This window comes from Moschus berezovskii, chromosome 21 (assembly GCF_049115385.1).
Source record: "Moschus berezovskii isolate FMDL1 chromosome 21, NW_MosBer_1.0, whole genome shotgun sequence".
NCBI classification, from domain to species: domain Eukaryota; kingdom Metazoa; phylum Chordata; class Mammalia; order Artiodactyla; family Moschidae; genus Moschus; species Moschus berezovskii.
This window is the reverse complement of record NC_142480.1, coordinates 37327259-37885616: the sequence shown is the minus strand read 5'-3', so window position 1 is coordinate 37885616 and position 558358 is coordinate 37327259. Positions and strand designations below refer to the sequence as shown.

Genomic DNA, 558358 nt, shown 5'->3' with positions numbered 1-558358 from the left:
ACTGCAAAGATCTTTTTTAAAAACCACTGGCCTAGATATTTATCATCAGCTCTGACAGGTGCTGCAGTGTCTAAAGTGCTGGAGGGTGATGGGTAACGAGTGTCGGATAACAGGGCCCGCCCTCCAGTCATTTTGGCAGCCACGGAATAGAACGGAGAGCAAATCCTGGGTCACAATTTATAGCAGGAAGAAAGAAACTCACAAATGAATTGAGGTCAGATTCATTGCCTCTGCCGCATTCTCCATTCTCTGTGCACCAGGTCACAACCTCAGCTGGACAGACATCCTTCCCAGCAGAGGAGATGGTGACTTATAAAGAGGGAGCTGGCGTGTGGGTAATGGAGTGTATAAATAACTGCGCCCCTCTTCTTGACAGAGGGCGACTCACAGGAAAACTGGAGCAGAACAGATAGGAAAAGCATGGCCTCTGAAGTCAGAGCATCAGGGGCTGAAACCGAGGCTCATGCTTCCTTGTGTGGTCTTAGGCAAGGTACAATTTCTCTGCATCTCAGTACCATTATCAGCAAGATGTGTGCAATGAGCTCCTGTATAAATTGCTATCCTTGGAAATTTCAAAATTAGACATTAAAAGTACTAATGAAAAGCATGAGATGATCATTTTTAATAAAAAGGACCACCACCTCCAAACCTTGGCTGTAATCAACAGTAACTTTGGGCTTGGCATAGCAGCCTCAACTTAATATGCCCTCGGAAGAGCTGTAGTTTTGTCAGTAATTCCTTCCTGAAAGTGACAAGGAGTAAAGGAGTAGGAGTTCCGGAGAAGCAATGGGTTACTTGGCCAAACTGGACACAAGTGCCACTAGGGGGACACTTAATTCCAGCTGCCCTCCCACAGCTATTCCCAGGCTGGGCAACCTCAGCACAGGGGCATCTGTCAGGCTCCGTCTGGCTGAGCCAAGATCTCTGCCTATTTTCCCTTCTGGCATGTGAAGCATCAGCCCAAGCCCTGCACAAGGTCACCACCAGCAAGTGGGAACCCCAGCCTCAGCACCAGGCCCACAGGAATGTGGCTTTCAAACTGTGCTCAACAAAGCCCTATCAGGGGCCAAAGGGAGGGGAAGGCGAGCCCCATACAATTTCAAACTCTACTTGTAGAGTCTACCTGTTGGACCAGTGGTGGTTCTCATCCTTGGCTGCTCAACAGAATCACCTAACAAGTTTTTTTTTGAATGTTGATGCTCTGGTCCCATCTCAGTCAAACTGAATTCAATTCTCTGCCAGGTCAGCTTGAGCATAAATATTTCAAACATTCTCCTGGTGATTCTAATATGCAGCCAGGGTTGAGAACTTTTCTAATGGGTACTTCAGCTACAAAAAGAAAGTCTGAAAACAACTTCTTATGGCATCCTAGTGACTGATTTTAGATACTGAGTGTCCACTCTGACTGCTATGGTGCTGAGGACACAAAGATAAACAGGTCTCTTTTCTATGCTATTATAACTTTCATATCCACTTTGCTTTCAATGGATAAAGTCAAGAGACACGGCCAGTATATGAGTCAACATAGTCAACATGACTAGCCATACACTCAACACTGTCCAAAAAGGTATTCAGGAGGTAAACAGGATATTTCTGCAAGGGCCTGCACAATACCCTCAGGAAATCTCAGGGACACTGCGATAAAGAGCCACACAGAACACACAAATTATTTTCAAGAAATGCAAGCATATAAGATCAAGTACTCAAAGAGCAGGGACTCCTACCTACCAACAATAACCAATTAGGAAATTTATCAGACACATTATCCCGTTACCACAACAGCAATACACACTGAGTTTCACAGAAAAGTTTCCCAAGTAAAACTTAACTGTTTATTAAGATCCATAGGAAAAACAAAAACCCCAAAGCAACCAATCCAACTGGGCAGATGATACAAACTGGAAATCCAGGAGACACAAATGGCTGGAACAGCTTTGAAAATATCCTGGGCCTAGCTAAGAGTCATAGATATACATCTTTTCATCTACTGGATGGGAAGAAAAGATAGAGGCCACCCAGAGGGTCAAAAACAGATCAATGTGGCTGAGTAGGAGAGTGGGGAACTCATCTCTCCCAACAAGCACATCAAAACTACATCACATGTGGAACAATGCTCACTGAAAACCAGCTGGAGACAGGGAAAAGACTCCTGCACAACCACAGCTATAAGAAAGTCACAGAGAATCAGGTAGGAAGAGAGGAGCAGTGATCAAGCTGGGACTCGTGCCCTGGGAGGGGACTCACAAGAGCCCAGAGAGAGATCCTCCCTGTGGAGTGAGTGGTTCCAGCCACATACTGGGTGCCCCAGGAAGACACCAGGAAGATGAGATCCCCTGGCTGGTTGGAGGGCCGACGGTACAAACAGAAGGGCTGTGGGAAGCCTGGACTCCACTTATGGGGAACAAGCACAGGCTTGCTTATCCCTGAAGCCGGGCAGAGAAGGCAGACTGAAACTACAAAGGTCTCTGACTAGTTTCCTACCACTGCCCTGGTATGCACCCTAGCCTGAGCTGAACAGCTCTGACCTCACTTGTTCCACAAAGCAGTTCCACACCCAGGCGAGGGCTGTCCTGGCCAAGAGGAAAGATTCGGCCAAGAGGCACAGAGGTAGCCCAGATCCAGAGCAGTGTCTAAGCAGGGAGGGGAGAGCCATGACGCGCTGACCCACGTGGTCCCTCAGAACCTGTCTGCTGACTGTGACCAGACCTCCACAGGCCAGGCCCAACCCATACCGAGCCTGCACACAGGTCCTGCTTGCTCTGTGTTGATGCTACACACCAGGGTGAGCATGGCAGCAGCTGAGTGGAGAGACAAAGGAGGCTCAGACCTGGAGCAGTGTGTGCGCAGGGGAGGGGCAGCCATGACTACTGCTCACACAAGCAGCACATCAGAACCTCTCCAGATCTCTGATTGGCCTGCTCCAAGCACCACCACCAATCTCCCTTGCCCCAGCACGGCTCCTCTCTGGGGTGATGGTGCCAGTGATGGGGGCAGAGAGCACACACTTAAAGGGAACAGAGCTAGCATGGACCTAATCCCGCAGGACTTCTGCCCCAGCAACCTGAGACCCAGTCCTGGCCCCAGTAGCAGTGACAGCCACTGAAAATAAGGGAAGTCACCGCTCACACCTGGACTTCACTCATGGGGAACAAGCACAGACTTGCTTACCTCTGAAACGTGCAGACAGGGCAGACTGAAACTACAAAGGTCTCTGGCCAGTTTCCTACCACCACTCTGGTGACTGTGGTCCTAGCTCCCCTCTCTGCAGCCCCACCTTCCAACCAGGTGATGGCGGCCAGCACACCCTGGAGAAAGACGTGACGTACGTTCACGTCAGATCTGGCTCCCCCACCAAGGTCACTGAGCGCATGCAGACTGTGTAGGGTGCTCCTGCACAAGGTCACCCCTTTTCAAGACTGCGACAGGTAACTGATTCACCTCATTTCATAGAGAGAGAAAGGCAAGCAAAAGGAGGGGTCTGTCTGAACTGGAAGAGCAAGGGAAAACCTCTGAGAAAACAACCAATGAAACAGAAATAAACAATTTGCCAGATAAAGAGTTCAAAGCACTACTACTAAGAATGTTAACTGAATTAGGAAAAAGAATAGATAAACAGTAAGAATTTTAAAAGGAACTAGAAAATATTTTAAAAATCAATCAGAACTGAAGAATGCCATAACAGAAATGAATAACACAGAGAAGGAATAAACAGAAGACTAGGTGATAAAGAAGAATGCAAAAATGATCTGGAAGACAGAATAACGGAAATCACCCAATCAGAACAGCAAGAAGAAAAATAAAAATTGAGAACAGTTTAAGGCATCTCTGAGACAATATCAAGTGTACCAACATTCACATAATAGGGGTCCCAGAAGGAGAAGACAGAGAGAGAAGGGTCAAAGAGGTATTTGATTAAATTATGAATGAAAACTTTCCAAACCTGAAGAAGGAAACAGATATCCAGATACAGGAAGCACAGAGGGTCCTGAACAAGATGAACCCAAACAGGTCATATCATACATAATTAAAGTGGCAAAAGTTAAAGAGAACTAAAGGCAACAAGAGAAAAAGAGAGAGTCATATACAAGGAAACCCCAGTAAGTGCTGAAAAGGGGGAAACCTGCAACCAAGGATATACTCACTACCCAGCAAGATAATAATTTAGCGTTGAAGGAGAGATAAAGAACTTGCTAGACAAGCAAAACTGAAGAGTTCATGAATAAAAAACCAACCCTAAAAGAAATGTTAAATGGTCTTAAGTGGAAAGGAAAAGGCTAAAATAAGAAGTATCTATAGGAAAGGAGAAATCCAACTAATAAAAGCAAATATATAGTAAAGGCTGAAGATCAACCACTTAAATAAGCTAGTACACAGATTAAAAAACAAACAAAAAAATCTGTAAAAACAACTATAACTACAACAATCAGTAAAGGGATAAATGACAAAGACGCAAAATAAGACATCAAAAACATAAAATGTGGAGAAGGGGAGTAAAAAAGGTATACCTGCTGGAATGTGTCTGAACTTAAATGACTACCTGTTTGAAACAGGCAGATACAGTTATAGGTTATAAACCCCATGGTAATCACAAATCAAAAACCTACAACAGACACAAAAAAACTAGAGAGAAAGAGATATAAAAGTAAGTCAGCAAATCACAAGGGACAAGACTAAAAGAACATTGAAAAGCTACAAAAATAAGTAACAAAATGGCAATAAGTACATACCTACCAATAGTCACATTCAACGTTGGACGAAATACTCCAATCAAAATACATAGGGTGGTTGACTGGATGAAAATACAAAACCCATCTATATGCTGCTTACAAGAGACTCATTTCAGAGCTAAAGATGAAAGAGAGGAAATAGAAAAAGATATTTCATGCAAATGGAAATGACAAGAAAGCAGAGGTAGTAATACTCACATTAGATAAAACAGACTTTAAAACAAAGTTTGTAACAAAAAACAAAGAAGGATGTTATATAATAATAATGGGATCAATACAAGAAGAGAATATAACACTCATTAACATATATATAGCTATTATAGGAGCACCTAGATACATAAAGCAAATATTAACAGAAGGGAGAAATTAACAATAATAACAGAAGGGACTTTAAGATCCGACTTACATCAGTGGAGGTCAACAGACAGAAAATCAGTAAGGAGAGTGGTCTTAGATAACATAATAGAACAGACGGACTTAATAGATAGCTTCAAGACACTACATTCCAAAAAAATAGAATACATTCAAGTGCACATGGAACGTTCTCCAGGACAGATCACAAAACAGATCTCAACAAATTTAAGAGGACAGAAATTACAACAAGTGTTTTTCCCAACCATAACAGTCTGAAACTAGAAATCAATTTGGGGAAGAAAATAGGAAAAGCACAAACACATGGAGACTAAGCAACATGCTAATGGGTCAAAGTGGAAATCAAAGAGAAAATCAGAAAATACTTTGAGACAAATGAAAATGAAAATACAACTTTCCAAAATCTATGGGACACAGCAAAAACAGTTCTAAGAGGGAAGTTAATCGTGATACAGGCCTTCCTTAAGAAACAAGCAAAATCTTGTTTCCAACCTAACCAACCATTCAAATAAATTAGGAGAAAAAGAACAGAGAAAACCCAAAGTCAGCAGCAGGAAGGACATGCAATAAGGATCAGAGAGGAAGTAAATTAAGAGACTAAAACCTAACAAACAGCAAAACATCGGAAAAGATCAATGAAACCAAGTGATGGTGTTTCAAAAAAGAAACAAAACTGAAAAACCTTTAGTCAGACTCATCAAGAAAAACAAAAGAGAACTCAAATAAGAAATTAAAAAGAAATAACCAATATCAGAGAGACACAAAAAATCATAAGAGAGTACTATTAAGTTATACGCCAATGAATTGGAAAACCTAGAAGAAATGGACAACTTTCTTGAAACACACAATCTTCTAATACTCAAAGCATCTACAAGGCTGTAGGGAAATGCAGAATTTCATATACTGCTCAGTTCAGTTCAGTCGCTCAGTCATGTCCAACTCTTTGCAACCCCATGGACTACAGCACGCCAGGCCTCCCTGTCCATCACCAACTCCCGGAGCTTACTCAAACTCATGCCCACTGAGTCAGTGATACCATCCAATCCTCTCATTCTCAGTCGTCCCCTTTTCCTCCCACCTTCAATCTTTCCCAGCATCAAGGTCTTTTCCAATGAGTCAATTCTTTGCATCAAGCGGCCAAAGTATTGGAGTTTCAGCTTCAACATCAGTCCTTCCAATGAATATTCAGGACTGATTTCCTTTAGGATGGACTGATTTGATCTCCTTGCAGTCCAAGGGACTCTCAAGAGTCTTCTCCAAAACCACAGTTCAAAAGCATCAATTCTTCAGCACTCAGTTTTCTTTGTAGTCCAACTCTCACATCCACACATGACTACTGGAAAAATCATAGTTTTGACTAGACGGACCTTTGTTGGCAAAGTAATGTCTCTGCTTTCTAATATGCAGTCTACGTTGGTCATAACTTTTCTTCCAAGGAGCAAGCATCTTTTAATTTCATGGCTGCAGTCACCATCTGCAGTGATTTTGGAGTCCAAAAAAATAAAGACCGGCACTGTTTCCACTGTCTCCCCATCTAGTGGGAATATAAATTGGTATAACTTTTCTGGAGGGTAACTGGATACATCTATTAGATTGGTGCAAAAGTAACTGCAGTTTTGCACTGTTGAACTTTACTGTTTGATACTGGAATACATTCTTAAATAAATGTGGTTATGCATCATTTTCATGCACATGTCTCACTTTTTTTGCTAATGACTTATTATTTGCTGTTTATTTTAGCCTAGAGAAATGATGTTAGAAAAAAAGCAAATTCGAGCATTCTGAGTTCAAAATGAGTCGTAAAGCAGCAGAGGCAACTCACAACATCAACAACGCATTTGACTCAGGAACTAACAAATGTACAGTGCAGTAGTGATTCAAGAAGTTCTGCAAGAGATGAGAGGCTTGAAAATGAAGAGTGCAGTGGCTGGCCCTCGGAAGTTAATGACCAACTGAGAGCAATCACTGAAGTGGATCCCCTTACAACGACACGAGAAGTTACTGAAGAACTCAACATTGATCATTATAAGGCCATTTGGCATTTGCAGCAAATTGGAAAGGTGAAAATGCTTGATACGCGGGTGCTTCATGAGCTGACTGCAAATCTAAACGATCATTGTTTTGAAGCGTCTTCTACTCTTATTCTACACAACAACGAACCACTTCTCAATTGGACTGTAACATGCGATGAAAAGTGGATTTTATACAACTGGCGACAACCAGCTCAGTGAATGGACTGAGAAGCAGCTCCCAAGCTCTTCCCCAGGCCAAACTTATACCAAAAAAGGTCATGGTCACTGTGATGGTCTGCTGCCTGTCTGATCCACTACAGCTTTCTGAATCCCAGTGAAACCACTATATCTGAGAAGTAAGCTCAGCACATCGATGAGAAACACCAAAAAACAGGCCTACAGCCAACATTGGTCAACAAAATGGGCCCAATTCTCCATGAAAATACTAGACTGCACATCTTACAACCAATGCTTCAAAAGTTGAACGAATTGGGCTATGAAGCTTTGCCTCATCTGCTATATTCACTTGGCCTCTCGCCAACTGACGACCACTTCTTCAAGCATCTCAACAAATTTTTGAAGGGAAAATACTTCCGCAACTAGTAAGAGGCAGAAAATGCTGAGTTCATCAAATCTGAAGCATGGATTTTTACACTATAGGAATAAACAAACTTATTTCTCATTGGCAAAAATGTACTGATTGTAATGGTTTCTATTTTGACTAATAAAAATGTGTTTGAGCCTAGTTATAATGATTTAAAATTCATGGTCTGAAATTGCAATTACTTTTTCATCAATCTATTAAAAGTTCAAAGTGAACCACTACTAAGAATCTATCCTCGAGTCCATGTAAAAATGTAGAACATGGGGTAATGAAAGTGCTTTGGAACTAGACAGAGGGGGTGGCTGCACAATACTGTGAACATACTAAATGTCACTGAACTATTTGCTTTAAAATGTTTATTTTATGCTGTGTGAATTTTACCTCAATAAAGTTTTTTTTTAATTAAAAAATTCTAAATGCCTGACAGTATGTATAGGAAGGTATTCACTGCAGTGAGGCTGGAATCAAGTGTCTGTCCACTGTACACTGGTTAACCATAGTATTACTATACCCATGCAGCTAACAAAAAGCAAAGGACAAGTTCTATAGTCTGATACAGGTAAGAGTACACATTTTGTTGTGAAGAAGAAAAACAGGACCTATAGAATAGAATTCAAGAGGACCTACAGAATAGAATTCACGTAACAGCACAAAGTAAACCTACAAACCACAATCAAGTCTGTTTTTGTATATGTAAAGTCTAGAAGGATACACACCACTGCTAAACTTGCTTACCTGAAGGCACTTTTTCCTGACAGATGTCCGTATGGTTTACATTTTTTAAAGCACTATTACTTTTGTTTAAAAAAACTAGAAACAAGTTTTAAAAGGTAGTAGGATAGCTCTGGGAGAAGGCAATGGCAAGCCACTCCAGTACTCTTGCCTGGAAAATCCCGTGGATGGAGGAGCCTGGTGGGCTGCAGTCCCTGGGGTGGCTAAGGGTCGGACACGACTGAGCGACCTCACTTTCACTTTTCACTTTCACACATTGGAGAAGGAAATGGCAACCCACTCCAGTGTTCTTGCCTGGAGAATCCCAAGGAAGGGGGAGCCTGATGGGCTTCCGTCTATGGGGTCACACAGAGTCGGACACGACTGAAGTTTCTTAGCAGCAGCAGCAGGATAGCTCTGATAGAATGAGAAGCAAAGTCACCCCAACAGCGATGAGCACAGTTAGCACCAGGGACCAAGGTTCCTTGGAGAAACAATGATTCCAGGGCTGGGGCAAAGTGGGTACAAGATGAATCCGGAACATCTTACATCAGAAATTACAGAAGTGTTAAAAAAAAAAAATTTCAGGATGTATGAGACAATTTGAAGGGGCTTCCACTGGTCACATCTGGAACTATTTGAGAACCAAAACCAAAAACCAAAGAACAATAATGAATTATAGACCACTGGAAAAAAGGAGAATCCATCAGTTCACAAGGAATATAAATATGTAAAAATAAACAACTGGGAGAGAAGGGAGTACAGACTGGTAAATGAGGAAGGAATCCTGAATTGGAAAATCAGTATTTCACAACCATTATAGGAAAGACTGAATCAGGTCAGAGTCAGCCCTATTTGCTAAACTGAGGGAGAAGTTTGGTGAAAAGCAGGACTGTTACATGTCTTAAGAATGTATCCCCAGAGACAGCTTGAATCAAAAGGGGATAAAACAGTAACTATACCATGAAGAAAGTGAAACATCCTGACCAGGTGCACTAGGTATTGATTTTGTTGCCTCTTAGTACTCTTGCTGGAAAATCCCAGGGGCGGAGGAGCCTGGTAGGCTGCAGTCCTTGGGGTCACGAAGAGTCCGACACAACTGAGCAACTTCACTTTCACTTTTCACTTTCATGCGTTGGAGAAGGAAATGGCAACCCACTCCAGTGTTCTTGCCTGGAAAATCCCAGGGACGGGGGAGCCTGGTGGGCTGCTGTCTATGGGGTCACACAGAGTCGGACACGACTGAAGTGACTTAGCAGCAGCAGCTCCAAACTTGCCTTCCTTCCCCAGCACACTGAAGTTGGGACTCTGCAAACTACATTTCTCTTTGCCAGCTGGCCAACAGGGGCCTCTGAAGAGGATGACAAAGCTGGAAGAGACCATTTGTGTTTCAGTCTGGCCTGGCTCCCAGCATCCTCCTCCACGGTGATTGTTCTCTGCTCTCATGTGTAGCGGGCACCTCCAGGGAGTCGATTCTGCAGCACAGGGCTGGCAGCATGTTCCTGTCGGAGGTCTGCCTCCCAGGCTTACAGGGCTCTCCTCTGACTTTAGTTCTAAGTTCCTTCCTCGTCTTCTCTTCCCGTGATCCTTGGGGTAGCAGCTGTTTTCTAGGCAGACGCTTTGGAGCCCTTTTCTCCCTTACAGTAGTTAATGACTTCTTACTCAGTTAACAATTATTTATATTAAAAATTTCTTATTAACTTTTTACCTTTCACTAGACTACATGATACACCAGGTGATCAAAATTAAGATTACCAATGAGGGACAGATGACACTGTATTTCCTGAGAGGATATATGACACAGGGTTCTAGGCATCTAGAATGCAAAACAATCTCATCGAATCAACAGGGAACATCAGAAAAACCCAAAATGAGGAGCATCATTTTAAAGGACAAACTACTCTTCCAAAATGTAAATGTCTTAAGTGACAAAACCATGGAAATGAGCCAGGTTAAAGGAGACCAAAGAGACATGACTACTCCCTGTAATACACAATCTGAGACTAGATCCAGAACTAGGTGGGGGTAGGGCTCTACAAAGGACATTATGAGATCAGAATGCAAACTGTATTTTATACTACTCTATCAGTGTTAACTGTACTGAGTTTATCACTGCACTGGGATTGTTGCAGAGTATCTTTATTCCTAGGAAATACCCATGGTTAAGTATTAGAACATAAGGACCATGATGCAGAGGGAGAGCACATGCAAGAATACAAATGACAAATCAATGGCATAAACGTTCCTCAGTGGATCTAAGCAAAGGGTATTTGGGCCTCATATGTACAATTTTTATTCCTGCAACTCTTCGTAAGTCTGAAATCACTGGGTTGGCCAAAAGGTTTTCTGCAACATCTTAGGAAAAACTTGAACAAACTTTGTGGCCAACACAATAATTCCAAATAAAATTCATTTATTTTAAAAAAGAAAATGACTACAGCAGTAATTCTCAGCCTTTACTGCACTCTGGACACTGCAAGCCACCTCAGTAGCTCTAGGATTCCAGGCATCTGTATTCTTAAAGTTCTCCCAGTGATTCCGACATGCAGACAAGGGTGGGAAACGCTGGTCCAGTGGGAGAGCTCACTTATTAAATTCAGGAATAAAAAGTGGCTCTTTTGCACTCTAGAGAATAAGCCCTGGGGACTAGATCTCAGGGTAATGCAACCTCCTAGTCTCAGCTCCATGTGGTATGGCAGAGACCCTGGAGCTATTAAGTAGGTAGGTGGTGGTGGTTTATTCGCTAAGTTGTGACCGACTCTTGTGACCCCATGCCAGGCTCCTCTGTCCATGGGATTCTCCAAGGCAAGAATACTGGAGAAGGTTGCCATTTCCTTCTCCAGGATATCTTCCCAATCCAGGACTCGAACCTGGGTCTCCTGCATTGCAGGCAGATTCTTTACCAACTCAGCTCCAGGGAAGCCCAAGTAGGTAGGTAGTAAGTGAAATTCATATGGATTCGGTCAACATGGAGAGATTTCCGATCCAGAGCTTCCCAAAGGAATAAGGCATTTCCATGACTATGCCAGGATTTAAGCATAACTTAGAGCTGACAGGAACTAGAAGGGTTTAACTGGACCCAGAGCTACCATCTCCCCTTGTCTTTTTGGCTCCACTGCTAGCATGATGGGTTTGGGTCTGGCTGACAGAGCACAGGATAGGATGTTGCTCTCTCACCAGGCAAGCTGGGAAATGAATGAAGGGGGTGGTGAGGAATTAGTTTCCTGGGCAAGTTCAAGGAGTGGGTTACTAATCGGCCTATTTTCCCAAAGCATTTTCCTACTCTGGAGGCTCATCTAGGTAGGTCTTGCAACCAACATTCCAGTCCAGCTACTTCTCACCTCAGCTCCAACCTGTGACAGAGCAGCCACAGAATGGTACCTATGGAAAACTGGAAGCAAGGATGGGGAGACACAGCTGGGGGATGGGGAAGGTGCTAGTCAAAGGCCCAGAGACAAGCAAAACATTCCTGTCCAACGTGCAAGACTGGAATAGGAGATAGGTTCTGTCAACAGAACATAAGCTAATCTACTCAGTTCAGTCGCTCAGTCATTGACTCTTTGCAACCCCATGGACTGCAGCACACCAGGCCTCCTTGTCCTTCACCAACTCCTGGAGCTTGCTCAAACTCATGTCCATTGAGTCAGTGATGCCATCCAACCATCTCATTCTCAGTCGTCCCCTTCTCCTTCTGCCTTCAATCTTTCCCAGCATCAGGGTCTTTTCCAATGAGTCAGTTCTTCGCATCAGGTGGTCAAAGTATTGGAGTTTCAGCTTTAGCATCAGTCCTTCCAGTGAATATTCAGGACTGATTTTCTTTAGGATGAACTGGTTGGATCTCCTTGCAGTCCACGGGGCTCTCAAGAGTCTTCTCCAACACCACAGTTCAAAAGCATCAATTCCTTTGCTGTGCAGAAGCTTTTGATTTTAATTAGGTCCCATTTGTTTATTTTTGCTTTTATTTCCAATATTCTGGGAGGTGGGTCTTGGAGGATCCTGCTGTGATTTATGTCGGAGAGTGTTTTGCCTACGTTCTCCTCTAGGAGTTTTATAGTTTCTGGTCTTACATTTAGATCTTTAATCCATTTTGAGTTTATTTTGGTGTATGGTGTTAGGAAGTGTTCTAGTTTCATTCTTTTACAAGTGGCTGACCAGTTTTCCCAGCACCACTCTAAGCAAGGTGAGAAGACAGCCTTCAGAATGGGAGAAAATAATAGCAAATGAAGCAACTGATAAAGGATTAATCTCCAAATTATACAAGCAGCTCCTGCAGCTTAATTCCAGAAAACTAACTGACCCAATCAAAAAATGGGCCAAAGAACTAAACAGACATTTCTCCAAAGAAGACATAAAGATGGCTAATAAACACATGAAAAAATGCTCAACATCCCTCATCATCAGAGAAATGCAAATCAAAACCACAATGAGATACCATTTCACATCAGTCAGAATGGCTGCTATCCAAAAGTCTACATGCAATAAGTGCTGGAGAGGGTGTGGAGAGAAGGGAACCCTCTTACACTGTTGGTGGGAATGCAAACTAGTACAGCCACTATGGAGAACAGTGTGGAGATTCCTCAGAAAACTGGAAATAGAACTGCCATATGATCCAGCGATTGCACTCCTGGGCATACACACCGAGGAAACCAGAATTGAAAGAGACACATGTACTCCAATGTTCATTGCAGCACTGTTTATAATAGCCAGGACATGGAAGCAACCTAGATGTCCATCTGCAGATGAATGGATAAGAAAGCTTTGGTACATATACACAATGGAGTATTTCTCAGCCATCAAAAAGAATGCATTTGAATCAGTTTTAATGAGGTGGATGAAATTGGAGCCAATTATACAGAGTGAAGTAAGCCAGAAAGAAGAACATCAATACCATATATTAACGCATATATATGGAATTTAGAAAAATGGTAATCTGAACCCTGTATAAGAGACTGCAAAAGAGACATAGGCATTTAGAACAGTCTTTGGGACTCTGTGGGAGAGGGTGAAGGTGGAATGATTGGAGAGAATGGAATTGTAGCATGTATATTATCATAAGTGACCAGTCCAGGTTCGACGCATAAATTTTCCTCTGTTCATTTCTTTGCATTTGTGCTTTTTTAATAAAATTCTTTTTTAGAAATAAAAAAAAAAAAAAAAAAGCATCAATTCTTCTGCACTCAGCTTTCTTTATAGTCTCTCACATCCACACATGACTACTGGAAAAAACCGTAGCTCTACTAGACAGACCTTTGTTGTCAAAATAATGTCTCTGCTTTTTAATATGCTGTCTAGGTTTGACATAGCTTTTCTTCCAGGAGCAAGCATCTTTTAATTTCATGGCAGAAGTCACCATCTGCAGTGATTTTGGAGCCCAAGAAAATAAAGTCTGTCACTGTTTCCATTGTTTCTCCATTTATTTGCCATGGAGTGATGGAACTGGATGCCATAATCTTAGTTTTCTGAATGTTGAGTTTTAAGACACCTTTTCACTCTCCTCTTTCACTTTCATCAAGAGGCTCTTTAGTTCCTCTTCATTTTCTGCCAGAAGGGTGGTGTCACAATCTCCTTCAGTTCTCTAAAATCAGCCATGCTTTGGTTAACTTGCACTTTGTGAACAGGAATTAGTCTCTACTCCTCTCCTTTCTCACATCATCTCCACTTTCAGGCAGGACAGACTTGCATAGTACTTAGGCTTCTCAAAATTGATGGATCCAAAACTGAACAGGAACTCATTTCCCTAGATATGATCCTTACTGGCTCCCGATCTCTGCAACTAATTCTGTTTCCCCAGTTGACTGAGCCAGAAACCTGGGACTCATCCTTGAATCCTTCCATCCTCCTTTCTCTCTGCCCAGTGATCAAATTCCACAATTCTCCCCGACTCCAAACTCCTCCTGAGATCAGCTCCACAGCAGAGCCCCACTGCAGAGAGTTCTTGAGTCCTCTCCTACACTACCATAGCCACTCCTCACTGAAGCCGGCATGGCCCCTCTGGCCCACTCCCATGGCCACAGCGAGGCTATGACAGGTCTATCTGCGCCACTACCATGTGCACACATGGCTGCTCTACCTTCAAGTAAAATCTGGCCGCCAGAGGGTGTCAAGGAAGACCCTAGAAGACCTAGGCTCTACCACACTTCTTTCCCAGCATTGTATTTCCAGCCCCAGGCACAAAGAGTTCCTTGTGGCTGCCTACATACCCCATCCCATTTCACACTCCTGCGTACCCTCTTCTATGAAGTCTATCTAGCCTCTAGGCTTGGGCCACTCCTCCAGAAGTTGCCTCTGACCTCTCCAGGCATCTCCTTCTGGCTCCCATTTTTATTATCACTACAATCACTGCACCGTATGAGAATTATCTGTTTCTGTAAATTCTCTGATACTAGCACTCCACATTCCTTGAAGAAGAGGACAGCGCCATCACTGTATCCCCAGTGCCATGCACAGAGCAGGTGCTCCATATCTGAAGGATGTACTGGACTGAAAAGAACCTGTAGCTTTGTGAATACCAAGGTCTTTCAAATTTTGCAACATATATAACTAAAACACACGCAAATCATAATGAACTACAGATACCACCAACATTTAAAACATCATACTGCTGCTCTGGAATTGAAGTGTCTCCAAATAATTAAAAACTACATGATGAGGGGGTGATACAGAGTTTATTGAATTAGATTTTTCTATTTACAACTGAGATCACATCTACATACTATTTTGCTAGTCTACATGGATACATTATTTCCAACGAGTTTAGACTTAGGATGAATGGGCTCAATCATACAAAAATACACGCACACACTCACACTAATTGTTTTAAAACAGTAGTGCATACATTATACTCCTCCTATAAAGCCAGCTTTGATTAAAAACCGCTAGTTTCAAAGATCAGTCTGATTTTGAAGATGAACCAAGATACACGAGGTATGATTCTAAAATCTATCTTAGCCATTTTGTACAGCTGCTATCTTACTGGACTATAGTATATATTTTTAAAAAGGACACTGATGAGGGGCACTATCTGGTATTAACTTTAACCAGACAGCTGACTGCCTCCTCCTCCCCCCAAAAACCTTTGGCCAAGAGTTCTCCACTGTGAAGACTGAAAGGACCTGGTGATACTACAGCAGCAGTCCCATTATGCTTGGAGGTGACAAAAGCGAGGGCCACGTCAACCTTTAATTCTACCACACTACGCAACTCACAAACGGTTCTGAGATTAGAACATTTACCGCCGTACTCAAAACACTTACGGATATGGAGAGTCAGCTAGAACAGAGGAAAAAAAAAGTCATAGGTGGGTAGGCAGGAAGGTAGACAAATGAAGAGTCAAGCTGCTCTGTCCAACACCTGTGTACGTGTGCTTTAACTAAATGAACTCAGGAGGCCAATAGCAGTGGACCTGCTCAATTCACCTTCCAAATCAGAACAAGACTAAAAAGCTCAGGCTTGCGTTTTCTACTATGCATAGGTTCCACCGGTGATAAGGAGCTCATAAGCAGGATCTCTACTCCTTCTGCACAACACGATGCAGGCACACAGCATGCCCAGCAGCTGTAGGAAGAAAACAATGGGGGAAAAAGGCTGAAAATCCTCTTATAACAAGTGTGTATTTCTTTGTTGGCAATGGAACTGTTTCACAGTTCAAAGATCTCAAATCATCAAAAAAATCACGAACAGTAAGCAATTTCTAATGAACACATTATCCTTTTAGGAATAAAAGTTTTGGCATCCCTGCTACACATCTAAGAATAATCCGTGAAGCGAGCAGAGTATCCAGGCTCTCCTAGTGCCATCCCCATCTTGATCCAGACCAGGGCTGTACAAAAGTGTACTTTCTGCAGTGATGGAAACAGTCCGTAACTGAGCTGTCACATATGGTAGCCACTAGCCACACGAGGTTCCTGATCACTTGAAATGGAGCTAGTGCCATTAAGGAGTTGCATTTTTTATGTTATTAATTTAAATTCAGATGTATGTGGCTAGTGGTTACCACACTAGACAGCAAAGGTCTAGGGAGTGGAATGATCAAGACTACATATGAGGAAATCTAATGTTGGTCTTTTCACACATTTGGATTTTGGGGAGATAGGCTTTATGACAATCCACAGAATGAAAAGTCCAATATATGAGTAGCCCAAAAGCCCTATGCAGGGGGAACCAATCCTGATGCCAAAAAGTGTCGTTTGAAGGTTTCTGCTTTGCAATTATTATTTGTGAAATCCAGAATAGCTCTGTGAGATTATGTACCTATTACTTTTTAAAGGTCACTTTCTTCATCATTTTAATAGGCCTAATCCTTCTGTGATAGCAAACTGGAATAGTAATAAAGTCATGTCATGTTATTTTGGATAAGTGAGAGGATTAAGCTGGATTAAAGAGAAACAAGTATAGAATTTCTGACCTGCCTTCTTACAACATATAAACAGTTATTAAAGAACTAAATAAATTAATGTGCTGTTTTATCTTTTCACTGGAAGTGAAAGGTCTGTTATTTGATTTTAAAAGGCAGGGCCCTTTGTACATATAGGGATCAATCTAATTTCAATAGAACGTACCCGATCTATAACTAGACTCTCAAAGTCTGAAGTGGAAGATTACTAATGAGACACACATACAGAGACAAACGATGTCCTCAGTCTGAATTTTCCACGATGAAGTCAGACACTCCAACTTCTCCCTTTATTTAGCCTCTATTCTACCCATTTGGGATATATACTTCCTGCTTGAATTCATCAGTTTCATTATATCAGCATTTACTGAGTGTTTACTAGTGTAAAGTATCTTAAAGACATTTTAAAAGTAGATATTGTTGAAGTTCACAATATATCTTAAGCCAATTCTAGACATGTTTAGTATCTAATTCCTAAAAAAACACATTTCCATTCACTGTACATCAAAACATTTTTAGAACAGCTATAAGATCAAACACAATTATGTTCCCAGGCAATGTTAAATTGAGCAATAAAAATGCTAAGCTCTGAAATTATTGATTTGGTTGGGAAAAAGATCTCTTCCCATCCTCACCTCCTCACATTCCTTTCAGCTGGTTAACTTCTACTGGAGTCAGCACTCTCAAAATGGGGTCTGAAATAAGTATCCTTTTTTTCTTGACTTTAAATTAAATCAACTTGTACTGATTTAAAAACAATTCAATAAGCTTGATAAAATCCTACTCATGCCTGAAAACGAGTCTGTTTAATAAGATTAAATATGTCAATAAAAATTAAAAAAAAAATTAAGTGCTACACAATAACTTCTTATAGTGCAAACCTCATCACTAAGTATTACAGGTTCATTTCCAAAGCTTTGCTACATTAAAATCTCATTGATTATTGAAATTGTCAAACAACAAATTTAAAAATATCACAAATGTTTTAGCTGCAGTGTGATTTCTTAGAATGAAACTTATCCCTATAATATTCAAGTCATGAGAAGTGATCTGCACCTAGTCCAGATACAATACCCAGCCAACAGCAAAAATGATTACTAAATATATAAGCAAGTGATTAAAAAAACTGACTCCAAGGATTAAAATGCTCTATGATACACAATTATAGATGGCATTATGGGGAAGTAGGTATTTTATACAAGGTAATTAGAACTGGACATTGGAAACACTCTTTTCTGAGAAAAATTTAGAAACACCAATCAAAAAGTCATCCCTATTCTCTGACCCCTCAACTTAAAGGTTACAAATTTTTTGCTATAGATTTTGCACATACATACAGAGGGTATTCATTACTTGCATTTCAGTAATAGCTGCTGCTGCTGCTGCTAAGTCACTTCAGTCATGTCCGACTCTGTGTGACCCCATAGACGGAAGCCCACCAGGCTCCGCCGTCCCTGGGATTCTCTAGGCAAGAACACTGGAGCGGGTTGCCATTTCCTTCTCCAATGTGTGAAAGTGAAGTCGCTCAGTCGTGTCCGACCCTTAGCGACCCCATGGACTGCAGCCCACCAGGCTCCGCCATCCATGGGATTTTCTAGGCAAGAGTACTGGAGTGGCTTGCCATTGCCTTCTCTGTCAGTAATAGCAACACTTCCAAAAGTGCCCATTAATGCAAATAAATTATGAAGTAGGTAAAAAAATAGAATACTTATAGGTAGCCATGGTAGCATATTAATTTGTCTTTGCTGCTGCTGCTAAGTCACTTCAGTCGTATCCGACTCTGTGTGACCCCATAGACGGAAGCCCACCAGGCTCCCCCGTCCCTGGGATTCTCCAGGCAAGAACACTGGAGTGGGTTGCCATTTCTTTCTCCAATGTGTGAAAGTGAAAAGTGAAAGTGAAGTCGCTCAGTCATGTCCAACCCTTAGCGACCCCATGGACTGCAGCCTACCAGGCTCCTCCATCCATGGGATTTTCTAGGCAATAGTACTGGAGTGGCTTGCCATTGCCTTCTCTGAATTTGTCTTTAAGAAGGTACAAAAGGTTACATATATTATTCCACTTATATTTTTAGAATGATGAAGTTTTAGGAATGGAGGACGGATTAGTGGTCGCCAGGGTATGGGGGAGGAGGCCTGGGAAGGAGGTGGGTGTAATTATAAGAGCACCAGGTGGGATTCTTACAGTGTTGTAACTGTTCAGTATCTTGACTGTGGTGGTGGTGGATACAAGAACCAAACAGGTCATAAAATTGTACAGAACTGAATACACATATACAAATGAGAAATCTAAATAAAACTAGTGGTTTGTATCAATGCCAATGTCCTGGTTGTGACATATGACAGTTTTGCAAAATGTTAACCACTGAAGGAAACTGTGCAAGGCACACAAAAATTCTGTCTTCATTATTTCTCAAAACTGCAGGCTTCATACAATTATCTTAAGAAAAAAAGTAGAAAATTGCATCCTATAAGCTTCTATTTCCAGTGGTCATGTATGGATGTGAGAGTTGGACTGTGAAGAAAGCTGAGCGCCGAAGAATTGATGCTTTTGAACTGTGGTGTTGGAGAAGACTCTTGAGAGTCCCTTGGACTGCAAGGAGATCCAACCAGTCCATTCTAAAGGAGATCAATTCTGGGTGTTCATTGGAAGGACTGATGCTAAAGCTGAAACTCCAACACTTTGGCCACCTCATGCGATGAGTTGACTCACTGGAAAAGACTCTGATGCTGGGAAGGATTGGGGGCGGGAGGAGAAGGGGATGACAGAAAATGAGATGGCTGGATGGCATCACCGACTCGATGGACATGAGTTTGAGTGAACTCCGGGAGTTGATGATGGACAGGGAGGCCTGGCGTGCTGTGATTCACGGGGTCACAAAGAGTCGGACACGACTGAGCAACTGAAATGAAATGAAGCTTCTATTTGTATAAAAAATATTTATGTGCTTGTCTAACCAGAAACTACTTTTGGAAGGATATATAGGAAACTGGGAACAGTGGTTGCCTCTATAAGGAGGGACTCGAGAACTGGGGTCAAGACTTGAGCAGGAGTTTTACCTCTTATTAAATATGTATCATTTGAAGAAAAATTTATCAAGTGGGCTTTTCAATTACGGAATTTTCAAAAAGTTAACAATTAAGATTAATTTCCCCCAAATTTAAAAAAAACAACCCACAACTTAGCTACTTAGGAATTAGCTTCCCAAATTTTGGTTTTAAGTTTTTAAGGAAGAATTACTTGAAATATTTTTTTCAAAAGATGGTCAGAATTAAGCCACTCAATTTTAACCATCTAAAGGCCCAATCCAAAGTGCTATTTACATATGTATTTTAACTCATTTTAATGAATTAAAATAGAAGTTAGAAGAAGCAGGAAGGAAATAGCAGTTTCAGCCTCCTTCACACTTGGCATACAGACCAGAAAAAAGCAGCATGGCCTCAGGAAGCAGTTCTCTATAAAATTTTGCTCTTGATCATTCCATCTTAAGGATGTGACAGCATTGTGAGACTCCAAGGACTGACAATTTCCATTTTTTCCCATACTGCCTTTGTAGAGAGCTTTACCTGCACCTGATACTTAAAAGAGCTTGCCAAATCAAAAATCTAGATTTTATTATTATGACCAGACTGTTGAAATATAAAATTTACAGCTGATCATTTGTACATTTAAGAGGCTGGTTACTATCAAAGAAGTGAAATATCTTGCTGATTAATAAGCTAATAGTATAAGGAGTGTAGCAAAATCTTTAAAATCTCATTCTCTTATATAAAAAAATCCTGTTGTAACAATTAACTAGCACTTTTCAGGTTTTTCTTTCATGATCATTTTGGTCCTACCCAAACCTAGGCCACTTAACAAGACTAGAACAAGGGTGGGCCAATGTTTCATAAAGGGCAGTTATAGCAAATATTTTAGGCTCTGTGAACCAAGAGACAAAATTGGTCTCTGTGGCAACTGCTCAACTGTGTCACCATAACACAAAAACAGCCATGGACAATACATAAATAATGAGTGGGGTTCACACCAAAAGAGGTGGTGGGCAGACTGGCCCACGATACTCAAAAACAAGAGGCTTTTATTGGTAAATTAAGCTTATGAGAAAATTTTATCTTAAATTCACCTTTATGTCTTAGAACATTGATGAATGGCAACCCACTCCAGTGTTCTTGCCTGGAGAATCCCAGGGACGGGGGAGCCTGGTGGGCTTCCGTCTATGGGGTCGCACAGAGTGGGACACGACTGAAGTGACTTAGCAGCAGCAGCTTAACAGTACCACAAATCATACTCAAAATCAAAGGAAACAGCACTTACATAGTTTTGATACTCACAACACTACCAAAAATCATCGTTCTTTACCATTAAGTAAAACTGAATTTCCTGCAATAGCTCTTAGAGCTTCCCCACTTTAGAACCTGAAGAAAAACACTAACAATTTTTCAATGCTATTACATTGTGTATTCCATCCAGCTAAGTGTCAATTTGCTGTCAGATTTCCTAATAGAATTTAGGAAATTAATCTTTTGAGAATCTTAATTCTTCAATTTGTAATCAGAGGCAGAGCACACATGGAGACAAGGTTCAAGATTTAGTGATGGTCATACGTCATACTATTCTTGCTCTTTCTCAATTTCAAGGTCTTCAAAACTAAGGGAACAGGGACAGGAGAATCTCCAAGCATCCTTCAAGCTCTTTCTCTATCAGGGTACGTATAAAAGCTCATTGCTCTTTGAGCTGTTTCTGCCTTCATCTAGGTTTTCCATATCCTGGTCACTAATCTACATCAGATTCTGAATATCAAAAGTTTAAACATTTATAGATATTCACACATATTAGAAAATCCTTTTACTGCAAATGGATGTTTTTTCTCTTAAAACTAAAACTTAAAAAATTTTCAAAACCGCTATGTTTCAAGTCTGCAAAGGTTCTCAATCTCTGACTTAGTTTTGCTGAACTTGAAACATCAAAGCTTTATCAGATATTATTTAAGCCACAGTGACTTAACTATAAAATGGTATGAGAAGGCATATTTAAGAGACTGGTTAGAATGTTTATTAGTCCCCACTGAAAAATATTTAATGAAGAAATATTAATAAGCTGGTTAATAAGCTCAAGTAGATGAAGGACATATCTGAGTGTTGATTTTCATTAGCCTTTTATATACATGTTGCATACTTCATGATCATAAGCATCATACACTTCTTAAGCTTTTCTGCTGCATGCTAATATATGCAGCTTTATTACCACACATAAAATCATTAAAAATGCACAGATCAGGATTTCACTTGGGTAGATACCACCTTCATGTTTTGTTATTTTTAGCTAAATGACAGTGTTTACACAGAGAAAATATGAAATACACCCCTGCAGATCTACAGATTACTGCTCCACTGAGCCACGGAGTAAATGCTTAGAAGGGCAGAGACCATAGCAAATAGAGCTAGGCTTTTTAATCAATCATTTCAGAGCTGTTTGAATACCAGCAAAGTAAACAATCACCTTTTTGCCATTTTAAAAGGCACTTCCTACTAAATACACTAATTTCTGTTCAAATATACAGAGAGCAGACAAGCCAAGCAACTTACATATAAATTAGCAATTACATTGGTTTATCTAGCAGTTTAGTGATAAAAAAACTTTAACACATTATTGCCTGGGGGATTTTTGCAGAAATTAATGCCTGTGGTGTTAATATGTCTCTGGTCAATAATGAGCTAGAATAGATTCTCTGGACCTGAAGCATGTTTCAGGAATATACTAAAAGAACACTAAAGAACACTCTGAGAACTAGATCGGATGAAAAGGATTTTCAATCATTTAAAATAGTTGTAATGTTCCTCTAACAGAATCCCTAAGATAAAATATATATACCTGAGAAACCAGGAATGTAGGTAGTTTAACTGGGCAGAAAAATAGTCATCTTCCTTATTTGTTTTTTAGGTGGGTATGAGATTGAAGATTAAAGGCAGGAGAAGGGGATGACAGAGGATGAGATGGTTGGATGGCATCACTGACTCGATGGACATGCATTTGAGCAAGCTCCAAGAGTTGGTGATGAAAGGGAAGCCTGGCATGCTGCAGTCCATGGGGTCACAAAGAGTCAGACATGACTGAGCAACTGAACTGAACTGAATTGATGAGGTATAAAGGATATGTGTGGGTTTGTTTGTTTTTGATAAAGTGAGAGGTAATTAAAACAATTACCAGCTACTTTGTACAAGCTATTAATAAGGGGGGGAAAAAAGACTGTTTTCACTGGCAGGAGCTGGGACAAGTACCCTCAGCTACCAAAAAGACACGAGACATTTCCAGATATGCCAAGTGCTGTGACAGACTTCTTTATGCCAGTCTGTCTAAAAAAACTAAATCCACAAATACTAGGGCGGTTAAACCTCAGTTTTTACTTAACAGTCTTTTCTGTAAAGTGATAAAGTTGCTCCTATTAGTGTAAGAGACTAGTGTAGTGCCAGTTCTTGATGTATGTATATTAACATATAAATCCCTTGGAGACAGGAAAGCAAGAAATGGAAAAAGAAACAAAAAAATTAAAGCTTTCCATCTCCAAGCTAAAATAAAGCAGTTTGATTTTTTTTTAACAATTGTGTGAAGTTCTAAAGCATCTCCCAAGAATACATTATGACACCAGTCTGTATTTTGAACACGTCACTCACTAATCAAGTCAAGAAAATAAAATAAGAAGTCCCCCATCCAGATCTCTGGTTTCTGGGACCATTCTGGGTCTACGTCTGGAGACAGGAAATAGAAGATGTTGGAAACTGATGTCTGTACCTCAATCACTTCCAAGTTATCCATATACACAAAGCTTAACTGCATTTGGTGGTTAAAAACCATTCGGTGTTGACATTGGAGAATCTGATAACTCCTTGACTAGCTGTGCTTACCTGAATAGCTGCAAATGCCAACGCTGCCCAGATAACATGCATCATGATTTCTTGTAGCTTCTTCACAACTAGAGCCTCACACCCCTGAAACACCCAAAGTCATCTTCATTAGTCTTTTTAAAAAGGGAAAAGCTGCAAGGTCACACATTACTACTCACTGGCAGAAATGGAAATGACAAACTACAAGAAGGAAAAAGATAATGCATTTGAAAATGACTTATATTAAAATTAAATGACATTAAAGGCAAGTAAAAGAAGGTAGAAAAGTTCTAGGTAGAGATAATTCACCAAGAAAACAGGTTACCAGGCTAGATTCAAGTGCTAGTCAAGAAACTGAACTTACCTCAGCATAGAGATCAGAGGGGTGGGCCAGACTCCCGTTACAGCTGCTGGCTGTCTCTTTGCAACAACTAAGAGGGACGCTCTGGTTTTTGGTTTCTTTGAACCAGTCTGTATTTTCCCAGTCTGAATAGTTGTGAATTCCACAACAGTGCAGCTAATAGAGAAGAGAACAGAGACATCAGTCCTCATATAACACATGGCCCTGTGTTGAACTTCAGAGTTCTGTGTACTGCAGAGCTTTAAGCGACTTTAGACCAGTGATGCCCAGTAGAACTTTCTGCAATGACAGAAATGTTGTAGGTCTGTAAGTTCAGTATGGTAGCAACTAGCCACCCAGAACTACTGAGTACTCACAATGTGGCTAGTGTTGACTGAGGAAGTGAATTTTTAACTTTAATTTAAATCGCTACATATATTTAGTGGTTCTAGACCCTCTGTTTGAAAAATCATGTTGCCAACAAGGGATAGTTTATAGCTAAGAAAAAAATCTTTAATTTTGCCTGTTAAACATCTGATTCTGAATTAAATATTATATCCAAAGTATTTAAAATCTTTTGTCTGAAATGTCTGGGATTTAAGTTATAACTAGCAAAAGACATGTGGGAGTAATAGATCAAATAAGATAGGCAAATAGTGGATAAATTTTGAGGTTAGTTTATGGACACAAAGATCTACTAGATGATTCTACATTTAGATATGTTTCAAACTGTCTACAATAATTTTTACGGTTTTGTCTGTTATCTTTGCCGGTCTTTTCTTCTAAAGGTATGTGAAAGACTCCTCTAAAGTTCATTTGGGCTCTTAACTTTCCTGTGACATAAACCTCTTGCCCATTATCACCCCTTTAGCTAATTTTTTTTTGCGGGGAGGGACAGATGTTTCTTATGGCTATGCTAGGTAATGGTGGAAAAAACTTTTCAAGGATGAAGGTGAAAAATACCAGACTCATTATGCAGCTAACCATGGCTATAAAGGTATACTGCTAATTTACACAGTAACAGAGATAAGTTTAACGTTGACTCAATAGCGACTGGTTCTCAAAAACAAACCAGCTTCAAGAACTCACCTGTCTCTGAACATAGTCAATGGCCCGGCTAGCAGCATCAGGGTTGGTTCCATTGTAGGTCTTATATACCTTCTGAATGCTGCGATCAACTTCATTTTCCACCTGAATCAAAACAAAGAATCCAATCCCTCAAAAGTATTGGTGATAATTAACATTAGTCAAGGCTCCAGCTAATGCCTAAATGGCAGGTATGTAAAGTTTTGAGATAGCGCTATGAATTTCTTGTAATAAAAAAGTTCTCTCCCTTCCTGCCTTCAGGTAGACTCAGGTAAAATGTCAGACATATTACAATAGATTAAAAGCAATCAAAGAGACGATTGTGTGCAAGATGGCAGGCTATCTATTTACGAAAGAAGGAGAAAGCAGTTGAGCCTTGAGATAGGTGTCCTAATATCACCTCCTTTTTCAAATGGGGTTCTTAGAAGACCTATTCATTTTCCTTTCCTGCTGCTACTGCTGCTAAGTCACTTCAGTCGTGTCCGATTCTGTGTGACCCCATAGACGGCAGCCCACCAGGCTCCCCCATCCCTGATTAAACAACTTAAAAAGTACCCACAGGATACTTTTGGGACAGATACCAATATTACATTTTACTTAATATTTATTTAGACTTGGACAAATATGCAAAAGTAACCAACAGATTAAAAAAAAAAAGATCAGGAAATCAACTCTTCAAAATATATCACTGCCAACAGAGTGGCAACTAAAGTGTCATTTAATTAAGTTTGCTTGTACCAGATTCTCCTTACCATTTTAAGATGATGAGACCTATTTGGTAATTTTATCAGTCATGTGGTTAAGATCATAAAATTGATAACCAGACTGTAGGCAGGGGCATGATCCACCACATTCTTTTTCTTAGCCTAGTTGTCTGGTACCTTATACAGCAATGGTTAAATAGTAAATCAGCCTATCATCTCTGACTCTAAACCATAAGTTACAATGAGAATAACCCCGGGTGTGCTCAGAGAATAACCTTAGGATGCCTTTTATCGGTTCTATGTTGTTGTTTAGTCACCAAGTTGTGTCCAACTCTTGATAATGCATGGGCTGCAGCCCACCAGGCTCCTCTGTCAATGGGATTTTCCAAGCAAGAACACTGGAGGGGGTTGCCATTTCCTTCTCCAGGGGATCTTCCCCACGCAGAGATCGAACCTATGCCTCCTGCACTGGCAGGCGGGTTCTTTACCCCTGAGACCCATGGAAGCCTGTAACAGCTCTACAGTTATACCCAAATTAATTAATTTAAAGCAGCTGATTGCAGCCATGAAATTAAAAGACGCTTACTCCTTGGAAGGAAAGTTATGACCAACCTTGATAGTATATTAAAAAGCAGAGACATTACTTTGCCAACAAAGGTCCGTCTAGTCAAGGCTATCGTTTTTCCCGTGGCCATGTATGGATGTGAGAGTTGGACTGTGAAGAAAGCTGACTGCCGAAGAATTGATGCTTTTGAACTGTGGTGCTGGAGAAGACTCTTGAGAGTCCCTTGGACTGCAAGGAGATCCAACCAGTCCATTCTAAAGGAGATCAATCCTGGGTGTTCACTGGAAGGACTGATGCTAAAGCTGAAACTGCAATACTTTGGCCACCTCATGCGATGAGTTGACTCACTGGAAAAGATTCTGATGCTGGGAAAGGTTGAGGGCGGGAGAAGGGGATGACAGAGAATGAGATGGCTGGATGGCATCACCGACTCTGTGGACATGAGTTTGAATGAACTCCGGGAGTTGGTGACGGACAGGGAGGCCTGGCGTGCTGTGATTCATGGGGTCGCGGAGAGTCGGACACGGCTGAGCGACTGAATTGAACTGAACTTAGCCTTAAATGCTGCTGTAGGTAGAAGGCAAAAGTGGGCAAAAGAGAAAGGAAAGGGGAAAGAAAAGAAGAAATGACCAGAAAAGAGAAAAGAAGGACAAGCAGGGAGTGGCTGGCAATAGTTGTCTTGGTGTTTGAGTTGGTAGGGCCCCTCGTTCCTCAGGAACAAGTTGTAGGGTTGCAACTCCCAGTATGATGCATTTGAACTGTGGTGCTGGGAGAAGATGTTAGAGTCCCTTGGACAGCAAGGAGATCAAACCAGTCAATCATAAAGGCAATCAACCCTGAATATTCATTGGAAGGACTGATGCTGAAGCTGAAGCTCCAATACTTTGGCTACCTGACTGGAAGAGCTGACTCACTGGAAAAGACCCTGATACTGGGAAACACTGGAGGCAAGAGGAGAAGGAGACGACAGAGGATGAGATGGTTAGATGGCATCACCAATTCAATGGAAATGAGTTTGAGCAAATTCTGGGAGATAATGAAGGACAGGGAACCTGGCATGCTGCAGTCCATGGGCTCGCAAAGAGATGAACACAACTGAGCAACTGAAAACCAACTCCCAGTAACCTTTTTCTATGTCTAGGACCAAGACATTTTTTCCTAAAGAGGCAATGGAAAATGAAATCCTTAATTTAATTCTTCTCAAAGAGAAATCTGGGAATCTATGGACTAAGAAAATATGAACAAATTTCTCAGCTGACCAACCATTCATTTGTAGATCATTCTACAGTCAAGGAGATGCTTATTCCTTGGAAGGAAAGCTATGACAAACCTATGACAAAGATTGAGGTGGCACGAGTGATAAAGAATTCCACCTGCCAATGCAGGAGACATAAGAGACGTGGGCTTGATCCCTGGGTCGGGAAGATCCCCTGGAGGAGGGCACAGCAACCCGCTCCAGTACTCTTGCCTGGAGAATCCCATGGATAGAGGAGCCTGGTGGACTACAGTCCATGGGGTCACAAAGAGTCAGACACGACTGAGTGATTACCACTTTCACATGACAAACCTAGACAGTATACTATAAAGCATCACTTTGCTGACAAAGGTCTGTACAGTCAAAAGCTATAGTTTTTTCAGTAGTCATGTATGGATATGAAAGTAGGACCATAAAGAAGGCTGAGTGCCAAAGAACTGATGCTTTCAATTCGAATTGTGCTGGAGAAGACTCTTGAAAGTCCCTTGAATTCCAAGGAGATCAACCCATTAAATCTTAAAGAAAATCAACCCTGAATATTAGTTGGAAGGACTGATGCTGAAGCTCTAATACTTTGGCCACCTGATATGAAGAGTCAACTCAATGGAAAAGAACCTGGGAAAGAATGAAGTTAAAAGGAGAAGGGGGCAGCAGAGGATGAGATGGTTAGATAGCACCACTGACTCAATGGATATGAATTTGAGCAAACTCTGGGACATAGTGAAGGACAGGGGAGCCACGTGTGCTGCAATCCATGGGGTTGCAAAGAGCTGGAGTGACTAGCAACTGAACGACAACTAGAGTTATTTAAAGAAAAACTCTCTACAAACTAGGGGTTTCTCTGGTAGCTCAGTCGGAAAGAATCTGCCTGCAATGCAGGAGACCAGAGTTCAATTCCTGGGTCGGGAAGATCCCTTGGAGAAGGAAATGGCAACCCACTCCAGTATTCTTGCCTGGAGAATTCCATAGGCAGAAGAGCCTGGCAGGCTACAGTCCATGGGGTCGCAAGTTGGACACGACTGAGCAACTAAACCTGCACCCCTAAAACTAGGACAGCAACAGAGTAACATTTTGTTACAGTAAATGAGACAAGAAATCGTGACACATAATTTCTAATTATCTTTATATTTTTCAACTGATGGCTAAACTGAAGGCAAAAGAAAATGTTTACTCTGAAAATGAGTTTGTTCTATTTCACTCAAAACACTTAAACCACCTTTTAAAACATATAAATTACAGTAGACAACATACCTTTGCTCTGTAAACATATCCCAAAACCACAACAACAACTTCTGTGACAAAAACCAAGAGTAGGATGATGACAAACTGTAAGGAAAATGTAAGGAAACATTGTCAAAAATTAAATACAAATGAAAAAATAGCTCTAAATATTGATAAAAAGCAATTATCTGAGATAACTGCTACAAGTTTAAGACACGTGCTAATTCTATTCCAATTATAAAGAGAGCCAAAGAGAATATGGAGTTTCATGCTCAAGTCAAGCAAGTAACACAAATGAATATTCCCACATATTACGATGACGCATATGGTCAGGGAAGAACTAACTTACCGTGGCAAGTCCACAGCGGCTTTCCCGGATTGTGGCACAGCAGCCAATTAGCCCAATAATGAAGAGCAGGGCCCCGACAGCTATGATCACCACAGCAGGGATGAGAGTGTACACATCTTCAAAGAAGTGGTCATAGTCGTCGTAAGTGATGAAGACATAGGCTCCGACATAGCATAAAATGCCAGCGGCTCCCTGTAGAAAACAAGGTCAGAGCGCTGGTAAAATTCTCCAACCCCTGCTGGGAAACATTCCCACTATTTCTTGGCACGTTAGAACTCAACGAGATTTTCCACCACTTTTAAACCTATTTGTAGACTTCTCAGTGAAGCTGAAAATTACTCATTAGTAAGAACATTTCTTTACTAAAGTTGAAAAGTCTTCCAAATTCCATCTACTCTTTGGTAATTGCTGGCTCATCTAGGACTGAGAAACCATTCAGTTCAGTTCAGTCGCTCAGTTGTGTCCAACTCTTTGCAACCCCATGAATCACAGCGCGCCAGGTCTCCTTGTCCATCACCAACTCCCAGAGTTCACTCAAACTCATGTCCATCGAGTCGGTGATGCCATCCAGCCATCTCATTCTCTGTCGTCCCCTTCTCCTCCTGCACCCAATCCCTCCCAGCATCAGAGTCTTTTCCAGTGAGTCAACTCGTCGCATGAGGTGGCCAAAGTATTGGAGTTCCAGCTTTAGCATAATCCCATACATAATATGGATGACAAGAATGAAAACACACACCCCCCCCAAAGGCTTTCTGTAGTCAATTACGATCAGCACAGAGGTGCGGGCTGCCCCCCTCAAATGGGGAAATCAGGACAAGTGGTAGAGTCAGGACCTGAACCCAGGTAATCTGACTCCAGAATCTGCATTTATACTCTCATCTCTTGCCTTGGGGAAAGAAAATACAATAGTAACTAATAACCATGATACATGATACCCACTTCTAAAAAATTTGCTGTCCTAGTTGAGACAGTGAAATGGCAAAGCTAGAGGGCTGAATGACTAAAGAACTTTGCAAACCCTTTGTGTGTGCTAGTCACTCAGTGATTTCTGACTCTGCAACCCCATGGACTGTAGCCTTCCAGGCTCCACTGTCCATGGGATTCTCCAGCAAGAATATTGGAATGGGTTGCCATTCCCTTCTCCAGGGGATCTTCCTGACCCAGCGACTGAACCCGGGGTCTCCTGCATTGAAGGCGGATTCTTCACTACCTGAGCCACCAGGGAAGCCCCTTGCAAACCCTTTAAGTCTATTTATGCTTCAGAATTGTGTTTCTCGAACTATGTGAATGGGAATCACCTGAAGATCTTATTAAACTCCAGACTGATCAGTAGGTCTGGGGGTAGAACCTGAGATTCTGCATTTCCAACAAGCTCCCAGCTAACGCTGCTGATTTTTGAGCTACACTTTGAGGTACAAAGTTTTAAAGCATGAGGTACAAAGTTTTAAAGCACCTACAGGGAAAGTGAATGCAGAAAGTCATGGAACTGCTGCAGACACTGTGCTCCACCTACAGAGTTTTACATACATACACTCTCCTCTCATCATTGTCAATTTTGCTATTGTGTCAATTTTGCCAGCACAATGCTGACAGCCGTGTTGCCTGCTTTATGTGAATGAGCAAATACAGTGTGAGGCTAAGTGTTAAAACATCGGTTTAATGCATTATCATTTATAGAGCACTTTGAAGCTTTCATATAAAAAGAATTATTTCACCATTCTTTAAAATTTAACACATACATCATGAATTTTCAAACTACAAAAGAGCCTCCACAATGATATCATTAAATCTTCTCAACCGGGAAGCAGTTTAAGTCTGTGGGATTCTGTAAGCTTGGGCATCATCAGTATATTTTCATACACTAGGCCAGTAGAATCACTCAGATTTGGAAGGAAAAGACTCCATTTATAGAAAGCTGAGAAAGTAACTTGACTTAAAATATAAATAAATAACACGGACTTTTTAAGAGACATCAACTAGAATAATGGAGCCAATTCAAAAAACCATATTCTTTTCAAACTCTCCTCTGGCTTTCAGGAGGCCCAACTGCTGGCTTTCCTCCTATTTCTTGCACTGCTTGCTCTCTCATTCTCTTTAGGGACTCTCCTTTACCAGACAAATGTTAGTGATCTCCAGGGTTCTACCTTTGGCCCTATTTAGTTCTCATTTTGTAGGCTCTCCATGGGCTAGCCTAGCTATGGCTTCACCAGTCACTGTAGCTCTCCACCTAAGCCGTCAACTCAGAACTACACATCCCCATCTGGAAGTCCCACGGTCGCCCTGACCTCAACCTACCTCAAACCCTCGCTGCCTTCCTGCTCACTCCATTAAATCTGCCCTCATATTTCGTATTTCAGAGCAAACAGTACCAGTTACTTTTCCTAGTCAAATGCCTGAGAGTTACTCTATACTCTTTCTGTGACCTACCTCTATACCCCATCAATCTCCAAACTCCTTCAGGTTTACTCTTTTATTTTTTAATAATTTTATTTATGGCTGTGCTGGGTCTTCACTGCTGTACAGGTTGAGGCTACTCTGTTGTGGAGCACGGAATCCCAGGCTCAGCAGTCGTGGTACATGGGGTTAGTTACTCTGCAGCATGTAGGCTCGTCCCCTATAAGGGATTGAATGTGTATCTCCCACGTTGGCAGGCTGACTCTTTACCACTGAGCCTCCCGGGAAGCCCCAGATTTCCTTTCAAAACACCACCTGAATACTGTTAACTTCTCTTCAACCCTCTGAAGTGCTTGTCTTAATTCGGGCCTTACCACTGTTCACCCTAAACCTTACTTGCTGACCCTCCTTCTTTCCTTTAATAATATGTTCTTTATATGATCAGTTATTTCTGTTAAAAATATAAACCAGAACAAGGCATTAGCATGTTTAAAATCAGGATGAGGCAAGTAAGGCCTCTGATAAACTAAGTTGTTCCCACTTTCTGGGCTCGGACTCCACGACCTCTCATCCATCCTGAACAACTGAAAGCTGTTATTCCAAATGCAGTACACATTCTCTTACTTCTTTACCTCTGCTGCTCTCTTTGGAATGCTTTCTTCATCTGCTCAGGAACTCCTTGTCACCCATTAAGATGCAGTTTAAATATCACCTCTTCTTTAGGAAGCCATTCTTGACCATTTCAGACAGGATTAGGTGCCCTTGGTCACAAACCACCCCCTACATAGTTCTAACGGCATTTATCACAGGTGTTGAAATTATAACTATATAAATCTCTGCATGCCTTTAGGGCACAAACTTTGCCCGTCATTCTTTCAGCCCTGAACAGCTAGAGAAGCTCTTAGCACGTGGTAGATATTCGTCAAAATTCATTGAGAACAGTTCATCTCATCCCTTCCCTTGAAACTGCCCTTTAAGCTCAATCATAAATCTTTCGTTTGAATTTACTTTGTTTCCTCTTCAGTTCAATCTTACAGATTTTAGTTCACTATTCAAACAAGATTTAGCAACTTAATCGAACTTACTTAATTCTTAATGGCCATCACATCTGGAATACATTAGTTTATAAATGCTTTACTTACAGCAATTGAACCTGTTCAAAGACCCTCAGTTCACAACATACTTACTTTGGGGACATTATTACGGGATGATGGAAAACATAAGAGAGAGAAAAGAGGAGAAACAGTTTAATAATTTGGGTGCATTAACCACAGAAGTATATGGAATACTTAACACTCATATCAAAAACTTTTTCTTGATTACACATGTGTGATATGCAAACATACATATGTACACACAAACATTTTGTTACAGTGAATACTTTTAGTCCCCAAACTGAATTAGAAGAAATCCTATATATGAAGCAATCAAATTTTATCCAGTTTGTCTTCACTAGTCATCTCTCTACTCTTTGGATTCTTAGCTTTTCTTACTCTAATGGGCAACCTTCATTTTTTACAAGGCTTGAATTAAAATAAATTCCATCTTTGAGCTGCTAGTAAACATAATTAAAGGCTACATAACTTTGACTGAAAATAAAACTGGAAGATGTATGTACTCAACAGTTTGAAATACAGGACATTGAAGAACTATTTCCATTTTAGATATGAAACGAGTTTGAGATCCCTGCAAGGCTCGCCCTTGGTGCTGCCTGGGAGGGGGCCAAGCGAAACACTTCCAGTGCGGCCATCCTCCACCCAGTCCACCCAGACAGCTAATGAATGCAACGGAAGGAGGAGATGCCATCTGTAAAGCTGCCTTTTCCTTTTCTAATAGATCTGAGAGAAGTTTGTTTTCCCAAACTGCAAACTAGTCAACATCTAAATCACACAGTGCAGTTGAGAACATAATGCTTCTATTTTGACAACATACAGGGGGAAGCAGCATAGCAGCTGCATATACCAAGCAAAAATTGCAATGATTGCTGATATGAAACTACATAAATCAAATAACTCATAAATAGAGGGTGTCCCCTAAATTTTCTTCTCTTAATGACGTGTGTGTGTGTGTGTGTAGTCACTTCAGTCATATCTGACTCTTTGCAACCCTGTGGACTGCAGCCTGCCAGGCTCCTCTGTCCATGGGATTCTCCAGGCAAGAATACTGGAGTGGGTTGCCATGCTCTCCTCTAGGGGATCTTTCCAACCCAGGGATCGAACCTGTATCTCTCATGTCTCCTGCACTGCTAGGCAGCAGGTTCGAAGCCCAATGACATGTAGATATAGTGCTTAATAGAAGTTGTATAATAAACAACTTACGAAATGATACCAGTTACTCTGAAAATACAGAGAAGGTGTCCTAACAAGAGCTGAAGACCTAAAAACAGCAATAAACAACTGTTTTAATGACATCCAACCATCCAAATGACAAACATAGGTTGGGCATATACGGTAAATGTAAGGAAGGTTGTAAGTAATTCCTAACTAGGGACTTGCAGTCATGAAGATTTTTAACATAGGAGCTGTGGCTATCAGAAAGGCTAAAAGGTGAGCAGGGTTAAATCCTTCTTCTGAAGGGTCATGCTGGGATTGAGATCTATCAAAGGCTCTGGGCTTTGCCAACAAAGCAGCTGCAGAGGGGATGAAATGCAGAACTTGGAAGCAGCTGAACTGCTTTAGTCACCACTGAGAAAATCTGAGCCTATAAGGAGGATTTGTGGAGGACAGTATACTAAAAACATTCATCCTTTTTACAAAGAAGTGAAGGGAAATTTAAGGGAAAGGCTGAAAGCTGAAACAATAGGAGAAAAAAGAAAAAGAATTTTCTGAAAACTGTTCTTCCTTACCCCTTTCAAAAATCTGCACCAGGCCTTTAGTTGCGGTACACAAACTCTTCAGTTGTGGCATGTGGGATCTAGTTCCCTGAGCAGGATCGAACCAGGTTCCCCCAGTTGCACTGGGAGCATGGAGTCTTAGCCACTGGACCACCAGGGTAGTCCCTCTTCCTTACCCTTTAATAAACTCATGTTCTAAACTGTCACAAAATTTTAAAACCTTAGGAAAGCCAGTGCTTTGCACAACACCAAGCTATTCCTCCAAAAATAAAGCTGTTAGAAAATTTTAGAAGTATGAGTTCCAGAAGCATGACACTTCACTGTATCCTTTCACCCTTTCACTCTCTACATACAAAGGTAAAGCCCTTTTAAAGTCAGAAATTTCATTGTTATGTAAGATTGATTTTTCTATAGTTTAGAAACCAGTGTTTTGGTTTTAGAAACTAGTTGTTTTGTTTCTGTACTTTTCAAATCTTCTGAGAGAGATGATAAATACTAAAATCCACAAAACTCCTAAATTCTTTACTTTTCTATGAAAGGAGAAACAGGAAATGAAAGGGAGCACATCAAGCACGGTGAGCTTGCCACTGGAATGCGGCAACATTAAAATTAACAGACTATTCCACAACAGGAGATGAAACAGCTCTGCTGTCAAAGTGTATCTGTATGGAAATTTAGAAATGTGAAGGTAGAAGCACCCCACAGAGCATCTGGGTGAAGATAAGGCAAAGAACAGAAGTGATTTTCCTGCAGGACAGGGTGAAGATGAGGGGCCATCTGAAGTCACTCAGCTAAAAGCAGAGTCTGACAAATTCTTCTCATCTGCAAGAACTACTTCTGTGTGATTTTTGCCTCCAACAATTGGTAAAGCAGAAGCGATTGGAATGTTGGGAGAAAAAAAAGAAATACTTGGCAAAAACCACTGTGTACTCCAGACTTTGTAAGAATGCAGATTTCAAAAAGCAGAGAGGGAAAAAACAGCAGCAGAAACTGATCTTATGTATCTATTTTTAAACATTTAATTCAGAGCTTTCTGTATGGTCACAATAGTCTCTCATGTACCTATCTCCCTTCTCTCCTACAAGGAATCTATTGGTAATTCTATACAGCGCATTTAACGCATATATATGGAATACAGAAAAAATGGTACTGATGAACCTATTTGCAGGTCAGGAGTAGAGACGCAGACAAAGAGAACAGACTTGTGGACACATTAGGGGAAGAGGGTGGGGTGAAGTGAGAGAGGAGCACTGACATATACACACTTATGTGTAAAACAGATCGCTAGTGGGAAGTTGCTGTATAACACAGGGCGCTCAGCCCAGTGCTCCATGACAACCTAGAGGGGTGGGATTGGGGATTGGGAGAGAAGCTTCAGAGGGATGGGATATACCTATATTTAGAGTTGAATCACGTTGCTGTACAGCAGAAACCAACACAATATTGTAAAGCAATTATCTTCCAAGTTAAAAAAGTTATCTATTTGGCTGTGCCAAGTCTTAGTCGCAGCACGTGGAACCTTTGATCTTCGTTTCAGCACGCTGGATCTTTAGTGGTGGCATGAGAAATCTTTAGCTGTGGCATGTGGAATCTAGTTCCCTGACTAGGGATTGAACAGGGCCCCCAGCATTGGGAGTGCATTGTCTTAACCACTGGACCACCAGGTAGGTCCCTATACAGTGCATTTCTGAAAGCTTCCCCAGACTCCACCCTCAAGCCATAGGTTTCTTAAAATCACCTTAAATCTTTCAGCATTCTACCACTTACAAAACATTCTCTAATCAAACATATCTGTTTCAGTTCTGACTTACTCTGATAAAATACTTCGTTATCATTAAACAGAATTACTCTTTTACCAAGTCCAATGCTGCATATTTCTCTTATCACTCAAGAAAAAAAAAAGACTATACTATACCAAAGATTTCAAATCCTCCTAACAGAAATTAAAGCTATTTTATTCAAGAATTTAGGAAGCTATTAAATATATAATTTTCTCCATAACAAACTGGTCAACAATAAAGACAAGCGGTATTCAAAGATACATAAGGATACAGAGAGAAGAGCCCTCAGCAGTGTAAGAAGAATCTTTCTGGAACTCAATCTGGCAACACATCATTAGCCTCAGCATTTATGCTTTTGCACCTATTAACTGTACTTCTAGGAGTCTATTCTTAAGAAAGGAGGTCAGATGGAAACAAAAGATTTGTACAAGGTGCATTCATCAAAATGTTAAAATAACAAAATTATAATGGCAAAAATAAAATATCATGTTGAAGTTTGACAGAAAACAGCAAAAGTCTGTAAAACAATTATTCCTCAATAAAAAAATAAAAAAATAAGACTACTATACACACACACACACACACAAAGAAAAAACCCAAGAATCCAGAGATATATTTGCATTATAGCCCTTAAATATGTTGAAGCATAATTTAGTAACATGCTTGTGGTATGTTAGGGGAAAAATACACTTATGCATGGATATTCATAAACACCAAAATGTTAATACTGGTTGTCTCTTGGTGGTGAAATTATGGTAATATTAAAATATTTTTTAGTGTCTTCTTTAAAAAGGAAATACATATTTGCAGAATCATGAAAGTCAATATTTAAATTTGTATCTGAAATTGAGATTTGTTGTTCTTTAACAAATGAATTCTTAAGTCTGTCCTTAACCAAAACATAAAATAGGAATCTCTTCAATCCCAAATGTTTTAGGCACCTCGGCCAATCTTCCCTGCTTATGACTTTTCTTGGGTCTTCCTGGCTTTGAGTCATCTTTAGATGATTTCTGACTACTTAACACAATTCTGATCATTTCAGTACACATCTTTTTTCCCCCATAAATACCACCTATCAAGGAGACAAGTAAAACAAAACCCTACTTTGAGCTGTAACATTCTGAGAATAAGCCACTTCTTCCTTTATTATCAATATCTCTATCATTATTGCCATTATTTTTAAAGAAAGAATATTTTAATCCTTTAAACCAATATTACTCTGAAGATATTCCAAAGGTCATCTTCCTCAATCTGTCCTATTTTCACTTTTTCTGTATTTGACTTTTTAAAATCATTGTTTATCTAGCTTAACAAAATTTTTCTACTTAATCCAATTTATATCTCCCAGTTGAAAAACCCAAAACATTCAGGCTTCAGTGAAACTGGAGATCTGCAACTGCCACAGTCAAACTATTGTAACAGCATGGAAATTAGATACTTTCAGATTGCAAGGCTCCAGGGGTCATCTGAAAGAGTATTTTCAGAGTATTTAAATATGCATTTTTCTCTGAGACTCTCTATCCCCATACCCTACTCCAACTGTAAAGAGTCAGTTATTACTACTGATTGGAGCCTGAGGTGTTTCAGCTTCATAACAGGAGTTTGCCTTTGCTTGGGTTATGTGTTTAATCAATAGCAACAACAATGTAAAATACAGTATGTCAGCATTTACTATAGATTTCCTTTTAGTAAGTCAAAAACAAATACATCAATGCAAATAATTTCTCTCAGCTACTGGCTCTACCAAACTATTATAGAGGGGGAGGGAGGAAAGAGATGACATTTTTAAAGGAAGACTTGAGACTGTCCATGTGGAAGGGGGAGGGAAAGGAGCAGCTAGAAATTAAATTCAATAGGATATTAAATGATTTTGCCTGTCTGTCTGACCCCTCTTCCTATAAGCTGTTAGAAAGCAGGAACTATACCTTTTGCATTTCTCAAACAGGTAAAGCACAGATATTCAGCAAGTATTTACTGAGTGAATGAGTCTTAGGGTATACTTGTTTGACGCAAGTATAAATTTTATGGAATAAATTTTTTGCAAAATTCCTAATGTTGGATCTTATGGAATAAAACTCATTAAAATATTTCAAAGCATGATAAATACCCTAAAAAGGTAATAAACAACCTATTTCTTAAATTGCCAATTAAAGAGTCCTCCTACATTCCCATTGCTTTGAGTTCTTTCAGTTAATAACTCACAGCCACAAGGTATTTGGTCCAGTGGACAGTGACTGAGAATGCAGTAAGACTGGAAGTGATTCATTTTCTTAACCGTCAAAGACAAGAAACAGGTCTCCTGTTATACACCATAACTTGCTTTTCTTCTAGTAAACTGAGAAACAACCATGAAAAAAGAAATCTGTTAGCTGAAGGTGTGCTCCAATGACATATTCTTTGTCGGAGGAGTCACTCATGAAGATGGGAATACAAGAGGTAGAGAAACAAATTCCAGGATGTGAGATGAAGGATCCAGTTTTAAAGTATCATATTCTCAACTCGAATGTGCAAGATGTGCTAGAAAACACAAAACGTGTATATGGAGATGTGTAACAAGCAATTTTTCCTCATTTATAATGAAATATTTCAATATAAATTTTTATATTTTAAACAAAAGCATGAAGGTATAGCTAAAACTTCTTTTGGTAATTTGAACACATCAAATTTGCCTTAGGGCCTGTAGGCTGTTCCTTGTCTTAAATGTTCCCCATTTCCTCTAAATCACCCCAAAATCTGTTCCTTCACATATTCCAGATTAAATTTCACCTCTTTGGAGAAGACTTCTTTGCCAACCTAAAGCAGCCACCTAATCACTCTATAAAATCATTCTGTCTTAATTCTCTGCATAACATATCACTATCTGTTATTTTTCTTGCTTATTTTTAAATGTCTGCCCTGTAAAGCTCTGTAAGAACAGAGACCTTCACTTTTCCACCACTTTATCAGTAATAAGCAAAAAGTGGGTGCTTAAACATTTGTGTAGTATCTGCTTAACAAAGCACATTTCCTTAATTTTATGTATTCACAGAGGGAAATGCAACTTGAAACTTTTTTAAGACAAATTTTAAAGCTTAAATAAGGTTTTTAAACAGGATTTGTATTTCATATGAATGAATGATTAGTGAAGCTGCCACATTCTAAAGTTGTTTCCAAAAGCCTTTAAAAGGTGTTTAACCTTGTGGTATTTCCTACTCCACAGCCATTTTAACATTACTATGGCCTTTCATACTGATGAAAAACAACACCCTAAACAGATATGCCAGACTAGAAATTCTGCAAGCATGGACAAAGGTTTCTCTTACAGTCTCTATAATGCCTAAGATATGTGTGAGCAAAATAAACACTAGCCAACTGGCTCTTCTTCTAGGGTAGAAAAAGTAAAGGTAATTTGTATAACATGGGACTTAATTAAGTACTCAATTAACTGAACAGAATAAAACCTGAAATTATCAAGTACTGATTTAAACTTGTTTTAGATGAGGCCTCCCAAGTCAGATCAAATGACCCACTGAATTAAGGGTCTTGTCTGACCTTGGAGCAAAAGTGCAGTTTAGAGAAGAGGTTAATGACTGTTTATTCTAATAGCCTTCAAAATTTAGAAACTAAACATTTCTGTCTTCCAAAAATCATCATGGGTCTAGCACTAATACATTTACATTTAAAGCTATGCCACTCTGTAAAAAACAAAGAGATCCAAGTTGTACATCCCTTCACTTGTCCAAAATTACCTTTCATGCTACAAGCCCTAATATTTTGGAATTTGGTGATGAGCTCTCAATTTCCATTAAGACAAACTTAAGGACTTTAGAAACCACTGTTTCCCCTTTGTCTGTGCCTTTCCACAGTAATTTTCTTAGAATGTACTGTCCATAATAATCTACACCAAGTCAACATTAACAACTTTGGCTGTTACATCATTTAATGCCGACTCTAAGCATTTCAAGTACATAGCTATTTCCACATCACAACTCACTGAACAAACTGCCAACTGAACCAGGATATCAAGATATTAAGAGGCAGAGTTTAAATATGTTGCCAAAGCAATTAAACTTCAACACTTATTAACAATCAGCTGATAGTAAAGAGCCAATGCAACAGTTAAAAAAATCTTTGCTACCGCTGACCAATGGTGGTGGTGGTGTTACTAAGTTGTGTCCGACTCTTGCAACCCCATGGATTGTAGTCTGCCAGGCTTCTCTGACCATGGGATTCTCCAGGCAACAATACCGGAGTGGGTTGCCATTTCCTTCTCCAGGGGATCTTTCCGACCCAGGAATCGAACCTGGGTCTCCTGCATTGCAGGCAGATTCTTTACCAACTGAGCAGATAAATATTAGAGATGCTCTATGTAGGGAATGCTTATTCTTACACCTATACATTAAGGTATTAAAAGGTGGAACGGACCACTTATAAAAGAATACACTTATCAGAACTGAAGAATGCAATATAAAAAACCAGGAAGAACAGGTTAACATGTTTTATGTACTTCCTCATAATGACCTAATTTTTTAAACTGACAAGTTAAATAGTCTAGTTTAAATGCTGGTGGAAGTTCTAAACAAGGTTAAAATCATGTTTTGGAGCAAATGAATCTAACACTGCCTAAAGAGCTCCTTCCCCTTTGCAAGTCTTTTGATATCACACTTTGCTCTAACACCACAGACTCTAGAGTATAGGACACCCTGGGTTTGAAGGCTGGCTCTGCCCCACCTTGGGTGTGCCATTTTAAGTAAACTTTAATGTCCTCATCTGTAAAAGAAGCATAATATTCCCTGCCAAATGAGGCTGTTATGAGGCTTTATTCCATTAAAGTGCTTAGCACAGTGCCCTGGGTATAAAAAGCACTCAAATTTAGTTATGATTACCAACATCATCAGATTCCAACAGTTGGTCCCTAAACTGCTAATTCTGTGGGAGGCACATCTAATACTGCTTCCTTCTTTGTTATGTTACACGAATCCTGCTCTGTGCCACATTTTCCCCCTAAATGTCTGCTTAACTTCCTCATCACAGTTCACCTCACAAACATTTTACTATTCTACTAACCTAGATAAAGGGTGTTTAACCTCAGCCTTGGCAAGAACTCACCATGAAAAGCACAACCGAAGTTCAACATAACCTTCTTCATGAAGTGCCAGTAATAATACATATACCTATATAATTTCTAAAGATGAATGAATCTTTGAATAAACTGCAATTTTAAATGAAAATTATTTAAAGAAAATGGTTCCTGTATTTCCAGTACTTTGTTTAACAATTCCAGTCCCTGAGCTTGAAAAGCCTAGAAGTCACCTGAGAGTACACAGATTCTTCTTCAAAATCAAACTGTATGCCCATAAAAATAAGGGACTGTAAAGGATACGAAGCTAAGTCTACACTTAAGAATCTTCTTATCTAATAGTGTTTCTCATCTGGAGATACTAGGAGATTCTTTTACCTTTTAAAAAGGCTTCTAAGTCAAACTAAAGTATAAGAAACACTGCTCTAAACGGAAAAGAAGAAATCATGGAATCCTGATGTCACGTGGGTGATCCTGAACAGTACTCTCAGTCAGGATGCTTTTCATCACACCATACCCTGAAAGACTCTATGGCAAAAGATGTGTGTGGTAAGTGCCCTATGACGTGTAATTATTCTTTTATGCTACAGCAGTCAGGATATGAAAAGTTTCATTCTTTGCAGGGGGAGGAGGGAACTGGGTTGTAAGAAGGAAAGGATTCTTTCCAATTTAGGTATGTTTGTGGGAAAGAAGTGAATGGAGACATACAAAAGGATGGGAAGTGGAAATGTTCAAGAAGTGTCCTGGAGACTGGGGACAGAGAAGTGTGTCCAGGTATTTAAGAACATGGTTTAAAAACATGGTCAATCGTGAGGAAGGCAAAGATTTGAGGACTTTGGTTGCAATACAAGGAGGGTACTGAACTTTATTCTACTGCTGAAGCTTTGGGGGAGGGGTGTGTGTTTATTTTTTATATGAAGTAAAGTGATGTGAAGGAAGAAAAGCTTAATAAGATTTATCCGGGTGCAAGGTCCAGATGAACTAGAGGGTGGAGAGGCTGATAGGAATAACACAGGTTATTACAAAAGTCCCTGAAGAGATAAGGACCTGAAGTAAGACGAAGTGCTTTATAAAGGGCCCTTTCTTTGGGGGCGTGTCCAAAAAAATTCATAAGCCACCTTTTATTGAAAGTGAACTCATCGCTTTCTAGATCTTGTGACACTCGAGTCATATTTAACCAAGGTTTATAATCTCAGGCTACCCACCCCCACGACCAAACAAATTTCCTGGTCACAGGACTATTTAGCTTCTCAAGTTGAAACCTTTCCGTTTTCTGGACTGGTAACCAGTCGACCAGTTCTTCACACACAAAGAGCTCTGAGGCAAAATTCCTCACGCCTGAGTCGGAAGCGTGCCCGCACTTCAGCACCGTTTGCTCACTCGCCTCGGGGCTGCCAGTGGAGCCGCGGGGGCTCCGGGCCCTGACAAAGAAAGCGGAGCCCGACCCTTTGGGGAATATCCTATTTCGAGCCTGATGTCCTGAAAGAATCTGCAATGAGAGCTCTCCGTCCAGCAGGCTGCTCCGGGGGGTGGGCTCTCAGCGCCGGGCTCCTGGCACAGAGCCGGGCCAGGGCGTTGGGCCCGAGACGGAGGCCGCCAGAAGCCCCCGAGGGTTTCTCCTCACCGCCCTCTACACCCCGAGTCTTCGTCCCGGCCGCGGAGGGAGCGAAGCGAAGCGGCCTCCGGGGCCAGGCCCTCCCGGGTCTCCGCCGCAGGGTCCCGGCTCTCCCCCACCTCCTCAGCGCCCGCCGCGACCCAGCCTGTGTCCCCGCTGGGCCCCTACCGGCGCTTCAGCCGAGGCCTCTTCGGGCCGCAGCGCCGGCCCCTCGCCCTTTCCCGCCCGCTGGCCACGCTCACCCAGAAGATGAGGTTGAGAAACACCAGTACGGTCTTGGAGGAGGTGATGCCACACTGGCCCATGGTGCCGGCGGTCGGCTGCGGCCCTGCTCGGCGAGCGGGACGCGCTCACCGAGCGAGGTGGCAATGGCGACGGCGCCTCCCCACAGGGAACTGCACGGCCTGCGAGGCGTTCACCGCAGCCCCCGGCGCCGTCGCGCACCCCAGCCCCAGCAAGCACCTCGCTCCTACGCGCAGCCGCCGCAGTCTCCGCAGGGCCCCCGCGCCGCTCCCTAGCAACCGAGTCCCGCCCCGGGACAGGCAGCTTAAGCCAATCACTCCTGTGGTGGCTACAGCGAGGCCACACCTCTTAAAGGAGACGAAAGCTCAGCGCCCTTTCTGGGCCTCTGGCCGCCCTTGGGATGCAGATGGTTCACTAGGGAAGTTTCAGAGGACTAAACCCAGTCCCTTTCTATTGAGCTGCGTTTGCCATGCCAGGCTTATAGGTGATTCAGAGCCCGAAGGACGCCATCTTTCTACCTAGTTCGTCCTCCTATGGAAGTCAGAGACACTAATTATCTCCCACTCCACACTGAGATTTTCCTGACCAAGTAACACCTAAGCATTGTCTGGGAGCGGTGCAATGAACACCAGCAAATAATTATGGAGAACTTATTGTGTCAAGCCCTAGGCTAGCTCTCAGAAGAGTCATCCTAAAGGAGAAAAGGCTGGTTATGGGGTTGGCAAGGTGGAGACATTTTCGTGTATGTGTGTGGTTGGAGACAAGGTAACACATCGAGTCTGTTCCTGGATAGACTATTCCAAAGGGGAACAAGATTTAGCAGGATTACATAAACATTGTTTTATATTGCAACGTTTCACACTCTTCTCCCAATCTGGGATTGATCATATTAATTAACAATTATTGAGAGCCTACCCCATGTTAGGCTTTTTATGACCATTTGCTCAATTAATTTCCATCACAACCTTTAGGTGGAAGGTATTGTGGTTATCTGGAGAAGGAAATGGCAACGCACTCCAGTATTCTTGCCTGGAGAATCCCAGCGACAGAGGAGCCTGGTGGGCTGCCATCTATGGGGTCGCACAGAGTCGGACACGACTGAAGTGACTTAGCATGCATGCATGCATTATGGTTATCAGCCTCATTTTCCTGGTGAGTAATTGAGGCTTAGAAAGATTAACAAATTTACCCAGAGCTACAAAGAGAGTAGGTGGTGTAGAGCAGAAACCACATTCTCAGCCACACACAAAACTGTTCACTGTCTTACCTGCCATTACAACCCTGCACACCCTCCTTAAATTTGCCCATTTGCTTGTCCTTAATCATCTCGTTCTCTACAGTCTCCCTAGCTAATCACCTTCTCCAGGCACTCTCAGCAACACCTTTTCATCTCAAACTCCTATTGATTAGCACCAAGCAGCAGCTGCCAGCTATTCATTCTTTAAACCTTTTGCAAGTACCACCTCTGTGCCTCACAGTTCTAGGTGGTGAGTATTTAACAGTGAGCAAGACAAATCCTTGCCCCCATGGAGCTCACATTCTGGTAGAGGAGATAGACCTTAAACAAATAGGCAGTTAAGTTTAATGACATGATATTGAGTAGTGACAGAAAATAATTCAGAGAATAGCGTTGACATATATCCTGTCAGTTCAGTTCAGTCGCTCAGTCGTATCCGACTGTTTGTGACGCCATGAACCGCAGCACACCAGGCCTCCCTTCCATCACCAACTCCTGGAGTCCACCCAAACCCATGTCCGTAGAGTCGGTGACGCCATCCAACCATCTCATTCTCTGTCGTCCCCTTCTCCTGCCCTCAATCTTTCCCAGCATCTGGGTCTTTTCAAATGAGTCAGCTCTTCGCATCAGGTGGCCAAAGTATTGGGGTTTCAGCTTCAAAATCAGTCCTACCAATGAACACCCTGGACTAATCTCCTTTAGGATGGACTGGTTGGATCCCCTTTTAGTCCAAGGGACTCTCAAGAGTCTTCTCCAACACCACAGTTCAAAAGCGTCAATTCTTCAGTACTCAGCTTTCTTTATAGTCCAGCTCTCACATCCATACATGACCACTGGGAAAACCATAGCCTTGACTAGACAGATCTTTGTTGGCAAAGTAATGTCTCTGCTTTTTAATAAGCTGTCTAGGTCGGTCATAACTTTCCTTCCAAGGAGTAAGCGTCTTTTAATTTCATGGCTGCACTCACCATCTGCAGTGATTTTGAAGCCCAGAAAACTAAAGTCAGCCACTGTTTCCACTGTTTCCCCTTCTATTTGCCATGAAGTTTGGGACCGGATGCCATGATTTTAGTTTTCTGAATGTTGAGCTTTAAGCCAAGTTTTTCACTCTCCTCTTTCACTTTCATCAAGAGGCTCTTTAGTTCCTCTTTATTGTCTGTCATAAGGGTGGTGTCATCTGCATATCTGAGGTTATTGATATTTCTCCCAGCAATCTTGATTCCAGCTTGTGCTTCTTCCAGCCCAGCGTTTCTCATGATGTACTCTGCATATAAGTCAAATAAGCAGGGTGACAATATATAGCCTTGACGTACTCCTTTTCCTATTTGGAACCAGTCTGTTGTTTCATGTCCAGTTCTAACTGTTGCTTCCTGACCTGTATACAGGTTTCTCAAGAGGCAGGTCACCATGTATAAAATAGCTAGCTAGTGGGAAGCAGCTGTTTGGCACAGGGAGCTCAGCTCTGGTGCTCTGTGATGACCTAGAGGGGTGTGATATGGGTGGGTGTGAGGGAAGCTCGAGAGGGAGTGGATATATATGGCTGATTCATGTTGTTGGACTGTAGAAACCAACACAACACTGTAAAGCAACTACAACCCAATTAAAAATAAAAAATAAATATTTTAAAAAGGAAAGAATTCAGAGAAAAGGCATCGAGAGTGTTGAGAGAAGTCCTCTGAGAAGACATGGAAGGAGACCCAGCTGAAGTTAGGGAGCAAGCTGTGTGAATATTTAGAGGAAGAACCAAAGATGGCAATAGTAAGTATAAGGACCCTGAGGCAGAAATGGGATCATTACGAAAAGAACATTAAAGAGCCTAGTGTGCAGGAGGTCAGTGGAAAGCAGAGAATGAAGTCAGCAAAACCAGATCACCAAGGGCCTAGTAAGCCATATGTGACGGGAAGATTATGCAAGGCTTTGAGCAGGCTAGGAACACATCTGACTTCAGTTTTAAAAGCACAATTCTTGCTACATCATATCCCAGTTAAAATGTAAGAAGTCAATCAATCAATTAATCCTAACTCTTAGGAGTTATTTCCTTTGAGAGTCTATCTCCTTGCTGGTCCCCATACTCTAAAATGTTTCTCTCTGTTTTACTGTGATGCATTTCTTCCTTCCCCAAAACATCTTCTTTGCATTTCTTCAGCCTCAAACCTTCCCAGTTACCTGTTGCTGCTAAGTCGCTTCAGTTATGTCCAACTCTGTGTGACCCCATAGACGGCAGCCCACCAGGCTCCCCCGTCCATGGGATGTTCCAGGCAAGAGTACTGGAGTGGGGTGCCATTGCCTTCTCCACCCGGTTACCTGCTGCTGCTGCTGCTGCTGCTGCTGCTAAGTCACTTCAGTCGTGTCCAACTCTGTGCGACCCCATAGACGGCAGCCCACCAGGCTCCCCCATCCCTAGGATTCTCCAGGCAAGAATACTGGAGTGGGTTGCCATTTCCTTCTCCAATGTGTGAAAGTGAAGTCACTCAGTTATGTCTGACTCTTTGCGACCCCATGGACTGCAGCCTACCAGGCTCCTCCGTCCATGGGATTTTCCAGGCAAGAGTACTAGAGTGGGGTGCCATTGTCTTCTCCACCAGTTACCTGAGGAGGCCTTAATTCCCTGGTACCTGCACCTCCATCCTGTCCTTCCTTACTTTGATCCCTTGTGTGAGTCTCCCTACCACGCCCCCAATATTAGAATCACCTGGACCACAAGACTTTCTTTTGGGCATTGGCCTCATCACACTACATGCTTTTAATATGCATTCAGGGTTGCAAACCACTGTTCTAAATTTACAACCTGCTTCAGTCTCTCCAACCAAAAAAAGGAAAAGCTCTCACTTAACACTGCATTTTTCTTTCTCTCTTCTCTCCATCAAAGTTCCTGAAAGCTCATCTAATTCTGAAAGATCAGCTCGATGAGACCTGAGGAACTGAGGATGAGACCTGAATCACCTGAGGAACTTGTTAATTTCAGGGTCTGTTTCAGAAGATGGGGCTGGGCCCAAGATTCTTCATGTTTAATGAGCCCCCAGGTGACACAGTTGGACCACTCTTTGTAGTTAAGGGCTGGCCTGCCAGTCTGTACTCTGTTGCTTCCAACTCACTTTTTTTTTACTCACTGCCTTGTAGTTTTACCCTATAGTGTCACTGAAATTGCCAGTGTTACCAATGACCCATCTGTTCCCCCTCTTCTGGGGCAGAGTCTGTAACAGGGAAGAGCACAGACTTGTAGACCAGAGAGCCTGGGTTCAAACTGTAGCCCTCCCACTTACTAGCTCGGTGATCTCCCTGTCTCTAAGTATCTTCGTCTTTGGGAAGCAGGGGAGATCATGATGATAGTCCCTGCCTTGTGATAATTAAGTGAGTTAAGACACATAGGGCTGTCAGAACAGTGCCTGGCACCCAAGGGCTTCATAAGCATTGGTGTTGTTCATCTCACAAGGCCTCTCACCAGTATTTGATTCCACTAACTTCTCTTTGTTTAAATATTTCTCCTATAGCTTCCAGAATACCCTCCTCTCTCTCTTTTTGGCTGCACCCCGTGGCATATGGGACTTAGTTTCCTGACCAGGGATCCAACCTGTGCCCCCTGCAATGAAAGTGTGGAGTCTTAACCACTTGTGCATGCGTGCTAAATTGCTTCAGTCATGTCTGACTCTTTGCAACCCTGTGAGCTGTAGCCCGTCAGGCTCCTCTGTCCATGGGATTCTCCAGGCAAGAATACTAGAGTGGGTTGTCATGTCCTCCTCCAGGGGATCTTCCCAACCCAGGGATCGAACCCACGTCTCTTATGTCTCCTGCGTTGGCAAGTGGGTTCTTTACCACTAGTGCCACCTGGGAAGCCCACTCTCACATTTACTGCAGCATTGTTTACAACAGACAAGAAGTGGAAACAACTTGGATCCATCAGTGGACTTACCACTGGACCACCACAGAATTCTCCAACCCCGTCCCACTTAGTTCTCCACCTCCTCTCCAGCAGCTCTTCTTCAATGATGGTGTTTCCCAGAACTTTGACTTAGGCTCTCGGATTTGTCTCACCTGACCTGAGCCATCTGACCCAGTGCCTTGGGTTCAGTTACCACCCAAATGCATAGCTCTCCTGAATCTAGAGTTTCCTCCTAGATCTTTCAGTTTCCTATCCGTGTACCTGACAGCCTGCTGCGTGACTCCAGGTATATTCTTTAATCCATTCAGTACATATCTACTAGTTTCCTCCTCTGCGCCTGACCCTGTGTCAAGTGCTGGAGGTACAGTAGTGAAGTGGTTAGATCTGGGCAAAGACCTTAGGGAGCTTACAATCCAGAAGGGAAGTTCAATGCTAATCGTGCCATGATTGACTTATTGCAGTTGGGATGCATGCATGCTCAGTCGCTTCAGTTGTGTCCGACTCTTTGCAAACCCATGGACTGTAGCCCGCCAGGCTAATCTGTCCATGGGACTTCCCAGGCAAGAATACTGAAGTGGGTTGCCATGCCCTCCTCTAGGGGATCTTCTTGAACCAGGGATCGAATCTGCATCTCCTGTGTGCAATTCAAAGGTTCAGGGTGCTATGAGAGTGTATAATGGGGACCTGACCTTGTCTGGTGGTGACATATTCCCCGGACTCCTTGTGTCCCAGACTGAACTCACTGTTTCCCTGAACCTGCCCCTCCTCTGCCTGTGTTTCTTAGATCAGTGAGCAGCACACCTCTCGACTTACCCAGGCCAAGTCCTGGACATCATGGTTCCCACTCTCCCTCACTGACCACTTCCACCCAATGGGAGAATCCTTCCTTCTGGAAAACCAGCCTCTGGATGACTCCTGGCATCCTAAATTCTGACTGCCCTATGCTCAAGCAGGCTGATTTTATCCCCTGGTAAAGTAGAAAAAGAGCAAATGAGGGGCTGAGGTTCATCCCCAGAAATGCAGACTCACTGTGTGTCCCGCTGCACCTGACTGTGGTCCATCTATTTGGGGGGCGAGGGGAGGTTGGGGCACACATGTCTTCTCTTACTGACTCTCAGCTGATAACTTTCCCTAGTAAACCCTGTTTCTTAATCTATATCACATGAAGGAAAATGCACTCTGATTTCACATTGTGTGACACAAAGTGGTTATGTTTTACCAAAAAAGGAAACGATATATTTATTTTTTGCACTGTAAAAACTGTGTCCGCTTATAGTGATTAGTGTTTTTATTAGACCAGCTCTACAACCCCATTTGGGACACAGGAGAAAAAAAGTGTAGATACAGATATATAGGGCCTCCCAGGTTGCGCTTGTGGTAAAGAACCTGCCTGCCAATGCAGGAGATAAGAGAGACTCGGGTTCGATCCCTGGGTTGGGAAGATCCCCTGGAGGAGAACTTGGCAATCCACTCCAGTGTTCTTGACTGGAGAATCCTATGGACAGAGGAGCCTGGCGGGCTACAGTCCACGGGGTCGCAAAGAGTTGGATACAACTGAGCGACTGAGTGTAGATATATAGAGAGCAATAATATCTGCCTGTAGCAAACATTTGTGTTTTTTGTGTTTTCCCACATTTGAACCCCTTACCTATTTGGAAGGATCCCCATTCAAGAATCTTGACTGATAGAATGACCATTAAAAAAATTTAGAAAATTTCATAGAGCAGAAGGAAGACAGAAACTCATTGTTCTACATCCAGAACAAAATAAATTATGAGTAATTTCTTCCAGTCTTCTACTACATACATATGTTGACATAATTGCAATTATTTAACTATATAAAAATTTATATACTCTAAGCTAATTTTAAAATTGTTATTTCAAAGATGATATATATATTCAATGCAGAAAATTTGAGAATACAAAAAAAAAACCCACAAAAAATCCAAAAGTTACAATTCTGAGATAACCACTGTTAATAATTTGATATATTTCCTTAAAAATTTTTCTCTACATTTTACATAGCTGAGAATACACCGAGGATTCCAACTGTTTTATGCATAGATAACTGAGACAATTTAACATTTCCTAGATAAAAGATTATATGAAGAGAAGCAAGCGGATAGATGTGAATAATACTTGCCATTCACGTGATGTATTACTCAATACCAATTAGAGAGCCTTAATGGATTCAGAGATTTAAAGATGCAGAAAATCATTATGCAAGTTTCTTGGCAGTGAACATGCACATTATGCTGCCCTTCACAACTCTGCTTCTACTGACAAAAATACAGAAGCCTTTTTGTTCAGCTGGTTTCCTGGCACAGTGTTCCAAGCTCTTAAAAAGTTTGTCCATTATGGGCAAGTGCTGAAACACAATAGGAATCATTATTGTTTTCAGTGTCATCAAACATGGCAAAGATACCACACGAATTGTGGGATGAATTATGAAGCCTGAGAAACACTCTTCCAGGAACTGAGAGAGGAGTGGAACAGAAGAGAAACAGCTGACAAGCTGATTCAGTGAAGTGACAAGAAACATGTGTCCTGGGACCAGACTGCTCAGACTGACTCTTGGTTTTTACCCCTTGGTCATTATGTGACCTTGGAGAAGTTACTTTAAACTCTCTGGGCCTGTTTCCTCATCTATAAAATGAGGAGTGATATTTACTGATATTTTCATTCAGATTTTTGCAGTCTCTTCAAAAGAGGGTGAGGTGAGTATTAAGAATAACACCTATTTCATAGAGCACTATTTAACCGGAGAGAATTGAATACATGAATAAGTGAAGTGTTCAGCTCTACTACTGAGAAGCAAGGTCCACATATGACACAGAATTCAACTGGATCACAGCATTTGAGAAGCCTTGTAAGTTCTTTACATCACAAGTTTCCTTTTCCTAAATCTCATTTTTATTAAAATTTTTACTGAATGAAAACATGCATTCAGAAAAATGCACAAAAGCCAGGTTGATTTTAACAGAGTGAATACACTTGTGAAATCACCACCCAGGTCAAGAATTAGAGGATGACCAGCATCAGAAATCTTCTCTCATAGCCCTTCTTGGTCAGTATCTCCTTTTATCATGACTTCTAACACCTTAGATTAATTTTGTCTGTTGTTTAACTTCTTATAAATGAAATCATATGATATGTACTCTTCTGAGTTTAGCTTCCTTCACTCCATGTTATGTTTATGGGATTTATCCATGTCGCTGCAAGTAGCAGTAGTGTATTCTTTCTCACCACTGAATCATACCATTCAATCGAATGATTATGTCAAGATGAAACAATGCATTCTTTTGTTGAAGGACATTTGGGTTGTCTCCAGTTTTTAGGTTATTGAGACTGATATTTCTGTGAATATTCTTGAACCTTCCAATCCATGAATATGGTATTTCCCTCCCTTCATTTAGGTCTTCGTTCATTTCTCTCAGTAATGTGTGTAGTCTTATACACTTTTCATTAGATTTGTTCCTAGATATTTGTTGCCTTTTTGATGTCCTTGTGAATTGTCTAATTTTTGAATTTCATAGATTGTAGCTGGTTAGTAGAATTACTGGTAACTGGTACTGGTTAGTAGAAGTTTTGGTAGTTGCATAAAGACAATGTTTCCAGCAACATTGCTAAATTTAATGAATAAATTAATTGATTGTTTTTCTCTATCATTTGTTTCTCTATTTCATTCATTTTTGGTCTTGGTATTTCCTTCCTTCTACTTCGCTTGAGCTCAGTTTTCTATTCTTTCTCTAGCTTCTTATTCTATGAGGGATAGGGATCCTCTTCTGTTCCCGTTGTCTGGTCTCCCATTCTGGATCAGTGGAGTTTGTGAAAAACAGTGTCCTGGATCATCCCTGGGTCTCTCCGTCCATCCTTGTTCCCACCTCAGTGCTTTACCTTGAGACCCTTCACCTTCAGGAGGCTAAGTGCCAGCCTCAGGCTCCCCTACCTTCTTTCCTTTAGTTATTTTGGGGTTGCAACTTCATCTAGTTGCAGAAAGGTAGCAAGAAGGACAGGAATTTAAGAACAGTGTGCTGGATATCTCAAAACAAAACAAAACGAAACCCATCCCATTTACAGCCCAGGGGCAGCTGCCCAATTTTCTAGTTGTTAGATAGCCTGGATCTCTGGACTGCAGGAGAATTAAGTGTATTTCTATCTTTATTTATGCGAATGGATTGCTTTGTTTCCTAGTTGAAGCACAGGCAAGCAATTGTTTTGCCTTTCAGATGCTAGTAATTGATTGTCTGTCAGTTTTGATTTTCAAAATTGTTTGGCATTTTGTGCTTTTCTGGTGAGAATTCCAGAAGGCTGTAATGGGGGCTGCTCTCTAGACACCATTTAGAACAAGACATCTCCCAGAATGACCTTTCTAAAATGCAACTCTGACCATGCCTTACCTTCGCTTAAAGGATTTTAATAATTCTCATTGTCTACTGAATAGAAACCGAAGTCCCAGCTTGGTTGAATGACTCTTTGTAACAAAGCCCCTGGCTGAGGCTCAGGACACACTGAGCTACTTAACAGTTTTCAAAAACGGCCTTGTCCTCACTCCCCTCCCGGCTTTTGAATATGTTACACATGTGGACTGGAATGCCCACTCTTATCCAGCTTTACCTTGAAGGACAGTTTACCCTTCAAAATTCAGCTCAGGCAACCCCTCCAAAAAGTCTTTCTTATCTACCCCCTCAAGCTGGGGTGAATCCTCTTTCCTGAATGCTGACAACTCCCTCTCCCCCACTGCATGCTTCCATCAAACTGTTACTGAACACAGGTCTGGCTACTTGCTGCTCATAAGCCAACGAAGAGGCCAGGTTGGTGGAAAGGAAAGCTTGCTTTATTTTGGAGGTTGGCCACCTTGGGGTGGAGAGGGGCCAACAGCTGTACAGAGGCTGATTCCCTCTGCCCATCCACCACCCAAGAATCAGGGAGCAAGAGCTTTTACAGAGAGAGGGAGGGGGCTACAGTCAGCTCTGACAGTCGTTTTGAAATTGGTCACTGTTGGTCTGACCAGTGTCATCTTGATTGTTTTAAATACAGTTAATCTTCAGTTCCAGGGTTGGTTTGTTTCCATTTCCTTGAGACCAATTCTTGGACTTGTGGCAGCTTATGTCATGGCTACAGTCAGTTATCACATTAACTTCTCCACCTGGTGGGGGTTTCAGTATCCATAAGACAGTTTACAGGACGTGGCTCAGAATATTATCTATAGCCCTTGAGAAGAATTAAAGGTCCTTGGCTATTAATGACTACATTATTATTATTTTGTCTCCTTTAGCTGTTTTCCTTTGTTTCTGCATTTGCTTGCTTCTCTGATTGAACTTATTCTTTGGCTAACGTTTTTTCATGGACCAAAGGCAGATAGAGGACCTGGGGCACGGACAATAGGGTCCTTTGTGTTCACTCGCTACATCCTGGCCAACTCTTTGTGACCCCACGGACTATAGCCTGCCAGGCTCCTCTGTCCATGGGATCTCCCAGGCAAGAATACTGGAGTGGGTTGCCATTTCCTTCTCCAGGGGATCTTCCCAACCCAGGGATTGAACCTGTGTTTCCTGCCCTGGCAGGCGGATTCTTTACCACTGAGCCACCAGGGAAGCCTCGTAGTGTCCTGTTCCATTTCAAAACCACTTGCCACACTGGCTCCTGATAGACTGTGCTATAAGCCCCTGTTTCTCACGCGTCTCTTTATCCCATGACCTAGGGAGGACCTTAGTAAGTCTGTAGGTTGACTACAGTCTGTAGTAAGCCCCAGTGTGGCTCTTCCTGGGCTGGGAGTTCCTGTGATATGCGATTCTTGTGGTATTAAGGCCGCCACACATATGAAGATGCTGGTGCACTGAAAAGTCAAGGACAGCCCCATTTACTCTCATAAGACCTACTGACCCTGCTAGCTGTGCCCTGGTGTGTGCATGCAGACAGAAATAGACAAGTATGGCCTCCCATGCCTCACACTGCAGGAAAATTGCTCGTTTCCACCATTTGGGCCCAGCTTTGTCAACACCCCCCGTCTGTTGCACCGAGGGTAGAAAAGAGAGTGAATAACCAGTGTGAAAGCTGTTCATTTCTAACACCAGAGTGGAGAGAACGCGGCTCCAACCAGTGGAAGGAGCCTGGTCCTGGGGTCAAATACCTTAGAGTGAAATCCTGGCTCTGCATCTGCTATGTCATCTTAAGAACAGTGGATTTTTGAGGCAGTGAAACTACTCTGTATGATACTGTAATGGTGGATACATGCCATTTTATACTTGCCAAAATCCACGAAGTACACAGCACACAAAGTAAGCCCTGATGTAAACTATGCACTTTGGTTGTAAACAAAACTATTGTATCACTTTACGATATGCAATGATTGCCAGGATGATTAAGCGAAAAAAGCAATACAGAACAACATATATAGTATGCTACCTTGGCCTAAGGAAGAGAGCTGGGGAGTAAGAAGTATATATTCACATTTGCTTATATCTGCATAAAGAAAGCTGTAAAAGATATACCAGAAATTACAAAGGTGGTTACCTCTGAGTCTAAGGAGTTGGGTGTATAGGGACAAGGGTGGAAGCACGACTTCCGAATGTATGCCTTTTTGTCTTGATTTGTGAACCATATGAAGGTATTACCCATTAAACTTGCTTTAAACCTAATTAATTCTATAATGTCTGAAACGCATGGTACAAAAACCCACTTACCAGACTCAGAAGTGAAAGTGTGCTAACGTAGCATACAGAAAAATAACCTGGACCCAGCAGGAATCATGTAAGAGGGAAACTTATGGGACAGTGGGTTATCTCTTACTCGCGCTGTCACCTTTCTGCCAGGGAGCTTTGCACTTGCTTCTGTCTGGCTTCTCCATCACTTAGACTCCCCACCTATTCAAGCACCAGCACCAGAGCTGGACTCAGACTAGCTTTGCTCAAAACTGGATGGGGGGTTACTCAGCACAAACATGGCTGCCTGAGCCTCTTCTCCCTGTTCAATAGGGGCTGTGGTTAGAGACAAGTTTTAGAGAACAGGGATTTGGGCAGGACTGCAGAGACAGGCTTGCTTGGTATGGCTGTTGCCTGGTGACTCAGAGGTTGAAGAGCCAACCTGCAATGGGCTGTCCTAGACATGGAGGGGCAGACGATGACTCTACAGCACCTGGAGAAAAGAGGCAGAGAGACAAACTCGACAGGTTAGGAACTTCTGCCCACTTCCTGTGTGATCTGGGCAAGTCCCTTCTCTCTGGGCTTCAGCTTCTCATTTATGGGACAAGGGGATTGGGCTAGATGATGCTCTGAGATCCCTTTGGTCTCAAAAGGGGAAATAAGCAAAGGGTGGTGAAAAGAGCCTTGAACCAGGAGTGGGGAGACCTGGTTTCCAGTGCCTCTTCTCCCATAGCCTTGCGTTTGGGCCTTCATCAGGCCATGTGATGTCCATGAACCTCCACTAAAAAATGAGGATAACACTGTGCAGACTGCTGTGAGTTAAACTCCTGAGCATGAAAGTACCTTGTCAACTGTCCTGTCAGTGTGGGTTTGAGGAGTGATTATAAAGGCTGCTGCTGCTGCTAAGTCGCTTCAGTCATGTCCGATTCTGTGCAACCCCATAGACGGAAGCCCACCAGGCTCCCCTGTCCCTGGGATTCTCCAGGCAAGAACACTGGACTGGGTTGCCATTTCCTTCTCCAATGCATGAAAGTGAAACGTGAAAGTGAAGTCACTCAGTCGTGTCCGACCCTTAGCGACCCCACAGACTGCAGCCCACCAGGCTCCTCCATCCATGGGATTTTCCAGGCAAGAGTACTGGAGTGGGTTGCCATTGCCTTCTCCAGATTATAAAGGCTACCACCTCTATAAAATAGAAGTACGACCCCGTCCTTGGCCTTCTGTCAGGATGACTATGGGGGCAAGACAGTTCAGGAACTGGTGCAGCGACTGAGCTCTGGACTAGGACACAACAGCTGGGCTCTATTACCTGCCAACTGTGTGATGGTGGCCAAGGGTCCCCTCCTCTCTGTGGACCGGGAATGACAGCGTCTGCTTGAGAGGCGGTAGTGAGGAAAGATGAGAGCATGAGCCTGAGGGGTGTTGCGTGGATTGTGGTGTGCTTTTTTGGAGAGAGGAATGATTAATGGGACTGTTCCTGGTCCCCCAGCTCCTGAAGGAAGCTATTCTGTGATGTTAATTAAGCTCATTTACATAGGCTTCCTCCAAAGCCCTGGGAGGCAGCCCAGCAATGCATTTACATCGTCATAAATGTTTCTGTAAAACTTATAAAAGTAAAATGTTTCAGTTAAGACCACTGTCTCTTCCACTGTAAGGTCTGTCATACTTCCACTCATGTTGGATGATGTGTATGGCCATCGGCATCTTTGGGATCTGGTTAAGCGGAAGCTGAGTCTGAGATACATTTATTTGACTTAGTGGATATATTTATGTAGTTTATAGTCACTTCTGTGTATAGTCACTTCTGTATATTGCTAGTCATTCTGGCAATAATTCTTCTAACCACCAATGCCCACCACGTGGACTCACTCGTTATCAGGACATGAAGATGCAGCCCAGAGGCCATATTGAAACATGGATGTGTCTACACCCAGCCCTGGAAGGTTGTGGAGGAGCAATAAAGTGTGAAGGGTACAGATCCAGAAACTAGTTTGGGGAAAATTCTTCCACCACCAGAGAATAATTTCTCATGGATGCCCACCCAGTCAAAATGGAAATCCCTCATGTTGAAGAATATACCCAGTAATGCCACATATACAATTATAAATGTACCATATATTTTGTTTCTCTTTAATGGGATTCACACAAAATAAAATGTATCAGAAGTCAGTTGCCTATAGGACTTGAGCACTATAGCAGTCCTACAAACAAGGGGTACTTCTGTGTGTGAAGTTGCATGTTTTATTCATCCCAATATATGGAATCACATTTTGGGCTGACTAATGCATCATGTAACTAATGCATTGTGTCCTGATGAGGCCTGGAAGTTCCAGATGAAATGGCACACAAAATCGCTACCAATACAAGACAGCCTAGAGAAACGAGGATTGCAATGACAAAACTCCTACACACACTCATCAATAAGTACAGTGCATGTAGCATAAGAGAAATTTCATTACACAATTGTGTAGCTCAAAGCGATGTAGTAGCAATTTGCGAATGCATCGGAATTGCTTTGGGTAACGAGCCATCAGTTTAGAGTTCTTAAGATGGGTCCTTACCCTGAAAGCTGACAGTTCGTGTATAAAAGAAGTGGGTAGAAGTCTCCCCCAATTGGAAAACAATCCTAAAAATTTACAACTTTACCAACAAGATGTGAAACTGAAAGAAACCTCCCTGAACTATTAATAAATTCACAAATTGGCTACCACACCAGGGGAGACACTGAATTATCTTTCTGTTCTCCTTATAGGAAATGCCATATACTATATAGTATTATCATATGAAGAGGCCATCAAAAGGTATGGAGCCAAAAGTCAAGGAAAACAAGGTATTAAAAGATATGCTAGGCATATTAAAAATATAGAATATTAAAAATATCATGCTCTGTGGGGGGATTTTGTGATATTTGTGGTAGATTAGCTTTTCTTGTCTGTGGGTTGTTTTGATTTCTTTTCTCATTCTAAGTAACTATTCATGTTTGTCCCTGATTTCCTACTTATAATTTGTATTGGTTTTCCTTTTAGAAGGCCTCCAAATGTATAAGCTTTGTTGTTGTTCAGTCGCTCAGTCATGTCCCACTCTTTGTGACCACATGGATTGCAGCATGCCAGGCTTCCCTGTCTTCCACTATCTCCCGGAGTTTGTTCAAGTTCATGTTCATTGAGTTGGTGATGCTATCCAACCATCTCAACCTCTTCTGAGCTCTTTTCCTTGTGCCTTCAATCTTTCCCCCATCAGGGTCTTTTACATTGAGTCAGCTCTTCACATCAGGTGGCCAAAATATTGGCGTTTCAGCTTCAGCATCAGTCCTTCCAGTGAATTTTCAGGGTTGATTTCCTTTAGGATTGACTTGTTTGATCTCCCTGCAGTCCAAGGGATTCTCAAGAGTCTTCTCCAGCATCATAGTTGGAAAGCATCAATCCCTCTGCACTCAGCCTTCTTTATGGTTCAGCTTTCACGTCTGTCCCCGACTACTGGAAAAACGATACCTTTGACTAGACAAAGCTTTGTCGGCACAGTGGTGTCTCTGCTTTTTAATATTCTGTCTAGGTCTGCCATGGCTTTTCTTCCAACGAGCAAGTGTCTTTTAATTTCATGGTTGCAGTCACCGCCCGCAGTGATTTTAGAACCCAAGAAAGCAAAATCTGCCACTGTTTCCACATTTCCCCCATCTATTTGCCATGAAGTGATGGGACCAGATGCCAGGATCTTAATTTTTTGAATGTTGAGTTTTAAGCCAGCTTTTTCACTCTCTTCTTTCACTTTCATCAAAAGGCTCTTTAGTTCCTCTTCACTTTCTGCCATGAGAGTGGAATCATCTGCATATCTGAGGCTGTATAAGCTTCATTTCAGTTCAGTTCAGTCACTCAGTCGTGTCCAGCTCTTTGCGACCCCATGAATCACAGCATGCCAGGCCTCCCTGTCCATCACCAACTCCCGGAGTTCACTCAAACTCATGTCCATCGAGTCGGTGATGCCATCCAACCATCTCATTCTCTGTCGTCCCCGTCTCCTCCCAACCCCAATCCCTCCCAGCATCAGAGTCTTTTCCAGTGAGTCAACTCGTTGCATGAGGTGGCCAAAGTATTGGAATTTCAGCTTTAGCATCAGTCCTTCCAATGAACACCCAGGATTGATCTCCTCCAGAATGGACTGGTTGGATCTCCTTGCAGTCCAAGGGACTCTCAAGAGTCTTCTCCAGCACCACAGTTCAAAAGCATCAATTCTTCGGCGATCAGCTTTCTTCACAGTCCAACTCTCACATCCATACATGACCATGGGAAAAACCATAGCCTTGATTAGACGGACCTTTGTTGGCAAAGTATTGTCTCTGCTTTTTAATATGCTATCTAGGTTGGTCATAACTTTCCTTCCAAGGAGTAAGCGTCTTTTAATTTCATGGCTGCAGTCAGCATCTGCAGTGATTTTGGAGCCCCAAAAAATAAAGTCTGACACGGTTTCCACTGTTTCCCCATCTATTTCCCATGAAGTGATGGGACCAGATGCCATGATCTTTGTTTTCTGAATGTTGAGCTTCAAGCCAACCTTTTCACTCTCCTCTTTCACTTTCATCAAGAGGCTTTTTAGGGCCTCACAAAACTTGGATATGCTGTGGCCTGGGGGGCTGCACTGACTCACATCCCCCCTCCCCGCTCTCTCCAGCCACTTGGGACCTCGTAGGCCCCACCAGAGTGCACTGCAGCTGGTGCTGCTCTTCATCTGAGCCATCCCTAGCCCCTGCTCCAGAGACAGCAGGCAGCAGCTGCAGCAGGCACCTCTCAGGAAGAACAGGCCTGGCCCAGGGAGCTCCCACACTCCCACACACTCCTGTGTTTAGCTTCCTAACACAGGCCTCACTTCTCTCACACCTTCTCAGGCTCCTCAGCACCTTCAGGACAAAATGGTCTGACATTCAAGGCCTTCTGGGTCTGGTTTTATTTTATATCAAAATTTTTTAAAGATCACATTTCCTTCCAGAATGAAGCTGATAAATACAAAAGCAGTTTTGTATCTGGTCACCACTGTAAATTATTTCATGTAGTTTTTTTTTTCTTTTCTTTATTTTTTCTTCTGCTTATTCTCTAGGAATTTCTAGGAAGACAAGCATGTCATCTGCAAATAGCCATGTGGTCTATTCCTTGTCAGTATTTATATTTCTGTACCAGTCAGAGGCGTTGTTTGCAAACAACAAAAACCAACTCTACTTTAACACTGGAAAACTATTGGAAGAGCCACACTCTGGGAAGCCAACATAACCAACCAAGTCCTACTAGAATTCAGACTTCTTTCCGTGCTGAAGTGCAAAAAAAAAAAAAAAATCCAGTCTGGCAAACTGCAAATATCTTCACTCTCTTATCAGTTACTCTAAACAACTCCAAGTTCTGGGCAAGGTCCATTCCTTCTCTAATTCTGTCCCAGTTCTATCTCAGTACTCTGCAAACAACATATACAAGCGTGGGCTAAAGGGAAATACAAGAGAAATTCATTAAAGTATATAAGTATATAGATGGCAGAGCAGGGAAGGAAATATGGGTAGAGAATACGGGGTTCTGTGTCTTGACTCAGGTGTATAACCTCCTTCCTCTACCATTTATTGCATAATGACTTTGTCTTTGGCCAACACCTCATCTGGCAGGGATTCTAGGCTCTGTGTCAGAGCGGCCTAGGCCATCATTCCTGAGGGGTCTGGGCCCTAGTGGTCTTGCCTAATATCTTTGTTGTAATCTTGCTTCCATACTGTGAGCTACGCATGGCAGTATTAGCAGGCGGAGCAGAGCGTTCCCTGAGAGTCAACCTCATTTCTTCATGTACTATTGTAAAAACCTCCCCATTACCCTTTAGTGCCCGTTAGTACTGTCAATCAGTGCTGTCCAGTAGAACTTTCTGCAATGATGGACATGTTCCACATCTTCTCTGGGTAAAATGGTAGCCAATAGCCAGGTGGCTCAGTAGTAAAGAATCTGCCTTCCAATTCAGGAGACACAGAAGATGTGGGTTCAGTCTCTGGGTCGGAAAGAGCCCCTGGAAGAGGGCACAGCAGCCCACTCCAGCATTCTTGCCTGGAGAATCCCATGGACTGAGGAGCCTGGATGGCTATAGTCCCTGGGGCTGCAAAGAGTCTGACATGACTGAGCAACACACATATAGCCATGTATGGATACTGACCACTTGAAATGTGGCTAGTGTGACTGAAGAAACTGAATTTCTAATTTAGTTTAAATTAAAATATAATAGCCACAGGTGGCTAGTGGCTACAGTATTGGACAGCACACATGTAAATCAATCATTCCAGCTAACACCATAATCTCCCATCCACTGGCATGAGAGCCCCTAATGGCTGGTTGGCAATATTAACTTCCTATTCAGTGGAACCATTGTGTGTCTCCAGATAGAAGCTGTCCTCCCTTGCATAGCAAAACTTCTAAACCAACAGGTGTAGAGATGTGGAAACAAAAAGCAAATTTTTTGAAAGGGGATTATTTGATGGAGTGGTAACACGTGCCATGCCCACATTCATGCTTTGGTTCCAGGACTGCTGTAAACCGATCATTATAAGTTGGTTGCTGGCTGAGCTCATTCACCACATCCTGGAGGACAGTATCCCAAACTCACAGGGTGCTGTCAACCAGGGTGCTGTGACTGACCCTTTAGCTGTCCGCTCTAGTCTTCTCTCGGGCCAGCTCTCCTGTGTATGATAAGACCTGTGAATCCCATGACCATTGGCCCTATTGCTTCACTCTTTGGCTGTACAGTGAGTTTTTAGGCAGAAGCAGTATTGTATGGGTTGTTCTGATGGTATTTATGAAGTCCACTGATGTCAGTCCTGATGGAAGCATGAAGGAAAGGAAATATCTTTTCAACTCCAATGTCCATATTTATTCCATTGAGGACAAATCACTGTTCCTCCATGATAGAAGGAGTCCAATACAACCAACTCGCTATCATAGAGTTGACTGTTCCTCTCCACTGTAGTATGATATCAGATTTGCAGAATTGGTCTCTACTGCTGAAAGTTCAGAGAAGGCAATGGCACCACGCTCCAGTACTCTTGCCTGGAAAATCCTATGGATGGAGGAACCTGATGGGCTGAAGTCCATGGGGTTGCTAAGAGTTGAACATGACTGCGTGACTTCACTTTCGCTTTTCACTTTCATGCATTGGAGAAGGAAATGGCAACCCACTCCAGTGTTCTTGCCTGGAGAATCCCAGGGACGGGGGAGCCTGGTGGGCTGCCGTCTATGGGGTCGCACAGAGTCGGACACGACTGAAGCGACAGCAGCAGCAGCAGCAGCATACATGTGTCCCCTCCCTCCTGAACCACTCCTCCCGTCTTCTTCCCCATCCCACCCCTCTAGGTTGTCACAGAGCACTGGGCTGAGCTCTTGGTGTCACACAGCAGATTTCCAGCTTTTATCTGTTTTGCATATGGTAATGTATGTTTCCGGGCTTCCCTGGTGGCTTAGAGGTTAACGCGTCTGACTCCAATGCGGGAGACCCGGGTTCGATCCCTGGGTCGGGAAGATCCCCTGGAGAAGGAAACGGTAACCCACTCCAGTATTCTTGCCTGGAGAATCCCATGGATGGAGAAGCCTGGTAGGCTACAGTCCACGGGGTCGCAAAGAGTCGGACACGACTGAGCGACTGAACGGAACGGAATGGAATGTATGTTTCCATGCTCTTCTCTCAATTCGTCCCCCGTCTCCTTCCCCACACAGTGTCTGTTCTCTATGTCTGCGTCTCCATTGCTGCCCTACAAATTGGTTCATCAGAACCATTGTCAGATTCTACTTTGAAGTCATTTAGGTATTTATGTGTTTTGGTGATTAGATCCTGAACAATCTTTTCACTTTCTTCTATAGTTATTGGACCACTCAAGTATTCCACCGCTTATTGAGTCAACTTAGGTAATTTAGCAGCAGCAGCAGCTTTCTAATTTACCTGTTTTCAAAAAAATTTTGACATTGTATTATGCATGTAATTTGTGTAAAATTCTGTATAATCTTCTCTGTATCATTCCTTTTTCCATTTCTAAGGATACTTTTTCATGATTTGTCTCTTTTCTTCTTAGTCAACCTAGCAGTCTGATCAGATCTTAATTTTATCAATTGTTTGATTTTCCTGTCTTTAATATTTTATACTTTCTTTATTCCTCTCTCTTACTTTTCTGACAGTATTTTATTATACCTTCCAACTTCTTGAATTGAATAGTCAGGATATTCTAAAAATTCATCCTAACGCTCATCTGCTTGCCTGTAAGCGCCACTGAGAAACCTTCTTTCTTTCGGTCACCGCCCTACTCTCAGCGCCTAGAGCTGTGCTGGCCTATAGTAGGCACTCGGAATATCTTTGTGGAGTGAATGAGACATTGACTTTACACAAAAAGTTTAAGACTATGACACTGCTCTGAGGAAGTCTTCAGTCAGAGTATTTAGGTTTTGGTGTGACATATTGTTAGCCCTTGCAGGCATTTTGTCATCAGACTTAAAGAATTTTTCAGTTTAACTTGAGCGAGTTAGAGGAATCACCGACTCGATGGACGTGAGTTTGAGTGAACTCTGGGAGTTGGTGATGGACAGGGAGGCCTGGCGTGCTGCAGTCCACGGAGTCGCAAAGGGTCGAACATGACTGAGAGACTGAACTGAACTGAGAACTGAGTTAGAGGAATATTTGAAAATTTCCAAGTGGTTAGACTTGAGGTGAAGACCTTATCTTTTTGTTGTTAACTTCTAGATTTATTACGTTATGAGCAGGGAGTGTGGCTCATCTGATTTCTCCTTTTTGGTTTCTGAGATTTTTGTGGCCTGTGTGTTATGTGGTGAATTTTTGTTAAGGATCTGAAAATAAAACAGATAGTTTACCTTTGGGCTACACATGGAGCTTGTTAAATTTGATATTCAAACCTTCTCTTTACTCAGTTTGATTTTAGGTTATGCCTATGGTTTGATTGAAGTTCTTTTTTATTTCACATCTTTGGGGCAGACTATACTTTTTATTTGAAAAAAATTTATATTCTTTATCTTGCTTCATGTGCCTTGTCTTGAATTCTACTTTGTCTGATATGAACATATCCTACATTGCTTTGTCAGTTTTTGCCTGGATTATCTTTGCCAGACTTTTCATGTTAATCTTTGATCAGTGAATAGTTTCTAACTGACTGGTCTATAACTGGATTTGTGTGTATGAGTGTGTATAAGAATATGTGTGTGTGTGCCCAATAAAGAAATTTGAGTGTAAGTCACAGGTGTACTGTAACAATAAAATGTTTGGTCTTCCTGCCATTCAATTTCATGTTTTCTGTTAATTATTCTTTCTCCATATTTTCTTTTTTCCCTTTTCGGAATTGTGTTGGGTTGACAAAGCATTGACCGTTACTTGTTTTTCCTCTTGTGTTTTTAACTTCCATGTCATACCCATATTATTATTAGTTCTTGTTCAGTCTCTAAGTTGTGTCCGACTCTTTGCAACCCCATGAACTGCAGCATGCCAGGCTTCCCTGTCCTCCACTGTCTCCTGGAGTTTTCTCAAATTCATGTCCATTGAGTCTGTGATGCCACCCAACCATCTCACCCTCTGTCCCCCTCTCCTCCTGCCCTCAATCTTTCCCAGCATCAGGGTCTTTTCCAGCGTGTCAGCTCTTCCCATCAGGTGGCGAAAGTATTGGAGCTTCAGCCTCAGTCCTTCCAATGAATATTCAGAGTTGATTTCCTTTAGGATTGACTGTTTTCATCTCCTTGCTGTCTAAGGCTTCTCCAGCACCACAGTTCGAAAGCATCAGGTCTTTGGCACTCAGCCATATTATTAGTACTTATCTTTAAATTACTAGCAAATGTATTTCAATGTATCATTTCCTATTTACATTAAGAATTGAATAGAATATGGTTTATTCACTGAATAAGACATGTTTTTTTTTATAAGAGATGGATACTCAGCTTAAATTGGCTTAAGAAAGATTTTCATAACTGAGGAGCCCAGATGTCCAGACTAAGTTTAGATGCCAGCTTCTCAGAGAGCTGTCTAGAATACTAACTGCTGGCATCTGGCAGGCTGGTGGAAAATTGAACTTTGACTGTTGAGATAAGGGTAGCTTTCAGTGGACATTCAGCTTGTTACCAGGCAACCTGAGCTTCCACAGTCATTTGCTGGATAATTCCCCACTCCCCCTTCATGTGCTTATTATTTTCTATTCCCTGGAATAATTTAATGAACATTGAGAATGTCCATTCCTTCAGCTTTGTAGAACTCCCCTCTGAAATCTTTTTTAGGGATTAGCTCTTTAACAACTTTCTGTATTTCTTTTAGTAGATTTATCTATTTAGACTTTTTCTCTCTTCTGGGGTCAGTTTTAATAAATAATGTATTCCTAGAAAATCAATATTTCAACTAGATATTTCAAAGTTATTTGCATAGAGGCATGCAGAGAAACATCTTATAATCTTGAAATTCCCTCAGTTTCAAAGGTTATTCCCACTTGTCTTTCTTGTCTTGGATGTGTGTGCTTTCTTATGTATAATCATCTCTCTTATTGTCTGACTGACAGATGGAATCAATGCTCAGAGCAACCTGGAAGCTCACTTGTTTAAGATGACAGTGCTTCTTTCATCCTGGGTCTTGGGAAAACTGTGGGCAGCAAAATCCCCATCTCACTCTACTACTTCCAGTTGGACTTCACATGAGCAAAAACTAAACTATTGTGCTAAGCACCTGATATTTTGGGAATTTACCCATTACAGCACTTTAGCTAATATACAGATTTTCTTCTATTATTTTTATGATTTCATTGTTACAATTAAGATCCATTTGGCATTCTAGGAGAGGAAGTAACATGGAAAGCTATCTTTTTTTTTTTTTTAAGATACATGGTGAGTTATACCAAAACCCTTTATTAAATGGCATTTTCCTCTCTGATTTAAAATACCATCTTTACCTTAAACTAAATTCTCCTATCACTTCTGTCCTTTTTTCGAATTCTTAATTTTTCTTTAATTAGTCTGCTGAAAAGCCAGGACCAACTGCTGTTGGTTTTGATTGTTCTTTATCAAGTTTTTGCTGAGATGTACTGTACTTTTTCAAATATAAATTCAAATCTTTCCTTACTTAAGGACTGTTTTCCCCTTTCTTGAGCTCTTCGCTCTCTCTCGCCACATCCCTTTTTGCGTTTTCAGCATTCTCCTTTTGGATGGTCAAAGGTCACTTTAGAGTGACCTTCAGAGCTGCTATCTATTAAAAACAATAGTAGTTGAAGATTTGTGTTTATGAACTGTTTATTTCATCAATGTATTGGAGTATAGGTCTTCCCTTGTGGCTCAGCTGGTAAAGAATCTGCCTGCAATGCAGGAGAGCTGGGTTCAGTCCCGGGGTTGGGAAGATCCCCTGGAGAAGGGAATGGCTACCTACTCTAGTATTCTGGCCTGGAGAATTCCATGGACTGTATAATCCATGGGGTTGCAAAGAGTCGGACATGACTGAGTGACTTTCACTTCACTTCAAAGTGACCTTCATTTTGCAATCATGTTAGTAATTTCTGAATTCTCTTTCTCCTTTGTAATAGCCTGCTCCAGTTTTATCTATGTGAAATCCTTCGAATCTCTCAAAAAATGTGGCTCAGAGGTTTTCCAAATTTTTCTCTTTAAATTTTATTTATTTGGTTACACTGGGTCTTCCTTGCTGCACACAGGCTTTCTCTAGTTGTGAACAGTGGGGACTATTCCTTGTTGGGGTGCACGGCCTTCTTGTGGTGGCTTCTCTGGTTGCTGAGCACAGGCTCGAGGCACATGGGCTTTAGTAGTTGCAGCATGTGGGCTCCTCAGTAGTTGTGGCTCACTGGCCCTAGAGAAACCAGGCTTCTGTAGTTGTGGCACATGGCTTAGTTGCTCTGCAGCACGTGGGATCTTCCCAGACCAGGGATCAAATCCCTGTCCTCTCCATTGGCAGGTAGATTCTTATCCACTGTTCCACCAGGGAAGTCCCAAAGTTATCTCTTATTTACTGAACTCACGCCTTTCCACTGGAGGCCTGCTCTGATTTTGTGCCTTTGTCTCCTCTTTTGAGCATCTCTTTCTCCTCTTGTTCTTTATTATTATAGCTAATGTTTTGATTTCTTCTATTTATAACTGAAAGTCTAGATCTTTACTCTCCAAGTATTCTACTGCACACTACTTCCATGGGATATTAAAAGGGATCATGAGAAAAAAGTTCAGTGGTTCAGTAAGTGTGATAAGTGATGAAATAGTTTTTTTTAAAGTTACTGATGAAATAATACCAAATAACGGTAAGGATATACAGGACATAGAGCCCCAGAAACTCCTATACGTTTCAGGGGCAGTGTAAGCTGGTACTCTGTAAAGCAGTTTAGAGGTTTGCATGCACCTCAAAATTCCATTTCTAGGTAAAACCATCCAGGAAAAAGGTGAAACATGTTCACACAGAGTCTAGTACAGAGTACAGAGTCTACTACAGAGAAGTATTCACAGCAGCTTTGTTCAAGCAAAAATCGGAAAACTCTAAATATTTACCAACAGGAAAATAGATAAGCACATTGTAATAAATACGTGTCTTACCACGGAATACTCCTCAGTCATTAAAAGTGATGAACCACGGACACATGCAACAACATGGGTGGATATTACAGATAATACATGGAGTGAAAGAAACCAGACACGAGGGAGCACATAGTGTGTAAGAATCCGCAAACATGACGCTTCAGGACAGGCAAAACCTGTCTATTGTAAACCAATTGCCCCTGGGGTCAGGGTAGAGGTGATGGGCCAGGGGAGTGAGGGGACTTCCTGGGGTGAGGAAAGTGTTCAGTGTTGTACAAATGATAAGACTGTGGGTTATGTGGGTGTGATCTTTTGTCAAAATTCACGAGACTGCACATAGTAACTGCGCTGAATGTAAAACAGAATAAAAGTGACTACAAGACCTCTCAGAACCTTTGATGCCTAAGACCTACTATGAATATCGAAAGAAGGATATGGTACACAAGGTTTCCTGGCCTCATTTGAGCCTTGCTGGGGAGGTATGGCAGGAAGTGTTCCCTCCCAAGTGCAGAAACTGGGAGCAAATGGCCATGTGGGGGCAGGAGCCACAGGATCGCTTGTACCTGGCATCCCGGGTCTCAGGGAGTACTGCCCACACCACGAGTTTGGGACAGGGGCGGGACAGGTCTCTGTGGTCTGTTCCAGAGGAGTCCAGGCCACTCTCCCTGCTCCCCATTCACCCAGTCCTACAGCTTCTGCCAGCGGGGCCTCAGGTGTCCTCAAGGGACTAGGCTGTAACAACCAATAGCAGTAGAGAAGTTTCTGGCATGGCGGGAGCTGCTGCCGCTACCAAGATTCCCCCATGCTTTCCTCTGTGGTAACTGTGGGGCCCAATCCCCTCTGTCCTGTGTAAGCCTCCCATACCCCTCACTGACTCAGCATGCAGTCCTAACTGGTGAAGCCTGAGAATCCAGCTCCCAAGGCCTCCTTCTGCCCTTCTGCTCAGCCCTGCCGCCCAGAAGCTCTCTGGTGGGAAAACTGGTCCCCAGTCTGGGTGGCTCGTGGACTGTGCTGCACCAGTGGGCTTCTCATTTTGCTTGTTCTCATCTACTTCTCAGCTTCTAGAAAGCCTGCAGAATGATTAGTTTGTCAACAATACCCTTACTGTTTTCTAACACTGCTATAGCATCTTCCCAGGTAGCCCAAGTGGTAAAGAACCCACCTGCCAATGCAGGAGATGTAACAGACGCAAGTTCAACCCCGGGATCAGGAAGATCCCCTAGAGAAGGGCATGGCAACCCACTCCAGTATTCTGGCCTGGGAAATCCTATAGACAGAAGAGTCTGGCAGGCTATGAAAGAGTCGGACACGACTGAAGACTTTTCACGCGCGCACACAACACCGCTGTAGAGATGTTCTCATTTTTCTTTCTTCTGTCAATGCAAAAGGGACAGAGCAGACACTTTATGAATGAACCAGGCTACGTGTGTGCACATGCGTGTGTGTGAATGTCCATTCAGCTTGAGCCCAGGCAAAGAGAAGGGGCTGGAGGAGAGGCTGGGGAGGTGGCCTGGCAGGCGGCGGGCAGCCAGCCCCGTGAAAGGTCCTTGCCGGGCACGGGAATGACATTGCTGTGTGGCGGGGCTGACAGATGCTCCACGGGAGATTAGGAAATAAGTCTGCATCTCCCCTGGGCCCCGATACCATCAGCGGTGAAGAGGCCTGTCTGATTTCATTACAAATCTTCCATTCCCGGGGCTTAGCGCTCAGCCTCCGGACTCACAGGTGTGGGAGGACAGTGGGCCATGGCAAGGACATTTTGCTTTTAATTGTGGTCATTAATCTGGTGCTAACAGCTGGTCTGTCCTGCAGGAGAAGGAGGGGGTGACAAGAAACCCATCAATTGGGACCCAGTTGGCTCTGCTGCTTTGTTTTCTAGGAATTAGGGAGCGAGAGGGGAAACCTTCCTAATCTCACTTTCACGGCTCCCTTTCCTGGTCTCACTCAGAAGGATCTCGGTTGACTTTCTCCTTGGATTTGGGGGGAGTTTCCTGGAGCCTGTCAATGACTAGCTCCCAAGCCATGTTCCTTGTGTTTTCCTAGGGACAGGGCCACAGTGGTGTGCAGCGGCACCTTGCCGAAGGCCTGGCCTTGCCCCAAAGTAAAGGCGTGTCCCAGTGAGAAATGTGGAGTGGGATTACTTACCAGGGCCCAGAGAAGCATCTGGGGCAGACCAATGAGGAGCAGGAGGGAGTGGGGAGAGGCCCCAGGCAGAGGGGACAGAGCTAGAGGGAAGGCCAGTGTGACCACAAAATGGGAGGGTGGGCCAGACAGCACACGTGTGCACATGTGTGCATATGTGTGTGATGGCATACGTGTATGCACATGTGTGTATGTGTGATGGGGAGGGCGGGAAGGGGAATTTGCCAAATTCTGTCCTGTCTCCATCCATCCACAACCCTGAGCTGTGTCTCCTGCAGGAATGACTCCGGCAGGTCCTGGGGGTGATTTAGAGCCCTGGGTCCACCCTGGGAGCTTGCTAGCATCAGACAAGTACCCAGTGCCAGGTGGGCCAGAAGGGGCATAGAGCAGGTGGGGCGAGGCCCCATGGGGTTGGCGAGGAGGCAAGCAGACTGAGGCCTGGAAGGGAGAACGGAATCCTGACAGGCAGTGGCAGGGTGGTGAGTGACCAGGGAAGGTGTATGCTGCTGGGGCTCCTGGCCAACCAACTACTGAAGGGTTGCTGAAGGGTGGGGACCTACTGAGAAAAGAGGGTCCACTGGTAGTGGATTTGGTTCCTGGGTGGCAGGCCTGGGGTCCGGTTTCTGGGGTTAGAGGCTGCACCTGTGAGGACACCATTTGGAAGGTGGTTCTGTCCAGACCCCCTCAGCCTGAAGAGAGCCAAGAGCAAGGCTGGGGCAGCCACGGTCACACTGTGTGCTGGAACCCCAGAGGCCTCATGCAGCCCTGGGGGCAGGGGCAGACATAGAGTCACTGAGGCTTGGAGAGGAAGAGCGACTTGTCCAGGGTTACACGGAGCAAAGCGTGTTTGAACCCAGGCCCTTCTTGCTATACTGGGGGGCCTTCAAGGAAGAGGGATGCCCAGCCCGGCTCTCCTCCTCTCTCCAGCAAGAAGAGCCTGGGCACGAATGGGGGAGGGAACAAGATGCCTGGGTAAGGTCTTTTGCTTCCTCAAAGGAAAACCTAGACTGTGGTTACTTATTAGGGATACTTTGGGGTAGAAAGTCAGTAAGGCCCCATTTGAACGTGGAGCACACCTATCCAGGGTATGGGCTTAGTGTGGGGAGCTGCCGCTCGTTCTCCCACTTCTGGAGTTTAGTGACCTTGGGGAAGTCATGGCTCCTCTCTGTGGCTTTCTCACTGGCAAAATGGGGGTAGGAAAGGATCCACCTGGCAGGGTTCTACGAAGAGGAAAAGCAGTATGCAGGCAAAGCATGTGTAATGTATCTGGCTAAAGGAAGCTGCTAGCGGCAAGCGGTTGCTGCTGTTGCCAGCTTACAGACCCATTCGGAGGAAGCACAACCATTCAGTAGCCAAGGAGTTTGTCCAAAAGGGCAGGTGTCACCCCTCCATCCTCCTCATCTGCTCCCTCCCAGGGTTTCCTCAGAACACCTGACCAAGCCAGGAAACGTTGACTCTGCTTCTTCAATATTTCATGATCTAGCCCTGCTCTTCCATTTTCATGGCAATGAGTTGAGCTGAGGATCTCCCAGCCTCCCTCACCTGGTTCTCCCTGCCCATAGACCCACCTCTGAACCCTTCTTTACTGCAGCAGACAGAAAGAGGGGTTTTCTCCAGCACAAATCTGAGCCTCTGAGAGCCTCCTGGGGCTCTTGTGTGTGCAGACGTTCCTTTGTCTGGAATGTTCCTCACCATACTTTGTCCACCTGGCGTACTTCTATTTATCCTTCAAAACCTTGTGCTGACATACCTCCTCTTGAAGGCTTCCAGACTGCCCTTCCTCCCCAAGTCCGAGACAATATGCCTAGTGTTTAATACTGCCTTCAATGCTGTGTGACCTCTATGCCAGTTTTTATTTTACTGTTGTGCAAACTCCTTGGACCTATCTCTACCCTCACTGCTAATCAAGGGTCTGGCTTGTGTCAGTTTTAGTTGACCCACACTGAATTTGTTATTAAGGATTCTCTGGTCTACGGATGTTACTATACCAGGGCCATGCTGTGTAACCTTGGGCATGCTCCTTCCCTCTCTGGGTTGCAGTCTCAGCATCTCTATAATGAGGAAGCTGCCAGGATCTCTGGGCTGCTCTGAGTTTTTGGAACTTCCCAGTTTCTGCCTGCCTACTCTAAGGGTGAACAAAAATTTGGGGGGTGGGTTGGTTCTTAGTGGCTCACAGACCACCTGCCTCTCCTGTTAGCAACTTTGTCCCCTTGGAACCAGGTGACTGGTATTATTGGGAAACAAAAGGACTTTTGCAGAAGTTAATATTTCTTTCTTTTCCCCAAAGAAATGGATAAACCTCATTAAGCCAAGACAAGGGAACTAGGTCATGCCCTGATGATGCCAAGCAGAGGATTGTGAGTGAAGCAGGCTATTAAATTTCAGATATAAAAAATAATCTGCTCCTTGCACCTGCCTGATTACTTTATTAGCACAAAAGATAAATTTAAACCTCAGACTTATGACAAAAAGAAGTAAGTCTGCACTCTCCTCCTAATTAAACCAAGAGAAGTCAGCCTGATCCAAGGACACCCGGCCCACTCAATTAATTAACATTTATTACAATCAGAAAACAATCTAATTCAATTAAAATGTTTCCACAAAAGTGGTTTAATGACTTTCCCCAAAATAAAGTACATTCGACCGGAGCATTTATTATGCCAAGGCCCAGTTGTCGGTCGTAAGGGGAGCTGGAATGACAGCCCTGATGTGGCTCTGTGGAAAAGCAAGGATGGGACAGGCAGGGCCTGGGAGGATCTGGACTGAGCCCCTTGTCAGGGGAGAGGGGATGCTTTCTGACTCCGATGTGCTGTGTCACCTTGAACAGGTAGGAGGTATTCACAGAGAAAGGATAGTTAGCAGGGATTTCTGAAACTTAGCCAGGAGATATTGCCGTTTGAAAGCTGTGAACAGTTTTCTGACTCTCATGAGGCAGAGATTTGAATTCACAGTGCCTTTGTTCAGCAACAATCCCTTGATAGGTCCTGAGTAATAAAAACAGAAAGCAAATAGTTGGAGTTTGCGCTTTTGAGCTAACAAAGTAGTATGAGCACATGCTATTGCCAGGCAGTGGGCTGAACACCTTTGATGGACTTTAATCCTCACAGTGACCCTGCAAGTTGGCACTCTCCATTGAAACCAAGGCTCTGAGTGTGCCTGAGGACCATAGTTAACTAGAGGTGAAGTGTGGATTCAAACCCAGGCAGCCAGACTCAGGGCAGAGAGACCCTTGGCAAGCTCCAAATACCTGTGAGGACCCTGGGGAGAGGGAGGCCTCTGCCATCAGACTTGGGTGGGGCCCCAGAGTCTGTCCTTTTGAAAAGGTCCCTGGAGACTCTGGTGCTCTGGTCTTGGAGATCTGCAGTCTCTACATGGCTCTTGGGGTCACAACGGCCTAACATCCCTGCTCAGCTGTGGCCTCAGGAAAAGGACAGGATGAATTAAGCCCCTTCCCCTCAAATTCAGTTGCACCTACGTTGTCTGAACGTCATACACTGTTATCAGCACTGAGTACAAGCTTTAAAAAGAGCTTTGTTAACCTGATAGGCAGAAAATGGGAAGCCAACAATAGGATTCAAACTAAAAAAGAAAAAGGCAGAGGAAGCAACAACACCTGCAGGATACACAGCAAACATCAGTATTGGTCTCTTCCGGATGGTGACCCAGTGGGTCAGTTTTATCTTCCAGACTTTCTACTGTAAATGCACATCACTTTTATAACCAGAAAAGGCTATTAAAAGGGTTTTTAGGTTCTTAGTTTTTCTTTTCTCGTGCTTCTAGAAAGGTGAAGCACTTGGATTCTTCTGTGACTTGTCTGTTCTCGTCTCTCCATTGGCATTTTATGTTCTTAATGGTTTGTATGAGCTCTTTGTAACAGGATTTTAACCCTATGTCCATTATATTTGTTTAAATGGTTTTTCTGCCTGGTTATTTACCTTTCAGTTTTGTTTCTAATGTTTTCAGTGGATGAAGGTTAATCATCTCCATATAGTCAAACCTATTGATCTTTCTCTTTCAGATGCCTTCTATTGCTTTTTAAGTTAGAAAGTCCTCTATCAACAAGAGATAAAACAGGTATTGACTTAGTTTTCTTTCTAGTTCTTAGGGTTTCTTTTCATTTTTCCTTTCCTTTGTGCCATGTAGCTCTTTGATCTGCTTGGGTTTACTTGGGTTTACAGTGTGCAGATTAATTATTTTCCAAAGAGCTAACTGATTCACATCTTATTGGATAAGACTTTCTTTCCCTCCCATATAGTAATGTCTAACTTATCCTATATTACATTTTTTATAGATAATAAGCTTTGTTTTTAAGTTACCTATTCTGTAATACTGACCTGTTTTTTTCTTGTATCTCTATTAAACTGTTTTATTGATTATAGCTTTTTCATTTACTTAAACAGACTCTCAGTTTCAACAATTCCTGGGTTTCTTTCACATATTTGTTCTTCCAAGTGACTCAGAACCATTCCGTAAAGGTCAAAAAGAAAACAACAACAACAACCCATTGAGATTTAAAATTCAATGAAATATTTGAGAAGATAACATGGTCCTTCTACCCAACCTGGGGGTTCATCTCTGTATCTATGCAACTTCTATTATAGTTCTTGAGAGAGCTTTGTAGTTTCTCATGTTTCACTCTCTAACCATCCCTGCAAGTATGTGGCTAGATGTCCAGAGAAGCGGAAATAATGATAAGAATAATATACTTACATATATGTATGTTATATAATGGGTTTCCCTGGTGGCTCAGCAGTAAGAATCTGCCTGCCAATGTCTTCCAGTGCAGGAGATGCAGGTTTGATCCCTGCATTGAGAAGATTCCCTGCAGAAGGAAATGGCAACCCACTCCAGAATTCTTGCCTGGAAAATTCCATGTAAAGAGGAGCCTGGTAGGCTACAGTCCATGGGGTCTTAGAGTTGGACACGACAGCAATTAAACAACGTTATATAATACTATCATTTTTAGTGAGAGAAGCTGCCTTTTGAGAAGTGCTATGACTGTGATGTCTATTAGGTCAGTCTTAACTGAGAAAAGCAATTTGCAGAGTATTGTACAGGTGTGTGTGTATGGTTTGTGTGTATTTGCACAAAGATCTGGCAAAGGGTTGAGCACTTTACAATCTAGATAACATGACAGGGAGGGAATGGAGAGGGTGGACAAGTGGAAGGTAGTTCCCTCCAGCCCCACACCCCCGTCCACACGCACGAAAAAGAAGAAAAAGGAGGAGAAAGTTGCCAAATTGCCTCTATGTTACCTCCATGGTGACTTGTGGTCACCCAGTTACCCTTTTCATCCCAGAAGCCGTCCTAGGAGGTCCCCATGGTAGCACCTGCTGGCTGGGTGAAGCTGGGCTTTGATTTGGCAGGCTTTGCCCCTCTCCACCTGTGGAGTGGTGTGAGGGGAGACAAGTCTGCTCTGGGCCCTCTCGAGTGGGAGGCCTCAGAAGGTGGCCAGTGCCTCCCTCTCCTCAGGTGACACCCCATTCTTGGCCAGCCCCTTCTGGAAGGAACTGGGATCTGACTGCTCAGCCTGGCGGGCCCCTCTGGACTTGCTTCCTCCCTCATTCCCCACTTTGCTTGTTTCAGGAAGCCTTCCTAGGCCGCCCCAGTCTGTCACAGTTGGAATGGATGACTGTAGGACTCAGACCTTTCCCTTGGCACAGAAACAGGCTAGGACTTGTGATGTGGTGGGCAAGAGAACTGGCTTCTGAGGGAGCCAGGCTGGGTTCGAATCTCAGCCCTGATACTTACTTACTGGCTGTGCTTGTTGTTCAGTCGCTAAGTCGTGTCTAACTCTTTGTGACCCTGCGGACTGCAGCACAGCAGGCCTCCCTGTCCCTCACCATCTCCTGGAGTTTGCTCAAGTTCATGTTCCTTGAACCAGTGATGCTTTCCAACCATCTCATCCTCTGCTGCCCTCTTCTCCTTTCCCAGCATCAGGGTCTCTTCCAATGAGTCAGCTGTTGGCATCCAGCTGTGCAGCCTTGGACAAATTTCTCACCCACTCTGATTTAAGATTTCTTCATGTGCAGTGGGGGTCAAAGGGCTGGAGTGAGGATTAGAAGTGGGGAAACCTGGCCCAGGAGCTGCAGGCAGGAGTTGCAGGCGCAGTGCTGTCCTTGCCCCTCCTGCGGGTCTCACTCAGACTCTGAGGAGACCGATGAGAGGAGCAGGCGGAGTGAGGAGCAGGATACACACAACAGGCTGAGCACCGGGTCTGAGAGCAGGCTGGCGATTTCAGGTGGATGAGAGAACATTTCTAGTGGGGGTCACCCCGAAAGATTCTTGGCTGAATGGGGGCCCAAAGAGTGGGGAGGTAAGGACAGGAACAGTGTGGGCGGGGAAATCTCCAGTGTGTCGGAGCAGCAAAGAGATCAGCCTAGCAGGGTGTGGAGGTCTGGTTAGCGAAAAGCATGACCAGAGGGTGGGACTTGGGCTCTGCAGTTGGTTGTCTTCTCTGGGCACCAGGAGGCCACTGACGATTCTGAGGGATTGAAGAGGGTGAGGGAGGAAGGCTATGAGTTCTGAGAGCTGCGAGGAAGAGCCAGACTGTCTTGAGGACAAATTCTAGTTCCTTCAGTAGGGATTCGGGGCAAATAAAACCTCTCTGGCTTGTCTTCTTGTGGGTAAAATGGGATAATTGTAGAACTGACTTCATAGAGTTGTTGTGAAGATAAACTAAGCTAGTTCAATCCCAAGAAGCTCTTTCTTGATCTCTTTGGAGCTCCTAGGAATAAGCACTGACAAGGCACACAGATCTGTGTTCAAATCCTGACTAGTTCAGTGAAAATGGGCAAAATGGTGCCATCTCCTTGGATCGGGGTGGGGATGAAGCTTGCTCCCACTGGCACTAGTCCAGGGCTTTCTGAACAGCACCCAGGCCAGTTGCCCAGAGTGTGTGGGCAAGGCGCAGGGTCAGGAGTTTGAGGAGAAACAAGAGTCAGTGGGGGAAGCTGGGCTACTCAGAGCCTGAGCAGGGAGGCCTGCAGAGCCCGACACACACAGTGTGCTCTGTCCTCGGCATCAGGGGGCATGAGTGGCTTGGGCAGGGAAGGCCGGGGCAGTGGGACTGGGGTGGTTCTGGGTGTGCCCCTTGGTGTGTGGTGGAGTGCGGTTCAGGGAGATGAGGCACTTGTGGGGAGAGGAACAGATGATGTGCCACAGGCTCGCAGGTTTTCACTCTGCCCAACTTGCGACCCCTGGTTCCAGGACTCCAGCTCAAGTGTGAGGGGACGGCTCCAGAGAGCAAGAGCTCTGCGCCCCCGACAGAGATTTGGTGCTCCTCTATTCCTGGGACCCCAGGTCCCCCTCACCAAGCACATTCTCCAGCACCCAGGAGCCCTGCTTAGATTCTCCAGCTGGGACTGGTGACCAGTAAGGCTCAGCCTTTCGCGTACCTTCAGAGGGTAAGTGAGTGGTTAGTTGGGATATGTGTGTATGGCGAGAGTTACCTAACATTTCCAGGAGGTCAGGAGTTGTGCCCAGGCAGCCTGTTTCCACTCAGAGGTTTGCACATTTGAAAGAACTGGATCTTGGCAGCCAAGATCCCTCCCCCTATACCCTGTATGCAATTCAGTTTTTAAGTTTCAGCTGTGAGCTGCCAACTGCAGCCCTTGGCTTCTGAGGCACTAGTGAAGTCCCTTCCCTTGTAGAGCATGGGCTCGCTTACAAGGAAGCATAATTTGTTGAGTCTTGGAGAAAAGCAGAGAGCTCATGGAGTGCACACCCTGCGCCAGGCACCCAGAGAGCTTCTCGTACCAGTGAATCCCAGGTAGGAAAGAACTCAAGATTCTTTTTGACCTGGGTTGAAAGAAATCAGTTCCCAGGCATGTGGAAGCCAAAGAAAAAGTTAAAGTGTTAGCTGCTAACTTGTATCTGATGCTTGGTGACCCTAAGGACTGTAGCCCACCAGGCTCCTCTGTCCATGGGATTCTCCAAGCAAGAATACTGGAGTGGGTTGCCATGCCCTCCTCCAGGGGATCTTCCTGACCTAGGTGATTGAACCTGGGTCTCCTGCATTGCAGGCAGATTCTTTACCATCTGAGCCACCAGGGAAGCCAAAGGCCCCACTCAAATGTCAGGGGTCCATCACCTCTGGACAATCCAGAATCAAAGGGAAGAGTGGTCTTCCAGAGGGCCCACTGACAGAATTCTTAGGAATGGATACCATGCTGGGCAAGGTGGTAAAGGGGTAACAGGATCTCTCTCGTCATAGCAAAGGTCAGAGGGATCCCATTTGTGGCCTTGCTCCACCCACTTTGGAGCCTGGCTTGAACAACCCTGAACCCTCACCATCCAAGCCCATATCTTTCAGGGGCCCTGGCTGGCCACTCACCAGCAGAGCACTGGACAGCCACCCAAGCCAACTGTGTTCCCTCTCTGTGATGTGGAGACCTCTCAATTCCCTTTCTTTGGTTCTCTCCCTCCAGAAGTCAGTTCACAACAAGGAAGGTTAGTTCCCTGGGCTCCTCTCCAGAGGCTGAGCCTATGTCCCAGGGAGTTGTCTCTTAGCTTTATCCTGTTGACCCTTCCTCCCAGGCCCAGCCAACAGAGAGAGCTCTGAGGCCCACATCAGTACAGTTTTTACCTCCTCAGCAATATACAACTTGAGTCTGGCAATCACTTTTCTGGAATATCCCTTAAATATTATGTCTGAAAGTTCTAGAGTGCTTGCTGGTGGAAAGAAGCAGAAACACCGGGCTAGAAACAGTGTCCACGGTAAAGGGTTAAGAGCTCTAAAATCTGGTCTGAATTTAGCGTCTACATGTTTGCACTTTCAACCATTCTACTCCAATGACATGGCAGCTGTCACTGCCTCTGCCCACTGCGGACTCGTCCAGGCTGAGCCAGGTGGCCTCCTTTGTCTGCTACGGAAGCATTTGCTCATTAGCTTGTCTGCCTTTGAGAGGACCCTGTGTGTGACCATGTACCCTTAGGAACAGGCAAAGGATGTGAATTCTGTAGCAGGTGACGCTGTACAAAGTCCTGCTCTGCTTATATTGTCTGCAGAGCTCTGAGATGGCCACTGAGAGGCTCAGCCACAGCCAGCTAACCAAACCGTTTAAACAAACCCAGGGCGTCAGAGGATGAGATAGCCGGATGGAATTACCGATGCAACAGACAAGAACTTGGGCAAACTTCGGGAGATGCTGAGAGACAGAGAGGCCTGGCTGCTGCAGTCCATGGGGTCCCAAAGAGTCAGACACCACTGGGCGACTAACAGGACCTCTATATGGTGACTGGTCACTAGGGGGCGATCTCACACAACAAACCTGCAGCCCTCTGAGCTCTGGGGGAAAGCTGAAGGCCTTCACTTGCCCTTCTATGCCTGATTTTCTCAGTTTAGGGAGGGAATGAATTGAAAACAAGTCCAGGTCAGCAGGGAGGAGCATCTGAGAAGGCATACCTCCTGGGAGTTAAGATGTAACCACGTCCGCGGCACGTCAGTGTGGAGAGAAGCTGAAAGGACAAGAGCTTGTCTATTTTTACTGGATATGAAAATGAATTTATTTACACAGTAACATGATGCCACAGAGAACACAGCAAAGTACCACAGCAAACCAAAGGGCGGCGCCGCCTGGTGACAGAGGGGACCTTTCGTTGGTAGGTTTCTACAAATCTAAAATATGTTAAGCAGAGAGGTGAAGCTCCAGGAAAGAACAAAAGAAACAAGATTTTCAAAAAGTCAGCATGGGCAGAGCCAGTGGGGAATGAAAGAGAGAGCGAAATGAGGGCTGCCATGATTCAAATCACTGAGAAGGACAACATCTTGCTTCTGCTCTCATCTCATACCAAAATGCCCGGCATATCAACAGAAAAATCCCATCCCGTTGTGTTCGCATGCAACACCCTTTAAAACTGCTAAGGGAAGGGATAACCAAGTAGTTATCTGGAGCAAGTTTCCTGAAGCAGTGTGGTTTATCTTTCAAAAATGCTACCCTGAAGCCATAGGGCTGGTTCAACATTCAAGTTATCGGGAGCGCGGACACACACACACTTTCCACACACTACACGGGCAAAGTGGATTTTCCATAATATAATATTTGTAGCAAAATATATGACTCTGTACTTCTGCTAGGTTAAAAAATGTCCGACCTCTTTTGATTCCCTGAAACTTTCTTGATTTAAAAAATAAAAGTGGAGGCAAATGGATGGGGAAAAGTGAGAAGCTGGAATAAACGCTCCGGCGTGGGAAACACCTGACCGGATGTCCCGGACGCAAGCCCCTGCAGCCCGCCCGAGGTAAAAGGGGAAAAGCTTCTGCAGCGGCTGAGGCAAAAACCTACTCTAATTTCAAACAGCTGCGGAGAGAGGGTGTTTAACAGCTGTATAGCACCTTGTACTTTCTGGGCACTTATAAATATTAAATGGTGGTGATGATGAGTGGTGAACACCTCGGTATATAAAAAATACTAGATCTTTTAAAAGAAATCTCCCAAGTTTTTTTTTTTTTTTTAAAACAAACCTATTGAAACTACCACATCTCAAAAAAAAAAAAAAAAAAAATCCTCAGCGTTCAGTGTTACAGGGATATGATGTTCCCAAGCTGAAGTTTGGGTGATTGTCACAGTCAAGTCAATGGGAGAGGGGATAGTTTCTTCTCCTGAAATGCTGGGGAATTTATAATCTGCCCAAGGTTTTCATTAGCATCATCTCCCCCCCGCCCCCCCCGACCCAATACACAAAATGGACTTGTTTTTAAAAAAATAGGTGCTTTTTTGAGGATGGTTTACTTGATCAGCGGAATACCTGGATGTGGAATGCAAGTGAATTATTTTCCCATGGCGTCTGTCATAACTCAGCCTCATCACCTAAAAAACATCAGGACAAAGAGGCTTGGTTTCTTTGGTATAATCTCTACCTAGAATCTTGCACGGCACCACTCGTGGCTTCTCTAATGGCATCGGTTTTGGTCCACGGAATCCCCACATTTGGTGCTGCCGTCAGCACAGGCTGCGGCGCACACTTGAGCAAGAGTGGCACTTGGATTTGTCTTGGCACAGCACTTTGGGCCTTTGAGAATATGGGCTTCATTGAGGTAAAACTAACCACCTGCTTTCATAGGCAGCCATCCTGTTCACTCATTAGGCTGAACCAGAATTTTTACTCCTTGTCAACTAGTAAGGGGAATAAAAAACATGTCAGAGTTAGCCCAGGAAGTCAAGTTACTCCCTGCCCATCCCAAGTATGTTCATACTTTATTTATACATCTAGAATCATTTGGAATACAGCGCAGTATCCTAAGTCCATCCCAATTTCTGGAGCTAACCCATATTTTTTTCAGATCACTGCTGGTAACATCTAGGGAAAACTCCTATCAGCAAAACTAAGTCAGGTAATTTCCTAGCACCAAAGTATTCTTAATTCAAATGTGGGAAGGGGAGTGCAATCCTTCTATGCCCTACTGTTTAGTAGGCCCCAAAGATCTTTCATGGATATTTTATAATGCTAGAGACTTTAAAATAGAATTTTAGGTAGTCTAATTCCCAGGATTATCATTAATATTTCCAGAGGCTCAGATCTCTTGGTTTAGAGTTTTCTAAGTTCACAAACTTGGACTGAGTTTGGAAGCACAACTGGCCCCCATGACAGTGAAAGGCTACTCAGACCCTTAGAATTCTAACCAACAGACTGTACTTTCGGGCCCTCAGCATCGGTAGATGAGGGAATGTGAGTGCTGTGCTCCCTTGCATGTCTCACCCCGTTAACCCACTGCCGTAGTCCTGGCTTCCGATTCTGACTGAGCCTATGGGTTGCGGACGTCCTTCACCATTCTGTTGTTGACGCCACGGGCTGCAACTGCTCCTTCCACCATCTTGCTGTTATTCTTGATGAATTAGCTCCTTGGCATCATGCTAGTGCACTAAGGGCTCTCCTCAGGCGAGCAAGGGAGCCCTGATTTCACAGCCCCCCTCCTTCTCGTGGAACGTCTAATTCCCTTCCTCCCAGATGAGGCGAGCATGCTAACAAGGCACTCTGCTGTACATTCAGTCTTGGGCTTGGCTACTCCAGCCATTTTCCTGTTTCTCTGGTACCTAAAAGTGTACGAGAGATTATTCTTGCTCGTGTGGCTTAAGGAAAAGTTCCAATAGCGGCTTCATTGTTCAAATTCTCAATATACATGGAAGAATCTATAGTACAGACTTCAAAAGAAGAGAAAAAAATCCAATCCCTATTGAAGAAAATAACTTGATGTTACTTGAGAAAACTTAAAGTGCTATACTAGTCACAATCCAGAACTCAGATATATATATATATATATATATATAATATGTATAAATATGTATGTCTGTGTCTGAGGGCAGGATTTCTTTGCAGTTGATGAATGAATTCAAAGTTTCTGCTACAATTAAAATGGAAATGCAAAATATTTGTGTTAATATGAGATTGAATTTCATCATTTTGGAAAAATATTTGGAGGACCATCTGACAATACCTCTTGCCTAGAAATAGGGTTATCTTGCCTATTCTGTTCTCACCTGTAACACCTTCGTCCTTTCCCACCTTACGTTCTTTGGCCCTCACTCAGAGAACTATTAATCTAGCCACCCATCTCAGGGCAGCCCGAGTCCCTTCCTGACTAGCTGGCATTCATCTTTTGCCTTTCACAAGTCCGACTATGAAAACAGTACTAAACACATCTAATGTGAAAAGGTGCTCGGTTTGCCAGTGCTATAAGATAATGGTAGTGGAGGGTGTCCGTGCTTATAATACTATCGAGTTAAAATGAAGAAGACTGGATCCAAGTCAAAACAGAAACAGGAGAAAAAAAGGAGGGTGGTGGTGGTGAAGGATACCTAGAAAACAAAGGGACCAGGAAACATTCTTCATTAAATATGAAACTGCATTAAATAGTCAACATTCAAATTCACACGGGCAAGGCAGCATGAGAGTGACATTGAGAAAGCATCTCAATGTGCAGACCATGGAGAGCAGGCTGCTAAGGGGCGTGCTGGCTGGCAGGGTCAGTGGTCTGTGCGCTGCCACGTCAGTGTATCACTGGGCAGGGGGTTATGTGCACGTGGGTTAGCCTGCCAGGCAAAGTGAGGCCAGGTTGCAGGGCACCGAGAGAGAGCAGACTGCTGGCCTGCAGTGGCGCGCCCGTCCGGTGGCTATTCCCGGGGGGCAGAGCCTTGCACTCTGGCCAGAGGAGATAAGACTCTGTGTGGGCCAACCAGCTCTCTTCCCTGGAAGTCCTGAACTGCTGGCCGGGAGGACAGGGGCATCCTCCAGATGGGCCTCACGGATCCCATTCTCTTAAAAAAAAAAAAGAAAATGAAGCAAAGAAGAGCACAATAAAATACATTCTTCTCTTTTCTTGATCCTCTTTGATATAGGTGAATCATGTGAAAGGTGGTTAATAATGTTAAAAGTTTAGAAATTACTAAAAGGCCACTAACGTGCTATCTAAATAATACTGCACAATCAGGCTTGGTTTTAACAAGCTCCGCAGAGGCTGATGCGGGGCCCAGGGCCATCGTGCCCACAGGCAGAGGATGTGTCCATCAACCCTGCCACAGGTTGCTCCCCCAAAGGCCCGGCCCCTACTTCCAGCGGGCATGTGCATACACACGGGTATACACGTGTACACACACTCACACTGTCTGGGCGACTCTTGGGATTTCAAAGTAGAAGTAAACAGAACAGATGCTCACAGTTTTGAATAACACACACACACACACACACACACACACACACACACACACACTGGGTGGGGGTGGAAGGGACACTCATCTCAGCGCAAATATGTGCCAAGGGAAGAAGGGGAAGGTTTCTGTGGATATTGCTTCACATGAAGTTGCAACATAAACACTGTATATACAGCTAAAAAAAATACATACAAAAAATTGCACATGTATCCAAGGGAGGGGAGCACAGACCCCATGCAGGGTGCTCTTGGCCACCTACCTCAGCAATCCAAACTCCCTATGAGCTGCCCTCAGTGCTGTTTCTGAGTCACTGGGAGCAATGTGCCGTGCAGCTAGGAGGCGGTCTCTCTAGACAATGTGGGCATTGCGAGGAGGAGGTCTCATCAGTGGCCTTCTTCCCTTCCTCTGCCTTCTGGCCATCCTAATAGCCAGTCACACCGTGCCCTTGAGGGAGATACTACAGCTCAACGGACAGCCATTTCCATGCAGAGCTGTTGTCTACAGCATTTGGTAGACTAGTTAACACTGGCTGCTGATAGAAGGAGGCTGGCCAATTATGGCTCAGGGGAAAACTGTGATCTGGGTACAGGTAGCCCTGGCTGCCACGGCTGACAGCTCTGACAGTAATCAAAGTACGGTCCTTTAAATTCTGTTCCCCTGATGGCCCCTAGAGAACTGCACGTGCAGGAATACCATCTCCTTTTGTCCTGCCACTTATCTGTAAGATCTGAACTGCACTCTGCCCTGCTGGGGCCCTGGTGACACCACCTTGGGTCAGCTCTGTCATGGGCTGATAAACCCAAACTTCACTGGCAAGTGGGGACAGAACCAAGATGAAGGAGATCCAGGCAGTGGCAGCACGAGGGGAGACTTAGGGCTGTCTTCCATACAGCACACAAACTTACTGATAATGGAAACCAAATGGGTGCATGACCCTAAGGATGGATTCTCTCTCCTTGTCCTTCTACCATCCGCTAGAACAAAGGATGTAATTCCTGGAACCAAAACTGGGCTGATGCTAAGGATGGCAGTTCTGCTTGGTAAGAGAGCCAATTATTGATCCTTTAAAGGAAAACAGTCTGTTGCAAAAGTTTAGTAGATGACGATAAGTACTGGTTAAATCTGTCTATTGCTAGTGAGAATAAATACATGGTGTTAAAAAGACAGGTGATACTCAGAGTTCTGGAGGAACTTGACCCAGCTCATGGAATTCAAACCAGAGGAGCTGTCACTTCAAGGATGCATCTTCATATTTCCTGCACTTGGGGACAGTTAGGGCGGAAGGTGTTCCCATGAATGGCAGCTGCACATTTGTGCAGCTGACTTTCTCTAATGTTAAGATGGACTCAGCGTCTCACTGGACTTGGATGGGGATGGAAGGCTTGTCTCTCCTCTTTTCTTGAATTCTGTATGAGTACCAGGAAGGGGAAGTGTGTGGGCAACTTGAAGAAGGTGACACATGAAGTAAGAGCAGGGACTGGGACATGTTAACGGGGCTGCAGGATTTTCACAACACAGCTGAGAGAGTCCGGAGTGGCAAAAGCCAGATACTGAGCACAAAGCCAGTCCTCCAGGCTGACACCACCCTCCCGGTCCAGGGACTTCTCGGCAAACTTGATCATGAGCAGTGTGCGCTTGATGTCCAGCCAGTTCTGGAGCAGGATGTTCCTGTGAGCGGGGCTGGGGGAGGCAGTGAAAGTCTGGAAGAGATCTTCCCGGGGGCCCCAGAGCAGACACTGGAGGATGCCTTTGGCATCTGAAATGAGGATCCGCTCAGAAGGGTTGGGATTTAGGAGGCAGCTGGCCAGTTGCTGCAGGCCCCGGGAATAGGGGGAGCGGAGTGGGATGCGGGGCAGGTCAGCCCGAGTGTACTCCTTCTCCTTCAGCTCTGGGTTCTCATCAAAAGGGTTGGGCAGGTGCAGCATCTCATAGATGAGGATGCCTGTCTGGAACTCGTCACACTTTTTATATTGCGTGGCCGTGATGATCTCTGGGGCGAGGCGGGACTGGTCCCGGAGGATCTCAGGGTCTACCAAATGGCTCTTCTGCTTGGCCTGGGAGAAGTTGCTGACGATGAGTCTCGTGGGACAAGACGGGGTGGGGCTGGGCTCCGCGGACCCCAGGCCCTGGGTGGGCCCCCTGGGCTGGTAGTGGACGAGCAGCAGGTTCTCCAGACGCAGATCGCAGTGGGTGACGTGGTAGGGTTTGAGGTGCTCCAGGCCCGAGCACAGCTGCAGAAGCAGCAGACACACTTGCCTCTCGTACGCATCCGGGCTTTTCCCATGCTGTGCCAGAGAGTCTCGCACAAAGTCGGCCACTGTGAGACAGGGAACCTCTCTGGTGATGACCACAACGTGGCTTCTCTGCTTCCTGCTGATGACTGCCTGGCCTTCTTTGTGGGACAACTCTGCTTCGGAGCCCAGGTCTGGGCCCTTCCCATCAGCTTCTCCTTTCACCTCTTCCGTTGCTTCCATGTCATCCTCTTCCTCTTCGGGGGCATCAGGATCCTCCCAGGGAAGCAGGCGCTTAGGAACTTCAGCAAGGAAGTGACCGCAGTCCTGCTGGATGTTAAAATGGACAGCCAGACTCTGCCGGACAGCCAAGCTGTGATAATATTGCTGCGATTCTTTAGCTTTGCTCTTACAGATCTGAAGGAAGAAAGCAAAGAACACAATTTAAAATGCACACTATCATAACAAGGCTTGTGATTTGTAAAGAGGGGTTAACTAGAAGGTGATTGGTAGGAGTCTGGAGTAGCGAGAGCAACAGAGTTGCAGTGAAGACACAGCATTAGAGTTGAGTTTTCCAGAAAGGGTTTCGGTGACCCTGTGTTGAGTGACAGAAGCTGTGTTTTCATGCTTAACCCATCATGCATATGATCTCTAGTCCTTATGTGTGCGTGTGTGCTAAGTCGCTTCAGTTGTGTCCGCATCTTTGCGACCCTGTGGACTGTAGCCCGCCAGGCTCCTCTGTTCATGGGATTCTCCAGGAAAGAATACTGGAGTGGGTTGCCATGCCCTCCGCCAGGGAATCTTCCCCACCCAGGGATCAAACTTGCTTCTCCTGTGGCTACTGCACTGCAGGTGGACTCTTTAGCGCTGAGCCAACAGGGAAGCCCTCTAGTCCTTACACTAACTCTTTAAAGTCGGCTGTGTGTGTGTGCATGGTCAGTTGCTCAGTCATATCCAATTGTCTGTGACCCCATGGACTGTAGCCTGCCAGGCTCCTCTGTCTATGGAATTCTCCAGGCAACAATACTGGAGTGGGTTGCCATTTCCTTCTCCAGGGGATCTTCCTAATGCAGGGATCAAACCTGCGTCTCCTGCTTTGCAGGCAGATTCTTTACTGCTGAGCCATCTGGGAAGCCCAAAGTAGGCTGCGGACTTAAGGATTTAAAAAACAAAAACAAAAAACACAAACCCAGGGCAACTAGTTTGCAAACCTAAGTCTGCCTGACACCAAAGCTTCCTCCTTCCACTCTATCTTGCCCCTTATCTAGAAAACTGAAAAACAAAAAGTCATTTTCCATTTATGCTTTCTTTCTATGAAGTTTTATAGCCCAGACTTACACAGCAGCTCAATAAATAGCTTATAACACAGGCCAGAATACCTTATATCACTGGTCAGGAGATTGACATAGAATTAACCAGGTAAACTATGGGTCTTCCTAACTTTTCAGTGAATGTCATTGTGATGGTCACAACTCAGGCACTCATGGGTCACTGGCAGGGTAAAGAAGAAAGTTTGAGAGAATCGCTGGCCTCGTCTAATCGGAGCAAAACCAGCATTTCAATGGCAGAAGTCTGAGTTTTACATTTTCTCTCTCTTTTTTTTTGAACAACAATCTGTACCTAGCTTTTATTACTTAACAACACATCTTGGAACTGTTCATAGATAGCATAGTATTAATAGTTTTTTTTTTTTTATAGCTACATACATTCCAGTGCATGGACATACAAGAAGAGTTCAGTTACCCCTCTCTACTGGCAGACATTCAGGTTCTTTCCAGCTGCAGACAATGTTGCAGTGAAAAGCCTTATACATCCCCATATTGCTTGTGTATGAGGATACCTGTAGGATAAGTTTCCAGAAGTGGAAGTGCTGAGTCAAAGGGGATCTGTATTTAGATGTTTGATAAATGTTACCAAATTGCCTCTATCAAGTTGAGTCAGTTTACACATCAGCCAGTGATGCAGGGGGGTGGGGGTGGGGGGGAGGTGCTTGTTCTCTTCCCATTCTTGCCAGCCTATCATGTTTACAAGCTTTATCTCTGCTGATCTGATAAGTGAAGAAAAGTATCTTTGGAGACACTATTTTTAATGAGTTATTGAGCACTTCTTCACATCTTTAAGGGTCCACTGTAATTTCCCCCTTTTCATTACCATTAACTACTTCATGAAGTGAAGTGAAAGTCGCTCAGTCATGTCTGACTCTCTGCAACCTCATGGACTACATCGTCCATGGAATTCTCCAGGCCAGAACACTAGATTGGGTAGCCTTTCCCTTCTCCAGGGGATCATCCCAACCCAGGGATTGAACCCAGGTCTCCTGCATTGCAGGCGGATTCTTTATCAGCTGAGCCACAAGGGAAGCCTAAGAATACTGGAATGGGTAGCCTATCAGCAGATCTTCCCAACCCAGGAATCGAACTGGGGTTTCCTGCATTGCAGGCAGATTCTTTACCAACTGAGCTATGAGGGAAGATCCCTATTTCTTCATATCCTTTGCCTATTTTCCTCCATTTGAGTCACTGGTGGTTTATTTCATTAAAAAAATAATTAGAGTATAACTGCTTTACAATAGTGTATTAATTTTTGCTGCACAATGAAGTGAATCAGCTGTATATATACATATAGCCCCTCCCTTTTGGACCTCCCTCCCCCAACTCCCTCTATCCACCCTTCTAGATCATCATAGAGCACTGAGCTGAGCTCCCTGTGCTTTATAGCAGCTTCCCACTAGCTATTTATTTTACACACAGTAGTGTATATTATTGGACTTCCCTCATGGCTCAGATAGTAAAGAATCTGCCTGCAATGCAGTAGACCTAGGTTCTATCCTTGGGTTGGGAATATCCCCTGGAGAAGGGAATGGCTACCCACTCCAGTATTCTTGTCTGGAAAATTCCATGGACAGAGGACCCTAGCGGGTTACAGCCCACGGGGTTGCAAAGAGTCAAACATGACTGAATGTATATTATATGTCAGTCTTAACTCCCAATTTGTCTCACCTGTCCCTTTCCCACCTATGTCCACGTGTCTGTTTCCTGTATCTGTATCTCTATTCCTGCCCTGAAAAATAGTTTCATCTATATCATTTTTCTATTGTTTCTCAGGTGGCTCAGTGGTAAAGAATCTACCTGCAATTCAGGAGATGTGGGTTTCATCCCTGGGTCAGGAAGATCCCCTGGAGAAAGAAATGGCAATCTACTCCAGTATTTTTGTCTGGGAAACCCCATGGATAGAGGAGCCTGGCGGGCTACAGCAAATGTAGTCACAAAAGAGTTGGACATGACTTAGTGACTAAACAACAAAATCATTTTTCTAGATTCCACATATATGTGTTAATATATTTGTTTTTGTATTTCTGATTTCTTCACTCTGTATGACAGACTCTAGGTCCATCCACATCTCTACAAATGAGCCAAGTCTGTTCCTTTTTATGGCTGAGTAATATTCCATTGTAGATATGTACTACATCTTCTTTATCCATTCATCTATCATTGGGCATTTGGGTTGTTTCCATGTCCTGGTCACTGTAAACAGTGCTGTAACACTATCTACACTGAACATTGGGATAGATAAAAAATATGCAAACAATAAACGCTAGAGAGGATGTGAAGAAAAGAGAACACTCTTGCACTGTTGGTGGGAATGTAAACTGACACATTCACTGTGGAGAAGAGTAGGAAGGTTGTTTAAAAAACTAAAAATAGAACTACCATACGACCCAGCACTGACACTACTGAGCAAATACCGACACAACCATGCTTCAAAATGACGTGTGTACATTTTCTCTTACCAGGCCAATATTCAAGCAATAAGCCCTCTCAAAAAGAATCTTATTAAGTGGTTATGGATCAAGGAAGAGTTTTCGAACAAAAACATTAGCCAAGAGTTCTACATCCTGAAACAACTATTGTATTTCTAGTCTTAAAAGGTTAGAAAAACAATAAATAAATAAAAATCACCCCTAAAAGAATTATCCTCATGATACAATATGAGAAGCTGACAACGGAAGGCTAAGCCTCCAACACTATTCATAGATTATAACAGCCTGGGCCGACAGCTCCTCCACGACCCTGGGAACCAAGAACAAACTTGCCACTTTTCCTCCTTGGCGGGAGCACGCTGCTGTACCTCACTGACACCAAAGCCTCCCAGCAACAGGTGCTCTGCAGTGTCTACAATTTGCTCGTTTATTGTGGTGACACAGAAAAGCAAATTTGGAAAAGCTTTTCTAGCCTTCTCTATTTACAAAGAAAAATGTACGTTTTCTTAGGAGGATGTTGATGGATGCTCAGTTCTGGGAAGCAGCAGGCGCTGATTTCCATCAAAATAGATGCTTTAAAAAAAGGAGCTGAAGGAGAGGAACATCCCTCTCTCTTTTATTGCATTTATACATATTTATTACAGTGGTCAATCACACACACACGCACGCACACATGAGAGATGTGAAAAAAAGTTTCTTCGTCTTCTACCATGAACTTCATCAGTTTTTGGCATTTCTTCTTTATGCAAACTTCTGGTCTTGAAATAGAGATATCCCCAGGCTGAGTTCAAGTTCAAACATATATCTTTCAGAAAGCATTATCTTTGGAAAGCTTTCTAAGTCTCAGCAGATGCAGCATAATACATAATCCTGATGCTCATCAATCACAACATGAATTCTTTCTATACTGTACTGTTGGCAATATTTCATATTTATATGTCACGAGGTATTTAAAAACCTTATACTAGTCATCATTTAGTTGTATGGGAGTTAGATCTAGGACATGACACATTCCAGTTTTAATAATTTGCTCAATATCACACTGCCAGCTAGAATGGAAGTGCAAAGTTCCCAACTCCTCAGCCTTTGAAAAGGCAGTCAAATACCACTGAGTTTGGCTGAATGAGACTGTAGTTAAACTCTGTCACCCTATAGAAGGGAAATTTGCCAAGGACTTGAAAGGCCTAGCATTTAGCCCCGCTACCAGCTGTGTAACCTTGGTCATTTCTCTTAATTTCTCTGGGTCCCAGTCTTTCTAAGTAAAGGAAATAATATAAAGAATACCGAAACCTACTTCACAGGGCAGTTGTGAGAATCAAATGAGATCAAGTATGTACAGCATAATTGTAAACTACTGCTGCTGTGCTGTCCTGTGCTTAGTCACTCAGTTGTGTCTGACTCTTTGTGACCCCACGGACTGTAGTCCGCCAGGCTCCTCTGTCCATGGGGGTTCTCCAGGTAAGAATACTGGAGTGGGATGCCATGCCCTCCTCCAGGTGATCTTTCCAACCCAGGGATCAAACCCAGGTCTCCCTCATTGCAGGTGGATTCTTTACTGTCTGAGTCATCAGGGAAACCCCTGTAAACTACTAAGCTATACAAATGTAACATTCATAATTACTAAAACAATGACAACTTGTAAATGTTAAAAAGTGACGCATTATAGAATCCTCACATTTTTTCTGGAGAAGGCGATGGCATCCTACTCCAGTACTCTTGCCTGGAAAATCCCATGCACAGAGGTGCCTGGTAGGCTATACAGTTCATGTGGTTGTGAAGAGTTGGACACAACTGAGTGACTTTACTTTCACTTTTCACTTTCATGCATTGGAGAAGGAAATGGCAACCCACTCCAGTGTTCTTGCTTGGAGAATCCCAGGGACGGGAGAGCCTGGTGGGCTGCTGTCTATGGGGTCGCACAGAGTCGGACACGACTGAAGTGACTTAGCAGCAGCAACAGCCCATTTTTTCAAACAGAGAGCAAGACAGAAAATTTCATCTTTCTTTGGGGTCTGAGAGCTACATGCCCCAGCAGTGAGGCTCTCTGATGACAGGTTTGGCAAAGGGTGGCTAAACAGGGACCATTAAGGTTTCCCACCTCCATGCCAGGTCAGCCCTGACCAACAAGTCAAGATCAGCACTATATTCTAATTTAAGATGGGCCAGTCTAAGACTAAGGAGGAGAACTGTTTAGCCAAACTGTAGTTTTCACTGTGCCAAGTTGCACAGAAGAAGACTTGCCACCTCGTGGCTTGCCATTAAAAGCAGAGAAGATATTCTAATTGTTACTTCTATTCTAACTGTATCCATACACACTCCACACACACACCCCCACACAATTTTAGAAGCTATCTCAGAGTTTTGTGAGTAGATAAGAACATGGATACTACAACAAGAATTTATGTTTGGCTTCACAGATCAACTTGAGATAAAGGTTCAAAGTGATTTATGAAGAAGAAATGATAAATTGTTTAGTCACTTTGGATGCTCTGAAGGAAAAGAGTCTGCTTAGAGAGTCATGTTGAGGAGCTGGCATTTCCTTATCTCTTCATCTCATGATATGGAGACGGCTGAAGAATAACTGGTCATGCTAGTTGTAAGGGCAAAGGAAAAAGGGAGAAGACTGGAGTATGAAAGAAGAAAACAAAATACTAGTGCTTTTAACTAGCTCATAACTAAGAAAACAGTTACAACAAAAACACAGACCTATGGAGATTTCCATAATAGGGTTTTTCATATGATGAGTATCACATAAATCTTTATTATGGAGGCTGCGATGATGTTAATTTAGGTAGGAGTGTTATATTATTCTATTCACCACAAAGTAGCCATTTTTCAAATATTAATAACTTGACTCCTTTGGTTTAAAAAAAAACCTCAAAATGACTTGGCTTCAGATGATGAATTTCTAGTTCAAAAGTCATTTCAGAAAACAAGTCACTCTTTCCAGAACAAATGGAGAGGGGTCTTCCTGCTGCTTGTTGTTTTTTCCTTCTCCTACTCAGTATTTTCTCTAGCAGAGATCAAAGTAACTTCTTGGCCTCCCATTTTCATTTACCTTTCTTGAAAGGAATTCACATTCCCTCCTTACAGAGGGTAGCTGGCTTCAACTGAAAGATTCCACTTGCCAAGAAGAATGATTTCCACAGGACTCCTCAGCTCCACAAAATTCTGAAATAGGAACAAAACTGGAGCTGGAATGGTCCCATATCTTCATGTAAGATTCCCTTTTGTAATGGGAGAGAAGGCACTTCATATTTGTTTTCACTATGTATGGGAAAATCTATTTAAAATGCTGCTGATTTTGGCAGACTGTATTGGGTACATTTTCTGAATGGGAAGAAAAGCCCTAGGAGAGCCTGAGCCATGGTGACACTAGAGGGAGCTGCGACATCAAGATCCACAAGTCACCTGCATGGAAACTGTGCAGCAAGAGAACAAAAAACCAGGCTGGAGAAGGCTGAATCTCCAAACACGCTCTAGGCCTCTTTACAGACATGTTCTTGGTTCTACGGAAGTGGCAACGCCTTATTCATATAGAGGGAAGGCTTCGTGTGGGGAAGCTGGAGGGGACGCCCATCCTGCGCACACTGACCTCTGCCTGCTTGCCCTCTCACAAGCTATTTCTCCCAAAGAAAGCCAGAAGAACATCAAAAGGAGAGCCAGTCAGCCAATAGTTCCACACCCACCAACGTGGACAAGACACTGTCACAACAAAAGAGGCTGGGGGAAACTACGTGCTTGTCTGAGTTAATCAAGATGAGTGAGAGCAGAGGAGAGGAGAAATACTGACTCCCATCAACTGAGCATTCAAAAAAGTACATGACGGGTCCTCAAGGACTTCCTGTCTGGAGAACACGGCATCCTGAAGCACCAGGCCAGAGCCCCCAGATACAGTGGGAACTCCTTAACCACAGACAAATCGCCTGCTGGAAAATGGGGGAAAAATGCTTCCAGAATCAGAGCGAAGTTAATCTCTTCTGAGACCTTCTGAGACCCGAGTCAAAGCCCATAACCCTCACACAAGCCTGATCTTAGTGGGGAAACAGGACTGACAATGGATTCCCCACACACAACCTGGGAAGTTTAATTCCAAACATTCATTTCAACGCAGGAGCTCATTTTCTGTGTTGCTCCTGGCAACTACTCTGCATACCGTTGAGGCAAACTTGCCATTATAGAGCATTTATGTTTGCTATAATAATCTTAATCTAGCTAGATAGCTAACTTTAAAAAAGTAGACTGTGGGGGGCTTTGACTGTAAAGCCTCACTACAAGCAGCTGGGACGGAGAAGACAAGGTTATGTGTCTAATGCTACTGACACTGTCAGAATGCCCACGATGCCCGGGACCTGTAATGAAGGTGTACACTTTCCGCCCTTTCAGTACTGGGGAGTGGAATAGATATTTAGTTCAAGGCAATGAAGTAGGAAGGTGGGGAGGGGGGATGGTGGACATTTGGCAAAACTGGATGGCTGTGGAATAAATCAGCTGTTGAATGGGGAGTGGTATTATCAGTTCTTACTTACTCGACCTTTCCTCCCAAAGGCTCCCTGAAATGCTGGTGTTTGAGGGGTCTGCTCTCTTTTCTCATTGACACTCTCCCTTCAGGAAGCCCAAGGCTTCAACCATCGTGATATACTGCTGACTTCCACATCTACATTTGCAATCCAAACTTATCTTTGAGCTTCAGACTTATCTATACAAGGGCCTACTTGATTTCTCTCCACATATGTCCCATCCTATAGATAGATGCCTTAAAGTCAACATAACCAAACCTGAACTTTTCCCCACCAAATTTCCTGTTCCAGTATGCCCGCTTTTGGTGAATGGCCCTGTTATCTGCCCCAGCATCTAGATGAGTTATCAAGTTCACTCTTGGGTTTCTCCTCCATCCTCATTCCCTGCATCTCGTTAATCACCAGCTTCAACTGATTTTGTCCCCATATGCTTTCAAATTCTCCTCTTTTCTCCATCTCTATGGCTACCATTATCATTTGCTCATCTGCTACCAAAGATTTCCAACTGGTCTCCCCGACTCTCATGTGATTTCTCTCAAATATACCTTTTACATAGCCACAAGAGCCATCTTTCAAAAAAAATTGAAGAAACTTACTAGGGGTTCCCCATTATCTCCAGAGGATAAAGTCCTGGCCTGGCTTCCCTTACTAGGCTTATTTCTCCCCTCTCTCCCGCTTTTGCCACACTGAGCTCCCTGCAGCCAGCACCCTAATCCTACCCTCCAGGGGCTCTCTCTGATTGAGGCTCCGTTTCTGCCCTCATCTGCCTGATGGATTCCCACTTATTTTTTTCTTTAAAGTCTTCACATGTGTCATGTGTGTCAAAGACAGAAAGTGCTAAATGCCCTAAATCTCCTGTGTTTAGCTACATCTCATGTACATGCCTCTATTATTACAGCTGTCACATTTTTTGTCTGTCTTAAGAGCAGATATTTTTATCTTCAGGGCCCAGCACAGAGTCAGGCACCTAGTGCATGCTCAGTGTCACTACACAAATACTGAGAACGGTGACATCTGACCTGGTGTAGCCATAAGGCTTATTTACTCAGAACAGCTAGAATATATGATTAGCTCTTATGAAACAGATGGAAGCTGGCAAGCTGATGGGGAGGGGGCAAGGGCAGACAAATCTGGGTAATAAACGCTCATGACCTGACTACACAAATGAGTCATATCTGAACAATGGGGGCTGTCTGCTGAGTCCAGGCTGCCCTGGAGGCTCAGGGGCTTTGTGCTGTACAAACCCACACAAAACAACACTGCTCTTTGTCTTTCCATTCAATTTTCTCTTTTCTCTAAAGGAAGCAATAAGTATAAAATACAGGACTCTTCAAAAATATTCTACATTAGCTTTTATTTTTCTATTATGGGCCCAGTTGGCCTAGTGTGCCTTCAGCCAACTTCCACTTTATCAGCAGGGATTCCCATTTCCAGCTTGCTCTGTGCACTTTACAGGACCTCAGTGAACCTTAAGTGAGAGGATGTTGTGGGGAATGAATGGCAGAGGGACAAAAATGATACATGCTGACGACTGCACACACACTATGCCATCTGTGCTATCCTGTCACATTACCCCAAAGTACAACAGCATATGGGAAAGGGCGAAGAATGAAAAGTGGCAAATTCTAAATTGATATTCATTATTTGGTACGACCTCACTCTGAGAATACAGGCTGATCACTGATAGATCTCAGTTCTTTGATCTGCCCAGAAGGAGTACTGCCTTACTTGCTGCTACAGAGCTAAGACCATACATGCTCAATGCTATTACAATCATATTCAAAATGAAAGAAGTGTTTACTATATAAATACTGTCTGGGACCCCAGGAATCAGAACTCCATGCTTCAGAAATCTGCTATGAGACCTGTCAGGTAGGCCAGGTATTTTATAGCTTGACTTGCTGTAAAAATGTTCACATGCTCCCCCCAATATTTGGGAGTCTAGAAAAGAAATTCAAGAAGGCAACTGTATAAGATTTCACTATTTTATTGGTGATTTGTACTCACTGAACTCTTTTTATGCTCCCATTCAGCATACAGAGCAAAAGAAATTCATGTATGTTCCTGAACCACTAATTTAGGCTGACCAGGTGACACCCAGGATGATCACACTGGAGAAACTGAGGCACAAACCAGTTGAACAACCTGCTGAGGGCCCAGATTAGGAATTCTATTAGTTTGAATCCCAATTTATAATTCTCAGCTGTGTCCTCTCACTTCATTAATTAAAGCTGTGGCTCTTTTCCCACTAGACAGTTCATTTTGATTTTTGGTTTACATGAGTACTCCAAATCTCTCCTTTTGAACCCAATTTCCAGTAGAGACTTTAAGGCACTTCTGTATGCATTCAGCAGTGAGGTATAGTGGACACTGACCTAGGGTGGCTACAAGTTTGTAGAGCTGGCTGCTGATCAGTCGCTTTCTGGGAAGGTCCAACGTTGGGCACACTTGTGTTGCATTATGAAAATGAAAATGGTTTCCTCTCTATAGCTGGTTCCTTGTCACTAAGCTAGCAATTAATTGCCTGATCCTATAGTCTGAACTAGTTGTAAATTCCTACCAATCCCAGTTATTCCTATTAATGCTTTTTCATTTACTGTCTTGCTTTCTCAGCAACCACCCAAATGAGATCAACGGAGACTCCAGAGTCAAAATGCAATAAAAGATGTTGGTCGCCACAGTTCACCTCTACTTTATTACAAGCTTTTAACAAGATTCTTGGCACAGTTAGAAGAAAGAAGCTGCTCCAGTGCTGTAATAGGGAAGTGAACACCTTCACTGAGTTTGTGTGCTCTCTCTGTGAGAACAAAGAGCAGGACTCCTTTAGAAAAAGAAGATACCTACTACCACAGAGTTGGAAGTGCTGCAAAAATAAGTCAGAAATGTATACTTTTGCTTACAAAAGATTTTCATTGCCTTCCTCAAAGTAATTTCATCAATTTCTCATGTGGTCTCACATAGCAGCATTTGTTAAAAAATGATCTCATAACAACAGTGAAAAAAGAATGTCCCATGGACACTGAGCCATAATTTTACCAACTGTCCACCCTGCTTCTAGGCAAATAGCTGTCATTTGTCCACTCAAGGATAACACTGAGGAACAGCAGGACCAATCCACCGACTCAGGTATGATCTAATAGGATAAGTTCCATGTAGGAATGAAGAGGCAGCCTGCCATAAAAGTTGATGACGCTATGCAAAAGTAATTGTTCCTCTCTGTTCTCAGGTTCTTCCTGTTTGGAATGATGAAGGCCTGCCCTTTGAAAGTTGATGAGTGTACTTTGAAGATTACGTGTTTGTTCAGTGGCTACCCAGATTCTTTGAAAGGTGGCAAAAGTAAGGTGGATTTTATTTAGAACAGGGAAGTTAAGGGCTGGAGTCCAGCCAACATGCAGCCACAGAGACAGACGGTCCAATCTACTGCATGGTGGCTCACCAAATGGTGATGTGGGGATAAAAGGAGACATGAATGACACAAACAGGAGCTGAAGGTTAAATACTGTCTAGGAATCAATGTGGTCTTTTCTTCACCAAAACTCTTAAAAATGCGCTGTGCTCACTGCCTCCTCAGCCTCCCTGTTTCACACTTCCCTAACTCACTGCATTTGATATCCACTTCCACTGCTTCAAAGACTGTTCGTTGTTTGTTTTTTTTTTTGAGGTTTACCAGAGATTCAACTCCTGCCTTCTTATATTGCTCAAACCTTCCTGAATCTTCAACGCTGATCTGTGGGTTCTTGTCTTTTGCTATATCCCTTTCAAATTCTGCTTTAGGTCATTTAGCTGTGTGGGCCTTTTCCCAATATGCAGACTCTACCACTACAGTATCATACATTCCCAGTTTGAATTAAATCAGGTTGATGAGAGCACTGGGTAACCTTGACCTCTCTTCTGAGCACCAAACTCACGCTTTTATCTGGCTACACATCTTCTCTTGACTTGGCTGTCCCGTGGGCACACTGCACAGAGAACTCCTCTTTCTGGTTTTTCTGAGTCATATTTCAGTTAATGGCATCACCGTCCTCCTGGGGCTGCTCCTTCGTGAAGTCTCAGCATCAGCGCCCTCGTCCTACATCCAGACACTCACCAGAGACGGTCGACTGCCTGTCCCAGCTCCTTCACCACCTGTCCCTTGTTTTGATGGTCTTATTGCAAGATCTCATCATTACTTACCTGGACCATTAAAACAGCATAATGATTGGCTTCCCTGCTTCCAATGCTTCTGAACTTTTCCACCACAGTTTATTTTTAAAACCATTAATCTCTAAAATCATTAATCTTATGTTATCTCTCTGTTTAAAAATCCTTAATGGTTTCCCACAAAACACAAAATAAATCCTAACCTCTTAAGCTCATCAATCAAAGCCTCTAAATTTGGTCCCAAATCTTCCCAGCTCCATTTTCTACTATTCTCTCCATATACTGTATTTACCCCTAAGAATAATGTGAAGTAGACACTAGAGGCCCTTTTTTATTGGCCCTGAGATTTAACCACGTTAAAATGACTTCTTTCATTTATTAATCTTTATCTTTACATCTTCACACCACTCTTAACCTTTACTATAATGTCTTGTTTAAAAGTTACTTATGCCTTTGTCTTTCCCACTGGAATACATGCTCTTTGAGGGCAAGGCTTTTGCCTTATTCATATGTATTTCTGTAAACGCACGCAGATATTACAATGTTTTATACAGTCAGTGTTTGCTGAAAGGTCAAGAAATATTTATTGAATGCCCACTATGTATGCAACATTATAATATAACAAAGATATATGGTTTAGCAAGCCATGTTCCCTGCCGCAGGGAAGCTCAAGTATAACAGTGGGGAGGGAGGCATGTTACTTTAATTGGGTAATGGTAGTATCGAATGGGCTTCTCAGGTGGCGAGAGTGGTAAAGAACCTGCCTGCAAATGCAGGCAACATAAGAGACGCAGGTTCAATCCCAGGGTAGGGAAGATTCCCTGGAGGAGGGCATGGCAACCGACTCCAGTATTCTTGCCTGGAGAATCCCATGGACAGAGGAACCTGGGGGGCTACAGTCCATAGGGTTACAAAGAGTCAGACATGCCTGAAGTGACTTAGCATAGCACAGCACAGTACTGTAGAACTGTAGTATGACAGAACAGTGGTAGAGAAATCCACTATGTATAGAGTGGGTACACAGAGAGGAGCCATCAACATATTCTCAGAAGATCAGAGAAAAAAATTCACAGAGCTGGATTCTTTAAGAAAATATAGGAGTTCTCTGGGCTTCCCCAGTGGCTCAGATGGTAAAGAATCTGCCTGCAATGTAGGAGATGCAGGTTTGATCCCTGGGGTGGAAAGATCCCCTGGGGAAAGGAATGGCTACCCACTCCAGTACTCTTGCCTGGAGAATTCCATGGACAGAGGAGCCTGGTGAGTTACAGTCAATGGGGTGGCAGAGAGCAGGACATGACTGAGTGAGGAGTTTTCTAGGTACTTGAGAAGGGAGTGGTGGAATGAGTAGCTACCATGTACTGAATGCTTACTTTGTGTCAAATGATGCTCTGAGTACTATATACATCTCTAGGTACAACCGACTCTTGTGATTTTTTCACAACGGCTTTAGGGAAAATGAAGTATTTTCTCCATTTTACAAATAAAGACAAAGGGCTTAGTAAAGGCAAGTAACTGGGCCAAAGTAACACAGCTCATAGGATAGCTAAAATACAAATTTAAACACAAGTCTTTCTGACAACAATCTAAATTCTTAACCTCTATATCAACAGTCCTGAAATTTTGTGGAGGAACCACCTGAAGGTGCTTGCTAGCAGTGTAGTTGCCCAGGCCTCACTTCCAGAAATACTGATTTGGTAGGTGTGAGATGGGATCAAGGTAAGCACATTTTTAATGAGGATCCCACAGGTGATTCTGAAATAGGTTACCTGTGCAGACAATGCTCTTCCCAGAAAAGCAGTCCAAAGAGAGGAACTAGTGAGTGCAAAGCTGGGTAGCATGAAGCAGGAGCTATTTATAATTTGTGTTCAGAGGATGGGACTACAGAGATAATAAGTAATGACACCTGTGCCTTCAAGAAGCTCACTATCAAATAATCCATAATCTTCAATTCCTTAGTTTTTTTCACTGAAAAGACATTATGACATCATTTTTTAAACAAAATAAAAACTGTCCATAATCTACTCTAACACAGAAATCATTTGTATATTACCATTTTGTAGGTCAATTCTTTTTTTAAGTTATGGTTACAGTATTTGGTATTCTGCTATTTTAATGTGACACTTAATCAATGTAAAAAATGTTTTCCATGATTTTAAATAATCTTCATAATAACATTTTTAATGGCTGAAAACATTCCATTGGGCTAATACATCATAATTTATTACATTGTGTCCTTAATATCAGGCACTTAGTTTGTTTCCAATTTTTGGCAGTACTAAAATTCTGAAGGATTGTTACACTTAGTAGCTTTCTCTCATAATTTTAAGGAAAGATGTTTATGACTTTGAAGGACTGAGAAAGAAAATATCTAAGTACGAGCCTATTAAAATATGCTCAGGCTAGTGCCTAATATTAATGAAGAATAATAGTGAATGACCAAAAGAATGTTGAGAAGTATGTTTCCATTACTGTTAACAAGACTAATGCATTATTTTATTATATTTTATATATACTTCAAAATTTACAAAAACAGTTTCACTACATAAACACATATACATATAACAATCTCATGAGGTAGGTAGGGCACTGAAAATCAAGAGAGGTTATATGACTTGCTTGGGTATACACAATGACAGAGAATTTGGACTCACATTAGCTGACTACTTTCCTTTATTCTATGTTGTGATGTTTTTTACTTTAAGACCAAGGAAAATCATACATATAGTCACACTGAATGAAAAACAGAATAAAGCTATGAACTGAATTGTGTCCTTAAGACTCACATGTTAAAGCCCCAACACCCAATGTGACATACTCTCTCCCCCACCCTCCCAAGTGTGGACATAAGGAAGAGAAGAGAAGCCAGGAAGAGAATCTTCCTTTCCCGTCTCCCAAACTAGGAGAAAATATATCCAGTCTATGGTATTTTGTTATGGTGGCCCGAGCAGACCAAGATTTTGTTGCTGAGAAGTAGGGTACTGCTGTAAGCAGTACCCCAAAATGCAGAAAGAAGTGGCTTTGGAATTGGGTATAAGCTGAAAGAGTTTTAAAAGCCACGATAGAAAAAGCTTAGAAACTTATGAACAGATTGTTGCTAGAAATATGGACATTAAGGGTGATTTTGGTGAGGTCTCAGAAATGAGGAACATTTATTAGAAACTAGGAAAAAAGATGAGATTTCTTAAAAAATGGCAAAGAACTTGGCTAAACTCTGTTCCAGCATTTTGTTAAGGCAGAACTTGTGAGCAATGAAATTGAATATTTAGCTGAGAGACAAAGTATTAAAGAACAACTTGCTTCCTTCTGACTGCTTATAGTGAAGTGCAGAGGGAGAAAGAGTTGAAGAAGGAATTGTTAAGCAAAAAGGAACCAGAACTTGAAGATTTAGAAAACTCTCAGCCTACCCACACCACAAAAAATGACAAAAATTGTTCTAAAGAGAATACTAAGGGTGTAGCAGAACAGCCATTTGATAAGGAGACAGACTGTGACTCGTGGACTTAATCAGCCATCTCAGCAGAAGCTAGAAATAGAGATGGGGTTACATCGACAAAGGCACTGTCAGTTTGAACTAAAGGGACAGAGAAAACTGGGTGGAATGAAGGAAGGCTAATGGATTCTCCAGGAGTGGATCATAGAGCTATTTAGCTGTGAACGTGCACTGTTCTTTAAGGAGAGGGAAGAATGACCCTGAAAAGCTGTTTCAGGGATCACCACAGGGCTGCTACTCCCACCACAGGCCCAGAAGCAAGACTGTTTCCTCCTTGGTTTTGAAGGGCCAGGCTGCCTCTCCAGATTGGGAAGGCCAGGACGAACCTGCCCAGTGCCTCAGGGGCAGGCTGCCCTGGCAGTCACGTGGGCGGGTCCTTACAAAGACCCAAAGGATCAGGGTGCCCAGCAGAGACACGGGTGATTCTGTCACCCTAGTGGGCCTGGAAGACAGAGTACTGAGTCCAAGAGGATTGTTCTGGAGCCTTAATATCTAATGGAATTTGTCTTGCAAGATTTTGGACTTGCTGGAGCCCATCATCCCCTCTTTGCTTCTGATTTCTCCCTTTTAGAATGGGACAGTCTATCCCATGCTTGCCCACCACTGTATTCTGGGAGTATATAACTTGACTAGTTTCATAGGTTCATAGTTGGGGAGGCAATTTGCCTCAGGATTTATCAGACCTTGAGTTTTACACATATCTGATTTCTATGATATTTAGATGAGACTTTGGACTTTAGAGTTTTTGTTAGAATGAGTTACCTACGGGGCTGTTAGGATGGATTGAACATATTTTGCACGGGATAAGAACATGAATTTTTTTGGGGGGGGTCAGGGGCAGAATGCTATGGACTGAATCATGAACCCTCAAATTTATATGTTGATGTGTTAACCCTCAGTGTTAACTATATTTGGAGATAGGACCTATAAAGAGGTAACTAGGGTTAACTGAGAGTAAAAGGGTGGGGCCTTGATATGGATTAGTGTCCTTATAAGAAGAGACACAGGTGACCCTAGTGGTAAAGAACCTGTCTACCAATGTAGGAGACATAAGAGATGCGGGTTCGATCCCTGGTCGGGAAGACCCCTTGGAGAAGGACACAGCAGGAGAGTCCCATGGACAGAGGAGCGTGGCGGGCTACAGTCCACAGGGTGGCACAGAGTTGGACATGACTGAAGCAACTTAGCATGCACAAGAAGAGACACTAAAGAGCTCCAACTCCCTGAGCCATGTGAGGAGTTGGAAAGAAGGCAGCCATCTGCAAGGCAGAAAGAGAGCCCTTACTAGAAACTAAATCAGTTGGAACCTTGATCTTGGACTTTCCAGCATTCAGAACTGTGAGAAAATAAATTTATGTTGTTTAAGTCATCCATTCTTAATATTTTGTTATGGCAGCCTGAACAAACTAAGACAACACCCAAAGTTAAGATCTTACTACTGTCACCACAGTGGATTTGGTATTTAAGGAGCAGTGGTATTCAAGGAGCAGTATCCTTTGACTTTCAAATTATTAAATTCCAGCACCAACTTCCTTTTGTAACATTTCAAAAGACCTTTTAGTCTCTTTACCAGACATAGAGAACAGACTTGTGGTTGTGGTGGGTGTGTGTGTAGGGATGGAGTGAGGCGGGGATAGACTGGGAGTTGACGCAAAGTATTACATATGGAATGGATGGACAACAAGCTTCTACTATATAGCACAGGGAACTATATTCAACATCCTGGGATAAACCACGGTGGAAAACAATATTAAAAAATGTATACATATGCATAACTGAGTCATCTTGCTGTATAGCAGGAATTAACACATTGTAAATCAACTACACATCAATTAAAAAGAGAGAGAGTTATACCTGTCTGGTCACTCTTAAATTTCATTAGTATGCAAAGGGATAATTTTAAGAAGACACACAGTAAAAAGTTGTTTGTATGAGCCAACCGCTAGTCTTTTTTGTTTATTTCTGCAAAGGTAGGGCTCACAGTATCCTAGTAGCTTATTCCTTTAAGGTTGTACTATCAATTGGGTACTTCTAGAAATGCCTAGAGGGTCTTCAAATAGACATTTATATTCACCATTTAGTGTAAAACATCCTTTCCCAAACCTGCCAACAACTCTCAGTATATAACCACTTGCCACCTGTTCTTTGGAGATTGCTTTTGCATCATTACAAGCAAAGAAATCAATACCAGGCCATTGATTTGGGAAAGAGACAAGATTGCACAGCAATAATACATAAAGTTAGTCAAGCCCTACTTCTCAGTTGTTTTGAAAGAACAGATAGTTCAATGTTCCTTTCTGAAATAAGCATTCATCCTGCACTGGCGATCCTGTAGTAATACAGGCCTGAGATTGATGAGGTCCCATAACTCCAACTAGTATAACGGCTCTTGAACACTACACAGAATCTCAACATGCCTTTTTAGACTCAACAGTAATGTATTAACTTGAATCTAGATTCTCTCTCTGCAGTTTACCCCTCAGTTTAATTTAATAAGTGTGGGCTGGGGCACAAGGTCACTCTGAGTACCACCAGAGAGTGAAGTGGCTTAGGTGCTGCAAATGCAGAGAGCAGTTAGCTGAAGGTCTGGTCCAAATCTATGTTCTGTCTTGAAAGACAGGTAAGGCCAATCGTTTACCTTATCTATTAATTTACTAAGATACCATCTGGTCTATCTAGCCAAATTAACATGTACAAGTCATTTAGATATGTTAATTAGTTTTGAACCAGTGAATAGAATCTGGAAAAAGGGACTATGCAAAGGGTGCACCAACGTTATATTTACATACAGATTTATATTTTTAGAAACTCTTTCACATGCATTATCTCACTTGATCCTAATCTCAATCCCACAAAGTAGATGGGTCATCACTGTTGTAAACATCTGAAAGAGGAGGAAATTGAGGCTCAAAGGATTGCTGCTGTCTTAGCAATAGAGGGAAGAAGCTAAGGGATAGTGAAAGAAGTGAATACCAATCACTAGGTGTTTTGTTTTCTTGCAGCCACAAGATGGGTACAGTTATTATTCCTTTCTAAAGCTGAGGAAACTGACACTCAGAGGATTAACTTGTGACAGAGCTTGTGGAAGGGTTAGGATTTGAACCTAGATCTTTGGGATTTCAAAGTCCATGCTTCATTTATGACACTGATGAAGCCTATGGCTTACTGTTACAGTGAATGTAATTGCTCAAGAATTCTTGATGCTAAGAGTTTTAGCCTTCTTAAATAAGTGGGCTGTCTGGAATGGGTGATACACGTTTAAGAAATTGATGTGACATAACAGAAAAAGTGTAGGCTATGGGGCCAGAGAGATCTGTTTAAATCCTAGCTTTACTAATTGCTAGCTGTGTGACTCTAAGCTTTATTCTCACCTGTCAAATGGATAAATAGATCTTAACCCCATGAACTTGATGTGAAGATTAAATTATATAACACAAAAAAGTTCCTGGTACATCAACAAATATTGATTACCTTCCTCGATAAAAACATTGCTCTCAGAAGAAGAGGAGTTAGAAAGCAGATATAGACAAGGGTCTCTTATTTGCTAGGGAATAAAGACAGAAACATAGAGAGTGAAAGGCACATAATATACCTCATTTGTACAGGAAATCTTTGCAAACAATCCCACTCAAGTATTACCAACTTTAAGAAGAATTTTTTAGCATCAAGTGTCTGGGTTAGGGTCCTTCTAAGCTCCCACAGAATTCTGTTAACTTCTACCTTGGCGTTCAATATACTGTGTTATAAGTCTGTCTCTTTATAAATCTGTTTTCTCCTCTAGATAATAAGTTAAGGCCTCTTCTATTGCAATATCTGGTGTAAGGCAGATACTTAATAAGTTTTTGCTGAATGGAGAAAAGAAGGGGAAAAAAAACAGACCCATCTCAGTAACAGGGTGTTGGAGAGGATTAGAATCAGATTGACAATATTTTCTTACCTTGACTGCATAGTTATTAAGTGGATCTTTTGCATACGAAGCTGTATAGTAAACTGCATCACCGGCCTCACAGCATGGCTTGTCACTGGTCAGCCTGAAGTCTGACCAGCTGTCTACCCCAAAACGGAGTTGGTCTTTCTGCCCAGCCATGAAGAGGTCTTCACATTTAACAGCCAGTTTCTTCAAGGCATCTGTATGAAGGCTTCGGATTTTACCCACCACTTCTTCACGATTCTCAAGTCCTCGATAAAGTGCTTGTCTCTGTGGCTTCTGGATACTCCGGCCCTGTCTACCAGAGGGACCCCGCCGGCTGGACAGGGACTCTGTGCTGTTGGAAAACCTATCCTTAATACTGAGAGTGGTTAGGCTGGAGATGCTGTTTGCTGCTGAGGGCACACGTCTCTCCTTGTGCAAAGGTCTCTCCAAGGAGTCATAAGACTCAGCGTCCAGTCCCTTGAGTTCATAGCTAACCGAGGAGCCAGCACTGCTGGCATCCCAGCTGGGGTCGATATCGTAGGTGGGATTAGCCATGACACAAAGGGTAGTTTCCAGGGACTTTTGGAGGTCTTTGGAGAGTGGCTCTGTATTGGCTCTTATGATCATTTTCTTTGGCAGTGGGGGTGGTGTTGGTTGCAGAGCGTTAGGTGCTTCTTGGTCTGTTTTCCCGCCAAAGGCGATGGCATCATCCAAAGCTCCCTTAGGCTGCCGTGGATGCTTGGGAGGTATCATGGCTGCTCTAGATTGTCCTGGATAGTTTTAAAATAAAAAAAGAAGAAAAAAAGAATAATTAAATAAAATTTTCGTTCTGGTTACATAATTGAAACTTAAACAGAAATAAATGTAGTAGCCGTAAGAATTTAAGAAATCAACACCTTAATTCAAAAACGGTAAAAGAAAACAAAGAACAAATAGCTAAATTTAAAGGTAGAATTCAAGACCTAGTGGGAGCAACAAATGTGAACAATGTCTCAATATTTCCTTGCCATAGGAACAGGGCGATGGGTTTTGTTTTCAAGAAGGAATCCAGATTCTCCACTCTTGGCCCCAAGAGTGCTGTATTCACCACACTAGAGTACTAAGGAGTGACAGACACTCAAATAACTGTACTGGGACAGAAGAGAGATGATAACATTTGCAGGTTAAAAAGAAATACTTGGGAGCATTACTAAAAACAATCGGGATTAGCAAATGAAACTGCTAGATTGGTGCTCAGACGATATTATTCTATTCTTTTAACTTTGTTCCAAAGTTACGTTGTATTGTATACAACACTTGTCATTCTCCATCCAAACCAGACAAACACAATTTCATAAACCATGCTATTTTATTTCCCTACAGAGATGGCTTCTGGCACCACTTAAACTGGTCTATGTATAAAGATCTCTGAGATTGTGGTAAGAGAAACCACGTGTATGAGCAGGCAACTGCTGTTTCAAACATCAACCACAAACTCGTACATGATTCTGTTTTATCTGGGGGGGGGGATATAAACTGTGATTTGAGAGATGCTACATTTGAACTTCTCTGACAAGAAGCTCCAGTTACAGAACCAATCACCTTTGTTTCCTTTCCAGAATTTATGCTTAGAAGATAAAACATGTATGTATGAATCAGTGATACCTTCAGGCCTTATAATGGGGATGGGGCATTATTTTTTTAAAGACTTAGAAATATACCATGAAATTTTAATAAAAGTTATTAAAGTTAGTAATGTTATTAAAATGAAATAGTCACTCAATATTTCAGAGTTAAAGCATAATGCTCTATTATGGGTGGAACTACATCCTCTCCCCCAAAACATACTTATAGTACTTCTAAATGTGACCTTATGAAAAAATAGTCTTTGTAGAGGTAATCAAGTTAAGGTAATCAAGCATCCAATGACTTCTTAATGAAGTCATTAAGGTAAGCCTCAACCCAATATGGCTGGTGTCCTTATAAGAAGGGGAAAATGTCATATGAAGCAGAGGGAGAACACCGTGCCATCACAGAGGCATTGCTTGGAGTAATGCAGTTGCAAGCCAAGGATGCTAAGGATTGATGGCCACCACCAGATGCTAAGAAGAAATAAGGGAGGATTCTACCCAGAATCTCGGAGGGAACATGACCTTGCTAACACCTTAAGTTCAGCTCCAAGCTGCCAGAACTACAGGAGAATAAACTTCTCTTGTTTTAAGCCTCCAGTTTGTGGTACTTGATTATAGCAGGCCTAGGAAACTGTGCTCCTACTACTGATCAGACTGAACAGAAGGTGTTGGAAGGTCTTGAGGATGATAATGAATAAGGATGGTGGTTTGCTTTTATTGAAATCATGTCCTTGTAGCAATGTCAAGGGGAAGTATCAATATAAACTGTGATTATAATAACAATATACTCCATTTCCCATGCATGCAATCTGCTTCAAGAACACTTAAAGAGTTTATATAAACTATGACAATATATAAGACCTAAGAAACCTCTTTCCCCACAAATGGCATGTAGCAATATTCTTTTACAAAGAACAGAGCTACATTACATATAAATAAAAAATATGTATATATAGACAGCATAAGACAGAGAGAGAGAAGGGGTATGAGAATGCTAAGCTCTAAGAGGGCCAGGACATTTGTTTTACTCATTGTTGTGCCCTCTATGTTAAGAAACAGGGCCTAATTATAATAGATGCTTAATAAACATTTCTTGAATGACTAAAGGAATAAATATTTAGGGCTAAAAGAGAAAAACAGGCAAAACTGTATAGGTACCTATATCAAGTAAAGATATTGAATTAGAAATTTATGAAATTCCCACAAAGAAAAGTCTAGGACCATATCAGTTTCACTGAGGAATTCTACCAAATGTTTAAAGAAGTATTAAAACCAATCTTTCATTAACTTTTCCAGTAAACAGAAGTGGAAGGAATACTTACCAACTTGAAATCTATGATAGGCCAATATTACTTATATAACAAAATAAGAGAAAGAAACAAATACACTAATATCCCATATTACTAGACACAGAAATCCTCACAAAATACTAGCAAACTGAATCAAGCAACATATAAAAAGGATAAGACACCACAACAAATTTGGATTTATCCCAGAAATGCAAGTGGTTTAATATCTAAAAAACCAATCCATATATAATGTAAATAAAATAAAGAGAGGAGGAAAAAACCTTACATGGTCAGCTCAATGGAAGATGAAAAAGAATTTCATAAAATCCAATATTTATCAAGATAAAAACACTGAACAAGCTGGAAAAAGAAGGGCTCATCCTCGTTCTGATACAGGGCTCCTATGAAAAACCAAGAGCTAAATCATACTTAATGGTAAAAGCCTAGGTTTTCCTCCACTAAGATCAGAAACAAAACAAAGATCCCCATTCTTGTTTCTTCTAATCTACACTGTACTGGAGAACCTACACAGGGAAATTATGAAAAGAAAAAAAAAAAAAGAAATAAAAACATCCAGATTGGAAAAGAAATAAAACTACCTTTATTCACAGATGACATAATCTTGTACACAGGAAAGCCTAAAGAGTCCGCAAAAAATGAGAACTAATATACCAGTTCAGCAAGATTGCAGGACTTATGATCAATATAAAAACTCAACTGTATTTCCATACACTAGCAATGAATAATCCCAAAGTTAAGTGAAGAAAACAACTGTATTTATAATATCATCAAAAAATATTTAGAAAAACATTTAGCAAAGTAAGTCTAAGACTTGTACATAAAACTACTTGGGCACTAAAAACTTTGATGAAAGACATTAATGATGTAAATAAATAAAAAGAAATTTTATGTTCATGGATCAGACTTTATATATTAAGATGGAAATATTCCTCAAATTTTTCCTCTGAAAATTTAATGTCATCCATATCAAAACCCCAGCTAGCTTTCAGCAGAAATTGACAGAACGATCCTAAAATTCATATGGAAACACAAAAGATCTAGAGGAGGCCCTCTCCCCAGACCAAATCTTGAAAGAGAACAAAGAACCTACATTTTTTTGCAGCACTGTTTATAATAGCAAGGACATGGAAGCAACCCAGATGTCCATCTGTAGATGAATGGATAAGAAAGCTTTGGTACATATACACAATGGAGAATTCAGTTCAGTTCAGTTCAGTCGCTCAGTCGTGTCCGACTCTCCACGACCCCATGAATTACAGCACGCCAGGCCTCCCTGTCCATCACCAACTCCCGGAGTACACTCAAACTCATGTCCACAGAGTCGGTGATGCCATCCAGCCATCTCATTCTCCATCGTCCCCTTCTCTTCCCGCCCCCAACCTTTCCCAGCATCAGAGTCTTTTCCAGTGAGTCAACTCGACGCATGAGGTGGCCAAAGTATTGCAGTTTCAGCTTTAGCATTAGTCCCTCCAATGAACATCCAGGATTGATCTCCTTTAGAATGGACTGGTTGGATCTCCTTGCAGTATAAGTGACTCTCAAGAGTCTTCTCCAACACCACAGTTCAAAAGCATCGATTCTTCGGCGATCAGCCTTCCTCACAGTCCAACTCTCACATCCATACATGACCACGGGAAAAACCATAGCCTTGACTAGACGGACCGTGGTTGGCAAAGTAATGTCTCTGCTTTTTAATATACTATCTAGGTTGGTTATAACTTTCCTTCCAAGGAGCAAACGTCTTTTAATTTCATGGCTGCAATCAGCATCTGCAGTGATTTTGGAGCCCAAAAAAATAAAGTCTGACACTGTTTCCACTGTTTTTCCATCTATTTCCCATGAAGCGATGGGACCAGATGCCATGATCTTTGTTTTCTGAATGTTGAGCTTCAAGCCAACCTTTTCACTCTCCTCTTTCACTTTCATCAAGAGGCTTTTGAGTTCCTCTTCACTTTCTGCCATAAGGGTAGTGTCATCTGCATATCTCAGGTTATTGATATTTCTCCCAGCAATCTTGATTCCAGCTTGTGCTTCTTCCAGCCCAGCGTTCCTCATGATGTACTCTGCATATAAGTTAAATAAGCAAGGTGACGATATACAACCTTGACGTACACCTTTTCCTATTTGGAACCAGTCTGTTGTTCCATGTCCAGTTCTGACTGTTGCTTCCTGACCTGCATACGGGTTTCTCAAGAGGCAGGTCAGGTGGTCTGGGATTCCCATCTCTTTCAGAATGTTCCACAGTTTATTGTGATCGACACAGTCAAAGGCTTTGGCATAGTCAATGAAGCAGAAATAGATGTTTTTCTGGAACTCTCTTGCTTTCTCCATGATCCAGCGGATGTTGGCAATTTGATCTCTGGTGCCTCTGCCTTTTCTAAAACCTGCTTGAACATCTGGGAGTTCACGGTTTACATACTGCTGAAGCCTGGCTTGGAGAATTTTGAGCATGACTTTACTAGCGTGTGAGATGAGTGCAATTGTGCGATAGTTTGAGCATTCTTTGGCATTGCCTTTCTTTGGGATTGGAATGAAGACTGACCTCTTCCAGTCCTGTGGCCAGCGCTGAGTTTTCCAAATCTGCTGGCATATTGAGTGCAGCACTTTCACAGCATCATCTTTCAAGACTTGAAATAGCTCAACTGGAATTCCATCACCTCCACTAGCTTTGTTCGTAGTGATGCTCTCTAAGGCCCACTTGACTTCACATTCCAAGATGTCTGGCTCTAGGTCAGTGATCACGTTATCGTGACTATCTTGGTCGTGAAGATCTTTTTTGTACAGTTCTTCTGTGTATTCCTGCCACCTCTTCTTAATATCTTCTGCTTCTGTTAGGTCCATACCATTTCTGTCCTTTATCGAGCCCATCTTTGCATGAAATGTTCCCTTGGAATCTCTAATTTTCTTGAAGAGGTCTTTTGTTTTTCCTATTCTGTTGTTTTCCTCTATTTCTTTGCATTGATCGCTGAGGAAGGCTTTCTTATCTCTCCTTGCTATTCTTTGGAACTCTGCATTCAGATGCTTATATCTTTCCTTTTCTGCTTTGCTTTCGCCTCTCTTCTTTTCACAGCTATTTGTAAGGCCTCCTCAGACAGTCATTTCGCTCTTCTGCATTTCTTTTCCACGGGGATGGCCTTGGTCCCTGTCTCCTGCACAATGTCACGAACCTCCGTCCAGAGTTACTCAGCCATTAAAAGGAATACATCTGAATCAGTTCTAATGAGGTGGATGAAACTGGAGCCTATTTACAGAGTGAAGTAAGCCAGAAAGAAAAACATCAATACAGTATACTAATGCATATATATGGAATTTAGAAAGAGGGTAACCTTAACCCTGTATACGAGACAGCAAAAGAGACACAGGTGTATAGAACAGTCTTTGGGACTCTGTGGGAGAGGGTGAGGGTGGGATGATTTGGGAGAATGGCATTGAAACATGTATATTATCATATGTGAAACAAATCACTAGTCCAGGTTCGATGCATGATACAGGATGCTCAGGGCTGGTGCACGGGGGTGACCCAGAGGGGGAATATGGGGAGGAGGGAGGTGGGAGGGGGGTTCAGGAGGGGGAACACATGTACATCCGGGGAGGATTCATGTCAATGTATGGCAAAACCAACCAATATAATATTGTAAAGTAATTAGCCTCCAATAAAAAAATAAAATAAAATAAATAAAAGCATGGGAAAACTAAAAAAAAAAAAAGAATCTACATTTCTCAACTTCAAAACATACTTCACAACTGCTGCTGCTGCTGCTAAGTAGCTTCAGTCGTGTCCGACTCTGCGTGACCCCATAGATGGCAGCCCACCAGGCTCCCCTGTCCCTGGGATTTTCTAGGCAAGAACACTGGAGTGGGCTGCCATTTCCTTCTCCAATGCATGAAAGTGAAAAGTGAAAGTGAAGTCGCTCAGTCGTGTCCGACTCTTAGCGACCCCATGGACTGCAGCCTACCAGGCTCCTCCATCCATGGGATTCTCCAGGCAAGAGTACTGGAGTGGGGTGCCATTGCCTTCACAACTACAACAACCAAAAACTATGGAGTCAGCATAAGAACAGAAATACAGATGGATGGAATAGAATTGAGAGTCCAGAAATAAACTCTTATATTTATAGTTAACTGATTTTCAACAAGGATGCCAAGACAATTCAATAGGGAAGGAGAGGCTTTTCAACAAATTGTGCTGGGACAACTTGGTATCCACATGCAAAAGAAAGAAGTTGAACTCCTATACTATAGTATACACAAAATTAACTCAAAATATATGAAAGATCTAAATATTAAAAACAAAATCTATTGAACTCCTAGAAGAAAACATAGGAGTAAAGTTTTTCGACCATGGGCTAGGCAATTATTTCTTAAATAAAATACCTAAAGCACAACTAACCAAAAATAAATAAATTGGAATTCATAAAAATGAAAAATTTTTGTGCTTCAGAGGTCAATTGTACAAAAGTGAAAACATAACCCTTAGAATAGGAGAGAACATGAGCAAATCATATATCCAAGAGACTTGTATCCAGAATTTATAAATAACTCTAACAATGAAAAGACAAAGAACCCATTAAAAGTGGTCAAAGTGGGACTTCCCTTGTGGGCCAGTGGTTGAGAATCTGCCTTGCAGTGAAAGGGATGTGAGTTCAATTCCTGGTTGGGGAACTAAGATCCCACATGCCATGGAGCAACTAAGCCCATGCATTGCAACAGACGATCCCACATGATACAACTAAGATTGAAAGCAGCCAACTAAATAAATATTTTTTTTTAAAAAGTAGGCAAAGGATCTGCGTAGATATTACTCCAAAGAAGATATACAAATAGCCAAAAAGCATGTATAAAGATGCTCAGCATTTGTCACTAGGTAAATGACCAGATGGTCAACACCGAAATCAGATTGATTATATTCTTTGCAACCAAAGATGGAGAAGCTGTACACAGTTAGCGAAAACAAGACCAGGAGCTGACTGTGGCTCAGATCATGAACTCCTTATTGCCAAATTCAGACTTAAATTGAAGAAAGTAGGGAAAACCACTAGACCATTCAGATATGACCTCAATCAAATCCCTTATGATTATACAGTGGAAGTGAGAAATAGATATACGGGACTAGATCTGATTGATAGAGTGCCTGATGAACTCTGGATGGAGGTTCGTGACACTGTACAGGAGACAGGGACCAAGACCATCCCCATGGAAAAGAAATGCAAAAGAGCGAAATGGCTGTCTGAAGAGGCCTTACAAATAGCTGTGAAAAGAAGAGAGGCGAAAAGCAAAGGAGAAAAGGAAAGATGTAAGCATCTGAATGCAGAGTTCCAAAGAATAGCAAGGAAAGATAAGAAAGACTTCCTCAGTGATCAACGCAAAGAAATAGAGGAAAACAACAGAATAGGAAAAACAAGAGATCTCTTCAAGAAAATTAGAGATTCCAAGGGAACATTTCATGCAAAGATGGGCTCGATAAAGGACAGAAATGGTATGGACCTAACAGAAGCAGAAGATATTAAGAAGAGGTGGCAGGAATACACAGAAGAACTGTACAAAAAAGATCTTCACGACCAAGATAGTCACGATAACGTGATCACTTACCTAGAGCCAGATATTTTGGAATGTGAAGTCAAGTGGGCCTTAGAGAGCATCACTACGAACAAAGCTAGTGGAGGTGATGGAATTCCAGTTGAGCTATTTCAAGTCTTGAAAGATGATGCTGTGAAAGTGCTGCACTCAATATGCCAGCAGATTTGGAAAACTCAGCGCTGGCCACAGGACTGGAAGAGGTCAGTCTTCATTCCAATCCCAAAGAAAGGCAATGCCAAAGAATGCTCAAACTATTGCACAATTGCACTCATCTCACACGCTAGTAAAGTCATGCTCAAAATTCTCCAAGCCAGGCTTCAGCAGTATGTAAACCGTGAACTCCCAGATGTTCAAGCAGGTTTTAGAAAAGGCAGAGGCACCAGAGATCAAATTGCCAACATCCGCTGGATCATGGAGAAAGCAAGAGAGTTCCAGAAAAACATCTATTTCTGCTTCATTGACTATGCCAAAGCCTTTGACTGTGTCGATCACAATAAACTGTGGAACATTCTGAAAGAGATGGGAATCCCAGACCACCTGACCTGCCTCTTGAGAAACCCGTATGCAGGTCAGGAAGCAACAGTTAGAACTGGACATGGAACAACAGACTGGTTCCAAATAGGAAAAGGTGTACGTCAAGGTTGTATATCGTCACCTTGCTTATTTAACTTATATGCAGAGTACATCATGAGGAACGCTGGGCTGGAAGAAGCACAAGCTGGAATAAGATTGCTGGGAGAAATATCAATAACCTGAGATATGCAGATGACACCACCCTTATGGCAGAAAGTGAAGAGGAACTCAAAAGCCTCTTGGTGAAAGTGAAAGAGGAGAGTGAAAAGGTTGGCTTGAAGCTCAACATTCAGAAAACAAAGATCATGGCATCTGGTCCCATCGCTTCATGGGAAATAGATGGAAAAACAGTGGAAACAGTGTCAGACTTTATTTTTTTGGGCTCCAAAATCACTGCAGATGCTGATTGCAGCCATGAAATTAAAAGACGCTTGCTCCTTGGAAGGAAAGTTATGACCAACCTTGATAGTATATTAAAAAGCAGAGACATTACTTTGCCAACCACGGTCCGTCTAGTCAAGGCAATGGTTTTTCCCGTGGTCATGTATGGATGTGAGAGTTGGACTGTGAAGAAAGCTGATCGCCGAAGAATCGATGCTTTTGAACTGTGGTTTTGGAGAAGACTCTTGAGAGTCCCTTATACTGCAAGGAGATCCAACCAGTCCATTCTAAAGGAGATCAATCCTGGATGTTCATTGGAGGGACTAATGCTAAAGCTGAAACTGCAATACTTTGGCCACCTCATGTGACGAGTTGACTCACTGGAAAAGAGTCTGATGCTGGGAAAGGTTGGGGGCGGGAGGAGAAGGGGACGAAGGAGAATGAGATGGCTGGATGGCATCACCGACTCTGTGGACATGAGTTTGAGTGAGCTCCGGGAGTTGGTGATGGACAGGGAGGCCTGGCGTGCTGTGGTTCATGGGGTCGCGGAGAGTCGGACACGACTGAGCGACTGAACTGAACTGAAATGAAAACCAAAACCACAAGACATCACTTTATATCCACTAAGCTAGTTTTAATAAAATAGATGAACAAGTATCAGTAAAGATACGGAGAAATTCAAACCTTCATACATTGCTAGTGGGAATCTAAATGGTGCAACCATAAAAACAGTTAGTTATTCAGAAAGTAAAACAGTTACACATGATCCAGCATTTCTAATCCTAGGGATATATCTGAGAGAAATGAAAAAATATGTCCACACAAGAACTTGTACTCAAATGTTCATGGCAACATTTGCATACAAGAGCCCCAAAGTGGAAACAACTCAGATGTGCATCAACTGATGAATGGATAAACAAACTGTAGCATAGCCACACAACATAATATTCAGTTCAGTTCAGTCACTATGTCGTGTCTGACTCTTTGGGACCTCATGGACTACAGCACGCCAAGCTTCCCTGTCCATCACCAACTTCCACAGCTTGCTCAAACTCATGTCCATTGAATCGGTGATGCCATCCAACCATCTCATCCTCTGTTGTCCCCTTTCCTCCTGCCTTCAATCTTTCCCAGCATCAGGGTCTTTTCCAATGAGTCAGTTCTTCACATCAAGTGTTGGAGTATTGGAGTTTCAGCTTCAGTATCAGTCCTTCCAATGAACAGTCAGGATTGATTTCCTTAAGGCTGGACTGGTTTGATCTCCTGGCAGTCCAAGGGACTCTCAAGAGTCTTCTCCAACACCACAGTTCAAAAGCATCAATTCTTTGGCACTCAGCTTTCTTTATAGTCCAACTCTCACATCCATATATGAATACTGGAAAACCATAGCTTTGCCTAGATGGACCTTTGTTGGCTAAGTAATGTCTCTGCTTTTTAAAATGCTTTCTGTGTTGGTCATAGTTTTTTTTCCAAGGAGTAAGCATCTTTTAATTTCATGGCTGCAGTCACCACCTGCAGTGATTTTGGAGCCCAAGAGAATAGTCTCTCACTGTTTCCATTGTTTCCATAGCTATTTACCATGAAGTGATGGGATCAGATGCCATGATCTTAATTTTTTGCATGTTGAGTTTTAAGCCAGCTTTTTCACTCTCCTCTTTCACTTTCATCAAGAGGCTCTTCAGTTCCTCTTCACTTTCCTCCATAAGGGTGGTGTCATCTGAGGTTATTGATATTTCTCCCAGCAATCTTGATTCCAGCTTGTCCTTCATATTATTCAGCCATAAAAGAAATTAAGCCCTTATGTGTGCTACAATCTGTATGAACCTTAGAAACATTATGCTGAGAGAACCCAGTAATAAAAGACCATATATCATATGAAATATTTAGAAACACATAAATCCATAGAGATAGAAAGTAAATTAGTGGCTGCCACAGCCAGGGGAAAGGGAGAATGGAAACAACTGTTAATGGCTTTCCGTTTGGGGTAGGCTTCCCAGGTGGCTCAGTGGTAAAGAATCTACCTGCCAAAGTAGGAGGGGCAGGTTCAATCCTTGGGTTGGGAAGATCCCCTGGAGAAGCGTATGGGTAACCCACTCTAGCATTCTTGCCTGGGAAATAGAATGGACAGAGGAACCTGGCAGGGTACAGTCCACGGGGTTGCAAAAGAGTCGGACAACACTTAGCGACTAAACAGCAACAACAATTGTGTTTGTGGTGATGAAAATGTTTTGGAATTAGATACTGGTAGTGGTTGTAAAATTCTATTAATAAACTAAAACTCATTGAACTGCACACTCAAAAAGGGTGAATTTTATGGTATATAAATTGTATCTAAATATTAAAGCAAATCAACAATTCAGTCTTAGAAACCATCATAAATTCTGTTTTCAGTCATATCTTCCCACTATTCTGTGCTCTTAACATCACCAAAGGATGTAGGGGCTTGGCATTTACTGAACTCTTCCTGTGATGGTGAGGCCTCCCTCCTGGTGCTGTCCCAGGCCTATTTTGCCTCAGCTAATGTGTGAAGTCAGAACCATAGTTTATTTACAAGATGATAGAAATAGGCTTTGTAACAAACCTTCATTTTCCATTTGCTGACTCAGAAAATGCAGGAGGTTAGAACTGGTGAACTGCACCAGCAGCTTATCTTCCTGGCCTGACTACTGTGGCAGTCTTCTGAAACCACTGTCTCCAGTTTTTCTTCCTTCACCACACTAACCACTAGAGACTTTATTCAAACACCAAATCTGATCATGGCACTCCTCCTGTACTTCAAAAATTCTGTCCTTGAGAATCTGGACTTGATCCCGAGGATGGAGTTTTGTTGCTTCAGCATGGAAAGAAAGCCTCTTATGACCCAGCCCTGGTTGTTCTGTTTCTCTCACAGCATTTTCCCATGTGTCCTAAATTGGAGCTACCAAACTGCTTGTGGTTTCTCCAGCACTCTTGGCTACTTTATGCTCTGTGTCTGTTCTCTCGTTGACCCTCTTCCAGGAAAGGTTTCTCTCTCCACTCATCTTTAAACGTTCTGCCTCTGAGGAATGTTTCTTACTCCACTTCAAAATTGCAAAAGTGAAGGTATTATGTGAACATTTCTGTCTTAAGCACTTAGAATACTTGACTTGTGTCCCTATATGAATTCACCATGGGTGTAATCATTGAGGGCAGACACTTGGCTCATTTATAGCCCAGGACAAAGCAAAGAGTCTGGCTGAGGGGGGAATGGAAGGAATGAATTAATAATGTACAAAAACCAAAACCTAGAAACATGAAACTATTCTCACTCCTTCCCGTGAGAATCTTTATGGGATGGCCATTTTCTTTCCATTTTTTTCTAAATAAGAACAGTCATGAAAACAGAAGGAATGAAGGATTCCAAAAGCGCTTTCTTTTTCCTTTTCTTTTAAATGACCTCAGAACTGACATGTGAAGCAAGGTCTAACATCATCAGCAGCTCTTTCAGCTTATCAGAGGAAGTGCAAGAGGGCTGATCATGCCACTTCCCACCACCTTCAGAATAAAGTCCGAACTCTTCAGGAAGTTGGGCAAGGCTATCAGTCTTATCTGTCACTATTTTTCATCAATCCTCCCACAAGAATCACTCAATTCCTATTCTTTTAATAGGTTCCCTGTTTTTACTTTTGTATCTCTGTCTTAGTAAAGGTGTTCTTCCATCCTAAAGTGAAAGTGAAAGTGTTAGCCACTCAGTCGTGTCTGACTCTTTGTGACCCCATGGACTGTAGCCCACCAGACTTCTCTGTCCATGGAGATTCTCCAGGCAAGAACACTGGAGTGAGTTGCCAAGCCATCCTCCAGAGGATCTTCTGAACCCGGGTCTCCTGCATTGCAGGCAGACTCTTTACCATCCGAGCCACCAGGAAGCCCCATCTCTACTGAAGCCATCCCTCCTCCCTACTCCCACCCCCAAGTTGGGACCCATCACTTCTTACTCTGTGTTCCCTTACCACTTTTCACTTTATGATAGCATTTTTAGCTTTTTATATCGTATGTACTTTTGTGTTTTTTTTTTTTTTTACATTCCCTTGGAACCTCTGGCGCAGTGTGAGACACGCAGCAGGTGTACAGGAAACAGTTGCCAGACTGAAAAGACAGTGTCAGCAGAGTTGGTTATCATTCCAAAATGAAAATGGACAGCCAAGGCACCAAGGAAATAAAGATAGTTAATAGTGGCTTCTCTCTCCAAACAGTGGGACATGATCTCCTGGGAGCTAAGATTTCCACATGGGAATCAGAAACGTTTGCATTCCAAATGAAACCATGAACGTTTTACAGCCCATGCAAGGTCAAGGCACTTGCCCAAGTCTGAAAGTGTGCTAAGTTTTTTTTTCTTCTGAGAAGAACAAGTTCTCCTAACTGAATTCCAATCATTTGGGTCAATGTTTTAAAAGCTTGGTATCTTAGCTGTTTTTATTTTAAACTTTTAATCCTGTACATTCTTCTCAAGCCTCTGGGACCAGACACTAAGCTCAGCTTTCAGCAGGCTTGATACAACATCACATACTCTACATTTTTGTGGCATGCCAACTCTCTAAACAGAAAAAAAAAAGAAAAAATAGAATGTGTTCTAAATCTTGCCTTGCTATAGACTAAAATGTTCTTTTGGACGAATATGTTTGACTAAACCATGCTCAATCCCTACTTTCCTTTCTTTTTGAGTTTCTAAACTCTATACTTTTCCTTCACTTAAAAATGTCTTTAGACTGACAAATAAGGCCTTATATCACTTTCTGAAAAGTAAATGATGAAAGATGGATTAAAAAGCAATAATTTACTGACACGACTTCAAAGAAGCAAAAAGGATGTTTAAAACTCCTCAGGAAGGAAAATAATTGATATGGGCTCTAAAAACTTACACGATTGGTTTAACAATAGAAAAGAAATAAGAAAACTATTATCTCTAAACATCAATATTTTAAAGATGATTATACAGTGAAAAACTCAGAATAATAATTACATCTATAGAGATCTACTGGAAGGCACCATCATTTGAAGACACACAGCAAAAATCACAAAAAATGTTTGCTTAAAACCTGACAATCACTATCATCTCAGGGTGCCAGGGATTAAAGGCACTTAAGAATGACCCATTTAGACAGAGATAGTGTGTTTATGAGTACAATTAGCTCTTTATCCCAGTAAGACAGGAATGTCATGGTCTCCTGGTCAGTCTCCCTGCCTCCAGTCATCCTGTAAGTAGCTTCCAGAATGATCTTTAAGAAATCCTGATCATGCAGCTCTCCATTTCCTATCAGAAAAGATACACTCATTGCGATACACACATACCATTTATGATTTGGCCCTGCTTTTCCACTCTGCCCCATTTTGCCAACTCTGCCTCCTTCACTCTGCACTTTAGCTACTTGTAGTTAACCAAACATTCATTTTTCTATCAAATTCCAGGCCTTTGTGCATACTCTTCCTTCTACGTGGAATGTTCTCCCTTGTTGTTAGTCTGGCAAATAGCTACTCTTTTGAGCTTAAAACTAGTGACCTTCTCTGAGACCCTCCCAGGCAGGGGCTTTCACTGACCCTTTAAATATGCACTAGTATTCCCAGTGCCTCGCCTGGTCCCCAGGAGACAGCTGGCGCTCAGCAAATGAAAGTGTTAAAGCCAAAATAAGTGGAATGTATTTTTCTACTTAAACTGTAATTTCAGTCTTCATCCTGAATCTTTTCCCAGGGCTCATGACAAACAACACAGATGAGAACAGGAAGGGAAAGGATGACAGAAGAGACGGTCATCACCAAACTGGGAAAGATGCACTGGAAATGGTTGCCACACACACACTGGGCACCAGCCTGGTCAGATGAGTGGCCTCTCCTTGACTGGCTTCAGCACTCACTACATCACCCCCTGGCAGTAGGCCTCAGCAGCATAGGAGGAAGGGTCCTAAGCTACCTGGGCATTACCACTGTGCTAGGTTCCAGCACAGTTAAATGTAGGCACCAACTGGCAAACCACAAGGGACATCAACTTCAAGCCAAATGATAAAACAAAGTTTCAAGATCACTTCAGGCTCAGGCTTAGCTTCAGATAAAGCGATGGATGGACCACTTTAAAAGAATGTCAGTGGTGTAGCAGCTGACAGACTCAGTTTTTTAAAGCTTGCATTAGTGAGAACCTCTCCAAGAACAAGAGGTTATTTATTTGGGGGTAAGTTATCTATGTAATTTAAATATTGTACTCTGCCAACAAATTCCAGTACACATGGGAAACTATTTTTAAATTGTGAATGCAGCCAACTTAAAAGATAGGAACACAGCCTATGGTTTCTTTTTAAATAGAGATAATTACATTTTTAGGAAGTACAACAAATGCATAAACAAATGTTCAAAGCTGTCACTCTCACTTTTTTTAAAAAGATCCAGATAATCTAAAAATGTGCAATTCTTTAATATTTGGTTCAAATAATTAGCTCTGTATTATGTGGCATACTGTCTGGCCCACAGAATTATTTGTTATGCCTCAATAATTATAAGTTGAGTAAATGAATGAATGGTAATATATTCTTCAGAATGATTTTTTTTTAAGCTGACATTTATGCTGACATTACTCCATAATTACAACATCAAGTGGAGTAGGAAATGGCAACCCACCCCAGTATTCTTGTCTGGAAAATTCCATGAACAGAGGAGCCTGGTGGGCTACAGTCCATGAAGTCACAAAGAGTTGGACACATCTGAGCTACTGAGCAGGCACGCACGCACAACAAGGCTGGCAATGTAATGACATTCCTTTAAGTATAACTAACCTTTAAAGTTTCACACTGACGGTCAATACATTGCCAAAGGAATTTCCGGGGATAGAAGCCTTTCAAGTGTTTTCTTTCAGTGTTTGAATGGTGCAGACTTAAGGAGATGTTCTAGGTAAGATGAGGAACGTGAACAGTTTCACATGGAAAGGAAACTGAGGTATGAAAGTGAAAGCTGCTTACATGTCGAACTCTTTTTGACCCCATGGACTATACAGTCCATGGAATTCTTCAGACCAGAGTATTGGAGTGGGTAGTCGTTCCCTTTTCCAGTGGATATTCCCAACCCAGGGATCAAACCCAGGTCTCCTGCATTGCAGGAGGATAGCTGAGCCACAAGGGAAGCCCAAGAATACAGGAGTGGGTAGCCTATCCCTTCTCCAGTGGATCTTCCTGACCCAGGAATTGAACTGGGGTCTCCAGCATTGCAGGTGGATTCTTTACCAACTTACCAACAGGGAAGCCCCAAACTGAGGTATGGCTTACATAATTCCTTAACTGGGAAACCCCTGACTGAGTCTCATTTTAGAAAAAAAAGCTAGCTGATAAATGGGACATATCAACTAGGACTTGAAATTTTCCTATATGAACTTTCCTCAGGAGAGCTGAATTTCTGTAACCTGAATCTTACAAAATCAAATGCTAAGTCATTTTTGACACATTCATTCAAACACGTTCTTAGCACCTTCTGTGTGTTTTAGATAATGTGTTAAGTTGTAGGCACAAAGAAGGAGGAACAGGCCAAAATTCTGTCCAGTAAAGGGAGACTGGGAAGATCTTTCTAAAAAAGTAATGTCTAGAGTACTTAGTTTGGAGAAAGCAATGGAAACCCACTCCAGTACTCTTGCCGGGAGAATCCCAGGGACAGGGGAGCCTGGTGGGCTGCAGTCCATGGGGTCGCTAGGAGTCGGACATGACTGAGCGACTTCACTTTCACTTTTCACTTTCTTGCATTGGAGAAGGAAATGACAACCCACTCCAGTGTCTTGCCTGGAGAATCCTATAGACAGAGGAGCCTGGTGGGCTGCTGTCCATAGGGTCGCAGAGAGTCGGACAAGACTGAAGCAACTTAGCAGCAGCAGAGTACTTAGTTACAAAGTGAGTGAAGGAGAGCTAAAGTCACCAACTAATTTCCAGCAGAGTAGAAGTCATTACAAGCTCCTGATTTTAGTGGGCTGATAAAGAAGCCAAGTGCGCCACATACAAATATAGTGATAATTCTAGACACTCTGAGATAGACATAAGAAACATGGGGGAAGTGTTGAAGGTCTGATTACAAAAAGCTTTCTACCACTTCTTCAGAAAATCATTTTGAAGGGCAGATACCCCGCTAGGTTCATCTTGGGGTACTGCGGTGTCACAGATCAGAGTGTGCTCAGTGATCTCACATCACAGTCACCCAGAGGAAAACCATCACTCTGGAAGGGGCAACCTTCCAAAGGGCCTGTCGGGCGTATAAAAGCCAATCATGATTTCTGTGCCTGCAGAACACAATACAAATCCGCCTAAAAAATTCTTTAAATCAGTGCTGTCCAGTCGAACTTCCTGTGATGATAAAAATGTTCTGTATCCGCATGCTGAATACAGTAACTACTAGCCACATGTGGCTATTGAGCACTGGAAATGTTGTTAGTGAGACTGAGGAACTGAATTTTATCTATATTTTAATGAGTTTAATTTTAAATAGCCATCTGTGGCTAGGGGCTACCACACTGTACAGTAAAGCTCTAAAATCTAATAATTAACCCAGTTATAAACAAAATAAAGTTTGCTTTATTCGTGTTAAGGAGAAAAAAAGGCAGCTGAATTAACCTTGGAGAAGGATCTCTGAGATAAAAAAACAAATGAATGGTTTGCATAAGTCAGTAGATTTTTGTAGGAATGGCTTAAGCACAACAGTTCTTGTTATACCACCGTGGAGAAAGGAAGCTGTCCCAAGGGTGGAGGTCTGGGGGAGATTCTGAAGTAGCGTAATCAGGGCCTGGGCTTCCCAGGTGACTCAGTGGTAAAGAATCTGTCTGCCAATGCAGGAGACACGGGTTCAATCCCTGGGTCAGGAAGATACCCTGGAGAAGGAAATGGCAACCCACTCCAGTATTCTTGCCTGGGAAATCCCAAGGACAGAGAAGCATGGTGGGCTACAGTACATGGAGTCACAAAAGAGCTGGACATGACTTAGTGACTAAACATCAACAACGACAATCAAGGCCTATTCCAATCCAGTTGTTTTTTGTTGTTGTTGTTTTTTGATTTATTAGTTTTCAGAATGATCTAAGAAATGTGAGAAGTACAGAACAAGTTCAAAACATGTCCCTTTTGGTTTTTTTAAGCTTTTTATTTTGAGTACAGCAAAGGGGCTCACCCATATATATACATGTATCCATTCTCCCCCAAAATCCCCTCCCAACCAGGCTGCCAAATAACACTGAGCAGAGTCCATGTGTTATACAGTAGGTCCCTGTTCGTTATTCACTTTAAACACAGCATGTGTACATGTCCATTCCAGACTCCCAAATTACCCTTTTCCCCACTCATCCCCACACTCTGGCAACCATAAGCTCATTCTCTAAGTCTGTGAGCCTGTTTCTGTTTTGTAAATAAGTTCATTTGTATTATTTCTTTTTAGATTCCACATATAAGGGATGTCATAGGATATTTTTCCTTCTCTGTCTGCCACGTCCGTCTGTTTTGCCACAACTAGCAGATCTTGGGGCACTGGGCCTGTCACAGTACATTGCTATTATCTGTCATATCTCCTCTGGTCCCTGCTGGCCACCTTGGGGGTCCTGTCTCCTAATTACGTTTCACTCCCTCAGTCATCAGCTGCACAGGCAGCTCACAGTTTTTTGGGCTTACATTTTGTTGCTCCATTTAGTCAACATTTCTAATAAACATTTAAGATTATTTCTACTTTATTCTACATTTTCTGGCTAGCACATCAAACATATTGACAAATTAAAGCAGCAGTATATTTGGGGGTAGAAATAAGGGAACTTGACAATTATTAAGCTCTTCTATGAACCAAGCACTTCTTTTGCCATCAGCCCTATAAAACAGATGCTACTAATTCTCTCATGTCAGATGAGGAAATTGAAGCTCAAGGATGGTAAATAACTGACCCACAGTCATGCATGCAGGCAGTGATACAGCTGTCATAAGAACCCAAACTTGTCTGATCCCCGCAAACCTATGTTTTTTCCTACTAAGGAAAAAAAAAACCAAAACACTGCTTCCTAAGCCTACTTTTAACAATGCAGTTTTCAGAAATAAATTCCACAGCAAAACATTACGGTAATCCTTAACTTCCCTCTGTCAGTTTCTTATATCAGATTACATGTTATCTGACTCATTTTTTTTTTTTAAAGAAGACTAAGAAAGAAGGAAAAAACAAGAAAGAAAGAATGTGTTTGTGGAGTGATTCTAGAATCTTTAAAAGGATGTGAAGTTATTACAAGCACATACGTTCTTTTTTTTTTTAAAAGTTTTTTTAAAGCTACCAAGGCATTAAATCCTAAGAAATTACTCCAAGGGATAGTTTAAAACTTCATGCAAATGATTTATTGAAAATATTAAAAAAGGTAAGTTCCAGATGCCACCTAAAATACTGTCCCATTAGGAAAACTAGCAATACCAACACAACAACAACAAAAACCCTACCAGTTTGTAGAACTGATGGAGCCAACTCTATTATTCAGTTATTATTGTCCTTACATAGTAAAACCATGTACCATATCCTGTGGAGTCAAGCATCGCCACTTAAGAACTTAAGGAAGGCTAGGCAACATTTTATAAGCATCACATACTTTTAAAAGTAAAGCAACAGGTAGAAGCAAAGTCATTTTTCTGATGGGGCATCTGTAACTTAGTATTTTTGTACTCTAATCAAACCTTTTACCAAAAATGTCTTAAAGTTTGCCTCTCAAAGTGGATTAATTAAAAGTGGAAACACTTGCAGCCTTTCAGTATCTTTCAAGAATTTAGTGTTTATACTCATTTTAGTCTAGTAATATAGACAAACTGGGTTCCAATCTTGATTCAATCCTTAATGATTCTGTGACTTTGGGTAATGTACTCTGATATACTTTCTTCATCTGAAAAATGGAGAAAATAATTCCCAAGGTTGTTGTGAAGATTAAATGAGTTAATATGTGTAAGGCACTTGGCATATTCATGAAAGTAATGCTCTATTTTTCTAAAAATCCATATAACTGAGAAGATAATAAGATAAAATAGTTAACTTTAACTGATGTGGGCTAATGGATATTTTTAAAGAAAAGATTCCATAATACAACATATATCAGTAAAAGTCTGCATATATTTACTGAGGACATCATGAAAGAAATTTTGGTTCAGTAAGAATTTCTGAAATGTAATTCCTGATATATATGCTGAGGGCATTTAGTAAATAAAAAATAAAATTCTCATTTTTTAATATGTTTCATAAAATGTAAAAGAATGGGAAAAGTTCAATAAGCTCTGTGACTATAAAATCTATTCCCACTAGAAGATGGTATCCAAGATGGTTGCTTGGGTAAATTGCAAGAGTGTACTCTCCCCCCAACCACAAATCCCAGAATACTTCGGGAACTTAGAATGGAAATCTTCTCCTTATGGAATGTGTTTTTAGCTGCATGTGGGTTGTTATGGTTTGAGTTTCCCAAAAGGACACAGGAGAGCATTTCTCCTAGTTTTATCTAACCTTTCGGTCTTCTTAAGATGTCCTTATTTCCAAGTACACTAGCTGATCTTAGAATGATTTTTCCTTATAAGAACCTGCTAGAGAAAAAAGACAAAGAAACTAGGTACAAGAATTGGCCAGTAGCCCATAAGAATCTTACTAGTGCCATGCATGTGGCAGTTGAGCTCACAGTACTCATCTCTCCTGACTTCATGGGAGAAGAGTACTAAGAAATCCTTGTCCAGCCCCAAGCTTTGCTTTTCAGAAGGAAGGAAACTCTGTGACACTCAAGCAAGGGAGAAAGTGTGATCAGAAGTCACTGGGCACTCAAGAAAGAAGAGTTTGCATTAACAGGTACATTAGAGATAGAGTTCAACCCTCTTTGTAGTGCAGGATTCTCCTTCGCTGCATTTCTGAAAGATGATCCCTCAGGCTCTCCCTGAACACCTCCAATAATTGGGATCTTACCTCTTTGAGTCCACTAGCACCAAGCCAGAAATCTGGGACATATTATAGATTCTTTGTATTGTTCACATCCAGGTAACTACCAAGGTATTTTACCTCTCAAATATCTCTTAAATCTATCCACTGTTCCCCTTCTTATTATCTTAGTTGAGGCCTTTCTTTCTCATCCCTTTCTGTGGTCCTGCAATAGTACCCAACACCAGATTTTCTGCTACCGAATAATTCACCTCTAATCCATCCTCACATGGCAGACTGCAGTGGGTGTTCTAAAACACAAATCTAGTCATATCATTCCTCTGCCTAAAACCTTTTAATAATTCAATACCACAAACATCCAAAAACCAAAAAACTAAGGTTTTAGCCTGAAATGCACGGCCTTGTCTAACTCTCCAGTGCACACTACAGCCACACTAAATGGCTGCGATGGCCATATGTTCCAAGCTGTTTCACATCTCCGTGCTTTTTGCTCACGCTGCTGCCTCTGGTTGGAACACTCTTCTTTCCCTCTGTCAATCAGCTCAATAAGGAAGTATCTCCAGGAAGGCATCTTTTGACACTCTCTCCAATGTAATATAAAAAATATTCTGTGTGTATTCTCTATCACTGCACTTATCCTATTATACTAAAGTCATTAACTAATCTCTTTCCTGCCAGGTGAGCCTCTCAAGGCAGGGACCATGTTAAACTCTTAGTGAATGACACCGAACTCATGGTAATGTGTTTAATACATGCCTGCTGCTGCTGCTAAGTCGCTTCAGTCGTGTCCGACTCTGCGACCCCACAGACATGCCTCAGTTCAGTTCAGTCGCTCAGTCGTGTCTGACTCTTTGCGACCCCATGAATCACAGCACGCCAGGCCTCCCTGTCCATCACCAACTCCCGGAGTTCACTCAAACTCATATCCATCGAGTCGGTGATGCCATCCAGCCATCTCTTTCTCTGTTGTCCCCTTCTTCTCCCGCCCCCAATCCTTCCCAGCATCAGAGTCTTTTCCAGTGAGTCAACTCTTCACAGGAGGTGGCCAAAGTATTGGAGTTTCAGCTTTAGCATCAGTCCTTCCAATGAACACCTAGGATTGATCTCCTTTAGAATGGACTGGTTGGATCTCCCATATTACATACACGACTTTTTCTGATGTAAGTTAAAATTTATAACTCCAATTTCTAACTTTTACACCATGAAACAATAAAAATCATCTTGCTAGGGAAATAATGACATTTGGCTAGTAGATAAAAAGGCAAAGTTTAAATACTACTTATATGACATTTGCACTTACCTAAATTGCTGTATGTTGCACTACAGGGATTCAGGTCCATAGGATCTGAAATGTCTTCTTTTTCCTCTTCTCTTTCCAGTTCAGGTAGGCGCAATGCTGGTGTGACTGAAGTGCAGCCCCCGCCATCTTGCTTCACAACAACACTTCTTGGATCCCGAGGAGAAAAATCCTCTGTCACTTCGTGGGTCACGTGACTGAAACAGATCAGACCACCATCACACTGGTTTCAAAGGTCTCTACTAAGATTTAGATTTATGGAAGGCACATACTTGCCCTAAATGTAAATAACCGGCCCTATAGTCACAGCAATGGGTTATAAGCCCCAACATACTTGTCTGAAGATAAGGAAGTCTTTTATGCAGGCTGATATGTCTATCTATCCTGATTCATACTAAATGAGAATTCAGTTTGGCGGGGGAGGTATAGTAGGCTCAGAGGGAAGTTTGAGAATAATAGGTAAGGAAGGGACCTTCTTGTACATAGGAGGTTAGCGATAATGGGGATAGTGGGAAATGAAAGCTTAACTAGTTGAAGACAAATATACTCAAGTATTTAAGAAAGTATATAACATATTTACTATGTTTACCATACTATAGTACAGTCATCCCTTGGTATGTATCTTCAGGGGACGGGTTCTAGGACTCTCCACAGGAAACCAAAACCCACAGATGCTCAAGTCTTTTATATAACATGGCTGCAGTATTTGTATTATACACAAATACACCATTCCATATATGCTAAATCACCCCTAGATTACTTCTAATACCCAATACAATGTAAATGTGATGCAAATAACTGTAAAGACAATGCAAATGCCATGTAAATAGTTACCAGTGCATGGCAAATTTAATTTTTGATTTTTGGAAATTTCTGGAATTTTTTCCCTGTAATATTTTCAAGCCTATAGTTGGCTGAATCCATGAATATGGAACACACAAATTAATAGGGTGGACTGTGCTATAATACTATAACAAATATGAAATACTTTATAGTATTTATTTTTTTCCACACTGAAGTATTTATGAAACTATTTAGTAAAGGATCAGGAATAAAGCTGAGATTTAAATAAGGAAGTTAAGCAATTATATTCTGTAAACTGAGGCCAGGAAATCTTTTTGCCAGGAGGACAATGATGCATCAACCTTTGCCTGTATGCATGCAGCAGGCAAGGCAAATGGAAAAGAAAGGTCTGTACTCTAGCTAATCTTGTCTACTAACATGAATCTGAAGCGTCCCACTGGCCACATACCAGAGGATGGTCATCCATAATGCTTTTTGTTTCTCCAATCTTGTTTCTCTGCTGCTTGCTCATTTGCTTATAGCTAGCTCTTCTAGTCTTCCCCACATCCTAGCCTATTTGAACTGTCAACTCTGTTGCTATAAAGTACAAGGGAATGGAATGGTTATTAAATGCTGGTGGAGAAAACTGCCCTAGTTAGAAAATCTCATTGGGCTGGTCAATGAAACAAATTCAAAATCAGGCACATTTAATAGTTTCTGGCTCTACTAAAAGTATTCCTAGACTGTCACACATTCCCCAGCTTTTCTTCCTGTTTTCTCTTTTTAATGGGCAAAGAAGAAAGGACACATCTTATACACTGTTATATGTTATTTCTGGAATTTCAAATGGCAGTGAGTCATGGTGACATTTACAAGTTTCTTTAAAAGAGGTACTTGGTTTGATCATGTGTCATCAGAACATATATCACCTGTGGACTTGAAGGAGTAGATCTGAAGGAAGAGCACTTTCTTATCAATCTTTCATTATGGAAATTATGCATGTGCAGGAAAATAAGCCTTTAAGTCTACCGGATAAAGTGTGTGTTAGTCCCTCAGTCATGTCTGACTCTTTGCAACCTCATGGACTGCAGCCCGCCAGGCTCCTCTGTTCAGTGATTTTCCTGGCAAGAATTCTGAAGTGGGTTGCCATTTCCTTTTCCAGGGAAGTATGCTGGATATACAACTTCAAAAGTACTCTTCCAAAGCTGACAGACACAGAGGTCTCTCTATCCTGCGAGTAAGCAATGAGTGGGAGGTACCATTATGGGATCTGGCTCCTGGGGATGGGGTGAGGTGGGAAGGCTTTGGTTCATGGAAAGAGGAGCTCAAGTGGTAAAGCATGCTGCCTCTTATCAACCTACTGGGCTGGCGTAGGTTATCAACCCCAAACAAAGCTAGTACGGAGCGTAATATGGAGCGTCATAAAATCAAGATGGCAAGGGGGCACGACTTTCATACATTAGTGAAGAAAAGCAAAGTGACACTTCGGAGTCACTCTCAGATGTCACTTAGTGGTGGTGGTTTAGTCGCTAAGTAGTGTCCGACTTTTGCGACCCCATGGACTGTATAGCCTGTCAGGGTCCTCTGTCCATGGGATTCTCCAGGCAAGAAAACAGGAGTGGGTTGCCATTTCCTTCTCCAGACATCACTTAGTATCAAGATTGAGGGTCATTAAGTAGTTATCAACACACTTCAGAAGGGGGAAAATGATCTTCTCTGGGAAACAGTTAATATAAGCCATTTTTAATTTCAAAGTGATAAAATTATTAAAATATATCATTCCTCTTTGACAGGAAAAGCATTAAACCTCCAGACACTCTCTTCTTACTCTAGAGTCAACTTGAAAGCTTTCTAGAAAGGTGTCTTTAGGTTCCTAATATCTGCAGCCTTGCTCTTGCCTTTTTTCTTTCTTTCCCCAATCTCTCTTTTCCATTTGTCAAAAATGAAAAAGAGGAAGCTCTCTTTTCCATTTGTCAAGAATGACTGCTGAAGCCCAGTTAAAAAGCCATGACTCCACCCTTGCTTGTCTATTTTCCTCCCGGGGAATGGGCTATTTCTATTAAGCCTATTATAAAAACTACAAGAGTTACTGCTATTAAACCATGAGGAATTCCCTGGGCCTGTTTCCACATACATGAAACATGGCTCTGTACTCAAAAACGGTTCTCAAAACACAATATAGATGCTAAAAAGCAAGAAATATTAAAGACTCACCCACTGTACTCACTCATACAACTCCCCATTAAAGGAAATTCTACAGGGCCTTCTTCAGTCTGTTAATCATGTTCTGAAGCTCTGATGAACCATAGCTCCCACTGAGTTCTGGAGGACTACAAGTTGGGCAAGATATAAGAGGCTCGAATTCTGCACCTTAATATAATCCATTGCACTTTGACCTTTACCTTAGGGGTTTGGTCTGGGAAATGAGCCAAATTACCTTCGGGAAGCTAAGCAAAGTGAACGCTAGTGTTATTAACTCTTTGAGAACCTGAGCAGCACAACCTATATTCTACACAAAGGTCAGTTTTCACAAGCACATTTTAAATAAGTGCACTGGTATATTAAGTCACCAATTAAATCAACTGTCAACTATAAAGAACTGTGCAAGGAGCTGGTGAAAGTTAAAGCACATAAATTTACAAATGGATGCTAAGACATTTAATCTACATCTGCAGTGACAGCAGTGTCTAAGAGGAAGAATTTTAAAAACGCATCAATGATATGTCATGTCTTGGTGCTTGAGGAAAATGGTAAAAGAGAGAGAAAAAGGGAAAGGGAGAGTTTTGAGAGTTCAAGCTTAGATGTGATAACATGCTGTGACTAAAAAATGAAAAAGAATCAAGAACAGCATCAGAGGAGGTGATTCAGTCACTGTGTGCATGCTTATGTGCTAAGTGACTTCATTTGTGTTCGACTCTTTATGACTCTATGGACTGTAGCCCGCCAGGCTCCTCTCTCCATGGGATTTTCCAGGCAAGAATCCTGGAGTCAGTCACTATATATAAACGGACAAATTGTTTAGCAAGAAAAAAGGAAGTAAAATTTTATATTTAACTTATCTTAGGCATATTAATGTTATAAGGGAATATAATTTTTGACCATTGATTTTTTTAAATGTTTCATATTTAGATATAAAATCAGGAAACCCTTGCAAATAGTATTATGATGCTTTTCAAGTACAGGTTTTTTTCTCCTAACAAAGTGGTCACCACTGACATTTCATTGGGAAATGTTTAATGTAATGGAGAAGATACCAGAAAAAGAATCGGAGAACCCACGTTCTGTTTCCCTATTACTTTGATCTTCTGTGTAAACTAGATGATAACATCAGGAGGGAAATAAAGAAAAAAATGAAAATTTCCCCCATTTCATCCATGAGATAGATGGGAAAAAAATTCTTTAAAATGAAATTACAAGAAATCTACTAGGATTTCTAATAGAGTATATCTTAGTATGTCTTGAAAGTAGCAAATAGTGATGAAGGTAACTAGATTTTTTTCAGGATAAGTACAAGTTGATATTCATTATTATAAAACAGAAATATTAACTGATCAATGGCCCACAGAGAGGAAGTTAAGGCTTTTCTATTCCTGCTATTTAAATTCCTGTTGAAAATCCCTAGTTCTCTAATGCAATAGAGGGTGTCTGCAATAACTGTGGTGCTGACATCTAGATCCTTGATCACCAGGCTGGGTCAAAACCTGACTCTGCCTGCTCTTTTACTGGACGCTCAGCATTTGTTTTGCTTTCAGGATGGAAGATAACACACATTTCCTTGTACCTCAAACTCAGACCAACTTTTCAATAATGACTAGTTTTCAATTGAGATTTGGTAATGTCTGTATATAGTCATTTTGTTTATTTAACCAATATGCAGAATACATCATGCAAAATGCTGGGCTGGATGACTCACAAGCTGGAATCAAGATTGCCAGAAGAAATATCAACAACCTCAGATACGCAGATGTACCACTCTCATGGCAGAAAGTAAAGAGGAACTAAAGAGTCTCTTGATGAGGATGAAAGACGAGAGTGAAAAAACTGGCTTAAAACTCAACATGCTCAGATCATGGCATCCAGTCCCAATATTTCATTGCAAATAGATGGGGAAAAAGTAGAAGCAGTGACAGATTTTATTTTCTTGGGCTCCAAAATTACTGCAGCCATGAAATTAAAAGATTCTTGCTCCTTGGAAGAAAAGCTATGACAAGCCTAGATAGCATATTAAAAAGCAGAGACATCACTTTGCCGACAAAGATCCACCTAGTCAAAGCTATGGTTTTTCCAGTAGTCACGTATAAATGTGAGAGTTGGACCATAAAGAAGACTGAATGAGGGCCGAAGAATTGATGCTTCTGAATTGTGGTGCTGGAGAAAACTCCTGAGAGTCCCTTGGACAGCAAGATCAAACCAGTCAATCATAAAGGAAATCAACCCTGAATATTCATTGCAAGGACTGATGCTGAAGCTGTAGCTCCAATACTTTGGCTACCTGATGTGAAGAACTGACTCATTGGAAAAGACTCTGATGCTGGGAAAGATTGAAGACAAAGGGAGAAGAGAGTAGCAGAGGATGAAATGGTTAGATAGCATCACTGACTCAATGGACATGAATTTGAGCAAACTCCGGGAGATAGTGAAGGGCAGGGAAGCCTGGTGTGCTGCAGTCCATGGGGTTGTAGAGTCTGACAGGACTGAGCTCCTGAACAGCAATAACAATGTCTGACCTGACACTTAAAAAAATCATGTTGCAATCTCCACAAAGACACATCTCATTTTCTGAAAGTGTAGGATGAACTTAAAGTGTTCAAAGGAAATGGTAACATTGTTACAGATTTGTCTGTAATACAAATGAATCCCTTGGTAAGGGATTCATCAGTCTGCAATATTCATACATAATTCAAAGCTGCAGAAGCAATCTCCTGCGGGAAGCTCACTTGGCTTACCCAGGTGGTAGGATTAATCATTACACCATCAGATGAAATAATCCTTTTCTTTTTTTTTTCCCCGGCAAGTTCGTTCAAGACAGATTTTTGTAGAAATTCTGTTAATGTCTGAATATACTTTTTAAAAAGGCAAATCAAATGGCACATTAGAACAGATTAAAGGCCTTTATGTATCCAAGTATTTCCACAATTTCAGTTCAACTTTATCTTCAAATTCAACCACCTTCATTTAGCTTCAGAAGGGACAGTAAGTGGAATCAGACTTCTGCAGGGCCCATCTGCCTTTGGGGGCAAATGGTATCCTCGATTCCCATTCCCAGCTCTCTTCAGTAGCTGCATCTGTCTTTAGTTGCCCAAGACAGCCAAGAAGGAAATGTGTGATTTTTACCACCTTTTTTTACCCCTAAAAATCAGATCAAAGCACATCAAAAACAGTATTTTGTAGTCTTATTACTGGTTTCCAAAGCTGCTTATTTCTGGAGTTGCTGGGCCTGATGGACCTTTGCAGAAATGGGATGTGAATCGACATGAGGAGGAAAGTTCAAAGTTATTGAATCCCATACTCTTTATCTATTGAAAGAGGGGGAGAAACTCCATTTCTTCCTGTATTTCTACCTCTAGGACCCCCCACCAATATGACATTTCTCAATCCTATCTTCGTTTTCAGGTCATCACCTTGATTTTGCTACACTTCCCAATTACTGGCATTCTCAGGTAGAAAAGTGTGGTGTCCGTTGATCACTATCTTAGTGTCTCCAATTTTCCACTAAGCCTTCTGTAGTCTTTAACTGAAAAACTTCAAACTTCTTATCTTGAACTGAGATTAACCTTTAACTGAGATCTGATGAATTCTTGCTAATATGTCCAACCTAGTCTGGTCAGACGAAGGTAACTCCTCCTGGTGTGAATAAAGTGGCTAGGTCTTGGGATGAGGAAGATTGGCAGCCACGTGCAAGGTCTTAAACAGACTCTAATTTCCAGAAACTGCACAGTTTTATCTTTTTTTTTTAACAAATGTGAATAGCAAATTAAAAGTGTCTTCAAGGCACCAGACTGTAAGACAGCCAAGTAGATAAGAACACAGGCCACAGTACATCACCGTCACCTTCATAATACTAAGAAAAATTACAGTTTTAAAATCCTATGAAATACAAAGTCAGAATGGCACCTGTACAAATTAACAGAAAAGATAAATTAATCTCGGAAAAGCACAATAAAATAGGGCTGCCTTTCTCAGCAACAGAGGTGTGGTAGGAGCTTCACAGCATCACCATTTGGCCTTAGCTCACTTCTAAAGAAGGGGGTTGGATATTGATGTTTGTTTCCCGGGGAGGCAAGGTGTTAGAAGAAAATATCCACAGGCCCCTCAACAGGACTAACCTAAGGAGGATATGGAGCAGTTATCTTTGGGTCCTGGACTTTTTCCACATGCCCAGAAGCACTGGAGAAGCAAGTCACTGTATGTTTTCCCAATTTCCTCTTATCTCCCTCAACTGCCCATTTGCCCTTTGAGTCAGAGCAGTGAGATGATTATGTACCCTACACTCTCCAGAACATAGCTGGCTCACTAACAGGATGGATGTCGGGAGGGAAAGGGAACCAGCTCTTCTCAGGCCCCACTCCTACGCGACACAGCACAAGCTGCACACTTTTCGGTTTAACTCATAGGAACGTCTCAAGAGGTAAAAGTGATTATTTCTCACTTTGCACATGGGGAAACTGAGACTGAAAAAAGTGAAACGAACTGTCTTGGGTAGGGTAGAGTCAGACATGACTCAGCGACTTAACACCACCACCAAAATGGTTATGTGTGTGCTCAGGTGACAGAATCAGTATCTGAATTCAATACTATGCAACTCTAACGTGTTCTTGCTACCACACTGGTACTATTAGGTAAGCCTGGTGCACTGTGAAGATTCAACAATAAATGCTTGATTATGAAGAGATAAAAGGGTTTTGAAGAGAAAGAAGCTATCATTGAAATGTGGGATGTTAATGATTACAGCTGCGTTCCTTTGAAACATTCTAAACAAAGTTATTATTTACATGGCAAAAAGATTTTTTTAAATGGGAGCTGTTCTAGTGTGTGAAAGACTGTGTTTATAGATATTTGGCTTCCTAATATTAACCCCTACCACTAACGTCTACACCTGCTGACTGCTAGATACTGTGGGCTTAAAATGTGTATCTCCTACAGTAATCCTCTGAGTAAGAGTTGTTATTCCCATAACAGTGAATAATAAGAGCAGCCAAAACTTACACGGTACTTCAGTTCAGTTCAGTCGCTCAGTTGTGTCCGACTCTCTGCGACCCCATGAATCACAGCACGCCAGGCCTCCCTGTCCATCACCAACTCCCGGAGTTCACTCAAACTCATGTCCACAGAGTCGGTGATGCCACCCAGCCATCTCATTCTCTGTCGTCCCCTTCTCCTCCCGCCCCCAACCTTTCCCAGCATCAGAGTCTTTTCATCAGAGTGAGTCAACTCGTCGCATGAGGTGGCCAAAGTATTGCAGTTTCAGCTTTAGCATCACACGGTACTTACTATGTCCCTATTCTAAGCCATGTTTCTCAAAGTGGCACTGTTGACATTCTGTCTAAATAGTTCTTTGCAGTGGAGGGCTGTCCTGTGCATAGTAGGGTCACACTGACATCTCTTAGCCTCTCTCTATCCCGCAGGAATTGGAGTCACTCTGCTTCCCCAGTTGTGACAACCAAATAGTCTCCAGATATTGCCAAATGTACTCCAGGGATATAAAACCCCCTTCCCTTGCCCTTCTTTCTAACATTTAACATCAATCCTTTGAAGTCATACAGGTGATTATTTCTGTTTTACAAATGAAGAAATATTAAGCCAAGAGTGATTTAGTTATTTGCCTCAGGTAACACAGCTAGCACCTGGTGGAGCTGAGATTCAAACCTGACACTTCAGCTCTAGTCTGTGCTCTAAACAAATTCTGCCTCTCAGTTTACGGATGAGGAAAATAAGAAGCAGAGCTCAAGTAACTTGTCTCAGATCCAGATGACAGAGCTAATAAGTGGTGAAAAATGGAAGTGAAAATCGCTCTGTCATGTCTGACTCTTTGTGATCCCATGGACTGCAGCCCTCCAGGCTCCTCTGTCCATGGGGATTCTCTAGGCAAGAATACTGGAGTGGGTTGCCCTTTCCTTCTCCAGGGGATCTTCGTGACCCAGGGATGGAACCCACATCTCCAGTGGGTTCTTTACCACTGAGCCACCAGGGAATAAGTGGTGAAAGCAGGATTCAAATCCAGGTCTGAGTGGCTTCAAAGCCTATGTTCTAACATACTATGCCGATTGTTATTAACATGCCTAAGAATTGCTTGTTAAAGATGCAGATTTTCGGCCCCCCACCACGATGGACTGATTTTACAGCTCCGGGGTTTGACCCAGAAATCTGCATTTGTACAAACACCCCATGTGATTCTGATGCAGTTTGTCCTAGGGCCACAATTTTAGAAGCTGTTTTTCACTGCCTCCCTCTCTGCAGAGAGGAGCAGGAAATTAAGTATAAAGGGAATAAAATGTAAGAAGTGAGGAGGAAAATTTTTAGTAAAGGAGCATCATTGCTCAGAAGTGATATGGCTGAACAGGGGAAATAAAATAATTTAAGTAGTCACAGGTGAGAGATTCATAACAGGCTATTAAAAAAGGGAGGGAGTGCTTTGGGACCAATCCTTACCTTTTGAGGTTTATTCTTGGAGTACAATTATACAAACTTGCAACATGTTAGGAAATGAGGATATGGCCTAGTACGACATTTCTGATTTTTATTAGAAGGCCTGGTTGGCTGAAGTCCACTCTGAAAACAGGAAATGGCATCTGTGACACTAGCAGTAAGTCAAGTCTCCCAACATGCAGCACTATCTCATTTCTTCACATTAACAGAGGTCAGCTGCTGTTGCTGCTAAGTCGCTTCAGTCGTGTCCGACTCTGTGCTCTGTCCCTGGGATTCTCCAGGCAAGAACACTGGAGTGGGTTGCCATTTCCTTCTCCAATGCATGAAAATGAAAAGCGAAAGTGAAGTCACTCAGTCGTGTCTGACTCTTAGCGACCACATGGACTGCAGCCTATCAGGCTCCTCCGTGCATGGGATTTTCCAGGCAAGAGTACTGGAGTGGGTTGCCATTGCCTTCTCTGAACAGAGGTCAGAGGTGAACACAACGTCAGGCCCCTTTGGCTGAAAAAGCTGCTCCAAGACAGACCACAGAACCTGTACTTTCTACCCACCCTGCAGGGGACTCTTCTTAAAATCTCTCTTTCATTTTGCTATACCTCTGCTCTCCACCAGCCATAGGTCCTGTGGTCAGGTGTTGAGGTCAGGTCCAGACCTGTAGGACTTCAAAGCCCTTCACTATGAGGTTGCAACATATGTTTTCATCTTTATTTCAAACTTCCTGAGACCCAATCCTTCAACTTCAGACAACGTATTGACATCGTATATTGGACACACCATATTCTTTATCTCTGTGTACCTGCTTTCCCCTCTTAGAGCTGCCTCCCTTCTTCTTTCCTTCTATTCCAAACTCAGCCAGTCATTGAGACTATTCAAACCTCAACTACCCATGATGTCTTATTGTCCATGAGGACCCTTCCTTCCCTGAACACCCATGGCAGATGTTATAAACTGTTTGCATCTCCTCCAAATTCATATGTGGAAACTCTAAACCTTGGTGAGGCTGCAGCTGGAGATGAGGGCCTCTAAAGAAATAATTAATATTAAATGAGGTAATAAGGATAGCGTACCCTAACCCTGTTAGAGAGGATTTGTGTCCTAGATGACACCACCCTTATGGCAGAAAGTGAAGAGGAACTCAAAAGCCTCTTGATGAAAGTGAAAGAGGAGAGTGAAAAGGTTGGCTTGAAGCTCAACATTCAGAAAACAAAGATCATGGCATCTGGTCCCATCACTTCATGGGAAATAGATGGAAAAACAGTGGAAACAGTGTCAGACTTTATTTTTGGGGGCTCCAAAATCACCGCAGATGCTGATTGCAGCCATGAAATTAAAAGACATTTACTCCTTGGAAGGAAAGTTATGACCAACCTAGATAGCATATTTAAAAGCAGAGATATTACTTTGCCAACCAAGGTCCGTCTAGTCAAGGCTATGGTTTTTCCAGTGGTCATGTATGGATGTGAGAATTGGACTGTGAAGAAAGCTGATTGCCGAAGAATTGATGCTTTTGAATTGTGGTGCTGGAGAAGACTCTTGAGAGTCCCTTGGACTGCAAGGAGATCCAACCAGTCCATTCTAAAGGAGATCAATCCTGGGTGTTCATTGGAAGGACTGATGCTAAAGCTGAAGCTCCAACACTTTGGCCACCTCATGTGACGACTTGACTCACTGGAAAAGACTCTGATGCTGGGAAAGGTTGGGGGCGGGAGGAGAAGGGGACGACAGAGAATGAGATGGCTGGATGGCATCACCGACTCAATGGACATGAGTTTGAGTGAACTCCGGGAGTTGGTGATGGACAGGGAGGCCTCGTGTGCTGTGATCCATGGGGTCGCAAAGAGTCAGACATGACTGAGTGACTGAACTGAACTGAAGAAGAGGCACCAGAGAGTTTGGTTTTTCTCTCTGTACCTGTTAAGGAGGAAAGGGAGGACACAATGAGAAAGTAGTCATCAAGTCAGAAAGAGAGCCCTCACCAGAAACCAAATTGACTGGAACCTTAATCTTGGACTTCTGGCCTCCGGAACTCTGAGAAAATAAATCTTTGCTGTTTTAAGTCAACTGTCTGTGGGGTGTTGTTATGGAGCCCAAGCTAAGACATCAAGGACTGAGGATCCCAGAAAGCACTCAGTAAATGGGTGTTGAATAAACCCAGTCAGGTGGGGTCTGGGCAGCAAGGCACCAGAGAATGGCACCAGGATCTGTATCCACATGGCTCCCAGCAAAATTTCTGCCGGTATCACTATGGCGGACGGGACTGGGACAGGTTCTAATGAGGAGCATCCAAAGGGAGGGGGTTCCTCTCCACAGTTAGGAAGGCAGAGAAACAAGGTATCTTCCCTTGTGAAGAGTAGAGCTTCTCCATGCACCAGCAGCATGAAAAGGCCAGTGGCTGATTCCTGATACTGTTTCACTCCATGATAACTAGGAGTTGCTGTGGGGAGCTGATCAGCGTGCTCCACTATCATCACTTTGCTTTTTTTCAGGCAAGTCCTTCAGCCTGCTACTAACAAATCACCATTATAAAGGCACCATATGAGGATAAACTGCTTGTCCTGGAATTAAACCTTTAAATATCACCTGATGACTCTAATCAATACTCAACTGCAGTTATATTAAGTAATCACTGACTGAAAACTGGCCTAGAGGTCTGAATAAAGGCTGAGAAATTAGAAACTCAGATTTAAGTTCAGCTCTGCCATCAGTGCTAGTCTGTCCCTGTCTCCCATTATTCATCTATAAAATGGGTGTAGTGACATTTACAGGAGTGTATATTAACTAGGAAATTCACATGAAGTGCCTTGAAGAGAGTGAACAACTGTGCCAACGTTGAGTACTTCAAGACTGCTTGAAGTCAGTGCATCAGTACACCTCACTGTGGTTCTTAGTGGTCACCGACATGCCTTCCTGCACTCAGCTGACTTTATAAAGGACATGATAGACTCCAACAGACTCAATAATCACCCAAAGAGTGCAGCAAAAAGTACTCAGAGGCTAAAAATCTCTGAAGTCAGAGTCTGGCTCAGGCACCTACTTGCAGAGTGGTCCTGAGACTATCAATGAGCCTCTCTGTTTTCAGTTTTCAATAAAATAGGAAGAATGCACTGTCAGAGATACTGGGACAACTGAGATAACATGAATTAAAATTGAGAATTATATAATAAGATACTGGTATTTGACTTCAGATTCATTAGGCAAACAAGGAAACAAACCTGACCTGACAAACAGGGGAATTCTCAGTTTGATTCTTCACTTTGGACTATATTCATTATAAGACTCAAAACAAGTCAATTTAATTCTCTGGAAATTTAATCAACTCCTCAAAGGGAAAGGAACATAAAGCTCTCTGAAGACCACCTCACAACCATCCTGTATCATTCTTTGATTACAATAAAATGAGATATTCATCCATTTTCTCTAAAAGAGGATTACAGAAAAATTCAATAGTAAGGACTTTATGAACTCATCTAAACTTCAGGAACAATAGGTCAGCAAAGGCAGATGTGACTTTTATAAATGCTGATAGTCCAGAAGTTTCTTTAGAGCAAAGAACATGATCAGGAGAACAAGCAACTACTTTCAGCTTCTGTCTTCAGTTCTTCTCTTTATGAGAAATAGGAACTTGGTCTTCAAGGCCAGTTTGGTCCTAAGCAGGAAAAGATGACTTTGACAAGTTCTCTTAGCAAAGAGTAGAGATAATGCAAATTAAGATATAACTGGAACACACCTGAAACTAATACAAAGTAAATCAACTATTCTTCAAAGTGTTTTAAAAATTTTTTAAAAAAAGATTGTCCATATCAAGAGAGAGAGAGAGACAACTGGAGCATAAATATTAAAAAAAAAAAAATTCAAGCTTCTAGCTGAACTTTCCAGAGGACATCACATTGTATCATAATCTAGGAAGTATTTGAACTTCTCTGTCCATACTCCATGTGCATACACACATGTATATTAAGAGACTCTGACCCTGGTTACTCTAGTGAGCAGCAAACATGTCTAGCATTTGGCCAGAATGGCCAACAGGCCACCAGTATGCCTGATGACTACAGACAAATCAGATATTATAGTTTAGTCCAGGGGTCAGAAAACTTTGCTATGAAGGGTCAAACAGTAAATAGTTTAGGCTTTACAGTCCATGTGTGCCTTTTGCAACTATTCAACCCTGCTTTTGGAGAAGGAAATGGCAACCCACTCTAGTATTCTTGCCTAGAGAATTCCATGGACAAAGGAGCCTGGCGAGCTATATTTCATGGGGTTGCAAAGAGTTGGACATGACTGAGCAACTAACACACACACATACAACCCTGCTATTATGGTACAAAAGCAGCTGTAAATATGTAAAAAAAGAGTGTGGCTGTTTTTCAATCAAACTTCATTTATAGAAACAGGTGAAAGGTTGGATGTGGCCCACAGTTCATAGTTTGCCAATTCCTGATCTATACCCCTGAACCTTGGAGTGGATTAGAGGGGCTCTAAGGATTGACTCACGCATTATTGAGGAATATAGCTGAATTCTAAGGACTCTAAGAAGGTCAAAAAGGTCTTGGAAGGGTATAAGAAGGTGTATATAGATGACTAGCATTTCTAGGAAAGCAAAGGTGTGCCAAACCTAATCTGCCTGTCCAAAACAGAAGCTGCTGCAGTTTGGATAGAATCCCAGCAATATGAGGCAGAGCTGGATTCCTGAACTGGTTCTGGGACTCCCAAAGAAACTGGACTTACATGGTATCCAAGAGTACATGATAGGGGTGTTTGCTAATTAGGAACATGATGTTCAGGGCTGGTGGAGCTAGAAAGGTTAGTCAAAGTGTAATAAGGAAGAGTCAATTTTGACTTTTCTATGCTGGATTTGTTTGACTTTAACCCTTGTTTTTTTTCTTTTTTGCCACTTTTGTTATTATAATCATACATAATGGCCTGCTACAGTGAACCCTGTCCCCTCTGTCTGACCCTTAAACTAAACTGTCTTTTTTAGCTTACAGGGAGATCATTTGACCCTGGCTACCTGTAAATGACTGTAAGAAACTAAAACATCCCCCTGTGTAAGGTTTGCCATCCTAGGAGATAACTGCAAGAATCAAATGGTCTTTTTACTTTGTTTTCTTATCTCGCCCCATCTTTGATCCAGAAAAGAACCTGGTATCCAGACCCTGATAAGATGGTTATTTTGAGACATTAGTCTTCCATCGTCTCAGTCAGCCAGCTTTCCAAATAAAGGTGTATTCCTTGCCTCAACACCCCATTTCTTGGATTCACTGGCCCCATGTGCAATAAGCAGAGCAAGCTTGAGCTCAGCAACAAAAGTTCAAGAGGCCATTTCAGGGGGAAAATGATACCCTTAACTTCACTTGAGAGTGTCATAGTTATTTTAGGCAAGTTACAGTTATTTTCTCAGTCGCTGACTGTTTTTCTGATTGATTAGAAAGAAAAATTTTAAGCTAATTTTTGTTTCTTTCATTGGCTGAGCAGCACAGTATGGACTCTTAGCAGCACAGAATCTTAGTTCCCCAACCAGGGATTGAATCTGTGCTCTGTGCATTAGGGAACTTTTCAGGTGGCACAGTGGTAAAGAATCTGCCTGCCAAGTAAGGAGATGCAGGTTTGATCCCTGGGTCAGGAAGATCCCCTGGAGAAGGGAATGGCTACCCACTCCAGTATTCTTGCCTGGGAAATTCCATGGACAGAGGAGCTCAGTGGGCTACAGTCCATGGGGTTGCAGACTTGGATGTGATATAGCAACTAAACAACAGCAACAAACAACCCCTGCAGTGGAAGCACAGTCTTAACAACTGAAACACCAGGGAAGTCCCTTGGGTTAAATTTTTAAAAACATGTATGTGACTGGCAATAGATACTGTCTACCAATCATGGAATAAATAACAATTTTAGTCAATAATCAAGAACTTATCACTAGTTTATGGAAAAGACTACTAAAAGGGGATACCTTGGGAGGAAGTAAATTGAATCCAGAAGGGAAGAATGAAATAAAGATGGAGGAGTTTTTCTTTCAAAGTGATAAACATGTGAATAAATCTAAAATAAAAAAAGATGATGTGATGTGATGGGGAGTGACTGAGGGTGGGGGAAGTTTTTTACGATTGAGCAGCCAGTGAAGAATTTTCTGAAGGAGTGACATTTAAATTGAGAGCTGAATGAAAAGGAGCCAGCCATGCCAAGATCTGAAAGAAGCATACCAAACAGTGAACAGCTGATAAAAAGGGATTAGGCTTGACATGTTTGAAGAACAGAAAGAAAACTCCTATTGGGAGAAGTTCATGAGCAATGTGGTGAGTAAGAGACAGGTTATACCAGGAGTTAGAAGTCAGATTATGTAGGGACTTCTTTCACTGTGTTGAAATGTGATTTGCATTAAAAAAAATATATATTAAGGAATATTACTCAGCCATAAAAAGGAATGCATTTGAGTCAGTACTAATGAGGTGGATGAACCTAGAGACTATTATACAGAGTGAAATAAGTCAGGACGAGAAAGATAAATATCATATATTAACGCATATACCTGGAATCTAGAAAGAAAGATGGTAATGATTAACCTATTTGCAGGGCAGCAATGGAGATGAAGACATAGGGAACAGACTTGTGCACACAGTGGGGGAAGGAGAGGGTGGGACAACTTGAGAGACTAGCACTGATACATATACATTACTATATGTAAAACAGATAAACAGTGGGATTTGCTGTATGATGCAGGGAGCTCAAACTCTGCTCTGTGACAACCTAAAGGGCTCGTGAGACAGGGTGGGAGTCAGGAGGGAGGGGACATATATATACCTGTGACTGATTCATGTTGATATATCACAGAAACCAACATAATATTGTAAAGCAATTATCCTCTAATAAATATATTTAAAAAAAAGGAAAAAAAAAAGAATACATGGCTGTTCCAGAGAAATGAGATTAAAAGGGGCAAGAGATTAGGCAGGTGTTTTCTTAGATCAATTAAGAAAACACTTTAGTAGGCCAGGTAAGAGAAAATGGTGGCTTAGACAAGCATGGTAGAAGAGATGGAGAGAAGAAAATAGATGTGTGATATGTTTTGGAGGTTGAGTCAACAACACTTGGTGATATTTTGGATGTAGGGGATGAGGGGAAGAGAAGAATCAAAGATGACTCCTAGTTTTCTAATCTGAGCAACTAGATGGATGGTGGGACCGTTTAGCAAGGCAAGGCTTGGGGCAGAATAGATTTGTAGGGAAAAATCAAGAGTTCTGTTTTGGACACATTTTATTTGAGATGTCCAGTTGTTTAAGTAGATATATCAAATGGATAGCTGTAGGTTGGGAAAATCCCCTCGAGAAGGGAAAGGCTACCCACTCCAGTATTCTTGCCTAGAAAATTCCATGGACTGTAATAGTGCATGGAGTTGCAAAGAGTGGGACACGACTGAGTGACTTTCACTTTCACATGAATCATAGGGGAAGAGATCAGAAATGGAGATATAAATGTAGGAGTCAAAAGAATATACATAATATTTAAAATCTTGATACCAGATGATGTTTAGCTAGGGATTAGCTACTAAAGTCTAAGGAATTCTTTTGGCACATGGTTACAAGGGGGGAAAAAAACCTTTATCTTTTAGAGATACATATTGAAATACTTACAAATGAAATGATGCCTGGTATTTACTTCAAAATAATGGGGGGAATGGGATGAGGTCTGGGTGAAACAAGATTGGCCGTAAACTGATAACTGTTCAAGTGTGGTTTTAGGGTAAGTGGTGGTTCATTTTATGAATCTATCTACCTTTGTATGTGTTTAGAATTTTCTTTCATAAAAAGTTTAAAATAAAATAAGGGGAATTCCCTAGTGGTTCAGGGACTGGTTAGGACTTGTGCGGTCACTGCCGAGGGCCTGGGTTCAACTTCGGTTGGGGAACTAAGATCCCACAGGTTGTGTAGTGTGGCCAAAGCAAGCAAGCAAGCAAGAAACCGAAAGGAACTCTTTTATTTATGGTCTCTATTAAAAGTGGTAGAAACAGAGATGGAGAGATGCAAATAAATTTGGGATTAAAAGTGGTCCTCTATTAAAGGTGGTACTGAGGTAACTATTTCACAGTCAAAACAGTTTAAACAAGACACTCAGAAAGAAAGCCAGAATAACCAGATGTACATGAGGAAGAGGGTAAGTAAGATTAATCAGGTAGACAGAGGTCACATATATAGTGCCTTCAGTGTGGGGATATGACTGGGCATACATTTAAGAAAGAGCACTTGGTTATTCTAAGAATAGAATGCTGGAGAAAAACATTACGCAAAGATTATCTTAAATTCTGATATCCTAAGCATAATTTGTAAAGAAGTCAACTGATATTGCTAGGTATTGTATGATACTTCATAGATACCTATTTAGTCCTCATGATGTCTCTTTAAGGTAGGTATTATCATCACTATGGTACATGCTGGGGAACTTCAGCTCAGAGAGGTGAAGTCAAAAGTCACGCAATTACAAGGGGCACAATTCGAATTCAAATCTTTGACTTCAGTGATTCATTTCTCTCACTACACAATATTATGGACATGCTATGGACAAAGAGTTGCAGAGATGGTAGGTAAACTAGTGCTTCTAAACACTATAATGTAGAAATTCCCACCTGGTTACAGACCTGCTGCTGCTACTGCTGCAGACCTGCTGCTGCTGCTGCTAAGTCACTTCAGTCGTGTCCGACTCTGTGTGACCCCATAGACAGAAGCCCACCAGGCTCCCCCGTCCCTGGGATTCTCCAGGCAAGAACACTGGAGTGGGTTGCCATTTCCTTCTCCAATGTGTGAAAGTGAAAAGAGAAACTGAAGTCGCTCAGTCGTGTCCGACCCTTAGCGAACCCACAGACTGCAGCTCACCAGGCTCCTCCATCCATGGGATTTTCTAGGCAAGAGTACTGGAGTGGCTTGCCATTGCCTTCTCTGTTACCACTAAATTAATTTCTCTTGATCCAGACTAGCTGGATAGAAATGATGACTATGGATAAGTTCTTGAGCCAAAATTTGACTGGTATTGCTGTCACGAACATCTTCTACTTCCGATTCATCTTTAATATTACTGCCAGCAGAGTTTTTAGATCACACTACTTTCCCCCTTGAAAGCTATTTCTGCTACAAAATCTATAACATAAAGTCCAAACATTTCAATGTAGTATGCAAGGCTCTTCACAGTCTTTCTTGGTAGTTCTCAAACTTTTGGTTCTCTTAAAAGTTATTGAGAACTGTAAAGGCTCTTTGTTTATGTGAATTATAGCTTTTGACTTTTATTTTATTAGAAATTAAAACTGAAAAATTAAAAAATGATTAATTCATTTAAAAACAGTAAACCTTTAAATATTAACCAAAATAATTTTTTTTTTCCAAATCTCTTTAATATTATGGCTTTATAGAAGACTGCTGAATTCTCGTATATGCCTCTGCATTCAATCTGCTCTGATATGTTGCTCTGGTTAAAGTATATGAAAAATATCTGGTCACATCCATGTATGTTCGTGGCAAGGGAGTATTAATAGTCATCTAGATAATCTTGGATATTCTTCTTTGGTACTATACCAGACCTTGGTTAAGTGGTAGTTTCTTAAATTTACTTGCAATACGGAATCTCAAACCATATCAATGAACTTTTTTGTACTCACTTACATTAAATTCATTGGTTTAACTTGCAGTTTCAATGGATCTTTTACTCATGCATAATTCTGTCACATCCTAAATGGAATCATTTGGAAGTAACTGGTTCACTGAGTTATGTGGATCTTCTAAATGTTGACACATTTCATTATATAATTAAAAAAATCTTTTTTGCTAATGCCACCAGCAATCTCATCAGAAAAAAAATGCTTAAGTATTATGAGGCTGTCATGGTAGCAGAGACAAGTTTTCAAAAATTCTTATTTTTGTGTGAAAGTATGAATTTTATCATGGATGAGAAATACTGTCAGTTGTTTTCCTTGAAGTAATAGGCTCACTGTGCTCATTCTTAAGAAAATATCTGCCAAACACCCAATTCTGAGTAACCACAGCTGGTCTGCCACTTGTTGTTTAAGATGGTCCATGAAAAAGAGGCTAGTTCAGCTTTGTAATTCAAATTTTGAAACTTCAACTATTTAGCAAGTGATTTTCCTTGAGACGACCATACTTTGGCATGCAGCATAAGTACTTTCTGTGTACTTTTCATTTTATCACACAGAATTTTTAACAGACACATACTCAAGGGTTGAGATTTAATATGATGGACTACTTCATCAAGGACATTCTTCAGTAAAACTGATGTTTGTTTTTCTAAAACCACTGGTACCATATGGTGCCACAGTTTTGATTTGCACAGGTGTGAGTAGTTTTACCCATTACTGTTTTTGCATCTTCAGTGCAAATGTCAACATGCTGAAAAAGACAAATAATGTCTTGGTATTATTATGAAAATGGTGACTTTTTCATGGTCACTATTTGACCTTGCATGCATCACATCTGAAGAACCACTGATTTATTCATTATTCTTTTCCAGTCACCTGTCCTGCTTCTGTTTGCCATCATCATCTCTGTGACTCTGCATTTATTGTTCCTTTGCCTACAGTGCCTTCGTCAGCCAGCTGGCAAAACCTCATTTGTCATTTAATATCTGGTTTGTATTTCATTTCTGAGAAGCTGACTTCATGTCTTTTAAGCTGATTTAATCACTCTGTTTTTGTGCTTCTGTGCCATTCTGAGCATACATTGTTTAAGCATTTATCACATTGAGGGCAGAGGGTCTAGTAATATTTTTAAGCACCTACTAAAGGACTGATGCTAAAGCTGAAACTCCAATACTTTGGCCACCTCATGCGAAGAGTTGACTCATTGGAAAAGACTCTGATGTTGGGAGGGATTGGGGGCAGGAGAAGAGGACGACAGAGAATGAGATGGCTGGATGGCATCACTGACTCGATGGACATGAGTTTGAGTGAACTCCAGGAGTTGGTGATGGACAGGCAGGCCTGGCGTGCTGTGATTCATGGGGTCGCAAAGAGTCGGACACGACTGAGCGACTGAACTGAACTGAACTGATGTGCCAGACCCTGTGCTAAGTCTTTTACATGTTACTATTATATCCCCAAATTAATTACAGACTGAAGGTCCAGACAGACAGCTGAAGCTGAAGCCAAACCCACGCCCACTATTTCAGCAGTGTGGTAATCTTTACCCCTGTTTATCCCTATGGCACATAGACAGCACAGTTAAGACATTCAATTTATGTCCCCTGAATAGTCAAATAAATGAACTTAGTAAAAAATCTCAACTCATAATGCAAGGCTCTACAAAGTCTTTCGTCTTTCAGAGCCTAGGGGTTTGGCCTTTGGTACAGTATTTTTCATTCTTTATGTATCATTTAGATTTGGAATCTTCATTTACTTATAGAAAAACTTGCATTTTCATGTCTTCCAGCAATGTGTTCCCAGCCATGGGAAGGTAATTTAATGATCACATTGCCATCAAGCTGGAAACACAAATGTTGACATTTGACAGTAATATTTTTCCTCTCAAAGTTGCTTCAAGTAAATACTAATGGTGTATCCAAGTAAATGAAATAATTATTGAAAAAGCAAATGGTGTATATTTTTCAACATGAGTATTCAAGTTTTAAACTCTCCAAAAAGTTTTTTTTAAAAAAAACCTATTTAACACTAATATCTCTTTTTCTACTTAGTCTGGGACATTACGAAATGTGAAAATTCCAGTGTACCTTTAAGAAAAGCTTAATGCCTCAAAATTCCTTTATTTAAACTATAGTACATATCTTGAAAATGTGAGGAAGACCAGTGGTTCTCAAAGTATGGCCCCAGGATTAGCATCATCATCATCACTTGGGAATTTGTTAGAAGGACCCAACTCAGACCTATCAAATCAAAAAACGCTGGGGGCCTGGCTCGGCAATTTGTGTTTCAATAGTCCTCCAGTTATTGAGATGTATGGTTACATCTGACAACCAGTGGGGTAAATGCACTGCATCTTTTGGATAAATGGATGCTACCTATAAAGAACTAATACATTGTAGAAGTTATGATTGGCCTATATGCAAGCAAACCTTTGACAATATAAGCTGTTTAGCAAGAAGTCTGTCATGCCAAGGGTCCAGGCTACCCTCACCCCACATACAGTGGCATGTAGCCGAAGTAGAGAATCTCATTCCACTTAACAGAAGCCAAATTATTCCTTGACTCTGCCTTCCAGGATGTGGATAAACACACCACAACCATACTTAATGAGAAGTAAAGACATTTATTGATTTTCATGAACCATCTGCCATTCTGTCATAGGTAACTCCAGCCATGTACTGTTTAAATTGCTTCTTTTCTAAATAAAACAGCAACCTGCAATACATGTGTTTTATTACTACTGGAGTACAATATTCTATGATCTACTTTCAGCAACCAATGACAAGACTATTCTTCCCAGGGATGTATTACCACTATTCTACTTGCTTTGTTATTACCTGGATTTAAGGAAAATGGTAACTTCTTAGCATTTTGACAACTAGTTGCAGGAATGTATAAAAAGCTTATTTTAGCAAAGAATATATATAAAATTTCCTGGCATTTTACTAGAAGAAATGAAGGCATTAAGGGTTGATTTTTATTTACATTTTTCTAAAGAAAAGCTGATGAGAGACTGTCCTGAACCAGAGTTTTCTGTCTTTGCTGGGAGAAGGCCAGACCTGGGAGAGAAGGCTCACTGTAAATCAAGAGGCAGGAAGACTCAGAATCAGATGAATGGAATACTCAGGGCATATCTTTGTAAGAGTAAAAAGGGCAGGGGATACAACAAAATCATCCCATTTGTTACAAACCTGGATAACAGTTCCTTGTTCTTATTGGAAGTACACAAAATTTGCTTAAAATACAAATGAGAAAGAAAAAACCTTACATTTTCTAAACATAAATGTTTATGTAAGTGGTTACAAGTGAAAGTATAAAAATTTTGTTTGATTCTATGTATATTAACAATGCAACATTACAAGAAGAATAAAAGTTGTAGAGTGAGACAGATCAGGGTTTGAATTCTGGCTCTGACAATTACTAGCTGTGTGAATCTGGCAGATTCTTAATTTCTCTGATTTTCAGCTATAGGGCGATTACAAGGATTTGATATAAATATTTGGGATATGACTTATAGAGGGTAGGTGAGCAACAGACAGGTATTCAAGTATTAAAGTAAACTGATGCTTAGAGAACCGGTATGGGTATGCAGTTTGCCTAGTTGGACTGAGAGTTATACCACTTTGTCTCAATCTCAATAACTTACTTCTCTTATTTCACCTACATGTTAAAAAACTATAAACTGCTTGCCGTTTCCCCAACCTTTCCACGACAATGAAATAGGACAGAAAGAGACAGAAGTAAAAACAACAAATATTCCCCTAAAAAATAATCCATACAGACATAACACCTTAGTGAAAGCCAAAAAAAAAAAAATTGCTTAAAGAGTTTGATTTCATTTACAGTGAAGAATAGTATCACCATTTATTCATTTGATCTTATTTCTTCCTCATACTACCATAGCATTTTAAAGTAACATATTATTTATTGCTAGTAAAGTGTTACAAATTTGTTTTTCTAAAATGTTAAAGTTCCTCTGCATTTACCAGAATGCAGCAGGCTACTTTAGCTAAAGAGCCAGGGCCATAAAACTTGTCCAGTGCAATACGATCATTTTAATAATATTCTACTCTTGGAATGCAGTTATAAAGATAGATGATGGCCACTGAGTGCTATTTACAAAACAAAAATAGCTCTCATACAACCTTAAAGATGCAAAAAGCTCAGCAACTGAAAATACGTTTTAAAAAATTCCTATATTCCACAAATCGATTTTACATACCTGAGAATTTTCTTAGGAATCTGTGATGGAGATGAATGATTCCTTTTCTTCTTCTCTGAGTCCTGTAGTGACCCTTCCTCTGCTCCACCCTTCTCTGTGACTGCTGACTGCTCTGCCCTGGCTTTGCCCGGATCCATGCTGAGCTGGCCTTGGGCAGGGTCGCACCTGTACATGAAGACAATGGCTGGCTTCTCGTTGGATTCTCCTTTTGCCTCTGTGAACCAGTGATGGCGCTGAACTGGAGGAGGTGGCAGCATGTGGATGACTGTGCCATCCAGGCCCACCAGTTTCCCTTTCTCCCGGTCTTTCTCTTTGTCGTCCTCCTCGTCTGTTTTCCGACGGCGGAAGAAACTTTTAAATGAGATCCAGCGTTTAGGTTTTGCATCAGCTGCCCGCCTGCTGCCTTCAGAGTGCAAAACTGATTCAGCTTCCGTTGACCTGGTCGGGCTGGTTGGCTTGGTCCAGTTGGTGAAATGCCTCTGCAAAAGGTTACTTGCATGGTAAGGGGAGGAAGTCGAGCGTGGTGGGGGAAAGGGGGCTGGTGGCTCGCTTTGGGGGTTCGTCACTAATTTGGAGGGAGGGGTGGTGACTGGCTTTGTGAGTGGATCTTTCTGTGCTTTGGTGGTAGGACTTTCTGTGGTCTGAGGTGCTTCAGCCTCAGCACCGGGCTGGGACATGAAGAGAGATTTGGGGCGCACTGGTGTACTCCTGGGTGTAGTCTTAGCAGCACCGGCATCGGGAGGAACTGCATAAAGCTCTTCCACACTGCAAGCTTTAGGGCCAGACTGGGGCGTTTCTGGAGGAGACTGCGGGGGCTGGATAGAAGCCACAATCTGAGAGAGCACAGTGCTCGCTTTCTCTCGGGTGCTACTGCCACTGCCCACCACCTGAGGCTCCTGAGTGCTTTCTGTTTTGGCCACAGGTTCTTGAGTGGTTCTCTGGAGCTTTGTTGGGGAGCTGTGGTTGGAACTGTGGCTTTTCTGTGGTGAAGACTGACTTCTGTTAAGACAGCTGTTAAACTCCTGAACCTTCTGAGCCACTGAGCCCCTTTTACGCTCTGTGCTGTTTGAAAACCCTTTAGTTTGGGGACATTCAGTGGGTTTGCTAGTAGTGTTATCAGACGCTTTGCTTTCAGTCTCTATTTCTTCATAAGTGTGGCTTATTACACTTGTGGTTTTCTCCTTCACTGAAAGTTCTCCACTGGTTCCAAGAAAACTCTTGTAAATGGCTAGATTGTCATAAGCATTTGGATTGATTACAATGGGAACTTTGATAGCATTTTTGGAACTCCGAGCATAAGTTGGCTCATCATGAATGATAATTGGAAAAGGTGGCATACCGGCATTGTTATAACTGTTAAATTTTATTTCAGACAAATTGGGTGACTTCACAGGGATGGTTTTGGAGGAAACATTTGTAGCTGTGGGTGAAGTAGGTGCTGATTTGTGACAGATTTTCCTTGGAGGAACATTCGGTCCAGTCCCACTGTTGATTAATTCAACCTTAGGTATCTTCTGTCGTGGACTGGTGCTGGAAGTCCATACTTCCTGGTAGCGGATGGCACTGGATTTTTGGAAATGAGCACTTATGTGTCCTGATGTCAATGCAGGTGATGTCACCGGAGAGTTTGGAGTAGAAGATGAACTTTTAGTCTTGGGACTATTCGCATGGCCCTCAAGGTGCTCACTGGCCATGGCTGCTGACACATCCACGACAGTATATGGCTTGCACAAAGGCTGTTCCAGATTCACAACTCGGTAGGGCTTTGCTTGCTCTTCCACAGGAACAAGGTTTATGGTTACCGCTTGCCCAGCAATATCTGTAGAGGCTTTACTTTCTGGCTTCTCAGTCTGTACAGCAATCTTGCCATCCTTCTCTTCTAATCGGAGAGCAAGGACTGCTTTGTGTGTCTCTGGAACTTTTACCGAGCTTTTAGAGGCTTGTGAAGAGTCCTTCTCCTGATCATTACCAGAGAGGCTTTCATAATTGGGCTCACTTTCCTTCACGTCCTTAGAATCTCCCGGGTTACCAGGAGCAATTCCCCCATTACAGATCTTCTGGGGTAAACTGCTGGCTGTCTCAGAACGTGATTCTTCTGTTAAAGAGGAATCTGGGGATGTGGAGTCGGATGACACCATGCTCTGAGTGCTTCCTGGTCCATAAGAGACCACAGAATTCTCTTCATAACCATTCAGGATTTCATCATAACTGTCATCGTAGTCTACAGCACAGATTCTTTGCAGAGATTTATTTCGCAGGGGGACGGTATTCCATTTTTTGTCCACAAAGAATCGCACTGGAGACAAAGTGTTTGCCCGAAAGTTGGCAAAGCGAGGCTGCCCTCTCATGCGAATCTCCATGGCCAGCAGTTCTTCATCACTTTCATCCCAGCTCTCATGCTCCTCCTCCATGTTACTCAAAAGTGCATCTTCCTCACTCTCTTCACCACTGGAAAACTCTGGGTAACAGAATCGACCCCCTTCATTACTGATCACTTCTGTGCTCCCACTCAGAATAACGTGCTTGCCCTGAGTATCCTTCATCCCGCCCATCATGCAACTTGGTGGAAGCTTTCTTTCCAGGGATCGTTTATAGCAATCATTTATTCTTCCTAAGAATGTCTCTCTGGAGTTAGTCTCATTTTCTTTTATTTGAGGGGTGGTATCCAAGCCTGCTATCTCCTTTAACACTTCAGTTAGTCCATTATTGTTATTTGAAATCTTCCTTGCACTATCGTTATTTCCATAAGGCTTAGGGACATGGCTAAATCCTTCAACATCATCTTCATTATTATTATTAAGTGGTTTCTGATTCAAGGCCATCCTGTTTCGGTTCCATCCTATGACGACAGGTTTATTCTCACAGTGTTCTTGTATACTCAGCTCACCACACACACTTTGCCCATCTGCCACCATCATAGTGGGCTTCACAGCGATAGTGGGTTTTTTAGCCACAGGAGGCCGGAAGTTTCCAGTGTTCCTGATTCGGTGGTTGTTACTGTGGTTGGCATTAGTTTTATTGCCATGGGTGATGGGTGCCTTCTCAGGGTCTGGGGGGAGCTGGTGTAAACTTTTAGGTTTAAAGCAGTTCTTGCATTCACCAGGTTTCCAAACGTGTTCAGTAAAGGTATTACAAGCAGACATTTTTAAAAATAGAACTTCACAGACAATGCTCTCCTTTCAGTGCATGGCAAAACTTTCATCTGTTAGTTTTCGCCTCCCCTGTGTTCCTTAGCAGCTCTTTTAAGTGTGATCAACCTGATGGTGGAAGGGGGAGAGAAGAAGAAAATCTGAATGGAAAAGGTACTATGAGGTTTATTATGATGAATGATTATAAAATATTAGCTCCAATTTTCCTTAGATCAAAAGACTGAGAAATAAACCAATTTGGGCACTTTATGAACTCTCTTTAGTTAATTAGCATTTTGAAATGCTAGTTTTTAAACCATAATTTTATGCATTCTCATTGAACCAAGTATATAAAATATTTCACTTGATGTCTCTGTGATAGTGATACTGTGAGCTTCCCCTCCTGGAAATGAAACCATTCTTTCTGTTATCCTGCAACCTAAAACTTCTTAGTCCATTGTGGGTTCCTCTTCTTCTGCCTATCCTTTATGTTTGGATACCTCATAGACTCCTCAAACACAATGCATCCAGGACTAATCTTTTGGCCACCTCTTTTCTCAACTGTTAAGATGCTTTTACACTCTAACCAGCCCTCCTCTAGCCTCCAGGCCACCTTGTTCCTCTGTCTTTACCCTAATTCAGCTACTGTCACTATCACCTACCTAGATAGCTAAGCTTCAACCTCCAGATCATTCTTGACGCCTCTCCCCTCATGTCTAACTGCACATCATAAATCCTTTCGTAAATTAGTCTTGCCAAATTTATTTATTACATTTCACTGGAACTCCTTCCCATTACCAGACACTGCTGGTAGTTCAGATACTCACCATCTTTTGCCTAGATTCCTGCAATACGTTGTTAACTGATCTCCATGCCAGTAGCCTCACCCCATCCCAACCACAGTTTGACCACCAAACTGTGGTCCTTAGGAGAGCATCATCTTGAAGGCTGTTAGAAATGTAGTATCTAAAGTCCAATCCTAGTCCTACTGCATCAGAATTTGCATTTAGTGAATTCTCAGGTGACTCCACCATTGTCTACTACTATCAGATTTTTTTTTCTATAATGCTAATATGATCATCATATTACCTAGCTTAACTACTCTGTGGTTCAATATTACCTAATGCACTGGCTCCAAAATGTCAGATACGGGTTGCTAGATGGGTAAGAACCACCTGGGGAAACACCCAAAGTCAGTCTATTAGGGAAGAGTCCAAGAATCTGATCTTTAAACAAGTTCTCCAGGTAATTCTATGCACACTGAGGTGTTGGAACCTCTGAGTTATAGGATGAAATACAAGCCTCTTAGGTTTTTAGGATACAGTCCTTGCCTCCCTTCTAGCCTTATGTCTTAAAAATCAGCTAGTCTTTTCAAACTCTAAATCCCCCTGGGCTACTCATTTCCCCTTGGTGCCATCAGAGTCACTTAGACATATCTCCATGAACAAGCACTTTCACTTTTAACTGTCTGTTTTCTCACTAGTTTTTGAACTTTCTAAAGCAAAGGAGAAAAGGAAAGATATAAGCATCTGAATGCAGAGTTCCAAAGAATAGCAGGGAGAGATAAGAAAGCCTTCCTCGGCGATCAATGCAAAGAAATAGAGGAAAACAGAACAGGAAAAACAAGAGATCTCTTCAAGAAAATTAGAGATTCCAAGGGAACATTTCATGCAAAGATGGGCTCGATTAAGGATAGAAATGGCATGGACCTAACAGAAGCAGAAGATATTAAGAAGAGGTGGCAAGAATACACAGAAGAACTGTACAAAAAAGATCTTCACAACCAAGATAATCATGATAATGTGATCACTGACCTAGAGCCAGACATCTTGGAATGTGAAGTCAAGTAGGCCTTAGAGAGCATCACTACGAACAAAGCTAGTGGAGGTGATGGAATTCCAGTTGAGCTATTTCAAATCTTGAAAGCCGATGCTGTGAAAGTGCTGCACTCAATATGCCAGCAAATCTGGAAAACTCAAGTGTGGCTACAGGACTGGAAAAGGTGAGTCTTCATTCCAATCCCAAAGAAAGGCAATGCCAAAGAATGCTCAAACTACCGCACAATTGCACTCATCTCACACGCTAGTAAAGTCATGCTCAAAATTCTCCAAGCCAGGTATCAGCAATATGTGAACCGTGAACTCCCAGATGTTCAAGCAGGTTTTAGAAAAGGCAGAGGCACCAGAGATCAAATTGCCAACATCCACTGGATCATGGAGAAAGCAAGAGAGTTCCAGAAAAACATCTATTTCTACTTCATTGACTATGCCAAAGCCTTTGACTGTGTGGATCACAATAAACTGTGGAACATTCTGAAAGAGATGGGAATACCAGACCACCTGACCTGCCTCTTGAGAAACCTGTATGCAGGTCAGGAAGCAACAGTCAGAACTGTACATGGAACAACAGACTGGTTCCAAAAGGAAAAGGAGTACGTCAAGGCTGTATATTGTCACCTTGCTTATTTAACTTATATGCAGAGTACATCATGAGGAACGCTGGGCTGGAAGAAGCATAAGCTGGAATCAAGATTGCTGGGAGAAATATCAATAACCTCAGATATGCAGATGACACTACCCTTATGGCAGAGAGTGAAGAGGAACTCAAAAGCCTCTTGATGAAAGTGAAAGAGGAGAGTCAAAAGGTTGGCTTGAAGCTCAACATTCAGAAAACAAAGATCATGGCATCTGGTCCTATCACTTCATGGGAAATAGATGGGGAAACAGTGTCAGACTTTATTTTTTTGGGGGTCCAAAATCACTGCAGATGCTGATTGCAGCCAGGAAATTAAAAGACACTTACTCCTTGGAAGTAAAGTTACGACCAACCTAGATAGTATATTAAAAAGCAGAGACATTACTTTGCCAACCAAGGTCCGTCTAGTCAAGGCTATGGTTTTTCCAGTGGTCATGTATGGATGTGAGAGTTGGACTGTGAAGAAAGCTGATCGCCGAAGAATTGATGCTTTTGAACTGTGGTGCTGGAGAAGACTCTTGAGAGTCCCTGGGACTGCAAGGAGATCCAACCAGTCCATTCTAAAGGAGATCAATCCTGGATTTTCATTGGAAGGTCTGATGCTAAAGCTGAAGCTGCAATACTTTGGCCACCTCATGCGACGAGTTGACTCACTGGAAAAGACTCTGATGCTGGGAAAGATTGGGGGCAGGAGGAGAAGGGGAAGACAGAGAATGAGATGGCTGAATGGCATCACTGACTCGATGGACATGAGTTTGAGTGAACTCCGGGAACTGGTGATGGACAGGGAGGCCTGGCGTGCTGTGATTCATGGGGTCGCAAAGAGTCGGATACGACTGAGCGACTGAAGTGAACTGAACTGAAAGCCTGGGCTATATCTTATTCATTTCTACATGTCTAATGTAAGGAGTTGGATGGGCTTCCCTGGTGGCTCAGTGGTAAAGAATCTGCCTGCCAAAACAGGAGACACAGGTTTGATCCCTGGGTCAGGAAGATCCCCTGGAGAAGAAATGGCAACCCAGTCCAGTATTCTTCCTGGGAAATTCCATGGACAGAGGAGCCTAGTAGGCTACATTCCATGGAGTTGCAGAGAGTTGTGACACGACTTAGTAACTAAACAACAATAGCAAGGAGCTGGATAAACACTGGTTGATTAAATGTGCTACTTTTGAGGCTTATTAAAAAAAAAAAATCTTGTGGCTCTCTCTCTCTCTTGTCTCTCTTTTTGGCACAGTTCTACAGACCTTCCCACTACAATCTTACATTTCCACTTTGGATATTATAATAAAGCTGGCAGTGGGCATGTACATGTAAGAACTATTTTAATAGCTGGAAAGTAACTTCATTCATAGACAATGACAGTGACCAGTGTCTTTGGTTTGTCAGAAACACAGCCTTTCGTCAAGTTTCAGCACATTTATAAGAAAGGAAAGAACATTTTCTTTATCTAATATATACAAAGCTACATCCCTTGTAAACAACACTCACAGAGCACTCTGCCTTAGTGGAAGAAATGCAGACAAAGATCAAAGAATTCCACACAGAGAGTCCAATGACTTGGCCAAAATCTAAGTTTATTCTTTGCTGGAGATCATGGAATGTCTTTTTTCAATAAAGTTAAAGTATATTTTTCAAGTGTTTGTTTGAAAGTATTTATTTATTCTTTCAAATGTTCTAAAAGTTATATTCTTCAGTTAATAACCATTTCTTGCTATTCTTAGACTGAAACATTTTGAGCAAGGGGAAGAATGGCATAAAATTAGGCTGAAAAAGAGAGCGGGGTCCAGATCATGTGGGGCCTTTATATCCTTTTAAAGTATAGAGTTTCCTAAGGGCAGTGGGAACCCACCAAAGGGTTTTAAACAAGGAAACAAGATGACACAATCTGCATTTAAAAAAGACAACTTTGACCAAAAAACCTGAAATACTGAGGTATAAGTCTAATATAGTATGTGCAAAATCTTTATGCAAAAAACTAAAAGACTGATTAAAGAGATCAAGGACCTAAATAAACAGAGAAATATATCCAGTTCTCTCAGTGCCGTTAAGATGTCAATTCTCCCCAAGTTGCTCTGCAGATTCAACATCAGTTCAGTTCAGTTCAGTCGCTCAGTCGTGTCCGACTCTTTGCAACCCCATGAATCACAGCACGCCAGGCCTCCCTGTCCATCACCAACTCCCGGATTTCACTCAAACTCATGTCCATCGGGTCGGTGATGCCATCCAACCATCTCATTCTCTGTCGTCCCCATCTCCTCCCGCCCCCAATCCTTCCTAGCATCAGACTCTTTTCCAGTGAGTCAACTCATCGCATGAGGTGGCCAAAGTATTGGAGTTTCAGCTTTAGCATCAGTCCTTCCAATGAACACCCAGGATTGATAAGTCCAACCAAAATCTGAGAGGATTTTTTGTAGAAATCATCAAGTTGATTCTAAAATGTACATAGGAAGGCCAAGAGACTAAAATACCCAGAAATAATTTCAGAAAAGAACAAAGTTGGAGGACTCATATTACCATATTTTAAGACTTTTAAGGTATAGTAATCCTGACAAGGTAGAACTGGCAAGAGGATAGAAATATGTATAGATGAGAGAAATGGGATAAACAAATTACAACCCATAGGGCAAATCTAGTCTATTGCATGTTTTTGTATGTTCATAAGCTAAAGATGTTTTTAAATTTTTTAAATGGTTGAAAAAAATTAAAAAGTATTATTTTGTGACAAGTCAAAATTATATGAAATTCAGATTTCAGTGCCCATAAATGAAGTTTTACTGGCACTTAGCCAGGTCGAATTGTTTGCATATTGTCTACCCTTATGGCAAAAAGTGAAGAGGAACTAAAGAGCCTCTTGATGAAAGTGAAAAAGGAGAGTGAAAAGCTGGCTTAAAACTCAACATTCAAATAAACAAAGATCATGGCATATCCCATCACTTCATGGCAAACAGATGGGGAAACAATGGAAACAGTGACAGACTTTATTTTCTTGGGCTTCAAAATCACTGCAGATAGTGACTGCAGCCATGAAATTAAAAGACCTTTGCTCCTTGGAAGAAAAGCTATGACCAACCTAGACAGCATATTAAAAAGCAAAGCATATTACTTTGCCAACAAATGCCCGTCTGGTCAAAGCTATGGTTTTTCCAGTAGTCACGTATGATATGAGACCTGGACAATAAAGAAAGCTGAGCACCAGAGAATTGGTGCTTTTGAACTGTGGCATTGGAGAAGACTCTTGAGAGTCCCTTGGACTTCAAGGAGATCAAATCAATCAATCCTAAAGGAAATCAGTCCTGAATATTCATTGGAAGAACTGATGCTGAAGCTTCAATATTTGGCCACCTGATGTGAAGAACTGACTCATTGGAAAAGACCCTGATGCCGGGAAAGATTGAAGGCAGAAGGAGAAGACGATGAGATGGTTGGATGGCATCACTGACTCGATGGCCATGAGTTTGAACAAGCTGTGGGAGTTGGTGATGGATAGGGAAGCCTGGCATGCTTCAGTCCATGAGGGTCACAAAGAGTCGGACATGATTGAGTGACTGAACTGAACTGAAGTGAAGGGGGCTTTTGTGCTACAATGGAGAACTGAGTAGTTATGACAGACCATGTTAACACCCTCATCACTTTGCAGTACTTTTCAACACTCCACAAATTTCATTTCCACTGCCACATGAATCACTTGTATGAAAAACATTTTCAAAGATAAAAATATGTGAAATTTCATTACAGATATGCATCAATAAATAAATATTTGTAATCAACTTTGATGACAGGAAACACTAATTCTGAACCCAAATGAAGCAAAATTAATCATTGTTGATCTTAGCACAAACTATTTATCCCTCTCCTAAAAAAGAATTCCATTCTTCTTATTAAGTAGAGCTGTCTTACAAAAAAAATCTATCCTCCATTTTTGCATTTTGAATTTTGTAATGAAAATTCATGGAAATGTATTTTCTTTCTTGTTATACAAGTGCCTACATAATAATATCTTGGTTTCTGCTTTTTCATGTGCAAAACCTAAAATATTTATGATTTGGTTCTTTATAGAAAAAGGTTGCTGATATAGATCAGAACAGACATAGAAGAGAACTGAGACCAGAAATAGATCCACACAAATATAGTTAATTGATTTTTGATAAAAATGAAAAGGATACCTTTCAACAAATGTGCTAGAAAAACTGGATATCCATAGGCAAAAAAATGAAACTTAATCCATAGGCACACCTCATACACAAAAATTAATTCAAAAGGGATCACAGATCTAAGTATAAAATGTAAAGCTACAGAACTTTTGAAAGAAAATACAGGAAAAATCCTTTGCAACTTTGGGATAAGAAGAGTTCTTAGATACAACACTAAATGCATGATCCATAGCGAAAAAACATAATATAATCTTTACTAAAATTGTTCTGACAAAGGTACTGATAAGAGAATGAAAAGACAAGCCACAGATAAGAAATTTTTTGCAATGTTCATATTTAACAAAGGACTTTGTATCCAGAATATACAAAGAACTTTCAAAATTCAAGAAAACAAATCCAATAAAATTAAATGCAAAAGATTTGAGCAGATACTCCACCAAAGGTAAATGGATTGCATATAAACATGGGAAAGATGTTAAATATCATTAGTCATACAGAAATACAAATTAAAACTACAGTAAGTACTGCCATACATCTATTGGAATAATTAAAATAAATTAAAACCAAAAACTGGGGTTAAGGAGGATGTGATATGGAGCAATTGAGATTCTTACCCAGTGCTAGTGGGAATGCTAATAGTTCAGTCACTTCAGAAAACAATTTGGCAGTTTCTTATAAAGTTAAACATAAACTTTCCAGTTAACCCAGTGATTACATTCCCAGGTATGAAAACTTGTGTTTACACTAAACACTGTATGCAAAGGTTGACAGGTAAAAACTGAAAACAATCCAAATATTGTATGGTGGTGGTTATATGCTTGCATGCATTTGTCACAACTCATAGAACTGTATACTTAAAAAAAAGGCATTTTACTATATATAAATCAAACCTCCATAAATCTGACTTAAAAAAATAAAAGACAGTTCTGGCTGCTGTATAGAGAATGGACTGGGGGAGAACAGTACAAGAGGCCAGGAGACTATTTAAAGGGCAGTTGTGGGCAAAATAAGATATGGCAAGGATCTGTATGAGGATGTAGCTTCAGGGAAAGTGGATAAAGGTATATGATGAAACCCTGGATTTTAGACATTGAGGTTTTAGGTTTTACGTATTCAAGTGATTTGTGGGGCCATTTATTGAGACTGATGATTTTGGAGGAGGTATAGCTTTTGGAGGCAAGATTACGAGTTCATATTTTGTTAGCCTGCATACTACAGAGCAAGCAGTTGAATTTAGAAGTCTGGGACACAAGGGAATTCTGCTGTTCTTGTCTGTTTGGGAACTACTTGCACAGGAATAGCTAGGCCAAAAAGAAAACAGAGTGAGCTCGGGAGGTAGCCTTGGTGGGTGAACCAGGGAGAGGAGGATAACCCCCAAAGTAAACTCAAAAATAGCAGCCCTAAGTGCAATGATATAGAAGCCAGATGAGATTTCATTGTGTGTACTTCAAATGCTGCTGAGAGGTAACAGAGAATGAGAACTCGAATGTGCCTACTGGACTTGGCACTGTGAGCTCACTGGTGATCTCAGCCCAGATTATTCTGGTGCAGTGGCAGGGATGGAAAGCAGACTGTGGTGAGTCGAAGAGAGATGACAGAGAGTAATTTTAGATAACTTTTTGGCAAACTTTAAGTGGGAGGCAGAAGAAAGAAAGACCTGGGAGTATGGGGGAGGGGGGTCTCGAAAGGATTTCCTTATTTTAAAATGGCAAAAACTAGATCATGTTGACTACAAATACTGGAAACAGACACAGGGGAGTGTGAGAGGCTGAAAAGAGAAAAAAAAAGTGGTAGATATTAATAATTACAAGCCTTAGAATGTTAAAATTGAGCAGGCCCTTAGTTCAATTCTTCTCTTTTATTGACACGGGAAACTGAAGCCCAGAAAAGGCCACACAAATGAATAAGAAAGACAGAGAACAGCAACTCAAGGCTATAGCTACCTATAGGATGTTCTGTTTTTAAATTACTTTTTTCTTTTGTTATATAAAATATTTGTTCTTTTCTTATGTATGCTCACTGTGAAAACTCAGAAAAGCATAAAGAAAATGAAATTATGCATAATCCTATTATTCAGAAGTGACTTCTATTAGCAGTTTGTGGAAGTTCCTTTTAGTTATCAAGAATCTTAAAAAAAAAAAAAAATTCCTGTCTACTTAGCCTATGTGGTACTGATGACAAAGAATAAGGCATCCCAGCCTAATATCTTGTTAACCAAGTTAAACCCACTGATGAAAGAGAGGGATTAAATTTTCTCTTTGTAAGTAGCAGAGTATATTTTCTTTTCCCAAGGCTGGTAGACAGATAGTAAAAATAATTCTCCATTTTGAGTGCACATAAGTTAATTCAGTCAAGAGATGCTGCTGAGTTGATTAGCAGCTATCACATTATCAACAGGATAGACAAATGAGATTCACCAGGAACACAATCAGCTTATGTCAGTGCTGTGTGCAATAGAAACCCATCAATAAAACTGAAGCCTTGGATTTGACATTCTTTTATAAGTTCTGTGTACATCTGTATTCAATCTTATAAAACCAAGGGATGAACCAAGCAAACACCTTTAGCAAGCACCAGATGGAGCTGCTGTCTAAGTCACAAAGCCTTAACTATGAAGGTTTCATTTTTCAACACTGATTATGTTTGGAGACAAAGATGTGCACTTAAAGACACTGTCAAAACTATTTAACTTATAACAGGCTCTTAGAAAGAGAAGCTACACCAGTTGTAGCTCTACCCAAAGAGCTGTCCTTGGGCTTTACTGCCTTTGTGAAATGACTTCCATGGCAATCAATAACTAGCAGCTTTGTCTGCTCAACACTGACACCTCCAAAATGGGAAACTCTAGCCACCAAAGTCATGCTTGAGAAATAAAAAATGTGTCTCCTGGGGCACTTAAGCAAGGATATATGACAGTCTACCCTGGTGTCTTCTATTTATTTGCCAAAACAGGTCAGCTATGGAGCATCAAATGGAACGTTGGATAAGGAAAAACTCATTGGCCTCCACATCTCTTATAATCCCAAAGCAAATCCTGCAGATGAAATGCTCAGTGAGAAAGGGTAATGGCTGAAGTTGCCCCTAGGAGCTAGTCAGGATTCCATGATCTAAAATCTGATTTCATATTTGACAGTTTTCAAGGCCAAAACCCTTTGGGCTATAGATGAAGCTGTTCACGGGTAGCTTATTTCACTTTCAGTCATGACAGCTTTTAAAGAATCTATTACTTTTTCTTACTCTCTCTACTGCTATACAGTCAATGACATAATTAGTTTGTTTCTAGTCCAACAGTTTCAAGCAGATTTGATACAAGACAGCCAAATCCACACAGGATCTCAAACTTGGAATAGACAGACCCACAGAAAGAGCCAGAGCTCCCCAAGCTAGACGCAATTTCCAAGTCAGTGAAGAAGGTGAGAGTGTGCTGGTGGTATATTAAATACCATAAGCAGAGTATTTCCTAAAGGCATCCAAGGAGAATCTGTTAATAAATGAGGATGGAGAATGGACTGCTCAGCTCCTTCCCCAATCCTGTGACTCCCAGAGCCCATTATCTCTCATCATAAAACCTGTCATACTGTCAAAGGGGCAGAATCAAGAATTCTCACAGTTTTACACGGGCTTTTAAGGATACTCTTCACTGAGAAACTATTGCTTATATGTCATCCAACACATTACTGTAGTCCAGCTCCAGGCTACTAAAGTAAAATTTACAAGCCAACATTCTCATTAGGCTTTTGTAATGGAACGAGTGGGGCACTTAAATAAAAAAGGAAAGGAAAATGTGACAACTATTCCCACGTCACTGTTTCCAACCTTTCCTCCTTCCACAGTGAAAAATGCTGACCGATACCTCAACCAGCTGCCAAACCCTTCAGTATATGACTACAAGGGTGGGGAGAGGAAGTGAAAGCAAAGCTGCAGGAAAAGGCTTTGTAGGAGATAAAACACAGCTTGAATTTGGCATATAAGTGGAAATCCCATGAATAAAAGGAACCTTCTTAATTTGAGATTTGACCAAAGGGGGGGAAAAAATCACAGTTCTTTGCTAATGATAAGAATAGGCAAGATCGTAAGACTTAAGGTTCTTCTGTCTAAAGAAGAAACCAAGATAAGACCTACTTACTTTAGAAAACTTAACTAAGAAGCTCTGCTGAAAGGAGGAAGACCACCCATTTCCAGTTGTCTTAACCACCAGTTTTTTTCTAACAATTTACTGTTCCTGTCACATGGTAGTCATCTCAGGATAAGAATTGTGCAACAGCAGATGCGTCACTGTAAAGAGGCACTGCTAAGGTCCTAACACATTTTTTCAGTTCAAACTCTTTGAACTGAAAAACTTTGAACAGTTAAATAATAATAATTAGTATTATTATTATAAATTAGGTTATAAGATTATAATTTCCAAAATGTTCACTGAACCCACTTCAGACCCCTGTGTAAGAAGGTAGGCATCAGAGAGCAAGTTAAAATGTTATCTAATAACAGTCAAGGACTCCATAGTATTTTTCAGTTTTACTCTACTCACAAATGATTCCCTCTGCTTGGAATGTATATTCTCTAATGCTGTTCCATTTGGCAACAGCCTGTTTACCCTTCAAGACCCAGTTCAGGATTTACCTGCGATGAAGCTTTACCTAACTCCCTAAATACCTTTATTATAAGACCATGTTATATTATATAGGTCCCTGGAAGTCAGGGCTGTGTCTTTTTCATCTCTATATCTCTTGGATTGCTTGGTTATAGCAGATACTAAATAAGTGCTTCCCGAATAAAAGCAATTTTAGCTAGCTTATGCTGGGTACCATTTAAAGCTCTTTACCCATGAAAACTCTTAATTCTCATAAAACTCTACGATGTGTATGGCCCCACTTTACTGATTAAGAAACTAAGGCTTGTCCAAGGCCACATAACTAACATGGCAGAGCCAGAATGGATGAACATATGCACATATAAATGGTAGAGTTCAGCTACCTATGGTATCTGGAGGCTGCTTTAAATGTAAACATGGTGGTGCCTGAAAAACAATTCACTCAGCAACAGCAGCACTGATTATCACAGTGGAATTCCACCTTGAGCAAAGCAGTGTTAGAAGTAGGCACACCCCCACCATCCCCAGCTCACTCCTGACATTGCAGGGTCCACGTACTCACGGCAGAGCAAGTTAGGAGTCAAACTAAGAGCCAAATAGCTACCTGGGCTGCCCCAAAGGTGGTGGTGTTTTTTGTTTTGTTTTTCTTTTTGTACTTCAGAATATTGGAGTGAATATTCTGAGGGAAATTAAGGATGCTCTTTCATCTAGACCAGCCTGAGTTAGGAACCATCCTTATTTGGAAGGGCCTATGAAGTGGCTGATTGAGAGCAATTGGTGAGTCGCTGTTAGAAGCACCTTACTGTATTCTTCTCCACTGCTGTCAACTGTCAAATGAAGAAAGCTAGACTGTAGACTAATTGAGATGTGAAAAGACAGGTGATCTCTGGTTTGAAAGAAGGGAATAAGAAAGAAGGGAAATGAGGAAGTGAAAGAGTCAAAGGTAAGAGAAAGAAGGAGGGCAGAAAGATGTTGGGAAGGAAAGAGACCCAAGAAAGAGCTGATTATTTTGAGAGAAATCCTACTTGAATGCTTACAGCAACATAATCAGGGGAAACGATAATGTCCTTTGTTATCATGCTTCACCATTTCTGGAGGCTTTATTCTTTATTGTCTTGCATGACTTGAAAATTTGGTAGGAGGCATTATTTTTCCAGTCAAACTAAAATTTACATTCCCAGTTACAGAACAGAGTAACAGTACATTCCATAAGACATTTATAACTTGAAATTCTAGAGAAAAAGTACTTCTAAATTAATGAAAGTCTGAGTTATACAATACTTGAAAGAAATATAAATTTATTGCTTTCAAAGAGTTATCATAGAGATATCATAATAAATTAGCTTAACAGTCTTTCCTGTTAGAAGTATTTGGAGGATTATTCTAATAAATACATAAGAAACCAGTCAATCCTAAAGAAAATCAACCCTGAATACTCATTGGAAGGACTGATGCTGAAGCTGAAGCTCCACCTGATGCAAACAGCCGACTCACTGGAAAACACTCTGATGCTGGGAAAGATTGAAGGCAGAAGGAGAAGAGGGTGGCAGAGGATGTGATGGTTGGATGGCATCACTGATTAAATGGATATGAACTTGGGCAAACTCCAGGAGATGGTGAGGGACAGGAAGGCCTGGCGTGTTACAGTCCATGGGGTTGCAGAGTCAGACACAACTTAGCAACTGAACAACAACATAAATAAATAATGGCTTAAAATACATTAAGAGTATCAACCTGGGATCCAGGATGTATTTTCAAGGGTCTGTGAGTACTCCAAAACAGCCCCTCTATTGAACTGAAACCAAAGTTTACAATCTAAAGTAAATATAGAATGGAACACTACAATGGCCACTTATTAACTAAGCACAGCATCATGATTTGTAACAGTATTGCAAATATACATATATATTTGTTTTTCTAACCTGAGCTTGTATCAAGCACACTACTTTCATTGTTAGGAATAATGAGAAAAGAAGAGGTTTACTTAATATGTAAATGATGCAGTTCCACTAAGTAAAGACCAAAATGACATCATGGTACAGTCACTGTACATTGTACCAGTCCTGAATTTTCAATATTCTGGAAAGAAGTGTGGCAGAAGAAGAGAGCCAATGGTAATGAAAGCTGCCAAAAAAATCAGTGGGGTTTCAGGCAGCTCCATATTCACATTGTGAGCAGCAATTGTTTCACCACAATATCATCTAATGTATAAAAATAGTGTTGCTAATTTGAATTTCATTAGGTTTACAGGTTTTTTCTTGGGGTACTTCACTTTTAAATTTGTTTTAGTTTATAGCTACATAAGAAATATAAGCATAAAGAATTTATACATAATTTTATATTTAAGTAAAATTATAATAATAATGTACATCAATACTAAAAGACTGTAGCTTTAAAATCAGTTAAAAGGAGCCTATAAATTACTGAAGTTTGAAAAGCAGTGCTTAAAAATAATATTCTGTCAGGTAATCATTCCTTTCCTGATCTCATTTACATTATTAATCTGCTAAGCATCTGTTAAAGGAGTATAATAATCACCTACCCCATAGAATTGTCGTTAAAATGAATTAAGTTAACATACAGGGATTGTACTGAATCTACAGATAGCTTTGGGTAGTAAGGACATTTTCACAATATTAATTCTTCTAATCCACAAACAGAATATTTTTCCAGTTGTGTCATCTTCAATTTCTTTCAACAAAATATTGTTTTCATTGTACAGATCTTTCACTTTCACTTGGTTAAAATTAATCCTAAGTATTTGATTGTCTTTGATACCATGATAAATGGGATTGTTTTATTTTTCAGATGTTTCATTGTGTGTAGAAACACAACTGATTTCAAAATAACAATTTAATCTCTTACCTTCTGATTCAATGTCCCTATTAAAATTCTAATGGCATTTTCTTTTTACAGAAAAAAAAAAAAAGATCCCTAAAATTTGTATGGAAACACAAAAAGACCCTGAGTAGCCAAAGCAATCCTGAGAAAGAAAATGGCGGAGGCATCATGTGTTTTGATATCAAAGTATACTGCAAAGCTATAGTAACTAAAATAGTAAAAACAGACATATAGACAAATGGAATAGAGAGCCCTGAAATGAGCCCAGGAATATATGGCCAATTAGTTTATGACAAAGGAGCCAAGAATAATATAATGGAGAAAGGACAGTCTCATCAATAGATAGTGCAGGGAAAACTGGATGGCCACATGCCAAAGAATGAAACTGGACCCCCATCTTCAGTTCAGTACAGTCGCTCAGTCGTGTCCGACTCTCTGAGACCCCATGAATCACAGCACGCCAGGCCTCCCTGTCCATCACCAACTCCCGGAGCTCACTCAAACTCATGTCCACAGAGTTGGTGATGCCATCCAGCCATCTCATTCTCTGTCGTCCCCTTCTCCTCCTGCCCCCAACCTTTCCTAGCATCAGAGTCTTTTCCAGCGAGTCAACTCGTCGCATGAGGTGGCTAAAGTATTGCAGTTTCAGCTTTAGCATCAGTCCTTCCAATGAACACCCAGGATTGATCTCCTTTAGAATGGACTGGTTGGATCTCCATACAGTCCAAGGGACTCTCAAGAGTCTTCTCCAGCACCACAGTTCAAAAGCATCAATTCTTCGGTGATCAGCTTTATTCACAGTCCAACTCTCACATCCATACATGACCACTGGAAAAACCATAGCCTTGACTAGACAGACCTTTGTTGGCAAAGTAATGTCTCTGCTTTTTAATATATTATCAAGGTTGGTCATAACTTTCCTTCCAAGGAGTAAGCATCTTTTAATTTCCTGGCTGCAATCAGCATCCGCAGTGATTTTGGACCCCCCAAAAATAAAATCTGACACTGTTTCCACTGTTTTTCCATCTATTTCCCATGAAGTGATGGGACCAGATGCCATGATCTTTGTTTTCAAGCATTTGTTTCAAAGGTTGAGCTTCAAGCCAACCTTTTCACTCTGCTCTTTCACTTTCATCAAGAGGCCTTTTAGTTCCTCTTCACTTTCTGCCATAAGGGTAGTATCATCTGCATATCTGAGGTTATTGATATTTCTCCCGGCAATCTTGATTCCATCTTGTGATTCTTCCAGCCCAGCGTTCCTCATGATGTACTCTGCATATAAGTTAAATAAGCAAGGTGACAATATACAGCCTTGACGTACTCCTTTTCCTATTTGGAACCAGTCTGTTGTTCCATGTCCAGTTCTGACTGTTGCTTCCTGACCTGCATACAGGTTTCTCAAGAGGCAGGTCAGGTGGTCTGGTATTCCCATCTCTTTCAGAATGTTCCACAGTTTACTGTGATCCACACAGTCAAAGGCTTTGGCATAGTCAATGAAGCAGAAATAGATGTTTTTCTGGAACTCTCTTAAACCATACACAAAAATCAATTCAAAATGGTTTAAAGACTTGAACATAAGACTTGAAACTGTTAAACCTCTAGAAGAAAACACAGGGGAAAAGCTCTTTGACACTGGTCTTGGGAACAATTTTTTGGATATGATATCAAAAGTACAAGCCACAAAAGCAAAAACTGACAAGTGGAACTACATCACACTAACAAGCTTCTATACAGCAAAAGAAATCAATAAAATGAAAAAAGAAGCTACATAATGGGAGAAAATATATGCACACAATATACTGGATAAGGGGTTAATGCATGTGTGTGTGCTAGGTCGCTTCAGTCATGTCCAACTCTTTGTGACCCTGTGGACTGTAGCCTGTTATGCTCCTCTGTCCAAGGGATTCTCCAGGTAAGAATACTGGAGTGGGTTGCCATGCCCTCCTCCAGAGGATCTTCCTGACCCAGGGGTCAAACCCATGTCTCCTGCATTGGTTCTTTACCCAGTTTACCCACTTTACCAGGTGGGTTTTTTCCCACTAGCGCCATCTGGGAAGCCCAAGGGGTTAATATCTAAATATATAAAGAACTCATTCAACTCAATAACAGAAAGATAAAAAATATGATATAAAAGTAGGCAGAAGAACTGAACAGACATTTTTCCAAGAAGACATCCAAATGACCAACCAGTATATGAAAAGATGCTCAACATCACTAGTCATCAGGAAATGTAAATCAAAACCACAGTGAAATATCATCTCACATCTCTTATGGCTATCTTTGAGAAGACAAGAGATAAAAGTATTGATGAGGATGTGGAAAAAAGGGAATTCCTGTGCACCACTGATGGGAAAATAAGTTGGTTAGGCTGCAATGCAAAAATAGTATGGAGGTTCCTCAAAATTTTAAAAAATAGGACTGCAAATATGATCCAGCAATTCCACTTCTTGGTTATACATCCAAAGGAAATGAAAACAATTTACTGAAAAGACACCTGTACCCTCACATTTACTCCAGCATTATTTACAGTAGACAAGAAATGGAAACAACTTACGAGACCATCAGTGGATGAACAGCCAAAGACGTTGTATATATATATATATATATATATATATATATATATATATATATATATATATATACACAACATCTTACTCAGCCATGAGAAGGAAGGAATCCTGCCATTTGTGACAACATGGGTAGACCTTGGTGTTATGCTAAGTGAGATAAGTCAGACAGGAAAGACAAGTACTATATCACTTACATGTACAATCTAAAAAAATCCCCAAAACCCCAATCTCATAGAAACAGAGTAAAATGGTGGTTGCTGCTGATGTTTAAGTCACTAAGTTTTGTCTGACTCTTTTGTGACCCTGTGGACTATAGCCTGCCAGGCTCTTCTATCCAAGGATTTCCCAGGTGAGAATACTGAAATGGGTTGCCATTTCCTTCTCCAGGGGATCTTCCTGACCCAGGGATGGAACCTGCATCTCCTGCATGGCAGGTGGATTTTTAAATTTTTACCACTGAACTAGCTGGGAAGCCCAAATGGTGGTTATCAGGGACTGAATGATAGGAGAATTGGGAGATGTAGTTATACTTAGAAGATGAATAAGTTTTGGGGGTTTAATTCAGAGCATACTGATTATAGTCAACAATACTGTATTACATACTTCAAAGTTGCTAAGAGACTAGGTCTTAAATGTTCTAGCACAAAAAAGAAATGATAATTATATGATGTGATAGTGGGGTGAGCTAATTCTATGGTATGCTATGGTGGTAATCATATTGTAATATATAAATGTATCAGATCTACACACTGCATACCTTAAATTTACACAATGTTAAATGTCAGTTCAGTTCAGTTCAGTTCAGTCGCTCAGTTGTGTCCGACTCTCTGCGACCCCATGAATCACAGCATGCCAGGCCTCCCTGTCTATCACTAACTCCCGGAGTTCACTCAAACTCATGTCCACAGAGTTGGTGATGCCACCCAGCCATGTGTCTCAAAAAAGACAAAATATGTAAAGTGCCTAACAGAGACTGATAAATAATAAGCATTTAATAAATATTAGTTCTTTCTTCCTTTATTAAATCTCTATATCCAATGGAGGATAGGAAGGGAAATGACCTCCTCCATACCTTCTACACATATTTGGACTGCATCTTGACATTCCAGGAAGAAACACTGGTAACTAAACTGGGAGGCTTAAAATATGGATGGTTTAGTTGAAAGTTTTGGCTATTTTGTAAACCTATCTACCATGTATTGTTTCTACGAGGAAAATGCACTCCAAGTTCTGAATCAACTGATTCGCAAAGAAATTTTAGCATGCTATTTTGGACCTGTGTTTTGCATTATTTTCAAGAGATGCTGTCAGATTCTTTCAGGAAGGAGTTGCCGAGCAATAGAGTAATACAATATTACTATGCTGTAAGAATTCAGGTGGATATGGAAAGGATATACTGATAAGAGGCAAGGTTGGAGGAAATGTGGTTGGTTCAACTTTCGTAATACCATACCAGGTAAGGCCCCATACTAATGCGGGCAGCTGGAATTAATGGGCAGGGGCTAATTTGAGAGGCCAAATAATCAGTACATATCAGCCAGCAGGACATTAGGAGAGAGGGACAGTGACTTAAGATGACTCTGGGGTCTCCCTAGATGAAGACCCAGGATGACTTTCACAGAGGCATACTGAAAAGTGTAGACAGTGAAGTTAGCAACAATTGTACTATTTCAGCTGTGGAAAATGAGAAAACTGATATTTGAATGAAAATAACAGCCTAAAGCCAAATAGTCCATATCTAAATTTTTTTCCATTAAAAATACTTTAATTGCTGTTTTCTTATATAAACCTTACTCTAAATGTTGAGTGCAAACAGTTTAGTAAGAGTAATACAAAAAATTCAGGATGCTGACATAGATGAGGGAAGGAAAGAGAAAGGCAAAGTGAAAATTTTCTGGTTACCTTTACTTTACCATAGATAAAAGGCAGAAAAATAAAACTTGGGCTGAGGAAGTGAAATGATGAGACCAGAGATGAATTATGAAGGATGTCAACTGTGGCCAGAGGATTGACATTGTCCAGGTGGGCATGAACATATGCCAGCGGGTTTCCTCCAGGGCTGGTCTCAAGAAAACAAGAAAAGCTTGGACTCTAGGGTGTTTGTTAGATGTTAAGATATATACTAAGAGGATCACAATCAGAAAGAAAAAAAGCTAAACTGCTCTCAAAAGTATTCTAGGTCTTCAGAAAAACATCTATTTCTGCTTCATTGACTATGCCAAAGCCTTTGACTGTGTGGATCACAATAAACTGTGGAACATTCTGAAAGAGATGGGAATCCCAGACCACCTGACCTGCCTCTTGAGAAACCTGTATGCAGGTCAGGAAGCAACAGTCAGAACTGGACATGGAACAACAGACTGGTTCCAAATAGGAAAAGGAGTACGTCAAGGCTGTATATTGTCACCTTGCTTATTTAACTTATATGCAGAGTACATCATGAGGAACACTGGGCTGGAAGAAGCACAAGCTGGAATCAAGATTGCTGGGAGAAATATCAATAATCTCAGATATGCAGATGACACTACCCTTATGGCAGAAAGTGAAGAGGAACTCAAAAGCCTCTTGATGAAAGTGAAAGAGGAGAGTGAAAAGGTTGGCTTGAAGCTCAACATTCAGAAAACAAAGATCATGGCATCTGGTCCCATCACTTCATGGGAAGTAGATGGAAAAACAGTGGAAACAGTGTCAGACTTTATTTTTTTGGGCTCCAAAATCACTGCAGATGCTGATTGCAGCCATGAAATTAAAAGACGCTTGCTCCTTGGAAGGAAAGTTATGACCAAACTTGATAATATATTAAAAAGCAGAGACATTACTTTGCCAACAAAGGTCCGTCTAGTCAAGGCTATGGTTTTTCCCGTGGTCATGTATGGATGTGAGAGTTGGACTGTGAAGAAAGTTGATCGCTGAAGAATTGATGCTTTTGAACTGTGGTGTTGGAGAAGACTCTTGAGAGTCCCTTGTACCGCCAGGAGATCCAACCAGTCCATTCTAAGGGAGATCAATCCTGGGTGTTCATTGGAAGGACTGATGCTAAAGCTGAAGCTGCAATACTTTGGCCACCTCATGCGACGAGTTGACTCACTGGAAAAGACTGTGATGCTGGGAAAGGTTGGGGGCGGGAGGAGAAGGGGACGACCGAGAGTGAGATGGCTGGATGGCATCACCGACTCTGTGGACATGAGTTTGAGTGAACTCCAGGATTTGGTGATGGACAGGGAGGCCTAGCGTGCTGTGATTCATGGGGTCGCGGAGAGTCGGACACGACTGAGCGACTGAACTGAACTGAACTGAACTGAAATCTCCTTATCAGTGAACACACATGCCTGTGGTGTGTGACATTGGACCACTACAGACAGCCAATGCTTCTCTGGATGTAAAGTGACAGGTAGGATGCCAGCCATTCCTAAACAGGTATTGGGCTCCTGGTCCTTGTGGCTGCCAGAGTATTGGGTAGCATTTCCATTCCTATCATAACAATCTACCAATCAACTGAACTTTCAGAGGTGCAAATGAACAAAGCTAAAGGCCTTTACTAATTAGATATAAATTTATACAAGTTGTCGAATTCCCTAGGCCTCCTGGCCTTTATCCTTTTTTTTTTTTAAATGAGAAATAACTTAATTCCTTATATTATGAAAGAAATCGGAAAATACTGATATTCAAACAAAACCCCAAACCAAAAATCTTACTATATACCCTTCCAGGTCTTTTTCCTGTATACAGATCACTTGTACATGTATTGACACACAGACACATTCAACACAATGGACATGATGTTTGATAACATGAATATCTTTAAAATTGTTTCTAAAATTTACTACCAATTCAAAATTATATAAATGCAAGTTTTAGTTAAAGTGCCAATTTAAATCATTTTTTTTTTTTTTGCCATGCCACACAGCTTGTGGGATCTTAGTTCCCTGACTAGGAATTGAACACCTGGGCCCACAGCAGTGACAGTATTTAAGTCCTAGCCACTGAACCACCAGTAAATTCCCCATTCAAACAAAATTAACAATGAAAGAAATGACTTGTAGTCACAGTCCTTGAAAGTGAAAGTTGCTCAGTTGTGTCCAGCTCTTTGCAACCCCATGGACTTGTATAGTCCATGGAATTCTCTAGACTAGAATATTGGAGTGAATAGCCTTTCCCTTCTCCAGGGGATCTTCCCAACCCAGGGATCGAACCCAGGTCTCACGCATTGCAGGTGGATTCTTTATCAGTCCTTCAACAACCTCAAACAATTAAAAATATTTCTCATGTATAATAAGAAACAACTCTTTTCTATGGACATAGTTAATCTGGCAAGATTATCTATTCAGGGCATAGTTGAAAACCAGACAAAAAGTAGGAAACAGCCTTCAGGTCTCACTTCTAGACTCTTCTGTTTGCACACAAATTTAACTTGATCAACTCAAGCCAGTATTTTTGTACAGAAATAATAATGAAGGCTCTACTTATGAGTGGTGAAGTATAACTATCTTTCTCACATTGCCTTTGATTTGTACACTTCCTATCCACTTTACTATGAATTCACTGAGATAACAATGTTAATTTATTTGAATGGAGATATGCATACCCCAATGCGCTTTCAAAAAGATGCCCCTTCCATTATCACTCTTTACAAAAGGCTTTCTTTCTAATCATCTCTTCTGTAACCCTGTCTATTCCCAAACATATAAGAGTGCAGTATCTTCCCAGAATCTCCACTTCTTATTCCTGTGCTCTCAAGTTTCAGACTTCAGCTTCCAACTATCTGTAAGATCACTCTAAACAAAATTAGTTGTCTTTCCTCCAAAATATGTTCCATCTTTTTCTGAACACTATAACAATTAATGGTATCACAACTTCCATAGGCATTTACGCTAGGTCAACTTGACTCCTCTCCTGGTCCTTCTCATATGATACGCAATCAATGCCAGGTTAAGGCCTGGATTTTATTCCTCTTTGAAATACTGAGATGGTATTCTGTTGTCTCCTAATTCCTCTGAAAAACAAATCTTTACCACTTTACCGATTTCTTCATAAAATCATGACTGGTTCTCAGATGTCTATACAAGCTATTTGAACTCTTTAGAGTATAATGCTCTTCTGTGATCAGATACTGTCTTACCCTTTAAAAAAATCATCTTCTACATGTCTACCATATAACAACTGTTCAAAAATTCTACAAAACTTTTTGTAGAGTTTGATGCTTCAGTCAGATGCCAACTCCCCGGTGAAGTTGTGGATCATCCTCTTAGAATCAACTGTTTCCTCCTCAAATTTCCCCTTCTATGCTATTTATGATTGTTTGAATACAACTTTCTCTCTCACTCATTGCATTTAGCTCCTTGAAGACAGGAGACATTTCTTACATAGTTTTGGTACTTTATATTTCTTGAACAGATGAATAAATGATGCTTTATTATCTGGTTTCAGAGATCAAGATAACTTATAAGGGGACAGAAGAATTCAGACAGAAGTGGCAAGTGGCAAGTGATTACTGACAGCAAAGGAGGAGGAAAAATAATAATAATACCCCCCCCAAATTTAAGAACTCAAACAGCATTTCAGTGTGTGGCAAACAAGCCCCTATATCCCTTAACAGCATCACCATATTTTCCAGAATAGCACTGTGATTGACACTGATAATAATTATAACAAGATATTAAGAAAATGTTAAACTATATTTGATATCCTATATTGAAAAAGGGAGGAAAACAGCCGAAGTTTAAAATATATTTTAGAAAGATTGTTATACAAATGGTTTTATTATTTACAAGTTTATTTATTCAATTATAAGATAAATACCTATTGTAGCAAACTTGGAGAATAAACAAAGATAGAAGAAAGGAAAAGCACCCCAAATCTTAGTTTTGTCATCATTGTTCAGTTGCTCAGTCATGTCTGATTCTTTGCGACCCCATGAACTGCAGCATGCCAGGCTTCTCTGTCCTTCACCATCTCCTGGACCTTACTCAAACTCATGTCCATTGAGTTGGTGATGCCATCCAACCATCTCATCGTCTGTCTTCCCCTTCTTTTCCTGCCCTCAATCTTTCCCAGCATCAGGGTCTTTTCCAATGAGTTAGTTCTTCACATCAGGTGGGGCAGAGTAGTGGAGCTTCAGATTCAGCATTAGTCCTTCCAGTGAATATTCAGGGTTGATTTCCTTTAGGATTGACTGGTTTGATCTCCTTGCATTCCAAATGTAGGTCACATAAGCACCAAATGATAATTGTAACTAAAAGCCCTTTAATGTTTAAAGAGCTCAAACTCACAGTTGTCCAGAAAAATTTGGCCAAGTAGAACTCATTATAGTTCTAGGACATAGAGAGCTTAGGTTTTATTGAATCACTACATAGTTATTCATCCAATGCTTTTGTTTTAATGCATAACTGAAGAATAATGGATGGGGAAGGGGTGAGGAAGTGGGGAACAATGACATTAAAAAAGGGGATAAAATGGAGAATGAGAGAGAGAGAAAGGGAACCCAAAATAAAGAAAAGGTGGGAGGGGGCTTCCTGCTGGCTCAGTGGTAAAGAATCCACCTGCGAATACAGGAGACACAGGTTCCATTTCTGAGCAACTAAGTGCCTCGGCGCAACTAAGCCCGTGTGCCACAACTATTCAGCCTGTGCTGTAGAGCCTGGGAGCCACTATTACTGACAGAGCTAATGTGCCACAACTATTGAAGCCCACACTCTAGAGCCTGTGCTTCACAACAAGAGAAGCCACCACAGTGAGAAACCTGCACGCTGCAACTAGAGAGTGGCTCCAGCTCTCAGCAACTAGAGAAAAGCCTGTGCAGCAATGAGGACCAAGTGCAGCCAAAAATAAACAGAAAAAGAAAGGTGGGAGGACAATCAAGAAAACTGTATGCCTGGAACACCAAAAAACAGAGAGAAAACAATAAACGAGCCAGACACATTCAGAAAAAAGAAAGGTGGGAGGACAATCAAGAAAACTGCATGCCTGGAACACCAAAAAACAGAAAACAATAAATGAGCAGACACATTCACAAAAAGAACAGATAGCTCTTCTTGAATTTCCCCTCTCTTGACTTCCTTTGTTCTAATTGACTTCAGGCTGATGTGTATACCCTTAGATGCATGCTGAATTCCAATGAAGTCTTCCTACACATATACTTTATACTAACACAATCCAGTTAAAAGGATTTTAATTGGTGTGCACCATTCCCTGCAATTTCAACATTTTAAAAATGAATAGACTCACTAAGTACCAGATGGTGACATGCACTAATTCATCAGGCCTATTCGATGAATGAGCATATTAAAATGAATGCACCTATTAGACATGTGTTGCTGATGCTCCATTCGGAGGATGCTTCCCCTTAAATGAGTTCACTTGGAAGGTGCAGATTTACTGCAACACTCACAAGCGTCTCCTGCAATTATTTGCAGCAGCAATACCATCATTCTTGCAGTTCCCTCTAGATCACTCGATATTTCATGCTAAGCAGCCTATGAGCCCTGCTATTCCTCTATAAACTATTTGACCTCTGTAGGCAAGAGTCAGCTAAATATTGGATCTACCATTTTTCTACTAAAGAGAAAATTTTATAAGCTTATCAGTGTCATTTGTTAAGTGGACAAACAGGTGAGAGATAGATCAAATGAAGCTCCTGAGCCAACTACCTTTCCCCCCAACTTGTCTGTGTGGTAGTGAAAAACACAGCATTGCTAGGTCAGGGAATAAAACAGTGCAAAGGAAAATCCTGCATGACATTCCCACGCTCTGGTTTTCGGTAAATATTGTTAGCACTGGAGAGAAAGACATAATCTATTGGGAGGTCTCAAAGTATGATTTGGTAAAATTTTTGTTAGAGAAAAAACTAAAAGCTATTTGTTTTCTTAATTCTTCTTACTCATCACTCTTTCCTTTTATATTATCTTGGATCACCACAATTCCAAATACCCAAAATCTTTCTAGATTTAGAGACAGAGACTAGTTTCTGATTTGCTGATGGCACTAAACCCTGAGAGGCTTCTCAGGTAAGGAAGCAGCAAAGCATAGAAAAAACCTAGATTTTGAAGAAAAAGAGGGTACTGTAACACACGTACGTCACATGGTACACAGCAAGCACTGACAAATGTTAGTTCTCTCCCCAAATAATAAATAGCAGGGAGAATTGTGGTTTGCTCATTAAAAAATCAACATGAAGGGAAACCTAAATGAAGAGAAGTCTAAATATGAATACATTTGGGGAATTTTGAGATTATGGTAGACAATGTGATCTTAGGGCATACCTTTAAAATTAAACATAATATACTTTACCTTATAAATAACCCTAGAAGACAGAATTTTGGGAAATCTGTATTTGTTTATGGTGTAGGGCAAGGTAATTGCTTAAAATCAGAATATTACCCCAAAGAATTCATGGGGAGGGTAAATCAAAAACAGAAACAACAAAATTTACAAGTAATAGACTACAAAAGCCTTCCTAATGGCAAAGACCATTTAAATTTTATTCCTTTCCCTGCCTAAAAGTGAGAAGTAGAAATAATTAATTATTCAAGCAGAATTTAATTAATTTAGACAAATTAAGAGTCCAAAATAACATGAACATTTTTATCAAGAGGTTTCTGTGCAATGATTCAGTAATTAAATCTTTTCTATTATTTTAATTAATAATTTTGGTAATTTCTATTAGTTTTCAAATTTTGGTTCTACTTTTCCCCCCTTAAATAGAAGAATATTTTGGTAGAGTATTCAGCAGATAAATAAGTTCTTAAGAGAACTTGAGAGTCTTGTGTTCTGAGACAAGACAAAACTGAAGAAGACAAGATATTAAAACCAATCACAATTCCTAGTCAAATACTTAGGAAATACGTTAGGAAAATCAGAATTCTGCCTAACTGGAGAGAAAGCAATGATTTATACCAACCTAGGTAGAAACTAAGATGACTTTTGGACAACTCCAAAAATCTATTGTTAAATTATGAAGAGCACAATTATCCCATAAATCAAATCCAAGCAAAAAGGCAGAAAACACAATGCTTCTTGAACATAGAGGTATGAATAGCTTAGTGTGAAACTACATGATAAAGGGCACAGCACCCACTTTCATTTTAGCTACCTCTAACTAGAAGACTGCATTAATATTTTTTATTTTCTTTTTTTCTGATTGTACTTTTTAATTGAAGGATAATTGTTTTACAGAATTTTGTTGTTTACTGTATACCTATGACTGCATTAATATTAAAGCTTAACTTGATTTGGAACAAAACCAGGTCTAAAGTAAATACCGAGTGTGACAAAATAAGTCAGTTACATAAAGGGAGCTGGTGTGGTTTCAGTGGTGGTGGTGGTTTAGTAGCTGAGTTCTGTCTGAATCTTGCAACCCCACAAACTGTAGCCCCCTGGCTCCACTGTCCATGGGATTTTCCAAGAATACTGGAGTGGGTTGCCATTTTCTTCTTCAGGGGATCTTCATGGACCAGGGATTGACTCTAGGTCTCCTGCACTAAAGGCTGACTTCTGCATTGCAGGCAGATTCTTTACTGACTGAGCCACCAGGGACTAAGTCTGACATCTAATACTGGGTTGGGGATTCTACTTCTGCTTCTGTCTTTAAGATAAAACTCTGAAGTATCATTTATGCCTCTGGCTACATGGCAATCAGAGATCAAATAGCCAACATTTGTTGGATCATAGAAAAAGCAAGAGAATTACAGAAAAACATCTACTTCTGCTTCACTGCCTACACTAAAGCCTTTGACTGTGTGGATCTCAATGAATTATGGAAAATTCTTAAAGAGGTGGGAACACCAGATCACCTTACTGGCCTCCTGAGAAATCTGTATGCAGGTCAAGAAGCAAACAGTTAGAACCAGACATGGAATAACAGACTGGTTCCAAATTGGTAAATGAGTACATCAAGGCTGTATATTGTCACCCTGCTTATTTAACTTATATGCAGAGTACGTCATGAGAAATGCTAGGCTGGATGAATCACAAGCTGGAGTCAAGATGGCTGGAAGAAATATTAACAGCCTCAGATATGCAGATGATACCACTCTAATGGTAGAAAGTGAAGAGGAACTAAAGAGCCTTTTGATGAAGGTGAAAGAGGAGAGTGAAAAAGCTGGCTTAAAACTCAACATTCAAAAAACTAAGATCATGGCATCTGGTCCCATCACTTCATGGATAATAGATGGGGAAACTTTGGAAACAGTGACAGATTTTATTTTCTTGGGTTCCAAAATTACTGTGGACAGTAACTGCAGCTATGAAAAAGACGCTTAAAAGACGTTTGCTCCTTGGAAGAAAAGTTGACAAACCTAGATAGCACATTAAAAAGCAGAGACATCACTTTGCCAACAAAGATCCACATGGGTTTTCCAGTAGTCATGTACAGGTGTGAGAGCTGGACCAGAAAGAAGGCTGAGAGTCAGAGAACTGATAATTTTGAACTGTGGTGCTAGAGAAGATTCTTGAAAATCCCTTGGACTGCAAGGAGGTCAAACCAGTCAATCCTAAAGGAAATCAACCCTGAATTTTCATTGGAAGGACTGATGCTGAAGCTGAAGCTTCAATACTTTGGCCACCTGATGCAAAGAGCCGACTCAATTCTTTACCACCTGATGCTGGTAAAGACTGAAGTTAGGAGAAGAAGCGAGCAACAGAGGATGAGATGGTTGATGGCATTACAGACTCAATGAACATGAGTTTGGGCAAGCTCTGGGAGATGGTGAAGGACAGGAAAGCCTGGTGTGCTTGGTGTGCTTCAGTCTGTGGAGTCACAAAGAGTCGGACACGACTTAGCGACTGAACAACAAACATGACAAGCTACCTCCAAGGTGCCTGGAATTTCTTGGAGAAGTTCTATCAATATATCAGTGTAAAAACAGACTGAATTAGCTTTTCCCAATGATAAACCCCAAAATAATGAAAAGACAATATTCAGAATGTTAGTTTATCTTTTGTCTTTTAATTGGCTGAGCAGTAGATCTGAAATGAGCAGACTCTCAAAATAAATGAAGAAACAAAACCCTTCTACATCCTGAATGTGCTTTTTGAATCATGAGGGGACTTTCAAATTGTAAAATGTGAAGCTACTATGTCATATTCACAGTTAGATAAAGCTTGTTTTTTTATAGTAGGGCTTAAACTTTACATGCTTTCCAAGAACTGGCGTGTCTTATAAAATTCACATTCTGATTTAGTAGGTTTGGAGACACAGACCATTCTTTGAATAGCAGGTTTTAGAGTAATACAAAATATGGGGATGATAAAAATCTGGGAAAAACAGTACATGAGAAAATAATGTATACTGCTCCTTGGATATGTAGCTTAGGTAGAATATTATGATGAAGTTTTATTCCAGACCTACATAACATAGTCTATGGAATTAAAATCAAGAGCACAGAAAAGCCAACACAAGTTTGAAGAAGAAGATCAGAGGATTGACACTTCTCATCTTTAACACTAACTATAAACCTACTAACTAACTGTAAAGGCATCAAAGAATTGATGCCTTTGAGCTATGGTGCTGGAGAAGACTCCTGAGAGTCCCTTGGACAACAAGGAGGTCAAATCAGTCAATCCTAAAGGAAATCAGTCCTGAATACTCACTGGAAGGACTGATGCTGAAGCTGAAACTCCAGTAATTTGGTCATCTGGTGTTAACAGTTGACTCATTGGAAAAGTTTCTGATGCTGGGAAAGAATGAGGGCAGAAGAAGAGGGCATCAGAGGATGAGATGGCTGGATGGCATCACCGATGCAATGGACATGAACTTAGGCAGACTTCGGGAGATGGTGAGGGACAGGGAGGACTGGTGTGCTGCAGTCCACAGGGTAGCAAAGAGTCAGACACAACTGGGCAACTGAACAACAACAACATAAAGCTACAATAACCAAGACAGTGTATCACTGTAAAAGAATAAATGAATTCGTGGAACACAAGAGAGAGTCCAGAAATAGATCCATAAAAATACAGTAAATCAGTCTTTGACAAAGAAGTAAGTGCAATTCAATCGAGAAAATATAGTCATTTCCATAAATGATACTGAAACAACTAGAAATCCATATGAAAGAAAAGGAAGGAGGGAAGAAAGAAAGGGAGGGAGGGAGGGGATCTGGACAAAGATAACACAGGAAAAATCTAGATGACCTTGGGTTTAGTAATGACTTTTTAAGATACTACACCACAGGCACGATCCATGAAAGGAAGAATTGATAAATTGGAATTCGTTATATTAAAAACATTTGTTCAGTGAAAAACAATGTCAAGAGAATGAAAAGATGAGCCACACAACAGAAGAAAACATTTGCAAAAGACAGATCTGAAAAAGAACTCTTGAAATACAACAGTAAGAAAACACTCAACTAAAAAATGGGCAAAAGATCTGAAGAGACACGTAAGTCACCAAAGAAGATATACAGATAACAAATAAGTATGTGAAAAGATGCTCAGAATCATATGTTGAGCAATCATCCTTCTTGATGTTTACCCCAAAGAGTTGAAAATTTACATCCAACAAAACACGCACACAAATGTTTATCGTGACTTTATTCATAATTGTTAACATTTGAAAGCAATCAAGATATTTTTCAATAGGTGAATGGATAAACTGTGGTGCATTGATAAAATGGAATATTATTCCATGATAAAAATGAGCTGGCAAGCCATGAAGATAATGTAAAAATCTTAAATGGACGTTATTAAGTGAAAAAAGTCAATCTGAAAATATTTCATACTGGTATATGATTTCAACCAGTATATGACATTCTGGAAAAGGCGAAACTATGGCGACAGTAAAAAGATTAGTGGTTGCCAGGCATTTTGAGGGAGAGAAGTATGAACAGGTGGAGCACAGGGGAATTTCAGGGCAGTGAAACTGTTCTGTTTAATGGTAGATTGTCACAATCTATAGAATGTACAATACAAAGGAAGAATCCTAATGTAAACACTGGGCTTTGGCTGATAATGATGTATCAGTATTGGTTCATAGAATGTAATGAACGTACCACATTAGTGTAGGATCTTAGTGGGGGAGGATGTGTTCACGTATCAGTTCAGTTCAGTCGCTCAGTCGTGTCCGACTCTTTGCAACCCTATGAATCACAGCACGCCAGGCCTCCCTGTCCATCACCAACTCCCGGAGTTCACTCAAACTCATGTCCATCGAGTCGGTGATGCCATCCAGCCATCTCATTCTCTGTCATCCCCTGCTCCTCCTGCCCCAAATCCTTCCCAGCATCAGAGTCTTTTCCAGTGAGTCAACTCGTCGCATGAGGTGGCCAAAGTATTGGAGCTTCAGCTTTAACATCATGTACAGAGAGCAGGTGTTTGCGAACTCTCCTTACTTTCTGCGCAATTTTGCCAGAAACCAAAAATTGCTCTTAAAAAGGTCTTATAATTAAAAAAATCAAGGGCATACATATCTCTAATGCTTAAAAAAAAGACTTAATTAAAGGTTAACTATAAGCATGGAAATTTCCTACAACTAAATTAGTTTAGCAGTAAAATAATCTGAGTTTATATAAGATGGCACATACTTTTTTTAGTTTAAAATTTTTAAATGAGATTTTGTTTTCGAAAAGGGTGTTGTTTGATTGATTGGCTAGACAGAAGGGATTCCTTTCTTCAGCAACAGGGGTCCATAACAGAGAGTCCCAGGGCAGTGCAGTGGGTACTAGAGGAGGATGTGGAGGGATAACAGAGGGTTTCTGACAAGGAGAACTATGTTTTCCACTTCCAGTTATGCTTTCAGTTTTCCTTTCAGGACTCTCACAGTGCTCCCCCTCGGCCCGGGCTCAGTGCAGGCCTGCATGGGACCAGGCTGGCTGCAAATGGTGTGCTACTCCGAAACGAGGAGCAAGGCTCTGAGCGCAGTTCTATCCTGAGACCCTCCAGCCAGAGGCGGTGAGAAAAAGCCAACTTGAGGCAAACTCTTCTATGACTCAGCCCACCAACTGCAATCTACTCTTTTTTATCCTTTAGTGCCTATTTACTGGGCTACTACTAATACTATATATGTCATATCCCTAATTCATACAATAACCTTGAGGGGCAGCAATGACCATTTTAATAAATGAAGTGAGGGATTGAAGAGATTAAGTTCCTTGGTCAGTGCTGCACAGCTCTTTAGTCGTAAGCTGAGAAATGAACCCAGTCCTGACTCACATCAAAGTTCCATATGATTCTATTAAATTGTAATGTTTCTATATTCCTTGATAACCAATGAAACACTTTACTAGTTTTTGATTCCAGCATATCCCGCTCCACTCTGTACTTGGCCACTCCCTTAGCAAGAGCTCAGTATTGTTTCCATGGGACTTACATTGGCCAGACCAGTAGCTTCTCCTCAAGGTGAAGATTATCAGTCATTGTTAACTACTGTGTCCATCCTTCCTTCCTGCTTTATTAGTTTAACTGCTTACGTTAACTAGGAGATCCATGAGTTCCAGGTAATAGTACAAAAGAAAAGTATCATCATTCCTGCCCAAGGAGAAAAGCTAGGAAAATGGCTCAAAAATCAAAGTGCTATTTAGAATAACAAAAATCAAGTAAAACAATAAAAAATGATGGATTATGGAACAGTTGAAGTCTAATGTGTGAAATATGTGAAAATATTTGGTTTTGAAAAAACAGAAACATCTAACTGTGAGAATTAACCGATTGATGAAAAACTGAAGTAATGGCCTAAAAAACCAACTCATAAGCAATTATCATCTAACACACGTCCTTTACCTCCTCCACTGCCGCTTCACATAGCAGTAATAAAACAAAGTTTCTCTAAAGGGTTCCATTTAATTGTTACCCATTTTCAAAATACTATCTCCTCTCTATTGCTACTATTGTTGAAAATAAGAGTTAGGTATCTACCTACTAGCAAGTAAATTTACAGTACAGATTCAACTACTTAAATTGAAGTCAGTTTTTTCAAAGAAAAACTATTGTATGACAACCCTTTTATCTTTTTTAATATTTAAAAATTTATTTGTGACATATATATGAGATGATATAGAAAGTTCAAGACTTCCATAACCCCTTAAACATTGAGTCTGAACACTAGCAAAGAGATTTTTCAAAGTACCCAATAAAAGCCAAACGTCTGCATCCATTTTATCCTTTTAGCATGTTTCTTTATCCTTTAGGAAAAGATGCATTCGCCCCACAACCCCGTTTTTTTTTCACCAGAAACTATCAAACAAGCTAACAGATGGTAAGGGCATTGAATCAAGCCTAATTTGGGTTGAATTCAAGTTTGATTATCTAGAGACATGGAAGCAATTTACCTATATTAGCATCAAATGCCTAATACTGATAAAAATGTTATAGATGTATGATCCAGTAGAAAGCCTTCTGTATTGGGACTTAAAAGATACTCCCTCCACCCATACCCCACAGGCTAACTAGTTATAAAACTAGAGCAAAATCACATATTACTTCTGCCTTAGGATCCTTTATCTGCCCAAAGAGATGACAATAACTTGTTCTCCTTTCTGTGGGATACTGAGAGGACAAAGTGGAATTATTTGAAAAATTTTTTCTTCATTGGGTGTGGTAGGCAGAATAATGGTCTTGCAAAGATACCCGTCAGCCTAATCCCCAGAACCTGTGAAAATGTTACCTTATATAGCAAAAGTGTCTATGCAGATGTGATTACATCAGGATCTTGAGAAGAGATTATTCAGGATGTCTGGGTGAGCCTAAAGTAATGACATGGATCCTTAAAAGTGTGAAGGAGATAGCCATTCTGACTGATGTGAAAGTCTACAGACAATAAATGCTGGAGAGGGTATGGAAAAAAGGGAACTCCTCCTGCACTGTTGGTAGGAATACAAATTGATATAGTCTTCCCTGGTGGCTCAGATGGTAAAGTGTCTGACTAAAATGTGGGAGACCCAGGTTCAATCCCTGGGTTGGGAAGATCCTCTGGAGAAGGAAATGGCAACCCACTCCAGTACTCTTGCCTGGAAAATCCCATGGACGGAGGAGCGTGGTAGGCTACCGTCCATGGGGTCACAAAGAGTCTGACACGACTGAGCAACTTCACTTCTACAGAGAACAGTATCAGTTCAGTTCAGTTCAGTTCAGTTGCTCAGTCGTGTCCGACTCTCCGCGACCCCATGAATCACAGCATGCCAGGCATCCCTGTCTATCACCAACTCCCGGAGTTCACTCAAACTCATGTCCATCGAGTCGGTGATGCCATCCAGCCATCTCATTCTCTGTCGTCCCCGTCTCCTCCTGCCCCCAACCTTTCCCAGCATCAGAGTCTTTTCCAGTGAGTCAACTCGTTGCATGAGGTGGCCAAAGTATTGGAGTTTCAGCTTTAGCATCAGTCCTTCCAATGAACACCCAGGATTGATCTCCTTTAGAATGGATTGGTTGGATCTCCTTGCAGTCCAAGGGACTCTCAAGAGTCTTCTCCAGCACCACAGTTCAAAAGCATCAACTCTTCGCTGATCAGCTTTCTTCACAGTCCAACTCTCACATCCATACATGACCACGGGAAAAACCATAGCCTTGACTAGACGACCTTGGTTGGCAAAGCAATGTCTCTGCTTTTTAATATGCTGTCTAGGTTGGTCATAACTTTCCTTCCAAGGAGTAAGCGTCTTTTAATTTCCTGGCTGCAATCAGCATCTGCAGTGATTTTGGAGCCCAAAAAAATAAAGTCTGACACTGTTTCCACTGTTTCCCCATCTATTTCCCAAGAAGTGATGGGACCAGATGCCATGATCTTTGTTTTCTGAATGCTGAGCTTCAAGCCAACCTTTTCACTCTCCTCTTTCACTTTCATCAAGAGGCTTTTGAGTTCCTCTTCACTTTCTGCCATAAGGGTGGTGTCATCTGCATATCTGAGGTTATTGATATTTCTCCCGGCAATCTTGATTCCAGCTGGTGCTTCTTCCAGCCCAGCGTTCCTCATGATGTACTCTGCATATAAGTTAAATAAGCAGGGTGACAATATACAACCTTGACGTACTCCTTTTCCTATTTGGAACCTATGACCCAGCAATTCCTCTACTGGACATATACCCTGAGGAAACCATAATTATTAAAGGTACATGTATCCCAATGCTGACAGAGGCACTAGGTCATGGAAGCAACCTAGACGGCCATCGACAGATGAATGGATAAAGAGGTTGTGGTATATATACACAATGGAATATTACTCAGCTATAAAAAGGAATGCATTTGAATCAGTTCCAATGAGGTGGATGAACCCAGAGCCTATCATACAAAGGGAAGTAAGTCAGAAAGAGAAAGACAAATATCACATATTTATGCATATATATGGAATCTAGTACTAGAAAGATAGTACGAATGACTCTACTTGCAGGGCAGCAAAGGAGATAGACATAAAGGACAGATTTTTGGACACAGTTCGGGGGAAGGAGAGGGTGGGATGATTCGAGAGAATGGCACTGAAACATAAACATTACCAAATGCAAAACAGACAGCCAATGAGAATTTGCTGTATGACACATAGAACCCAAAGTCGGTGCTTGGTGACAACCTAGAGAAGTGGGATGGGGAGGGAGGACGGAGGGGACATTTGTGTACCTATGGCTGATTCATGTTGATGTACAGCAGAAACCATCACAACATTATAAAGTAATTATTCTCTAATTAAAAACACAAAGTTTATCAAGAAAAAAAAAAGTGAAGGAGAGAGGTAGAAGGGTTAGACTGAATGATATGGTAAGACAAAGACTTGACCATCCACTGATGGCTTTGCAGAAGGAAATGGGCTATAAGGCAAGGAATGCAGGCAGCCTTTATTTGTGATGAGGATGGATCTAGAGTCTGTCATACACAGTGAAATCAGAAAGAGAAAAACAAATATCGTAGATTAAAGCATATGTATGAAATCTAGAAAGATGGTATAGATGAGCCTGTTGGCAGGGCAGGAATAGAGAGGCAGATGTAGAGAACAGATGTGTGGACACAGAGCAGGAAGGGGAGTGGTGGGATGAACTGGGAGAAGAGGATTGACATACATATCCTCACACTCTGTGACCCTATGGACTGCAGCTCACCAGGCTCCTCTGTCCATGGGATTCTCCAGGCAAGGATAGTGGAGTGGGTTCTTATGCCCTCCTCCAGGGGATCTTCCCAACCCAGGGATTGAACCCATGTCTCTTAAGTCTCCTGCACTGGCAGGCAGGTTCTCTACCACTAGTGCCACTATGTGTAAAACAGATAGCTAGTGAGAAGTTGCTGTGTAATACAGGGAGCTCAGCTTGGTGCTCTGCAGGTGGGATGGGGAGTGGGAGGGTGGCTCAAGAGGGAGGGGATATATGTATACATATAACTGACTCACTTTGTTGTACAGCAGTAACTAACACAACCCTGTAAAGCAATTATACTAAAAAAAAAAAAGCTGGAAAAGGTAGAGAACTCTCCTTCAAAAGGAATGCAACCCTGACAAAAACATGACCCTAAACCATTGAGACTAATTTTAGACCTCTGATCTCCAGAACTGTTAAGATAATAAATTGTTGTTGTTGCACAGTTGCTCAGTCATGTCTGACTTTTTGCAACCCCATGGACAGTGGCCCGCCAGGCTCCTCAGTCCATGGAATTCTCCAGGGAAGAATACAGGAGTGGCTTGCTATTTCCTTCCCCAGGAGATCTTCCCAACCCAGGGATCAAACCTGGGTCTCACGAACTGCAGGCAGATTCTTTACCGTCTGAGCCACCATAAACTAGTGTTGTTTTAAACCAATAAGTCTACTGCAGTTTCTTAGAGCAGTAATAGAAAACTAATGCACTGGGATCAATCTCAGCTCTGACAATTAACCTAGCTATGTGTTCTTGGGTAAGTTTTTTTATGTTTCTGAACTTTAATTTCCCCTGGAAACGGGGAATTAAAATCAGCAACTATTAGATGCAACAGATATCATATAGGATAAGTGCTGGGTGTTATTCAGTGTTTTTTTAAAAAATTATCTATTTGTTCACTACTTCTTATATTACACTAAAGCAGTATAATACAATTATTTTTACAAAATCTATTCAATACATGCAACTGATAGTTTCCATGTGCTTTACACAAGAAATGAGCATTAAAGCTTCTATCATTATATAGACGTTATTGGTTTGTTCTCACAGACTGTAAGGTTGGCTCCTCCGTCCCTGGGATTCTCCAGGCAAGAACACTGGAGTGGGTTGCCATTTCTTTTTCCAGGGGATCTTCCTGACCCAGGGATTGAACCCGGGTCTCCTGCATTGTAGGCAGACGCTTTTACCATCTGAGCCACCAGGGAAGTAAAGAAGAAATAAATATGTGTATAATTTGTTTTATATCGAGTTTATACATCCAGTATAAAGTCACGACTCAGCATTGATTTTTATCTTTAGTTTCTTTTTTTTTTATCCTTCAGGCAAAGGTGCCTTACATACCAGAAACCTTTTGATGACAAAAAATAAGAAAGTTAAAGATAGAAAGACAGATTACCATAGTCTCATCTTTTAATTTTACTAAGAAACAGGAATTCACAAGGAAGTTAAATGGATTTGGTTTGTTATCAACACTCAGCCAGTTCAGGTCAGAGATAGATTCCCTCCTGGGTTTTCTACCTGCAGACTTGTGCTATTTTGTTACAGTGGGGATTAACAAACTATGGCCCATGGGTCAAATCTGGTCTGCCACCTGTTTTTTGTAAATAAAATTTTATTGCAACATAGGCACACCCCTCATTTACATACTGTCTGCAGCTGTTTTTCTGATACCAAGGCAGAGCTGAGCAGTTGCAATAGAGACTATGTGGGTGGCAAAGCTTAACTTATTATGACCTGAACCTTATACATGAAATTGCTGATCCCTGTACTACAGTGCATTGCTTCTCAAGGCATGGAAGCTTAATTTATCTAATAAAATGCTTCAAACAATAGATTTTAAAAATGAACCTGCAGTAAAGGTTTAAGATTACACAAATAAAGAAATACTATGGCTTAATGTACCATACAACATTAAATATGGATGAAATTCTGGGCAGTGCAGGTATTATGGCTCCAGTAAGATACCATGGGGGTAAATTCAACTTTGGCTAAATGATATTGATTTAGTAACAGCAAAAACATTCATCTCAGCATACAAATGTCAAGCAAAATAATGTAATAAACTCCAGTACTCTTGCCTGGAAAATCCCATGGATGGAGGAGCCTGGTAGGCTGCAGTCTGTGGGGTCGCTAAGGGTCGGACACGACTGAGCGACTTCACTTTCACACATTGGAGAAGGAAATGGCAACCCACTCCAGTGTTCCTGCCTGGAGAATCCCAGGGACGGGGGAGCCTGGTGGGCTGCCGTCTATGGGGTCACACAGAGTTGGACACGACTGAAATGACTTAGCAGCAGCAGCAGCAGCCATTGCTGTAATCACTATTTACTAGGAATTATTATAAACATATTTGATCATAATTTATCTTTATCACTGATAATTATTAAAAATAATCCTTCATAAAGCATTTATTCATTAATAATTATTGAGTACCTTATCCTAGTGGGTGTAAACACCTTTTATAAGTGGGAGCAAACACCTTTTTTTCATGTTTTCTTATGACTGAATAAGGGGAAAGCAACTAATAAGTATTCAGTGTGAAGAAGTAACGGGAACCAAAACATATAACCACTGAATTTTCAAAATAAACATATGAACAAAGAATTATTTCCATTTTTACGACTGAAGAAACAGGCTTGGGGAAAGGGAACATCCCTCCAAGGTTACATCATTAGAGCTATTAAGTGGTTGAGCTGGAACTTCAGCCCAGGCTTTTCAGTCTCCAAGATTCCCTATTTATTACTTCTCCTACTTTTAATAATGTCTTTAGAGTCAATGATCTCCTGAATATTTGTTATAGAAATGTGGGCCTCAGATGACTACTTGTTCAAGTACTTTGGATTCAAATCTCCTTTTGAGAAAATTAAAAATTGGCCTTGCCTTTAGTTATGTGCCATGGGGAAGTGACATAGCCCTAAGTTTGGGCAAAAAGATAAATCAGGCTCCTAAATTTTAAAAATATAAATGTCAATTATAATTTCATCATGTACTTGGACTAAATAACAGGATACAAGCATATCTAAGACTCATGACATAATCTGGTAAAATTTATTTATTCCCAACTCTGAAAGTCTGCTACTCTTTGGCAGAAGCCAAACAAAGGGTATTTTCATCATCGGCTCCCTTCTCTAAACTCTGTACTTGTATATAGATCGTCTACAAGCAACAAACTAGGGCAATGTTATCCACAAGGTCCTGGGAAATGGTCTTCAATGAATTTGGACTTAATATTATGTATCTGACTTTTTATAAAAGGCAATATGAGAAACACCTAATCCAAGAACATTTCTAGCTCTTTTCAAAACCCCATTGAGTTATTTGTGTTGTTTATTATACCCAACATCCCATACATAGGACCCATGTAGTATCTCCTAGAGGTTAGTGTAAGCAAAAGTCATCTTTTTTGTCTATCAACTGAGAAACTTTAAAAAAAAAACATAAGCTATGAGTCTAAAAAAAAAAGGAAATTATTTTGTCAGATAAAGTAAATTTTGAGAGATCACAATTCCCTAAGCTGAATGTATTTCCAAAGCAATATATTTGTAATCAGAAAATACTGAAATCCAATCAACTGGAATCCTTCATTAAATGGAATGATGCTCTACTACTGCTTTTGAAAAAGGAAAATAAATAACAAGATATGCAAAAGTCAGACTCTGGGGGACCTAAGATAAAGTTAAAAATGATCCCTGCTTCCACCGACTTCAAAATTAGCCTGTTTTTTAGGGGAGTTGAAGTATGCAGATAAAATGACAAAATACAGAAACACAGAAAATGAGAAGTAGCATCCCAAGATTTATAGATAAAGAATTCTGGGAGTTCAGAGAAATGAAATATTGCCCATATATTTAGAATGTCTGAGTTCTTATTCTTTACTGAATATTCGTGCTTCCATCTAGAATTACCATCTCCAGCTTAAAGAACTTTCTTTAGCATTTCTTGTGGAGCAGGTCTCTTGGTAGCAAATTCTGTTTTCTTTTATCTAAAAAGTGTATTCTTCTTTCACTCTTATTAAATTGATGTATAATTTACATAATGCTAGTTTCAAGTGTACAGTGTAATTTGATATTTGAATAAAGTATATAATTGCAAAATGATCACCACAATAAGTTCATCCTTCATTCTTGAATAATATTTTGTTAGGTATAGAATTCTAGGTTGACTGTTCATATTTTCCCAGCTGCTATCCTACTCTCTGTCCTCAATGATTTCTGATGAGAAGTCAAATATTAAATACCAGGTAACAGACCTCTGAGGCTTTGTTCATTTCCCCATAAGCTTTCTTTTTTTCTCAGATAATTAATATTGATCGATTTGAGATCACTTACTCTTTCCTCTGTCATGTCCACTCAACTGCTTTTCATTTCCAGAACTTCCATTTGGTCTTTTTTTTTAGTTTCTGTTTTACTGTCAACCTCTGTTGAGATTTTCATGCACTGAAAGCATATTTTGTTTCACTTCATTGATAATAGTTATAAAAGGTGTCTTGAAACCCTTGTATACTAATACCAACACTTGGTTCATCTTGATGTTGGAAACAACGGATCATCTTTTCAACTGAGAATGTATTTAATTTTCTTGGTACTTTGTATGTTATGTACATACATGGGCTTCCCTGGTGGCTCAGACAGGAAAGAATCCCCCTGCAATGTATGAGACCCAGTTTGACCCCTGGGTTGGAAAGATCTTCTGGAGAAGGGAATGGCAACCCCCTCCAGTATTCTTACCTGGAGAATTCCATGGACACAAGAGCCTGGTGGGCCACAGTCCGTGGGGTAACAAAGACACAACTGAGCGACCAACACACATCAAGTCTGTTATTTTTGTCTAGTATTTCTTTGTTTTAGTGATTTAAAAAAAATTTGTGGGGGGTTAATCTCTAACTGTCCTTTATCAAGCCCATCTTTGCATGAAATGTTCCCTTGGTATCTCTCATTTTCTTGAAGAGATCTCTTGTTTTTCCTATTCTGTTGTTTTCCTCTACTTCTTTGCATTGATCACTGAGGAAGGCTTTCTTATCTCTCCTTGCTATTCTTTGGAACTCTGCATTCAGATGCTTATATCTTTCCTTTTCTCCTTTGCTTTTCGCTTCTCTTCTTTTCACAGCTATTTGTAAGGCTTCCTCAGACAGCCATTTTGCTTTTTTGCATTTCTTTTCTATGGGGATGGTCTTGGTCCCTGTCTCCTGTACAATATCATGAACCTCCGTCCAGAGTTCATCAGGCACTCTATCAGATCTAGTCACTTAAATCTATTTCTCACTTCCACTGTATAATCATAAGGGATTTGATTTAGGTCATATCTGAATGGTCTAGTGGTTTCCCCTACTTTCTTCAATTTAAGTCTGAATTTGGCAATAAGGAGTTCATGATCTGAGCCACAGTCAGCTCCTGGTCTTGTTTTTGCTAACTGTATATAGCTTCTCCATCTTTGGCTGCAAAGAATATAATCAATCTGATTTCGGTGTTGACCATCTGGTGATGTCCATGTGTAGAGTCTTCTCTTGTGTTGTTGGAAGAAGTGTTTGCTATGACCAGTGCTTTCTCTTGGCAAAACTCTATTAGCCTTTGCCCTGCTTCATTCCGTGCTCCAAAGCCAAATTTGCCTGTTACTCCAGGTGTTTCTTGACTTCCTACTTTTGCATTCCAGTCCCCTAGAATGAAAAGGACATCTTTTTTGGGTGTTAGTTCTAAAAGGCCTTGTAGGTATTCATAGAACCATTCAACTTTGGATTCTTCAGTGTTACTGGTTGGGGCATAGGCTTGGATTACTGTTATATTGAATGGTTTGCCTTGGAAACGAACAGAGATCATTCTGTCATTTTTGAGATTGCATCCAAGTACTGCATTTCAGACTCTTTTGTTGACCATGATGGCTACTCCATTTCTTCTAAGGGATTCCTGCCCACAGTAGTAGATATAATGGTCATCTGAGTTAAATTCACCCATTCCAGTCCATTTTAGTTCACTGATTCCTAGAATGTCTACGTTCACTCTTGCCATCTCCTGTTTGACCACTTCCAATTTGCCTTGATTCAAGGACCTAACATTCCAGGTTCCTATGCAATATTGCTCTTCACAGCATCGGACCTTGCTTCTATCACCAGTCACATCCACAACTGGGTATTTGTTTTGCTTTGGCTCCATCCTTTCATTCTTTCTGGAGTTATTTCTCCACTGATCTCCAGTAGCATACTGGGCACCTACCGACCTGGGGAATTCCTCATTCAGTATCCTATCATTTTGCCTTTTGATACTGTTCATGAGGTTCTCAAGGCAAGTATACTGAAGTGGTTTGCCATTCCCTTCTCCAGTGGACCACATTCTGTCAGACCTCTCCACCATGACCAGCCTGTCTTGGGTGGCCCCACAAGGCATGGCTTAGTTTCATTGAGGAAGGACATTGATCTGTCCTCGATAAAGGACAGAAATGGTATGGACCTAACAGAAGCAGAAGATATTAAGAAAAGGTGGCAAGAATACACAGAAGAACTATACAAAAAAGATCTTCACGACCAAGATAATCATGATGGTGTGATCACTCACCTAGAGCCAGACATCTTGGAATGTGAAGTCAAGTGGGCCTTAGAAAGCATCACTACGAACAAAGCTAGTGGAAGTGATGGAATTCCAACTGAGCTACTTCAAATACTGAAAGATGACGCTGTGAAAGTGCTGCACTCAATATGCCAGCACATTTGGAAAACTCAGCAGTGGCCACAGGATTGGAAAAGGTCAGTCTTCATCCCAATCCCAAAGAAAGGCAATGCCAAAGAATGCTCAAACTACCACACAATTGCACTCATCTCACACGCTAGTAAAGTCATGCTCAAAATTCTCCAAGCCAGGCTTCAGCAATATGTGAATCGTGAATTCCCAGATGTTCAAGCAGGTTTTAGAAAAGGCAGAGGCACCAGAGATCAAATTGTCAACATCCGCTGGATCATGGAGAAAGCAACAGAGTTCCAGAAAAACATCTATTTCTGCTTCATTGACTATGCCAAAGCCTTTGACTGTGTCGATCACAATAAACTGTGGAACATTCTGAAAGAGATGGGAATACCAGACCAACTGACCTGCCTCTTGAGAAACCTGTACGCAGGTCAGGAAGTAACAGTAGAACTGGACATGGAACAACAGACTGGTTCCAAATAGGAAAAGGAGTACGTCAAGGCTGTATATTGTCACCCTGCTTATTTAACTTATATGCAGAGTACACCATGAGGAATGCTGGGCTGGAAGAAGCACAAGCTGGAATCAAGATTGCTGGGAGAAATATCAATAACCTCAGATACGCAGATGACACTACCCTTATGGCAGAAAGTGAAGAGGAACTCAAAAGCCTCTTGATGAAAGTGAAAGAGCAGAGTGAAAATGTTGGCTTGAAGCTTAACATTCAGAAAACAAAGATCATGGCATCTGGTCCTATCACTTCATGGGAAATAGATGGGGAAACAGTGGAAACAGTGTCAGACTTTATTTTGGGGGGCTCCAAAATCACTGCAGATGCTGATTGCAGCCAGGAAATTAAAAGACACTTACTCCTTGGAAGGAAAGTTATGACCAACCTAGATAGCATATTAAAAAGCAGAGACATTGCTTTGCCAACAAAGGTCCGTCTAGTCAAGGCTATGGTTTTTCCAGTGGTCATGTATGGATGTGAGAGTTGGACTGTGAAGAAAGCTGATCACCGAAGAATTGATGCTTTTGAACTGTGGTGCTGGAGAAGACTCTTGAGAGTCCCTTGGACTGCAAGGAGATCCAACCAGTCCATTCTAAAGGAGATCAATCCTGGGTGTTCATTGGAAGGACTGATGCTAAAGCTGAAACTCCAATACTTTGGCCACCTCATGCAACGAGTTGACTCACTGGAAAAGACTCTGATGCTGGGAGGGGTTGGGGGCGGGAGGAGACGGGGACGACAGAGAATGAGACGGCTGGATGGCATCACCGACTCGATGGACATGAGTTTGAGTGAACTCCGGGAGTTGGTGATGGACAGGGAGGCCTGGCGTGCTGTGATTCATGGGGTTGCAAAGAGACACGACTGAGCGACTGAAGTGAACTGAACTGAATCTCTAACTGTAAACATTTCTTCTAGTGTAGGAGATCTTTTCATTTTAGTTGGGCTGTGTGCTGTGTGCTAAGCTGCTTAAGTCATGTCTGACTCTTAGTGACCCTATGGACTGTAGCCTGCCAGGCTCCCCTGTCCATGGGGATTCTACAGGCAAGAATACTGGAGTGAATTGCCATGCTCTCCTCTAGGGGATCTTCCTGACCCAGGGATCAAACCTGCATCTTTTAGGTGTCCTGCATTGGCAAGTGGGTTCTTTACCACTAGCACCACCTGGGAAGCCCTTAGTTGGGCGGGGCTGAGTCTATTCTAGGCATGTATGGTTCAGAGGTCAATCAGAGATGTAAGCAGAAAAAAATCTGGAGATCTGTCTGGCTCTTTCCCTTGCAAACCACTTTCTCTTTTGCATTCCTAGTTTCCCATTTTCTCTTTTCTGGTACACCAGACCATAAAAGATTCAGGTCTTTCTCTGTCTGCATCACTGCCATCCATTTTGCACTGCACAGACTGCACTTAGTCCCTAGCTGAAAGGGACTTAGTCGCACAGCTCCTTGTCTCTCTTCTCCAAATGAGCATGGGTTATTCCTGAGGGTAGTATGGAGAAAGAAGTATAGGGCATTCTAAGCTATTTAAGGAAAGGTATGTAGGTAAGAATTGCAACCCACTCCAGTATTCTTGCCTGGAGAATCCCATGGATGGAAGAGCCTGGTGGGCTACAGTCCACAGGGTCGCGAAGAGTCGGACACAACTGAGTGATTTCACTTTCACTTATGTAGGTAAGAAAACCTAGATGGGAAAGATGCACTGAGATGGGAAATAATGATGAAATGTTAAGTTAGGATTAAATCATGTAAGTTGTCGAATGCTAGCTATGGCTAGGAGTATAGCCAATAAAATATACATTTTAGGCAGAAGGAAAATATACTTATATCTGTATTTTAGTTCAAGATTATCTGTACTGTTTAAAATTAACTGCAATGATGGGAGGTAGGGAGAGTAGTAAGGAAGCAGTTCTAGTAGTGCAGGTGGGAGGTAATGAGGTCTTAACTTGGCTACTGGCAGAGGGAATAGAAAGCAAAGAATAGAAATGAAATGACTTAGCAAATGACTTATTGATGACCCTAAAATTCATCAATAATATGGATTACCACAAAAGATTAAATTTTTCTGTTATTAGGCAGTAGGTGCCCCTTTCATTATTTATTTAATAGTGAGGACTATTATAAAAGCAAATCAATATAAAATTATTCCTTAGGTGTATGAGTCTGGTTCACAGGGTAGAAACAACAGACTGTAGTATATTTCAGATACCATATAGTAGACTATCATTCTATCAGGATACAACTATATGGTAGGAGATAAAAATCAAACATTTCCCATATCCACATACCAGTATCATGTAAAATTGCCATTAATGCAAGCCCAGTAATGGGACTGTCCATACTACAGTCTCATCAACACTTCTATAACCAAAGAGTCTGAGTTGAAGTCTGGAAAATAATTAAAACCTCTTTTTGATTGATATACTGTAAAAATGAAATTGACTTTCAAGCCATCACTACTAAAAAGAATAAAACTCCAACTAAAACAATTCATAGCACTTAGAAGATACTCCACCTTCAAAGCATTTTACCCTCATTAACTAATTAAGAGTCTCAATTCAGTGGGTCTAATATAGTTTTCTACTCTGATGGTATATATTAAAATTCATTTATTAGTAAGAAGTACTTTAATGTCATTATAATTGTTACTTAATTTTGACTTATGTGCAAATGCTTTATATATATATTGAGTATAGAGTATACAGACATCAACATCCCCTCCCTCTTCTACAAGAGTTAACACATTTATAAATGCTAGCAATTTAAGAGTCACAAAAGCAAAATACAGTTGGGCTTTTTCAAAACAAAAGGTGAGAGGAAAAAGAAGAAAAGATAGCCATGGTTAATTTAGTAGGAAAAGGGGGAAATCTGTGCTCTTTAAAGAAAATTCTTCATGAGAAATTTGGTAAAAGATGACAAATATCTTAGTAAAATTTGCTTGGTTTTGGAGAGTTGATGAACAAAAATTTATTCTGCATAGAGATGTTTAAAGATGACAATTTTTACTCAAAGCTTCAAAGCAGCAGAACAAATGTAATGTCTTTTAATCCTGTTATTGATTACCACCTAGAATGTGTTCCTTGAATAAGGAATACTTCCATTTTATTAATTTATGACTAGAGTTGATAAATGTTATATGTAAGAAATTTATTTGAGACATTTCAGCAAAAATAATTATGGTGTTGTCAATAGGCTAGGTTACCTCACTGAAATGTCTAGATATTCAAATTAAACATTAAGAAATCAATAAATCATCTATTGCATTGCTCTAAAATGTAAAAACAAAAAACAAAACTAACTTAGCTGTCGGTTAGACTGTGGAGTCTAACACACTAAGGAGCGTGCAAAAAATATACAAGTCAGTGTCAGACTTTATTTTTGGGGCTCCAAAATCACTGCAGATGGTGACTGCAGCCATGAAATTAAAAGATGCTTGCTCCTTGGAAGGAAAGTTATGACCAACCTAGATAGCATATTAAAAAGCAGAGACATTACTTTGCCAACAAAGGTCCGTCTAGTCAAGGCTATGGTTTTTCCAGTGGTATTGTATGGATATGAGAGTTGGACTGTGAAGAAAGCTGAGCACCGAAGAATTGATGCTTTTGAAATGTGGTGCTGGAGAAGACTCTTGAAAGACCCTTGAACTGCAAGGAGATCCAACCAGTCCATTCTAAAGGAGATCAGTCCTGGGTGTTCATTGGAAGGACTGATGCTAAAGCTGAAACTCCAATACTTTGGCCACCTCATGCGAAGAATTGACTCACTGGAAAAGACTCTGATGCTGGGAGGGATTGGGGGCAGGAGGAGAAGGGGATGACAGAGGATGAAATGGCTGGATGGCATCACCAACTCGATGGACATGAGATTGAGTGAACTCTGGGAGTTGGTGATGGACAGGGAGGCCTGGCGTGCTGTGATTCGTGGGGTTGCAAAGAGTCGGACACTACTGAGCGACTGAACTGAACTGAACTCAACTGAACTGGAGGACTTCACTGGTGGTCCAAGTGGCTAAGACTCCATGCTTCCTTTGCAGGGGGCATGGGTTTGATCCCTGATCAGAGAACTAAGATTACACATGCCCCGGGGCATGGGCCTCCCAAACCCCTCCAAAAAGTAGAGGTCTTTCCAAGGGTGATAAGGCATACATAAAAAATTAAAACATTTTCAAATATACAAAGAAATAAAGATAAAAACAAATAAGCACATTAAATCCTTACATGTGTTTTGATTTTGCAATTTGTAAGAATTTATCTACAGGAAGGCAATGCTATGCTCAATTATTAATTTGCATGCACATTAATTTCTACCGGATGTTCAGTACAGTGTTATTTCTGATAGGGAAATGAGAGACAACTTAAATATCCCATAATATTGGAGGATAGTAACTTAAGATAGCATGGCAATATGACAGAATATTATACAGTTAATGAAATAGAGATGGTTACTTAAAGGCACTGAAATGTATCTATAAAACGTACTAGTTTTAAAGAGACTACTTATAGGATAATCCCAGTTTTGCTAAAAACAATGCATAAATCTAACAAAAAAGACTGAAAGACTAATAATACAAAATGTCAAATGAAAATGTATATATTCCAAATTTTCTACTACGAGACTGCAAGTGTGTTTCACTCAACATCACTTTCATAAAAGAAAAGAATTACATCAAGTTTCTAAAAAAAGTCTCATATGCCCTTTCCCACATGCAATGTACTCTAGATATTCTTGCTCTGATGGCTCTACATAAACCTTCTGCTCTGTCACTGCAGCTCTGAATGATTCCAACAAAGATAATTCTGAATGTCTATCACATGATCAGCCACCTGGGAGGGATTACATCAAATTGTTATGAGTTTGGGGACACAAATGAGTGCCCTCTATTGCAGGCCAATACTAAAGTAGGGCTACATGTGTCCTAGGCAAGATTTGTTCTCCAGAGGTGAGAGGCTAGTGCATTAACCAGGTTTTATATTAAATGTCTTCATCATTTGTGAGCAGCCAGATGGTTGGTAATATGTGTAGATATTTTGAAACATAGGCTGGCTGATTTCAATTAGCTTTGAAGTGAAACAAATGATAGGACAGATCTAAGCCCAGGGGTACTGAGAGAATATTTTCTTTCAGATGACTACCCCAACCTAGAGTTCCCAATTATATAACATAGCTAATGGGTTATCCTGGAACATGTGCTGTTAGAAAGAAACTGTGTTATGAAGCACCTAACTGGGCAAATGGAGAAGGCAATGGCAAGCCACCCCAGTACTCTTGCCTAGAAAATCCCATGGACAGAGGAGCCTGGTAGGCTGCAGTCCATGGGGTCGCTACGAGTCAGACATGACTGAGCGACTTCACTTTCACTTTTCACTTTCACACATTGGGGAAGGAAATGGCAACCCACTCCAGTGTTCTTGCCTGGAGAATCCCAGGGACGGGGGAGCCTGGTGGGCTCCCGTCTGTGGGGTCACACAGAGTCGGACACGACTGAAGTGACTTAGCAGCAGCAGCAGCAGCAGCAACTGGGCAAATATTTCATGCCCAGGATAAGGAAACCAGCTAATGTGAATGAGGAAAGGGAATCAAAATGAAGAAAAAAAAACCCACCACACCCCAGTATAGCCTACATGCTTGTGTTTCAGACTAAGGTTAGTGAGGAAATTTGGCAGCAAATAAAAATACTTCTATGGTAAGCTGAAGTAGTTTTGGGCCAAATCAAAGGCTCTGCCTAAAAAGATTAGTAACTGAACAAATGTTGGCTTTTCCAGGCTTAGTGTGCAATGCCAATTTTATGTCATTTTCCTCAAGATGCCAGCTGTGTTGTTCCTGATGATTCTCCTCGCTATTATACTGAGGAAAAGGACACAGAAGAGTCCTTGAGAATGCCACCATGTGGGCATATCTTGACCTCAAAAATTCAGACAAGTCAGGAGAGAATGGAATTAATTCTCTTATTCAAAATAGGTTGAGAATCTAATTTTATTTCTTCTCTGAATCATAGGGATCTAATGGTCATTCAGAAAGGTGGTTTGACTCCAAGTCTCCCAAAGAAATCAAATGAGTTATCTTTTAAAAAACATAAAGCAAAACAGAAACAAACATTTTTTAAAACATAATTTTAACCTTTAATTTTCCTTAACAGAAAACAGTTCAGGTTTTTTCCCCCCTCCTTGTTAGCTACATTGCTAATGAAACCCCGGATATAAAGAAAATTATTTGGTCGCTCAGTCGTGTCCAACTCTTTGTGACCCTGTGAACTGCAGCCTGCTCAGATCCACTGGCCATGGAAGTCTCCAGGCAAGAATACTGGGGGAGTTTACCATTTCCTTCTCCAGGGGGGATTAAAGGGCTCCCGGTGCTTTTCTCATCCCGTTCAGTGACTGGGGTGCCTACTGCTAAATGCCTACCATAGCACAGGTACTACACAAGTTACTTCATTTACATTACCACTTATCCCTAACCATGACAGTGACCTTATGGAGCTAAGTATTTTCATTTTACAGACTAATGAATTAAGTAATCTGACCAAGGTCACACAGTCCAGATCCCACTCCAAGACCCATGCCCTCTTCATATAACCATAATTTAATGGAAAGATCTTTGTTAGTTGACTCCTCTCAGTGATTCAATTTTTTTACAGGAAGAAATAAAAAAATACCACTATGGCCTGAGCAAAGCATGGACTTTCCATTAATAAAGGGACATATCTTCCAGATGCAGTTGTTTTTCTCATAGGATCATTAAGCATTCTGAAATAGTTTGAAGTGGTCAAATAAACAGCAAACAGCTTATCTTCTTTTTTTTTTTTTTTAATGCTTTAATTTTTTTCTTTTGGCAGTGCTGCATGGATCTTAGTTCCCTGACAGGGAATTGAACCCATGCCCCCTGTAGGGGCAGCACGGAGTCTTAACCACTGGACCACCAAAGAAGTCCCCCAAACAGCTAGATCTTATAGGTCAAAAGGAGGCAAACACAGGAAGACGATAGGAGCTACAAGGTAATAAAAATAATTGTTTAGACTCCTTCTTCCCTGGTGGCTCAGCGGTAAAAAATCCACTTGCCAATGCAGGAGACATGTGTTTGATCCCTGGGTTGGGAAGATCCCCTGGAGAAGGAAATGGCAACCCATTCCAGTATTCTTGCCTAGGAAATCCCATGGACAGAGGAGCCTGGCAGGCTACAGTCCGTAGGGTTGCAAAAGAGCTGGACATGACTTAGCAACTAAACCACCATATCTCAAAATATGGTCCAGTAACCTGCAGCACTGGTATCACTTGTTGGCTTGTTGAGGTTTCCCAGGTAACACTAGTGGTAAAGAACCCGCCTGCCTATACAGGGGATGTAAGAAACTCAGGTTCGATACCTGGGTTGAGAAGATTCCCTGGAGGAAGGCTTGGCAATCCACTCCAGTAGTCTTGCATGGAGAATCCCATGGACAGAGGAGCCTGGCAGGTTATAGTCCATAGGGCTGCACAGAGTTGGGTATGACTACAACTTAGCATGCATGCATGCATGCACGCTGGCTTGTTAGAAATGCAGACTCTCAGGCCCCACTCCAGACCTCCTAAATCAGTGATTTAAAAGGTTAGAATGTTCATGAAAGCTTGAGAAGCAATTATCTTAATTATAATTAATCCAATAATGCCGAAATTATGTTCAAAGCTAAAGAGGTAGAAATTAGCCTAGGGCCAACAATATTTTCTGGAAAAATAAGTATCTTTATGCATTTCCATAATGTGATTGATTTTGTAAATTATGAACAGTAGCTTTTGCTTCACTTGCTAAGGCACGTTTGCAGCAAATTTTAAAGTCATTATTCCACTCTTTGTTTCCTATCTGGTAATAGGAGATCCAACCAGTCCATTCTAAAGGAGATCAATCCTGGATGTTCATTGGAGGGACTGATGCTAAAGCTGAAACTCCAATACTTTGGCCACCTCATGAGACGAGTTGACTCACTGGAAAAGACTCTGATGCTGGGAAAGGTTGGGGGCGGGAGGAGAAGGGGACGACGGAGAATGAGATGGCTGGATGGCATCACCGACTCTGTGGACATGAGTTTGAGTGTACTCCGGGAGTTGGTGATGGACAGGGAGGCCTGGCGTGCTGTGATTCATGGGGTCGCGGAGAGTCGGACACGACTGAGCGACTGAACTGAACTGAACTGAATAGCTTAGTTTCATCTCTCACTTTTCACCCCTCATCTTAGCAAACATCCAAGTCTAAACAATAGCACATGCCCAGCCAAGATTTTACCTTAAAGTGGTGAGGGCCAAAGAGCCACGATATGACCTGCAGGAATGAAATGCATTTATAAGCAATAGCTGTCCTCACCTAAATTCAAGGTTTTCCTTGATTTAACTATAGTAGCAAGCGACCTGTATATTACCCTACAAAATGCAATTTTCTCTTTCAGTAGTGGTCTCTAATACCATTGCTAACTGAAAGGATTTATGAGTTCGTTTGTCAAGACAAAAGATCTCATAAAAATAAGACTTTTTTTTACACATCTAGCCACAACTCAAATGAATAAGATTAGTGGGAAGAGTAAAATGCATCTGATTACAGAGAGACACAATTAAACCCATTAAGGAACTGACTGGTCATAAAATAAAATTACCAATGTCCTGTTACAGAAACAAAAACATAAAATTACTGATGGATACTTCTCCTCACTGAAAACAGGAGATCTGTCACACAGTTAAAAACAACCTGCTTGAAGTAACTGACCAGACCACAATGTGTTAAAGGGGAAAACAATAGCCTCACTTGAGAGATTTTTAAAAACTTTCAATTTACAGTTGTTATGTTTATAAAGTACTCACATGAGACAATAAGAAAGACTGCCTCTGAGTCAAAAATCCATGGCTTTGAGTATAATTTAAGGGAATTCTCTTAAACCAACATTCTTAGTTTTTATCAGGGTTATTCTTTATTAGGCATCAAAATAAAAAATATCTGAGTCAAAATCCTCAAAAAGCTTAAAAATTAGATGGAATATTGGTTTCTTCTACTTTAACTTCAAGAATCTCTCTAATTGAAGAAAAATAAATCCAGTCAGAGATACCAAGACATTATGTTATTTCTGATTCCAGATTCTTCTACTTTATAATCTCATAAATCTAACATTCTTATATCCTATAACAAAAAAGACTGAAAAAAGACTGCATCACCCAGATAATACCATAAAAACAAGATTAGCAATAGATTTAATGTTCCAATTATAATAAAATTTTCATGATTGACCAGTTTCACTAATACAGCATTTTTTTGTCTGATACCTTCCATCTTTGCTGCTTTTCTCCTTTAACAGGATTGTTGGCTTTGCCTAAAAGAGGACTGATATCAGATGGTTAAAGTCTGTCTAATTTGAGTAAGCTCTTGAAAAAACACTGCTTTAGAAAGGTCAATTAGTTCTAAACAAATGTGTTCAGTTCAGTAAGCATCTCCTATAGAGACAGGTCCTAAACGGATAAGCCAATATTTCCTGTTGTGTTCTAGTGTATAAAGGGGCAAAGGAAGCTGTAAGTGAATGCACACATTACCAGCTGGAGTCCCCAGAGTTTATAATTTCCGCCAACACTTACAGGAGATTTCCACTGAGCTGCTACACCAGCATTTTCTAGGCTTTTGCTGAATTATGCCATTTGTAGAGAGAGGGGTGTTTAAAAACACATCAAATCCATCATGAAATCTGGATGTTTTTTCCTCCACAGTGATTTCTGGTCTTTCGCACCTATTTCCACTTCTGCAGTTGCACCTTTCACGTTTACAATGTTCTGGCATTCTCCCAGCTGCTGTCTTTGCCTCCAGGCCTTCTCACCCCATCTATATTCACTCATTAAAATAATGTTCTTCAATTAATTTCATCATGTAACCTGTCTGTTCAAAAAATTACCATGAATTCCTGTTTCTCGGTGTTATCAAAGCCACATTTCTTAATTTGGGTCTCAAAACTTTCCATCCTTCAGATCGATTACTATCTCCTCTTCACCGATGAAGCACTTTGAGTCCTTGAACAGGGTCACGCAGTTACTAGAAGAGCTGGGATTTCAGCCCAGGCAATCTGGTATCAAAGTTTATGTTCTCAAGCATTATATTATACTACATGACCCTGTTAAGAGCTTGGTGTGTGGAGTTACCTTGCAATTACATTTATGGATCTCTGGATAGTTTCCCCAACTACTTTATTCTCAGAGACAGTCCACTTCTTTGATATGTTCACACAAAGCCTACACATACTAGACAACTTAATGGTTCACTGACTGGTGTTAAACTACGGTGATTGTTTAGATCTTTGAATGTATCAGGTGGTTAAATGGTTTTTGTCTATTCATATCCTCATCTGCTGTAGCTTGTGCATTTCCTTGTCTAACAATAGGGTGGTATTCAGTTTAGTTCAGTTCAGTTCAGTCGCTCAGTCGTGTCCGACTCTCCGCGACCCCATGAATCACAGCACGCCAGGCATCTCTGGCCATCACCAACTCTCGGAGTTCACTCAAACTCATGTCCACAGAGTCAGTGGTGGTATTAGATATTCCTAAATGGTATTGTGGTTCAGAAAATGCAATGATGGAATCTCAGCAGAGATTCACACACACACACACACATAAAATCAAAGAGTGAACAGAAGACTACTCTTAATGGCAATCCTAGAAATAAAACAAGTAGGAAGGCTACACCAAGCATGATGGTATGTAATCTCCAGCACTTGCAATTCTTAAATTCAAAATAACTTTTAATACACTCAGTTTTCTATAGATGATGAGGCCAACAAAGTAAATAAAGGGGAAGCCCCTTGCTAGAAGGCACTGTGATGTACATTTCATGAGAGAAGGCAGCTGGTCATAGTCCTGTTCAATCCTAGGCAAAGTTTGTGTAAATTAAATATTCAAGCTTAGCCCTGTGCTCTGAGTATTTGATCAGTCCTGAACTATGAAACAAAAAGAGAAATCAATACTTTCCCTTAATTCTGTCAAGTTTGTGGCAATTGAAAATAAAATATATGGATGATATTATTGCGACGAGTTGACTCACTGGAAAAGACTCTGATGCTGGAAAGGATTGGGGGCGGGAGGAGAAGGGGATGACAGAGAATGAGATGGCTGGATGGCATCACCGACTCGATGGACATGAGTTTGAGTGAACTGCGGGAGTTGGTGATGGACAGGGAGGCCTGGCGTGCTGTGATTCATGGGGTCGCAAAGTCGGACACGACTGAGTGACTGAACTGAACTGAACTGAACTGATACATGCAGAAAGACCATTATCCAGAACAGGATGGTCTCTTTTCTCTTCTCTTTTCCTCTGGAGTTTTTCCACCATTATGTTACCAGTTAAATTTACCTGAGATGGTTCAAAAGAAACCTGAAACATTATCATTTACAGATCTACAGAGATTAACCATATAAACATATGATAACAGAGTTGCCAATACAAAGAATTAGGCATCCACATGCCTAATTTTGTTATTTCATTAACAAAAACCCCTTGTTCTAAAGATCTTGGAACTAACCAGGTTATATCCCAAGTTCAAGATAAACCAATACTCCTATTTTTAAAATAAGAAAGTGAAAAACTTTGAAACTAGATCCAAAATAATAAGCTACTCCAGAGGATGGCAAGGAAGCTAAAAGCTAAGAGGCTACCTATTTTCTCTACTTTTTCTAAGTAGTCCAAATGCAAGCTTGGAGGAAAGTGCAAAGCCCAAAGTAAATCTGTCTAATTAAAAGATAGCTGGAGGAAGTTCCGCATAAATATTTTTTGGATGCAGAAAAAGAACTATTGTGAGAAAAATCTCACTCTTCATTAGTCAGGAGGAAAACCAAGGATAACTCAGAATAGTTACAATAACAATACCAGCTATCACTTACTGCAAGAAATTTTATTATCTCCTTTCAGTTCAGTTCAGTCGCTCAGTTGTGTCAGACTCTCTGCGACCCCATGAATCACAGCACGCCAGGCCTCCCTGTCCATCACCAACTCCTGGAGTTCACTCAAACTCATGTCCACAGAGTCGGTGATGCCATCCAGCCATCTCATTCTTTGTCGTCCCTGTCTCCTCCCACCCGCCATCCTTCCTAGCATCAGAGTCTTTTCCAATGAGTCAACTCGTCGCATGAGGTGGCCAAAGTATTGCAGTTTCAGCTTTAGCATCAGTCCTTCCAATGAACACCCAGGATTGATCTCCTTTAGAATGGACTGGTTGGATCTCCTTGCATTCCAAGGGACTCTCAAGAGTCTTCTCCAGCACCACAGTTCAAAAGCATCAATTCTTCAGCGATCAGCTTCTTCACAGTCCAACTCTCACATCCATACATGACCACCGGAAAAACCATAGCCTTGACTAGACGGACCTTTGTTGGCAAAGTAATGTCTCTGCTTTTTAATATGCTGTCTAGGTTGGTCATAACTTTCCTTCCAAGGAGTAAGCGTCTTTTAATTTCATGGCTGCAATCAGCATCTGCAGTGATTTTGGAGCCCAAAAAAGTAAAGTCTGACACTGTTTCCACTGTTTCCCCATCTATTTCCCATGAAGTGATGGGACCAGATGCCATGATCTTAGCTTTCTGAATGTTGAGCTTCAAGCCAACCTTTTCACTCTCCTCTTTCACTTTCATCAAGAGGCTTTTGAGTTCCTCTTCACTCTCTGCCATAAGGGTGGTGTCATCTGCATATCTGAGGTTATTGATATTTCTCCCAGCAATCTTGATTCCAGCTTGTGCTTCTTCCAGCCCAGCATTCCTCATGGTGTACTCTGCATATAAGTTAAATAAGCAGGGTGACAATATACAGCCTTGACGTACTCCTTTTCCTATTTGGAACCAGTCTGTTGTTCCATGTACAGTTCTAACTGTTGCTTCCTGACCTGCATACAGGTTTCTCAAGAGGCAGGTCAGGTAGTCTGGTATTCCCATCTCTTTCAGAATGTTCCACAGTTTATTGTGATCCACACAGTCAAGGGCTTTGGCATAGTCAATGAAGCAGAAATAGATGTTTTTCTAGAACTCTCTTGCTTTCTCCATGATCCAGCGGATGTTTGCAATTTGATCTCTGGTGCCTCTGCCTTTTCTAAAACCTGCTTGAACATCTGGGAGTTCACGGTTCACATGTTGCTGAAGCCTGGCTTGGAGAATTTTGAGCATGACTTTACTAGAGTGTGAAATGAGTGCAATTGTGTGGTAGTTTGAGCATTCTTTGGCATTGCCTTTCTTTGGGATTGGAATGAAAACTGACCTTTTCCAGTCCTGTGGCCACTGCTGAGTTTTCCAAATTTGCTGGCATATTGAGTGCAGCACTTTCACAGCATCATCTTTCAGGATTTGAAATAGCTCAATTGGAATTCCATCACCTCCACTAGCTTTGTTCGTAGTGATGCTCTCTGAGGCCCACTTGACTTCACATTCCAAGATGTCTGGCTCCAGGTGAGTGATCACACCATCGTGATTATCTTCGTTGTGAAGATCTTTTTTGTACAGTTCTTCTGTGTATTCTTGCCACCTCTTCTTAATATCTTCTGTTTCTGTTAGGTCCATACCATTTCTGTCCTTTATCGAGCCTATCTTTGCATGAAATGGTCCCTTGATATCTCTAATTTTCTTGAAGAGATCTCTTGTTTTTCCTATTCTGCTGTTTTCCTGTATTTCTTTGCATTGATCGCTGAGGAAGGCTTTCTTATCTCTCCTTGCTATTCTTCGGAACTCTGCATTCAGATGCTTATATCTTTCCTTTTCTCCTTTGCTTTTCACCTCTCTTCTTTTCACAGCTATTTGTAAGGCCTCCTCAGACAGCCATTTTGCTTTTTGCATTTCTTTTCCATGGGGATGGTCTTGGTCCCTGTCTCCTGTACAATGTCACGGACCTCCCTCCAGAGTTCATCAGGCACTCTATCTATCAGATCTAGACCCTTAAGTCTATTTCTTACTTCCACTGTATAATCATAAGGGATTTGATTTAGGGAAAACCACTAGACCATTCAGATATGACCTAAATAAAATTATCTCCGTTAAGTCCCATATATACCTTATTAAAGTATTACCATTCCAGTCCTATAGATAAGGAAATTGAAACTCTGAGAGATTAAGTAATTTGGTCATAGACCTATGTCCTGGTTCATACACTTAAGACTGGCATACCTGGACTGTGGACTCAGATCTAAGTCTAAATTCTATGGTTCTTTCTATTTTACTATACTTCAGAAGTTCTCAACCTTCAGTGCCTGCCACAATAGTCTGGGATCTTTTTCAAAATACAGATGCATGGGTTACATCCTCATAGTTCCTAAACCAGTAGGTCTGAGATGACACCAAAATATTTTTACTTTTTTTTTTTTTTTTTTATGTTTAAAGAAAACTTTATTATGACCGTGAGTTTTGACTTGACGTGTCTGATTCTTTAAGACCCCTTGGACTGTAGCCTGCCAGGCTCCTCTGCCCATGGGATTCTCCAGGCAAGAATAATGGAGTGGGTTGCCATTGCCTTCTCCTTTACTTTTTTTAAAAAAGGTAGCACAGGTGTTTCTGATGCACATCAAAAGACTAGACTGGGAAAAAAACCCAAGGAAATCTAAAAGTAAATTCTTTGTCATTCTGTAATACCTGTTTTTCAGCAAATTAACCTTTCTAATCATACATTTTGTAGGCATCCATTAAATCATCCTGTTTTCTATCAGTATTTTATCCGTAAGCAAATAAGGAGGTTGGAGTAGTATAACTGATACAGAGGCCCATTTACTATAGGAGGAACATCAACTAGGCATTGACCATTTTCCACCAAAATCTAAAAAATGAACAACATAGAGACAGTAGAGGTAGATATTAGCGAAATATTGTTCTAATATCTTAATACAGCACACATTTTGGATTAGACAGAAAATGATAAAACCTTATAAAATAAACAGAAAACTACAGCTTTATTTTGGGCTTAATCTTCAAATTTATCAGTCATACCTGAATGGCCTATGGCTTTCCCTACTTTCTTCAATTGAAGTCTCAATTTTTCAATAAGGAGCTCATGATCTGCTCCACAGTCAGCTCCTGGTTTTGTTTTGCTGACTGTATAGAGTGTCTCCATCTTTGGCTACAAAGAAGACCAAAATCAGCCCAAAGAAAAATAAATGTAAGAAGGCAAAGTGGTCAGCAGAGGAGGCCTTACAAATACTGAGAAAATAAGAGAAGTGAAAAGCAAAAGAAAAGGGAAAATTATACCCAGGTGAATGCAGATTCCAGAGAACAAGAAGAAGAGCTCAGAAAGGCTTCTTAAGTGAACAAAGCAAAGAAACACAGGAAAACAATAGAATGGGAAAGACTAGAGATCTCTTCAAGAAAACTGGAAATACCAAGGGAACATTTCATGCAAAGATGGGCACAATAAAGGACAGAAATGGCAAGGACCCAACGGAAGCAGAAGAGATTAAAAAGAAGTGGCAAGAATACACAGAAGAACTATACAAAAAAGTTCTTAAAAACCCAGATAACAGGTATGGTCACTCACCTAGAGCCACATATCCTGGGAGTGTGAAGTCAAGTGGGCCTTAGGAGGCATTACAAAGAATAAACCTAGTGGAAATGATGGAATTCCAGCTAATGATGGAATTCCATCCTAAAAGATGATTTGTGAAAGGGCTGCACTCAATATACCAGCAAATTTGGACAACTCAGCAACGGCCACAGGACAGGAAAAGGTCAGTTTTCATTCCAACCCTGAAGAAAGGAATGCCAAAGAATGTTTGAACTACTGTACAGTTCAGTTCAGTTGCTCGTGTCCGACTCTTTGCGACCCCATGAATCACAGGATGCCAGGCCTCCCTGTCCATCACCAACTCCCGGAATTCAAACTCTTATCCATAGAGTCGGTATTGCCATCCAGCTATCTCATTCTCTGTCGTCCCCTTCTCCTCCTGCCCCCAATCCCTCCCAGCATCAGAGTCTTTTCCAATGAGTCAACTCTTCGCATGAGGTGGCCAAAGTATTGGAGTTTCAGCATTAGCATCAGTCCTTCCAATGAACACCCAAAATTGATCTCCTTTAGAATGGACTGGTTGGATCTTCTTGCATTCCAAGGGACTCTCAAGAGTCTTCTCCAACACCACAGTTCAAAAGCATCAATTCTTCGGCACTCAGCTTTCTTCACAGTCCGACTGTCACATCCATACATGACCACTGGAAAAACCATAGCCTTAACTAGACGGACCTTTGTTGGTAAAGTAATGTCTCTGTTTTTTAAAATGCTATCTAGGTTGGTCATAACTTTCCTTTCAAGGAGTGAGCGTCTTTTAATTTCATGGCTGCAATCACCATCTGCAGTGATTTTGGAGCCCCCAAAATAAAGATGACACTGTTTCCACTGTTTCCCCATCTATTTCCCATGAAGTGATGGGAAGAGATGCCATGATTTTAGTTTTCTGAATGTTGAGCTTCAAGCCAACTTTTTCACTCTCCTCTTTCACTTTCATCAAGAGGCTTTTTAGTTCCTCTTCAGTTTCTGCCATAAGGGTGGTGTTATTTGCATATCTGAGTTGAACTACTATACAACTGTGCTCATTTCAGTTGACAGCAAGATAATGCTCAAAATCCTTCAAGCTAGGCTTCAGCAGTATATGAACTGAGAAATTCCAGATGTACAAGCTGGATTTAGAAAAGGCAGATGAACCAGAGATCAAATTGCCAACAACTGTTGGATCATGGTAAAAGGAAAGGTATTCCAGAAAAGCATTTGCTTCAGTGACTCCACTAAAGCCTTTGACTGTATGGATCACAACAAATTGTGGAAAATTCTTAAAAAGATGGGTATACCAGACCACTTTACCTGTCTCCTGAGAAATCTGTATGCAGGTCAAGAAGCAACAGTTAGAATAGGACATGGAAAAATGGACTGGTTCCAAATTGGGAAAGGAGTACGTCAAAGCTGTATATTGTTACCATGCTTACTTAACTTGTACACAGAGTGCATGTGTGCTAAGTCACTTCAGTAGTGTCTGACTCTTTGCCACCCTATGGACTACAGCCTGCTAGGCTCCTCTGTCCATGGGGTTCTCTAGGCAAGAATACTGGAGTGGGTTGCCATGCTCTCCTCCAGAGGATCTTCCTGACCCAGAGATCAAACATTGATCTCAAATGTGTCTCTTACATTTCCTGTAAAACCTGAGTCCTTTACCACTAGTGCCAAAGTACATCATGTGAAATGCCAGCCTGGATGAATCACAAGCTGGAATCAAGATTGCTGGGAGAAATATCAACAACTTCAGATATGCAGATGATACTACTCTAATCGCAGAAAGTGAAGAGAAATTAACAGCCTCTTGATAAAGGTGAAAGAAGAGAGTGAAAAAGCTGCCTTAAAATTCAACATTCAAAAAACAAAGATCATGGCATCCGGTCCCATCATTTCACGGCCAATAGATGGTAGAAAAGTGGAAACAGTGGCAGATATTTTTCCCTTGGGATCCAAAACCACTGTGGACAGTGACTGCAGCCATGAAATTAAAAGACACTTGTGCCTTGAAAGAAAAGCTATGACAAACCTAGATGGTGCATTAAAAAGCAGAGACATCACTTTGCCAACAAAGGACCATCCAGTCAAAGCCATGGTTTTTCCAGTAGTCATGTATGGATGTGAGAATTGTACCATAAAGAAGGATAAATGCTCAAGTATTGATGCTTTTGAACTGTGGTGCTGGAGAAGACTCTTGAGAGTCCCTTGGACAGCAAGGAGATCAAACTAGTCAATCCTAAAGGAAACCAACCCTGAATATTCATTGGAAGGACTGATGCTGAAGTTGAAGCTCCAATACTTTGGCAACCTGATGTGAAGAACCAACTCACTGAAAAAGACCCTGATGCTGCGAAGGATTGAGGGCAGGAGGAGAAGGAGGATGAGACGGTTGGATGGCATCATGGACTTTATGGACATGATGTCTGAGCAAACTCTAGGAGATAATGAGACAGGGGAGCCTGGTGTGCTGCAGTCCACAGAGTTGCAAAGAGTTGGACATGACTTAGCAACTGAACAACAATAACAATCTTCAGAAGCTTACGATTTGTAGAAATGAGATTTAAGTACTTTTTTTTTGGCCCCTCCACATGACATGGGGGATCTTAGTCCCTAATCAGGGATCAAACCCACAGCCTCTACATTGGAAGCAGAGTCTTAAGTGCTGGACTGTCAGGGAAGTCCCGAGATTTAAATAGTTTAGATAGAACCATCTCCAAAATGTTTTCTGCTCTTGTTCTGTAGAGCATAAGTAAGAAAAAAATCCCACAGGTTAATATTTTTTCTGGAAAATGCAGATTTCTCTTAAGAAAATAGGTTAATATTTTACATACATCATTATTTTATCCATTCATTTTTACTGAGTACTTATCAACACACTTTACTACCTCTAATTTTTTACCAGTTGCATTCTAATCATGCTTTTATCATTTTGAATTTTTACTTCTAACTGGACTCAAAAAATATAGGGTGGTTACCAGGTCTGTTCTGTGTCCACGGGTTCTCACAGGACCAGAGTTCACAATAAGGTCATGTTCTATAGATAACCTGCTGGCCTTTAACTTTTCTAGAACTTCTGGTGCAGGACTTCAGTGAATAAAGTCTGACCTGCAAGACCCACACAATATGCTCAATCCATACTCCTCATTAGACAGATGAAGACACTAAGATGCAGAGAGAAAGAAGCAGATTAAAATGTCACGCATCTGGCCAAAGCTGCTGCTTTTTTGCAGTCTAGCAAACTTGAGAAGTGGGTACATCTCAGGCAATGCTGCACTATGAATTTTATGGGCCTAGAACACTTTATCTTCATGGCCCTTCCTCCATAAAAAAATGAAAAATTATATTTATTGCCCTTTTGGTATGAAGACAAATATATTAATGTGTGTGTGTTCAGTCACTGTCATGCGTGACTCTTTGCAACCCCATGGACTGCATCATACCAGCCTTCCCTGTCCTTCACTAGCTCCCAGAGTTTGCTCAAATTCATGTTCGTTGGGTTGGTGTTGCTATCTAATCATCTGATCCTCTGCCACCCCCTTCTCCTTTTGCCTTTAATCTTTGCCAGCAACAGGGTCTTAAAACATTTTGTTCATTTGTTCCTTTGGATTTCAAAAGACTTTAAAACATTTTCATGAGCCACTACAGGTACTGAGGGTCCTGGGCACTAAAGGATAAGATGGCTGTGGTTTTAGATGACCCATTTGAAAGTCAAAACCAGCTTTATTCTTCTCCAGGAGACATGGTTCTGCCAGAGGGCACTATCATGGCTTCTCTATCATTTAAAATGTATTGGCCATAGAAGGCTCAGCCTTTTACCAGACTATTTCAGTGATTCTCATTCTAGCAGCTCTCTAGAACCTACTTCCTCATTCTAAACCAGCCAAGTCCCCACAAAAACATTGAGAGAGTCTGCAGTATTCAATAGAGATCAGCTGCCAAGCCTCTGGGAATGGAAACAATCTCCAGAGTCCCAAATGTATTTGAAAGGAATATTAGACAGATCACTTCATTGGGATTTATGACCTTTCACAGGATGGCTAGTTATCACCTATAGAGACATCCATACTCTAAGAACAGGTACGAGGATTTTCTGGACTAGATAATTTGTTTCCAGTATATTCACTATGTAAAAAAGTTATATCATTCATAAAATGAAAGAAGTTGTAACTCTACTGTAATCAGGGAAAGTCAAAGACTATCAAATCTCCCAAAATAATTCAATTTATGAAAACTGCCATTTTAAATGGAATTTATCATTCCCATAGCACCTGCTCTGTTTGATTTTACTTTAGGGCCCTCAGGTATGAGGCTCAACTCAAGGCTATCCTCTCCAGTAACTCAACATTGATCACTTCTCTCATGATCAGAGGTATTTAACTCCTGACCACTTTTGTCACATATGTTACTTTTCTATAGCTATTTCTGATTTTTTAAATTCAATGTATAATATAATATTTTCTGAATACTATATGCTACGCTGTATACAAACAGCAGTAAAATAAGACACTACTCTCGAAGAGCTAATTTCAAGCAAGGGGCAGAATAATATATAATATATTAATATTTAAAACAGGGCAAACATAAGTGCCACTATAGTGTATTTATTGGATGAAGGAAGTACTTATCATGTAGGTGATAGCATTTGAGATGAGTGTTAATGAGGAAAGATGACACAGAATTAGAAATAAGGTAGAAAAGAAACAGCACAGCAAAAACACAGAAATAGCAAACTGTCAAATATATTTATAAAACAAGAAGTATAATTTGGTTTACAACATGTAGTACTACTGAGAAGTGAAAAGCAAAATTATGGGCAAAATATAAACATCTAAAAGGTATCCTAACATCTGGGACCTCATTTTGTATTTTGTTTGTACTCTTATAGCTGAGCCTAGTTCTGGCCATTAATAACATTTGGCAGTTGACTGAAGCTGCTAGAAAAAGCATTCAACAGTGTACATATTAATAAGGCACCTGGTTCAAAGGCATATAATAATTACAGTAAATATATAATGACATAAGGCACTTGGGGAAAAAGTGTCCACAAATTCAGTATAAAATAGTTGTAGTTAACAAAGAATAGATTTGGGGAAAATAATTTTAACCTTTCTTGTAATATAAATTTGATATTTTGAAATATTGCAATACCCATCATAAATTTCATGACATTTCTTCTACCAAATCTCAGAAATAAAGTATGTGCACTTCAATAAAAAAGAATTCCAGTCATTTAGACTACTAAATCTACTTTTCATCAAGTCTTCCAAGACAGGTGCTGATTCAGTTTAATAAATGAAAACTGCAGTGGCTTCCTTACAAAGGGAATTAAAGGCAGCATCTTCAGTTTGAGAAACTTCCCAAATTAAACTAAAATTCAGAATTTTCTTGCAGTAACAAAGTTTTAGAGCATAATTTTATTTTCAGATGTGGATAAAATATTGTAATTAAAATAAACAATTTCAGAAATAAATGGAAGTTAACTATTTGAACAATTTAATTACTTTACAAGAAAAATTCAAATGCATGCAGATACAATGTAACAGATGTTCAATTTAACAATATATTTTAAAAGCTAAATGTATAATAAAACAATTGTTACACTCATTTTCTCTGATATTAATCTACTCCCTTCTAAGGTATCAATGATTAATGTCTTCCTACACACATGTATAAATTCACTTTCTTACAAGCATCTCTGCCTGTGTTTAAATAGAACAAAAACAGATATTTTCTCTAACAACCATTATGACTCAAAACTATTGTAAATGCTTCTTTAAGAGTGGCCCACAGTCCACATGACTCATATCTCACCTGGTATGTTTGCTCAAAATGTAGATCTTTACTCCAACAATTCTTGGATCTCACCAAGATACAAAATCATTGCCCTTTTGTTGTAACGAGTATTCTTACTTCTCTCTTACCCAGAATAAATTCCATGAACAATTATGCTTTCAACTTTGCAACACTCTCTAGTCCTTTCTTTCCTTTCAACCCTCTTAGCCTGAGTAGACGACCAGAGAAAAGTCATACAACTTTGTTGACTGCTTTCACTTAAAATGTATTACTGTATTACTACAAATCTCAAATGGGGACTTAACACTGTCAGAAACAGAATCCAAATCAATTCTTTCTATATACCTACTTTGCCACTTTGAGATAACTATTTCACAATTTTCTTGTCTCCTCAAATCTGTGACATCCCTTTCCCAAGTCCCTTACTGCTGATGATGACCTTGCCTCATACTTGAGGGGAGAATGAAAGTGAAAGTGAAGTCCCTCAGTCGTGTCTGACTCTTTGCAACCCCATGGACTGTAGCCTACCAGGTTCCTCTGTCGATGGGATTTTCCAGGCAAGAACACTGGAGTGGGTTGCCATTTCCTTTTCCAGATCTTCCCAACCCAAGGATTGAACCCGAGTTTCCCGCATTGTAGGCAGATGCTTTACTGTCTGAGCCACCAGGGAAGTCACTTGAGGGGGAAAATGATCCAAATAGATGAATTTTATCTCATCTTCCCATTAATTCTACCAATCTGACTTCACATACGTTACCTTCACTGCCCTAATAATGGAAAAAGGATTTGTGTCCCTCTTTAAAGCCATCCCTTCCACTTGTGGTCAGAATCTTACCCACTTGTGACTTCTCAAGGATTGTTACTGCAATATCTTTTCTTTTCTCAATATCATCAATTTCTTCAGTCCAGATAATTCCCACTGGCATATGGATGTGCCTCCATCCCACTCATTTTATTTTTACATTTTTATTTATTTATTTTGGCTGCACAGGGTCTTTGTTGCTGCCTGTTGCCTTTTCTCTAGTTGCAGCAAACGGAGGGGCTACTCTCTAGCTGCAGTGCACACTGGCTTATCTTGCTGGTGGCTTCTCTTGGTGTGGAGCATGAACTCTGGGGTGCTCTGACATCAGTAGCTGTGGCGTGTGGGCTTAGTTGCCCCACGGCATGTCAGATCGTCCCACACCAGGAATTGAACCGGTGTCCTCTGCATTGCAAGGAGGATTCTTAACCACTGGACCACTAGGGAAGTCCAATCCCATTCATATTAAAATACAACCTTCCCTGTATTTATGTCTCCCTCTAGGTACTGCAGCACTCCTGTATTACTTTCCACAACAAAACTCTGCAAAAAGAGTACCCTTTTTCATACAAATTAAATTTTCTTTTATTCTCGTTGTTTGAAAAATGCCATTGGTAATTTGACAGAGATTGCACTGACTCTGAAGACTGCCTTGAGTAGTACAGTCATTTTACCAACATTGATTCTTCTAATTCAAGAACACAGTATATCTTTCCATCTGTTTGTGTTGTCTTCAATTTCTTTCACCAGTGTCTTATAGTTTTCAGAGTACAAGTCTTTTGCCTCCTTAGGTAGGTTTATTCCTAGGTATTTTATTCTCTTTAATGTGATAGTAAATGGGATTGTTTATTTAATTTCTCTATTTTTTGTTGTTAGTGTATAGAAATGCAACAGATTTCTGTGTATTAGTTTTGTATCCTGCAACTTTACCAAATTAATTTATGAGCTCTGTAGTTTTATGGTGGCATCTTTAGGCTTTTCTATATAAAATATCATGTCATCTGTGAGCAGTGACAGTTTTCTTTTCCAATTTGGATTCCTTTTTTCTTCCCTGATTGCTGTGGCCAGGACTTATGATACTACGTTGAATCAAAGTAGTGAGAGTGGGCATCTCCTTGTCTTGTTTCTGACCTTAGAGGAACTAGTTTCAGCTTTTCACCATAGAGTATGATGTTAGCTCTAGGTTTGTTATTATGGCCTTACACTGAGGTAGGTTCCCTCTATGCCCACTTTCTGGAGAGTTTCTATCATAAATGGATGTTGAATGTTATCAGAAGCTTTTTCTGCATCTCCTGAGAAGATCACATGGCTTTTATTCTTCAATTTCTTAATGTGGTGTATCACACTGATTGATTTGTGGATACTGAAAAAGTCTTTGCATCATTTAGTTAAATCCCACTTGATCATGTGTCTGATCCTTTTAGTAATTTTAAAACTTGTATGGAATCACAAAAGACCCTGAATAGCCAAAGCAATCTTGAAAAAGAAAAATGGATCTGGAGGAATCAGACTCTCTGACTTCAGACTTTTTGACTATAAGACAAAGCTATAGTAATCAAAACAGTATAGCACTGGCTAAAAAACAGACATATAAATCAATAAAACCGGATAGAAAGACCAGAAATAAAGCTACACAATAGTTATGTAATCTATGTTATAATCTACAACAAAGGAGGCAAGAATATTCAATGAAGAAAAGACAGTTTCTTTAATAAGTGGTGCTGGGAAAACTAGACAGCCACATGTAAAAGAATGAAATTAGAATATTCTCTAATACCATATACAAAAATAAATTCAGAATGAATTAAAGCCCTAAATGTAAGACTAGATACTATAAAACTCTCAGAGGAATACACAGGCTGAACACTCTGTGACACAAATCACAGCGATATCGTTTTGGATCTACCTCCTAGAGTAATAGAAATACAAATAAATGAATGGGACCTAATTAAACTTAAAACCTTTGCACAACAAAGGAAACTATATACAATGGGAAAAATACTTGTAAAGATTGCAACTGACAGGGGATTAATTCCCAAAATATACAAAAAGCTCATACAGCTCAGTATCATAAAACAAACAACCCAACCGAAAAATAAGCATAAGATCTAACTAGACCTTTCTTTAAAGAAGACACACACACACACACACACACACACACAAAAGAAGACACACAGATGGCCAAGAGGCACATGAAAAGATGCTCAATAATGCTAATTATTAGAGAAATGTAAATCAAACCTACAATGAATATCATCTCATACCAGTCAGAGAGGTCATCATTAAAAAGTCCACAAACAATGAATGCTGGAAAAGGTGTGGAATAAAAGGAATATTTCTATACTGTTGGTAAGAAAGTAAATTGGTAGAGTCACTATGGAGAACACTATGGAGGTTCCTTAAAAAGCTAAAAAATGAGCTGTATGATCCAGGATCCCACTTCTAGGTATATATCCAGAGAAAACTCAAATTTAAAGAGATACAGCACCACAGCCACACTGAATAGGAACTCTAACTCAGTGTAAAGCCCCAAAGATCTGTTACTTATTTTTATTTTATATTGTACTATATTTTATTTATAGTGTTGTGTTTGTTTCAGGTGTATAGCAAAGTGATACAGTCACATATATATATGAATTAACAAAAGCAGTTCCCGTCTTTTGATGGGGAGTTCGTGGTTTATAATATAAATGGCATTATTTAGAGAGAGGGATAACTTAGGTAAGGCATTCGGTTTTTTTTTCTTTTTGCAGCTTGAGGCAGTTGTAAAATAACTTAATGTAGCTTTTTGCAACTGTGTATTATATAGTATTTTTTTCATTTGGTGATATTTTAACTGTTAATGTTTGTGGCATTGTGCTTTGTACCATTTATTAAATTTTATAAATAAAAACAAAAAGAGATACATGCACCCCAATGTTCATTGCAGGACTTATTTACAACAGCCAAGACATGGAAGCAACCTAAATGTCCATTGACAGATGAATTGATAAAGATAGATATATATAATGGAATATTGGAGAAGGAGGGGCTTCCCTGGTGGCTCAGAGGTTAAAGCTTCTGCCCCCAATGCGGGAGACCCGGGTTCGATCCCTGGGTCGGGAAGATCCCCTGGAGAAGGAAACGGTAACCCACTCCAGTATTCTTGCCTGGAGAATCCCATGGACGGAGAAGCCTGGTAGGCTACAGTCCAAGGGGTCGCAAAGAGTCGGACACGACTGAGCGACGGAACCGAACGGAACGGAACGGAAGGGATTGGAGAAGGAAATGGCAACCTACTCCAGTATTCTTGCCTGGACAATCCTGTGGACAGAGGAGCCTGGTGGGCTGCTGTCCATCGCATAGAGTCGGACACAACTGAAGTGACTTAGCATGCATAGCATGCAATGGAATATTACTCAGTTATAAAAATAATGAAGTAATGTCATTTGCAGCAACATGGGTAGACCTCGCAATTGCCAAACTAAGTGAAGTAAATCACTCTTTACACTGTTATTAGTCAATGCTCTAAAACCTTTGGTGAGATCCTCAGTTTTCATGGAATAAAACCTAACTCCCTTGATAAGATATTCAAAACTTTTCATGATTTCAACTCATCTTACATTTTCAGTCCCATTTCTCAGTGCATTTCCTTCAACTATCCTTTAATCATGTAAGACTGCATGCCCCAGCCATGACTGGATTGACCTACCTCTAAACTTTGGCTCATGGTATTCCTTCACCCTAGGAACAATCATGGAATACACAGAACACTGCACTGGTATCAGGAAACTTGGGTAAGAGTTCCAACCCTACCATGTGTCCTCTCTTGAGTTCATTCTTGATAGGTAAAATAAGGACAAAGTAGCAGCCTCAGTTTAAATAAGAATGCATTTCAGAGTTTTTTTTTTTTTAATGAATTCTAAACGGTACACAAAATACTGCCAAATTCTTCTAGATAATGACTCTACAATTTTACAAACCCACAATTACTAAGAGAGTATCCTTTTCTCCACATACCTGCCACCACTGGACACACCAATTAAAAAAAAAAATCTTCTGCCAATCCAGGAGATAAAAACAATTTTATTATCTTTAAAACTTGCATTCCCCTGATTATTAGATTGAACAATTTTCCCACTGTTTATTAGATATTTTCTTTTAATTCCCTGATCATATTCTTTGCCCATTTTTCTATTTCCTCCTCCCTTTTTTGTATTATGAATATATTACTGTGCTTTTTTATCCATTGGAAATATTTTTTTTAAGTCTGGCACTTAGTTTCTTTATTTGTTTAAAGGTTCTTTTGTCTTAGAGATGTTTTAATTTTGCTATATCTAAGTAAGCCATCTATTTTTTTAAAACGGTTTTTGATCTTGATAGCTGATTTTAAGGCCTTCCCTACCTCATGGTCACAAACACTTTCTTCTAACATTTGCAAAGTATTTCTTACATTTAAAATTTTATTACATTGAATTCTTATTTTTGTGAATGGTGTGAAAATTTTCATATATTTTTCTAAATGCACACCATTTATTGATTAGTCCATTCTTTATATACTGATTTAAAGTATCACATTTATTCTACATTTAAATTGGGAGATATACAGATACCTGAGACAGATATGGGTCTGTCTCAGAATCTTTACTCTGTTATTGATATAATTGTTTTTCCCTATGCCAAAACCACACTTCTGCATTTTACTGAATGCTTTTTAGGGGTGCTACTGAGATGACTGCATAGTCTTCTCTAATAACTAAGTTACACAGTTAAATTTTACAGTGCTGATCCATCTTTGCATTCTTAGTGTAAATACTAAGTAAACAATTCAGCATTTTAATATTTATGCTTTTTTTAAGTCGTATCTCTAGAAATAAGATAGACCTGTAGTTTTTCCTTCCTTTCACCACCTCCCCTGCCCCCTGACTTCTTGCTCTCTTTTTTCTATGTCCTCCCTGTTTCGTTTGGGTATTAGTGTCACATGATCATCATGAAACCAATTGGGTAGGGTCCTATCTTTTTATACATCATGCAAGATTACATCAGTTCAGTTCAGTTCAGTTCAGTCCCTCAGTCGTGTCCGACTCTTAGTGACCCCATGAACCACAGCACACCAGGCCTCCCTGTCCATCACCAACTCCCGGAGTTCACTCAAACTCATGTCCACAGAGTCGGTGATGCCATCCAGCCATCTCATTCTCCGTCGTCCCCTTCTCCTCCCGCCCCCAACCTTTCCCAGCATCAGAGTCTTTTCCAGTGAGTCAACTCGTCGCATGAGGTGGCCAAAGTATTGCAGTTTCAGCTTTAGCATCAGTCCTTCCAGTGAACACCCAGGATTGATCTTCCTTAGAATGGACTGGTTGGATCTCCTGGCGGTACAAGGGACTCTCAAGAGTCTTCTCCAACACCACAGTTCAAAAGCATCAATTCTTCGGCGCTCAGCTTTCTTCACAGTCCAACTCTCACATCCATACATGACCACGGGAAAAACCATAGCCTTGACTAGACGGACCTTTGTTGGCAAAGTAAAGTCTCTGCTTTTTAATATGCTATCTAGGCTGGTCATAACTTTCCTTCCAAGGAGTAAGTGTCTTTTAATTTTATGGCTGCAATCAGCATCCGCAGTGATTTTGGAGCCCAAAAAAATAAAGTCTGACACAGGAAGTCTTTAAAAGTTTCCTAGAACTCACCTGTAAAACTTTGGCTGTTGTAGGGACAAATCTTTAAATTTTTTTTCAATTCCTTCTCATAACTATTAGTTAACTCAAGGTTTTTACCATTTCATGTGATAGCTTGAATAAGTCATATTTCTGAAAAATTACCCACTGAATCTGGACTATACACATTTATACAGAGTTCTTACCACTTTACAAATCTCTGTATCTTCAGTTGTGCTTATTTTTTAATTTTTAATATTGATTAGTATCTTTTCTTTTCCAGACTTATGAAGATTAATCTATGTTATCGATGCTGATTTCACCCTTATTAATTTGACTCTTTATCTTCTTTGAATTGTTTTATCATTTCTCTTTTAATCTTTAAGTCAATTATTTAATTCATTAATTTAATTTATGCAAGTGACTTAATTTTTATGGAATGAAACACGCATCCAAAAAAGTTTAGTAATACAAAAGTACAAAATAGTAAGCAACAATCCAACCAATATCCCATTACTCAGAAAGGAAAAGTGCTAACATTGCTGCTGCTGCTGCTGCTGTGTCACTTCAGTCGTGTCCGACTCTGTGTGACCCCATAGACAGAAGCCCACCAGGGTCCCCCGTCCCCGGGATTCTCCAGGCAAGAACACTGGAGTGGGTTGCCATTTCCTTCTCCAATGTGTGAAAGTGAAAAGTGAAAGTGAAGTCGCTCAGTCGTGTCCGACCCTTAGCGACCCCATGGACTGCAGCCTACCAGGCTCCTCCATCCATGGGATTTTCTAGGCAAGAGTACTGGAGTGGCTCGCCATTGCCTTCTCCGGTGCTAACATTAATTGAATGTTATTCCACACATCTCTCTAAGCAGTTATGGAGATGAATGGATGACTCTACACCTATTTATCCTTTTTCTTCCCAATTTTATGGTCTTTCTTTTTAAACTGTTTTTAACTTCAAAAAGCTTTAAAATTTACAGAAAACAGCAAAATTCTGTAAAGCAATTATCCTTCAATAAAAAATTAATTTTAAAAAAGGGGATGATTCTACAAAATTTTTTTTCTTTTCTAATAAATGTAATATCATCTTGTATGTCTCTGAGAATATATTTATTCTAAAGTTCTGTTTTGCTCTATTAACTCTGATTCCTTGGGTATTAGCTCTTCCATTTTACAGTTTGGAACCTTCCGCCATGGTATTAACTTTCTTTAAATATTTTGTGATATTGAGTTGTGCGATCATCTTCATTTAGGATTTAGAGATATCTTGTCAGTCTGTGACTGATGTGATTACAGAAGCATTTTTTCAGGGGAAAGGCAAAATATTTCACTGGGTAGTGAACATGGATAGTTAATATTTGGGGGGGGCTACCTATCCTTTCTGGATATTGACAACATTGGGGAATTCCTTTGGCTTTTTAAAAATGTTTTGTTTCTTTATTTGGCTGTATTGGGTCTTAGATGTGACACACAGGATCTTCGCTGCGTCATGCTGGTTCTTTCACTGCAGTGCACAGACTCTGTAGTTGTGGTAAACGTGCTGCAGAGCCAGTGGGTTTCAGTAGTTGTGGTGTGCTAGCTTAGCTGCTCCGTGGCGTGTGGGATCTTAGTTCCTGGACCAGGTATCAAAGCAGCATCCCCTGCACTGCAAGGTGGATTCTCAACCATTTGACCACCAGAGAAGTCCCTGCTTTGGCTTTTAAAGCACCCACATTGTCTCGTTTTGCACCATACACACCAAAGAGAAATAAAGTTTGAGATAGATAGATCCATATGTTTGCTTGTCCAGCAAGCTAGACATAACACAGCCTTATAATCACATATCTTTTACAGTACTTCACTTCTGTGTGTGTTTCCTCATCTGCATTCCCATTCCATTTTCAAGATTTTTTCATGGGTTTTTGCCAATTTTGCTTTTTGTTTTCCTTTCACAGTTGTATTTGATCGGTACTGTGTATTTTTTGGAGGAGGAAGGAGGGAAAACTATTAGGAATAAAAAGTATCAAAGGGAGGCTTTAGCATGTTCTCAGTGTACCACCATGCACTGGAAGTTTTGAACAGCTATGTTTTGGCAGAGATAAATGGACAATATTGTATATACTTTTAAAGGAAGATGTTTTATCCTTTATTTTTCTCTTCTAATGCAGTATGGTCTCGTAACAGTAAGCACAGGGCATTATCCAGTGTTTTCTAATCCCTGATGCACATTATTAATCTGGGGGAGCTGTTCAAACATATTAAAATCTAACAGAAATGCCATTTTAACTGGGTTGGGGTAAGAACCATTGGTATGGTGGGAAAACTATAGGCTTTAGGATTATATGAATCTGAGTTCAAATTATCACTTACTGTGGTCTGTAACTTTAGGCAAGAAACAAATTTTTGAGCCTTAGTTTCCCATCTATAAATTGAATTTACAAGATAATGATAAAGATTAGAGATAATGTTAGAAGAGAGACTAGCAACATGCAAGACAAATAGAAAACGACTAATAAATGTATTTATGCTCTTCTAAATATATTTACAAGTAAGCAGACAAAACCCCATGGCATTAGAAAAGAGAGCAAGGAAAACAGATATCCCTTCATATGCTAAAATCTAACAAATGACAAATTTAATACCAAAAGTCACAAAAGTGTTCATAGGAGTTTACCATCATTTCCAGATACTCCAAACTAAGACTGTAGGATTTAGAGTGTTCCTACCACATTTTATCGTACCCCCGGGCTCTTTTAATGTTCTTATTTCAAAGAATTTCTTTTCAAAGGATAACTCTCTAAGCTATTACAGGGTTTCTGAGCCATTCTTCATTCCTACATTTCAATATCTGAGAGTAAAAACAGCAGCTTATAATAGTGGCAACCTGGTTATATGTTTCTGTCCATACTCGTTTAAGTATTTTGTGAGAAACAGACAAGCACTTTGAAGTTGCAGGCAATGAGCAGAAAAACTAGAAAGCTGTGGCACCCACAAATTAAACCAACCTTAGTGTCTCTAATCGGAGAAGGCAATGGCAAGCCACTCCAGTACTCTTGCCTAGAAAATCCCATGGATGGAGAAGCCTGGTAGGCTGCAGTCCGTGGGGTCGCCAAGGGACCAAGCGACTTCACTTTCACACATTGGAGAAGGAAATGGCAACCCACTCCAGTGTTCTTGCCTGAGGAATCCAGATTGCCAGGGATGGGGGAGCCTGGTGGGCTGCCGTCTATGGGGTCACACTGAATCGGACACGACTGAAGTGACTTAGCAGCAGCAGCAGCAGTGTCACTAATGCATGAAATAATCCAACCTAAATTATAGCGAGCAGCTGGAGACAACTCCATTTTCAGACACATTAGCCAAACACAGTGATGTCCTTTTGCTGACAAGTAACTGTGCATATTTGTATCATTCAGAAGCACAAGTATGCCACTTGGCATAACGTACCTACTTAATAAATAATATTAACTGAATTCTTTAAAAAGTCTTAACCCATGCCCAATTATAGCTATGATTATTCACATATCAACAATAAAGGAAAATTATATTTTCCTTATTCTGTAAAACGTGTAAATGTCCAGACGTTATTAATGTTCATACACATTACACATTAATAGGACTTAATTTCTCAAATCTTTACTGTAAAATTAGACTCACATCAATACTATCAATACTAATAGTCAGTAGTCAATTTGACAAAACATCTTAAATTATCTAACACTGATTTTCAAAAACAAATTCTATGGCCAAGAAACATATGGAAAAGTATTCAATGTCATTAGTCACCAATCAAAAGCAAATTAAAATTTCAAATAAAATACCATTACAAGCTCACTGGAATGGCAAAAGTGATACAGTGTAATAACACCAAATGCTGGAGAGAATGTAGAATAACTGGAACCCTAGTATCTTATTTTTGCTTAGTTGTGCCATGCAGGATCTTTAGTTGCATCATGTGAACCCTTTGCTTAGTTGTGGCATGTGGGATCTAGTTCCATGACCAGGGATTGAACCTTAGGCACTGGACAACCAGGGAAGTTCTGGGAACTTTAATATCTTAACAGTGGGAGTGAAAGACACAGTAAATGATGTGTAACTCACAGACAACAAGATCTTACAGGTAGAAAATCCTAAAGAATAGACACACACACACAACTATGAGAACTAATAAAAGAATATGGCATTTTCAAGATACAAGATCTACCACAAAAAAAAATCATTTGTATTTCTAACACTAAAAATGAGCATGAAAATGAGATCAAGAAAACAATTCCATTTACAATAGAATGAAAAAGAATAAAATAGTTAGGAAGAAACTTAATCAAGGAAGTGCAAGATTGTGCACTAAAAACTACAAAACATTAATGAAGGAAATTAAAGGAAACATAAATAAAAAAGCATTTCATGTTCATAGACTGGAAAACTTAATATTGTTAAGATATCAGTATTTCCAAAGTTGATCTCGTGATTCAATGCAATCTCCATCAAAAGCTGTTTCCCTTATTTAGAAATTGACAAGTTAATCATAAAATTCATATGGAATCTCAAGAGACCCTGAATAACCAAGACACTAGGATGGAATCATACATCATGGTCAAGTGAGCTTTATCCCAGGGATGCAAGATATTCTTCAATATCTGCAAATCAATCAATGTAATACACCACATTAACAAATTGAAAATAAAAATCATATGATTATCTCAATAGGTGCAGAGAAAGCCTTTGACAAAATTCAACATCCATTTATGATAAAAACCCTCTAGAAAGCAGGAATAGAAGGAACATACCTCAACATAATAAAAGCTATATATGATAAGCCCACAGCAAACATTATCCTCAATGGTGAAAAAATTGAAAGTATTTCCCCTAAAGTCAGGAACAAGACAGGGGTGCCCACTCTCATCACTACTATTCAACATAGTTTTGGAAGTTTTGGCCACAGCAATCAGAGCAGAAAAAGAATCCAGATTGGAAAAGAAGAAGTAAAACTCTCACTGTTTGCAGATGACATGATCTTATACATAGAAAACCCTAAAGACTCCACCAGAACATTACTAGAGCTAATTAATGAATATAGTAAAGTTGCAGGATATAAAATCAACACACAGAAATCCCTTGCATTCCTATATACTAACAATGAGAAAAAAGAGAAATTAAGGAAATAATTCCATTCACCATTGCAACGAAAAGAATAAAATACTTAGGAATATATCTACCTAAAGAAACAAAAGACCTATATATAGAAAACTATAAAACACTGGTGAAAGAAATCAAAGAGGACACAAATAGATGGAGAAATATACCGTGTTCATGGATGGAAGAATCAATATAGTGAAAAATGAGTATACTACTCAAAGCAATCTACAGATTCAACACAATCCCTATCAAGGTACCAATGGTATTTTTCACAGAACTAGAATAAATAATTTCACAATTTGTATGGAAATACAAAAAACCTCAAATAGCCAAAGCAATCTTGAGAAAGAAGAATGGAACTGGAGGAATCAACCTGCCTGACTTCAGGCTTTACTACAAAGCCACAGTCATCAAAACAGTATGGTACTGGCACAAAGACAGAAATATAGATCAATGGAACAAAACAGAAAGCCCAGAGATAAATCCACGCACCTATGGGCACCTATCTTTGACAAAGGAGGCAAGAATATACAATGGAGAAAAGACAATCTTTTTAACAAGTGGTGCTGGGAAAACTGGTCAACGACTTGTAAAAAAATGAAACGAGAACACTTTCTAACACAATACACAAAAATAAACTCAAAATGGATTAAAGATCTAAACGTAAGGCCAGAAACTATAAAACTCCTAGAGGAAAACATAGGCAAAACACTCTCTGACATAAATCACAGCAGGATCCTCCGTGACCCACCTCCCAGAATATTGGAAATAAAAGCAAAAATAAACAAATGGGACCTAATTAAAATTAAAAGCTTTTGCACAACAAAGGAAACTCTAAGCAAGGTGAAAACAGCCTTCAGAATGGGAGAAAAGAATAGAAAATGAAGCAACTGACACAGAATTAATCTCAAAAATATACAAGCAACTCCTGTAGCTCAATTCCAGGAAAATAAATGACCCAATCAAAAAATGGGCCAAAGAACTAAACAGACATTTCTCCAAAGAAGACATGCAGATGGCTAACAAACACATGAAAAGATGCACAACATCACTCATTGTTAGAGAATTGCAAATCAAAACCACAATGAGGTACCATTTCATGCCAGTCAGAATGGCTGCTATCCAAAAGTTTACAAGCAATAAATGCTGGAGAGGGTGTGGAGAAAAGGGAACCCTCTTACACTGTTGGTGGGAATGTAAACTAGTGCAGCCACTATGGAGAATAGTGTGGAGTCTCCTTAAAAAACTGGAACTAGAACTGCCATACGACCCAGGAATCCTACTGCTGGGCATACACACCGAGGAAACCAGAATTGAAAGAGACATGTGTACCCCAATGTTCATTGCAGCACTGTATAATAGCCAGGACATGGAAGCAACCTAGATGTCCATCAGCACACAAATGGATAAGAAAGCTGTGGTACATATACACAATGGAATATCACTCAGCCATTAAAAAGAATACAGTTGAATCACTTCTAATGAGGTGGATGAAACTGGAGGCTATTATACAGAGTGAAGTAAGCCAGAAAGAAAAACACCAATACAGTATACTAATACATATATATGGAATTTAGAAAAATGGTAACAATAACCCTGTATGCGAGACAGCAAAAGAGACACAGATGTATAGAACAGTCTTTTGGACTCTGTGGGAGAGGGTGAGGGTGGGATGGTTTGAGAGAATGGCATTGAAACATGTATATTATCATATGTGAAACAGATCCCCAGTCCAGGTTCGATGCATGATACAGGGTGTTTGGGGCTGGTGCACTGGGATGACCCAGAGGGATGGGATGGGGAGGGGGTGGGAGGGGGGTTCAGGATGGAGAACACATGTACACCCATGGCGGATTCATGTCAATGTATGACAAAACCAATACAATATTATAAAATAATTAGCCTCCAATAAATATATAAATAAAGTGAAAAAAATTAAAAAAAAACAATTGAAAGATTCACACTTCCCCAGTTCAAAACTTATTACAAAGCTACAGTAATAAACATAGTGTGGTACTGGCATAAGAACAGACAAATGGAACAGGATTGGGAGTTCAGAAATAAACCCACACATTGGTAGTCAACTGAGTTTTGACAAGTGTGCCAAGATCATTCAATGGGATAAATAATAGTTTCTTTAACAAACAGTGCTGATAAAACTAATATCAACATGTAAAAGAATGAAGTTGGACCCCCACCTCACATCATATACAGAAATTAATTCAAAATGTATCAACAATGTAAATGCAAGCACTAAAACTATAAAGTTTTTAGAAGAAAACACAGGGGAGAGTTTCATTATTTTGACTTTGACAATGGATACTTAGATATGATACCAAAATGTGTAAGAAATAAAAGAAAAAATTTTAAAATCTTTTGTGCATCAAAAGACACTATCAAGAAAGTGAAAAAACTACAGAATGGGAGAAAATATTTACAAATCACATATCTAATAAATAATTTGTATTTAGGATATATAAAGAACTCTCACAACACAATAGCAAACAGAAAGCAACTTAATTAAAAAATGAGCAAAGAACTTGAATACATTTCTCCAAAAATGATACAGAAATGGCAAACAAGTAAACAAAAAGATACTCGGCATCATTAGTCATAAGTAAAATGCAAATCAAAACCATGAGATACCACTTCACTCTACTAGCATGGCCAAAATCATAAAGACAAAAAAAAAAAAAAAAAGAATTGGTGAGCATATGGATCTTGTAAATTCTGACAGGAATGTAAAATGGTACAGCTACTATGGAAAACACTGTGGTGGTTCCTCAAAATTTAAACATAGAATTACCATACTACCTAGTAATTCTACTGTTGGGTATATACCCCAAAGAACTGAGAAAAGGGACTCAAACAAATATGACTGTTGTATTTGAATATGAATGTTCAGCAACATTATGTTCAATAGCCAAAATGTAGAATCAACTCAAGTGTCCACTGATGAATGAATAAACAAAATGCAGTGTGCATATATATGTGTATATATATATATAAGTGCATGATAAGTTGCTTCAGTCATGTCTGACTCTTTGCAACCCTATGGACTGTAGCCTATCAGGCTTCTCTGTCCATGGGAATTCTCCAGGCAATAATACTGGAGTGGGTTGCCATTTCCTTCTCTAGGGGATCTTCCTGACCCAGGGATCGGACCTGAGTCTCTTATGTCTCCTGCATTGGCAGGTGGGTTCTTTACCCCTAGCATCACCTGGGAAGCCCCAGAACATAACGTATAAAGGAATATTATTCAGCCATAAAAATGAATGAAGCATTGATACATGCTACAAATGTAGCTGAAATTCAAAAACAGTATGCTAAGTAAAAGAAGTCACTACAAAAGATCACATATATTAGTACATTTATATGAAATAACAAGAATAGTTAAAACCATACAGATAGAAAGCAGATTAGGGGCTGGGCGAACAGGGGGAATAAAGAATGACTGCTTAATGGATAACGGATTTCCTTTTGGGTTGATGAAAATGTTTTGAAACTTGACAAAGGTGGTGGTTATACAACCTTGTGAATGTACTAAATGCTACTGAATTATGACTTTAAAATGGTTAATTTTATGTTATGTCAATTTTACCTCAATAAAAATAAACATATGAATCAGAAAAAAATTATGATGCCTCTTATTAGCAGTTATTAAGACCATTCTGGGTCTTGCCTAAAGAGGACACACACAGTAAAAAAAGATTTAGAAATTACAAGAAGAAATTGATTATAGTTGCATTACAAAAAATTACCTTTTATTTCACTTGGGAAAATACAAGAGCAAGTAACTTGAGGGATAAATAATCAGTAATCATATAAACATTGTTCTGTTTAGTTTTCTATATAATTATTCTTAACGAACTTTTGGTTGGACATACACATTTTTCTTGCTCAATATTTCCTCGTCAATGAGTCCTATCCTTACTAACGTATTTAAAATTTCCATGACCTGTCTACTACTTCCAATCTATCATACTATACTTTTGTTCATCAAACATTAACACCTACTTAACACCTAATAATGTGCAATGCAGCTTAACTAATTAGGTTCATTGTTGATGTTTACTTCCCTCTGCTAAAATATATGTTCCATGAAGATGGGCATTTTTGTCTGCTTTATTCCTGGATGAATTCTCAGTGCCTAGAACCATGCTCAGCACACTGTGAGTACAGAGCAATGGCACCCCACTCCAGTACTCTTGCCTGGAAAATCCCAAGGATGGTGGAGCCTGGTAGGCTTCAGTCCATGGGGTCACTAAGAGTCGGACACGACTGAGCGACTTCCCTTTCTCTTTTCACTTTCATGCATTGGAGAAGGAAATGGCCACCCACTCCAGTATTCGTGCCTGGAGAATCCCAGGGACGGGGGAGCCTGGTGGGCTTCCGTCTGTGGGGTTGCACAGAGTCGGACACGACTGAAGAGACTTAGCAGCAGCAGAACCATGCTCAACACACTGTGAGTACTAAATAAATATTTGTGAGAGAATGAAGTGAATTAGAAGACCAGAGAAACTGAAAGCCAAGTGTCTTGGGAGGGAGGGAGAAGAGGGAAAACAATAAAAATCATGTCATGCATCAGGTAGCAGAACCTGTAGGCAAGTGCAAGTTGTAGGAATAAAAACAGCAGATTGGTTGAACATATTAATAACTGAGGGTCCAGAGACTCATACTATTCAAAACGTTCATGATATTCAAAATTACCTAGCATATAAAGAACCCCATAGGAAAAGACAATCAACAGATGCCAGTGTCAAGATGACATAGATGGTAAAGTTACCTGACAAAGACATTTAATTACCCATTAAAAAATACTTGTGAAATATATACAATGGTAAAAACTCTTGAATCAAATGGAAAGTTAGAAAGTCGCAGAAAAGAGAAGATATGAAGAAAAACTAAATGGCGATTTTGGAATTGAAAAATACAACTTTTTAAATGGAAAAATCCACTGGGAAGGCTCAAAAGTCAATGATAAAGGAAAAAGTCAGTGAATTTGAGGATAGTTAATAAAAATGATACAATCTGAATGACAGAAATAAACTTGAGCTAACAAAAAAGAAAAAGAGGACAGCTTCAGAGATCAAAAATAACCAAAGGCCTATCATCAATGTTACTGGAGGCTCAGAGGAAAGAAAAAAGAGCATGGTGCTACAGGGAACTCACCCGAGTGCTCTGTGATAACCTAGAGGGTGGGATGGGGTGGGAGGTGGGAGGGAGGCTCAGGAGGGAGGGGACATATGTATACTTATGGCTGAATCACATTGTCGTATGGCATTGTGAAACCAAAACAACATTGTGAAACAATTATCCTCCATTTAAAAATTTAAAAAAAAATTTTGAATTGTAAAAAAAAAAAAAAGAATATGGTGCTAAAAATACAGGAGAAGAAATAATGTCTGAAAATTTCTCAAGTTTGGCAAAAGATATAAACCTCCAGATATAAAAAGCCCAGTGAACTTAGTAAAGGATAAGCACAAAGATATCCAAACCCGGGATATCATAATCACACTTGATGAAAACTAAGAAACAAAAGTAGAAACTAGCCGAAGAAAAACAATACTTTTAGGGAATCAACCAGAATGACTTAAGATTTCTCACCAGAAATAGTGGAGAATAGTAACAGGAAGTAGCACATTATTTTTAAAGCCTTGAAAGAACTGAACCATCAACTAAGGATTCTACATTCAACAAAAATGTCCTTCAGGTGTAAAGGTCAGATATAGATGCTTTAGATGAATGAGAACAAGAGAAAAGGTTGCCAGCAGACATGCTATAAAATAATTGGTTTTTCTGTTGTTCAGAGGGAAGCTATCAGTATGAAGTTTGGAAGATTAGGAATAAAGAATGAGGAAGAGAAACTGTAAATATCTAGATAAACATAACAGACTATTCTTTCCTCTTGAATTCCTTGTTTGACACCTGAAAGCAAAAAATTATATGGTCTGGTAAGAGTTTTCAATGCATGTAGTGTAATATATAAGAAACGTAACCTAAAGGGGGCAAAGATGAAGTCATTTTTATGGTGATAAGATTTCTACATTTTACTTGAAATAGTAAAATATTGATTCTTAGTAGATTGTACAAGGTTTAGTATGTACATTGTAATCCTTAGAGTGTCTACAAAGACATAGAGCAAAACACATAATAGGTAAGTTAAGCAGAATAACAGAAAATGTTCAAATTAGTCAGGAAAGAGAAAACAATATTAAAAAAAAAAAAAGAACAAACAGAAAATAAATAGTACACCTAAACTGAAATATGTAAATTAGGACTTTCCTAGTAGTGGAACAAGAACTTCAACAGTAGTGAAACAAGAACTTCCAGATGTATAAGATGGATTTAGAAAAGGCAGAGGAACCAGAGATCAAATTGCCAACATCCATTGGATCATAGAAAAAGCAAGAGAATTCCAGAAAAACATCTAATTCTGCTTCATTGACTATGCTAAAGCCTTTGACTGTGTGGATCACAACAAACTGGAAAATTCTGAAAGATGGGAATATCAAACTACTTTTCCTGCCTCCTGAGAAATCTGTATGCAGGTCAAGAAGCAACAGAACTGGACATGGAAAAATGGACTGGTTCAAAATTGGAAAAGGAATACGTCAAGGCTGTATATTGCCACCCTGCTTATTTAACTTATACATAGAGTAAGGTACATCATGCAAAATGCCAGGCTGGATGAAGCACAAGCTGGAATCAAGACTGCCAGGAGAAATATCAATAACCTCAGGTATGCAGATGACACCACCCTTATGGCAGAAAGTGAAGAAGAACTAAGGAGCCTCCTGATGAAGGTGAAAGAGGTAAGTTAAAAAGTTGGCTTAAAACGTAACATTCAAGAAATGAAGATCATGGCATCCAGTCCTGTCACTTCAAGGCAAATAGATTGGGAAATAATGGAAACAGTGACAGACTTTATTTTCTTGCACTCCAAAAGCATTGCAGTTGGTGACTGCAACCATGAAATTAAAAGATGCTTGCTCCTTGGAAGAAAAGCTGACAAACCTAGACAGCATATTAAAAAGCAGAGACATCATTTTGCTGACAAAGGTCCATCTAGCCAAAGCTGTGGTTTTTCCACTAGTCATGTACGGATGTGAAAGTTGGACCATAAAGGAGACTGCTGCTGCCGCCGCTGCTGCTAAGTCACTTCAGTCGTGTCCGACTCTGTGTGACCCCATAGACGGAAGCCCACCAGGGTCCCCCGTCCCTGGGATTCTCCAGGCAAGAACACTGGAGTGGGTTGCCATTTCCTTCTCCAATGTGTGAAAGTGAAAAGTGAAAGTGAAGTCGCTCAGTCTTGTCCGACCCTTAGCAACCCCACGGACTGCAGCCTACCAGGCTCCTCCATCCATGGGATTTTCTAGGCAAGAGTACTGGAGTGGCTTGCCGTTGCCTTCTCCGATAAAGGAGACTGAGAGACCACAAATTGATACTTTTGAAGTGTGGTGTTGACGAAGACAGTCCCTTGGACTGCAAGGAGATCAATCCTAAAGGAAATCAACCTTAAATATTCATTGGAAAGACTGATGCTGAAGTTGAAATGCCAATACTCTGTCCACCTGATGCAAAGAGCTGACTCATTGGAAAAGACCCTGATGCTGGAAAAGATTAGGGCAGGAGGAAAAGGGGGCGACAGAGGAAAGATGGTTGGATGGCATCACAAACTCAATGGACATGAGTTTGAGCAAACTCCGGGAGATAGTGAAGGAAAGGGAAGCTTGGCATGCTTGCAGTCCATGGGGTCACAAAGAGTCGGACGTGACTGACTGAACAATAACAAGAGCAACGAGAAGGACTTTCCTGGTGGTACAGTGGATAAAAATCCACCTGCCAATACAGGGGACACAGGTTTGATTCCTAGTTGGGGAAGATCACCCGCTATGGAGCAACTAATCCCATACACCACAGCTACTGAGCCTGTGCTCTACAACAAGAGAAGCTGCCACAGTTAGAAGCCCACGCACAGCAACTAGACAGTAGTCCCCACTCACTGTAACTAGAGAAAGCCCACACACAGTAACCAAGACTTAGTGCAGCCAAAAACAAATAAATAAAATAAAAATATGTCAATTACATTACCTGCAAATAGTATACACATTAAAGAGATTATCAGAACGGATATGGAAAATCATGACTCAATTATTTGGTATTTACAAGAAACACACTTCAAATATAATTTTACAGGTAGATTAAACTTTTTATTTTTTTTTAAGATAGATAGACATGAAGCCAATAATAAACATAAAGCTGGAGTGGTTATATTATCAAAGTAGACTTCAGGGTAAAGAAAATTAACAGGAACGAAGAGTAACCTTATATACCAAAAAACGTCAATTCTCCAAGAAGACATAGCAATTTTAAATATGTATGCACCTAACAAGAGAGATTCAAAATGCATGAAGCAACAACTGACAGATCTGAAAGGAGAAACAAACAGATAAATTACAATTACATTTGGTAATCTCAGCATTTCTCTCTCAGTAAACAACAGTGAACAAACAGCAATGAAAATAGAAGACCTAAACAAGGCCATCAACCAATTGAATCTAACTGACATGTATAGATATTTATCCAACAAAGGCAGCATATACATTCTATTCAATTTTATATGAAACATTTATCATATCCATTATACCATATCCTAGGTCATGAAAGAAATCTTAAGAAATTTAAAAGAATAGCAATCAAGAATGTTCTCTGCTCATAAAAAAAGGAAATTAAAAACAGAAGGATAATAGGAAAATACCCAAATACCTGGAAACTGTCTAAACAATCTATGATTCAAAGAGGGATATTTAGAGGAAATTAGAAAATATTTTGGGGGACACTTCCCTGGTGGTTCAGAGGTTAAGATTCTGTGTTTTCACTGTTGGGGGCATGGTTCAACCCCTGGTTGGGGAACTAAGATCCCACAGCATGCTGTACACAATGCAGCCAATATGTGTGTGTGTGTACATATATATATATACACACATACACACAGAGAGAGACTAATACACTTCTAATTAAATCTTTGCAAACATCTTTTCTCCTTAAATTTTACAGGTGTATATGTACATATTTAAAAAATTGTTGATATATAGTTAAAATGCCCTCAGAAAGATCTTTGAATTTTGACTCAATAGTTACTTCCTCTGAAAAACTTGACCTGATTAGCCCTCTCCTACTGCTCCATCTGTGCAACTATTTGGCCTCATTAAATTACTATTATATTTATTGGACCATATAAGCAATTACTGTTTTAATAAGACATTAGGCCTCTAGGCTATCTGTTTACAAAGCACATGATATCTTAGAGGAAATCTAAGTGAGGAAATAATAAACTTATGGGCTATGAAATGGGTAGCAAAATTGACATAAAAAGATGAGTTATTAGAATTAACTGGGTAACACCCCATTTTCCATGAATGAAGCATATTCTAATCATTTTTAGGTTTTCCTATTGTTCTGGTTTGTGTGCCTCATAAGAGGCAGTGGCTTCTGGTAAAGTTTGCATCATCTGTATTATCTTTGGAATAAGTAAAAAAAAAAGTTCAAGCACTGAAAAATTTATCAAATTCTCTGTAGCTTCAAAATTTATATATGCCCTCTCTATAGATTTGTATCATGCCTCCCTTATAAGGCATGAAATTGAAGGCTAACTGATGTCGTGCGACAGAAAAGTGTAATAATTCAGAAACACATACATTAAAATAAGAATAAAGTCTTAAATTGTGCATTTTTGGCATCTGACATTACTCACAAACAATTAGCTAGCACTAATCAGGTCCAATATTGTAAATGTTTCATTAAGAAAAAATTAATTAGCTCTGTTAATTATGAATGTCACAGGAAAATCCAGCCTCAAGCACTCTGATTGTTACTATTTGTTTTTAGGAATCATTTGCTGAGAATTGCTTCCCTTAGTTTTAATTCTATGCCTTAATTATACGATCTTAAAACATGGCAGCCCCTTGTATTATACATTTCCTGCAAATATTAAGCAAATATGCTAAAGAAGGAGCATATTTTACATAACCACACATGTCAGACTAAATGTGAGCCAAGAAAAATAATGAATGCAACTCATATCTGATTTATATTTGGCAAATACAGAGATATCATAAGCTCCTGGTTTAAATGCCTACATGGTATTTCCATGGCAACTGCATAAACATTTCCCCCATAACACACAGCAAACTTCATTCTTTATATCCCATTATTTATTTTTTTCACTCTCAGGGGAAAGCCTAATTTATTCCCTAGGGAAAATCAATCAATGATTTTCTTAATCAGTGGCATTTGAAGAGTAGGTGGCACAGTTCTTTTTATGGAAAAGCAATTTCCACCAACGCTCTTGCTATGTGACAGAGACTATGGGAGAATAAAAGTAGTACTTGCTTTCAGGAAAGTGTGAGTACAAGTTGCAATCTTCAAAGAGATGAGAATGTGCATTAGAAAATCCACAAAAGGTTGGCCAAAGTGATCACATGCAACTCCAACTTTCCTTTTGTCTGTTCATAGAGTATCACAGAGACTCCTTTACGTAAAAAAAAAAAAAAAAAATTCTTTCATTTCTACAGAGTTTTGGCAGTCTTTAAAAAATTCCTTTGCTGCTTTCCTTGTGTGATAGACACTGTACAGAACCAGAGGCAAGGGAAAGAATACCTGCTTAAAAGTGATCAAATGACAGTTCAAAGGAAGAATAAAGGGAAACCACATCAGGTTCCTTCACTTTGTCTATTCTTTCAGCCTGAGGTAACTATCATGATTCAAATTGCACCAGATGGAAGAGATCCCTGATTGGATTTTAGCTATCAAATGAACAATTTCCCAAAGTACTCAAAAGGACAGTGGATCAACTAATATTCTTTAGTGTACTCAGCGCTCAGTGGGTTAGCAAAGGAAGCCCATTCAGGGTGAGTGTACAAATTAGCCAATCCTTTCCTCCGAGCTTCTCTGGCACCACTATGATAGCACTTATCATGTTCTGTTATTGTTTATATATGAGTCCCTCAAAGGGTCTTTATAATTCCCCTCCAATCTAACACAGATTGCTCTGTGAATAGTAGCATGCTTAATAAGCTAGTGGGTTAAATGAATATTTAGCTATAACATATACACATTTCCTACAATACATAATGCTTCTCACTCAAAAGATTAAACTTTTCTTCCAACTATTCCTTCTACCATTTAGATGTTTCTGTTCTCATGGGAGTTTTATTACTTCATTTCTATACAGTGAAATTCTTATCATCACCTCTCTTTCATTTATCTTCAAGGCCTATGTTGAGTTATGAGGCCAGAGCTTTTGCGGTTTTTTTGGCTTTGTTTCTACTGTTCCAGTATCATTTGTTGGAAAGATTAATTTTTCTTCATTGAACTGCTTCTTAACCTTGTAAAAAATCAATTGATCATATACACACACACACATATATACGTACACACACAAACACACACAAAATCTGCGTCTTGTTTCCTTATAAACATTCCCATGTGAAACTCACCTGTACTCTAGCACTAGTTATACAATGGCTCATTATTTAACATCAGAGAGTTCTAAAGTACCAGAACGTTTCACGTTTTCCTTCCTATATATGTCAAACCAACAGAAGGAAACAAAAGCTGGGCCTGACTCCAAGAAGAATGAGTTTCTTAGGGAATGAGTGTTTCCTTTCATTTCTACAATTTGGTATTTTTAGATAAGCTCTCCTGTGACCATATGCCAGAATTGTTAATTTTCAAAATGTACAAGCTGGAATGATAAAAACTAATCCCCCCCCCCATTATTCTGTTGCTACTGCTTGGGGACCGTTAATTCAGAATTAGAACACCAGTGAGGCCAGGACTAACTGGCTTGCCTAGTACAGCATTTGTGCAGATTTCTAGTTTCTCACCCTTATGAGAAGGTAACAGAAACAAGGAGACGCTTTGTATTTATCATGCTCTTCAACTGCCACATATGTTTAGTGGTATCCTAGCTGACTGTCATTAACTTAAAACATTTACTGCTAATTACACTTGGTACAAAGAATCAAAGGGTAAAAAATGTGTTCTCAACACCCACAGCCATCTTTTTTTTCACAATAATATTTCTATCTCTTCCTCTATCATCCCTTATGCCATGGCCAGGTCCTTGGTGAAAGGACTTCTAAGCTCTTGTAGAAGTTCAAATAAACGTCCTCTTTCTGGATTGTCTTGTCATGGCATTTTCAGAGGCTAACTCTTCCCACACATGATGACTGACTTCTTACTACCTAGTAATGTTGTCTTGCCAGCAATACATGTGTGAAGGGAGGCTTTCTACCACATGGTATAGTCATTTCTCGGTCATCTGACTCTACTACAGAGTATTTCTGCTACAATGATCTCAGTGGTAAAGAATTAAAAGAGCTAATGTGAGAGATATAAGCCCACAGAAATAACGGTTTTCCCAACAAAAGTCTTTAAAAATACATTTGAAAACCTACAGAATGAAAGAATTACATTCTTCCAAAACTCAATGCAGAATTAACTAGAAGACAGTGGTATTTTAGGTATCAAGAAGAGAACACAGGAGGACAAAGTCATAACACAACAGCAAATCCCCACTATTTTTTTAAGTGAAAGAAGGTTTATTTAAAGAAAAACACTCCATAGACAGAGTGTAGGCCATCTTGGAAGGCAGGAGAGGCATGAGAAATCTCTACTATTGACTATAGTATGTTGCCTACTCACCTGTGCTATGTTTTAGTTTGAGTTCATATGAAAAAAATGCATTTAAATGAGCATCACACATCATGAAAGATGGAAAAAGTACATCTAGTATATCATTATTTACATTTCATGTTGTTTATGGGTACATGCTGCTGCTGCTGCTGCTGCTAAGTCACTTCAGTCGTGTCCGACTCTGTGTGACCCCACAGACGGAAGCCCACCAGGCTCCCCCGTCCCTGGGATTCTCCAGGCAAGAACACTGGAGTGGGTTGCCATTTCCTTCTCCAATGTGTGAAAAGTGAAAGTGAAGTCGCTCAGTCGAGTCCGACCCTTAGCGACCCCACGGACTGCAGCCTACCAGGCTCCTCCATCCATGGGATTTTCTAGGCAAGGGTACTGGAGTGGCTTGCCATTGCCTTCTCCGTTATGGGTACATACATAAGAATATATATTCACCAACCTCACAGCATCTTCTCCAGAAAAGGATGACAAGAAAAAGATTGGAGAAAGATGCAAAGAGGATTTCAATTGTTCCTAAATTGTTTTATTTCTTTTTTTAAAAAAAATGGGAAAATGTTAGCATTCAATTAATCTTGGTGGTAAGATAATAATGTTTTTAATAGTATTCTGAATTTTTCTGAATTCTTAGAATTTTTAATAACAAAAAATTTTAAGAGCAATAGAAATAATACCTAATTACATTTTAGCTTGAAAGTAAAGCAGATTTCTAAACAAAGAAAACATGAGGAAGAACCTTCTTTTGTGGAATAGAGTAATATCTGACCAAAATGCATTTTGAACTACATAGTTTGAAAGAATATTTCAAGTGATACTGTAATTTCTGAGACATACTGGATAAATAGATTTGCCTTCAAGAGCTTCCATTTAATTTTATATAATGTAAGGATGTCAAAATAAAATATCTTGGATAACCTCTTCAACTTTAAGAGTCTATGTCTTTTTTTCTTCTAAAGGAGGTAAGTATATCTCTACACATGTTATTCCTTTCGCCTAGAACAGGAATGCTCTTTTCCTCTAGCTTGTTTCCTGGCAGTAAAATCCTATTAACCAGTAACATTCAGCAGGATTCATTTGTGCTTTAGGAAGTCTTTCCTCACCCTTCCCAAACAGAAAAAGCACTGTCACAGCTCTGTCCTCATATTCCCATTAATCTCTTGAACACTGCTACTTACATGTTTGTCTGCTCTGTTAGAGAGACAGATGCCGGTACCTGCATCTACTTTTCTTTGTATCCCATGTACCCTCCATAGTGACATGTTTACAGCCAAATCACTTAAACTTAATGTTAGCACAAAGTAAATTAAAATTTTTTATCTATTGCAAATACTATTTTCCCCAAGTAAATGTGTGATGAAATGAATGAATGAAGTCAGTATGTAAAATGGCATGAAGTTACCCCATCAGTCAGATATGTGGATCGTTCCACTATAAGGTAGGGGTATAAGCCAGATGATCACTTAATTTTCTTTCCAAAAGAATCAGCAGGATCATTTTGAATTTTATGCCCTTTAGTTTAGAAAGCAAGGATAACATAACTTTTCTGGTCCTTCTTTTACTTTTCCTCATATTACTTGAAGCTTGGATCAACAGCTTTTTACAAAGAACATGAAACACTCTTCATAAGTAAAATCTCAGAAACACAAGATACACTAAACTTTGGACTGAAAACTGTTACCAAAAGGGGAACATTTTATCATATACATGTTTGGATAATATGCACTTAGCAGTTGATTCAACCCTTGTTCTCAAATAAGGCTGTTTATAGTTCCTATGGTGGAAGAGGGATAGTATGATAACATGGAGGGGAGAGAGAACTTGGTAAAAAAATAGCCAGCAATCCCTCCCAGGAGCCCAAGGAAGCAGGAGGATAGATCTCAGCACCCCTAGTACTTTCTTGGATCAATCTCCCTAGACGTGGCTCATGAAACAGTTGTTAACTGAGAGATTCTTTGAATCAATGGGATTGTCCTGGGAGTCCACCAGCCAGCCATAAGACCTAGAAATGCCCTTGGCAATATTAAAACCAAAGCAGACAACTGCCACCAGATGGGATGGGGAGGTTGGGGGTGGAGGTAGATTTTGAGCTCAAAGCCACACCCTCAGAGCTTCTAACCAGGTTCTAGTATAGGTCACCCTAGTCATTTCACTAATCCACAAGTAGCAAAACGTTGCATTTTACAGGACTGAATTTTCTGGACCATACATATTAATTAAAATAGGGTTTTTTTTTTAACATTTTATTTTGAAACAGAAGAGTTACTGGAAGTTGCGAAGATAGTACAGAGAAGCCCCATTTACCCTTGAAAGTTTGCCCCAATAGTCACATCTTGTATAAATATAATATAAAAACCAGGAAACTGACATGGGTACAATGTATGTGTATTCAATGTCATTTCATGACACATGTAGATTACTCTATCACCACAATCAAGATACAAACTATTCCATCACTGCAAAGATATCCCTTGGTTCTATCTCTTTATAGTCACACCCACCCACCTACCACTCAATCTTCCCAAATCCCTGGCAACAACTGTCTGTTCTCTATCATCATAACTGTGTCATTTTGAGAATGTCATATAAATGGAATCACACATCATGTGGCCTTATGTCCTTGAGAACCATCCAAGCTGTGATATATATCAGTAGATCATTCCTTTTCATTGCTGATATTGTACTCCATAGTATGGATGTACCAGTTTGTTTAGCCATTTACCTATTGTAGGACATGTTGCTTGGTACAATCCGCGGCTATTACAAATAAAGCTGGTATGAACAATAAGGTACATGTTTTTTTGTGAACCTAAGTTCTCATTTTACTGGGTTTAATGCCCAACAGTGGGATTGCTGGGTCATATGGTAAGTGTACATTTAGTTTTAAAAGAAACTATCAAATTATTTTCCAGTGTCTGTTCCGTTTTATATTCCTACCAGTAATATATGAAAGATCTAGTTTCTTTGTATCCTCATTGGTATTAAGCATTGTTATTATTTTTTATTTTGGCTACTCTAACAGGTATACAGTGATAACTCATCATGGAATTAATTTTCATTTCCCTAATAGCAAGTGATATTGAATATCTTTTCAATGCGCTTCTCTGCCAGTGCTATTAAGAGTATATCCTCTTTGGTGAAGTAGTTCTTCATGTCTTTTGCCCATTTTTGAATCGATTGTTTTAACTGTTGAGTTTTGAGGGTCCTTAAGCATTCTACATATGACTCTTTTGTCTTCTCATCCTTTTAATGAGGTCTTCTACAGAGCAAGAGTATTAAATTTTGATCAAGTCTGACTTATCCAGTTTTCTTATTTTATGGTTGTACTTTGCTGTTCTAACTATTCTTCACTAACCTCCAGATCCTGAAGATTTTCTCACAGGGAGCCCATCCTGGTGCTCTGTGATGACCTAGAGGGGTGGGATGGAGGAGGAGAGGGATAAACTCAAGAGGGAGGTGATATATGCATAAATACAGATGATTTGTGTTGTTGTATGGCAGAAACCAACACAACATTGTAAAGCAATTTTACCCCAATTAAAAACAAACAAAAAAAGATTTTCTCTTACATAAAACTTCTAAAAAGTTTCCTAGTTTTACATTTAAATCTATGATTCACTTTAAGTTAATTTTTGTATAAGGTGAGAATTTGGGTGAAAATTAGGCTTTTTTTTTTTTCTATGAATATTCAATTGTGCTCAGTTGCTCAGTCATGTTCAACTCTTTGCAGTCCCATGGACTGTAGCCCACAAGGCTCCTCTGCCTATGGAATTTTCCAGGCAAGAATACTGGAGTGGGGTGCCATTTCCTACTAAAGGAGATCTTTCTGACCCAGCAATGAGCCTGCCTCTTGTGTCTCCTGTATAAGACAGGAGGATTCTTTACCACTAGTGCCATGTTGCTCCTGCACTACTTGATAAAAGACAGTCCATTCTCCACTGAATTGCCTTTACACTTTCATTAAAAAAAAAAAAAAGTCAGCTGGATATACTTGTGTGGGGCTATTTCTGGGTTATCTATTCTGTTACCGATTTATATGTCTATCCTACTGCTAATACCAGTCTTGAGTACTGTGGCCATATAAGTTTTGCAATCAGGTAGAGTGGTTCCTTCCATTTTCCTTCTTTTTCAAAGTCATTTTAGCTGTTCAAATTTCTTTGCCTTTTCACATAAATTTTAAAAAATTTGCCAGGATTTTAGTTGACTTAAGCCTACACATCAATTTAGGGAGAACTGATTTCTGCTTTATTGACTATGCCAAAGCCTTTGACTGTGTGGATCACCGTGAGTTCAGTTCAGTTCAGTCGCTCAGTCGTGTCCGACTCTCCGCGACCCCATGAATCACAGCACGCCAGGCCTCCCTATCCATCACCAACTCCCGGAGTTCACTCAAACTCATGTCCACAGAGTCGGTGATGCCATCCAGCCATCTCATTCTCTGTCGTCCCCTACTCCTCCCGCCCCCAACCTTTCCCAGCATCAGAGTCTTTTCCAGTGAGTCAACTCGTCACATGAGGTGGCCAAAGTACTGCAGTTTCAGCTTTAGCATCAGTCCTTCCAATGAACACCCAGGACTGATCTCCCTTAGAATGGACTGGTTGGATCTCCTTGCGGTATAAGGGACTCTCAAGAGTCTTCTCCAACACCACAGTTCAAAAGCATCAATTCTTCGGTGATCAGCTTTCTTCACAGTCCAACTCTCACATCCATACATGACCACGGGAAAAACCATAGCCTTGACAAGATGGACCTTTGTTGGCAAAGTAATGTCTCTGCTTTTTAATATATTATCAAGGTTGGTCATAACTTTCCTTCCAAGGAGTAAGCGTCTTTTAATTTCATGGCTGCAATCAGCATCTGCAGTGATTTTGGAGCCCCAAAAAATGAAGTCTGACACTGTTTCCACTGTTTTTCCATTTATTTCCCATGAAGTGATGGGACCAGATGCCATGATCTTAGTTTTCTGAATGTTGAGCTTCAAGCCAACCTTTTCACTCTCCTCTTTCACTTTCATCAAGAGGCTTTTGAGTTCCTCTTCACTTTCTGCCATAAGGGTAGTGTCATCTGCATATCTGAGATTATTGATATTTCTCCCAGCAATCTTGATTCCAGCTTGTGCTTCTTCCAGCCCAGCGTTCTTCATGATGTACTCTGCATATAAGTTAAATAAGCAAGGTGACAATATACAGCGTAAACTGTAGAAAATTCTGAAAGAGATGGGAATACCAGACCACCTGACCTGCCTCTTGACAAACCTATATGCAGGTCAGGAAGCAACAGTTAGAACTGGACATGAAACAACAGACTGGTTCCAAATAGGAAAAGGAGTATGTCAAGGCTGCATATTGTCACCCTGCTTATTTAACTTATACACAGAGTACGTCATGAGAAATGCTGGGCTGGAAGAAGCACAAGCTTGAATCCAAATTGCTGGGAGAAATATCAATAACCTCAGATATGCAGAAGACACCACTCTTATGGTAGAAAGTGAAGAGGAACTCAAAAGCCTCCTGATGAAAGTGAAAGAGGAGAGTGAAAAGGTTGGCTTGAAGCTCAACATTCAGAAAGCTAAGATCATGGCATCTGGTCCCATCACTTCATGGGAAATAGATGGGGAAACAGTGGAAACAGTGTCAAACTTTATTTTTTTGGGCTCCAAAATCACTGCGGATGCTGACTGCAGCCATGAAATTAAAAGATGCTTACTCCTTGGAAGGAAAGTTATGACCAACCTAGATAGCATATTAAAAAGCAGAGACATTACTTTACCAAGAAAGGTCCGTCTAGTCAAGGCTATGGTTTTTCCTGTGGTCATGTATGGATGTGAGAGTTGGACTGTGAAGAAAGCTTATCTCCGAAGAATTGATGCTTTTGAACCGTGGTGTTGGAGAAGACTCTTGAGAGTCCCTTGGACTGCGAGGAGATCCAACCAGTCCATTCTAAAGGAGATCAGTCCTGGGTGTTCACTGGAAGGACTGATGCTAAAGCTGAAACTCCAATACTCTGGCCACCTCATGCGAAGAGTTGACTCACTGGAAAAGACCCTGATGCTGGGAGGGATTGGGGGCAGGAGTAGAAGGGGATGACAGAGGATGAGATGGCTGGATGGCATCACCGACTCGATGGACATGAGTTTGGGTAAACTCCGGGAGTTGGTGATGGACAGGGAGGCCTGGCATGCTGTGCTTCATGGGTCGCAGAGAGTTGGACACGACTGAGTGACAGAACTGAACTGAACTGATGTCTTTAATATGTTGAGTCTTGAAAAGTTTTATCATCTTAAACCTTGATAATACGTTAATGTATTTAGTGAAAGTGCTCAGTCCTGTAGGACTCTTTGCAACCCCATGGCCTGTTCAGTCCATGGAATTCTCCAGGCCAGAATACTGGAGTGGGTAAGAATACTTAAGGACCCTCAGAACTCAACAGTTAAAACAATCAATTAAAAAATGGGCAAAAGACATGAAAAACTATTTCACCTTTCTCTTCTTCAGGGGATCTTCCTAACCCAGGGATTGAACCCAGGTCTCCTGCATTGCGGGCAGATTCTTTACCAGCTGAGCCACAAGGGAAGCCCTAGAATACTGGAGTGGGTAGCCTATCCCTTCTCCAGTAGATCTTCCCATCCCAGGAATTGAACCGGGATCTCCTGCATTGCAGATGGATTCTTTACCAACTTAGCTATCAGGGAAGCTTTCTACAATTAGAATAAGAACTTTTTGAAAAAGACTATCAATGAATTTAACAGAAAATGTATGCCACTACTGTATTGAAACAGATAACCAACAAGGATGTACTATAGCACAGGAAACTCTGATCAATATTCTGTAATAACATAAATGGGAAAATAACCTGAAAAAGAATAGATACATACATATGTGTAACTGAATCACTTTGCTGTACAGCTGAAACTAAACTGTTAATAAACTATGCTCCAATATAAAATAAAAATTCAAGATGAACTGGTCTCCAAATTCACTACTATTTTTGTTTTTAGTAACAGTATCATTTACTGAGACTGAAAATCAATGAAGAATTTTCTTAGGATAAAGAGAAAGGCAGATAAGACTTTAAGGGAGGAGAGCTGGGTAAACAGGACAGTTTTGCATTTCTTCCTCACCTATGTTTCCCTTCTCTGTCCTCTGTCTCTATCTCAGATAAATGTGGGTCTAATGATATCATCTTCAAGTATCTTTTCTATTAAATAATAACTACTACTTTAAGAACACAATCAGAACAATGAGAAAGTACCAACAGAATAAAATTGATGTTGCAAAAGAAAAATAGTATCTTGTGAAAGTCACTCAGTCGTGTCCCACTCTTTGCAACCCCATGGACTATACAGTCCATGGAATTCTCCAGGCCAGAATACTGGAGTGGGTTGCCATTCCCTTCTCCAGGGGATCTTCCCAACCCAGGGATTGAACCCAGGTCTCCCGCATTGCAGGCGGATTCTTTACCAGCTGAGCCACAAGGGAAGCCCAAGGGAACATAATTTCACAAAACTGAAATGAGAATACTGCTAATAATAAGACCTCTTCTTATCTGCCACTGGGTGAATAAAAATTTTAACAAGTTGAAGTTTTGAAGTATTGAATGTTTATAAACTAGAATAAACTCCTGGTTAAGAGTTCAGGTTATGGAGCTGACTCTATCTTGAACTAGCAACTTGACGCAGGGCAATTTAAATAACTTCCTTGAGAATGTGTTTCCTCATATGTAAGATGGAGATAATTAATAATATGATCTATGAAATGGCAACCCACTCCAGTACTCTTGCCTGGAGAATCCCACGGATGGAGGAGCTTGGTGGGAAACAGTCCATGGGGTCACAAAGAGTCGGACACGACTGAGCGACTTCACTTCACTTCACTTCATGTCAAATAGAGTGGTGAAATCTCAGATATTGCATATTAAACACTAATCCCAATGTTTCGCGTATGCTAATCACTCAATACACATTAATTACTATTATGTTAAATTCCTATTTGTCTGGGCAAATTATACCTAGGCTTCCCTCCATAAGGGCAGTTTTCCTAAATGGAGCCTATTAAGCTTTATGAGTTTAAGATTCTTTATAGATACATTATTTGCAGTGGTCTTACCATATGCAAGAATATACTCTGTTCCCAAGAATCATAATTTTAAGCTAATGAACTTAGATAAAACTGGCTGTTCGATTCAACTTTAACATAGCTAGAACATTATCTTTTAAATTTTAGCCTATTCAGGGTGGCCATGATAGTTTGTACAGTTAGAAATGTGAATTTCTAATTTAGAAATTCTGTCAGTTGCACAGTCAGAAGCCTGATTCCATTCCCTCGACAAAAGCCACAACAGATTTGGGATTCTGGAAGCACTCAGCTTAGATGGGACCAAAAAAATAAGTAATATGTAATTCAGGTAGTCTCGTGCATGTGAATTACATGACTTCTGAACTGGACTTGATGGGAGAATAAAGGCAATATTTTTATTTTGTAGAGAGGTCAAGTTCTAATTTAATTTGACCTTGTTAATATGATGACCCTAAAAAACAAATTTGGTAGTGAAAAAAGTGGAAATTAATGATTAGAAAAAGCCACTCCCCATGGATTTCAATGATCCTATCCATGGTTACCAAAAATCACTGTGAAAGGGAAAGTGTTAATCGCTCAGTCATGTCTGACTCTTTGCAACCCCATGGACTGTACCCAAGTAGGCTCCTCTGTCCATGGAATTCTCCAGGCATGAATACTGGAATGGGTTGCCATTTCCTTCTCCAGGGGATCTTCTCCACCCAGGGATCGAACTCGGGTCTCCTGGATTGTAGGCAGATTCATGACCATCTGAGCCACCAGGGAAACCCTCCAAATCACTAAGAGATGAATTCAAATGGAAATAAATGTTTGGTAAGGAGTGGTAAATGTATCACAATAAAAGCTTTGACAATAGTTTGTTTTGGATTTATTAATGAAGCTGTGGTTACACGAGGTTATAGAATCAGACACAATCAAATGGATAAAGAAAACTTAGATCATTAGTAGAGAAGACATGGAAGCTTGCTGACTTTCTTTTTTCTTTTAGCTGTACCACGTGGCTTGCAGGATCTTGGGTCCTTGACCAGGGATAGAACCCAGGCCCAGGGCAGTGAAATTGCTGAGTCCTAAGCACTGGACCTCCAGGGAATTCTCCAGTGACGTTCTATGTACTATTTGCTTGTATAACTGAATATTCAGCACTTAAATTTTTGCTGTTTCAAAAGTTACTTTCTTCAACTTTGTATAATTTTTTAATAGCTGAGGACTAGAAAGAATTTGCTCAATATTTTAAAAACGCTAAATGCTGGGAGATAGTGACAAGCATATGGAAATTCCTAACTATGCCATACGTAGAAGTTTAACCAATAATTGAATAAATAAAAAGAAAAAAAATCAATGTTAAGGTATTTCCTATCCAGGTTAATGTTAGCACAGGGAACATTCCTTACATACTACTTATCCTGGGTTCAGTTCAGTCGCTCAGTCGTGTCCGACTCTTTGCAACCCCATGAATCACAGCACGCCAGGCCTCCCTGTCTATCACCAACTCCTGGAGTTCACTCAAACTCATGTCCATCGAGTTGGTGATGCCATCACTTACCAATTTAAATCATTTTCCTGAAATAATAGGTCCCACATTCCTTAGAATCATTAGGATTAGTCATTGATTAGGACTGTATTTGATTTTTCACATGTTCTGATTTCACAATAAGGATCTAGTTTTACTCAACTGCATTCATACACTACCAAGACACAATGACTCAAGTGAACAAACGGTTATCCCTCAAAACTAAATTAATAGACTTTTCCAATGAATAAAAGTTCTAATTGTTCACTATGTTGTCATTAAAGTTGCAAACATTTGAGCTTTTACAAAACACGTGTTGAAATAATTTTGGCCTAAGATCAAGGAGATTTGAAAAGACTGACAAAGAATTTTAAGTCTTTCTATAATTGCTTTCCACTCTACATAAAATGTAACAATCACTGTGATTTCACAACAGGAAATAATTCTATAATTTTTTCAAACTTCTCTCTCCTTTTCCGTTTTGGATCCTTGTGTCTTTTTTTTTTATGACAGAATACTTAAAACCTGGTGTCTTTTATAACCCTAAATTCCTGAGAAGGAGGGGGAGAGGATAAAATAAAGATTAAATTAAAATAAGATGTTAGATACAAAAAGAAAAAGATCAAGAGACCAGATGTCACATAAGGAAACTAAAAAAACAATATGAAATAAAGTTCAGAAAATAAGATTATAAAACACTTTCACATGTGACAGAATACTACCATTTATGTTGCCCAAGTTGCTTTTATGAAAGGAAAAAATATTTGGCAAAGGACAGACCTGTAAGTATACTAATACTGTGCCATATTCTTATTCAAATAAGCTTATCTGTTTCTATGTTAAGAAGTTGATAACCTGGGGGAAAAAACAACAATTCTTTTGGCTAATATCAGGGTCAAGCATTAAAAGAGAAAATAAAATTCTAGCTATGCTAAATAAGTTATAAAATTATCAGCTATCTGCACTTTGGTATTTGTTAAAGTAAATATTTAAAGTTAAAAAAAAATCCTTTCAAGTGATCTAAAGTTCTTGGTGGAAACATGATATGAGAATTCTGGTTACCATTTAAATTTGAAGTACTTCATCCATTTCGGTGACAAAGGTGGTTTTAGCAGCTATAATTACATTCCTTTAAATTTCAAAGTGCTTTGGGTCCTTCCAAGAGGAATGAATGTCCTTTCTTCCTTGCCTCTCATTCCTTATGTTCTGAAGAAAGTGGTGTTTACTGCAAGAGAACAGCACAAAATAGAGCTAAACTGGAGAGGTAAACTAGTTTTAAATATATTGGACATTTTCTTTCATTTAGGATATTCTTAATTTTACCCTTACTCAATAGGTAAAATTGGACTTATTTGTTTAAGAAGTAACTTCCTTACTTAGGAAGTGACATGGATAGAATTCTACACACTCAAGAACTATCCATGACATATCTAAGAATCTAGCAACTTATATGAATCAAATTAGTACTGATGCATTTGAAGCTTTCTAAGACTTCATTTGATTGTCTTCATATATTTCTATTTTTGGCTACAAATAAAAGAATATGAAACATAAAATTCTACTTCACCTTCATAAAAATTCAATTCTAAGTGACAATATCCAACTTTGATACGGCCTCTGTCAAATATGAAAGTGTTTATCTTCAATTACAAAAATTTCTCTAGCCACTTTGTAGTTTTACTTTAGGTTTAAGTATAAAATATATTTATAATTTGGCATACAAAATATCACTTAAGATTAAAATAATAAATTCCTATCTATTTCTGACTCTTGAGCGCAAATTACATGCATGTTTAAACAGGCCCAACCCCTCATTTGCTTTTTTTATAACACTAAATACAAGGAAAATAACTAGAAGAGTTAAGAAAGAAAAAGATAATGTGAAAACTTTTAAATGATTCCAGATTGTGCTTACATACTGTAGAATTGAACCTTTCAATAGATTTTAAGACAACAAAGGCACATTTAAAAACGACACTTTTGTGCAACATCTAACAATATCTAACTCTGACATAGCTGTGTTATTCACAATGAAAACAATATCCAATATTCTTACAGTGTATATATCTATCACTTCGAGTGGTGTATAACAATGATGAGTGTCATGTACGAGACATATTACCAAGAAATATATATATATATCACTAAAGTCATGTCCAACTCTCTAAAACCCCATGGACTGCAAGATGCCAGCCTCCTCTTTCACTATTTCCCAGAGTTTGCTCAAAGCCCAGTATCACAAAAACAGTGGCAAAATCAGTTACTCTTTCCGCTATGAGTTTTTAAAAAAGAAAAATGCAATCAATGCCTATTTTTTGAAATTTGAATATGAAAAGAAATTGAACTTACAGACATACAAATAGTGATAACCTAGAAAAGTACTTTCAGAGAGAGAAGTTAAGTGTTTTCCCATGGGTAGGTGTTCAGTTCAGTTCAGTCGCTCAGTCGTGTCCGACTCTCTGCGACCCCATGAATCACAGCACGCCAGGCCTCCCTGTCCATCACCAATTCCCGGAGTTCACTCAAACTCATGTCCATTGAGTCGGTGATGCCATCCAGCCATCTCATTCTCTGTTGTCCCCGTCTCCTCCCACCCTCAATCCCTCCTAGCATCAGACTCTTTTCCAGTGAGTCAACTAGTCGCATGAGGTGGCCAAAGTATTGGAGTTTCAGCTTTAGAATCAGTCCTTCCAATGAACACCCAGGAGTGAGCTCCTTTAGAATGGACTGGTTGGATCTCCTTGCAGTCCAAGGGAATCTCAAGAGTCTTCTCCAGCACCACAGTTCAAAAGCATCAATTCTTCAGCGATCAGCTTAGGTGTTCAGTTCAGTTCAGTTCAGTCGCTCAGTCGTGTCCGACTCTCCGCGACCCCATGAATCACAGCACGCCAGGCCTCCCTGTCGATCACCAACTCCCGGAGTTCACTCAAACTCATATCCACAGTCGGTGATGCCATCCGTCGTTAGTTAGTGACAAAACTGAAAGGAGAACCTACACTGCCTTACTCTTTCCTAATGCAGTGATCTATTATCCTCTTATAATCTACCCTGCATTCCTTGAAATAGTCTTTTTCTGAACGCTTTATTCTGATGTGTTTGGTAGAACTCAAACTTCAAATTTGAAATATCCCCTCAAAAACTTCTCATGTCTGCTATTACCTTCCACTAGGCCCTATGACGGAGAAGGCAATGACAAGCCACTCCAGTACTCTTGCCTAGAAAATCCCATGGATGGAGGAGCCTGGTAGGCTGCAGTCCGTGGGATCGCTAAGGGTCGGACAAGACTGAGCGACTTCACTTTCACTTTTCACTTTCACACATTGGAGAAGGAAATGGCAACCCACTCCAGTGTTCTTGCCTGGAGAATCCCAGGGAAGGGGGAGCCTGGTGGGCTTCCGTCTATGGAGTCACACAGAGTCGGACACGACTGAAGTGACTTAGCAGCAGCAGCAGCAGCAGCAGCAGGCCCTAGGGAGTCTCCTCCACATGTGAACTTAAGTAATCAGCCAAAGATTTGAAAGGAAAGACATGCAAATTTTGAGGGTGCCTACTCTGTGCCTCTCTCCTTTCTAGGGATGTTCACCACTGAATTCCAGAACAACTGGTATGACTTGAATAGGGTTGTACATTAGATGGTAGAAACCAATCAACCAATTGTAGGTTGTAGGTTAGATGGTAGTAACCAAACAACCAATTGAATTCCTGAGTGTGATTATTTTATCCTGATTATGTGGCAGAATGTCTTTGTAGGAAATGCACTCTAGAGTACTCAGTGGTGATGCAGTATAATGTCAGCAACTTACTATCAAGTGATTCACGAAAAATTATCTGTACCATTCTTACAATTTGTATATGTTTGATATTATAATATAAAAAGAAAAAAAATTAATATATCTGTACATCAGTCACATTTCCAAAATGTCTTCTGTGGAAGTCTGACATGGCTAAATGCTCAAAGAAAAAGTAGTTCTATATAGTGAAATAAATTTGGGTAAAGTTACTCGTATTCCTTCTTGGTGATTCACTATACACATTAGCCCATCAGATATTCCTACAAATCACACCTTAGGCATACTTTCATTTATTCATCCTTCCAACCACATAAATTATACTTAAGGCCTACTATATGAAAGGAAATGTTGTAAGTAGTAGAGATAGACAGACAAGCAAGATCTCTTCTCTCAGAGAGCCAACATTTTAATACAGAGAGAGACAAGTCAGTAAATGAACAAACTAATTTCAGATGGTGATAAATACATCGAAGAAAATAAAACTGGGTGTTAGAGGCTGGGAAGGTGGAGTTGCTGTTTGAGACAGTGTATAAAGGAAGGCCCTCAGGAGAGATGATCTCAGGTTGAAATGAGAAAGACATGGAGAAATTTAGGGGGTGAATTTTCCAGACATAGGAAGACATACATGTTATAAGATAGGAATTCACTTATAATGCTCATGGGAAAAAGTTTCTAAATTATCAAAATAATGAAATAGGAATTTTTGAGAAAAATCTCTTAAGTACCATATTCTTCAAAATACATGTGAAAATTGGCCATATTAAAACTATTGACTCCTATGTAACAACAACAATAAAATAACAATTACTACAAATTCTTAACCTATTTTTTTTTTAACTAACTACATGAATTCTCTTTGGATGACAATTTCCTATTACTTCAAAGCTTCTTTCAGAACCAATCCTTATTTTATAATTCAGTGAAAAGATTATTCTCTCTCTGCATGTAAAATGAAATGAATTGCCTGTTTTCCTCTCCCCTGGATGATGTACCAGAGTGTTGGGAAAACATCATGAAGACATGTAGACATGAAAAGTATTCCCTGAATGTATATGGAGCTATGTTACTACCCACTCACTGAAGCAACAGCAGCATATACCAAAATTCTCTTCTAGAACGTTGACAGCACTGGATTTTGCACATTGCTAAAGAACAACTTCAATTATAAACCTTAACGAAGGAAAATACTCTTAATCATTCTCAGGATACCCTGGTGGCTCAGACAGTAAAGAATCTGTCTGCAATTCAGGAGACCCAGTTTTGATCCCTGGGTTGCGAAGATCCCCTGGAGAAGGAAATGGCTATCCACTCCATTCCTTCCTCAGTGATCACTGCAAAGAAATAGAGGAAAACAATAGAATGGGAAAGACGAGAGATCTCTTCAAGAAAATTAGAGACACCAAGGGAATATTTCATGCAAAGATGGGCACAATAAAGGACAGAAATGGTATGGACCTAACAGAAGCAGAAGATATTAAGAAGAGGTGGCAAGAATACACAGAAGAACTGTACAAAAAATGTCTTCACGACCAAGATAATCACAGCGGTGTGATCACTCACCTAGGGCCAGACATCCTGGAATGTGAAGTCAAGTGGGCCTTAGGAAGCATCACTACGAACAAAGCTAGTGGAGGTGATGGAATTCCAGTTCAGCAATTTCAAATCCTAAAAGATGATGCTGTGAAAGTGCTGCACTCGATATGCCAGCAAATTGGGAAAACTCAGCAGTGACCACAGGACTGGAAAAGGTCAGTTTTCATTCCAATCCCAAAGAAAGACAATGCCAAAGAATGCTCAAACTACCACACTATTGCACGCATCTCACATGCTAGCAAAGTTATGCTCAACATTCTCCAAGCCAGGTTTCAACAATATGTGAACTGTGAACTTCCAGATGTTCAAGCTGGTTTTAGAAAAGGCAGAGGAACCAGAGATCGAATTGCCAACATCCGCTGGATCATCGAAAAAGCAAGAGAGTTCAGAAAAACATATATTTCTGCTTTATTGACTATGCCAAAGCCTTTGACTGTGTGGATCACAATAAACTGGAAAATTCTTCAAGAGATGGGAATACCAGGCCACCTGACCTAACTCCTGAGAAAGCTGTATGCAGGTCAGGAAGCAACAGTTAGAACTTGACATGGAACAACAGACTGGTTCCAAATAGGAAAAGGAGTACGTCAAGGCAGTATATTGTCACCCTGCTTATTTAACTTATATGCAGAGTACATCATGCAAAATGCCGGGCTGGATGAAGCACAAGCTGGAATCAAGATTGCTGGGAGAAGACTGCAGTGGAGACAGTGGCAGACTTTCTTTTTTGGGCTACAAAATCACTGCAGATGGTGACTGCAGCCATGAAATAAAAAGATGCTTACTCCTTGGAAGAAAAGTTATGCCAAACCTAGATAGGATATTAAAAAGCAGAGACATTACTTTACCAACAAAGGTCCGTCTAGTCAAGGCTATGGTTTTTCCAGTAGTCATGTATGGATGTGAGAGTTGGACGATAAAGAAAGCTGATCGCCGAAGAAGTGATGCTTTTGAACTGTGGTGTTGGAAAAGATTCATGAGAGTCCCTTGTACTGCAAGAAGATCCAACCAGTCCATCCTAAAGGAGATCAGTCCTGAATGTTCATTGGAAGGGCTGATTCTGAAGCTGGAACTCCAATACTCTGGCCACCTGATGAGAACAGCTGACTAATTTGAAAAGACCCTGATGCTAGGAAAGATTGAAGGCAGGAAGAGAAGGGGATGACAGAAGATGAGATGGTTGGATGGCATCACCGACTCAATGGACACGAGTTTGAGTAAACTCTGGGAATTGGTGATAGACAGAGAAGCCTGGCATGCTGCAGTCCATGGGCTCTCAAACAGTCGAACACAACTGAGCGACTGAATTGAACTGACTGTTAGTAGGGACAGCATGAAGTAAAAAATGAATAATGCTGGGGGACCTTTTGTTTATGAGTACAGGGTAACGTCATCACTAAATAACTAAATTCAGGTTACATATGCGCTAATTTGGAAACATTAATAAGGTAGGCATATTGAAACAAAATAAGAAGGAAGGAATTTAATCTTGCAAAATTTAAAAGAGAAAAGATGCCAGTTTGAGAGTAAGGTAACTTAGGCATTAGCCCAAATTCTTCATTAACTAAGGAACCACAGGTATAATCATTGCCATTAAAAAAATCTATCAAAGCCCTACAGGCTCAGTACTGTGCCATCTTATTTACTTTGCTCTTTAACAATAGAGAATGTTTAAGTAAAAGTATTACTAAGAATTAAAACATAACAGTCCAACAGGTATCCTGCAGCTTACCTGGGAGCTTTTTAATTGTATAGCACAGCGACTGTCAAACTATGACTCAGGGGCCAAGTCTGAACACCTGTTTATGCGTGACCTGCAAGGCAAGAATGTAGTTTTTACACTTTAAAATAGCTGGAAAAAAAGATCAAAAGAATAAAAATATTTTGAGGCGTAAAAATTATATGAAATTCAAATTTCATTTTCTATAGATAAAGTTTTATCAGAACACAACCAGCACATTTTAAAACGTATCATCTATGGCTGCTTTTGTACTGCAGAGGGAGAGATGAATTGTTGCAACAAGGACTGTATGGCCCACAAAGTCTAAAACATACACTATCTGGCCCTTCCCAGATAACATTTGCCAGTTCCTAATATAAAATACTTTGACTGTGTGGATCACAATAAACTGCGGAACATTCTGAAAGAGATGGGAATCCCAGACCACCTGACCTGCCTCTTGAGAAACCTGTATGCAGGTCAGGAAGCAACAGTCAGAACTGGACATGGAACAACAGACTGGTTCCAAATAGGGAAAGGAGTACGTCAAGGTTGTATATTGTCACCCTGATTATTTAACTTCTATGCAGAGTACATCATGAGGAACACTGGGCTGGAAGAAGCACAAGCTGGAATCAAGATTGCAGGGAGAAATATCAATAACCTCAGATATGCAGAGGACACCACCCTTATGGCAGAAAGTGAAGAGGAACTCAAAGGCCTCTTGATGAAAGTGAAAGAGGAGAGTGAAAAGGTTGGCTTGAAGCTCAACATTCAGAAAACGAAGATCATGGCATCTGGTCCCATCACTGCATGGGAAATAGATGGGGAAACAGTGGAAACAGTGTCAGACTTTATTTTTTTGGGCTCCAAAATCACTGCAGATGCTGACTGTAGCCATGAAATTAAAAGACGCTTACTCCTTGGAAGGAAAGTTATGACCAACCTAGATAGCACATTAAAAAGCAGAGACATTCAGTTCAGTTCAGTCGCTCAGTCGTGTCCTTCTCTTAGCGATCCCATGAACCACAGCACGCCAAGCCTCCCTGTCCATCACCAACTCCCGGAGTTCACTCAAACTCATGTCCATTGAGTCGGTGATGCCATCCAGCCATCTCATTCTCTGTCGTCCCCGGCTCCTCCTACTCTCAATCGCTCCCAGCATCAGAGTCTTTTCCAGTGAGTCAACTCGTCGCATCAGGTAGCCAAAGTATTGGAGTTTCAGCTTTAGCATAAGTCCTTCCAATGAACATCCAGGATTGATCTCCTTTAGAATGGATTGGTTGGATCTCCTTGCAATCCAAGGTACTCTCAAGAGTCTTCTCCAGCACCACAGTTCAAAAGAATCAATTCTTCGGCGATCAGCCTTCTTCACAGTCCAACTCTCACATCCATACATGACCACGGGAAAAACCATAGCCTTGACTAGACGGACCTTGGTTGGCAAAGTAATGTCTCTGCTTTTTAATATGCTATCTAGGCTGGTCATAACTTTCCTTCCAAGGATCACAAAAAACTAGTTGATCTGATCATATGGACCACAGCCCTGTTTAACTCAATGAAGCTAAGCCATGCCATGTGGGGTCACCCAAGACGGACAGGTCATGGTGGAGAGGTCTGACAGAATGTGGTCCAGTGGAGAAGGGAATGGCAAACCACTTCAGTATATTTGCCTTGAGAACCCCATGAACAGTATCAAAAGGCAAAATGATAGGATACTGAATGAGGAATTCCCCAGGTCAGTAGGTGCCCAGTATGCTACTGGAGATCAGTGGAGAAATAACTCCAGAAAGAATGAAGGGATGGAGCCAGGCAAAACAAATACCCAGTTGTGGATGTGACTGATGCTAGAAGCAAGGTCCGATGCTGTAAAGAGCAATATTGCATAGGAACCTGGAATGTTAGGTCCATGAATCAAGGCAAATTGGAAGTGGTCAAACAGGAGATGGCAAGAGTGAACGTAGACATTCTAGGAATCAGTGAATTAAATGGACTGGAATGGGTGAATTTAACTCAGATGACCATTATATCTACTACTGTGGGCAGGAATCCCTTAGAAGAAATGGAGTAGCCATCATGGTCAACAAAAGAGTCCGAAATGCAGTACTTGGATGCAATCTTAAAAACGACAGAATGATTTCTGTTCATTTCCAAGGCAAACTGTTCAAGATCACAGTAATCCAAGTCTATGCCCCAACCAGTAATGCTGAAGAAGCCGAAGTTGAACAGTTCTATGAAGACCTACAAGACCTTTTAGAACTAACACCCAAAAGAGATGTCCTTTTCATGATAGGGGACTGGAATGCAAAAGTAAGAAGTCAAGAAACACCTGGAGTAACAGGCAAATTTGGCCTTGGATCACGAAATGAAGCAGGGCAAAGGCTAATAGAGTTTTGCCAAGAGAACGCACTGGTCATAGAAAACACCCTCTTCCAACAACATCAGTCAGTCAGTCAGTTCAGTCGCTCAGTCGTGTCCGACTCTCCGCGACCCCATGAATCACAGCACGCCAGGCCTCCCTGTCCATCACCAACTCCCGGAGTACACTCAAACTCATGTCCACAGAGTCGGTGATGCCATCCAGCCATCTCATTCTCTGTCGTCCCCTACTCCTCCCGCCCCCAACCTTTCCCAGCATCAGAGTCTTTTCCAGTGAGTCAACTCGTCGCATGAGGTGGCCAAAGTACTGCAGTTTAGCTTTAGCATCAGTCCCTCCAATGAACATCCAGGATTGATCTCCTTTAGAATGGACTGGTTGGATCTCCTTGCAGTGTAAGGGACTCTCAAGAGTCTTCTCCAACACCACAGTTCAAAAGCATCGATTCTTCGGCCAACAACAACATAAGAGATAGCATATTAAAAAGCAGAGACATTACTTTGCCCACAAAGGTCTGTCTAGTCAAGGCTATGGTTTTTCCCGTGGTCATGTATGGATGTGAGAGTTGGATTGTGAAGAAGCTCATCGCCGAAGAATTGATTCTTTTGAACTGTGGTGCTGGAGAAGACTCTTGAGAGTCCCTTGGACTGCAAGGAGATCCAACAGTCCATTCTAAAGGAGATCAATTCAGGGTTTTCATTGGAAGGACTGATGCTAAAGCTGAAACTCCAATACTTTGGCCAACTCATGTGACTAGTTGACTCACTGGAAAAGAGTCTGATGCTGGGAGGGTTTGGGGGTGGGAGGAGACGAGGACGACAGAGAATGAGATGGCTGGATGGCATCACCGACTCGATGGACATGAGTTTGAGTGAACTCTGGGAGTTGGTGATGGACAGGGAGGCCTGGTGTGCTGTGATTCATGGGGTCGCAAAGAGTCGGACATGATTGAGGGACTGAACTGAACTGAACTGAATATAAAATACACAATTATGCTCCAAAATGATAGGATTTACATTTAAAAATACTAGATCAAATGGTTCACTTTAGCCCTTATCTCCCAGTATAATAGTCTTTCATGTTTCTAGTGAAATATTAAGTAACAACCTTATATTTAAAATGACTATGCCATAATATTGAGAGAATTTTTGTATACCGAAAAATCCACTTTCCTGATTTATGAAATTTATTAGGCATGATAAATCATTACCTTTGGGTCAACTTCTGATTGAAAGTGTGCAGTGGAATCTCTGAATTGAAAAATAATTAATAGTTCCAACAGTTGATACAATATCACTGATGACAATACTGAGAGGTGAATAAAATGTTAAACTATATAAAAAATAATAACTGCTTGAGAGTTTCAGAATTTTGTAAACTGTTTTAGCATTAAAACTAATTCTAGAATGATTCAACTTCTGCTTTTGAGGCCTTGAGTAGGTAAACAGTCCAGAATAATCCTCCCATTGAAAACAACTGGAACACCGTATAAAGTACAGGAGGGGACTATTTTCAGACACAGGCGGTGTAGGACTATGGTCCCTGAGAAAAGCGAAGTAAAGAAGGCAAGCCCTACCATCATCTAAGTTTCTCAGCCAGGAAGAAACTCCAGCACAGCAGAAAGAACCAAAATAGAGCCTGCCAATCTTACTGACTTGAGGAGACAGAGAAAACAGTACCAGGAGGTCAAGGAAGCTAGAATTTATGGAGTAGAGTTCCAGAGAGCAGGGAAAGAGTTCCAGTAATTTAGATGAGGGTTCCCTTGAATATTTAGCTGTATTAAAACCTGTACATGAGAAGGGTAAAATTTATTGAGACCAGCCAAGAAGAACTTCTAAGGAAAAAAAGCTATCATGGAGTTCTAAAACAAAAAATTCTCAGAGCTGACACAGGGCCAAAATTTCAACATGTTCCCCTCCAGCAAGAGGGGATGAACCTCCCTGAATATGCCAGGCTATTAAAAATGACCCCAGAAGGCCTACACACAGAAACAGGTTTTAACTGAAAACCATTCAAGGAGATTAACATACTGGAAAGAAATGAAAAATAGAAAGTCTAAGAAACAAAAGGTCTTAGCAAAGAAATACAAAGAATTAAATTATTATAAAAAATAGAAGATACAAAGAATAAAATTACAGAACTGAAATTATGATAATTGAAATTAAAAATTCAATAGATGGGCTAAACAAGAGAATGGAGAGGATAGAAGAAAAAAATCAGTAACTAAAAGATGAAACAATTGTAAAGTATTTAGCCTCCAATTAAAATAAATAAATTAAAAAAAGATAAAACGATAGAAGTTACCCATCCTAAATAGCATAAAGGACATAGACTGAATGCAAATGAACAGAGCCTCAGGGAACCATGAAATTATACCAAAAGTTCAAATATTCAAGTCATCACAGTCTTGGAAGTGAGGAGAAAAAGAGCAGGGCTGAAAAAATATTTGAAAAAATATGGTTGAAAAATTTTCCCAAAATTGGCAAAAGACATAAACCTATAGATTCAAGAAGCTGAACAAACTTCAAACAGAGTAAACACAGAGAAATCTACACCAAGACATACCATGGTCAAACTTCTGAAAACTAGACACAATAAAAAAAAATCTTAAAAGCAGCAAGAGAGAAAAGATCCTTTACCTACAAGGAAAAACCAATTTGACTATCAATGGATTTCTCATAAGAAGACATAGAGGCCAAAAGGAACTGGCACAATCTTTCTCAAGAGCTGAAAGAACTGTCAATCCAGAATTTTTCCTCCAGAAAAATATCATTGGGGAATGAAGAGAAAATCAAGATATTCTTAGGTAAAGGAAAGCTAAGAGAATTTATTGCTAGCTGACTTGCCCTAAAAGAATGGATAAAGGAAGCTCTCTAAATTGAAAGGAAATGAAAAAAGATGACATTTTGGAACATCAGGAAGAAGGCTAAAAGAATAAAACTATGGATACTAGTTATACCATGAATAATAGTTCTTCTCTTATCTTCCAAATTATGTCTGATTGTTTAGGCAAAGATTATAATACTGTCTGATATGGTTCACAATGTATTAAAGAAAGTATTTAAAACAAGAAGATATAAAACTATGTACACATGCATATAATATATACCTATCAATAATACAACTTATATATGAAAATATTAAGTCATTTAAATGAGGGATGATAAAGGGACTGAAGGAAGGTAAGGATTCTATGCTTCGATTGCAGTACTAAAATGCAGAGTACCAGTAGTAGTATGGCACAGGAGACCGTGGTGTGTCGTAATTACACAGTGCAATATCTAGAGCAACGATGAAGAATTTATACAAAGAAATACAGTTTAAAACACTACAGTGGGTCAACATGGAATTCTAAAAAGTATTCAAGTAATGCACAGAAAAACAGGAAAAAGAAAAGAAAAATGGAAAGGAGGAAACAAACGGAATACAAAAAATTAAATGTCAGATTTAGGTCCTAACATATCAATAATTACCTTAGCAGCAGACTCATACTGGAAGCAACTAAAATGTCCTGCAATGGATGGTTAAACAAATTGTGGTACATCAATACTATGAAATACTAAATCAGCAATAAAAAGGAATGAACACAGTGTAATTTGGGTGTATCTCAAGGGCATTATGCTAAATGAAAATAGCCAGTCTCAAAGGTTATATATTATATAATTCCATCAATATGATATTTTTTACTATTTTTAAATTTATTTTTAATTGGAGGATAATCCCTTTACAATGTTGTGCTGGTTCTGCCACACAACACCGTGAATTAGCCAAAAGTATAGGTTATCACAGAGTACCAGGTTCAGCTCCCTGTGTTATACAGCAACGTCCCAATTCATCCCACTCTCTCCTTCTCCCACTGTGTCTACAAGTCTGTTTTCTATGACGGTGTCTCTATTCTTGCCTTGCAAATAGGTTCATCAGTAACATTTTTCTAGATTACATATATATATGTGTTAATATATAATTTTTCTCTTACTGACTTAATTCACTCTGCATAACAATCTCTAGGTTCATCCACCTCAAAAGAACAGACTCAGATTTGTTCCTTTTTGTGGCTGAGTAAAATTTCATTGTATGTATGTACCAGTTTCCTTGTATGTTCATCTGTTGACAGACATCTAGGTTACTTCCATGTATATGACATTCTTAAAATGACAAAATCATAGAGATGGATAACAAATTAGTGGTTGCAAGGAGTGAAGGGTAGTTGAGAGGAGGATGTGTGTGTGTGTGTGACTATAAAGGGGCAGAACGAGGGAAGTTTTTCTGGTGAGATTGCAGTCTTGGTTATATGAATCTACATATGTGATAAAATGCCAAAGAACTATTACTCATTTTATACCAATATCAGTTTCTTGATTATTACTCTACAGTTATACTAGATGCAACTAATATAAACTGGGTGAATGGTAAAGAGGATATCTCTACATGGTACTATCTTTGCAAATTCCTGTGAATTTGTAATTATTTCAGAGTATAAAGTGAACCAAAATTGTGAATACTTTAAGAGTTCATTATCAGGGTTTCTAGGCTTCCCAGATGGCACAGTGGTAAAGAATCCTCGTGTCAAGCAGGAGATGTGGGTTTTATTTCTGGGTTGAGAAGACCCCTGGAGACGGAAATGGCCACCAACTCCGGTACTCTTGCCTGGAAAATTTCATGGACAGAGGAACCTGACAGGCTACAGCCCATAGGGTCACAAAGAGTTGGACATGACTTAGTAACTAAACAATAGCAGCAGCAGCATCAGGCTTTCTATAATATGTGTAAGTAAAAAATTTTCCTTTTCTCTTAAAAAAAAAAAAAAGCCACAGCATCCTTTATAATAGCTGAAACCTGGAAACAACTCAAATGTTCATTAATGGATGAATGACTAAACAAATGGTTATGTAATTGTACAACAGAACACTACTTAGCGACTAAAAAAGAATAAATCACTTATATACAAAACATGGATGAATCTCAAAAATATTAAGCTGAGGGGAAGAAGCCACACACAAAAGAGTTCACTGTGAATAGTTCCATTTATGCACCATTGTGGAATAGGCAAAACTAAAGTAATGAAGTACATACGGGCCAGTAGTTGTCAGGGGTTTAAATGGAGGTAGAGGCTTTGAACAAAAAGGAACAGTCTGAAGGATTTTCTGGGATGATGGGTCTACCTGTAACCAGTTTGTAGTAGTAGTTTACATGAATCTGTATATCTGTTAAAGCTCACAGAACTAATTTTTAAAAAGTCAATTTTACTGCATGTAAAAATTTAAAACAACGATAATAAAAACCATCATCTCCCATCACAGCTTTTCAAGTCCCATCTTCAATAACTGATAGATCAGAAAAAGTACAGCTGAATCTTGACCAGTGCGGGTTTGAACGGTAAGGTATGGGTCCACTTACATGCAGATATCTTTCAATACTAAACTCAATTCTCAATATTTTTCAGTACTACACCATAGTTGGTTGAATCTCGATTTGTGGAGGAACTGGAAATGCAGAGGGAAGACTATCCATGATACCTGGATCAACCCCATTATTCAGGGTCAGATGTATTCAGTTCCTACTATTGTCACTACCTAGCTGGTACTGAGTAATTTACCTTCTAATCCTTGGTTTCTCTTTGAAAAAGGAAACAATTAAATGATCTCCACAGCTTACTCCTATTCTAAAACCTATTCCTATTTCATGCTTGTTAAATTTGCTTTATCTAGGAATTAATAAGGCACACAAAATATATCCATGCACTCAAGAGGATTCTATAATCCTACTTCAGACAGTGTGGGCTGTGTTTCAATATTCTCTACTATTGGTGTGATTTCTTTGATCTTTTTATGGGCTGTTAATGTCTAACTTTGGAGAAGGAAATGGCAATCCACTCCAGTATTCTTGCCTGGAGAATCCCATGGACAGAGGAGCCTGGTGGGCTACTGTTCATGGTGTCACAAAGAGTTGGACATGACTGAGTGAATGAGCACAATGTCTAATCTTAGTTATCAGCTTTGAGTAGATGGCCTTTAGATAGGACTCTCCCCTATTAGTAATAACCAGGCCTCAGACTATATGGACTGTATAAGATTTGTGCTCCCTTTTTCACATCAGCCCTTCTCTATAGTTTGCTTTTAAAGTCTGTAAACCAGCATTCATGCTAGCAAAATGACACCTGCTATTTTTAATTTTATAAGATATATGGTATTGGCATTACTGGAGAAGAGAAAGAAAGCCATTTTAAATGGTTTTACTCAATATAATAATGTGCTTTTTTGTTTACCCTGTATGGAAAACCCAGAGTTCCCAAAATCTTTTACTCCTGAAAGAGGTGAGTGAAAAGGTTGGCTTGAAGCTCAACATTCAGAAAACGAAGATCATGGCATTTGGTCCCATCACTTCATGGGAAATAGATGGAAAAACAGTGTAAACAGTGTCAGACTTTATTTTTTTGGGCTCCAAAATCACTGCAGATGCTGATTGCAGCCATGAAATTAAAAGACGCTTACTCCTTGGAAGGAAAGTTATGACCAACCTTGATAGTATATTAAAAAGCAGAGACATTACTTTGCCAACAAAGGTCCGTTTAGTCAAAGCTATGGTTTTTCCCGTGGTCATGTATGGATGTGAGAGCTGGACTGTGAAGAAAGCTGATCGCTGAAGAATTGATGCTTTTGAACTGTGGTGCTGGCGAAGACTCTTGAGAGTCCCTTGGACTGCAAGGAGATCCAACCAGTCCATTCTAAACGAGATCAATCCTGGGTGTTCATTGGAAGGACTGATGCTAAAGCTGAAACTGCAATACTTTGGCCACCTCATGCGACGAGTTGACTCACTGGAAAAGACTCTGACGCTGGGAAAGGTTGGGGGCGGGAGGAGAAGGGGACGACAGAGAATGAGATGGCTGGATGGCATCACCGACTCTGTGGACATGAGTTTGAGTGAACTCCAGGAGTTGGTGATGGACAGGGAGGCCTGGCATGCTGTGATTCATGGGGTCGCGGAGAGTCGGACACGACTGAGCGACTGAACTGAACTGAACTGATCTCCTGTAGACTAGCAAGTCTTGTATTGAAATGCTCTGTTCCCATACAAGAATGAGCAAAGCCAGCAAGGGGACTTACATAATTTAAATTCCATATTTACTGTTCATAGAAAACCTTGGTTGCAATCTCAAATGGCCTTTGGTTTAATTCTTTTTTTTTTTTTGAGATGGAGTTTTATAAAAGAAATAAGACTAGAGAACAAATGATTATTTATTTCAACAGTTATATCCAACAAATAATTCTTGAATACTTAGAAAAATCATCCAATCTCATTTTGAGAAAAATAAAAGTGGCACACATATATGCCAACAAATAGTCAATTAACTATACTTGCTTGATTGATACTATTTTTCTCTAATAAATACAAATAACCAGGTAACTACAGATGAACTGATAATACAAATATAGCCCAGCAGACTCTGTAACTCTCCTTTATCACCTACATTTCTTTTAAAAAAATAGGAATCAATTCATTTACTTCTTTAAGATATATACTAAAATATAAAATAAGTCCTGAGGTACATATAACTGTTAAACAGCAGTACATTTGGAAAAGGAAAACTAGTTAATATTTCCTTATAATTCCACTGCTATGTTAGCCTTTAAGGAAGATGCAAATTTTACTTTATTGAATTTCCTCAGTGTTGAGATCACACATGTAAATACACACACACACACACACAAATTAATATCTCTGTCTTTCCCTCACTGCCATCCTCAGATTTACTAAAGATGACACTGAAAAGGATCTGAGAGTTCCTCAAATTTCCATACATCTATAAGAACTTATCTCATTCTTAGAAAGTACCCTGATATAGAAACTAAACTACACAGAAGAAAGCAAATCTATATTAATATTGAATCAATATCGTGCAGAACACTTTTCTAGTGCTACCTAATTTCTAAACAAGGCTGAAAAAAAAAGTGTTTCAATAATTTCCTTATGGGTGTGCTAAGTCATTTCAGTCATGTTTGACTTTTTGTGACCCCATGGACTGCAGCCCGCCAGGCTCCTCTTTCCATGGGATTCCCTAGGCAAGAATACTAGAGAGGGTTGCCATGCCCTCCTCCAGGGGATCTTCCTGACCAAGGGATCCAATCCGTCTCCCGCAGCTCCTCCACTGCAGACAGATTCTTTACCACCAAGCCACTGGGGAGCCCAATTTTCTTATAGAAGTAGTTTACGAAATTAAAAAGCTTAATGGAGTAAACCCACGTCTTCTTAACCATTCCTGTACTGAGAGAATGTTTTAAAATTAATGAGGCACCAGACTGGAAGTCTGGCTCTTTAACCCTAGTGCCAAACAAAGGAAACTGACAAATCACAGGAAAAAAAAAGTCCTATCACTTAAAAAAATTCTAAGCCTTCAGCTAAACATAACTTTATTATGACCACTAAATCCTAGCTGGCCAATGAGAAGCTACTTGTAGTCCTTAAAACTTACTGTAGTCTGGGTAAGCAAGACAGAGTCATATTACAATAGGTACAATTCAATAAAAAACTGGTTATGTCAGATGTTTAAAGTTTCTAGGAGACTAGTTCTAGAGATATCTCAAAACCAAAACTAAATACCAGCTACTCTGAAGTGGTCTTTTCATTTTTTTCCTTTAAAGAACTTTTAAAGCAATGGTTGAAAAATACCCTTGTACATGTTTTGAGGTCAGATACAAAACTGAGAATTTAAGTTTTCCTCAAATGCCATTTCCCTGAATACCATGGATCTTATGGTATTAGAATGGGAGTTAGCTAAAAGGTGGAGCTCTGTAGGAAAGGGCATGTGGGAGAAATGTCAGCTTGCAGGACAAGAGAATCTTTAAAATTAAAGACTCCTAAGGAAAAAAAGATTTGAAGAAGAACATTTTCTTTTCTAATTTAAGTAAAATCTTATTTAATGTTGCTTTAAATTTTGTTGTACATCTATTACATCCTTTATTGTCTTCTTCATTTGATAAAACATATGGAAGATCCTCCCTCCATTTATTAGTTCTAGAAAATACAGTTTATTAAAAATTTTAATATAGAATAAAGAAATAGATTTTATTAACGACCAAATTTTCATATCCACAGAGAAAGCACCATCACACCATGTAATCTAGAAAATTACCTCCTTTTAAAGGAAGGACAATTGGGGGACCAGAACTGTAAAAAAATAATGACTAACATCCATAAACTAGTTTTAATATAATTTTCTTTCCAATTAAAATATATATATTGTTTACAGAAAGCTACCAAAGTAAAGGAATCTACTGATCTGTACAGCAAGATCACTGGCATTGGGACAGTTAATGCTTCCAAAACTACCAAGTGGAAATAGGAAAGAAAACTGAGCTCATATAACTAAAGGCAATGAAATAATGAAATAATTTTCAGTAAAATTTAGCTTCTCACACATATTTATTTATTCATGTGCCTTATATCCTTTTGAATTAACTGTCTTACGTTTTCCTTAGGTAATTTACAATTTATTTTTTACATTTAAAGTCGCTCAGTCGTGTCTGACTCTTTGTGACCCTATGGACTACAGTCCATGGAAATCCCCAGGCCAGGGTACTGGAGTGGGTAGCCTATCCCTTCTCCAGGGGATCTTTCCAACCCAGGAATTGAACTGGGGTCTCCCACATTGCAGGAGGATTCTTTACCAACTGAGCTATCAAGGAAGCCAAAAATCTGACACTTGTAGTTTATTTCCTGCTGCTTAAGTCCATTACACCCACTCATCATCCAGGAAAATATGAAAACAAAGATTAAATCAATGCAGATCTGAGTTTTTGCCATTCCCTTCCCTCTTTGTTCCTGCTATTTATACTGCTTGTAGTCATTGCTACATTTATACTGGGAAACGCTGGTTTTTCCTCCTTGGATTTATTTCATAAACCACTAAATTCTCACTTTTTCCTGCAGTAAGACTTCATCACAAAGATACAATTAATCCCACTAAAGCAAGATAAAAAAGAAAACTCTAGGTTTAGTCAATCATTTAGTTTAGGCTCAGTTATGTGACCCTAGACCAATTCAACTGCTCTTTTGTACAATAATGATACAAGATTGTGGTGCAGCTTGTATGAGATTAAGGTAGGTGAAAGAGTTTTGGATATTTAAAGTGTCATACAAACGTAAGGGTCTCAGTTTCTGCATCTATCATATGGGAGGATTCAGTTCGATGATCTCTAAAGATGTCTCATCTCTAAAAATGCATTGATATTTACATATGAAGCACATTAAAAAATCTATTTACTCTTATGATAATTTCATGGTTGTAAGAGACTTAGGGAACAATTAACTCAACCCTCTCATCTCACAAAACGAGTCCAAAAGTAGACTAAGAGACTGGTAGATAACACAAGTCAGTAGGAAAGTTAGGAGCAGGAAGGACACAGATCAGACTGCTACCTCAAAAGCCCTTCTATCATGTGATGCCGGTCACTGTTTCGTGAATTTAAACTGTCTTCACCACAGTTTAGACAATTACCTTTACAAACTGGAATGGAAAGCTAAAACGGAAAGCTTATTAAGAAAATGTAAATATTACTTTGGTGAAGATGACTTAACTGTTAACAGTCCAATTAAGAATGTTTACAAATGACACTTTTTTTTTTTTTTTTTTGCCAGGAGAAATATCAGTAACCTCAGATATATAGATGACACCACTCTTATGGGAGAAAGTGAAGAGGAACTAAAGAGCCTCTTGAAGAAAGTGAGAGGAGAGTGAAAAACCTGGCTTAAACTCAATATTCAAAAAACGAATATCATAGCATCTGTTCCCATCAGTTCACGGCAAAGAGATAGGGAAACAATGGAAACAGTGAGAGACTTTATTTTCTTGGTCTCCAAAATCCTGCAGATGGCGAGTGTAGCCATGAAATTAAAAGACGCTTGCTCCTTGGAAGAAAAGCTATGACCAACCTAGACAACATATTAAAAAGCAGAGACGGTACTTTGCTGACAAAGGTCTATATTGTCAAAGCTATAGTTTTTGCAGTAGTCTTGTATGGATGTGAGAGCTAGACGATAAAGAAAGTTGAACACTGAAGAATTGATGCTTTTAAATTGTGGTGTTGGAGAAGATTCTTGAGAGTCCTTGGACTCTCAAGGAGATCCAATCAGTCCATCCTAAAGGAAATCAGTCCTGAACATTCATTAGAAGGACTAATGCTGAAGCTGAAGCTCCAATACTTTGGCCACCTGATGCAAAGAGCTGACTCATTAGAAAAGACCCTGATGCTGGGAAAGATTGAGGGCAGGAGAAGGGGACAACAGAGGATGAGATGGTTGGATGGCATCACCGACTTGATGGACATGAATTTGAGCAAGCTCCAGGAACTGGCAACGGACAGGGAAGCCTGGCGTGCTGCAGTCCATGGGGTGCAAAGAGTCGGACATAACTGAGTGACTGAACTGAACTGACAAATGACACAAATCGCAAAGGAGCTTAGATCAAACTGTCCAGCTATTCACTTGATTTGTGTGACATTCAATTTTAAGTCAATAGGTATGATGTAACCTAGATAGCATATTAAAAAGCAGAGACATTACTTTGCCAACCAAGGTCCGTCTAGTCAAGGCTATGATTTTTCCCGTGGTCATGTATGGATGTGAGAGTTGGACTGTGAAGAAAGTTGATCGCCAAAGAATTGATGCTTTTGAACTGTGGTGCTGGAGAAGACTCTTCAGAGTCCCTTGTACTGCAAGGAGGTCCAACCAGTCCATTCTAAAGGAGATCAATCCTGGGTGTTCATTGGAAGGACTGATGTTGAAGCTGAAACTCCAATACTTTGGCTACCTCATGCGAAGAGCTGACTCACTGGAAAAGACTCTGATGCTAGGAGGGATTGGGGGCAGGAGGAGACGGGGACGACAGAGAGTGAGATGGCTGGATGGCATCACCGACTCGGTGGACATGAGTCTGAGTGAACTCTGGGAGTTGGTGATGGACAGGGAGGCCTGGCGTGCTGTGATTCATGGGTGGCAAAGAATCGGACACGACTGAGCGGCTGAACTGAACTGAAACCCTATCTAACATTTCACAATAAAGAGTTTCAAGTCTGCTTTTGTTACTCACTAGCTACGTGATTCAGGGCAATTTATTTCTCTGAGCTTCAGCCTCTTCCTTTTTCTTTAAAACAGAGATAATACAAAGCATGTCACCTGGCTTTTCTGAAATAGCTCATGTTAAATGATCTAACTCATGTTAAGACCCTACATCAGTACCTGGCACATACTAAGTGCTGTACAAATATTATTTTCCTTCTCTAATTTCCTAAACTTTAAGGGAATAGAGAATGTTTCCTCTCCTTTTATCAGAAATATTTATTAAATATATGGGGTCCTGGTCCCTCCACTTCAGTTACAAGCAGTTGTACAACCAAACCTAAATAAAATGAGGAGCAGTGTGACAAAATGGAAGGCAAATGGGGTTTGGAGTCAACAAATCTGAATTTGAATTCCGGTCTGACTACCCACTAGCTTTTTACCTTTACCAGAACTCTCAAGCTTCTTATCTGGAAATGTGACTTATAGCTAGCTTTTTATCATTCTGTTGTTCATATTCACAGATATGACAAATACCTAGAAAGGGGCATGTCTTATTAATCTGTCTCTTCCACACTAAGGCAGAGTTCAAAATTATAAGATCTGCTGCTAGAATAAGGCAAGAGACTGAAAAGAAAGAGAGAGACTCAAGATTAGAATAAACATGTTACATTAAGAAAAGAAAAAGTACAAACCCAATTTAACTGGCACCAACTCTAAGCATTATGTCATTGCTTCCTTTTCTTTCCTTAGGAATGGGCCTCAAGCATTCTTTTCCTACAGGATGATGCAACGTGGGAAATGTGTGTTAGTGAAGGTCATTTGACTCATACTTTAAAACTGAGCATTTTAAAATTTACCATAATGCAGTACTTACCACAATACTCATTCTATTTAATGGGCTTTTTTAAACAGATAAAATATCCAAGAGGTGTTTTACTTCAGAAAATACTACAGGTTTAAATAGCCTTAAGAAAAACCCCAAGTCTCTCATACTGCGGGCAGAGATTCCTTACTGTCTGAGCCACTTGGGAAGCCCTTAAAAAAGTAACCTTACCTCAAGCATTACTTTCAATGAATAACAATACTTTGTTAAAGAGGATTTAACTAGTCAGGATAGGATTGCACAAAGCAGTATGCACAGATGCTTCTAGAGCTATATGTCTTAATCTTTTGAGTGAAGGGTGAGTGGTAAGGTATTATACACAACTATGAGAATCTGATGAAAGCTATGAATTGCATGCCCAGAAAAAGGTACATACATGCATCATATTTTACATATAATTTTAGTTGAGTCATTAAACCCAGTAATTATCCTATAGATCTCTAAAATCGTTCGTAGATGCTAAGCAACCTCTGTTTTTTAATTTTTCAAAATAATGGACTTAAAGGATTTTACAACCTTAAGCAATTTAGCAGTCATCTAATGCAAACTGCTAATACTAATAAAGAAATAGTGCCCCAAAAAGATAAAAAGAATTAGGTAAAGCCGTATTGCACTCAGGAACAAAGATATGTCCAACTACCATACTAATCTACATAAGACTGACAAGGCAGAATTTAGTATAAATCAGTGCCTTTGGGTCAGAATAATTATCACAATGGAACCAGAATAGGAGACTTTCGAATGATCTTTTGGCCTAAATACATAATAGATCATCATTGATGGTTAAGAAAATGAAATCTGGAGTTACATGACACATGAAAAACTTGACAAAGGCACTAAGTCTTTCTTATTCTCAGGTTCTTCAAAACAAAATGGAAAAATAATAAAACCTACCCTTGTAGGATTATTTGAAGGATAAAATCCGCTAACACATATTAAGTATTTAACATAGTGTCTAGGTATATCCCCTGGAGGAGGAAATGACAACTTACTCCAGTATTCTTGCTGAAAAAATCCCATGGACAGAGGAGCCTGGCATTATAGTTGGGCTACAGTCCATGGGGTCTCAAAGAGTTGGATATGACTGAGTACAGCACAGCAGCAGAAGCAAGGTACACAGTAGGTGCTCATGAAATGATATGAATTTTAAAATATTTCTTGTCAAGTCATGGAATTGGGTAAAATATAAAATAAAATCTCAAAGTAAACAAGATGCTTTCCAGCTAAATAAAACAACTAGTAAACATTTCGGAGAAGGCAATGGCACCCCACTCCAGTACTCCTGCCTGGAAAATCCCATGGATGAAGAAGCCTGGTAGGCTGCAGTCCGTGGGGTCGCTAAGAGTCAGACACGACTGAGCGACTTCACTTTCACTTTTCACTTTCCTACATTGGAGAAGGAAATGGCAACCTACTCCAGTGTTCTTGCCTGGAGAATCCCAGGGACACGGGAGCCTGGTGGGCTGCCGTCTACGGTGTCGCACAGAGTCGGACACAACTGAAGCGACTTAGCAGGAGTAGCAGCAGCAAACATTTACAAAGTATCTATACTATATTATTCAAGGTTTTACCAAGGATACAAAAGGATAAAGCTGTCCTCCTGTGTTCTCTTTTCAAGCAAAGACACAGAGCTTTTTCCTGCTCAGTTTCTGCCTTGGGTTCCTCTTTCCCTTTTCCCTTTCTTGTTTAGCTGCTCAGTGGTTCCGACTCTTTGCAACCCTTTGGATTGTAGCCCGCCAGGCTCCTCTGTCCACGGGATTTTCCAGGCAAAAATACTGGAGTGGGTTGCCATTTCCTTCTCCATTCCTTTCCCCTTAGGACTCAGCTTTTTGCCTACTTCATATCTACCTACATTCTCTGTGCTCCAACCAGGACTGAAAGGATCCCCACATGAATACCTCTAATCCTAACCTTTCATCTGAGCATCAGATGCCTATACTCTGCTTTCTATATGCTTCCACTTGAAAGTACTACAGGTACAATACATCAAAAACTTTTTAACATCTATTCCTTCTTTACATTCCCTGCTATGGTTATTAACAGCATCACAGCCACTTAGACACTCAAATCAAAGTCTGATAGTAATCTCACATTTCACCAATTACTTTAAATGTCTGATTCATTTCTACGCTAAACACTTTTCATGTCTATGCCCTCAACTTCACCCCTATTAATGGTATCCAAATCCAGGGCATTGTCTCTCAATATGACTGAATCAGTAATCTATCTGGTTTATTCTCCTCTGTGCATGCACTCTTACCCTACCTCAAAGTCATTCACCATACTCCCATCAAAATGATCACTCTAAAATGAAAATCCTGTCACACCTGTCAAACTCTTCAAAAGCTATTATTCACAGGATAAGGATAAAGTCCAAGTTCACCCACAAAACAAATGCCCATGTATAACACATATAGCCCTCCATGACTTGGCTCAAGCCTGTCTCTTCATCTTCATTTCCTATCTCCCACTTCATCACACTACAGCCATACTGAACTACTTGTCAAACTTCATGCTGTTCTTTTAGCCAATACAAACTTTGCTCCTTCCACGAATAGGAAATTCTTACTTGTTCTTCCAGATTCAGGTCCAGGATCACTTCTCTGGGAAGCCTCCAGAGTACACTTTCCTACCCCACTAAGCTCACACATCATCACAATAAGCACTTGGGAGATTTTTGTTAAACTGAACTGAAACTAAGCAAACTAACAACAAACAGCAAATAACTTATACATACAAAGCCAGTGAGAAGGGCAACTAGATTGATTTCAGTGCTTCTTTAGAAAAAAGTCTTGATCTGGGGATATGAGGAGAGATTGTTCACAGATTGTTGAAGAAAAGAAATTAAAGTATTTGAGTGAGTAAAACAAGAGATATAAATGGACACATTTAGAGGAGACACATGTAAGAAAAGAATGAAGGATAATAAAGAGCTAATATAAACTCACGAATGTAGCCATCAATATAAAATGATTTAGAGACACAACCAATAAATCACCAAAGATCTTTAAACAGTTTTCTCTGGAACTATATGATTTAATTGCCATTTATAGATACTACCCTGTACTTCAATTAGGGAGATAATGAGAAAGATATTTTCATCTTTTAGTTAATCTCTTGCATTTTTATAAGTCTGAGAAGGTAATCCCACTTAGTTACCACGTGCTGCAGAACGCTACATAAAACCCTGAAATTATAACATATCTCTATATAGCACAATAGTTCACTGAAATTGGAACAAAGTAACAGATTTTCTTTCAGTTAGTTCAAGGGCTAGTCAATCTCTTTAAATAATCATTAATATTGGAACACTAGGTTGCTCCAAATCAGCAGTGGAAAATGAAAATACAGAAAACTCAACATCAATTCACAGAAGAATTCAACTGTAAATACCCTGCTTTCTGAATGCAGAATTCAAGAATATCAATCCTGAAACTTAAACACACTAGTTATAATACAGAAGAAGAACAGATGTATGAGGTAGATTCAAATGAAGAGTAAAAACTAAGGTTATCTACCAAGAATAAGAAGAGAAAGAAATGCTGTTATTTCTGAACTGTACTTCATGACACAAAATCTACTGCTTGCATTAAAAACAGGTAAGACTCACCCTAATACAATAACTAGAAAAACCACACAATAATCAGAAGAGGATCACATTAGAAGAATAAATAGAACAAGTAAAAGAGCCACCCTAAACTGAAGCATCTCGAAGTGGACATCTGCTTTGTTATTTAATATACTTGACAGTATATCTGTATACGGTAGTAACAACCCCGGGCCCATCTTCTATACCAAGAGGAAAGGTGATTAGAAAACAGATTTATGTAAACAAGCACAGAAGTACTTGGGAGCTAAAAATTCATTTGCACGGAGTTGTGTTTTCTTGTCCTTGACTGTAAATGCAAATTCCCTGCTTTCAGCTTTGCAGACAATTTAAAAAGAGAGACACAAAGGTGAATGTGAATTTGCAACATAACACTGATGTTATATCAAAAAATATGGATGATTCTCACTCTCACATCATACCTGTCATTTTAAAACACCCCTACTGATATGGGGGGTGGAAGGAGAAGGGGACGACAGAGAATGAGATGGCTGGATGGCATCACCGACTCTGTGGACAGGAGTTTGAGTGAACTTCGGGAGTTGGTGATGGACAGGGAGGCCTGGCGTGCTGTGATTCATGGGGTCTCGGAGAGTCGGACACGACTGAGCGACTGAACTGAACTGAAATGAACTAACATTCATGAATGAAAGGTTAAAAAGTCCTTTTGGGCTGTTGTATTCAAGAAAATTGACAGATATGAATGTACAAACACTAGTCTTGGATTCTGAAATCCCAGCACACATGACTACCACTGTAAAAATAAATTTCTCTAAGAGAATAGGGACTGAAAATATTGCTGGATTGCTAAAGAGAAAGCATCACTATAAAAGAAACTGGCAGCCTACCAATATGATGTTGACAAACATGTTATGCCCAAGTGTGCTGTAGATGATCATTTAGATTCTGTCAGTCAGTGTCACCTATATTTCTGCAATATTCCATTTTATGAAAAACCTATTGGCTGAGGGAATATGGAATCATCCATCTGCAAAAGCAAACTGTTTTTGTCTGATATGGATTTATTTTTTTAACAAGAAAAGAGAGATATATATTTCTTGGGATCATAATCTCAAGCACAAAATGGGACTAATATTTGAACTGTACACATGCAAGGATTATTCATAAAAGAGTAGCAGATTTACACACACATAGTTGATTTTTGCTATGTGCAATAGTTATGTTCTATAAAGTTTTTGCAAACACTGAACTGGTGAATGCTATACTTTCATTGCTTCTAGGAAATGGAAAACAGGGTTAAGTTTCTAAAAGCCTCTGCTTACAACATTTTATCAACCTATCAATATGTAACTTCTTTTAATGTGTACTTGTTTAGAGATATTTTATTTAATATATACTGTGGAGAAGGAAATGGCAACCCACTCCAGTGTTCTTGCCTGGAGAATCCCAGGGACGGCGGAGCCTGGTGTGCTGCCATCTACGGGGTTGCACAGGGTTGGACACGACTGAATTAACTTAGCAGCAGCAGCAGCAGCTGATTCATTAAAATCAAGCTCACAGCCAAGAGTACATAGCTCATGACTGAACAAAGCTTATCTAACATACATATTTTCACCATTAGTAAAATCACAACTTTCTTGTGCTTAGGCATACTACGCAGTACTTCCACACAAAACCCAGAGGCCAGGTTAATCAGTGAAATCACCCACCAAGAAAGCATTAAAAATGTGAAAAACATAGCACGAAGGAGATGGCAAAAAAATGCTTCTTTATAGTATGAGAGTTGAAATAAGAGGGCAAGATGTCAACCTCAGCTGAGAACATAAACATCAGGCATTTCAAATTTTTTGCCACTCTGCCTATGTCTGCAAATGGTTGTGAAGGCAGCACAAATATTGATTTGGGAGTTTAAATAAATCTTAGCAAGTAGATGAATTTGCAAATATGGAATCCATGAATAATGAGGATCAAATGTGGATATATATCCACATATATGTGTGTGTAAACATACACACATATGAACATGTGACAAATGACATATGTGGCAGAAAAGACAAATTATGGGACTCTCTGGTTTGAAACTTTCCTAAGGTCCAGGCCTATATTTCCTTTGGGGCCCCTGGATACCTCCACCTGAATGTTCTATCAGCACTTCAGACTTCAAAGACGAAGCTCATCTTCTGCACTTTGTTTAATCCTGTCTTCTGCTATATTCAGTTCAGTTCAGTTCAGTTCAGTCGCTCAGTCGTGTCCGACTCTCCGCGACCCCATGAATCACAGCACGCCAGGCCTCCCTGTCCATCACCAACTCCCAGAATACACTCAAACTCATGTCCACAGAGTCGGTGATGCCATCCAGCCATCTCATGCTCTGTCGTCCCCTTCTCCTCCCGCCCCCAACCTTTCCCAGCATCAGAGTCTTTTCCAGTGAGTCAACTCGTCGCATGAGGTGGCCAAAGTATTGCAGTTTCAGCTTTAGCATCAGTCCCTCCAATGAACATCCAGGATTGATCTCCTTTAGAATGGACTGGTTGGATCTCCTTGCAGTATAAGGGACTCTCAAGAGTCTTCTCCAACACCACAGTTCAAAAGCATCGATTCTTCAGCGATCAGCCTTCTTCACAGTCCAACTCTCACATCCATACATGACCACGGGAAAAACCATTGCCTTGCATTACTTTGCCAACCAAGGTCCGTCTAGTCAAGGCAATGGTTTTTTTTCTGCTATATTACTTCTCCAATAATGGCACCATCTTATCTCCTCAAGTCATGATGACTCTGACTCTCTTTTCCATGTCCTATCCAGGGAGTAAATCATGTTAATTCTTCCTCTGAAATACCTTGTAAAGTTATCTCCCCTGCCCAAGTCCACTACAATTATCACTAAATGCCTTGCTATCATTTGTTGTGTTTAGTTGCTCAGTTGTGTCTGACTCTGTGTGACCCCATGGACTGTAGCCTGCCAGGCTCCTCTGTCCATGGGATTCTCCGAGGAAGAACACTGGAGTGGGTTCCCATACCTTCCTCCAGGGAATCTTCCCAACCTAGGGATCAAACTCAGGTCTTCCTCTTTGCAGATGGATTCTTTACTGTCTGAGTCACCAGGGAAGCCCTTTCTATCATTTGGACCATTGGTAAAATTTACTGTCTCCTTTATTTTCTACCCCAGAATCACAGGTGATATTACTGTCAGTGTTATTTTTCCAAACCTAATTTCCTGGTACCTGTGAGACGAGCTTGAGAATTCTTGGTATGGTATGTATGTTGTTTTATGACTTGGCACTAAATCATCTTTTTAGACTCACGTACTGACACTCTTCTCTAATAAACTCTATATTCTAGCCACACCAATTTATTTCCCATTATTTGACTGTATCATAAAGGCCCTTTATAAATGCTCTAAATTTCACTAGCAATCTTTCTTCCATTTTCTACTTGCTCTTAAGTTTTCTGCTGATGTTACTTCCTATGTGAAGTCTCTCCTGATAAGCCTCTCTCTCCACCTCAGGCCAAGTTAGTCAGTCTTATCTGTGCTTCTACAGTATTTTCACATACTTTTGTTACAGAATTCCTCAAGTTCTAATTATTAACAGAGAAAGTGTGAGAATTTACAAGGTTAGTCAAATATTGACGACTATTATAGCTGGGTGGTGAAGGGAATTCATTGTATCACTGTGTACTGTAGTGTACGTGTTAAACATCCATTAAAGGAAAGTTTAAAAAAAAAGTGAGGGTTGCGGAGAGGAGGAGGGAAGAGGGAGAGAAGAAGAGGAACTGGAGGGAGGGAAGGAGTGAATTTGTTTGTAAGTAAATAGAAATTAACAGACACTTGCTCCTTGGACAGAAAGCTATGACAAACCTAGATAGCATATTAAAAACCAGAGACATCACTGCTGACAAAGGTCCATATGATCAAAATTATGGTTTTTCCAGTAGTCATGTAAAGATGTGAGAGTTGGACCATAAAGAAGGCTGAGTGCCAAAGAACCAATGCTTTTGAACTGTGGGGCTAGAGAAGATTCTTGAGAGTCCCTTGGTCTGCAAAGAGATCAAACCAGTCAATCCTGAAGGAAATCAATGCTGAATATTCATTGGAAGGACGATTCTGAAGCTGAAGCTCCAATCCTTCGGCCACCTGATGCGAAGAGCTGACTTAATGGAAAAGACCCTGATGCTGGGAAAGATGGAAGGCAAAAGGAGAAGGGGCAGCAGAGGATGCAATGGTTAGATAGCATCACCAACTCAATGGGCATAACATGAGCAAATTCCAGGAGATAGTGAAGGACAGAGGAGCCTGGCATGCCACCATCTATAGGATCGCAAAGAGTTGGACCTGACTTAGGGACTGAACAATTGAAAACTTGACTTATGTGTGCCTTAAACAAATACGCCATTTTTTCCCCCACATACGAAATCTAGAGATAGGTAGTCAAGGGTTGGTACAGAGGTTCAAGATGTTCATCAAAGACCAAGGCTCTGAGATGGCACTTCCTATACTAGAACAGGTGACTTTCACTTCGGGTTTTTTCCTGCTCCTTGATGCCAATGGCTTGTGAGTAGCATCCATCTAAGCAAGAAACTAGTAGGTTGCCATGGAAACAACTGTGTCAGAGGCAGCCTGAGTCTGTGAGGGACAGTCCGGGTTTCTTAGACTCTGTTTTTTTTTCTGGTTAAGGAATTCTGAGGACTTATCAGCTCTTGTAGATCTAAAACCATGGTCCGTGGGCCAATAACATTTAGGGATGTTGGTTACACAGTTCTTTCCTCATGAGTGGGAATTTGACCCTCTTCAGAAGAAACTGTACTAAGATGGGATGATGGAGAACTACAGTAACTTGGCCTCACTGGGCCATTCCATTTCTAAACCAGACATAATTGTGTTATTGGAGCAAAGAAAAGACCCCTGGATGGTTGTGGGAGAAGAAACAAGAAGTTGGAATACAGATTTGGATTCAAGTTATAAAATAATCAGTGACAGAAAAATATTTGTATCTGGAAAACATTCATCTCTTTTTCTGCATCAGAGAATTCATAGTGAAGAAAGTGGAAAGGTCTTTTGTTGTGTGTGCCTTAAACCTTGCTCAACATGGAAAAGTTTCTACTAGAGCAGACAGCCAGGACTCCAAGATGGCCTCAGTTGTACCACTAAAGGAGAAGAAACTCCTAGATGTCAAATTAAGGGAGCTGCCAAGCTGGATACAAATGCGAGATTTTATCCCTAAAGGCATTGCTGGAATATTTCAAAGAAGTTATTATCGGTATTACAACAAGTATTTCAACATGAAGAATGGGAGTGTCACTGGCCTTTCTATGGTGCTGGCAGCTTACGTGCTTTTCAACTGTGGCTGTTCTTACAAGGCTCTTAAACAAGAGCAGCCAAGAGAGTACCACCGAAGAAGGCACACTCTGCATTCCTGACCATGATACCTGCCAGGCACCCCGAATCCTTTAGGCCAATGGAGAATTAACACCCAATAAAAGATAACTGGCTAAAAAAAAATCTCTTAGCAACTTTCAAATTGAGTAATATTAACTATAATCACCATTCTTTATATTATATCCCCATAAGTTATTTATTTTATAATTGGAAACTTGTACCTTTTGACTTCCTTTCACATTTTACCCACTGCCTCTGGCTACCATCATCTCCTCTCTGTACCTATGGCTTTGGCTTCATCTTTTTGTTTTTGACTTTTTTTTTCAGATTTCACATGTAAGTGAGATCATACAGTACTGGTATTTGTCTTCGTCTGACTTCACTTAGTATAATGCCCTGAAGATCCATCCATATTGTTACAAATGACAGGATTTCCTTCTTTCCATTACTGAATAATATTTAATTGTATACATGCCGCTTAAAAAAAAATCTCTTGATCTCTTGTCTCCATTACAACTGTCTTGGCTGTTGTAAGTGATGCTACATTGAACATTGGGATGCAGATATATTTTCAAAATAGTGATTTTGTTTTCTTTGGATAAACACCTAGAAGAGGAACTGCTGGGTTATATGATAGTTCTAGTTTTAATTTTTTGAGGAATCACCATACTGTTTTCCATAATAACTAACTAATTGAAATTTCCTCCAGCAGTGCATAATGGATGCCTTTTCTCCATGTTCTTGCCAACACTTGCTATTTCTTGGTTTTGGGTAATGGCTAACAGGTGTGCGTTGCTAGAGTTGAAACTCCAATACTTTGGCCACTCTTACTTTGGCTAAGAGTTGACACATTGGAAAAGACTTTGATGCTGGGAGGGATTGGGGGCAGGAGGAGACGGGGATGGCAGAGGATGAGATGGCTGGATGGCATCACCGACTCGATAGACATGAGTTTGAGTGAACTCCGGGAGTTGGTGATGGACAGGGAAGCCTGGTGTGATGCGATTCATGGGGTCGCAAAGAGTTGGACATGACTGAGCGACTGGACTGAACTGAACTGAACTGAACTGAACTGAACAGGTGTGCATGATGTTTTACTATGGTTTTGGTTTGCATTTCCCTGATGATTAGTGATGTTGAGCACCTTTTCCTGTACTTGGCCATTCAAATATCTTCTTTGGAAAAATGTCTAATCAGATCTTTTCCCCATTTTCTGATTGAGTTGTTTGTTTGCTTTTCTATTAAGTTGTATACTGGTTTTTAAAAATATATATTGTGGATTACAAACTAACTATACCCCAATATAAAATAAATTAAAAAAAAAAAAAGACCAAGGCTCTTCCCTTTTGCTCCATTAATTGTGTTGATTTGTTGCTTCAAAGTTGTTTGCTGTACATGTAGGTATTACTTATCACATTCTCCATGGCTGGTGAGTCATCCAACAGTGTCTTAATACCCTGATCTCCTTGAGGGTAGAGACTAATTTTGTACTTTAGCAACCAATCCAGTACCTAGCACAGAGACAGGTTCTTTGTCTCTAATGAAGGAATGAGTCTAATAAAGGAAACAGTGGCAAGTATCATAACACAAACTCTGCTTTCCTAATTTTCTTTTTTTGTTAAGTAATAAAAGTGTTCTAAAAATAACCAGTGCTATACCAAAAAGGGATTATTAGTATTACAGCAGCTTGACACCTTTAATCATGAAATATTTTATAATTATTGCTTTCTCCATAAAGAACCAAACAGAGGATTAACAAGGAGTCAAGAAGAGAACTGAATTTCTGTACAAGCAAAACATTCAATCATGATGAACCTCAGCTTACCTAAATAATAATGTCTATTTCCCAGGGTTGTTGTGAGGACAAAGTAAATATAAATAATATGAATGTATACTAAAATATATAAAACACTGTAAACATATGCATTATAAAAGTGGTTCTCTTAAGTCTTGAGAAGAAACTTATAATTCTTATGTAATATATGCAGTGTGATACACCATCCAGCACACCAATAGTATTGATTAAAAATTAAACACTATCAATATCTAGTATGGATATTGGGCTTTAGTCCAAGGGTAGATGAGATTCTGGACTTGGCCCTGCTTCTTTCATGACTATAGGGAAGTAAACTAATAACTGTACTTTACATTTATACCTATTAAAGAAAGAAGACTTTATAAAAATAAAATTGGTGTCTCAATGCAATTCTATAATACATACAAAGCAGGATATGAAAAACAAAATAAACTAGTTAACAAGAACAGATGACATCAAATCCCAATGCACCAATTAATAATTACTACCAACAAATGAATAGTATTAAAGTAGGCCAAGGTCCTAAAGCACTTCCAAGTTAAGTCAAATGAGACATAAAACAGTAGAAGCATTGAATATTAATTTTCCTCTGGCTTTAATAACCCTGATTGAGCTTATAAAGAATAACCCTCAAGGTGACCTTATAGCTCATACACACAGGCAACATTGGTGGTAAGAACTATTTCTAATAAATTATAACCTCAATGGCCTGTTTTCCAGGTTTTTATTAAGCTGTATATTTCCTCATATAAAAGAACATTACATTATAATAAGCATTGCATAAACATAACAAAAAAACAGTGGTCAGTATTGAAGAAGAGAAAAACGACAGTTCTAAGTCAATAAAGTCTCCTTGGAATATTACAGTAAGAACTGTTGCATCTTCCCTTTTATTGGATTTGGAGACAACAGCTGCTTTGAAGAAAAATACAATCTTCTGACAAGTCTGTTTAATTAACTCTCACTTTTCATTCAAATACCTTAAGCTTACCATTTCCTGATTCATTTAAGCAGAAACTATTCTCTCTGGTATTAAATAATACCATGGAATTATTTAATACTGAAAACTGACTCATCTTAAAAAAAAAAAAAACTGCATCAAGATTGTAGGCCACTAAATTCCAGCCCAGCACTGCATAAAGCATCATTAGGTCATAAACAGAACTGAAAAATTCCAACAGTGGGTCACTTCTCACTGTACAGTTATGTCTACAGAAGGAACATCCATTTTAATAAGAAACCAAAATGTTAGAACAGTGAGAATCAGCTTATGTTTTACAGCTACATTCACCCAGTTTCAACAACTTTCTTATTTTTAAACAGGGAGAAACACAATGTTTCTCTTCCTGTTTTATCTGCAAAAATTCCTTTATCAGCTAAAACTTCAACAGTGAATACTTCTCCAATAAGAATTTTGAAGTACTTGATATAAACAATAAATTATTTGTCAATGTTTGTACAAATAAGAGTTAAAAGTGATACATTTACAATGAGGAACTATTTAAAATATCTAACTTTACAGATGGAAGAGGAAGTATATTAACTTAAAGATTCATTGCTTTTTAAAATACTATTTTCTCTTAAAAGAGCATATTATATTTAATAAAAGGTTCAATACAGTGGAAAGATACAATTATGAATGTTAAACACCTACTGATGGACCATCAAAATATATGAAGAAAAAAATGACAAAATCGAAAGGTGAAATAGACAATTACATAATAATAGTTGGAAATTTCAATATCCCACTCATAATAATGGACAGGAGCAACCAGACAGAAGGTAAATAAGGAAACAGAAGATTTAACACAATAAACCAACAAAATCTCACAGACAAATACTAAATGCTCTAACCAACAATAACAGAATATACATACACATTCTTCTCAAGTGTATAGTGGACATTTTCCAGAACGGACCATACTTTAGGCCACAAATGAAATTAAAAACCAACAACAAAAGTAAAACTGGAAATTCCACAAATTTGTGGAAATTAAGCAACACACACTTCAACAACCAATGCATCGAAGAAAAAAATTCACGTGGAAAATTAGAATACGCTTAGATAGAGATGAATGAAATGAAAGCATAACATATCCAAACTCATGGAATGCAAGGAAATTTTATAGTATACTTACATTTAAAAATAGAAAAGATCTCAAATTAACAACTTAACTTTATAACTTAACCAAAAAAAAATCACTAAAACTAAATCTACCAGAAGAAAGGAAATAATAAAGGTTAGAGCAGAGATAAATGAAGTAGAGAAAAAAAGAAAAATCAATGAACCCAAAAGCTAGTTCTTTAAAAAGATCAACAAAACTGACAAACATTTAGCTAGATGAACAAAGGAAAAACAGAGAAGACTCAAATTACTAAAATCAGAAACGGGAAGTGGGGACACTGTGGTTAGTTGTCAGTCATGTCCAACTCCTTGGGTCCTCATGCACTGCAGCCTACAATACTCCTCTGTCCATGGGATTTTCCAGGCAAGAATACTGGAGTGGGTTGACATTTCCTTCTCCAGGGGATACTCCTGACCCAGGAATTGAACCGGCATCTCCTGTGTCTCCTGCATTAAAGGTGGATTCTTTATCTGCTGAGCCATGGGGTGGGAGGTGGAAGTAGGGACATTAGGACCAATTCTACAGAAATAAAAGGGATTATAAAAAAAAGTACTGGGAACATATTAGATAACATACCAGAAATGGACAAATTCCTAGAAACATAAAACCTACCAAGACTGAATCACAAAGAAATAGAAAATATGAGTAAAGCTACAGTAAAGAAATTGAATCAGTAATTTAAAATTTCTCCCCAAAGAAAAGCCTTATACCTGATGGCTTCACCAGTGAAATCAACCAAACATTTAAATAAGAACTAATACTAGTCCTTTTCAAACTTTTCCCAAAAATCAAAGTAGAGGGAATACGTCCTAACTTCATCTATGAAGTCAGCAGTACCATAATACCAAAGCCAGACAAAGACACTACAAAAAAAGAAAATGACAAACCACTCTCTCTTATAAGAACACTGAAACAAAAATCCTCCACAAAATAGCAAACCAAATTGCAGTGATTTCTTGATGTAACAACAAAGGCACAGGCAACTAAAGGAAAAATAAACAAATTGGACTTTGTGAAAATTTTTAAATTTTGTGCATCAAAACACTACCCACAGAGTTAAAAGACAACCCTCTGAGTGGGAGAAAGTATCTGCATATGTGCATATCATGTACTTGATAAAGGATTAATCTCCAGAATACACAGAGAATTCTCAAAACTCAACAACAACAAAACCAAACAACTAGGTTCAAAAATGGGCTAAGAACTTGAATACATTTTTCCAAAGGTATATAAATGGCTAATACACACACGAGAAATTAAACACCACTGTTTATTTAGGAAATGAAAATCAATCAAAACTACAATGAGACACCACCTACAAATAGGAAGTAACAAGTGTTGGTGAGGATGTGGAGCAAATGGAACCCTTGGCACTATTGGTGGGAACTTAAAATGATATGAGCTGCTGTGGAAAACACTATGGTTCCACAAAAATTAAAATAGAATATTATCCAGCAATTCCTCTTCTGGGTACATACCCCCCAAAATTGAAAGCAAGGTCTTGAGAAGATATTTGTAAACTCACTCATAGCAACACTGCTAATAAAAGAAAAAATGAGAAGGCAACCTAAGCATCCACTGACAGGTGAATGCATAAATAAAATGAGGTATACACATACAATGTAATACCATTCATTCTTTAAAAGGAAGTGTATTCTGCAACATGTTACAACATGGGTAAACCTTGAAGAGATTTCTCTAAGTAAAATAAGCCAGTCACAAAAAGACAAATACTATATGATTCCAGTTATACAGAACTGGAAAGCAATGGAAAGATGTTTGCCAGAGGCTGGGTGAGGGAAGGTGAATGGGGATTTATTATTTACTGGGTAAAGAGTCTCAGCTTTACAAAATGGAAAGAGTTACAGAGATGGGTGATGGTGATGGTTCATCAATATTATGAATGTACTTAATACTAACTGTATACCTAAGATGGATAAGATGGTACATTTTGTGCTAAATGTTTTTGAGCACAATAAAAAAATGGAAAAAATTAAAAGGAGGGTAAGGGTAGAGGACAGGGAAGTGTAAACGACCCATTGGGAAACAAAGAAAATATAAATGTCATCAGAAGAAGAAAATATAAAAAGAAGAAGGAAGGAGGAAAGGAATGTAGGGAGGGAAAGAGAGGAAGAGAGTGAGGAATGGACCTACATACACACACACACTTTGAACTTTGGCCTAAAGTACCAGGTACTGCCGTAGAAAGAACGCGCCAGGAGACCAACCATTGTCATATTCTGACACCAAAGATCAAAATTCCAGTCTATTCTAAAATGGACAAAATTGGACTTAATAAGAAGTAATCAGCTGTAAAAAATGCAGATTTGAAAGGTCTAAACTACGTTCCACTGTCATTCCCAGTTAGGATATCAAATTGAATGTGGAAGAGTTTAATATGACTTGTGTCTCTTAAAATTCTCAGGATACACACAGAATGTGGATGCTCCTTGGAGTAGCTGACTTGATGGATGTTATGACTTGAAGAAGTACTTCTGCCATTCATAGGAAAAAAAGCACATATTTCACAGAGGCGCTTAAAATCAACATTTTCCACTGCTTCAAATGGTAAGTAAAGTAAAAATTCTAATTTCAAACTCACTCTAAGCTGCAATAAAAAATGTATGCTCTTATAAACTTCTGTTAGCCACGTAGCAAAGGAATGTGTTACTAACATCTGTGAATGCTATGTCCCCAAAGCATTTGTCACTTCAGCTAACATAACAGCTCATTCTCCTTGGAAGAAATCAATCACTCTGTCAATAGTCCCGGTCAAGCAGGTGAAAATATTTCTCACAGGGGAGTCTTTTAGTGCAATGTCTCAGCAACTCTTTAAAATCTGTAGGCACATGAAATCTGAGGATTGGATGAAAAAAAAGAAGAAATATATTACGTTTTTACCTCAAAAGTCTCAGTGATACTGCTTCACATTTTCCTATATTTCAGCTCCTATAGGAAAAAATTTTCCTATATTTCAGCTTCTACAGGAAATTATTACATGACATTACTGTCATTTCCTATAACCAAGGTATTTGTTTACCTGGATGGACTGACTGCAGAGAGATTTCAGATCTTACAAGCTCAGATATACCAATCTTTTCATAATATTGACTTTGAGTTGGGCTGGGGAAGATGGCTTGAGGAAAAAGAAAGCCAGCTGCAAAGAAGGAATTTTGCTATAAATAGATAGAATTTTCTATTTTCCTGGCAGCCACAGAGATATAACAATGTAAAAAGAAAAAAAATCCATGAGCTGGAAAGGATTTCTCCTATGACCTAAGAAACTAAACTAGGAAGTATACCATGTCGATCACTCTCTAGTTTGCCACCAGCCACTGGCAGCATCATAGACTTAGTAACAGAGGTTTTTAAATGGTAATAGATTTTAAATGGGTAGTGAGAACTGCAGCTATGCTGCATGCTACATTTTTTTAAAATTGTGGCAAAGAAAATGAAATTGATCTTGCTATTTAACGATTAGGTTTTTTCCCTCTGTGTGATTTCAATTCAAGATTAACATGAGTACCTTTCATTTGTAACACATCCCAAATTCTCTACTGAGTAGAAAACAAGAACTGAATAATATGGGAAAGACATTTCTTTTTTCTCAATGAGAAATTAATGCCAGTCTTTTCTAATCTTTTTAGATTAGTCAACATTCATTTCACAGCAACTAGTTATTGAACCTACAATATTCCAGGTACTTCAATCATCCAAAGAACATAAGCACTAGAGTTTACAATTTTAAGGTACTATTAAACACATGGTCTCCAAGGAGGCAGTTATTTTTATTGTTGTAGGTTTTCAATTTAAAGTTTTTAAAACTCAGCATTTTAAAATAGTTTAACAACTGTACTGCTGTCAGAGATTCTAGCTATCTAGAAATTATCTAGCTAATTTTAAACTAGTCAAATATGGAACAAAGATGAATTGTTGGTTTACTTGAGATTACATACTGAGTTAGCAACATAAGAGAGAACGAATATTTTCAGCAATTTTGGGTGAACAAAAAATCACAGTATTTCAGTATTTCTATTTCTGTATTTCCATTTCTTCTCTCCATTAATTTATTCCATCAGTACAAATTTCTACTTTATTCAATAGGCTATAATTTGATGGTGTGATAACTGACCTAGAGCCAGACATCTTGTAATGTGGTCAAGTGGGCCTTAGAAAGCATCACTATAAACAAAGCTAGTGGAGGTGATGGAATTCCAGTTGAGTTATTTCAATTCCTGAAAGATGATGCTGTGAAAGTGCTGCACTCAATATGCCAGCAAATTGGGAAAACTCAGCAGTGACCACAGGACTGGAAAAGGTCAGTTTTCATTCCAACCCCTAAGAAAGGCAATGCCAAAGAATGCTCAAACTACCGCACAATTGCACTCATCTCACACACTAGTAAAATCATGCTCAAAATTCTCCAAGCCAGCCTTCAGTAATACGTGAACTGTGAACTTCCAGATGTTCAGGCTGGTTTTAGAAAAGGCAGGGGAACCGGAGATCAAACTGCCAACATCCACTGGATCATGGAAAAAGCAAGAGAGTTCCAGGAAAACATCTATTTTCTGCTTTATTGACTATGCCAAAGCCTTTGACTGTGTGGATCACGATAAACTGTGGAACATTCTGAAGGAGATGGGAATACCAGACCACCTGATCTGCCTCTTGAGAAACCTACATGCAGGTCAGGAAGCAACAGTTAAAACTGGACATGGAACAACAGACTGGTTCCAAATAGGAAAAGGAGTATGTCAAGGCTGTATCTTGTCACCCTGCTTATTTAACTTATATGCAGAGTACATCATGAGGAACCCTGTACTGGAAGAAGCACAAGCTGGAATCAAGATTGCCAGGAGAAATATCAATAACCTCAGATATGCAAATGACACCACCCTTATGGCAGAAAGTGAAGAGGAACTCAAAAGCCTCTTGATGAAAGCGAAAGAGGAGAGTGAAAAAGTTGGCTTGAAACTCAACATTCAGAAAACTAAGATCATGGCATCTGGTCCCATCACTTCATGGGAAATAGATGGGGAAACAGTGGAAACAGTGTCAGACTTTATTTTGGGGGGCTGCAAAATCACTGCAGATGCTGACTGCAGCCATGAAATTAAAACACACTTACTCCTTGGAAGGCAAGTTATGACCAACCTAGATAGCATATTAAAAAGCAGAGACGTTACTTTGCCAACCAAGGTCCGTCTAGTCAAGGTTATGGTTTTTCCAGTGGTCATGTATGGATGTGAGCGTTGGACTGTGAAGAAAGCTGAGTGCAGAAGAATTGATGCTTTTGAACTGTGGTGTTGGAGAAGACTCCTGAGAGTCCCTTGGACTGCAAGGAGATCCAACCAGTCCATCCTAAAGGAGATCAGTCCTGAATATTCATTGGAAGACCTGATGCTGAAGCTGAAGCTCCAATATTTTGGCCACCTCATGCAAAGAGTTGACTCACTGGAAAAGACTCTGATGCTGGGAGGGATTGGGGGCAGGAGGAGAAGGGGACGACAGAGAATGAGATGGCTGGATGGCATCACCGACTTGATGGACGTGAGTTTGAGTGAACTCCGGGAGTTGGTGATGGACAGGGAGTCCTGGTGTGCTGTGCTTCATGGGGTCGCAAAGAGTCGGACACGACTGAGCAACTGAACTGAACTGAACCGAACTGAGACTATATAATTTGACAAGGATTATTATTTTGATGTTCATTGTGTTCCAATATCAGCCAGCAAGTGCCACTTGAAGGTGACCTCTGTATCCTTTAGTTACAACCCCTCACTCTGTGAGCAATTCCTTACTTTCTGGCACAGGATGATGTATCCAGCATATCTTGTTATGTTCTTCTCTACAGTAGCCCTAGAATCAGCCATTTCTTCAAGAAGCCCCAGCACAAACACCTACCTTCTCAGGTCCTGTCTCATGACTCCCAGACTGAATAATTCAGGAAGGTAAGAAGGACAGCAATAAGAAAGCCAAAGGGCTACTTTGTTCAGAATGGGTGACTTGCACTGATTCCCTCTGTAGCTAGATAGGTCTGTTTCCCCAGTAGCCTCATCTGCCTTGAATAGCAAGGCTGACTACATGCTCTGTTCAAGAAATAGAGGAGTCCTGTTAATAGGCAAACTTCCCCCAGCACATAATTACAACAGTAACAAAACACTTGTTCTGGGAGTAGAACATTCTGGGTTCACTGTATTCCCTGGAAAGTTGCCTCTTCCTTTTTCTTTCTTTTTAAATACATTGATTATTTTAGGACAGCTTTAGATGTATAGAGAAGTTGTGAAGACAGCGGACTTCTCATGTGTCCTCCCCGCAGTTTCCCTTATTAATATCCTATATTACTAAGGGACACTTGTCGAAATTAGCAAACCAATATGAATATTATTAACTAAAGTCCGTACTTTGTTCGGATATTCTCAGTTTTCCTGCTATACATTTTCTGTTCCACGATCCCATCCAAGACATCATATTACATTTAAGTAGTTCTGTCTCCTTAGGCTATTCTTGGTTGTGACAACTTCTTAAACTTTTCTTGTCTTTGATTACTGTACTAGTCTCTTGTGCCTTCTATAACAAATTAACACAAACTTAACATCTTAAAAAAAGAGAAATTTGTTCTCTTATAGTTTTACAGGCCAAAGCCCTAAATGGCAACCCACTCCAGTATTCTTGCCTGGAGAATCCCATGGACAGAAGAGCCTGGTGAGGTAGAGTAAAAGAGTAAAGAGTAAGAGTAAGAGAGTAAAAGAGTCAGATACAACTGAGCAACTAAACAAATCCTGAAATCAAGGTCTCAGCAGGGCCAAACTCTCTGAAGGCCTTCAGGAAAAATCATTCCATGCCTCTTCTACCTTCTTGTGGCTTAAAGCCATTCCTTAGTTTGTGGTTGACTCACTTAAAGTCTCTGCCTCTTTATTCTCTGCTCTATGTGTGTCTTTTCCTCTGTGTCTTTTTAGGACACGTCATTTGATTTATAATCCACCCAGATAATCTGGGATGATCTCATCTCAAATTCCTTACTTAAATACATCTGCAAAGACTCTTTTACCAAATAAAATCACATTCACAGGTTCTGGAGCTTAGGACATGGACACATCTTTTGAGGAGCATCACCATTCAACCTCCTACAATGAACTCTACAGTTTTGAGGATCACTTGTCAGATATTCTGTGTGACTTGATTTCTCATGGTTAGACTGAGATAAAGTATTTGAGAGAGGAAAACCGAAGTGTCACTTGTATGATACCTATCAGGGGTACATAATATCAACATAACTTATCATTGTTGATGTTAACCATGATCACCTGGCATTACATTTTGTCAGGCTTTGGCATTATAATGTCACCCTTTCTGTGCTGTACTCTTTGGAGAAAAGTCACTACGAGCAGCTCAACTTAAGCAGTGGGGAGTTACGTCCCATTTCACTGAGTGTGGGAAGGCTAAACAAATTATTTAGAATTCTTCTATGGGGAATTGTCTAGTTTTCTTCAAGGTCAACATTAACCATTTGCTTATATTACTATGGAGGCACTGAGATTTACTTTACACTTGGGGTTTTAACCTAATACTACTTTATTTTGTTGCTCAAACTATTATAGCTTTGGTCATTGGAAGATCTTTCAGTTGGCTCTTCTGTCCCTTTGGTATACTCCTGCTATTATGTTTTTGTTTTTTTTGCCACTGAAACATGCTCTAGACTCATCCTGTATATTTCCTACCCCAATGGGAGAATCAACCACGTCTCCAAAAAGCCCAGATTCCTCTTAATGGAGAATGGTATTAGAAACCAAAATCTGCGCACTAGGTGTGGTCATTGCTACTGGGGTTTCACTGCTTTTAGGCCCTCTCAGCTGACAGAGCAATAGATATAGATCTACATCTATCTATATATGTATACATATACAAATACCTACAGGCGTACCTGAGAGACATTGTAGTTTCAGTTCCAGATCACTACAAGAAAGCAAATATTGCAACAAAGTCACAAATTATTTTTGTTTTTCATGCACTTAAAAGTTATGCTTACACTACCCTGTAGTCTATTAAGTGCACAAAAGTATCATATCAAAAAAAATAATGTACATACCTTAATTTTAAAAAATACTTTTATTGCTAAAAAATGCTAACCGTCATCTGGGCCTTCAGAGAGTAATCATCTTTTTTCTGGTGTAAGATTTGAAATACATCAAGAATTACCATAATGTATTAATAACACAGAGACACAAAATGAGCAAGCACTGTTGCAAAAGTGGTACCTCCAGACTTGCTTTATGCAAGGTGGCCACAAACCTTCAATTCGTAAAAAATGCAGTATCTGTGAACTGCAGTAAAACAAGGTATGCCTATATAACCATTTCTATATGTAACCATCTGTATCTATGTTAAGTTAAACATGAACTCATACTGTCTCCAGCTCTAATCCATTACCACATGGATGGCTCTAGCCTCTTCTCCTTGCTTACCTGTACACTATGACAGTGAGAAACCTGACTTCCAACACATGTATTTCAGTTTCAGAATTCTTACTCCATATCCCACCTTCTGTGTAATAGAACTTTATCAACTAAAGTACAGAGCTTATGTATATAGTTCTTTTTGTGTTATAGTCCTAAAGGTTCCAGTCATTTCCCAAGTTCCATAGGGTAGCACTTTATTCTTCCACTCCCTTCAGTAATATTGTTTCATTTATTTGCAATTTGTCACATTTTATATTTAATCATGGAATCCTTGAGGTTTTAAGTGAATTTAAAAATTTTTGTAAATGTTAAGGTCCACTCTTTCTGTTGTAAAGTTCTATAGATTTTGGCAAATGTGTAATATCTTATATTCACCCTTAGACTATCATACAAAATAGCTGTCAGTTCAGTTCAGTCGCTCAGTCGTGACTGACTCTTTGCGACCCCATGAATCACAGCACGCCAGGCCTCCCTGTCCATCACCAACTCCCGGAGTTCACTCAAACTCATGTCCATCGAGTTGGTGATGCCATCCAGCCATCTCATTCTCTGTCGTCCCCTTCTCCTCCCGCCCCCAATCCCTCCCAGCATCAGAGTCTTTTCCAGTGAGTCAACTCTTCGCATGAGATGGCCAAAGTATTGAAGTTAAAAGCCCCTGTGCTTCATTTTCCCACAACTGCCTGCTCCCCCAGGCTTCTGGCAACTAATGATGTTTTCACTCAATCTTTTTTTTTTTTTCACTTTTTCCAGAATGCTATATAACTGAACTCACACGGTACGTGGCATTTTCAGCTTTTATAACTGAGCAATATGCATTTAAGATTTATCTATGCTTTTTCATGGCCTAATATCTTTATTCTTTTTATCACTGAATAACATTCCGTTGTATGGGTGTTTATCCATTCACCTCCTGAAGGACATCTTGGTTGCTTCCCGTTTGGGGAGATTATGAATAAAGCTGCTGTAAATGTTTGTGTGCAGGTTCGGTAGATATAAGATTTCAAATTAGTTGGGTAAATATCTGGGAGCGTGCTTGCTGATTTGGATGGTAAGCCACTCTCAGTTTTGTAAGAAACTGTCAAACTGTTTTTCAAAGTAGCTGTATCATTTTGCATTCCCACTAGCAATGAATGAAGTTCTTAATGCTCCACATCCTTGCCATAATCTGGTTTTGCCAGTGTTTTGGATTTCAGCCATTCTAACAGATATATAATGTAATAATATGCAATGATATGATATGATATATAAAGAAATTTCAGTATTGTTGCAACTTGCAGTTCCCTAATGACATGATGTGGGACATCTTATTATATGCTTATTTGGCACCTGTATATCTTCTTTGATGAAGTATCTCTTCAAAATGTTTGCTCATTTTTAAATAAAGCTGATTATTTTCTTACAGTTGAGTTTTAAGACTTCTTTATATATTTTGGATACAAATTCTTTATCGGATGTGTTTTGCAAATACTTTCTCCCCATCACTGGCTTCGGAGAAGGCAATGGCAAGCCACTCCAGTACTCTTGCCTGGAAAATCCCATGGATGGAGGAGCCTGGTAGGCTGCAGTCCGTGGGGTCGCTAAGGGTCGGACACGACTGAGTGACTTCACTTTCACTTTTCACTTTCACACATTGGAGAAGGAAATGGCAACCCACTCCAGTGTTCTTGCCTGGAGAATCCCAGGGATGGGGGAGCCTGGTGGGCTTCTGTCTATGGGGTCACACAGAGTCGGACACGACTGGAGTGACTTAGCAGCAGCAGCAGTATCACTGGCTTATCTTTTCATTCTCTTCATTCATGTCTTTCATTAACAGTTTTCTATTTTAAATATGCCCCATATCTACTTTTTTCTTGCACGAATTGTATTACTAATGTGTTTTAAAACACACTGCCAAACCCAAGGTCATACAGATTTTCTCGTATATTTTCTTTAATAAATGTTATAGTTTTTAATTTTACATTCAGGTCTATGATCCAATCTGAGTTAATTATTGTATGAATTGTAAAGTCTATGTCTAAGTTCACTTCTTTTTCATATGGATATCCAATTGTTCCAGCACCATTTATTGACGAGACTATCCTTTTTCCACTGAATTCTTTGCTTTCATGGCAAAAATCAGTTGACTATAATTGTGTGGATTTATTTTTTATTTCCTTTCCTTCTGTTTTATTATTCTATATTATTCTATATTCTATATGTCTACTCTTTTGCCCATACCATTGTCTTACATTAAGTCCTGAAAGCAGCTAGTGTGAGTACTCCAACTTTGTTCATTTTCAGTTCTGTGTTGGCTATACTAGGTCTTTTGTTTTCCATTAAAAATTTAGAATTAGTATGTTGATATTTATAAGATAGCTTGGTAGGGTTTTGATTGGGGTCACACATTTATAGATCAACTGTAAAAAAAAAAAATTGTTATTTAACAATATTGAAACTTCCGATCCATGAACACAGAATAACAGAGTATTTCTCCATTTATTTAGATCTTCTTCAACTTGCTTGTTTAAAAAAATCAATGGTGTATAGTTTTCTGTTTGTATTTTCTTAATTACATATGAGTATCTCATTTCAGGGTAGTCTATTACAAATGGTATTTTCTGAGATTAAAAAGTTGAGAATGGTCATATAAATCACTTAATCTACTTGGACTTGGGGGTTTATTTGCACATGTGTATAATTCCTGGGCTCATTAATCTAAAGGGTTACTGTAAAGAAGAAATTATAATATATGGAAAAACTGTATGCAAACTAGAAATCACTAAACAAGTATAAGTTCATTAAGTGTGTCATTTTTTTCATAAGGATGAAGATACTAAACTCTAGAGAAATTAAATCACTTTACAAAACTTCATCTGGGGGATGAAACTATTTAGAAGATACATAGCAGAATTGAAGGATGTTAAATAAACAAAACTGGCTGGAGGGGAAGATTTGTAAAGAGGGCAGGAAAGGTGGTTAGAATCAGATTTGTACCCAATTACATATATGTGAGGGGACACTAAAAGATAAAGAAATTGATAATTAATGTAGAGTTTTCTGGAAATTAATATGACTCAGTTCAGTTCAGTCACTCAGTCATGTCCGACTCTTTGAGACCCCATGAATCACAGCATGCCAGGCCTTCCTGTCCATCACCAAATCCCGGAGTTCACTTAAACTCATGTCCATCGAGTCGATGATGCCATCCAGCCATCTCATTCTCTGTCGTCCCCTTCTCCTCCTGCCCCCAATTCTTCCCAGTATCAGACTCTTTTCCAGTGAGTCAGCTTGTCACATGAGGTGGCCAAAATATTGGAGTTTCAGCTTTAGCATCAGTCCTTCCAATGAACACCCAGGATTGATATCCTTTAGAATGGACTGGTTGGATCTCCTTGCAGTCCAAGGGACTCTCAAGAGTCTTCCCCAGAACCACAGTTCAAAAGCATCAATTCTTCGGCACTCAGCTTTCTTCACAGTCCAACTCTCACATCCATACATGACCACTGGAAAAACCATAGCCTTGACTAGACGACCTTGGTTGGCAAAGTAATGTCTCTGCTTTTTAATATGCTATCTAGGTTGGTCATAACTTTCCTTCCAAGGAGTAAGCGTCTTTTAATTTCATGGCTGCAATCAGCATCCGCAGTGATTTTGGAGCCCCAAAAAATAAAGTCTGACACTGTTTCCACTGTTTTTCCATCTATTTCCCATGAAGTGATGGGACCAGATGCCATGATCTTTGTTTTCTGAATGTTGAGCTTAAGGGCAGTATAAAATGGAAAATGGAAGGACTCAGAACTGTGTAACAGATGAGGTTCTTTGTAAGAATTTTAGAACATGAAAGGGACTTAGAAATTTTTATATACACTGTAGGTTATTCTCACCAGCAAACATATATATACCAGTATAATAGATGAGTAAAACACATGACACCATCTGCTTTGCTCTAATTGTAACTGCAGTTAACATGTACATTATTGCTCAGTCATTTTCTTTCTGGTCCTGAACTGCTTTGGAGTATTTTTAAGAAAAGTAAAGAAGGAATAACTAGTCAGGCAGAGTTTAAAAGCATAAGTGATGGCATCAATAAGACCTCTTAAATACTTAAAGTCTAAATCCTCCCTTGGATTTAACTATGGAAATTCTGAGGACATCTTTTATCCTTTTGCTCTTACATCATTTGCATTGTTTTTCAGAAATTAGTTGGCTCTATGTGAACATTCTATCTCCTGGGTAAGGCATCTAGAAGGAAGCTGACAGTAGACCCCGAATACTTTCTTATGCCATTCAGAACTGAAGTGCACCCGGATTCAGAAAAAGAATAGTTATGATCGTTTAAAATCCCAGGAAATGGCTGTGTGATAGAATTTGGCATTTACATTTTGAACTGCTTAATCACTCTTTTTTATAGACTAGCTGAAGGTTATTTTGTCTCTCTGGCGTTTTCTTATGTCTTAGCTGACTTCCTCTGTCAGCTAACGCTCAGTTTCAAAGGTGAAATACATTATGATAATCACAGTCAACCAAAAGCAACCCAATTTCAAACTCTATAACTTCATGCTTTTCCCATCAATTTCACTTCAGTTAAAAGGCCAGTTAAAGAAAGAATGTGTGAATAAATCTGAGTTTACAAGTTCTATTGCCACTATTACCTCCCACAATAAGGCTTTTTAGTCAATTCACCACTGTCACACTATATTAATATACTATAAAGATGGCATGTACATAACCATCTTCAGAAATTAAATGACACCACTTTAGAAAGATGAACTTTCTGAAGTAAAGGGTCCACATGCTTTACCTAAATAAATTATTGTCCATATTCCATCATGAATAGTTCCATTACTTCATGTTTCTTCAATTACTTCTCTCCCTAAGCCAATGAAGAAAAACAATAAAAAAAATATATAAACAATTTTAAAGTATTAAACCACTACTAACCTTCATGCATTTTTCAACAAGACCTTAAGGATGGAAACTACGACTATAAGCCAAACCAAGTCCCAGGTCTGATGCTTACAGTACCTGACATTAAGCACATCACAGCTTATTTGGGCCTTGGCTTCTTTGTGTGCAAAATGAGGGGACTGGACACAATGACTGGTAAATTTTCTTAAGTATCAATAATCTAAACTTTTTATTCTATTGCTGATATTTTTACAAAGAATGCGGGGTCCTTTTGAAAACATTACTGGAATAAATGATCAACAGAGTCACAGTAAATCATAAAATAAGAATAGTATAAGTAATTGATAGATATAAATATTTGGATTAATAAAATGTGAGAATCTTAACAAAAGCTTTCCTTTCGATTTGGTGGGGCTTCCCTGGTGGCTCAGAGGTTACAGAGTCTGCCTCCATTGCGGGAGACCCGGGTTCAACCCCTGGGTTGGGAAGATCCCCTGGAGAAGGAAATGGCAACCCACTCCAGTACTCTTGCCTGGAGAATCCCATGGACAGAGGAGCCTGGTAGGCTACAGTCCACGGGGTTGCAAAGAGTCGGACATGACTGAGCGACTTCACTTTCACTTTAGATTTGGTACTAACCAGGTTTCCTTTGTCTTGGCTCAAAAACAACAAACTTTCTGTAAAATCTCTCTTGCTTGGAATAGAGATGCAGAAACAGAAATGGACTTGTAGACACAGTGGGGGAAGGAGAAGGTGGCATGAATTGAGAGAGTAGCAACTGACATGTATACACTGCTGCTGCTCCTAAGTCGCTTCAGTCGTGTCCAACTCTGTGTGACCCCATAGACAGCAGCCATGTGTAAAATAGATAGCTAGTGGGAAAGTGAAAGCAAAAGTCAGACTCTTTCCGACCCCATGGACTACAGCCTGCCATCTATGGAATTCTCCAGGCAAGAATACTTTTCTCCAGGGAAACTTTCCAACCCAGGGACCAAACCCAGGTCTCGATTCTTTACTGTATGAACCACCAGGGAAGCCCAAGTATATTGAAGTGGGTAGCCTAGCTCATCACATCTCCATAGGATCTTCCTGATCCAGAAAAAAAACCGGGATCTCCTGCATTGCAGGCAATTCTTTACCAGCTGAGTTACCAGGGAGGCCAGCCAGTGGGAAGCTGCTGTATAACATAGGGAGCTTAGCGCAGTGCTCTGCGACAACCTAGAGGAGCGGGATGGAAGGGGTGTGAGGGAGGTTCACAAGGGAGGGGATACATATATACTTACAGCTGATTGATACTTCTGCACAGCAGAAACTAACACAACACTGTAAAGCGACTGTCTTCCAGTTTAAAAAAAATTCATCGCCACAGAGCAGGAGCTGGGGGAGGGGAGGGTGGGAGGCAGAACTCTGTACATAATGTCAGGATTTGCCCTGTTCTTAACATGGTCAGGATTCATACAGGATCCTGGGTCCACAGTCTGTAGCTCAAGTCTGCTGAATACATGTGAAAAATATAAAAGCTATCTCATCTAGTTAATATTACGTGTAGATTCCAAATCTACTCAAACCAAGAACCAGATAATTTGTTAAATCTGAATTACGACTAAATCCTTTTTTCCTTTGAAGCAAACCATGTACCAGGTTTTAGATCCCAATTGTGTTGGTTAAGTCAAATTGCATTCTATTAACCCATGAGTATATTTCATGGGGTTCTCAAGGCAAGTATACTGAAGTGGTTTGCCATTCCCTTCTCCAGTTCTGTAAGTATAGTTATGTTGAAATAAAGTTTTAAAAAGAAAAAGAAAACAAACTTCATTGTAACCCATGTGGGGAAATAAATTTACTCCTACTCTGCTGGTGAGAGTATAAGTAGATAGAAAACAAACAGACAAACTAAACTTTGCTGCTTGAGAAGGTCTTAATTACCTCTCCAGGTTCTCACTGCACACCATTTCCTGTCTATCAAGGAATTTTAACAAAACTAGGAGCTCCTTCCTCAAGACGAATAATTTGGAGGGGTCAAGCAAACAGTCACAAAACAATGAAGGAAAGAACCTTGCTCCCTTTGATTCCTTGAAATTCTGTGTATATCAGTTCAGTTCAGTTCAGTCGCTCAGTCGTGTCCGACTCTCCACGACCCCACGAATCACAGCACGCCAGGCCTCCCTGTCCATAACCAAATCCCGGAGTTCACTCAAACTCATGTCCACAGAGTCAGTGATGCCATCCAGCCATCTCATTCTCTGTCGTCCCCTACTCCTCCCACCCCCAACCTTTCCCAGCATCAGAATCTTTTCCAGTGAGTCAACTCGTCACATGAGATGGCCAAAGTATTGCAGTTTCAGCTTTAGCATCAGTCCTTCTAATGAACACCCAGGATTGATCTCCTTTAGAACGGACTGGTTGGATCTCCTTACAGTATAAGGGACTCTCAAGAGTCTTCTCCAACACCACAGTTCAAAAGCATCAATTCTTCGGCACTCAGCTTTCTTCACAGTCCAATTCTCACATCCATACATGACCACAGGAAAAACCATGGCCTTGACTAGACGGACCTTGGTTGGCAAAGTAATGTCTCTGCTTTTTAATATACTATCTAGGTTGGTCGTAACTTTCCTTCCAAGGAGTAAGCGTCTTTTAATTTCATGGCTGCAATCAGCATCTGCAGTGATTTTGGAGCCCAAAAAAATAAAGTCTGACACTGTTTCCACTGTTTTTCCATCTATTTCCCATGAAGTGATGGGACCAGATGCCATGATCTTTGTTTTCTGAATGTTGAGCTTCAAGCCAACCTTTTCACTCTCCTCTTTCACTTTCATCAAGAGGCTTTTGAGTTCCTCTTCACTTTCTGCCATAAGGGTAGTGTCATCTGCGTATCTGAGGTTATTGATATTTCTCCCAGCAATCTTGATTCCAGCTTGTGCTTCTTCCAGCCCAGCGTTCCTCATGATGTACTCTGAATATAAGTTAAATAAGCAAGGTGACAATGTACAGCCTTGACGTACTCCTTTTCCTATTTGGAACCAGTCTGTTCCATGTACAGTTCTGACTGTTGCTTCCTGACCTGCATACAGGTTTCTCAAGAGGCAGGTCAGGTGGTCTGGGATTCCCATCTTTTTCAGAATTGTCCACAGTTTATTGTGATCCACACAGTCAAACGCTTTGGCAGAGTCAATGAAGCAGAAATAGATGTTTTTCTGAAACTCTCATGCTTTCTCCATGATCCAGCGGATGTTGGCAATTTGATCTCTGGTGCCACTGCCTTTTCTAAAACCTGCTTGAACATCTGGGAGTTCATGCTTCACATATTGCTGAAGCCAGGCTTGGAGAATTTTGAGCATGACTTTACTAGCGTGTGAGATGAGTGCAACTGTGTGATAGTTTGAGCATTCTTTGGCATTGGGATGAAGACTGACCTTTTCCAGTCCTGTGGCCACTGCCGAGTTTTTCAAATTTGCTGGCATATTGAGTGCAGCACTTTCACAGCATCATCTTTCAGGATTTGAAATAGCTCAACTGGAATTCCATCACCTCCACTAGCTTTGTTCGTAGTGATGCTTTCTAAGGCCCACTTGACTTCACATTCCAAGATATCTGGCTCTAGGTCAGTGATCACGTTATGGTGACTATCTTGGTCGTGAAGATCTTTTTTGTACAGTTCTTCTGTGTATTCTTGCCACCTCTTCTTAATATCTTCTGCTTCTCTTAGGTCCATACCATTTCTGTCCTTTATCGAGCCCATCTTTGCATGAAATGGTCCCTTGATATCTCTAATTTTCTTGAAGAGATTTCTTGTTTTTCCTATTCTGTTGTTTTCCTCTATTTCTTTGCATTGATCACTGAGGAAGGTTTTATCTCTCCTTGCTATTCTTCGGAACTCTGCATTCAGATGCTTATATCTTTCCTTTTCTCCTTTGCTTTTCGCTTCTCTTCTTTTCACAGCTATTTGTAAGGCCTCCTCAGACAGCCATTTTGCTTTTTTGCATTTCTTTTCCATGGGGATGGTCTTGGTCCCTGTCTCCTGTACAATGTCATGAACCTCCGTCCAGAGTTCATCAGGCACTCTATCTATCAGATCTAGTCGCTTAAATCTATTTCTCACTTCCACTGTATAATCGTAAGGGACTTGATTTAGGTCATATCTGAATGGTCTAGTGGTTTTCCCTGCTTTCTTCAATTTAAGTCTGAATTTGGCAATAAGGAGTTCATGATCTGAGCCACAGTCAGCTCCTGGTCTTGTTTTTGCTAACTGTATACAGCTTCTCCATCTTTGGCTGCAAAGAATATAATCAATCTGATTTCGGTGTTGACCATCTGGTGATGTCCATGTGTAGAGTCTTCTCTTGTGTTGTTGAAAAGGGTGTTTGCTATGACCAGTGCGTTCTCTTGACAAAACTCTATTAGCCTTTGCCCTGCTTCATTCCGTGCTCCAAGGCCAAATTTGCCTGTTACTCCAGGGGTTTCTTGACTTCCTACTTTTGCATTCCAGTCCCCTATAATGAAAAGGACATCTTTTTTGGGTGTTAGTTCTGAAAGGTCTTGTAGGTCTTCATAGAACCTTTCAACTTCGGCTTCTTCAGCATTACTGGTTGGGGCATAGGCTTGGATTACTGTGATATTGAATGGTTTGCCTCGGAAATGAACAGAAATCATTCTGTCGTTTTTAAGATTGCATCCAAGTACTGCATTTCGGACTCTTGTTGACCATGATGGCTACTCCATTTCTTCTAAGGGATTCCTGCCCACAGTAGTAGATATAATGGTCATCTGAGTTAAATTCACCCATTCCAGTCCATTTAATTCACTGATTCCTAGAATGTCTATGAACTATTTATCCATTTCTAAACTCTGAGGGGGGAAGACTGAGTCTTCTTACTTGGTTACAGTTCTCATAATGCTTACCAAGTGTTAGGAAAATAGTAGCTGCTTAATAAATGTTGAATATGGAACAATAAAAAGTTAAAAGTTTAAGAATTAACACTGCACAGCTTTTAACTTCTAGGGTATACTATTGGGTATTTAGCAGAATTAAAGTTAAAAAGTAACTATTTTAATATAAGCTTTCATCTAAAAAACAGTTTGAAGTAATGGAGAGTACAGGTATAATCAGACACACCTGTGTGACAATGTCTTTGTACTTCTATGTCCTCATTCTAAAATTGGAATCAATGTAGTTTATAAGATTGCTGTAAAGATTAAAGATAACATATACAAACTATCCATTAGCCCAAGCCCCACAGTAGGTGTTCAACAAATACATGGCAATATTATGTGACTTATTCCTCAATATAATTTCAGGCTTTGGAGATAAAACCTTTTTCTTCCTGCTTCATTTTCAACATACCCCTCATTTGTATTTAAATCCCTTCTTAAAAATTTCAAGTGTGTATGCTTTTATCAAATATTAGCATCATGACAAACTTCTATTAAAAGGAATACCTTTACTACTTTAACAGTAGATAAGAAAATCAGTTTTGATATTTCACTGCTTTTCTGAGGTCCTAAAACAGTAATAATATTTATGACACTGAAGTTTACGAAGCAGTTTATAGATTTTGTGGCTGATTAAGCATCTCTGTTTCACTACACATACCCTGATACCATAGACATTACCCCTTAATTAAATGCCTGTTTATGTTACACAAGGACCTTTTCTGATCATATACAACTCAACAAATATTAGAATGAGAGAGATGAAAAAAAAAGCTGAATTACTGGAGGAGATGCTATTAACACTGAAACTTCTGCTCAAAGTCCAGTCAATGAGATGATATCATATAAAAGTTTTACTGTTTAAAAATCAAAACCAAAAAATCATCCAAAAAAAACTACAGTTCAGTTCAGTCACTCAGTCGTGTCCGACCCTTTGCGACCCCATGAATCACAGCACGCCAGCCCTCCCTGTCCATCACCAAATCCCGGAGTTCACTCAAACTCATGTCCATCAAGTCGGTGATGCCATCCAGCCATCTCATTCTCTGTCGTCCCCTTCTCCTCCCGCCCCCAATTCTTCCCAGCATCAGACTCTTTTCCAGTGAGTCAGCTCGTCACATGAAGTGGACAAAGTATTGGAGTTTCAGCTTTAGTATCAGTCCTTCCAATGAACACTCAGGATTGATCTCCTTTAGAATGGACTGGTTGGATCTCCTTGCAGTACAAGGGACTCTCAAGAGTCTTCTCCAGCACCACAGTTCAAAAGCATCAATTCTTCGGCGCTCAGCTTTCTTCACAGTCCAACTCTCACATCCATACATGACCACTTAAGAAAGATATCAATTCTGTTTGAAATGTCTGAGATTAGGGGTACAAGTAAAAACACAAACATCATGTAATAGGAGGAGAATGTTCCCCAATTTTTGCTAGAAATAAAATAAATAGCTATAAAATCATTTTATAATTTTCACTGATAGTAATATTTTAGCACTTGAGTGGCAAAAGACCAGAAAGGTGCAAGTTTGTATCATTACCAAGGTGAATGTGTATTCTCTCATCTGTGGGGGTTTTATCCTAGAGTAAGACAAAGGAAAAGTTAAAGAGAAATCCCTGACAAATTATCCTCAGGGCTGCACAATTCACAGGAAGTTCAGTTGCCACCCTACTTTTGATGCTCCTAACTCAGGCAGCAACTGGTAAATCCATATCTCTGGATCCACAGACAGGAGGAATGACATGTTAAGGCTGCCACAAGTTATAATTCATGATAGAAAGGGAGTTTTTCAGCAAGGGAAACAAACAAACAAACAACTCCCTCGTACACACACCTTTTCAGTCCTAGAAAAACAACAGTCTACATGCCTGGTGTGGTAAAATGTTGGATACACTGTACTTACGAAACTGAGCAACTGATCACAGATTGAAAATGATGATGATATGCAAATATAACGGTAGCTAAAGAAGTGATCATACATCAGACAAATCATCACCTATACCAGTTTCTATCACTCAAATGTTCTCTGTCTCCACTCCCCATTTAACCCACCAAAAGAAGTTTGGATAAAGAGTTTTTTTCTGATCTGTAAGCTGAACACCAAATTGTATTTCGTAGGTTCTCTCATTTCCATTTGCATATTTTGCATTTGCCATAAATACCTATCAATGTGTTTTATTTGCAATCACCTTTATTATTTACACTAATGGGAAGTGGAAAGTTAGTCACTCAGTTGTATCTGATTCTTTGCAACCCTGTGGACTGTAGCCCGCTAGGCTCCTCTGTCCATGGGATTCCCCAGGCAAGAATAATGGAGTGGGTAGCCAGTTCCTTCTCCAAATGGGAAGTGGATAGAGTAGTAAATAATCTAAAACACTCAAAAATAAAAATTTTATAAATTCAAATAAGATGATAAAAGAATTTTAAAGCCATGATACAAGAGGAACTGGGGCTATTGTTTCTGGAGAAAAACTACTTACAGAGGACATGATGGCTGTCTTCAGATACATGAGTTGTCACACCACAAACACTGCTAAGAAGTAAAGCTGGTGGATGGTAACTGAGGCAGGTTTCAGTTCACTGTATAAAAGACAATGTCTTGTACATGGGTAGGAAAGAACACTGAGAAATCAAATGACATTGAATGGAGAGGTGGTTGGTCTAAAACTAAATGACCCCTCAGTTCAGTTCAGTTCAGTCGCTCAGTCGTGTCCGACTCTCCGCGACCCCATGAATCACAGCACGCCAGGCCTCCCTGTCCATCACCAACTCCCGGAGTTCACTCAAAACTCATGTCCATTGAGTTGGTGATGCCATCCAGCCATAAATGACCCCTAAAGCCTCTTTCAACTCTTGAGTCCATGATTTTGCAATATACATTTAAATCATGATCAAATCTGAATGGCTGACAGCAGTTCATGAAATCACACAAAGTTCTAACTGTACTGGGGGTCACCGTAGTGAGAAACAGAATGCAGGCTGAGTCATCCTTGTAATGTCTCTAGCTTGTTCACAGTACCCATTTAAGTAGAGCTTATATTACTCTGAACCAAGCAAACAACTGCTAACTTTCTTTATGAGTTTCTTACCAAAACATGAAAAACAGAATAAACCAAAAGTAAAAAATTGAAGAGAAAAATGGATCAGGCTATAAAAGAGCTGCAAAAGAACCTCGAGTTCCGACAAGAGCCATATTTAAGGAATTGATCATGAAGTCCAGACGCAACACAAAGGAAATGAGTAGTTTGTACAGAAGGAATGAAGGTTTCTAGAAGGGTGGATGCAGAATAAAGGAAGGAACTATAATCACTGTTGAAAATTAAATGCAACTATATGCTGTCCACCTTGCTCAATTCTACAAGTCTGTGCAAAAGGCAGAGTAAGTGAAACACATAACAAAGGAATCTGACATAGAGCTAGGTGGAGATATCCTGAGAAAGTATTGAGATTGGAAGGCTGAGATCTAAGTGACAAATGTTTCAGATAAGAGAATGACATGTGTGACCCTAAGATGAAAGGGAGCAAAGTACATTAAAGAATGAAAACAAGTGAGGCTAGAGAAGTAGGTTTGCAGAAACCAGTCTATACAGTACATTACAGGAGACATTAGGATTTACTTCGTAGCTTAGATCATTAGGAAATCAGGGAAGGAGTTTTAAGCACATGGCTATAATGATAAGATATGGAGTCTGAAAAAATCACTGGATACTGGGCAAAGAATGTTATTTTACAAATTTCCAAAGTTGATCTAAGAGAACACTGAAATAGGTTATGATGATGGTAGTCTAGAACAAAGTGGTGGTAATGGTGATGGAAAGCAGATAAATTCAAGAGGTATTTCAAGTATAACAGCCAGTAATGTGATAGCAGAGGTTGAGCAGGGATTTTTGAGAGGGATGGGAGAGAATTAGAGAAGGTCTTCTAAAACATCAGCTCTGAGAACTAAAGAACTAAAGGCATTAAAGAAAGAAAGTGAAAGTGAAGTCGCTCAGTCGTGTCCGACTCTTTGCAACCCCATGGGCCTCCATCCATGGGATTTTCCAAGGAAGAATACTGGAGTGGGTTGCCATTTCCTTCTCCAGGAGATCTTCCCAACCCAGGGATTGAACCGGGGACTGCATTAAAGATAATGAGAATTCCTGCTTGAACGAATGTTCTGAGATACAAAGAAAACTAAAGATAGAACTAGTCACACGTGTACGATGAAGTCAGTGGGTGGTGTGTCCTTTGTGTTTGGGTCACTGCCATAAGATGAAAATGGACAGCCAGGCAAAGTCAGATCCCAAAGGGCTTTCAAGGGGAAAAAAATTTTGAAATTTACCCTAGAGACTGTACAAATGATTTTACTGAAGACAGAAACAAGATTTCATGTGCCTTTTGGAAAGATTCCTCTGCCAGTGGTGTGAGGAGAAACTGTTACTGAACCCAAGTTCATGTGTCCAGTGCACACTGAAGCCAAACAATACCAAAACATCAGCGTTTGGAACAGAGAAGAGTTTACTGCAGAGCCAGGCAAGGAGATGGGCGGCTCCTGCCTTAAAAACTCCGGAACTTCCTGAAAGTGGGCCACAAAGCCCTTTTATAGGCAAGGTGAGGGAGGGGTGTGGTGAGTTGTTGCAAACTTCTTGGTGTCAGAGCCTTTGTTCTTGAGGTCAGGTCATAATGTTCCTGTTAAGCACCACCCAAACAAATGTTGTTTTCTGTTCTGACAAGAAAGGGTAAGGAAGCAAACACCAATCAGGTTAATTCTCAACTTACAACAATTACCCTTCTTTGTGAATATCCCCAACCACAGAGGTGGACCTGAAGTAATGATATGCAATGTCCTTGCAACTTACATCTGACTTCTGTCCACCTCTTAGGGGTAGACAACTGATCTAAGCTATACCAATTTTTGAAACTTTTTTGGAAAGAGTGAAGCTGGTTGAAGCTGTTACCTCAATGGCAGTGTCCATATGGCAGTTGCTGAAGCCTCCATGGAACTGCCTGTGACCCATGGAGACTACTGCTGCCATTAAGTCACACAGGTGGGGGTAGGGGAGAGGTTTATTGATGCTCCAAGGCCTGGGTCCAGCCAGTGGGCAGCCTTGGTGCCCACAGAGCCCTCAGCCTGTCCTGGACCCCTGCTTCACTCACCAGCCCTGAGGAGAAGGCCGAGATCCGGCTCTTACCACACTCTACTGGGAGGATCACCCTGAATCCTGGTTGTTAGAGCAGGACCTCTAGCCACCCCACTAAGGGTCTCACGCCAATGGTCACACACAAAGGGATGCAGCCTGCCCTGCCCCTGTTACTACCTGGGAGGGCACTGCAGGGACCTGGACTGCAGCCAAGCTGAGGTTTGCACTGTCCACTAGCATATGTCTGGCGTGTGGGTGGATGGAGGCCAGCATCTCTGGTCCCAGAATGGGGCACTGAATGTTCCCTGTACTAGGGTGAAGGGGCCATGGGTGTGTGTGTGTGTGTGTGTCAAATCCTGGATTCTAGTGGGGCAGCCCTAGCTGGCCCACCTGTTCAAATGGGCATGCAGCCAACTCTCGGGGACAGCTTGGTAGGAATTGGCAGGCCAGGAGTGCAGGGAGCTTCATTACCACCTACAGGGCCATTTCTTCTACTGACAGCAGGAGGACAAATGCTGGTGCTTCTTGGCCTCCCTCTCCCTCTCAGTGGTACCCCCATAGTAGCTTTCCCGCCTCTAACTGGACAAAGCTCACCCACTGGGCCACGTCCACCCCTACTGCAAAGTGAACTGGGGACAAGGAAACTAGGTATGACGGGTCATAATGACATGTGTGACAGAAATTTATGAGGTTCAGAACTAATAGATGAGCAAAGGAATTTAAAAAATGGGACAAAAAATATTTAAAAGGTAAGAAAACAGTCTGTGGTTACCAAATGGGTATGGAGAGTTAGAGAAAAGGAAGAGACTAGGACTCTCCTTGTTTCTGTCTTGGAACTAGGTAAACTGTGAAACCATTTGCAGATACAAGGAAGAGAATTAAGATAAATTAAAGTGACTGAGTAACTGTGACCAAGTAAATAACAAATATTACTATATTCTGCCTTTCATCAGTTACTGGTATAATTATCCTATTCTACATACCATTATTAAACTTGGGTTCAGTGGGAACAGGGATAATGTCAACAGAACTCCTCTCTTTTCACCCCATATATGGGGGCTTACATGTGGTAGGTGTTCCCAACAAATATGCCTTGAATAAATAATAATTTTGTCAACCAAGTTGATATGTGAATCGGTTAAGACTGTGTGCTTAGCTGTAGCAATTACAGGCAAACCAAATGATGACAGGGTAAACACATAGGAGTTTATTTTCTTTCAGGTAACAAGTAGTCTGGAGCTAGGCAGACCAGGGATGGTTCAACCCTAAGTCAGCCATGACATCATAGAACAAGGTTCCTTCTCCTTCTATTGCATTCCCTAGCATTTGCTTTCATGTTCATGCTCAACACCCAGGCATTGGTTCCATTTTCCTGACAGCAAGAAGGCTGAAGGGCCCAAAGATATCTCCCTTCAGGTTCTGAGCTTCAGTTTTGCAAAGTCCTTCCCAGGATGTTTGTACTTATATCTCCCTGTCCAGTGCTGTGTCACATGGCAAACCCTGGTTGAAAGATGTCTAAAGGAGAAGGAAAGGAGGGAGAAGGTAGTTGGAAACAGAAATTTAATGAGCCAATCTAAATTGGCCATGGTAGAATTCATACTTATTTTATCAAAGTTTTTAAGGGCAAAAAAAAATAGATAAAGAGAAAACCAGAGTCGGGAAAAAAATATTAAGAGAAAACTAAGATAGCACCCCAAACCTGGTTTCTAACACCAGTCTCCAATAAAAGGAAGCATGCGTCGTTGGAAAAATGGCTGATTCTAAGCCTGTGAAAGAAAATACACAAGAATGCCTGAAACATCTTGCAGTGTCATAAAATAAGGAAGTGCTTAGAAAATAAACAAAACTGTGTTAATGGGGCTATGTCCAAGGGGCACACAAGAGGCAACTGAAAGCCAATTTAATGGTTCAAAGCTTGAACAATTTGGGCAATAAAATAAAGTAGTATTAGATTAAAACCCAAAGCATAAAATACACCTCCATGAGTTCATACTCATGATTGAATATGTAAACAAATGGAGGAGAAAAGATAAATCTTCCTTGCATTAGAATTCCAAGTAGTTCATGTAGATACTCTTCCCTCAAGGAAGTAAAGCATAACTCTAAGTGTAGGCTGTGCACAGAGACTTCCTTGTAAAAAAGCAGTATATGGAAAGGAGAGGGGCAAAATAACTTTACTGTGGAGAAACCTGACAAACACTGCTTCAGCCAGGTGGTCAAGGGTAACATCAACAGTAATGAATCACATTGATAGTATGTACTTTTGATACGATGTGAAAAGAATGGCACTTTATCTCTGTGGTCTCCTCCCCAAAACCCATACTGCAGTAAGATCATGAGAAAAACCTCAGATAAATCCCAATTGAGGGAATATCAATAACCTCAGATATGCAGATGACACCACCCTTATGGCAGAAAGTGAAGAAGAACTCAAAAGCCTTTTGATGAAAGTGAAAGAGGAGAGTGAAAAGGTTGGCTTGAAGCTCAACATTCAGAAAACAAAGATCATGGCATCTGGTCCCATCACTTCATGGGAAATAGATGGAAAAACAGTGGAAACAGTGTCAGACTTTATTATTTTGGGCTCCAAAATCACTGCAGATGCTGACTGCAGCCATGAAATTAAAAGACGCTTGCTCCTTGGAAGGAAAGTTATGACCAACCTTGATAGTATATTAAAAAGCAGAGACATCACTTTGCCAACAAAGGTCCGTCTAGTCAAGGCTATGGTTTTTCCCGTGGTCATGTATGGATGTGAGAGTTGGACTGTGAAGAAAGCTGATCGCCGAAGAATCGATGCTTTTGAACTGTGGTGATGGAGAAGACTCTTGAGAGTCCCTTATACTGCAAGGAGATCCAACCAGTCCATTCTAAAGGAGATCAATCCTGGGTGTTCATTGGAGGGACTGATGCTAAAGCTGAAACTCCAATACTTTGGCCACCTCATGCGACGAGTTGACTCACTGGAAAAGACTCTGATGCTGGGAAAGGTTGGGGGCGGGAGGAGAAGGGGACGACAGAGAATGAGATGGCTGGATGGCATCACCGACTCGATGGACAGGAGTTTGAGTGTATTCTGGGAGTTGGTGATGGACAGGGAGGCCTGGCGTGCTGTGATTCATGGGGTCGCGGAGAGTCGGACACGACTGAGCGACTGAACTGAACTGAACTGAGGGACAGTCTACAAAATACCAGTAAACCTCAGAACTGTCAAGAACATCGAAAATGAAGTCTGAGAAACTGTCTGCAGCCGACAGTCAGAAGTGAAAACTAAACATAATGTGGAACCCTGGATGGACTCCTGAAACAGAAAAAGTATATTAGGCAAAATTAAGAAAACCTGACTAAACACTGGGTTAGCTAATAATGATGTATCAATACTGGTTTATTAATTGCAACGAATGTCCCATACTATTGTAAGATGTTAATAGGGGAAAAGTGCATGCGTGCATGTGTGTATGTGTGTGTTTTGGTCATAGAAGGTAGGGTACATGGAACTCTATGCCATTTTCTCAATTTTTCAGTAAAGGTAATGCTTCTCTTAAAAATTTTGTTAAAAAAAATGGTACCTGTAATACCACCACAGTATTAACACTCTGAGATATACTCAACCAGTTTTGTTTTCCTCTATGAACATGCGTATTCACACATCCGATAGTTTTATGGCTTTTCTTTTTAATTAAATGATAAATACACTAATGTCTACTCATACTCCTTCATCAGTCATGTCCTTATCATACATAGCCATCCTTAGATCTTAGCTCAAAAGTTATATTATCTGGGAGATCCTCCTTGGTTCCCAGACCTGGTTAAGTCCCTCTGACAGGCATGGACTTGGCTTTCTATACTGGTTTTTCCTAGTGCATATTACATTCATAATCAAATAATCAATTGAGAAATTAATCATTATTAATGTCTGTCTTCCCTTTAAAATGTAAGTTTCATGTATTATTCATCACAATTTTCCCAGCATGGTGCCTTGGGCACAGCAGGCATTCAATGAAGAGTGACTAAATAAATGAAAGAACAGTACATGAACACAGAAAAGTAACTTTTAAAATCATGTGAACAAATATGGAAAAATGTTCAAGATACCTTGGTAAAAAAGAAAGATGCACAACAATGTGCACAGGAAATTTTAATTTTTAATAGCAATAACTAAAGCTTACTCAATGCACATAAAAAATAAACAGACAACTTTGGGTGAGAAATTTAAGTATATTTTCAATTTCTAATGTATATAACTGTCATGTTTCAATTTTTAATAAATATGCATATTTTTGTAAGTAGAAAAACAAAGATAAAATGCATTCATTATGGAGAAGTTGGAAAATAAAGACAAGTTCCTTTTTAAGAACTTATACCTCTTGTCAATCTCTGTATACCAAACACAACCACCGTTAACATTTGTACCTTACATACTTATTTTTGTTTGCTATGGAATGGACAATTTTATATTTTGAGTTCTATGTCTCATTTCATCCACATAATCACCCACTCAGCTACAGAGCCCCTAGCCACAGAAGAAGTGGCATAAAAGGTTAAATATGAACATGTGGTACTAGGGCTGGTTAAACACTGTCAGAGGAATGGTGTCTCCTGACAGTCATGCACTCCTTACTAGCCCTTAACAGTTTAACAATAAACAGTGAAAGCTGAAATTTCATGTGTACGGTGTAACAGATTTTATATTCTTGGGCTCCAATATCACTGCATACAGTGACTACAGCCATGAAATTAAAAGGCTCTTGCTCCTTGGAAAGAAACCTGCTGCTGCTGCTAAGTCACTTCAGTCGTGTCCGACTCTGTGTGACCCCATAGACGGAAGCCCACCAGGCTCCCCCGACCCTGGGATTCTCCAGGCAAAAACACTGGAGTGGGTTGCCATTTCCTTCTCCAATGTGTGAAAGTGAAGTCGCTCAGTCGTGTCCGACCCTTAGCGACCCCACGGACTGCAGCCTACCAGGCTCCTCCATCCATGGGATTTTCTAGGCAAGAATACTGGAGTGGCTTGCCATTGCCTTCTCCGATGACAAACCTAGATGGCCTCTTAAAAAGTACAGACATCACTTTGCCAACAATGGTTTTTCCAGTTGTCATGTATGCATGTAAGAGTTGGACCATAAAGAAAACTGAGCACCAAAGAACTGATGCTTTCTAATGGTGGTGCTGGAAAAGACTCTTGAGAGTCCCTTGGACTTCAAGATCAAACCAGTCAATCCTAAAGGAAATCAACCCTGAATATTCATTGGAAGGGCTAATGCTGAAGCTGTAATATTTGGCACCTGATGCATAGAGCCGACTCATTGGAAAAGATCCTGATGTTGGGAACGACTGAAGGCAAAAGGAGAAGGGGGCAGCAGAGGACAAGACAGTTAGTATCACCAACTCAATGGACATGAATTTGAGCAAATTCTGGGAGATAGTGCAGGACAGGGAAGCCTGGCATGATGCAGTCCATGGGGTCACAAAGAATCAGACATGACTGAGCAACTGAACAACAACAACTGTGCAACAATTGAATTTAACAGCTATCTCTATGTGTGCGTGTGTGTGTGTTAAGTTGTTTCAGTTGTGTTGGCTCTTTGCAACCTTATAGACTGTAGCCCATTAGGTTCCTTTGTTCATGAGATTTCCATGGCAAGTAGACTGGAGTAGGTTGCCATGTCCTCTTCTAGGGGATCTTCCCACCCCAGGACTTGAACTCACATTATTTTATGTCTCCTGTATTAGCAGATGGTTTTTTTTTTTTTTTTTACCACTAGCGCCACTTGGGAAGCCTTAATAGCTCTACAAGTTTAAATTAACTACTTTTATAATATTTCAAATGTCATACATGTAGACAAATATTTATTGTGGCCCTAAGAAGACATCAACAGAAATTTTAAAAACTGGGTTAACCAGTGCGGCATGTGACAACTTGGATATAACCTCAGGGGAATTAGGCTGGGTGAGAAAAGTCAGTCTCAAAGGTTATATACTATATGCCATTTACATAAAATTCTTGAAATAACAAAATTTCAGAGGGGGAGAGCAGATTAGCGCTGGCCCAGGACTAGGGATGGTGGAGAGGACTGGGTGTGGCTATAAAGTGGTAGTATGAGGGAGCTCTTTGTGCTTATGGAACAGTTCTATATTGGGGCCACAGTGGTAGTGAGACAAAGCTACACAAGACAAAACTGCACTCAACTGGATACACACACAGAGAAATGCATGTAAAACTGATGAAATCTGAATAAGGTTTATGGATTGTATGGGTATCAATTTCCTGGTTTTGCTATAGTACTATAGTTTTGTAGGAAGTTACCATTGGGGAAAATTAGGTGAAGAATACACAAGAACTCTGTACTAGTTTGACAACTTGTGAATGCTAATCAATTTGAAATGAAAAGTTTGTAAAATGGGTGAAAAAAAAAAGGTTGATAAATGATTAAAAAAAAAAACACATAATTTGCCCTTGCCAGGAACCCTTTGTATCAGGTTTTTAGGAATATTCAATACACAGAGCAATAACTGGATTGGAAGAAATATGACATTGCAGAGCTGTGCAAGAACAGAATGGGATCTCAAGCAGGCAGGGAGTTCCTCATTGGAGGTATTTCAACAAAGAGAGGATGAGTTTCTAAGGAATATGGTAAGAATAACTCATATTAGTTTTTAAGTGGGTTTTCCCTGGTGGCTCATATGGTAAAGAATCTGCTACAGTGCAAAAGACTAGGGTTTGAGTCCTGCATTGGGAAGATTCTCTGGAGAAGGGAATGGCAACCCACTCTCGCAGTCTCGCTTGGAGAATTCCATAGATAGAGAAGCCTGGGGGTTATACTCCATGGTCATAAACAGTTGGACATGACTGAGTGACAAATACACACACAAATATTTACTCTAAGCCACCATTTATAGATTTGACTAACATATGGGATAGGTAACACAAATCCCACTCCTCTTCCCAATGTGTGATCATATCAGACATTATGAGATCATACCACTCCTTTCCAATGTCCCCTGGAAGCCTAATTGTTAACTCTACTTATTTAACTTATATGCAGAGTACATCATGAGAGATGTTGGGATGGATGAAGCACAAGGTGGAATCAAGATTGCAGGGAGAAATATCAATAACCTCAAATATGCAGATGATACCACCCTTATGGCACAAAGTAAAGAAGAACTAAAGAGTCTTTTGATGAAAGTGAAAAAGGAGAGTGAAAAAGCTTAAAACTCAACATTCAAAAAACTAAGATCTTGGCATCCAGTTCCATCACTTCATGGCAAATAGATGGGGAAACAATGGAAACAGTGACAGACTTTTTTTCTTGGGCTCCAGAATCACTGCAGATGGTGACTGTAACCATGAAATTAAAAGATGTTTGCTCCTTGGAAGAAAAGCTAGGAGTAATCTAGACAGCATATTAAAAAGTGGAGACATTAATTTTCCAACAAAGGTCTGTCTAATCAAAGCTATGATTTTTCCAGTAGTCATGTATGGATGTGAGAGTTGGTCCATAAAGAAAGCTGAGCACCGAAGAACTGATGCTTTTGAACTGTGGTGTTGAAGAAGACTCTTGAGAGTCCCTTGGACTGCAAGGAGATCAAACCAATCAATCTAAAGGAAATCAGTTCTGAATATTCATTGGAAGTACTGATGCTGAAGCTGAAGCTCCAATACTTTGGCCACCTGATGTGAAGAACTGACCTGCTGGAAAAGACCTTGATGCTGGTAAAGACTGAAGGCAGGAGGAGAAGGGGATGACAGAGGATGACATGATTGGATGGCATCACCGACTCAGTGGACATGAGTTTGAGTTGGTGATGACATGAGTTGGGAGTTGGTGATGGACAGGGAGGCCTGGCATGCTTCAGTCCATGGGGTCGCAAAGAGTTAGACACAACTGAGTGATGGAACTAAACTAACCACACTTTTCCAAATGTCCCTTGCTGCTGCTGCTGCTAAGTCACTTCAGTTGTGTCCGACTCTGTGTGACCCCATGGACTGCTGCCTACCAGGCTCTTCCGTCCATGGGATTTTCCAGGCAAGAGTACTGGAGTGTGTTGCCATTGCCTTCTCCACCAAATGTCCCCTGTAAGCCTCCAAACTGTTAACCAATACTCTGGGTAGTCATTGCCAGTTAATCAGTGCTGATACCTCCTAACAATGCAGTCCATAGTCTATAAAATCTTCAATAATGGCAAAACTATAAATTTTAATTCAAAATAAAGCTTTGCCAAACCTTGTGCTAGACTGAGAAGACTAACAGCCTAATAGGTTCTAGAGACGACTGTCTCCAGCTACAACAGTAATCATAATCACTATGATAATGCTTTGAAATTTAATAGCCACTCTGATCTAATGACCTAATAGTAATGGTACTTTATCATTGCAAATAAATTAGTCTTACCTTTCAAACTCTTCTTATAGAAAAGGTGAGAAATTATTCTTGGCCTACAACAGGTGAAATTTTAGCACATGCAAAGTGAGCAACAGTTTGCCCCAAACACAGTTAACAACAAACAAAAAAAAGTATACTCAAGTACCACTTGAGTATAAAGCTCAAGACTTTGAATCTTTTGAGTATTCTAAAAACACTTCAATTTCAAAAGGAGTATAAAAAAGAAAATCTCAAATAGCAAAATTAAGTTTATACTTAGTAACTAAAACTATTATCTCTGACAATTGAAGAGTTATTATTAATAACTAACTTTGAAACATTCTAAATTAAAGAAAGCAAAGGGACTCAAAACTGGCTGTCACTGCCAGACAGGAAAACTTTGTTGAATACCTAGACTTCAGGAGCAGTTCATGATACTAAAGGAAAAGTACACTTCAGCTAATAAACAGACCTAAAGCACAGAGATAAAAGGTTCTTTGAAGAGTTTCACTGTTTTTTAAGATGTTTTAAAGAATAAGAAAAGGTAAAACCAAACACTTCAGCTAGCTGAGAAATAAAAATATCAAATGTGTACCTCCTGTAGACCTCTGTTTTCTAATACAGTCCATCATCAAATCCTCTCAAATAGCTATTCCACTCCACAAGACAATCTGTCCTAACATTCTGGGCCTGCTAACACCAAATTTACAGATGTACCCAATCAGAGCCAAGCAAACTGATTGCCATTTTTAGCAGTATCACTAGAGATGGTGCTTTATTCTTTCTTTCTTCATTTTTTTAATTTGCAAAATAGGAAGTTGCTCCCAATAGAAAGCATTTTTAAAGGGTCAACTACGAAGCAAGACCAAAATACGAGGTTTTATTATGATAACCAAAATGCATCTTTGTAACAAAAATATTGTCGTGTTTTATGATTTATTTTGATTTTTCTCTTGGTAATTGTCACTGACATTGCTGATGCATGATATAAAAACAAGAAAAGCTTTAGAAAGATTCTCTGAGGTAAGAATGGTTGCTTCTTCAGCAGTGACTTCACTCTTCAATCTTTAGAAAGATTCTCTGAGGTAAGAATGGTTGCCTCTTCAGCAGTGACTTCTGACTTCCTGATCTTAGACTCTCCTTATTCCCTACTGTCATTGCAACCAAGAAAAATCATTTGGTAATAAACTGATTTAATAAATCAGTTTAATAAATAAAAATTTGGTAATAAACTGACTACTCCTATCATACTGTAATTATTTGTACATGTAACTTTCTCTTCCATTGTCCTCATTTAGAATAAAACATTTTATCTCATACATTTTCTATCCCTAGTGTTGAGCATGATGCTTGCACATAGTAGGCCTTGGGGAAATCTTTACCGAACATTTAACTATGATGGCAAAACCCGCCACTGTTTACTAGAATTTTATTTTCCAGGTTTTTCTAGACTAAATAGAACAGCAACATCCAACAACTTGTGCTTTGCCTCTGCAGTTCATTATTTTTCACATCCAGGAGACTAGCTAGTTGAGTCTCTTATTTCTTTGTGTCAAAATTTAAGACTTCAGAGGCAGACAATGACCTCCTTGAGGAAAGGAATCACATCTTACTTGAGTCTATACTACTAGTACCTGGCTAAGGAATATGAGTTCAACAAATGTTTACTGAGTAAAGGCATTATTAAACTGATCCACAGTGTATTTTCCATACTGGCTAAAAATAATTTCTAACATTGTACCCATAATCCATGTAGAAGAATCTCAAAATATTTGTCCCATTAGAGTTTACAAGGCAATTTGGTGCAGAGCAGTGATATATTAAACTGAATTCAGTTCCTAAGTTCTATGTAGAGTAAAATCTGAATATGGAAAAAAAAAAGAAAAAAATACCCCAGCTAGAATACATTTGGAAAACCCTTGCCTTAGTGTGACCACAGCAAACAGGTGGAGCTGAGTTGCCATGTGCTTTTATATTGAGAGGATAAATGAGCAGTGACAGGGCCACAGAAGAGCCAGAAGCAGTTAAACTCCTTGTAAACTGTACATTCTCTGGGCTAATTAAAGTTCTCCAGCGGAAATCCCACCTTTCTATTTTAGAAGTGATTTTAAAAAGATGTTCGTGAGGACTTTAGATCTATTTTCCTTCAACCATATACGTATGAAATTTTCTTGGCGTATAAATTAAAGATGATTTTTCTAATTGGGATCTGGAAATCCACCTGCACATCTTTCTCACTGCCTTTTAAAATCTCTCTCCCTTTAAGTGACCAAGATTCTTTGATATGAATATAATCAACATAAATGTTAAGTTACTTGAAGCTGAAGTCATTATGAAGAATGGATTCAGATTTAAAAATAGGTACAAATAGAAGATAATAGTATAAATAGGACAGAGAACTAGAGATAACTGTAATTTTTCCAAAATAAACTATAACCATAGACTGCATCTAACTTCTACAGTTTAGAAATCTAATAGTACACAGTTAGAAATTTGTCTATTAAATGTTCTAAATTTTAAGAGAAATATGATCTCAAAATATTCTCCACAGACTATATGAGAGAGAATCTCCCCATTTGCTAAGCCATTTCAGTCATCTATCTAAGCATCCTTCTCCTGTTTCCCTGCCCTGCTCCCACCCAGATGCATCTTCGGATTTTAGAGACTGATATAATGAACTTCATCATTAGTGGCCTGTTAACTTTGATAAAGGGACAAACACTTTCAACTATTCTATTGTGATAAAAAACTACAATACTCTGGGTCTTACTTTTAGTCTTGACAATCTTTCAAACAGATGAGTAAACACAGAACTTTTAAATTAAGAGAAATAAAAGGAAGGACACAAAGTATTTCCAATAAAAACATAAATGCCAGAACCATTTCAAAACAAAGTTATACCCACTTCATTAGAATGAAAATTAATCTACATTTCCTCCTGGTATAAATGAAACACAGGACTAGACTCCTTCTCTATTTCAATTTGTACTTTCCATCTGATGACAGCACTGTCTGAATACAGGGAATTTCCCTCATCATAGAAATTTCCTGGTGACACTCTAGAAAGAAAAAAACCATTCTTGGCTCCCAATCCAATTGCCTAGTAATGGTAGAAAGACAACTCCCTAAGACAGTAAGATTGTTCTGAAACTGATATCTCATTTACCCCAAAATATAGAATCATTCACAGTCTGTATTCTTGATATTATTCTGTTTAGGAAGCAGCTTGTCATTTGGGATGTATTTAAAAAATTACCAGTGACAAATGAGTTCTTGATAGAGGCAGACAGAAGAAAAACGAGTTCATGTACACTGTATTTTGAAAATTCTCAGAAATTGTTTAGTAAGCAAAATAATCCCAATGGGTGCTATGATTATTTGCCTCAAGTAAATGTATTTAACAACAAATTACATTCAAGAATGTTTTTCACAATAATAATGAATTCAACTATCATTTAAAGTAAACTTTCAAACTATGCAACAAAAATCCAAATACTTCTGATAGGGCTTACTGCTTTCCACAGAAATTAATGATATCATTAAGGCCAAAAATAAGAAACCAAATTTTAGAAATAAGAACCAAAGATTTTTATACTAAAAAGTATTCCCAAATGATTACCAACACAATGGTGAACAGCTTAATAATTTTTTAATAACTATAAAATCAAATATTTGGATGTTAAATTAAACTATTCCCTGAACTCATAAGATTACTATTCTAAATTAAGTAAATCAATGTTGGGAAAAGGGTACATCTAAATTGAAACCATTCAGCTAAATAAAGAAATAACCCAATGAATCATTATAAATTCCTATGCCAATAAGATAAAAACTCAAACTTGGCTCTAATGTACTCAAAACATGTCTGTATTTCTTTTACACTCATAGTCTTTGTAAATAAAAGGCAGATAATTATTAAACAAACTCCCTTTTATAACTTATATAAATATGTTTAACAACTGACCAATTTTAAACATAAGTGGAACATTATGTCAATAACTACAAAATACACTAAGGCCATAATTAAATATTCCTATTTAACAAGAAAAAATTAAATATCAATTATGATTGAATTGTTTTATGTTACTCCTGAAAAACTAAACCACTATTCCAACTTTAATAAAATACACTAGATATTCCTTTTGATATAATCAGAATCATTAAAAAGAATATGTCTTAAGTGGGAAAAACATAATGTTACTACAAAAGTCAAAGGTTAAAACAATTTTAATTAAGGAAGATATTTATACGCTGAAGGTTTAAGAGTTAACTGACACACCTATGAACAATTAATCATCAACAAAAGAGGCAAGAATATACAGTGGGGCAAAGACAAAAACAATCTCTTTAGCAAGTGATACTGGGAAAGTTGAACAGGCACATGTAAACCAATGAAGCTAGGACACATCCTCACACCACACACAAAAACAGAGTCAAAATGCTTAGAGACATAAATATAAGACCATTTGTAACTCCTAGATGAAAACATAGGTAAAACCAGTGTTTTCTTAGGTCTGCCAAGGCAACAGGAATAAAAGCAAAAATAAACAAATGGGACCTAATAAAACTTAGAAACTTTGCACAGCAAAAGAAATCATAAAACGAAATGACAACCTACAGACTAGGAGAAAATATCTGCAAAGGATGTGGCAGACAGGAGCTAAATTTCCAAAATATACAAACAGCTCCTACAATTCAATAACAACACCTCCAAAACAACCAACCAACCCAACTGAAAAACAGGCAGAAGCCCCCAAGTAGACATTTCTCCAAAGAGCACATACAGATGGCCAGTAGGCACAGGGAGAGACACTCACTGACACTAATGATTAGAGAAACGCAAATCAAAACAACAGTGGGGTACCACCCCACACCAGTCAGAACGACCATCATTAAAAAGTCTACCAATAATAAATGCTAGAGAAGATATGGAGAAGGGAACCCTCTACCACTGCTGGTGGGGATGTAAATTGTTATAGCCACTCTGGAAACCAGTATTAGAGATTCTGCAAAAATCTAAAAGCAGAGTTGCCATATGATCCAACAATTCTACTCCTGGACATATATCCAGAGAAAACTCTAATTTGAAAAGATACATGCACCTCTATGTTCATAGTAGCACTATTTACAATAGCCAAGACATGGAAAAAACCTAAACGTCCACTGATAAAAACGTCCACTGGATAAAGAAGATGTGGTACATATATACAATGGAATGTTACTCAGCCATTAAAAATAATGAAATAATGCCATTTGCAGCAACATAGATGCAACTAGAAATTATCATACTAAGTAAAAAAATAGACAAATACCATGCAATATCACTTACTTGTGAAATTTAAAATACAACACAAATGAACATACCTACCAACAAAAACAGACTCTCAAATATAGAGGACAGACTTGTGGTTGCCAAGGAGGAGAGAGGTGGGGAAGGAAAGGACTAGGGGTTGATTAGCAGATCCAAACTATTATATATAGGATGGATAAACAACAAAGTCCTACTGTATATTCAGTATTGATGATAAGTCATACTGGAAAAGAATACAAAAAAGAACATATGTGTATATATATGTATTACTGAGTTACTCTATTGTAGAACAGAAATTTAAACTTTGTAAATCAACTATATTTCAATAAAATCTAAAAAAAAAAGAAAACAATTAATTGATAAACATGTTATGGGAAAAGAGGAAATGGCAACCCACTCCAGTACTCATGCCTGGAAAATCCCATGGACAGAGGAGCCTGGTAGGTTACAGTCTGTGGGGTCACAAAGAGTTGGACATAACTGAGCGACTTCTCTTTCTTTTTTTTTTCTTTATGGGAAAAGGAGAGAGCCTTCCAACAGTTCACAGTGACTTCAAGGACATTTTAATACCACAACTAACAGCTTCTTGACAACCACTACCTTGCAGTCCAGTGGAAATGACTCTACAGTTTAATAATGGAAGCTTTACTTTCCAATAACAGAAGATCAGTTTACAATAAACCATATGGATTTTAATCCATAATGATAGGTCCATTATTACAAACACATTTTAAAAATCTTTCCAAATATGATCCTAAGCTTTCTCTTCAATGAAAAAAATAGTATATAAACCTTATACAGTTATGGGGATTAGAGACAATGTTTAAAAAGTTTCTAGCACAGAGAACTTGCAGGGTATCTGGCACAATTACATGGTTTAAATAAACTACAAAACTGCACATGAAACATCTTTAAAAAGAATGAAAAAAAGCAACACCTGGGTTAAAGATCTAACAACATGCAGACCAAATTTAGTAACTGACATTCTCTTGCACAGTATTCTGCACAAAAACTTTCTAACACTGTAACAAAACCACCAAAGGTTTTAGTCAATATAGGAGTCAAATTAAAAACATAAATAAAGAAAACAGAACAAATAATATTTACTGGTTACCTACTACCACACTAGGCACAAAGATAGCAACATATGACAACAAACCTATATTATAGTTTTACAGATGAGGAAACTAAGGCTCTGAGAGCTATTCAGTGGCAGAGCTGGGATTCATGGGGGTCTAAATGATGGCAGACTAGTTTCCTTCCACAGTACTACACAAAATTCATAGAAAAGTAATTAAGAAATTCAGAAAGCATAAACTAGGCAAGATAGGTGTTTTTGAAGCAAAGGAATTATCCTCACTTAAACTGTGGTGTTGGAGAAGACTCTTGAGAGTCCCTTGGACTGCAAGGAGATCCAACTAGTCCATTCCAAAGGAGATCAGTCCTGGGTGTTCACTGGAAGGACTGATGCTAAAGCTGAAGCTCCAATACTTTGGCCACCTCATACGAAGAGTTGACTCACTGGAAAAGACTCCGATGCTGGGAGGGATTGGGGGCAGGAGGAGAAGGGGACAGCAGAGAATGAGATGGCTGGATGGTATCACTGACTCGATGGACACGACTTTGAGTGAACTCCGGGAGTTGGTGATGGACAGGGAGGCCTGGCGTGCTGTGATTCGTGGGGTCGCAAAGAGTCGGACATGACTGAGCGATTGAACTGAACTGAACTGAAACATTTAGGGAACAAGAAGAATACCAGTTTTAGGTCACTGGAAAACTTAACCAAAAAACCAACATACCCATTAGATGAAAAAAAAGTCAGACATGGCAAAATATTTACCATCAAGTTGCTTAATATGTATACAAAGATCTAGGAGGTATAGAAAGTTTTCCAGGCTACAAAAACAGTAGTTCATAGATTAAATTTCCTCATATCTAAAATGCAAGATATTTCTTTTTCTATAAAGAAGAAAAAAAAATCATACTTATTTTTTATTAAAGTATAGCCAACAGGCCATGAGGAATTTTGCTATTTTTAAAACAAGTGCCATTCCGTTCCGTTCCGTCGCTCAGTCGTGTCCGACTCTTTGCAACCCCGTGGACTGTAGCCTACCAGGCTTCTCCGTCCATGGGATTCTCCAGGCCATTACATATTTGCAATTTACTAGTGATTTTAAACCAAAATACAAAGCAAAACAAAATTTTATCATGGCCACTGTGCTCCTTGCATCATCTGGAGAGGTACTTGCTGCTCAGATCAAAAAGTCAAAATCTCCATTTTCCAGGTAATGTTTAGAACATTGCCAATCAGAGCAAGGGATAAAAAAGCAACAGAGCAAGGGCTACTATTTTCCTGCAATACAAAACTCAAGTTATGCTTCCAGATAATGAGAGTTTTATTGATTTATCATTTAAGAACTCAACCATGCAACTAGAGACTGTCAAACTAAGAAAAGTCAGAAAGGGGAAGACACATACCATATGATATTATTTATATGTGCAATCTAAAATATGACACAAATGAACCCATCTACGAAACAGAAACAGGTTCATGGACATAGAGAACATACCGGGGGTTGCCAAGGGGAAGGGGGGTGAGTGAGGGATAGAGTAGGAGGTTAAGGCTAGCAGATGTAAGCTATTACATACAGAATAGATAAACAACAAGGTCCTACTGTACAGCACAGAGAACTATATTCAACATCCTATGATAAACCATATGGAACCATAACGGAAAAGAATATAAAAAGAGAATGTACATATATATATGTATAAATGGAATCACTTTGCAATACAGCAGAAATTAACACAACACTGTAAATCAACTATACTTCAATTAAAAAAAAAGCTCAATTATAGCCAAGACTGAATTCCAGTCTTTTTTTTTTTCTCTCTGCCAATCAGCATGTTCTAGATCAGTACAATTCTTACCTAGTTTAGAGTAAATTGGTATTCAAGTGTTCTAATATTTGATATAATCAAGAAAATCAGAAAGGTAAGTCAGAGGAGAAAACTCACAGTACATTCTAATGATTTGTACAAATAATTTTCAGGAAATCAGCAACACAACTCACACTCATTAGTTAGGATGACCTAGAGGAGACCATCCTGTTGATTGACACTGCAGTTTTTTGTGTTATTCTGCATCAGTGATAATGCAAAAACAGCAAAACATATGATGCACCTCAGCCATAAAGTTATAAAACATGTAATAAAGCAGTCTTCTAAGAGTTTACTTCACAGAGGAAAACAAGGTGACAGGGAAAATGCTGACTACAGTCTGCCCAGGCTTGAAAAAAGTTGTAATTTCCTTCCTCAATCAATTTCACTAGTCAGTTAACTAACATCCTGGTTCTAATTTAAGGGCTGGGCCTGCTCACTGTCTGAATCACCAGACAGAAGGGAATGGCAAACACTAAAAGGGAAGAAATACAACTCAAATTCTTATATGTGTGTAATACTTTTAAATATGTGTAATCAGGGAAAAAACACAGTAAAAACAAAAGTTGCTTAAAATTTTTTTTCTCTTATTTTAAAAGTAATAGTGGGTTGCCATTTCCTCCTCCACGGGATCTACCCGATCAAGGGATTGAACCCGAGTCTCTTCTGTCTCCTGCACTGGCAGGCGGATTCTTCGAGATACAGGTTTGATTCCCAGTCTGTGAAGATCCCACATGCTGTGGAGCAACAAAGCCCATGCTTTAGAGCCCAGAAGTCACAGCAACTGAAGCCCACTTGCCTAGAACCCTTGTTACACAGCAAGAGAAGACACCGCAATGAGAAGCCTGGAAACCAAGACGAGAGAGTAGCCGCCACTCTCTGCAACTAAAGAAAAGTCTGTGCAGCAATGAAGACCCAGCACAACCAAAAAATATATAAATAAAATTAAAAATAAATAAATAAGATAGTTACAGAAAATTTGAAAAGCACAGATGTGTATAAAGAAAAAGTCATCACCAACTCCATCAGAGATAATTAAATATATATTAATATATCAACACATACACAGATATTTTTTTTCAAAAAGGTCTTTGTGGCTGTACATTACAAATCCAGAATCAAACCTCTTCTCATCATTGGTCCAAATTACTATCATCTGTTGTCTGGGTTATTACAATAGCCTCTTAACTCCATTTTCCCAATACTGCTCCTCTCCAGTCTATTCTACACAAAACAGCCAGAATGATTTTAAAAGTCAATCAAATTTCATTTCTCTGCTCAAAATCCTACAGTGACTTCTCGTCTTATAATCATAAAGGCCAAAGTGCTTATAATGACCTATGCTGCTGATACTGCTGCTAAGTCACTTCAGTCGTGTCTGATTCTGTGCGACCCCATAGATGGCAGCCTACCAAGCTCTGCCACCCCTGGGATTCTCCAGGCAAGAGTACTGGACTGGGGTGCCATTGCCTTCTCCGATATGCCCTGAGTCAGATAAACCAAGGGATAAAGTGTGTAGGAAATAAGGTAAGAGAAGTAGAGATTGGGGGTGAAAATGGAGGGCCATTAATTTTCACCCCCAATCTCTACTTCTCTTATTTCCTACACACTTTATCCCTTGGTTTATCTGACTCAGGGCTTCCCTTGTGGCTCAGCTGGTAAAGAATCCACCTGCAATGTGGGAAACCTGGGTTTGATCCCTGGGTTGGGAAGATCCCCTGAAGAAGGGAACAACTACCCACTCCAGTGTTCTGGCCTGGAGAATAGTCCATGGGGTCGCAAAGAGTTGGACACAATGAGTGACTTTCACTTTCACTTTATCTGACTCAGCTACTGACCTCTAAGCTCTTGCTGGAACACATACATATCTCTGCCTGAAATCTTTGGACCTGCAGTTCCCTTCATCAAGAATATTTCCCCCCCGGCCCCCCACCCCAGATAAAACATTGCTTTCTCTCTCCTTAGCTTTCTTCAGGTCTCTATACAAATGTCATTTTTCAGAGGGGCTTCCCTGGTTGCTCAGTGGTAAAGAATTGCCTACCACTGCAGGAGACATGGGTTCAATCCTAGGTCCAGGAAGATCCCACATACCTCAGAGAACTAAGTCTGAGCACCACAACTACTGAAGCCCATGCACCTTAGAGTCCCTGGGCTCCACAAGAGAAGCCACCGCAATGAGAAGCCTGAGCAACTCATAAGAGTTCCATGTAAACAAAACTGTTCTAAGTACGATTATACAAAATTAACATCATTTATTTTAAAAGGCAGAGGCACCAGAGATCAAATTGCCAACATCCGCTGGATCATGGAGAAATCAAGAGAGTTCCAGAAAAACATCGATTTCTGCTTCATTGACTATGCCAAAGCCTTTGACTGTGTGGATCACAATAAACTGTGGAACATTCTGAAAGAGATGGGAATCCCAGATCACCTGACCTGCATCTTGAGAAACCTGTATGCAGGTCAGGAAGCAACAGTTAGAACTGGACATGGAACAACAGACTGGTTCCAAATAGGGAAAGGAGTACGTCAAGGTTGTATATTGTCACCCTGCTTATTTAACTTCTATGCAGAGTACATCATGAGGAACGCTGGGCTGGAAGAAGCACAAGTTGGAATCAAGATTGCCGGGAGAAATATCAATAACCTCAGATATGCAGATGACACCACTCCTTTGGCAGAAAGTGAAGAGGAACTCAAAGGCCTCTTGATGAAAGTGAAAGAGGAGAGTGAAAAGGCTGGCTTGAAGCTCAACATTCAGAAAACGAAGATCATGGCATCTGGTCCCATCACTTCATGGGAAATAGATGGGGAAACAGTGGAAATAGTGTCAGACTTTATTTTTTGGGCTAGAAAATCACTGCGGATGCTGATTGCAGCCATGAAATTAAAAGACGCTTGCTCCTTGGAAGGAAAGTTATGACCAGCCTAGATAGCATATTAAAAAGCAGAGACATTACTTTGCCAACCAAGGTCCATCTATAGTCAAGGCTATGGTTTTTCCAGTGGTCATGTATGGATGTGAGAGTTGGACTGTGAAGAAAGCTGATCGCCAAAGAATTGATGCTTTTGAACTGTGGTGCTGGAGAAGACTCTTGAGAGTCTCTTGGACTGCAAGGAAATCCAACCAGTCCATTCTAAAAGAGATCAATCCTGGGTGTTCATTGGAAGGACTGACGCTAAAGATGAAACTCCAATACTCTGGCCACCTCATGCGACGAGTTGACTCACTAGAAAAGAATCTGATGCTAGGAGGGATTGGGGGTAGGAGGAGACGGGGACGGCAGAGAACGACATGGCTGGATGGCATCACCAACTCGATGGACATGAATTTGGGTGAACTCTGGGAGTTGGTGATGGACAGGGAGGCCTGGCGTGCTGTGGTTCATGGGGTCGCAAAGAGTCGGACACGACTAAGCGACTGAACTGAACTGATTTTAAAAGGAGCCAAGAATATTTCTCATATTTTAGAAAAAATTCAGTAAATATTGATTTTTTTAAAAACAAAGAATGTATAATCATTAAGATTATAGTCAATAATCTAAAGTAACTACATGACTAAACTGAGAATTTGATGATTTGTCTGAAATTATTACGTCTATAACATCCCAAGATTAATCTGAGTACAATACTTGCCATCAAAGACCCTGAAGATAATATTCCAAACACTATAAATCCAGCACAGGGAATCTACACAAACTCAATTTTTAATTTACACATTTGTCATAGAAATCATGTTACAAAATATTTACCATAGACCAAGTCCTGTGAATGAAATAACATCTAAAACCATGGCATCACATAAACTTTAGAAAATACAGTAGGAAAAAGTCACTTTCAGTACCTCTTTATTGGTACAGCACCCATATAAACACAGTCTTAAATAGAAGGGGTAAGGAGAAAAAAATCTGAAACACATTTCATCTTTGAAATGAACAAAAAGGAGGAAATTATTTCAGCATTTCATGCAATGGAGTTGAGCAAGAAGTTTTAAAAAATCACTTCCCTTAGCATATTGGTCTATTCTTATTAAATTACAACTGAATCTGCCAATGATGCTTTACAATATAATAGATTCTTCAGGATGTCAATAAAAAAACAATCAGGATTGGAAGTGCAATTATATAGCTTTCTGGAACCTATAATAAATGATCTTGGGGGAAGAGGGATATCATTATTTTTCAAATGTACAAAACAATATAAGTTCAAGCTTTTTTCTGCTACTGAACTCAAACTATACACCAAAGGATGCAAAATGAGCAACAATAATCAAATCAACAGTGACAGGTTAGCAGGCACAATTAACACAGCAGACAATGGGAATAGCCTTCTCTAAAGACTGCAGTCCTGTGTAATGCAGATTTAATTTAGGTCACAGAAAATGTTACGAAGATCTGACAGCTTCTGCTTTGACTAGATGAAACTTGCTGCATATATTAGCATAAATAATTAGGTTCAACTGTACATTCACCAAGCAAAATAAAGTAACTTTCCTCAAGCTGGGGGAGGAAGCTACAGCTTTACCTCTACCTTGAATTGTAGGGATCTTCTGATTTATCCTAGAAACAGTGTTCTCTTTTAGAACTGATGACTACAGTTGTATTGTTTGGTTGCTAAGTCATGTCCAACTCTTTTGCTACATAATGGACTATATCTCACCAGGCTTCTCTGTCCATGGGATTTCCCAGGCAAGAAAACTGAAGTGGGATGCCATTCCTTCTCCAGGGTATCTTTCTGACCCAGGGATCAAACCCCCACCTCCTGCAATGGCAGGTGGATTCTTTTCCACTGAGACCAGGGAAGCCCATAATAAAGGAAACACACAACTTAAACTGAGTCCCCAAAGGGACTTTCACTGCACGGGGTGCTGATTTTATCTGAGGTCAGGGAACTAAGGCCCTACATTCTGCATTAAAAAACAAACAAACAAAAAAAGAATCTCCAGAAAGAAATATATAAAAGGTAGGATCTCCAGTTAGCAGCTCACTTTAAATAATTAAGTCTTACTGGCTTCTGTTGAGTATCTTTAACAGGATAGCTGTGGAACATGATATCAATGATCTAATGTCATTTGTGTTTGAATTCTAAGAGCCTCCCCCCCACACCCCCCCCCAAAAAAAGCTTTTAGATTCAAGTCAGTAAACCTCTTGAGGGTTGAAAAACTTGATGCATAGGTCAGTACTGTCTATTTATACTAATACAGGAAACCAACATAAAGTTATAATTGTTAACAAATTATTTAACATTAAATGACTCTTTAATTAAAGAAATATTTTTTGTATAGTAAAAATAAAATCCTATAAATTGCAAAGACAATGCTGTTTTGAAATAAACAAGTTGATGAAATAGGTGTAATATATATAGTGTTGTTAATGTGAAATTTTAAATCTTGTAAAAATCCCATAAAATATGATACACAATTACTTAGTAAACTATAAAAACATGCTTATATTTGAAAAATACCAAATTCATAAAACTGATTACTTCTGAGACAGGGAGAGGGATGAGACTGGGAGGGATTCACAGGAGTCTCAATTACCATGATTCTATAATCTGTATATTTATCGGCTAAAATATTAACAGCTTATTTGGCAGGCAATATTTTATTTGCCATGGGTCTACGATAATGGTAGACCAATGACATTATGAATTTGTCAAAACCCATGAAGGTGTACAACATAAAGAGTGAATCCTAATGCAAACTTTGGGCTTTAGTTTATAATAATCTATCAACATTGGTTCATTAACTGTAACAAATGTATCACTCACTATTCTGCTTCAACCTTAAATTAGTGTACTGCAATTCTATTTCAGCACTAACCACTCAGAGTTAGTCTGGTATCCACAAACCAAAGGGCATTGTCCCAAATATGACTGCACTTACTTTAGATGCCAGCCACTCTTCAGGGATCTCCAGGCTATCTGCATTGCTAATCAACTTGTCACATACTCAGAGATTCCTATGACTGCCTCAGTTTGATTTCTTGCTAAGATAACTGACATAACTCAGGAAAGCATTCTACTTATTATAGTTTTATTATAAATAATACACATAGGGTAAGCTCTGAGATAGCCCTGAATGAAGGGCTTCCAAGCCGTCTCCCTATGAGTCAGGGTGCATCATCCTCTCAACACATCACTATCTTCACCAATCAACATTCTCCACTGAGCTTTGGTGTCACTTCAGTCACTCAGTTGTGTCTGACTCTTTGCAACCCCATGGACTACAGCACGCCAGGCTTCCCTGTCTTTCACCAACTCCTGGAGCTTGCTCAAACTCATGTTCACTGAGTCAGTGATGGCATTCAACCATCTCATCCTCTGTCATTCCCTTCTCCTCCTGCCTTCAATCTTTCCCAGCATTAGGGTCTTTTCCACTGAGTCAGTTCTTCATATCAGGTGACCAAAGTACTGGAGTTTCAACATCAGTCCTTCCAATGAATATTCAGGACTGATTTCCTTTAGGATTGACTGGATGGAGCTCCTTGGAGTCCAAGGGACTCTCAAGAGTCTTCTCCAACACCACAGTTCAAAAGCTTCAATTCTTCAGCACTCAGCTTTCTTTATGGTCCTCTCACATCCCTACATGACTACTGGAAAAGCCATAGCTTTTAACTAAATGGACCTTTGTCAGCAAAGTAATGTCTCTGCTTTTTAATATTCTGTCTAGGTTGGTCATAGCTTTTCTTCCAAGGAGCAAATATCTTTTAATTTCATGGCTGCAGTCATCATCTGCAGTGATTTTGGAGTCCCCAAAAAATAAAGTCTGTCACTGTTTCCATTGTTTCCCTATCTATTCACCATGAAGTGATAGGACTGGATGCCATGATCTTAGTTTTCTGAATGTTGAGTTTTAAGCCAACTTTTTTCACTCTCCGCTTTCATCAAGAGGTTCTTTAGTTCCTCTTTGCTTTCTGCCATAAGAATGGTATCATCTGCATATCTGAGGTTATTGATATTTCTCCCGGCATCCTGATTCCAGCTTGTGCTTCTTCCAGCCCAGCGTTCCTCATGATGTACTCTGCCTATAAGTTAAATAAGCAAGATGACAATAGACAGCCTTAATGTACTCTTTTCCCAGTTTGGAACCAGTCCATTGTTCTATGTCCGGTTCTAATTGTTGCTGCCTGACCTGCATCCAGTTTTCTCAGGAGGCAGGTAAGGTGGTCTGATATTACCATCTCTTGAAGACTTTTCCAAAGTTTGTCGTGATCCACACAGTCAAAGGCTTTTGCGTAGTCAATAAAGCAGAAGTAGATATTTTTGTGGAACTCTCTTGCTTTTTCTATGACCCAATGGATGTTGGCAATTTGATCTCTGGTTCCTCTGCCTTTTCTAAATCCAGTTTGAACATCTGGAAGTTCTTGGTTCACGTACTGTTGAAACCTGGCTTGGAGAATTTTGAGCATTACTTTGCTAGTGTGTGAGATGAGTGCGATTTTGTGGTAGTTTGAACATTCTCTGACATTCTTTCTTTGGGATTGGAATGAAAACTGTCCTTTTCCAGTCCTGTGGCCACTGCTGAGTTATCCAAATTTGCTGGCATATTGAGTGCAGCACTTTCACAGCATCATCTTTTAGGATTTGAAATAGTTCAAGTGGAATTCCATCACCTCCACTAACTTGTTTGTAGTCATGCTTCCTAAGGCCCATTTGACTTTGCATTCCAGGATGTCTGGCTCTAGTTGAGTGATCACACCATGGTGGTTATCTGGGTCATGAAGATCTTTTTTGTACAGTTCTTCTGTGTATTCTTGACACCTCTTCTTAACATCTTCTGCTTCTGTTAGGTACATACCATTTCAGTCCTTTATAGTGCCCATCTTGGTGTCAGATTGGCCCAGAGTCCCAACCCTCTAATTACATGGTTGATGGAAAATTTCTGGTGAGCAGGCCCCATCCTAAAGTCACCAAAAGGTACACCATGAATTGGCATATTAACATAACAAAAGTACATCTTATTCACTTAAAAACTAAGATAATACCCTCACTATGGGAGAATCTTCTCTTAATTTTTTAATAAAATATGAAAGCAGAGTTTAATGACACATACTTTTAGCTTCATAAGAGATCAGTGGTATAACAGGAATGAAAGAAAGGGAGTATTATTAGAGGACAACTTTCAAGGGGAGTACACTTCACAACTAGCTCAGATTGGAAATCATATCAAACAAGAGTTATCAAAAAGAATCAAAAGAAACCAATGTCACATTTGCCAACATTGAGGCTGATGACAGAACTGGCATATTGTTAATATAAAACCCATTTAAATCCATTTTTAAATGGATACATTCGTTACGGCACATAATAATGGCTAAGGTCTATAATGATCAAATGGAATCCATACTGAATGAATTAAGAGTAGAAGAATGAACTGGAAAGGAAACCAAGTTGTAGTCTTTATAAAACCTGCTCCTTTCCACAGAGTTAAATGAAGGAGCAACAACTCAAAAACTATGCCACAAACTAAAGCGTTGAGGGTTAAAAATTATATTTTATACAATTGTCCCTTTCTTCAGCAACATCAATAAATAAGTTACTAAATCTACCTTTTCGGCATAATAAAGTCATTTCAATAGAACTAAAAGTGCTACAGTTTCAATGTCAACTCTTCTGAAAATAAACGTTGCTGCCATGCCTCAGAATCCAAATTGCACCAGCAGGTCATTACTCTGTTCTGTTCTGTTGACACATTTTAACTCATTTTATAAAGCAAGAATTTATTTCTGTTCTAAAATCCTGGGGAAAAAAAATGTTTATGGGAAGGCAATTTCATTTTGCTAGGTTGACAGTGACAGTCCCTTGGGGGAGAGGCCAACTCAAGCAGGACTGAGCAGCTGTTAAGAGCCAATTTTTCTACCTGTTAATTGCTTTTATGACTAGGCTGCACCAGCTCAGACACCCACCTGACAAGCAGTAGATAAATCGAAATAGTCATATCTCAGAGTTTGAAATTAGAAGGCTTTCTCCTTTCTGAAAGAAGTTAACTAGGGAACAGAACAGCAAGGAAGAGAAAAACATCAAATGTACAGAAACATTAATTGCAAGAAAACACTAATGGCAAAAATAATTAGCACCTTCCTGATTACCAAAAAAAAAAAGAGGAAAATGTTTTTTAAAAACTTTTATAAATAGCCAATAGAAAAAGCATTCATTTGGTCATTCAACAAATATTTATTGGTATAACTACTATGGCAGACACTGTACTAGGTGCTGGGGATACAGCATTAAACAAAACAGAATATCTATGTCCCCATCAGAGGAGATACACGAGAAATAAATATCAACTAGTCATTAGGTGCTAAGAAGAAAATAAAGCCATTTAATAGTGTTAGTGAAAGTGAAGTCGCTCAGTCATGTCCGACTCTTTGCAACCCCATGGGCTGTAACCCACCAGGCTCCTCCATCCATGGGATTCTCCAGGCAAGAATAAAGGAGTGGGTTGCCATTTCCTTCTCCAGGGGATCTTCCTGACCCAGGGATCGAACCCAGGTCTCGCACATTGCAGGCAGACGCTTTAACCTCTGAGCCACCAGGGAAGCCCCCATTTAATAATGTTAGAGAAACACTAATTTTCAGTAAATTGTGAAGGAAAATCTCTTTGAGGAAGTGACATTTAAGCTGAGACTTAAATGACAAGAAAGATAAAGCCACATAAGTCGGGAGGAAAACCATTCCCCAGAGCGGGATAACAGCAGAAGCTAGACTGACTTTATAGAACAGAAAAGAAGGCTGGTGTGAATAGAGTTTCGAGAATAGGGTTAAGAATGGCAGCAGATAAGGTCTCCTCAAAATGCCACAGTCATTTCAAAGTCATCAGTTGGGAAGATAAAAATAAAACTGTGACCAATGAGTTATTCATAGGATTCTCTTTTGGACTAGTAATGACCACCCAGAAACTTTCAATACAAAAAGAAGAGAAACATGAGTTAAGGAAAGTCCCAGGGGCAAAGGTTTCTCAATCAGAAAGGATCAACATCAGAGTCCTAGCTGAATCAGTGTTTCAGTCACCATAGAGCAATAAGCCTCCAAGTAAGATCAATATCTAGTGCTGGCATGTTAAAACATAGAACTCATACATGAACTCTAGACAGAAATGAATGTTTCTGGACATGTTTTTCCTAATCCCTGCTAGATCAACTTATTTCAGATAGAGAACTTTTTAAAATTTAAATATAAACAATAGATATGATAAAACATAACCCACCTAAAATAGAAATTTTAGGGAAATTTGCCATGGGTAATGCTCTTTCCGGAATCACAAATTAGGATTTTAAAAACAAAAACATTTCATAAGTAATTAAATCAACTGTTTTCCTTCTATAGAAAGCACAGATATAAGTTTACAATATTACAATATCTATAATGCTATGTCTTAAAAATAAAATACATCTATTAAAATAGAACTCTTCCTATTTGAAGGACAAACTATATTTTCCAGCACTGAAGGATTCCCAGATAACACTGCACTGTTGTATAACACCAACAAGACTTTTTGTAATGGTGCTATAATGTAAAAATTGCCAAATTATGCTTACTGCTATTGAATAGGCACATCTCTCTATAAAAACATTTTGGTAAGGCTCTGTTCATTTTGAGAAACAAGAACAGAAAAATAATGGAGATCAAAAGCCTCCTTTAGATGATGTATGTGGCAAAGAGTCTTCACTAAGCCACATGCTAGTAAAAAAAAGAACACTGGCATCAGAGACTGGAATCCCACCTCTAACACTAAACTGAACCTCAGTTTTCCTTATCAGTAAAATGAGAATATCACTTACTTTCACAAGATTGAGAGGAAAATTAAATGAAATGTAACAGGTGAAGGTTAAAGGAATCCAGTCTTACAGGGTAATCACAATATCCATTAAACTAATAGGGGCAAGCACATGTTAAAAAAAGAGAAAGAGAGAGAAAGATTATTATAAGTTATAGGTTGTAAGTGATGAATACAATATAAATAGTACTCCTCCAGATGAATATACTGGCCAAACTCTTGTGTTTTACCTATAAAATAATAGAAGCTCAGAGAGTCTGAATGACCAGCCTGAAGTTAAAAAGCAGGCAGAAAAGGGGTTAAATTCTTGTTTAACTACTAAAGGTGGCATATGTTTTATAGAGCACCTTCACAAACCAGATCTAATTGATCTTCACTATATGATGCTGGGAGGGATTGGGGATGGGAGGAGACGGGGACGACAGAGAATGAGATGGCTGGATGGCATCACCGACTCGATGGACATGAGTTTGAGTGAACTCCAGGAGTTGGTTATGGACAGGAAGGCCTGGCGTGCTGTGATTCATGGGGTTGCAAAGAGTCAGACATGACTGAGCGACTGAACTGAACTGATATGATGCTGGGAGGGATTGGGGGTGGGAGGAGATGGGGACGACAAAGAATGAGATGGCTGGATGGCAACACCAACTCGATGGACATGAGTTTGAGTGAACTCCGGGAGTTGGTGATAGACAGGGAGGCCTGGCGTGCTGTGATTCATGGGGTCGCAAAGAGTTGGACATGACTGAGTGACTGAACTGAACTGAACTGAATGAGGTAATCTGGCTCATGAGGGCATTCACACTGAGGAAACCAGAATTGAAAGAGACACATGTACTCCAATGTTCATTGCAGCACTGTTTATAATAGCCAGGACATGGAAGCAACCTAGATGTCCATCTGCAGACGAATGGATAAGAAAGCTGTGGTACATATACACAATGGAGTATTCAGTTCAGTTCAGTTCAGTCGCTCAGTCGTGTCCGACTCTCCACGACCCTATGAATCACAGCACGCCAGGCCTCCCTGTCCATCACCAACTCCCGGAGTTCACTCAAACTCATGTCCACAGAGTCGATGATGCCATCCAGCCATCTCATTCTCTGTCGTCCCCTTCTCCTCCCAGCCCCAACCTTTCCTAGCATCAGAATCTTTTCCAGTGAGTCAACTCGTCACATGAGGTGGCCAAAGTATTGCAGTTTCAGCTTTAGCATCAGTCCTTCCAAGGAACACCCAGGATTGATCTCCTTTAGAATGGACTGGTTGGATCTCCTTGCAGTACAAGGGACTCTCAAGAGTCTTCTCCAACACCACAGTTCAAAAGCATCAATTCTTCGGCGATCAGCTTTCTTCACAGTCCAACTCTCACATCCACACATGACCACGGGAAAAACCATAGCCTTGACGAGTTGGACCTTTGTTGGCAAAGTAATGTCTCTGCTTTTTAATATACTATCAAGGTTGGTCATAACTTTCCTTCCAAGGAGTAAGCGTCTTTTAATTTCATGGCTGCAATCAGCATCTGCAGTGATTTTGGAGCCCAAAAAAATAAAGTCTGACACTGTTTCCACTGTTTTTCCATCTATTTCCCATGAAGTGATGGGACCAGATGCCATGATCTTTGTTTTCTGAATGTTGAGTTTCAAGCCAACCTTTTCACTCTCCTCTTTCACTTTCATCAAGAGGTTTTTGAGTTCCTCTTCACTTTCTGCCAAAGGGGTGGTGTCATCTGCATATCTGAGGTTATTGATATTTCTCCCGGCAATCTTGATTCCAGCTTGTGCTTCTTCCAGCCCAGCGTTCCTCATGATGTACTCTGCATAGAAGTTAAATAAGCAAGGTGACAATATACAGCCTTGACGTACTCCTTTTCCTATTTGGAACCAGTCTGTTGTTCCATGTCCAGTTCTAACTGTTGCTTCCTGACCTGCATACAGGTTTCTCAAGAGGCAGGTCAGGTGGTCTGGTATTCCCATCTCTCTCAGAATTCTCCACAGTTTACCCAGCTATTAAAAAGAATGCATTTGAACCAGTTCTAATGAGGTGGATGAAACTAGAGCCTATTATACAGAGTGAAGTAAGCCAGAAAGAAAAACACCAATACAGTATACTAACACATATATATGGAATTTAGAAAGATGCAAATGATAACCCTGTATACGAGACAACAAAAGAGACACAGATGTATAGAACAGTCTTTGGGACTCTGTGGGAGAGGGTGAGGGTGGGATGGTTTGGGAGAATGGCATTGAAACATGTATATTATCATATGTGAAACGAATCGCCAGTTCAGGGTCGATGCATGTTACAGGATGCTCGGGGCTGGTATGCGGGGATGACCCAGAGGGAGGATAAGGGGAGGAGGGAGGTGAGAGGGGGGTTCAGGAGGGGGAAACTCATGTACACCCGGGGCGGATTCATGTCAATGTTGGCAAAACCAACCAATATAATATTGTAAAATAAAAAAAAAAAGAAAAAGAAAATCCAAAGCACCAGTCAGCCACTGAGTTAGTGATGGAACCATGTGTAAAACCTGGGATACTGAATACTGCTTCTCTTAAAACAGAGACTGATTCTTTCTTACTCATAACTTGACTAACAGAAAAAACTATGTCTTAGCAAGCAATCACACTGTCGTATTCAGTTAATAATTATGTTTAAAGTCATACTGCTGCTGCTGCGTCACTTCAGTCGTGTCCGACTCTGTGTGACCCCATAGACGGAAGCCCACCAGGGTCCCCCGTCCCTGGGATTCTCCAGGCAAGAACACTGGAGTGGGTTGCCATTTCCTTCTCCAATGTGTGACAGTGAAAAGTGAAAGTGAAGTCGCTCAGTCGTGTCCGACCCTTAGCGACCCCACGGACTGCAGCCTACCAGGCTCCTCCATCCATGGGATTTTCTAGGCAAGAGTACTGGATAGGCTTGCCATTGCCTTCTCCGTAAAGTCATACTACAAAGACATAAATGTTTCCATTCTCTACTTAAAAGAATCAGTCTCTTAACATTAAAATACTCAAATCAAAGACAAGTTTTCTGACATATTTCCCAAACTAAAACCTCAGTAGATATTGGTCTAGTGCACAGTACAAAGAATTATTTTTATTCTGTTTGTACATAGATTATTTAAACAGGACAGCTGGGTTAGTGAGTAGCTGAATATTTTTATCATAATCAAGCAGTACATTGATTCTATCATTAATGACTCCAATACTCACATTCTTAAAAATTACTCAAGCAATCCTATAAATTGTTCTTTATTTTATGTAAGATTTTGTAGTTAACCCTTAGGTCAATCAACTCTTGTACTTAAAGATGATTCACATCTGCAAAATAATCATGTTACAAATATTGCATTATTATGCAGCTGAAGGGACAGACAGGCTGGGAAACTGATTAAAAGGGCTCAATGGAGATGAGCCAATTGAAAATACAGCATCTAAATAACAGTCACATTTACACGTTTCTGAACATTGTTAAAAATATATAAATCTGCTTGATATTCCAAATTCTTGCTTTTAAAAGGACCAAGCTTTGAAGGAAGATTTCTAGGTTTAAAAGAGGACATGGCACAGCAATGGAGGAGGTCAGAGCTCAGTTATCATGATAGTTTTCAGATCACTTGTGCAAATAAGAGCATGTTAGCTGGGTTCCAAACAGGTTTCTGCTCAAAACCACTTTCAAAGATGTGAAAATAAATGACCATGTGCATAAAAGTAATTTCTGAGTTTTGCAACTAATAACTGGCAATACTGCTTTTGGGGTGAGTGAGAGAAGAGAACTATTAAATTAATATATAAATGAGCAGCAATCACTCACACTATTCTGCCATGATTGAGAGAAGAGTGCATAATTTGGATGGGGCTCAAGCACTTGAAATAGTTATGGCCAGAGACTACCATCAAATTAACTGCTTAGCTCAGTTCATTTCACTTGGACCCATGAAGGACTGTCATCCAAAAGGCACAGTCTGAATGTAGAAGAGTAAGCCTTCTGATAAACTGAGATTGTGCTTACACCCTAAGGTATGTTGCTTGTCTGTCTTCTGAGTATTTTTAAAACTACATTTGATAATAACACAAGTTTGAATCCCTTTTATCTAGTGCTAATTTTATAGTATACTTTTTAGGTAGACAAACCATTAAGTAAATGTGTTAGAGATTCAATTGAAAAAAACAAGGCCCCAGCTTGTGAAAAAGCAACAGTACAGATAATACTGATTTTCATAGCGTTCTTAGCTAGAGACATAACTGGGAATTGTGATCACACGATTCAGAAAGATCATGCTGAAGCATCTTATGGATTAAGATTTATCTGTGAGATAAATTCTGTACAGTCCATTTTGTTCTGCCTTAAAATTATCTAAAATCGATCATTTGAATTATACAGTATGATCAATTACTGAAATACTCTATTTCTCAATCACTTTCATTATGCAGTTTACTGCAACCATAGTCCTCTAGAGCAATTCACAATGTGTTCTACTAATTACAGTCTTCATTCAGCACACATTTATTAAGCACTTATTGTGTACTACACACTATTAGTACAGGAAATAGCATGCTGAATCAAATTAGCTCCTGCCTTTGGAAGCAGAGGGCATGGCTTACAGAAAAGCGATTATTACATAATGCAACAAATACTATAAAAGTAATATGTACAAATCACAACAGAAATATAGAAGGGGAAGGACTTAATTCTTCCTCAGGAAGTGAGGAAAGGCTTGTCAGACTATATTTTAACAGAGACTTACAGGATGAGTAGGGACTTCCCAGGTGGTAAAGAACCCGCCTGCCAATGCAGGAGACATAAGAGATGTGGGTTTGATCCTTGGGTTGGGAAGATCCCCTGGAGGAGAGCATGGCAACCCACTCCAGTATTCTTGCCTGGAGAATCCCATGGACAGAGGAGCCTGGTGGGCTGCAGTCCTTAAGGTCACAAACAGCCAGACACAACTGAAGTGACTTAGCACAGGAGTTTGGTAAATATACTAGAGATTGTTCATGAGGAAAGGGGAGCAGGACAGACCTATAGCATATGCAAAGTTGCATAAGTAGAAAAGAGGACTTGTTTGTCAGGGCAATAACAGAGCTCACTAACAGTAAAAGTAAGCAACGACCAGACAGGGCACAAAGGATCTTCAACAATGTTGAAGCCATGTTAGGAGTTTAGCCTTTATCTCAATAAAAGTATGAAGCACTAAAAAGTTTCAAGCAGGGATGTGATAATGATTTTAGTTTTTAAGAAATCCCCTGCCCATACAACAAAAGGAAAGAATAAACTTGGAGGCAATCAAGTCTAGTAGATTTATTAAAAGATCATTAAACTCACTACTACCTTTCAGTTCAGTTCAGTTTAGTTCAGTCGCTCAGTCGTGTCCGACTCTCTGTGAACCCATGAATCACTGCACGTCAGGCCTCCCTGTCCATCACCAACTCCCGGAGTTCACTCAAACTCATGTCCATCCAGTTGGTGATGTTATCCAGCCATCTCATTCTCTGTCGTCCCCGTCTCCTCCCACCCCCAATCCCTCCTAGCATCAGACTCTTTTCCAGTGAGTCAACTCGTCGCATGAGGTGGCCAAAGTATTGCAGTTTCAGCTTTAGCATCAGTCCTTCTAGATCACAGCAATAGTATTTGGCCCGCATGTGGCCACATACATCTCTCTCCATGTAATAAGCAGAGAAAAGGGCCAAAAGGAAGTGTCACCTTACTGGGTCTCACCCTAACAGACTACTTTCAACTGACCTGGAATCCCAGAACTCCTAGCCCAAATGGCAGAGTTCATTTCCAGGACAGGTCCTCATGTAGGTATGTGCAAACCTTAACTAAGTGCTAAGTTGCTTCAGTCGTGTCTGATTCTTTGTGACCCAATGGACTGCAGCCCTCCAGGCTCCTCTGTCCATGGGAATCTCCAGGTAAGAATACTGGAGAGGGTTGTTATGCCCTCCTCCAGAGGATCTTCCCAACCCAGAGACCGAACCAGTGTCTCTTATGTCTCTTACACTGGGTTCTTCATCACTAGAGCCACCTGGGAAGCCCACCCTAAGTCTGAAAGGTAGCCAAAGGGCAATTGCTATGGGAAGATGGGGGCTGTAGAGAAAGCTTAGACTTTATCACAATTTTGGTAAATACATATGTATGTATATTGATATATATTTATGTATATATATCATATTTATAATATTAAACAGAAATAAACATTTAAGAAATATTTGATATGGTAAAGTATATATATAATGTATACAATATTTAACAATATTGTATATATTATATGTAATATGGCAAATTTGCAATTTCATACCATACTTGTGTATCAATGGATATTTGTACCTAGAAATCTAAGTTTTTTTATGATATATACTCCTGACCTGAAATTTTAAATTTTTTAATGTTTTAGAGAAGATCTAAAGTAATTCTTTGACAGAAAAAAAATATGTCCCCCTTAAGATGCTCGATGGACATGAGTTTGAGTGAACTCCAGGAGTTGGTGATGGACAGGGAGGCCTGGTGTGCTGTGATTCATGGGGTCGCAGAGAGTCGGACACGACTGAGCGACTGAACTGAACTGAACTAAAACATACTAAAGTCAGAATCAACTTACTAGAAAAGTCAAAGCAATGTGAAGATAGATAAGTCAATCACATATTGGATAAGAAGCTAGTGAACAAAAAAAGAAAAATCATTTAGTGAAGGATCAGTGTGTGGCTAAAGGCAGATATTTTTTATCCACAAATGAGCTAACGTGTTGCACAGCTCTTCTTATTGAACAGAGATGCATTGCCCTCACATTAAATAAAGAACTCAGTGAGCAATACACTGTAGCAAGCATCTGTTGGCTAATGACAAAGAAAACCATAGACCTTCTGAGGCCAATTTCCATCCAGCTGTAAGCATGGAAGCAGCAAACACACATACTTCTTTTCAATACCAACCCCACTGGACAGCTACATGTAAAAGAATGAAATCAGAACATTTCCTAACACCATCAGTTCAGTTCAGTTCAGTCACTCAGTCGTGTCCGACTCTCCGCGACCCCATGAATCACAGCACGCCAGGCCTCCCTGTCCATCACCAACTCCCGGAGTACACTCAAACTCATGTCCACAGAGTCGGTGATGCCATCCAGCCATCTCATTCTCCATCGTCCCCTTCTCCTCCCGCCCCCAACCTTTCCCAGCATCAGAGTCTTTTCCAGTGAGTCAACTCGTCGCATGAGGTGGCCAAAGTATTGCAGTTTCAGCTTTAGCATCAGTCCCTCCAATGAGCATCCAGGATTGATCTCGCTTAGAATGGACTGGTTGGATCTCCTTACACAAAAATAAATTCAAAATGGATTAAAGACCTAAATATAAGGCCAGGAACTATAAAGCTCTTAGAGGAAAACATAGGCAAAACACTGTTTGACATAAATTGCAGCAAGATCCTCTTTGACCCACCTCCTAGAGTAATGGAAATAAAATAAAAAATAAACAAATGGGACCTAATTAAACTTAAAAGCTTTTCCACAGCAAAGGAAACTATAAACAAGATGAAAAGACAACCCTTTGAATGGGAGAAAATAATTGCAAATGAAGCAACTGACAAAGGATTAATCTCTAAAATATACAAGGAGCTCATGCAGCTCAATATCAGAAAAACAAATGACCCAATCAAAAAATGGGCAGAAGATCTAAACAGACATTTCTCCAAAGACATACAGATGCCCAACAGACACATGAAAAGATGCTTAATATCACTCATTATTAGAGAAATGCAAATCAAAACTCACACTGGTCAGAATGGCCATCACCAAAAAATCTACAAACAATACATGCTGAAAAGGATGTGGAGAAAAGGGAACCCTCTTGTACTGCTGGTGGGAATGTAAATTGATACGGCCACTGTGGAGAACAGTATGGAGATTCCTTAAAATAAATTGGAATAAAACTATCATATGACCCAGCAATTCCAGAGTATACTGGGCATATACCTGAGAAAACCAGAGCTGAAAAAGACACAGGTACCCTAATGTTCAATGCAGCACTATTTACAATAGATATGACATGGAAGCAACCTAGATGTCCATCGACAGATGAACAGATTAAATGGAATATTACTTGGCCATTAAACGGAATTAATTTGAGTCAGTTCTAATGAGGTTGATGAACCTAAAACCTGTTGCACAGAGTGAAATAAATCAGAAAGAGATAAACCAAATTTCATATATTAATGCATATATATGGAATCTAGAAAAATGGTACTGATGAACCATTTTCAGGGCAGGAATAGAGATGCAGACATAGAAAATGGACTGGTGGACACAGCAGGGGAAGGAGAGGGTGGGATGAACTGAGAGTAGCACTGAAACATATACATTACCATATATAAAATAGAAAGCTAGCAGGAAGTTGCTATATAACACAAGGAGCTCAACCTGGTGCTCTGTGACAACCTAAAGGGATAGGATGGGGGTGAGAGAGAAGTTTAAGAGGGAGGGGATACATGTATACTTATAGCTGATTCATGCTGATGTTTGGCAGAAAGCAACACAATACTGTAAAGCAATTATCCTTTGATTAAAAATAAATGTGCATAATTTAAAAATAAACACATTTTTAAAAAGCAGCCCCAAATAACTATGAAAAAGAAGCTTCTCAGCTTTCATGTCATTTTGCGTCAAAGGCATTCCAAATATTAATTATATACACTAAACAAGACACTTACATAAAGTTAACTCTAAACAAGCAGACATCAAAATATATAACTGCATTTTATTCTCATTCTACCTTTCTCTGTATCCATATCCATGGTAAAGAGAATTGGCCTACAGAAAACACTAAATAAGACTGTAAACTAGGCAAAGTTTGTCTTCTGAAGCCATCACTTGCATTATAAGTTACTTTTTTTCTGTCTCTATTTCACTTTTTCTATTTTACTTTTTCTTCCTCTCTAACATTTTTCATATTTTCCAGGATCTCTGCTGTAACCGTCTCTCTGAGGTATGCTTTGGCCTCCCTTGCTCTGGTGCTAAATTTATTTTACCCATATTTTTCTCAGTGTCAGATGCCCTGATAAAGAACAACACCTACAAACGTCCATAACTCCTTTCCCTTTGCCTCTCCTCCTGTCCAAGACTAATGCTGTCATGTAACCCCAAGACCACATCCTTTCTTGCCTTCTCAGAAATCTTTTAAATTTTGTAGTATTCAATTTTCTCTCTTCACTTTCTTAGTGTCTTTCCCTCATTACAAAGACACATTTTTTGTATTCCTAAAAAACAATAAAACCTTTAGCTTAAAAGGTAAATAAAGCTACTATATGGAACTTACCCTATGGTGTCCTCCCTTTAGTCTTTGCCCTCAAGCAAATTCACTCCCTGGTCCACAGCAACATGTCTTTTGCTGACACCATTATATTAACCCCAGGGTTCTTGATCTAGGGCTGTAGGGTCTGTGGACAGAATTCAGAAGACTCAAGAACTTGGGTGGCAAAATAAATCACTTCTTTATTTTCTACAACCTCTAAAATCACTAATATATACTGTACGTACAAATTTACTAAATTACTATGAGCCTTCCACTACAAAACCCCATGGATGGAGAAGCTGTCCATACTGTAGGCTACAGTCCATGGGGTCACGAAGAGTCAGACATGACTGAGTGACTTCACTTCACTTCCACTATATCTTGTGTAGTATGTTAAACAAGCACATATTACTCTACACAATTCATTTGGTAACGGTTGCTATTGTTGTTGTTTAGTTGCTAAGTTGTGTCCAACTCTTTCGTGACCCCGTGGCCTGTAGCCTACCAGGTCGTCTGTCCTTGGGATTTCCCAGGCCAAGAATACTGGAGTGATTAGCCATCTGCATCTCCAAGGATCTTCCCAATCGAGGTCAAACCCACATCTCCTGTGTTGGCAGATGGGTTCATTACCATTAAGCCACCAGGGAAGCTCTTAGTAATAATACATTCATATAATTGCTTTCCTTTGTAATCCTACATATTTTATCCATCTGTGGCAAACTGTATTTCCTGATTATACTACAAAAATATCTCCCATTTCCCATGCTTTTCTATGATGTAAACATGCCACTTCCCTATAAAGAAGTAGAGCCTGGGACTTCCCTGGCTGCGCAGTGATTAAGACTCCTTGCTTCCACTGCACAGGGCACAGATTCAATCCCTGGTTGGGGAACTAAGATTCCTCATGCTGTACAGTGAAGCCAAAAAATAAATAAATAATTTAAAAAAAAATAAAATGAAGATGTAGAGCCTAATTCCCTTCTCCTTAAATCCAAGGTGGCACTTAACTTTTTTGCAACTAACAGAGTGTGGTGGAAATGACATTGAGAGGCTTCTAAGGCTAGGGAAGGAAAAGTAATGCAGGTTCTGGGTTACGTTTCAGGTGGCTGGTTAAACAGTGATAGCTACCAGAATAGAATTCGGTACCTGCAACTAGACTGCTGACATACAAAAACATAAAACATGTGATACTGGCTTTGAGATTTGGTGGTAGACATAACCTGGTAGGGCCCTAAGAATCTCATTAGCTAAAGCCCGATAAGGGCTTCCCCAGTGGATCAGAGGTTAAAGCGTCTGCCTCCAATGCGGGAGACCCGGGTTCGATCCCTGGGTCGGAAAGATCCCCTGGGGAAGTAAACGGTAAACCCACTCCGGTATTCGTGCCTGGAGAATCCCATGGATGGAGAAGCCTGGTAGGCTACAGTCCACGGGGTCGCAAAGAGTCGGACACGACTGAGTGACGGAACGGAACGGATAAGCCTTGAGGGGGCTATTGGAGAAGCCCTAAGTTCAGTTCAGTTCAGTCGCTCAGTCGTGTCCGACTCTTTGCGACCCCATGAATCACAGCACGCCAGGCCTCCCTGTCCATCACCAGTTCCCGGAGTTCACTCAAACTCATGTCCATCGAGTTGGTGATGCCATCCAGCCATCTCATTCTCTGTCGTCCCCTTCTCCTCCCGCCCCCAATCCCTCCCAGTGTCAGAGTCTTTTCAAGTGAGTCAACTCGTCGCATTAGGTGGCCAAAGTATTGGAGTTTCAGTTTTAGCATCAGTCCTTCCAATGAACACCCAGGATTGATCTCCTCTAGAATGGACTGGTTGGATCTCCTTGCAGTCCAAGGGACTCTCAAGAGTCTTCTCCAGCACCACAGTTCAAAAGCATCAGTTCTTCTGCGCTCAGCTTCCTTCACAGTCCAACTCTCACATCCATACATGACCTCGGGAAAAACCATAGCCTTGACTAGACGGACCTTAGTTGGCAAAGTAATGTCTCAGCTTTTTAATATGCTATCTAGGTTGGTCATAACTAAGGAGAGTGAATAAAGTGCTCTCAGAAGCCAGAGGAAAGAAGAGAGATCCTTGTTAGAAAATGGCAGAAATTTTAGCAAAACTGTTGCCTGTGCTAAGTTAAAAAGCAGAATATGTTGGTAAGGAACTGTTCTTCTAGCTAAGGTAATTTCCAAGCAGAAAGTTCAAAGTGTCAACTGGTTTCTTCTATATGTACACACTGTAGAAGGTACAGTTAGAAAGATGAGCTAAAGAAAGTATTCTGTTTTCAGGCAGAATTTAAGGAAATATAAAGGACCCAGCAAATTGCTGGATTCAAAAGCAAAATTATTTTCATCGACAGTCTCGCCCAGCAGAGAATGTTCAAAGTAAGAAAAGGTCTGAAGACAAAGATCAAACAGAGGTTGCTGGGAGGAAAATCTGATCTCCAGGAAGAGAGGAAGCCAAGGATGTTACTGAAAAATCCTTTGTTAACACCTAGTTTCTCCTTGATCTCCTTCCCAGTGCCTTTTTGTGTAATTGTCCACTAAAACTAGATAGGCCCAAGGGTTTTGTCCTCGATGTCTTCAGCTACTTCTGAAAATTTATTAACCCCTAAATCTCTCTCTCAAGCCCCCACCTCTCTCCAAGAACTAGACAGATCTGTACATCTCTACCTGAGTATCTCAGAGAAACCTCAAACTAAACTATTTCAACATCTTATCCATCCCTACCCAAGTTCTTCCCATACTTAGACATGCACTGGGAATAAAGAGTACTACTACCTAGTAAACTGCCCAACACAGGAGTTGTCCCTGATTTCCTCCTCCCCTTCACCCTGCCTCCACCCTCCCTCAAGCAACAGCTGATAATATCGGTTTTCAAGCTCTACAGATGCTACCTGCTAAACTTCTCTAAAGTCCACCCTCTTTAGTTACATCCTGTCTGGACTACCTTTCAAACAGTATCTCCATATCAATATGTCTTCCATACTATGCTCAAAATCATTTCCTTAAAATAAAATATTCGTGAGGTTAATCTCCTGCCTAAAATTCTTCAAAGACCCCTATCAAAACCTTTTGACATAGCTTACAAGTAAGTATTTTTTGGTCCTGTTCTTCCCTACAAAATGCCTCACATACCATTTATTTCAACGATGCAAAATAAGGACCCACCACGATTATGAGTACATACTTCTCCCCATACAATGCAACTCCTGTTATGAATTCTAAGTACTTTGCTATGTGTTAATTGAATTCAATAATTATAGAGCACCTACTTCATGGCAAATCTGGCAGGACGTATGCCAGGGCTAAGCATACAAAAAAGAAACAGGTCCTGACTCTCCCCTGGAAGCACAGAGAAAGAAGGAAAATAAGTACAACACAGGAATTTATAATGGAAGATAGCATGATATAGTAGACTAATCATATGGAGTGGGCAGAGAGGTAGAGCAGGCAGTAAGAAAAACAACAGGATAAATATAGCATATTCTCCAGGAGAAACAAATCCCTTTGATGTAAGTAACTTAAAACAGTTTAATATTAATATACTCATTATAAGCAGAATACAAATTACATGAGAGATACAATTAAGTACTTTAAAATTCATGGGCCATTTTGGGTAAAAATGACTATCCAGAGTTAGAATTTAAAGCAATATTACTAAGCAGAAGGATAGTCACGTTAAGTCAGAAACCTTCTTAGAACTGAGCAACTCACACCACCTAAAGGACATTTTCGTTCTGCTGATCCAAAAAGTCAACTCTGGCTGGGCAAAAATTCAGTGAAACACAACTGGATGGTCAAAATGATTCTGTTACAATCAGCCTATACCTCTTTAGAGGCTTCAGATATGGCAAGAAGGTTTGCAGACAACTGAGGAATCCTGATTGAAGGCAGGAGGAGAAGGGGATGACAGAGGACGAGATGGTTGGATGGCATCACCAACTCGATGGACATGAGTTTGAGCAAGCTCCGGGAGTTGGTGATTGACAGGGAGGCCTGGTGTGCTGCAGTCCATGGGGTCACGAAGAGTCACACATGACTAAGCAACTGAACTGAGGAATCCTGAACCTACTAACCTACTTGGTCAGATTAAAGTTACCTGTAATTATGCAAAGGAAGTCTAAGAAGACCAAGAAAAGTTTATACTGGTGCCAATTCCTGCTGAGATGCTGAGTCAGCAAAATCACTGATGCTCTTTCAGATCAGCCCTTCGGGAAATTACACAGGAAAAAATGGAGAAACCTATGAAAAACACCTGGGATGACAAGGACCCATTTCGAATTGTTATGTGTGGAATGATGGTTTTGGCCTGAGGCAACAGGCAGCCCACCAAAACCATGGGATAACAAAACAGAAGAACTGTTGAACTTCAATTTTTGCTTTCCTTGGGTCCCAACACCTATGTGCACACAACCTGGTCCCATCTGTGGGACAACCTCTGGTCTCCAGTCCTCAGAAAAATAGCAGCTGAGAAAAATTGCTGGATACACACTAATCTGCCCTGGATGTTTCTTCAATCACCCTCTCCTCCTACACAAATCTCTTCCTCAAGAGAAAAAGGTAAAGAAGTGACCCAAAGTTATACTATATGGTGGTAGGAGTGACTGACTCCAGCCCCAGAGTGCCTGGGGCTCTCTAACTCCTGCCCTGATATCATCGGGACATAAACCCGATGCTCTCCTACATAAGTATTGTCTGACAGTGTAAAATATCAAGTACCAAAAAGTAAATGCAAAACAAGATGTTTTGGTCTGTTTGAGGTACTGTTACAAAATACCATAGACATGATGACTTCAACAGAAATACTTTCTTACAGTTCTGGAGGCTGGAGGTCTGTAACTATGGTGCCAGCAGGGTCAGGCTCTGGTGAGATCTCTCTTTATGGCCTGAAGATAACAACAAGTCTTATAAAAGCACTAACCTCACTGGAACAAGGCCCCACCTACATGAACTCATCTAAGTTTATTATCTTCCAAAGGTCCCATCTCCACATACCACACACTGGGGGTCACGGCTTCAGCATACAGATTTGGAGCAGGGGAAATGATATACAAATATTCAATCCATAACATCCATTTTTTTTAAAGGGGGATATTTGATCCTAACATCATACCATATGAAAAATCAATGGCAAGAATTTAAACATCAAAAACAACTTTAAAAAACTCAGTGGAAAAGATGACTATCATTTGATATCAGCAAGGAACGATTTCACTATATTAAGAACCACTGTTCATCAAAAAATACCTTCAAGAAAGTAAAAATACAACTTATAAACTAGCATAAAGTATTCACAATACACACAACTTACAATGCATTATTATCAACAACACATAAAGCAGTAGCATACACATACAAACACATTCGGAACATCACCAAAAAAAATTAGCAAGAGACAATAAAGAGGCATTTCATGGCAGAACACAAACATATAACCAAGACATGTACAAAAAACTGTTCATGACAAAGGATTACAGATCTTCAAAGCAAGGCCCTGTGTCATGAAAAACAGTGAAAAGCTTTGAAATGGACTAAAAACAAACAAATAATTAAACAAACAACCTAGTGAGTGTTCTCTTGAACTCACAACATTCATTACCTCCACCTTTCATTGCCTTTGGGAAATTTTTCAGTTTGACAAAATGTAGAAAATTGATGATAATGCGAACTATTCTTGTGTATAACAGAGCAAATTAGTTATGTCCAGTGGATTACAATTGATAATTGCCCAGGAAACAGACCAATTTTTGCACCGATTTGAAAATTTTATTTCAGCATTCCTTTACTACATATAAATAAGTAGTCCTTCAAATTTCCCTTTGAATTGATTTAAACATCTTACCAGTTTCCTCATTAGTGAGTTAAATAAAATACTTGACAAGTGCTCATTTTATATCTGTATGAGAGTCACAATTATACCTCCTTTTAAAAATCCTTTGTGACCTCAATTAAAATTCAACATCAACCACTGTGATTTAAAAAAAAGAAAAAAAACCTTTCACAGCAAATGAGGAACAGAAAGGGCTATTCAATCCAAGGATAATGTCATGATGAATGACTGACAATTTTCTCCCTAAAATCAGGAACAAGCCAAGGATGTCTACTCTCATCACTTGAATTAAAAGTTATACTGGAGGTTCCAGTGTGTAAAATAAGGCAAGGGAAAACTGAGACAATGAGGGGAAGAAGTAAAACTGTCTTTGATTATATACCTATCACAATTACATAGTAAAGCTTGGAAAATCTTAAGTAAAAAAGCTATTAACAAAGGCCAATATACAAAATTAAATTCTATTTTTATATGCTAGTGATGAATAACTTGAAACAAAACATTTAAAATGTCACTACAATAACAAAAAAATCAAAATAAAAGACTTATACACTGAAAGCTAAAAAAAAATACATAGCTCTTAAGAAATTAAAGATTTAATTTTAAAGTGTTAAGATGTCTACTCACTTCAATTTGATCTGTGGAATAAATAGTGTGAAGTAAAATCTATAAACGATATTTTCAGAAAATGAAAAGTTGATATTAAAACCTATATGTCAGTGGATTTTAATATTTAAAGGAAAAACAAAGAGCCTAGAAGAGCCAAAACAAATTTTTAAGAAAAACAAAATTAGAGAACTTACTCTGCTTGACTTCAAAACTTAAAAACCTACTCTAATCAAAATAGCATGTTATCAACAAAAATAAAAAAATATGTATCAATGGAACAGACATATACATGTATAGTCAACTGATTTTTGATGACAAAAAAGTCATCAAAGCAATTCAATGAGAAAAAAATCTCTTTAACACATGGTACTGGGAAAACTGGTAATTCACATGCAAAAAAATGAAGGAAGACCCTAAATTAATACTAAATACAAAAGTTAACCTAAAATGGATCAAACATCAAATTGTAAGACCTGAAACATATGCCTAAAGTAATACGTTTCTTAGGTGAAAACATAGAGCAAAAGCTTCACGACATTGGATTTGGCAATGATTTCTTGAATATGACACCAAAGGCACAGGTAAGATAAAACAAACTGGACTCATGAAAAGTTTTAAATTTTGTACACACAAAGACACTATGCATGAAATAAAAACATAAGCCACAGAATGGAAGAAAATATTTGCAAATCACATATATGATGAGAGAATAATATTCAAAATATATAGAGAACTCCTAAAACTCAACAACAACAAAAAAACAAATAACCCTACTTAAAAATGGGCAAAGGACTTAAATTGACATTTCCCCCAAGAAGCTTTATGAATGGTCAATAAGCACAGGAAAAGATGCTCAGCATCACTAATCATTCAGTTCAGTTCAGTCACCCAGTGGTGTCCAACTCTTTGCGACCCCATGAACTGTAGCACGCCAGGCCTCCCTGTCCATCACCAACTCCCGGAGCCTACCCAAACCCATGTCCGTTGAGTCGGTGATGCCATACAACCATCTCATCCTCTGTTGTCCCCTTCTCCTCCTGCCCTAAATCTTTCCCAACATCAGGGTCTCTTCAAATGAGTCAGCTCTTGACATCAGGTGGCCAAAGTATTAGAGTTTCAGTTTCAACAACAGTCCTTCCAATGAACACCCAGGACTGATCTCCTTTAGGATGGACTGGTTGGATCTCCTTGCAGTCCAAGGGACTCTCAAGAGTATTCTCCAACACCACAGTTCAAAAGCATCAATTCTTCAGCACTCAGCTTTCTTTATAGTCTCACACCCATGCACGACTACTGGAAAAACCATAGCCTTGACTAGACGGACCTTTGTTGGCAAAGTAATGTTTCTGTTTTCTAATATGCTGTCTAGGTTGAGCATAACTTTCCTTCCAAGGAGTAAGCGTCTTTTAATTTCATGGCTGCAGTCACCATCTGCAGTGATTTTGGAGCCCCCCAAAATAAAGTCTGACACTGTTTCCACTGTTTCCCCATCTATTACCCATGAAGTGATGGGACCAGATGCCATGATCTGAGTTTTCTGAATGTTGAGCTTTAAGCCAACTTTTTCACTCTCCTCTTTCACTTTCATCAAGAGGCTCTTTAGTTCTTCTTCACTTTCTGCCATAAGGGTGGTGTCATCTGCATATCTGAGGTTATTGATATTTCTCCTGGCAATCTTGATTCCAGCTTGTGCTTCCTCCAGCCCAGCGTTTCTCATGATGTACTTTGCATAGCAGTTAAATAAGCAGGGTGACAATATACAGCCTTGACGTACTCCTTTTCCTATTTGGAACCGGTCTGTTGTTCCACATCCAGTTCTAACTGTTGCTTCCTGACCTGCATACAGGTTTCTCAAGAGGCAGGTCAGGTGGTCTGGTATTCCCATCTCTTTCAGAATTTTTCACAGTTTATTGTGATCCACATAGTCAAAGGCTTTGGCATAGTCAATGAAGCAGAAATAGATGTCTTTCTGGAACTCTCTTGCTTTTTCGATGATCCAGTCATTAGAGAAATGCAAATTCAAACCACAAGATACCATCTCACACCCAACAGAATAGCTACTATGAAAAAAAACAGCTAACAATTTTAGGCAAAATGTGTAGAAACTGGAACATTTGTGCATTGTTCAGGAGAATCTCAAATGGTATTTCTGCTGTGGAAAACAATATGGTGATTCCTCAAAAATGAAAAAAATATAGAATTACCATATGATCCAGCAATTCCACTTCTGAATATAAACCAAAAGAACTGAAAGCAGGATCACAAAGAGATATTGGTACACCAAAGTTCATAGGAGCATTTTTCATAATAGCTAAAACATGGAAGCAACCCAAGTATTTATTAACAGATGAATGGATAAGCAAAATATGATATATACATATAACAGAGTATTATTCAGCTTTATAAAGGAAGCAAAAATATACTGCAACAGGGATAAAGCTCGAGGATATTATGCTAAGTGAAATAAGCCAGTCACAAAAAGACAAATTACTGTATGATTCCACTTACATGAGGTACTTTGAGTAGTCAGAGTCATAAAGACAGAAAGCATTATCTTGGTTGCCTGGGACTGGAGGGAAAGGAAAATGGGGATTTGTTGTTTATTGTCTACAGAGTTTGCTTCACAAGATGAAAAGAGTTATGGGGGTGACTCCCCTGGTTGTTCAGTAGTTGGGAATTCGCCTTGCAATGCATAGGTTTGATCCCTGGTCGGAGAACCAGGATCCCACATTCCACAGAACAACTAAGCCCAAGGGCATTGCAACTACTACTAAGCCTGTGAACTACAACTAGAGAGTCTACAACTAAGACCCGAGGTAGCCAAAAAGATTAATTTTTAAAAATTAAAAAAAAAAAAAAGAAGAGTTATGGGGATAGATGGTGGTGATTGCTGCACAATCACAAAAGGATTTAAAACCACTGAACTGTATACTTAAAAATGGTTAAGATGGTAAATTTTATGTTATGTATATTGAACCACACATTTTTTAAAAGACACTAAAAAGAGAGAATGGGAGGAAAGAACTTTATGATGGTGAAAACATATGATTCTTTAAAAAAAAGGTGACAGATCAGAATAGTGGTTCACTGTGGTGAGGGAAAAGAATATCAAGGAAGGAGCCTGAGGAAACTGAAGCAGTAATAAAAAATATTCTAAATTTTCATAGGAGTGTGGATTATACAGGTATATGCATTTGTAGAAACTCACTGAACTATATATATTTCAGATCTGCATGTTTTATTGTAGCACTGAAAATCATACCTAGTTTTTAAAAGTTTTTTTAAAAGATCACAATTAATTCTATTTTAGATCATTCAGCTAGCAAAATTTTAAAGTATAAAAACACCAAGCATTGTAGAGACTGTAAAACAACTGGATCTGTTACACACTAATGGTAGAAGGATAAAATGGGGCAATCATTTTGGAAATAAATTTTGGATTATCCCTTTAACATTTAGTACCATATAACCCAGCAACTCCATTCATAATTACATAGTGCAAGAGAATCTCTTGCACATGAACTACTATGAGTCATGTATAGGAATGTTTCTTGCATCAGTGTTCAAATTAGCAAACACCTGAAGACTGAATTTTTTATCACTCAATCCCAGAAATATATCGTGTGATAACTAAGGATATCAGGTTCAAACATTAAAGGTGTCTTTATGTTTTAAAGACAACTCAGTTTAAGCATGTATATATTATCATTTTATTCAGTGTGTGTGTACAGTATAAATCCAAAGTTAAGGCACAGAATTAAGGTACCATAATGATTTTTTAGCATATTAAAAAGCAGAGACATCACTCAGTCGATAAAGGTCCTTTGAGTTAAAGCAATAGTTTTTCCAATAGTCATGTACAGATGTGAGAGTTGGATTATAAAGAAGGCTGAGCTCTAAAGAACTGATGATTTTCAACTGTGCTGTTGGAGAATACTCTTGAGAGTCCCGTAGACTGCAAGGAGATCAAACCAGTCAGTGCTAAAGGAAATCAATCCTGAATATTCACCGGAAGGACTGATGCTGAAGATGCAACTCCAATACTCTGGCAACCTGATGCAAAAAGCTGACTCACTGGAAAAGACCCTGATGATGGGAAAGGTTGAAGGCAAAAGGAGAAGGGGGCAGCAGAGGACGAGATAGCTGGATGGCATCACGAACTCAATGGACATGAGTTTGAGCAAACTCTGGGAGATAGCAAAGAACAGGGAAGCCTGGCATACTGCAGTCCATGGGATTGCAAAGAGTCAGGCACAACTGAGTGACTGAACAACAACAATGATTTTTTTTTTTAAGGTAGAATTTATTCTTTCAACTGGCTTTTAGGGAAGTAAAGGATGGAACTTATCTAAATTGTTAGTTACATCATTGACACTATATTCATACACAAAATATCCTGCAGCTGTGAACACAAATGAAGTAGAGCTAAGTATGCAGAAAGATTTCCAAGATATGGAAATAAGTTGAAACATCAAGAAGCAGAACAGTACATCTTCACAGATTAAAATGAATTCCATAAGATATTTAAAATTTTATATATATATTTGCAAAAACAACTTGAAAGCTAATAAACTACTAATGGTACTTTCTTCTGAAGAGAGGGACAGAGGATCTAAGGTGAAAGGAAGACTTACTTTTCACTGTAAATGCTTTATTACTATCTGAATTTCTGACTATGTACCTGTTTTTCAATTTACTTGGAGGGAAGGGAAAAAGATGCTCTCAAAATACTTTATGTTCTGGCAAGCAACCTCTCCATGCCTCATAGGAGGGGAAGAGCCAAAATAATTTTGAATAAGAACAAAATAGGAGAACTCAAAATAGGAGTATTGTGAATTCAATACTACAAAATCTACAGTAATCAGACAATGTGGTACTAGCACAAGAGAAGATGTATAAATCAATGGAATTTATTTGAAATTCCAGAAATAGCTTCCCAGGTGACACTAGTGGTAAAGAATATGCTTGCTAATGAAGGAGACACAAGAGACGCAGGTTTGACCCCTGGATTCAGAAGATCCCTGGGTCTGGAAGATCCCCTGGAGTAGGAAATGGTAACCTGCTCCAGTATGCTTGCCTGGAAAAATTCCATGGACAGAGGAGTCGATGGCCTACAGCCCATGGGGTTGCAAAGAGTCAGAAATGACTGAACATGAACACAATATTCATTAAAGGCAACAAGCTAATTCAATGGCCTAGGACAACTGGTTATCTGAACGCAAAAGAATGAAGTTGAGCCTCTACTTCACATCACATATAAAAATTAACTCAAAATAAAACACAGACCTAAATTTAAGAACTAAAACAGTAAAACTCATATTTGAAAGAAAGTATGAATTAATCTCCATTACCATGGATTTCTTAGATAAAACACCAAAATCATAAGCGATAAAAGAAACAGATAAAAATAAAATCTTTGTACTTCAAAGAACAATACAGAGAAAATGAAATGACAACTCACAGAAGGGGAGAAAATATTTGCAAATCATATATTTCATAAGTGACTTTATCCCGGATATATAAAGAACTCTTATAATCACAGAATAACCTAATTTTCAAATGGGCAAAGGATTTGCATAGGCCTTTCTCAAAAAAAGATATACAAATGGCCGTTAAGCACATGAAAATATATTCAACATCATTAGCCATTAGGGAAGTACAAATCAAAACCACAATGAGTGGTTTACAACCATTAGAATAGCTGCAATTAAAAAAAAAAAGAGGACAATAACAAATGTTGGTGACGATATGGCAAAACAAATCATACACTGCTGGTGGGAATGTAAAATTATACGGTCTTCTTGCAAAACTATTTGGCAGTTCCTCAAAATACTAGACATGGATTTACCAAATGACCCAACAATTCCACTCTTAGGTATATAACTGAGAGAAATGAAAACATGTACACACAAAACTCATACACAACTGTTCATAGCAAAATATTCATAATAACCAAAATGTAGAAACAATCTAAATGTTCACCAACTAATGAACAGATAAGCAAAATATAGTATATACATATTGCAGAGTACAGCTCCTGCCCAAGAAATCCACCTGTGACTTTTCCAACCCAGCCAAAAATTACTACAAAGGACCCAGAAGACCTCACATGGGAAACCTGCTCTTCCCTCACCAGATTTGGTGCACAGCCAGTGCACTGCAGTCTCTGAAGAAAGTTGTGGTCAGGGATGCAGGCCCCCAGGTTGACCATGCTCTTTAGCATAGCTGCATCCCTAGCCCAGGTACATTCTTTCAGAAGTTTCTTTAATCTGTGGCCTGCACCTGAGGCCTTTCCTCAGGTGCTTCTTCTGGGATCTTCTCATTAGGAAGGAAACATTAGAGGTACTTTTTCTCTATTCTGACTCAATACTCTTTCACTCTAGTCCTTCCATCTCAGCCTCCAAATAGCCCTGGGTCCATAAAACTGCAGGAACCTTTTGTTTAGCGCTCCCTCAGCTGTGAGAGGACTCCCCCCGCCACTCTCCCACCCCCATACTGATTCTCCTGAGTGAGAGGACCTGTACTTTCTCAGGTGTAGCCTCTTGCTTATACTATCTCAGTAAGTGAATAAAGGCTAGACCCATATTTTCATTTTAGAACGTTGTTTTCAACCAGCTACTCTTGACACTTGGAAGCTCAGTACTACCCCTACCCTCAACCCCATCTCTCCCTCTGTCTCTCTCAAGTCAGCTAAATCCCTGACACATACAATAGAATATTATTTAGCCATAAAAAGGAAAGAAGTACTGGTTCATGATGAATGAACTATGGATGAACCTTGAAAACTTTATGCTAGATGAAAGAAGTAAGTCACAAAAGACTACACACTGTACAATTTCATTTATCTGAAATGTCCAGAATAGGCAGCTCTACAAAGAGAAAGTAGATTAGCAGCTGCCTGGGACTGAGTAGAGGGAGGAATGAGAAGTGACTGCTAATGAGTACTGATTTCTCTTTGGAGTAATGAACATATTCTAAAATTAGACTGAGATGACAGTTGCATAACTCAGTAAATTTAATTAAAAACCACCAAAATTAAATAAACAAGTGAATTTTATCATATGTAAATTATTTCTCAGTAAAGCTGTTTTTTTTTAAAATGTTAGTTCCCAACATTCTCAGAGAACTAGCAAAATGAAAAATGGATAAAAGCAGAATATACTGCTTTGTAAAGGAGTTTGTAAAATTCCTTTAAACAATGTAAAGGTACTGAAGGACTCTGAGTCATGGACTAACATGATGACATTTATCTTTTAGAAAAAGCACCCTTATAAGTGTGACAAGAATGGCTTAGGGCGGAGCTGGATTCAAGGTGGAAAGACCAGATGACAGACTTATAATGGTATATTTTAAAAAATCAAAAGATGAAGAAGATTTGAGCCAAGACACATAAGAAAAGGAAAAGGGCTATGATACTATCGTTGGAGTAGAACACCAGCCCCAGAAATCAAACACTAACATACTAAAGGATATATCCTTATTTTATAAGCCCCCCCAAACCGTGGGAACTAAAGAAAATAATCAGCTCCAAGAGAACAAAGTGGTAGAAAACTCTTAATAACAGAACTAGTAAAATAGTTATCGGATATTATAATCTATGATTTAACTAATTAAAGGTTTGCCTTTAAGAATATCAGATTATAATACCAATATCTTTCTCAAGTCTGTGTCAGAGAACAGCTGTGTGAACTCCATCTTTGAGTATGAAAAACAAAGTAAAAATTCACTCAAAACTATTTTAATCACTAGAACCAGCTCCATTCATTTCAATCAAATGTCCTACAAATTAAAAGTAAGCATGCTATATATGTAGCTTTATAATAAATAGTGAAGTGAAGTGAAGTGAACTCGCTCAGTCATGTCCGACTCTTTGCAACCCCATGGACTGTAGCCTACCAAGCTCCTCTGTACGTGGGATTCTCCAGGCAAGAATACTGGAGTGGGTTGCCGTTTCCTTCTCCAGGAGATCTTCCCAACCCAGGGATCGAACCCAGGTCTCCCACATTGGAGGCAGACACTTCACCATCTGAGCCACCAGGGAAGCTCATAATAAATAGTACTTGCTTCCTATTAAAACTCAGAGGAAAAGACATTAAATTTTTAAAGCCTTAAATTTTTCAGAAACAATTATTTCTCATTATAAATACATTTTAAAATACAAGTGTATTCATAAAAAATCTCACCTTGGGTTTTCAGAAAAATCCACAGAAAAATATTTATAGCATAAGTTCCAGTTTAGGCAGACACCTGAATTGAAAAAAAAGGAAAACAATATGGTCAATATGACTAAATCTGAGTAGGGAACTTAATTTTTTCAAGAGGAGAAACCTAACTTGACTGTTCAAATTTTATGTTCAAATTGTTCTTTAGAAACCTGTATACTGTCAAGGATATTAATTCTGCTAAACTTTCTATCATCTATAATTATTTAACATTTTGACAACTCTTGAAATAAAAAAAAATATCAAAAAACATATATTAACAAGAGATGAGGGGAATCAATTCAAGAGGAATATTTTTCTTTTACCGGCTCAAGTTTTCAAAAGAAAAGGCATTTTCTAAAAGTCTGCACTCCCTATAAAATCACCATGATGACCTCCTATCCTCACAAAAATGACAGTACTCAAAATATCTAGAAATGAAAAAGTAAACCACAGCGTGTGTTTATAAAACTTAAGTAAAAGGGAAGAGTATATGAAACAAATGGCTAATAAACTATGAAAACTCATCTATATTGGCCAAGGAAATCAAACTGAGATATCATCTTTCATCAATAAAATTAGAGTTGTTTTTAAAATAAGATGTTAGTTATTAGTGCTGTTCCAATTATCCTCCTTCTGAGACTCACAGTAGAATTGTACTTCACTGCCCTGTATCATCTCTGTTTGGACTATGTGACTTGCTTTAGCCACTGAAATGTACATAGACATATGAGATACTATCAAGCATAAGTTTCAGGAACAAGTACACAATTGGAAGGCCTACCCAACTAACAAGATGGAGCTCTGATTAGGATGCTTCACTAAATGACTGCAAAGAGAGAAAGAGAAGACACTGTTGATATGTGTTAGACATGGAGAATGAGCAAAAAATAAACTTTGTTATATTAAACCACTGAGATTTGGAGGACTGTTACTATAGCATAATCTACCACTATACTGATAGCCACTAATGATAACATAATACAATTACATAATTATAATAATACAATGATGCAATATAATGGGCATCTTTGCACACTGTTTGTGGAAGTGTAAGTAGGTAAAATCTTCCCTAGAAAGCAATTTTGCAATGCACAAGAGCCTTAAAAAGTTAAAACCATTTGATCTAGTAACTTTTTCTTTTAGAACTTTGTCCTAAATAATAAAAAATCCAAACAAATATTTATATCATAGCACATTTATGACTGTAAAGAACTGGAAACAAACTAAATGTTCAAATGATTGTTTAATAAGTTAGAATAAGCAATCATTAAAATTATGTATCATAAATGCTTAATGACTAGTAGAGGAAACTGTGTGAACTTTATTATCTATTCAGTTTTTCTGTATATGCAATTCTAGAACAGACATAACTAATCCATAGTGACAGAAAGCAGGCCAGTTGTTACAATAGACAACGTTGTTGAAAGAACTAACTACAAAGGTGTTTAAGAGAAACACTGATGGCCATGTTCTATGTTTTGATTGTTGTGGTGACCATAGGGATATATACATTAGTTAATACTTATCAAACTATACTGCACATTAATCATATCTTACTAAAGTTGATTTTTAAAATAAAATTTAAAAATGCTTAATGACAGGAAAATGTTCATCTACTGAGTAATTTGAATTATGTATAATGCATACATGTGCACAGAAAAAGACTAGAACTACCCACTCCAGTGTTCTTGCCTGGAGAATCCCGGGGATGGGGGAGCCTGGTGGTCTGCCGTCTATGGGGTCACACAGAGTCGGACATGACTGAAGCGACTTAGCAGCAGCAGCAGCAGCAGCATGATGTCAGTAGTACTTTACATAAAGATTATAGGTAATTCAAGTTTTTCCACATGTTTTGTACTTTCAAAATGCTCCGAGTAAATATGTACTTTTATGTTTATGTTAATGTCATTTTATGGAGAACCAAGGTCTGAAACCTAGAATCAGTCTGAGGTTTTATTAATTTATCCATTCAGTATTGATTGCATGCTTCCATGTACAAACAGCAGTCTGTGTGGCTAGAGTTATGGTTCTGAACCTGGGTGCTATTTTCCCAAGGTTCAGTTAGATGTGCCAATGAAAGTACAAGCATCAACAATCTGCAAGCCACATCTGTTTATCACCTTTATACCAGCAAATGATAGTTAGGTCATGAATATTTTTAAGAATTGTATGCATTAGTTATTATTTATTTACCTAGTCTTTCTGAAAATAAGCTTAAAACTTACATAATATTTAATATTGACATGTACTGCTTTGAATTTATGTATTTTAATTATGTTTATGAATATTATGATTATATGCATTGATAAATATTCATTAAATTTTTATTATTTAATCATTTATTTAAACAAAAGCTTTTACAAATATAAAAATCACTACAGTGCTTATAATTATAACATTAATAGTAGAAAAATATAAATAAAACACAGAAAAGAGATAAATGTGGCAATGAAGATAGTGTTAAACAAAAAGAACCAGGAGTATTAGGTTAATCAAATAGAAACATACAATGATATACCTTATAAGCTATCATCAATAGGGAAGGATATAATAGGAAATATTTGTCACAGAGCATGGCAATTCAAGATAGAGGGGACAGGAGTTAAATATGAAAAAGTGTACTATCGTCTCATGTCAGAAATATCAAAGATACCTACTCTATTACAAGGAATACATATGAAGCAAAAAACTGGGGCAAACATAAAAGAGAGTCTGATTCAAAAGTAATTTTAAACCAATGGGCACAGAGATTAAATCATTATGTTTAGTTACAACTGTATAATATATTGCTTTCTCAAGTTCGATGTTTGGACTTATTATACATTATATCTAAAAAATGTTCATAGTTTAAAATAAAATACAAATACTACATTATTTATACTAATAATCATTAAGAAGTGCTACAGCAATGTGTGTTTATCAAGATACAGCCATTAAATATCAGAATAAAATAGCCTTAGACATCAAGGATATAACACAATAAATATCTGGGCACTAATCAAAAAATGAGTAAAATATTTGAGACATCAGGGAGCTTTCAAGGCACTTAGAAATGAAGGACACAATCTGAAACACAAAATTATCAAGATGCAAGAAAATGAATAAACAATTTTCGATAAGTACTGACTTCCTGATCTTTAGAAAATATGTTATAACTATGTGTATGTGTTAGTCGTTCAGTCATGTACGACTCTATGCGACCCCATGGACTATAGCCCACAAGGCTCCTCTGTCCATGGAATTCTCCAGGCAAGAATACTGGAGTGGGCTGCTGTTCCCTACTCCTGGGGATCTTCCCAACCCAGGGATTGAACCCCAGTCTCTTGCACTGGAGGCAGACTCTACTGTTTGAGCCACTAGGGAAGCCCAAAATTCTAAGTATTCAATAAAAATACAAGCAAATGGAAAAACCTATCACCAACCTGGTCTTGGTTTCTAAATTTTAGAATCCTTAAGTAATAATTGCCCCAGTTAACAAAATCAAGGGCTAAACTATGGCCTGGCAGCCAAATCCAGTCCATTCCTATTTTTGTCTGGCCCCTGACAATGATTTTTATATTTTTAAGTCAGTTTAAAAAAAAAAAAAAGGAATATTCAATGGAGACAGTATGTAGCCATAAAACTCAAAATATTTACTATCTCGCCCTTTACAGAAAAATTTTTTGCTAACCTCTGAACTAAACAGTTCATAACCAGGTAAAACAGGTCACAGTGGCAGCTCTAATCCAAATTTCAAAGTGTGCCATGGTGTCACAGTATATTACAACTAGAAGGAAGCCCTGAAATCATCTTTACTCCGCATCGTGTTACAAAGGAAGTGCCCAGAAATTCCACTCTTCCTGGTCTACCATCTCCTAAACTCAAGCACTTTACAATCCATCACAACACTGGCTCCCTTTTCTTCTGTGGAGTAATTTGAAAATAAAAGAGAGGTATAGTAGAGTAAATATACTCTCCTCCAGCTCTCCACTGAGCCCTTCTAACAGTCAAATTGACCAAAATGAGCTACTGATAACCATAACTGACCAGCTCAGCATCAAGGGTCATTTCTGTTTTCTCAGCTTCATCTCCTCCTACTATATTCACACATCCTCCATACCAAGCAAATAAACCTACTTAACATTCCTGAAAAAGTATCTTGTTCTTTTTGTCCTGAGGACCTTGGTTTATGCTATTTCCTTCCTGTAGACCAATCCTCCCTTCTCCACCCATCCAAATTTCTACCATCTTTCATGGCCCAATTCAACATTCATGACACTTTCAAAAAGTTTATAATTCTATAGAAAACACAGGTCAGGTTCATACAAAAAAGTAAAAAATAAATATCCCCAAAGGTGTAGCAAACAAAATGTTACAGAAATTCCAAAGAATAAAATGTCAAGGGAACTGTTAGGTAAGGTTTTGGGAAAATCTTTGAATAAGATGTTATCGGACACAGACAGGAAAAGAGGGCATTACAGGAAGTGGAAAAGGAATGACCAAAGGTACAAAAGGAGCAATTTGTTATGGCAAAGATTCTCGCCATCTTTTGTTTCCCTAGATATGGTTCTAGCCAAGTGATGGCATATACAACGTTCTTAATTTCTAAAGAAACTGAGCTACCCAAAAAATGAAATAAGTTACAAAAAAGCACAGATGTAATATGCTGGTTAAGGTAATCAGTATTCAAAAAGTAGACAGTTAATACCTTCTTAAAGTTTTCCATTAGCCTTTGTAAACAACAACAAAAAATACAACATACCTGCTAAACCAAATATAAATTCTGTGCATTTAAGGTTTAATCTGTCATTTTCGTAACATTAAGCACACCAAAAGAACTGAAAGTTTTCACTTTTTAATTATTTTAGCTTCCTTTCTACTGAGTAATTTTATTCCATGGATAGCAAATTTTTGCTCACTCCATACCTAGGGCCTAGTAGATGCTATCTATATACTTTTTGAATTGATATTGGAATATAATATACATTTCACTGAAAATACTCATTCTAATTATTCAGAGTAACAGAAAGCGGAGAGAAAATACGTAACACTGACTGAAAATGCTACAAAAATTAAGCCATAAATAAACTATTACTTCAAAATCTTCCTTGAAGTAAATAATCTATTAATATTTACCAGTATCTCAAACCTTTATTGTAGCCTTTGTTATAATGCTACACACACACATCATCAAGACAGTCATTTTTGCTAAATATAGCTTAAGGGAGAAAAATCACATAATTTGATACCCAGAAAAATGCCAGTAGTTCACCTTTGTATTCTTCACAATTCCTAGCACACAGTGGTGTTTTCAAATCATTCATTGAGTTGAACAGTCATAGAGCAAATGTTTATTCTGCTGTCCTTAGTTCATTATATTTCATACGTATGAGTCATCAGCTCTGACAATAAAAGTAGAACTTGCTGCTGCTGCTGCTAAGTCACTTCAGTCGTGTCCGATTCTGTGTGACCCCATAGACGGAAGCCCACCAGGCTCCCCCGTCCCTGGGATTCTCCAGGCAAGAACACTGGAGTGGGTTGTCATTTCCTTCTCCAATGTGTGAAAGTGGAAAGTGAAAAGTGAAAGTGAAGTCGCTCAGTCGTGTCCGACCCTTAGCGACCCCACGGACTGCAGCCTACCAGGCTCCTCCATCCATGGGATTTTCTAGGCAAGAGTACTGGAGTGGCTTCCCATTGCCTTCTCCAAAAGTAGAACTTACACCACTACAAATCCTTGACATATTTCAAGAGCTCTCAGAAACATGAAGAGAAATCCATGGATATATTCCCTAAATGATACAAGTATAAGAAGATACACCCGTTCACTGTTGTAGATTTGCTATATTTAGATGACTCTTGAATTATTCAAGCATATACCAATATAGCATTGAAGGGGTCCACATACTTGCTCCTGACAGTCTGGAAACAAAAGCTCCTATTCAGATAAAAGATGACAGGCAACAGGAATCTGACAGGCCAGTAATTTACTTTCTTTTCTGCACATTGGAATTTGTAGGCCTCCACAATCATTAAGCAAAATTAGTTTCATGATGTCAGCCAAAAAGCCTCATGGGCAATTGTTTTATGTCATTAAAAAAACCACCATCCTCAATCTGCCTGAATTTGTGTTTGCTCATTAGAAGCCTTTCAGTGATTCAGCAGAGAAGTTGTTTCATTGCACTCTTGCTCTATCAATGCTTGGTGTAGCCCTGAACTGTAACAAATTCCTATTCTCCCTTCTTTCCCTACACCTAAAATAATTTAGATATAGTTGAAGAAGCTAAATATCAAACAGTCTAGCAGTTCTTTACCAATAATGGAGCAATTTCAAAGATACAAATGTGGTATACAAATATTTAACAAACTTAAGAATCAAGGGTCAGATAGAGACATCTTCATCTTCCATCTCTCCTACTTGTTAACGTCTGAATCTGCCACTCTCTCACACTCTGCCTTTGTAAGTGCTATTTCCCCTCAGCTTGGTTAGAATCTCCTCCTTGAATCTGACTTTGGCAAATCTCTAGTCACCATAGAAGTCTTCACTACTTTTCCCCAAAAAGACTCAAGCAGTCCTTCCCCTATGTACTATCTACATATTTTCATTCAGTTCAGTTCAGTCGCTCAGTCGTGTCTGACTCTCCGCAACCCCATGGATCACAGCACGCCAGGCCTCCCTGTCCATCACCAACTCCCAGAGTTCACTCAAATTCATGTCCACAGAGTCGGTGATGCCATCCAGCCATCTCATTCTCGGTCGTCCCCTTCTCCTCCCACCCCCAACCTTTCCCAGCATCAGAGTCTTTTCCAGTGAGTCAACTCGTCACATGAGGTGGCCAAAGTATTGCAGTTTCAGCTTTAGCATCAGTTCTTCCAATGAACACCCAGGATTGATCTCCTTTAGAATGGACTGGTTGGATCTCCTTGCAGTCCAAGGGACTCTGAAGAGTCTTCTCCAGCACCACAGTTCAAAAGCATCAATTCTTCGGCGATCAGCTTTCTTCACAGTCCAACTCTCACATCCATGAATACTTCTCAAATTGGGTATTAACTGTTAGTCTATAGTCAGAGACTGAACACACCTTGGCAGAGCTAATATTCAGTTGCTTTGCACCACTATAGCTTTAAGCATTGTGCTGAAATACTTCTGTAATATGGTCTGGCAAACAGTCACTGCCCTAAACGTCACCAACTCTAAGATAACTGCTGATGGCCCAGTCTCCCTACTATCATCACCACCGCCATCATTCCAACTCAGCAACAAAAGCAGCAAAGCCTGATACAGTGTAAAGAATGGAGGGGTCCTTCAAGACGCCGAGTCTAGTGCTATGGCCATCTTGATTGGCTGATGCCTGTGTTGTAGTGACTAATAAATACTCTTATGACTCTTGCTTCCTGTACAAAGCTTTGTATCCAAAGCATACAGTAGACATTTAATGAACTGTTAATTCTTTATTAAAATGATGAATTAATTAATAACCAGCTCTACTCAATGACCCAAGACCAATGGGTATGCCATCAAACTTATGCAGACGGTAATCAGATTGACAAGAAAAATCCAGGTCCTTAAGTATAAGATAGGAAAAGTTGTCAAGTCTGCCTATTTTCTATGCTTGCTTTCAGCCACTAATAAAAATAAACACTTAATTTGACAATGTGGGCAAAAATCTTCACTGTAATACTTCATAGTGCATGTGATTCAGGGTTGTGGTTTTGTTTTTTATATTATTAAACAAAGTTCTTATAAAATGATACTCTCTATAAAAATACAACAGTGATCACCAAATTCTAATCAGTATCTTGAACAGGAAGACAGGTATCACTAAGTAAGAACACAAGTAATTAATTCAAATGGAGAGGAAAAGGCAAGAATAAGAAAAGTCAGTTAATTATGAATCACATGTCTAATTACAGACTTTGCCAGGGGCTTCAGATATTTCTAATTAGTTTTCCTTGGTATGTTAATTAAAAATAGAACACCATGAGAGAATTTTCTAATCACAGGAATTCACTGAGCATGTAAAATCAAATTTTAAGTTATCTTTCTAATTTAATAATTAAATATTCAATAATATATGATAATTATTTTGAAAGTCATCAATAAAATTCACATCACATTAAAGTCAAGTTACTCAGAACACTATTAAGGTAGTAACAGAATCTTTAAAAAATCTATAGCTGAAAGAAGGATGAATATGCAACTTTAATAAGAAATTTGAACTTTAAATACTGATACACCAATCATTTTAGGTCACTTACTTTCTAGTCGTAAAATCATCTTTCAGTCTATAGTATTAAACAAAATAATGGAGAGAAGAATAATAATCACATTTTCTAAAAGAGAAGCTTAATTATCTAATTTCTACATTGTCCTATTAATCTAATGTCAATTTTTAGTAAAACAACACTGTTCTACATACACACCTGCTAATGAAAAATTCTAGAAGGTAACAAAATCTTAAACAAGAAGCATCATGTAATATTGAGGACAAATCAAGGAAGACCAGCCTAACATTCTATTATTAAATTAGAAACAAGGAAAAAGAAAACAAATACTAATTTTAATTTAATAAAAGCTTTTGAAGTCTTACTAATCCTAATTTGAAACAACCATGTAAATTATCTTGGATATTAGCACAACCATATGAACTCAAACAGCAAATGTACCCAATGAATAGGTTAAGTAATAGTAACTGTAGCTACCGCTTATGGAGTAACTATAATATATGAGACAGAATACAATGTGATTTACATAGATTGTTAATTTTCACAACCACCTTGCAAGATCTCTGCTAGAAATAATCTTGTCAAGGTCAGCTAGTAAGTAGCAGAGTAAAGATTCAAACCACTATTCCACAGGCCCTGTGCTGGCTGCTATACCCCAATGCCTGACAAAATGAGCTCAATGAATTAAGGTAAATCAACTTAGCACTTAAGTCCCATGGTATATTCAGTTCAGTTCAGTTCAGTTGCTCAGTTGTGTCCAACTCTCTGTGACCCCATGAATCACAGCACGCCAGGCCTCCCTGTCCATCACCAACTCCCGGAGTTCACCCAAACTCATGTCCATAGAGTCGGTGATGCCATCCAGCCATCTCATCCTCTGTCGTCCCCTTCTCCCGCCCCCAACCTTTCCCAGCATCAGAGTCTTTTCCAGTGAATCAACTCGTCGCATGAGGTGGCCAAAGTATTGCAGTTTCAGCTTTAGCATCAGTCCCTCCAATGAACACCCAGGATTGAGCTCCTTTAGAATGGATTGGTTGGATCTCCTTGTAGTCCAAGGGACTCTCAAGAGTCTTCTCCAGCACCACAGTTCAAAAGCATCAATTCTTCGGCAATCAGCCTTCTTCATGGTACATTAGCTCTCCTAAATGGATGAAGTCAAGACTGTGGACCACTATCCCAATAGATGCTACCCATCAAAATACCTAAGGAAAATAATGTAACTTTTTAATTATATTTCCAACCCTGTTTTAGGAAATCAACAGTGTTTCCAGTCAGCTTAAGGGTTGTCACAAAATTCTGTTTTCATTAAACTCACTTTGATATAAATAAATAAATTAATAAAAATTAATTTTTAAAAAACTTACAAACACTTAGATGCAGACAAAGCAGAATGCTGAAGGGGAAAAAATCAAGTAAGAGAATATAATTTTTACACCTTTAGAATCTTTTGTCAAGAAATTATAGGACTTCCCTGGTGGTCCAGTGGTTAAGAATCTACCTGCCAGTGAGGGAGACACAGGTTTGATTCCTGGTCTGGGAAGATTCCACATGCCATGGAACAACTGAGCCCGTGCACCACAACTACTGAGCTTGCACTCCAGTGCTGCAACTCCTGAGGCCTGCATACCCTGGAGACCGTGCTCTGCAGCAAGAGAAGCCACCTCAGTGAGAAGCCCTTACACCACAACTAGAGAGTAGCCTCCGCTCGCAGCAACTAGAGAAAGTCCTCCAGCACAGCCAAAAATAAAATAAATATTTCAAAAGGCAGCTATTTTGCATATCTCTCTTCTCCAAAAATGACCCTAAATAAATTGATATGTATAAAGTTACTACATACCTAAAAACGCACATAACAAATGTCTGATGAACAGTAAATGGCTTTGCTAAATGAAGATGAAAAGTGAAAATGGGGAAGAAAAAGAAAACTAAGGGAAAAGAGCTGACTTGCCTCCCAAGCTCCTCACATAAACAGTTCAGTCACTCAGTCGTGTCCAACTCTTTGCGACCCCATGGACTGCGGCACTCCAGGCTTCCCTGTCCACCACCAACTCCCGGAGCTTGCTCAGACTCATGTCCATCGAGTCAGTGATGCTATCCAACCATCTCATCCTCTGTCATCCCCTTCTCCTTCTGCCTTCAATCCTTCCCAGCATCAGGGTCTTTTCCAACAAGTCAGCTCTTCGCATCAGGTGGTCAAAGTACTGGAGCTTCAGCTTCAGCATCAGTCCTTCCAATGGATATTCAGGACTGATTTCCTTTAGGATTGACTGGTTTGATCTCCTTGCAGGTACATAAACAGTACCTGCTGGTAAAGTTCTTAACTTAAAAACAAAACACCTCAAAATACAATTTCCCTGAGAGAAATCTCCTGATACTGTGCTCTAAGAAGTATCACCTATCTTCTTACATCCAAATGCCACCTTCCCTTATCCTGAACAGAGGGATTTTCAATCCCTCTACATTCCAGAGCATACTCTTGAGGATCAACTTTTCTGTTTCTACTGGTTCTTTGAATCGAATATACTGTTTAATCAGCAAAATGAAAAATGTTAAGAGTTGTTTTGATAGAGAAGAACCCTGATGCAACAAGGATACCTTACAGTACAATGTAATTTGAATTTTCTGAAAAGCATAGGGATCCTTCACAGAGATGAAGCCATCTGAAACGTATTTTTCAAAAATCTTTGTTACACGAGTCACTTTCCTACCTTTTCATTTTAAAGAAATCACACTTTTAACAAAAACTGTATTATTTACTACTCATTCATCTTGTTTGTGAATAACCTACATCTTATTTATCACCTGCTGATTCAAAAATCATCTTAGAGCCCAATTTCTTTACTTAACCTAATAAAACTTGCTGAGCTGGCACACAGAAAGACTCCACGTGGTATATTTTTCCTAGCACACCAATGACTATAGTTGGACACGCTGAGACCAAGGGTGACCTTCTCTCCCCACTATACCAGACAGCTAGCCTATAACTTGAATATGCTACTATTTTACATATAAGTTTGAGAAGAAAATTGGCTTACCTGTCATATTTCCTAAAACTATAAACTTTTAAGGATTGTACTGATTTCTTATAGGAACAAAATGCATATATCTCAGAAAAATCAAGCAAAAATTTGTAGATCCTGTTACACTTTCAAAAAGATCAGTCACATAACAGTTTTAAGAAGTATCTCATTTCTTTAGCAAACTACAAAAGGTGATTTCCCTTTCTTTGATATGCACAGACAGTGCAAATTATAATCAAAGGCTAAATGAAATGGTTCTAAATGAAATTCTTGCTTCTTCCATAAAGTACAAAATCCAGGAATCTTGCTATTTCAAGCTATTATTTACCTTACAAACCACATTTAATTAGAGTTTAGTATATAGGGCTTAATTATAGTATGTTATTTGCTGCATTCTAAAGTTATTAGAAAATAACAAAATCTTTCCTTCTGCTGACATTCTAAACTACATTTTTAACTCCACTGTGCATAAAAATTTGTAACAATAACCTTTTATGTCTTACTGGGTTTGGGGCTGCTAATACCATTGCATACCTATTTGTTGAAATAAATCCTTTTAAAAATCGCACTGCCAATTCTTCTTGGCCCTAGAAAAGAGACATGTCAAAAACTCAACTAGAAAGCAAATAAATCAAAAAACATTTGAAATGTTAAATGATCCTAAAGACCAAATCTGGGTCAAACTACAAAAAGATCCTGGATCTTTGCTACCAAGGAGAATCCTGTTAATTCATTGACATACCAGTCATAGAAAAGAGGTCATCAACATGTCCTTAGCCAAGCAAAACATATTTGCTGAGATGGACTGTGTGCAAGTCGAAGGATTTTGCTTTCCCCCTTCATCTTTCCTTGATCTTCAAGAAACAACTGTAGGCTAGCTGAGACTATCTTGTTTATCTGTTTCTAAAGGGATATAACTGTTAACCAGGCCTTTCCCAAAAGTACTACAGCCTTCTCCATTGGGTTACAAGTTATATTAGCAATGAATTAACTGTGTTCAGTTAGAAAACAGGAAAGAAGGAAAAGGCAGACTGTAATACTGCTGAGAATCTGAAGTAATACACACATTTTCCCCAAAGAAATAAAAGTAGCTGAGTATCCATGTATTTCAAATGGAATCTCAAAGATCTAGGGGCATCCACAGTAAGGCCTTCCCACAAGTAGCAAAAATCTATCAATCCTTCTGACAGTTCCTGGAATTAGCATTCTCCATGGACTTCAAAGTCATAAGAGAACGGGAGTCATACCTGAAGAAAGCAATGAAGAATAAAATGTAAAAGAGTTCAAGTATTAAGAAGAAATTAAAGAAACTATCTAGAAACACATATATATCCCAAGATGTACATAACTTGATAAAAATAGCAGTTATCAAACACCTTCACATAGACAATTCTGTATCCTCTGGGAAGAATGGCAGATAAGAGAAGCTATTTTCTGACTGAACACACTAGGCCACAGTTCCCCACATCAAACATATGCAGATAAAGGGGTTACCTGTAAATATTCTGGACTATATGTATAGAATGGAAACTGTTCACTGCCAATCCAAGGGCTGACTCAACTCTATACACACCAGCAGGGACCTCTGAGAGGGTTGGTTATGTCTAGAACCTTCATAAAAGATTCAATTGGCTTTGAAACAGGGTATTAGAAACTCTTAGAAAGGGAAAAGGTTTCCATTTACCTCAGCCCACACCCAGGAGACATCAAAACAATATGTTGGTCACAACAACGGGGTCTGTTTTAACCAACCATATGCAGATCTGTGCAAAATGCTAGTTTTCAATCCTGTTAGAACTACCACCCATCTAAAAACAAAACAAACAAAAAAAAAACAACCACCAGACTTTTCTTCCTCTACGATGACTCAATTTCTTTGAGTGCGTATTTTATTTATGAGTTTGCTTGTTTAGGCTGTGCTAGGTGGCACGTGGGATCTTCCATCTTTCTGCAGCATGCGGGATATCTAGTTGCATCATGTGAACTCTTAATTGTAGCTCGTGGGATCTAGTTCCCTGACCAGGGATTGAACCCAGGCCCCCTGCATTGGGAGCTTGGAGTCTTAGCCACTGGAGCACTAGGTAAGTCCCTCAGTGAATTCCCTTATTCTATTTCCTTGACTGGCAAGTGAATAAACTCAGCTTTTATTTTGTTTGGTTTTGTTTTTTAGCCCCAGTGGCCTTTGCTTTACGTTTTGACACCCTGATTTTTCAAGGGTAGGCCTTCCCTTTCCTCCAGCAAAAGCAAATCAGAACTGGTCTGGGAGTTAGTGCTGGTCAATGGCAGGGTCTGCCCTAGCCATCAGAAATACAGGCAGGGAAGCTCATCAGCCATCTGACTCATGGTTGTATCATGCCACTGGTATACCTGAATTCTGCCAGTCAATTAGAATCACCACTTCAGCCACACAGTAATCCTGTGAGTACTAAGTGATAGTGCTGATAAGTAAGAGTTTAGGAGTTAGGACATAATTGATTTTGAAAGACAAATTTCCTTTATATCCTTGTTCTGTCTGTCATGTGTTGATACACAATACAGATGTCAAAGAGATAAGAGAAATTATTTTCTTTATAATTTTACGCATTTGGCTGTGCTGGATCTTTGCTGATACACAGGTTTTTCTCTAGTTATGGCAAGCAGGAGCTACTCTCTAGTTGTAGTGCTTGAGCTACTCACTGCAGTGGCTTCCTTGCTGTGATACATGGACTTTAGGGTGTGCAGCCTTCAGTATTTGCAGCTCCCAGGCTTGAGAGCAGAGGCTCAGTAGTTATGGCACATGGGCTAAACTGTCTAGTGGCATGTGGGATCTTCCTGGACTAGGAATTAAATTCAAGTCTCTCACATTGGCAGGCAGATTCTTTATCACTGAGTCACCAGGGATGCCCCTCAACTATTATTAAGTAACAGTTGTTTTTCTGTCAAAGACAGGCATTCCCCCTACTATTACAAATGGCAAATGGACAGGAGTATTGCTGGAAACCCTGGAACACCATATTCACCAACTTAAGACTATCTACCTTCAAACACACAAAACTTCTTTGAGGGACTTATGTATTAAGTAATTTTAGATTGAAGGACATTTGTCAAATAAAAAAAAGTTTTATTTAAACAATACAAATTAAAAATATGATTTGTTTTATTAGGTCAGACTCCATTCCTCAGCACATCCCAAGCTTTCCTCTTCCCATTCACAGAGACTATTACAGAGATTCTACAGAACTCAAACAGACCAAAAAAAAAAGTTGTGTAGATTTTTAAATTAAGGGAATAACATGAAAAATCATGTTTTAAGGAGATTAAGGGAAGGAGAGGATAAGTTGGGAGATTCACAATGACATATACTTACTACTATACGTAAAACAGATAATTAATAAGGACCTACTGTATAGCACAGGGAATGTTACTGAACACCCTATAATGACCTATATGAGGAAAGAATCTAAAGAGTAGACATAGGTATATGTATTAATATAACTGATTCACTTTGCTGTATACCTGAAACTAATATAACACTGCAAACAACTATACTCCAGTCAAAGTTTTTTAAAAATGAAAATTAATAACATAGCAAAACAATCTGGGGCTGCAGGTGGGAGATAATGGGAACAAGCAGATCAACTCAACATGAGATGCTAACTGGTCCACACAGAATGAGACAATGGGTGACAGAATAGTAAAGAAGAACAGAGCCTGACATGACCAAAAAACTTCATCTTTCTATTACAAATTTAGTTCACCCTGGGAATAAGGCAGATGCAAGTTATTATTTTCTTCGTTTGTCTGATAGAAGAAGGGGAACTTTAAGAGTTCACTTGTGAGGTCCTAAGATGTTCATTTTCTAACAAGGTTACAGAGTGCCTGAAATTCAACCAACAGGAAATCATCCTTTCCAATTACAACATCCTACGGCCCTGGCATTTTCTGCAAAAATGCCTTAGATGGAATAACTTCAGAATCACTCATTTAGCCGTTATTGATGGCAATTAGCTTGTTTGCCTGCTTTCTTCATAAACACCCACCTCCATCCCCACCCCTACCTACATAAAAAGAATCAGGGCAAATACAAGGGTCCAAGAACCTAATTTTAACTGACCTGGATGTGAGACCAAAAGAGAATAAATGCTTTGCCAAAATTAGTACTGAAACCAGATTCGGAGCCAAGAATTTTTAACTTCTAGTCTCAGAGCTTTAAGATAACCTTCATATTTTCTCTGCCCTTGGATACAATAAAAATTAAAAAAAAAATTTAAACTTCCTAATGTAATAACAACAGAAAAAACAAACAGAGGTTTCAAACTTGACTCCATTCTCCTTTGTTGTTGTTGTTTTAACACATTAGTGGGTAAGAGTGGTAATACACAACTAATAAATCAAAGAAGATATCAATCTAAGCTTCCTTCAAGGACTCCTTGCCACAGTCAAGGCAAAGTTCTGATACTATTGCCTAGGTAATAAGGCCCTTAATATTTGACCCCAACAATCTTTTTCAACCTCACCCTTTACCACACTACTTTCCACTTCCTCGTTTACCACCATACCTACTGAATGAATACAGATTCCCAGTGTTCAACTATTCTCATAACTCCATCAGTTCAGTTCAGTTCAGTCGCTCAGTCATGTCTGACTCTTTGCGACCCCATGCATGCACTGTAGCACGTCAAGCTTCCCAGACCATCAGCAACTCCCAGAGCTTGCTCAAACTCATGTCCATTGAACCGGTGATGTCATCCAACCATCTCATCCTCTATCATCCCCTTCTCATCCTGCCTTCAATCTTTCACATCATCAGGGTCTTTTCTAATGAGTCAGCTTTTCCCATCAGGTGGCCAAAAGTATTGGAGCTTTAGCATCAGTCCTTCCAATGAATATTCAGGACTGATTTCCTTTAGGATGGACTGGTTGGATCTCCATGCTGGCCAAGGGACTCTCAAGAGTCTTTTCCAACACCACAATTCAAAAGCATTAATTCTTCGGCACTCAGCTTTCTTCATGGTCCAACTCTCACATCCATACATGACTGCTGGGAATACCATAGCTTTGACTAGATGGACTTTTGTCAGCAAAGTAATGTCTCTGCTTTTTAATATTCTGTCTAGGGTTGCATAGCTTTTCTTCCAAGGAGCAGGAGTATTTTAATTTCATAGCTGCAATCATTATCTGCAGTGATTTTGGAGCCCAAGAAAATAAAGTCTCTCACTGTTTCCATTGTTTCCCCAGCTATTTGCCATGAAGTGATGGAACCAGATGCCATGAGCTTAGTTTTTTGAATGTTGAATTTTAAGCCAACTTTTTCACTCTCCTCTTTCACTTTCATCAAGAAGCTCTTTAGTTCCTCTTCACTTTCTGCCATAAGGGTGGTGACATTTGCATATCTGAGATTACTGGTATTTCTCCCAGCAATCTTGATTCCAGCTTGTGCTTCATTCAGCCCGGCATTTCGCATGATATAAGTTAAATAAGCAGGGTGACAATATACAGCCTTGACGTACTCTTTTCCCAATTTGGAACCAGTCCATTATTCCCTGCCTGGTTCCAACTGTTGCTTCTTGACCTGCATACAGATTTCTCAGGAGGCAGGTAAGGTGATCTGGTATTCTCATCTCTAAGAATTTTCCAGTTTGTTGTGACCCACACAATCAAAGGCTTTCGCGTAGTCAACGAAGCAGAAGTAGATATTTTTCTGGAATTCTCTTGCTTTTTCGATAATCCAGCGGATGTTGGCATGATCTCTGGTTCCTCTGCCGTTTCTAAATCCAGCTTCAACATCTGGAAATTCTCAGTTCACGGACCATTGAAGCCTAGCTTGGAGAATTTTGAGCATTACTTTGCTAGTGTGTGAGATGGATGCAATTTTGAGGTACTGCAATCTTGCGGTAGTTTGAACATTCTTTGGCATTGGCGTGAAAACTGACCTTTTCCAGTCCTGTGGCCACTGTTGAGTTTTTCAAATCTGCTGGCATATTGAGTGAAGCACTTTCACAGCATCATCTTTTAGGATTTGAAATAGTTCAAGTGGAATTCCATCACCTCCACTAGCTTTGTTCATAGTGATGCTTCCTAAGGCTCTAGGTGAGTGATCACACCATTGTGGTTGTCTGGGTTAGTAAGGTCTTTTTTGTATAGATCTTCTGTGTCTTGCCACCTCTTCTTAATATCTTCTGCTTCTGTTAGATCCATACCATTTCTGTCCTTAATTGTTCCCATCTTTGCATGAAATGTTCCCTTGGTATCTCTAATTTTCTTTAAGAGATCGCTAGTCTTTCCCATTCTATTGTTTTCCTGTATTTCTTTGCATTGATCACTTAGGAAGGCTTTATCTCACCGTGCTATTCTTGGGAATTCTGTATTCAGATGGATATATCTTTCCTTTTCTTCCTTGCCTTTCACTTTTTTTTCTTTTCTCAGCTATTTGTAAGGGCTCCTCAGACAACCATTTTGCCTTTTTGCATTTTTTTTCTTGGGGATGATTTGAACCACTGCCTCCTGTACAATGTTATGAACCTCTGTCCATAGTTCTTCAGACACTCTATCAGATCTAATACTTTGAATCTATTTGTCACTTCCACTGTATAATCATAAGGGATTTGATTTAGGTCATATCTGGATGGTCTAGTGGTTTCCCTTAATTTCTTCAATTTAAGTCTGAAATTGGCAATGAGTTCATGATCTGAGCCACAGTCAGCTCCCAGTCTTGTTTTTGCTGACTGTATAGAAGTTCTCCATCTTCGGCTCCAAAGAATATAATCAATCTGATTTCAGTATTGACCATCTGGTCACGTCCATGTGTAGAGTCATCTCTTGTGTCGTTGGAAGACGGTGTTTGCTATGACCAGTGCATTCTCTTGGCAAAACTCTGTTAGCCTTTGCCCTGCTTCATTTTGTACCTCATGCCTACATGCCTGAGGGCATTCTACTTTTCTTCATAGAACACTTTTCCCCTGCCAGCGTGGCTACACTGAGCTCAAGCTCTCTCTTAAAAATAATTTCTTGACATCCCTCTTTCTGGACCCTGAAACACATTCCTTCCCTAACCCACACCAAGTCTGAATTAGGCTTGCTCCTTTATGCAAATCTCTACCAAACTTCTTAAAAGGTATTTCAATTCTCAAACTAGTGAATTAGTTTAGTACACTATATTAATAGGTACTAAAATAATTATTAATTCCAAGTATTGTGTTCTTTCTGCAGAACAGGATTCAATCCATTCCATTAAGATGTGCAGCTGAGGTTTTTCCCCCTTCTTGGATTTTGGTTTGTTATCTAAGAATCCTCAGTATATTTCCTATTAACTCGACAGGTTTAAACACATGTAGAATGTGGTAATTAGATTCTTAAAAGAGAATCCAATTGAAATTAAATACACATGGAAGCTTTTCCATATAAGGCTTGATGGGTCAATCTGACCAAAAACTGAACCTTTTATGAATATTCATAATTCTGCTATAAAAAGAACTTCACTTAAAATATTCTTTGTATCTATTTGGAAAATGCATTCCTACAATAGCTTCTGAATGATCAAAAAGTTGAAGTATGAAACCAGTTTGTATCATTATTTTAAATAGAGAGTGACACCCATACTGCAGTAGGAAATATCTGCCTTTGGAATAAATGCAAATTAAAACTCGCATCATCCAATTCCATGTTTCCTTGATGCTTTTAGAAAGGATAACCGCTAAAAGATACATCAAAATCTGATATCTATGCTCTTCAGAACCCTGTTCAAAACTCTCCTACTAGGGATTCAGACTAGGGCTGCATGACATTCCAAAGTCAACAGTGTAAAACAGAAGCTTCAAACAAAACACCATCCAAATCTACACCCAGCTATAGGCTGACACTGGTGACAAATCTCAAGTCTGTTGCAACCCTGTATTCAAAATAGTTTTTATAATAATGCTAGGTGGAGGGCTTTTACCAAATCAATGGTTCTAATAAAAGTACAAAATGTGATCTTCAAGTGTCGCTTTTCTTTTCAGAATGACTTTCAGTTCAGTTCAGTTCAGACGCTCAGTCATGTCCGACTCTCCGCGACCCCATGAATCACAGCACGCCAGCCCTCCCTGTCCATCACCAACTCCCGGAGTTCACTCAAACTCATGTCCATTGAGTCGGTGATGCCATCCAGCCATCTCATTCTCTGTCGTCCCCGTCTCCTCCCACCCCCAATCCTTCCTAGCATCAGACTCTTTTCCAGTGAGTCAACTCGACGCATGAGGTGGCCAAAGTATTGGAGTTTCAGCTTTAGCATCAGTCCTTACAATGAACACCCTGGATTGATCTCCTTTAGAATGGTCTGTCCACTTGTGTGCATGCTCAGTCACAAAGTCATGTCCAACTCTTGCGAACCCATGGACTGCAGCCTGCCGGGTTCCTCTGTCCATGGGATTTTCTAGGAAAGAACATAGGAGTTGGTTGCCATTTCCTCCTCCAGGGGATCTTTCTGACTCAGGGACTGAACCTTTCTCCTGCATCTCCTGCATTGGCAGGCAGATTCTTTACCACTGAGCCACCTGGGAAGCCCATATGCTATCTACTTATTAAGGTCTAAATGTAGTCGTTGTAAAATTACTATTATAAAACGTTTTCTAAGCCGTTTGGTACACCTGAAGTCCATTACTCTTGTTCTAAAACCGAATTACTACTCACTGAAGGGAACATACTTAGAATTAAACATTGTAAAATACAGATCAAAAATAAAAATTTTAGTCAACTTGAATCAGAAGGTTAAATTCTAACAAAATGATAAAGATATGTCAGTGAACTCATTCTAATTGTAATAACATGGGATTTCCTTTATTTACCTCAGGGGGATATGGAATGTAGCAAATAAATTAGGTACTCTAAAGATCAAAGTAAAAGAAAATACAACCTAACTAGACTTGAAATTGCATTCTGAAGAAAAAAAAAAAAAACCCAAGCTCATAAAGTATTATATTTTTGCCCTCTCCTTCACTATTCCCTGCTGCCAGCTGCCTGTTTTAGAAGTTCTCGTGCAGAGAAAATAGCAACAATGCCATTTTCCTTCCAAATGCAATCAGGTTTTGGCAAACTTAAGTCAGTATGTCAGTTAAAAATAGAAACTCAACCCAAAATGTGTTTGGCAAATATCTACTTAAGTATTGAGTAGTTCTCCTCTCTTGAATGGTATTGAATTTTCCATTTATCATTTTTAAATAAAACTAAAAATCTGCACATGTAGCTGAACAAGTAATAGCTTCCAAATTAATAATACATTATGCAAGACTCCTTTATAAGCATTCACTGAGAACAAAATTATGCCATTTTGGAAAGAGAATTCCTGTGAGACTGGTCCTTAGTAGCTATGATATTTCAAAACACTGCTTTTATTTCTATATAAACACTATTGTGACTCCTTTCTAAGTTGGCAGCCAACTTTGCCAAAAGCTTAAACAAACTGTTTTCATCAAATAAGTGTCTTCATTGGACCCTCCATCAGATCCATTCAGAGTATTAAAACAGGCCTACATAAATAAAGTTTTATTGAAAGTTACGTGTTGCCATGGCTACTTGTGATCTACAGAGTTGAACAGAGACATGAATTGCGACAGAGATCATATGGCCCACAAAACCTAAAATATTTACTCTCTAGCCCTTTGCAGAAAAAAAAATTACCTCTACCAGAACTTTTTCAAAATAAACTGAATAAAATTCTCTCACCATTATCTCTGCAATTTACTTGTCTATGAGACGAAAGCAACACTGTACTTATAGGACGTTTTAAATGCAATTGACTCTTTAATATTTATACTATGTGGAAATTCATTTGTATAAGATACTGTTCTGAAATACTGAACCAAAGCAGAGTTGACTCAGCAACTCAGATGAATCTAAAATCTTCTCAGACTCAAAGGGCAAAACACAACATGTCTACACCCAGCACCACCCTAATTACTATTATTCAGCATTAAGCATGGTATTGTCATAGGAAATTCAATGACAGAAGTCAATTTCAATTTGTGTGCCATCGTTTCTGTTAAAGGATTTTCAAGGGAAAAAAAAAACGGCTATATGTAGTTAAAATGCACTTTAAAGTTTTGCAAACAGAATAAATGGTGTTAAATTTCAATGATACTGTTTTACTGTAAAGCCATTTTTAAGTTTTCAAGTGAAAAATCCAAGAGCTAAACCCCAGATTAAAATGTCAGATACGTAGATATTCAATAAATATCTGGTGAATAAAGAGAAAGTTATGTGCAGCTCAGGCTATTGTCTTCATTGCCATTATTTTTGTATGTTTCAATTTTCACTCTCCTCAGTTAAGGATCCAGACCTAGCAAAGAAAGTGAAGTCGCTCAGTTGTGTCCGACTCTTTGCGACCCCATGGACTATAGCCTACCAGGCTACTCCGTCCATGGGATTCTCCAGGCAAGAACACTGGAGTGGGCTGCCATTCTAATCCAGCCTTGACACCCCCCGAGACCACTGTCATAGGAAGACTATCTGGGACTGGGTACTGATACTGCCTCAGTCTGCAGAGGAGATGGACCAAAAAAAAAAGAAAAAAAACCACCAAAAATCCCAAATCACATTGTATGAAAACTATTCACAGAAAACCCTGAGGCCTGAAAAACACATCATTTTTTTCTAGTGATAGAAGAGGCATTCAGATGCTATCTGGGCCTCTGGTCTCACCAAACTGCCTTTTGAAGTAAAAGTCCAGTGAGTAATAAACGACATTTAGAATTTTCAAAAGACTGGGCATAGAGCAGTATACATAAATAAGGAAGGAGCCTAGGTTTTGGAATGAGTCAGAAAGACCCACTAGTTTCATGACTCTAGCAACTATTTCCTATGTGATGCAAGCTACTTAACCTCTCTGAGCCTCCATCTCTGCATGAGGATAATGATGGTGCTACTTTCATAGGATTATTATGATGATTAAAAGAGATATCATAGGAGGGCCTAACCTCTGGAATGTAAAAAATAATACACAATAGCAGCTAAACATATAGAGGACCATAGGTCAGGCATATGTTCCTCATAAAACCCATTAGGTAGGTACTATCATTAAACTTGCTGAAGGTCACAAAATGAGCAAGAGCCAGAGCCAGATGTCGGGCCAAGAAGTACAGCTCCAGCGTCCATGCTCTTAACTACCTCATTATATTGCAGTTATTGTTAGAACGAGCATCCCAGATATTCTAAAGGATGGTTGTATGCAAAAGAAAGTGTTTGAAGCCCTTCTACATCAACATCTGAATTATACTAGATTTTTAGTTTGGGAGCAATCCTGCTCTGTTGCTAAAATGCTGTTGGTAGCACATAGCTAATACTACGGTCACAGCTCTGTTTCAGTATCTGTGTAGGTCACGTAACTTCAATCAGAGGAGGGGAAAGTTCCAAAATCCCAGAACATTTAGGCTGGCTTTGAGAGAACAGAAAAGGCAAAAATCAAACACCTCCTCTCCAAGAAATTACCTCAAAAGGGATCTGAATGGCACTACAAAAACTAAAGATCCAGCGCTAGAAGGGTCCTGTTTAATTCTTATACTACAAAGTAGAAACCAAAGCCAAGAGAGAAGCGTAGCTTTCCTCATGTCTATAGTTAGTCATCCTTCGTGTCGGGCCATCTGCAGGACCGCTTTTCCACTATACCGCTTCAAGTTCCTACTGAACTCAGTGCCTAATTAACGTAATACCTCAACTGAAAAGTCATGTATAGTTTGTTGCACAATATAAAGATACTGGAAGTCAGTGGTGGGGAAAGAGTCTTTTACCAACAATGTTTAAAGAATCCTATCTGAACAAGACATAGTCAACTTGTTGACTCTGAACAAACTGCAGACATGTTGCTGCTGCTGCTGCATCACTTCAGTCATGTCCGACTCTGTGTGACTTCATAGACGGCAGCCCACCAGGCTCCCCCATCCCTGGGATTCTCCAGGCAAGAATACTGGAGTGGGTTGCCATTTCCTTCTCCAATGCATGAAAGGGAAAAGTGAAAGTGAAGTCGCTCAGTCATGTCCAACTCTTAGCGACCCCATGGACTGCAGCCTACCAGGCTCCTCCATCCATGGGATTTCCAGGCAAGAGTACTGACATATAAATTAATAAACATTCCTGTGGAAAATTCTGAAAGAGATGGGAATACCAGACCACCTGACCTGCCTCTTGAGAAACCTGTATGCAGGTCAGGAAGCAACAGTTAGAACTGGACATAGAAACAACAGACTGGTTCCAAATAGAAAAAGGAGTATGTCAAGGTTGTATATTGTCACCCTGCTTATTTAACTTCTATGCAGAGTACATCATGAGGAACGCTGGGCTGGAAGAAGCACAAGCTGGAATCAAGATTGCCAGGAGAAATATCAATAACCTCAGATATGCAAATGACACCACCCCTATGGCAGAAAGTGAAGAGGAACTCAAAAGCCTCTTGATAAAAGTGAAAGAGGAGAGTGAAAAGGTTGGCTTGAAGCTCAACATTCAGAAAACTAAGATCATGGCATCTGGTCCCATCACTTCATGGGAAATAGATGGGGAAACAGTGGAAACAGTGTCAGACTTTATCTTCTGGGGCTCCAAAATCACTGCAGATGCTGATTGCAGCCATGAAATTAAAAGACACTTACTCCTTGGAAGGAAAGTTATGACCAACCTAGATAGTATAATAAAAAGCAGAGACATTACTTTGCCAACAAAGGTCTGTCTAGTCAAGGCTATGGTTTTTCCCGTGGTCATGTATGGATGTGAGAGTTGGACTGTGAAGAAAGCTGAGCGCCAAAGAATTGATGCTTTTGAACTGTGGTGCTGGAGAAGACTCTTGAGAGTCCCTTGGACTGCAAGGAGATCCAACCAATCCATTCTAAAGGAGATTAAACCTGGGTGTTCATTGGAAGGACTGATGCTAAAGCTGAAACTCCCATACTTTGGCCACCTCATACGACGACTTGACTCACTGGAAAAGAGTCTGATGCTGGGAGGGAATGGGGGCAGGAGTAGAAGGGGACGACAGAGAATGAGATGGCTGGATGGCATCACGGACTCGATGGATATGAGTCTGAGTGAACTCCGGGAGTTGGTGATGGACAGGGAGGCCTGGCGTGCTGTGATTCATGGGGTCGCAAAGAGTCGGACACGACTGAGTGACTGAACTGAACTGAACTGAATGTACTTCTAAATTGTTGCTATGTTCTCAACATAAGCTAAGCCACCAACAAAAATTATCTTCTTCTTTTTAGTATTTCCAACGAGAAAACTGCCATTAAGTCCTGATGTTATTCCTCGTAATCTATTCTACAAAGACATTGACCCCTTAAATTAATAAATTATATTTTAAAAATTCTTTCTTCTTAAAAACAAACACACATCAACACTTTTTTCAGTTTTTTAAATTAATTTTTATTGGAATATAGTCATTTTACAAAGTTGTGTTAGTTTCTGCTATACAACAAAGTAAATTGGCCGTATGCATACATATGTCCTCTCTTCCCTGGATTTCCTGCCCATTTAGGTCACCACAGAGCACTAAGTAGAGTTCCCTGTGCTGTACAGTAGGTCCTCATTAGTCATCTATTTCACACATAGTATCAATAGTGTGTTTATGTCAATTCCAATCTCCTAATTCATCCCACCGGCCCTTCCCCCGCTTGATGTCTATATGTCTGTGTCTCTATTTCTGCTTTGCAAATAAGATCATCTATGCCATTCTTCTAGATTCCATATCTATATGTTATTTTTTTTCTCTTTCTTACTTAGTTCACACTTTATGACAGTCCCTACGTACATCAATGCTTTTCAAATAAAATGATCAAATACTTTACCATCCTCTCAGATAACTGGATATTCATTGCCCAGGTGTAAATACACTGAGCTTGCTACAAAAACAATTTTGTAAGGTAGAAACTCCCTCAAGATAAGGTACACATACTTGTCTTCAAACATATGTTACCTTTGGTTTCATGCAAAACAGATGACTTCGTTGTTCAAATTCAAAACAATAACATAAGGGAGGTGATTTAATTATTATTAGTAGCTGAAGCTTTCAACTCCTCTTATGCCACCTCTGACTAATGTCAGTGCCTGTGGTCTCCCCCTCTAACAGAACTGAAACTTACAGTTCAAACAGGGAGCTCACTCTCCAGTGACATACTCTAGCAGTAAAACTTAAGATGAAACAACTAAGGCAAAAAAAAGACACTATCCAAAAAGATGTCTTTCAAAAATTACTTGGAGAGCCTTATGGGAATCCTTGAAAATAAAAAAACAATTAACTTCACTTGGAAAAAAGGAAAAATTCAACTAACAGTGATTAAGAGAAAGGGACAAACTACACATTCCAAAGGAATAACTATGAGACTTGGGGCAAGATTCAAAGATGAGGATTGATGAATCAAAAGTGACCTCAGTATTTTGGTGCCAGAGCAGCTATGTAGACAAGCACTTCTCTGACAAACCCAGAAGCCAGAAAATAGCTTATTGATGGGAAAGGGAGGTAAGGTCAGTTTATCCCCTGGTAGTGAATGTTATTGTGACTATCTTGGTCATGAAGATCTTTTTTATATAGTTCTTCTGTGTATTCTTGCCACCTCGTCTTAATATCTTCTGCTTCTCTTAGGTCCATACCATTTCTGTCCTTTATCAAGCCCATCTTTGCATGAAATGTTCCCTTGGAATCTCTGATTTTCTTGAAGAGATCTCTTGTTTTTCCTATTCTGTTGTTTTCCTCTATTTCTTTGCACTGATCACTGAGGAAGGCTTTCTTATCTCTCCTTGCTATTCTTTGGAACTCTGCATTCAGATGCTTATATCTTTCCTTTTCTCCTTTGCTTTTCGCTTCTCTTCTTTTCACAGCTATTTGTAAGGCCTCCTCAGACAGCCATTTTGCTTTTTTGCATTTCTTTTCCATGGGGATGATCTTGGTCCGTGTCTCCTGTACAATATCATGAACCTCCGTCCAGAGTTCATCAGGCACTCTATCTATCAGATCTAGTCCCTTAAATCTATTCCCCACTTCCACTGTATAATCATAAGGGATTTGATTGAGGTCATATCTGAATGGTCTAGTGGTTTTCCCTACTTTCTTCAATTTAAGTCTGAATTTGGCAATAAGGAGTTCATGATCTGAGCCACAGTCAGCTCCTGGTCTTGTTTTTGCTAACTGTATAGAGCTTCTCCATCTTTGGCTGCAAAGAATATAATCAATCTGATTTCGGTGTTGACCATCTGGTGATGTCCATGTGTAGAGTCTTCTCTTGTGTTGTTGAAAGAGGGTGTTTGCTATGACCAGTGCGTTCTCTTGACAAAACTCTATTAGCCTTTGCCCTGCTTCATTCCGTGCTCCAAGGCCAAATTTGCCTGTTACTCCAGGGGTTTCTTGACTTCCTACTTTTGCATTCCAGTCCATTCTAAAGGAGATCAATCCTGGGTGTTCATTGGAAGGACTGCTGCTAAAGCTGAAACTCCAATACTTTGGCCACCTCATGTGACGAGTTGACTCACTGGAAAAGACTCTGATGCTGGGAAAGGTTGGGGGCGGGAGGAGAAGGGGACGACAGAGAATGAGATGGCTGGATGGCATCACCGACTCTATGGACATGAGTTTGAGTGAACTCCGGGAGTTGGTGATGGACAGGGAGGCCTGGTGTGCTGTGATTCATGGACTCGCAGAGTCGGACACGACTGAGCGACTGAACTGGACTGAATTGAGTGAGTGTTAGCAAATGGGTATATTTCATACATCTTAAGTATATGCAGTTGGATATAAGTAAATTGAAGATGCACAATATGAGCCTCTTGCTTGCGTTTAAACACATGAAAATGTTAAATGAGGAAGGTGGGCCTCCTGAGTAAAAGCTAAAGCCTCAGAGTGACAGATATGACATGCTAATGAAATTCACTTCTGAACCCTTAAGTGTATTACAAATACCTCTTCATATAGTTGCAGTAATTGGTGTTTACCTCCTTGTCCCGTATAAAACAAATTCCAAATAAAAGACAGAAGCTTCACATTGGGATCTCATTTCTAGAAAGATATAATTTAGTACTATGGCAACAAACTCCAGAATGTTTATCTGAATCTTCTCTCCCTGAATCAAAGAATGTTTGCAATTTGCCTTCTCTGAACCATAACTACATTAAACCCCCACTTAGCTCATATATCTTTATCTTGACACATCTTATATTGATCACTTTTCTCTTTTAAAAAAGATTTATTTATTATTTACTGATTTTTAGCTGCACTGGGTCTTTGTTGCTGCAAGCGGGTTTTCACTAGTTGTGGCAAACGGGGGCTTTTCATTGTGGTGGCGTCTCTTGCTGTGGAGCACAGACTCTAGGCACACAGGCTTCAGTAGTTGCAGCATGCAGGCTCTACAGTGCTGGCTCAGTAATTGTGGTGTCTTGGCTTAGTTGCTTCAGGGCATGTGAGATCTTCCAGGACCCGGGATCAAATGAATGTCCCCTGCATTGGCAGGTGGACTCTTAACCACCAGACCACCAGGCAAACCCTCACTTTTCTGTTAAATACACATAATATTTCTATTTCCACATTCTCCTTTCCACTGATATTATTTTCACTCTCTGTTCTAGATCTATTTTGAAGTTTTAATTCTGAATCTCCAAGTTAAAAACGTGACACTATCAAAATAAAAAAAATTCTCCATCAGACAAGATAACTGCCTTCTAAGTATTTCAACACAAAAAGTGCTTTAATGATGTCTTCTGCTTCCTATCTTTTATAATTGACCCATAATATTAACTTAACCTTCTTCACACTTTCTTTCCACCCATTTACTTTCTTTTACCTCTATTTTTATTTAGCCATACCATTTATAAGCTTCTATAGGAGAAATTTTGACTCTCATTTTTAAGATTCAAATTTCTACCTCTGGAGGAAAAAAAATAATTTGTGGACTGAATCAACTCTGCCTCACTAAATAGATGTGCAATCTTAAGACAAACTGTTTAACCTTTTTGAGACCCCATTTTCTTATCTGTAAATGGGAGATAATATCACTCATCACACAGGGATGTTTTTCAAATTAAAGAAAAAGAAATGTAGCAAATCTAGGATGATAAGTGGTAAACAACATTTAATAAACTGGTGCTTATACATAAAAAATATGTTATGTTATTATCAAAGTAATTATCTCATAGGCCATTACAGAAATTTGCTACCAAAAGCACTGGATGTACTTCCTAATTCTGGCCTCAATTCAGGGACAAAATACAAATCACATTACTGCAATTTTAATGGAGAAGCCATCAAGTGGAGTGTGTAATGGAAATATGGGCTGTGACATTTGGACAGAAAGGAGCTGGAACACAGGACCAGGAAAGCCAACTCTCAGGGTTTACTGTATTCTAGAATCCCTGTATCGATCGATACACCCTTGAGGGCAGTACAATCTTGACTGTAAAAGCAAGGCTACAGTACGTGTCAGGCAGAGAGCTGCTACATTTCATTTAGTCTCCCAATTTCAAGCAGAAATGATTAGTGCGAGTGTGCATTTCACTGCTGATTTGAAACATGAAACAACCACCACAGGGATGATGTTGATAGATATTAATTTTGCAATTAATATTTGAAACTTACTCCATACCAGTATATACACTATGCTAAGTGTTTTCTATTCATCATTAACTCTCACAACAATCCTATGAAGTTGGATACTTTTATCCTATTTGACAAACAAAACTAACCAAAAAACCCTGAAGCCTAGCAGAGCTGAAAGTCAGACCCAGGTAACAGTGAAAATTTCAAACATCCAGTAATATAAGTTATGTGCTGACAGTAAGATACCTAATATTTCAGCAGTCTGAGCTATTTGGGTATCTGTGTGGGAAGTAGAGCATCATATTCACTCAACTGTATAAGCAAAAGCACAAGGGAGACAGAAGAAGGGTTACATCCCCGAGTAGCAATTCTGGAACTTTCAAATATTAAAAATCATGACACTGTCAAACTGAGCATGGCCTACTGTAGGGATAATTAGAGCTCTTTAGATCAAAGGTTCTGTTTTCTACCTTACACATGCTGTGTGGACGAGGGCATCACAAGTTGATGCTATGTGCCATCATTTGCGCAAGGCACCACCATGGACCCCCACACACCTCCACACACCTCCTGAATGAGATTCTCAGAACATCAGCTGCACCTCCGTGCCTTCTCACTCTTTTCAGCAAAGCACATTAGAATGAAAATGAGTAAAATAGCTGTGAATTTTTCTCAGCATCAGATAAGTAAATGTTAAAGTTTATTGAACGCTGGTGCTATATACCAGGCTAAGTTCTAAGCCCTTTGCCTACATTAATCCTCAAATGACATTATGAATTAGGTACCATTTTATTCCCATTTTACAGATAAGGTAACTGAGACACAAAATAAGTAATTTGCTAAAGATTACACATAAAGGAAATGACAGTACAAGATTCCAATAAGGAGGTCTGGTTCCAGATCCTTAGTTCTTGCTGCTAAGTCACTTCAGTCGTGTCCGACTCTGTGTGACTCCACAGATGGAAGCCCACCAGGCTCCCCATCCCTGGGATTCTCCAGGCAAGAACACTGGAGTGGGTTGCCATTTCCTTCTCCAATGTGTGAAAGTGAAAAGTGAAAGTGAAGTCTCTCAGTCGTGTCCGACCCTTAGCGACCCCATGGACTGCAGCCTACCAGGCTCCACCATCCATGGGATTTTCTAGGCAACAGTACTGGAGTGGCTTGCCATTGCCTTCTCCTTAGTTCTTAAACACAAAAATAAACTGCTTCTCGGTTTTGCTAGGACATGACCAAGTAGACAGTACCAAGTAGACAATTACGCTGGGTAATTCCAGAAACGCTGCACAACCAAGTTGATGGTGCAATAGGAAAAATAACTTCTGCCTCTGAATACATCCAAAAGGCTGGCTCCCTAACTTCCACCAGGAATTTAGTCTAATGTCACAGGGACCTTGGATTTCAAGCCCAAGGGCCCAGAAGAAAACTTCATTTAGAACCTCTCCCCTTATCCTTGGATAAGCTGAGCGATAGCAATTTTCTTAGTAGCCCAGCAAATGATATTGGTTATGAGGCAGCCCAGCCCTATGACGCTATTGCTGGACCACAAGGAATGAACAAAGCTTCACAGAAAGAACAGGAACACAATCCCTCGCTCTGAAAAGCTCTATGCATCAGAGTCACTCAGTTTTCTGGGTAGGGTTGTTCACATAGAATCTAGGCAGTATTCTAAGTGCTGGAATACACCTGTGAACAAGAGGTCTCACAATCATGGAGCTCATTTCCTAGTGTCACAGAAATATGGGTCTATATGGACCTATAAAGATCAACTCCAAATACAAGAGGAAAAGGTGCTGGCACCATCCTAAATTCTCGGTGGAAAAAAACATGTGAGGAAAAGATGTAAGGGGGCACTATTTACTCTGAATGGCAGGAATGCTGGAATCTTTTCAACTACAACTTAAGAATACCAGGCCAAACTACTGCACTACTGCTAAAGCTGATGCCAACTTGAAATGAAAGCAAAGTAGTTGGATGGCACAGTTTCTTCTTCAGGCTAGGAAAACAGTGCCCACCTACAAGTTCCTGAAGAGAGAAAAGGAAAGGACAAAGACATAGAAGCTTGGGTTGTTTATCTCTTTTTAGAACCTATTCCCAAAATAGAAAAAGGAAATTACTAGCAAAGAATCCTAAATTCTGCCATATCCTGACAGTGTGAGTATCAGTGTTCAAACTAATACAAGAAAAAAGGATAACAAATGACATCAAAGAAATTATAATGGAAGAAGAGGTCTTTTTCCAACAGCAGGTGGAAGCTGGGGCCAGATATGGTTCATAGTCCTTTGTTCAAACAGAGCAGATCGTACATAAGAAATAGAAAGAGGGAGGAAGAATATCACAACATGCTAAAAACTGGTTATGCACCTACAGGTTCTCCTTAAGTAAGAATGCCAGAAGATGAGATATGACGAAGCATTAGATACTTTAATCTCCAGGCCTACAGGCTATCTCAATCTCAGAATGGCCAAACTGATACCAATCACAAAATTCTGGTACAGCATATACCTCTACAATTGTACTTGCCATGCAACAGACATTCTCTCATTCTTGTATTCTCCTTCGGGCACGGAGATACAGGAAGGCAAAGACGGCATTTCATTCATTTTGTATCCCAGCATTTAGCACCAGCCCCATTACAAAGGAGGCACTCAAAAATTTAGGAACTTTAGTTTTAGATTGCTAAAAACAGCAATCATCCTTAATATACAAATAATTAAGATAGGAACTACTGGTAGGAGATACACCAAAAACTACTCATCATGACTGTTCATTTTCAATGTTTGGCCAGAGTTTACCTAAGTAAAACTAACTTGGGTAATAAGTTAGATAATGATATTCCACATGAAAAAATAGAAGCAATACTTATAAAAGAAAATTAAGCATAGTAGGAGAGCAAAATAACTCAAATTTTTGATAATTTACTGAAAAGCTTAAGTGCTCAGCATGATAAATGTGTTAATACCAATTGAATTCAAGGCCAATCTATGCAGCCCTAACTGCCCGGTTATTTTCAACTCATGGCTCAAAGACTAACATGCTTCATATATGTGGCATTTATGCACTCATTCACACATCTTTGTGTTTTATCATGCTATGGAGGTGCAGGGGATCTAACACTAAACAGGAAAATACAGGGCTCCTACCGTCATGGATGGGCTTTCTGGTCACATTCATCAATGAAGATGTGTATCAGTCAGTTCAGTCGCTCAGTTGTGTCCAACTCTTTGCGACCCCATGAATCACAGCACGCCAGGCCTCCCTGTCCATCACCAACTCCCGGAGTTCACTCAAACTCATGTCCATCGAGTCAGTAATGCCATCCAGACATCTCATTCTCTGTCGTCCCCGTCTCCTCCCACCCCCAATCCCTCCCAGCATCAGACTCTTTCCCAGTGAGTCAAGTCGTCGTATGAGGTGGCCAAAGTATGGGAGTTTCAGCTTTAGCATCAGTCCTTCCAATGAACACCCAGGATTGATCTTCCTTAGAATGGACTGGTTGGATCTCCTTGCAGTCCAAGGGACTCTCAAGAGTCTTCTCCAACACCACAGCTCAAAAGTATCAATTCTTCGGCGATCAGCTTTCTTCACAGTCCAACTCTCACATCCATACAAGACCACGGGAAAAACCATAGCCTTGACTAGACGGACCTTTGTTGGCAAAGCAATGTCTCTGCTTTTTAATATGCTGTCTAGGTTGGTCATAACTTTCCTTCCAAGGAGTAAGCGTCTTTTAATTTCCTGGCTGCAATCAGCATCTGCAGTGATTTTGGAGCCCCAAAAAATAAAGTCTGACACTGTTTCCACTGTTTCCCCATCTATTTCCCATGAAGTGATGGCAAATACCAAATTTTCAATTGCTGCAGATGACCGAGTAAGTGTGCAGTTACAGAAAGTTATTTATATATTGCTACTTTGCTTCCAAAACAATTTTGGCATCCAATGAGCTTGCATTTGTGTCTCGATCAGGATGAGCTTTAAGATTGGGTATAGTAAAAAGTCATGTCCATCTCACAATAACAACAAAATTTCTAACTGCATATATACTATTAACAGATGTAAAGATACTTCAGTGCTAGACCTTTTTTGGCAGGAGGCGGGGGGATGTGCTGGGTTTTCGTTGCTGTGCGGGCTTTTCTCTAGCTGTGCCAGGAGGGAGCTACTGTCTAGTTGCAGTGTGTGGGCTTCTCACTGCAGTGGATTCTCTTGTTGTAGAGCATGGGCTCTAGGCGTGCGGACTTCAGTAGTTGCAGCTCCCAGGCTCTAGACAACAGACTCAGTAGCTGTGGCACCTGGGCTTAGTTGCTTCAGAGCATGCGGGATTTTCGCAGACAGAGATCAAACCTATGTCTCCTGCACTGGCAAGAGGACTCTTTAACCCTGAGCCACCAGGGAATCCCTAGATTTTAGACATATATCTAATGCTTAAGGTAAAATCTGATAAAATATTAATGGTAAGGAAAAATACAACCACAACAGGCAACCCTATCTATGGTTTGTACAAGGCAAATATTATTATACTTTTCAGTAAATACCTTAAATAAGAAGAAATAATACAAAACAAGTCCAGTAGCTTCCATTTGTAGGACTCTCAGTTTAGAAAGTTCTTGTACATATATTCAACTTTTGAATTCAATATTTAGTGTATTTATTCAATATTCATTTATAAATGAATAAGGTATATCCCTTCAGGCTTCCTTCATCCAACTTGATAATAAAAATCAGATTGAGAAAAAATAGCAGGATTATCTCCATTTTACAGAACAAAATAAAAGCTTGTAGATGTTAAGGAATTTTTTCCCCATGATCACAAAGTAAAAGCAAAGCATTTTCAATATTCTACTTTACACATTCAATTTATACCACTAACCTCCTGATCATGCCACACCTTATCATGTCACAAACTCATTTTAGAAAGAAGAGAATGATTTTAATTGCTACTGTTCCTTAAAAGTAATGATAAGGATTGTGATAGATGTGTATATATGTGTGTGTACACAGATATATAAGTTATATGTGCATATATAATACATACATGTGTCTATGTCTTTGTTACTGACTTCATAAAGGTTCTCTGTACATAATTAATAAAAATTTATTTCTCCTCGGGCCTTAAACTCTTGCAAACTCTTTGTTATCCAAAATCCTTAGTAGGAATTGATTTTATTCATTATCTGAGAATTAACTTCAAGTATTATACCTAGCAAACCTTTGGATGACTACAAATTTAACATTATTGTGTAACACGAGGGCTTCCCTAGTGGCACGAGTGGTATACAGCCAGCCTACCAACGCAGGAGATTTAAGAGACAAGGTTTGATCCCTGCGTTGGGAAGATCCCCTGGAAGTGGGCACAGCAACTCATTCCAGTATTCTTGCCAGGAGAATCCCATGGAGCGAGGAGCCTGGTGGCTGGTCAGCAAGGTCACAGAGTCAGACACAACTGAAGCAACTTAGCATGTGCAACACGCTGCTGCTGTCGCGTCAGTCGTGTCCGACTCTGTGCGACCCCACAGACGGCAGCCCACCAGGCTCCCCTGTCCCTGGGATTCTCCAGGCAAGAAGACCGGAGTGGGTTGCCATGTCCTTCTCCAACGCATGAAGAGTGAAAGTGAAGTTGCTCAGTCGTGTCTGACTTGTAGCGAACCCATGGACCGCAGCCCACCAGGTTCCTCAGTCCATGGGATTTTCTAGGCAAGAGTACTGGAGTGGCAGATCCATAAATACAAGAATGTGTAATTTCATTGAGGCAAAGTTTCAAAATTTCATGAAATACCAAAATGAGTGCTCAACATCCATAGCGCAACCTTGCTTTGCTGCTTTCTTCTCTTTAACCCCCTTGTAGAGTACCTGGAAAGTGCTATTTTATCACATCTTATGGAGAAAATTATATGCTCTAGGACTGTGCTAATACTAGCCACATGTGGCTACAGAGCACTTGAAACATGGCTAGTCTGAATTGATGTGCCATAAATGGAAAATATAAACTGGAATTTGAAGACCTAGTAAGAAAAACAAGACTAAAACAGCTCAAAAATTTTTTATATTGACTTATGGACATGGGAAGAGAGGAGGAGAAATTATTTGAAGAAAGAGTGACTGAAAATATCTCTAATCTGAGGAAAGAAACAGACATTCAGGTTCAGCAAGGCCAGAGAATTCCAAATAAGCTCAAGCCAAAGAGACACACACAAAGACACATTACAATTAAAATGGCAAAAGTTAAGGATAGAGAGAGAATCCTACAAGCAGCAGGAGAAAAACAACTTGCTATATATGAGGGAAATGACATAACGTTTTTAGCAGATTTTTCAGTAAAAACTTCCTTCAACTAGAAGGAAGTAGCATGAGATATTCAAAGTGCTGAAAAGGAAAAATTTCCAACCAAAATTGTCTACCCAATAAGGTTATTATTCAGAATTGAAGGAGAGATCAAGGGTTTCCTAGATCAGCAAAAGCTAAAGGAATCATCATCACTAAACCAGCCCTGAAAGAAATATTTAAAAGACTTCTTTAAGCTGAAAAGAATTGGCAATAATCAATAATGAGAAAACACATGAAAGTAAAAATCTCACTGGAAAAGGCAAATATATAATAAAAGTGGTGAATCAATCACTTATAAAGCAAGCATGAAAGTTAAAAGACAAGTAGCAAGAGTAACTAAAACTTATAATCTTAATTATGGATGTATAAAATAATATATAAAATGTACCATCAAAAGTATAAAACATCAAAGGGAAGGGGTAAAAAGATAAACTGGAAAAAATTCCAAAGCCTTGCTAAAACTGGCTGCTACTTACATAGGATGTCATATGTGAACCTTACAGCAACCACAAGGAAAAAACATATAGTACACACACAAAAGAACATGAAAAAAGAATAATATAACACTAAAGAAAACCATCAAAACACAAAACACAGAAGAGAAGAAAGGAACTAAGAAGAACTACAAAAACAACTACAGAACATTTAACAAAATGATACTAAGTACATATCCATCAATAATTACTTTAAAAGTAAATGGACTAAATCTGCCAGTCAAAGACAAAGAGTGGCTGAATGGATGAAAAAACAAGACCCATCTATATGTAGCCTACAAGAGTCACTTCAGAAGAAAAGATACATAGAGACTGAAAGTGAAGGGCTGAAAAAGATATTCATTCCTTGGCTAATAGGCGTGAAAAGAAAGCTGGAGTAGCTATACTTTCTGACAAAATAGATTTTAAAACTAAGCTTTCAATAAAAGACAAAGAGCATTACATAATAATGATGGGGTTAATTTAGCAAGAATATACATTTATAAATATATATGCACATAACACAGAAGCACCATGATATATATAAAGCAAATATCAATGAACTCAAGAGAGAAACTGAAGGCAATATAATTACACTAGAGAACTTAGCACTCTACTTACATCACTGCATAGACCATCCAGACAGAAAATCAATAAGAAAACAATGAAACTAAATGATATATTAAACCAGATGTACTTAACGGACATATAACACTGCATCCAAAAGCAGAATACAAATTCTCAAAAGCACATGGGAACACTCTCCAGATCACATATCAGGTCACAAACCAAATCTCACTAAATTCAAGAAGACTGAAATCATGTCAAGCACCTTCTCTGATTACAGGGCTATGAAACTAGAACACAAATCACAAGAAAAAAAAAAAAATAGGGAAAAAGACACAAAAACATGGAGATTAAAGAACTCACTACTGAACAACCAATGGGTCACAAAGGAATCAAATGAGAAATCAAAAAATACCTAGAGATAAATGAAAACAGAAACCTGACATATCAAAATCTATGGGATGCAGCAAAAGCAGTTCTAAGAGAAAAGTTCATAGCAATATAGATCTACCTCAAGAAACAAATCAACAACAAAATAAATAATCTAACTTCACACCTAAAGGAACCAGAAAAAGAACAAATGCAGTTCAAAATCAGTGGAAGGAATTAAATAATAAAAGATCAGTTTAGAGATAAATGAAATAATGAATTTAATGATCATGCGTTCTTTGTCAATTTTTGTTGGTTGTGTTATGGACAAATGCTATAAAGATTTACGGCACTGTTAATTGAAAAATTTCTTGAACAAAAAAATATGCTTACCAAATGTTCAATAATCTAAGACAGAAAAAAATGGCTGTGTAATTTACATAATTTATCAATATGACACTGCATTTGAAGAAGTGGAATTTGTAGCACCAAAGAAAGAAAAAGCTTATTTGTGATCTAGCAAGACATGTACGAGAATTTATGTTCAAGTGGCAATTCTTCATAATACAAATATCTACACATTTTCCAAATGAATCAATATGCAGAATTTAATTGTAATTGACAGGATTATGTAAATCATCCCCTACATGTAAAAGAAAAGTTTGAAGAACACTAGTACTGAGTGCCACAATGTTTCGTTCCGTCGCTCAGTCATGTCCGACTCTTTGCGACCCTGTGGACTGTAGCCTACCAGGCTTCTCCGTCCATGGGATTCTTCAGGCAAGAATACTGGAGTGGGTTATTGTTTCCTTCTCCAGGGGATCTTCCCGACCCAGGGATCGAACCCGGATCTCCCGCATTGGAGGCAGACGCTTTAAACTCTGAGCCACCAGGGAGTTGCCACAATAATGTACTTAAATTGGACAGACAAGTTTTGAAACCAAAATGCTTTTGCTACAAAATGAAAAAAAAAATTCTTCTATAAAAGTAGTTTTCTTACTTTGAATACAAATATTAAATAAAAATGATTTTGGTAATAAAAAAAAGAAATGAAATAGAATTTTTAAAAATTTAAATATCAATGAAACTAAAAAGTGGTTCTTAGAAAAGATAAGCAAAATCAACAAACCTTTTGCAAGACTAACCAACCAAGAACTCAAGACAGGATTCAAATTAAATCAGAGATAAAAGAGAAGTTACAGCTGATACCACAAAATACAAAGGATCATAAGAGACTACTATGAACAATATCCACAAACTGGACAGCTACTTCTACATGACAAATTACTAGAAACATAATCTTCCAAGCATGAATCATAAAGAATTATAAAATCTGAATGGATCAGTTACTAGTAAGAAGATTGTTAACAGTTATCAAAAATCTCCCAACAAACAAAAGTCCAGGACCAGGCAGCTTCACTGGTGAACTCTATAAAACAAAGAAGACTACCCTTCCCAAACTCTACCCAAACAAAACTGAATAGGAGGAAAACCTTCCAAACTCATTTTACAAAGCCAGCATTACCGTGATACCAAAACCAAAGACAACAGAAAGGAAAAAAAAAACAGAAACTTAAAGGCCAGTATCCTTGATGAACACAGATACAAAAATATGCAAATATGATGAACATAGATACAAAATACTAGCAAACAGAATCCAACAATACATTAAAAGGATCCTATATAAACTGTGGAACATTCTGAAAGAGATGGGAATACCAGACCACCTGACCTGCCTCTTGAGAAACCTGTATGCAGGTCAGGAAGCAACAGTCAGAACTGTACATGGAACAACCGACTGGTTCCAAATAGGAAAAGGAGTACGTCAAGGCTGTATATTGTCACCTTGCTTATTTAACTTATATGCAGAGTACATCACGAGGAACGCTGGACTGGAAGAAGCACAAGCTGGAATCAAGATTGCTGGGAGAAATATCAATAATCTCAGATATGCAGATGACACTACCCTTATGGTATAAAGTGAAGAGGAACTCAAAAGACTCTTGATGAAAGTGAGAGAGTGAAAAGGTTGGCTTGAAGCTCAACATTCAGAAAACAAAGATCATGGCATCTGGTCCCATCACTTCATGGGAAATAGATGGGGAAACAGTGGAAACAGTGTCAGACTTTATTTTTGGGGGCTCCAAAATCACTGCAGATGCTGATTGAAGCCATGAAATTAAAAGACGCTTACTCCTTGGAAGGAAAGTTATGACCAACTTTGATAGTATATTAAAATGCAGAGACATTACTTTGCCAACAAAGGTCCGTCTAGTCAAGGCTATGGTTTTTCCCGTGGTCGTGTATGGATGTGAGAGTTGGACTGTGAAGAAAGCTGATCACCGAAGAATTGATGCATTTGAACTGTGGTGTTGGAGAAGACTCTTGAGAGTCCCTTGTACTGCAAGGAGATCCAACCAGTCCATTCTAAAGGAGATCAATCCTGGGTGTTCATTGGAAGGACTGATGCTAAAGCTGAAACTCCAATACTTTGGCCACCTCATGCGACAAGTTGACTCACTGGAAAAGACTCTGATGCTGGGAGGGGTTGGGGGCGGGAGGAGAAGGGGACAACAGAGAATGAGATGGCTGGACGGCATCACCGACTCTGTGGACATGAGTATGAGTGAACTCCGGGAGTTGGTGATGGACAGGGAGGGCTGGCGTGCTGTGATTCATGGGGTAGCAGAGAGTCGGACACGACTAAGCGACTGAACTGTACTGAACTGAACTGATACCATGGTCAAGTGGGATTTAGTCTAGGGATACAAGGATGCTTGTACATTTACAAAATCAATCAACATGATACATTAACAAAATGAAGGATAAAAATCGTATGATCATCTCAATAGATCTATTCATGACTAAAAAAAACTCTCAACATAGAGGGAACTTACTTCCACACAACAAAGGCCATATATGACAAAGCCACGGCTAACTTCCTACTCAATGGTGAAAAGATGAAAGCTTCTCCTCTAAGGTCAGGAACAAGACAAGGATGCCTACTCTTGCCACTTTTATTCAACATAGTATTGGAAGTTTTTGTTATTCAGTCACTCAATCGTGTCTGGCTCTTTGCCACCCCATGGACTGCAGCATGCCAGGCTTCCCTGTCCTTCACCACCTCCCGGAGTTTGCTCAAACTCATGTTCATTGAGTCAGTGATGCCATTCAATCATCTCATTCTCTGTCGTCCCCTTCTCCTGCCCTCAACCTTCCCCAGGATCAGAGTCTTTTCCAAGGAGTCAGCTTGGCCAAAGTCCTAGCTATAGCAATTAGGCAAGAAAAATAAATAAAATGTGGAAGTTCTAGCCAAAGCAATTAGGCAAGAAACAGAAATAAAAGTCATCCAAAGTAGAAAGGAAGAAGTAAAACTATCACTATTTGGTAGATGAAATAATACTATATACAAAAAACCCTAAAGACTCCACTTAAAAACACGTAGAACTAATAAATAAGTTCCATAAAGTCAAAGGATACAAGATCAATATACAGAAATCTGTGACATTTCTATACACTAATAAATAAGAAAGAGAAACAAAGGAAACAATCTCATTTACAACAGAAACAAAAAGAATAAAATACCCAGAAATAAATTTAACCAAGGAGGTGAAACACCTGTACAATGAAACATATAAGACATAGAGAAAGAAACTGAAGAAGACACACACACACACACACAAAGGAAAGATAGTCTGTATTCATAGATTTAAAGAACAGATATTGTTAAAATGTTCTGTTTAATCCTCCAAAGCAATCTACAAATTCAATACAATCCCTATCAAAATTCCAACAGTACATTTCAGTGAACTAAAGCAAATAATTCTAAAATTTGTATGGAAACACAAAAAATCACAAATAGTCAAACAACACTATGAAAAAACAAAGCTGGAAATCTCATGCTCTTTGATTTCAAACTATGTTACAAGACTTTAGTAATCAAAACAGTATGGTACTGGCACAAAAACGGACACACAGATCAACAGAACAAAATTAAGAAACCAGAAAAAAATTCACACATAGGGAAATTAACTTATGATAAGGGAGTAAAGAACATACAGTGGAGAAAGGATAGTCTCTTCAATAAACAGTATTGGGAAAACTGAACAGTCACAGGCAAAAGAATGAAACAAGACCACTATCCAATACCAGACACAAAAGTTAAGTCAAAATAGGATTAAAGGCTTGAATGTAAGACCTGAAACCATAAAATTCCTAGAAGAAAACTAAAGCAGCAACTTCACTGATATCAATCTTAGCAATATTTTAAGTGTTCTGACTCCAAAGGCAAAGGAAACAAAATAAAAAATAAACAAATGGGAATTCAACCTAAAAAAGCTTCTGTTTTAGGAAACCATCATCAAAACAAAAAGGAAACTTACTGAATGGGGAAGGATATTTGCAAATCACATATCCAAAAAGAGGTTAATATCCAAAATATATAAAAAGAACTCACACAGAACAACAACAACAAACCAATAAAAGCCTGATTCAAAAATGGGAGGAAGATCTGAATACATTTTTCCAAAGAAGACATACAGATGGCCAATAGGCACACAAAAAGATGTTCAACATCACTAACTGTGAGGAAAATGCAAATCAAAAACCACAATGAGATATTATTTCACACCTGTTAAAATGGCTATCATTGAAAAGACTAGAAACAACAAATGTTGGGCAGGATGTGGAGAAAAGGGAATCCTTGTACAATGCTAGTGGGACTGTAAATTGGTGGACCCACTGTGGAAAACATTATGGAGATTTCTGAAAAAACAAAAACAACTTAATAATACTACCGTATGACTTAGCTATTTCCCCCGACAGACATAAAAACACTAATTGAAAAGATATATATGTACACAGCCATGTACTGCTGTACTACTGTACACTTCACTGCTGTACTGTTCACAGTAGCCAATATATGGAAACAACTGTCCACTGATGAATGAACAAAGAAGATATAGCATAAAAAAATATAAAATGGACTATTAACTCACCATGAAAAAACATGGAATCCTGCCATTTGTGACAACATGGATAGACCACAAAGGTATTATACCAAGTGAAGTAAGTTAGACGAAATAAGAAAAATACTATATGATTTCACTCATATGTGGAATCTAAGAAAACAAAAAAAATGAACAAACAAAATAAAACAAAACAAATTCAAAAATATAGAGAACAGAGGGGAGAGGGGTTAAGGGGTGGGTAAAAGAAGGTGGTGAAGGGAGTCAACTGAACGGTAATGAATAGAACTAGAATTGTGATGGTGATCACTCTGTAGTAAATATAGATATCAAATTATAATGCTGTATATCTGAAACTGTTGTTTTTAAAAGTTATCTTTTTCTATCATAAAATTTAAAGATGTATAGTGTAATAGATAATGCCAAACTCTACTTCAAATCTGAAGCCAAGAAAGAGAGAATTAGAGGGAAATCCTTATAGTAGGATTGAGTTTCCTTGTCAGAGAGTTAGTTCATTAAAACCCAGATCATGCAGTCCTATAGGAGATAAGAGAAGAGAGGATTAACATTCGTGCAGCTATTTTTTTTTTTTGTCTTTTACAAAAGATTATAAAACACACCCTTTTATAGATGATGAGTTTTTTTTTAATAGACTTTTGGAATGCAAAACTGACAACAGAACTACAAGTTGCATTTATAATAGAATTCAAATTTTATTTGCATGTTTAATAAACATATGCATGTGAAATAAAATCTAAGTCAATAATTAAAGTTCAACTCTCTAAATTAGGAACTACCATATTATTTCTAGACTGTTGATAGCATAAGTTACACATTCACTGATGCTATCATTCCACAAGCTACATATGTAAGGAAAGGGGCATATAAGAAAAATGTAAACTTTGTCTTATTCTATACAGAAGAAAAAGATTGTCAAACTACAGGATCCTCTTCTCTTCTTATTATTAACTTCCTCATTGAATCTGGAAACCAACAACCTCTTTAACTTCAGGTTAGGACCATAGCTGAATTAAGAAATGGCAGTCCATCTGAAGTATCTAGTTGTGAGGCTTAACATTGTGAATGCAGCCAGTCCTCAAAGGCAAATGCTGCAAAAACAATTTTTCAAGTCAGAGAGAACTGACATCAGGAAAATACATTTCACAAACTCCCACAATTACTCCTACTTCATATCCAAATAAAATCTATAAAAATTGTTTCACACCTGGGAAGAAGGCAGTTTCTCAGCATTTGAAATATTCAACTCATTATTTCAAAATATTTAAGAGGTGCATCACAGCATCTTGTCTTGTAATAACAAAAGTAACTCAATCTCTTATGAAAATTATTGGCGGGGGTTGGGGGGGAACCTAATTCTAAACTATGAAAAGTGCTCCTATCATATAAAGGATTTACAAGAAAACTGTTTTCTGCTTCTCTACCATGGAGGCAGACACAGGGGATTAAGAGGAAAACTTTTCTCAACTATAAGAAAACAAATAGTCTACTGAGTATGGATGAACCTATAAAGCTAAAATCTTTCATTAATTTTCAAATGTTATATTTCTACCATTATTTTATTCAACAACACAAGACATTTACTACACCCCATGCATTATTTTAAACATTGTTCAATTATAAGCTCATGAAATCTCTGAGGCAGGTACTATCAATATTCCAATTTCACAGATGAGAACACTCAGGCATAGAGAGTAATTTTCCCATAATGATTCAATCTCCGGCAGTCTGGGTCCAGATTCCATGTTCTTAACCATAATGCAATGTTGACTCTTAAAAAGTAATATGCTCATGAAAGCCCAGTGTCTTATAGTAAAATAGTTAATAAAAATCTGCTAAGCAAATTAAGAGGGGAAAAATAGAGATAACAGAAAGTAGAAAACCTATCATTCATAGTTTCAACACATTACTGTAACTATTTTCCATCAGTCTTCTTTTCTTGTTCACAGAGTTTTTTTGTTTTCCCTCTAGCTATCACTCAGCAAACATGATTTTCTAGAAAATGCAAAATTTTAAAATATTAGTCTCTCAACATTTTTAGAATAACAGTTAAAATTAATTGAACACTGTATATCAAACATGTGCTTGCTACATATTGTTATCTCACCTCACAATTCCATCAAGTTATTCCCATTTTACAAATGAGGAAACTGAAGCACAGTTAAACCAACTTAAGATCCCACGGATAGTAATCAGTTGAGCCAATTCAAATTCAGGCAGCCTGATCCCTGAATAGAATTCTTGACTACTCATGGAGAACAGGATTATGAATTACTTGAAAGATAAGGATCATGTTTTTAAGAGTAGTATTGTTTGTTTGAAAGTGAAAGTCTTAGTCAATCAGTCATGTCATGATTCTTTGTGACCCCATGGGCTGTAGTATGCCAGGCTCCTCTGTCGATAGAATTCTCCAGGCAAGAATACTAGACTGAGTTGTCATTTCCTTCTCCAGGGGATTTTCCCAACCCAGGGATTGAACCTGAGTCTCCCATATCACAGGCAGATTCTTCATCATCTGAGCCATGCCCTCCTCCAGGGGAATCTTCCCTACCTACGGATGGAACCCTGGTCTCCTGCATTGCAGGCAGATTCTTTACTATCTGAGCCACCGGGAAGTCCATTGTTTGTTTGGCTTAGGCTAAAATGAGAATGCTAACATACAGTTATTTTATGTTGCCCTAAGTCTGAATTACACAAAGTTTTGTAATATCTTAAGGTTACTTGAGCAAGCTAAATAACTCTTCATGTCTTAATATAAGAGTCAAGTATTTTATGTAATTCCTTCATTCAACAACCATTTGAGTATCCATTTCATGCTATGCACTGTGCTAATAAGACATAGTCATTACACTCAAGGCAGAGTCTCTTTTCATTCAGCATATGAATACAATAAAGCTTTCCACAATTAATAAAGACAACATACTGTACATACAAATGGTTAACAGCTTTGCCAACCATTCAGTAGCAGAATTGAGAATGGAATCCCTTGATCTTTTTGCCCGTTATGCTTATAAAGTAGATATACACCTCATTTCTCTTACAGGTCCTAGAGAGTGATTGAAAAACTACTACTCAGTAAATATATCTGCCTGTCTCATGCCATATCATCTTTTAATGGCTAGCAATGAAATCTATCCATTTTTAGTGCAACAGAGCTAAAATTAAAATATTTTACTTAAACCTTGGTTTACTAAATTACACATTTAAATTACTTTTAAAGTTCCATGATCACATTGGGATATGAATTTAATAACATGACAAATGTGAGTGTCTGAGAAATACCTGGAGTAACAGGCAAATTTGGCCTTAGAATGAAGCAGGGCAAAGGCTAATAGAGTTCTGCCAAGAGAATGCACTGGTCATAGCAAACATCTTCTTCCAACAACACCAGAGAAGACTCTGCACATGGATGTCACCAGATGGTCAATACCGAAATCAGACTGATTATATTGTTTGAAGCAAAAGATGGAGAAGTCCTATACAGTCAGCAAAAACAAGACCTGGAGCTGACTGTGGCTCAGATCATGAACTCCTTATTGCCAAATTCAGACTTAAATTGAAGAAAGTAGGGAAAACCACTAGACGATTTATATATGACCTAAATCAAATCCCTTGCGATTATAGTGGAAGTGACAAATAGATTCAAGGGATTGGATTTGATAGAGAGAGTGCCTAAAGAACTATGGACAGAGCTTTGTGACATTGTACAGGAGGCAGTGATCAAGACCATCCCCAAAAAAAGAAATGCAAAAAGGTAAAATGGTTGTCTGAGGAGGCCTTACAAATAGCTGTGAAAAGAAGAGAAGCAAAAGGCAAAGGAGAAGAGGAAAGATATACCCATTTGAATGCACAGTTCCAAAGAATAGCAAGGAGAGATAAGAAAGCCTTCCTCAGTGATCAATGCAAAGAAATACAGGAAAACAATAGAATGGGAAAGACCAGAGATCTCTTCAAGAAAACTAGAGATACCAAGGGAACATTTCATGCAAAGATGGACTCAATAGAGGCAGAAATTATATGGACCTAACAGAAGCAGAATATATTAAGAAGACATGCAAGAATATACAGAAGATCTATATAAAAAAGATGTTCACAACCCAGATAATCACGATGGTGTGATAACTTACCTAGAGCCAGACATCCTGGAATGTGAAGCCAAGTGGGACTTAGGAAGCATCACTATGAACAAAGCTAGTGGAGGTGATGGAATTCCAGCTGAGCTATTTCAAATCCTAAAAGGTGATGCTGTGAAAGTGCTCCACTCAATATGCCAGCAAATTTGGAAAACTCAGCAGTGACCACAGGACTGGAAAAGGTCAGTTTTCATTCCAATCCCAAAGAAAGGCAATGCCAAAGAACATTCAAACCACTGCAAAATTGCACTCATCTCACATGTTAGCAAAGTAATGCTCAAAATTCTCCAAGCCAGGCTTCAACAGTACATGAACTGTGAACTTCCAAATGTTCAAGCTGGATTTAGAAAAGACAGAGGAACCAGAAATCAAATTGCCAACATCTGTTGGATCACTGAAAAAGCAAGAGAGTTCCAGTAATAAAACATTGACTTCTGCTTCATTGACTATGCTAAAGCCTTTGACTGTGTGAATCACAACAAACTGTGGAAAATTCTTCGAGAGATGGGAATACCGGACCACCTGACCTACCTCCTGAGAAATCTGTATGCAGGTAAAGAAGCAACTGGACATGTCCAGTGGACACGTCCAAGTGGTTCCAAATTGGGAAAGGAGTATGTCAAAGCTGTATATTGTCACCCTTCTTATTTAACTTACAGACAGAGTACCTCATGAGAAATGCTGGGCTGGATGAAGCACAAGCTGGAATCAAGATTGCCAGGAGAAATATCAATAACCTCAGATATGCAGATGACACCACCCTTTGGAAGAAAGTGAAGAAGAACTAAAGAGCCTCTTGATGAAAGTGAAAGAGGAGAGTGAAAAAGTTGGCTTAAAACTCAACATTCAGAAAACTTAGATCATGGAATCTGGTCCCATCACTTCGTGGCAAAGAGATGGGGAAATAATGGAAACAGTGAGAGATTTTATTTTCCTGGGCTCCAAAATCACTGCAGATGGTGACTGCAGCCATGAAGTTAAAAGATATTTGCTTCTTGGAAGAAAAGTTATGACCAACCTAGACAGCAGATTAAAAAGCAGAGACATTACTTTGCCAACAAAGGTCCATCTAATCAAAGCTATGGTTTTTCCAGTAGTCATGTATGGATGTTGAGAGTTGGACTATAAAGAAAGCTGAGCACCGAAGAATTGATGCTTTTGAACTGTAATGTTGGAGAAGACTCTTGAGAGTCCCTTGGCCAGCATGGAGATCCAACCAGTCCATCCTAAAGGAAATCAGTCCTGAATATTCATTGGAAGGACTGATGTTGAAGCTGAAACTCCAATACTTTGGCCACCTGATGTGAAGAACCAACTCACTGGAAAAGACCCGATGCAGGGAAAGATTAAAGGAGGGAGGAGAAGGGGACGACAGAGGACAAGATGGTTGGATGGCATCACCAACTCAATGGACATGAGTTTGAGTAACCTCTGTGAGTTTGTGATGGACAGGGAGGCTTGGCGTGCTGCAGTCCACGGGGTCAGACACAACTGAGCAATTGAACTGAACTGAACTGGACTGAAGACTATCCATGAAAGAAGCAGTCAAAAGTGTCACAAGTTCACAGAAGATGAAGGACACTTCTGCTTGATTGTACACTGAAACAAATTTTTAAACAGTCTGAAGTCTAATCCCATTGATTCTGAAAAGGTGGTAGAGAGATAAAAGTTAAAAAGTCAAGTGTAACAAACTCCTAACCAGTTCACTGGCTTAATTGATAGCAATGACTACTAACCTTAGGCCTTATAATGGCAGGTGACCAAAGAGCAGAAGCAACTTAAGAAACCAAGATCAACATACAGAAGAGATTCTCTTTTTTGATAACTGCTAGTGTGTGCATGAAACCTTGACAAGTTTCTTATCTGATACATATTTATATCAGTGTTTATATGTAGCTGGCACATGCTTGAGTTCATTTTTTCTGATGCCTATGTCCTCTAACAACCTTTTTTAGTATGTATTTGAACCATTATCTGGTATTTGCCTTCCACTGCTACTTTCTTTTTCAGTCTGTAATTTGTCTTATCCTAGATTATAAATTTATGGCTCAATGCTAACTCCTGAAAAAGCTCAGTGCCTTGCAAATAATAGGTACTGAAAAAGTGTTTATTAATAATAGATATGAAATCCATCCTAGAGTCCCACCCCAATCCTTACCATTTTGCAGAACTGTTTCTCCTTATCTCTCTGACTGGGATGCACTGTGGTCAGTCCTTGAATCTCTTTTCTGGCTACACTCAACTCCTCAGGTGATCTCACCTATACTGATAATTTCTAAATGTATACAACCTAGATCATCACCCTCCTCTGAACTTCAGGTTCATTTGTTCAGTTGCTGACTTGACATCTCAATTAGCATGTCTATTAGACAACTCAAAAATGTAGCCAGTCTGGAACGGAACTCTTGAATTCTACCCAGAAACCTGCTCTGCTCATAGTCTTCCCGTCTCTGAAAATGACAACTCCACCCTTCCTGTTGCTTAAGCCAACAACTTTAGAGTCATCCTTGATGTCTCTCTTTTCACATTCCACATTCATCAGCAAACCCTGTTGGATCAAAACATACCTAGTTAGAGTCAGAGATATATTTTACATACAGAAATAAAGAATGATATGTGTGGATACACAGATTAGTAAGCATACATATATTTCCTAGCTCTGTCCACAGAGAGCATCTAGCAGAAGTGATATCCCATTAACAACAAGCACACCTAACATCCAGATCTTGACCTCAAAATACCATTCTCCAATGAAAGGAATCAGAGTTTTGTGAAAAGAAATGAGTCCAGGGCTGAGGCAGGAAAAATACAAGATAAGCCTGAAACATCTAGTAGTGCCAGAGAATAAAGAAGTGTAACATGTACACAAACAAAGGAGAGGAGCACATCAAAAGGACACAGAAGTCAACCTAAAAGAGCTCCCAATGGGCAAAGCTGGAATAATTTGGGCAACAAAAGAAATAATGATACCAACTGAATTATAACCCTAAGAATAAAGTATCCATGAATTAGAACTGATATGATTAGATAGACAGAAGGATAGAGAAGGAACAAACCCTCCTTACAGAAGAATTCCAATTAGTAAACGCGGTAAGAATGAGGGAAAACAAACAGTACATTTAGATCATCATAGCAATAATGACTACAGGCAAGATTACTGGTGAATGCTAAAAGTAGCAGAAACAGGATACTGGCAAACGCTCAAAGAATCTCCTTCAAAATATTTACCAATTACTGTGGTGGTTTTAACATATGTCCATAAATTCTTTGATACATCTCCCTCCAGGAAGTAGAGTTTAATTCCCCTCCCCTTGAGTATGCACTGAATTTAATGACTTGCTTCTAATGACCAGTGTATGGAAGGGGAAAAATAATGACTTTCTAATGGAAAAATCTGGCAGAAACTACCTTACCTAAATGATCGACCAGTGATGCCATGTTGATAAGAAGGTATAATAACAAGGGAACTTTACTCTGTGGTGTTCTTCCTCAAAACTCTGTAACTAATTATGAGAAGATATCAGAAAATCTAAATTGAAGAACATCCTATAAAAACACTTGACCAGTACTCTTTAAAAGTATCACGGTCATAAAAGGTAAGGAAAGACCAAGAAACTCATGCATTTAGAAGCGACAAAGGAGACTCGACAACTAAAAGCAATGTAGTATCCTGGTTTGGATAATGCAACGGAAAAAGGATATTAGTGGAAAAACTGGTGAAACACAAAGTCTGCAGCTTGGCAGAAGCATTATACCAATATTAACTTCTTAGCTTGAAAAATGTACTGTGGTTATGTAAGATGTTAATATTAGGAGGAAAAGGGTGAAGGGTATATGGCAATGATTCTTAATAGGAGCAGTTTTGCCCCACAGTGGGTATTTGGCAATGTCCAAAGACATTTTCGATTGTTACAACAGGGGGATGGTACTGCCACCTATGGACAGAGGCCAGGGATGCTGTCTAACATCCTATATATCAAAGGACAACCCCCACAACAAAGGTTTCAGTTCAGTTCAGTTCAGTCGCTCAGTCGTGTCCAACTCTTTGCGACCTCATGAATCACAGCAAGCCAGGCCTCCCTGTCCATCACCAACTCCCGGAGTTCACTCAAACTCATGTCCATCGAGTCGGTGATGCCATCCAGCCATCTCATTCTCTGTCGTCCCCTTCTCCTCCCACCCCCAATCCCTCCCAGCATCAGAGTCTTTTCCAGTGAGTCAACTCGTCAATTATTTAGTCCAAATGTCAATAATGCTGAGACATTAAGGAACTCCGTGCATTATCTATGCAACTCCTCTATAAATCTAAAATTATTTCAAAATAAAAAGTCAAAAATATATCCAAATCCAATCATTTCTTATCAATGTCCTAATGTAAGACACCACTCTCAAACAGATTTTTAAAGAGAGCCTCCTAACTGATCTTCTTGCTTTTACTCTTCACTTCTTTAGACTGCTTTTAACACAGTAGCTGGAGTGGAGTTTTTAAAGCATAAATCTGACCATGTCATTTTGCTTAAAAACCTGTAATGGTTTGTATCTCAAAAAGTAAACACCCAAGCCCTTCCAATGTTCTACAGGCTCTATGTAATCTGGACCCAGTTATTTCTTGAACTAAACCACTGTCTACTCTTTCTTCTATTCACTCCAGTATAGGCACACTGGCCTCCTAGTGTTCTGAGAATACATGAAGTACACTTCTGCCTCAAGGCCAATGCAAAATACTGTTTCTTCCACCTAATGTGCCCCCTTACCTCCTTAAATTCTTTGCTTACTCCTCACCAAGTCCTTCCCAGACATCCTTTTTAGAAGTGCACATACCCACTGGCATACCTGTCCTGCTTGCCTGCTCTATTTTTCTCTACAGCACTTATCCATCACCTTCTAATACTGTATAACAACAAGTTACTTATTTTGTTTAATGTCTGTCTCTCTCTCCAGAAAGTAAAATCCACCAGAGAATGGATTTTTGTCCGTTTGGCTCACTACTATAACCTCTGCACCTAGAACAATGTTCAGCACACTCAATGCTAAACAAACATTGGATAAATGAATGATGCACCTCTGAAGTGCTAAATTTAATATCCCAGTGTTGCTCTACCACATTGCATCATTACAGCATTTTCTCTCTTACTCCTCACTAGAGAGGACTATGGTTTGGAGAACAAAGAATAGGCTTGGATCTTGGTTCTATCACTTGAGAGTGTGTCTCTAGACACATGATTTAACCTTTCTAAATCCTCAGTTTCTTCATTCAAGAGGAATGACAAAGGGATGGACGTTAAGGTTAATAACACTTTTGTTAGAATTAGAAATAAGGCACTAAAGTATATAACACATATTAGTAGGTATGCCATAAACAAAAGCTAATCTTTTTGCTCCTTCCTCACTAGCTCTTTGGCTTCACACTGACCTCGAGCTCTCAGTTTCTCCCAGTTGAATCACCTCTTCTATGATTTCTGCTCATGATCCAACTTGGACTCCACAGTTCACTCCAGCCACAGCCTTTTAACATCATTAGTTTGCTCAGCCAACTGCCCTTCGGGTATCTCTACCAAGCAGGCAACTGCACAAAGCTGTGCATAAAGCCTGGGCTTTCTAACTGAATCACCAGGGTTTGAACCCCAGTTGTTATCTTACAACAAAGGAGAATAACAGTACCTACCTTTAGAGCTCTTGTGAGTTTCTTCAGTTATACCCAGAGTGATCAGTGCTGGAGAAAAATCAAACCATGCAAACTGGAATCCCTACAAATCTGAGGTCTAGAACCTCAAATGGGTCCTCTGTCTGCCTAACAATTCTTTTTCATTATCCTAGTCATGTGTCTATTTCTCTCCCATTCCCGTGAAAGCTATTATATATTGATATGCTCTTTTTTTTAAGAACCCCTATTTTATCATGCTTCCCCTCATTCTAAGCAGGTACTCAAAAATATTAGAAGACACATCAACACATTCTCCCTCCTGTCCCCATCATTTAAAAACTTATTTACACTGCCTCCAAGTTCATCTCTTTTCTTCATGCTCAATGAAAAAGGAAAATCAAGGCCAACTTCTCTACCTATGCTTTGGATCCCATCCCTTACTATTGCTTCCCAATTCCTCACACCATCAATCACCTCTGCCCCCCATCTCTCCCCACCCCATCCGCTTCAATTTCTCTTCTCCATTGGTTCATTACAAGCTCAAATAAATACGCCCCAAACCCTGTTATTTTAAAAAGGGGGGAGAGACAGTAAACTTTTCTAAAATCCCCTGTATCTCCTTCACCTATACTATTTGTTCAGTCCTCTGTTGAAGACACTGTATCTCTCACAATTAGTTATATTTCTAGTTGTCATTGGTTCTTCAACCCCCTCACCCAGAAAGCATTACAATGTAGCTACCTGATCCAACTGAAGTTAACAAATGACTTAATCATCAGGTCTCAGGGGCTTTTTTCCCATTTTTATCTTACTTGGCCTTTGCATGACGAGATAACAGTGTTCTCCACTCCTAGTCCTTGAAATACTCTTCTCCCACAGCTTCCGTGACAAATCACTCATAGTTTCCTTTTTCAACTTTGGTCTATCCGGCACAGATGGTTGGCTTCTCTTAGTTGTCTGCCCCATTCAGAAACGTAGGAATCATGTTAAACCGTCAGTCTTGCTCAACTCTATAATCTGATTATTTACCCTATGCTGTTGATAATACTTCCTAAACCTCTTACACATCCACTCCTTTCTATCTCTCTCATCATTTCTCACCAGGAATGGCTTCCTAACTGGTTCTGCTTCTAGTTTTGCCCTTCTCTAAGCATGCTGTGATTCATGGGGTCGCAAAGAGTCGGACACGACTGAGCGACTGAACTGAACTGAACTGAATCCAGCATTCACCTCACTGCCCAGAACACAAATATGATTCTTCACAGCATAATTCCCTGACTCCCCCCGCCCCACTAAATCTTCACAGCCTTCAGAATAAAGTTAAAGCCCCTTAGCTTGGTTCATAAGGCATTCAGTGATTTGACTTCTTAACACTTTTTCATCCCCTATAACTCTTTTGTCCACATGTGCCTATTGAATACTTTAACAAAGCTAGACCCAACTGAGATACGGTGTAAGTGTAAAATACATACCAGATTCTGAAAACTTAGTTTGAAAAAGAGAATGGCAAATATCTCAATAATACTTTTTATATTGATTACAGATTGCAATATTTTAGATATATCAAATATATTATTAAGATTAATTTCACCTTTTACTTTTTAACGGGGTTAATAGAAAATTTTAAAATACATATATGAATTACATTTGTGACTTATATTATTATATTTTGGTCTAGAATGTCCTTTCTCTTTTTCTGAACCTAGTTAACCCGTCTATTTCTGAAGATTAGCTGAGGTAACTCACTAAGATGCATTTTAGGACACTCCCCTCCCAAGACTCCCAAGTCCCCGTCCTCCTCTATGCTTCCACCCACAGGAATTCACTTACACCTGTTATATATCACTCCACATTATAATTATTGGTTATCAGCTATCTTCTTTTGCTAAACTATATGCTCCTTGCAAAAAGGCATAGCATTCTACATATACTCAGGGATTTCCACCATGCCTACCACTTAAAAGGCACTCAAAATATTTGCTGAACAAATGTGAACTATCTATTCCTGGCCTGAAAGTTACTAGAATTTCTCCAAGGAAAACAAATCAGCAAAGAAGGAACCTAGATTTTTTTCCAAGAGCTCCAGTAATGAAAGGATCAGAATGATGCTAGGAAGCAGGAATTACAGTAAAGAGAACAGTAATAAGAAAATAAGGCTCATCATACACACCTCTTACAGTGAAAACAGGAATTTGCAGCAGTGATATGAAGCCTTGAACTCAACTTGCCTTGCCAGGGGCCACAGTTTGGTTCCTAAATTACTCAACTAAACCATCCAACAAAAGAGTATGATTTGGCAGGTTTCAACACAAACAGCTAGAGCCCAGCACCTGTTCCACTTAAACAGAACATCATTACAGTTAAAAACAACAACAAATCTCTCTCATGAAGCAAATGCTAATCTCATGACGCTTCACCATGGAGCAATTTAGAAGAGTTATTATATGAAATGTGCCAAAGCATGAATTTATGGCTGATGCTTATTTGGCAAATATGGTTGGCACTGCTAGATGTTGAAAAACATGTATGCAAATAAGCAAATAAAGTTTTTAAGCTCTCAGACTTAAATATTTACATTATCATAAATGTACAAAGATAAATGTTTATATGAGAACACATATAACACATTCCAGGAACATATTTTTAAACGTGATTGTCAGGAACAGTTATGAAGTGGCATTATTTCTTATGGGCTTCATGGTAGACTCTTAAAAATACATTTTGACTGAATGTTAATGGGGTACAAAAATTATGGAGGAGGTTTCTCTGTACTATCACTAGGTAAAATGAATAGTCACAGTATCATAATAGTTCAAAGCAATCTTATCTTTTCCTTTCACCAAAATACTTTTCTTCCCAACCTGGAGCACAGCCAAACATAAATGTCAAACCCTAAATGGAGGGTCAGAGGTGAAGAAGAAGACCACACATCAAAAAGGCTTAAAGAAAATACTTTGACATTTTCCCCACATTAATATAGTCATGTTAGAGTCTCCAAATATAAAGACATGATAAAATATTTCCCCCTTTCCCTCTGACAGTTATGGAAAGATGTTTGTTTTTTCACATAGTTTGTGAGTTGGTCATAGCCAAAACACATAGTAATCATATGAATTCTGCTTCCATTGTTAACTGTTCATCTCTGGGCAGAGGCTACAACTCCCATCTCTAAAGCCAAGAAAATGTACCATACATGCCATTATAGTTTACTAAACGAGTCACCAAAGAGAAGCAGGCACTTCAGAAAGTAATTAAGGTAGTCAGTGAACTGAGCTATCTAGAAGTGCTCTGAGATTACAGGAGAAGCCATCATGAAGCAAGTATTCAAGATTGCTCATAGAAAGTTTTACCCCTGTGGGTAATTCATGGTTTTCACTTCTACACTGCAGAGAGCAATATGGGTTCTCCGACTATACACATTACCACATCATTCCATTTATCAAGAAAAAAAAGAAAAGACGTTGTGGCTGAACAAAAGTCAAGAGGTAGGCCCCAACACAGAATCCTCAAGGCAATCCCAATTCAGGTGAAGAGCTGATGACATACACCATACAATGACCTAAAATCAGACTTTCATATATAACCTTACCATATTTAACGGACACAGAAGAAAAATGTATTGAGTTTTCCATAACAAGGCCAATAGAAATCATAGTTTTCCTTTAGCTCCTCTCTATCCCCTCAACGCCAGCCTTCCAGTAACTCCATTCCAAAGCTCTCCGATTCCTAAACGGGGATCTTAAAAACACAGCGGACTGCAAAAAAGTAACATTTAATGGTGGGAGGGCTCCTCTTTCCTGTTGCTCTCAGCAGTCTTTCATGTAGTCAAAGGACGAAAAAAAAAAAAAGAAATCAAGCTCTCAGACGGATGGTGCAGGCGACTGGGAGAGGGTAGAAAAGCAGCTCAGACGGCAAGTCCTCATCGTGGGGGGAAAGAAAAGTTGCAAAAATGAACGAATCAAAGGGCAAAGGAGATACAAGTCTGACCTCACGAATCACTCAAAACCCCCAAATAACCAAGCAAACCCGCACGTTAGGGGGGCTCACAAACCGCAGAGCGAAGTGAGCAGGCAAAGAGCCACCGGGTTTCGCCCTGGCGCTGTTGGCCAGGCTGCGCCGGATCCTCGGGTTTGGAGGTGGATGGGGATGTCCGTGCAGACTTCGCAGGAACGAGAGGCGTCCTTCCTGCCCTAGCCTCACCGCGTCCACCTCCTCCAGGCTTCACTTTCCCCAGCAGCCTTCCAGCTGCGCCCGGGGGCGTCCCCCGCCGCCAGGTCCCAACTTTCCCTCCTCTGGGGGGCGCCGAGCCACCCGGGCCGCCGCCACCGCAGCCACCGAGGGAGGGGGCGGGAGCGGGGGCGGCAGGGGGCGCGAGGCGCCGGCGGGACCCGGGGACGGCGGGGCGCGGGGGTGGCCGTGGCCGGAGAGCCCGCGCCGGGCCAGAGGCACAAGCCGCCTAAGCCCCCGCGGCGGCGCCACCCAGACCCTGCGCCGCCCCGCCCGGATTCCCCCAGGTCATCCCCCTTACCCGTCGGCGACCCTAGTCCCACAAGCCGGCGCGAGAGGACAGAAGAGATCGAAGGGGACTCGGACAACCCTGCCCCCGTTACCTGAGGGGCTCACACGCCGCCGCGGTGACCACCTTCGCCGACCGTCCCGTACCCTTCCTGGTGACCGCCGGTGCCGCCGCCGAGCAACTGACACTGACTAACAACAACTAACTAACTACTCGCCGCCGCCGAGTCCACCGCGCGCTCCCGGCCGCCCGCCGCCCGCCCGGCCCACCAACCAGCCCGCCCGCCTCCTCCTAGCCTCGCGCGCCGCCTCTCCGCGCGCGTACTCGCCGCCGCGCTCCTTGAGCGAACACGCGCGCCCGCGCACACGGGCCCTCTCCCAGTCCCTCCTCAGCCCCGCGGGAGGAGTCACCGTAAGGCCCCACCTCTCGCGTTCCTACCTCCCGGGAAAGAGACCTAGAGCACGTCTGATTGGCCAAGGGGGCGTGGCCAAAGGAAGAGGGCGGGACAACCAGTACCTTCGGCTGGCGTGAAGGGAAATTTCAGTTCACTTACGTTTAAGCGGAAAAGGGGAACGAAGTATTGGCTCATTTGGTGCCTCAGCCTCCTAGGTCCGCCTACCGTCGAATACAGAATATGTGTCTTCACGGACTCCAGCACATAGTAATCACCAATTTAAGCCCAATATTTCTGCAGGCCTTAATTTTTAAAACTACATCTCCCAGAAACCTCCGCGAAAATAAGTCTCATCTTACGTAATCACGTAGTCCTTCGCCGCCTTTGAACAAAATAATCCCTTCATTTTTCTGAAGGTATGGGGAATAATACTTCATTTTTCTCCTCACTGGAAAAATTTTAAATGCAGCGATTAAAGAAGTTACCTATTGAAGGCATTTAAGCAGTTAGGCAAGGGGAAAGAAAAGACATCAATATAAAGTACTGCGGAGGAATTTTTGTCAAGCTGTGAGACGACGGAGTGAGAAGAGTGAAGGCGGTTGAGAGGGGCTCAGGGAATTATCCTGTGTGCCAGGGACTTTCTTTAGGCCTCGGGCCCCTGTCTACCCCTATCGTCAGCAGGTCAGTAAGCAAGGCGAGCTTGGGGGTGGCCACAGTGGAGGTACCCTTCACCCCTTGAAGATCACCCCTCTTTTACTGTTACTGGTTTGCCTCAGTTTGAGGCCGACTGAATGGGGGCGCCTCACTTCCGGTTGGGGGAAGGGAGGAAGGCCATCCTGGGGGAGGGGGGAACATAACTCACTTCCTGTGGGGGTAGGGTGATAGGTTGGGGTGTCCAACCCATTTCCTGTGCCGGCGAGGGCTTCAAAAGGTGATGCTTGGTGCCATATGCATAGACGGTATCTTAAAGCTTTGGAATTGTGTCTTATATGAAAAAATTAGGTTATTCCACGAAGTTGTGCTGATCACCAGCCTCGTCAGAATTGATGTGAGTTTTGAGTCCTTGTGTAAGGTGAAAATTTTCTCCCCAAAAGAATTTTCTTAATGCGTTTTTCAAAGAATTCGAAACCTCTTGTTAAAATTTTCTACCCATCTGTACAAGATGACATACTTTCTGGTGCGACTCATGAATTGCCCACCCTGCTCCCCGACTCAAGTCCAACCTTGACTTAGAGTGGTATAGCGGTATTCTTTGCCTTGACGTGCCACAGGAACTCTATAGCTATTCTTAAAGAGGTTGTTTATTACAGGACTCGATATTTTACGTAAACTATGAAGCATTTTCACCTTGCCAAGCTGCCAAGTCACTTCAGTCGTGTCCGACTCTGTGCGACCCCATAGACGGAAGCCCACCAGGCTCCCCCGTCCCTGAGATTCTCCAGGCAAGAACACTGGAGTGGGTTGCCATTTCCTTCTCCAATTTTCACCTTACGAGAGTGTAAATATACCCAATTAACAGGTGTTACCTTAACTGATGTGATTGGTGTCTTAAATCCTTAGATCTGTTGCGTTTGGGGTACAGGTTATGCCCTGTGCCTGAAACAAGTTCCTCAGGTTTAAGAATCGATTTAATTAAATTACAAAGGGGGGAAATGTACTACAGTGTGACTTTCACAGATGTAACATGTAAGTTACATGTAAGAATTTTTAAAGCGAGAAAGTTGTTCTCAAGCAGAGGACAGAACATGTAAGAGACGTGGGTCCCATCCATGAGTCAGGAAGATTCCTTGGAGTAGGAAATGGCAAACCACTCCAGTATTCTTGCCTGGGAAATCCCATGACAGAGAAGTCTGGGCAGGCCAGAGTCCATGGGGTCGCAGAGAGTCCAACGCACCTGAGCGATTGACCACGCACATGCATGTGCACGCACCCAGCACCGATTTAAAAATGGTGTCTACACTTTGTGGTTTTAAGGCATGGTGCAGGAATCCTGAAATTCAGTTCAGATTTTAAGTAGGGGGGAAATTTGGCTCATAAAGGACAAAAAATATGTACTGGAACGTTCTATTTGCCTATATTCTCAATGTTTTTAAGAAACTACTTGTAATAAACACTTAAAAGTTTGATTTCTTGGTTTGTTTTCAAGTACCACAATACTTAGTAGGTGGTGAGGGTACTGAAAGGATCAATCTACTTGGTGACTATAAAATCTCAACAGCTTTAGTAATTTTAGAATATCAAGTGAACTGTAATGTCTCAAGAATATTAAAAGAATAAGGCTTATGTATTTTTTTCCTTTAGGATTCTCACCTAATCTACCCTCAGAATTTGCAATTGTTTTAATTCTAGTTCTTTTGAAAAGCTAGTTTGTTTAGAGTTTATTAGAAAATCTGATTTACACTAAAATGTTTAAACAACTGTAAAACTTAAATGTCACAATAAGGAAAAAGATATGTTTTGACCTTTTATAGACATAAAGACAAAAAAGCTAAGACCCAAAAATCAGTGAGTTATCTTTTCAAGGACTACAGAGTTTCTGCAAAAGCTGAAAAGACAGAACACATTTATGTCTGTGTTACTATTAATAAAAGGTTAGGAACATGTAGACTGCCTCAAGTAAGTATTAATTACTTGATTAGAAAACGTGTTCATTATCTTCTGTTAGCGTACTATAGAAGAAAATATTATGTGAGCCTCGTGACAAACTATTAAACTACAGCATTAAGAACTATTGAAGTGAGTAAAGCTTGTGGAATTAGATGAAATAGAGAAAAGGTAAGTTAAAATATTGATTGAAATACAGTAGTAGGGCCCTTAGGAAACTAGCTTTGGAAAGCAAAGGAGTTTTAAATATACCATTCCATGGAAGAAATGCAGTATAATAGAAATAAGAAAAATTGTTGCAGCTGAGAGACTTGAGCAACTTGAAGAATTGTCTGTTCAGAAGAAAGCAATTTATAAAGCACCTATCTGAAAGAAGATGTTTTGTGATAAGTGGCAGTTATTCATTGGTTCCATCAAAGAAGATATATTAGAAAACCTTGTGAAAAATAGAGGGAAGTTCTTAGAACCTGCTTTTATTCTCTTTAAAAGTGTTTTTGTAGAGCAGCTTGCTGTCATCCAAAGGCTTTTTTTTTCTTCTTACAGCTCTTTGTTGCAGTTTTCTTTGCATGTTCTAATAGAAACATTATCAAAATTAGAAAAATAAAGACTTTTTAAGTGTACTCTATTGCTTCTTTAACTAAATGAATTTGATTCCATTACTTGCCATCAAGAAAAAAGATAGTCCATTTTTTTATAATATTTAGATTAGATATCCATTTTCTTTTTGAAAAAGCAGTCATTAGATATACTGCTCATAGCAATTTGAAATAAACAGTAGGTCAAAATTCTGGATTCTGTCTCACTGAAGTTTGATTATTCAGGAAGTGCTAGATGGTATCTCTAATGCAAAAGGATCTTTTCATTCTTTTGTCTACCTTTCTTTGTAAAATCATGCTCTTGTTTTACAACTATTGCTTTTTTGTATTTTTGTTGTTTTGATAGTTGCTTATTTTTGCCATTGAGTTGAAAGGGAATATGCTAACAACATGAATGGTTCTTAAACTTTCTGTTCTGCTGTCGTCTCAGGGCCATCAAGAGTATTCAAGTGAGAATACCCCTTACATGATCTTTCATTATTTCAAGAAAAGTTTATTGAGTACTTACTATGTAATAGTCTCTGTTTTAGGATCTTGAAATACATCAGTGAATACAGACAAATATCCATATTCTCTTGGAGTATCAGTTCAGTTCAGTCACTCAGTCATGTCTGACTCTTTGCGACCCCATGAACCGCAGCACCCCAGGCCTCCCTGTCCATCGCCAACTCCCGGAGCCCACCCAAATCCATGTCCATTGAGTCGGTGGTGCCATCCCACCATCTTATCCTCTGTCGTCCCCTTCTCCTCTTGCCCTCAATCTTTCCCAGCATCAAGGTCTTTTCCAATTAGTCAGCTCTTCACATTAGATGGCAAAGGATTGGAGTTTCAGCTTCAACATCAGTCCTTCCAATGAACACCCAGGATTGATCTCCTTTATCTTGCAGTCCACGGGACTCTCAAGAGTCTTCTCCAACACCACAGTTCAAAAGCATCAATTCTTCAGCGATCAGCTTTCTTTATAGTACAACTCTCACATCCATACATGACTACTGGAAAAACCATAGCCTTGACTAGATGGACCTTTGTTGGCAAAGTAATATGTCTGCTTTTTAATATGCTGTCTAGGTTGGTCATAACTTTCCTTCCAAGGAGTAAGCGTCTTTTAATTTCATTGCTGCAGTCACCATCTGCAGTGATTTTGGAGCCCAAAAAAATAAAGTCAGCCACTGTTTCCCCATCTATTTCCCATGAAGTGATGGGACCAGATGCCATGATCTTAGTTTTCTGAATGTTGAGCTTTGAGCCAACTTTTTCAGTCTCCTCTTTCACTTTCATCAAGAGGCTCTTTAGTTCTTCACTTTCTGCCATAAGAGTGGTGTCATCTGCATATCTGAGATTATTGATATTTCTCCTGGCAATCTTGATTCCTGCTTGTGCTTCCTCCAGCCCAGTGTTTCTCATGATGTATTCTGCATAGAAATTAAATAAGCAGGGTGACAATATACAGCCTTGACATACTCCTTTTCCTATTTGGAACCAATCTGTTGTTCCATGTCCATTTCTAACTGTTGCTTCCTGACCTGTGTACAGGTTTCTCAAGAGGCAGGTATACTCCAAATCAAAACTGGAATTTTGCTCCCTTGATATTCCTAAATAAGCTCTGTAGTGTGATCATTGTTCAAACTGAATCAAGAAACAGCCCTAAACTGGATCTCTTTTGGTCTTGATCTCTAAGCATTCTAAATCCAGTTTTTACTATTTCAGTTGAATTTTTCTCCAGACCATTAAAGTCCCCGTGTTAAATATTCAACTCTTTTCCTTGATGCATGCCTCTCAACCCTACGGTTCTAACCTCCTTTGTGTGGTACAAACAAAAGTGAACAGTGGGGAAAATAGGGGATCAGACAGGCCTGGGTTCAAAAGTGATGTCTGCACTTTACTAGCTGAGCTTCTTACTAGCTTGGTAACCTTGAACAATTTATTTAAGCTCCCTGAGCCTCACTTGCCATGAACCTAAATGGGGTTATTCTATGTAAGTCACCTGGCAGAATGCCTGTTGTTAGGAGCTTAAAATAACAGTGAAAGTGTTTGTTGCTCAGTAGTGTCTAACTCTTTGTCACCCCATGGACTGTAGCCCACCAGGCTTCTCTGTTCATGGAATTCTCCAGGCAAAAATACTGGAGTGGGTAGCCATTCCCTTCTCCAGAGAATCTTCCTGACCAGGGATTGAACCCAGGTCTCCTGCATAGCAGAGTCTTTATGTCTGAGCCACCAGACATGGGAAGCCCGTTAGGAGCTTAATGCATGCTATTATTTTACCCACCCTACCCCCCACCGCAGTTTGCTTCATTATTCTAGCTATTGGGATATGCCTGCATGTCTGTTGTAAGCCTTACATATTCCCAGAAGTATGGGGATACGGTGCTAGGATTATTCAAATTCAGCCTTTCCCAATGTAAGTAATCTAAGCATACCCAGTTAGCTGTCAAGATTTTACTTTTTGTTCCTTGCAGAAGAAATCACTAAATTCCATGATTATTTTAGATAAAAAGCATATTAGAAGAGTTTCTAGAAAAGGTTAAAGAATCACTAAAGTAATTTGAATTGTTAAAGAAAGACTTTTTGATTCAGTCTTCTAAACCTATTTAAATATTAAGCCTAGCATTCAGGAGTCTTCTCTTGTTACCCATCTACACATTCCCAAATAAATTGGTCTCTGGGGGGGAAAAATGTATCTTGTACCCAACCTTTTCTGTCTTGGTTCATGCTATTCATTCTCTGTGTGAAACCTTTGTCTTTTTCTAGGAAAATCCTTATCTATCTATCAGAATGCCACCTTCTTTGGCCCTTTCTCAAGTACCACCTTCAGCTTCAAAAATTATTTTCTGATGTCTATCCTCTAGTACTTCCATTTTCCCACCCATATGTGCTGTGTCTGTTGACCCTCCAGAGCATTTTGTACTTTTCTTGTGGCATTTAAAATCCAGTACTACTAATGTTGTTGTTGTGTATTTCTGTTGTTGTTATTGTTGTCAGGCGAGTGTATACTCCTCAGTTCTGTCTCGTCACAACAAAGATTTGGAGTGACGGACATTAAAGCCCTCCACATGTCACAGCTCTCTTGTCTTAGACAGACTGTGTTATAACTCTTAGACAAATCAGTGTTACAGCTCCGTGTTACATCTCTATTTTATTTAGATAATAACAGGAAAATCCATCCTCGAGGCATGAGGGCATGTCGACCCAAAGATGTGAAGAGAAGAGTACCCCAGTGTGCGGGGGAGAGAGAAGAAGGAGTGCACGCACGCGGCGGGGGAGAGAGAGAGAGACCCCCCAGCCCTTTGGCTCCTCTTTTTATATGTTTTTCTCCCCCTGGGCCTGCCCTGTGTAAATTGGGCTGGCCAGGAGTGTTGTTTGTTCTACCTGAGGTCCTCACTCTGGTCCTCGGACCTTCCTTTGTTCTATTTTCTTAGGCCCCCTTCCTTGTCTTTTAGCCACCACCATTCTGGACTCCTGTTTCCTATTCTAACTACCTAACATTCTCCCCTCAAGAGATGGGAGGCCCAGTTCTTTGGGAATAGGGCTGTTGAGGTCTTTCTGGCTACTTCCTGCTGAACTGGGATAGTGAGGGACCTTGGGCCTCCCCCTCTTGCTACTCTCAGGCCTCAGAGTCCTTATAGTGGTGTCCATCTAAGGGTGAGTGATATTTTCCATGGTCGGCTTTCAGTTCAGTTCACTTCAGTTCAGCCGCTCAGTTGTATCCGACTCTCCACGACCCCATGAATCACAGCACGCCAGGCCTCCCTGTCCATCACCAACTCCCGGAGATCACTCAAACTCATGTCCACAGAGTCGGTGATGCCATCCAGCCATCTCATTCTCTGTCGTCCCCTTCTCCTCCCGCCCCCAACCCTTCCCAGCATCAGAGTCTTTTCCAGTGAGTCAACTCATCGCATGAGGTGGCCAAAGTATTGCAGTTTCAGCTTTAGCATCAGTCCTTCCAACAAACACCCAGGATCGATCTCCCTTAGAATGGACTGGTTGGATCTCCTTGCGGTACAAGGGACTCTCAAGAGTCTTCTCCAACACCACAGTTCAAAAGCATCAATTCTTCGGCGATCAGCTTTCTTCACAATCCAACTCTCACATTTTATGTATTTGTTGAATTGGCACCGCATGTTGTAGCTTGTTGACCTGGGCAGAGACAAAACAGGTTAGACAATTGACATTCCATGGAACAATCATAAGCAGCATCAATATGGCATAACAAGGACTAGGGGCATTAGCCAATTCCAAATTCACATTACCAGATGGCTCAAGTCCCTCCTTGTTTTAGGGATCAGAAGATCTATCTCCTGTCTGTTTTGGGTACTATCCCTGCCAAGCTGTGTTGGCTCTTTAGAGCTATCCTGAGAAATCTTTTTTAGGGATCAGAAGATCTATCTCCTGTCTGTTTTGGGTACTATCCCTGCCAAGCTGTGTTGGCTCTTTAGAGCTATCCTGAGAAATCTTATCCCCTGAGAAATCTTATCCCCAGAGATCATTCTTTGTTCATTAGAATGGCACTCATTTGTAGTTCTGAATAGGTATCTAAGATATCCCAGGGGCTCACAGGTGTATTGAGTGTCCTCTTCTGTTTTCTTCCACAGCTTGACTCGTGAGTAGTGAATCCAGGAGTCATGTCCTGGTACCTTGACTGCTGTGGGGGTAGAAAGTATTGCAGGGTAGGGGCCCTTCCATGTGGGCTGGAGTTGAGCCTTTGGGGACCCATCTTTCCAGACTTTAATTAGGAGTTGAGTCCCTGGAGCATATAGTGGTGACTCCTTAGAATCTTTTGGGTCCTGGTTCATACCCCACAAGCGTATATCCTGTTGGAATTGCCCAGTGGCCATGGTATAAGACTGGAGGGTCTGAACCTCTGGATCTAGGAAGAAGTCATTGACATAAACGAAAGGTCTCCCACATAGCATCTCATAAGGACTAAGACCAACCTGTTCCTTAGGGGCAATACGGATGTGGAGGAGAGCTATTGGTAAAGCCTCCTTCCATCCCAGGAAGGTCTTCTGGGTTATCTTTTTTATCACTGATTTTAAGAATTGGTTGGCTCTTTCTACTTTTCCTGAAACCGAGGCCTCCAGGCACAATGGAGATAATAAGTAATGCCCAATGCTTTAGAGACACCTTGGATGACCTTCGAAGTAAATGATGTCCCATTGTCACTTTGTAATGACCTGGGCAGACCAAATCTTGGAATGATTTCATGGAGCAGTTTTTTTACCACCTCCTCAGCCTTCTCAGTCTGGGTGGGAAAGCCTTCAGTCCATCCTGTGAATGTATCTATCATGAGTAATAGGTATTTATATCCTTGAGAAACTGGCATCTGGGTGAAGTCCATCTGCCAGTCCTCTCCTGGGTAGGCCCCACGTCGTTTTACGGGCTTGGGCCAGCTGGGGTTTCGAGCTCCTTAGGGGTTGTTTAATTGGCAAGTGGGACAAGAGAAGACCACTTGTCTTATAGTTGTTTGGAAGCCTGTTTCTCTGAAGGACCTTTCTAGTAATCTTTGGAGGGCCTTTTCTCCTAAATGAGTGGTGGCATGTTAAGGAGTTAACCAATTTCCATTGAAGGTTTCCAGGCAGAGAAAGGAGTCCCCCTCCTTTTGCAACCACCCCATATGATCTTCTTGGAAGTCCTCACTATTAGCTTTAAGAGTCTCACCTTCAGTATATGAAGGAGTTTCTGGCAAATTAGTCTGTGGAACTAAGGTGGCAACCCCTATTAGATTATTGTTCTGTAATGCTGCTCTCTCATCTGCCTGATGAGCTGCTTGGTTCCCTCGTGCCACTTCTGTGCTCCCTTTTTGGTGTCCTTTACAGTGGGAGACTGAAACCTCAGTGGGCAGATGGACTACCTCCAAGAGTCTAGGAATTTGATCACCATATTTGATTGGGGATTCTCGGGTGGTCAAGTGGCCCCTTTCTTTACAAATAGCAGCATGTGCATGTAGCCCCAGAAAGGCATACTTGGAGTCAGTGTAAATGGCTACTCTTTTTCCTTTTCCCAGCTCTAAAGCTCGAGTCAGGGCTATGAGCTCAGCTGATTGGGCTGAAGTACCTGGTGGCAGAGGCTTAGTCTCTGTGATCTCAAAATTGGAGACTACTGCATATCTGGCTCTTCTTTTTCCATCCAAGACAAAGCTGCTTCATCCGGCTCTTCTTTTTTCATCCAAGACAAAACTGCTTCCATCAGTGTACCAGATTTCCTCAGGACTGGTCAGAAGATCTTCTGACAATCCCTCTCTGGGTTTTGTCCAGTGGTCCAAGGTTTCTAGACAAGAGTGAAAGGGGAGAGAGCCCTCGGGGGTAGGCAGGAGCGTGGCTGGGTTAAGAACCTCACAAGGGGATATAGTGAGGCCTGGATTTTCCATCAGCATTACTTGATATCTGAGGATTCTTTGATCAGACACCCATAAATGGCCTTTCCCATTTAGGAGTTGCCTTACTTGATGGCTGGTAAAAATAGTTTGCCCCCACAGGAGAGTTTTAAAGCATCTTCTATTATGATTGCAATAGCTGCAAGATTTCGAAGGCAGGGGGGGCCAGCCTCGTGTGGTTGGATCGAGCCTCTTGGATAAGTAAGCTACAGGCTGGGGCTCAGATCCAAACCTTTGAGTTAACACTCCCAAGGTTATTCCCTCTCTTTCATGGACATAAAGTTGGAATGCTTTTTCTGGGTCTGGCAACCTCAAGGCAGGTGCCTGAGTTAAGGCTTGTTTTAGTATAGCCCTGCCTTCTTTTGAGGAGTTCCCCACATCAGTGGGATTGAATCATCCTGTCCCTTTAAGCTTTCATATAAGGGCTGGGCAATTAGACCATAGCTGGGTATGCAGATTATCTACAATACCCAGTTAGCCCCAGGAAAGCTCGCAATTGTTTTCAAGTTGTGGGGAAGGGCAACTGGATTCCTTACACCAGATCAGAGGATAGCCTCCTGGACCCGTATGTAATCTGAACTCCAAGGTAAGTGACCTTTGTCTCAACTGTCTGTGCCTTAGCACAGTTCAGTTCAGTCGTGTCCGACTCTCCGCGACCCTATGAATCACAGCACGCCAGCCCTCCCTGTCCATCACCAACTCCCGGAGTTCACTCAAACCCATGTCCACAGAGTCAGTGATGCCATCCAGCCATCTCATCCTCGGTCGTCCCCTTCTCCTCCCGCCCCCAACCTTTCCCATCATCAGAGTCTTTTCCAGTGAGTCAACTCGTCGCATGAGGTGGCCAGAGTATTGCAGTTTCAGCTTTAGCATCAGTCCTTCCAATGAACACCCAGGATCGATCTCCCTTAGAATGGACTGGTTGGATCTCCTTGCGGTACAAGGGACTTTCAAGAGTCTTCTCCAACACCACAGTTCAAAAGCATCAATTCTTCGGTGATCAGCTTTCTTCACAGTCCAACTCTCACATCCATACATGACCACGGGAAAAACCATAGCCTTGACTAGACGGACCTTTGTTGGCAAAGTAATGTCTCTGCTTTTTAATATGCTATCTAGGCTGGTCATAACTTTCCTTCCAAGGAGTAAGCGTCTTTTAATTTCTTGGCTTCAATCAGCATCTGCAGTGATTTTGGAGCCCCAAAAAATAAAGTCTGACACTGTTTCCACTGTTTTTCCATCTATTTCCCATGAAGTGATGGGACCAGATGCCATGATCTTTGTTTTCTGAATGTTACGCTTCAAGCCAACCTTTTCACTCTCCTCTTTTACTTTCATCAAGAGGTTTTTGAGTTCCTCTTCACTTTCTGCCATAAGGGTAGTGTCATCTGTATATCTGAGGTGATTGATATTTCTCCCAGCAATCTTGATTCTAGCTTGTGCTTCTTCCAGCCCAGCGTTCCTCATGATGTACTCTGCATATAAGTTAAATAAGCAAGGTGACAATATACAGCCTTGACGCACTCCTTTTCCTATTTGGAACCAGTCTGTTGTTCCATGTCCAGTTCTGACTGTTGCTTCCTGACCTGCATACAGGTTTCTCAAGAGGTAGGTCAGGTGGTCTGGGATTCCCATCTCTTTCAGAATGTTCCACAGTTTATTGTGATCCACACAGTCAAAGGCTTTGGCATAGTCAATGAAGCAGAAATAGATGCTCTTCTGGAACTCTCTTGCTTTCTCCATGATCCAGCGGATGTTGGCAATTTGATCTCTGGTGCCTCTGCCTTTTCTAAAACCTGCTTGAACATCTGGGAGTTCACGGTTCACATATTGCTGAAGCCTGGCTTGGAGAATTTTGAGCATGACTTTACTAGCATGTGAGTAAAACCTTAACCAGAGGTCTTCTGGAATCTGAGAGCTTTCTGCTGAGTTCGTTTTTTGCTGTACTGGTTTCCAGCACGATGGGCCTCTTGTCACTTTCCTTGAGCTGGGTTTTCTTTGCGTTCCGCTTCTACCACAGGAGCTTTACCGAGTTGGGCTCCTGCTGTGCTTGGCCTCCTCTTTGCGGGGCTGTGCAGAGGTTGTTACAACCAGGTTAAATCCGAGTCACAGCACCATAGATGTCAGGCGAGCGTCTACGCCTTGGTTCTGTCTCTTCACAACAAAGATTTGGAGTGACAGGCATTAAAGCCCTAGGCCTATAACAACTCTCGGGTCTTGGACAGACCAGACCGTGATATGGCTCTTAGACAAATTAGTGTTACAGCTCCGTGTTATATCTCTATTTCATTTAGATAATAACAGGAAAATGCATCCTCGAGGAGTGAGGGCATGTTGAACCAAAGACATGAAGAGAGGAGTACCCCAGAATGCAGGGGGGAGAGAAGAAAGAGTGCACGCACGCGGCGGGGGGGAGAGAGAGAGACCCCCTCAGCCCTTTGGCTCCTCTTTTTATATGTTTTTCTCCCCCTGGGCCTGCCCCATGTAAATTGGGCTGGCCAGGAATGTTGTTTGTTTTACCTGAGGCCCTCACTCTGGTCCTTGGACCTTCCTTTGTTCTATTTTCACGGGCTTTCCCCATCCTTGTCTTTTAGCCACCGCCATTCTGGACTCCTGTTTCCTATTCTAACTACCTAACATTGTCATATGTAGAGTTCATGAATGGTCATAAAAGTTTACAGACTACGCAATATTACTCTCTGTGTCTGCTGTCCTACCTAGCCATTAACATCATAAGTATTCAGTAAATATTTGTGGAGTTGAATTGGCAATTGGTGTAGATGAAACTGATCGATAACTTTTATCCACTACTTATACCCAGTGTTTTTTATATGTATATACTTATATATATTATATATGTTTATATTATATCAGTAATCATATAGCTATATGATGAGACCTATGAGAACTCAATTGAATTGGAAAGAACCTATCCTCAATTTAATTGGAAAGAACTAAGTTGTAATCAATATGTACAGATTCTGAAGACTGAAGGTATTTCAGTGAAGCTGGGGTGGAGAGTCATTATAGAGTTGCTTGCATTTTGAGAGATATCCCAGGCTGTCTGAACTCAGAATAGATTTAGATATCAAGAGATACTTACCTTGTAAATCCACTCCTAGTTATATACCCAAGAGAATTAGAAATGGGTTCACGTCTTGTCCCCAGATGTTCCTCAGTTCAGTTCAGTCGCTCAGTTGTGTCCGACTCTTTGCGACCCCATGAATCACAGCACGCCAGGCCTCCCTGTCCATCACCAACTCCCGGAGTTCACTCAAACTCATGTCCATCGAGTTGGTGATGCCATCCAGCCATCTCATTCTCTGTCGTCCCCTTCTCCTCCTTCCCCCAATCACTCCCAACATCAGAGTCTTTTCCAGTGAGTCAACTCGTCGCATGAAGTGGCCAAAGTACTGGAGTTTCAGCTTTATCATCAGTCCTTCCAGTGAACACCCAGGATTGATCTCCTTTAGAATGGATTGGTTGGACTTCCTGCAGTCCAAGGAACTCTCAAGAGTCTTCTCCAGCACCACAATTCAAAAGCATCAGTTCTTCGGTGATCAGCTTTCTTCACAGTCCAACTCTCACATCCATACATGACCACGGGAAAAACCATAGCCTTGACTAGACGGACCTTTGTTGGCAAAGTAATGTCTCTGCTTTTTAATATGCTATCTGGATTGGTCGTAACTTTCCTTCCAAGGAGTGTCTTTTAATTTCATGGCTGCAATCAGCATCTGCAGTGATTTTGGAGCCCCCCAAAATAAAGTCTGACACTGTTTCCACTGTTTCCCCATTTATTTCCCATGAAGTGATGGGACCAGATGCCATGATCTTAGTTTTCTGAATGTTGAGCTTCAAGCCAACTTTTTCACTCTCCTCTTTCACTTTCATCAAGAGGCTTTTTAATTCCTCTTCACTTTCTGCCATAAGGGTGGTGTCATCTGCATACCTGAGATTACTGATATTTCTCCCGTCTGTCTTGATTCCAACTTGTGCTTCTTCCAGCCCAGCGTTCCTCATGATGTACTCTGCATATAAGTTAAATAAGCAGGGTGACAATATACAGCCTTGATGTGCTCCGTTTCCTATTTGGAACCAGTCTGTTGTTCCATGTCCAGTTCTAACTGTTGCTTCCTGACCTGCATGTAGGTTTCTCAAGAGGCAGGTCAGGTGGTCTGGTATTCCCATCTCTTTCAGAATTTTCCACAGTTTATTGTGAGCCACACAGTCAAAGGCTTCGGCATAGTGAATAAAGCAGAAATAGATCTTTTCCTGGAACTCTCTTGCTTTTTCCATGATCCAGCGGATGTTGGCAATTTGATCTCTGGTTCCTCTACCTTTTCTAAAACCTACTTGAACATCTGGAAGTTCACGGTTCACATATTGCAGAAGCCTGGCTTGGAGAATTTTGAGCATGACTTTACTAGCGTGTGAGATGAGTGCAACTGTGCGGTAGTTTGAGCATTCTTTGGCATTGCCTTTCTTTGGGATTGGAATGAAAACTGACCTTTTCCAGTCCTGTGGCCACTGCTGGAAATTTCCAAATTTGCTGGCATATTGAGTGCAGCACTTTTACAGCATCATCTTTCAGGATTTGAAATAGCTCAATTGGAATTCCATCACCTCCACTAGCTTTGTTCGTAGTGATGCTTTCTAAGGCCCTCTTGACTTCACATTCCAAGATGTCTGGCTCTAGGTGAGTGATCACGCCATCGTGATTATCTTGGTCGTGAAGATCTTTTTTGTATAGTTCTTCTGTGTATTCTTGCCACCTCTTCTTAATATCTTCTGCTTCTGTTAGGTCCATACCATTTCTGTCCTTTATCGAGCCCATCTTTGCATGAAATGTTCCCTTGGTATCTCTAATTTTCTTGAAGAGATCTCTTGTCTTTCCTATTCTGTTGTTTTCCTCTATTTCTTTGCATTGATCACTGAGGAAGGGTTTCTTATCTCTCCTTGTTTGGAACTCTGCATTCAGATGCTTATATTTTTCCTTTTCTCCTTTGCTTTTCTCTTCTCATCTTTTCACAGCTATTTATAAGGCCTCCTCAGACAGCCATTTTGCTTTTTTGCATTTCTTTTCCATGGGGATGGTCTTGATCCCTGCCTCCTGTACAATGTCACGAACCTCTGTTCATAGTTCATCAGGCACTCTAGCTATCAGATCTAGTCCCTTAAATCTATTTGTCACTTCCACTGTATAATCATAAGGGATTTGATTTAGGTCATATCTGAATGGTTTAGTGGTTTTCCCTACTTCTTCAATTTAAATCTGAATTTGGCAATAAGGTGTTCATGTTCCGAGCCAGCCAGCTCCTGGTCTTATTTTTGCTAACTGTATAGAGCTTCTCCATCTTTGGCTGCAAAGAATATAATCAATCTGATTTTGGTGTTGACCATCTGGTGATGTCCATGTGTAGAGTCTTATCTTGTGTTGTTGAAAGAGGGTGTTTGCTATGACCAGTGCGTTCTCTTGGCAAAACTCTATTAGCCTTTGCCCTGCTTCATTCCGTGCTCCAAGGCCAAATTTGCCTGTTACTCCAGGTGTTTCTTGACTTCCTACTTTTGCATTCCAGTCCCCTGTAATGAAAAGGACATCTTTTTTGGGTGTTAGTTCTAAAAGGTCTTGTAGGTCTTAATAGAACCGTTCAACTTCGGCTTCTTCAGTGTTCCTGGTTGGGGCATAGGCTTGGATTACTGTAATATTGAATGGTTTGCCTTGGAAACGAACAGATCATTCTGTCATTTTTGAGATTGCATCAAAGTACTGCATTTCAGACTCTTTTTTTGACCATGATGGCTACTCCATTTCTTCTAAGGGATTCCTGCCCACAGTAGTAGATATAATGGTCATCTGAGTTAAATTCACCCATTCCACTCCATTTTAGTTCACTGATTCCTAGAATGTCTACGTTCACTCTTGCCATCTCCTGTTTGACCACTTCCAATTTGCCTTGATTCATGGACCTAACATTCCAGGTTCCTATGCAATATTGCTCTTTACAGCACCGGACCTTGCTTCTATCATTGGTCACATCCACAACTGGGTATTGGTTTTGCTTTGGCTCCATCCCTTCATTCCTTCTAGAGTTATTTCTCCACTGATCTCCAGTAGCATACTGGGCATCTACCGACCTGGGGAATTCCTCATTCAGTATCCTATCATTTTGCCTTTTGATACTGTTCATGGGGTTCTCAAGGCAAGTATATTGAAGTGGTTTGCCATTCCCTTCTCCAGTGGACCATATTCGGCTGTGGTCCGTGTGATCAGATCGACTAGTTTTCTGTGATTATGGTTTCAGTGTGTCTGCCCCCTGATGACCCCTTGCAATACTTACCGTCTTATTTGGGTTTCTCTTACCTTGGTCGTGGGATATCTCTTCACAGCTGCTCCAGCAAAGCGCAGCTGCTGCACCTTACCTTGGACGAGGGGTATCTCCTCAAGGCCATCCCTCCTGACCTTGAACGTGGAGTAGCTCCTCTCGTGGAGTAGCTCCTCTCGGCCCGCCTGCGCCCGCGCAGCCACCACCTATTGGACATGGGGTAGCTCCTCTCAGCCACCGGCCCTGGCCTCCGGCGTGGGGTAGCTCCTCTCTGCCGCGCTTCCTTGCATGGTCGGTTGCGCCGGAGCCGGCGTCTCTCGCGTCTGCCAGAAGCATTCTAGATATCCAAAAATAGAATAATGGTTAAGCAAATTATTACCTATTCATTCAGTAGGCTATTAGACAATTTTTCACAATAGCTTCTTTTAAAATATATTAAAAGATGCTCTAAGAATGTTTATGCCAAAATGGAAAAAAAAAAAAAGGAGAAATCAAGAATAGAAAATTTTATGTGATTCATGTATTTCTGAAGCATTTGTATTTTCTGTGTCATAATAACTGACATTCATTGATCATATACTGGTGTTAGGCACAAAACTAAAGCAATATTACAGAAGTATTGAGTAATTAGTAAGAAACCTGCTCTAAAGTCAAATCCTAGCTCCATCACTTACTAGTATGTGATCTTAAAAAAGAAACTGGAGATAGTAACTATATCTACATTAAGTTATTAAATCTATATAAAGTGTCTGGCACATTGCATGCCCTCATTAAAGTGTTTTTGTTAGTAGACATTTTATAGACATTTTAATCTTCACCTCCTCACAACATTTATGAGATGGTGTTATTTCTCTTATTTACATAAGAGAAAATTGAAACTCAGAATGTTTAAATACTTTGGTCAAATAACTTGCCAAGGTCACACAGCTAATAAGCAGTAGATTTTTGATTGAGAGCCCATGCTATGACTTCTGCTCCTTGCGCTGAGGTTCTCAGTTGCTGCAGACTAATGCTTTTGCTGAGAAAACATGAGAGGACAAATTTTAAAAAAAGAATAATAAAAAGCATCAGAGACCTACTGAAGCAGCCATCAAAATCATGGAGCCAAGGGAACTTCAAAGAAGCACGCTTCTGTTCTATGCTTCTCTTTTCCTGTTCAAGAATTTGCTTAATGTATAGTACAGATCAAGAACCTGTGAAACTGAGCAGAGGATTTCTGCTGTAAGCAAAGAAGCCAGTATTGTCATGGGGCTGAGTACATAAAAATTGGAGTTTAGTGATCCCCAGTGGCCAAGACCGGAGAAGGCAAGGGTACCCCACTCCAGTACTCTTGCCTGGAAAATCCCACGGATGGGGGAGCCTGGTGGGCTGCAGTCCATGGGATCGCTGAGTCAGACAGGAATGAGCAACTTCACTTTCACTTTTCACTTTCATGCACTGGAGAAGGAAATGGCAACCCACTCCAGTGTTCTTGCCTGGAGAATCCCAGGGACGGGGGAGCCTGGTGGGCTGCCATCTATGGGGTCGCATAGAGTCGGACATGACTGAAGTGACTTAGCAGCAGCAGTGGCCAAGACTGAGGGGTCAAGATCCTAGTACAGAAGGGAAGCATCTAGAAGTAATTTTGCTGAAGAGCAGAACTAGCAAGCTAACCCCTAAAAAGAAAGAGTGAACTTTTTTTCATCTCATGATGTTGACAAGCAGCATTAAAATTGTGGTCCCTCCAAGGAAGAAAGGACCTGTAAAACAGCCCAGGCTCTCAAGTAGTATTCCCTGGAGGACTACACCCTCTATACATAATAGACTTGAGTATAAGAATAGCTAGAAATAAGAAAGAATATTTCATAATTATAGAAGAGTCATTCTACTAAGGAAAATGTGAGAATATAAATCTGTATATATCTAATTCTAGTAATATAGCTTCAAAAAATATTTTTTCAAGTTCACATGGAACTTTTAACAAAATAAATCTTATGATAGACCATAAAGCAAGTCTTAACAAATCTCATCCAGACTATCTAAACATAGTTCAATTAAGTAAGAAATGGATTATAAAATAGTATCTAGCAAACTCCCCCCAAAATACATATCTGAATGACCCACTTGATCAAAAAATAAAGCACAATTAGAACACATTCGCAACAGAATAGTAATGAAAATACAATATATCAAAATATATGTGAATGTGTTATACTTGGTGGGAAAAAACGCTATACTTGATGGAAAAATGTATAGCCCTATATGCCTATATTAGAAAAGAAAAAAGTAAAAAACTAGTGATCTAAATATCATTTTCAGGAAATCCAGAAAAGAATAGCAAATTAAACCCAAAGTAAGTAAAAGAATGGAATTATTAAAAAGTAGCTATTAATTAAACAGAAAACAAGTGCACAATAGGAAATATCTGCAAAGCCAAGAGGTTGGTCTTTGAAAAGGTCACTAAAATGTATAGACCTCTAGCAATACCGATCAAGAAAAGTACAAACTCTATCTTAAACTCTTGATCTTTTTCTTAATTCTACTTCTCCAGTATTCTTATTTCTATAAATCTCATCTCCATATATATCTACTGATAGCTCAGTTGGACATCTTGGTATTATTCTTGAGAGCTCTCACTACCACACACGCACACCATGCAGACCACTACAAAATTCTCTTAACTCTACCTCCTAAATATGTCAAATCCACTCTATATGCTACATCTTCACTGCCATATCCTGTTTTAAGCCACCGTCACGCTGTGGTAGACTGTTACAGTGACTTCCCAACAGTAACTTCCTAGATTCATTCTTACTATTTGTCAGTCCATTCTTTACATAGAAGTTAGAATGATCCTTTAAAAAGCATAAATATCATATCATGCTGCTCCTTGGAATTCCTAAAAGCCTTGCTCTTACATTGGTGAAAACCCAAAAGTTTAAGATAATCCCACATCTGTGCAGGATGTAGTCCCTGCTTGCTTATCCTTGCTGCTCTCTCCTGATCACTTTACTCCAGCCGCCTCTAGCCTTCTTTCACTTCTTCCAGAGCACCAAGTTCTCACTCAAGTCCTAGTTCCTCAGTGTGGAATATACCTACTTAACATTCAGTTCTCACTTTACTTCTTCAGAGCGGTCCTCTGTCTAAGTGACATCTCCCACTATTTTTCTATAGCATTCTGTTCTTTTCCTTCCTAGCAGTTTTCACAATTTAAAATTGTATTCATTGGTATATGTGCTTAATCTTTCACCTCACACCATAATTTTCGTGAAAGCAGAGACTATTCACTGTTGTAGTCCTGGTGTCTTAACTAAGTGCCTGGTATATATTACACATTTGGTAAATGCAGGATGAATGAGAAAAGATAGCATGCCACCTTAGGTAAACTCTATAGGTCAGGAACCGTTTCATAGGTGTGCCCTGTACCCTAGGAGCATGGAGGGATTATTTATTTTCTCTGGTTTAATCCTTTATTTCTTCAGAATTACTCTCAGAGAAAGGCACCATGTAATCATTGTAATGCCTGGAGACAGTTTCTGATGATCAGCCTGTCCTCTCAGTGATGTATATTTTATGTGCTAAGCTAAACTGGCAGTCCATTCTAAAGGAGATCAATCCTGGGTGTTCATTGGAAGGACTGATGCTAAAGCTGAAACTCCAATACTTTGGCCACCTCATGCGACGAGTTGACTCACTGGGGAAGAGTCTGATGCTGGGAGGGCTTGGGGGTGGGAGGAGATGGGGACGACAGGAGAATGAGATGGCTGGATGGCATCACCGACTCGATGGACATGAGTTTGGGTGAGCTCCGGGAGTTGGTGATGGACAGGGAGGCCTGGCGTGCTGTGATTCATGGGGTCGCAAAGAGTCGGATACGACTGAGCGACTGAACTGAACTGACTGAAACTGGCAGTTGTGGGCAGATTTCATTTAAGCCCCCACAGAGGAGTACACCTGCCTTCATTTCTTAGGTCAGAACTCTTGGAAACTAGTGGCAGAGTATTCTCAGTGGCAGTCTTGGCTAAACAACTTGTCTTCTTTTCTAGTTCCTTTTTTTTTTTTTTTAACATTAGAGCCCTACAAAGGAAAGGTGGTCTAATTGCATTTGCTTACTACAGAGATTGACAGCATTGTTTGTATAAAGGTTATCAGCTATTTTAGGCATGTAAGTATGCCATAATGCTACCACAGTAAGTATATGACATACCTTTTAATCACAATAAAGCAAAAATGACCACATTTCACAATACGAATGTCTTCATACATGTTTTATAAGATATACAGCTATTGTGATTTGCTATTACAAAGTATTCTACATTTTCTTGCGTTTTTTCCTTCATCTTAGATCTAATTTTTAATTAAAAATTTAATTGTTTTAAGCTAATTTCAGTAAAATGAGATACTTAATTGTGTGTTTGATATAAGATTGTAAGTCCAACAATTTTTTTTCTCTTTTTAAATATATATTTATTTTTAAGTAGTCCAACAATTTGAAAGAGCTTGGACACTAGAATTTCTTGAAACACATGAAAAAAATGTTTGCTAGCAGTTTTAGACACAAATTTCATTTCAAAAGAAAATGTTTTATATACCTGAAACTAATTCAACATTGTAAGTCAACTATACAAGTCTTGGTACCATACTTAGGATTCTCCCATAAACTGAAAAAAGCATGATGAATGTTTCTTATGCATTTTGGCAGGTTCAGGGCAATGAGACTTCACTTTCACTTTTCATTTTCACACATTGGAGAAGGAAATGGCAACCCACTGCAGTGTTCTTGCCTGGAGAATCCCAGGGGCGGGGGAGCCTGGTGGGCTGCCGTCAATGGGGTCACACAGAGTCGGGCACGACTGAAGTGACTTAGCAGCAGCAGCAGCAGAAGCAGGGCAATGAGAGGAAAGGAAGTAAAACAAGAAGAATGACAGTTCTGAGTGCCTGGTTTCTCACATCATCATATTATTATTAATTCTGCCTTTCACAAAATTATTAATTCTTAATGCAATAATTTTTAAAAGCTTCATCTAGTTATTGATATTTGTGGATTTACTCGACATTCATAGCTGTTCTCAGGTCAGTGAAATTGGGAGTTATAAGTCTTAAGAATGTAAAAATGTCTGCTGACAGGTATGACTAAGTAAGTTTCCGAATTTCCTAATCCTCTGGTTGCTATTGCAGGTTCTTTCTTGGGTTTTTGAAATGTAAATCACTGACTCTAGAGCTAGTGAAAGAAGATGAGGAATATTGAAATTCTTTCTGTACTACTATCAGTTCAGTTCAGTCGCTCAGTCGTGTCCGACTCTCCGCGACCCCATGAATCACAGCACGCCAGGCCTCCCTGTCCATCACCAAATCCCGGAGTTCACTCAAACTCATGTCCACAGAGTCGGTGATGCCATCCAGCCATCTCACTCTCGGTCGTCCCCTTCTCCTCCCACCCCCAACCTTTCCCAGCATCAGAGTCTTTTCCAGTGAGTCAACTCGTCGCATGAGGTGGCCAAAGTACTGCAGCTTCAGCTTTAGCATCAGTCCTTCCAATGAACACCCAGGATTGATCTCCCTTAGAATGGACTGGTTGGATCTGGCGGTACAAGGAACTCTCAAGAGTCTTCTCCAACACCACAGTTCAAAAGCATCAATTCTTCGGCGATCAGCTTTCTTCACAGTCCAACTCTCACACCCATACATGACCACGGGAAAAACCATAGCCTTGACTAGACGGACCTTTGTTGGCAAAGTAATGTCTCTGCTTTTCAATATATTATCAAGGTTGGTCATAACTTTCCTTCCAAGGAGTAAGCGTCTGTAGTACTATAGCAGTGTACAAATATGGTACATTATGGGTATAGAAGGGGTGAGGAGCCTTTAAGTACAGGGAACTCTGCCATATGTGAAAACAGTCTTCTCCAGCTAATTGCCAATTTAGAGACTATATTAAATAAAATGTAATAGAGTAGTTTTTATGTTTATTTCTTAAAGGGAAAAGAGCAGCTTTATTTTGCCAGAAAGACAGTGTCAGCTCTAGCCATTAATTTCCTGGCAAAACAAACTACTTGCAGAATTCTAACTGGCCAATGTCTTCTCCCCCATGTATAATTAAAATCTTTCTCTAGCAATACATGACACTGAAGATAGTGTATAGATTCCTTACTGTACCAAGAAAGACTTGGGTCAACTATATCTTTCTAGCTGTCAGCCTTTACTAATTATTTATCTTCTCTTACTTGTTGAGCAGTCTTGTCTAAAAGCATTCTCAGTGGTAAAGAGTAGGGTAGATATACTGTTTACAGTCTTTATCTTCTATGTCTGTCACCATCCATAGAGTTGTATTCCATTCTGCAGAGTTTAATGTTCACTTGGCTAAGTAAAACCTTATCACATTAGAAATAACAACTCAATTTCTGTTTGTAGCTTAATTTGATCATGTAGTAAAAATAATTCTGGTGCCTAGGATTGGCATTGATCTCTGTTTGTACCTTACCTTAGAGTGATGCCCTATAGATAAATATTGCACTTTTCAGGGACGCTAGATTAAAGACTAAGGATGAATTGGAATAACTGCATCCTTGTTTTTAAACATTAGAAAATCTTTCACCAATGGTGAAACAGCAGTCATTTTTACATATCAAGAACAATATCCTGTTAGCTAACAATTGATCATCATCTAGTAGGAAGCTTGAGTTCAAAGATTTCAAATTCAGAACACTATTTTTCAAATAGGTTAAGTGTATTTAGGTTCAGTAGTGCGACATTTTATGAACTATTCTAGAAAGCAGTGAATACAGTGTAATGATTGAACTTTTTTCCTCCTGAGTATTAAATTGGTAACTAAATTGTTCTCTGTTTTTTCAAACTATGCCCTCTTAGCAGATAGGGAAGGCATGTTTAACCTGGTGGGTCCAACTCTTGCCTGGGTTACATGTTTTATCGTTTTAATACTTAATAAACACACATAATAAGAAATAAATTGTAGCTATAGCTCTGAACGAACTTTGCTCTGACCTATAATAGTCTGTTTACACTCTGCTCTCTTTGTCTTTCAACCAAATCACATCACCCCAAACTTAGAACCTACTTTACTACAGTTGTGTCAATAGTGTTGTCATGTTTGAGGAGCCTAGAAAGAAGAAAACATTTAACTGGCATCGTGGGATCTCAGTTGGTTTAACATTTTATCCTGCTTTACTTGGTAATGCATGTATAAAACTGGTGAATGGCATTTGCTCTCAAAAGGTTTTGAGGATGATTGCAACAGAAGTACATTGCAAGAAAGAACATAGATACTGTAATTTAAAGGGTTATAGGAGAGACTAGAAATTACTCTGATAACCTGTTAATTTCAAGACTTCAAGCATGTATTTAAATATGATAACAATCGAAAATAATCTTCCTAGTTCAAAGATTAATAGAAAGCTCCATCATAAGTAGTTATGTATATTGAGCATTAAATCTTATGATACTAATTTATTTCATCTCCTTTCTTTAAAACTGTATTTATTTCCTGGACATAGGCTATTTGATCTACAGGAATACCTCAGAGATGCTGCAGGTTTGGTTCTAGACCAGCGCAATATTATGATAATTGCAACAAAGAAAGGCACATAGATTTTTTGGCTTCCCAGTGCATGTAAAAGTTATGTTTATTCTGTACTGTAGTCTGTTGACTAAAGTGTGCAATAGTATTATCTAAAAAAAAGTAATAATACCTTAATTTTAAAATATTGCTAAAAAATGCCATCTATCATCTGAACCTTCAGCAAGTTATTATCTTTTTTGCAACAGCAACATCGGGGATCACAGATCACCATAACAGATATAATAATAATGGAAAAGCTTTAAATATTGCAAGAATTACCAGAATGTGACCCAGAGACACAAAATGAGCAAATGCTGTTGGGAAAATGGCACTGGTAGACTTGCTTAAAACCACCAATTTGCAAAAAAAAAAAAAAACATAGTATCTGCAAACTGCAATAAAGCAAAGTACAATAAAACAAAGTATGCCTGTACTTAAAAGAGAAAAGAAGGTCAGGACTGCATTTTTTTAACTGAGCACTTGTTATCTAGATGTTAGTCTTAATTGGCAAGTCAGCTGAATCTTATTCCCTCAAGGGGTAAATTTGTAAGATGTTTCACCTGAGAACAAATGGAGGGTGTCAAAGAGAAGACTTCAGCACAGAGAAGACTTCAGTCTTTTTCATATGTTCTTTTTAGTTACACTTCTTGTGTTCTAGTTCATTTAAACATCTCAAGATTCCTTTTTCTAATTCCCAAACTAGTTTAAAGGTGGTCATTCATTATTATGGGACCAAGTTTTATTGTTTATTCTAATAGTAAAATAACATATCTTTACTGCAAGACATTCAGACTTTGAGCATACAGACAAGCATAACTTTTATGCTTTTAAACAGAGAATTTTAAAAATAAAAAAGTAAAAATCACCCAAAGACAGGTGGGTCGCCTCTTGAATGATTTTATACAAGGAATGATATGCATGATTAGATTTGTATTTTAGAAAGATCACTGGCAACTGTATGGAAACAGATTGGAGGCAGGAACGACAGGCAGGAGGTTGTTAACAGTACTCAAGTCAAGAAAAATAAAGGCTTTCACCAAGACAGTAATCATGGGATCATAGAAGAGGAGACAGGATCAGCTAGGTTTTGGTAAGGGATTGAACATGGAGAAAAGGGCAAGGGAAATGCTGGAAAGGACGCCCAGGTTTTTCGACTGAGTGACGAGTAGAGCACCCTCAACCGACATAGAAAACATAGGAGATGGAATAGACTTTGAGGAAAATATTATGGATTCAGTTTTATATGTGTAAAGTATGAGTTGCCTCTGGCACACCAAAGGAAGATAATCTTTTTTGCCATGTAAGATACAGGCCTGAAATTTTAGAGTTGGTTGTAGATGTTATCAGTATAAGTGGTTATTAAAGCACTGGGACTGAAAGAGATCACTAGGAAAATATACAGAGTGAGAGAGAAAGGGGCCAGTGTCTGAAGAAATGGCTAAAGAGATGGGGAAATAAAACAAGAGAGGTAAACAGGAAACTGGAAGAAGAGTCATTTACAGTAGCAAATGCCAGTTAGCAGCAAAATAGATTGACAGTTTAAAAGTGTTCATTGAAATTAGCAATTAGAGATGACTGGGTATCAGAGAATAGTCAGTAGAGTAAGTTAGGGATAGAAACCAGATTACTGTGTATTTCAGATTGAGTGGGTAGTGGCAGTGGCTAGAATAATCTTTGTAGTTCGGTTATGAAGAAAAGGTAAATGAATGGGCAGTTGCTTAGAAGGGAAGATAGGAATTAATGAAGGGTTCTATTATGAGTTTTTTTTTTTTCTTTCTTAGGAATAGAGTATATTTATATCTGATGGAAAAAAGAACAGTCATTGTAAAAGAGGTTAAAATGATGGTAAGAGAACTGAAATACTTGAAGAAGTTAGAAGGATATCCAAAGCATGGTGTCTTCCATGGAGAAGACACTTACATAGAAAATTTACAAGAGGAGCCTGGTGGGCTGCTGTTCATGGGGTCGCACAGAGTCAGACATGACTGAAGCGACTTAGCATGCATGCATGCATTGAAGAAGGAAATGGCAACCCACTCCAGTATTCTTGCCTGGAGAATCCCAGGGATGGAGGAGCCTGGTGGGCTGCCGTCTATGGGGTCGCACAGACTCGGACATGACTGAAGTGACTTAGCAGCAGCAGCAGCAGCAGTATAAGCCTTCAATTCATTATTGCTGATGAGAATCTCTAGTTGTGTATAAGATTTCCCTGGTTCAGTCTGATAGTAGTTAACCTTCACTGTCTTCAGGCATTTAATCTGTCCATGCTTCTGTGTTAGCTCCATAAAATCAATTTCATGGCACCATTTCTCTTGCAAAGCACAGCCATGCAAGAATTTCTCATATTATAATTACTAAGCTTTCCTTCTCGTTATTACTTCATATCCTGTCTCAGAAATTCCCCAGAATCATTAAATAAATACATTTTATCTTTGCATAATTCATGTTGCAGATAATCTCTGTAGATAATCCTGAGTCTGGCTTTTACACAGTATGCAGAATCTTAGTTCCCTAACCAGGGATCAAACCCATGGCTTATGCAGTGGAAGTGGAGTCAACCACTGGACCACCAGGGAAGTCCTTGATTATTGTTCTAATCTGTGCAATAAAGGACAGCACAGTAAGAATATAAGGTTGTAATAGTAAAAGAGCAACCACTGATATGAAATGATTGTATAGGCAAAGTTGGTGTTTGACTTTTTAAACAGAAGACCTGCATAGTATGAGTACTACTAGAAATCTTGAGTATGAGAAAAATCTCATTCTGGTTTTACATTTATCTCCTAAACTTTGACACTATAGAGGCTTTTCAATGCCTTAAAATATACAATTCTATGAATTAACTGTCCAGTTGGTTCTTTGAGGTTAGGAAGTACTTTTATGTTTGTTCATGAAGTCTGGTATGCTTTAGGCCTAACGGTGCTTTCATATATTCGTCTTTATTCCAAATGGACAGATCAAAATAATCACCGCTGACTTGACTAATATTTTTATCTAAGAAATACACTTCTCATCTTCCTAGTCTAAACAGTTGATGGTAAACACTCTCCAAATCTAAGTGAGTGAGGCATCTTTCATGAAGAGCTGTGATATGCTAATATGTTAAGCATTGAGAGATAACTTTTTCTGCTCTCATGAGCACACAGATGTGGCCAGCTATACACTGTAAATATTGATGTGATTTAAAATTCATATTTTGAGTAAAAAGCTACAAGTTGGTTATCTAATTAAGTTGATGCATAACATCAGAATACTTTGGTTGAAAAAGTAAAGTTCAACAGAGGCGGAGCGAAAGAGGTAAATGAAAGGAATGTGGACAAGTAAAAATAGAGGTTTCTAGAATTTTTAGAGCTGAAAGGAATCTAAACAGTCATTAGATAAGCCTTGGAATAACTGCGTGGTTTTGTGCTCAATTGCTCCAGTCATGTCCCCACGGACTGTAGCCAGCCAGGCTCCTCAGTCCGAGAGATTCTCCAGGCAAGAATACTGGAGTGAGTTGACATGCCCTTTTCCAGGGGATCTTCCTGACCCAGGGATCAAACCTGTATCTCCTGCACTGCAAGTGGATTCTTTACCGACTGAGCTACCATGGAATAATTGAGGGGATGTGATTTAGAAAATGGAGCACACTTGTTCTATATATTCCTCAAAGAGTAGAATGAAAATCTAAGGATTTTCTTCTTGGGGACAAGTTTGGAGTTCATTATTAAGAAAAGTTTTCTGTGGTCAGACTATTCAGAAATGGGAGTAGACATCCCCAAGAGAGATACTCAGGTTGGGAGAAAGCCTTGGATGTATGGTTGGATCCAGTGACCTCTATGAGATTTTCTAATCCTTGAATTCTTACCTAAACCAGTGACCAATGTTTCTCTTTTCTTTTAACTTTTTTCAAACTGCAGTATATACAGTAAGTGCACCAATCTTAAATGTACAAGTCAGTGAATGTTTATGTATATATGCACCTGTGAATATTTCCAACACTTCAGGAGGCTCTTTAGTCAGTACCCTCTCTCCCCCTGTTATAGATAACCACAACTATTCTGATTTCTGCCACCAGAGAATAGTTTTCCCTATACTTAACCATTACATAAATAGATTCACAGAATATTTACTTTTGTGGGTCTGGCTTCTTTTGCTCATCATTATATCTATGAGGTTTATCCATGCTACATGTAGCAGTAGTTCAGTCTGTGTAGTATTCCACTGATGTCACTGTAGAAATATAATATTAGAGTGTTACCAAGCCACTGTTGATGGATTGGTTGCACTTTGAGACTGTTAATAATGGTGCTATGAACAGTCTTTATGTGTCTTTTGGTAGACATCTGCACTCATCTTCAGGATATGTTACTAGGAATGGATTGCTGGTTCATAGAATAGGTTTATTTTAGCAGTTATTGCCAAGGAGTTTTCCAAAGTGACTGTGCACCTTTAAACTCCCACTAGCAACATGACAAGAATTTCAGTTCCTGCTCCTCCTTGCCAACACTGTGTATTGTCAGTATTATTTATTTTAGTCATTAAATGTGTTGTAGTATTTCTTTTTCTATGATTACTGATCATTTGGATTGTCTCTTTTAGGAAGTGCTTTTTTATCTTTAGCCTTTTTTTTAATTGAGTCATTTGTCTTTATCTTGCTGATTTGTTCTTTATACAATCTGAATATGAGTCTTTAGGAAATTGTGTTTGTTACAACTATAATTTCCTGGTCTGTGACTTACTTTTTAACTCATTGACTTTGATGAACAGACATTCTTGATTTTAGTTCAGTTTATCATTTTTCTCTTTTGTGGTTAGTGCTTTTTGTTTCTTCTTCAAGAAGACTTTGCCTATCCCAAGGTCATGGAGATATTTAGACTAATAATTCTTGAATTGTATACTAAATTAGACAATATTTAACTTTGATTTGTTCATATTACCCCAAAAAAGAAATGTATAGAATTGTACTATTTTCTCATGTAATTTAATTAAGCTTTCAGCATTAGCTGTAAGTAAGTAGATAATTATGATGGTATTAAATCTGAAATTTACTATCAGGATACTTGGTTATTGCTATGCTAACAATACTATCACAAAAATCTCAGTGGGTTTTTTTCTCAGTCATGATACTTGTCCAAAGTGTGCATGGTAGGGGAGTTGGGGAGGGGGCGGCTATGCTGTTTTTATACACTTTGGTATCCAGGTTGATGTAAATAAACTCTAGTACAATATATACTTGCGTGATCACTATAATAGGGGGAGGGCAACATGGAATATTGAATATTCGTTGGAAGGACTGATGCTGAAAATGGAGCTCCGATACTTTGGCCACCTGATGCGAAGAGCCAGTTCACTGGAAAAGACTCTGATGCTGGGAAAGATTGAGGGCAAGAGGAGAAGAGGGCAACAGAGGATAAGATGGTTGGATGGCATCACTGACTTAATGGACATGAATTTGAGCAAACTCAGGAAGATAGTGAAGGACAGTGAAGCCTGATGTGCTACAGTTTTGGGGGTAGCAGAGAGTCGGACATGACTTGGTGACTGAACAATAACTTCAATAACATGGAAAATTGCTTTTTGACCCAAATTTTCTGCCCAGAAATATCATGTGCCACTATGAGGTGACCCTATGAGTTCCCATCAGCCTTACCTAATTTCAGAGGTCATGAGGAAGTATAATCTTACTTACTATGTTCCCGAAAGGAGAACTAAAAATATTTGTAAATAGCCGTAATATTGACTCTCACAGTTAACTTGGGCGCATTACTTAACCTTTCTATGGATCAGTTTGTTCACTGTAAAATTGAAGCTAAGCATAGTATCTATCTCGTGATAGTTGTGAGGATTAACTGGGGTAATACGTGTAAACTCTTAGAATATTGCCTGATGCTTAGTAAACACTGAGTATATGTTTGCTAGTATTACTGCTGTCCTTATTGGGTTTTATTTTTTATTATTTTATTTATTTAGTTTTGGCTCTGCTGGGTCTTCATTGCTGCCCAGGCTTTTCTCTAGTTGCAGTGCACAGGGGCTACTCTTTGTTGCAGTGTGCGGGCTTCTAATTGTGGTGGGCTTCTCATTGCATGGAGATCTCACTGCGGACTTCTCTAGTTGCAGAGCACGAGCTCCAAGGTGCACCTGCTTCAGTACTAGCAGTTCCCAGGTTCTAGAGCACAAGCTCAATAGTCATTTTCACGGGCTTAGTTGCTCTGCAGCGTGTGGGAACTTCCTGGACCAGGGATCAAACCCATGTCTCCTGCACTGGCAGGCAGACTCTTTACTGCTGAGCCACCTGGGAAGCCCTGTCATTATTGTTATTAGGCTCTTACTATGGGATGGCTACCACACATGCATGCATGCTAAGTGGCTTCAGTCATGTCCAACTCTGTGCGACTCTATGGACTGTAGCCTACCAGGCTCCTTTGTCCATGGGATTCTCCAGGCAGGAGTACTGGAATGGGTTGCCATTTCCTCTTCCAGGGGATCTTCCAGACCCAGGGATTGAACCCATGTCTCTTATGTCTCCTGGATTGGCAGGCAGGTTCTTTACCACTAGCACCACCTGGGACACCATACTGCCTGCTTTACATAGATTGATTCTTCAGATAACTTGCATTATAGCTACTGTTACTATCGTCATTTACAGATGAGAAAACTTAGGTTCAGAGATAGTAACTAACTTACCCAGTTTCCAGAACTAAAAAATAAAAGGTGGGAGTTGAATTTAGGCAGTCTGATTTCAGAGCCTGCAATATTAACCATGACTCCCTCCCAGATAGCATGTAAATATTAACAGAAGAATTCAGAAGTGCATCCTTTGCTTAGAGAACTCTGTTTGTTTGTATACATGTACATTCATGGTTATGAGTTTATACTGAACTTTCAATATATTTCTATTTTCTGTTTGTAAAATTGTTTCTACTTCATATCATTTAATTAAAGGTACTGTTTCTTGGTGTTCTGTTCATGGTTTGACATCTAAACAAATTTAGAATTGATCTTGCCCTTAAGATGAAGAAACTTAGGCCAGAATGGTTTAGTGATCCCAGAAGACACAGCTAGTTGGTGACATGCCTGAACTCAGAATCAGACTTGCTGACTTCAGTTCAGAGCTCTTCCTAATGCTTCGGATTACCTCCTTGTAGTTTGTATAAGTTTATATAGCACATAATCCTTTATAAAAAATCTGAGGTGCTTTGGTTCTTCCTCCCCCCAAATTTACGTGAATTTGTTGTAGAAAATGGAGATTGGGCTTCTTTCCTCATAGCTCACATTGGTACATCTTGATTTTAAGTTACCAATTTTGTCTTTTAAATATTCTAATGTTGCTAAACACCAAGATTCAAATTAGATATTTGGAAAGACTTTGTAATAAGAATAAATGCCTCCAGAGAAAATGCTTCCATGGAAAAACATTGTAATGGTGAGCTTTTTCATGTCAGCCAGATTTGGAGTCAGATTTCTGAAGGAAAAGGGATGACAGCAGAATTAGAAATGAATCAATTATACCATACTTGAGGTATAGCTCAAGATACATTAGCAAGAAATAAAATGACTGTTTACTCATAAACGGCTTTCCTACTAGTGACATCATAATGTACATTTGTCAACCTCACATGTGTTGTAGTTTTCAGAATTAAATCTTTTAAGGAATGGCAAGCCATATTAAGTTGGTGGTCATGGTTTATTTTCCCATTATTAAATGAGACTTTTGTATGGTAATTGCAGTGTTAAAATGACTGCAGATGCTGATTGCAGCCATGAAATTAAAAGACGCTTACTCCTTGGAAGGAAAGTTATGACCAGCCTAGATAGCATATTAAAAAGCAGAGACATTACTTTGCCAACCAAGGTCTGTCTAGGCAAGGCTATGGTTTTTCCCGTGGTCATGTATGGATGTGAGAGTTGGACTGTGAAGAAAGCTGATCGCCAAAGAATTGATGCTTTTGAACTGTGGTGCTGGAGAAGACTCTTGAGAGTCCCTTGGACTGCAAGGAGATCCAACCAGTCCATTCTAAAGGAGATCAATCCTGGGTGTTCATTGGAAGGACTGATGCTAAAGCTGAAACTCCAATACTTTGGCCACCTCATGCAACGAGTTGACTCACTGGAAAAGGGTCTGATGCTAGGAGGGATTGGGGGTAGGAGGAGAAGGGGACGACAGAGAATGAGATGGCTGGATGGCATCACCAACTCAATGGACATGAGTTTGGGTGAACTCCGGGAGTTGGTGATGGACAGGGAGGCCTGGCGTGCTGTGGTTCATGGGGTCGCAAAGAGTCAGATACGACTGAGCGACTGAACTGAACTGATCATGTAATTTTATCTGAAAGATTAACAGGATATAAATTGAGTTAACTGCATAGTTCTAGCCAAAAATAGGATTTACTCATTCTATTGCTGTATAGTAGAGAAGGAGTAGAAAGTCAGCACTTCTGTTTCTCTCAATATCAGAAGTTGTCAGGTATCTGTCAGGAAGATGAACCTAACCTGTACTATGAGGTAATGCACTCATAGGGAAATATACTATTGTTTTGAAGAGAACATGATGCTTTTTCCTGGTCTCCTTCGGTTTTAAACATTCATTCTTGCATTAAGGTAAACATTGTTTTATAAAATTGAATGCAGAATTTAAATGAATTTTTTAATATAAAATGCAAAGTTTATAAACTGTGCTCTCATACTTTTCTTGCTAGACATTTTTACTCTTCTCTGCCCTGAAGCACTCATTCTCATTTGAGAGAAAGAATGAATATATCACTAGAAATTATCTCTAAGGCTCCGTTCAGCAATAAGCTAGTATATTTTCTGGAGAAGAGAGTGGGAAGAGTCTGGTCAAAGGGAATTTTAGTTCATTGTATAGTGAAGAACTTTTTATAAACATTACTTTGCAACAAAGGTCCGTCTAGTCAAGGCTATGGTTTTTCCAGTGGTCATGTATGGATGTGAGAGTTGGACTGTGAAGAAAGCTGAGCACCAAAGAATTGATGCTTTTGAACTGTGTGGTTTTGGAGAAGACTCCTGAGAATCCCTTGGACTGCAAGGAGATTCAACCAGTCCATCCTAAAGGAGATCAGTCCTGGGTGTTCATTGGAAGGACTGATGTCTTGAAGCTGAAACTCCAATACTTTGGCCACCTGATGCGAAGAACTGACTCATTGGAAAAGACCCTGATGCTGGGAAAGATTGAGGGCAGGAGGCGAAGGGGACGACAGGGGATGAGATGGTTGGATGGCGTCACTCACTCATGGTTTTGGGTGAACTCCGGGAGTTGGTAATGGACAGGGAGGCCTGGCGTGCTGTGATTCATGGGGTCGCAAAGAGTCGGACATGACTGAGCAACTGACTGAACATTTATAAATATATTTATAAATATACTTTCTTTTTATAAAATATATTCATAAAAATAAAGTATATTGCATGTGAAATTGAAATTTAAGTTGAAAAGATCTGATTTTTCATGGTACTTTCTTTTAAATAACACAACCATATCACTGAATATTGGGGAGTGAAAACAAAGATTGAAAAGTAGTTACTGATCATTTCACCATCCTAATATTAGTACTTTGAGCACTGAGTATGTTTCCTTCCAATCTTTTTTCTTATGTATCTGTTCTTTTGACATAACTATAACCTGTGTAATATACTTTCTCATAAATATTTCATAATTAGCATATATCATAATTAGAAAAAATAGCTTTAAAATTTTATTATTTGCAGAAACATAATATTTGATCCACAGTATCTTTTTGAGTTAAATAGGGAAGGTATTATTAGCACCATTTTACATATGAGAGTATTGCAGCAGAAATCACATAATGCCTCTACTTGGTCTTGTAGTGGGTTTCTGTTCTCCACAGAAGTACTTGCTAACATAGATGGGTGAATGAAGTTCAGTTCAGTCGCTCAGTCATGTCCAACTCTTTGCGACCCCATGGACTGCAGCACGCCAGGCCTCCCTGTCCATCACCAACTCCTGGAGTTTACTCAAACTCATGTCCATTGAGTCAGTGATGCCATCCAACCATCTCATCCTCTGTCGTCCCCTTCACCTCCCACCATCAGTCTTTCCCAGCATCAAGGTCTTTTCAAATGAATTAGTTGTTCGCATCAGGTGGCCAAAGTATTGAAGTTTCAGCTTCAACATCAGTCCCTCCAATGAACACCCAGGACTGATATCCTTTAGAATGGACTGGTTGGATCTCCTTGTAGTACAAGGGACTCTCAAGAGTCTTCTCCAACACCACAGTTCATAAGCATCAATTCTTCGGCACTCAGCTTTCTTTATAGTCCAACACTCACATCCATACATGACTACTGGAAAAACCATAGCCTTGACTAGACGGACCTTTGTTGGCAAAGTAATGTCTCTGCTTTTTAATATGCTGTGTAGGTTGGTCATAACTTTCCTTCCAAGGAGTAAGCATCTTTTAATTTCATTGCTGCAGTCACCATCTGCAGTGATTTTGGAGCCCAGAAAAATAAAGTCAGACACTGTTTCCACTGTTTCCCCATCTATTTCCCATGAAGTGATGGGACCAGATGCCATGATCTTAGTTTTCTGAATGTTGAGCTTTAAGCCCACTTTTTCACTCTCCTCTTTCACTCGCCTCTTAATCAAGAGGCTCTTTAGTTCTTCTTCAGTTTCTGCCATATCTGCATATCTGAGGTTATTGATATGTCTCCCAGCAATCTTGATTCCAGCTTGTGCTTCCTCCAGCCCAGCATTTCTCATGATGTACTCTGCATATAAGTTAAATAAGCAGGGTGATGATATACAGCCTTGACGTACTCCTTTTCCTATTTGGAACCAGTCTGTTGTTCCATGTCCAGTTCTAACTGTTACTTCCTGACCTACATAAAGATTTCTCAAGAGGCAGGTCAGGTGGTCTGGTATTCCCATCTCTTTCAGAATTTTCCACAGTTTATTGTGATCCACACAGTCAAAGGCATAGTCAATAAAACAGAAATAGATGTTTTCCTGGAGCTCTCTTGCTTTTCCGATGGTCCAGCAGATGTTGGCAATTTAATCTCTGGTTAATGTAGAAAGAAGAGCAAAACAAATTCTTGTTCCCTGGACATAGTCTTGCCTTACTGGACTAAGCGAGTCTTGAACAGCAATAGGCAACTCTGGAAATAACAAATTTTGTCAGATTTTAGTAAATACACATTCACTCAGACACTAAGAATCTGGAGGTGATTTGATTAGTCTGGTTACTCCTCAGAGTTTCACCACTGCTAATAGGTTTTAAATTTGTTTTTGTTTCACCTGGAAACAAGGGAAACAAAATCAGTAGCTTGAAAATGGGAAAGATAACATCTAAGCACTTGATTGGTAGCCTGAGAGCCTGGAGGCTCAGTGTATGAAGGGCAGAAACCTTTTCATATTGGGTAGAGTATTTTCAAGCAGGTTTTAGAAAAGGCAGAGGCACCAGAGATCAAATTGCCAACATCCGCTGGATCATGGAGAAAGCAAGAGAGTTTCAGAAAAACATCTATTTCTGCTTCATTGACTAAGCCAAAGCCTTTGACTGTGTCGATCACAATAAACTGTGGAACATTTTGAAAGAGATGGGAATCCCAGACCACCTGACCTGCCTCTTGAGAAACCTGTATGCAGGTCAGGAAGCAACAGTCAGAACTGGACATGGAACAACAGACTGGTTCCAAATAGGAAAAGGAGTACGTCAAGGCTGTATATTGTCACCTTGCTTATTTAACTTATATGCAGAGTACATCATGAGGAACGCTGGGCTGGAAGAAGCACAAGCTGGAATCAAGATTGCCGGGAGAAATATCAGTCACCTCAGATATGCAGATGACACTACCCTTATGGCAGAAAGTGAGGAGGAACTCAAAAGCCTCTTGATGAAAGTGAAAGAGGAGAGTGAAAAGGTTGGCTTGAAGCTCAACATTCAGAAAACTAAGATCATGGCATCTGGTCCCATCACTTCATGGGAAATAGATGGAAAAACAGTGGAAAGTGTCAGACTTTATTTTTTGGGGCTCCAAAATCACTGCAGATGCTGATTGCAGCCATGAAATTAAAAGACGCTTGCTCCTTGGAAGGAAAGTTATGACCAACCTTGATAGTATATTAAAAAGCAGAGACATTACTTTGCCGACCAAGGTCCGTCTAGTCAAGGCAATGGTTTTTCCCGTGGTCATGTATGGATGTGAGAGTTGGACTGTGAAGAAAACTGATCGCTGAAGAATCGATGCTTTTGAACTGTGGTGTTGGAGAAGACTCTTGAGAGTCCCTTATACTGCAAGGAGATCCAACCAGTCCATTCTAAAGGAGATCAGTCCTGGGTGTTCATTGGAAGGACTGATGCTAAAGCTGAAACTGCTTTAGCCACCTCATGCGACGAGTTGACTCGCTGGAAAAGACTGTGATGCTGGGAAAGGTTGGGGGCGGGAGGAGAAGGGGACGACAGAGAATGAGATGGCTGGATGGCATCACCGACTCTGTGGACATGAGTTTGAGTGAGCTCCGGGAGTTGGTGATGGACAGGGAGGCCTGGCGTGCTGTGATTCATGGGGTCGCGGAGAGTCGGACACGACTGAGCGACTGAACTGAACTGAACTGAGAGTATTTTCAAATTAGGTAAAGTATTTAAAGGAAAAATGTTCCTGGGAAGCTGATCTTCTACAGCTTTAAATGTGTTGTTTGAATTCTGTGGCTATTTGATTTACTTTCTGAAGTCCTGAGCATTATCAGCTTTAGGATTCAGAAGCAAAACATAGCATAATATTTCAGAGTTTTAAGTTTTCTCTCTTTCATTTAAACTGTTCTGTTAAACTGCAATTATGCCTTTTTGTTTTCTAAGGAAAACTTTGAATTTCAAAAGGAAAATATAGCAAAATCTGAGTTTTAAATATTCTCTTCCAGTTAATTTGTCCTGTTAAACTGCAATTGTGCCTATTTGTTTTGTGAGAAAAACTGTGAATTTTATTTTATTGTTCAAAGTGGTGAAGACCATTAACTGCTTTGACTCTCGGCAGCTCCTGGGGTTTGTTATTTTTGTCTTCACTTTTTGACTGAAGAAAACTTCCTTACTGCCTAAAGCTTCTGTTTTTTCTCTTAGGAATTCTTTCTAGAAAGAGAATTTAATTTGTATTAGATTAAACCGATTAAAATGAAGTTGATTCAAATGAACACTTGATGGGATCTATTTACTGTTATCTTACTATAGTTTTTATAAGTGATCTCAGACTTTCCTTTCATCTTTTACTTTTAGTATTCATCAGTTTTAAAAGAGTGAAAGGTTTGGAATTATTGATTGTAAATGAAAGGAGCATTCTTTCCATTTCTTCTTTGCAGTGTTGTTTCACAGCTGCAAATTAGAGCTGAAGAAGCAGGGGAAAACAAAATAAAGAAGCAATGTTCTTTGGACCAGTAAGGACCCTTGCCCTAGAACTGTTAACTGCTGTGTTTTTGTTTGAGTCAGTAGATGCTGAAGATTTTTGTTGCTTCTGCTTTCTCATATATAGCTTTCCTCAGATGCCAGGCTGGAATAATTTTGTTTTAGAGCTAGAAAGGAATACTGTCTCATTAATATGAATCTGGATTCCAAACATGAAAGTACCCCAAGCTGAGTGTTCCTTCTCAGGTTTTACTCAATTAGTAGTTTCTGTTTCCTTCAGATCTCAATTTTTGGTGAGTTCATTACGATTATTAGTGGTTATCTTAGCTGGTCCCTCCATCTATTCAATTCATCTATATTTCTTCCCTGTTTGTCATATATTTCAATAAATAAATAACTTTACACACATCAGCTACTACAGCCTTTGCATTTTTTTCTTACCATTCGCCATTCTATGCCTCACTAGATTACAAACTGTGAAAGGACAAGAATTTCTTGATATTATTTACCTCTGTGTCTTTGGCACATGCAACAGTGAGATATAATAAACTGTGAAAACCACTGCTTTTCAGCTTTTTTTAAACTCATTTCCCTCTTGATAAACATAAAATTCCTCTAATCTGATACACCCTCTATGAGGGTATCACCAAGAAGTGAGTGGAAATACATACATCATATGGCTTCCTAGATGGAGTATGCCTGTCCTGTCATTTTCCTCTTCTATCTACATCCCTCTCACCCCTCCTCTACCTCATATACACCTTGTACTTCCCATAGTGCCCCAGTGTCCCAGGATATTGTTTGGGAAAGTACACTAAGGAAGTAGTGCCAAGTTTTATTGGGTTACTTTAACTCTTAGTTCCAGCACTGGTCCAGCAGTTCCTTACTTGGGCAGTTATCTCTGTTTACTATTAATAAAAGCAGTGCTTGAATAGACTGTATAGGAAGGGCAACTTGGGACCATTAGGCACCAGGAAAAAATAAAACCAAATATGTGGACTATGACCTTGAAAGGCAACATCCTCCTTGTAAAATAACAAATTTGCTTTGGCAGAGGAAAATTTTTTTTTTATTTTCTCTATATTATCAATGTGCTTTAACCTGTGATACAAAACACTGTGTCTAGATGTTTCAGGTTGTTTTCTTTTCACACCATATTTTGTGTCCTAATGCTAATACATCTCCATCAAGATTTCATTGAGGGGAAAAAAAATACATGTACAGGGATTAGACTATATAGAAAGAAATCTAAATTGTTCCCAGTTTCTTTTGATGATCTAGTGCTTATATTTTTTAGAAAATATCTAACTCAAAAGTCTGCAAAACTTTTGCTTCAAAAAATCATAAACAAAGGTAGAAAATTTATGTTTGCTTCTAACCCTGGCCTCTTCTTTCCACTTATCATTGTTGTCTGAGAACAGTGTCTCTAGACCAAGGAGAAAAACAGACTGTAAAATTCTGTAAAGCATGGCTGCACACCACATGACACCAGGCACAATCTTAGTTGCACAGTAAAGATACTCAACAAATGTTTGCTGTTGAAAGATGAATTCTACAAGCATTTACCTTAAAAAGAGGCTGGATTATTTCCCTTATGCTCCCCCCCAAATTAATATATTGTCAGTATGTGTGCTGTGCTCAGTCGTGTCTGATTCTTTGTGACCCCATGGACTGTAGCCTGCCAGGCTCCCCTGTCCATGGGATTCTCCAGGCAAAAGTACTGGAGTGGGTTGCCAATGCCTCCTCCAGGGGATCTTCCTGACCCAGGGATCAAACCCACATCTCCTGTATCTCCTACATGGCAGGCAGATTCTTTACTACTGAGCCATTGGAAAAGCCACCCTTTATCACTAAATAGGCTGTAAAACTACAGCTGAAATAAATGCAGGGCACAGTAGATAGATTCTTTTCCTTATTCTGAACTGAGAAATTGGCTCTACCTTCAATATATATCAAGAATCTGACCACTTCTCATCACCTCCACTATCATCACTGTGATCCAATCCACCATTTTTTAGATGGATTATTGCAATAGGTTCCTAAGTGATCACCTTACTTCTCTTCTTGATCCTCTTCAACTTTCATTCTGTTCTCAAAACTGCAGCCATGGTAATCTTATAAAAATGGTTGATTCCATTCCTCGTCTGCTCAGAACTTTTTAGTGTCTTCACCATCTCAGAATAAATGCCTGTCTTTACTATGAGTTACAAAGCTGTGTATGGTCTGATCCCCTATAGCAGTCAGCCTCATCTACAGTTTTCCCTCTAGTTCAGTCCAGTCAGATTTGCTGCCTCCTTCAGTCATACCAAGTGTACACCTTTGCATGTGTTCCTCCTGCCTGGACCACTCTGTCCTCACACACATACATAGCTCTCTCCTTCCTCTCCTTTAGGTCTTTCCCCTGAGATTACCTCAGTGAAGATTTTTCCTGTCCTCTATTTAAAATTCCAGAAATTCTCTTCCCTTGAACTCTTCCTGGCCTCTTTTCTTTGCTCTCTTTTTTTAACTTTGTACTTATCACTATGTAACATTTTTCATTTTACTTTATCTTGTTTTTTTTCTGTGTTCCACTACACTAAGCTCTGTAAGGATGGGAATTTTTGCCTGTTTTGCCTACTGCTGTATCCCCAGCACATATAAAGTGCCTAGAATGTTAGATACCAAAAAAAAAAAAAAATACTTGTTCAATGAATGAATACTTGTTAAGTGAATAGTTTCTCTGTTATTTAGTTCCTAGACTAGCCTACTACATTTTTAAAAAATTAATGATAGTCATAGTTATAAGAGCCTGGACTCAAGATTCTAGGAGAGCCACATTTTCTGCCCACTCCATCCAATACCCAGCCAAACACACACCTGTATGTACTTATTAGGTATTTAACAACCCTGAGCCTCAAGCTCTGTATCCCCCAACCTACCCACCCCCAAAAAGTATTTAATTACTCCCAAATTACCTGACCTCATCTTTTGCCCCCTCATCTCCCACATCAAAACCTACAGTGAGCAAGTTCTTAACTGAATTTCACTTAACTGAACCCCAGTTAACTGCCTGGTGGGATTAGCCAGTGTTCTTATTCCCTCTGTAAAACATATTGATTAATGCCCATAGCCTGCTGAGTGTTCTTAGCTAAATGTTCACAGCTGGCAGACGGTTTTGTAATAAGCCTTCATTCTTTCACTTGCCCTAGCTAAAGTAACTGTTTGCATATAAAAATCAGTTGTATTTATTCCTCAGCCTCAGGGCTATCTTACAATAAACTGTATAATTAAATTAATTTTAAAATTAATGAATGTTATCTTTTAGAACAGTTTTAGGTTCACAGCAAATTTAAGCAGAAAGTACAGAGTTCCTGTATACTCCATGTCCCCATATGTGTCCAACTTTCCCCGCTCTCAAGACCCCCTACCATGGTGGTACCTGTGTTACAGTCAATAACATGCAGTGACAGCCAGTTACAGTTAATAACAGCCTGCACTGACACGTAATCATTACCCAGCTCCATAGTTTAGGTTTCACTCATGGTGGTGTACCTTTTTTGGGATTTGACAAATGTATGACATAGATCTATCATTCTAATATGTAGAATAGTTTCACAGCCCTAAAAATCCTCTGTGTTCTGCTTTTTCACTCCTGCCTCCCTCCAACCCCTCCCAGCCACTCATCCGTTTTACTGTCTCCGTAGTTTTACCTTATCCAGAATATAGTGTGATTGGAATTATATACTATGTACCCTTTTCATATTGACTTCTTTAACTTTGTATTATGCATTTAAGTTTTCTCCATGTCCTTTCTTGGCTTAGTAACACTTCTTTTTGGCACTGAATAATATTCCATTATCTAGGTGTACCACAGTTTATCAACCCACCTACTGAAGGATATCTTGGTGGTGTCCAAATTTTGACATTATGAATAAAGCTGCTATAAACATCCACTTGTAAGTTTTTTGTATGGAATAAGTTTTAACTCCTTTAGGTAAATACCAAGGAACACAGTTACCAGTAAGAGTATGAGTAGTTTTGTAAGAAACTACCAAATGGTTTTCCAAAGTGGCTGTACCATTTTGCATTCATTTCTACCAGCAATGAATTAGAGCTCCTGTTGTTCCATATCCTGGCCAGTATCTGGTGTTTGGCAGTGTTTTGGATTTTTACTGTTCTATAGATGTGTAGTGGTATCTCGTTTTCATTTTCAGTTCCCTACTGACATATGATATTAAATATCTTTTCATATGCTACTTGCCATCTGTACATCGGCACTGGTGAGGAGTCTGTTCAGATCTTTTGTTTATATTTTACTTGGGGTGCTCCTTTCCTTACTGTTGAGTTTTAAGAGTTCTTTGTATATTTTGGATAAATTTCTTTATCAGGTGTATCTTCTGCAAATAGACATCCTGAAGTCTATGGCTTGTCTTATTCTTTTGACATCGTCTTTCACGGAGCAAAGGTTTTTCATTTTATAGTTTTGCATTTTACATTTAGGTTTATGATTCATTTTAAGTTAATACTTGTTAAGGGTATAAGGTCTCTGTCAAGTTTTGTTGTTGTTGTTTTATGGGGGGAGGTTTGTATATGGATGTCCATTGTTCCAGCATCATTTATTGAAAATACTATCTTTATTTCATTGTTTTGCCTTTGCTCTTTTGTCAAAGATCAGTTGATTATATACATTTATTTTTATCTAGGATTTCTATTCTGTTTCAGTAATTTGTCTTTTCTTTCACCAGTACACACTGTCTTGATTATTGGAGCTTAATAGGAAGTCTTAAAATTGAGTGGTGTTAGTCCTTCAACTTTGTTGTTCTCCTTCAATATTGACTTGGCTATTCTGAGTCTTTTGCCTCTCCATATAAACTTTAGAATCATTTTATTTTTATTCACAAAATTACTTGCTGGGATTTGTATTGGGATTGAATAATCTGTAGCTCAAGCTGGGAAGAACTGACATCTTTACAATTTTGAGTCTTCCTATCATGAACATGGAATATTTTTCCATTGATTTAGTCCTTTGATATCTTTCATCTGAGTTTTGTAGTTTTCCTTATAGAGGTCTTATAAAATATTTTGTAAGATTTATACATAAGTACTTCATTTGGGAGGATGCTAATATAAATGGTAATGTGTTTTTAACCTCAAATCTCACTTATACATTGCTAGTATATAAAAAAGCAACTGAACTTAATATACAATTGACTCTTGAACAACATGGGTCTTAGTGATGCTTATCTTCTACGTAGGAGGAGACTAAACAACATGCTACTAAAAAACCAATGAGTCAATGAAGAAATCAAAGAGGAAATTCGAAAATACCTTGAGACAAATGAAAATAGAAATACAACTTTCCAGACTCAGCAAAAGCATTTCTAAGAGGGATGTTTATAGCAATTCAAGGCCTACCTCAAGAAATATGAAAAATCTCAAACAACCAACCTAACTCTCCATCTAGAAGAATTAGAAACAGAAGAACAAAGCCCAAAGTGAGCAGAAGGAAGGAAATAAGGAAAATCACAGTTAAAATACCAGGGAAAAAAGAGAAAAGATCAATGAAGCTATGATCTGGCTTTTTGAAAAGATACAATTGATAAACCTTTAGCCAGACTCATTAAGGAAGAAAAAGAGGGGACCCAAATCAACAAAATTAGAACTGAAAGAGGAAAAGTTATAACTGATATTACAGAAGAACAAACAGCCATAGGAGAATACTATGAACAATACAATGAATACAGTGACAAACTGGACAACCTCAAAGAAATAGCTAGATTCTAAGACTGAACCAGGAAGAAGTAGAAAATCTGAACAGACTGATTCCTGGTACTGAAATTGAATCAGTAATTAAAAACTCAACAGATAAAAGTCCAAGACCAGATGGCATCACAGGGGAATTCTATAAAACATCTAAAGAAGGGTTAGTGTCTATCCATATCAAACTGTTCCAGAAAATTGAAAGGGAAGCAATACCTTCAAACTCATTCTACAAGGCCAGCATTGACCTGATAACCAAGCCAGACAGAGATACTGCAAAAAAAGAAAGTTACAGGCCAATATTCCTGATGAACATAGATGGTCAATCCTCAACAAAATATTAGCAAACTAAATTTAACAGTATGTAGAAATGACCATACATCATGATCAAGTAAGATTTATTCTAGGAATGCAGAGATGGTTCATTATTTACAAACCAATCAGTATGTTTCCCCATATTAACAAAAGGCAGGATGAAGATCACATGATCATCTCAAAATCTCAGTAAAAGAATTTAAAATTCATGATAAGAACTCTATAAACAAAGTGGGTATGGAGGGAACATACCTTAACATAATAAAAGCCGTTTATGACAAACCCACAGCTAGTATCATACTCAGTGGTGAAATGTTGAAAGCTTTTCCTCTAAGATCAGGAACAGACAAGGAGGCCCACTCTGGCCATTTCTAATTAACTTATATTGGAAGCCCTAGCCACAGCAATCAGACAAGGAAAAGAAAAGACATCCAAACTGTAAAAGAAGAAATAAAACTATCAGTATTTTCAGATGACATGATATGATATATAGAAAACTCTAACAACCCCATCAAAAAAAAAAAAACTATTAAAACTAATAAGTGAATTCAGTTAAGTGCAGGATACAGTATCAATATACAGAAATCTATTATGTTTCTCCACACTGGTGGTTCAGACGGTAAAGAAGCTGCCTGCAATGTGGGAGACCCAGGTTCAATCCCTGGATCAGGAAGATCCTCTGGCTAAGGGAAGGGCAACCCACTCCAGTATTCTTGCCTGGAGAATTCTGTGGACAGAGGAGCCTGGCAGGCTACAGTCCATGGGGATGCAAAGAGTCAGACATGACTGAGCAACTAACAGTCATAAACTTCAGAAAGAGAAGTCAAAAAGAATTGCTATTTATAATGACATCAAAAAGAATAAAATATCTAGGAATAAATTTAACCAAGAAGGTGAAAGACTTGTATTCTTAAAACTGTAAAATGTTTATAAAGGAAACTGAAGATAATACAAATAAATGGAAAGATACTCCATGTTCATGGTGTCAGTCACTCAGTCATGTCCAACTCTTTGTGACCTCATGGACTGTAGCCCACAAGGCTCCTCTGTCTATGGGATTTTCCAGGGAAGAATACTGGAGTGGAATGGTTGCCATTTCCTTCTCCAGGAGATCCTCCCCGTCCCAGGCCTTGAACCTGGATCTCCTGCATTGCAGGCAGACTCTTTACCCACTGAGCCACCAGGGATTGTTAAAATGACCATACTACCCAAAACAGTCTATAGATTTAGTGCAATTCCTATCAAAATACTGATGACATTTTTAACAGAACTAGAACAAATAATTCTAAAATTTATATTGAACCATAAAAGACCATGAACAGCCAAAGCAGTCTTGAGAAAAAAGAACAAAGCTGGAGGATCATGCTATCTGACTTCAGACTATACTACAAAACTTCAATAATCAAAGCAATATGGTACTGGCACAGAAACAGACACATAGATCAATGGAACAAAATAGAGAGCCCACAAATAAACCCACACACATATGGACAATTAGTCTGGACAAGGGAGGCAAGAATATATAATGGGGAAAGACAGGCTCTTCAGTAAACTGGACAGCTACATGTTAAAGAATGAAATTAGAACATTCTTTCACAGTGTGTACAAAAATAAACTCAAATGGGTTAAAGACCTAAATATAAGACCTGAAACTATAAAACTCCTAGAAGAACACATAGGCAGTGGACTCTGACATTGGTCTTAGTGATGTTTTTTTGAATCTGTCTCCTCATGCAAGGGAGACAAAAGTGGGAAACAAAAAATCAACAAGTGGAACCTAATCAAGCTTAAAAGCTTTTGCACAGGAAAGAAAACCATCAACAAAACAGAATGCAACCTACTGAATAAATAGAAGAAGATATCTGCAGATGATATGTTTGATAAGGGGTTAATAGCCAAGATTTATAAAGAACTCATACAACTCCATAAAAAAAAAAAAAAAGATAGCCAAATTTAAAAATAAACAGAGGACCTAAAGAAGCATTTTTCCAGAGAAGACGTACAGATGGCCAACAGGCACATTGAAAAGATGCTCAACATCAGTAGTCATCAGGGTATTGCAAATCAAATCCACAATGAGGTATCATCTCACGTTTGTCAGAAAGGCAAGAAATACTTTGTTGACAAGGATGTGGACATCCTAGCCCACTGTTGGTGGGAATGTAAATTGGTATAGTCAATTTATAGAAAACAGTAATACAGGTTTCTCAAAAACTAAAAATAGAACTACCATACAACCCAGCAGTTCCACTGCTGGGTATTTATTTAAAGAAAATGAAAACACTATTTGAAAAGATATATGCACCCAAACATTCATAGCAGCATTATTTACGATAGCCAGGATATAGAAGCATCCTAAATGTTCATCAAAAAATGAATGGATAAAGAAGATATGGTATATACACAAAGGAATATTACTCAGTCTTTAAAAAAAAATTGCCATTTGCAACAATATGGATGGACCTGGAGGGTGGTATGCTTAATAAAACAAGACCGAGAAAGACAAACACTGTATGTTTTCACTTATCTAAGGAATTTTTTAAATAAATGAATATAACAAAACAGAAATAGACTGACAGATATTGATAACAAACTAGTGTTACTAGAGGAGAGGAATGGGTGGGAAGGGCTAAAATAGGCTGAGGGGACTAAGAGATATAAACTGCTAGGTATAAAATAAATTACAAGGATATAATGTATGTTGCTTGAATGTTGCTGTTGTTCAGTTGCTAAGTCCTGTCTGACTCTTTGTGACCTCATGGACTATAGCATGCCAGGCTCCTCTGTCCTCCACTACTACCAGAGTTTGCTCAAATTCATGTCCATTGAGTCGATAATACTATCTAATCCTCTCATCTTCTGCCACCCCCTTCTCCTTTTGCCTTCAGTCTTTCCCAGCATCTTTTCCAGTCTTTCCAGGGTCTTTTTCAGTGAGTCAGCTCTTCACATCAGGTGGCCAAAGCTTCAGCATTCCTTCCTTCAGAAGGAATATTCCTTCCAATGAATATTAAGGCTTGATTTCCTTTAGGATAGCCTGGTGTGATCTCTTTGCTAAAACTCAGAGTTCACCTGCATCTAGGGTATAGAAGAATAACATGGCAAAAGAATTGAGAGTATTGGCAAAAAAAAAAAAAAATTTTTTTTGAAGTGAAGCTATAGGATCTAAGCTACAGAGTAGGGAAAATTAAGAGTCAACAAATAGAGGTTTGTGAGGTTAAAAGTCAGTTGTAGTAGAATGGGGCTTGGCAAAGTGGCAAAAAATCCACCTGCCATCCCTGGGTTAGGAAGATCCCCTGGAGAAGAGAATGGCTACCCACTCTAGTATTCTTGCCTGGAGAATGCCATGGACAGAGGAGCCTGGTGGGCTACAGTCCATGACATTGCAAAGAGTCAGACCCAATTGAGCGTGCATGCACACTCATGCACATTGTAGAACTGAAATGACAGGAGGTAATGATCAGAGACTGGTATAGCCAAGTAACATGACTTTTAAAGGAACTGGACATTTTACATAAGGGTTGTAGTATGGGGAAATGAGGGCAGAATCCCACCTCTCAACTCTGACGTGTGTACAGTTGGGGCTGGTGTGGTAGGGAAGTAGTATGATGTATCTCCATGAGAGGGCTTGATGAAGTGGGATTAACATATGTGAAGTAGGGAAAGGGCACTTGCAAAGAGCCAACTCCGGAAAACACAAATACAAATTATCCTTCCAGCATTGTCCAGCATATTCAGAATAATGTAGTCTCATTGGTGAGATCATTCTTTTGTTGGGAAAGGCTACTATTAGTAGAAAAAGCTTAGTTGAAGAACATTTCTTAAGCTCTACCTGAGTTCCTTTATTCTGGCTCTATATTGACCAAAGACATGTTCTGAGTATGATTAGTGGCTTGATGTAATTTGTGTTACAGATTTTGTAATTGCTATTAAAATATCTTAAATTGGCACTCTGTTTTATACATCAGGTTGTTGTTTTTTTTTTTCAGTGAGTATTAGTACTAGAAGGGATTTTTTTCATTTCCAAAGCCACAGTCAAAGTGTTGGCCCCAAGGTAATACTATTTTTGAAGCCTCCAGGTGGAATCCTTCTGTGGGTGAATCCCTTCTGCAAGAAAACATCTGCATGATATACTTGTTTCTGTAAGATGAAGTGGAAAACCAAACTTGTATATTGCCTTGCCTTTGTGTGTATTTCTCTTCTTTCCCCTTCTAGAGCAGTATTCATTACACAACTTAAGTGCTTTGCATAGAATTTCCGAGTTCAGTATGACCCCTGTACTGGGACGTTATGAGGCACAGATGCTATACTGAAGGGCTTTTGGCCATCAGTGGCTTGGTAACTGTGATTGAGTTTGAATCACCCCCTCATGGACCATATGAAAGCAGATTCTTACAGGATCTCAGCCAATTCTCAGGAATCATTTTATTTTCCAACTTACTGCACTAGTTTAGAGGCCTTTGTGTTTCACTGGACTTTTTCCTCATTTCCTTCTTTTGTTGATTTTGGCCCCTTAACCTTCCACCCACTTTATTACTCACTCATTTCTTAGGGACCTGACTATTCAGTAACACTAGAGAAACTATATCTGAAACCATATGGGTTGAGTAAAACACACTTAAGAGGGAGGAAAAAAGCAACAACAACAAGAAATGTGTGTTCTCTGAACTTCCTTTGTTTATATGGTCTGTTTATGTGTTGTTAAGGTTGTGTTGTCCAGCTGCCTCCCCATATTTCAAAAATGACCGAAGATATCTGGGAAACATTCTAAGAGGATCACATTGGCATAGTGAAGGAAAAGTCACCTCAGGGACTTCCCTGGCAGTCTAATGATTAAGACAGTGCGGGGGATGTGGATTTGACCCCTGGTCAGGCTAGGATCCCAAATGCCTCACGACTAAAAAACCAAACCAAAACATAAAACAGAAGCAGTAGTGTAACAAATTCAATAATGACTTTAAAAATGATCCACATTAAAAAAAAAAAAAGACACTTCATTTGTCCCTCACCAGATAATATATCTTCTTCTTAAGTTTAGATGGGATGTCAAGAGCTTCAAATGCTAAATCTTGAGGCTCTTGAGAAGTCCTTTACTTCTAGGACTAGAAAGAAGCCAGTTAAATGAGTCAGTTCTTTTGAGGTTTGTGGATATATACCTGGTTATTTGAATGTTTGTTTGTGGTTTATAATTAGGCTGTATGGCATCTAATTGATTAATTTTCTTTTGGTAAAATGAATATTGGTATAAGGTGATGTTAGCAGCCCTTAAAGCCTGGGTTCTCATCTAGTCTGTGCATAATGTGAATTAGAACATAAGCGCACTTGTGTCAAGATTATCCTAGAATGAATGAACTGTGCACTATTTTTTAGAGCCCCTTGTAAGCCCCCTTCTCTTGAAGGAATTGAGACGCGTTAGCAAAGCCCCTCTTGCCTGGAAAATCCCATGGACGGAAGAGCCTGGTAGGCTGCAGTCCATGGGGTCGCTAAGAGTCGGACACGACTGAGCGACTTCACTTTCACTTTTCACTTTCATGCATTGGAGAAGGAAATGGCAACCCACTCCAGTGTTCTTGCCTGGAGAATATCAGGGATGGGGGAGCCTGGTGGGCTGCTGTCTGTGGGGTCACACAGAGTCAGACACGACTGAAGTGACGCAGCAGCAGCAGCAGCAAGGTCCCTGCACATGGAACAAACTCCTTACTCTGTGGTTGAGTGGGAAGTTCCTCTCTGCCTTCCATGCTCTACCCACACTATAATGAGTGGTGAATATACAGAGATGCATTTTTTCACATTAAGCTATTTATGGAATTTGGTCTGCTAAGTAACAAAGAAATGGAAACAAAATAAGAATAAGAAATAAATCATCAGTGTTATCATTTTAGAAGTAAATTATTATATTGAACTTCAGAATATGGCATTGGTGTCATCAGCATTTTCTTCATGTTGCCACCTCAATGGGATGAATCCTCACTCTGCTTGGGCTCTGTGCTTTACTTATAATTGCTGTTTCACTAGGTCTCCTTAGCAGCAGCACCTGACAGAACTGCTGAGGGAGCTCCTGAGTGAGTTTTCATAACCGGCTTCTCATTCTCCCAGTTGATTAAGGCACTTTTTTTTCTTGAGTGGTTTGCAGTTCCACTTAAGTGGCTGACGTTTGGGGTCACTGTTGAATGTTTTGTTTGAATATCACTTTCATGGTGAATGGGTGGCTTCTGCTTTTAGCTCTGAAGGGTGAAGCCCTTGGTGTTAAGCCTTGAAAGGGAAAAATCTTTCTTTGTAGCGATATGCTAAATGAAATTACTCTCTTTGTCACTTTGTCCTTTTATCCTTTCAGTCTGATAATCTCAAATTCTTGTGATATATTTGCTTTCTTCGGTTAGCTTAGTTATTTCCTGTGCCCAGGTGCATGCTATTTCCACTACTGGTCATCATGGTGATGTGGAGCATATTTCTGACCTGGAAGTGTGGTTTCTTTAATTTTGAACTACATCAGTATGCCTTCAATCCTCCACTTCCTTTGCATTATTTCCTTTTGGAAGGCTCAGTTTGTCACCATTTAATCTAAGGATGATTCATGTGGGACTGAGAACTCATAATGCTGTAATAACAATACCTTTCTTTGTATAATAATACTCAAAGCACTTACCATCTTAGCCTTTCTCTATTTATGAAGCAGTTTCAGTTTAATCCTTCACAATAACCCTGTGGGTTAAGTCAGCAATTTGGTCTGTGTCTAAGATGGTGAAATTGTACCTCAAAGAGGTTGAATAGCTTGCTCAACGTTGCAGTGCTTCTGAGTTTACTCTGCTTAACAATTTTTACAGCAAATACAAAATAGTTTTGAAGATATTCTGAATAAACAAAAAGGAATTTTCCAAACTGTGTCCTGATTTTTAAAATCTGATTTTACTCTGGTCAATTGGTAAGACCAGGGTTAAAAACCCATTAACCATAAAGTTTAAATTGATGTGTCCAAGTCAAGAAAATATTTAGGTCAGTTTCTCTTCTGCTGCTGATGTGATGAAGGTTAAGGAAGGCTGGCTCTTAAATATGTGCAACTTGAACTGGAAATAATTAAGCCATTATTATTATTTGTTTTTTAATTCTCTCTTCCTTCCAGAGAGATGGAAACCTTGATGACTAGTTCCACTCTGCCTCCCCTTTTTGCAGATGAAGATGGCTCCAAGGAGAGCAATGATCTGGCTTCAACTGGGTAAGCAGCTGCTTTGGGACACTGGGCCTCTGCCTAGGCTTCACAACAGATTCTGATAATGTATAAGGTGCTAAAGAGGTCGTCTTATATCATAAAAATAGAAGGTACATTTGTTATGCTTTGCCAAGAGAATGGAAGCTGTTGTAAACTGCTTTGATATCTGCATTCAGCCATCGTTTGCAGTGCTGGTTCCTGTGAACTGGAACAGCAGTACTGTGGGATCTAGGAAACAGGACTCCTGGCTACATGATCACCATTAAGGAAATACCTGCCACAGGGTCAGCTGTGAAAAGCAAATTCATTTTCTGTCTGAATTGCCACAAATATTAAAATAATTTTTTCCCCAAACATCAGATTTTTTTAAGATCAGATGTTTAGTTATGGTTTTTATTCAAAATGCCTAGGAGGTCTAGCTTACTTCTCTTTCTCCCAGCACATACCGCCCCCAACACCCCAACTCCTTTCTTTGGTATTTTTGGGCACATATATGAAGAAATATAGAAAAGGGCTAATAGTCCCTCTTCCATTGACGATCTCTGTTCCACTTGAATGTTTGTCTTTTCTATTTAGACATTATTTGCCAAGGAAGAAATGTATTCACTAATGTATTCAATGTAATACTAATACATTGAAGTGCTAGCTAATCCCTAAGATGAATTATTTTAATACCCTTTAGAGCTCTTTAAAAATAGACTGCTCTTTATAATTCTGTTTCCTTCCCTGACATTCTTTACTCATTAATATCTGCCATCTGACTCTATTCAGATGAAACTGTTCTCCAAGACTTTGCTAAGTAGCTGCCTACTTGCTGAATCCAGTTCGTACAGTAAAAATGTTCTGAGTGTCTGCCGTGTGTGCCAGGCACCATTCTAGGTGCTAAATATTAAGCAGAATAACCAAAACATACAAAAATTACAAAAATTCTAACCCCTGTTCTACTGGGGAAGTCAGACAATAGAAAGTATACAGAAGTAAGCTGCATAATACATTGATAAGAACTATGGATTAAAAAAATAAAGTCGGGAAGGGGAACAGGAAGGGCTTGGGGTGCCATTTTAGATAAGATGGCCCAGGAACGCTTTACAAGTGACTCGAATAAAAACCTAAAGAAAGTAAAGTAACTACCTGCATTATGGGCAAAGATTATTCTAGGCAGAGGGAAGTAGTGAGTGGGAAAGCCTTGAGGCAGGAGTGTTTCTTCCTTTCAGAAATAGCCAAGAGGCCAGCGTGACTGCAGCAGAGTATACCAGAGGGAGGGGTAATAGGCTTCATCAGTGTGTTTCTCAAACTTTAATGCACTTATGAATTGCCTAGACATCTTATTAAAATGCAAATGCTGAGTGAGAAAGTCGGAGTTAAGACCAGAGATTCTACATCCTGTTAAGTTCCCAGATGATACCAGTGCCACTGGTGTGAGGCTGGTACTTTGAGTAGCAAGGGACTAGATCCTGTAGGACCCTATGGGTCAGAGTAATCACTTTAACAATCCCTCTGAGTGAGGTGTGAAAGTGTGAGGAGGTGTTGCACTAAATGACGTGATCTGACATTTTAAAATAGTATCCCTGTGGCTGATATATAGAGAAAAGAGTGAAGGGAGCAGGGACTGAAGCAGGAGACCAGTTTGGGTTCTAAAATAACTCGAGAGATGACTCAAAGGACTTCACTAGTGACAACAGTATTTTTGGCAGAGTAGTAGGGGAAAAAACATCATTAGAGCGGGTTTCAAGGATTATAGGAATGGGGAGTGGTGAAAAGTATAGAATTCTAGATATATTTTGAAGATAAGCCAAACAGGATTTGCCTGAAAGACCAGATGAGATGTGAGAAAGGAGAAAAAAGCAGTCAAAGACAAGCTCCAAAATTTTGGCTTAAGCAACCTGAAGGGATAGATTTGCCATTACATTATATGGCACACACTGAGCAAGTGGAGGAGGGAATGTTAGATCGGTTTTTGAGATTTTAAAATTGAGATGCTTATTAGATATCCAAGCAGAGATGTCAGATAGGAAGCTTGACACAGAGCTTTAAAGTTACAGGCTATCTAGATTGAAAAAGGAAACTTTGGAGTTGATCAGCGTATTACAGCTGACACTTAAGGCCATGAAACTGGTTGAGATCATCAGACGAATGAACAGTGTGTAGGGAGAAAAGAGAAGAGACCTGACACTTGAACTTGGGGATATTCCAGCATTTACAAGTCAGGGAGAAGAGGAAGAAAGAAGACTCCAGGGGGTACCTCAAAAAGTATCAGAAAAACCAGGGATGTGCAGGATCCTGGGAAGCAGGTAAAAAAATGTACTTCAAGGAAAAGAAAGAGATGAACTGTGTCAAATACTTCTGGAAGATCAGGTAAGATGAGGTCTGAGAAATGATATTGGATTTAGCATGCAGTCATTGGTGATCTTGACAAGAGTTGTAAACATTTATCTCCTTTGGGTTGGGTTTAAGATAGAATGAAGGGAGACAAATTAAAGTCAATAACTATAAACAGTTCTTCCCAATACAAACAAACAACTAAAAGTCAGTAAGTGCCCCTCATCCATGGTTTCACTTTCCATGGGTTCTGTTACCTACCACGATCAGCCACAGTTGGAAAATACTAAATGGAAAATTTTAGAAATAAACAGTTCATAAGTTTTAAAGTGCCCATTATTCTCAATAGTGTGATAAAATCTCACACTGTCCCACCTGTGTCCTGCCTGGGCCGTGAATCATCACTTTGTCCGGTGTATCCCACCTGTTAGTCACTTGGTGGTTGCCTCTGTTACCAGATTGACTGTCACAGCATCTCAGTGCTTGTGTCCAAGTAACCTTTATTTTACTTAATAATGGCTCCAAAGAGCAAAAGTAGTGGTGCTGTCAATGCAGATAGGCCCAAGAGAAGCTGTAATGTGCTTTCTTTCAGTGAAAAGTTGAGAGTTCTTGACTTAATAAGGAAAGAAAAAAAAAAATAATATGCTGAGGTTACTGAGATCTGTGTTAAGAATGAATCTTCTGTGAAATTTTGAAGAAAGAAAAAGAAATTTGTGCCATTTTTGCTGTCAAGTATATAACTGCAAGAGTTGTGGCCAAGGTGCATGATAAGTGCTTAGTTAAGAAAGGCATTGAATTTGTGGGTGTAAGACATGAACAGAAAACATGGTTCAGTACTATCTGCTCATCTACTGGGGATCTTGGAACGTATCACCCTTGGGTCAGGGGGCTTCTGTATAAACAATTCCATAAAGGAAGGGAGAAAAATGAAGTGGAATCAAGAAAGTTTTGTGGTTTTTTTCCAGATAAGACTAATAATACCATATTTGTTTGCTGATTAGGCTGATCTAGTAAAGAGGAAAGAATTGGTGATGCCAGAGAGGGCAGAATTGCTGAAAACCTGATTTTGAGTAGGCCAGGGGGTATGGGATCCAGGGCACAAATGGAAGGGTTGTTGGCTTTAGCTAAGAGCTTGGACAGTTCGTTCATTGGAACTAAAGAGCCTTCTTTTTTTTCCAGTCTGTATTCAGTTTGTCATCTCTAAGCATTTGACACTTTTGACCACTCCCTCTGATTCCTGTTCATTTCAGTCAAGGCACTCACGGAATGGGTACTTGTTCCCAAGCCTAGTTTTCATATTTTATTGAAATAAGAATGTGCAAGAGTTAGTAACTTAAAATCTGATGGCACAGTTAAAATGAAGAATGACAGTGAAAGAAAAAGACATTGTATGATATCCAAAATGATTGAAATATTTGGAAAACAAAGCTGCCAAGATCAAACTGAATCTCTGATGGTAACTCTTTTTCAGAGAACATGATTAGCATTGAGTTAATAGCTTCTCTTATTTACCATTTTTCAGAGAACCTCAAAAATGTAGGAACCTCCTAGTTTAAATCTTCTATTTTTTTCTGGAAAGGATCAGGAAAATAAAATTTCTTTCCTTTCCAGGACAGTCTGCATCTGCTTTCATTCATTTCTCAGCCCACTGTAATCTGGTTTTTATTCCCATAACTTTACTAAAACCGTACTCCCTTCAAGTACAGGGAGTACAGTTGAACTCCTTCAGATCTTCAAATTTAGCTGATACTTTTTAGCCTATCTTATGTGACATCTGCAACTTTTTGCTTGTGTAAAACCCCTTCTCAAAAGTCTTCTCACCTTGGCCTCTGTAACAGTTTTCTCTCTTAGATCTCTTCATACCTTCCTTAGTCTTTCTCAGCTCGTGTAACACTTGATCTTAAAATATTGTTCCAACAGAGTTCTATCGTGGCTTTTCTTCTCACTGTCTTTCTGGAGAAATACCTAACATTCCCCAGTATTTCCATGAACTGATGCCTCCTGAAATGTCTCCTGCCTTTTCTTCACTTCTGTTCTCTCAGGACATGTGTCCAGTTGTCTACAGGACAGCTCCACTTAATTATGCCAGGAATTATGTTTCAAGCTTATCATTTTCTCATCCGTCTTAACGTGTCTGACACATGTGTGTACACACACACTCTCCAGTTGTTACCTTGGTTAATAGTACATTATCACCCAATCTAGAAACCTCAGAATTTCCTTTGACTCTTCTTTTTCCCTCACTATTTATATTCATTCTATCATTTTGCCTCTTAATTATCGCTTAGCTTTGTCTCCCCTCTTCTCCCGCTTGCCCTGGTCTCTCACTTAGTCTTTTGCAGTAGCCTCCTGCAAAGTTTCCCTTTCTCCTATTATACCCTGCTCTTTCTACCTGTAATAATATTGTTTACCTCGGGCTTCCCTGATAGCTCAGATGGTAAAGCGTCTGCCTCCAATGCGGAAGACCCAGGTTAGATCCTGGGGTCAGGAAGAGCCCCTGGAGAAGAAAATGGCTACCCATTCCAGTATCCTTACCTGGAGGATTCCACGGACAGAGGAGCCTGGTGGGCTGTAGTCAACATTTACATGTTTACAATCCATTGTTTACCTAATGAATGCCTATTCATCTTTTAAGTCCGCCTCTGTAAAATCTTTCTTAACATTCTCTCCATATATACAAGAGTCCTCATCCCCTCTACTGTACCTTTGTGGCACATTTTATAGACCTCTGTTTCACTACTTGTACTGTAAGTATTTTCTGTAACCCTATAAAATACATTCTTCCAGAATAATGACTGAATATTGCTCTGTATCTTCCTCCACCTTCCCCACTACCTGTTCCAAACCCCAAACTCCCTACCACGTGGTGTTACCTTTATTTCCATTCCTTTATCTAAATGTTTAGTTAGGGTGTAACTCCATCTGATATCCAACCATCATCTGTACCTTGTATCCACTTTTCAGAAAGATGATGTTTGCTGACTCATCTGGAACAGAATGGTAGGAACAGAAAGTGTGTATCTCTGACTTATTAATGTTTATACCTGAATCTCTGAACTTGATAATATTGTTCTTAGATGATCTCGTTGTCAACAAACACTATAATCCTACAGAAGGAATAGCCTGTGGAATGTACTGTAAGAGAAATTTCTTGTGCCCTTAAAGAACTCTCTCTTTTGTGATAGGGGGGCAAACTGCCTCTACAATTCCCATTCCTATTCTTTTCCATTAATAAATTTTCCTTTTATCACACTGGAGGTACATGAAAAGTAGTACATAAAAGTCAGCTGCATGCTCAGAGCTAAAATGTAAAGTCTACATTGAGGAGAGAGGTAATTTGCGGGAGAAAGATTATAGTTGTTTTTAGTAGGAGACTTCTTCTTGAGTACAATCAAGCATTGAAACCTTTTTAAAAGTGTTCTATAATTGCTATGGAGATATTGTTTATTTACATTTATACAGAATGAGGTGGGGAATTAATTCAAGGGCTGGCATTTGATTTTGCTGGCAGTGAAATGTGTCTTGAACCTATCAGAACTTATCAGTAGGAGGTTTTGATGCTGATGATACTAAACTTCTCCACTCTGCCGATCATTTTGCAGATTAACCCACCCAGAGGTTCCATATAGTAGTGGAGCCACATCATCCACCAATAATCCAGAATTTGTAGAGGATCTCTCCCAAGGTCAGCTGCTTCAGAATGAATCTTCAAATACAGCAGAAGGCAATGAACAGAGGCATGAAGATGAGGTGAGCTGAAGCATCTCCTCTTGTTACTGGTTTCTGAGGCTTCTAAAGAAGCAGTCAGCAAGGGAGGTGATTGAGGTGTTCATCCTCTGGCCTTCCATTCTGCAGAATATTCTGTTTTATATTTCTTCTTTTACATGGAACCATATTAATGATTTTAATGATATAGAGACAAGTAGACTCTTCTTTATCCCCTGCCAAGAAAATTTATACCTGCATCAGATTAGATGCTCAAATGCTTACTGAATGAGTTGAATGATTAAATTAAGTAAGTAATTAATGAGGAGTCTACATGCCCTTACTCAAGACCATGTACTGCTCCCTTGCAGCATATGTGCCCAAAGGGTCCACACGATTTGCCAGGTCATTCTCTCTCCCATAGAAGGCTGCTGCTGCTGCTAAGTCACTTCAGTCGTGTCCGACTCTGTGCGACCCCATAGATGGCAGTCCACCAGGCTCCCCTGTCCCTGGGATTCTCCAGGCAAGAACACTGGAATGGGTTGCCATTTCCTTCTCCAATGTGTGAAAGTGAAGTCGCTCAGTTGTGTACCACTCTTCTCTACCCCATGGACTGCAGCCTACCAGGCTCCTCTGTCCATGGGATTTTCCAGGCAAGAGGACTGGAGTGGGTTGCCATTGCCTTCTCTGCCCATAGAAGGCATCTTTTTCTAATTCACACAGGAGCAGTCATGCACTTGTTAGACTTCCAGTGTTCCTCACAAATGACTGATTACATTGTCTGTGTTTTAAGGTACTTTTTTTTTAAGCCACAGAAGAGTTCCACCATTGATTTTTGTCTTTATTCTCATGTTGAAAAAGCGGATTTTTTCTACACTGGCATTCTTAAAGATTATGATGAATGCTTGTGTGTGTTGTGTACTCAGTCACGTCCAACTCTTTGCAGCCCCATGGACTGCAACGTCCCAGACTCCTCTGTCCATGGGATTTTTCAAGCAAGAATTTTGGAGTAGGTCACCATTTCCTACCCCAGGGAATTTTCCTGACCCATGGATCGAACCTGGGTCTCTTGTATCTCCTATAGGTTAGCAGGCAAATTCTTTACCACTGCACCACCTGAGAAGCCTCATGATATGAATGCTTAAAGCTTCTTAAACATTTTAAATCCTTAGTAGCTTTAATGTTAAATGTTACTAGGGTTACAAAACAAAAACAACAACAAAAACTGTTATCAAATATACCATTTGCCCAGTGCTGAATTATTGTACCATTGTATATATATTTGAAGGAGTACGGTATGGTAATTGATATTTAGATATTTTCATCTCATTTTGATTATCTTTCTCTCCTCTGAAATAAAAATGCTTGTATCCATAAACCTTTATTAACTGATAGGCTGTATGTATTTGTAAAATTATAAAGCAAAAGTACCTTGTATCTTGTTTAAAAGGACAAAGAAAAAAGCTGTGGTAAACATTAGTGGTACTTCAGTCCTTTAAACTTTGCAGGGGACGGGGGGAGCAGTGATTTCATCCTTTGATTTAATAACATATAAAACCTCTGATTTATAAATTAAACATCTTAAGAAATAAATCAAGCCAAAGAACTAGTCTTCATTCTGGATATATTATTGTTACTAAATTTTTCTAAGTCTTATATATTAATTTTAAATTCTGCAGTGCTATCTGCTGTGGAAATAAACTGATCTTTGAATTATATCAGTGAGAAAGACCCTCATAATGATTTTAATCCCAGTGCTGCAGCTTGTCTCTTCTTTTGTTGTCACAGGTGCATGTGACAGCATCTTGTTCTGATCTGCTGTGGCAGTGTCGGCAGCCCTGGCGCAGTGCTGTGTATGTGCTGCATTTCTCATCTAGAATATTCCCCTGACAGGAGTCAGGCGTTGTTAAGTGCATATGAAGGCCAGAGCTTATTTATGTGATTGTGGTAGGGGTACCTTGCCCTTTCGTTTTATTTTGTTTTTTTAATATTCACTTTTTTTTTTTGTCTTCACTGCTATGCTCAGGCTTTTCTCTGGTTGGCAGAGAGCAGGGGCTACTCTCTAGTTGCAGCTCGTGGGCTTTTCATTGCAGTGGCTTCTCTTGTTGCAAGCACAGGCTCGGAGTACACAGGCTTCAGTAGTTGCAGCACATGGTCTCAGTAGTTCTTGCTCACAGTTCCAGAACACAGGCTCAGTAGCTGTGGCGCATAGGCTGATCTTCCCAGACCAGAGATCAAACTGCTGTCCCCTGCGTTGCAAGGCGAATTCTTAACTACTGGGTCACCAGGAAAGCCCCAGTACTCTTTATTCTTATCTGTTGGGATTAGCACTAAAATGACCGCTTAGTGAAACAGTGTGTAGCGTGGTACATAAAAAGGTCTGCAGGTGAACCATCTGGAGTCCCTTCGTGCAGACTGCATTGCAGTCTTTTGTTCCTATAACAGATTTGGAGAGCTTTGACTATGCAGGGCCTTCATGGTGGGAAAATGCACTTCTTAATCCTGTTTTGTCAGTGTTTATTGTTGCGTTATTGGGAAAATTTTTGTTGTTGTAATTTGATTTGGGGTTTTTTAATTTTGACTTGTTTTGCAGCAAAGAAGTAAACGAGGAGGTTGGTCCAAAGGAAGAAAGAGAAAGAAACCTCTTCGAGACAGCAATGCACCCAAATCCCCTCTTACAGGATATGTTCGGTTCATGAACGAGCGTCGAGAACAGCTTCGAGCAAAGAGACCAGAAGTCCCATTTCCAGAAATTACAAGGATGTTAGGCAATGAATGGAGTAAACTTCCTCCAGAGGAAAAACAGGTAATTGTTCCTATTCCTGATCCTTTGCTTGGTTTTGATTCTGTCTCAAAAATAATTTTTGTCAGAAAAGCAAAGAGAATGGACTCTTGATTCTTCACTTTTGTCATGATACCTAGGAGACCAGAAAAACAGGGTCCTTTCTAGTCCTTTTATTTAGCATAGTAGGTTTTATACTCTTTCAGGGTCTGCTGCAGGCATGTGAGCAACCTCAACGAAAGCAGCTCCACTTTTATTTGCTTTATATGCTGAGTTCATATAAGACTTCTGTAAAAAGTAGTTCAATATTAAGAAATCTATCAACATGATTTATCCTGCTGAGTTAAATGAAAAGTCATGAGTTAAATGAGAATTTTGATAAATTCTGCTGTTCACATAAGAATTTTAAGAAAAAGATTTAACTGCTTTAATAAACTTTTTTAACTGGAGTTCTGGTAAATTTAACCTACTATGGAAAATAAAGCAAGAACTATTTGAATTCTCTTCCCTCCAAGATAGAAATTAACCCTATTGCCAAACTGAGACAAATCCATCTGTTAGAGAGATTTGAGAGGAATTAAGGACAAGATAGCCACAAACTGACTGAAATGCCACGAAAGTAGTATAATGGTAATGATGTTGGAGTGGTTTGGGGTTAAAAGTTTCCAGCATTCTCAGCATCTGAAGTATATCTGTAATTCTTTTTATGTCCTGCACTCCTTAAAAAGGATTCCAAACAAATTAAACCAAATTGAAAAACACTCTTGGGAATTAACTGAATTCAAAAAAAATTCAGAGATCAGATTGAGTTGCAACTTGAAGCTCTGTGTTTGTGGTAGCAAGTTAATAGAAAACAGCGTATATCATCCATTGTTTTAGCTCTAATGTATAAAGGGCTAGACGGACATCATGAGCTGTACATAGTAATTACTCTTTTCTCTTTTTAAATTTTTTTATTTCAAAATTAATACATGCTCATTGTTTAAAATTTTTCCAGATAATACAGTGATAACTAGTTAGGGCAAGTATTTGTTCTTAAATTTTTATTTGAAAATATTTTTTCAAATGTACAAAAAGTTACAGCCATAGAATAGTATAACCTAAGAATGCCCAAATACCCTTACTCAGATTCATGTATTATTAACACAACATACTCTCCTGGGCAAGATTGGGCATGTGCTCTTTCTTTCTCTCTGTCTCTCACACTCACTCACACACACAAACACACACAATTTTTTTCTGAATTTTTTCATGTAAGTTACATACATCATGGACCCTTACCCTTAAATATTTCAGTGTGAATTTCCTTAGACACATTCTCTCACTTAACCACAGTCAGCAGCCTCATAATTTTATATGAACACAATACTTCTATCTAACTTACCATCTATATTCCAGTTCTGTCAGTTGACCTAACATCATTCCTCTGTAACATTTTCCCCTCCAGTTCAGATTCCAGTCCAGGGTGTTTAGCAGTCAACTCTCTAGATTCCCTTAATCCAGGATATTTCCACAACCTTTATCTTTTACAACACTGATATTTTTTTAAGAATACCATCTCTCTCTCTCTTCCTCCCCCTCTTTTTTGTTTACTCTTAACAGAACATTCCTCATTTTATATTTGTCTGATGTTTCCTCATGATTAGATTGAGGTCATGCATTCTTGGTCAGAAAACTGCATAGATGGTGTTCGCCCTTCTCACGGTATCGCATATTTATTTATTTATCGTTGGTAATATTAATTTTGCTCACTCAGTAAAGTTTTTCCCTTTCCCTTATAATTAAGAAGCAGTCTGTGCAGAGATATTTTAAGAAAATGCAAATAGTCTGTTCCATTTCAGAATTTTCCCAAAATTTAGCAGTCATTAATAACTTCTCCTTGATCTAATCTTTACCATGATGACTGCAAAATGATGATTTTCCAACTCTACCACTCACTTCACATGTGCTGGTTGACCCTTGGCATTCTAAGCAAAAGCCCTCTTCCTCTCTCCATTTATGTATTTGTTTATTATTTATTTATTATTGGTATAGGCATATGAATCTCTCTTTTTCCCAATGGTTTATAAATTATTTCTAAGTAAATTTGATACTTAAGTTGTCCCAGATTTGGCCAGGGTGTCCTCTATATCTGGCTTTTGTGTGGGACAAGTCTATTAACATAATTTCTGACTCTAGTTTGTGTTCATTTAGAAGCAGTATTTTTATACTCTATTTCTTAAACCTGATTGATGAATGAAAAGTACAATGCATTAAACAAAATTATCCTATTAGATCAATGAACTTTGTTTAAATAATTAATAGCACAAGGCATGTAAATACAGGCGCTCTCATAGTAGTCCATTTTAGGTCCACAGGATGAGGTCATTCTTTTTTATGTTCTTTGTGTCTCCTCTCTCCTGGCTCTTAAAAGGCGAATTGATGTATGAGATCATCCCCTCAGAATGGGTTCGGGATAAAGAAACAGAGTAATATTCCATCCTCTCCCCTGGGAAGATTTAAGTGTGCCTATGTGGTGTGTTGAGGACTCTAGTGGCCATGTGTACTACTATCTATAGGATTAGAGGAAGAACCATAATCTTCTCGTGAATTTTTTATGAGAATGACCTCAACAGAACTTGTCTTCAGTAAGTTAAAAAAGGCTATAGTCTAAAAAGTCAAAATTACCTTTTTCTTTTATAATTGAGAGAGACTTTTTTCACATGACTTTTTTTTTTTTAAATGCTCAGAGCTTATTCCACTTTTACTTTTCTTTCCATGTTCTAATTATCTTTTGTTTTCTTCAAAGAGTTCTTTGGTATTGTATCTCAGTAAGATCTATTTCTTGAAAATAATTCCACATTTCTTTCCTAGCGCTACCTTGATGAGGCAGACAGAGATAAGGAGCGTTACATGAAGGAACTGGAGCAGTATCAGAAGACTGAGGCCTACAAGGTTTTCAGCAGGAAAACCCAGGACCGTCAGAAAGGCAAATCTCATAGGCAAGGTATCAGAACCAGAATCAAATATATTTGTATGTTTTGCATGATGGAGTGTCATAAAGTCTACCATTAGAGCAATAAAGATAAAAGATATGTTTCTATCATTTCTCTATTATACTAGATTCACTTAAAGCATCATCTTCAACATTTATTAAAATCACACTGCTCTCATTTAGAAATTTCAGTTGGGTTTCCATATCCAGGATCAACAGTTTGACTTATACTCCAAGGCCCTTTTTAGTTGCCTGTGCTTTCTCTATTTCCACTTTAGGCATTTCTCTGCAATGCAGAAGACCCGGATTTGATCCCTGGGTAGGGGAAGTCCCCTGGAGAAGGGAATGGCAACCCACTCCAGTATTCTTGCCTAGAGAATCCCATGGACAGAGGAGCCTGGCAGGCTACAAAGTCCATGGGTTTGCAAAGAGTCGGACACGACTGAGCAACTAACACTTTCACTAACACCTGTAAGCCTTTCATGTGATCATTTCTCCCAGCTTCCAGTGATTAATCTTTTTAATTCACTCATTCTTGTTTGCATGTATTCAAAAAATGTGTTGAACACCTCCTATTACATATCAGGATCTCACCTAGGCGTTAAGGATGCAAAGGTAAACAAGATATAGAAGATCCCAGTCTTCATGGATCTTTTGTTTTCTGTAAAATTGTTCATCACGCTGTTAAAGTATTGCTAAAGTTCCCCTTTTTCAGGGAACATTGCCAAAGAAAGAAGCCCCACTCATAACAGCCTGTCATTCCTTTGCTATTGCGTCTTCTCCACATTTGGGCATCTTGCCTGCTAAACTGTAATGTTGTGCAAACAGCCTTTGGCATGTGTTTCCTGTCCACTCTCCCACCCTGTTCTCCTTAAAGGTGAGGACTGTGTCTGCTGTTTCTCTTCCATCTAATTGCATAACCTATAAGACGGGGTTCCCTTTAACTCTTGTTGACTGGTTAATAAAGCTGTTAGAGAAAATATGGTATGTTTTGAGAACCCACATATACCAGCAGTTTCTGTATTTTGGCATGGTCGTTTCCTTAAATTTTGTTTTGTTTTTCAGCTTAATGTTCTTGTTCTTTCATATTTTTAGATGCAGCCCGACAGGCCACTCATGATCATGAGGTAATTAACTTTCTGTCTCCATTTTGTGTGTGTGTGTACATGTGATATATGTATATAATGATGATGCTGTCTGAAATGCTATTGGACTGTTTTTTAATGAATGGCAGAGCATCTTCTATCCTGTAATTAGGATTGAGTTAGTTGACTTTAGCTTAAGGATTCTTAACATATGGCAGACACTTATGTCATGAATCTGTTCTTGAACTAAAGCCCCTAACTCTAGTCCTTTTTTGTGGTCCAAGAATTTTACTGGCTTTAAATGCTGAAGATGGCTGGAATCTGGAGTGATATATAGAAATGGGGACCAACTAAAAGCTATAACTTAACCATAGTTTATCATCACCAGATACTATATTCTGACTCTCAGAAAGTTGTTATTTAGGAAATCCAGCATTTAGTTAAAATGCACTATTCTACTTACAGCATCTGCAGAGCATAAGTGACAATATCTTGATTTCTATGCCTCCTTTCTTCCCTGGCACATATTCGTTTACTGGTCTTTTCCCCTTCATTTGGTTCAGTTTCAGCAATAGGATTTTGATCTGTGTTCCCGTATAGGATTGAGGCCTATGTGTGTTGGCTGTGTTGCATAGAGAGCTTTAAATATGTATTTAGCCTATGGTTAATATATGATTGTGCAAAAATAAAATGTGTGGTATTTTCATGCATGAAAATGTTCAGTGACTCCTCATTGCTTACCAAATCACATTCAAACTCAGCAGTCAATGTTTTCTGTAATTAAGGGCCAATTTCCCTTTCCAAATAACCTAACTCTCCTATATATGTCTCTTTTGTTAAGCTTTTTATTTTGTATTGGGGCATAGCTGAATAACAATGTTGTGATAGTTTCAGGTGAACAGCAAAGGAGACTCAGCCCTACATATACATGTGTCCATTCTCCCCCAAACACCCCTCCCCTCCAGGCTGCCACCCACTAAGCAGAGTTCTGTGTGCCATATAGTAGTTCCTTGTTGGTTATCTGTTTTAAATATAGCAGTATGTACATGTCCATTCTAAACTCCCAAACTGTTCATATATATCTTATGAACTTAAAAAATACTGACTGCCCTCTAACTGCCCCGTCCTTTCCTGCCTCATGCCTGTGCTCATATTCTTCCTTTCATGAGAATACCTTCTTTCGCTCACTCATTTTTTTATCACCCTCTCGTAACATCCAATTTTGCCTCGAAATTCTAGTCATCCATCAAACCCTATTTCAAGTTCCATCTTCTCCTTCAAGCTTTTCCTGTTTCCTCCAACTTCCTTTAAACCTCATGGCTCTCTATATGTCTTTTATGCACCTAGCTGGTCTGGCTAAGGTGCCAGAGTTACTCAAGTGCTTCTATCATTAACACTCTTGGATTATAATCTTTTGAAGGCATGTGTGATCTAGTTTCCATTCTGTACCCATCCACATACCAACCAGCATAATGCTTTTGTATGGAGGAGTTCTTCCACAAATACTCACTTGTTTTTATACAAAACCCATTTGTTGAAATAACAGTGGAAACTTACACAAAAAGAATTTTCCAATGCACTCTTTTGCATGCACTGGGTTTTTCACTAAATTGAGGAAATCATTTCTTCAAAATAATAACTTATTTATCGTGGAGTTGTAGTTCTAATTTGGTATTGGTTACCTTCAAAATGTAGAGAAAACTTTTAGATTCACAATTCAAATAGATTTATCACCATCCATGAATTATAAAGTGAGAAGCATGGTAAATATGAACATTTTATTTTTCATATAAATCTTATATAAATGTAGTTATATATGACATCTCTGTGTTCTAATTAGGATGAATTTTTTTTTGCTTGAGAAACTGTATGTACACTATATGTTTTAAATTATAATTGAATTGTGTTATAAGTTTTCTATACTGCCAGATACTTGTATAATTACTTATTGCACACCAGTATCATAAATATTCTAAACTTCTTTTTTTCCCTATTAACCATGCTTTATGGAGAAGGCAATGGCAACCCACTCCAGTACTCTTGCCTGGAGAATCCCATGTGTGGAGGAGCCTGGTAGGCTGTGGTCCATGGGGCCGCTAAGGGTTGGACACAATTGAGCGACTTCACTTTCAATTTTCACTTTCATGCATTGGAGAAGGAAATGGCAACCCACTCCAGTGTTCTTGCCTGGAGAATCCCAGGGACGGCAGAGCCTGGTGGGCTGCCATCTATGGGTCAAACAGAGTTGGACACAACGGAAGCGACTTAGCAGCAGCGAGCATCCTTTGTAGTTTCTGTATCCTTAATAGTTACAAAAGACAGTATGGACAGTAAAATCGTAGATCTCACATTTTCTAGTCAATGACTGACTGATTCCTTTCATCAATATGGATTTTGCTGGCCAAACCATATTTGGCATTTTTTGCCTCTAATAAATAGTTGCAATCAGAAAAGATTTAGTAGACTTAGTCAGTCATAGAAGCTGCTGCTTCTGATTTGAGAAATTAAGCATTTTAATAAATTATGTTATTTTAGTATGATAGGAATTTCTGCAGTATATGAAAACGAATAAGTCTCTTGGTGATTTTCCTGTTTCAGGATTAGACACATGTGAAACCAAAGAAAAGGAGGGAGTGGGTGGAAAGCCAGCAGTAGTTTCTCAAATATGTGTACACTAGGCTTTATAAACCTGTCTGTTGTATGCCCAGGTCAGGATAAAGCTCTCTTGGTAAGGTTGTTTACTCAATTAATGTCACTCACTTTATCAGTTTTTTTTTTAACTGAATAATACCTTACTAAACTGAGCGACTGAACTGAACTGAAACTAGGTAATTTCAAAACAGTTGGAATTTTAAAAACTGGTTTGACAGTTTTTAAACGCAGCCACACATAACCTCTTAGTATAATAAGAGTGAGGAAAAGAGCAAGTATCTTGCAATGTGCCTGAAACATCACATTTCTAAATACATGCTTATTTCCTTTTTCTTATCCTATTAGGAATAAAATGGCAGATGTCATAAAACAGTTTTCGAGCTCACATCAAAATTACTAAGACCTCAGAAATCCTCTCACATGACCCCCTCATTTTGCCAGTGAGGAAAATGACTTGCCTAAGACAGGAGAGAATGTCCCAGAATCACTTACTGAATTGGTTAGAGGCAGAATTGTGACTGAAACCCAGTAGTCTGTAGCCCAGGCTTATTAAGGTCTCTTGGCAGTGCCTGCCACACTATATGGAATAAACAGTGTTGCAAGTTAAAATGGGCCTGGCTGCCTGTGGTGTCAGCAAAATTTGTTGCCGCTTGAGACAGAAATGATTTGATTTGTATATATGTAGTAAAGAAACCTATTGTATTCCTTAATGGAACTTAGATTCCTAAGACATTGTTACCAAGGTAGATACTGGGGAGCCCTGTTAGAGCTCAAGAATTGCTGACCTGAAAGCCATTCAAGCCATTCTGCATAGTGGTGGGGCACTTCAGCCTGTACACAATATTGAGAGCATTCCTTAAAGTAAAGGGCACTTGAGAGAAGCATATCACTCCATGAGATTCTGGCCCTGAGCCTAGATCACAGCAAAATAGTTTCAGTTCAAAAGGCCTCTGTTCTCTTACCCTCCACTCAATATATAGAGTGAAAACCAAAGTGAAGAGTATTCTTGGTCCTCTCAAATCAGAAGCCAGCCTGCTAGACCCAGGAGTCAGCTAGTGTTACTCTCAAGAAAGTGTCTAAATCTCATGTGAGGACTAAGATAGAAACAATAATTTTGTTTCTCCTTTAATTTATGAAAAATGACAAAATGACACTCAACCTGAACAAATTGGACCCTTTCAATGACGAGGTAATAAAATCCTTATGATTTTAATCCCTTGAGTGATCCTTGGAGCAGCTTAAGTGTATCTGAGCCCCCAAGAGGATCCTCTCCAATGCCGAGTAACGTACTCAGTAATGGAAGAGTGCTGATGGTTTTTATGACGACTCTTCAGTTAAGTAGAATTTCTCTCTTGGCCTTTCAGAAACTGAACAGTTTCATTTAATTGCTGTGGTGTTTCTTATTTTGTACTCTTTAAGAATCTGTACCAAGAGGCAGTGTGTTAATGCACTTATGTGGTGCTATCCTCTGCCCTTATGTAGTTAGCTTGGTCTGGACTGCTCTGGTAAGGAAGAAAACAGAATTACCTGTCTAAGCAGAATCTAAGCCTTGGAGAGGGCTCTTGGTACCATGGTAATGGGAGCCAGGCATCCCCACCAAGCCATCTGACTGGCAGATATTCAGACCTATAGCTAAGTAAATTGATCTCATACGACTGAAGTGACTTAGCAGCAGCAAGCCAGTACAGTTAAGTAAGAGACTGAGCAGGATGGGATGATAAAATTATAAGCCTTTATCTAAAGTTATTTGTGGACTTATATTTGTTATGTCTTGTACAGTAACAGAGTTAAAGCATATGGTAAGCCAGCAGAGTTGAGAGAAAGCCACTGTGAAATATATCTAAGATCTCTTCTGGAACCGGTCTTTCTTACCCATACATTAATTCTCTTTGAAATCCACCAAGAACTGGCTAGAGGCAGAGCTTTGCCTGTTGAAACTGGGGCCTTCAGTGATAATTCTGTTTTTTGTTTTTTAAATCATTCTGGAAAACTTCACTTTCTTTCTTTAAGAGGTAAAAGGGTAAAAGTTAAGTGCTCTGAAAGTTTCTTCAGGTAAATACATAGTTTTTCAGACTTCCATCCTAGATGTCTCTCTTAATGAACTGCCCTTGGCAGGCAGTTCACATAGCCCAACCCTCCATAACAAGGCAGGCACCGATATGAAAACAGGAGCTTGGCTGTCAGAGTTCCCTCATAGGCTGTTAACTGCTTTGCCTTTCTGCTGGGCACCAAATCATATTTGTGTTCAAAGATTAAAGACTAGTGGTGGCAAGAGTAGGAAATATACATTCTATCTCTGGCACTAAATGTGTTTTTATAGGAATGATTTCTAGACTTTTTAAACTGTTCTTTATGTTATAAAGGTTTTGAAATCCTCAGATTTCACTAGCAATTTCTTCAGTACTCATTTCCCACTGTTTTCTTTACCATCTTATATTATGCAAGATTTTAAATACTGCCAAGACACTTATAATATATATTCTTAATGCTTTCAACTTTAAATTCATTGTAGAAATTTCTGCTAAAGCATTTTGAAATACTGACTTTATTCACAAGGATCATTGTGGAATATGTTTTGCAGTGGTTTTGTGAGACTTTTGTATTTAATGCCTTATTGGTGAATTAATTTTAGGTTTATTATTTTTTCTTTCATGTAATCCTTGGCATTCTCATATTTAGAGCCTAGTTATTACTGACTTTTTGGTTTTGTTTGTTTTTCCTGTGTCCAAAGAAAGTCAAAGATCCCCGTTATAGGCTACCCTTGTAAATAAGGAGAAGTAAAAGTAGATGTCCTAATAGAATACCATTATTATTGCTCATGGCTGGCAGATCTCTTCTTAAAATTCTTATTGTCCACTCTGCAAAGTTAGATTGCATCATCCTATCTCAGAGAGCACTTTATATGCATAACCAACAGAAGCAACAGAAAAATCACCCAGAAATTCTTTCTCTATACCTACCTCATAGCTGAAAAATTATAACCAACCTAGAATTGTGGTGTTGGAGAAGACTCTATAGAGAGTCCCTAGGACAGCAAGGCGATTCCATCCTAAAGGAAATCAGTCCTGAATATTCATTGGAAAGACTGATGCTGAAGCTCCAATACTTTGGCCACCTGATGCGAAGAACTGACTCATTTGAAAAGTCGCTGATGCTGGGAAAGATTGAAGGTGGGAGGAGGAGGGGACAACAGAGGATGAGATGGTTGGATGGCATCACCGATTCAATGGACATGAGTTTGAGCAAGCTCTGGGAGCTGGTGATGGAAGGGAGACCTAGTATGCCACAGTCCATGGGGTTGCAAAGAGTCAGACGTGACTGAGCAACTGAACTGAACTGACTGATATCTACCTCAGTCACTTTCTCTCTTGTACACTGTTGCCTATTCAGAGCACAGAGCTAAGAAATGGTTTCCAACATCTCCATTAGGGAAATTTATGTAGGTTTGTTTTAAGGTTTCTCATTGCACAGCAGTTGTCATCTGAGAGATCTGAATACTTAACATGCTTGAGCTCTGTGAAAGTTTGGTTCCAAAGCAAAGGTGAATACATTTTCTTCACAACCTTATCTAGACTGACTGATTGCTGCTCATCTTACTATTTCTTTAAGGAAAACATGACCATTGTGCCTTCAGGCACTACTACCTAATTTAGTTTAAGAATTAACTGTTTTGTTACTCTTGAATCACAGAAAGAAGCAGAAGTAAAGGAACGGTCTGTTTTTGACATCCCTATATTTACAGAGGAATTCCTGAACCACAGCAAAGGTGATTACCAAAGGATCGTATTGCTTTCCTCATGTCTGTGACAGGGGATTTAGTTGTCAGGAGAAATTAATTGCTCAAAAGCAATGGTAGTAATATTCCCGACCCTGGGACTGGTCTGGAAGAAGAAAACTGCTTCTATTTCACTCTCTATTAAATATAGCTACTCAGAGACCAGTGGAGGAAAGCTCAGCCAGTGTTGTCAAAGCAGCTTTAGTCTCTGAATCAGAGGAAATAAATATACATCACTAATTCAATTGCTTTCAGGCTGTTAGCCAAGAACCCTTTGTACAAATGAAAGCTTGCATGGATGTCCAAAATATAAAATAAAATAAGAGCAAAGCTAACCCCTCTGCAATAAAGCTTTGGACCCACAGCTGTGCTTGCCCAATCTCCCAGGATCCCCCTGTGAAACCCCTCAGGCTTCTCATAGCACAGCTTTAAACAAACCAAACAAACAAACACTGGGAATTGCAGCTGTTCCTTGCAATCTTAAGTATAGAATATGACCAGCTTTAAGAATTAAAATAACTCTGGAGAGCCAGGCGTTTTATTGCTGAAATTGCTATCTGAAAGGCCATAATGAGACTAGGGACAGGAGGAGGGGTAGCTAATTAGAGACAGCTAAGCAGAACTTCTAGAAGAGTCACTGGGACTCCTCAGAGACACTGTGTTACCTGTGTTTTGGGGGGCTTGCTTCCTCAGCTCGGGAGGCAGAGCTCCGTCAGCTTCGCAAATCCAACATGGAATTTGAGGAGAGGAACGCGGCCCTGCAAAAGCACGTGGAGAGCATGCGCACAGCGGTGGAGAAGCTGGAGGTGGACGTGATCCAGGAGCGCAGCCGCAACACTGTCTTACAGCAGCATTTGGAGACCCTGCGGCAGGTGCTGACCAGCAGCTTCGCCAGCATGCCCTTGCCTGGTAACATCATCCCCACCTGAGTCGTGTAAAGCGGTGGGGGCTGGGGAGGTGCTCCATATGTTGGCGTTGGTGTGGTGAGGCTGAAGTCTGCCTTCAAGGGGAAGACCAATAAACTCCGAGGTCATTTCCTCAGAGTTTTCTGTAGGTCATGTAATAGAATCTCAGTATTGGTTAAAACCTGCAGGAAGGCATGGCAACCCACTCCAGTACTCTTGCCTGGAGAATCCCCACGAACAGAGGAACCTGGTGGGCTCTGGTCCATTCAGTCGCAAAGAGTCAGACACGACTGAGCCACTAAGCACAGCACAGCCCATTGGTTAAAATAATCCAAAATTTCAGACTCTCTGTTCAGTTAAATTTTTCTTCAATTATATTTTAACATAATCTACTTTCTGTTAAGCTTAATTTGATTTTCAGAGTAGTGGAAACTGTAATAAATCCTCAGTGGAGCGCTTTTCTTTCTTTCAAATTGTGCTATAATTGACGTATAACATTGTGTTAATTTCCAGTGTACAACATAATGATTCTATATCTGCATATGCTGTGAAATGATCACCGCAAGTCTAGTTACCATGTGCCACCATGCATGCATGCACGCCACATCACTTCAGGCGTGTCCTACTCTTTGCAACCCTGTGGGCTGTAGCCCTCCAAGCTTCTCTGTCCATGGGATTTCCCAGGCAAGAATACTGGAGTGGGTTGCCATGCTCTCCTCCAGGGGATCTTCACAACCCAGGGATTGAACTCTTAGCTCTCCTTCATTGGTAGGTGGTTCTTTACCGCTAGTGCTACCTGGGAAGCCTGTACCACCATACAGAGTTACAAACAAATTTTTCTTCTTGTGATGAGAAGAAACACTTTTAAGATACGCTTTCTTGGCAGCTTTCAAATATGTAGCACAATACTGTTGACTACAGTCACCATACTGCACACTCCACCCCCATGACTTAATTTATTTCATTACTGGACGTTTTTATTTCTTGATACCCTCTCCCACATCACCTGTTCCCCCAGAGCACTTTTCTGATATAAATGTGCTGGCTTTGTGATATTGTCTTAATGGGAAGGAAAAGAAATATTAGTATTTCTTATATATGTTTTCATGTTGAAAATAGTCACAGCAGATCTAAGAGAGTCCTTAACCTGTTTTATGCAACTACTCCTATATGCTGTGTAGCAATAATAGTCCATCTGTTTGTTTAGAGTATGTGGATTAATTTCATTTATTTGAGGTCTAAAAGTCTCTCCTCTGAAATTAAAATCTTCTCTGTGGAGCAGACCCCATTAGAATCAAGTTTCTTTGGCTGTGGAATCACTGATCTGTGTTACTATTGAACTAAATGGGGAAGCTTTTCTTATTTTCTCTTATCTCACTTCAGGAAGTGGAGAGACACCTACAGTGGACACTATCGACTCCTATATGAACAGACTGCACAGTATTATTTTAGCTAATCCCCAAGACAATGAAAACTTCATAGCTACAGTTCGAGAAGTTGTGAACAGGCTTGATCGTTAGGAAATGGTGAGTGCTCACTGACTTGATTCATACATGCCAGCACATCATCAAAACTAAGATGGCATTAGACTTTATTAATACAACTAAAATCCTGGAATGACATTGAATAAGTTGGAGGCTTTAGATTCCTGTTGCTATTTTGCTAAATGTAGTAAATAGTGTTGGAAAACTGAATCAAGATAGTTTTTCCTCATGCATGCCTCCATGTGGCTTAATAGATTATGATTTTTGTGGTTGGATCTCACTTCTAGCTTTGTCACTTATTAAGTTGTATTCTTAGGTATTAGTTTCCCAAAGGATTTTGAAGGTTGAGTGAGAAATTTAAAGGAAATAACCCCCAAAAAAACACATTGGACAAAATAAGTTTCACTTAATTGTTAAACTTCCTTTTCCCTGTAAATATAATGATAATTCATAATAGTCAGTGAGACATTGTATGTGTACAAGCCTATGTAAGTAAGCTTTTCATTCACCACTCAATATCAGAGTAACAGTTATGTGTTAAATGTTAATGTGGACTAAACTTACAGTGAAACAGTTAATGCCTTGATTGAATATATTAAAAAATATATAAACTCTCAATAGGTGAAAGGAGAGAAATGAGAAAATAAACTTTCAAAAAATACATTCAACAAATGACTTGTAATATGTTTTACATCCTTTGAGAAGAGAAAAAATACATTTCCAAAGGGGGCCTGCCTTTATAAACTTTTTGGTACTAATGGTCAGTCATCAGTATCATTTCTTAAATGGAACTGGTATTTTTTCACTCAGATTCCTAGAGATAGAGTACCCTTTAGTTTGTCATTCCATAATTGACAGCCCTTTGGTCTGTCAATTAAATTGTTCCATCCCTGCAGACATATGAACTATGTGGAAATCTTAGGGTTGGACTATACAGTGAATGGCCATATATGGATCCTAAAATAAGAGTGGATGGCAGGATACACTTCTTAGTAAGGCTGGTCATGGATTTATATCTTTATTTATTTGTCTTACAGGTAAATGAGCATACTCATATACATGTTCATATTCTAACATGGTCTGGACCTTGAGCAACATGTGCAAGAATAAATAATGCCTATAATTCTTTATCTAATGAGGTCGTGTCTGCCCGCAGAGACAAAGGCAGTTGTCTCTATCCTTCTTGGCCACGGGCTTCAATAGTAACTGTACAGAGCGATTCGTCATACTTTAGCCTCAGTCGTGCTCTGATGGGGGAAAGGATTACTGTCCTTCTAGTGAGTAGCCAGATGGAACGGACCATACTTCTAAGAGATGACTAGACTCCCTACAGAATAAAGAAATGGCATTACTGCTGCTGTTGATGAAGGGAACAGCTTGTAAATCTGGGCCTGGGATTTTCAGGAGCTCATCACCCTTCTCATTTTCACACAGTGTTTTCAATTAGCACTCTGGTAGGTTTGAAAAGGAAGAGCTGGGAGAAACAGTGTGGAGGACTGTGGAAGAACACGGTAATTGATAACATGGTGTCTCCTCGCATAGGTAAAGGGCAGTTGTGAGTTTTGAGCCAAAAATGGTTTTCCATTTTGAGCATTTGGCCAGTAAGACTTTCCTAAAGCTTTACCCATCTTAAGGATATAAACTGTCATATCTGCTTTCTGAGGTGTCTTTGAAAACCTGAAACGTTATCATTATCCTTGATTTTAACCTACAAATATTTTGCCCTTAAAAGACAGAGTAGCTGAAAATGTGAATGGTTTTGTTACTACAGATTCTTACAATCTACCCATGTAAACATAACTAAGAATGGTTAGTTCTCCACACCCTCTGAAACTGTCAAATGAAACAGTTATAAAGACTGTGATTAATTCTAGCTTGGCTTTATTATACAAATATGTATAGACAACTAGGCCTGATGTCCCCAGCATTCATGGTGCAATTAATTACTCTGACATGGGCTTGGCAAAGTTTTCTTCCTTTGTCAGGAGCCAGTAAGTGAAAGGAAACGAATGGTCTGTGGTTTTAGAGGAGCATGTTAGAGCTGGAAGGGGTCTTTAGAGATCCCATCATTGTACATACAAAGAAACTGAGTCCCAGAGAGGTGAGAGGTCTTGCCTAAAAATACCTAAGTAGGCAAGTGCAGATTCTAGAATTAGAACACATATATCTAAATGCAATTGAGTTTCTAGAACATTGATACAAGGAGGTAGGGATGGGTGTCAAGGGAGAGCACTAAAAAATCTTAGAATGAAAGCAGTAAGATAAATGGAAGGTAATTAGGAAAAAATTACAGTCCAGCAATTATAAAGTAAAATTTTGTTCAGCCATTTTATAATTATTTTTTATAGATATACAATGGAAGAATTACCCCAGCTGTCATCTTTCTTTGTGGCTAACTTATACTTAGAAAAAGTGGAACTGGGAGGAAGCCATGGGGGTTATTTCACATGGAGAGGTGACTACTGTATATATCAAAAGCCATATGTTGCTTGATTTCAGTTGAACTAATGATAAATAGTTACCTGTTTGAGGACTGGAAAGAAAACAACTTTTTTATGTGATTGCATTTTTATCGATGTAAGAATTTATTCATCTTATGCACACAGTACTTCCCCACACATGCAGGGAAGGGAGCCTTAGATTTATACTTGAAGAAAGTTGGTTTGATTGACCAGGACCAAAGTACTCATTTTTCATCATCGAATTTGTCCCTGATACTTGGTTTTCTGTGTTTGGCTGGCAATTTTCCAACCTCCCCATTGTGGCTGAACTGGAGCAGGGCCACGTTTGTCTTTGAAATGTCTAAAATGCCTCAGTGAGGTTGGCTGCTTGCAGTTTTATGAGCTCCTTGGTTTACATACACCCTGCTACTCATCTTGACCCTTTTGAAAATAGAGCATCGCAGTATTTTCACCCAAAATCTGAACCCTTTCTGATCTGTGCTTACCTTTTTGGTATCTTTTTTTGTTTGTTTTTTTTCTCCCAGTTCTACAGGTCTTAGAGCTCCAGGATGTTCTGTAAGTGGTTTTACTTGTTCAGAATGAGAAGCCATCCATGGAAATTTGAGTTGAGTGGAGGCAGAGAGGGCGTACAGATTATTCTGCTTGTGAAAGAACCGTCAGTTATGAGGTACATGCCTTCACCCCAGGAAGCCATGTGAGGGAGCAGCAAAAGGAACATGTATGTGAACTTCCTATGGAATTGTCCTTGTGAAGCTTTGACCATGTGCAAGTCTTCAGTCTCCTATCATCTCTACTTCTGTTCAAGTGGGTCTACGTATATTCTGCTGACTAGACACCCCTGAGACAGGCACCTTCTGCAGCAGAAAGGAAGCCTTCTCATTGTTCTGCTTCATTCAGATTGGACTCTTTTATCAGTGGCTCTGTGGTTTTTATCAGTGGTTTTCCTACCTAGCTGTCACTTCTTTTTCTAATGCTTTTGGGGGTTAATTTTTTTATATTCTCTTCACCCCACCAAGTTAGATGTCTCCATTTTCTGACCTCTGGGCTTTGTTGCTCAGCAGGGCTCTGAAGGAGAGTTTCTCTCATTGGACAGGCCCAGTCTTCTCCCATCATTGTCCTGCTGTGACTCCAAAGAAAGGAGCTTCTTGTTGACAGTGTCCTGTGGAGCGAGGCTGTGTCTCACACCCCACACAGTGCTCAGTGGGTGCCAGCCCCTGTAGTGGAGGCTTTGTGATTGCTGCCCTGAAGGAGAGCTCTCTTTCCTCCCTTCTTGGTACTGCCTGCTGTTTTCTAAGCACCGCTCCTGCACGTACCCTGCATCCCGGCCCCAGCAAGGCTCTTCTGTTCCCATCTGTTGGCAGTGACTTGTGGAATATTTTTGCTGAGGGAAAGGTCACTGGTAAACAGGACAGAACGAGACAAGTAGTTTCTCACTTGGTATTGAAAAAGATCCTAAAGTTTCTTATAAGTGAAAACAGAGGAAATCCCTGTGTGCTTGAGGGATACGGATATGGATACGGATGGTGGAAATGTCATCAGAATACTGCCGGCTGACAGAAGAGAACACGGAGGAATTCTCCATCCTTTGTTTTTCTTCTCTAATCATAACTGCAGAGTCTGTGTCAAAGGGACAGGCTTTCCTTCCTTCTCCCCTCTTGTGATTTAAAAAAAAAAGCACAGCAAAAGGGAAGAGAGGTTTCTGATTGTCAACTTAGGGTTTGGTTTTGTTATGCTATATGTTGATGCTGTGGAGCACAAGGCTGGCGGTTGCAGCTGAGATCTTTGGAACCAAAGCAGGGTATGCTGAGCCCACTGTCCAGGCACCACGCCACCAAGGGCAGGTGGAAGTGTGGCCCCCTCACAGTATGCTCACAGGCCAGGGTGCAAGCCAGACACCCCTATCATGTTGCTGCACCCTCCTGTCTTCTCAGCATCCCCTCCCCTGATTTCTTTCTTAACCCAAAGGAAGCAAAACAACAGCAAAAAAACAACCTTGTTAAAAGTTCTTACTTGAACACACATCAAATTTTCGTGTACTGAAGCCCATATATATACCGCCTTGGCTGTCTTTTAGAATAAGAGCCCATCATTGTCTCTATAAACTCGCCAACTCACCTGCTCTTCTGTGTCTTCCTACTCTCACTGTCCATTCCTAGCTCTTCTCTCAGACACTCTGCCTGCTCAGTCCAAGCTGGAATGCACTGTCTGTGGCAGAAGAGCCAAGCCAGTTCTGGAGTTTGTGTCTGCCTTCTGCCAAATACTTTGTCTCCTTTCTTCCTCCTTATATTTCTCTCTGTCTCGCCTTTGTGTTAGTTTTGCACAGCATTATCAGCAGTGCTGGGCACCAGGGAAGGCTGTAATAGGTCCAGAGCTCATCCTTCTCCTTAGTCTGGATAGATACCTGACACTGACTTGAGAGACATCCATATTCGGAAATGCATGAGATCTCAAGAAAGCTGGTAGTTTGAAAGCATTTTCACAAAATAGCAACCTGCTTCTGACATGCTGGCCCTCCCAACAGCTACACCTGACTCACTGGTGGCTGGAATTCGACTGCCACAAAACAAGAAGGTTCTGTGACGCAGGTCTTCCTTGCCTGCTCTCTCCTCTGTGCCCAGCCAGGAAGTTAGTAAGTGAGCTCAGAGGCTAACACGATACCTAATTCACATTTCCCAGTAAACTTGTAGATATTATTGCACTAATATGTTCTTCTCAAGAAATAAGTTGTTGCGTATTCAGTGTTACAGATTTCTTTCTTTTTATTAAAACACAAAGAGCAGCTGAGGAAAATGAGACAGATTCTGACAGAATGAAATTTTAGAAAAAAAATGTGTATGTGTGTTTGAAACTGTTGAAATGCCAAGTTTTCTGTACAAGTGTTTTTGTAATTAAACTTTTAGATTTTCTTTGTTTTTTAAAGAAGTCGATATGCTTGCTTGATGTTTGCCTCATTAAAAACTTTTCTATGTTGAGTCCACTCGATTCAGTTTTACCTGCATTGCCTTCTTATCTTAAAGACTTTGTCAACTCTACACTAATCATTGTCTGTTACACTTTTAAAATGGTAACATTCATTTTATTAATTGCTTATTCAAAATGTGTCTTAGCCTATTTGAGGGTTCAGGTCTCTTAATGTATGCTATAAGAATACAATGAATTATAATTCATTTTAATGTAGCAGTAGTATTCTGGAGGCAACTTGAAAGAAGTCTCATGTTCTTAAAGTCAGTGACTTCAGCCCCCTTGATCGGAGGCCTAAAGACAGTCTTCCTTTTGACTGAAAGATAACTTTTCCTTAAATACTTGCTTTTAAAAGTAACCACTACTTCATTAGTTAAAATCTGTTTTAAAGGAAATTTGTCACCTACTTCCAGCATGCTTTTAAAATTCTAGGGGTGAGCTCTCCTGGCTTCCAAAGCCTGCTGTCCTCTGAGTAAGCTAGTTACGTGGCATTGGGCAAGACTTTCTTTGTTCCCAGTTTCCTCATCTGACATGCCTCCGCTCTCTTACACTTGTCAGAAAGACAGAATTGGGTGATGAATTGACCATACTTTGGAGGCTATGAAGAATCTTAAATGAATGCCAGGAATTAGTGAGGCAACTCAGGATCAGACTTGACTACATTTAACAGAAACTCAAATCAGCAAAAGCTTAAATAAGACACATCTCTCTCGAAAAGTATTCCAAAGGTAGGCAATCCAAGACCAGTACAGAGGCTCCTGTCTGCACCACAAGAAGTTTCCTTTCTCAAGGTCACTCCATGGTCAAAAACAGCCACTTGACCATCAGCCATCATTTGAAATTCCTGGCAGCTTAAAGGAAGAAAAAGGGCAAGGACAAAATAGGCAAACTCAGCTGAGTCAGCACCCTTTAAAAGTCTTCCTGGAAACCACACAACGCTTCCAGAACGCAGTCATGTGACAACAGCTAGCTATGGGAGGCCAAGGGATGTCATCTTTCCCTGGACATTACTGCCTCCAATAATATACAGGTTTTAGTCAGTAAGGAAGGAGAAAATAAATACCAAGTAGGCAACTGAGTGAGTTAGTTACATGACTCATATGTGACTGTATGTATGCATAGGCCAGCCCAGACTCTAAGGCCAGCCCTGCTCTGCTAGTGAGCAAGATGTATTATCCTGTCTTTGCCCCTTGGCCATCATGAATGACCATGTACTTCCTTGGTACTTCCCCCCACTTAAACAGCCAAAAAGCTGACAACCAAATTCAACCAGAGTTAGCATTTTCATGTTGCCACCTTAGTTCATCCCTTACCTCTCAACAGCTTGGCCAGTCTTGTCTGGTAAAAATCAACATAAACAGGTGGCAGTATTTCCTCCAGTTGTTTGTTCCCTTTCTCTAACTGCTCAGCATCTGCTGGATTAAAACAACAACAGGATAATCTTTCCCTACGGGTGGGGAGATTGAAGTATTGCTTGGCAGAAAAGCTCATAGCTACTTCCTGCCCTCTAAATTTCCTGCGTTGCAACTGAGGGTTCCAAGTCAAGGACCTTGTTTTTTATTTGTTTACATACTGACACATAGCCAGTGCTTAAAAATATATTTTACAGTATCTATAGAAATAAACACTAGCTCATACCCTAGCTCACAAAAAAGATGAGGATTGAGAATTTAAAAGATCGAGTGAAAATGTTAATGTCCTTCCTATTACCCAGGAACCATTTCAGTTTAGTGCTAGGGGAATGTGGTCTGTAGGGAGGATCGTCTGCCAGAAGCATAAATATAAGTTCTCTTGGCTTAGAAAAATGCAGGAAGGAGGAGGAGCTGTGAGATAAGGATGGCATTGGGAAACTAAGAGCAGGGTCAATGTAAATTGCCCAGATAGAAGGATTTTTGTAAACCACTTGCAACTACTGGGATGGGACAAAAATGCCTTAGGTGTTTAGATAAGAATATATAAGGCAGTGGGTGTGAAAGTAGCCTTTTGTCTGAGTATAGCACCAGAGCCAGTTCTTTATTTCTGTGTTTTCCATTTCATGTCAGTTCACTGTTTGGAGCTACAAAAGTATTTATAAAATATGTTTCTACCCTTGGCATGACAGTCCAGTGGGAAGAACAGATATCTGCATAAATAGTTCTAACACAGGGCAGCCTGTAATTAAGAGTTTTAATAGTGGTAAATACTTTTTGAAGAGTGTATTGCTTGAATCTCACCTGACAAGAGCTGATTTTTCCATAATTGCAAGAGTTTGCAATGGGAAATAAATACGAGTCTTGGGGGATCCACATCTTAACTAATAAGGGCTTTATCTGAAATGTAAATGAAATATAAAGTCTATACTGTTAATCATTGAAGTTTTCTAGCAGCAGTTGAGGTAACTGAAAGGTGAAAGTAGTTGGATTATTGTAATTTAGACGATAATACTTCTTCAAAGTATGTTTTTGACTCATTAACAGGTCATTAAATCAATAAGTTGATCAAAACCTTTTTTCATTAAATTGAAGAGTGCACTGCATATAGTAAGGGTAAATATTTTGTGAAACTTGCTTCCACTTTAGAGCAGGCACATGTGATGGGTTACAATATGAAATGTATTTCTTACTGTGGGGTCACAATAAAGATAGTCAATGATTGTTTCACTACCTCTAAAATCGGATCGATCTGCTCGGTTCGAGTTTGGGCTCCATTTTTCTGCTTGTGTGGCCTAAGGTGAGTTGCTTAAACTGGTCTATGGCTCAGTCTGTAGCACAGGGATATTTATAGTTTCTATTGTGTACGGTTTGGGGGTGGGGTTGTTTTGTTGGTTTGGTTTTGTTTTTTTTGGCTGCACTGGACCTTCATTGAAGCACATGGGCTCTTCATTGTGGTGCATTGAGTTTTCTGTAGTTGTGCCTGCACAGGCTTCTCTTGCTATAGTGCATAGGCTTTAGAGTGTGCAGGCTCTCTAGTTGAAGCGTGGGGGCTTAGTTGCCCTGCAGCAAGTGGAGTCTTAGTTCCCTTACCAGGGATCAAACCTGCATCCCCTGCTTTGAAAGATGTATTCTTAACCACTGGACCACCAAGGAAGTCCCTATAATGTACAGTTTTCATGTGGATTAATCCATGTAAGATATTTAGTACCTGTCATAGAACAGACACCTAAATTTAGCTATTATAGTTTATGAAAGACTCAAGGGGAAAGAAGAATTAGACACATACTATAAGTCAGGCACTCTGATCTAGTTTTTATATAAATGATATATATATATCATTTAATTCATTCTTTGGGGTCACAAGGAGTCAGACACGACCAAGCACACACACACATTTAATTTGAACCACAACTTTATAGAGTAGGACTGTTACACCATTTTCCAGGTAAGTAAATTAAGGCTCAAAGCTGATAAGCAACTTGGAGGTGTTACAACTGGGAAGAGGCAAAGGAAGGATTTATACCCAGATCATTCTGACTCCACATTCCACTGTAGCCATACTATCTTAGAGATATTTAATGAGACTGACAGGAGATGGAGAGGTAGAGGGGCTTTGAAGTTGGTAGGCAATAATGAGATTATATAGCATACAAATAATACCTTGTAAAATGTGATAAAAATTTAAATTGTATCATAAGTATAGCATGAAGTGTTCTATGAAAGTAAGTGACAAGATTTGATTTCTGATTTCAAAGGCTCACCCTGGCTGCTATGAAGGGAATTATGAGGAGGCAAGACAGGAATCAAAAAGGTCAGAAGGTTGGCCCAGGGATCCAGGTGACAGCAGCTTAGCCTAGCATGGAGGCAGTAGGGGCTGCTGATGAATTCCGAATGTATTTTGGAAGTATAATGAACAGAAGTTGCTGAGGGGCTTCATGTGGAGAATGAAGGGAAAAGAATGACCCCTAGACTTCTGAAGGGTTTGAACAACCAGGTAGTAGACAGGTGCCACTGTCTGACATGGCGTAGAGTTAAGGGTGAAGCATCGTGGAGGAAAACAGTAAGAATTCTGTGTTTGGACTTGCTAAATTTGAGGTTCAGCCACCAGATCAACCCCTGGGCAAGACACATCTCTCTGCTATTCGTTAAAAAGATTCCTTTCAGCTCTTGAAAGTCTATGGTTCCGTGAGATTCCAACTTCAGGTCAGGGCTGCTAACATTCCATCTTCGGTGCCTGCGCGCGCACACATAGATCTGGTTACTCAAGCTGTTTGCTGAACTATGAAATTAAGGAATGGTCTCCTTTTTAATTTTCAAGCTCCTTAGGAAAAGAATTTTTTAAACCATCCATCTGTATTTGTTTAAGATTGGCATAAAGCAGCTGAATGTTCTAGGATATGAAAATCATACCATAACCTGATGGTCAGAAAATCCTGGGCAAGTAATAGAAAGCGTCTGCTTGAAGGAGACTGTATGAAAATATATTTGGCATCAGTCAAAGAAGGGAAATATGAGAAGACATCAGTGATACAGCCAAAAGGTTTATGGAATCAGCAAATGGGGTCCTGCTAGGGGTGCTTCTGCTATCTTCAAGGACAGAAATTAACCAAAGGCAGCTGGGTCCAGGCTGTGACTGTAAGATGATAACCTTCTATTTTTCTTGGGCTGGTGGATTTTTCAAGTGGACTTAACATGTATCAAAAGAAGTTCCTTCTGCTCAACATTATGTGGCAGGCTGGATAGAAGGGGCGCTTGGGGGAGAATGGATACATGTATATGAGTGGTTGAGTCCCTTTGCTGACAACCTGAAACTATCACAGTGTTGTTGATACTGCAATATAGTATAAAAGGCTTTTTTAAAAGAAGTTCTTATTTTGAAGGACAGACTAACATGTTCATTATGGATTTTACTCATCCCTAGGGAGAATGAATGGAGAAGGCAATGGCACCCCACTCCAGTACTCTTGCCTGGAAAATGCTATGGATGGAGGAGCCTGGTAGGCTGCAGTCCATGGGGTCAGTAAGAGTCAGACACGACTGAAGCGACTTAGCAGCAGCAGCAGCAGCAGGGAGAATGAGTATTTTACATATATTCATTCAAACATTTTCAAGCAAGTACTTACTATGTGTTTGGGGTATAAAGTTGAGGACATCTCTTGCCTCAAGAAGTTCACAGTATAACACAAAAGAAACACAGGATCTGATAAATTAGCAGATGTGCTATGCTTAGTCACTCAGTCGTGTCTGATTCTTTGTGACCCCATGGACTTCCGTCTACCAGGCTCCTTTGTCCACGGGGATTCTCCAGGCAAAAATACTGGAATGGATTGCCATGCTCTCCTCCAGGGGATCTTCCCAAGCCAGGGATCGAACCCAGGTCTCCCACATTGCAGACAGATTCTTTACTGACTGAGCCACCAAGGAAGCCCAAGGATATTGGAGTGGGTAGCCTATCCCTTCTCCAGGGGATCTTCCCAACCCAGGAATCGAACCAGGGTCTCCTGCATTACAGGTGGATTCTTTACCAGCTGAGCTACCAGGGAAGCCCAAATTATCAAATCACTGTAAGCAAAGTGTTCCCAAAAATACAAAGGAAGGATTCAGTGGTTGTGCTTGGGAGAGGTCAAAAGAGGTTTACCAGGGTAACATTTTGAGATAGGCCTTAAAAAAAAATAGCTCTTTAAGAGAAGCTAAAAATAGATCTGGAGATTATGTGTGCATTTTTGGTGTACTCCAGTGATTCAGCAGGATTGGAACATATGTTGTATCCAGAGTATTGATTTAAAAAACGCAGATAGGAAGGTTTTTTGAATATGGGCTATAAATGGGCCTTGAGTGCCATATGAGGGAACTTAGCTTTTACGTTGCAGCCAGGGGGAAGGCACTAAGGCTGTTTTTGCACGGTGGAGATGTGAGATGAAGAAAAACTAGACCAGAGGTTCTTAACATTTTTTCTGCCATGAACACTTTCGGCAGTCTGAAGTCTGTGAAACCTTCTCAAAATAATGTTTTCAAGTGCAGAAAATAAAATGCACAGCTTTACCAAGAGGAAAATAACTATATTGAAAAATAGCTATCAAAATATTAATATTATTATTAAATAATATTAATATGAAAAAGTTAATAGGAATGTCTGTGTTTACTACTGAAGGATTAAATAACATAATCTAGCAACAGCTCTAATAACTGCCATAATTTTAAAGTAGTATTGATTATAAATGATTATTTCAACATTTGCAACAGCAGTAATGTGATGTAAAAATATCTGTGATTTGTTGGTGCCAAAGTCATAGGTCCTGCCAGTACTACTGGGACTCGTGCCAACATTTATAATCAAAGAAAGTGCAAATTTCCAGTTAGAGGTTTCTGAAAATCAAGATGTAATTCTTTTCCCCATCCATGCTTGCAGTTCTGAGTCCTTGTCAGATTCCTGAATTCAAGACAATATGGAGACAGACTGGTTATGAGACTGTCAAAAAACTCAGGTCAAAGACTTCCCCGGCAGCTCAGTGGTAAAGAACCCGCCTGCCAATGCAAAAGACGTGGGTTTGATCCTTGATCCGGAAAGATCCCACATGCTGCGGGGTAACTAAGCCCGTGCACCACCACTATTGCGCCTGTGCCCTGGAGCCTGCATGCCACAGAGAAGCCTCCACATTGAGGAGCCCACGCATGGCAACTGGTGAATAACAGCCCCTGCTCGCCGCGACTAGAGAAAAAGCTTGAGCAGCAATGAAGACCCAGCACAGCGAAAAATAAAAAGTAAATAAAATTCTAAAGAAGAAACTCAGGTCAAGAAGCAAGAAGAGCCTGTACTGGGGGTGGTAAAGGAGCAGACTGGAGAAACATTTGGGGATTGGGCTTGGTTTCTGTCAACCCACAATGAGGAATCCTCTCAAGGAGGAATTTGGGGGTAATGTGGTCTGACCAGGCAGATTCACCAGGAAGGAAACATAAATCCTTGGAGCAGTTGTCTCTATTGAGTTTCATTCATTTGTTCAACTGATATTGATTACCCTCTGTGGCAGACTTGAGGAATACAGCCTTATGGACACAGTTCTTGCCTTCATGGAGCTTTCTGTCTGGTGGAAGAAATGCGATGAACAAAGCTAAACAGATAGGTTATTACTATTTGGGATTAAATGCATGAAGAGTGGTGGGATATGAGAGCATCTGGGCAGGGAAGAGGGACCAAGGCTTCTCCAAGGAAGTGACACTTAAGATGAGACTTGAAAAACCAGTAGGATATAGGTAGAGTCAGGAAGAAAACATGATGGGCAGCCTTTTGTGTGTTTTAGAGGAACTGAGAATCAAGGGAGTGGGGCAGAAAGAACCAGGGGAAGAGTAGCAAGAGGAAGACAGGAGCTAGACCGCATGAGGTCTTGTCAACCCACGGAAGGATCTTGGGTATGAAGCGCAGGGGAAATCCACTGAAGCTTTCAAAAAGGGAAATGATATAATCCAGCATGTGGTTTTCGACGATTCTCCTGGCTGCTCTCTAAAGAGCGAGTTGCAGAAAGCAAGCTGTGGCTGTGAGAGATGGTAGGAACTCCGACAGAGGCTGAGACAGAAAAGACTGAGGGGAGAAGAGGGTGGAACAGAGCTACTTAAACAGGAAGAGCAATGGGCTAGAGGTGAGAAGGAGGGAGAGGGAGCACCTGTGGATGAGTCTCGGGCTTCAAACCATTTATTGAGATGGGTGGCCTGGAGCAGGAACAGACAAGGGCAGGTGGGAGTGGCTAGGAGTCAGAGATCCTTGTGGACATCTTCATTTGAGATGCAAGAGAGTAGGTGTTAAGTAAGCATCTATACTGACAATTTTAATGCTTAAAAGATAGGTCTGGACTTGGGGTGACACTTACTAAAGACCCCCAAGGAGGCTTTTTGTGTTAACATTTTCCTCGCTGATCCTGGTGCTGTTCTGCAGGCAAACATATCCCATCAACCTCTACCATCCTGGCTAAAAAGACGTTGGATCCTGTTGGATCCCTGACCCTATTACCAACTTTGACTATTCTTTTGTCCTTGTCCTTGACACCAGAAATAGCATCTGGACCCAGCTGCAACTTTTCTGTTGGCCTAAATCCGGCAGTATCTTTAAAGATGTTCAGAGCATTTAACTGACATAGTTTTTTGCATGGGATTTCTGTAGGAGTGGCTTTGTATCTGTAAACTCGGAAAGTGTTAGTCACTCAGTTTTGCCCCACTCTTTGAGACCTCATGGACTGTGCCCACCAGGCGCCTCTGCCCATGGAATGGTCCAGGCAAGAATACTGGAGTGGGTAACCATTCCCTTCTCAAAGGGATCTTCCCAACCCAGGGATTGAACCTAGGTCTCCTGCATTGCAGGCAGATTCTTTGCTGTCTGATCATTTAACTTGCATAGGTTTCTTGTGTGGGATTTCTGCAAGGGGAACTTTGCATCTGTAAAATGAAGTGAAAGTCTCTCAGTTGTGTCCGACTCTTTGTGACCCCATGGACTACAGTCCATGGAATTCTCCAGGCCAGGATACTAGAGTGGGTAGGGATCGATCCCAGGTCTCCCTCATTGCAGGCGGATTCTTTACCAGCTGAGCCACAAGGGAAGCCCAAGAATACTGGAGTGGGTAGCCTATCCCTTCACCAGCGGAATTGAACCGGTGTCTCCTGCATTGCAGGCGGATTCTTTACCAACTGAGCTATCAGGGAAGCTTGCGTCTGTAAAGATGCTAAACTTCCTAGTTGCTTACCATGAAATAATATTTGTTTATTGTGGCTGATTTTGTAGCAAATATAATTTGGATATTTACTCATTTCTTAGAACTGGATGAAAATAACAAGACAGACCAAGTGAACTGCAGCAACTAAACATGCTAACAACATGGGAGAAAGGGCTATAGATTATAGAAAATTATAAATTGTGATCATGCAAAGAAAGAGCTTCACTGTGGCTTGAAAACCTGACCCATAGCTAAATGGGGCCAAGATTAATCATGTCTTGATTTTATACATAAGCCAAAGGATCTTTTCTAAAGATCATGCCTATTAAAGCAGTAAAGACTTTTCTGCGGGTTATACCATAATGAGCTCCAGGCATTTAATGAGAGAGACAAGTGCTATTGTTAAAAGTGGTAACCTTCAGCATCTAATGTGAAAATGAAACAGAGCTGCTTGCTCTGCCAAATGAGGAATTGCTCTCCAATTCAGCCCATGAGATGAAGAGGACTCTCATAATCTTAGATGCTCTGATGCAGGCAAATTTAAATCTTCTGGGAAAGGGGGAAAGGCGTTGTTTCGTTGGTTTTGTTTTTATAATTAGGTAAGGATTTTACCTGCAAGGAGCAAGTCGCTGACTCCAGGCTGCAGGCCCAGAAGCTTCTAAAGGCAGTAAAAAAAACCCAGCACCAAGGAAAAAACCAGCCTAAGGGTCTCAATGCAGTTTCGCAAAAGCCTCTGGAAGGATAGACAGCATTTTGAGGAGGGGAGACTTGGCTTCCATCTCCATCACAATAGCTGCTTCAGATGAGGGTAACTGCCTGGCCAAAAAAAAAAAATATTACCAGCATGAAAGTGTCATCTCACCCCAAACCCCCAGAAATCTCCTGTCTAAGAATTTATGTTAAGCTGGATCCTCTCCTACATTGCTATGCAGTAGGAAGTGCCAGAACGTGAGCCTGACCCTCTTTCCCCTCAGTGAGGCCCTCACTGACTGTCCCCACAGCAGACAGGATGCTACCTCACGTCCTGGAGCTCACTGCAGATTCCTGCCCCACTTGCTGCGTTCTGGCTTCCTCTTGCAATTCCCAAGAGACAGAGGGCGGCAGGGGCAGGAAGGGAAGGAACAGAGGCTGAAAACCTTTAGATGCCTGAGCCCCCAGATGCTTCGCCTTGGTGGGTCGGCCTTTCTGGGCAGGAAGAGGATGGGGGTGGGGGGATCCTCTCAGCTGCTTCCAAACGACCCTTTCTTAAAACTACGGCAGCACAAAACAAGCCAGGTCATTGTGTTCCTGGATATAAATATTGATTCTCGGTGGTGTTAACATTCTGTTCATAAAAAGGATGTAACATATTTCTCCCACACCGTATTAGACTGATATGCTGTTTGGCCGAGAGAAGTACAGATTACTGGCTTCTGCAGGGGAAATGTGGACATTTAAATGCATGCAGCTTTCAGAAGTCTAGGGAGCCGTCTTGGAATAGAAACCAGGTCCCTTTCCTGGCTCCAGCCTTTCTCTCCTCTGTCCAGTTTCTCCTTTCTGGACTCCATGTTGCATACCACATTGGCATTTCCAATCGCTTGTAACTTAAGAAGATACTTTCTTAGAATTACATCTTGTTTCTCAAGAACCTGGAAATGTGGGCACTTGCTCTCTTTGGGAGGGAAGCGTGGAAGGTCAAGGCCAAACATTTTTTGCTTTCTTCCCCTCAGGGAAAAGAGCTGGGTGGTCCCCGCTCCTCTGTTTTCTTTTTCACCCCCACGTGGGAGGGCAGGGCAAAGGCTTGAAGACCAGAGGTGGTCCCTCGGAACATTCCACCCAGGCCTGACCAAGCCCCAGATTCAGAGGCGAGGGCCGCCTTGGCAAGACAGATTCCCCGCATTCCACAAGTGCTCTTGAGGGGGAAATAGCGCTAATGAGAAAGTGGAGTTCTGGATGTGTGTGCATGCTCACTCGGAGCCAGCGCGTCTCAGACAGATCCCAGGCCAGCAGTATTGCGTAAGAGAGTGGTGGAGCCGGGTTCCAGATGCGGGACCGCAGTGACACATGTGCTGTCAGGAGAGCCAGCGCCCTCTGCTGTCCCGGCCCGGAAGCACCACGACCGTGCGGAAGAACCCTGGGCCTCCGGAAAGCGGGCGGCGGTCAGAATCCACCGCGGACCCCGGCGGGTGAGGAGGCCGCCGGCAGCTCCTCGCCGTCCAAACGCTGGGTCTGCCAGGGGCTGCACTCCCTCCGTCGAGCTGGCCCTGTTTACGTTTGGGGGTTGAGAAAGAGCCAAAATGGAGAGGATTTAGAACAGTAAAACTCCAGGCTCCAGCAGCATCCGCTGGCCCCATCCCTGAGAAGGTGAGGAACAGCGGGGCCGGCTCCTGTCCGCGAACCTGGCCGGCAGGCCCGGGCCAGGCCAGATCAAGAGGGCGGCCGGCCCAGGAGGAGACCTCCCCGCTGCAGAGCAGCCCTGCGGCCACTCCCTCGCCTGGGTATGCGGCTTCTTGGAGGCCTTGCTTGCTCCGAGGCTGCCAGCCGAGGGGAAGTTGTTACTGCTCCCACTCAGGCATGCTGGCATCTCCTAGGGGCTGGCACCTCAGAGAGACTGGCTGAGCTTACAAGCTAAGAGCGAGCTGCCGCCCCCTCTGCCCCACCGCTTGCCAAGACAGCGGCTCAGCAGCGGCCCAGGGTCAGGCTTGCTGCTGCAGTGTGTGTGTGTGTGTGTGTACAACTTTGAAGTTTTGCTAAAAGGCACAAAATAATCACTTATTGTTTTTTGGCAGGTTTTTAATTTTTTTTTTTTTTTTTTTTTGGTAAACGGATCTCCTCCCTGTTGGGAGAAGAAAAACCCAACCACCAAACAAACCCCTCACAACAATGCCGTTCTCTCTCTGGGACCAATTTCCAGACTGCACAGCAGTCCTGACAAGGTCAACAAGCTGGAGCGGTAAGCGGAAGATCTTTATCTATGTGGGAAATAGGAAAATCATTTGACTGATAAAAGGAAATACAATAAATAGCATCTAAATTCCTGGCTGCATTCCCTGGGGCCCCTCCTCTGCCGGAGAAAGTGAGCGGGGCAGGATACACGTGCTGCTCCAGCAGGTTTAAAAATAGCATGCAGCACACAGCCCTTTCTTACCTTCCAGAAAGACTTCATTACCGGATTCTCAGCCCCGAGCCTGCAGAGCTGCTGCTGACGCTTTCTTCTCCCTGCACTGGGTTTTTCTTTTTTGGAAACGTTAAGGCAATGTCTGTGATACATTTTACTCACGGGCCAGCTCCTGCTCAGCTAGTTTCAATCTGGGCACGTCTCAAGCTCACGTTGAAAGTCCATTGTATTTAATGGGGTGTTAACTCTGTTTATTCTCTGGGACTTGGGCAGTAATTTTACACTCTGCAAAACTAGCAGCTTGAAGTGGTGTGCCTCCCTCCCTATCCCCACCCTGTAGGTCTCAGTCCCCAGGCACCTCTGGTCCTGTTTCCCACCTTCCCTCAGCTCAGGTGGCCATACCTGACCTGGATGGAGCCAGGAAACCTGGGTTCACACCCACTGCAGCCACCCTTTAGCCCTGGTCTCTTGAATCGCTTGGAGACTCAGTTTTCTCATCTGTAAAATGGGGACTCTAATCAGCTCTCGACATATCCCAGTTCCAAAGTGGATAAACATTTGGGGGAGGGGTACCACAAAGACCCCCATTCTGTTACTCCCAACCAGGCCACTTCTATATCACCTTGCAACATCTCCAGACCATCTCTCCACTAAAACCCAGGGTGGTTCATGGTGAAGCCTGCGGATCGGACTGGGTCTTCACTGTGCTGCTCTGATTTTCTGATTCCATTCTTCCTTCTACCTCTCCTAGTGGGCATCCTACTCTCAGGCAGCAGCTTTCTTCTGTCTCCTTTTATTCACTCACATTGCCTGGCCCTAAAAGGTGTGAATAAACAAAAGATGAGGTGGTCCTTTCTAGCTCTGAGTCTCTGGGTCTAGATCAAAATAACTGAAGCACCTGCAGTTTCTAACAAACCAACGTTCTGTATGAGCTATGTCTTAAATTATCCCCACCTGATCTAAAAACTGGATTCTTAGGGACCTTCCAGAATCGCCACTGCTTAGACGCCATCTGGACCTTGGTCCTCTCTCTCCAGGAGCCAGGCTTTCCCCCCTGCATGTCAACAGCTCAGATCTGAATCTCCAGGCCCCTCCTTGCTGGAGTTCCTGATCTCTATTTCCGGCTCCCTCAGGCCTTCTCCATCTGGCATTCTGTAGAATCTTCAAACTCAATTTGTCCAAAATTAAATAGTCTCCCCAAACCCACATTTTCTCCTGCATCTGCCAACCCAGTTAAGAACTCCACTGCCCACTCAAGCCAGAAAGCCTGTCACTCTCCATCCCTCCTCCTCACTCTTTACCTTGCTCCCTCACTGTCCCCCTACATCCCTTCATTCACAGGAACCCCCCTCATTCAGCCATGGAACCTCCTATGAAGTGGTCCTTCTCACCATCCCCAGGCCAAGTTTCTGTAAGGTACTCAGTGTTCAGCTGTCTTCTGAGCTCCTTCAATAGCTCATTGTTTTGTTTTTTTTTTCTTGATTAATTATTGATGATTCTACAGTAGCTCTTCACTGGCCTTAGTCCCTCCTGCTGCCCATCTGTCCTCTCCCCAGCAGACCCCCTTCTGTCCTGCCCACCACTATAAGAACAACCTTTCTGTATCACTCTATTGTAAATTATCATTTTGGTAGTGGCTTTTATTATCTCATTTAAGCCTTGCAATAATTCCATATGATAAGCATTATCCTTGACCTGTTACATGTGAAACTGAGACTTGCTAGGTTAAAGGATGCAAGGTCACATAGCTGTCATACCTTGCAAACAAGGATTTGGTCTGTTTTATATTGCAAAATCCATGTTGAAAACATATAAGGTAGTAGCTCCATGCCTGGCACACAGCAGATGAACCAATGTATTTTTCCTCCCATTTCTCCTTTTTACAGACTTCAGTCTCTTTAGCAAGGTGTGGAGGCCTATTCTGTCATGGCCAGCTTATTTTTCTAAGGCGTTCCCTGTCACTCCCTGTGATCCACCATCACCACCCCCATCAGGCCAGATTCGGCCACTTGTTGGTCCCCCAACTCTCCCTGTTCTTTCTGAACTCTGTCCCTTTGAAATTTTTCCCGCAGTTTGGCAAACCTTTTCTTCCTCCATCTTCCTCATCTGGCAGTAACAGGTCAGCTAGAGCCCACTCTGCGATGCTTTTTCTGATCCCCAGACACAGAATCTGTGGCTCCAGCATTCCTCTTGCCAATACCGCTTGCTGTGTGCACTTTACTTGAATGCTGATCATATTGGAGTATGGTTATTTGGGCCTGTCTCTTCCCACCTTTGTGTCCCTGTGCCTGGCACTGTGCCTAGGACAGAGTGGGCACTCACAGAAAGTGTGTGGATTTAGTTCCATCCCTCATCCTTCCCTATGACTAATGCTTAATTTCAGCTGTTTTGCAAAGGTGAGAACGTTCCCAAAGAATGGTTTGCGTCACCTCCGTTCTCTCTGACTCCTACGCCCACCTCTTCACTGATCGGCTCCTGTGAGGTCATCAGAGACCCCCACGTCCCCAGGTCCCCAAACACTTTCTCGTCTTGTCCTCCCAAGCTCTCAGTAGCATTGGACGCAGATGCCACTCCCCTCTTCAGTCACCCTCGCCTCCTGGCTTCTGGGCATCACAGTCTGCTGTTTTCTTCCTGCCTCTCCAGGCTCTCCTGGTCCCCAGCCGACCTCCAGAGTAGAACCACCTCAGTGCTCTGTCCTAAGCTGTGTTCTCTTCTCTCCCAGCGTTCCTTTCCCAAATGGGCTTGCCTCTTCCCAGAATGCAAAATACTATCTCGATCTTCAGCTCTGAGCTCCAGAGTCAAATACTCAATAACCTCAGTGATTTAATTGAACCACTGAGAGGATTCTTAGGTATCTCAGACTCTCAGTTTTATCCCCCAAACCTTTCCTCCCTCTCTTGGTCCCACTGCTTTCAGTGAAAGGCATAATTATGGGTCCTCTCCCTGGGGTCTTGGGAGTCACTTATCTAGGAAGAAGGTGTCTTGGAAGAGGGATCCAGTTTCAGGAGGTCTGAATATTATGCTTTCCTACCTCTGACACAGGTTTGGGAAAACACCAGATTCTTAAACCTGGTGTTCGTGCCCAGCATCATGTGAGTACCATCCCCCACCCAGACTTTTCAGCCCCATCGTTTATCCTGCAGAAATACCCTTCTGCAGAAAAAGTTTCCTGACCTCTTGCTTTGGTCTGAATGCTTGTATATGTTGAAATCCCAACCCCCCAACGTGATGGTATCTGAAAGTAAGGCCATTGGGAGGTGATTAGGTGTGAAGGAGGAGTCCTTAAGGATGGGGTCAGTGTCCTTATAAAACGGATCCCAGAGAGCCAGAGTTCTCTTGCCTCTTCACCGTGTGGGGACACAGGAAGAAGACACATCTATGAACAGGAAGTAGGCCCTCACCAGCCACTGAGCCCATCCTTTCCTTAAACTCGGGCTTCCCAGCCTTGAGAATAAACTTCTATAAGCCACCCAGTCTCTGGTATTTTGCTATAGCAGCTGAAACAGACTGAGATGAATCAAGCCATTCCCCGTCCTTTAAATACACCTTGCAAATGTGCACCTTTGCACCTATTGCTCTCTGTTCCTTTCCATCTAAATCCTCTGCCTTCAGGCCTTTCCAATCCAGCATCTTCTAGAATCTTGCATGTCTGCTCCACCCAATAATGTCTCATCCTTCTCAAAACCCCTCTAGTAACACAGAAAGTTGGTAGACTTAGCGCCCAAAGCCTCACACTGACTGTTAGCTTTCCTGATGCTTGTGTCATGTGTCCTTTGCAGACTGGGTGAAAGGTGAGGACTGGTGAGGTGTCTTGTTCATCGTGTGCCACAGGGCCCAGCCCACTGCCCGGCAACATTACAAGTGGCTAGAACATTGGTGCTGAAACCCTCCTTGCGTGGTCTCATCTATCCTGACATTCCCCTAAGTGTGATACAGAGCTATCCATTTTATTTGCTTGGGTATTCTCTATTTAAAAGATGCAAATTGTATCCAGCTCCCTCCAGTTTATCTCCATGAGGTGCTGAGGACAGGCAGAGATGGATAAATTGCAAGAACAGCTTTAGGAGACTGCCTGGGCTTATGCAGCAGCAAAATGAAAAAGGCCCCGGGCTCCAATCTCAGCTCAGCCACTGACCATCAGGTTTGGCTGTTTCACCTCTCTTTCCTCGGTTTAATCATCTGTAAAATTGCTGAGCGATCATTGGGTATCTGCTTGAGCAGAGGAGTCCTAAAAATCCTAACTCCTCAACCTAAAAATCCCATTTTCCCTAAAAGCCCTCATTGTGGTGAGCGTTCCCAAGCTCACCTCCCAAGAGAGGCAGGGGTGCCCACCTGAGCCCCCTGCCTTGGGGACCTGCCCCCTTAAGGCTCTGTCTTCATTCTATTGAGTTACACAATAACCCTGAGAGAGAGGCGTTTTTAGGCTCCATTTGGCAAACCAGGAAATGAGACCCAGAGAAGGTTTCCCTGAGCCCAGCCAGCATGTCACAGGACTCCAGGGGTGTCACTCACTCCACAGCCTGTGTGCGCGGTGTTTTCCAGGAGCATTATCCATCAGTGAGTCTCAGACTTCAATGTTTGAATCACCCGGGGATCTTGTGAAAACAGATCTTGATCCCATCACTCTGAGGGGCGGCTCCAGATTCTGTGTTTCTAACAAGCTCCCAGGTGATACACCTGCTGCCTCGCCTCTGAACCCCGCTGTGAGTCACCAGGTAGTATACAACCTGCGCAGCTGTACCTGGCAGCCCTGCCAAAATACAGCTCAAAAGCAGCAGAGCCGGTACTTCACTTTAAGTCTTTTGACTCAAAGTCCAGGGCAGTCTGTGAGCCAGGACTTGGTGAAAAACCCCTCTGCTCTGGGCCCAGGGGTTCCTGGAGAACTAGAGAAAGCTTGACAAGGAAAGACTTACTAAAAAGGACCTCATTGCTGCCGTCCCAGTCAGGAGTCCTTGGCCGGGGCCCCTTGGAGCTGGCACAGATAGATGTGTGCAGAGGTGGGGGCCCTGTGGGGACAAGGAGCAGTCAAGGGGCTGCATGCCTGGCCTCACGGGGGTGTGGGGCTGGGAGGAATGAGGACCAGCAGCTGGACTCCCAGTCTGCAGCTCCCGGGGCGGTGATGAGCAGGGCATTCTTCAGTTCTCCGTCCAGGTGCTGAGAGGTGGGGATGATGCTTGCAAGCAGAGAGAGGCACTGAGCTGCAGCCTGGGAAGCCTGCATTCCCAGGATCCTCCCCACCGCAGCCGAGCTGGCTCAGGGCCTGTTTCCATTTGCTGGGGAACAGCCGGACATTTTACAGAGAACCCTGTGCACATGGGGGCTCCTTCTGAGAGGCACAGATGCTCCCTGGGTCTGGAGTCTCAGCTCGGGCCACCATCATGACATAATATCCTGGGCAGGCTTTGTAAACTCTAGCTGCTAAGTCACTTCAGTCGTGTCCGACTCTGTGTGACCCCATGACGGAAGCCCACCAGGCTCCCCCGTCCCTGGGATTCTCCAGGCAAGAACACTGGAGTGGGTTGCCATTTCCTTCTCCAATGTGTGAAAGTGAAGTCGCTCAGTCATGTCCGACCCTTAGCGACCCCACGGACTGCAGCCTACCAGGCTCCTCCATCCATGGGATTTTCTAGGCAATAGTACTGGAGTGGCTTGCCATTGCCTTCTTAGAGATCTGTGCAAATGCCAGGAGTGCTGGGGTGGGAGGTGGGTCTGCAGTGAGGCGCAGTGGGGGAGGACCTAAGAGGAGCAAGGGTGAAAGAAGGGTTTCTAAGGAGAAACCAGGGAGGCCCTGGGGAAAACCGGCAGAAGAGAGGTTGGTGAACAGACAAACAGAGGAGAGGACAGAGGGAACAGCCGATTTGCAGGTGGGGTGAGTGCGTACCAAGTTGCTTCCGTCGTATCTGATGATTTATGACTCTATGGACCGTAGTCCACCAGGCTCTTCTGTCCATGGGGATTCTCCAGGCAAGAATACTGGAGTGGGTTGCCATGACCTACTCCAGGGGATCTTCCCAACCCAAGGATCGAACCTGCATCTCTTGTGTCTCCTGCATTAGCAGGTGGGTTCTTTACCACTGGCGCCACCTGGGGAGCCCCTTGCAGGTGGGGCCTGGGGCTGAACACTGCCCTGCCACTCACCAGCTTCAGGCACATATCTGCAGTTCTGGGAGCCTGCTTTGCCTCGTGTGTACATGGGGACAATGCAGCCACAGAGACTGGGGCATGTCTCGGGTTACTGGGGGTGTACATGTTCATAGCACAGTGTATGTGGGTTGATGCCAAGACTTGGGTCATGTGTGGCAGCTTGCTGAGCACTGAGCAGGGGCTGTGAATCCTGCTTGGCCTGGAGTCGCGCACTGGCCTTGCACAAACACCTTTCACTTTCAGGGCCTTGGTTCCCCGTGTGCATAGTGGGGAGGGTTAGGCATGAATGGCCCGCAAGTATCCTTCTAGCCCTGGGCCTGGGCTCCAGATGGCTGCACGTTCTGTCCAGCAAGGCCTGAATTGGGCATCTATTCTGAGGCTTTGTTCTCTTCAACAAGGCTAAGCTGGCAGAGGTCTCCAGGACTGAGGTGAAGGGCCTAAACCTCCACTGAGGCTGAAGCCTGAAACCAGTGACCATTCGGAAGCATCTCTCCTCCAGGCAGGGGTCCAGGGCTACCTGGTCACCAGATGCAGGGCTAGATGGAGCAAGAGCCTGGCAGGGCTATTTCTGGGCAGCCTGGTGAGTCCTGTGGGCATGGTCTCAAGGCTCCACTTCACCGTCTTGACTCCCGTCCACAGGCAGGCCAACCAGGGAGATATAGTGGCTTCTGCATCCAATTCAGAGCAGTCACGCTGGAGAAAAAAGGATTAAGGACAGAAAAGAGGCCGATGTGGTCTGCCAGGCTGATTGGGATAGAAGGCACATCCACAGAGAACACAGATGGGGATGTGGGAAATAAAACTCACTGGCCCAAACCCAGAGAATGGACTTAGAGGCATGAGGTGCAGCGGGAAGCGAGGCTTTGAGGACAGTGTTGCAAGATGGGGTGTCTCGTGGGCAGGCACAGCCAGAGTCCTTACAATGGGTTCCTCATCCTCTCGGCATGCAAGCCCCTCCCCCAGCTCCTCATTGGCCAAGTACAAAGGGTTAACAATCTTCCAAATATCACCTGGATTTATTATTCTCCCCGCACACTTCTTCCCATTCTTATGTCTTGAATTCACCAATAGAATGAGTCAGTGCCAAAATCCTAGGCATTCCACTCCCCTTTTGTTTGGATTTTCCCACGCAAGTACCCTAATGGCTATTATATCAGCAGGCTGTCACTCTAGGCTAGCTGTCCTTGAAAATGGACTACTATAAATTTTTATTTCTTACAGAGAGACCAAGGCACAGCGACTCAAGTTTTCATGGGAGCAGGTACCAGATCTGTAACCAGCACTGTGTCTTCTCTCGGCCACTCAGTCTCTTCTAGAACAGGCCATACAGATGCTATTTCAGACTACAATTGTTTCCATCTTCTGATTCTGACTCTCTCCCAGGACAACCCTTCTGAAATTGAAAGCCAATGTACCTGTCCCCCAGAGTCGGCCAGCTGCTGGGAGAAACATCCTGCTTCCTCAACCATGTTGCCCCACTAGGGTTGCTAGATTTCGGGGGAAAAAAATATTGCTTAATGAACACAGGACACCCAGTTAGATTTAAATCTCAGATAAACAACGAATAACTTTTTAGTGTAAGTACATCCGATGCAATGTTGAGGACAAGCTTATACTAAAACTACCTTGTTTCTCTGAGATTCAGATTTAACTGAGTGTCTTGTATCTAGAAACCCTACCTACCCATCTCCCAGGCCATTCTGCCCAACTCTCTCTGTGGGGGTGCTGTGAAGTTTCAAGAATATCAAGGGTCTCGCTTTTGTTCAAAGGGTGACTTTATTGAGCAGTCTCTAGCACTCTGCCCTGCCTCTGCCTCACTGCCAGCAGGCTCCCCTCCTGTAGGCCTGTGTGTGGTTTGTGTTGGAGCAGGGAGCGTCCTTCTCTGCCGCAATTGTGTTTATTGTCTCAGCGGCTCAGCTCAGGCTCCAGGTGTGCGCTTGCCCTCTTGATTCCCTGCTCGCGCTATTCTTGACCGCTGCTCAGCCACTTTGCCTTTGGTTGCTGGGCTCCTAGAACACAATTTATTCCTTTCTTCCCCGCAAAGTGGGAGTTCTGGGAAGGGAGCCAAGGATTTGAGAAGGACCTCCGAAAGACGGAGTTCCCTGCGCCCGGCCCGCCTCCCCAAGGCTGGCCTCACACCTGTGGAATGGGTGTGCTCAGCTCCATGCCACAAGCGGGGGCTCCCAGAGTCTCACAGAACTGCTCTGCTGAAGAAGGAGGTAACCAAGAATCCCAACCTTGACCCCAAAGGGTGTATGTTAAGTGCCTACTCTCTGCCAGCAGAAGGTTCAGTTAGCACCTCCATCCACTCTAGGACTACAGAGGGGACAGGCCAGTGAGGCCCCTCTGCAAGGACAGAGGTGGGTTGAACACAGACATCACACACAACTCCCAGAAGCCAGTCCATACATATGACAGACCTCTCCCAGATTCCTCCTCCACTGGGCCTGGGCCTGTGTTCCCCCGTGGCCTACTGAGTGAAGGATCTTTATGAAAGTGATTTAGCAGGAAGTTCTCGAGGAGAAAGGCAGAGCAGAGGAATGGGGAAGTGGGACAGGGAAGCAAAGAGAAAGAAGCCGAACAAGAGCATCAGTTTAGCGGAAGTCACACAGAGGGTCACTTTGGCCCATTCCCTTGGGACAACCTCAGAGTTGTCCCAGTCAGGAGCAAAGAGAGCTAGGGTATTGATACTTCTGCATGGCCAGTCCTTGGGGGACACAAATTTCCAGGCACTTCCTGTTCGGGGTGGTTACAGGCAGAGTGTATTTTCTGTTGGGCAATCCTCCAACAGAGAGAGGGTGTGAAGGCCCAGGGGTGGGCAAAGGCAGGGGAAATGTGGAGGGAAGGTTGCGGGGGTATGGGGTCACGCAGAAGTAGGGGGTTTCGGTCAAGAGAACGGGGGAGGGGAAGGTTAGGGAGGGCTTCCCTTTGGACAGTCCACTCAAAGCTCACCTCCCAGTCTGTTTCCCTCAGAAAAAACCTACCCTGACATTTTGAGTAACCCTCAGCACTGGCACCCCACCCCTGGAATTCTCCAGTTCCTAAGCTATTACCGTAGTAACAATAAGCCCATTGTGCACACTTCCTGACTAATCCCTTCCGTGTGGGCTGGAGGAGAGAGGGGCAGGCCCAGGGACTGAAGGCCCATCTAGGCCAGGAATTAAGGCTGGGCCATCTGGTGAGGTCAGGTGTGGGAAAGACCCTGGCTCACAGGCCCGGCCCTGCCATCCCACCTGCTCTAATGCAGTTGGTTTCCAGGTTCTGCTCCATCACAGCCAAAATCTGCTTCTGACTGCGTGTGTTAGTTGCTCAGTCATGTCCAACTCTGCAACCCCAAGGACTGTGGCCCACCACACTCCTCTGTCCATGGGATTCTCCAGGCAAGAACAATGGAGTGGGTAGCCATTCTCTTCTCTAGGGGATCTTCCCAACTCAGGGATCTAACCTAGGCCTCTGGCATTATAGGCAGATTCTTTACCGTCTGAGCCACCAGCGTTCTGACTAGAACTGCAGAAACCTAAGGGTACTCCCTGAGCATGCACGGTGCCCAAGATCCTGTGCTAGGCCCTTGCATTCCTCATTTCATTTTCCCTCATGTCCAGCCCCACAATGTGGCTATTAGAGTCTATTATTCAGATAAGGAATCCAAAGGTCACAGAGATTCAGCGGCTGATTGATTGGAATGTGCACGATTGCTGAGTGACGATGTCATGTCTAAATCCAGGCTCCTGGACTCCTCAGCTGGACATCAGTCTGCATCTCCAAGGTCCTGTCTCCAGGAATGCACACTGGAGTCAGTAAGAGGTAGAGTGGCCAAGCTTGGGCTAGATGGGCCAGGCCTCGTGTGTGCCTTGGCACCAGCAAAGCAGGGCATGCCCCAGATGAGAAGTTTTGGAGAAATGATCCATTTTTGAAAAATCATTGTAGAGTCATAGTGGAAGAACTCAGACCATGGCAGGACTTCTTACTCTTATTTTGTGATTTAGGATTAGCTTTATTTTAATTTGTGATTTGTAAGTGGAGGGGGCGTACATTTTATCCTTTTCTCCAGGCTCCCATAAATAAAGGTCTTCATCTGACCCTGCATAGGTCTGGAGAAGACTCTTGAGTGTCCCTTGGACAGTAAGGAGATCAAAACCAGTTAGTCCTAAAGGAAATCAACTCTGCATATTCATTTGGAAGGACTGATTGAAGCTGAAGCTCCAGTACTCTGACCACCTGATGTGACGCGCCAACTCATTGGAAAAGACCCTGATACTGGGAAAGATTGAGGGCAGGAGGAGAAGGGGGTGACAGAGGATGAGATGGTTGGATGGCATCACCAACTCAATGGACATGAGTTTGAGCAGGCCGTGGGCAGGTCCTGCAGGGAGGAGCTGCTTCCTGGTCGCTATGGCCCATGTGTTAACTTACCGAAGACAAACTGTGCACCTTCCGCCCGCCAGGCCCTGTGCACTGCACCACACAGGGGATACAGTTGTTTCTACTTCCTTACCTGGTGCTCTTGGAGACAACGACACACACTGATGTGCTTTGTAGACTGTAAAGTGCTGTGCACTCACTTCCCAGATCCATAGGCCTTCCTCCTCTCCACCTCTTCTGACAGGAAGCCACTCCAGGACCAGACAGGATCACACGATCACACCACCTTTGAACATACAAGACCCCCTCCTGTGGCTGCTGATGGCCTCTGCTGAGTATGACAGAGGTCTACTCAAGCTTTCTGGGGAGGAAAGATCAGTCTGCTGGCCCAGCACCCAGCCCAGGCCCACATACATGGCAGCCACTCAGGAAATGTTGGTTCAAGTTTTCAGAATTGAATTGACCTCAGTCACTCCAGAACCATCGGGGGTCATATTTTTCTAGGGGAGTTCCCTGGCTGGATTCTGATTGTCTTCTTGCTTCTTTCTTGAGTGTGTGTTCCATACCTGCTCCCATTCCTCGCTTCCCACCTGGTTCCCATGCCCCCCTTTCTGGCCCCGAGTCAGTCTCCTTTCTGGTAGACTGTGGTCCCGCCAGCTTCTCCTTCTTGCCTGAGGCTCCATTCCCTTGTATTACCCACAAGGGGACAGAACATGTGTTTTGGAATCTAGGCCCCTTCATTTACTAACTGGGCAAGTCAGACAAGCCGTTTCCCTATCCAGATCTCAGTTTCCCTATCTGTAAGATAGGGAGAATGTGTTGTTGGGATTATTTGAACAGAATAACATATGCAAGTTGCCTGGCACATAATTAAAGTTTAAAATATCTTTCCCCATAGGACCTCTCTGGTGATCCAGTGGTTAAGAATCTGCCTTCCAATGAAGAAGACATGGTCCAGATCCCTGGTCGGGAAACTAAGATCCCACGTGCCTAGCAGCAACTAAGCCCATTCACCACAACTGCTGAGCCCGTGTGCCAAGAGCCTGTGCTCCACAACAAGAGAGCAGTAGCCCCCACTCGCTGCAACTAGAGAAGGCCTGCAAGCACATGGCAGTGAAGACCCAGGGCAGCCAAAAATGACAAATAAATAAATTAAATACTTTAAAAATAAATAAATAAAAATATCTCTCCCACTTAACAAAATCTTGTTACTTCTTTCCTTCCTTCTATTTGTTCTAGTAATGCTTATTAAGCACTTGCTTTCTACTAGAGACAATGAAAGGAAGACATACTGCCAAGTGCACGCATGCTCAGCCGTGTCTGACTCTTCACGCCCCCATGGGTGATAACCCTCAGGCTCTTCTGTTTGTAGAATTTCCCAGGCAAGAATACTGGAGTAGGTTGCCATGACCTCCTCCAGGGGATCTTCCTGAACCAGGGATCAAACCTGCATCTCCTGTGTCTCCTGCATGGGCAGGTGGATTCTTTAACATTGAGCCACCTGGGAAGCCCCGGGAAGACATAGTACCTGCCCTTAAGAACTGTAGAAGGGGTGAGAGAAAAATGAACAGAACCACATGCTCTGAATAGAGAGGAGGGTCCTTAGGCAGCTCGGAAAGTCTTCCTGAGAAGGTGAGGCCCGGAGAGTCCTGGACAGTCAGGAATCTCTAGGTAAGGATGCGCTGATAATCAGGGGAGGTTTCCAAGTCAACCAGGGAGGCTCAAGATTCAGGACATCTTCCAAAATTCCGTATCAATTCTGAGTCATAATTTTGTATTATTTTTCTTTCAGGGCCCCCAAATTATATAAGATTCAGTCTTGCTTAAATGTGTCTCAACCATCTGTTGGAAAGCCTGATCTGCCTTTCTGGGGACTCTGCCAGATATGCCATCATCCTCACCTTCTCTGCTTTCAGCACTCTTAGGGTGTTGCTCCCTCAGCCCTAGCCCCTAGCAGGACATCTGTGGGTGAACAGGGTAGGGCTTCTGCTTCCTGACTGGGTGGGGCTCTGTGACACCCAGTGGACTGTGGTGAGTTCCCTGAGGGTGAGGGTTCTTCCCCTTGCACCCGGAAGGCGTTGCACATGGTAGGTCTCAGGGAGCTCCCATGCCTATGGCCTCCCTGGACTGAGAGCCAGGCTGGGCATGAGTTGGCCTGGCTGCCAAGAATGACTGAAACCTAGTGGTGGGCCTGAACAGGGCTTCTTTGGACAGAGGTGCATCCTCCTTCCCAGGTGTCCTAGTGGTGCTAGTGGTAAAGACCCTGCCTGCCAATACAGGAGATGCAGGAGATGTGGGTTCAATCCCTGGATCAGGAAGATCCCCGGAGGAGAGGATGACAACCCATTCTGGTATTCTTTCCTGGAGAATCGCATAGACAGAGGAGACCTGCTGGTTAAAGTCCATAGGATCGCAAAGAGTTGGACACAACTGAAGCCACTTAGCATGCATCCTCTTACCAGGTCGCTGTGTTAGTGGAAAGCCTGGATACAATGGCAGGCAAAACCTTTTACATTCTGGTGGCTGGGATGAAAAAGAAACTTTTAAACAATTTGGACCTATAAAGTGAAGCTTAAATGCGTGGGGGTGGGGAGTGGTGAAGATAGTGAAGAGGTTGTGCTTAGCTAGGAGCTTCTGTATCAATTATGAATCTCTTCCAGTTTCTAACCTGATCTCCCAGGATTGGCCTACTTGGTTCCCCTAGTTGGTTGGAGGAGGCCCAAGTCCCCAGCAATATGCTTGATCCTACCAGGTCCAGGAGCTCTGGGTAGGGTTTAAGTGTTAGGTGGGCCCAGGGCAGCATTGCCACCTCCAGCAGCTGCCAGCATTCATCCAGCCTTACAAGTGCAGAGCCAGAGCAGACTGGGTCATCATGGTCTGGTGGGCATCCCTGCCCCAGGGGCCAGCCCAGGAGCCTCCCAGGAACAGTGACACACAGGTGAAGTCACAGCCCTGGGGGCCATTAAAGGCAAATCCCTGAGCTTTCAGCTAATTACATAGGGCAGAAATGCACAGAAGCTGTCCACCCACTCATTAAAACCCGGCACAGTCCTTACTTGCTTCCTTCCTTCCTGAATAATTGAATAATTTATTCAAAAGGCCATTAGGGCCCCTACCCCTTTCCTGATACTTGTTGAAGGCAGCAGGGGGTTGGGATGAAGCAACCTTGAGTTGGTCAAGTGAAGTGGCAGCCACTGGGGTCAGGAGATTGGCTATACACAGAGGAACTGAGCAATAACATATTGTGGATGGTGGGAGGCAGATTTCTTGCTATTGGAGAAGGAAGTTGCAAATATGAAAAGGGAAGAAGCTAGAAACTCCGGTGGTGGATTAGAAATAGAGTTGTTGGTATGACTTATAGTTTTCAATATATGGATACAGAAATAAATATAAAAGTAAGTACACACACAAATATTCTCTAGTTCTGGCCACTGACAGGGCCTGGAAACAGCACCCCCCACCCAAACAAGAGCAATGAGCAAACCTGGAACCCAGGTATGTTTCTTTTTTTTTTTTCTTTCTTAATGTTTATTTTATTTTATTTCTTTTATTGGAGGCTAATTATTTTACAATATTATATTGGTTGGTTTTGCCATACATTGACATGAATCCGCCCCGGTGTACATGAGTTCCCCCTTCCGAACCCCCCTCCCAACTCCCTTCTCCCCTTATCCTCCCTCTGGGTCATGCCATTCTCCACTGAAAGAAACCAGGGCTCCTTGGAGAAATGGCTACTCCCAAGGCTGAGGCATGGGAAGTAGTTAAACAGCTGAAACATCTTACAGTTTCAGTTGGAAAGTACTCAAAGAATGATGGGGACGTGTCAAAAGAAAATGAGATAATATCCGGAATATATAAAGAACTTCTACACTCAACAACAACAAAACAAACAATCCAATTAAAATATAGGCAAACAACCTGAATAGACTTGCTCCAAAGAAGATACACAAATGTCCAACAGTTACCTGAAAAGATGCTCAGTGTCACTAATCATTCAGTTCAGTTCAGTTCAGTTCAGTCGCTCAGTCGTGTCCGACTCTTTGCGACCCCATGAATCACAGCACGCCAGGCCTCCCTGTCCATCACCAACTCCCGGAGTTCACTCAGACTCATGTCCATCGATCTGGTGATGCCATCCAGCCATCTCATTCTCTGTCGTCCCCGTCTCCTCCCGCCCCCAATCCCTCCCAGCATCAGAGTCTTTTCCAGTGAGTCAACTCTTCGCATAAGGTGGCCAAAGTATTGGAGTTTCAGCTTCAACATCAGTCCTTCCAATGAACACCCAGGATTGATCTCCTCTAAAATGGACTGGTTGGATCTCCTTGCAGTCCAAGGGACTCTCAAGAGTCTTCTCCAGCACCACAGTTCAAAAGCATCAATTCTTTGGCGATCAGCTTTCTTCACAGTCCAACCCTCACATCCATACATGACCACGGGAAAAACCATAGCCTTGACTAGACGGACCTTGGTTGGCAAAGTAATGCCTCTGCTTTTTAATATGCTGTCTAGGTTGGTCATAACTTTCCTTCCAAGGAGCAAGCGTCTTTTAATTTCATGGCTGCAATGAGCATCTGCAGTGATTTTGGAGCCCAAAAAAATAAAGTCTGACACTGCTTCCACTGTTTCCCCATCTAATTCCCATGAAGTGATGGGACCAGATGCCATGATCTTCGTTTTCTGAATGTTGAGCTTCAAGCCAACCTTTTCACTCTCCTCTTTCACTTTCATCAAGAGGCTTTTTAGTTCCTCTTCACTAATCATTAGGGAAATACAAATCAAAGCTACAATGAGATTCTGTCCCACTGGGATTAGGATGGCTACTATGAAAAAACCAAAATAGCAAGTATTGACAAGAATGTAAAGAAATTGGAACACTTTTGGACTGTCCGTGTAGCTGTTATGGAACACAGCATGGTGATTCCTCAAAAAATTGAAAATAGAGTTACCATATGATCCAGAAATCTCACTTCTGGTATATACTCAAAAGCATTGAAAGAAGGGGACTCAGAGAAATATTTGTACACTTACGTTCATAGCAACATTATTCACAATAGCCAAAAGGTGAAAGCAACTCAAATGTCCCACTGATGAGTGGATGGATAAACAAAAAGTGGTCATACATCTGGTGGGGTATTATTCATCCTTAAAAAGCAAGGAAACTCTGACACATGCAATAGCATGGATGGACCTTAAAGACAAGGTGTTAAGTGAAAGAAGTCAGTCATAAAAGAACAAATACTGTATTATTTCATTTATAAGAGGTGCCTAGAGTAGTCAGAGCCAAAGAAATAGGAGAATGGTAGTTTCCAGGGGCTGAGAGAGTAGGAAAAAGGGAGTTATTGTTTGATGAGGACAGAGTTTCAATTTTATAAGATGGAGTTTGGGGGACTTCCCTGGTGGTCCAGTGGCTAAGAATCTGCCTGCCAGTGTAGGGAACACAGGTTCAATCCCTGGTCCAGGAAATAAGATTCCAAATGCTGCAGGTCAGCTAAGCCAATGAACCACAACTACTGAGCCCAGGCTCTAGAGCCTGCGAACTGCAGCTACTGAGCCCATGAGCCCCAGAGCCTGTGCTTCACAACAAGAGAAGCCACCACAAGGAGAAGCCCGCGCACCGCAACTAGAGAAAGCTCGTGTGCAGCAACGTGGAGCCGCACACCCCAGCAAAGACCCAGCGCAGCCGAAATCAAATACATGTTTAACAAAGGAACAGCAATTAAAAAAAAGAGTTCTGGAGATTAGTGGTGATGATAGTGGCACAACAATGCAAATGCCCTTAATGCCAGTGAATTTTACACTAAAATATCTAAGAGGATACATTTTATTTTATGTGTGTTTTACCACAATTTTTTAAAGAAAAATTTAAAAGAATTTTAAAGGACACAGAAATCAATTTGAAGCACTCCAAATTCCCAGATCTGGGACAATTTGAGCATCAAAATAAATACTGATTACAGTCCATCAGACTGTATTCATTCAAAGAAATAAATCAGTAAACAAGTGGGGAGAAGAGAAGTCTCCTCCTTAGAGGAGAATGCCAACTAATAAATGTAGAGGGAATAATGAAATTAGAAAAACCAGATTTTGCAGCCATTATAGAGACATTTGATGTGAGCAAGACTCATTCATGGATGTTAAAGTTATCAGGTGAAATTATCTGGAGGAACAGAATATTTACATAATCTCTAACTCTCTCTCCACAAAATATTTACTTGTTCTTATTAATTAATTTAGCAGTGGAGAAGCCTGGCAGATGCCATCTTAACCAAGTGTTAAAAGTTAATGTCACCAGTAATGGGACAAGTGGACCAGGTGCCACTCATCAGCATACAGAGGGAAGAACACAGCATCACTTCTGTGACATTCCTGCCAAAGGTGAATAATATCAGATAAACTCACCCTGAGAGACATTCTACAAAATAACCAGGCTGTAATCTTCACAAGCGTCAAAGTCATGAAAGTGAAGATTGAGGGGCTGTCTCAGACTGAAAGAGGCGAAAGATACCTGATAACAAAAACGCAACATGTGATCATGGGTTGGACCTTTCTGATACAAAGGACAGTATCGGGATAATTGTTGAAACTGAATCTGTAGCTTAGTTGGTTGTATTATAATATCCTGACTTCCCTGGTTTTAATGTGGTTTTGTGAGAAAAATAAGCTCTCTTTCTTTTTCTTTCCTCCTTTGCTTCCTTCCTTCTTTCCCTCCACCCTCCTTCCCTCCCTCCTTTCTTTCTTCCTCTCTTTCTTTTTACCAGTGCATCTACTCTGTTACCCACTTGTGAAAACATACTCAACCAAATTACAGTAAGTCCGCTACATACAAATGAGTTCCTTTCCAAGAACATATTCGTTAAGTCCAGTTTGTTCATAAGTCCAGCAAAGTTAGCCTAGGTACTCGACTAACACAATCAGCTATATGCCACCATACTATAATGGGGTTGTAATACTTTTCACACAAATAATACATAAAAAGCAAACAAACACAAAAATAAAACATTTTTAATCTTACACTACAGTGCCTTGAAAAGTACAGTAGTACAATACAGCAGCTGGCGTGCAGGGTCTGGAATCAAGTGTACAGGCAAGAAGAGTTCCTGGATAGAGGAGCAAGAGGAGGTGGGCGATGGGAGAGTACTACTGTACTCTATCCAGTTGTTATTTAGACGCTAAGTTGCATCTGACTCTTGCGACCCCATGGACTGTAGCTCACCAGGCTTCTCTGTCCGTGGGATTTTCCAGGCAAGAATACTGGACTGAGTTGCCATTTTCTTCTCCAGGGGATCTTCCCAGACCAGGGATCAAACCCTTGTCTCCTGCATTGGCAGGTGGATTCGTTACTACTGGGCCACCAGGGAAGCCCACTCTATACAGCACTGCACAGTAAAGTACACAAAAGCACTACCACTTTCAGAGATTGCATGCACATGGCAGCGGACACCAGACACGTGAACTATCTTACATGACTGGACACGCAGACACACACTGAGATCTTTGAAAGTTTGCAACGTGAAGGCTCATATGTAGGGGACATCCTGGAAGTGCTTATGTCTACCAAATACTGTCCTATATGTTCTGCATGTAGGACAATATTTAAGCAGTTTTGTTTGTAATGGATCCTAATTAGAAATTACTTGTATAAGTCTAAGCAGGGTGCCATAACAGAATACCATGGACGGGGTGACTTTAACAACAGAAATGGATTTTCTCACAGTCCTGGAGGCTGGAAGTCTAAGGTCAAGGTACCAGTGGGGTTGGTTTCTGATGAGACCTCTCTCTTCAGCTTACAGACTGCCAGCTTCTGTTTTCACCTGGCCTTTCCTTTCCACTTCTTCTCCCTCTTCTTATAAGGACACCAGTCCTGTTGGATTAGGGCCCCACCCTGGTGATCTCTTTTAACCCTAATAACCTCCTTAAAGGCCCAATTTCCAAATACAGTCATGTTGGTAGTTAGGGATTCAATTCATGAATTTTGGCAGGACACAATTCATTCTCTAACAGTACCCAAGTGCCCATTAACAATGGAATGCATGAATAGCAGCATGTTTATTCAGTGGAATACTGCATGGCAATGAGAATGAACTACTAATGCACACAACAACATGGATGAATTTCACAGACAAAACACTGAGCAAACATTTCAGACAGAAAAGGACACATACTGTATGCTTTCATGCATATGAAAGTCAAAAACAAGCAAAGCTAATCTATGGTAAAGTTGTTTGAATAATAGGAGTAGTAAGTTTGCCTCAAAAGAACATGAAGAGACTCCTGGGGTACCAAAATGTTCTGGGCCTCAGGCTGAGTAGTGATTACATAGCTGTTTACACATGTAAAAATAAATGAAGCTGAAACCATAGAAGCAACCCAAGTGTCCATTGACTAACGAATGAATAAGCAAACCATGGTTACACTTATGGGGCAGTTTTATTCCACCTTAAAAAGGAGGGAAATTCTGCAGTGCGCTGCAACACGGATGAAACTTGAGGACATGCTAAATGACAAGAAAGGACAGGTACCGTTTGATTCCACTGCTGTGAAGTTCCTAGAGTACTCAAAAGCGTAGAGATGGAAGGTAGATGGTGGTTGCCAGGGGCTGGGAGGACAGGGAAATGGGGAGTTATTGCTTAATGTGTGTAGAGTTTCAGTTATACTTGATGAAACAGTTATGGAGATGGGTGTAGTGACATTCAGTTCAGTTCAGTTCAGTCACTCAGTCGTGTCCGACTCTCCGTGACCCCATGAATCACAGCACACCAGGCCTCCCTGTCCATTACCAACTCCCGGAGTTCACTCAAACTCATGTCCACAGAGTCGGTGATGCCATCCAGCCATCTCATTCTCTGTCGTCCCCTTCTCCTCCCGCCCCCAACCTTTCCCAGCATCAGAGTCTTTTCCAGTGAGTCAACTCGTCTCATGAGGTGGCCAAAGTATTGCAGTTTCAGCTTTAGCATCATTACGAATATATTTAATACCACAGAACTATATGCTTAAAATGCTTAATATAGAAATTTTTATGTATTTTATCACAATGAAAAAAATTGGAGAAAAAAAATCAGTCAGACTGTAACATAAGATGTATACAGTTTACTATATAAAGATCATATCTCTTACTTAAAAAAACTAAAAAAAATATGGAGGGTAATGAGCTGAAATATGGTGAGAATGTATGGTATGGAGAGAAAATAGGGGAGGGCGTGGGAAAAGGCTGGAAAGAGACAGACCCTGGTTCTAGGTCCTTGTAGGGTTTGGATTTTTTTTCCTTATAAGGAGTTTAGATTTTTTCCCCAAGAATAAGAAACCATCAGAAAAGGTCTAAGCAGGAAGTGACATGGTCCTGTTGTATTTTAAAGACCTTTCTGGCTACAAAGGGCTCAGCAGACTTGATGGGCAGGAGTGGAGGCAGGAAGCTCCATCCACATTAGCTCCTGTGGTCGCAGCCAAGGATGACAGAGCCTTGGCCCAGGCAGGTTCCAGAATCATGAGAGTTGTTGATGAATTGTTAGTAGGATGAGAGAGAGGCAGGAGTCCCGGAGATGCCCAGGCCTTTGCCTCAGGTGACTGGGAGAGGTTTAAGGCACAGGGGAAAAGGCTGTGGGTTCAATCATGATGTGCTGAGTTTGAGGCACCCATAGAACATCCAGGAGGCAGTGAGAAATAAAAGTTTGGTGCACATAAAGAGAACTGGCTCAAATGCCCATCCTAGGGGCAGGTACACAAATGAGGAAAGTGGCTGTGAGCGGAATAGAGTGGTGGAGACTATGGGCGAATGGGGGAAGTGGCGTTTTTGGTGAAGGAGGAAGCTGCCAGCCAGAGCTCATGTAGAATAAAGATCCGGCAGTGCAGACCTACCAAGTGTTCAAGAAAAGGTGGGAATCAGGATTTTGAATATGAAATCTGCAGATGAAAACAACATTTTTAATTGAAGTATACATACAGAAAAGTGCATGAATTCTAAGTGTACAGCTTGAAAAATTATGATAAAGTGAATTCACTTATGCAAATCTGTTGATTTTCAAATGTTTAGCAACTAATTTAAACTTTTTAAAAGATACCACAGCAAGGATTTCTCTGGTGGGCCAGTGGTTAAGACTCCTCTCTTACACTGCAGGGTTGGGGTTCGATCCCTGGTCAGGGAAGTTCCCCTTGCCATGCAGTGTGGCCAAAAAAAGGAAAGAAAGATACTGTAGGCAAAACAGAACACATCTGCGTGAATCTGGGGCTACCATTTTGGAAAATGAGGTGGAGGTTTCAGAAGGAATATGTAGCTGGTCTGTGGAATCAAGGTTGTGGAAGAAATTGAGAAACTGAAAGTGGAGAGCTGGAGGAGAGACAGCTGTGATGGGTCTGGGGACTGCTGGGTCTCACTGAAAGATGTGAAGATAAGAGGAAGCTCCAAGGCCCTTGGGTTCCATGAGGTGACCAGCCATGGCTTAGAGATCTGTGACCGGACCATCCAGGATGGGGCTTCAGAGAAGAGATGGCTTCACACATAGACGAGGAAAGCCTAAAGTGTCATGCTCACTTAGGACCCCCTAGATACCACGGCAGAGTCTAAACGCTGCTCAGGAAAACAGATTAGAGAAATTGATGGTTCTCTGATTTCATTTTCTCTGTTGATGAAAAACAGATGACTTTTACATGGTGGCAGAACAAACAGAAGCTTGAGTATGGACACAGCTGCATCATTGATGCTGTGACTTTTCCCAGCTCTTTCACTTACATCCCTCCACTCACGACTCATTGTGGGGCCAACACCCAGCTCCTTCCCCAAAGTCACACACCATCCAGGGAGGGAGACAGATGAGAAAACAAACAACCCTGTGACCAGGGAGGGATGGGGCCCAAGAAGGCACGGGTCTCAGTTTGAGGTTTTGTGAGGAGGTAAAGACCAGGCTGAGCATCAAACAGTGTCTTTAGAGGAAGAAGAGGAACAGGATGGGGGCATCCTAGGAAGAGGGGACAGTGTGAGCAAAGGCTCAGAGGTGTGAAACAGCTTGGTTGTGTGGGAAACCACAAGAGTCTATAAAGGTTGTGAGTAAGGTTCTGAGTGAAGGGAACTAAGGCAGGGCGTCGGGAGGGGCACTGCTGTGGGACTGAGGCTGTCTCCCGCGGCCCATCCAGAAGGGCCATCTCACTTTCCCACACCTCCTAATCCTTTCTCCTCTTCTCTCCACTCAAGCCAGTCTTTAGACCACAATTCCCTTCCCCATTGTCACGCTTTACCTCCGTCCTAGAAAACCATGTTCCTTGAAGGCCTGGTCCAGGTCACCTACCTGTCTGAATCCCCCACGAGGGCCCCGAATCCCCCACGAGGGCCCTAATCCTTCCTTCCACCTTACCCAGCCCATCACTGAAGAGCTAATCATGGCTCACGCTGGGCCTCTGTTGCTACGGTTCTAACCCTGTAGAGTGTCCATCTTCGCCTCTGACCATGGCACACACAGACGGAGTTTCACTTCCTAGCACAGTGCTAGGCCCATAGCAGAGTTTTTATCTCCTTGCTATATAGGCTTTCTTTAAAAAAAAAAAAAAAGTATTTATTATAATTGGAGGATAATTACTTGACAATATTGTGATGGTTTTTGCCATACATCAACCATAGAAAATATGTAAGAGATTGTTGAACGAGTTGCCAGAGAATACAGGCCTTTGAGTGAAATGACACCCAGTGTCCGCTATTTGAAGAGAGTGCTGAGAATATTGTTTCACAAACTTGGCAGTTGGAAGAATTATGTGGCAGCATTTTTTAAAAGCATAAAACACTGCAGAAAGTGCTCCCTTGGGGGACGACCCCAGGGACATCAAGAAGATTGTGTCTAATGTGAACACAATTTTCCTCTTCCTGTTGACGACTTGTGTTGTGCTGTGAAAAGGCTGCAACCCTGCACCTTTGGGAAGGCGCACTCAGCTGCGGAGATCACCAGGTAGCTCTTTGGGGAAGGGCATTTGGAGGCCCTGGGACTGTACTACAGGGACCAAGTAGGCACTAGGCCCAGACTTCCCTCCACACCAGACTTCTGGAGGAGGGAGTCACACACACCTTGCCCGGGGCATCATCACAGGGTCAGGCTATGTGGATAATTTAGCCTGCCCCACACCTCAGTTTCTTCATCTGTGAAATAGGGCTAATCCCGTTCTACTAGCGCTCTTACAAACAGTGAGATATTGAACATAGAACGCTGAGCTTGCTGACTGGCACTGGCTGATGATCAACAAATACTTCCTTCGCCCACCCTCACCAACTCAGGGAGATGGTGAAGGACAGGGAAGCCCTGCATGCTGCAGTCCATGGGGCCACAAGGAGCTGGAAATGACTGAACAATGAGTCATTCACTGAGCGACTAAACAACAAATGAGTGACTGAACAGCAAGTCTCACAAACACACAGTCTGGACCTGGCCTCTGGAATCATAGCGTTCTAAGGATCACAGGCTGAGTAGCTACTCACATCAAAGTTTTCATGATATCTAGAGCTTTTCCTTTAGCAGGGCCTCCTGGGGCCAGAAAAGTCCTTGTCTTCCTAAGGAAGGGAGTTCAAATGGTGGAAGCAAGTTGGGGAGACTGTTGGCTCAGGGCCTTCCACAGGTGAGCATGTGTGATCACCTCTGATTATGTCACCCCATACCTATCCCCTCATAAGCACCAGTAGCTCCCTGGCCTTTTTGCTATTGTTCAGTCATGTCTGACTCTTTGTGACCACATGGACTGCAGCACGCCAGGCTTCTCTGTCCTCCACTATCTCCCAGTTGACTCAAATTCATATCCACTGAGTCAGCGATGCCATCCTACCATCTCATCCTCTGCTGCCCCATTCTCCTTTTGCCTTCAATCTTTCCGAGTATCAGGGTCATTTCTAATGAGCTGGCTCGTCTCATCAGGTGGCCAAAGGACTGGACCTTCAACTTCAGCATCAGTCCTTCCAGTGCATATTCAGGATTGATTTCCTTTAGGAGTGACTGGTTTGATCTCCTCGCAGATCTCCCTGGCCATTACCCATGGGATAAGATCTCACCTCATCAGCCAGGTTTTCAAGACCCTTGGTGATATAACCACCATCTGCTTTCATCATTCATCCCATGCACATGCCCAGGTCCCCAGCTTTGTGTCTGCACTAAAGCTGTAACCTGGGCCTGGAACACCTTTCCTCCCTCTTAGCTGTTCCCCATTAGCCATCCACCTTCTAGTTTTGGGGTTTCCCTGTGGCTCAGATAGTAAAGCGTCTGCCTGCAATGCAGAAGACCCAGGTTCAATCCCTGGGTCAGGAAGATCCCCTGGAGAAGGAAATGGTGACCCACTCCAGTACTCTTGCCTGGAAAATTCCATGAACTGAGGAGCCTGGTAGGCTACAGTCCATGGGGTCGCAAAGAGTCAGACACGACTGAGAGACTTCACTTTCACTTTCTTTCACTTTTCTAGTTAAAGGCCATCTGGGCCTCTGCTGGAACATAGTTTTCAGTTGTTTGTGTCTGTATTTCAGCTTCCCCACAAGGCCCTCTGCATCTGTGGCAAGGACACACTTCAGAACCCCACTTAGGGCCTGCACAGTGCCACGCTCAATCCCTCCTTACAGATCATGAGAGGCAGAGCTTCTAACCCTAAGCCTGGCCCAGATTGGAACATACAGGTGAGCTGAGGAATAAAAGGTGGGAACACACTGCTCCCGTGGGCTCTCTGAGGGGATTCGGGGGTCCTGCTTGGGGGATGTTCTGTTTTCTTCACTGACACAAAGGCATGTGGCAGTTGCTTACATCTCTCTTTGGCCGCTCTAAGAATGCAAAGATAACTTGTCTATTTCTCATCTGCTGCCACACTCAGATGACCTCCTCTAGCACTGCACCAAAAAGCTACAGTTTGCAAAGTGCCCCAGAGATGCTGCAGGCAGTCCCCAGGTCCCCAGCCCTGTGTCTGGAAACCAGCCTTAGATCACAGGCAGTGGAGCCAGCCAAAGGCAAATGGGTTCATGCCTTTCTCTTTCTGGTCTAGGCCCTCTGTTATAAAGAAGAAAGATGGAGTGATGAGGGAAGCTTTCTGGTGGAGGAATCCACATGTTCCCACTGAAGGAAGAAAATGACCCAGGACAGGAGCAGGCGTAGGACTGGCATGTTGGGGAGTGTATCTCTGTCTCGTGTATAGCCGGTGCCCAGGAGGTAGGGAGCCAGGCTTGGGCGAAAGTGGCCTGGAGACTCCACCACTTCTGATGCCAGTTGGTGTCTGTCGCAAAAGCAGGACGAGGGCCATTATTCCCATTTTACAGAGAAGAAAACTAATGCTTAGATAAGTCAAGATCACACAACTCAGCCAGTTAGGGTTGGCAGAGCCAGGTCTTGGATTTCAAGGCAGAGCCCCTTCACTATACCAGGCTGCTTCTCACAGGAGGCCAGTTTGGTGGTAATAAAGGGGAGGCGTGCTCTTTGTTTGATGTTGGTGAGTGTGATGTTATGATTTATAATAAGTAATTCTAAAGGAGATCAATCCTGGATGTTCATTGGAGGGACTGATGCTAAAGCTGAAACTGCAATACTTTGGCCACCTCATGAGACAAGTTGACTCACTGGAAAAGACTCTGATGCTGGGAAAGGTTGGGGGCGGGAGGAAAAGGGGACGACGGAGAATGAGATGGCTGGATGACATCACCGACTCTGTGGACATGAGTTTGAGTGTACTCCAGGAGTTGGTGATGGACAGGGAGGCCTGGCGTGCTGTAATTCATGGGGTCGTGGAGAGTCAGACACGACTGAGCGACTGAACTGAACTGAATATATATTTAATCTTTGTCCTGTTGTTGGCACAGAGTTCTCCAATCCTTGGAATTTCCTAGGATGAGAGGAATACAGGTGTTTTCTGTTATGTTATTGAAGTGACTTTAGGAAAGTGCCTGGGATCACAGAAGGATGGGGGCTGGTCACCAGAGGAAGCAACCACACGTAATTAGAGAGTTGGACATTCCAGTCCCATTCTCCACCCCTATTGCCCTCTCCTATCCCTGACCTCCAGAGAGAGGAAAGAGGCTACAGATTAGGTTCAGTCACCAATGGCTAGAGATTTAACCAACTGGGCCTATGTCATGAAATCTCCATAAAAACCCAAAAGGACTGAATTTGGGGAGCTTCTGTATGGCAGACATGTAGAGGTACGGGGAGAGCAGCACTCACAGAACATACTAGTTCTGCACCCTCCCCCATCACCTTACCCTTTCTATCTCTTCCTGTGGCTGTTCCTGAGTTAAATCTTTTCATTATAAACCAATAATCTAGTTAGTAAATATTTTGGGGGCTTCTCTGTTGGCTCGGTAGGTAAAGAATATGCCGCAATGCAGGAGACATAGGAGGCTTGGGTTCAATCCCTGGGTCAGGAATATCCCCTGGAGGAGGGTATGGCAACCCACTCCAGTATTCTTGCCTGGAGAATACCATGGACAGAGGAGCCTAGTGAGCTACAGTCCATGGGGTTGCGAAGAGTCTGCCATGACTTAGGAACTGGACAACACAAATGTTTTTTGAGTTCTGTAAGCTCCTCTAGAAAATTAATCAAACCAAGGAGGGGGCATAGGAACCTCCTCCAGTCTGTAGTCAGCAGGTCGGAAGCACTGAACTTGAGATTGGGTGGTAGGAGCAGTCTTGTAGGACTCAGCCCCTAACACCTGGGGATCTGATGCTATCTCCAGGAGATGGTGTCAGAACTGAGTTGAATTATGGATGGCCCAGCTGCTGTCATAGAATTGCTTGGTGTGAGGAAGAAAACCCACATGTTAGTAGAATTGGGAGCAGAATTGAACAACTGGAACTCTTACACATGGCTGGTAGGAATGTAAACTGGTACAGTAGCACTTTACAAAAGTGTTTAACAGCATCTGCTAAAGCTGAACACGTGCATACCTGATAACTCAGCAACTCTGCCCCTATGTTCCAAACACATTCTAGGTACTAGAATGTTCACAGCAGCACTAGCCATAAAGCAAAAAGCAACCTGGAAAATCCCAAATGCCCATTAACAATATAATGGATAAAAATATTCTAACATATTTATACAATGCAATTCTAAACAGCAATACAAATGGACAAATGACAACTGCATAGAAACAGGTAGATAAATGTCACAAACATGATGCTAAGCAAAAGAAGCAGACACCAAAGAGCAAACATTATGTGAAGCCACTGATATGCAGCATTCAAACCGGGCGAAACTTAATCAAGCAAAGCCCCACCACCACCCTGGTAACCAGCACCCCAGAAGTCCCTAACTTCTGGGAAGGAAGATGGAGGGGGGTTTAGGGTGGGGGGACACATGTGCACCCATGGCTGATTCATGTTGATGTATGGCAAAAACCATCAGAGTGTTGTAAAGTAATTATCCTCCAATTAAAATAAATAAATTAATTTAAAAAATCCCTAACTTCTAACACCTTTTTCTGTATGTTACTCTTCAGTAAACAAGCAAACTTTTTAAAACCAAAGACAATCTCCATAAACTGATACAGAGTGATCCCCGGATGTGATGTTAAATGAAAAATTCAGAGTCAAAAATATACCTGTAGCATGTAAATTTTCATGACAGAAAGAGAAGTAAGAAATTTTATACGACTGATTTTTCAAAAAGAAATACAGGAAGGGTAAACTAATGAGATCAACTACCCTCAGAGGTTGGGTGGGAATTGGGGTGGGAGGGCTATAAGTACTGCTCTCAAAATAACTTTTTGGACTAGAATTGACCTTTTGGAACCATGTTAAAGCTTTATGTACTCAAATAATAATAATAACAACAACAACAGCAACAATAATAAAACATGGGGGAAATTCCTAAAATGAAATACATAACAAACAAACCTAACTGTATTTCAAATGAATAACATAACCATGCTGAAAGAGAAAAAAAGCATAATTTAAGAAAGTTTTGAACACAGTATTTTGACTACATACTCGCAGACAAGGCTTCCTTGGTGGCTCAGGTGGTAAAGAATCCGCCTGCAATTCAAGAGACCTGGGTTCGATCCCTGGGCTGGGAAGATCCCCTGGAGGAGGGCATGGCAACCCGCTCCAGTATTCTTGCCTGGAGAATCCCATGGACAGAGGAGCCTGGTGGGCTGCAGCCCATGGGATCGCAAGGAGTTGGATACAACTGAGCGACTAAGCACACGACAGGACAGCACAGCACACCCAAAGGACGAAGAAGGGCTGCAAAAGTATCGCACTCAAGTTAGCAGCTTTGCTCGGCGCAGTGGTTGTTGTTGAGTCGCTCAGTCGTGTCTGACTCTGTGTGACCCCATGGACCACAGCACGCCAGGCTTCCCTGTCCTTCACCACCTCCTGGAGCTTGCTCAGACTCACATCCATTGAGTCAGTCATGCCATCCAACCATCCCATGCTCTGTCGTCCCCTTCTCCTCCTGCCTTCAGTCTTTCCCAGCAGCAGGGTATTTTCCAATGAGTCAGCTCTTCGCATCAAATGGCCAAAGTATTAGAGCTTTAGCATCAGTCCTTCCAATGGATATTCAGGATTGATTTCCTTTAGGATTGACTCGTTTGATCTCCTTGCAGTCCAAGAGACACTCAAGAGTCTTCTCTAACACCACAGTTCAAAAGCATCAGTTCTTTGGTGCTCAGCCTTCTTTATGGTCCAACTCTCACATCCATACATGACTACTGGAAAAACCATAGCTTTGACTATTTGAACCTTTGTTGGCAAAGTTATGTCTCTGCTCAGGTGATCAATTCTGAAATGACTTTCTTTGTGTTCTAGGACTGAACAAACGAGTAAATGTGATGAAAGTCACGGATCTAGGTTTTTCGCTGTTGGAGAAGTGAATTACAAATATGGCAACAGGGAGGACAAGAATGTTCCTCTAGGATGTAACAATATGAGCTCATGAGTTTATAAATAGATATTAAAATAGATATCAGTTCAGTTCTGTTCAGTTCAGTCGCTCAGTCATGTCCGACTCTTTGCGACCCCATGGACTGCAGCATGCCAGGCCGCCCTGTCCATCACCAACTCCTGGAGTTTACTCAAACTCATGTCCAAATCGAGTTGATGATGCCATCCAACCATCTCATCCTCTGTTGTCCCCTTCTCCTCATGCCTTCAATCTTTCCCAGTGTCATGGTATTTTCAAATGAGTCAGTTCTTCGCATCAGGTGGCCAAAGTATTGGAGCTTCGGCATCAGTATTTCCAGTGAATATTCAGGACTCATTTCCTTCAGAATGAACTGGTTGGAACTCCGTACTGTCCAAAGGACTCTCAAGAGTCTTCTCCAACACCTCAATTCAAAAGCATCTACTCTTCAGCACTCAGCTTTCTTTATAGTCCAGCTCTCACATCCATACATGACTACTGGAAAAACCATAGCTTTGACTAGAATAAATATGGTTAAGGATATTCTACCTCCTGGACTATTCTCTGCTAAAATAAACAAGGGCTTCTTGGCAGATGGCTGATTCCTGGACAAGTACATGCTGAGTCTGAAAGTGAGGAAATGCTCAGAAAAAAATTTGGAAATGTCAAAAGGACACAGGTGCCAGTTTGAAGAGGCTCCCAGCAGCCAAATCTGGGACCATGGAAGCATCAAAATAAATAGTGATAGGAAAGAATTATGATCCAGTGAATAAAATAAGAATTCATGAGTTGATACAAATATAATGTAATGAATATAAATACATGGAGAGGGAAGCTCTTCCTTATAATAGCATTTGAACTAATAAATAAAGAGGAAATTATGGGATTAGAAAATCACATTTAGCCATCATCATAGCAATAACTGATTCAGGCAAGAGTTATCAATGGACACTAAAATTAGTGGATGAAAAGTCTGATACACAGGATGTTCATAGTCTTCAGGTGATTCTCCTCAAAATACTTGTTAAATACAATTGGAAAAGTCGTAATTCTATGGCAATAGACCTTCCCTTAACCAGCAACCCAAGTTGGTATCATTAGGAATAGAACAGACAACAGATACCTCCTGAGATGATGTGCCAAGAAGAACATAATGTCACTTCTGTGATAATCTTGCCAAAAATTAATAACCTGAATCTAATCATGAGGAAATACCAGAAAAGCCCAAAGTGAAGAACATTTATTAAAATAACCAGCCTGTACTCTTCAGAAATGTCAAGCTCATGAAAGACAAAGAAAGGCTGAGGAATTATTCCAAATCAAATGAGCCTAAAAAGACATGACAACTAAATGCAACTTGTGATCTTGGATCCAATCCTGGATCAGAAAAAAATTTTTTTTAATAGAAGACCTTATTGGGACAAATAGCAAAATTTTAATAAGAAGGTCTATAGATTAGGTAATATTCTATTAGTGTTAATATTCCAATTTTGATAACAGAAATTAGAAAATATCCTTGTTCTTGGGAACTATGCACTGAACTGTTGGGAGGTAATTTTCATAGTAGGCTTAACCAAAAGCTAGGAACAACCCTAATGTTCATCAACAATGGGTAAACTTTGGTACTTTGATACAATGAAATACTACTGGGCCACAAAAAGCAATGAATTGCTGACACATGCATCTACATGGATGAATCTTAAAATGATTAGGCAGGCTACTCTCAAATGGCTCAGAAAAAAACCCACATATATGTATGAGTGTGTGCATGTTCAGTCTCTTCATTGGTGTCCGACTCTTTGCAAACCTATGGACTGTAGCCCACCAGGCTCCTCTGTCCATAGGATTCTCCAGAGAAGAATACTGGAGGAGGTTGCCATGCCTTCCTCCAGGGGATCGTCCCGACCCAGGGATCGAACCCACATCTCCCATGTCTCCTGTAATGCAGGCGGATTCTTTACCGCTGAGCCACAGGGAAGCCCATATTTGTGTATACTTGTATATATACTGCAATTATAATAATATCTATATATACATACAGAGACGGAGAAGGCAATGGCAAGCCACTCCAGTACTCTTGCCTAGAAAATCCCATGGATGGAGGAGCCTGGTAGGCTGCAGTCCGTGGGGTCGCTAAGGGTCGGACACGACTGAGCGACTTCACTTTCACTTTTTACTTTCACACATTGGAGAAGGAAACGGCAACCCACCCCAGTGTTCTTGCCTGGAGAATCCCAGGGATGGGGGAGCCTGGTGGGCTTCCGTCTATGGGGTCACACAGAGTCGGACACGACTGAAGTGACTCAGGAGGAGGATACATACAGAGAGAATGGTGGGATAAATGTAAATGTTAATTGTTAAAAAATTTGGGTGAAGGATAAATGGGAGTTCTTTGGCTTGGCTTTACAACTTTGCTGTACATTTACAATTATTTCAAATAAAGATTTAACTGACTAGATGCTATTTGGCATGCCTGTATTATTATTTACATATTTATTTATTGAGATAAAATCTTTATACAGCCTTAAGGGTACCATTGTACCCTCAACAATTGTCCACATACATGCACCCACCACCCCAATCAAGATACAGAATGCTTCTGTCATGTCGCTCCAGAAAGTTCTCTCATGCCTCCTTCCTGTCACCCCCTCTTCCACTCTTAGGTGACCAGTCTTCTGATTTCTATCACCAAACGCATTGTGGCTTGTCATATCAGTGGACTCATGCAGTTCTCCTCATTGGTGCCTGGCTGCTTTCAAACTCAGCGTAATGACTGAGATTCATCCATGTGCTTACACGTATCAGCAGTTCATTCCTTTAGATAGCTGGGTGGTACTCCACAGTCTATCCAATGTTGATGGACATGGGGATTGTTCCTAGTCTGGGGTTATTTCATTCATTATTATGAATGAACCCCCTATGGATGAACTAAGCCTTCCTGTACAAGTCTTAGTGTGGATCTATGTTTTCACGGCACTGCCTGCCTCCCTCTGTGGATACAAACACTGTCTTGCCCTCACTCACATACATGGGTAGAAACATAACCTTGGGCTTTTAACAACACCAGAAAAGATTGCTAATCCAAATTATCTCTCTCTCTCTTTTAAAAATTATCTCTTTTGAGAATGCCTAAATTTCCATCAGTTGCTGTCTCTTCCTTTGAGGATACTCTAGCTCCGGTTGGTCTGAAATTTTATTGGAAGAGAGTTTGCTAAACGTTTATCTTCTGACCAGGAAGGCCTTTGCATAGGGCTATGAAAAGTGGGTGAAGGGACTAAAAAGAAGCATCCCCCATGTCACCATTTTCTGGGAAGTGTGTATTTTCAGTGTATATGTTGCTCTTGGACTGTGTCTTCCTCAGCAGGTCCTATCAGATACCCATCCCTACGCTAAACCATCAGGTCAATTTATGAACTTGGCATCCCCAGACCTGTCCATCCCCAGACAGCTGTCCTGGAAGGAGGGAAAGACACCAGTGTGGAATCTCCATATTCCTGACTGCAAGGGTCCCTGGAGGCCTGGGTGCAGGGGTGGGAATGGGGAGTGAGGAATGTGTGTGCTGGCGAGAGGGAGCCTGCAGCCACATGCAGGGATGCACCCGCTGGTCCTCATGGGAGCAAGCCTCTCTGCATCAGTGGAATAAGCTAATTTGTGCCCCCACCGCCTTCCCCGCAGGAAGGATTCAGCGGGCTTTGTGTAAGGGGATTAAGGTTTTAGCCTGCTCAGCAGGGAGAATGGCTCTCGGCTCCCAGTTCTGTGGCTGTGTGACCATGCCACCCTGTATCCACGAGGACTTGAGGGCTGCTGTAGGCCCTGACTCCAGGGCAGCAGGAACTTCAGCTAGAAATAGGAGCTGCAGCCCATAGCCTCCCTAGGGAGGTGAGTCCGTGTGCTCTGCACATGTGTCCTATGAAAGTCCCAAGAAGGAGACTTTCAGGGGTCGGGGGAGGGGGTGGGTGAGGGGTGCGGAGACGGGCAGAAAAACACGCCCTGGAAAGATCTGAGCCCAGGTAGGAGTGATGCTGGCAGAACTTCTCTGTGTCTGCTGGGCCTGAGCTGGGTGCTGACGCAGGTACCTTCTGCATAGATTCAGACCTGAACTTGGAGTTTGAAGGCTGGAGCCTCACCAGCTCTGTGAAATGGGCGAGTCTGGTGGTCCCTGAGGTCAAATGGGAATGACTGTCCTCCATGACAGTAATGGAGGGTGGCTCAGGAATGAGAATGCTGTCCACTTGAGGGACTTTGGCTGGGACTCTGCTACTCAGAAGGCTGCTTGTGAATGTCCTTTGGAGGGCCAGGGATGACCCGGGCAGTTACAAGTGGTGGGAGGTGGCAGAGGCGGGGGGCAGGACTGGGGACTCTGTCTCTGCTTGGGAAGAGAGATGTTCCCGCATCCTTTGCTCACCCAACCCCATTCCTGGGGGATATGTCCTGCAGGTCAGCTGACTTCCTGTCCCCCTTGACTTCCTCCTCCACTTAACAGAAGCCCTGCCAGAGGCCAGGCCCTGGGAGAAAAGCTGGGGGGAGGGGCAGAAGAGGATGGGGACAAACCGGTCCACACCCCACTGCTCGGCCCACCACCCAGCCTGCCCTGTGCTTGACAGAGCCTGCCAGAATCTCCTCAAGGCCTTGGGCTCAGAACCTTGGTGCCAGGACTCCCAACTCCATTTCCGTGTGGCTGGCCTGGGAAAGCCTCGGTCTCTTCATCCACACAACAGGATGTGGACAGGGAGGCCTAGATTAAATGCCATGCAGGGCCCTCCTGATAGAGTCCCTCAGGCAGACCCCTCTATTCTCCCTTCTTAGCTGACTACCCTGTGCCAGCCTCTAGGATCAAACTCTGAACATTCAGGAAGGGTTTAGAAAGCAGCTGATGTGCTGCGCCCATTGTTCAGATGGGAACAGTGAGGCCCAGGGAGGGATGAGGCTTGCCCCATCCAGTGAGTTAGCACCAGGATGACTCCATCTCCTGTTACAGAGTCTGTTCTCTTGGCCCCTGTCTCCTAGTGGGAAGCAGAGCATTTGGCGGGTCTGAGCAGGGGGTGGGGAGGCAGTGACTCCTCCCTCAGTGGTGGTGGTGGGGGCAGGAGGCTGGGCAGGCTAGTCCAGACAGGTTCAGTGGGAATCTACTCTGGCCGTGGCTGCCTTCTGTTGGGCTGCCTCAGGCTGGGCCCAGGGCCTCAAGGTCCTAGGGACATTGCTTTCTGTTTATTTTCTGCCTGGCTTCTGCACGCATTGCGGTTTCCTCTTGGAAGGGCTGCAGTGGGAACTGTGGGGCCCACTCTGGGGGGCTGGGCTGCATCTGTGGGAAAGTTTGGGTTCTGCAGATGGCTTGCAGCCTGCTGCCAGGACCCTAGTCCCTGATTTCCCACCCCCAGTCCCTATGCTGAATTCCTACGCTGCGGGCAGTGGGCTCCGCTCCTCCACCTAGGCCAGTTTAGAGTGAGTGGAGGGCCAGATCCTCTGTGTGTGAGCCAGAGGGATCTTCTAGTCCACACTCCTCACCTTCTATTTCACACTTCTCACCTTCTATTTCACAGATGCAGGAACCAAGGGCAGAGATTTCCCCTTTCAAGGCCTCTCCTTGTCTAGGGCAGAGCTGGGGCACGAACGGGGCTGCCTGGTTCCCAGCTCAGGGAGCCCTCCATGGGGCCTGAAATCCCCTCATCCCTTTGGGCTTTGCTGGAGTGGGGTGGACACCCAGGGATGTCTGAAGCCCTGAGTTTCCCATGACATCTCTCTGGAAGGGGCCTGGCCCTCCTTCCCCACGGTACCCTGGCCACGGCCCAGATTCTGGGCAGAAGGAAGTTGGGAGGGGGCCGCCCCTGCTCTTGTTCTCTCTGGGGTCCCTGGGAACCTGACCCACCACTGAGAGGGCTGTGTCCCAGCCTGGGAACCAACCCGCGGATTTGAATTTCAACTCCCCTCTCCCCCGCCCACAGGCTTAGCAACTCTCTCAAATTGTCCCAACCCCCTGCGCCTCAGTTTCCTTGTGTGTAAAGTGGACTTGTGACGGCCGCCGCCTTCCGAGGCTAACAACAGGAGCAGAAGTACCACGCTAGCTGTAAGATGCTCGGAGCACGCGGGGGAGTTGAGGCCAACGGCCAAGGACCTGATTCCAAGCAGCAGCTGGGAACAGCTAAGGTCTCGTCTTGCCTAGACAGGCCTGCGGCCGGGCCCGGTGAAGGTGCTAAGCTGTCTCTGGAGACTGCCTGCCCTCTCCAGGGAGTGTGCAGGCCTTGGGAAGCGAGCAGGATGGCCTGGCGAGTGGCCCTGCTTTGCAAGGGCGGGAGCCACCCGATTCCTGCCCTCAGGGAGCCAGGTGCTCTGTGGGGGGAGCTGATAATTGAGCCATCTCTCAGGGAGCCGACCCTGATTTTTATTAATCTGCAGGACAAAGCAAGCAGAGCTGTCCTGCTGAGGAGACTGTGAGAAGGCGATGAGATGAAGGGGAAGTCATTTATCTTGCCACCCTCTTCTGCTTGGGGGACTTTTCTGGCATGTGACAGAAGAAGTGGAAGCCAACATCGGAACCTTGGGCAGAGGGCTCTGTGGCTCCTCTCCCTCACACGTCTTTGCCCCTAGTTCCCCAGCCACCTGCCTCTTTAATCCATTTAACGCCTCTTCGTTGCTGTTTTTTTTTAATACTTTTCTTCAGCTCAGGCCCCCTGGGGCCTCCTTGACAGATGAGAAACTCCCAGGGTCCCAGTCGCGACAGCCTTGGGCTTGGCGGTTCCCAGAGCTGGCTGGGCTGTTCCCCAGGAGGGGACGCGGCTTCAAGGTCAAGCTGACGCTGGCTGACCTTGAAAGCTTCCCCTGCCTCCCCTGACGTGCCCCTACTCTCTAAGCTCAGTGAGCTCCATCACATTAAAAAGCTGTTAAAAGTGCCCATCTGGTTTGCTGCCTGCACGGGCGGCTGGCCGATCGATGGTCGGGATGAGCCGGCAAGGGTCTGCCCTGGGGACCTGGCCCACGGGGCGGCCTCGAAGCCTCCATTCACCCACTCTCACTGGAGGGAGGGCAGGCAGTAGGAAGAAGACAAAATAATCAGGGTGGGGACGCTGTGAGCTGTAATTTATGTGTATGTGAAAGGCGCCCCCTGGAGTTGTGCTGTGATCAGGCTTAACACATACCCTGTGCCAGGCATTAGCCTAAGTGCTTTAAATAAATGAATTCATTTATCTTCCAGCAATCCACTGAAGGGAGGCTATTATCAATTTCATTTTGCAGCTGGGAAAATGAGGCACAGAGAGGTTAAGTAATTTACTCAAGGCCACACAGCTGGTAGGTGACCAAGCCGGGGTGGGAAGCCAGGACGTCTGGCTCCAGAACTCACTGCAGCATCTGATGTTGGCTGGGCTGCTTCTGGGGAGGCGACAAGACCATATTCCCTGACACTCTCGCAGAAATCTTTTTTGGGGGCTATGCTGGTTCTTAGCTGCGGCATGGGGAATTTTAAGTTTTGGCACGTGAAATGTTATTTGTGGCATGCTGGATCTAGATCCCTGACCAGGGATCAAACCGAGGCCCCCTGCAGTGGGAGCGCAGTCTTAGCCACTGGACCACCAGGGGATTCCCCACTCATAGCAATCTTGAGAGAGAAGTATGACCATGCTTGTACTACAGATAGAAGACCGGGGGCCCAGGAATGTTTAGACACTTCTACAGGGTTACACAGCTAGTAAGCAGATGGGGAGACACTCAACCCAAGAACCCACTGGTTTCAGCCTTGCCTGCAGGGTGATGTCCACTTTCCACTCTGCCACATGCTGTCTTGCCTGGGCTGCAGGTAGCAGCCTCCTCTGGGCTACAGCTGCCCTGTCTGGATTACTAGGGTAGCCTGCGCTGGGCCTCCGAACTCCAGGGCTGTGTGGCCACAGACAAGCCCTTTCCTTCCCTGGGCTTGTGTTTCCTCAGGCCAGGGGTCAGATAATCAGAAGGCCTGTTGGAGCGGGGAGAGCATGAGGAGCAGCATATCTGCAGCATAGAGAGAGATGCTGGGCTTTGGGCCCTTCATTAAATTCCAAACAAACCTAGCGGCAGCCTTCCGCGGTGGGCTTCCTGGGCCTTCAGAGCATTTTGTCTGCCGACTAATGGTTTTTAGTACTCCTGCAGGGCCTAGTAACAGCCAAGCCCTTGAGGGCTCGCACCTAGCCCCTCCTAGGCTGAGGAAGGCTCCCTGGGAGGCACCAACCTTCCTCTGCCACCCCAACTGACCAGGCCCCGCTGGGGACATATCACAAGCAGAGCTGGGGGAAGGGAAAGGTTGAGAAGGGGCCCCAGGGGAGATGAGGGATCATGCCCCAACTCCCATTTTGCTCCCAGCTGGCTGCCACATGTGGCTGTCAGGAGCCCACAGCTCCATCACTGGTGGAAATCTTCAGATTAACCCATGAAGGCCCACCTTCCAATGATAATTTTAATGCCAAGGTCTAACGATATCTCTTGATCACCTTTCCCACCTCACTACCTCCCACTCATCCCCAGTTCGCTCTGTCCCAGCCACACTGACCTCCCTGCTGTCTTCAAGTACATCAGGCCCACTGCCACCTCAGGGCCTTTGCACAGGTGACCATTCCTCTGCCATCCCCCCTCCCCATGATCCTCATTGTTGGCTCACTTCTTAAGCTGCTTCAGGTCTGTTTTTGATTTCTACCTTCTCACCAAGGCCTGACCTGACCACTTGACTTCAAACTGCCTCCTCCCGGCCCTCCCCACCCTCCTGACCCTGCTCTGTTGCATTCCACAGATTTATCACCTTCTGACACTTTGTAATTAACTTATTTATATTGTTTTCCTCTTTGTCCTTCATTAAAATATAAGCTCCAAAAAGGCAAGGATTTTTGTTTGTCTTGATCAACATCAAATCCCTCCCAGCACTTAATATCTAAATACAGTGTAGGCGCTTAATGAACACTTGAGTAACAAATGAATGGATGAGTGTGTAGATTACAGTACATCCCAAAGCAGGGTAACCGTGTGTTCGTTTGTTTGGAGACCAGGAAACGAAGTCTTCTGACACTTAGGTTGGAGCCTCACCTCTGTCCTGTCGGCTGTGTAATCCTGAGCATGTGCCTCGACTCAGGGAGCCTCAGCTTACTTACTGTGGCCTTTCACAGGACTGCAGCTTCTGGAGAGATGGCTTCCAGGTGGGGCCTGGCAACCGGCACACCCATAGGCCCCCCTGCTGCTCTCCGTCCCAGGCAGCCCCCCACATCCTGGCTATGTGACATCAACGCTAGACAGATCATCTGACTTCCCTGGGGCTCACTTTCTCCACTTCTAAAATGGAAGATGATGAAGACTGAGGTCCGTGAGCAGGTGCCTTTGAGCCTGAGATTTGGTGAGCTTTCTGCAAAGCTTCACACTATTCAGTTATTGCTAGGTCAATGGGATGGAATGGCCTTCACCATGGGGCACTGGGCCATCAGACACCCCTCCCTAGCAAAGGGGGGACCACTAGAGTAGAGAACGACAGAGCCAGCAGGGACTTTGGAGGTCAATGGTGTGACCCCATGGAGGAACAGGCACTTGTCCAAGGCTGTGAAGACTCAGACTTGGCCCTTCCCTGAGCACCTGTAGGTTGCACGTTGTGGGTCTTTGGGTGTCAGACAGCCCTCGCAATCCTGTCCAAGGCTTGCCAAGGGTTGGGATACACGTGCTTTCCTACATCTTCTCCCCACCAACTGAGGGTGTGTGGGGTGGGGTGGGAGGCAGACCCTGGGTGGAGAACTCCTGGTTCTAAACAGTCTTGGGCTCTAGAAACCCTCTGATGAAAGCTATGACCTTCTCTTGAAAGAGAAGCACATTTCCACATTCAGAAGATAGAACCACTGTCCCCGTAAATGAGAATTTTGTCATCATCCGGTGGGGTTGTCCCCATGGTGGGGTTGGCCATGGTCCCTGTTACTGGATTCCATGTGTCCATGCCATCCAGCTGCATTATCAGATCTGTAGCACCAGCATCTCATGTAAAACAAGGAGGGTCACTGCCATGTTATCGGCCAGGAGTCCATCTTCAGCAGCGGGGCCCTGGAGGGCAGCACACAGCATCCTGGACATGCACGATCAGGTTGGGTGGGGAAGATGGGGCAGGTGATGAGAGCCGACCCCAGCCCTGCCTCTCTTAGGACCCCCTCAGGGCTCAGGCATGTGGGGCTGCTGAGAAAGACTCAGGTGACAAGACAGGCTGGGGGAAGCAGAAAGAGTGCAGTTTAAGAGCGGATTCTCTAGGTCTGGCCCTTGAAAGGAAGGCAGGAAAAGGATCACTAACCCGGCTCACAGGTAAAGAAATTGAGGCTCAAAGTAGACACCGAGCATGCAGATCAAGAAAATGAAAAACCAGGATTTGAATCTGCTCTGACTGCCTCTAGAGTCTGTGTCTTAGCCCAATGGAAGGAACAGTCTCAACAATTTAACTTGACATGGAGCAGCTCCTATGTATAGAATCCTGTGTCAGACAACTTGGAAGGACACGGATCCAAGGGGAGCATGAAACCCACTAGAAACATCCAAGGAAGTAATAATAATAATAACCAAGGAATAATAATAGCTAACATTTTGGGAGCTATTATGCTAGGGGCCAGCATTAAGCCAAACGATTTTTATGAATTATGTCATTTAAGCTCTTGGATACTTCAAGGTGTAAGTAGAACTGCGTCTGTTATTCTTGTTTGCTTTTGGGACCTAGAAGTGTGTACTCATTTTTGAGACAAGAGCCTCAGTGAGGTTAGGCAGCTTGCCTTTGACAAAGGTGATATCTTGCTAAGGCTCTGTTTCTCACTACCTGAATGTTGTCTGGAGCTGCGTGGACCTGGGCAGGTGTCACCTAGACACCTGGCTCAAGCTGGCTGGAGCAGGATGAAGTAGAAAGGTTGTGGGTACAATCCACTCCTGGATTGTTCTAGAGGAATTGTATTCCGTGTCCCCTCTCTGAGCCTCATTTTTCCCTTCTTTGGATCCTCTGACCTCTGATGTCCTTGAGTCTGTGACCTGAGCCGTTCTCCCATTCCAGATGCTTTGAGGCTCGGTTAAGGGTTAGGGTCTCTGTGAGAGCAAAGAGTGATTTGATGGAGGAGAGACCGACTTCCAGGGTTGGGGCGGGGTGATGGGGGGTGGGGAGAGAGCAAGGGCAAGATCACACGAGGTAATCTCCTGGAAGGAACACACCCTCCTGTGCTTGGAGAATTTGGAGGGAGAAGGGCCAGGTCTCCTCCCAGCCCTACTCTCAACAAGCCCCAGGCCACCTTACCACCCCTGTGTCCCCCCAAAAGGCTAATTTAATATCAAATCAACCAAGACAGCAAAGAAAATAATAGAACAGGGGCCAGCATTCAGCCACATCGCTCTTCTTTCTGGACTGGAGGCTCTCCTCGGTGGAAAGAGGGAATGTTCCTTCAGTCATTTGGGGGGTGTTCACCCGGCTGGCTCTGAATCTGGAGAGGTGAAGGTAGTCCCTCTGTTCCCGGCCCCAGGTCTGTGATTGGTGGTGTTCCCTCCCCGCCTCCCCTTCCCCGCCTCCCCTCCCCTCCCACTCTTTTCACAGCCCCCAGCGTGCTGTGCAGTTATTAGTTTAGGTTCATTTAGAATCGGCTTAGCAACCCCACACCCCTGGAACCTGGAAGCTTAAAGCACAAGATGTCTGGCAAATGGAAATTCAATTGCTTTAATATAGAGACTATTTTGCTGCAGTCGAACTGGAGCCTCTTATTAAGAATCTGATGGAATTTCTAAACAGAGAGAGAGAGGCCCCAAGGAGGGGGCATCGCCCATCACACACCAACATTGCTCTTGACATATTTATGGCTCCAATAAAATCTCCCATCTGGTATATTTTAAAATAAAATTGAAAATTTATCACTATCCCTGAGTCGGTTTGTCGTTCTCCCCAGGAGGAGATAGCCAGCCTGAGATTACCGCAGCGGCGGTGGCAGCAGCAGCGGGCGGCAGGCAGGCAGAGAGGTTACCGGGCTCTGATTTAAATTTCAATACTTTCCCCATTACAGCTGTCTGGGCTGGGAAAATGACTAGAGGGAAGCAGGCCTTGTTCTTCTCCTGTTTCTCTGGACAACTGCTCAGCTCACCCCCCAGGGCCCGCAGGCTTGGTTTGTTCTATCTCCTGGTTTGCAAGATCTGGATAAACCTGGGAGACATGTGAGAACCCCTGGTTTTCTGGGATGATGGTTCTCCAGGCCTGGGAATAAGCATTGTCCTTATTCAATGCTCTGGAGCCCAGGGGACATCTTTGGAAACTGCCAGATGGTTGAAAAGGTCCTCTGTTTATTAGGGCTCAGAGATCAAGATCAGGGCTTTGATTCAAGTGGCGATCAAGATTCAGTTTATAACCAGCATTAAGGTTCATCTAAAACTAAGATCAGAACTTAAACTTATGTCAGGATCAAGGCTTGGTTGATAAGCGAGTTCAGAGCTCAGGCAGGGATCAAGGTTCAGTCTGTTAACAAAGACACAGCTCAGATTTCCTCTTTATAGAAGTCAGTTCATATCTCTGAGCTTTAATTTCTTTTTCAGTCAAATGGAGAGATAAGAATTGCCCTGCCTGCTTCCAGAGGCTACCGAGAGGAACAAATAAAACAAGAATATCTTTCATTTCTGTAACATTTCATAGTCTATAAAAATGCCAGTGCAGTCTTCATATCTTTGGTCCTTATAATAATCCCTACTTTAAAGACAAGAATACAGGCTGAGAGAAGTTAAGAAGCTTATCCAAGGTCACACAGCCTGTAAACACAGGCAGGAAAGAGGGATTGGACCCAGCTCTTCCAGACTCCAACCGGTTGCTAGCACACAGAAACACAAAGAAGTAGTGACGAGACTGCATCTGTCTACCCAGTACTCGTTCCCCGTTCTGCTCTAGTAGCAGCCTGCTTATTCTCTTCCAGGGGCCAACGTGTCTACCTAAAAGACTGCATGTCCTAGCTTCCCTTGCAGTCAGAAATGGCCAATGAGCTATGAGGAATGAGAACTCTTGAGCTAGACTCCTGGGCAAGTTCCGTAATAGAGATATGGATGAAGAATATGCAGACTCCTCTCTTCCCTCCGCCTTGCTTCCTGCCTGGAATGCACATACAAGGGAGCCCAGCAGCCATGTGGGACCATGAGGTGGCATGGAAGATAGATGACAGTGCTGAGGAAGAAACCAAAACAGAGGAGCCCGGGACACTGATGACACGGTGGAGCCACCATACCAACCCCTGGCCTGCCAGCCTCCAGTTGCTGCTGCTGCTGCTAAGTCACTTCAGTCGTGTCCGACTCTGTGTGACCCCATAGACGGTCTCCTACCAGGCTCCCCCGTCCCTGGGATTCTCCAGGCAAGAACACTGGAGTGGGTTGCCATTTCCTTCTCCAATGCATGAAAGTGAACAGTGAAAGTGAAGTCGCTCAGTCGTGTCCGACTCTTAGCGACCTCATGGACTGCAGCCTACCAGGCTCCTCCATCCATGGGATTTTCCAGGCAAGAGTATTGGAGTGGGGTGCCACTGCCTTCTCCAAGCCTCCATTTATGAAGCAGTAAAAGACACAACTAATTTATTTAGGCCATTATGCTTGAGTCTCTGTTACGGGCAGGCAAATGTAACTTTCAACGGCTTCAAAGGTGTCACCCTGAAAAAAGAGTATGGTCAGGTAAACTTGAGAAATACCATGCTAAACAGAGATTTTCTTGTATAACTTCCCAGAGCCTTTAAATCCTGCCCAATTGGTTTCCCAAGCTTGCTTTTCATGGATCTCTTTTCTGGTGCCACACTGTGTGTCTGGGTGCTGGGAGACCCTTCCTGATATCTGACGTGGACTAGAAAATGCCTCATCCATGAAAATGCCTCATTCATGAAGCACTGGACCCTTCTGACCCTTTCTTGACCTTCAGCTAGCATGCTGATTTTGGCTTCTCAGTGTTTAAAGAAGGTAGAGCCAAGTGTGTGTGTGTGCTCAGTTGTTTCTGATCTTTGCGACCCTATGGACTGTAGCCCTCCAATCTCTTCTGTCCATGGGGTTATCCCCGCAAGAATACTGGAGTGGGTTGCCATTTCCTTCTCCAGGGGATCTTCCTGACTCAGAGATTGAACCCAGAAGCTCCAGCATTGGCAGGCAGATTCTTTACCACTAGCGCCACCTGGGAAGCCCATAGGGCCATGCAGGGGAGGACCAGTTTGGGGGAAAAGCTAGCAGAGCCGTCTGGAGCAAGAAGGTCTCCTTGCGGCAGCTGGAGCCATCAGGGACTGGGGTTTGCCTCACAGGTGAGGGGCCCGTTACAGGGAGAAGAGGACCCTGGGCGCCCTTTCCATCGGGCAGTCTGTCCCTGTCCCCACCCCAAGGCAAAGAGGGACAGAGAGGGCATGGAGCATGGGAGGGACTCATCCTGGCCACAGAAACAGTGACTGATGCCCTCTGCCCAACCTACCGCCAGCCCTTCAGTTTTCCAGAAAGCTCTGGCTGAGTCATGTACTTTGCTGCCATAGCTGCGTCTCACTCCTCTGTGGGGGTCCCACTGCAGGCTGCAAGATCTTGACACGCCCTTTCATTGCCATTTTAAGAGACTCATAACACAATAACAGTAATAGAGGCACCCGCTGCCTGGCTTAGTAATTACCGCGCTCCTTGTTGGAGAACTGTTTACTGCTTTGCAAAGGGTGAGGTCTCCCACTACTTTTTAAAGAAGTGTCCTCTTTGGAGAGCACGGCCACAACTGGGGCAGTTCATCGCAGCCTGTGCCAAGGAGAGAGAGGCATGGAGCCCCAGTGTGGCAGCCCAGGTGGAGGAAAGTGGTTTTTTGTGTGTGTGTGTGTGTTGGGGGGTGGTGGCGGGGGGGATGCAGCCAGAATCCCAGGCCAAGGATGCCTAAGGACTCGTGGTCCCCCTCCCTCTATTCTGCTGTGGCCAAGTCTAGCCCATCCCCCAGACCTCAGTCTCTCTGTCTGTGCAATGGGGGCAAGAGATCAGGCCTCTGAGAACTTGTCCAGGGCCAGATTTCTGAAGTTCTGCCTTTTAAAGGAGATTGTAGGGAACTGAGAGCAGAAGAGAAAGACAACTAGCTCCCTCTCTTGCTAGCAAACTCCTAAAGAGCAGGAACCATGCCTGTTTCCTCTCTTTAGCTCAGAACCTGACTCTGGCGTGGTGAGGTAGAAGAACCCATCCCAGCCAGAGGTGTGGACGGTTCTAGGGGAGCGTGGAGTGGATGGGAAGGGAGTGGCGTGTGGGAAAAAAATGGAAGTCCAGGGCTCCTTCTGAAGAAAATCCAATATCAAAACTTTAACAAGAGCCCCATAAACCAAGAAATGAATCTTGGACTCAGGAGGTGAAGGATCATTTAAATGGCAAATTCCCCAGTGTCTGCAAGCGCCTTGTTTATAGAATAAAGAGCTGAGAGTGCAGGTGGTCCCACACAGAAAACTGGAAGCTTTTCTGTTCAACTCCCCAAAGATTCATCTGCAATGCAGATGAAGCATCTTAGAAACAAGGATGAAAACAGGGTTTGATTTTCACAAAGGCCAATTCAGAGGCACACTTCCTGTCCAGCCATGCACACCAGCATCTGTGTGTGAGATAACCATCTCCTGCTGGCTGGGAGCCTGCCCAGGTCCTGCCAAGGTCAGGTGGGTCTACACCCACGCCTACATGTAAACTGACACACCCCACACACTCTCTCATTTACTCGGGATCTACAGCAGACTCATTTTGCATTTGGTCTTTATGTAAGGTCTATCCTCTGCCCAGATCTGAATCTAGAAAATTCATTTACTCTGCAGTTATTGGGTAAGGAGTAAAAGCCAGGAGTTGGGAATACCATGATGAATAAGGTGCAGCTCCTCAAGGAACTCACAGGTCAGGCAGAGGATAAAGAGACCAACACTTTGAAGAATAGAGCACCGCGCAAGCATAGTGGATGGACATCTAGGACAAGTTTGGGAGGTCAGGGAGCACTTCCTGAAAGAGGTGACATCTTTAAGCAGCACTAACCAGTGATAGCCACTGGCCACGTGTGGCCTGTGTATTTCATTAACTTAAGGTTCACGCATGTGAGCACAGTCACGTCTGACTCTTCACAACCTCATGGGTTATAGCCCGCTAGGCTCCTCTGTCCATGGAATTTTCCGGGCAAGAATACTGGAGTGGGTTGTCATTTCCTACTCCAGGGGATCTTCCTAACCTGGGGACCAAAACTGCGTCTCTTTGATCTCCTGCATTGGCAAGTGGATTTTTTATCACTGCACCAGCTGGGAAGCCCTAACTGAAGGTAAATACAATTTTAAAATGTTTTCTCCTTAGCATTGGCCATGTTAAGTGGCTACTATATTGGACAGTGCAGAGACAGGATATTTCCATCCTCACAGAAAGTTCTGTTGGACAGCACTGTGAGGATAAACAGATCTTCCCTAGGTTAGGGCCATGGAGAGATATTCCAGTTCCAGGGAGCAGCTGTGTAAAGGCCAGGAAGCATAATGCAGTGGGTCCAGGGGACTGGCACCTCAAACATAGATGCAAGGAGGAAGGCGGGTGGTGATGGCTGAAACTAGAGATGAGGGAAGAATTCAAGCAGCTGCTGAAGCGTGCATGTGTTGGCAAGGACCTGGGATTTGGTCCTGAGTGTTTGGGAAGCCTTGGAAGAATTTTCAGTGGGAAGTAGCAAGGTCACTTTTTCATGCTAGAAGAGCTTGCTTGGGGAGTGTACTAGAGGGGAGCAAACTTGGAGGCCAGAAACACTTGGGGAGGAAGCAGGTACCAGCATTTAGGTAAGAGTTCCGTGGAGAGGAGTCACTAGCCTGGGAGTTAAGCTGAGAGGACCTGGAATTGGATTGGCTGAGGGTCCCAGGGAGAGGGGCTTCTGACTTGAGGGACAGGTATCTGGGCTGCCCTTTGTGGGGGAGGAGGGAATCTGGGGGAGACCAGCTTGGGCTGTATTGAGTGTAAGGGAAGGTCGAGACCCTGTAATTGGTAGGTAGGTGAGGGCATCTGGTCCTCTGGGGGAAAGCTGGAGCTGGAAATAAAGGGAGTGGTCGTCAGCAAAAAGACATGAATGCAGGTCCTGTTGGGGAGCTGAGGTCCCAGGAGCATCCTCAGAAGATGATGTTGGAACTCTCCCTGGAAAACATGGGTGAGTTCGTGGCCAAGAGAAGAGGAGCTGGAGAACCAGGGAAGAGCAAGGGAGACCAGATGCCCCTTTGGAGGCAAACGTGTAGCTGTGGCTCCATCCTCAGGATGTGGGAGCTGTAGCTGCCAGTCTAGGTGGGATTTCTGGAGAAGACAAAGCAGTAGCTGGACACTGAGAAGACCAGGCTCAGAGAGGAAGGGAACTCATGGCAGCAATGACAGAGAGGCGATGGGGCAGCTTGTATTTTCTGAAGATGGTCACACAATGGTTTGTTATGCAACAGTAGCAGTAACAGGAACAGACAGGAAGCAAACAGGCCAGGACGTGGGGGTGTGGCAGGGACACGGGGAGTTGATTGGACTGGATGGTGGGCTGGGGCCTCCAATCTGGGGGAGGGGCATGCTTTACCCTGCAGGCAGGTTTGGGAGAAGAGGCGGGATAGGATGAGGAGGGGCTGACGCTGTGGAAGCTGGAGTTTGGAGACTGAGAGGTTACCCTAATGGTGGCATCAGAGAGGTCCTGGTGGGAGCAACAGTGCAAGGTGGGGAGGGCTTTGGAGTCTCACAGTTTTATGATTAGTTCCCAGTGGTCTCACTAACCAGCTCTCTCTGAGCCTCAGTTTATTGATCTGGAAAATGGGACTATAAATTCTTCTGTGGCACAGAGTAAAATGCAATGTAAATGTGACTTCCCTTGCTTTTATCAATTTTTCTCCATTTATTTCTTATCTTAACAAGGAATGTTCACATGTGTATGCCCTGGAGGCTCAGTGGTAAAGAATCTGCACGCAATGCAGGAGATATGGGTTTGACCCCTGGGTCCAGAAGATTCCCTGGAGAAGGAGACGGCAACCCACTCTGGTATTCTTGCCTGGGAAATCCCATGGACAGAGGAGCTTGATGGGCTACTAAGTCCACGGGGTTACAAAGAGTCAGACATGACTGGGTGACTAAACAACAAAAACAGCAAATTTTAACAAGGAATGTTCACATGTGTATAGACTCAACTGTTGATAAACACATTTAAGGGCAAGGTTATTTGCCTCATTTTATAAACACAGAACATGACGCCCCTAGAGGGGCTGAGAGTATCCCAAAGCCTCAGAAGTCTGGAGCCTTCAGCTTGTAATTTTTCTGCAACTGTTGCTCCCCTGGTTAGAGTCAGGGAGGAGGCGAGGGCAGGCTGGTGCCCCAGCAGGTCCCAGGGGCCCTGGGCAAGGCTGCAGTGCTGCATTACGTATTCCTACCCAGCCCCGCTCCAGCCCCAGCCTTGGTGACTGCTTGAACTCTGGAGTCCCAGACAAACTGTAGCCCCAAGAGTGAAAGCAAGTGCGGGGAGATTACAAATACGGCAGGCCCAGCCCTCCCCTCCCTGGCTTCCACCCTGAATGCCTGACTCCGGGTGGCTTGGGGTCAGAGAAGCCACTGAGGAACCTCCGCCAGGAGCCTCCACACACACCTGGACCTCCTGGGGTCCTTGCTGCCTGGGCAACACTTACCCCCAAGCCCTGGATGTACCACCTGGACCCCAGCTGCTCTCTTCCTGCCACCCTCCTCTGCATCTGGTTTCATCTCTGAATGCCTTGCTGTTGTCCCTAGCAACCAAGCTCCTGGTCCCATCCTGGTTCTCCTTTCTCCCCTCTTTTCCTTCTCCTCTTTCTGCTTCTCCATTGTCATCCTTCTTCCCTCCCCCAACCTGTGGGGACAGTGCCAAGGGCTGGAAGGCTCCCCTCAAATCCTGGGCCAGCTGAGCAATGCAGCCAATCCCCCTGGCCTTTCTGGGTTGCTAACTGACAGATGATCACAGTCAGTACTGTCCGCCTGCTTGAGGGACTGGGTACTGAGACCCCAGGAGCCAGGGGATGTCCTGAGAAGACCCTCAGGCAGAACTCTCAGGGCACCCCAGGCGCAGAGCTAACAATTATACAGAATAGAGTAGACTTAGGAGCCAAAGAGAATTTCTCCCTCTCAGAGCTGTTTGAGGTGGTGAGCTTCCCAGAGTTGAGGGCGTGCAAGAAGAGGTTTCTCCCATGATGATGGTGATGGTATGGTGTAGGGCAGTGAGGGTCGTGCGACACTGACTTGTGCTGGCTTGAGAAGGAAGTCAGTGAGGTCCTGGCCCCTATCACCTCTCACTGTCCTTTTTATCCTCATTGTCTTTCCCCCAACCCCACAACTTTTAGTAAAAGACCCACTCCTCCCCGTCCAGCCTTCCCAGAGGCTCCATCTCTCTCAGCTGGACCCTAGGGAGTGAGCACAGTACCAAAGTGAGGTTCTTGGGTGTATTATCCACCCACAGGCAAGCCCAGTGCTCAGCACAGCTGTTTCAGAGTGAACACACGCAGTGCGCAGGGCAGTGTGCACACAACCATCCCCACCCTTAGAGCCCCCAAATGTCCAGCCTCCCTTCCAGACTCCTGTGTTCATACTCATGGTTGACTCTAGGCCCGGCCCCTTATCACCTCCCCAGTGTCCTGCTATATATAGCCTGTTTAACATGGGCTCTGGCCCTGCCAAATTTGCCACCTACTCAGGCTCTTCTCACTCTTCTCTCCCTGCCTGGAGGTGCTCTTATCTGCCTTTTACTCCAACTCTGCTCAAAGGTCACCTCTTTCAGGAAGCCTGCCCTGATAGCCTAAACTTAACTCAGTAACTCTGCTAGGCTCTCGAGCCCTGTGCTTGGCTATCTGACGGCTCTTTACCCCACGGAGTGGTCACCATCTTTCTCCTGAGCGCTCCTACCTCTCTCTGGGCCTGTTTCCCTCATCTGTAATGTGAGCAGGACAGGCCGGTGGTCTTGGAGGATCCTTTTGACTAGTGAGGTGTGTAAGTCAGGGCCGTTAGAACAAGAGAGAATATTCTGGGTCATCTTTGTCCTCCTCTTCCCTCACTGTGTCCCCTCTGAGTTTCAGGCCCTGGGCGTGAGGGCCAAATCCTCCCTGTGTGGTACTGGGTTGGTCCTGACCTTTTCTGAGGCCTCGGTTCCTCATCTGCTAAATGGGGAGAATAATCACAAAACCTGCATATTCAGGCTGCCATGAGGCCTGGGGTGCGGCTAGCAGACCAGACTTCTCCGTCAACATCAGCCAGAACCCAGGCTGCCAAAGGGAAGAGCTCTGGCTTGGCTGTCTCCCACTTCTGGACAGCCCAGCCCTTGGGCTCAGGGGTCCCTGGGGCTCTGCTGCCCCCCAGTGGCCAGAGGTCCCTGGGCACTTGGAACCAGTGAGTTTCTGGCTAATACAATTGGCCTCCGACCCAACCCAGGACAGAGGGAGACAGGCGCTAAGGCCCAGAAGTTGGAAGGGTCTTGTTGGAGGGGTCACTCAGCAAGTCAAGGCAGTGTCTAGATCAGAACCTGGGCCTCCTGGCTCCCAGCAGTTCCAAGTCCAGGGTGGGGCTTGTCCTCTTGAGTCAGGCTGACCAGAGATGCAGCTGCCATCTCACTGACTCAACCTGCCTCAAATGGGGACCCCAGGTGTGAGAGCAGGTGTGGTGAGCCCTGCCCTCTGAGAAGGATTCCTCATACTCACCCAGGGGTTATCCCTGATCGGGAGGAGCTATATGACAGGCAGGGGTCTGCTTTAATCCCCTCCCTCTTGATTAATCAAATACTTAAAATAATGGCCTCGGTCATGATTGATGGACAGAGCATAGCTAATTACCCTGGAGATTAAAATGACTGTTTCTGTTTAAAAAGGCTGCAAATGAGTTAATTATTTCCTTTGCTCACCTCTCTAACCTCGTTACACTTCTAAATGAATAGCAATATTGATCTTGGAACTGATTTTGGTGTTACACCGCCCGAGCAGGTTTAATTAGGGTTTGAAAACGCTGCAGTGCCTCCTCCTTCTGACCGAGGAAATTAGCCTTGGGTTTTACTTACATTTCACAGCCTTGTCCTCACAGACAGCAGGGCTAGAACTCGGGCAGCCATGCCTGATGCCCGCCAGCTCCCGCCCTGTCTGGCTCCCAGCTCCCTCCCCACCCAGAACAGCAGTGCTGACCATCCCTTGCCTCTCACCTCTCAGAATATGCAGCAGAAGGTCACTGGGGCCAGCTAGTTTAGCCTCTTCTTTCTGGTCACAGTGGGGGTTTAGGGGCTCAGATATGACAGGAAAGAAGCCCAGCATCGCATGGTGAGGCAGGGGCAGGTCTGGGACCAGAAACTGTCATGGCGTCCTAGTCCTAGACCTTGACAGCTCCCTGACTAAATAAATATTTCTTCTCCAGATCCCTAAGGAGCCACTTGGTCCTCCACCTCCCTGCCTTGCAGCTCCCTCCTGCCTCTCCACTCCTAGGGCCATGTGGAACAAAGGCTGCCAGCCTGTATAAAGGTGGGAAACAATAGGAGGAGCAGGAGACAAGCTACGCTTGTAGCACGAAAGCCAGGAGACAGGTGGGGAAAGGCAACACTCCATTCAAGCCATGGGGGCATTAGGAGCCTGGCATCCATACCTGATCCTCCAGGAGCCAGGTCACATGCCCAGCCTTATCAAACATGGAAAGGGAAGTGTATTTGAGAATGAGAGACTCCTGACTGAATCTGACCCCAGTCACATACTGAGTTCCAACCCTCAGAGCCCTGAGCTTGGAAACAGACTGTACCTCAACCCTGGTCACCTGTAAATCCACCACTTTGGCTGCTAACTAAACCCTGACCTTCCTCACGTATTGAGCCCCAACCCTGGTCATACACTAAGACTCAAATCTGGTCACACTGAGCTGGACTCTGAAAACATACTGAGCCATGAACCTCCTCACAGACGGAGCCCCCAACCCGGAGCTCCAGCCCTGGTAACAAATGGAGCCTCCAACCTCCTCAAACATGGAGCCCTGACCCTGGCCACACACTGAGCTCTGACCCTGGTCACACACTGAGCCCTAACCCTGGAAGCAAACAGAGTCCCCCCTTGACATGGAGTCCTGACCATGGAAACACACTGAGCCCCGACCTTCCTCACACAGTGAGCCCAGATTCTCCTCATACACAAAGCCTGGACCCTCATCACATGCTGAGCCCAGACCTTCCCCACACAAGGAGCTGTGATCCTGGTCACACACTGAGCCCTGACCCTCCTCACGGGGTGACCCCTGAGCCTCCTCACAGTCAGAGCGCCAGCCCACCTCACACCCAGAGTCCTGACCCTAGTCACACACGAAGCCCTGACCCTGGTGACACAGAAAGCCTGGACCTTCACACAAGGAGCTGAGACCCTGGTCATACGCAGACCCTGGTTGGTCTGAGGGAGCAAGTTTACCGGCCTCTTCTTGTTCTTGTTGACCCTTCTGTCCCCAAGGATGGGGGCGAAGGAGAGGGAGTTCAGTTCTCCAAAAATGGTGGGCCTCTAGTAATGAAAGCAAAGTAAACCAGGTCCATTGTGCAGGCCCAGGAAAGCTCAGTTTTGTTGGGGTTCCCGGCTTATGCGTGAATACTGGAAAATTTTGGTGGGATAGCTGAAGACATTTAAAGACCCAAAATCACCTTCAAGGAGCCACTAGCAGCATTCTCATAGGAACCACTGTGCTATCAGAAGCCTCAGAGGTCCCTGGAACTCTCCACTTGCCACAGGACTCCCTGGGTTCGAGGAACAGAGTGGCCTTTGAAAGGAGTTTCTGATTGCCCCGGCTGTGTTGCCATTTTCCATCTCACTGTGTCCTGAGACCCACTCAGCTCAGCTTGGTCCACATCCCGTAGATGGAACATTATGTTCCCTTGGTGCATCCAGGGTGGTTGATGGGTCCCTGACTCTAGAATCTGACTGCCTGGAATTCAAATCCCGGGGCTGCTCATCCCAGCTGTGTAGTTAAAGGCAAGTTACCTCACCTCTCTGGGCCTCAGTCTCCTCATCTGTAAAATGGAGATGATAATAGCACTTACCCCCAATACTTTGGCCACCTGATGGGAAGAGCTGACTCATTGGAAAAGACCCTGATGCTGGGCAAGATGGAGGGGCAGGAGGAGAAGGGGATGACAGAGGATGAGATGGTTGGATGGCATCACTGACTCAGTGGACATGAGTCTGAGCAAGCTCCTGGAGACGGTGAAGGACAAGGAAGCCTGGTGTGCTGCAGTCCATGGGGTCACAAAGAGTTGGATACAACCGAGCAACTGGACAACGCCTAGGGTAAGGGTTCTAAGGATTAACATGAATTAATTCCTGTTAAGTGCTTGGTGCCTGGCAGTGGGTAGGCGCTATATTTGGTTGGTTGGTGTGCTCATTTTGCCTGTTGGTGCATACTTGGCCAACACTGTGACAAGATCACAACACTTGAGGGAGGCCTGTATTCAGGCCCTGAGGGACCAGCACAGTTCAGTGACAACTGGTGTTTACTCTGTCGTGGGCATGGGTGACACAGGGAGTAAAATGCCATAATCCTGCTCTCTGGGGACTCCACCGCCTGGGCAGAGACCATCCTAACACATGTGTGTGGGCTACATTAGGGCAAAGAGGACCAGGTAAACTTATTGGGGGATTGGCGGATGTTTGTAACAAATACTATTTATTGAGCAACTATTGTGTACCAGGAGCTGTTCTGGGACTTTACAGACACTGTCTCATTTCAGCCTCATGAGAGGATCATATAGAACTACATA

General features: G+C 40.8%; 3 protein-coding genes and 1 pseudogene across 30 annotated transcripts; 2 read left to right on the top strand and 2 right to left on the bottom strand.

The window, feature by feature from the left end:
- Positions 1-15072: 15072 nt before the first annotated feature.
- Positions 15073-43405, bottom strand: TSPAN3 (tetraspanin 3). The gene is made up of 7 exons (XM_055418070.2): positions 43144-43405; positions 29220-29411; positions 28901-28975; positions 25129-25230; positions 24064-24216; positions 23721-23804; positions 15073-15980 (listed from the first exon to the last, which is right to left on the bottom strand). The coding sequence occupies exons 1-7, from the start codon at positions 43204-43206 to the stop codon at positions 15888-15890; spliced, it is 762 nt and encodes a 253-aa protein (XP_055274045.1). The 5' UTR covers positions 43207-43405; the 3' UTR covers positions 15073-15887.
- Positions 43406-79447: 36042 nt separating this feature from the next.
- Positions 79448-417319, bottom strand: PEAK1 (pseudopodium enriched atypical kinase 1). Of its 28 annotated transcripts, XM_088829557.1 has the most exons (11): positions 417150-417319; positions 362092-362136; positions 361290-361353; positions 349940-350009; positions 346700-346820; positions 258413-258494; positions 252359-252521; positions 151218-154474; positions 127939-128132; positions 105317-106062; positions 79448-85886 (listed from the first exon to the last, which is right to left on the bottom strand). In XM_088829557.1, exons 8-11 carry the CDS (start codon positions 154358-154360, stop codon positions 84726-84728), a joined length of 5244 nt encoding a protein of 1747 aa, XP_088685683.1. In that variant the 5' UTR covers positions 154361-154474; positions 252359-252521; positions 258413-258494; positions 346700-346820; positions 349940-350009; positions 361290-361353; positions 362092-362136; positions 417150-417319; the 3' UTR covers positions 79448-84725. The 28 variants fall into 28 exon arrangements, with proteins under 28 accessions (XP_088685683.1, XP_055274056.2, XP_055274063.2 ...); XM_055418081.2 differs by lacking the exons at positions 349940-350009; positions 362092-362136 and adding an exon at positions 373067-373119; XM_055418088.2 differs by lacking the exons at positions 346700-346820; positions 349940-350009; positions 362092-362136 and adding exons at positions 299844-299915; positions 373067-373119.
- Positions 282407-282706, top strand: LOC148774533 (ATP synthase F(0) complex subunit f, mitochondrial pseudogene; annotated as a pseudogene).
- A 523-nt stretch (positions 417320-417842) lies between the features above and the next one.
- HMG20A (high mobility group 20A) lies at positions 417843-494635 on the top strand. Its single transcript, XM_055418098.2, has 10 exons — positions 417843-418130; positions 467424-467516; positions 473432-473579; positions 476128-476340; positions 479170-479302; positions 480386-480417; positions 486718-486793; positions 487496-487711; positions 489091-489233; positions 492178-494635. The coding sequence occupies exons 2-9, from the start codon at positions 467428-467430 to the stop codon at positions 489225-489227; spliced, it is 1044 nt and encodes a 347-aa protein (XP_055274073.1). The 5' UTR covers positions 417843-418130; positions 467424-467427; the 3' UTR covers positions 489228-489233; positions 492178-494635.
- The last annotated feature ends 63723 nt before the right edge of the window (positions 494636-558358 follow it).

Excerpts from the sequence above, each read along its gene's own strand:
- TSPAN3 (XM_055418070.2), bottom strand. The coding sequence starts at position 43,206 with ATGGGCCAGTGTGGCATCACCTCCTCCAAGACCGTACTGGTGTTTCTC. Across the intron at positions 28,976-29,219 it reads GCCGCTGTGGACTTGCCACG|TTTGTCATCATCCTACTCTT; the intron begins GTAAGTTAGTTC and ends TTTTCCTTACAG. Across the intron at positions 15,981-23,720 it reads TGGCATTTGCAGCTATTCAG|CTGCTGGGCATGCTGTGTGC; the intron begins GTAAGCACAGCT and ends TTCTTCCTACAG.
- HMG20A (XM_055418098.2), top strand. The coding sequence starts at position 467,428 with ATGGAAACCTTGATGACTAGTTCCACTCTGCCTCCCCTTTTTGCAGAT. Across the intron at positions 467,517-473,431 it reads AATGATCTGGCTTCAACTGG|ATTAACCCACCCAGAGGTTC; the intron begins GTAAGCAGCTGC and ends ATCATTTTGCAG. Across the intron at positions 479,303-480,385 it reads AGGCAAATCTCATAGGCAAG|ATGCAGCCCGACAGGCCACT; the intron begins GTATCAGAACCA and ends TCATATTTTTAG.
- PEAK1 (XM_055418081.2), bottom strand. The coding sequence starts at position 154,360 with ATGTCTGCTTGTAATACCTTTACTGAACACGTTTGGAAACCTGGTGAA. Across the intron at positions 106,063-127,938 it reads TGCAACATACAGCAATTTAG|GACAATCTAGAGCAGCCATG; the intron begins GTAAGTGCAAAT and ends AAAACTATCCAG. Across the intron at positions 85,887-105,316 it reads TTAATAACTATGCAGTCAAG|ATCTGTAAGAGCAAAGCTAA; the intron begins GTAAGAAAATAT and ends TTCTTCCTTCAG.